Source organism: Amphiprion ocellaris, chromosome 16 (assembly GCF_022539595.1).
Source record: "Amphiprion ocellaris isolate individual 3 ecotype Okinawa chromosome 16, ASM2253959v1, whole genome shotgun sequence".
NCBI lineage: Eukaryota > Metazoa > Chordata > Actinopteri > Pomacentridae > Amphiprion > Amphiprion ocellaris.
Genome location: NC_072781.1, coordinates 10,717,499 through 11,149,429, shown reverse-complemented (window position 1 = coordinate 11,149,429; position 431,931 = coordinate 10,717,499). Strand labels below are relative to the sequence as shown.

The 431,931-nt window shown below is 40.7% G+C and overlaps 15 protein-coding genes, 2 long non-coding RNA genes and 3 other non-coding genes across 32 annotated transcripts in view; 12 read left to right on the top strand and 8 right to left on the bottom strand.

The window, feature by feature from the left end:
• Positions 1–17,896: 17,896 nt before the first annotated feature.
• slc25a28 (solute carrier family 25 member 28) lies at positions 17,897–24,298 on the bottom strand. Of its 2 annotated transcripts, XM_023284942.3 has the most exons (4): positions 23,666–24,298; positions 21,068–21,296; positions 20,167–20,223; positions 17,897–19,735 (listed from the first exon to the last, which is right to left on the bottom strand). In XM_023284942.3, the coding sequence occupies exons 1-4, from the start codon at positions 24,290–24,292 to the stop codon at positions 19,161–19,163; spliced, it is 1,488 nt and encodes a 495-aa protein (XP_023140710.2). In that variant the 5' UTR covers positions 24,293–24,298; the 3' UTR covers positions 17,897–19,160. The 2 variants fall into 2 exon arrangements, with proteins under 2 accessions (XP_023140710.2, XP_054874737.1); XM_055018762.1 differs by lacking the exons at positions 21,068–21,296; positions 23,666–24,298 and adding an exon at positions 20,611–21,061.
• Positions 24,299–33,237: 8,939 nt separating this feature from the next.
• On the top strand, positions 33,238–39,516 carry pyroxd2 (pyridine nucleotide-disulphide oxidoreductase domain 2). The gene is made up of 16 exons (XM_023284924.3): positions 33,238–33,392; positions 33,699–33,718; positions 33,820–33,913; positions 34,334–34,407; positions 34,539–34,694; positions 34,879–35,032; positions 35,168–35,229; positions 35,316–35,413; positions 35,508–35,649; positions 35,759–35,893; positions 35,972–36,044; positions 36,859–37,012; positions 37,746–37,897; positions 38,197–38,303; positions 38,670–38,790; positions 39,044–39,516. Exons 1-16 carry the CDS (start codon positions 33,269–33,271, stop codon positions 39,112–39,114), a joined length of 1,737 nt encoding a protein of 578 aa, XP_023140692.1. The 5' UTR covers positions 33,238–33,268; the 3' UTR covers positions 39,115–39,516.
• Positions 39,517–42,210: 2,694 nt separating this feature from the next.
• Positions 42,211–52,231, top strand: zgc:123010 (uncharacterized protein LOC641500 homolog). 3 transcript variants are annotated; one of them, XM_023284927.3, is made up of 16 exons: positions 42,211–42,415; positions 45,121–45,203; positions 45,290–45,370; positions 45,483–45,539; positions 45,626–45,838; positions 46,668–46,781; positions 47,006–47,051; positions 47,255–47,345; positions 47,448–47,589; positions 47,726–47,830; positions 48,032–48,125; positions 48,273–48,306; positions 48,452–48,526; positions 48,680–48,782; positions 48,876–48,997; positions 49,114–52,231. In XM_023284927.3, exons 1-16 carry the CDS (start codon positions 42,358–42,360, stop codon positions 49,247–49,249), a joined length of 1,554 nt encoding a protein of 517 aa, XP_023140695.2. In that variant the 5' UTR covers positions 42,211–42,357; the 3' UTR covers positions 49,250–52,231. The 3 variants fall into 3 exon arrangements, with proteins under 3 accessions (XP_023140695.2, XP_023140693.2, XP_035810831.2); XM_023284925.3 differs by having other exon boundaries at positions 42,213–42,415; positions 48,449–48,526; XM_035954938.2 differs by lacking the exon at positions 42,211–42,415 and adding an exon at positions 42,451–42,807 and having other exon boundaries at positions 48,449–48,526.
• Positions 45,589–67,379, bottom strand: LOC111578268 (uncharacterized). Of its 2 annotated transcripts, none has more exons than XR_008604322.1 (3): positions 67,168–67,379; positions 46,093–47,065; positions 45,589–45,944 (listed from the first exon to the last, which is right to left on the bottom strand). It is a non-coding gene; the product is annotated as an uncharacterized LOC111578268 (long non-coding RNA). The 2 variants fall into 2 exon arrangements; XR_002746978.2 differs by lacking the exon at positions 67,168–67,379 and having other exon boundaries at positions 46,093–46,186; positions 46,291–46,334.
• loxl4 (lysyl oxidase-like 4) lies at positions 55,111–80,695 on the top strand. The gene is made up of 15 exons (XM_023284923.3): positions 55,111–55,264; positions 56,237–56,584; positions 58,049–58,353; positions 58,437–58,651; positions 66,941–66,979; positions 67,184–67,397; positions 67,493–67,670; positions 72,245–72,399; positions 72,493–72,660; positions 72,981–73,143; positions 73,229–73,472; positions 74,477–74,592; positions 74,922–75,058; positions 77,600–77,711; positions 77,799–80,695. The coding sequence occupies exons 1-15, from the start codon at positions 55,150–55,152 to the stop codon at positions 77,867–77,869; spliced, it is 2,580 nt and encodes an 859-aa protein (XP_023140691.2). The 5' UTR covers positions 55,111–55,149; the 3' UTR covers positions 77,870–80,695.
• A 15,113-nt stretch (positions 80,696–95,808) lies between these two features.
• crtac1b (cartilage acidic protein 1b) lies at positions 95,809–119,659 on the top strand. Of its 2 annotated transcripts, XM_023284934.3 has the most exons (15): positions 95,810–95,966; positions 98,978–99,168; positions 100,987–101,183; positions 101,561–101,697; positions 104,764–104,920; positions 107,168–107,302; positions 107,427–107,569; positions 111,244–111,380; positions 113,069–113,151; positions 113,452–113,552; positions 113,648–113,816; positions 114,937–115,082; positions 115,570–115,612; positions 115,725–115,868; positions 116,150–119,659. In XM_023284934.3, the coding sequence occupies exons 2-15, from the start codon at positions 98,984–98,986 to the stop codon at positions 116,275–116,277; spliced, it is 1,905 nt and encodes a 634-aa protein (XP_023140702.1). In that variant the 5' UTR covers positions 95,810–95,966; positions 98,978–98,983; the 3' UTR covers positions 116,278–119,659. The 2 variants fall into 2 exon arrangements, with proteins under 2 accessions (XP_035810828.1, XP_023140702.1); XM_035954935.2 differs by lacking the exon at positions 115,725–115,868 and having other exon boundaries at positions 95,809–95,966.
• A 6,269-nt stretch (positions 119,660–125,928) lies between these two features.
• golga7bb (golgin A7 family, member Bb) lies at positions 125,929–146,057 on the bottom strand. The gene is made up of 5 exons (XM_023284947.3): positions 145,886–146,057; positions 138,456–138,581; positions 137,401–137,553; positions 131,267–131,368; positions 125,929–130,021 (listed from the first exon to the last, which is right to left on the bottom strand). The coding sequence occupies exons 1-5, from the start codon at positions 145,895–145,897 to the stop codon at positions 129,938–129,940; spliced, it is 477 nt and encodes a 158-aa protein (XP_023140715.2). The 5' UTR covers positions 145,898–146,057; the 3' UTR covers positions 125,929–129,937.
• Positions 146,058–158,693: 12,636 nt separating this feature from the next.
• LOC129350820 (uncharacterized) lies at positions 158,694–266,632 on the bottom strand. Its single transcript, XR_008604342.1, has 4 exons — positions 266,454–266,632; positions 236,975–237,044; positions 161,837–162,029; positions 158,694–159,076 (listed from the first exon to the last, which is right to left on the bottom strand). It is a non-coding gene; the product is annotated as an uncharacterized LOC129350820 (long non-coding RNA).
• Positions 170,639–186,051, top strand: sfrp5 (secreted frizzled-related protein 5). Its single transcript, XM_023284932.3, has 3 exons — positions 170,639–171,642; positions 180,530–180,607; positions 184,526–186,051. Exons 1-3 carry the CDS (start codon positions 171,084–171,086, stop codon positions 184,852–184,854), a joined length of 966 nt encoding a protein of 321 aa, XP_023140700.1. The 5' UTR covers positions 170,639–171,083; the 3' UTR covers positions 184,855–186,051.
• zgc:171482 (zinc finger protein) lies at positions 224,469–280,988 on the top strand. The gene is made up of 7 exons (XM_023295916.3): positions 224,469–224,964; positions 242,903–243,019; positions 246,628–246,720; positions 255,205–255,382; positions 258,436–258,693; positions 266,484–266,580; positions 279,429–280,988. Exons 2-7 carry the CDS (start codon positions 242,909–242,911, stop codon positions 279,448–279,450), a joined length of 759 nt encoding a protein of 252 aa, XP_023151684.1. The 5' UTR covers positions 224,469–224,964; positions 242,903–242,908; the 3' UTR covers positions 279,451–280,988.
• A 67,771-nt stretch (positions 280,989–348,759) lies between these two features.
• Positions 348,760–353,969, bottom strand: LOC111564403 (arginine vasopressin induced 1). 2 transcript variants are annotated; one of them, XM_023263952.3, is made up of 3 exons: positions 353,571–353,969; positions 351,674–352,040; positions 348,760–351,589 (listed from the first exon to the last, which is right to left on the bottom strand). In XM_023263952.3, the coding sequence occupies exons 2-3, from the start codon at positions 352,021–352,023 to the stop codon at positions 351,337–351,339; spliced, it is 603 nt and encodes a 200-aa protein (XP_023119720.2). In that variant the 5' UTR covers positions 352,024–352,040; positions 353,571–353,969; the 3' UTR covers positions 348,760–351,336. The 2 variants fall into 2 exon arrangements, with proteins under 2 accessions (XP_023119720.2, XP_035801196.2); XM_035945303.2 differs by having other exon boundaries at positions 351,674–352,035.
• Positions 353,970–354,354: 385 nt separating this feature from the next.
• marveld1 (MARVEL domain containing 1) lies at positions 354,355–355,941 on the top strand. The gene has a single exon (XM_023263954.3). It carries the CDS (start codon positions 354,602–354,604, stop codon positions 355,112–355,114), a length of 513 nt encoding a protein of 170 aa, XP_023119722.1. The 5' UTR covers positions 354,355–354,601; the 3' UTR covers positions 355,115–355,941.
• A 5,659-nt stretch (positions 355,942–361,600) lies between these two features.
• On the bottom strand, positions 361,601–361,673 carry trnam-cau (transfer RNA methionine (anticodon CAU)). Its single transcript has one exon. It is a non-coding gene; the product is annotated as a tRNA-Met (tRNA).
• A 526-nt stretch (positions 361,674–362,199) lies between these two features.
• Positions 362,200–362,271, bottom strand: trnah-gug (transfer RNA histidin (anticodon GUG)). Its single transcript has one exon. It is a non-coding gene; the product is annotated as a tRNA-His (tRNA).
• Positions 362,272–362,812: 541 nt separating this feature from the next.
• trnar-acg (transfer RNA arginine (anticodon ACG)) lies at positions 362,813–362,885 on the bottom strand. The gene has a single exon. It is a non-coding gene; the product is annotated as a tRNA-Arg (tRNA).
• A 2,731-nt stretch (positions 362,886–365,616) lies between these two features.
• LOC111564371 (phosphoglycerate mutase 1-like) lies at positions 365,617–370,100 on the top strand. Its single transcript, XM_023263892.3, has 4 exons — positions 365,617–365,889; positions 366,745–367,019; positions 367,670–367,850; positions 368,731–370,100. The coding sequence occupies exons 1-4, from the start codon at positions 365,751–365,753 to the stop codon at positions 368,898–368,900; spliced, it is 765 nt and encodes a 254-aa protein (XP_023119660.1). The 5' UTR covers positions 365,617–365,750; the 3' UTR covers positions 368,901–370,100.
• Positions 370,101–377,157: 7,057 nt separating this feature from the next.
• Positions 377,158–389,931, top strand: slf2 (SMC5-SMC6 complex localization factor 2). The gene is made up of 21 exons (XM_023263888.3): positions 377,158–377,298; positions 378,004–378,038; positions 379,825–380,360; positions 380,494–380,748; positions 381,074–381,122; positions 382,066–383,501; positions 383,610–383,692; positions 383,792–383,905; positions 384,006–384,173; positions 384,699–384,804; positions 384,892–384,979; positions 385,074–385,215; positions 385,351–385,438; positions 385,543–385,719; positions 385,867–385,961; positions 386,086–386,173; positions 386,298–386,408; positions 386,541–386,618; positions 386,731–386,817; positions 388,902–388,970; positions 389,071–389,931. The coding sequence occupies exons 1-21, from the start codon at positions 377,264–377,266 to the stop codon at positions 389,494–389,496; spliced, it is 4,266 nt and encodes a 1,421-aa protein (XP_023119656.3). The 5' UTR covers positions 377,158–377,263; the 3' UTR covers positions 389,497–389,931.
• A 2,163-nt stretch (positions 389,932–392,094) lies between these two features.
• On the top strand, positions 392,095–403,382 carry washc2c (WASH complex subunit 2C). Of its 3 annotated transcripts, XM_023263884.3 has the most exons (31): positions 392,095–392,243; positions 393,603–393,746; positions 393,953–394,117; positions 394,284–394,352; positions 394,431–394,604; positions 394,726–394,819; positions 394,938–394,999; positions 395,089–395,145; positions 395,231–395,329; positions 395,484–395,568; positions 395,756–395,815; positions 395,943–396,064; positions 396,176–396,266; positions 396,353–396,406; positions 396,489–396,689; positions 396,792–396,943; positions 397,073–397,183; positions 397,565–397,657; positions 397,810–397,911; positions 398,006–398,113; positions 398,203–398,375; positions 398,554–398,668; positions 399,498–399,926; positions 400,037–400,165; positions 400,311–400,412; positions 400,550–400,624; positions 400,846–400,905; positions 401,324–401,551; positions 401,653–402,360; positions 402,443–402,611; positions 402,730–403,382. In XM_023263884.3, exons 2-31 carry the CDS (start codon positions 393,603–393,605, stop codon positions 402,873–402,875), a joined length of 4,377 nt encoding a protein of 1,458 aa, XP_023119652.2. In that variant the 5' UTR covers positions 392,095–392,243; the 3' UTR covers positions 402,876–403,382. The 3 variants fall into 3 exon arrangements, with proteins under 3 accessions (XP_023119652.2, XP_023119655.2, XP_054874349.1); XM_023263887.3 differs by lacking the exon at positions 395,756–395,815; XM_055018374.1 differs by lacking the exon at positions 400,846–400,905.
• A 416-nt stretch (positions 403,383–403,798) lies between these two features.
• zfand4 (zinc finger, AN1-type domain 4) lies at positions 403,799–416,857 on the top strand. Its single transcript, XM_023263914.3, has 10 exons — positions 403,799–404,344; positions 405,918–406,220; positions 407,877–407,952; positions 408,662–408,729; positions 408,873–409,059; positions 409,430–409,574; positions 410,294–411,514; positions 412,295–412,349; positions 414,993–415,110; positions 415,771–416,857. Exons 2-10 carry the CDS (start codon positions 406,037–406,039, stop codon positions 415,904–415,906), a joined length of 2,190 nt encoding a protein of 729 aa, XP_023119682.2. The 5' UTR covers positions 403,799–404,344; positions 405,918–406,036; the 3' UTR covers positions 415,907–416,857.
• Positions 416,858–424,212: 7,355 nt separating this feature from the next.
• Positions 424,213–431,931, top strand: part of marchf8 (membrane-associated ring finger (C3HC4) 8) — a 93,617-nt gene continuing 85,898 nt past the window's right edge. For 3 of the 5 annotated variants that reach the window (XM_055018553.1, XM_055018554.1, XM_035945270.2), the window contains exon 1: positions 424,213–424,367. The gene's annotated coding sequence lies outside the window, so the exon portion shown is untranslated. Of the gene's footprint in view, positions 424,368–424,438; positions 424,686–431,931 lie in introns of those variants that run through there. The other 2 variants (XM_023263942.3, XM_055018552.1) reach the window with 2 other exon arrangements.

Genomic DNA, 431,931 nt, shown 5'->3' with positions numbered 1-431,931 from the left:
ACTGTGTGCTACATGAGTCAGAGAAGGTCAATAGACCATGGAGATGTTGCTCCATCCAGCCTGGCTACACAAGACAGCACGCATTCATCATGCTTTACCGAAAAGACTACACCCTCATCTCCAAGAAATAAGCTCAAATGGTCATACTTGATAGGAAAGTAACAACATCATTCTGAAAGAGGGTGATTAATGCATCGGCTTAGTCCTTAACCGATTCTATTTACTAGTCAGCTGAAAGTAATAGGAGTCAAGAAGAGCAGAAGACCTAATCCATCTTCACTGATGCACTGCAGATAAACAGATAAAGGAAGTTATTATGCAGCTAGAACTGAAAATTATTACAATATTACAACGTTAAAAAGGGTGTGACACTAAAGAGGTGTGATGTAAAATAAGTACTTCAACTTTCCCTGCTGCTTTGGCAGAGATGTTCACCTTGTGCCAGACTCTGGCATCAGCCCAAACCTCATTTATCTCCTACATCAAAACACCACTTCAGACCATCCTAAGTGGTTGGCATTGTGCACAACAGGTTCCTGGGTGGGAGGAATAACACATCTCCTTTTCACTGTGCGACTGTAAGGACCGGGCCTCCATTGAGTCCGACTTTACTATTGGATGGTTTGCGACGGGTTGTGGTGTTGCGTTGTGACTCCGAGGAATGCCACTCTCTATGAGCTCTGATTATTCACATTGTGCCGCTGAGTAGTTGGTCTAGTCATTGCTGTCTAGCGTGACCAGATAAGACTGTTTTTTTTCGTTTCCTGCACCCAGTCTGTGATGCCACATTGATGTAACTTTCCATAGACAACAGTGAGAAGGGATTTTTAGGTTACGTGATGCTCATCTATAGGCAACTTTTATGCTAGATGGCCTTTGGCAGCATCATCTGGTTCTCAGACTGAGCTGTCTTTAACTCTTTGATGCACAACATGGTTCAAGAGACACCCATTTTCCATCAGCTATGGGTCACTTTTGACCCACGTTGTGCATCAAAAGGTTAATTTCATGACTTGGGTTATTTTGGATTCAAACAATGACAACATTGCCCCCATCACTGATGAAGCCTGGAAACATGGAAACATGGCTAAATTAAAGTCTAACTGGCAGTCAGACAATCACGGAGGTCAGAAAACAAGACGATATTTTACCTTTATTATCTAAAACACTTTATTTGCATTTTTAAAATTGTTTACGCGCTACTATTCTACAAATGTTAAGTCAAATTTGAACCAATATATTCACAATGAACCGATTAGAATTTTCCATTTTGCTTTTCTTCACATTTTGTTCAGTAAAGCTGGGAGATTGTGTAAAATGTGTATAGTCTGACTCTTGGTTTGTTGCCTCATCTGATGTCTTAACCACATTCTCTCCAACTATGACTATACTGACAGGAATGACGGTCATGAGCAACCGAAAAGACACAAGTTGAAATGAACCGAACTGTCTTAATAGTGCTTGGAGAGACTCTCATTTAGTAGATGCTTTTATCCAAAGTGACGTACATCTGTGAGTAGACCCTTAGTCCACTTCATACAGAATAACATACAGACACTCATGATATCTAGACAATATATACCCACAATTTTCCTCGAACACCACTCTGACACACATTTTTGGGTTATAGTGACATGTCTTAACAACTACTGAATAAACCTCAATTCCATATGATACTGACGTTCATGTCCCCTCAGGATAAATTATAATAACTCAGCTGTGATCCCTTAACTGTGTCCAGCAATTTGAATTGGGGTATTAGATACACTACATTGAGCAACCGCAGTACTTTTAACCCTCAGATGTTTACCTCTGCAGTAGTTAGCAACTTTACGCCACTTTAAGCAGATTACACTCCTGTGTACAGCAGGAGGAATGGATATTGCTATGTACTATCATGTTTTTTGAAGAGATGTAGTCTAGCTAACATTTATTTATGTTTATGTATCTTGTTAGTATTTACTGGTTCAAACAGATGGGAGATGTAGCTGTACAATGAAGCTGGCTGCCATTTTGGGTTGTCTGATGATGGAAATACTTGCAAGTCATGAATATGGGGATTTTTTTTGTCATTGTTTCTTTCCCTTCCATGTGACATGAACTAGGCCTAATGAACAATGTTAGAATTAGAACAAAAGATGACAATAAAAAATCATTAATATCCATTAGTCCTCGTGGAACAGATACTCTATAGATTATGAAATTGTGAGCAGCAGATTCAAACGTCAGACAGTGACTAATCACTTGTGTCATCGCCTTCGTCCGTTGAGTCACAGAATGGTCATTTGTGGCATCTGGAAAAGCTGTTTGTACTTCACAACTAAAGTGATATATCGCACTGAGGAGTTATTAAATTAGCTGTAACCAGTTGTTTATTATTTATCATTATTTAGCAGCTATTTCCACAAGCATATTAAACCATCGTCATACAAAATGTACACACCAGAAAGAGCAGTAAAACAGTAAGTAATAGGTGGCTTTCCAATAAATGGCGCTTATGGTTCTCTCAAAACTTAATCAATCAGCGTCAAATCCTACGAAGCAGTTTTTCAGTCCTGCTCAGAAGCAAGATTATATTCTTATTTCACAGAGGGCATTTTTATTTAAAGTGTGTATTATACTTATATATATATATACACCTTTCGAATTTTATATTGCTCTTTTTGTTTATTTTTACTTACTTGCTACTATATTTTTGCTTATTTATCTGCATTTAAGGTGGTGGTAACTGTACTCTTTCTGCTGTAACAACCAAATTTCCCCACAGGGATTAATAAAATATTTCTATTTAATTCTACTTTTTCAGAGTAGGTACTTTTTCTCCGCCAAAACCAGCCCTGAAAGAGGTTCTACTGGGGTGGTTCTCTTAACCATCCTTAAAGTTGCCTACACAAGTTCCTGCAGTGGAATTAAGAGGACACTTTTCGCTCTGTTTCTACCTCTGGTGAGTCCTCCAACAAAGGAGATTAAAGTTGGAAGATCTAATCTAATATATTTTAAGCACCTGGTAAGAGGCCTCAGAGGAACCCCCATAATTTGTAATGAATGAGCGGATACTAGTTCTACTGCAGCAGTTGCATTAGAGTCCGTTTCACCAGGGAACTTACCATTATATACTATATAAGCTTTCATTCTGAGTTATTCAGAAGTCGTGAAGTAGTTTCTTCCTGACTAGTTCCTCGTGTTTTTATGTACAATACTACAAACGTTAATGACGACAGCCGTCCCCTTATAATAAGTTCAGCAGCTGTGGAACCGGGTCGGTCGCCTCTCTCCATTTATCATCACAGTCCACAGATAAGACAGTCAAACACACTGCTGGCGCAAAATCTAAAACTCGTATTCTCTGTCCGTTCCTTAATTATCACCACTTTAAATCACTTTCAGGTCGAAGCCACAGCCATTCGTCAACTGCCTCTCCGTCAGGGAATGTGCTCCAGCCAGTAGTCCGCAGAGCCATCAGGCATTACTCGATGTATAAATATGTAATGCTCAAGAATGTAAACACTGTGAGCTGTGTTTTGTTTTTGTGTCTCCCCATGAATAGACTCGTGAAGGACAGAAAGAGGGAGAGAGAGAAAATAAAAGGGAGCCAGACAGCAGTGTAGAAGAACGTGTTCGTCTGCCTCTTTGAACAATCAGCAGCACTGGCTTGAACAATCTGAAGCATAAAAAAGGCAGATTTAAATAGTACTTAATAATGCCGGTGGAAGCAGCTAATGTCCTGTTGTCTTTTATGTCGCTGCGCCTTTCTTAGCTGAGAGGAATGCCTCGAGGGTGGAGCTGCCTCTGCGGTGAGCAACACAGGAATGGCAGCCCTCACCTAATCCACGCTTGGCTGCACCTTTAAGATACGGATCTATTGACGGAGAATTCTCACAAGGCTCCCGAGCGGCAATTACTGTTACATTTCCGATGCGCCCATTGTATCGGGAATCATTTTCTCAAGGGCCCTGTTGATTTAAACAATACCATCTTCACATAACGGCTGCTGTCTGCGAGATGGATGGATTTAGAGCTCACACGGCACGGAGGCCGCTGGGAGAGGCTTGTCAGTTGTTGATCGTACCATCAGAAGCGGCTAAATGTTTTTGCTTCGGGAGAAAAGATGGAGCGGTGGAGTGTGTTTTGCTGCTGTTAATGCGTTGGCCCTCAGCAGACACAGGGCAGGACTCAGGAAAGAGAGAGGTCATGGTTAATACCTCTGTTTAAAGACAGATCTGCTTCCCTTTGACCTGGTCTCTGTCTCTCTCTCTCTCTCACACACACACACACACACACACACACACACACACACACACACACACACACACACACACACACACACACACACACAAAATAATCTCACCCAGAGGACTCTTCAGGCTTGTTCCAGAAACTATTAGCAGATAGCATCAGTGCATGTAGGAATGTAAACATTTACAGTACAGCTAAAAGACATCAACTCCCCCTGGGGAAGACGCATCCATCACAGGGCAACCACATCGGCAATCTCAAGGTTTGAAAAATGAATCAGACATCGCACCTTTCTGCACAATTTGAACCAAATCCACATCATCAGGTATTATTGTTCTCCAAGTTTGTCATCTTGTGAACATTTACAGTTCATTTCCAGACATGTTTTGCTACCACAGTGAAATCATTTTATGAATGACTTGCTTCAAACCTCTGATGATGAATCCTGATCTGGTGAGCAGAGTGCAGCAGTAGTTGTAGAACTGTGCCTGTAAAGCGTTGCAGTGATCCCACCTCTGTGTTTGGAAGACTGGGACCAGAGGTCGCAGTGAGGATTAGAAAGGATAGAGGGATGAGCCCACCCAGAACTTATAAAGAGTGGGGTCGTTTTTAAAGGAAGTAGCAAAGGTCTGGTCTCCATACTGTGTGTGTTTATGTACGTATGTGTCCATTAGGAGCAGATACAGGATGTCCACGGCTGAGCGTTTGGAGGTAGATTAAGAAAAAGCACAAAGGTAAAGCTCATGAGGGAGTGGGAATTACCATAAATTGATTAATTTAGTGCATGCGTTTATGCACAGATAAGATTTTTTCCTATTACATATGTGATGCATGAAATAAAAGGCACAATTACGAAAGCAGAAAACAAAAAAACAAGACTAGAAACTTTACATGTTGCATGAAGTGTCAGTCGTCTACATCAGCATTTGTGGAAACTTCATGTCTATCAGTTGTTGAGGGTGACTATGTGCTGAGCTCCTCTGTCCATAGATGGCCAGGAAGCCTTCCAAGCTGCAACATTTCCTTCTTTTGACTCCTCTCCGCTCTCATGTCTCCCACACACAATCTCAGACAGACACACACTCCTCCAGAGCCGGCCAGAGGAATCCAAATGTTTTAATTAGCGGTGATAAGCAGAGACAAGAGAGGCATTGAGCAGCTCTGACACACAGAGACGTCTCCTATCAGCGGGCTGATAAAGGAACTACTCAGGCTCCACTTACGGCCTCTCAAGCTTCCATCCTCCTGCTCAGCCTGCTTTACACCTCCAGTGAAGGAGACTCATCACTGTGTGAAAGAGTTTTATGAGGCCAGATGTCATCTTTTACTTATCATCACGGCACAAATTAAAGCTTTAAATTAAACCATACTCGAAGAAGTTCGTTTTCTCAATTTCCTCTTTTTTATAGCGCATCGTTAACTAAAAACTATTTCACAAATCTACTGGGCTTGAACCGACAGTCAGAGCAAATAAAAATGTCCTAACCTTGAACCAATGCTTTATCTTCTAAGGTCTGGAGACACACACAAACACAAGCCTTGAGTTCCACCTGACACACACTGCAGGATACAATGTAAACCGAGCAGATCCTCCCTGAAGCCGTCTGCCACAGAAAAGCGTTTTTGGACTTCTTTTGATCACAAATTTACAATCTTCACCTGGACTGCCACAATAACTTTGCAGAGCAAAAAGTTATGAATAAATATCGACAATAATAAAAGGAAGAGCCACAAAATAAATCACTGCTGATAATAGCTGCCACTGGAGTTAAGTGCACAATTAAACTGCTGAACTGGTGTGAATACTTTTGTTGAATAAATGAATGGCTTACAGTTTTTTTGCCAGACCAGTTTGTGCTGACTAGAGCTCCGAGGCACAGCAGTTAAGCTTATTTGACAGGAAGCAAAGACGGCTTTCTTTTCAAGATCAAGTTCAAAGGGCAGGAGGTCCGTTTCTTCCTCAGTGTCCCTGACTGCACCTGTGTTGCTTCGGCACACACACACACACACACACACACACACACACACACACACACACACACACACACACACACACACACACACACACACACACACACACACACACGCGAGAAATCTCATCCACACAGCTTCCAACCGCACTGACGGACAACTTTAGTTTTGGTCTCCGGCTGCGTCACCGAACAGCCGAGTGTGTCTTTCGATGTGCGCTAAGGGTGTGTGTTTGCGGGGCTTGAAATTACGGCTTTCTGAAGTGCAATCTTATGACCTCGCTTACCTTTTAGAGGAATTTGTCACAACGTTTGAGACAGAAGCGGAGGAGAGAAAGTGCCGGACACCTGCAGTCAGCTGCAACAATGCTGCAGTTCATCACACCCCGCCAAGGCTTCACTCCCCAAAGGCCCAAGGGTGTGTGGATGTGGCCTTCGCTTTGATCACGAAAGTAGCATGGCAGTTTTCAATTGGAGATCCGTCCTGAGGGAACAAAGAAATATCCGTCTTCACACACTTTTCACAGGACAAATTTTGCACAAAGCCTCTTTAACGCTTGTTTTAAACCAATGAATTTATCTTTTTATTTTATCATCACACGTTTTGGCAGCTCTTTTGAAAATCTCCCTGTTGCAGGAGCCTTACCGTCCTCTCCCTATTCTGGCCCATTAGCAATGGCATTTCACTATAAACACTTGGATTTATCAAGGAGCTTTCTATTCAATGCAAGTCTTGCGTGCTACTCTTTTATTGTGTGAGAAGTGAGAAGGATGGTGTTTCCACCTAACATGCACTCAAAAGTCACCCACAACATCTCAGTTTTATTCTTGCATATATATTCTTACAGTTAAAGCTGTTTTCTCTTTAGTTGCAACTTTCACCCACCGAGGAATAACTGTGTTCATGAGAAAGTGTATGTATTTGTGTGTGTGTGTGTGTGTGTGTGTGTGTGTGTGTGTGTTAGAGATCATCTCGGATCCTTGGCGATGGTGGGAAGAATTTTTCCTCCCCAACTTTTTACTGTTAAGTGATGACAGGAGCCATGTCTCCCCCACATCCTAATTCTCCACAGCACAACACTATGGGAGAAATTCAAGCCACAACTGGTGCAGCAAGTGGATAATCTTCCCGTTATTTTGGCTGATTGGGTCTTATCTGGAATTCACATTTTGTTCTGCTTTATATTTCAGTCTGATTCTGCCATCTTTGGAGTCATGTCTGAGCTCACGATGAATAAACAGCCAAGATTCATCTGTCACTTGTCTCTAAAGTTGAAATATGAGCAGAGCTTATTGAGAAAATCTAAAAATGAGAAAAGAAATATGCTTGTTTACATGGATGTATCCCAGCTATGATCGGGTTTTCAATTTGATAAAGTTTTCTCCGTGTTTTGAAAAACCTGAAATCTAGCTGTACTCTCTGAAACAAATTGAAATACTGTTGCAGCAACACATCATATCCAGAATGTTGCTTACTGCTAAACATTTTATCCTGAAAATTATTAAAACACAGAGAAGCGCCGGAAAAGGATACTAATGTCCATTTAAACAAACTCAGTGACTGCAAGGCAGGAAGCTGCACTAGGACCTGGTTGTATATTCTTAAGGGTTCACTCATGAAGTAAAAACAGGTTTTAATGTACCAGTTATTGAATAAAGCCTAATAACAAGACATTCACATTAACTGCATAACTATCTGAACAAAGTGTTAAAGGTAACATTAGCACTGTGACACATATTCTGTTTTGTGTGAATGGTAAAAGAGATAATAAAATACTGTCAATACATCTATCCCGATATTTCAAATTTCAAAATAATATCTAACAATGGGCAGACTTTAAATTGCATTTCACAGAAACGACACAATATATCTTAAATTAATTCAAAACATTACACTAGTGACATCAGATTTAATAGCTACACAGTTTTAGTCAGGTTAGCATAATCAGATTTCCAACCGATTACAAACTGCAGGAATTTTACTATCTCTGAAACATGTAGTTTTGAAACCAGAACACCACCTGAAATTACCAGTTAAGCTTCATATATAGCTTAGCCCTCTAAAGCGGATTTGGCAGTTGGCTTATGTCCTTGGATTCGTTAAGAGAGCTGGATACGGCATCGCCACTTGCTGGCAGTTTGCTCTGGCGGTCAATCACAGTACCGCAAGGAAAACATCCTCATCAGCTAAAAAAAAAAAAAAAAAAAAAACATTTCCCCTACTGACCAAGAGTATAGAAGAGACATCTATAAAACTGCAGCCAGGACACATACAACTGCAAACAAGGTCAGTTTTAACATTTCTATTCATGGAACAAACCCAAACAGACAAAATCCATGAAACATACTGCAAATCAAGCACCCAAGATCAGCACTGAGCAGCTATGAACGGCAATTTTGGCAGTCACCAAACCATGTTACTACAGCTTCTGCATTTATCCCATGAAACACATTGGTACACAAAGCATTTTCCAGAAATCACAATCACTGAGGGGGGAAAAGCCTGCTGTAAAACAGTAAATGCCTTTTTCTGACTGGTACAAGTCCTGCAAAAACTGTCTTTTTATTATCAGAATTTGATCCATTTGGCACAGTAAAATTTAGAAAGTGTAGAAGAGCTTAATGATGATTTCATGCAATCAAACTCAAGCATGCAAGGAGCCAACAGGGAGTCAGGCAACTCCGCTGGCAGGAATCTTGGTTTCTTACGCTCCTTAGATTTTTGACTGAGAAAAATGGAATGGAATCCAATCTCCAAACTTGTTGACTCAGATTTTGAGGCGCATTTCTGCTAACTCTGTAAGGGTTTATCACCGGCCCAAAGTCAAAGTGTCAAGTGCAAGAAGGCTTCAGTGCAGACTTTCCAACGTTATTGTGCATATCTGTCTTTTGGGATTTGAGCATAGTTCAAAGCAAAGGTGTGGGTCTGCTGCCCCCTCTAGAATGTCCACAAACTGAGTGTGGACGATGTGGGGAAGAAATCTACTAGATTGCTTATTTCTAAGTGATGGCATTCAGTTGGTAACAGCTGTGGTTCTTTGAATGGAGAGATGTAGCTAAAGTTCAGGAGCAGGGACGCATCACAATCACTTTCCTTCCTGTCATGTGTCTATACCTACCACAGAGGAAAACACAACGCTGTCTAACAGTCTGGAAGTTTTAGAAAACTCTGACTTACCACACATCTCTCGTCCTTCAGCTCTCCAACGACAGACCAGGCTCCAGATCTCCTCCACGCTGTTAAAATCCCGATCCACAACGAGGACAGGAGACGGTATGGATGGTGTCTCCAGAGAACCGCGTCCTGAAGAGAAGACTCCGACCAGAACTCCTCTCTCCATTCAACAACTGCATCAGACTCTCCTAACCCGATCGCAGCTACAACCTGGGAGTCTCTTCTTAGGAAAGATCAAAACGTAATTACTCCTTCCTCAGGTTCCACTTGCTCCAGCGTTCATGTCCTCCAGAGAAGCCGGCTCTCTCTGGCCGCAACCGGAAACACTCGTCTCGCTCCCGCGCTCTCGTACTTCCGACTAATCTCCTGGCAATATCTCGCCACATGAAACCTCCTACCACCTTCCTGGGTTTTCAGAGAACATTAAGAGAAAGGCTTCGCCTGCCGTGCTGACAACAAATTCAAACTACATCATTTTTTTATAAACGTCCGGGGCTTTCCACACCTTATAAACCACAACAAGCGTCTCTCGAATAGACTTTGCGCCCGAATATGACGTCACCATGCTACCCGTAGCTCCGCCCAGGTTGCCAGGTTTGCGCCATGACCAATTTACTCCATCAGTTCCACCACACCTAATAACATCTCTAGTGGTGGTAATCCACCTTGCAGGCTCTTCCTCTCTCTTTCAGCACGGGGTTGCCAATTCCTCTCTTTCATCCCCCATTCCGAGTAACTTCTCTCTCTCTCTCTCTTGCTAATGGCCACGGGTTGCCAGTTTCTCTCTTCCATCCCTTATTCCCAGCAATCTCTCTCCACTGACACTGATTTGCCAGTTCCTCTCCTCCATCCCCCATTACAAGCACCATCTCCATCTCCCTCACTACCATCACCAGGTAGCCAGCTGATCTCCAGTCAGATCTCTACCATCTGCACCCTTGTCAACAACCCTCAACTTTTAAGCAACGCAATGCCAGATTCTCAGTCAGTTTTAGTGCAGATACCAGAACGTTTGCTCGCTCTGCAGCGGCAGTCACTCTCAAGCTGCTTGCCCTCACAATCCAACAAAACATGACCAAGTTATCAACCCTATGTCACATCTACTACAACTCCTGTCAACATCTCAGCAGCAAAACACACAAAGAATTCACCCAGCCCCAGGCTTGTTAATTTTCACATCAAACAAGTTCAGACGATTTCTACCCATGAGTCTTCTCACTACCCTCAGCAGCTTCAAGTGCTACAATCTTCAGTCTGCAATTGAATATCACGATCCACTGTCGGCCAAAGCAGTAAAGAATTTCAAAGACTCTGACACCAATAATCTTCCATACTTGCCCAGCTGACATCACTAATCAAAGGCATCCTGTGCCAGTTACTGGCTCTAACCGCTTGTCATTTTCTACGGACGTCTGATCTCCTGTCTGGTTGCATCTACACATTCCAATGTCCCATACTCCAACCTTTAGCCCGCACTCTTGAATCAGTGTTTCGATTGGCCCTGCTTGCTTTCCTGCGGCGTGCAGAATTTACCACAACATCAACCAAGTTCAAACTGCACCATCATTCTACCATATCGACCTTCCTCCTTGAAAACTGCCTGATCTACTCACTCAAAGAAAGCAAAACCAACCACAGTTAGAGTTAGGGTTAGGTACTTCAAACCAGACTCACACCTAAGCCCTTACCAATCTTCAGTGCATAGATATACAAACCAGAAAATCTCAGAATGCTTCCCCTTCTGATCCTCCATTGTATACAAAGACAGAGGTCAAGTCGCAACCTGATGCTGGTTCCACTTCCTCTTTGAGCAAGTCCTAATGGCATCCAGAATCTGCTCCAGCTAATTACTGGTCACTCCTTCCATACTGGCACAGCTTCCAGCTGAAGGGTTCTGCTCCACCTAATCAAGGCCATGGGCTGTTGGTCATCGTAAGCATATCAGCTTTTCATACGATCCAACACTCACAGCAAACTGTCAGTGGAACGTGAGTCCAATTTCACCTTTTTTTTTTTCAGTGAGGTGTTCTTTTCAACAATGCATGCTGTCACAATAGCGTATCTTATTACTCCTTTTGATTCCATTTTGATCCACAACGAACTGTCAGTTACTTCTCAGCCTTCAGATTGGAGATTGGGCCTTTCAAAACTTTTTCAGCTTATGTGTCACTAAGTAGCTTATACTGGAATGAATGAGGTACCGTCTTGTAATCTGGTTTCCAGTTCTTCTACATGTGTCCATGTTTCAGATGAGCAATTTTCACTCAACTGAACGTTCAACATGGTTTGTATTCATTTTCCCCTCATTCAATACATCTGTCATCATATTTGAGAAATCTGCTGTTAATTTAGTGGATTGCTTTTTGATTGACAGTTGTGACTGACATTTGGTTCATCTGCTGCCTTTCCCATCTGTTGAACTCTGCCAAAGCTTCTGTTAAAAGAATAAATGGACACACAGTTCTACTTTGTTTGTGACTGCACTAACAAAATCCCCACAGTACGTCCAGAGTGTAAAAGGAAACATTACTTATTTTAAAGGCTTCAACCATTAACTACAACTCCAATCCAGATCTTCTCCAGCGCAAACCAAAGGGTGATGTCACACCTTTATGTACAGCCTGTGGTTTTCGTGGTGCAATTGCTAGTTGCAAACTTTCAAGCAGTCATTAAGAACTTTGATATATATAGGCTAATATGTGCATGGTATGATTAGAAATGACTGTGGCAGCCCAGTCCACATCCAAAAATGTTGCAAAAGTCAACTGTGGGAGAATTAATTTCATTTTGCATTTTACTCTTAATTTTGGAGCCTTGTGTCTTAATCCCATTCTGGATATTACAGCTGATGTTATGCAGACGTCCATCAAATTCCAACTATATTCAATAGAGGAACCAGGGTATTAATTAATTTTTACTACCTCGTGGGTTGAACTGCCCCTAAATTAATGATATGGTCCAAAGATAATATTTCAGCATGATTTCAGCCAAAGAAAACCCAGCTCTCCTCAGAAGTACAGTTCATATCAGATTGCAAAAATCCAATTAGTACTGTCCTTGTGGTCCATGATGAAACAAAACATGATGAAAATCTGAGATAGCATCTCAGTTCACAGCTATCTTGCCTGCAGATTGTTGTACAGGAACAGATTTTGTTTTCTCAATTCCCTATCGCATTTCTGCTTTACTCTCTGGTCTCTCCTCTTCTCTCAGCTTCTCTTCTCGCCTCAAATCTGCCTGCAGTTGGAAAGACTGCAGCAGCCAAAGGGATTACAACAACAGCTCCTTTATCCAGCAGCACCCCCAAGGAGCGTGAGATCACAACCTGTATGTGTCTGTGTGTACCCCAGCGAGTTAGATGAAGAGCTCGTAGTCACACCTCATCCATCAGCTGCTGACTGGGATGGAATAAAGTAGACATTATGACATAATCCTGTATCACGCTGTAATTCATGCTGAGTGGTCCAGTCATGATTTGGCTTAATATATAGAGAGAGATCTGACAAGAGAAGCAACAAAAGAGCCATAAATATGTAGAAAGAGAGAGAAGGCGAGCGACCGGGGGTGAATTGTTGTAGAGGACCTGAGTCCTTTGGGCCTTCACATTCCTAAGTATCCTTGCTCTCTCAGTGTGTGTGTGTGTGTGTGTAGTGTGTGTGTATGTGTGTGTGTGTGTGTGTGTGTGTGTGTGTGTGTGTGTGTGTGTGTGTGTGTGTGTGTGTGTGTGTGTGTGTGTGAAAACACCCGTCCACAGGTGCTTGCTGTAAGGGGCTTTGACCGCAGGCTTGAGTTTCCAAAACACGGGCTTACACCAATACACAAGGGAGTGTATGCATGTGTTTCTGCCAGCCCTTCATCAACTTGTAAGGGTCGGTTCCACCAGAAAAGATGTGCATGGGTTGTGTGTGGACTTGGATTCCTTATGTTGTGGCGACCTTAATCTATTTGGACAGTCCGATTGTGTGGACTCGCCTCAAAAAGCAAATCCCCATTATGTAAATCATTCAAAATTAGGGTGAGGATTTGGTTTATGGGCAAGTAGGTGCATTATATTGATGTGTGTGAAGAAGAGAAAGTGCTCCAGGTTTGCTTTAGCTGCTGATCCACACATTCATGCACATTCATACACACCCACTGGGTAAACACCTCAGTGTAATTATGACTGACAGTGTAAAGAGTGTAACTCTATCCTCTCTTTTATGTCTGCATATCTTTTTTAAATGGTCACTTATAAGAGTAAATAATTTTGTCTCAAGTGTATAATTGCTGTAATAAGATATTTACCCATTATTATAATGGCTCAGTATCAGAATACAAATTTAAATAAATCATCAAGCAAACTGATGGCTTTTTAAGACAGGTTACAGGATTAGTTTCTCCTGCTTCTACCACTTCATCCTCAGTCTCACCACAACACATAATACTGTGATAATACCAGTCAAACCTTTGGACATGGTTGCTTGTTCAAGGGTTTTCATTGGTTTTACTTTCTACATTGTATACTGACGACATCAAAAGCATGAAAGGCATGTGGCGTTGTGTAAAAAAAAGAAGCAAACAGAATATCTTAACACTCAAAGCACTTGTTGATTATCTTTTCTTCATTCTAGGGTCCAACCCATCCTAAACATCTCATTTGAGTTTAGGTCAGGTGATTGTGGAGAACAGGCCATCAGATTTAGCCCTCCAAAACTTTCTGTCTTGGTCAAATTGCCCTCACAGTGCCTGAAGGTGCAGCTTGGACCACCGTCTTGCTGAAAAATGAATGATGGTCCCTCTACGCAAAACTCAGATGTTCCTACAGAATGCTGTGGTAGTCATGCTGTTTAAGTGTTGTATGTCATATCCTAAATAAACCAGCAACAGTGTCACCAGGAAAATACCCACACATTAGCCCAGCTCCTTCTCCGTGCTTCCTGACGCATGCAGATACCATCGGTTCTCTTTCTGTGCATCTCACAAAGGCACACCAGTTCAAACCAAAATTCCTACATTGGGATACATCAGATATCCACTGATCCACTGTCCTTTCCTTGCTCCTACTTATATGTCTCCCTCAGTAGTTGATACTTTGCAGCAGTTCAACTACAAAGCTGCCTGATGCACACAGTCGTCTTCCAACAGTGGATGTTGAGAAGTGTCTGCTATTTGAACTTTGGAAAGTATTATTTTTTTTAAATTATTATTTAGATAAGTCTTGGTTTTCCAGGACAGACCTCAGCAGGTTGAGTTTCATCACAGTCTTTGATGCATTTCTGTTATGTGACTGCCCATCATTCAAAGTTGATGATCATGTCAAAAAGCAATTAATAATTGCTGTTTTTCTTTATTTAGTTAAGCAGTTCCTGCCATTGTAGTTTTGATTCGGTAATGTAAATGGAAAATAAGCTCAGCAATCTGGGGACTTTACTGGATGATTAGATATGTTTCTATATGTATATTTGTGTTGAAGTGTCTGTGCACTGCAAAGCTTGTGAATGAAAACAGCATTAAAGCGAAATATATGATGGCTGTGTTCCAACAAAATGTCCCTGGCGAGTTACACAATCTTGGTGCTCTGGAAGTGACTCTTGCACAGAAAGCAGCCGTTATTAAAGCAATTAATTACACATGCGCTGTTCCTGCTATGACATGTTAAAACATCTACGGAACTCCCAGAACTAATGACACCACCTGTAAAAACTTCCAAACAGAAACTGTATTGACAACATTGGTATCATCTGCCAAGAGGAAGAGCTTCTGTCTGGGTGAGAGCGAGAACAACCATATATAATATGCATACTCATGGTTGTAATTTTTACAATCAAACGAAGCATACAGCCGCACAGTATTTACTCACAGCGAGCTTGCACGTTAAACATTTTGAGCAGATTGTTCATCGAATTCTGGTACTGACAGCTTCTTCTAGCGCAGAAAAGATAGCAACCTCCAGCAGGAAGAGGATTGTGAGCTGCTATTGTTTGACACCTGTGTTTGTGTGATGGTTTATGGGAATATAAAGACCACAACACAGGAAACCTATTCAGTATCTGAAAAATTAGTGGTGTTCAAAAAAAGTGCAGCACCCAGGAATTTCGCATTTTCTGACCCTTATTTGGGATTATATATTATATTAATGAGTGGAATCACAAACATTTTTATTCATACAGCAGATAGGGCAATATTTATTTGACAGGTGCGAATTTTGATGACTGCAAATTTTATACAACAGTTTTGATGAATTCAAAAGTTCGCCTTATTTCTTATCTTATATGACACAATTGGTAAGAATTATTGCCAGGCATGAATACTATTTGGATGACAATTAGAATTTTGAGGGGTAATGCACTCCCTAACCACAACTTACAGTATAAAAGAAATGGATGGATGACAGGTGAGCAATATTACCAAATCATCAAGGAAGGTGTAATTGGAAAACTATTTAGCAAAATTAGAAAGAAAAAAAAATGACGCAGAATAACTGTGTTTAGCATGTGTGTCTGCCATATATAATAGGTCATGTCAAGACAATTATTTGCCATATTCACTAATGTTTAGATGATATGTCCCTTAGTTTGTGACAAGCAGTCACATGTTGCACAGCTAGTTATGCGACATGTCCCTCTCCTAGTACAATCTGTTGCTTTATATTATCATTTAGCGCTGTCAACTTTGGGAAGAAAATACTTTTTCATATTTCTCTCTTACATTGTTGAATTTGTCATATTTTAAAAGGAAGTAAATTTCTGTCTCTACCTTCTGTCGTGTAGTAACCACAGATTTTTTCTTTGTCGGCAGCCCCAGTTTCAGTCTTTGGCTATACGTGTATTGAAACGGACTGTTCATGAATTCACTCAGATTTATACTTGATTAATGTTGTAAAACATATGCATGCTCTCATACTCTTTCTGTCTGCATCTTCAGTGAAGAGCACACATGCATACACACTCACTGTCTCTCTGTTACACAAACAGATGACAAAGAGAGGGGAAAATGACCAGACTAAATAGTTTACTCCTACTGAGATTTGGAGCAGACAGTCTTAGTCACACTCTCCCAAACAAACATCTAGACAAACGCAGGTATAATAGGAGAGACAAAACTCACCTTTGACACATATGTGACATCCGGTGTCTACTACTTAAGATCCCTTTATATTTTCAGCAGTATTTTAATACATTTCATCACGAGACTTTCCAACTCACGTAAAGACTGTCAGTCAAGCTCTCAGCTGGAAAACTGTCTGGCTGAACAGCAAAGGGGAAGGAGAGACAAACGTAAAGAGAGAAACAAACGCACCATTCTAACAGTGCAAGCTATGACAGACCACACATACTGTATACATGCATGCAGACATAGTGGGAGAGAGTGAAAGAAACAGTTCATTAACACTCCCTGTTTGAACAGGTGTCTGCCTGACATGCACGGGTGTGAGTGTGTACATGTAGACCCCAGGGTGGGGGAAGATGTCACTCCTCACCATGAGCATTAAACCTGCCTCTCTGAAGCATCCACATACTGTATTCTAACTGAAAACTCTGCAGATTTGTAGCATTAGTTATTAGCTAGCAACTATTTCCCAGTGGAGTTACCCACCACCATCATATTTAGCTGATTCTCAACATCTTGACTTGCTTTTTTTGGTCAGTAAAATCAGATGTTTGCTGCAAAGTTGGCAGCACATCATTGGAGTCTATTTCTACTTTCATTTACCAGATGATATTTAAAAAGTAAAAATTAATTAGGCAATGCACTGTACACGCAGGTCTAATTTCTTCATTTTTCCCCTCATATTTTAAATTAAAATATGGAGTCTGTCTTCAATTTTTTTTTTTACATAATTCTACACATAAGACTGAATTCTTGTTTACAGGTATACTATAGCTCATTCCACTAGAGACATTCTCACTTATTCTTAGCACCACATATTAAGATGACGAGCTGATTAGTGACAGAAATGACAAGTCCCTTCTCGAAGTTACACTATTAACACTGGGCTATAAAGAACATTTTGTTACGTTGGTTTCATGCTATAGTTTGATTTTTTAGGCACTGTTAGTTTTTAATCTACAATTCACATTTCAGGTCTTCATCATCTCAGTGTTTTCTTTTATATGGCTATCAAAGTTTACTTTTTCCTGCATCACTTCCTGAATTCCAAAGCGTCACTCGCCTGGCTGTTTGTATGCAGGCTATGTGTCCACAAGTTCAAACTACATTTTCAGTCCCAAGGGTCAAAGTTGAAATCTGCACCTGTGCTCAAGACTAAACAACTGTACCTGCCTCCGACGAAAAATAAATACCTGAAAATGCACACAAACTCGGCGTGTGTTTCTGTCAGTGCAGATGTGGCTTAAAGGCATTGTCTCCATTTCATCCACGCCATTCTTTGGCTTCTTTGTACAGGAATACAAAGACTTTACATATTTTACACACACCCACTTTAAATTTAACTTGCTCTTTTGACTGGTGCTTATGCAAGAACATTCTCAAAAGTTACCTTCATGCGGCTAGCAAAACATCTGAACACACTGAATGAAATTAAAGCAGGGCTCCTAGTCTTATGAGCAGTGAGAAGAGCCCCGCTGCTGAATCTTTATTCAATGAGTGCAATTCAGTGTCAGAAACAATCAGACATCAATCAATAAGAATGACAGCTTCCATTATAAGTGTACTCATTGTGCGTACAGAGACATATCTCGTGGGAGATCCAACTCGGAAATTCTCAGTAAAATTCTTCATCCTTTTGTTGCTGAGCACAAACAATTAAACTCAGTATTTCACTAGTTGAAAACAGACTGACAGCTACAGCTGAAGCACAGAAACGGCCATCTGAATGCTGCTCTTGTCTGCCTTGCCGAACAGGTACACTGTGCCAAATCACAGAGGTATGGAAAAAAAAACTAAAGTAATACATTTGCTGGAAATAAAATACTATTTAAGGAATCAAAATTCTGAAAAATAAATTAACAACACACTTCAGATACCTTCGATCTCTTTTTCTGTCCAATTACATCACAGATGACAAATTTAAACACATTTGAAAAGGGAAGTAAATATATATTAATTTAGCAAAACAAAAAAGGAACCCAGTATCTGTCTAGATTATGGTCTCCTTTGTTAATCTGTGAAATCTCAACTACCTGAGTGGCCATATTTGGCTGGATTTTACTGAATTTTCTCAAAGGTATCTGGATATTGATAGAATTATTGTGTGTTCTATTGACAACAAATTATTTGAAGGGTCTGTTTTCTTTGAATGCCATAAGGCGGAAATATTTTTGAACTGGATAAAAGCAACAAAAATATTGAGGGTTAAAGACTGAATTCTCTCTGTTATGAGATGTGGATAAGAAGTCGGTTCTAATCTTTATTTGTAAAGTTTGGATGAGGGAAAATTAAATCTGGCCCAAGGACAGCAAAGCTTCTGATACTACAAGAGTTAACACAGTAACACTACTGCCCTCTGCTGACCACCTTTGCAGTTCTTCACAGTTATCCTGTTTGGACAAACATAGTAGTAACTAGAACAGCTTAAACAAAAAAGGTGAACTAGTTCTATAATACTGTGTAAATGTTTTCTCCTAAAAGTGAGGAACAACATAACTCAACCCTATTCTTGTAATAGTGTAACGGTAATAAAACTAAAGGAACTAGGTTTGAAGATGTCTTTCTTATCTGCTATGTCTGAAAGGGATGGGACAACTGAGGTGGATTTTAGTCAGATTCAATGTGCGTATTAATTTCTCCTCACAGGGAGGACAGAGTAATATTTAGAGGAGATCAAATCAAGGAGATATCTACATCTCAGCCTCCATGTGTTGCTTTCTCCTCTTGTTGTGCTGGTGCTTGGTGAGTCCATACTTGAAGAACTCGTAGACCGACCAGCTGATGGCTGTGGAGGGCATCTGGTAGATGACCCTCGCTTGGACTCCCTTGAAGAAGCCCGGCAGGCCGCCCAGCCTGTAAACCGTCTGGAAGGCATGGGCCAGGCCTGAGATGCGTCTGTGGGCTGCTTGGCCTTGGCCCTGGCTGGGGCCTTGGCCAGAAGGAAGGGAGCTGAGGGTTACAGACTCCTGGGTGTTGAGCAGGGTCTTGCACACATCCAGAGGTGTGGTGGCTGCAGCTGCGATCGCTCCAGCCAAAGCTCCGGACAACATGTGGGATGAGGGATTGTATTGTCTGTGGGGGTTGAGCAGCTCCTGAAGGTACTCGTAGGTCATGAAGTGGAGTGCCTGGAAGGGCACGTTCATGGTGAGCTGGGTGGTGTAGCTGCGGTAGAATGCAGCGGGGCCCTCTTTCTGCCACACGGCGCGTACACAGTCCAACACGCCGCGGTAGGGCGAATTATACATCTGCATGCGCTGCTTCACAACTGCGGACAGATGGGTTGACGTTTGGATGGAAGAGAGAGACAGACATGTCCAGGGTTGGCATCATCAAGGTAAATCACATGAAAAAAAGAATTTAAAAAAAGAAATTAGCAAGATATAAACTGCAGTAAAGCTGTCCTTTAAAGAAAAAGTAGTTTCAATAAACACATGGAAGGATGTTAATTGTCATATTTAATAGCATTTAACAGCTGCAGTCCTTCTAACAGCTGCACAAGAGGACTCAGACCAGTGTCCTTCTACTGACATGTCTGGGCAGGTGGACTAGAGGCAGCTGTGAAAATGAATGTGAGATCAACATGTGAAGATCGCTGGTCCAGGCATGGCACCTGTAAGTTTCTTCACTGAAATTCAAAACTCTTGTTTTGAAAGACAAAATATACTCCGAGGCATTGTAATGTAATGTTGCCCTTACCTTCAGCTGGGTTCATGGCTGCATCGTGAAGCAGTGTGGCCACACACCCAGCTGCTCCTGAAACAAACACACCTCAGAAATTATTACACGTTGAGATAATCACGACGGATAAAGAAAGTAGAAGAGTCTGCAGTAAAGAGATTTTTTCCCTTGCAAGAGAACCTAGTTGATCATGTCACAGCCTTCACTGCTGTATTCTGAAAAGCTGCAAATATCATGCCCAAATCAATGTTATCAGAGCAGAATTGGTAAATATTAAGGATTAAATTGCACAGGTGTAAACCAAATATCACTCCTGACCACTTTCAAGAGGCATGAGCATAGAGAGACACCTAGTGGGTAATGGTGTTTATTGCAGTTGGGAGGTGTAAACCATGCCCATAAGCTTGAAAAACCTGGACCAACAGGGGAAAAAACTGATGAGATGGGAGAAAGAGGACTTACCCAGCCTCCCACTAAACTGGAAAAGAAGGAAGAGAGAGAAAGTAGGGAGGATAAGGAATAAGGAAATGGTTGACATTCAGAGCAAGGCTGCTAAGTTTAATCTTTGCTTTAATCTCTTTCGATTTTGTAGCTGAGGTGACTTTAATGTGATAAGACTAACTTTCCTGCTTCTCTAAAAGCCAGTGAGAGGTTGAAAACTGTCCTTGGCTTTTCTTTGCAGTCTACAACTGTAGCTATAAAAGGATCTATTTAATTTGATAGCCTGGAAGGGGTGTTTGGACTCATCTGGCAATACACATAATTAGGCAGAACTTCACAGATCACACGGAAGGCGTTTGACATTCGGCTTGGACATGGACCAGGCCGAAATATTAACCACTCTTCTAGTGATCTTGAAGTTAAGGTAGCTTTACATGACTTGCACATTTATGTTATATACATGCACATTTTATGGTACCATTAGCCAAATGACTGTTAGCCCCTGGATGAATGACATCACTTAGAGTCTTTTTGAGTTTCTCATAGCTGGCAAAATAGAGGGCATGGGCAGGTCCTGCCCCAACTGCTGTCGCATTCAGGCCTCTCAATGGCCGCCAGACTCCCTCTGTGGCTACAATTCGCCGAAGAGCATCCATCACATTCCTGTAGCGGGCTGCAGGGTCTGGCTGGAGACTCTGCATTCGTGTCTGGAGAACACAGGGGAATGTAGATAAGTTAGCAGTGTGTTTTATCCACTAGCAGATAAAACTAGGTATAACTTTAGTGTCATGTTAGATGAATTTGACCTGAAAATGACATTAAAAAACGGAACATAATGCATAATTTAAGTTGTTCCATATGTCTGAGCATTACAGCAAAGAATAGCATTGCAGTGAAACGAGTCCTGAGTAGACTGCAGTGTTAACAAGAGGTCAAATGAGGGAAATGCAGTGCTTGATATTGTGTGTAGTGCATGCTAGTGTGCATGCATAATTGAATACAAGGAAGTCTGGAGCTGCGAGCGCCAAGGTCACAAGGGGACATAAGCTGACTTCCTGTAAGCCTATTTCCCACTGACCCTGAAGCATCTTACTCTCTTCCTCCTATCACACACACATGCACGCTGACGTAAACGACAGACTATATCAACGCTATCTAAAAGACAAGTGCGGGCGATCAGCGTTTCAGTCACCTGCTATTTGACATTTACAGAGGGTTGCCTGGGGACAGACTGAGCGAGTGAGTCCGTCTCTGAGGAACCAGCAGCGACATAATCCCCCAAATACCAAACTTACAGCTGAATGGACAAATGTACACCCAACTGTGTGTGCACGCTCTGTACTTGGAAACATGGCCTCATGTCACTCTATACTACAGATGCAGAATGCAGGGCCCTAAGAATGCTAGCCAACCGTGGTATGAATATATGGCACACAGGCTCATAGCAAACTCAATCTCTTTACACGCAAGTGAGGGGAGGCTGTAATGTCAGTACCCTGCTCCTCATCCATGCCAGGTATAGATCTGCTGTGTTTATCTATAGCTTGTGTTTGCTTTACTAGAAAGCACTGACCTTTGTGCTTGATGTGAACACAACATTCCGGTTGTTTCTTTCAGTAACTGGAAATTCAGTCCTTAAACACTTTACAATGTTCACTCTGACGCAGACCCACAAGTGGAACATGCTTCTTTTGATACACGACTGATTACTGGGATTTAGGATACATGAATAAACGATAGCCTATTCTAAAGTATAATTACACAACAATCTCTTAAGTCAGAAGCTTATTGCACTGGAGGAAAGGCCTGTATTTGGTAGAAGGGGAATATTTGAAAAAGAAAAGGCAGCTACTGTGTGCATAGAGAAGGAATGTTATCTACGTTTCAAGTATTTCTCAATTTTCTGCAACAGAGATATTTATCTAGAAATCTGTCTGCTAGTGTATGCTGAAGCTGTGATTCAGCATGAAGGAACTCTCTATGTTGCAGTTTATCACAAGGTCCTAAACCTCCTGTATCACCTATTGTTCGCTTAGAAAGCCGCTGAGCTGCACTAGCTATGCAGCAGACAACTCTGTACACGTTGGTCTTGTTCAGGTTTGTGGCTACAACAGATGTGGACTACAGGTGGAAGAGACATGGATGAAGTATGAGCATATATGAACAGCCTTTCAGACTGACATGTACAGCTGACATTACAAAGCTCATTGTCACTTGCCCTACCTCCTCAGCCCTCTGCCTGTTGGACAATGACAATCACTCGCACATGGCTACAATTAATGACCTACTGGGGCAATAGGTCACGAATCTGTACATATGTTGACAGCAAATGCAGAAATAAATTAACTCATACATAACAAACCAGATGAAAAGATTTGCCCCAGTGAAGCTGCATGTGATCTAGAGACCTTTGCAAACTACTAGCTGTGGAGGGTGAAGCAGTAGGCCTTAGCGAATGGATATTAAGAAAGTAGCAACAGATGCGTTACTGTGGACTGGAAAATCCAAAATGTGCGATTCATTCATTCCTGTGTGTCTTGTAAAAAAAATATTGGCAGGAAGGACATAAGTTGCAGACACGACAACAAACCACATTTGGGTTTGGAAATAGAGAGTATAACTTTGATCTCCCTGAACTGTTGCTGTAGCTTTTAAGTGGTGCATTTTATTAGCTAGCACTACTGGCTTTAACTAACTCATTTACACTTAACACGTACACAGTTACATAACACTATATTGGTTTGGTCTGACAGCAGCTAGTATGTAAGTTAGAATTTAAATGACTAGAAACACACTTGGCTTCTGTTAAATACTGACAAAAACTACCCACTAGCAAACGTTACTCCTAAGAGCAGGCTAACCAGTTAGCTAGTTGGGATGTGAAACGCTAACTGAGCCGACTGACCTTGTCCTCACAACAGTCAGCTGCGGCGTGTTTGGGTTAGCGAGCGGCTAATGAGCTATGCTAACATGCACGTTGGCTACAAGAAATACCAACAGAAGACAACAGGCTGTGAAAGCACTCAACATTCATACAAAGTCGTGGGTCAGCTGGTTAGCCAGTGAGCTAAGCTACCTTCACACAGTCGATAGGGAACATGAGGCAGTGCTCCATGATCCCAGCCACAGCTCCAGCCAACATGTGGGTGCTAGTGGAGGCTCCCTGTGGCAAACCCTCATAGTCCGGTTCAGAGTCCTCTGTTTGTGCATCTTGTGCACTGCGGATAAATTCAACAGTCTGCAGTTCTGCTTCCCCCCCGATCCGGGGTGTCAGGCTTCCCACGATACTTTCCGAAACTCCCCAGAATCTGCCCCCCAACCATCGAACTTCTGCCCCGGCTGAGGCTCCAGCAACCCCGGGATCATTGCCTGTAGTCTCCGCTGTCATCCGACGCCTCCTCACAAATCCATCTGTTTCCATGAGAAACCAGGCGATGTGTTGGGTCTTCTGGCTCGCGTACACGGCTCCTTGTGGGTGATTTTCGCCGTGAAGTTCTACATTCCCCTGCGGTGGTTTCACGGTGCCTCCTCTGCTACACCACCATTCCCTCCCCGCCTCTACTCTTCCCAGCCAGAGCCCAGCGAGGGAGGCCGTAACGGACAAACACACAGCGAGCCCAACGCAGGCCGCGACCAGGAAGTAGCCTCTGATTGGTTGAAATAGCCATGTCCTCCTCACGCTATTGGCTGACATATATGCCATTCATGGCTGCGTTTTGGTGAAGACTTCAAACTTCATGTGGCACTGGGAAGACATGAGGTTTTGCAACATGGGGGCACATCTGCGAAAGCTATCTCAAGAGCTGAAGTCATTTTAGGTCAGTCTAAAATAAATCTAAATAGTGATGGCTGATCGAGGCTTTGTTGAAGCTTCGACACTTCATTCAAAACATGGTTCATTACTCGAGGCCTCAATGACACACAGTGCTCGAGTAGGACATCTAGTGGTCAATAATATGAAGTGCAATCAAGACGTGGTCGGTTCATGGATTGTTTTGGATTTGATTCGCCATGCACACGATGATTGTATGGGTTGTAGTGGACACAAAAATAATATTACTAGTAATAATAATGACAATAACTATTGAAGAGCACGTTTCTTATTTCCCATGTTTGTCTGTATCCCTATATACTCTTTGCTTATATTCTGTGTTATGAAACATTTAAACGGTGCTGCTACATTCATGAGATGCTCTACAAATACAGACTGATGTCATTTTCACATGGGGCTGGTGCAAATAAAGATTTTATGGATTATTATGGATTTTGGCAAAGTATGTCTTGGGGTTTATTGGTAAAGAGGTCAGTAAAGAGGGTGTGCTTATGTAACTGATTATGAGGTTTTATTGAGAAATAATTTATCAACAGTTTTGGGACCACTGTTCCCTCTAAGCTGCGCGCGATACTTTTTTTTTTTTTTTGCGCATTTATCATCTATTTTTTTTTTTTTTTTTTGCCATTTTCGAGTTTTTTTTTTAACTCGAGTCTCGACTCGATCGTTTTTCTCAGGAGGTTGGACTTTAGCCTTTGTGCTGGAGGGTTGAACCCTCAGTTCCAAGACTTTCAAAGCCTCCATACCTCCCGAGTCCTCAGGATCTGAGCTTTCACACAGTCTGAGGGCTGAAATTTTCTAAGTCCCACAGTAGTTCTCTGTTAGATTGAACTTCCAGACAGTCCAAGGACTGATATCTTCTAAGTTCCTGAGTACTTCTCTGTTAGTTTGAACCTTCACACAGTCTAAGGACTGAAATCTTAAAAGTTCTTGAGTAGTTCTCTGTTAGTTTGAACCTTCAGACAGTCTGTTAATGTTTCGATTAAATCTTTAAGGTTTTTCTTTTTAAATGTTTTACCACCTTTTAATGTTTAATTTTCTTTTTAAATCCTTCATTGTATTTTCAGTGTAATTCCTATTTGAACTTTTATTGTCTTTAAGATATAATTTTCTAATTAAACATTTAATTTTTTAATTAAATGTTTTGTCTTTTTTGGCCTTTTATTGGATAGGTGTAGTGAGAGACAGACAGAAAACAGGGGAGAAGAGTCGGGGGAAGACTTGCAGCAAAGGGCCACAAGCGGGACTCGAACCCGGGACGCTGCATCGGAGACCAGCCCCTGTACATGGGTCACCCGCTTAACCCATTGAGCTATATGGGTACCCATGTTTTGTCTTTTTAAGGGTTTAATGATCTGATTAAATGTTTTGCATTTTTAACAATGTTTAACATTCTTCTTGTTTAATTGTATTTTTTAAATGTTTAATGATGGAAAATACTTTATCTGTAATTTCTAATATTTGTATTTTAAAAATTTTGTTTAATTTCATAACGACATGTATTGTATCATGTTGAATGATCTCATTCGATATTTTGTCTGTTTAATAGAGTTAAACATTAAATTACATTAAATTATATTAAACAGACAAAAATATCGAATGAGATCATTCAACATGATACAATACATGTCGTTATGAAATTAAACAAAATTTTTAAAATACAAATATTAGAAATTACAGATAAAGTATTTTCCATCATTAAACATTTAAAAAATACAATTAAACAAGAAGAATGTTAAACATTGTTAAAAATGCAAAACATTTAATCAGATCATTAAACCCTTAAAAAGACAAAACATTTAATTAAAAAATTAAATGTTTAATTAGAAAATTACATCATAAAGATAATAAAACTTCAAATAGGAATTAAACAGAAAATACAATGAAGCATTTAAAAAGAAAACTAAACATTAAAAGGTGGTATATGTACATATAATTTAATTGTATTTAATGTTTAACTCTATTAAACAGAAAAAATATTGAATTAGATAATTCAACAACATACATGTCATTAATGAAATTATGAATATTTAAAATACAAATATTAAAAATTATAGATAAAATATTTTCCATAATTAAACATTTAAAAAATAAAATTAAACAAGAATATTAAACATTTAAAAAAATGCAAAACATTTAATTAGATTATTAAACCTTTAAAAAGACAAAACATTTAATTAAAAAATTAAATGTTTAATTAGAAAATTATATCTTAAATTTCTTAAATCTTTTTAACAATAAAACTTTTTAAAAGTTTTATTGTATAAATTTTTTTTGTTTGATTTAATTGCTTTTTGTTATGTAGTTTATTTCTTTAATCGTCTTTTTCTGTCAAGATTTTAACCCCAACCTTAAAAATGAAATAAACCCTTAAATCACAATGAAAATACTTCTGTTGTCACAATCATGAGTTAGTCAATTATTCAGTTTATCAGTTCAACTTTATTGTTTAGCACCTTTTACACAGATGACAAAACTAAACAAGCAAAGAGAAAAAACTATGATTAAAACTCAAAAACATAAAAAAAAAACCAAACAAAAAAAAAAAAACAAAACATTTAACATGGTAATAAAATATGTTGTGTCCAGGGGATGGAGGGAGTTTATTGAAGTCTTCTTGGGCTCACATGGTAAATCATTTAAAACATAAACTTGATATTCAGTGTAAGGAAACTGGGAACTGCAGAGTGACAGAAGAACCAACAATATCTCCTGTTTTCTCCTTTAATGAGTCGACTCTTCTTGTACTTTCAGACCAAAGAACTACAGACTCTTCACAACCTGCTCAAACTCTTGGTACAGGACCTCACCACACGGGTCAAGAAGGTTTGCGTCTCATTTCTACTCTGAAGCTCACCTTCTCCTGCTCAAAGTGCTGACAAATGTTTCTGCTGCTCTAAAGTCTGGTCTCCAGAACTTCCTAAAAACTCTCAAAGGCTCTTCTGCTGCAGGTTTCTTTGTAGAACTGTTCCAGAAAACCTCACTAAACCACATGGAGGGGCCTCAAGATAGTCGTCCAAATGAAACCATACAAAAACCAAACTAGCACAACCCAAACGCTAAAGTCTCCTGCAGCCTACCAGAGAACCTCTGAGAACAGAGAATCAGGACAGGAACTCTTACCTTCTGGACAACCAACGTTGGTTCTCAAACAAGAATACAGAATGTGTCTGACCAAAAACCTCTAAAGACTCACTACAGCCAAGATAAAGACACAACTCAGCTGCACCAAATCCACTAATCACTGCACACATTAACACCATGTGCTAACTGTGGCTAAAGAACCACATTTACCAAGACAACTATCCAGTACAAAGCCCTAAAACACACCAAGAAACACATTAAAGACGATTTTACTGCTGGAAGCTGCAAGCCAACGCCTAAAGAACAAACTGAAGCAACAGAGCCAAACCCGGTTCACTGGTGGAGAGAAGCAGAGGAAATGTTTGCCTGCAGCTAAATAAAGCAGGAAGACACTGAGCTGCTCAGGTGTTCCTGATAACACCAAGCAGCCACCTGGACAGCCAATAGGAACACAGCTTACTGGAAGTCCAGAGGGCTGGGTTAGTGAAGGAAATTTAGTTTAAAGTTGAAGCAGAAAGTTAATAAAGAAAGTTGAAAACCACCTTCTGATACCTGAAATCTCTGAGTTTTCACACAAAGAACACCTGAACATGTCAAACTGGTTCCATAGTAGAACCATCATTGTAAAAACGTCATAGTATGGTGTGTTGCTCAAAAAACATTAGGACCCGGCTGTCAGGGGACAAACATGTAAGAAACATGAGAACAGAGAGAACCCAACCAGTAGGTCACAGTTTATCATCATCTAATCATCTCCTGAAGTCCATATGGTGAGAGACATCAGTATCTGGTTGTTAATTTACCAGAGGATGCTTATAATCATGCTGATGTGGTCTGTACTCTACAGTATTTTAGTGACTCAATAAATGCCTAAGTTGTTTTTTTTTAATGCTTTTCAGTTTTTAATAAACATTTAACAGCCTATATGTAATCAATAAATGGCCTTTGCCTATCTTAAGAAAAATTCACTCAGAACTCTGATATGTTAACAGTACTAAATAAATCAATAAATACATGCATACACACAAAAATAAGTTAATACATTAACTGTGTTAAGATAAGATTTAGATTTTTTTTAAAAAAGTTGTTTATGTTTTTGCAGAATCCAGTATTGCTCACTGGTTGGTCATTACATTTTATTAGTTTGATTTCACTGTTTAAAATGATGCCACCTCTTTTCAGACAGAACCTGTGATAATAAAACAATACAAAATTTTTAGTTCTGTGTTAATAAAGCACTTAAAGCTTTAAGTATGGCTAAATGCTTTTTTCAGAATTAAATATATCACTCCTTAGGTAGTAGTGGCCCCAAGTTCAGTAAAGTTGGAAAGATATTCACAGATTCGGGCTTCCAGCATCAATAACTCATTAGATATAGGTTGTCAAAACATAAATGGTGCCTCTTTCCCATTGTTGCAAGGCAGACAATGTGCTACAAGCCCAGTTTTATCAAAAGTAGCTGTCTTTCAAGCTACAGGAATAACATTGGTGTCTATGGAGTGAACAGGGTCCGTCTGCAATTTGCAAAACCGCTGCAACAGTAAAGAGAGACAAATATTCAATAACTTCACTCTTATACATTGTAGTGTCACTAAAATCACTGCAGCCTTCAACTGGCTCCTGTTGACAAAGTGCTTTAACAGAAATGTAAATGCTGTAATTTGATTCTTTTAATGAACCATGTAACTTGAATGGATGCGATGCTGGTGTGACCACAGTGCACACGTCTGATGTTGCTCACAGTGGTCCAAGGGACGCTCAGGGAGTTTGTGTGTTTGCTCAGACTCAGGAAAAATTACAGGGAACATTGTTTGGGACTCAAGCAGTTCCTTCTTTTACTCACTATCTCCCCAGCCTTAGAAAAAAAAACCTGTTCACACGGCACAGATGAGGCTGAGGTACACAGGAAATGTTTGGCTCCATTGTACAAGTTTGGGTAAACGGTTTTGTGGGTTGCCCAGTAAGCCAGTGGGTCTGCCGTTCTTTCTACAATTGCATTCGCTGTGGCGCTTTGCATTTGCCAGGCTCTACTTGCGTCTTCGTCTAATAGGCTCCACAGTTGAACTGAAAAATATTGAAGATCATCATCATCATCACCAGAAATGTCAGTCATTCCCTATTCAGAAGAGAAAAAAAATACCAGTGGAAGGTGCTGCTGGTGGTGGAGGACGAGGCTGTGGTGGTGCTTGTGATGTAGATGACTGCTGCTTGGTATTCTTTATGTTAATTGTTGTGCATTCTGTTATTAAACGTTCTTTCACACTGGCTGCCACTCTGATTGGTGAATCCAAAAGTTTTGAACTGCAGAGCCACAAGTGTAGCAACAGTCAGTGAACTGTTCTTTGGTTTGTAGTCTGTTAGCTAAGCACCTGACAAGGTTCTGTGCCAGGTGTTGTGGCATGGGGGTGGTAAGTTGGGAATATATATATATATATATATATATATATATATATATATATATATATATATATATATATATATATATATATATATATATATATATATATAAATTAAAAAAAATCTATCTATCTATCTATCTATCTATCTATCTATTCTCTACGAAATACGAAATCTGACATACTACTAACTCTCAAAGCAAAAACAACAGCAAAAAAAACAATCTATTCTGCGAAAAACAATTCAAATGAACAACACTAAATAGGGATCTCCTATCCCGGAACACTAGATCCCGCTGAGTGATTCACATAACAAACCGAACCAATCAGGTGATTCGAAGCAGTTGAGTGCTTCAAACGTCACTGAAGTGATTCAAACGTCACGAGTCACGTGACCAATCCACGCCTCGGCACAGTGGCTCGATACGTTTGCTTCATGAGCTACAGCGCATGTGTGGAAGCCTCGGGTATCAGAGGACCATCACTAAATCTAAACGTAGTTGCTGAGAAGAAAATAATGAGTACATGATAATAAATATGGTTTCAGATTAATTTGTTTAAACTGTAGGTTGCCACCTAGCTGTGGTGCTTTTCTTTTGGATTATTTTCTAAGAAATCAAGTGGAATCAGTGTGTCTTCCCATAATTTTTTTTCAACTTACTAGTACAATATATCAGTTTGATAGTTATTATCTGCTGTTGCTCTTGGCCAACTTAATGTGCAAATAGTCAGATAAGGGCAAAAACAAGCTATCTCTGTGAACAGCTGAATAACAAAAGCTGTAGTGCAAGTTTCTAAAAATGTAACTCAGCAGCCCACTGATGTTCACTCCAACAATTCCCACTAGAGTACATATCTAAGTCTGAGTCCAAGATCCAATTATCTTGGTAAAAATGCATGAGCTGATATATGGGTAAAAATGTATAAGCACATTTTTACAAACATTTATTTTATACATACGTAAAGCTATTAATATCGCTCATCATTCATGCACTCCTAGCCTTTTCAGTTATGTTTTGGATCAGTGAAGGACTACAACTAACAATTACTTTCATACCTGCTTAGCTGGCCATTGGTTAAAATCTAAGAATCAAATCAAATCAAATCCCAGATCTCCCCCTATTTAGACCACAAGTCAAAAACCTACTGATACTTTCTTGATGAATGATACATTTCTCAATGATTATTCAAGTTTATATTAATGTTCACAACATAGGCAGAGTGTCTATATTTCATCTTATATTGAGAAATATCAGATCAAGTGTAAAGGTTCAAGCTTGAGCCACGTGCAGATATTCAAATATGTTGATTCTATCATAAAAGCTGGCCAGATATTACACTGGGAGCATTTACACAACCACATCACTGCACCTGTAATAAACTGACTTTTTTTTGGTCACATGACAAAAATTGCTTGAAAAAAAATATGGGTTTTCACCATAATCTAAATGAGACAAACATCACTATTGTCCTTCCTCGTCATGGGTTAGTTTGATATGGACACTACCTAAAAAGACACTCACATGTTCCTTCTACACTATAACTCCTTTTATAGACTGCTGTAAAGGCAGTAGTTTATGTTTTAATAATTATGAATGCTGAGAGGCCTTCATCCTCACCAGTGAACCTCTCTAATAATTATGAATGCTGAGAGGCCTTCATCTTCACTAGTGAACCTCTCTGCCTGGAGGCATATAGGATGACATTTTTTCCAGAAAATGGGGTAATTGTGTTTCGGTGCGGAGCTGTTATGACTTAATTGAATTTTCCCCTTTATTGCCTGGGAGAGCCTTCAACGGCTGCAGTGTTGAATTTCTGCCGACAAAGGGGAATGAAGTGTTAATTTCTGCTTACAAGAACAAAATCTCCTGCCTGGATCTTCTGATCTAGTTATGGTTGATTGGCTGTTGTCCGCAGACGTTCCTTAAAGGAAAACCAAGCAGACAGCGCATCGGGATCATTTCTCTTCCCTGAAACTAATGCTACTCTAATACACCAAGGGAGAGGCATGTTAGGTCTAGCGGGGAAACTCTAGATCACCATAACGCCTCATTTCATTCCCTCTTACAAGAGAGTGCACAATCTATATAAACCTCAGGAATTATTTTACACTGTCTAAGCAAAACACAGTCAAAAATCCACATTATATAGACAAGATGGGAGGATAACTTGCTTATATTCTGCTGTGTTTGGTTGTTTCTGTACCAATTAACACTCCACCTTCCTTAGATCCCATCTCCCTCTCCAGTTCTGTCTATTCTCCGGACCCTGTTGAGGCCCCCAGCATGATCTATGGCCTCTTATCTCATTAATGCATAGTAAATGAACCACTAGGCCAACATGACATCTTCAACAGCAGCACTAGGAGGTCATTCTATGTTAAGAGCTCATCTTAAAGCTCTCAATGTGGGCCCTTACTGTGAGATGAGACGAGTTCAACCCCAAAGCAGCGATAAGAAAGGAGTCTTTGGATGGCACTTTTTGATTATTATACTTTTTCAAGTTTGTTTACGAAGATGTCACATTCACTTACAGGAACAAATGCTGCTTTTCACATGCAAACATTCTTTAACCGTCTATCATTACTTATGACATTGTGACTAATTTCCTGTTGCTCTTCAAAGAATTGTCCTTTTATAATGTCTTATTGCCTTTGCACAGCCTTGAGAACAGTCATTTTACATTTCACTGCACATACTGTATGAGCATGTGACAAATAAAAACTCTTGAATGTAGATATTAGCAGATTCCCAATATATGTTAGACAGTCTGTGACATTAATTACTAGTTGCTCTTACTCTGTTGACAATATACTATATTTACAACAAGCTAATATAAAGCAGAATTGTTCGTTGTGCGCGTTTAAAGTTATTGTAGCTGTTAACAACCATGAGAAGGGAGGTGCACTTGGTTTTATGGAACAATTGTGCCACCAAATGGACACCAGCAGAACGACAGTATATTGTGACAGTTCGCCACCCTTTTCACGTTAGTTTTGTTTCTTTTTTATGTTATTGGTGGGTTTAAATGGGTCAGATACACAGCTATATCAGTAAGTTATAAATAACTCAATATTCATGGATCCTATAGAAATATAAGCTGCGCGTTATGGATGCGTAATTTTGCTGCGTCTTTGGTCAGTGGAACAAAATATTAACAGTTTCACCGCACTATGCAAATATATGCATTGTATATCGTAACTACCACGTATATAAATACTTTCCCCATCTGTAAGTCCGGAATAGTTAAGTGAATGGAGAAAGGGGGCGCAGTCGCGGCTCTCGCAGGAAACCCGGATCTACTTTGCGTAGCTCTATGGGGAGAAAGGGAGGGGGACTGATGTGGAGTAACGCCTCAGACTCCTGCCATGGCTGCAGCGGTGTGGACAGATCGAGGGCGGAGGGCTGCGACTCTTGCGGGGACACTGACTGGGTCCAGATCGACTCACACCGCTTTGAAATCTCAATATGACGCGCTCGTCATCGGCGGAGGTGAGATCTGTTAAATGGCTTCAAATGTGCAAAAAAACAGAGCAGCTGTGCTATACAACATTTCAGCTAAGTTTGCTAAAGTTCTCTCTGGAGAAGATGTCATAGCCTTTTAAGAAAGTTGTATCTGCATGTGTTAGTCTGTGCATCTATGCAAGACCACTGTTTATTCGTAATTATAAAACTTTTTACTCACTTTGACTGTAAAAAATTACAGGAGAGTAGTTTGCACAACATGCCCAACAAAATATTAATTTTGTCACAATGATCATCTTAAGGAAAGCTAACATTTTTTGTATTTCATTGCAGGGCACAATGGACTGGTGGCAGTGAGTTCGTGCATGCATTTCCCTACACCCACTGTACAATATGCTGTAACACCTGTATGGTTCTGCAACAGGGTAAAGGTGTCTTTTGCTTGTGCATGCAGGCAGCTTATCTTCAGAAGGGAGGACTGAAGACAGCAGTGTTGGAGCGCAGACACGTGCTGGGAGGAGCCGCTGTTTCAGAGGAGATCTTCCCTGGTAGGATGGTCCCTGGTTGGAAATGATCCTGGCTCAGCCTAGATCAGAATGGGAAAGTTCAGCCAAATTTAACAAACAGCAGCACAACACTTACCCCTAGTGGCTCAATGTACAGCAAAGTAGCAACTCTTAGAAGTGAGAAATAGTCCAGTAGAACACTGCTGTGTGGATTATATTATACAGAATATCAGGGACATGCAACATGCACAAATAATCAACAATCTGTGAAGAAATACAGGTTTTCTGCAATTCTGGTGAAACTACTCTATACTGGTAGAGGGATTTTGTATATACATTGCAAGGAAATGTGTTAGGGATTAAATGATCTCTCATCCGGTAGTCTATTTTGTAATTTGTAATTTTTACATAGCTTCACACACTGTTGTATGAGTGTCATTTCTGTAACACTCTTGTACGCAGGTTTCCACTTCTCCAGGTGCTCCTACTTGCTCAGTTTGCTACGACCACATATATACAAAGACCTGGAGCTCAAGGTACACATAGCCACTTCACAAAAAGGTTTCATATTAATTACCTGATTGCAGTATGGCTTTAAGTGATAGGCCTGGTTCTGAGCTCTTCATTTATTACATTTTTTATTATTTTTATCCTTGTTTCCCTTTAGAAACATGGGCTGAAGGTGTATATGAGAGACCCCCATGCTTTCACCCCCATGCTGGAGGAAGGGGTAAGAGGTGCTCCACCGAGGTCTCTCACGCTGGGCTCAGATTTGAAAATGAACCAGATGGAGATTGGAAAGTTCTCACAGAAGGATGCTGAGGTGATTTAAGCATTATGGTACCCCAGTTTATTTGTATGTATCTAAGCTCACAGCATAAACTGCAAAAGTTTTTCACTCTCTCTTTTGACCTTTATCTCTCCATTGCCCTTCTTCTCACAGAAAACCACATTCCTATTGTATGCTCACCACCCACACCTTCACTCATTCTTTGACATGTTCCCAGGCTTATCCAGAGTTTGTTGCACACCTTGAAAAGCTAGCAGGTGCCATCCACCCTCTCCTTGATGCTCCACCTGTAGATATTCCAGGCATCACTGCTGGATCACTGAGGAAGAGGCTGGCGGCGGCTAACACACTGAGCCCTATTATAAAATGTGGTGCGTTGATGGACCCATGCTCAGAAAATGGACATTTTACATCATATTTGTAATGTCAGAAGAACAAATTATTAGACATGAACTCATTTTTTGTAGTGCAGTAACTAAGTCATGGTTTTGTCTCTGAATTTAAAGGACTGAAACTTGGCAAAAACATTCCAGACTTTTATGAGATTGTAACCGCACCAATAATGAAGGTTTGTGATGGTTTACACAGAGCTGTGCTATCAGTTGCTGTTTCTTTAGAGACTGCATCATGACTAACTCATGCTTTGTGTCAAAGATTCTCACTCAGTGGTTTGATTCGGAGCCACTGAGGGCAACACTGGCTACTGATGGTGTCATAGGAGCCATGACCAGCCCGAGTAATCCTGGTAGTGGGTGAGACGCATTTTGCTGTACACTGCAAGCTCAAATAGTTACAAGTCTAACCTTAACTTTTTGAAAAAACTGATGTCAAGCTCTTGCTTTGAAGGTATGTACTCTTGCATCATGTGATGGGAGAGCTGGAAAAGGAGAAGGGAGCATGGGGTTACGTGGAAGGAGGCATGGGAGGTGTGTCTCAGGCTATTGCTAGTGCTGCTCGATCATACGGTGTGGACATTTTCACTGAGAAGGTAATGTGTGGAATGTGGTTTAATGGTATTTATTTTATAGGGAGATAGAAGTTGTTTTGTAGCATCTTTATTTTGGCTTTCATGCATACACAACACTCATTCTTGGCAGGATGTTGGACAGATCCTTGTTGGCTCCAATGGTGCCGCTAAAGGAGTGGTGCTAAAGGATGGCACAGAGATCCACAGTAAAGTTGTTTTATCAAATGCTACCCCATATGTTACCTTCAAGAACCTCACACCACAGGTAATAAAAAATAGAAGCACCACATGTAAGTGCTGTGTCACACGTCATAAATTGTTCTGGCACTCTTTTTCATTGTAGGGGGCCCTTTCTCCGGAGTTCATGAAAGCTGTAGATCAGATAGACTACACGTCACCTGTCACCAAGATCAATGGTAAATCTTCTGTTTGCACGCGAGTCGTAAATTAGTTGTATACAAAAGTTCTGACGGCCAACGTAACATAAAACATTTCCACCTGGGGAACAGAGCAGGGTTCTTTTTCCTTTTAAAGTTGCATTGGAGATTGTTAATATTTAGTGTTGTTGCCTCAAAGGAAGCAGACTTTTGAAGAAAATGTCACTTAGGCTCCTTGCTGTCAACCCTAATTACATTACAGGCTTTTCTACATTCATATGTTATACACGTTTAGGTGAAATCCTTCATGTTTTTACCATTCTTGTATAGTTAGTAAGTTCTCGTGTGTACTAAACCACTACTTACACTTTCAGAACTGTTAAGACGTGGAAAGGTGTATTACAGATGTACTGCAGTGCTGTGTATCATTACAGTGTTAGATCAGATCACTCCCTAAGCTTGGGATATTATGAAACTGCATAAAGCATACACAGCTAAGAGGGTGTTTAGAGTTCTTTAGCTGCCTCTGTACTAGCATTTGTAGCTCCTGCCTGTGAATTACAGTAATGCCTGGCTTTATTACTCAGGAAGTCTTTACTCCTAACTGATCCTTTGTGCTTCTCAACGATTGTCTTGTGTGTTTTGTAGAATTTAACAGTCTTAGATTCAAAGTGAAGGAATTGAGCAGTATTAGGCACAAAAAATTACAAGCACTGAGAGTTACCATAATTCAGATATTTAGTATACTGCTAAAACTCAACACACTTTGCTCGACTAAAATAGAAATTTAATGAAAAGGGAAAGGCAAGCACTGATTCCATGCTATTTTCTTTGTTGTGGCCTGTTATTATAGTGGCAGTGGACAAGCTACCAAACTTCCTAGCAGCTCCCACACCAGATGATAAACCTGGACCACATCACCAGTGTTCAATTCATCTAAACTGTGAAAGTGTGGAGGTACTGGAGACAGCATATAAAGAGGCCTTGAATGGACGTCCCTCAGCAAGGTAAATATGTCTTCAAATACGTGAGCACTTAAAGACATACAACTTGCCATGTATAAAATCTAACAGTTTACATTCTGAAACCAACACCAACCATGCAAGAGACACTACTGGATGTGAACAATACAATTACTGTTCTTGCACAGATTTTCCTCATAGTTATACATTACTTACTGCAGAGAATTCAGGGCAAAGTGTAGATAATAGAGGACAAGGCACTTGTTAACGTAGATTATTGATAAAATCATGCAGCTGCACAAGACAGTACTAGCCATAGCAAGTACAGCATAATGTTGAGCACTTAAATTTCAAAAAGAAAGTCATAACTGAAAGTTAAATATCACATTACTGAAACTGAAAGTTAAATATCACATTAAAAATATTTCCTAAAGTGCCTTGTAGTAGATATTTTCACCACCTCAACTGACTCAGTTACATTGTTCATATATTTTTATGTCATGAGTAAACCTGGAATGAGTGAGCTTCTGTCTCCGGGATATTTGTTTTTCATTTTTTTCTAAAAGTGTCAGTACATCAAAGTTTGTTTGCTTGTAGACTGCAGACTAATTAACCTTTTAGTCAGAAAAGGCCAGAAGCCATGAGTTGTTTTCTTAGCTCCCAAATATTTATTTTAAATAATGTATATTTACATTGTTCTATCCAGAATTTCTGTCAATAACTCACCTAACCGTCACTTCCCACTATCTTTTCTCATCATGATCCTCTATTCCTGTAGACCCATGTTGGAAATGACCATCCCCTCTGTGTTGGATCCTACTCTGGCTCCACCTGGCTGCCACGTGGTGTCACTGTTCACCCAATTCACCCCGTACCACATAGAGGGCAGGGAGTGGACCGATCAGGACCGAGAGGCCTTTGCAGACACTGGTTAGAAAGGCAAATGATAAGGGACTTCTCCTAGCTCCAAGGCTATCAAAGTGTTCACTGCTACTAAATTTAATTCAAGCAAACTAGAATTTAATGTGATCTAAAAATTCTAAAAAAATACAATGCATATTAGAAAATGTTTATTCCGAAATTAGCTGTAGACCATATTTTAAGGCCCCAATCTGTCCTGTTCAGATATTGAAAGTTGAAAAGTGGGACTCAACTATTTAAAGGACTCTCTGAATGTATATTGATTAACCTGCTTCAGTGAAAAAGCATGTGTCTCTCTGTCTCTTTAGCATTCGACTGGGTGGAAAAATACGCCCCTGGGTTTAAAAAGTCCGTGGTGGGGAGAGACATCCTGGCTCCGCCTGACCTGGAGAGGATCTTTGGACTCACTGGAGGGGTATATATGCTGTGGACATTGTGGAACTGAGTGGCAGTTTAAATGTTGACATGCAGCTCATTTGCTTGACAGAGTCAGCTTTACACTGGATGAGGAAGTAATTTGCGTCCTCTGCAGTGTTCAGCCATTTGCAACCCGCTCAGGCACAGGCCTGTTGTATAAGCAGTTAATGGTTACAGACAGTTTTATCACAACCCAATCAAAGTTCACAGCAACTATTATGGGACACTTAACTCACATCACTGTGTTTACTTCTGTTTCTTGTGTATTTATGAAGCAGTCATTCAACAAATTCCAGGCTACTTTTCTCAAAATAGTATAATTATATAAAAAGACAAAAATAAAATGTTGGTTTTGTTTTTGCAGAATATCTTTCATGGATCAATGTCTCTGGACCAGCTCTACCTGGCACGACCTTTGCCCTCTCTCTCAAACTACCGTTCACCAATTAAAGGACTCTATCTCTGTGGCAGCAGCTGTCATCCAGGTTTTCTTTAATGTTTTCCTAAAACATTAGATCACAAATATGGCTGCTTGTTGTGTGTAGCGTAGTAATAAGTGCTAAGATTATTGTTATGTTGACTGGTATGGAAGAGCTATGAATGAAGTCTTATCTGCATGACTCATGATAAAGAAATGAATATGATGTCAGGTGGCTGAGTAAACTGTGTCAGATTTATCTACATAGAACACCGCTGACTCATTCTTTTTTTCTATTTTGTGCATGTAATGATTTTTAGGTGGCGGCGTGATGGGTTCTCCTGGCTGGAATGCAGCACTCACTGTCATGGCTGATCAGAAACATCAATGAGAAATCTCACCACGTCAGTGTGTGGTTCAATGATCAGTGCTCTACCTTTCTTTGTGTAAATTTGACTAGTTTGAGAAATCAATTTCAATACTCACTCCAGCTAGATATTTGATTAGCTGTCAATACACCTGGGTGTAAAGATATGGGACAAATGGCTGATTTAATTATACAAGTGATATGTGATGAAAGAGACAGGGTGAGGCTTAAAAATGTAGGTCATCCATGTCAAAAGTCCACCAGTGGAAAGATACAAAACCAAGGTGTGACATACTTATGAAGTAATCTAACTGAACAAGCAGAAAATCACTTATGTTGAAGGCAAATCTATTTTTGACACAGCTGATACTCAATGACACACAATGGAACACTTTGCAACTTTGAATAAATTCAAGCTAAAGTGTTTTCTGTTCTTTCAACCATATATTACTGAAATGTTTTGTGTTGCTTTCATTCTACTGGGATTTATGTTGCTAATAAGTCTTAGGGCTTCTGTATTTCATGACAGGAAAAAATGTGTTATTAGTAACATTTACACCTCCCCGTAAGCACCACAAAGCTGAAAGCAGCTAAATGGAATCCAGGCCTTAATTGTATTATTTACTTTTACTGTGGCATTTTAAAATGCCCTGAGAAAAAGTCCTCTTTGTTCATGGGACACTGTTGATTTTTCAGTGTTTTTAATGCTAGAATGAAACTAATAGTAGATAACCGTTTGACTGAATGTGACCTTATGGATTCTCTTTAGAAGAAGCACTTTGACAGAAAAGCATTACATTATCTTTTACTAAAGATCTTGTGTTGATAGAGTTATGCAGATTAATATTGCATGGGAAACCCAGCTGAGTTTGATCCATCTAGAACCTTACAAGTTATCTTAAAACTTCATTGTTGACCTTGCACATCGTACTTAAGAAACCTTGTAAGTTAAGAAGGAGCGCAGTCTAATTCCAGGATAAATATTTTTTTATTTGTTGTAACAGTAATGGCAAGGGCATTAAAGCTGATTTTCTTGTTAGGGAAATTTCATATCCAATAGAACAGATGGGTAGACTCCCACGGAGCCCAAAAGGTCATGGTGACAATTTTTTGAGAACTATTTTTGCACAGCAACAATATAGCCCCTTTCAGACATGCACTCCTATCGATTAATCTGATGGCACCTGAACATGTCGGCTTCATGTCTAAGTGAGCACCCTAGTCACGCTCCGTAAAAGTTGTAATGGCAGTCTTATTAGATCAGACCTAGTCTTTTCATATCACTTTTTGAACAGGGCACAAGTCTGAATCACATGCCATTGCATCAACAGACAAGAATACACAAGCAACAAGACTCGTAGGTGTGTTTAGCAATTTAGGGAAGGCTAACTAGCTGTTTGTAGGATTACTTCCTCTGAGTTTATCAAATACTGTCAGCATCAAACAGAAGCAGGATCCATATGAGTGTCTCCAGAAAGAAAGGGTTGCGTGCTCTCTTGCATGTGGAACAAAAGCACCAGTATCTTCCTTAATAATTTAGAAATTATGCCCCACATCGAGACAGGATTGTTCAGGGTGTAACAGCAAGTTACACAGTGTACTTTTTTTCACATCAGAGAGGTGATGTGTGACACACAGAGTAAACTGTGGTTAAATCATTTCTTTCATAGCAGCCAAACTCTAGCTAAGTCTTGAGTTCATCACAGGTGTTGGGATATTTTATTTTACTGTTGGGAAAGTATTAGTTGGAATATCTGTACTTTGATTAGGGAAATCATAATTAATACTTTTCTTTTTGAAGTTTGATAAGCTGTTATTAGTTTAGATTTAGTTTTTTGAATAATTCAGTCTTGTTACTTATGCATATTAACTTTATTTTCTATTTTTGATGCTTCTCTTACTTGCTCTAACCGCAACACAAATGGTAGGTAACATGCAGGAATTAATTTTGATTGATCTGATTATTGCCAGTAATTTAGAACTGATGGGTCTCGGACAAAAGCTAAAACTTTACTGTAACACTATGACGTCTATCTTCCTTACATAGAAACAAAGTGAAATCACCTATCAATACGGGTGCTTAGCCAACACTGGCTAAAAATTAAATCTAGCTCGCAAATGCTACAGTAAGCTAATACAGCATAATGTTATTACTTCGCAGTTATCCTTTCAGACAGATGACAATACACTTTTATGTTTCTGTATAGTTGCATAGAAAGACATAGTTGCTTATTTTGTCAAAATGTTTGATTAACATACCTTAAAACCACTTGTTTTGATTTCTTCACACCAGTAAAATGATGGCAGTGCCATTTTAGGATTAGCAAGGCTGCTACAATTCAAGAAACGGCCTGAGAGGAAAACTGACAAGATTTAAATATTTATAATGTGATAATATTCAGACATACACACACACACCCCATGACGTGGGAAAGATGGAATTTTACTTCATGAATTATTTTGAGAAATTCAATCTTGTTGTGACTGCTAAATCAATTCTTTTTTCTTTTATAAGATTTGATTATTGCCAATTTACTTTGAACTGATGAGCCTTTTACAAAAGTTAAAACTGTGCTCTAACAATATTATCAATGACATCTAAGTTCTTGACAAAATCAATGTCAAATCACCAATCAACAGGCATGCTAAGCTAACACTGGCTAAGAATTCAAGCAAGTTAATACAGCATAGTGTTATTACTTTGACATAAAGTCAGCTAGTAAGCCTTTTAGAGACATAGTAATACATCTTTTTTTTACTGGTTAACTGTTATGTTACTGAGTGTGTATATAAAAAGATACACTTACTTTGTACAGTAAAATGCTACATAGCTTAAAACCACTTTTTGTGATATCTTTACACTAAAAAACGACTTCAAAGTTAGCCAGATACGCATGAAAAGCCCTGGAATGAAAACTGACTATATGTAAATGTTTATATCAGTCTATAAATTCATTCAATTTATATTATTACTGTTGTCAGTACATCTAAGGGACAATATTTATATGTATCCACACCGACCTAGTTTGGCCTAGGTCACCGTGACAAGATCTGAACCGTTCAATAATCGATAACGGCGTCCTGTGTCTTTAAGACGCCGCTCAGGGTGGACCCAGCGTCCGTGTTTGACGCTCAGGAAGTGGATTAAACCACTAAAGATTCCCGCAGATTCGTTACCGATTGTCCTCAATGCTACAAAACGTGCTCCCGCTGACCTAATCCCCGCGTTTGAATACTTTTGTGGGATACTTGAGAGGATAATGCTGGATGGTTACGCTCATGAAATTCACCAGAGACATATGCAGGCTGTTGGGACTCGGGAGCGGTAAGAAACGTTCCACTTTTCAAAAACTTTCTAAACGAGCCACCAAGTCGGATTGAAAGTGATAATGAAACGCGTGACGATGAAACTGTGGATAATAGCTGACGTGTGGTTTGCTGAGCGGCGTGTTCGTGGTGGTGTTTTCGCTGCTGTCTTTTGTCGTGAAGATTAAAGTGAGTTCGTGGTCAAACAATGAGAGTTTCCCCCTCCTGCCAGCTACACCCTTTGCTTGCACTACTTTCCAAGTTCGCGCAGGAGGTACCATAAAGTTGTCGTGCGAGCTGAAACTTCCTTATTTTCGCATTCATGAAGCAGACACCGAGACCTCACACGTCTAAATATGCCACATATGTGCCATATAAAGCATGAGGTGTGCCCTCCAGGCCCAAACTAATGTAAGTGCATTCCCTAGTGTGTGTTGGTATGATAACAATGCTTCAAATAGGTGGCAAAAGCCCTGTAGCTCAGAAAAAGCTTAACCGTTCGTTTACACTTATGCAAGAATCAAGTTATATGTCTCTGAATTGGTCATGTGCCCACACTTTGTTCCTCTTTTTGTTTTTCCGCGTGTATGTTTAATATCCTTGTATTACAGGTTGTAGAGCAGGTTAATATATGAACCTAAATGACCTTAGAGGCAGCTGAGTATCCTAAAAGACATCTTTAAAAACTCTGATCGGAAATTTATATCGATGACCATATCTAATCTGATTATATTGTCTTTTTCAATAGGATCAGACTAATTCACAGCAGAGAGCAGAATAGGATACTCTTTCTTTTTGATGACTTCTTACGACACGTTGACTTTGTAAAGTTAACTGTGCCTTGCAGCCACATGCTACTATTGTAGAGGAACGTGATTCACTGAGCATGTTACCATTTTAAAGTTGTGTAAACACCTGTGTCTTCAGTGAGTTTACAATCACTTTAAACGACCATGATTTAGTTGTCTTAATGATAAGGCTATGTTCGCTTTCTCGCTGTCTGTAATGCCGTGTTGAACAACAGTAAAAGAAGAAAAAGAGCAGTGAAGCTGATTTCCTGCTTAAAGTGCCAGTCCACGATGATACTGTTATTTTGCATTCCTGTGGAAAGAGCTCACCTTTCAACTCGACACTAATTTAGAAAGTTTCCTTCAAGAAAGAAACAGAGAGTCTTTTGTTGCTTTTGTACACCGCTGTTGCATCATTTATGCATTCGGAGGACATTCCATTATAGTGAAGTTTTAACAGAAAGCCTGTTTCGGCTGAAAGGATGGAGCCGCTTAGCAGTGGCTGTTTCTTGACATTTGAGCAGTGAGCCAGGGATGGACAGCTGAAATTCCTTGCGCTCTCTATGTATGTTTGGAAACACATAGCGATGGTAGACTCTATACCAAAGCCTATGAGACTTGGTGTGATAGATGCAAAAAAATGTCCTGGAATGTACATGGATGGACGGTTTTGTCAGCAGGCTTAAATAGTGTAGTTTTCTCTCATAGTGGAGTCCCAGCACTAATGAGAATATATATAGAGAGAGAAAGAATAAGAAAGTCCTGGTAACTACTTGTTTTCTTTTTCCCACTAGCAATGTAGCATGCAGTACAAACAGTTTGTGCTTCAAGAGTAAAATTGCACTGAACTCTCCCATCAGTGCTTCACGAGTCACAACATGAGTCACAGACCAAGTATGGATTTGTCACTCTGGAAATCTTTGCTGAACAAATGGAAATCTGACACCACATGGATTCCTGTATGGTCCAGGGTTTTGCAGTGTCGGCTGCCATCAGGCCTAAATCAACTACAGGGTTTTTTGGTTTGATGTGATTTATGCACTCTGAAAACACGCACACATATCACACATTCAGGGCCATAGCTGTTTTTGGGTGTCATTTTCAACCAAGCTTCTGAGAAGAGATGTTCTTACACAACGGTACTTGAGGCAGCTGTATATGTTACATGTTGGGGCTGTGGCCGTGGTAAACGTCTGTCTCGTAAGACCAAAAAGGAACAACGTGAATCAGTCTCACTGAGCAGTTTTTTGTTCACTGCTCATTTTTGTGTCCTGTTGAGCTTTTACTGGCTCTTCACATGAGAAACCATTATGTTTCCTGTCTCGACCCGCTGTTATTTAAAAGTAGTTTTGTTATCGATGGTCAAAGTGGTTAGACCTGAATGTGAATGAGGAGTTGAGACTTGTAGAGTAACAGATGTTTAAATATATATAGTTACGTGCTTCTTGTACAGCACAGCATTGTTGCAAATCATTAGTTTTGATATTAAGGTAAGGTATGGTGTTGAACAAAACTTTGTGTACCTTCTTTTTAAAAGGGAAGCATGTTGTTTACATTTAAATTGTATAGTTCAAGGGTAAAGAAAAAAGCAAAAAGAATGGTACAATCATATCAAATGATAGTGCTGCCATCACATGTTTCATAGGAACTGAGCAGTTTTCACTTTCACAATTTTAGAGAACTGGACAGTTATTTCCCACCTGTCAAAAGGTTAAAGAAATTTAATTAGAGATGTGCTGGTCGAGCTATGTTGCAAAGCAGAAGAAGAAACACAGGCATCTGCTATTCTCAGCAAGCTGCACATTAGCTCCACTTTACTTTTCTTGTATGCTATAACATTATAAAAACTGGTTTCCAAAAACTGAAACAAAATGAACACATCAGAAGATGATGTCATCACTTCTAACTAGCTGATGAGCTGTTTATTTCCTAAAAGGCCCTCCTGTCCAGCAGCAGGAGGAGCAGATGGACTGTGGTGCCGCAAACCCTGACCCAAGGGATGACGCCACTTTGTCACAGGTAAACAAATGGTGTCAGACTGACATTGTCAGGACTGCAAAGGGTGATGTTACAATGTGCAATGTTCAACTTCGGTGTGTGTTTAGGATGCATTAAATGGAGAAGAGGATTTGAGTGAGGAGGAGAAGGTCAGGCGGAAGGGAGAGCGACGCAAAGCCAAGAGGAAGGTAAGCAGGCAAATCTTTACTCCCCTTAAAGATTTTGTTTATTATTATTTTACTGAGTCTGATGGGTAAAGTCATGCATATTCTTAAGTTCAAAGTACTGCATCTGTTTCAGCGCCGTCGAAAACGAAAGAAGCAGGAACAGGTTAAGCAGAATGACAGTGCTGAACAGGTAACAATCATTAGTCCCTATTTGAATGCAGTCTACATCTTCCTTGACTTTACATAATTCAATATTTGAATGGTCCTAAACATTAGGATGATGAAGAAGAGGATGGTGGTGCAGAGTCTGAACTGGATGAAAGTGAGTCAGAAGCTGAAGTTGGTTTTGAGGACGAGAAACAAAGTGTGCAAAAAGAAGAGAAAAAAGAGGCAAAATCAGCCGCCTCAAACAAGTATGTTGGCGCTCCAGTCATGACTCCTTCAGGAATCAGAGGACATCAGAAGGCCAAAGCCAGATCCACTGAAGAGGTAGGTTCATTATGTAGCGGCCCCTTGGATTCATTCAGCAAGACAGAGAGTTTCAAACGGGTGTTGATTTAGTCTCGGTCTCCACGAGCACGGTGTACCGTGAAAACTACAGAATTAAACAGAATACAAAATGCCTCACTGTAGTATCACAAACAATTCACATATAAATCATGTTCACATATAAATCATGTTTACCTCCAATACAAATAAAACGCAACTCATCTGATAATAACGCATATTTAACATTTTCATACCTCATTCCGCCCTTCCATGGGCGCTAATTTAAGTGTTAGCCATCAGCTAGCATGCTCTCCAGCTCGATATACACACACACGTCGCTGTTCAGAGCTACGAATACAGGATAATGAGGTAAATCACAATGTAAACTTTTCCCTAATACAATTCAAACAGATAAATGTGATGTATAACTACTGTTTTTAGACAATTTCTACCGTTTCTCCGACGATGTGTGAGCACAACGTTGTTTAGACAAACAGGAAGTTCGGCGTCACAAAAACCGCAGAAGAAGAAGAAACGCACGCTAAACAAAATAAAAGCGGAACAGACCACAAGGTGGCACTGCAGGACTACAATGTCTTCTTAATACATAAACAATACTGTGCAGGAGAAAAATACTACAATTTATCAGACATTTACACATTATACTGGTGCAATATGCATGTTGAATCCTCCTATTATTTTTAGAAACTAGCCATCAAGCGCCAGAGTATGAAGTAGTATGTGATGTAGCATTCATAGTGAAAATCTGCATGCTTGTAAGCCTGGAGGGCAATTTTAACTCCAGTGTTTGTCTTTTTGTGCCTCACAGGAGCCAGAGTGGGATGTAAGCAGTGCCTTCTTTGCTAATGCTGCTAGCCATATCAAACCCAAAGGATCAAGTCGCAAGTCCAAAGAAAACAAGGAGAATGAGGCCAGGAGAGAGGTAAACAAATGCTATATAGATAATGTAAGATGAGTAGGTACAGAAGTCTCCTGTCAAAACTGCCCACTATTTTTCTTGTGGGAGCAGTGTGTCCCTCTCACAGTTCCAAAGTCTGATGTGTGGAAAAGTGGACTCTGGACCATGAAAGCCTTTAAAGCAGGTGTTAATGTGTACGTGCATGCTTTCGTGAATATAAAGTGATGAAAATAATATTTTACTTACAGACAAATGGAACTGACACGATGACCAAGAAAAGCGCGTCGCTGACAGGTAAGGAACGATTTCTGCAAAAAACGGTACACAACCTGCATTTTAATAGCTTATTCATTGAAACAGAACCAAAGGCTTCAAGGACATTATTGATTACACATTCCTTTGTACAAGCATGTCAGCATGCAGCATTGCGGTCAGTTGAGGCCTTGGGCTACTGTCTCACTGGAGAATTGTTTACAAATCTTCTTTCTGTGCTGCAGAAAAAGGGATAAAGCTGGTGCAAGAGGGGCAGTATGCACAAGCAGTCAGTATGTTTACAGAAGCCATCAAATGTGATCCAAATGATTACAGGTACATCTTCTATTGTCATGACTAATTTATTGCTAAAGGAGTGTATAGATTTCACACAGATGTAACATAATCCTTTTGCTTTTTTAAAATAACATCCTGTAGGTTCTTTGGGAATCGTTCTTACTGTTATTACTGCTTGGAGCATTACCCTCAGGCCCTGACGGATGCTGAACGCTCCATTCAACTGGCCCCAGACTGGCCCAAAGGATACTTCCGCAAGGGCAGTGCTCTCATGGGTATGAAGGTGAGTGCAGGCTACTGTGGCCATGGGATATAACATGTAATCAAAGAAATATCTCCTAAATAGCCTCATTCTGAAGCCTATGTAGTATAACTATCCTCTTCAAACTAATTTGCATTGGCCTTTGTCTGTGCTACAGCGGTACAGTGAGGCAGAGCAGGCAATGGAGCAGGTCCTGAAACTGGACAAAGACTGTGAGGAGGCTGTCAATGACCTCTTTAACTGCAAAGTGCTGCAGTTAATGGTAAATACACCAGCAAACAAAGGGACAAAGGTTGTTCCTCTAGACTTGGCAGATGTGACTGAAAACAACCACAGCTTCTTCTGAACTTTACGTTTTTAATGGGAACAATTGTCATCATTGGTTATTGGTCACTTGACTTGTTTGGCATTACTCCTAATTGTTTTCATTGCTGCTTATTATTTTTCACTACTCTTTCCTCAGGAGCTTGGTTTTGAAGAAATGCAAAGTGTCCTACTGCTGGAGAAATTTTCTACTGTGCAAGCTGTTCTAGCGTCTTGTTCCGATGCTGCCAGAGGTAAGACCATGTGAATATTTATTTAAAAGAACCAGCAATTTCTCTTTGTAACACTGGGGAACAGTAGTGTATAGAGTAAGCCATATGGTGAAATCAAACAGCTGATTTGCAATATTTTCTAGTATTGAAGTTCTTTTTGCTTTGCAGCTGTGGGCCAAGATCCATCAGTTGTGCAACCAGGGTGAGTGGCCATTTGTTTGTTCAATTACATCTGGGGTTTAGTGGGAGTTAGTAGCTAAACTTTTAGTTAAAATAAGTACATAATTTTTAAACTGTACATCAAAGCTGTAATTTAACTGCTTTCTTTCTCCTCTTTCTGTCAGAAGTCCTTGTCCATCTCTCTGGGTGGGAAACGTAACAACCGAGTTAACCGAGAAACACCTTTGGGACCTTTTTAAAATGTATGATGCTAGTGTGGTACAATATTTGATACTGACGTAATTTACACATTCAGATTAGTCCAAAGAAGCACAATGTTTCTATTCAGATATGTAGAAATCTAATATTTACCTAAGGTGGTTATTGACTTGTCTATTGCTTGTCTCTTACTGTAGGTATGGTGAGATAGAGAGTATCCGTGTGCTGCATGAGAGATTCTGTGCCTTTGTCAACTTCAAGAATGCAACCATGGCTGCTCGTGCCATGGAAAAACTAAATGTAAGTACTTATTATGTCTCTTCTCCCAATATTGTGTCTGGTTTTAAGAACACAAGTAGGGGCTTAGAGTCTCATGCGTTCTTGCTGTCACAGGGTTATTGTATTGAAAACACACGTTTGGTGGTTCGCTATCCTGACCGTCGCACTCAGAGGGTCCTTCCCATTCCACTCAAGACTTGTCTTCCTGTCACACAGCAGGCTGGGGCAACTGCTGGGTAAGAGGCAGTTCAGCTATACCTTAAAAATCCCTAGGTCAATCAAATCATGCAATAAGATGCCAGTGTTATTTGCTTTTATAGCTAATATGCCTTTCTGGTGTCTCTCTGCCCAGACCTCGAAGACGTGGGCCAGTGAACGGAGACGAGTGTTACTTCTGGAGAACCACTGGCTGCCATTTTGGGGAAAAATGTCGCTACAAACACATTCCTGAACAGAAAGGCAAGGACAGGAAACCCTGGCAGCCTTGAAATCAGTTTACACTCTGCCTCAGTAGTGTACAGGAAACTGCGATGAACTGACTGTGCCAATGGAGCTGGTACTTTCTGGACCAGGGTCTTTGGGCTAAAAATAGTAACTGTGGCAGAATGGACCAGAATAGTCAAAGGATCAGAGCCAGCACTGAGGCTGTGAGTGAGGGATGGTCACACATGTGCCGCTATGGAACGGGAACATGAAGGTTTTGATTTCAACCTAACACCAGACTGGTTGATATTGCTTAGTAGACTATCCAGAAGGGAGCAACAAAATCACCTGGTGTAGTATTTAAATAACCACCTTCATATTCTCAGCCCTTTATGGCAACATGGTGACCCATTTCCTCGCTAAAGGATGCAACTTAACATCACGAGCCTACAACATAAGGATGGAGTGTAATTGCTTTGGTTCACTATTGTGGAAAAAGTAATGGCTCTGCCATGTACAGCGGTCCTAAAAGGAATCGGTATAGATTTATCATGTTTGGGACCGTTTCCTCTAGAATTTCCACAGAGCAGTGTTCCTCACCATTTTAAAGAACCGTAAATTGACCTTTTGGTTTATGAAATATTTTAACAGTTGCATGTGTACCTGTTGTCCACAGCTGTTCACAACAGGCTACAGTTAATACTGGGGCTGTGTGTTGTTCCTGTGCCAACATTGTCCACCAGACCAAAGACTTAGAAATGGACGTACTTCACATTTCAAGTACCTCCACTATGCAGATCAGTTGTTGTTGTTTTTTTTTTTTTTTTAAATAATAAGCTACAGAGACCCAGATGTGTGCCTTTATACTATGTTATGTAGCCTTAGTTAAGATGATCATATGTAGGTAAATGGATCTAAGAGCCACAGCTGGACTTGAAGAATTACAAAATTGTATGTAATAATGGCTTGATTAGGTGCATAACTCACTTAATTTACCGGGTGGCTGCCCTTGGAAAGACTCACTATGCTCACTGGGTGTCTGTTCAGCTGTCATGACAATTTATAGTGTCCTTCATAGCCGTACCTATAGGGTGTGGTAGAAATAATAGCAACACCTGACAGTATTATGCAGTCCAGTAAAATGGAAATGCTTTTGTTAAAGCTGTGGCGCTCAGATTTTGGTGAATCTGTGTCCAAGAGGTATTGTTTTATATTTTTGGCAATTCTGAACCCCACCTTTTTTAGTTTGATCTTCTGGATGGCATTAAATGTCCAATATACTCTTATCCCAAGGGCGTCAAATACTGTTTTATCAAATCCCCAAGATTTGTGTTGGTGTCAGTGCCACCAACACAAATATTCAGACCTGAAGAAATATAGGAGCTTTTTTTTTCTCTTTAGTTTAATACAGCCTCATAGGGAGGTCTGAGAGTTGCTAGCATAAGTCAGAAGTCCTGTGTTGAAACATTTTTTTTTCCCCTTAATTTTGTTTTATTTTGTGACTTATGTCACGTTTTCACTTGCTCTTTGGCTAAGGTTAGGTACCAAAACAACTTAGTTAAGGTTGGAAAAAGGTCATGGTTTAGGTTAAAATACATCCTTTCACAACATTAATCATGTGCTACAATGCAAACTTCTCATAACCCAAAAAGGTGACACCACTATAGTACATTTGACTGTGGATTTGTGTCATCTATTTCTGACATTCAGGGATTTTTATAGCTCTATCAAACTATCCCATATGTTAAAAAAGTGACTATAAAAGGTACCTAGTGCGTTCAAATGTGACGTCAAAGGGTCGTGTAAAGTGGCAATATGTGATGAGTTGGTTATGAAGCCAGACTCAAATATCAGGCGTGAAGTGCTTCTTCCAGCTGTGTGGACAGTAGGAGAGCTAGGTGCAGCACTGATCTGTGTTCCCAATTCAAATTAAGAGCCTTCATAAGTGTTTATCTCAGCATTACAATACTGATCATGATTTCTTGGCACATTTACGTTGTAAACATCAAACTGTTTTGGGTCTATGCAAAGGATAAGTACTGAAATGTTTGTCAGTTTTGTGTCAGGCATAAACTCACACCTCCCGCCTTTGACAGTCAATCATGTGTGCTCACATTCACAGCAGAATGTTTAAAATAATACACAATTTTAGAATCTTGAAAAGCAGTGTTTAAATGAAGACCTTAGGGCCTCCATTTCAGTATTTCAGTGAATTGAAGAATCCGATGGCTCTGCAGTAAAAACCACCTTCTTTCATGCATTTCAACACTAGACAGTGCATTAAAGCCCATTGGCATGTGTTTGTATCATCCACTAGACAACAATTACAGCTGGTTTAAGTCCACACTACGTTCACTTGTAAACTATGCACAGCATAGTTAAAGTATTTATTTTTGTATTTATACATTTTTTTTTCTATTTCTTTTTTACAACATACCTTGGGAACTGAATTCACCTTTTAATTTACTATCCATTTTGTCTTTTCACTTCATGGTAAGTTATAGTAATGCATTACAAATCAAAACACCCGACTTCTGTTTTCTCTTTAAGCTTTAAGAGACAGACATTATTAAGAACTCTTTAGTGCAAACACTGTCACATGCTGCACTTCTGCTTTTCTTGTATAACCTTCTGCCTCGTGGCTAAAACTTGTGAAAAAAGGAATTAGACACCAAACCTACAGACTGCACTTGCTGATTTAACATACTTGCTCTTTTCTTATATAATTGGTGCTGTTAACTATGGTTTCACAATGCATTCAGTTTTGTCGACTTTTAAAATGTGTTTTAATTTTACCATGGCATATTTTTAATTACATTTATTAAATATTTCAAATTCTACCAACATTTTCCCTTCAATGTTTGTCATTTGGTTTGTTTTTAGTCTCTTTATCGTGTTTCAAACTATTCCAGGAAAATGTATTTCTAATTACGATGTATGCGTTTATAACCAGAGCACTGCAATCCTATTAATCTCTCAAATATTTTGTATTGTTACTGCACTGCAAAAAAGAGTCTTTTATATTTAATAAACACATATGAACCATCCATACTATGTGTATCTGCGTCTTTACACCAGAATAAGTGAGGTATGTAATTATTTTGCTAATAAGTCCTGAGCATGGACCTTCTGGTGGCGCTATGTGGTTCTCCTGCCTTCCACAAGATGGCAGAGTTGTACTTGAAAGGTTCACAGTGAAATATGTCACCAACTTAACTATCCTAAGAATTGCATGCATTCTTTTTGATCACCAGGAACCAAGATGCTGCTTTAAATCATATTTGATGCACAAAAACCTTACATAATATGAAAAAGGCCTGACTGGTGTGCGGGGAATATGGTAACCCTATAATCACTATTAAAAGACACTTGTGTGGGTAGCATTAAAGATGCACTGAGGAATCTCTAACCACCCAGGTCAGGGAGAGATGGAAGCAGCTCTGAGAATGTGTGGGAAAAGCAACCATTATGCAACAGATGCCTTTTAAAATAGAGAGTAACTGAAGCCTGAAGCCACCTGCAATTGAATGTGTGATCTTTCCCAGTGAGACTGCAATATGCTGCAAAATTAAAGGGGCAGTCCACATATATAAATGAGGCGTCGCCTACTCATCAAATGAGAACTACTCAACTTGTGAAAGCAGATGTATAATGACTTTCACAGTTATAAAACTAACCCTCATAATGTCATCAGGATTATATCAGTTTTGGCCAAGAATAAAAAATTTCAAGAAAAGACAAGTGGAACTGTGGGAAATGTAGTGTTTATAAAACCTGGCTAAGACTAGACCCCAATGCTTTTTTAATACCCCAGAATATGGGAATGTGTAATACCAAGTAGGCAGAGTGCCACTTTAAAACTGCATCTAATGAGGATTTTCAATCATACGTTAGATTCAAGTGAAATGTATACACTATCATATTTGAAAACAATTTATATATAATTTTACAGATTACGATTAAGTCAAACATAGCTTTTGATACTAAATCACACAAGGTTAACCTATATGGAGCTCTGCACTCTCAACCCCACACTCTGTGTCGCATATCCTCCATACAGTATGAGCCTACATGCTCCTATAGCCAGTTAAAAGTAAAAGCATTATGAAAGCCTGGAGAGTCGGCAGTGGGGGTGAGCATGAGGAGGCGCTGTCGTTTGAAAAGGCACTTGTTTATTGTTAGAGAGCATGTATTTATTTCATGCCTCCACAGATTGTGGGTAAGGGCAGAGCCGGCTCGGTCGGTGTAATTAGAGAGATGGAGAGAGAGAGAGCACTCTGCCACAGAGACCTGCTTTGCTCAGATGCTCTTAGCCCTCTGAGCCTCTGAGATCCCTGTAGCACACTCTCACTAGCACACACCCCCACTGAGCTGTAAAAGTATCGGCATTCAGGCAGGGACACCTGTCTAGTCTAGTTTAATTAGTCTGATATGCAACAGTGCATCATAAATCATAATGGAAGGATGTCACACACAGCAAGGATAGTTTGGGGTTTTTTTTTTTACCTTAGCGCCTCTTGTTTCCTTTTGCTTTTTTTTCCTTACGTATTCCTTCTCTCTCCCTGTCGGCCTTGGAGATCCCTCTGATTTGGCCCCGCTAATAGGGGGTCTGCTCTTCCTGTTCGGGTTTACCAGCCAGGGAGGGACCACCATCGTGCCACCCAGTCGCACCATCACTGGCACACACACACATGTCAATTACAGCTTCAAAGGTTACATGTGCACACAAATACACACGTTTATGTACCTTGTGATTCCTTTTCGACCCTGCTGCAAATCTGCATACGAGTAAGTGTTTTTACGGTTGCGGTGGATGTTTTGGTTCCTACCTCCCCTGTCATGATTGTAATTTTTCATGTCTAAGAATAAACCTTGCTGCCTTAGAAAGGTGCCCACTAAGGTTTACTTGAAAACTCAAATACAGTTTATCAACACAACACCCTGAGGCCAAACATTTCCATGTAGCTAAATTTGTCCCAAATGCTTCCAAAATTACTCAAAAAATAAATAAACAAGTTCCGAACATGTAGAAAGGCCTCAACTGACCCTTCTTAAAAGCCACGAACAGAACTTTTTCCTTGTTTATTTTATGTGGATATGCACTGAGGAGTTAAATCTTTATGCTCTCTACACCACGATGATAGGTTACACTATAGTAACATACTGCTGGGCTAGGGTGGTATAGCATATTCTCATCAGTCACGTTCACCATGGCTACGGTGAGGCTGGGCCTATTTTAGACTTGGTGGTTTGCGGCCATCTCAACAAGGAAATATCTACCCTGTGGTATAGGGAGCTTCTTTAAGACACTTGGAACTTGATGTTTGAAACTATTCTGGAACCAGAGTCCTTCCTGTTGGTTACATTTACACACGTTTACCCTAAAGTTGTGTAAGGCTCCGAGGATGCAGTTAGGTAAAGCATCGTCAGCCTATCAGAGAAGAGATGAGGAGAGGCACAAACGTGAGGAGAAAAAAAAACTTGATTTAATAATGAAAATGAGTTTCACAATGTATTAAGTCCATTTCTGCGAAAGTATTGAACATCCCATCTTGAAATTAATGAGTCTTGTGGGCTGCTGGAGACTAATTTCTCAAACATTTGCCATCCGATTCATCTATCTGTGAAGAACAACTACCCAATATTTCATCTCAGAGCTCATTCGACAGTGCTTCAAAAGTATTCACCCACTGTTGTACAAATGTCCGCCAGAAAGACATACAGAATATGTTAAAACAAGGAAAACAGTGCAAGAAACCCACTTGTTTGATATTTTTAGAATTTATAGGGATACTGTTGCGACATTACGCAGACACTTAAGTTGGAATTTAATACGGCAGCTTTACATTTTAACATTTTACGTAAGTCTCTTTCTTTCTATATGAAAGAAAAGGGACCAGAGAGAACGACTGCACAGGAGGAGGGAGGCACTGAGGGAGGCAGTGAGGGAGGCAGGGAGGGATATATGGAGAAGGAGGGAAGAAGTCGGGAAGGAGAGCACTTAGTAGAAACACTCCTTCACTCAGTCACTCTCCCCTTTGCCAGTGACATCCACCACTGCAACACTTGCTGCCTGCCAGGTGAGTGAACTTTCACCTTCTCCCTTTTGTTTTTTTTTCTTGATAAAGAATATTATATGACTTTCACATTATTTCTCAATTAAGCATAACAGGTGTTTTAAGGGAAAATGAAATGTAAGCGCAGACTGCAATTCTTTTACTAGAAGTGGATACATTTCTAAATTTAATTGAGCTACAGTACTCAAAAATGTTTTCAGTTCTATGTAAGACTTAGTCATAGCACATAAGCTGCATGCATCTTCATTCAAGTTTAGAGTCTAGTTGCTTGTTGATGGTTTGCTCTTTTATAATTATATCACCAGCCTGCACAAACATATTTTGTATATTCTGTGCTCAGTGTGGTCCTGTGGCCTGCAGTGATTTAGCGTTTCAGCATCTGTCTCCACCGCTGTGTTCTTGTTTGGCTGTGACACTTGTTAACCTACAGTTAAAAACCTGCCTCATGTTTCTGTCTAGGCAGCTAGCCTTAGGGGGGAGGTTTATTCAGGTGAACTGTATCTGTAATTATATGTTTGACACGAGTGAAAAGTATTCATTTTATGTATTTTGGCTGTAGTTACATCACTGCAAGATTGATGCTGCAGCAGTGACTAAAACCAAATGCGGGACTGCAAAAACAAAATCAAGTTGCATCTGTCTGAGTGTCAACAGATAAGCTGGCACTGTAATGGTAACTGTCTCAGGGCATGATTCATTTCATGATAACATTGAAGAGCCCGCATGGCTGTAGCTCCTCAGTAGAGCACCTAAATTATTTCATCCAGAGGATGTCACCGTTGGTCTGTTTAATAACCAGGCCTCTAGTACTCCATGTTGGCTGGCTGTTTGACTTGTGTTAAAGGGAATTACTCGGTATTTACAGAAGGTATTTTAAGTCTTAAGATAAACCTACAGTGGATGATAGGTGTTTCTCATTATGGCCTATAGGAAAAACCTGGAGCTTTAAAATTGTGTTTCCACCTTTACCTGCAGACCTCCTCTTCCTCCTCACGATGTCCCGGACCTTCTGCTTGAGCTTCCTGCCCCTCCTCATCCTCACCCTCGTCCTCCTGTCCCTCTCCTGCCCCGCACGCGCAGAGCCTCGTAGAACTACGTCATCTCAGCGCAGAGCGGCCCGGGCGCCCACGGCCAAGGTGCGTCTGGCGGGTAATTACGCGCGAGAGGCGCACGAAGGGCGCCTGGAGGTGCTGCACAACAACACCTGGGGGACGGTGTGCGACGACGAGGTGGACATCAAGCTGGCCAACGTGGTGTGCCGAGAACTGGGCTTCCAGGGCGGCGTCACCTGGGCTCACAGCGCCAAGTATGGAGAAGGAGCGGGTGAGAGCACTTCTTTGTACCAATTTTACCATCAAGCTCCCTTTGGTGGGTAGAGGAAAGGTCAAATGTCGCCATTGTGTCGTTTATGTGGGTGATAAACAAAGGTTCTGACAGGGCTTAACATTTTGACAACTAGGATAATTAATTTAAACCGTCAGTTAAGTTGTATGTATCCACAGTAGGGCTCTACCAATATGGGTTTTTAAGGGGCTAGTAGCTATGCCAATTATTGGCTTTCAAGAAACACCGATTATAGATATTTGGAACCCATATGCATTACATGTAATACTTGCATGTTACAGCAGAGAATCTGTCTTTCATAACTAGGTGTCTTCATTACTAAGGGTGACTATAACTGAATATGTAAGTTAGAAAGGGCCTCTCATTTTTAAAATCTTTAACTGTTTTATCACTTTTATTGCCCACTAAGGTCCATATGTTAAAACATAATTAATTATTGTTTTCCAGACTCCGTTTACAGTAATTTGCCTTCTAACTTAGCCACTAGCCATTTTCATAGCCTAAGCCACGGTGAAAGTAGCTAATTTCCTGGTTTGTGGCAACAGCTTGTGTTTCTTGTTCAATTTTTGCCGTCTCTGCTTGAGACATTATGAGACCACAGAGTGACTATAGACAGGTTGCATCAGACCTGAAGTAATGCATTTCATTTAGCAATTAACTGCCAATAAAAATACCACTACCAATAATTGGAAAAATGCCAAATATCAGCCATGATAATTGGTCTATCCCTATTCCTCTGCAATGCTAGTGTTTATGTGGGCTAACTGACATACTGACTGGAATGGAGCTGTCATTAATTACATTAATTAGACTTGTGCTTTTTTGTGCAAGTCATGAAAAGAATCTAGCTTAACATTAGCATTTATTACATGCAAGATGTCCTGGAGTGGCAGGCAGCCATCTTGGACCAGTTTATCCCAACCTGTCTCCTCCAAAGCTTCCAGTTTGTTTGGTGCATGACTTCATGAGAGGACCACCAATTAAGACATCCAAAATAACCAACATCATAAAGTGACAAAGATAACTTGTTGTGGGATTGGAATTTACATCTTGTTAAGGTTGCCTGGCAGGCCAGCAGAGCAAGTATATGGGCCGAAAAAGTGCATTTGTTTTAGAATAATGACAGCATTCGCTTGCCAGAGTTGTGCAACACTTGCCGTGGTTTATGGACATTCTTTACTGCTGCTTTTAAATCCAAATTAAAGAGAAGGTTGAGTGGATTCAGGGGCAGGATCTACAGCACCCTGCCTTGTAAAATGCTGTGTATCTACTGCTAAACACGCCGCTAAGGTGCAACCCTAAATCAGTGTGCCAGTAAAAGTCAAGTGTTAGGTGTTTAGGAACTGATCTGGGCTGTTGTGTGGAAGCATTGCTCAGTCTGTCTATTGAACAATCAATTAAAATCACAATGAATGATGTAGTGATTTTTTATTCTTCCGTAAGGCCCAATATGGATGGATAATGTGCGCTGTGACGGCTCAGAGAAGTCCTTGAAGGACTGCAAACACAACGGTTGGGGCGTGAATGACTGTAAGCACTCTGAAGACTTGGGGGTTGTTTGCACCTCTGAGCGTAGACTCGACCAATCAGCCAGCAGAGGCCACACCACTGCCGCCAGGCCTAATGGCAGCCCGGCACCTCAGTATCAGGCCCAAGTGGCCACGCGCAGGCATCCAGGATACGGATATTATGGAAATGGACATCCACATGAGATCCCCAGGTTCCAAAGACACCATAACCACTACCAGGTACAGCAGTTAACATCTGGTAAATGTCTGTGTTATGCTTAGCACATTATGTAATAGTAAGTGTGATGGTCATCTCCTTCAAGAGTCACAGTAAGGTGCGAATCGAGGAGGTCCGTCTTCGTCCCATCCTCATGGCTACCAAAAAAAAGAGCCTCATCACAGAGGGTGTGGTGGAAGTGAAGCATGCTGGGAGATGGAGGCAAGTTTGTGACCTGGGCTGGAGTCTCAACAGCAGCCGGGTTGTGTGCGGGATGCTTGGCTTTCCAGAGGCTATGCAGCACAATGCCAAAACATACAAGTGAGTATGACTCTTTCTTGCTAGATGCACTGAAAGCAACACAATCCACCATTATGAAGTCAAGTTGTTAGATTACAAAACACTGGGAATCTGACTGTGGTTCAGAAGGGCAACATGCTATGTCTTTCATCCCATTGTTGCATGAATAAAAACACATACTGAAGAATAAAAAACAGCAGTGGCATCCCATTTAGAGCCACTCTAAGTAAAGGGCTTGTACTGGGCTTATCTTCTTCCCCCAGCCACTTCTCCCCTGTGTCCCTTTTTACTCCCCCTCCCTTCCTCAGGCTCAGGATGATGATAAAGGGATCCCTGTCCCCTCTCTACTGTCCTTTCTCTACACCTCTCTCCAGGCAAATCACCTCTGCATACCTCATTGCCTCTCTCTCACTTTCTCTCCCTGTGATGCTATCTTCAGCCTGCAGCTCTCAGACAAACAGCCCCACTTTAACTTTTAGATTCCCATGCTGAGGTGTAATATCACTGCTGATTGTGCTTTAACTGTCCCATCGATACCATGTGTGAGACAGAGGTAGCTATTGGAGAGCGGGGATGTGAATCTAGAGTGACTCGTCTTATTGGCAGGGTGGCCTCTGCAGTGTTGAGTCAACTGTGCATTTCTTCACTTTTACATCCCACCCTAACAACAGCCTGTGTGGCATGCTGCCAATGTGTGTGAGTGTGTATGCATATGTACTATGGTTGGGTATAATTTGAAGTTTCTTGATACATTTGATAAAGTTTGGTACCTGTGTAGTAACACTTTTTAGTGCATTACTTCAGGCAGCATTGAAATATGTTTAATATGCATTTGACAAAATAGGCCAATTCATCAATGTTCAATTTCAGTTTAGTAAATATAGAAGAACTTTTCCCAATAAGGTATTCAAGAATTTGAAAAAATATGACTAAGCCCTGGAAAGTAATTCTTAAATAACAGGTAAATAAAATCCTAACCTCCCAGTTCAGTCCCCAGTTTTGCTATTTTTGACACAGTTTCATATAAACTGAAACAGAACTATTAGAGTCTCAACTTAAAGAATTACTGCTATTTGATTAGTTAAATTAGAATGATACCAGACTGTTGCTTAGTCTTCAAAATTATAGGTGGTTTGAACAGCAGTTACCTTAGCTTAGCATAAAGACTGGAAACTGGGAAACCACTTTATGCTAAACTAAGCTAAAGAGCTGTTGGTTCCAACTTCATAAAACAGATATAAGAAGGGTATCAAACTTCTCGTCTAATTCTAGACATTAAAGTAATCACATACATTTTCCCCAGTGCTGAACTGATCACCTCAGAAAGTAATGAGATTCAACACCAGGCTTAGCATGTGCATAATTTCAAGCTCACACTGCTCCAGACATGTGCTTAATGTATTGTATTTAGGTTTCTCCTTTTGCTCCATTGGCACCAAGCTACACTTCCTTTCTGCTGAAAAAAAAACACTGACAGTGGTTTTTAGGAAGGTTCTGCTCTTAAACCACAGGAGGACCACACATTAGCACAGAATTACTCTGATGCTATTTTAAGACTGAATAGTGTCTGACCGTCAGTGGAAGGGGAACCCAGTTGGATCATGCTCCTGGAGAGCTGCCGGCTATAGGTGATTCACAGTTTAGCTATTCTTCCTCTCTCTTGGCCTGGCTTCATCTGACTCAACCAGCGACAGACCGCAACATCTGCTCTGTACTGTAGGTGCTAGATTCCTCTTGCTGCTGAGAGGCTATAACTGTTGAGCGGGAACCTTATTTGTTTTATAGACTTTTCTAACTTTTTATTGGCTTTACAAACTGTCCCTTTTGGAGCGCAGTCACTCGCTCAAAGTATTTCTGCATTGCCCTTGAATTAAGCTATCTCGCTTGGACCTGCTTGTTATTGGGGATGCAGTGAGCCAACGACTGGATTCTATTGTTCTAGGAGGGAATAATCAGGCGTCATATCTTGAGTAATAAAAGGCCCTCAGACTAAGCTGGCATTGAACAGCCCAGTGTGACGCTGTACACGGCCTGTACAGGATCATTTATTAGAGCACAGCTTACCCGCATTGCAGCTGTGACGCTTTTCACTCATTTGCTTGATTTTCTATCACAGTATAGATTCAGTGGCACAGATGCAGAAAAACAGGAGATGAGAAGTGCAAGTGTTAGTTGTGGGAGGAATTAGATGATTAGATTTGTATAGCTGCATAACAAGAGATTTGGCTGCTCACCAAGAAGGCAGATGTGATGGAGGAGGACAGGGCTGCTGTAGCTTGAAGGGCTTGGATTGAAGCCTTCAGGGAATCTGTTCACTGGCTGTTTTAAGACGTTTTTAAATCTTCTTCTAAGGTCAGGAAAAAGAACTGAAATAATAGTACTTCTCCTGCTCTTTTGGTCTCAGACCAAAGCCACAACAAAGTGGATAATACTGTTTGTACAAATGCACAATGAAACGTTGGGCACATGTATGCCGGTATGCTGATTTTTTATTTTTTTTTATTGTATGTGTAAATTATAAGGTTCTGGCATGGAAGTGGCTGCGACTTGATACATCTTGGTCTGCCTGTTCTGGGTTTGACCTGGTGTTTTGCTGAAGCCTCAGGCGCTATACTGGTCTGAACCGTGATGATGTGTTTGTTTCCAAATCTGTACCTGTTTTCTGTCTACACAGATGCATATTTGTTCCTTTTTAACATGTGTTTTTGACCTTAAACTGGTTTAAACTGCCTCAAAGTCTTAGCTGCCTACATGATATACTAGGGTTTTTTGTACAGCATTTGTTTTCCAAAATCAGCGTGGATTGTTATAAATTATAAATCAAGATGTGTTGTTACAAATGTGATGTGAATGTACAACTGAACATAACAACCAGAAGGCAGCTAATCCCCTTTGAGCCTGCACTTAGGGAAAATGTAAGGATTGCACTTTTGACTCGACTGAAATTGCCTCTTTGTGTTTATCACTGCAAAATCTGAGCAGTCATGGATAAACAACTGGCTTTGAGACAATATGTTGAGCATTCATGTAACATCTTCCACTTTACAAGTTGCCAAAAAAACTTAGGTTTATAGTGCAGGCTTTGACCAAATTTAGCCTGCGAGTTTAACCCCTATTTCTCCTCCTTGCCCAAGACTCTCAGTCCATTCTTAGAAATCCTGGACCCTGCCATGTCTCTCAGCTTCATGTGTCTCTTGGATGAAACTCTGAAGATGCTGTAATTACAAGTTGGTCAGGACCAAAGCTTTCCAGGGTTTATGCTGAGAGTGAAAAAACACCCCCAATTATAGCTGTGTGTGTGAGAGAGAGTTAGACGGAGTTGGCAAAGGAGGAGGAAGAGAGTAGCAGGAGAAAGAGGAGATGTAGAAAAAGAACGAGAGCAGCAGTCAGACGAGCCAGATTTTCGCTTGCTCGTGTGAAATATGGCCAATTACAGCTGCAGTTTGCAGCCGGCCCGCTGTGTCAGCAGCTGTCTGTCTTCCTCTGTCACCATAGTGATTTGGGGACTTAACCAGCATTTTATGTTTAATTATGTTTCCGCTGAAATTTTCTTATGATGAGGGTATCATTTTTGGGCTTTTGGGTGACATTTTGGGTGACCCAATTTGGTTTTCCTGTCTGATGTCTATGTGATCTTCCTCACTGACCTTCTCTCTAATTTATTTCCCTGTCTTTTAATTTGTGTATGAATGCCGGTGGATATTTTTTGGTTTGGAACAGACTGTGGAAGCTGGCTCAGCATAGAGATTTTTATCAGTTTGCTCTGGCTTTCATGGAAATATCCAGTAATATGTTTCAGCTTGGCCTTCTTTTTCACTTTTATTCAGCCAAGTGTCAAACTGTTAATATAACTTTTTAAATTGTACTGCTAAAAAACATTTTCAAGCATCTTAATTGGTATGATATTCAACCAAAGATCTTGGTTGACTGAAAACATACCTAGTCTTGAACTAATCGATTAGTTCTGGGGTAAAAAACACATCTGCATGTTTTCTCTAGATTAACTGTATTAGACACAGTGCACCAAGTGCATAGTACCTGCTAGCATTATTAGCCTAAATGAATTTTAAATAAGCATAAAAGGCTAGTATTGCAGAATATCAAATCATTTTAACCTAGTTATTTTGTACTGAAAACTTAACAACAGACTCAGAGCCTGCACCTGATTCCCAAAAATCAAAGTAGGAATTATTGAGGAATATAACTCAGATGTTGGTCTACTTTTTGCAAAGTTTAAACTCGATTTTCTGGCCCTCCATTTTAACAAAATGCAACTACATGGACATTTTTTTGGCATGGTCTTAATTAGTTTGAAGCTAACCATGAGTAAATGTTCAGTAAACATAAATGTTCACTTGAGAGACTGCTAAACAGACCTGGCTGTTTCCATTAGGTTGTGTGATTCAAAGTATTGAAAATGTATTCACACAATCCTTACAGGTAGTTTGTTCCTACTACCTCCAAAAATAATGGATTCATCCTGCAAGGCTATAGATTTAGCAACAATAGTAACCCAACAAACAGTAACATTTTGACCAATCAGTGAGAATTTGGTCAGAAGAGAACATGTTGATCAACCAGACGATTGGAGAATTGCAACCCTAATCCTAATGCCATCTACTGAACTAAACAAGCTTCCTGTAAATTCTGTTATATTATAGCACATAAACAGATCCCAGTAGAGACAGTAAACTGGTAAATGTTTGTAATTTTCACCATTTTTTTGTAATGACATTTTTTTTAAATGAAAATGAAAGATTACATTTGCACCATGATAAAATGTTCCCAAGGACCCAAAGGTTTCTTTCTTTCTTTGCAGCAATAAGATGCTATTCCTGCAGTACATGTTTAGTAGTTGATATGTTTCTGTATATTTTTTAACCATTTTATTTTGGAAGCTTTTTTATGTTTAAATAATAATTTCTAACCTTTACAGTTAGGTTAAGACCTATAAGTAAGGTCAGTGAGGATGATGAAACCCAAACGGTGGTGTAATGCTTATGTTTTAATAAGCAGGTTGGACTACCTATCATTAGCATTTTCTTGGCTCCAAAACAAGTGCTGGATACACTGTTTGGTAAAATAAGGATGATGAACGTTATGAAGGTGAAAAACAAACTAATACTGGGCCTCATACAGGTCATACTACCTGATACGGTAACATGGATTTATGCAGAATTAATTATTTTTAACTAAGCATAATTGTTAATGATTAGTTTTTATGTATTCATCACTCACATGGATGTATTTTACTGCTCTTAAATGAAGTTCAACATCAAAAACAGTGCTGTAATTCAGTCAAATGAAAGACCTGAAGGTATCATTTATAGCTTGTGTAGTAGTCCTGTTGGTTTGTGAAGAAGGGAAAATGGTTAGCTGATTTGTCTGTGGTGAGGTCACAAACAAGTCACAGACATGTTTGCCTCATGGGAAACTGCATGCACCACACCATCTGTCCCATTGCACTGCGAAGCCACATGGTAGACACATTTAAGATATTTTACAAGTGTAATTCAAGACAGTGTAAAGACTGTAAAGAAGTTAAATTCTATACAATGAAACAGTCGCAGTTTACAGCAGGTCTCGTGACAACATGGACAGCTTTATTTAGAGCTATGCACGTGATCTAAAAAGATGCCTTTCTGGCGTTTGTCACATGTCTGATACAATTTTCAAAGGTATCAGGCAAGACTATTTAAGCAACTGAAATTTTATTTACAGATGTTCATAATTTGAGCCCTGCATTTAGTTCCTCAGAGCTGCATTTGTGTTCCAAATGAGCTGGAGAAATGACCTGTTTGACGAGTGTAATTCAGAAATAACAGCTGCAAAATGCATAGCTCTATTTGCAAAATTATTGCTGAAATGGAAGTGTACTCTTTTTCAAAAACTATTTTTAAGTACATTTCCTTCCTAAATAGTGAAATACTTTTTGATGAGAGATTGTTTACATTTTTAGCTTAAGAGCAGTGAGATCTTTTTCCCCACTACAGCATCAGGAAACAAGTTATTATGTGATTCTGGAAAGTGTACAGTCAGCAGCCCATGACTTCACGCAACCATCAACATAACATCATGTCCCTGACAACGATTCTCTTGATTCCAACGTCCTTGGTTTGTTTTTAAGGTTTGTGCATTAACTTTACGGGAATGCCTGGAGTTTAATGCCAGAAATACAAATATTGACCTGCCTTTACATTCATACAAATATCCTTCGACATGTTTATTTCTTCTAAAGGGAATGCAGCTGAAATCAGCATTGGAGTATGTTAAGTCAACACTTCTTCAATGAGTCATGGGCCAAAAAAAAAGACTGAAGACCATTTAGGTTTCATATACCTGCAATGCCATGCTGATGTTCATTAGAATTCAACATGAAAACAGATTGTATGTGTTTTGCTGTATAAAGTTTTATGAAAGTATATACAGCCCAACAAATAGGCCTTTCATTCTAGATGAAGGATTTTAACAGTTAGTCTCTTAATTACGTAAACCACTTGTCCTGATTCATGAGCTGTAATTGTTTTGCCAGCCAGACAGCATTAATAGAACTATCCATATTTATTTATATGTTTATCTGTTATATATAACAGTGCTGGCTGTTAATTGCTGCTCCTAAATGTCAGTGTGGTTGTAACTTGCATGTCTGTTTTGGTGTAACCGATGTGAATGTTGGTGATGCACTTTGCAGTGGTTTGAGGATGTCCTGACATGGTCTGTGTGGCATGTCTGTTTTGTGTCTGCCAAGAGCACAGAAGGCTTTCCTCTCCACCGCTCTCCCAAGTCCACCAGCCTAGCTGGTGCATAAATCTCTCTTTGGTTCTGGCATTTCTTGGACATCGAGGGCAGTGTAGTGCCAGAGTTTTTGTTTGCATATCATGCTTGGTCAAACCCTGTTTTCCCAGAAATGTTGTACATCACTGATGTTGAATGTCATGATTTTTTTGGACTGCGTGTGGCTTTGGAGGGTAACAGCGTAGTTCAAAATATCTTGTGTTTTTGTTTTTTTTTATCGTGTACATCTGTGCATCCTGTAGTTATGTACAAAGCACTTTTATACTGCAACGAGGAATGCGAAGATCTTTTATTCAAAGGAACTATATTAGTTTATTTAACCCAGTGAACCACAAGCAGTTCATGGGCATTTTTTTGCCCCTTTTATATTTTACTCACTGTCAAAATAAAGTCCTGGCTAGAAGTAGAGAGAACTGAGAAATGTGTTCATATGGAATATGGCACAGTTATAACACCATAAATCATAAAAAGAAAAGAAGAAAGTTGATTTTTGTCAATTATCAGTTTTTCCAAAATTAAAAAAATGTGAAATCAACATGTAAAACATTTTGTGCCCACAAGTATTGTTTCCAGTACTGGAAAAAATTGACTTGATAAACTTTCGATATTTTACTACTTACATGTTTAATTTATTTCCGTAGTTTTCTCTTATCTGTTCTGTGTCTACACAGCCTGCAGTTCAGCCAAGTTTGCCCAAAAGTCCCCAAATTTTTGTTATGTGATTTTTGGTCTCAGCTGAGTCAGTAATGTCTTCACAGTTACACTGAGGAGTGCAGAAGTTTTTGTATTATACAGAATTTAGTATTAACTACACACACTTAATTTTTGATAGATTTTTAAAGACATATAGAGAAAGGTAATATTGATAAAATATCACAATTTTAGGCTTAGTTTTGGTTTCCTGATGTAATGGCACCTCACAGATAACTTGTTCATGGATTGTCTGAAAGTTCAAAATCCAGTGACTGTTTCTGTTTTTAGTTTCATGTAAAATCTCAGGAATCTACACTGCTCATTTCTCCAAACATAAGCTTAGTAAACGCAATAAATAGCTAGCAGCCCACATGTCGGATGGAAATATATGCTACTGAACCAATAAAACAAGAAAGAGTTGGTACATGAAGCTGCTCAAAGAGAACAAGAACCCTACATTCTTCCTTAAACTTTGCTAGTCGTTGCCATCAATATAGTAACTTTATACTCACCACAAAACCAGTGCAGAGCTCATTCTGCTTTTATATACAGTCACTAAATTTGGAGCAGTATGATTCATTTTTAAGCACTTCAGTAAGACTAGTTCTCTAGTTTTCTAAGCAAGTCTGTGCGACTGGTCGTTGTGAAAGAAATCCTTCCTATGTGATCAGGTTACATATAAAATAGCAGATGCAACAGAATATCTCTGGGCCACTGCCTCTTTGCAGAAATTGGTCACCCAGGTTTTCATAAGTGTATGTTTGCAGCCTTTAAAAATATACAGACCTGATAGAACTAACATCCATTTTTGTTCTTTTACAGGAAAATATGGGATACAAAGGTTGCAGATCCTTCAACAAGGTATTTAAAAGACATTTCGTATATGTGCAACATACAGTAAGAGTTGAACATCATTTAAAAGCCTTTTGCTTATTCAAATCAGATCAAACCCAACCCCCACAGTCCTAATGAAGCAGATCAGCTTCATTAGTTTTTAAATGTTAAACACTTTGGGAATACTAACAGTTGAAAACTACATTGTCACTTACTTTTTCTTTTTTGTAGACTGAGTGTCATGGCAAAGAAGAAGGGATTCTGGGTAGAAAAAGTTCACTGTCTGGGTACTGAGAACACCCTCTCAGAGTGCCATGCTCAGCTGTCAATCCCACGGAGTCCCGCCCCCTGTAAGAATGGGAGACATGCAGTGGTCAAGTGTGTGCCGGGACCTCAGTTTGCTCGCATCTCCTCAGGAAGACCCCAGGCCCCCTATCCAGTTGTGGTAAGACTGATAAAGTTATGTCTACACTAGCAAAATTGTACAGCGTGTGTGTGTCTGTGTAAGCTGATTTATATTTACTTTGTTGCCCTGTTCAGCCTGTGCGCCTCAAGGCAGGCCCCAGACTCGGCGAGGGTCGAGTAGAGGTGCTCCGAGACGGAAAATGGGGGACCATCGTAGATCACATGTGGGACAGGACTGCAGCCAGTGTGGTGTGCAGAGAACTGGGCTTTGGTACTGCCAAGGATGCTCTCCATGGAGCCTTTATGGGTCAAGGTGAGAGAGAGAGAGCTCAGCAAAGCACAGCTTTTCATATAACTTTAGCTAGAGTTTCTGAAACACATTTAATCTGGTTGTTTTGAGTCTGCAATTTGGATGTCTGAATGTGTTTATCGTGCGTCATGGTATTCCAGAGAAGACAGGGAGACTATTCCAGCCTTTTGCTTATCGTTTGCTTATCTTAGACGCCGCACCCGTCTGCCCTCACTGATCAGATAATGTGTGGGCATGTGTGTTTGTCTGTCTGTCTATGTTACCTTGTGAAGCTGCAAATGTGTTGATTGCAGTATCTCCAGCTGTGATTATGTGAGTCCTGGGCCAGGGCTACCAGCTGCCCAAACACTGTACTCATGGTTGCGCACACTCACTCACAAAATGAAATACTATAAGCCGTGGTGGTTTACAGTGGCATTTGGAAACTAAAGCCAAAGACATAATCTTGCTAGATTCAAGCAAGCTTTTCATTCACTTGCTGAGTCTTGTGGTCTTTTTCCTTCAATTTCAAATGTCCAGCTTTGGTGACACGCACAAATCAGTCAGTATCCAGCTGTGCCAGTGGTGTCCCCACCCTTACGATATGTGACAACGGTTTCTCCACGTCTGAGGCTTGGGTGTAGTCTTTAATCATGCTGATGGAGATGAAATGTGGGGTAATATTCTGCTGCTTTAGCTGTTTAGTTGATCAAGCAAAGCATATTTTTATATGTGTTGTATTAGTCCCTCTTACCTTTTAATCTCTTAAATAGGGAGCTCTGTCGATGATGACATTCATGCTACCTTTCCTTTTGATGAGTCTAACAGAAATGAAATCTGATTTTGTTGGTTCTCCTTAGGGGACTGTTGCACCCATTTTTGGTTTTAGTCATTTGGCCAGGGTTCAGGTTAATCATAGTTCTTGCAGTCTGAGACAGACTTGTTTAAGAAGTTAATTTTCTACTCAGAACAGGCTTTCTGGGTAGAAAATTCGGTATTCCATGAGCTAACCATGAAACTACATTTGTGTATGTCAGAGCATTCAGCTATGTCTTTCATGTTTCTGTATACATGCAATAACATCAAAGTCATACAAATACAGGTTGATTGCTTAAGGACTTTAAAATAACAAATGTTTGACATTGGGGAAAGGGTCTATTTTCATCCAAACTGTCATTTTTTTGTAATTACAGTAAATAGTTTTAGTGCTTAAATATTACCATGTAGTTTGATTTCATAAACCTATTAAAATGTTAATTTTCAAAAAAGGAATAATTACATCTTAAAAGAACGGTCCCAGATCGTGATCTCCAGGGTGAAACTCTAGTGTTTGATTAATCGTGTCTGTGCAGTAACCAGTGCAGGAAGCTCTCTGATAATAGGGCATTATCCTGACCATAAAGTTCTCTTGCCCATCTGTATGGTATTTTTCTGCTCAGCGCAAAAGTGGGACAACAGGCACAAACAGGTGGGAGATTTATTTTGATAAGCCAACACAAAGAGGTAGTGCTGGTGCTTGAGCATAATATTATAGAGAAAAAAGCATGTCTTTTTTTGGCATGTCTGCTGCAACTTGTGTGATTTTTTTCTACATCTGCAAACTAAACACTTTGAGCAAATGTACAAAAATACAGAAATAACGGTAGAAATTTAAATAAACTATTTTACTTAAACAATTTTCAGCTAATACATGCATTTATTTGGCATTGATAAATCAGCTTGTCTTTATCTGTATATTAATATGACTTTTCCTGACAGTATCTGTCCATAGCGGCTTTAAACTGTAAGGAAAGTGTTGTTCATTAAATCCTTGTAGCCATGTGAAGGCAGCAGGACAGACATGTCGAGAAATCTGAAGCATCTAATTTGAGAAGTACTGCACTACAGCACAGTGCAATTATGCTTGACTGTCCACTGTGTTTACCTCAAGAAAACTATGTCCAAAAGGCACCAGACTATTACAGAATAAACTCATACACTTCTATAAGTATCAGACTAGTTGCTAGACACCATGTGTAATTGTGATTGGTTCAGCTGTGTCAGAGTGAGGAGATCAGTGATGTGACAGGCTGAGAATGTATTTATTAATCACCACACCCAACCATCTATATTCAGCTTGTTTACACTTTGCACTGCTGCACACTCACACCCACACTGTCCTTGTGGCCAGTTGCATCTCTTTGCCTTTGTCATTTTGCTGGTTCAATTAAAATATGGCCAACAAACACACTCGGATTTAGAAAGTAACCTATATGACTTTTCTCCCAGACACAAACACACATGTTTACACCTACACAATCAGAACAATAATCTCCCTTTTTATTCTCTGTAATAAACATACATATAAACAGCCACTGCAGGTTGCCTGGGTTTCAAAGTCCTGTCACAGCTTTCTCTCTGTAATATACAGCCTGTTGTACATATTACCATGACATAGAATTTTCCATGTGCACAAAGGCCATATAAACACAGGCCTATATGATATTGGACTCTCAGAGAAATACCTCATGAAAGAGTGAGTTGTTGAAAAGGTATTTTGTACAAATGCTTTCTTTATGCACACGTGCATCAGCAGTGACGTAAAGGTACACATACTGTTCTGTCAGCACATCAGACAAAACCGCTGCGTGAATTCTATCAAATCTTTCTGTCATCAGTGTTCTGTAGCAACAGGACCCCACAGGAGAGCACTACATTATTTATGATGAGCAAATGTGATAAAGCTTGTGGCTGACTGGCTGGTTGAGTACGACGGGTGGTAGATAGTCTGCCAGTCTGAAGCTCTGACATTCACGAGATCTGTTTAAACACTTGCTTGCACATTTGATCCTGGTTAGCTTTGACCATATAAATGCCCGTAAGCAGGAAGGTTTATGCACAAAGTTAAATAATTACTGCACTTTACTAAAAAACTGATCTGATGACAGACGGTTTTTGTTAGAGGCAAAGATGGAGACGTTCCATGGAAAGAAAAACACTACAGTGTTAGTGTGCTTAAATTGGAGTGTAATTTCAGAGAAGAGAGGGACAGGGTTTCCCTTGTAACCACTAACCAACTATTTGCGCTATTCTCAACAAGAATGTGACTGATTTTACCCAGTTTCCATCCAGTGAAGTCAATTTTCTAATCTGTCCAAATTATCTGTAGCATCTGCCAATTCTAATTACACAGTAATCAAACTAGACCTGTTTCTTGTAAAACTAAATTTAAGATACCACATTTATATTATGCCTCATTATTGCTCTCATAGATGTATTTGCTGTTAATTTTAGACATTTTATGGTAAAGTTCATGGTTTGATCATTCGAGAAATCAGTGTTGGAGAGAATGAAAGTGAAGAAGATATTTGGTTTAGCTCAGCCTCCATCTGCCAACTCTCTAACTTCCATCATCACTACATTTATCATCACCATCAGTGAGCTAAATTACAGGGACAATGTTTCTATTTCCTTTCTTGACCAACATTGTTATTTTACTGTGTAATTTTGCTTGTGAAGTACATATCCATCGTGTGCATACATAAGGGAGTAAAACACCCTGAATGTCTGTGTGTATTTGTGTGCATGTAAAGTGTGTGTGGCCAGTTTCTTGGAATTTATTTAGGGTTTTTGTGGATTTCCCAAACTTAGGTTTAAATAGAGCATGTCACTGTTCATTCTGAGGATCCTTCGAGTGGATCTGATGTTTGTCTTGATAACTTAAACAGTGGGAGTTTGGATCTAGTCTGTGGCCTTTACCATGCAGATAGAGGCGGAAGTGGTTTAGATGTGTCTTTTTCATACATATGAACCCACGTATGGTGACCAGTATGGAAGGAGGGCTGCAATCTACCAAAACCAACACAGAGACAGATTGGGTTAGGCTGCAGTCTGGTTGTGACTATCTTCCTTTACGCCCTTTTTCTTGGTTTTTCTCTTTCCCACAGTTTTTGTGACTTTGGTTGTGTTTATTTCAATGCTACCTCATTTGCAACTTTGCAGTTTGTGCCTTTCGTTTTAAATAAACATTGAACCATAGTTTGTTCTGTGTTTCATGTCCTCCCATCATTTTGCAACCCGCTGTTTGCTTTCGCAAAATCTTAATCTTTTTTTCCACCATCTTGTATGTCATTTAGAGATTATCTGTGTTTAAAGGCAACAAATACCTGTCAAAGTCTTTTATTTTATTGGCACAGATTTGGCCTTGTTTGTTCACACAGGGTGGTGGACTACACACAATGTTGTTGTTATTGTGCTTAAAGCAACAGAATAGTGGTAATGAGGTGTGACAGATGCCCAGAGTAGATGTTGGTGGTGCTGCCGCGTGGCTTGCAGGAGCATTTTGTCATGACAGATAGGGAGTTTTCATTGTTGGTTTGATGATAAAAGTAGAGAAAGCTCATTCATGTGAGAGGAGTACAGAGCCTTACTTGTGTGTGTGCACACTCCTTTGCGTGATAAATCTCCTAATGCCATTGTGTCTACAGTGGGTGGCCCCAGACAGTCTTAAGAAACACTGCCCTTCTGCTATGTCCATGCCCTTCTGGTTTCCATATTTCTTGCTTTATTTTTTGTCAGTGGAGTCTTTAAACCTGCCGCATGTCCTCCTCCCTATTCAGGTACGGGACCTATCCATATGAATAGTGTGCAGTGTATGGGCTCGGAGCGCTCCATCCTAGACTGCTACTTCCAGGAAGTCCAACCGTGGACATTCAAACACAGCCAAGATGCCTCAGTGCGCTGTAACGTTCCTAAAACTGGCAACGAGAACACGGTATAGAAACTACACAATTACAAGTCTGACCCTGCTTAGCTTTCACTGAAAGTGCATGACCTCTTTAATCCCTGTAATCTATTGTATTTCCAGGTGCGGCTTGCTGGTGGTAGAGTCCCATCAGAAGGCCGTGTGGAGGTGCTGATGGAGGTTGGAGGTCGTAAGCGGTGGGGCTCTGTCTGTAGTGAGAACTGGGGAATCAATGAGGCCATGGTGGTATGCAGACAACTTGGCCTGGGTTTCGCTGCTAGTGCTCATCAGGTAACAACCAGATGTTATTTTGATCTCTAATTGTAGTAGCACCAACTTTTCTCAAAGTCTGACAACAATGCAACACTCCCACTTCTAAACCAATTAGTGTAATTTTGAAAATGTCATACCAGAGTGGTCAGAGGCAACATTTCTCCGAGATTTGTCAAAATCCCATCAGCAGTGTCTGAGTTATTGATGAGAGAATGAAATAAACATCCATAGTCACAGCCCCTGTATTCACTGTGGTGGACATTGAGCTATAATATTGCTCACTGATAGAATACCTGACAAGCTCACTACTTCCTTTGCCCACACCCTTGCTTTGACAGGAGACCTGGTACTGGTCTGGTGACCCAAATGCAGGGGATGTGATTCTCAGTGGAACTCACTGCGTGGGCACAGAGCTTTCAATTCAACAGTGTCGTCGCAACAACCATGTCCATTGTCCACGTGGAGGTGGAACTAAGGCAGCTGGGGTTAGCTGTTCTGACAGTAAGTTCAACCATCTTCACTTAGCTCCACATCTTTTCATCTAATTCTGTTTGAATCCTAACGTAACCTCTCACATCTCCTTCAGCTGCACCTGACCTCGTTCTGGATGCCCAGCTGGTCCAGGAGACAGCCTACCTGGAAGATCGGCCCCTTCACCTGCTGACCTGTGCCAACGAAGAGAACTGTCTGTCATCATCAGCCGCCAGGATGAACTGGCCTTATGGCCACCGACGCCTGCTGCGTTTCTCCTCCCGCATCATGAACCTGGGCCGGTCCGATTTCAGACCCAAAGCAACAAGAGAGAGCTGGACATGGCACCAGTGTCACAGGTAGAGCAACACTGAGAAGAGTAAAGAGGAGGTCTTGCATTGCTTATGTGTGCAGGTTGTTGCAATGGAAAGAACTTTTTAAATACTTACTATATGTAGGATGTTGCGGTCGCCCCTGTGGTCACTTTAAGTGTTTTTTTGTGGTTTTGAGTGTCCTGAATTCAGGTGTGGTGTTCAGAGGCTGTCAGAAATATTCTGGCAAACACCTGCTCCAAATACAAAATTACTTGTAGGTGTATTAATGACATAGCTCCCTCCACATTGAGTAATTTGAGTTCTATTTGATTTAATTGCATACAATTGCTACCAGGAAAGAAAACATGCTTAAGTGTGATGATTGTGCCAGCTGACATATGGTTTGATGGGGGCACTTGAGGTAGTATGCTTCAATGAACATAAGAGGCCCTTGTGAGTGTATGGGTCTCAGCAGCAGTTAGTTGTAAATGGATGAAATAGTGTTCTCAGGTATACTTTTCGCATATTTTTTTTAACCACTCAGTATGAGCATTTTAGTTTATTTTCCAATGACGAGAACACTTTCAAAACTGTCATTTGAGGCCTACAATGTTGATGTGTCCCAGTAATGGACGGGTGGTGTGAAACAGTGTTGTCATCTCTCTAGATTCATTAGTGGCCCTGCAGCACGTGTCTGTGAAATGACGGTTGAGCAGGTTATGTTACCACAGGTCAGATGTAATACAAAGGACACGGTAGCCTACCACAGTCCAGTCCACCTCAGTTTACGACAACATATCAGAGCTATGGATGTTAGTTTCAAAGCCCTCTATTCACTTAGAATGAGTAAACAGCTCAACCAAGCTGACACTAAAACAAGCTTCTGTGAGAGGTGTTACGGTGACACCCACGCTCATGTTCAGGCAGTGAGGTCATTAGGATATGAGCCATAGGCAGCCAGTGTTCACTTAGTGTAAATGCACACACTCATAGACAAGCAGACGCACACATGCACACTCTCACATGGAGTTTCCCTCCTGTCGTCCCAGGCACTACCACAGCATCGAGGTGTTCACACATTACGACCTGCTGACTCTGAATGGCACAAGGGTTGCAGAAGGACACAAGGCCAGTTTCTGTCTGGAGGACACATACTGCCCTGATGGTAATGTTCAACACTATTCATGAGCCCCAGTAAAATACCCTTTCCCCATTAGTGACAGGAAATTAATATCAATGTTTCAGCTACATTCAGATTCTTACTTTGTGGTTAATGGATAAGATCGCTGCTGTTGTTGTTTGTTCACTGTCCATTTACTTGTTATATCATGGATGAAATAGCTCAGATGAAAAAGACAGTGTTCATACAGTTTCTAGTCTAACGCAATCCAGGAAGCTAAAGGCTCTTAAAAATAACAGGGAGTGCCAAGCATTAAATGAGCTTTGATGCTGTGATTGATAATTTTGTTGTTGTGTGTGCAAAATGTGCGTCAGGACTCCAGAAGAGGTTCTCATGCTACAACATGGGTGATCAAGGAATTTCTGTGGGCTGCTGGGACACGTATCGCCACGATATCGACTGCCAGTGGGTCGATGTGACAGATGTGCGACCAGGAGACTACATCTTCCAGGTCAGAAGTCATTTTGGAATTCTCACTTCTCCCCTTTTGCAGTTCAGAAGCATTTTTATGTTACAAAAATGAAATGGTAATAATTTGGGAAACTATTTGACATATTGGAAAATATATTTATTTTGCTTTTCTTTCAAGAGTACAAATGCCCTCTTAGGCAGATTAAGTAACTACCTGCCAAGAAATAATATTTCACATAGAAATGTGATATTTTTACTTTTTTTTGGATGGCTTAAACAAATGAGATGTAATGGGTTAATCAGTGAGCATAAGTGTTGCTGGTAGGTGGATTTTCAGATACAGCCAGGCTAGTTTGCCCTGTTTCTAGTCTATCTGCCAACGTAAGCTAACCTGCCACTGACTGCAGCTTAACATTTTGCATCCAGGTATGAACTTTCAGCACAAAGTCACTCATTTTCCCAAAATGTTAAACTTTTTGTCAGAGACCAGACATTTAGGTAGTAAGGAGGAGGTCCAGAGGCTGGCAAGGTGAACTTCCTTATGACTGGTTGAGGTTTCTGACTCTATTTACGTAAAGCCGACTGACCTCCCTCATCACAGTCATCCCCTCAACCGTTCCCCCGTCTGTCATTTCTTTGTCGAGTCAAGTCATTGTGGCTTCCAGACTAAAACACATCAAGGACTCCATCTCTCTTTATCCTTCATTTCCATTCAGACTTCTGATCCCACCGTGGTATGCAGTAGTCTTCAGATCTTAGCATGCTGCCAATTACCTCCTAGCTGTGGGAGACTGGTTCCAGTGTAACTCACTGTTAGATAATTATTGCTGTTAGTTTGTCTGAGAGGTCACACTCAATCTTTGTAATTAACACGTCTCTCCTCTATATTGAGGACAGATTTATTTAATTTACTCATAATTGACGTGTCTCTCATATGTATAAGTGCATGTCCTGTCTAGGGACATTCATTTCTACATATATTTTAAGCATGTAGAGCCTAGTATAATTATAAAGTGGTACATTGCTATAGGACAATGTGGAGGCGAAAAGAAGGAATGATGATAGATGAGGACAGAAATGGAGTTATAATAAATGAGAGAAAGAAAATAGAAGAACTACTGAAGGTGAAAAGGTCAGGTCTTTTTAGGCCCGTACTGATGGAACATAACTGAGCAGAAAAAGAAAGAAAAAGGAGAAAACACAGAGTAAGCCAAACAGTAAGCTAGTTATTCACCAAGGCTGCAGAACTGGAAAGATACAAACAACTTTTACTGTAGCTCTCCTTGTCTTCACTGTGTTCTTTCATTTATCTAGTAAAGTGCAGATGATGCCCGACAGTTCTGATCCTGAGCTTTACAGAAAGATTCAGTAGGCCTGCCCTTGAACCACCCAATGCTAATGAAACACACCAATTACCCAAATTAACTATTGCCTCCCTTTAGTCAAACAGCACCTAGTCCCCCCTTCCATTAGGAACGGCTAATTTGCCACCAAGGAATTCATCCTGCCCTGTTTTTATTTTTATAGCCACTTTCTCACTGAGGAACACATTCTGCTACTAAACCAACCCTCTCCAAAGGCCTCATACACTCTGATCCAACACTGTAATTTACACAGAAAAATTAAGAGACAGTTTTTGTACATTCACTGTTTTTAAAAAGTTTTCTTCCTTTTTTTAGTGTAGTTTGCCTTCGTTCTCCCTGAAGCTGTTTGTAACCTGTACTTAAAGTGGGTGTAGCAGTTTACAGAGCAGCTATTAGAGTAAATGACTTCTCAGTATTATCACCAGACCAGATTAAGAGAATGGTTGTATCAGCAGTTGCAGAGCTCCTCTGCAAATGACAGACTATTAGTTCAGTGTATGGCAGCATAAGACAGATTTCAGACATATAAACATTCTTATGCGTAACTGCTCTCTTGCAGCATACCTCAATTTCAGGTTAATTCAGTCCTTATTATTGCAATCCTCTGTTGGTGTGAGGAGCAGAGCAGGACCTTGGGGCAATGCTGTGATATAACTACATTTCATGAACCTCCCCTGTAAATTTACAGAAGCTCTTATGCAGCCAGTTATGCTGTTTTCTGTGGGCAGAAGTGTCTTTGTTACATGTTTTTGTACAAGTAATAAAACATTTTTACTATGGGCTTCCCTTAAAGATCTACCAGTAAGTTTCGTGCTTCGTGTAACACATTGCTAAGGCACGTGTTTTACTGCCACATGTTATTTTGTCCATACACTCAGCTGTAGACTACTAAGCTAACATTCCAGCATTAGGTCCATGAGAAAGTACTGTATAGTGTATTTATCTTTACAAATAGGAATACCGTGTGGAAAAGTCATCCAGCTTTTTATAGATGAGAAACAGATTGACTATAAAAACAATACCAGCCATGAGTGCTGTTTAATAACAGGCCCTCTAACAATTTTAAATCCAACTGCTCTTTATTTAAAATGGCTTTCCCAGCATGTACAGAGAAGAGGCTTTGTCCTTGTTTGTCCATGAAGCTGGAGATATAGTTGCAATTCTATGAAACTAACTTCAGAATGAATGAATCCTTGATTGTGTGTGTTGTTTTACAGGTGGAAGTTAACCCTTCGATGGACATGGCTGAGTCAGACTTCATGAACAATGTCATGAGATGCCGGTGCAAATATGATGGCCACAGAGCTTACATGTACGGATGTCACGCAGGTGAGAACATAAAGTCCCTTTCCTCTTTCTTGCTTCATCGTCTCCTCTCATCTGATAGTAATGTTCTTTTTTTTTTTTGCCTCAAAGGTGATGCATACAGCGCAGAGACCGAAGACCTGTTTGAACACCAGAGGCAAATCACCAACAACTTTGTGTAGCCTGTACCAGGGTCCAGTACAAAGGCCTTCCAGCGGGGCCCAGAGACTACTCAGGGTGGGCTGAGGCCCTTGGGACCTAAAGATCCAAATGAACAGAGAACACACAAAAGGCGCCTGCTCACCTCCTTGTGTGATATGGATAAAATCTTCATAAACACATCATATCACAGCAGCAACCAATGGAGAGACTCTGTCCTCAACTCAACCAGCTGTTGACAACAAGAGTACAACAGGCACCAGGTGGTTCAACATATTTGTTTAGTTTTTTTTAAATCTAGTTAAGTACAAACATTTTTGATATAGATTCAAACTATACTGATTTTTGTGAATGTGGACTTCTAGTAACTTAAATTAGTTATTCCAAACATATGCGCATGAAAGACCTTACTGTCACAGCAACTAATCTGACACGGAAACAACAGTAAATCCAGTATTGTTGGAAAATGCCATTCCAAAACTGGAAGATTTGGAAATCTGAAAAAAAAACATTGTTTTTGTGTATTTTTTGGTCACAGAAGTCTGACTTAATGTTGCAAAAAGTAGCACGAATAGCTGTTTTGGCATTATGATTTTCCCAAATTCTTGACTGATGTTCATGATAATTTGGCCTTTTTCTGCATTTTATATTACTTCAATATTGGTGCTCTTTAACAATACTGTATGTCATTATATTAACCTCACTATGTTTCAGGTAAACGGTGCTGTAAAGTACATTTTGGGTGGTTTTCTTTTACAGTTCATTAGTCACCTTATTATTGCTTTGGTTTTAACAAATCATTTTATACAAGTGTAGTTGAGCTTCTTATCTAGAATAGATAAGATTTTTTATGGAACAAAGCACTTTATCTTTTAAACATCAGTATTCTAGTTTTGTCCCCATTCTTTTCTTTTTTTAAATTAGCCACCAAATCAACTATTTAGGTTGTTTATCTAAAAACTGCTATATTGTGTTTTACATTTCAGAAAGTGAAATATAAGGTTTATGTTTAGTTTTCATATTCACTGTGCTATTTATGCTGTACTTTATTACTTTATTTATTCATGACATTCACACGCAGCATGCTCAGTAAAGAGTTTGTTAGCTAGCATTTCGTTAAAAATTTGTATTTTTTGTTTTTTTCTGACATCATTAACCAGGGAGAAAAAATTACTTCATACAGCAGTTACAGGACAAAGTTTTAGAACGATCCCACGATGCAGATGAATAATAGTTGATTTATTTTATTTTAGTTATTAAAACAACTGTAACTGTACATTGTTTTTTTTTTCTTTCCCAGTCTCTCTGATGGGAGTGAAAACTGGTGTGACAAAACCACAGTATTGTGGTAGGCAGGCAGGCTGGGTTTTCAGAGCATATAAAAAGCCTTTTAATTACGTCTGTTTGGTTAGACTTAAGGTTATAGTTAAGATTGAGGCTATAGTATGTGCTTTATAAAGTAACACTATGGAATCGTTGCTTATGTAATCAAGCAAAGAGCGAGAATCTGGAACTTCACACGACCTTGAAGACTGATTCAGATTTTGTGAGAGATTTTGCAAATGAGACAGTGACTGAAAGTAAGAATAAGAAAGTAGCACAGAACGACAGAAAGGGATGAAGTTTGGAAAAAGACTAATGCAGACATACAGTTTTTACTACCAAAGCTGCCTTTTTGTTGGCAGTCATACGGAGACCACAAGCTGGCATTTTCAGCTCCCCAACGAGAACAACATGTTTGTCTGGGAGAAAAAATAAACTCCTGTATTCATGCTTCGACACAGTAAACAGTGGCCTTATTTTTACTAAAGCTAGGCCTGCTAAAATACACTATACACTATATCTTTCTACACTTTGCTGAATAAGTAAGTTTCAGCACACCAAACAATGATGCAAGTCCATTTTCTTTACAACATGGAACACATGTTAATAATGTTGCTCTACCCATTAATGTGTTTGATGTGTTTGGCTTATTGTCTTAGTGGTTAAACCTGTTAAGATGATTTTCTAATGGACATTTTTCCAGGACATGTTGTGGAAGGGACACGTCACTTACAAAGACATCTGTAGACTTAATTTCTTCGGCAGATTGTCTTGATCTTCAACAGGGCTTTCGTGATTTTAACTCTACAAAGAGGATTTGAGTAGCTTTTGAGAATAACCTTTCATGAACTGGCTATGCAGAATCACCTTTATTACTAAAAGTTGTTGAAGTTAGTATTCATAGATAGACCTGCTAGAATTGTCTAAATTAAATGTTTGCTGATATGCTTTTCTGTTATTTTGTGCTTGTGTACAGTTGATTTTGACATATTGGTCTGTTCTGTGTGTTATTTAAAATTCTATGCCTTTCCATAGCTGAAGTTGGTTCATACTCATCCTATTACTGTATTAATACCCGTGCTATTACCGTAGCACTGGGATATTGTTTTCTTTGGCCAGTTGTGTTTTAATTTTGCCTTTAAAGCTGAGAGTGTGATCTACGTGACGCTTATCTATAATCATATTCAAAGAAAACGGTGCTCTCAGGGACTTTGACCTCATCTAAAGAGTAAAAATAACATTTCATGTGATGTGATTTACTTTGCTTTAGCTGTGATGCATACATGATGACACCATATGAACTGGAGCTTATTTTTTCTCCAGTAATCTGTACCCACATGTTTATTTTGCAGATAAAAAAATTTAAGGTATGAAGGTGATAAGCTTTGTTACATTTTCCCTTGAGGAAAGTTTGGATGACTGTGGGTAGACACTGGCTGAGTCAGACGCAAATATCTGTTAAAGAACAAATCACAACCCATTCATTCATCATTACTGTGAATCAATAAAACTTCATCACATACTAAGCTGTCCTCTGCTTCCTGCCTCATTCTTGCTGTTAATGCATGACGCTGCAGAATATTTGTTGATGAATAAGTGGTTTAGATTGTATGTTTTGTCTGCAAACAGAAAAGCAGTAGATGCTGTGTTGAATGTACCATTTTTCTACACTGTACCTCCTCTGATATGTGAGTTATTTTACGGGAAGATCCGTCCAAACTGGTTAGTCAGCCACCCTGTGTTCTGGGGTTTTACATGCGTAAAACTGGTGGGATACTGGAACTTTATTGCACAAGGTTTCCCCTAAAATGACTCGTCTGCCCAAAGACAACCCTTTTAAGCTGTTAGCTACTGTGACTTAATCCTTTGTAAATACTGCCTCTCATGGGAACTGAGAAATCACTTTACTATCCCAGAAACAAAAATACACAACAGCATCCCGGAATTAATGACTAAATTCAAGCATATCAAATTTGGTAGAAGTGGGTGGAGTAATCGGTTATGTCTGGAAAGAAAATTTACTCTCAACAAAAGTCTGATTTGATCACAGCTGACAAATCCACCCCGAAAGAAAACAGCAGAGCTGTGAAGTGGTCACTCGCTGGGATGAAACAGCTGCTGGGCAAACAGGAAAGGAATACTTGAAAGCAGAGCACCTGGGTTCATGGAGTGTACTCACACACATTCAGCATCCTTTCATGCACTTTTAGCACACTGTATAAACACTCATGCAAGTACACTTGCACTGTAAGCAAATATAATGAGTTCATTATTTTGACTTATTTTATATTTGGTTTTAAAATGCCCTCTTTGTAAACTGTTGAACTTTTAAACCAGACAAAATGCAAGTTGGAGATAAATCCATTTGCTCCTTATGCAGGTCCACTTGTTTTCTAGAAACGTGTCACTTCGGTGGAAAGGACCTAAATTATCTCATCATGCTGGCAGACACTAGATACTAGTGTCTAGAACATGCTTTAGGGGAACATGATTTTGGAAGTCATAACTTGATTACATCTCTTGGAAGGTTCATACTTGTACTGCATGGACACGTGAGGACTTACATCTGAACAGAAACCCAAACTTCATCGCTTTATCAAGATGAATTGGAACAGACGAAAAAAAAAAGTCAAGGAAATATGAGCATAATCCATTCATAAACACCCGGCCACGCAGTTCTCATTTTATCCTTACAGGCCCGCTTCCTGTTTGCAGCACGTGTTTTTATTCGGGAGGCCCCCTTTGCCACCCCACCCTGACCCGATGGGGACCACAGACGGCCCCACAATGGAGACTGTGTGTGCTCTCTGAATGACAGACCTGTCCATACAAGCCCCCCCGTCACACACACACATACAAACAACTGGACTGCATAACAAGTTTTGCCGTCATCTCTTTTGGAGGCAGTGTTCCATGCTCCGTAAGGCAGACAGACATGGCCAGGGATTTGTCTGATCGAACTTCAGATTATTCAGCAGGAATGTCTGCGCTGAAAGCCACGTGGCAGCTTTCTGCTGTCGCTTTCCATCATGTTTGCAAAGGCGAACTGCTGCGGTATTATCTATAAGAGACTGATGAGAATGCTCATTAGTGTGTTTCCCACTTCCAATTGACAGTACAGTAGGTGAGTGCGTTTCTGAGCGCTCATGGATCATAAGTAGAGCGACCACCTGACGTACAGGCCTCAGCTCATCACCTGGGAGTGCTAATATTTACAGATAAGGAGATGCTTCCTTGAATAATGAATGCATTTGCATAATTGTCCCATCCTATTGAGGGAAAAACACATTATGAGACACACTCAATTTCCATGTCAGGCCCTTTCAGAGAGTAAATGAATAGGCAGTGATATATAATGACTTGCAGAAGCAGAGAGAATGCCTGCTAATGAGTGCAGTGCTTTTTCTTAGGTGCTTGTAAAAATTTCGTCTGGTTCTCTGTGCGCTTACTGTATTGTTTGAGTGGATAAGTGAATTTGTCTTTATGTGAGTGCATGTTCCTGCACACGTTCATAACCCTAGAACCCCTCCCCACCCCAGTCCTCTGCTCTCCCCTAAGAGATTTACTGCAAAACAGCCCTGTGAGAGAGTACACATGTTCTGCCCAGTCTCTGTACTGCACCCTGACAATTACTGCTATATATACCACTCAAAATGAGAGCCATGAACCGGCGTGATTATAGGGTGGAGCAGGAGCAAAGAGGGAGAGGGGGGAAACGAAAAAAGTGAGGGCGAGTTTGAGAGCGAGGGGGAGGTGGAGGCAGCAAGACAGAGCGAAGAAGGGCGAGAGACAGTGCAATTCCAAGTGACTGAAGTCTGCTGTAAATTGTATCGTGCATTTGTCATAAATCACAGGGCTTATGACAAGCTACATTTTTAGTCTGAATCACTTCTTTTCAAAATATGAAAGTGGGGAGGATCAGATTAAAGGGCTGACAAGCATGCAGGGAACGAATAGCATCTTCTGTGCTGAAAGAGCCAAGAGTGTGACCTCTGTCTGCATGCTCAGCCTCAATAAATTGCACAGCAGGGCTTTAAATACTGGAATACGTATATGGGGAACTTACAGTAACATTTGGTAAAGAAGTGCTGCCCTCTTCTGGGAAACCAACAACATGAAATATGACAAGGAACATGTCAAGAAGAACACTTCCTCACTGCAGGAGTCAAGATTAAAATCACTGTGATGATTCTTCTGTTGTGTAAACTGTCCACAGCTGGAGCAGAAAAGTGCAAACTGAGATAACAAGGAGCAAGAAGGGAAAGATTCCTGGAAGCCAGACAAGAAAACAGACATAGAAGAAGAGTGTGTCTGACGCTTCCACGGATCTTAAACAATCTCCATACCGCTTCTCCATCCATCTCTCACTTTCCCAGTAGCCGTCCAGCACTGAGCCTGTCATTTCAGCTGAGTGACAGGTTGCCGTCAGTGACAGCGCTGCCCCAAAGGTCACCTCAACCACGCTGTCTGGCAACATCATGACGCCTAAAAAGAGGCATCTAAAGAAAGACTGATAGCCCAGGAACTGATATCACAGCAAAAAATTCCCACATGTGATGTATTGAAGTGCTGAATTTAATGGATGCCGGTTGTGGCAGAGCTCAGGCCCTGGTGATAAGCCATTTCCTAAATAGAACCGTCTACCTTATGGAGTCATAAGACTGTGGGAAAAAGTGGTGAACTGGGAAGTGTTGAATAGGGAAATGGCTGTTCCTTTAATCCACCCTCCGTGTGCAGAAACCATCCCTATGGGGGGGAAAAGCAGCAGGATCACATTACCCATGGACCAGTTTTCATCGTACAGAAACCCACGCTCTGCCTCACTCCAGCGGCTCGCATAATTGGAAGCATCTTGGCATGAAGATAGAGTCAAGGTGGCATATCAATGGGCGCGTACTCCAAGGGCATGCAGATAAGAAAAGGCTGCTTCTCTATCTCTTAACAGGTCGTGTCCATGATAGGGTCACTGGCCCTCCCTAAAAAGACAGCAGGCTCTGCGCTGACTCCCATACAAATAACTATAGCTGAGCAGTGGTGTGGAGCCTTGTAGCATGATTCACTCCCAGCGGTGCTCATCCCTAACACCAACAGGAAACAGTTTTGTTACCAAGTCTTGTCTCATTGTGTATGCATGTTTAGCTGCACAGAATCCCCGAGGCTCAGGATAGAAGAGCCCAGTGATGAGATTTTTTTGTGACTACATGCTCCATCACTGAAAATCACCCTATGATCAGTAATTTGCTCTGTAACTTTACTGCTTGAAGTTGTTACATTACTAAACCAGAAAGGGCTATACATATAAGTTATCCTATAGCTATAACATATCAAAGGGATACTCCACTGACAATCCAGTCAGGGCTGGGATGTCGGAACTTTTAGTCCTTGGTATGGGTCAAGAACATAGATTCCTATTTCCCACAACGCTACTCAACAGCATCTGTCATTAGAGTCTCCATTTCAAGTTCAGGTTTAGAAAATACTGTTAAAATATGGCATCACTATGACATGATGAGAGTCAATTTCTCACACACAACAAAAGCTCTGTTTGTATCACAGGAACCTTTAGAGGAACTTAGGTTCTTTACCTGCATTTGCTGAATTTAGTTCCTGGGAGATTGTTTTACCTCATGAAAAGTCCCTAATTTTGGAGGTAGAACTTCCCAGAGGTTGAAAGACTTTCTAGGTGTGGCTTGCAGTGTTCCTGATTGGTCAAGTACACTGGTGTTTTGTGCAGCATTTTACAATTGCCAATTTTAAAAACACGTTCGGTTAGCAGCTCATTGTTCTCATCAACAATAATTACAATGGAGATACGGAAGAGATTTTCCAACTATCGTGCGACCAAATACATGCACAATGCAACTAACATTCAGATGGTGTTTCATGTAGTGAACTGGATTCCACTGTTACGCATTAAGTCAGGTAAAACTTCTCAAATATAAAGTTAAAATTTTCATCATTACTGCTTTAGAGTATAATAAGATGTACTGGCAAGTTCAAGATAGTAGAATATTGTCATGTGACCATCTCAACTTATACATCGAATCAGCCCTGTGTACTACTACTGATATAACAATGAAAAATGGTCAGTTTCTCGTACTCGTGCCCTCTTGTTCTGTCTCGCTAAGCATCCTCCATCACCCCACTGCTTCCCATCCTGCAACAGAATCCACTCCGCTCCAATCCTTTCCAGAGGGGGAGGGGGGGAAGAGCACAACTTCTCCACCTCCGCACAAATAAAACTGTGTGCCAAGCCTTATTAACCCTGCATCCTTATCGCCTTTCTGACTTGAGACATTTTATGAGCGGGGGTTGTCAGCCAACTCAGACTCCAACAACAAGATGAGGCATGCTTTATGCACTGCTGCATCACCAACACCACTGCTTACTAGACACCGTTATCATTTAACTGCATGTACACCACCAAAGGTCGCATTTCGGACTTCAGTTTATCACATCTCGTTGTATGTATAATGTAGCTTTCAACCTGTTTCCAAGCTGGGCGCTTTTAAAGTTAAGCAAAGTTGTGGTGAAGTTACACGTAGACACAGTTATGTGTACACACCTAGCTGAGGCAAGAAGACCTGCTGTGGCCTCTGCTGCCGGCCTAAACCAGCTCTCTTGACTCACTTAAAGTTTTTGCCTGCACAAACACTGACCGCACTGGTCCCCACTGTCTCTGAAATGGGCGTTTATGCTTACTGAGGAGAAAAATGACTCAACAGAATGCCGGGAATGTGTGCAATACTTCCACAAATACCTTATAAGACGTGTAAAATAACCTGGAAGTGCCTAATTTTAAATCAAGCCAGCGGCATGTTGAATATTGGTTAGTGTGCTCCATCAGAACAAATATATTTCATGCTACCAAGTTTACAATTTAAATGTTTCGCCTCATAAATTTTGCTTTTAGTAGTCTTGTGTTTAAGATGCATACCACATAACTGCAACATCCAATCCTACGTACCTCTACACTGGTCTGTCTAATAAAAGCAAATATGGCCACAAATAACCTAAAAAATGTTTTGCTTTTCAGTATGCATCCACTGTTGCTGGAATCATCTAGTATTAATTTCAGCTACATGACTCCAGCTTGCACTCAGCGACAGCATTAGTATATGCAAAACCTCATAATCATGCTGTGGCTTTGGCCCCTTGTGGTTTCTTTAGCAGTAACTTAATTCTGCTCCACTAATCATAATAATTATAGATATTACAGTAGCCTTGGTAATTACTGTAGAGCACTGGCTTCTATCCTTTAATGGATGCTTAAACAAACAGATTTCAGATAAGTTTGGGAAGAAAACTAATTTATAGCCTCAGAGGGGAGATCAATCAGGTGACGGGGTTGGGTTTGGGAGGGTGTAATAGGGTGGACTTCAGTAATTAATACAGAATGCAGTAAGAGACAGAGCCTAGCTCTTCCCTTCTTTTTTTCATTTCTGCTTCCCTTTCATCCCTACATCCCTCCTTCTCTCCGTGCCTTTGCCACATTATTTATCTGCGCTGTCATACCATTGTTGTGATTATGGATGTCATGCAGTCGTAAAGCGCTCCACGATCAATAGGCCTGAAATTAAACCAAAAAATGAATTTCCGCAGTGTCGGCCACATGCACTCCTGAGCAGGAATTACCTTGCAGGAGAATGGCTGATTACCCTACTGAGAAGACAGCGACAGAAACAAAAAGAGGAGGGATAGTTTGTTGACTGAGGCTGGCAGCAACAGCAGGCAGTACAAGGACACTATTGCTGCTTCGTCACAGCTACAGACCACTGAATACGCTTTGTGCATGTTGAAGCGAGTTTAACCAAGCAGTCAAACACCAATTATGACTTAACAAAACATCAAACTTCTTGCACTGGGATAAACTGACCTTATAACACTCTAAAAGGTAGAAGCAGATCTGCACTTTAGAGGATATGTGTTATTAGTCCATGCTGGCAACATCCCATATTACGGTTTCAAAAGGTTGAGATTTTGTGTAGCGTTTAATACTGAGTATCTGTAATGTCACGTAGCAAGTCTTTACACTCTGACACAGGCCAACTAAGGAGATGATGTAGTCATTTCTCCCCGGCTGAGATCAATACACTATTAGGCATGATGAGATGAAACAGTGTTCATTACTTCTATCATCAGGTCATTTGGAGTGCTCGTAGACAGCTAGACTGTGGTCACATGGCAAGACCTCCAGTGGTGAACAACATGACAATGTAATATTTAAACAAAGATGTGAGGATGAGATATAAAACCATTATAGTTGGTTTTATAGCCCAGCTCATGTAGCTGCAGCTGTTTTGAATCAACAATGTGAAACCTGCAGTTCCCTATTTCAGAACTATGCTGCTGTGCTGTCCACATCTGTTGCTATTTATCCTCTCCAAATGACATACAGCTACAGTGAGGGGCAAGAATATCTAAAATGTTCTTTTAGTATATGTACTATAGCTCCCTTAAAGTTGCCTACTTTCAGCATCTTCCTCTCTGTACATCCCTCCTCCGGATATGAACACTCCTTTCCTTTTTCCTCTCTTGTTTCCCTTGTCCCTCATTTAGAATCGATTTGCTATTAACGCCTGAGCATCGCAGGGGGAGGGTGACAGGGGCTGAGTTTGTTGCAGCTGTATGACAGGCTTCTTCATCTCCAAACAGGAAGTTTGGTTTACATCAGCCGTAGGGCGGGAACTGTCATCAGGAGACCTGAGGGCTAATGGACTGGATTTATGTTCTCATCTCCTCCTCTCAGTGTGGAGCAAGTTGGAAAGAAGCTGAAGTCACTGATCTCAGGTCTTTTTAACGTTTTCTTCCACAGATATTATGATTGAAGTTTGGAATCAGATAGCTGATCTATGAGAAGTCTAAGATGAATATTTGTTCCTCAGATGAGATGCTAAATCTGAGCTTAAATGCAATCGCAGCTACCACTCTAATGCATTTATGTAACAGTTCACCTAAGAGAGTGATTTCTTTCCTTTCCTCTAATGTGACATGTCAAGATGAATTTAATTCATCAGTCCTCTGAAGAGCCTGGTGCTGGGCAGCAACCGCAGTTTGGTTTTCAAATCAATTTGACAAATCCTCCGAGAATTGTAAAACAGTCTTAGAGCAAATAATGGCCTGACACTCCGCATTAACGGCAAAGATATGACTCAAGACTGACATCTAACCATGTGGCTTCTGGGTTTGCAAAGAAACATCATGTTCTGTCACTCATGACACGCTGGTGAGATGTCAATAAAAGTTAGCATTTTGAGCACACAAAGGACAGCGATACCTGGAAGCAAACTGTATTATAGCTCGGCACCACCACAGAAACCATCTTAACCTTCAGTTTTGGCCCAGCTTCATGTAAAAAAGTGACGAAAACATCATGTGACTTGGTGCCCTGGTTTCACAGTAAAGCTCAAAGGACACAAAAGGGAAAAGTTTATTAATAATTAGTTTATTCTGTGAAGATGAACTTTTGCGCCACCTTCAATTTGAATATATGGAAATGACTCATTCTTTACTTTCTCAGCTGCATTTTCTTTGTTTTCCCACAATTTGATTCTCTATCTGTTGCTTACTAATCCTGTTCATTTCTCTTTACTCCGTCTCTCTCCCATCCTTGCGAGCATCGCAGTCACTGAACTCATTCTCAACTATTTATTTGCTTTATTTCCTGAGATCAGCTATAAAGAACAAACACTATTAAGGCAGCCAATCAATAAGGGAACATCAGCGCTCTTATCCCCCCCTTCTTGCAAAATAGATTTATATCTTCTGCCTGGGCAACATAAATCACATATTCATACATTAAATTAAAAATGTGATTGATAGCAAAGAGAGTGTATAAAGCTTCATGATGTAAAAAAAACAAAAAACTAATATTAGCTGGGGACTGCAGAGGGTGAAGAGAAAACAAACACTGTTTTTGAGAGTAATTCTTTACAGTCTAGAGGACATGCACGTTCAGGAGATGATTTCTTGCCTCAAGAAAAGGAAAACTGACACTTTGTGAAACAATAGCTACAGAAGCAGATCATGTAAATAGGGATCAGCAATGAAACTTGAATCCTATTTCAGTGTTACAAGACAGATTTGACAATAGAAACACTTGCTGTCCAAGAGACATTCATCTTGAATTTAAAGGAGCTGGTCAACTCCATCCTGTGCATGTCATTCTGTGAGGTGAACTGAGTGTGAAGAAACAGGTTCATTCACAAAGTGACACTTAATGGGATATATACAGATTGTCTCTTGCATTACAGGGCCCAGTGGTTATGGGAGCATTCCAGAGGAGAGAGGCAGAGAAATATGGCAGCATCCATCAGAGGCTCGGCCAGAGAGGAAAAGGTGCAGGAACAGAGAGAGAACGAGGGCTGGGGGTTGGGGGGCTGCCAAGGACATTTAAGAGAGCTGTCAGGGGAGGTTGATCTATGATGGACCCTGGCGAAACCTATATCCCCGCATGTGGGTCTGTGTGTGTGTGTTTGTGTGTGTGTGTGAGAGAGAGAGTTGGGGAAAGACGCAAGTGCAGTCGCACCAATGCATGCTGTAACACATGCACTCACACCCAGGAGGCACAGTACAGTGGAGACTCAGTGCACAGGTTCAGAGATCAGAGTTGGAGCCCATCCACACAGAAAATCAAATGTATTCAATCTGAGCACGAGATGAAACGGAATAAAAACTGTAGGAGGACAAACAACACGGGAAAACTGCTCAACTGCAAAAAAAAAAAAGTGCCTGTTTTCTGGAAAAACAAATAAATTTAATAAAAAATAACAGTCTCATTTTAAATTTTATTTATTGTTGGTCTGTCACTGAGTATGCATGACACAATACTGAACAAATCAAGTCCAGATTGCTCACACATGTGACGCCACAAAATGCTCAACAAAATGTTTATTTCAAACAGATGCAGGACTTAAAAATGAAAACCTCCCTGACTTTGCATAAGTTGTGTCCCCTCGGCCAATGAGCCCTATGTGTGTGTGTGCGTGTGTGTATGTGTATTTGTGTGTATGTACTTGTATGACTCCTGTGGTGAGGACATAAATCTGTTTACACAACAACATTGTGGGGACTTGCCCTCTTTTAGTCCACATAACATAAATCATTAAAATTTAGGATGAAGACTTGGTTTAAGGTTAGGCTAATGGATGTAGATAGAATTGTATGTACAGTATATGTCTACACAGCAATCAGCCACAACATTAAAATCACTGACAGGGGAAGTAATAATATTGATTATTCCATCACAATGGCACCTGGTAAGGAGTGTGATATATTAGGCAGCAGGTGAATAGTCGGTTCCTCAAGATGACATCTTAGAAGCAGGACAAATGGGCAGCAACAGGATCTGAGCAACTTTGACAAGTGTCTAATTGTGAATCCTAAAAGACTGGGTCATTTCCAGAACTGCAGGTTTGGTGAAGTGCTCCATGGAAAGACAATCGGTGGACTAGCAAGTGGGTCATGGACACCCTGGGCTGGTTAGTGTGCTTGGGGAGTAAATGCCCACCTTTGTGGTTTGATTTCACAATGGAACTATGACAGAAAAGTTGCCAAACACACAGAGCATCACAGTATGTTGTGTGACAGAGTGCCTATGTCGAACACTGTCCACCACTGAAAGCAGCTACATGAGCATGGGAGTATCAGAACTGGACCATGTAGTCATAAAAGATGATGGCCTGGTTTGATGACACATGCTTTCTTTTACAACATGTGGATGGCTTGCTCGATGTGGTTTACTTGGGGAAGTGATCATAGCAGGACACACATTGGGAAGAAGACAAGTCGGTGGAGCAGTGTGGATTCAGGACAATGTTCTGCTTTGAACACTTAAAAAAATATGCAAACATTGTTGCAGACCGTGTAAAACCCCCAACAGCATTCTGCGATGGAAGTGGCCTCTTTCAGCAGGAATATACGCACTGCTACACTGCAAACATTGTTCAGGAATGACTTCAGGAGCATGATAAAGAGTTCAAGATGTTGTGTTGGTCTCCAAATTCCCCAGACCTCAGTCGGACCAAGCATCTGTGTGAAGTGCTGGAAAACAAGTCAGACATATGGAGGCTCCACTTTGCAACTTATAACACTTTAAAGGACCTTCTGATAACATCTTGGAGCATCAGGTGGTTTTAATGCTATGGCTGATGGGTGTACATGAAAATTAAAATGTGTTCATTTTAATATTTTTGACGTGAGACTTTGAAAACAAATTTCTGTCGACGAAGACTGATCATAAGGAGATCTACTCAGCCTGTATGAAACGCAAAATGTTTGTACTTCTGTCAAGTCCAAGAAAATAACTCAAATTACTCAGAAAATTGGTTGGATACTACCAGTTTTAAAAAAAAAAAATTCTGGTAAAAGTCACATAGTGTCCAGCAAACGATAGTACAAAGTTGTATTATGGGAAGTGGAAGACAGAGCTCATACTGTTGACTAGGGCCTGACTGATATGGATTTTTTGAGGCCGATGCCGATACCGATATTTTGCAGAAAAAATACAGATAAATGTTTAATCAGCTGATTAATTTTAAAATATATATATTGAATAAAATAACTTATTTCTCGGTCCCTTAACACTTATAACAACAATGATATGAATTACAGTCAGAACATTTTACAGTTATAAAATACTTTGTCCTTTAGTATTTGTTTAACTTTACAACAGAGAGGAATTTTCAAGTACAAAAACATGCAACAAAGGTTTAAACCTCTGGGAAATTATATAACCTGAAAAAAGCCAATCTATAAATGAGTTTTGAAATACATCTTGTCTTGTACTTCTTGTTGCTGGAAATTAGAGGTAGGCTATATATATATGCTGTATATAAGCAACATAATGAGTGAAGTTACTGGCAAAACATTATTTATGCAGCCCTCTGATGCCCTTTAACCTTAAATCACATTTTCTTTACTCCATTATTTTCTTTACCATGAAGTCATGACTCCAATGAACCAAAATAAAAACCAGAGATGCCTTTCTCAGATGTCAAAAGATGTCATCTTTGACAGAGTTGCATTTTAAATATATAATAGTGACAGATAGCCTGACACTAATGTTACTCCATAACAACACACACAGTGAGTTACTGTTACAGCCTGTGTCACATTATAGTATTTTCTGACAAATTAAAACTAAGAGTGACATGACATTACGATGGTTGCTGAAGACAGACAGTAATGTTAATCATTTTAACTGAATAAACCCTCTCCCCTCTGCATTCACATCGCTCCTCCTTAAATGCTCTTCAACACGCAGCTGAAGCAGTGATGTACACTCGTTCTGTACTCTCAACTATTTTGTACAGTTAGGTTAGCTAACACTGTGCTAGGTTATTGCTACCGTAAACAGACAGGGAGTAACTTAAGCTAGGTTAGCACAACTTTAGCAATGCTACGTCAATGCGTGCAACGAAGCACGCGTCACTCGTCATGACACATGGCACAGAGAGTTAAACTGAAACAGGAGACATGTTGAGTCATTGTTAATGTCGTTATAAACTTACGTGTCAGCAATGCTCCTGCACGTTACTAAGAAGACAACGGTGAAGACTGAAAGGAGTCAGAGCTCCATGTATTGGACAAACGCCGCAAGGCGCTTGACGCCTGAATTTATTTACAATTAAATAAAAAAATGTTTTTTGTGTGTTTTTGCTTTCCAGCTGATGCTAAAGTAAGTGGAGACTGTTAATTTGTCTATTACACGTAGAAAAGATATATAATAATAATATCAGTTATATAGTAATTAGGTCCCACTCTGACCGGTCCTACAAGAAACCAGTGTTTGCAAAAGGTTCCGAGGTACGTATTGAATATGCACAGACCAGCATTGCTATCTCAGTCTGAATGAAAGTGGTCCGAATTCACGACAATAGGTGTCAAGGGGTTAACAGCATTTACTGTATTATGAGAAATTAAGAATATATCGGCGTTTAATGGGCAAAACTCCAGCCGATGCCGATTATTTTGAAAAGGGCTATAATTGACTGATTTAATAGGCCAGCCGATACTGGTGACTACATTTTATGATATCTCAACCTCTGCATTATCCGTTATGTGCATTCTTTTTCTCTTTTGGGTTCCCAAACTTTATTGAAGTCTAGTTGTGAATGGTTTCAGTATACTTTCGAAAAATCATTTACAAAAGAATGTATCTTCACAACCATTGTTACTGTCAGTAACAGGGGTTTGTGCAATTTGAGATTATAGACCCATATATCCTTCAAAACTGAAGGCAAAAAATAGCATTCTTTGGATAGTAATATTGACATGATGAGAATACATACTGGATCTGTTCAGCTAAACATTATTCCAGGAAGCTAACTCTTTGTCTGGCGAAGCCCTGCAGCAGCAACAGCAGTGAAACAGTGGGAATCTGTAGGTAGCCAGCAGGCCTGTTAGCCTGAGGAGTAAATGCCAGGCAACCCTGCCAGGAGGGACACGGCTTTGGGACCATTACTAAAGCTTAATGATATGAGAAGTGTTCTCCTATCCACCGCGGAAGGGATTCATCATGATGCTGTAGCACTATACATCTTTCAGCAGCCCTTAAAGAGGAAAGGGGACATTTCTTCATGCTGTAGTAAAAAGCCCCTCCCCTCCCCATTTCTTCCCCCGAGCTTTCCACAATCCTCATCTTCACTTAAAGAAGCTCTATTTTAAGATCATTGCCTCCAAGGAGGGCGGGAGAAAGGGGGGGCACGACCTTGACGACGAGTGAGAGTGAGGTACGGTGGTGAGGAGCCCTGGATGAGAGGGTGTCGCTGACAGAAACGATCCCCAACCACAACATCGTGTCTGGGATTTGTCCCAGTGTGCCCCAGGGGTAGGAATACAATTCACTTTCCGCCTCAAAGTCACACTATACACTGTCACTGGCGTCAGCTGAGGGCTGATAGATGTCTCTTTGTCCCCTCATAAATAAAAAACATTCTGGTCTCCCTTGTGAGCGACTGTAGATCAGGAAGTAAATAGCTGAAGGTATCATGCGCAGCAGTAAATCAAGCCTGGAGGTTTTTCACTTTTTCTAACCCTTTGCATTTTGTGACCACATCACAGAATTCTGCAACCTGTAAATCAAATGAGGGCTGATAAACTGCGACTAAAGAGGAGCGAAACAGTGCATGTGAGAAGCACCATTGACTCTAGCTCTTCATTTGAGAGCCTGAAGTCAATATGCAGTAATCACAACAAGGAAAAGCTTCCCGTTTCTGTCCTCGTATTTGCATTGTTTGAGTCACAGCCACCTGCCTGCAGATTTACACCAGCAGATCACAGACAATAACAGTAAAGACAGAAGTGCACTGGTTTATGACTTCAGCACTTTCAGTTTGAAGTCTTCCAGCACCAGTGAGTTTAAATTATGGTGGGAGACGTCCTTGGGATGTGAACATCTCATTTCACCAGGCCTTACGCAACCACACACACACACACACACACACACACACATACACGCACGCATACACACGCACAACTCATTTCATTGGGGGTCTCTGGGAGGCTGGACTCAGTGAAGCATGACATAAGAATTATACATCTAGCAGCAGTAAACCTGCAAACTCTCCCTCACACACACTCACACTTTTGACTGTTATGAGACAGAACACTAACTTTTTGCTCATCACTCTGAGAGAGAATTATCTATTATTTTTGAGGATCATTGCAATCGACGCTTGTAATATGCTCTATGCAAATGCGATACTGTTGTTTTATTTCTTTTATTCATCACACACAGCTGACACAGCATTCTGGTGCTCTTTAGATAACATAAAAGAGGCAATTTGAGCACTCACCGTTTTATTTGGAAGTGCGCATTCGGTTAGGCTACTTTAATTGCTTTCTTTTGCTTCGGTCAGGTCACTGCTACATCAAACACAACACCTAGTGTTGTTTTTTGCAAGTAGATCCATGTGTAAAATTAAAGATTTGACTCTATGAAGATGAATATAAACAATTTGTGTTAATAATTTTTAAAATTACATTGAATCTATAGTTTAATGCTTTGTTTGGGGTGCCTAGAAGTTGGAGTGACTCCTCAGCTATTACCAAAGGATAATAGGACTAAAAAATTCAAAAGGATAATAAGACAAATCGCAAAAAATTTTCCATGCAGTTGACCCACTAAACCCATATTTTGACGTCACAGCTGCACATGCTTCAAAATTTCATCCCTGAAATGTGAAAAAATAGTGATTTAGCTCCAATTAAATAAACCCTCATTCTGGATTTTAAAAAAAAATGTGAGGGAAATGTAGGTTCAGTGGACTTGTGAGGATCGTCTAAGCAAATCATGCTTAAATTATTGAAGTTACAAACTCAAATCAGTCAGCCTGTACAGAACAATACTTTTCACGCCAATCAGGACGCTAGATATCCCGGGATATCTCCAATCTTTTCATCCAGAATCACACGTGCATGGGGCAGGAGTCAGACCATCCCAACTGAACCGAGTAAGCTCCGCATCTCCGTCCCAGCTGCGCCCCGCCGCCACATTCTAATAAACACCTGGGGACACGCCCACCCGCAGCATCCCTGCTCCCTCATTGGCTGCCCGATTAGATATTCGGCGAGCCGCGCGGCGATTGGCTGAAATCTCACACAAGTGATTTCATAAAGCAAATCTTTTGGAAGTTGTGTAAAGGGAATAAGTGGGAAAAACCCTTGAGATAACGGCGGTATCCACAGCACAATTATCTCCCTGAGTCCTTCTCTCTCTCTTTTTCTCTCTCTCTCTCTCGCTTTGCTGTCAATCGCTGGAGGATTTGTCTGGAGTTTCCGAGCGTCTCTGCATCTGTGAGTAACCTGAGTTTTTTTTCTCTCCTGCTGCTGAGGCTGCTGTCTTCCTCTGGGATAACTGCCGGGATGTGCTGCAAGGAACAAAGTTGATGTCCGTCCCCGATCTGTGCGCAACTTTTCTTTCCAGAGCAAAAAAAAATAAATAAAAAAATCCGACCCTTGGTTATTTAATAGTGTTTAATCATCACCTGCAGCTACAACGGATTGAAGTGCTGCTTCACATAAAGTGGATTTACTTAAAAATGCAGATGAACAGATAGTTAAATTTAGATGTAAATAGAGTAATTATTGCAGCAGTTGCATGTGTTTTAAAAACACTGTTGCACATTTTGCTGGTTATTTCTTCAGTTGTTTCTTATTTTAAAGGAGGTGCTTTTTGCTCATTTTGCTTGGCATAAATTTGGAGTGACGTGCATTTAACTGAATTTTATGTTTCAGATAAGTAGATTGATATATTATTTTAAATTAGAAATACATGTATTCAATTGTCGATACACAATATGGATGTAATGTTCTATAAAAACTTCCACAACTACTAACTAGAGTGATGCTTTCAACTGCTGATATGATGAGTTATTGAGCTGTGTGTGTGTGTTTGCTGTGGATGAACTGGAGCTTAACATTACTTGCAATTGTTGATTGTTGAAGCTTAAGTGTAATTCACTAGTACACTACTTTGTGTGTGTGCATGTGTGTGTGTGCGTGCGTGTGTGGGCGTGGGTGTGTGTGTGTGTGTGTGTGTGTGTGTATATGTGTGTGTGTGTGTGCATGTGTGTTCTGCAGTGAGGGTGTCCTTCACAGAGAAAAGCTTCTAGAAGTGTGTGTTTGAAGCTGGAGATGTTGCTCTGGCTCTTTGTCGCAGTGTTATCAGGATCAGAGCTGGGCAGGAACGCTCCAGAAAGCACATGCTGATGTTGCATGCTGTGGTAATGGCCTCTTAATGCCAACATAAATAACCAAATCGAAAACATTTCTCTGCTTCAAACAACACATTGGCTTATTTCATGGTCTTTGGCTGGTTTACTACAAATGACTTTCTTTTATATTAATGCTTGTTGACCCTGCACATGTTACATCATAAAAACTCCAATGAGTGCATCAAATGGTTTTGGTTGGATTTGTGCTTGTCGAAAAGTCACATTCCAACTTTACTTGATGACTCGAGTGGGATGTTTTGGACTTGACTGCAGTAAACAAAGTGACTGCATGCCCTTGACTGGATAATGCAGCACCCTGTAGTTTTATCAAACTGAAAAGTCCCCAATGGTTTCAAACGCTCGTCTGACCTTTTTGTGCAGCCCTCTAGCCACTGGTTGTTACTTTTGTGAGGGAGATACTTCTTCTCTATTGTCAGGCTACTGTTAACTGAAATATTTCGCACAAGAATGAAGCCATGTCTCATTAAATTTCATTTAAATGTCCTCTTCTGAGTAGAAACTGTATCATTGACAAGCAGTTTTTATCGTCTGCTTTGCAGTGCATTGTCACAGAATAATAGTGCAAAAGATGGTACCCTCTTCCATTACACTTTTTTTTTAACTTTTCAAGTTTAGTTTTTCTCCTTTTTAATTTATAGCCCACTTCCTCTATCTAACACAGGGTATATGAGCAAGTCCGTATAGTTGCCTCCTGTAGTCTGGAACTGGCCTGTTCATTTGTCATGGCATCCTTTTCCAACTGCCTCTTCCTGACTGCCCAGTGTTGTTAATTAACCCTTCTTGCTAACAGCCACAGTCTACATTGCTACCAGCTCCAGCGCCAGTGTTATCGCCATGCCGCCTTCCCAGAGAGCCAGCGTCGGCCCCCGCCATATTTCTGCAGGTGTCAGTGGAGGTGCTTCCTCTCCCTGCCGATGTGCTTTTTGAGAGTATTACTCAAACACCACAGTGGTTTTATCTCAAATTGAATTGCTGAGGGAGATGTTAAAGAGCCATACATCACCTGGACACTCGGAGCAGAAAGGGAGAATCTGCAGCGGTGCGCAAGCAGAGATGTGAACATCTCAGTGGCATTACAGATGGAATGAGGACTGTGACGAAGGCTGCGTTCATAAATCCACGGGCAGGAAAAATGAAGTTGTCAGCTTGTAAATGGCATTTACTTCCTGTGTGTTGCATGTGTAAAAGTTTTGCAGTGCTGTTGATGATGAGTGTTTTATTTTAGGCTTCGGAAGGTGACCCTTCTCTTTCCTTTCTCCCTTGTCTCCCTTCTCTGCCATGTTTCACTCCTTTTTTTCCCCCCAGTCTGAGCATCAGAAACCCCATTTCTACTTCTGCTTGCACTTCACAAGTCGAATTGGATCAATTCTTCTATGTTCCGCTTTTATCTAATACCAATAAAAGGACACTTATACATCACAGAGCCCTTTTATCCATAAAAAAGCCTTTCCAATTTAGAGTTGGTCGCTACCTCTGAGGAAACAGAAGCTCGGGTCTGTTATATCAGGTCATATTGGTTTCCTCTGAGCTCACTTGGCCTGTGGATAATGCCCCGCTACATGTATGGATTTTCTGTCCTGTAATTCCTCAGCCTGTCTGCATGTGATGGGTTGTTCAGATCTAACCCCGCAGAACGCTGCTGATTGCGGTGGTATATCTTCATCTTTATGTCCGAGTATAGCAGAAAGCTCTGCCAACGATGTTTGCCCAGCGATGGATTTGGAGAATTAGCAACAAGGGGCATGTGTTGCAGTTTGCAGATGTATGACTTACAGTTTTTATTTGATTTTCATTTCGATCAAGCGGCAGGACAAATGTGTGCTGTAGACCAGGCGAAGAGCATTGTGTGTGAATTTAGGTGTATATATTCGTGTCTCAGTATTGTTCTGCTTTTTAGTCCCTAGGATCCCAGCACTTTTGTTGAGCTCATAAATTTTTTGGGAAACTAATTCGACAGAGAAGAAAAGGAAAAGTGTCAGCAAGATGGTTTTTGGAGATGCAAGAGAGACACACAGAAAGATGGGAGTCTTCTTTGATTTCATGTTGCAAATGGTGTGTTTTGCCCTTCAGGTGAGGATGTTGTTGTGGCTGGTTTTGTTCCCACCTGCCCTCGCCTTGGCTCAGCGATCAGAGCCCATGTTCTCTACTATAACCAAGACCGTCCTTCCTCCGGACTATGAGAACAACCCCACCCAGCTCAACTATGGCGTGGCCGTCACTGACGTAGACGGGGATGGAGACCTGGAGATATTTGTAGCTGGGTGAGGAGCAGCAGACAAAGCCTTTTCTCACTTAAAATCAGATTTACTCTCTTGCTCTTCTCACATAGTTAAAATATAGTTTTTATCCAACTCTAAAGGGTAAAATGGAAATGCACTGTCATTTTCACAAGCAAAAGGTTAAAGACAAAGGCAAATGAAACTGAGATGAGATGGTAAGGCTGCCCCCGAGGCTAACTCAGCTGATGGAAATGGGTGTGATTGAATAGAGCACCATCGACTGGAAGAGTTTTGCAAGCCTGCTTCTATCCAGTGGAGCAGCGATGAATTTCTCAATGCTTAACAGAATATAGATAAACCAAAATGACCCTGCTTAATAAATGTCATTTAGCCATAAACCTGGACACGAGAGCATCCCAAAAGGAACAATTTTGTTTGTTATCAGACAAATCTAAGGTTGAATTGCTTTTTATGACACTGATCTTCTGTACTCAAATACAGCATGGCTTCTGCAGTATATGTCCAAACCTTAAAGAGATTTAAGTAATCTAAATATCTAATTTTACCTGCAAGCTGTTGCATTACCCTTCTTGGTTGTATCACAGGATTATAGTTTAAATTGGTACCCTGAAAAAATCTAAAATCAGTAGTCAGTTCCAGGTAAAACAGTGTGTATGTGCCAGATATAAAAACTTGTACTGATATTAATGGAATAAAGAATGCAGCCAGACAACTTATTTCACAGCCCACTTCTTTCTGTAAATGGTGTGGTCTTCCGTGAAGAAAAAAACATTTGTTTATTTAAAGTTTTTGTGTGTGTCTGTACTCCTCTTACTGATTTTTGTTGGTCCACTGAAAAGGTGATAAACTGTAATTCTGAGTAACACTCAGGATCAGCATTCGAATCAAAAATCGTAAGAGAGTTTGCAGTTATTTTCTGTTGTTGAAAGACAAATCTAATTGAATTGCACACACCGTCCAGTAGCAGATCAACAGAGTGGAACATTTTTATGGGAGAAGTTAACTACCTCTCCCATGATGCAACATCCAACCACCAAGTTAAAAATTCTATCTGAAAGAATTTGACAATATAATCTGCAACTTAAATTAAAATTCCTCACCATTCGACTGACATCTCTGCTCTATTGCAACAGCACCTGAGGCTCGTGGGTATCTAAAATTTTGATGTGCCAACATCACAACAAAGACGTGATTTCTCAGAAAAGTGCAAATGATTAAAACAGGTGGTGTTAACTTAAAGTTGTTGAGTTGTTTTCATTATGCATAAGAGTCCTGTATTTTAGTAAAAGTAAGGATATTTGATAATGTAATAATTTGATTGATGGATATCTAGTCATGAAGGCCACTTAAGAAGATCCAGCACAAAACTCTTACACTGTAGATTTGTTGGAATCTGGACTGAACAGGTTTTAAAAGTAAATGAAAAGAGCTGAAACAAGGCAGAACATATTAAAATTGATGCAGCTTAAGATAAAGATATATTCTAATCTAAATGTTCTCCTTTCTTGTCAAAACCTGACGTCTAATCTAGTGCAAATCCATTCATGTAGCCTCAAGCTGCTAGCTTTGTTCACTTAGTTCTAATTTTCAAAGTTGCAGCAACTGAAGATGTAGTTTTCCTTAAGTGACATCACCTGAGGAAGATTTTCTGACTTACACAGAAAGCTTCGTGTGGAATTAGTGCTAAGCTCTAATTTCCCAGGTGCAAAACAAATGATTTGAAAATCTATAAAACGGATCAACACACACCCACACACTGTTTACAACATTGTTAGGCAGCACGATTAGTCGCTACTCGTGATTAATTGAACTAAAACAGTCATTTTTGCCTGTTGACAGCTACAATGGACCAAATCTGGTGCTAAAGTACGACAGGCAGAGGAAAAGGCTTGTCAACATCGCTGTTGACAACCGCAGTTCCCCATTCTACGCCCTGAGAGACCGACAAGGCAACGCCATCGGAGTGACAGCATGTGACATCGATGGAGACGGACGGGAGGAGATTTATGTCCTCAACACCAATAACGCCTTCTCTGGTACAGTACCAGCTGATTCACTGTTGTCAAATTTCAAATGTGCACACTGGAGCTGTACTGTACCTCTTTTCTTATACAGAGACAAAGCAGGAGAGTCCATATGCAGATATTAAGCTTATCTCATCTGAGTCTTCATCAGATAACAGATAAGCTTTGCGCTGCTATTAATCAATCTGAGAACTACGCAGCGCGCACTCCGCCAAAACCGCAACACCTCACCTCTGTCATTTTTATAAAAACTCCCGTATCACATTTCTCACTTTCAGCCACAGCAGAGCTCTCCTGTTTCCAATCACCCACGGTTCTCGTATTGCATAATGCCTCTTTACTCCGCACAAGCTTCGCCTCTCCTGAACTTTGTGTCTCTGTGCATCAAGGTCGGGCAACATACTCTGACAAGCTGTTTAAGTTTCGTAATGGACGCTTTGAAGATCTGCTGAGCGATGATATTAATGAGCACAGAGACGTGGCCAACCCCATGTCTGGGCGCTCAGTGGCCTGTGTGGACAGAAAGGTACTGCACACACACACATGAACACACACTTATACAGAGTAGAGCGTATGTAGATCTGCACCACACACACACACACACACACACACACACACACACACACACACACACACACACACACACACACACACACACACACACACACACAAACTCCCTGGAGTGTCTTGTGCGTACATGCACGGGTGCTTCTGTTTGTTTACCAGTGATAACTCATGCCCTGCCTACGCCGCCCTTCTCAGCATGTGCTATGACAGTTCATTTGGGGGAATGGTGTGCCATTTTCTCTCTTCTGTCCATCGCACCAGTGTAATTACAGAAGCCAGGGCTCGTTTGTTTTATAGAACATCGTACGAGGGGAGGAATGATGACTGCACACTACTGCTTTCTGCCCGTAGCGTTTTCTCTCTTTCTCTCAATCCCTCTCTCATTGTTTTCTTCCTCCTTTTCCTCCTTCTTTACTCCCATTTTTTTTTCAAACTCTCTCCGACTGACACGCTCACGCTTTCTTTCTTTGTCTCTTATCTCACTCTCACACATGCAGTCCTTACTTCTGATCAGGGGCAGGATAAAGAAGGTAATAGTGGAAAGAGGACAGTAGGGATTACAATAGATTTTTTTAAACCACAGTCCCGTCCCACTGAGCACTGATAGGTTGTGCAGCTGCCAAACCGATTGGAAAGATATCTGCTTTTAATGGCATAATTTTTTTTTTAGGAGAAGCCAAAGCCCTGATGTGCATTCTTGCATGCTGGTTCCAGCAGGCCGACAGAGAGAGAACTCATTTTCCTATTGCTGAACAAGTTTTATTAGAACATATCTGGAACGGCTGCGGAAGGTTACACGGGCCAAAAACCAAACGCACGCTGTGCAGTCAGCTAGGTAGCTAATGTGTTTGATCTTGTTTACTCATAAATAAAGTTTTATCTAGAAATAAAGATGGATTTGTCATCCAACCGCTTTGTCTTTCCGAGTCTCCTTGAAAGTGACATCCCATCATTTTTCTTACACAAACTGATGAAGGTGACATATTGAGGGGCCTCACATTGAGCTGATGGATCGGTTCACTTTGAACTGGCAGGCAGGAGGGAAAAATAAATGGATTTTATAGGTCAGAATGATTGGAATATGTTAAATAATGTGCAATAAAATGGCACAATATACGTTTTGTGGCAAGGAAAGAATAAGAAGGCTACATTAGAGGTGGGAGCTTATTCTTTCCTCTCTGTGGAGATTGATGTAAAGGATCTGCAGTCCTTGCCACAGCATGCACTTTTGCAGGCATGCATGTCACACTATTCACAATGCCGATCCCAGTGACAGAAATTAGCCTTGGGTGAAGGCTTATTGAAAAATCATTGACTTTTAAGTTTGTTAAGTAACTGCCACTGGCCTTCAGGTTTTTTCATTGTAGTTCATTTTCATTCTACTCGAGGTCTGAGTGTGTATGTGAGTGTGTGCATGTGTGTGTGTGAAGCCCGCTCCTCCCACAGCATGCCATAATGTTACACTTAATGACATTTACATCAGCCAGGCTCGCTTACCTTCTTGTCTTGTGCAAATATAGTAACGTTAACACAAATGGCGAAATGGCGTGTGTGCCTTTGCATATGTTCATGTGTTTGTATTGATTGAAATATGTTAGGCCTGGTGGGAAAGCTCATTGGAATCGAGTGTGTAGTCTATTAGTGTGGTTCCGTCTGTGAGTTTGTGTCTGCAGGGACTCTGACTGATAATGGAGTGTGAAATTAATCTCCAAAGGGAGGCAGGGGAAGGAGTAGGGAGGGAGGCTGAGAAAAGGGGGTAAAACAGAGGGTAAGGGGAGATAAAGCGGGGAAAGGAACGATTTAATTGGGAAAAAGGTGCATAATGTTCAGGAGAAGAATAAAAAAAAGATGGTTTAAGGATAAGTCTGATGTTATGCGATTTTGTTTTTTTTAATAGGAAATCATTTGGTTTTTTATCTAAAGTAAGTATAGTGTATCAAATGGCAACGTGAATGACAATGACAAAGAAGCTGCATAGTGCACAAACCTGCAGCCCTCTATATTAAGCTTCAGGTTATTGCTTAGCTGTCCGGCAACCTCGCTGTTCTTCTTCACTTGTTTTGCTGTAGAAGGCAGCTGTTTTGTATAATAACGCTCTAAAAACCCCACTGAACACAAACTGCTCACCGCCAAATGGCACACGGGCACCGACATGACCAGATCAAGACCATAGTAGAACATTTAGCAGCTAACGAACCAGACATTCCCCTCAAGAGTTTGTAGAGACAATAAACCTGAGCGAAAACAGAATAAATTATTTTCACTAGGTGTCCAAATAAAAAAAAAGTGGTCCAAAGACATGAAGATGTTGCTGCATACTGGCATTGATATAAAAGCTGGTGATGTGTGTGTTTCACCCCGTGATGGACTGGTGATCTGTCCAAGGTGTATTCTGCCTCTTATCTAGTGTCAGCTGGGATAAGCTCTGGCTACTGTAAAGGATAAAATAAGGATAAGAACAAATGGATGAATAGATATGTCAATGTTGTGTTCACTGCTTGCTTCTGCTGCCCCCAAGTGGCCAAAAAGTCTAAAACTAATGCACTAGTGCTACTTGTGCCTCCACTCCAAAACAAGGGAGGTAAATGAAATTCTGTTTCTGTGCTGATGGCAGTGGAAGAATTGGAACAAAAGGCCACACTGTATATCTACATCTGTCTAGAAACAAAGTCCTTGTTACTGTGGTAAAAGGCGCTTCACTGTTTGGAATAAATTGGTTTTGGACAAGGATGGTGGTGTTAAATTGTTTAAAATTCCTTTTTTAAATGCTATGAACACCACTTTCATTATCTCTGTTGTAATGGTTTAGCTGGTTTAGATGCTGAAAATTGAAGACAGACACTGAAAGTGAACTGAAATAAAAAAAAAAATACAGATATACATACATTTGTTGAATTGGGACCTTTAAAGGATTCTGGTCAATCTTCATTTCACATCCAGCTAAACATGCCTCTTCAGGTTTCCTGTTATGCTACATGGTATATAGAAATATCAATAAATGTAAACCTTATTTGTTTTCATGCAGGGTACAGGCCGTTATGCCATCTACATAGCTAACTACGCCAGTGGGAACGTCGGTCCTCATGCTCTCATAGAAATGGATGAATCAGCGAGTGACCTCTCGCAGGGCGTCGTTGCTCTCTCCAACGTGGCCGAGCAGGCCGGAGTCAACAAGTTCATCGGTAGGTATGAAGAACTGACTGTGACGTAGACCATAGCTCTGAGATCACCTAGCACTACCGGACCTGCTGTGTGATTTATACAGACGTCTGCAGAGGAGCGTGTGCTTGTTGTACCCGTACAGTCTGAAATATAGGACTTGAGCACACACAGGGAGCTGGACAGGGGGGCGAGTAAGAGAGCTGGAGAAGTGCCAGACAGGGAAAAAAAAGGTAAAAGGGAGAAGAAGAAAGAGAACATGTGGGCTCTTTTGGCCCTGTCAGCTGTTTACTCCAGTCAAAGTCATATGAAAGCGAAAGGGAAGGGCGACACACACATACATCAGAGCAGCTCAACGGCCTAGAGGTGGCATCTATCACAGCCGTACCTAGCCTTATATAACACTTTGTGGTTTATATGCAGCTTGCTCCGTCACTGTCTGCCTCATCAAAGGGCAACAAACACTTCATATCTTGTGGTGGAAAATGTTTTCAATGTTGACATGATGTGGACGATCTTATTTTACGAATTTGTCTTAAAGTCAGTCCTGTACCTGTTATGGAAATCTGAATGTGAAAAACTTAAATTAAATGGGCATCATTGTCAAAGTGGCCACTATAATCAATGATCTGCTGTTTTCTAGTCAACAGTCACACACACAAAAAAACTGATGATCTGGTGGTCAAGCTCATAATATGCTCTATAACCTCAATGGAACAGTTTGACTCCTGTCAAGGTTCTCTTCCCAACATATTCTGTCAGTTCATACAGTCAGCTATTAAACGAAGGCCAAAATGTCACATATAGTAATCGTGAAAAATAATCCTAACCATCATCTCCTGAATGCCCCTCTAGACTGTGAAAATTAGGTTTAACAGGTTGAAATTGACCTTTTGCAATAAGCACATTTATTCCAAATCACCCACACATTGCCACTGTGCACAGGCTTTATCTTTATCCATATTTTTATTTGCTGCAGTTTTTACAGTTTTTATCATACAGACTTGTTTTTATAGTTTTTTTTTCTGTGTGTGGGATGCATTCTACCGTCAATGCAAACTGTTTTCTTAATGTTTCTTTGCTGCAAAAAACCTCTTTCTGTCATAGGACAATAAATATTTGATCTGATGTGATTTTTCTGCCATTTAAATGATACTGAAACTGGATGAATGACCTTGAACGTGTTATTTTATTATTGTTGAATAACACTGAAATTCATCCCCACACCTCAGCTCACTATCGTGACTTGGATCAACTTAACCGTGTGATGAATAGAAGAGTAGAACAGTAAATGCCAGAATGCACAATTTCACCATGATTTATTTCTTCACAACGGAGATCATCATGAGTAAAAAAAGATGCCTCTGTGACACTTTATTGTAACCACTGGAAAGTCCTTGAAGCTGATGTTCTATTAAGTTTTGGAAATAGGAGGTGACTTTGTATTTGAGCGCAGCCAAATGAATCTTCATCATCTACGGCTCTTGTTACATGCAGGATATTATCTGATCCACCAGGGGGGCAGCTTGAGCTGGCTCAGATTTGCTGTGAATGATGTACGGTAGATGGCTTTGCCATCAAACTGCCGTTAATCAGAGCAGAGGGACAGTCAGTGAAGTTGTATATCTAATGGTTACATATCTCCAGAGAGACATTAGTGGTTTATGGCCGTAGGGGGCGAGTGATATTTGTCTGGGCTGATGGAGCGGGCCACTAAATCAGGAGCAAGTCCTGACTCACAGCACTGACTCTGCAGACTGGAAGGGCAATCAAAGCCCTTTCAACTCCATAATTAAACTCCGCTGGTCTGAGATGGAACACTTTAGTGAGATACTTCCCTCTGTAGAATGTCATTGGAAATCTTGGGGTAATATTTAGAGTGTACTGAACAGTCACGAAGATCTTCCCATGAAGAGAAAATTATTGTTAGTTTTTGCTTAAAGCAAGAGATTTTCAGTGTGTTGCACCATAGTGCTTTGTATTTGTGCTTGTGTCTAGGTGTGTTTACCTGTGTTTGTGTGGATGTAGCCCATCAGAGTCAGTGTCTGTGTCAGCAGAAAGACTTGCCCTGCTTAGAGCAAATGGCCTGGAAAGACAGTAATGATCTCTTACCATTCACTTTTGTTATGGAGCTGATCTCTCTCTCCCTCTGTTCTCTCTGTTGTCTCACCTATCCTGCTTCACGTTTTTTCTTTCTAAAATTGTCTGCTCACCCTTTTTTAGCTGCCTAATTTTCTCTTACTGCTGAGCCTCTACCTCCATCTGTGCAGGAGGCAGAGGCGTCGTGGTGGGGCCTATCGTCAGTCAGACTCTGTCTGATGTGTTTTGTGACAACGAGTACGGAGCCAACTTCCTGTTCAGGAACAACGGAGATGGAACTTTTACTGATGTGGCACAGCAGGCAGGTGAGAATAATATGTGCTTATTTGTAGATCAGTTCATTCTTGACATATCATATGAATCTGGTGCAAAAGCAACAAACAAGGTAGAGTTTATAGTATAATAGAGCATATCACCATTTCATTTTAGGTGTGGAGGACCCCATGCAGCATGGCAGAGGGGTGGCCCTGGCAGACTTCAACCGTGACGGTAAGACGGATATTGTCTATGGGAATTGGAATGGACCTCATCGCCTCTACATGCAGCTGAATAACCGCAAACAAAAATTCAAGGTGGGCACAGATGTAATTCCTGGATATCTGATAATCTTTGCTTTCAGTGAATATGGTGATCTGATACCATAAAGGCATACAGACGTGATCCACATGGTCACCTTTTATCGCATGCCATGATAATATGTGCACATGCATTCAACTTTACATATGATGTGGACTCTATATGGATGTGTACATATGAGTGAGAGAAGTAAGAGTGTTTAACATGTAAATTCTATTAACTTCGATATCTCCAAATACTCTATATGCAAATCAAGGAAAGTGCAGGTGATTGTTGGTTTTGAAAAGTCAAAAAAATCATCAGATGCAGCCCCTTAGATTCCACTGTCATGATGAAGGTTTCAAACGTCTTCGTTTTGCTTTTGAAGTTCTTTGTTTGAGGCATGCTGTGGCATTAAAGGCCGGCGTGACCCAAATTACAAAATACACGTCGTCTCTTAAATGTAGTGGTATCTAGCAGTGTAGGAAGATATCAGCAGTGTAGGATTCCTTGGTCTTTGTCTAATGATGCACTTTCATTAAATAATCAGTGGCTGCTGCTGATGTAGGAGAGTTTGACTGCCAGGGTTGCTGTCTCTATTCTTCTTCCTTTGACCAAAATCAATGTCTAATGAACAAGCACAACAAAAACCAACAAATCTCACCGATTATCACTGTGAATCACTGAGTTATCAATCCTAGTGAATTAGCACTGCTCACCGCTTGCCCACTTTGGGGTTTGAGTGGTATTTAAAGACGCATGGGGGGCGCTGTGATTTACTCAATCAATGGCTCCATAGACAACTCCTGCAAAGACAGCCGGCAGTGTGCATCGGTTTGTGCTCCATGTTTAACAGCGGCAGAGACAGAGATGGGCCGTGCTGCGTGTAAATCTGCAGGGTTTTCATGCTCAGTGATCTATCTGCTCCCGCCTGCACCTGCATCTTTTACCAAAGAGATAAACGTCACAAGAGACATCTTTATAGGGGTCACATGAGGGGTTAATGTGTGTGATGCTTAGCCCAGAGACAATTCCATCAGCGGCACACGCACACACACACACACACACACACACACACACACACACACACACACACACACACACACACACACACATGTTGGGCTCTCATACACGCACACAAACACACGGGAGACAAATTGAATTAGCTAGACGATGTTTTTTTAAACCAAGATTGTTAAATCACAAGCCCACAACATATTTAAGACCCCCTTCGCCCACACAAGCTGACACTCCTACTAGCCGTGATGACCTTTGGCATGCACAATGAAGCTGTTGTATCACTTCAGTAAACCGCCAATTAAATTGGGCTGAACCAGCAGCTTGCCCGGCTAGTGGAAAGTGCCGATTAGGCCTGTTTGTGCTTTAATTAAAATCTATTGCAGAGGGTTTTTCCTTGCGATAGGTTTAACACACACACAGACACCCACATGAAATGCACCCACACGTACTGAATATACATTTAAATAGATGGACAAAGCCCCGAGTAGAGGGTTTACTTTTTGTTTAGGCAAATCAGAAAACATTGTAAAGTGGTTAGAATGTAGTGTTATTTTAGCCTATTATTTATGTCATTATTCCAACAAAATAATATAGTTTTTCCATTCATAATCTAATATTTATGACATATTTAAATGTTTCGTAGTTGAATCTTACTAAGATTGTAAATAGTTATCTTTTATTTTGAGGTACTTCGTATGTATCAAATTAAAGCCCAAATGTTTTATTTTTTGGCAGAGTTTATTACCTACCTGTCCCTGTACCTGTGCAATCCAGTGTTTCTGTAATGCCTATTAGTTTAGATGAGGGTCCCTTTCTTTTTCCTCATGGCACATCTGTCTCGTACAGTAATGTAATAATTGTTGTGCTGTCCCTGTCTTCCTCACTCATGGCCTCAGATGGCCATCCCCTGTCCTTCACCTGAGAAGCAGAAGGTCACTGTGGGCGGCCCCCACCCCTGCAGCTTTATGAGCCTTATAATTAAAACAGGGAGTAAATACTGGGGGGAGTGAAGGGCTGCTCTATAACTCTTTCCCGACTTATCACCGTGTCACTGAAGCGGGGAGATATCTGTTACTTTCTCATGCAAAAAAACTCCTCTGCTGCAGAGAGGTTTTTTTTTTTTTTTTTGGGCAGGAAAGCTGTCGTCTACTTCTCCAATGCCAGAGGATGTAAAAAGGGGTCTTTGTTCTTATCTTTAGATGAAACTCTTAACCAGAGTAGTATAACTCAAGGACTGAACATTGATTATTGGTGGATGTGAGGTTTGTGGTGGGGATTGAAGTTGTGACCTTCAGGTTATCGAACAGTGTGTGCACACAAGGTTTAAAAACAGCAGGTTCAAGAAAGAGTTCAAGTAGAAATGCATGAAATTCTTTACTTTGACAGAATCTTCTGTTGATAAGTGACAGTTACTGAGGTGTTCTTATACTGGACCTGTTGGAGTTCAGTTGGAAATCAAACTGTAAATGTGTCGTCCTTGTAAGTAAGCACAAAAACAACAAAAAACCCCCCCAAAATCTTGCAGCCTCATCCTCTCCATTAAAGCCTAAGCTAATTTTAAAACAGCATTTTATAGAATTTGAAAATGTAATTTCATAATCACAGAAAATAACCAACGGAACACTTGCCGTGTTTATGAAAGTGTTGGATTATTACCAAATTACCCTAAAGCTAAAAAACACAATATGAAATAACTGAATTAGAACAGCATTCATTCAACATGAATCAACAAAACTGAATCATTATAGAAATTTAATGAACACCAAGCAGTTTAGACGTTGCTGTGAACAAACATGTGATGGGCATGGCAATAAAAGACATTTTGTCACTTAACCCTCTGATCTCTGAAGCAGTTTCTGGGTGTGTTTTATTTTGTTTTTTTTTAACTCACTGTGGTGCCGTTTTTCAATATAAAGTCCTGCACCTCTCTGGAAACAGCACAACCTTGGCTAGAAACGGAGAGAACTCAAAAATGTCTCTTGTGCAGTAAAACAAAATTATGCCACCATCATAAAAATGTCAGTCATAAAAAAGAGAAAAAATGAAGAACGTTAGCATTCTTCGATTTTTTTATTATACAAAAATTTTAAGAAAAGAAATGGAAGTTCCCACACTTGTTACTAATACTGACAAAATTACATACATTTTTCATTTGTTTCCATGCACTTTTGCTGTTTGCTTTGTGTGAACACAGCCTACAGTTCAACCCAGTTCTGTGAAATAATCCCTGAATTTTTGTCATGTGACTGCTGGTTCATTGGTTGGTGGCTTTTCACTTGTGCAGATTTTTTTTAAATTTTTTTTTTTTTTAAAGCTTTTTTACAGAATCTTGGTAAAGCAAATGGCTTATTTCTGGCAAATATTTCAACATGACATGTAGAATAAAATCATTTTTATTGAAATATAATCTTATGATATATTCCTGACAGCCCTGCACGTTACACTTGATTATTTCAATGACTATCAGAAAGTTGAGAAACCAGCAATTCACATTTTGTTTTTGCAGTTTTCAGCTCTAAATACTGTAATTTAATCTTTTAAAAAAAAAGTAACATGCCCTTTAAAGCCACTGTTGGGTTTTGGGGTTCAGAGCATTCATACGTCTTCCTGCATGAGTTTGGCTTTTGTCATCGGTTGTGTGTGTGTTTCACTGATGTACCTTTTTCCTCAGGACATTGCATCCCAGAAGTTTTCCATGCCGTCCCCGGTTCGAACTGTTATCGCTGCAGACTTTGACAATGACAACGAGCTGGAAGTGTTCTTCAATAACATCGCCTACAGAGGGCCGTCTGCCAACAGACTCTTTAGGTACTAAGACAGAAGCAGCACAAGACGGTCACACTCACACATATGTACACAGAATCTGAACTAGCATGATCGTCATTTTTAATAGCGCTTTGATGATGAGCTTAATGAACTGCTCTTGTGTCTTGATTTAATATTCTGAAGCCGAGCGTGGAAGCCGAGAAGAATTTAAAATTCCCAGCCAAGAATACTTATCTAGTCTGGCATCCCGCCTCCTCCTCCACACATGAATGAATCTTTCATTAAGACAGTTTTAGGTCTCTTTTTGGCTCATGGTTTGGCTTCCTCTCCAGATAATATTAATGAGCTCAGCTCTCAAAATGCAATATATGATACATATCACTTATGAAGGCTTAAGAGTAGAATGAGCCCATCCTGTCTGAAAAAAAATCTGATCTGGCATATTAGTGTGAACAGGATGCAGAACTCTTGGTGAATGCTGCCATGAGCTGGTGGGTCAATTCATACTGAATGTCAATAATCAGTTAAAGGCCCAGAGATTTCCTGGATCAGAATATTCCAGCACAGCAGGTCATTGGAGGGGAATTTATCTTTCTGGACACGACGATGGCCTGACAGGGGTCACTGCTCCTCAGCTCGTGACTCTGCCGTTGTCGGCTATGAAGATGAATCAGCTAATTTAAACTCTGCTCTCTGGCACTGAAGAAAACAAGCTCAAACTATTGTGCCCGAGCTAATTAATTCAATAGAACTAATCAATATGTAGCTGAGCTCAGTGGTTGAAGAGCCAGGATCAGCACATTAGTGTACCGTGATATTAAATTATTCTAAGTCAAGGAAAGCTGCATAAAAAATGCTTTTCTTAGTAAAAGTACCTGGCAGGTGGTAACGCACAAACATCCAAGTCACGTGAAATCAACCTGTTTAACTAAGTTTGAGTAAATTGCTTCAGAGGAAGATAACAGTTACAATAGATAAGAACACAAGAATAACAATGAAAATTAATTACGATGCAAGATGAAAATCAGTAATTATCTAGTTTTAGAGGGAATATTATAGTAATTTTTTGTTAGAAATATACTAATAATCATGCAAGAAGGGTTTTTCTCTTGTATTAAACACAAAAGGGAAACACATCTGGTACTTCTGTGTTATCAGTTGTCAATTATCTTGGATTATGTATGTCTGTGTTTTGTTTTGCGTGAGGTTTGGGTGCATAAGCTGTGTGTTATTTGAGCTGTATGTAGCATTTATAACGTTATAATTTATGTATAATCTGACTGATAGTTGACATTAATATAGCAACAAAGTAGAATTTAATACTTTATAGGCATTGATAGCATTGATTGATTGTAGTAAATTTAAAGTATATGAATATTATCACTAATTTGTTAATGTAAATAACATTTTTATGTTGTAGCTGGTCAATTTGAGCTAATTGTACCTTCTTTATGTGCTAGTGGGCTGTGCATTACAATCATTTTTCACATGATATACAGTTAGCTCTTTTTTTTATGTACAAGTTGCCAAATACAGGTAGGTAAGTAAAACATACAGTCTTTTTCTGAAACTTAGTGGAAGAGGAGAAGATTAAAATGCTTCAAGTCCCTCAAAACTAACATAAGTGCGCTCTTTGAGTAAATGCACTTGGCTACTTTCCATCACTGTGGTTGCAATATTAATGTTTTGCTGTGATTTTCTGCGTCATTTCTGTGCTGTTGTTTTGACAGGGTGAGCAGGAGAGAACATGGAGACCCCCAGATAGAAGAGCTGAATGTCGGGGAGGCATCAGAGCCCGAAGGACGAGGAACCGGTGAGTGTGTCAGAACAGACAGCTGCCTCACAGCTTTATTAACTGTGAGTTTCCCATATCTGCTATTCCTGCAACACACCATTAGATGGCATCAGAGCTCCACTTGAGATCTGAGTGTCTTCCATAGACAAGCAGTCTGTGGTCTCCTCATGTGCTGCAAAGGAAAAAAAAGACCTGTTCCACATTGTTAGTTCTAAGATTGGTGAATTATGTTCACGCTTACCGACAGGAAGATGACAAACATTATGAAGGTTGTTTCCTCAAGTGGTTAGCTGCATCATTGCTGTGATGAATCCCCAGGAGCTGTAGCCACAGACTTTGATGGTGACGGGCGTCTGGAGCTGCTCGTGTCTCATGGTGAAAGTGCAGCACAGCCGCTGTCTGTCTACAAAGTCAACCAGGTGAGAGATTGTGAGGAAGCTGCAAATTAACACTCAGCGCTTCACTTAATCTTTACCCCAAACTCTTCTATTCCCTGTTTCTGCCTGTGTCTTAGGGCACTGCCAACTCATGGCTGCGAGTGATTCCCAGGACCAGGTTTGGTGCTTTTGCCAGAGGAGCTAAAGTTGTGGTTTACACAAAGAAGAGCGGCCCTCACACTCGGATCATTGATGGTGGCTCAGGATACCTATGTGAGATGGAGCCTGTCGCACACTTTGGCCTCGGTACGACTGCATTTGAATGATCACACAGCTGCGAATAGATCAAACCTGAGACGTCTTGTGTAACCACAAGTAATCTTCACGAGTGGCTGGAAGTACCAATTGTTTAATTGGAAATTAATCTACTAATTGTTTTGTGATTAATAGGGGTATTGCTTTGCCTAATAGTAAAAAAGATTTCTTGTTTTATCTGACCCAAAGACAATACCACATAGAAATTTGATTTAAAATTATATAAAATTCAGTTATCTTTTCTCTGTGAAACTTGCTGTTGCTGTTCACTAGATTTTTCTCTACTGAGGGATGCATAGCATAGACAGAGTGAATTTGACTGAGAATAGCAGTGAGAAGGAAAATGAAAGCATGTGGAAAGCATTGTTTTAATACCTTCAGCCTGATTAGACACCCATGGGAGAGAAAGTAGTCTGTGGGAGGGGGCTGGGCGGACAGATAGAAGGAGGAGGACAGGTGCTGCAGCTGGAAGCCAGCCTAGATTGTGAGGAACCAGCTCCCGGTCTCCCTTTGTCCCCCTTTGGGATAGTCAGCTGGTGGCTGTCCAGGCCTGGTAGCCCACCCACTGCTGCTCCCTGCTCACTGAGCCTGTTCTGTATCAGGACTGTCCAGGCACCAGATCAACTCTGGTGGCCCCCACAATACATTCTAACAGCAAACTGTCCTGACTTCAGAAAAGACCTCCACACTCCACAGTAAACAGCATCACCATTGGTGCACATGTGAGATACACTCCCTGCCACTAAATGAGAGGGTGTCACGCGGCGGCAGATCAGGTGAAATATTTTTTGGCTCTCAGGCAGCACACCTGCTGAGTGGATTGCTGTCTGGCACGGTAACTCAAGATCTGTTTACATTAGAAATGCCACTTTAATTAAGGGCTACAGAGGGCTTCTGGAGAGGGGCTTTCTCTGTGCCTGATTAAAATAGTTAATGGAGAGAGGATTGGAGAGTGCTACTCTGTCTTTACACAGTGCCAGTCAGGGAAAAAGAGAGGAAAGGGAGAAGATTCAGGAGATAATTCATGAGATTATTGGCAGTCTAAGTAAAGGTAATATGAAGATTAATTTGCAAGTCTTGTGTTTCTACTAAATGATCCTTACCTGCCCAGGTAAGGATGTGGCCACCAATGTGGAAGTGTACTGGCCAGATGGTCGCTCAATTGCCCGACCGCTGGAGCCTTCAGAGATCAACTCCGTGCTGGAGATCCACTATCCACGAGATGAGGAGGAAGTCACTCCTACTGTGGAAATAGAGGTACAAAAGTGCTTTATAATGAGCTTCACAGTAACTTCAGATCATCCAAAAGATAGCACCACTACATGTCAGATAGGATTTGAAGATATCTTATTGGGTCTGCCTGATAGTGATATAGAAAGGTTTATTTGGTAGCAATAATTTACTCAGCTTCTCTTATTTTCTATAAAACTTGTTCCATCAGAGTAATTTCAAGATTCTACAGATAAAAGATCAACCAACATTAAGTGACTCAAAATTGGTTGTTGGACTGTCACAACAACGTCAGTGCTCCTTGCCATGAAACTCCACTTAAGGGATGCTTTTTCTTCCAAACACACTCCTTTATTCAGTGTTTTGATGATAGTTGTTTAAAAAGCTGGTCCCAGATTTTTCTCAAGTTTTGAGCTAAGTTCAGATCTGGTGACTGCATATGATTCCAATAGTTTTTATACTTACCAGACCATTCAGTGAAAGTTCCCTGTTTCATACTGACTGTGTCTTGCAGTGCGGTCATGGCTTCGCTCTGAATGAGAACGGCCGCTGCACAGGTAAGCTGAGACGTTTTGTCCACCTGTTCAACACTGCGCTTGTCTCCTTGTTTAAAAAATCCTCAAGTCAAGTGCCTTTGCCTTCCTCCTCTTCCCCACCTCCCACCCTCAGATAAAGATGAGTGTACCCAGTTCCCCTCTGTGTGCCCCTCTGACCGCCCCGTCTGCACCAACACCTATGGCAGCTATAAGTGCCGCGCCAAGAGGAGATGCAACCAGGGCTTTGAGCCCAACGATGATGGGTCAGCCTGTGTGGGTGAGTGGTCCTGGCAGAGTCAGGGTAGACTTAGCTGGATTACCAAGATCAGGAGAACAAAGGAAGCACTGCCAGAGAACGAGATGCATTAAGCTGCCTTAATTACACTGGTTTGGAGTAAAGGCTTAGAGGTGCTAACATTCCTCTGCTGTGTCCCCTCTCTGCACCCCGCTGTCTTGCATGACTAACTCCCCCATGTGAATGAGCCGTCTTTCAGCCATAAAGACACACATGTTGGCTAACATTTCCCTGCCCTCTCTGTTTTCCCTTTTTCTCTGCAGCCCAGGTGGCTTACTTTGGGGGGACGCGGTCTTCTGGGGAACGCAAGTGGTCGGGCCTTTCTTTCTGGCTGCTCTCCGTCTCCATGCTACCACTCATCTCCACCCACCTTCAGACTGGACTGCTGTAGCTGTAGCTGTTTGCTCCCCTTCTCAATTGCCTCCATGGTTGAACGGGGATGTACAGAAACTTTCAAAGCCAACTTTTCACAAAAAAAAAAAAAATCTACTCCTCCTCCTCCTCCTCCTCCATGGATCTCTGCTATCTTTGTCCATCAGTTATTTACAACCTTGCCCATCTCGTCACCGCTGCTATGCGTCACCTCTTGGCTCCCGGCCCCCTCTGGACTATCAAGAATCATACAGGGAGCATGCTCGCTGGGAGCTACGGGGTTCACAACTAACTGTGTCACACCCGCAGAGCCCTCACGTCATCACCTGGCACTTATCTTAGTGGGACCTGAACTGAGGCCAAGTCAATAAGCGGAGCTGCAGCGTATAAACCACTGCACATACAGCAGATAGATCTACTGGCTCCACAGACCACATTCATTAGAGACACGCTGAGGCCCCATCTGTATCTCAACAATGCCACTACGCCAATCCTTATAATGTCACTCTCAGTCTTAGTATGGGCTTACTGGGATGCTGAGGAACACGAGGTCTCCGAGCTTTAGGTTTTGTGTGTGTACTCATGTATTTGTGTGTGTGCGTGCTGGGTCCAAAGAGGCAGTCGGATAGAGGAACATATGCCAGACCATCTGTCTCCGATGGTAGCTTACATTTTGTTACCTATGAATAATACAACAGCACAGAGAAGAAGATAAACACACTCGTATGTGTGTGTGAGCACAAGAGGAGGCAGGAGCACATTTTAATTTGTTTAAGCACAGCAGCCGGAAGGCGTACTTGAACCGGTCACCCAAATAAAGTAATGGGCATGTTTCAATAACATGAAGATAAAATGACAAAGAGAAGCACTTAAAGCAAAACTCAGCTTTCCACTTAAAGTGGGTTTCCCACTATGTTCACATTGCTGGTCTCAAAATGCAGTAAAAGCTGCCATCATTTCTTTTATAATTTAAAATGTGCATATTTAAGTTTTAGGCACATTTAGACATTTTAAAATAATTCACTGTATAACGCGACAATTATTTCATGATTTTATCACCAAATTGCATGAAAAGACCAAAATCAATGATATGCTTTACTTTCTAACTCCCTTTTCTGTCTGAGGCATTCTGATTCTATCCCATAGTATTACATAGGACATAATGTAAATATATTTTTAGATAAATTAAATACTTAATTAGGGATTTCCTGGACTCTGTAGTTAAGTCAATTGTGCCTATGTTCAGAACTGGGAACTATCAGATTCAGTGTGCAGCAGGATGGTGTATATAGAACTGCCTTCAAATTAAATAAAAACAACAATCCCCATGTATATTGTAATGAAGGCACATGTCACAGACGTGTTTTTAATAATGTTTAAGCCACAACTGTGCAGAGGAGTAAGATCTATTGCCAATATTCTTTTATTAGGCTGGATTTATTGTTGATTTTGGTCATTTTTATGGGTTTGTTGACAAAAACAAAGCATAAAAATTATGGAAGAAAGGAAGAATGTGTGGATATTTCACAGGCAAATGAAATTCTTCTTGCTCAATTCCTGAAATGTAATGAGGTGGTCTCACAATCAAGCCTTTAATATAGTGCACTAAAATTCAAAAAACACATGGAGATCTTCAATTTTTATTAAAGGCTACAGACATATTTTTGGTGTCAGTGCCACGTTTCTTGAAACGTTTTCGGAAATGAATAAATACTTTGGCAAAGACGAAGACGACCAAAAAGAGTAAAGAAAAAAAAGATGTCGACAGCATGTTGACTGACAGTTTTTTGCTCCCACATATTCTGCAGGGTAACGTCAGTTCTCATCTTGGAGATCCCAGCACAGAAAATAGGCAACACAAGCTTCATCTTATCCAGCGTTAGACCCTGATCAGTGTCCTAGCAGGGGATAATGCTCTTCATCAAGTGTTGGCCAGTAAAGTCCTCCAGGGTGTGTGTGTGTGTGTGTGTGTGTGTGCGTGTGATTCATGGAAGTACCCCTTCTCACTTGCTGAGGCAAGTGTTATATATATTTTGGAAATATTTTGCCTAAAAACCTCACACATTCCATTTAAGATACAGCACCATGCTCGGCCCCTTGACATCAGCCCTTGAGCCCACTAATGAGCTGGACCCGAACCACAGATGCCACCTGTAAATATCAAACATTTCAGCTGAGATTTAGAGACTGAACTAATTTCTCTCTGAGACATTTTTTTTAAATGAAAACTAGGAGGCATCAGAGCATGAAAAACTAATAAACAAGTGATGATGGATGTGTTAAAGCAATTAAAATTACTCACCACGGATCTCTACTGGATCCATGTTGACAATGTTGTCATGCTCTCTGTGTAAGCCAAAGAATCCGCGGAGGGCGAGAGTTACAGAGGGTTCAGCGAGACCGAGTCCACACATGGTGAATATTTTAATATGTTTTCTCAAAGAGGTTCAACTGAGGTTGCTGTTGAGATGATATTGGAAGGATGGAGTGGGAACTTATTTTGTAGCTTGAATCACACTCTTGGGTCAGACTTGAAGTGACTGATATGTAAGCTCACGGTTTGCATGTATAATAAGATCCACAAGTGTTTATCAAAACTTGCACGCTTTAAAAAGGACATGGCTACAGGTGTTTTCAACCCTAATGCTCACATTCTCTCCTTCTCAATCTGCACAGTCCTAATAATGGTGTAGTCATTTATTGTCCAAGACATGGTTGTGTGAATCTAGTTTGTATATTTTCCTATAAATGTGTTGAAATGGGTTGTAGAATTTTTGGCTGATTCTTAAGTTTGTAAAGGATCCTACTGAAAATAGTCAGCTAATATTTGGCAACTCTTAACTATATGTACATGCAATATTCACGCAAACCTGCTGTGTACAGTGTTTACTGTATATATATTGACCACCCAAACATGTAGGGGGTCTGTGAAATCACAGGTTATTATACAAAAATCTATTGTCCAGTGAGGACTGGGATTTATTCAAGAGAATAAATAAAATGTAATATTCACAGCGATGGATTAGTTTGCTGGAACACTTTAGAAATACATGGAAGCACATATTTTAGGGATAAAGTGGAAGAACATGAAAAAGTGCATATGATATGAATAACTACAACAACAGAATACGGTCCACCAAGAACAAGGTACACATGTTAAGAAATTCATTCCTAGTCTGTGTAAGGTACCTGAAAATTGCAACTGAATGATATCCAACAATCAGCAAGGAGGATGTTGTGTGTGTGCACGTGTGTTAATGTGTATGTGTGTGTGTTTGCGTGCCTGGCACGGTCACTGCCGCCACATTGTTTGCGTCCCAGAGGCTCCAGCTGTGTTTCTGTCTCCTGGAATGAAATCGCGAGTGGAGATGTCCCTCTGCAAAATAAAACCTGGAACACAATGCTCATTGTGTTTGTGTGTGTGTGCGTGTGTGTGTGTGTGTGTGCGTGTGTGTGTGTGTGTGTGTGTGTGTGTGTGTGTGTGTGTGTGTGTGTGTGTGTGTGTGTGTGTTTCAGGGGATCCAGTGTGAGTTTGTGAGTGTGCAGCCATGTTTGTGTTGCAGGCATTTGCTCCATGTGGAAATAAAATCCAAATGCCTTTTTTTTTCTGCAAACCACCAATCACAAAATGTCCCATAAACAGTATTTGCACACACACACCCACACACACACACACACACACACACACACACACCATGAAGCATGTATGAAAATGACATAAAATCAGATATGGAGGGATATGTTGAGAAAATATTTACTGTAAGGAAATGACCAGAAAAAAAACGAGCGGAAGGAGACAAGGCAAGCTGTATAAATGTGCATGTATACACTACAGTGGTCATTTCTTTTTAGCTGCAGCCAGAGAATATGTACGTTTATTTTCTCTTGCTGTCCCCGATGCAAACAACCAGCCGTCTTTTCCGAGCTTCATGATTATAATAGCGCTGTGTGCAAACTCTCCTCGGGCCAGCACAAACCTAGATCCAGTAAGGGCGCTTTGGGGGTTCACTGTGGCGCAAGATAAAATTAATGCTTCATCATCCCTGCTTGTAAATTGCAAGAGCACATTGCAAGCGATTTGATTTCAGTTTATCTGACTAATTTAACCGTGCTTGAACACTAAAAGAAGTCAGCGACATTACAAATTAAGCTACTTTTGCAACCACTTGAGCATGAATGACATCAACATGAAATAGCTGGTTGTTAAGTAGGTTGAAGGTTATTGTAATTGCTGCTGATTTCAAGTCATTTGTTCAGCGTAGCAAGGACAAGTAAATCAGATGGCACATTATCAGAGACATTGCCGTTCAATTCAACTTTTCTACACCTACAGAGTCATAAGAGGGTTACACTCGTATTGGCATTCTTTTCTTTGCATTTTCAAGACACTTCTTTCACACTGGAGCAAGAAAACTACAGCAAAACCTGCAAGAAACAAGAGTAGCAGGTTGTAAACAAGTAAACTATTTTGTGAAATTATCTAAATCATCCACAGTGTTGGTAACGTTTTCTCACTGCACAGGGAAAGCACACATGTGGCAGTTACAGAAAGTCTAATCCCAGAAGATCTGTTTGCAATTAGCATTCATTGGAATTCATTTTATTATCTGCTTTCATTTTCTCTCCTATAAAAGTCATTGTAAACCTGTATGTTCGTCTGATTCCTCATAATTCCTGCCCTATTATTTTCCCAGATCTCTCTCTCTCTCTCATAAGCCTGTATTACTACTGCTCACTCCTCCTTCAAAATAAAGGCCCAAACTACAAAAAAATAAAAAGTCTCCAAGCCATCTGATGCAAACATGTTGCAGATGGAGCACATGGACCAGTTTTCATGTGATGTGTGAAAACAAAGCACTGACATATTATCACTGATGCGCTCAGTTTTTCAGTCACTGCACAGTTTACTAATCTGTTCCCATGGATTCTCATCTAAATGTTTTCCTTCTACCACATTAGCCCCGGAGGGCTCCACACTCTGTACATGTTGTTGATGAAGTGCATTCTCTAATTTGTGTATCTGCTTTTATCACTGCTTCCCGCTCTGAAAACAGACACCATGTCTTCCTCTGTCAGCCGTTAACCCTGTTTCACCCCTGAGCTCTGCAGGATCTCATTCTTGATTCATTTAAAAGCCGTTAGGAGGGCAGTGACTGACACAGCACCGTTTATTTTCCTTTAGATCTGAGAAGAGCGACACACAATAATCCCTGTTTTACAATTAACCGATTTGATCTAAAACGACACTTTAACTGGAACCACACGTTTCCAGCCTCGGACGCTTAACATTGTGTTTTTGTGTAGCATTCTGGGCTGCACTCGGGAAGGAGATCCAGCAGCAAACACAACACGAGAGCTGTCAATCACACCGAGGTTAAATAAACTGAGCGAAATATGAACGCCAAAGCCAACAGGCAGGGCGGCAGTACAGTGGGAGGAAGAAAAAAAAGTGTACTTAAAAGAAAGTCTCCAAAACTAAGGCTGAGCACAATAAATCAAGTGCAGCCAAAATACAGAGAGGCAAATCCTGGCATTTTCCACCATGTGCCTCCTTCCTCTCTTCAAAGAGTGTCTCACTGTGGTTTTCATGGAGGAATTTCAAAACAAATCAGATACAACATCCATGCATGATCAAATAATGAAGGGTCTGTGTGGGTGGGATTCTGTGTACAGGATGTCTAAGTTTTGAAGGTCTGAATATCTGGTTGTTGCGTCACAGCAGTTTAATGCACAACCGTAACTCACTGAATTTGGGCAGATGTGGATAAATGTTTGGAGGGCCTGAGTGAGCACAGCCTGAGTTTAGATGCCTCATGAGACGCTGTGGTGGACTGCTAGAGTTAACAAATTATTTATCTCCCTGAATTCCTGCTGTTTTGTCAGTTTTCGTGGCGGGAATTGAAATAAAATGTGCATTTGTGAGTGGCAGATGAGTGTCAAGAGCAGAATAAAGGAGTAAACATTCTCCTCTAATCTCACTGCTGACGTGGCTTCTCTTGAGAGACTCTGTGTTTAACACATTACATGCAAGCACACAATTATAAACTTCCCACTGTGACAAGTGCACTCCCTTTGCCAGGCTCTGCTGCCAGTCCAAACATTTCTGGAACACAGAGGCAGTGGTGGGTTACGGATTTTCTGTCATTCGTAGGAATAAACATTTTAACCAATCAATACCGGAAAGTGACTTTTTTCCCCATTCCTGTTTCTCAGACAGAGAATGGATTTCTTGGTCTCTGTGTTGGGAGGCCAAGAAATGAAAGAACAGGAAGGGTGTGGAGGACGTAGAATGGAAACAACCAAAGAACAGCAATTTTGCAAACTTGGAAACTCAAAACAATTGTGGTAACAACTTTCCAGCCAAAGGTAGAGGGGGAAAAGGTCTTTGAGGAAGAAGTGGAGGTCTGTACAGATGGGGAGAGTAGCTTGTTAGCATGAGAGTGACCTTTACCCACAGGTGTTGAGACGTTTCTTCACTTTGCTGCTGTCTTTGAGAAAATATCAGTTCGCTCTCACCGCTCCTCCTCTGTCTCCACTCTTGTGATCTTAACTAAGCTCCAGTGTCTGCCAGGATGTTATCGCTAATTTTTATCCTTATGAAGAGGCTATGATGGATCTACTGTACACCTCTTATACACACATGCATGCACACACATACACACTGATGCAAAAATCAAGTTGGTTTGATCATATTGCATCGTTAGCATTATCAAACCGTTGTACATTTAATTAGGGGCAGTTACCAAATGGTGTGAAGACCCTATCGAAACCCATGGGTTTATTATTATTCTGAGATTCTTTTCCCGTTTTTTTGAAGCTCAAATTTGGCGGCCTAAAAATACTCCAAAACACATGAAACTCTGCACACACATCAGGACTGGTGAAAAATTTGATAAATTAGGGGAATTGCATAGATGTGTGGCAAAATGTCTCAATAGCGCCACCTGGAAAAATTCAAACGTTTACTGCAGCCAGTACATGTCATCTACAGCTATGAAATTTGGTACACATATGTAACACGTCAAGACGCACAAAAAAGTCCATTACAACCATGCCCAAAACACAACAGGAAGTCAGCCATTTTGAAATATGTGTCATGTTTTGGATGAATTCGGGTCACATTAGGCATAGGTGATCAAAAGTTACCAAAATGCTCCGCAAAAGTCTGACGACGTGGAAATGGCGGCCCCCGGAATTTCAACGTTTCGCCATAAAACAGGAAATACTGTGTAACTGCCCTGTACATGCTCCAATCTGCCTCAGACTTTGCATGTGTGATCAGATTCCTGCTCTGATAACATTCAGAGGCCAATATACAGTCACAGTCATAGCGCCACCTGGTGGATGGACAGGAAGTGTTATCTAAATAGCGTATACATGCTCCAATCTGCCTGAAACTTTACATGTGTGGTCAGAGCCCGGCCTTCACCAGATACATAGGTTGAAATACACTCTCAGTCGCAGCGCCACCTGGTGGACATGCTTGGATTCACTGACCAGCAAGGATGCAAGGACCCATTCAACGCTGCTTGCAGCCCTGATATGGAGTTGTGTTTCATTTCACTTGATGAACTGAAGTCCAATATTCTTTCCAGTGTCTCTTTTAGACTTGCGTTTGTCTCCAACAACACCTGAAGGAGCTGCTAACATGTCTGCCTGCATTTTGGTTCAGGACAGTTAGTGCACAGGGGTTTTGCAAGTAGGCATGGGCTGCAATTAAAATCAAAAAGTATACTTGCAGTCAAGTCAAATCTGAAAACACACAGACATATTATTAGATGTGGTATGACTTAAATTTTCCAAGGATATCTGCACTGTTTCTACGGCTCAAATAAATACTCCAAAATGTTGTAAGAAACAGTAAATGTGCCATTATCAAAGTAAACTAGTAATACTTGTCTTTAAATACGCTGGTCCATTACAAACTGGACCATCAAACAGGTAATGATTTTTTGTCATGCTAGTTTAAGGTATCATTACACTCATAACCGATGCTTCTTGTATTATCGTAATTTTCTTGTGAATTGGAAAATTGTTCTGCAAAGGAAACGTTTATATTTCTAATACCTTCCTCAGAAGTTCAGGCTATAAAATAAACTGAATAAAGACAAATTGATACCTAACGAACAATTTTACATTAGTCACACAAAATGTTTTGGTTAGCGGAAGACCGTGGTGTTTACAGAACCTGATCAACTTCCGTGGTTAGGATGTGGTTTGGCTGCTAGTGATCCAAAACTAAACACCCAGAAAACTGTTACTTAAACTGGAACGATTGATCCAAAGAGCACCTAACTGGAACTTGAGTGTCTAGTTACTGGTTGGATTAACTTTGATTAGCCGGTCTAATGTTAGGTTTTGAACTTTAGTTATACTGCCTCATTTCAGGCATTTGGAGCAGAAGTGGAGTTAATGTGGATGTCACACACAAATCTCCCAAAAATTGATTTCATCCTGTCATGGTAAGACAGTACGAAAGAAGGTTTCCAATAGGTGAAAAAGCCAAAAGTGATTTTTTTTTTTTTTTTTTTTTGGTTTTATAGACCATTAGCATCTCTCGTTATAGTTCATTTTCAGTTGATTCATCAACATCATTTCCAGGAGCACACGGCTGTTATCAGCAAAAAAAAAAAAAAAAAAAAAAAAAAGGCTGCTTGTACGCTAAATGCCCAGCATCAAATAGCAGATGAAGCAAGACTGCAACTAGCAAATAAACATATAAACATGTGAGCATGTAAGAAACAAACACATCCTTCAGTAGTTGGTGGAGACCAAAGCGAGTTTAAATTTTCTGGGTGGCCAGAAACAAGAGTCCAAATGGATGTTAATCTTGGCTCTGTGTAAGTAACTTTGCATGCATCTAACACATCAGTGTTATATTGGATTTAAAGCTTCTGCATCCCCAAGTGACCAAAAAAATGAATTATTTTACCCCACAGACACACTTTGTTCATAATAAATAAGATTTTAATTCTAAATAAACTAAATTAAATATGTTAACATGGATATTTTATGTAGCAAAATCACTTTCCATCACAGCAGACTGCTCTAATGTTTAACCACGACTGATGGACACAACAAAATTACCAAAATTCAAGACAAATGAAGCAAATGAATAGATTCAAATGTTTTTCCTTCCAGTACCAATGATCTGGATATCCAGTCCTTAGGTGACGTGACTTGGCTTCATTGTGAAGTTTCTCTCTGTGACTATGTCGACAAATATGTGCAAGACGGAGAAGGAGAGATCACAGGACGCAGCATGGACCGAGTGTCTAGACAACAGCATGAAGTAACTTTGGTAAATACCGATGGCAACTTTCTTTTCATCAACTTCAGACACTTTATTCATCTCTTGGAGACAGTCAGAACTGTTCTCCTCAGGCTTTGAATAATAATCAGCTTTGAAAAAAAAAAAAGTACATGGATCCATTTCAATTAATATGTAAATAACCCAGTGTAAACACAGAAATAGCATCAAGATGAGATATAAATTCCTTTTTCTCAGCAGCACAACCGGGGATTTTGTTGACCGGGGAGTTCACTTCTTGTCATCTGGTACTCGCTTTGTTTACACACACATCATGCAGCATTAAACATCAATGCAGTTTTAGTCCCCCTGAAGCAAACAACTCCCAACTCAAAGCAACTGAACGAGGCTGGTGCCAGATAGAGTCTACTCATCATCTTTTATATTTTTAGGAAGACATCATATTGCACTATTGAATAGTCTCTGACTGAAACAGCATAGCATACATACAGTATCATCTCACTGATGATTCCATGAGTCTGAGTGGACTCACTGCACTCTCAAATACAGTACAAGATAAATACATGGCAAATGTGGAAATTTACATACTGAAATGCACTATACATCATCATTTGGCCCATGTTTTATATCTCAGCTTCTCTTCCAAAGACATTTTAGCAAAGAGGTTATCTTGATAAGTAGCAAGAAAATGCAGTCTGCTCTGTGATAAGGTTCTTATCTTTTTCTTTTTTTTAAAAACAAGAATACATTAATACCTTATCATAATCTTCACTTTTTTTTTTGGTTGTCCTTATTAATCTGAGTAGTTCCTGAAAGAACGAGCTACATAAAGTATAAAGTGGCACATGGTGCTTCTTTTTCACCTCAGTTTTAAAAGATAAGTTCAGATTTTTGGAGTAATAATGTACTAGCATGCCAATAAACTTCAGAAACTTTAAGACATACTTAAAACATGTAGCCATGTTAGCTGCTTTCTGAGATGAATTTGGTACAGCAGGGCAGTGGTCACCATGGTAACAATGATAATGCCATGTTTTAGCGGGTAAAACATGCATCATCTTAGATTCTCACCTTGATAAAAGTTTTTAATTAGCACTAAAGTGGTGATGCTGATGGGAATCCTATTAGTTATGCTGCTATTTGTTACAAAAGTTCAATTCTGACTCAATAATGAAAAGCAGAGAAATCACAATATTATTCCAAATAAACCCAAGGGGAACATGAATGTCTCAATCCAGTTTCATGGAAAATTGATCTAATAGTTACCTAGACATTTTATTCAAAAGCACTAATGCTAAGCTCATGACAGCACCACAGGAAAAGTCAGAGCGTTAATAAAATCATTGTCTGGGATCTGGGAATTTTGTGTTGATCCATCACATAGATTTAACTGTTTAGTAAGTCAAAGCATCGCCAATGTGAAGACTGTCCATCCTCTGGAGCCCTTGGAAATCTGTATCAAATTTAATCTCAGTCCATTTAATCGTTTTTGTGAAAAATATTTCTATCTGCAGCATGATGAACCAACCGACAGACCAACACTAAAGCTGCTAGCATGGCTACACAAGTGAACTTATTCTTTGAGAGGTTTAGCTTTTGAATTTGGCACATTTTAGACTTTCCCCTGAGAATCACCATCATCACTGTTCTCTTCACCTCCAACAGCAACTGACACTGTTATTCTTACTAACAACATCATAAGCTACAGTATCAACACTTTAAACAAAGTTTTGGATGAACAAAACAGAACCTTCTTGTTACAGACGATACTACACATCAGCTTCTGCTGTACAGACGATACACTTTTCTAGCTGCTCTTTCACTGGATGCCCAAATTATAGAGAATATAAAAACACTAAACACATATTCAGGGTTTACTTCTGAGCATCAGTGACATTGTGGAATTAAATATGTTTACAGCATTTCCATCCACTTCTTTACAGGCCCACTGTGTATAAACACTGACGGTCATTTATGGTGCAGTTCTTCTTCTGTACAGTTCATTTACACTCACTGTTGTTTTTATTCTTTATACATTGTCCAATGAGCTCCTTTAATTGCTAATTGGCAGTGTTGAGTCATTTTTAAATTCAGTCCATCAGCCCCAGGCTGGATATCCACTCGACTGGGATGAAACATGAAGGCATCAAAAAAGCACAGGAGATGAACACAAGCACAACTGAACTCAACCGCTGTGGTAGAATGTCTGTGCAGGTTCATCGCACTCATCCAGGTCATAAAATGTCAGGTTGAAATTAAACTATCAACGGGAATAAAGCAAAACGTTATCAATTCTGCAATGACTTTCCAGTAAGTAGTTTAACTTTAAATTGACACTGCTCTGGTGACGGTACACAAGACTTGCTGCAAGGCAGTGGCTCTGCTGAAGGGTTTGCTCATAGCGAACTATGCTAAAGAAGGGGCAAAGGCTACACTCCTAGAGCTGTGATATGAGGCGAGGTTTAGGAAAACAAAACTGAAAATGGTAAAAGCAACTCTGAAACTGTCACAACAGAAATAAAATATGCAGATGCAGAAACAGGATTTAGGATTTTTTTCAGAAGGTCTCGTCTTTTGTTCGTCGCTGCGTGGGTGTGCTGTCTGTTGGCATCAACATTTTTGCTACATAATGATCACCTTTCATCTCATCAGCCTCCACACACACAGAGTCGCATTAGTCACACAGGATGCTCTATTTTTCCAAAGAGAGGCAGAATTTATGCTCCTCAGGCTGCACTTTATTGAATGTGCTGAGGATGTTGTATTAGTAAGACACCTGCAGAGTAGTAATAGTGTGAGTAAGCAGTGTTAGATGGATATTAAGCTTGAATAAGCTGCTGGAGAATGACCCCAATCACACGTTTGTCTTAACATTTAATCCTTTCAGTCATTTTTCTCTCAAAAGAACTTTCTCAGTGTGATCCTTAAGAGAGCTATAACAGTGTGCCCTTGACATAAGGAAAGACTAATAACAGACTATTTTGAAATCTTTATCAGCATCAACTTGCTTGCATGTCAGGTACAATACATTCCAGCTGTGTGTTATATATCACTGCTGTTTTTATTTAGTTTTTTTATACAGCAGACAGACTAAGAGAGGTTTAGGTATTGAACTCTGTTTGTGCTGATTCTCCTGCATACACCTATACTCACATATAAACACATATATGTCATTAACACCTCTAATGTTTCACAAATTAAATATCTATAAAGATAGCAGGCAGCGCTCCACTTTTTTTGCAGGACCCAATATGTCAGAGTGTTTTCTGGTCTCATTTAGGGCACTGATCCTTGATTTTTTTGTTCTAAATGATGCCAGCTTTCATCTCACACTAGACTGGTGGCACATGCACACTCACAACACAACAGATACACGGACTAGCGTGGCCTCACAGGGCCTTACAGGGTTTGCTAGTGTTCCCAATGAGCTGAGACCACAGAGAATATTGTCTGGCTCTGATGATTCCCCGTCTGCCAGAATCTGTGTGTGTGTGCAGGAATGCATAGCCGCTACCCACAGGTGTGTGTCAGTGTATATGCACAGTTGTGTGCATTTGTATGCATATGTGTGTGTGTGCGGAGCATATGTGGGTAGGAGTGTGACCTTACAGCTGTGATGTGGATCACTAGTATCCGCTGCTGTGAATGAGAAGGATAAATAATTCAAGGTGCTCTCGGATGGCCGTTTGATATTGCAGCCAAATGCATGTGAACGGAGCATAGAAACAAGTGGTCCCACAGCAGTTCCAATTTGCCAGCATTCAAAGTGGCTCGACCTCGACCACCTGACACAAGTGCAGTCATTCAGGAAGAACAGAGAACATTGGGTCTCCCAGGACGCTGGTAGTTTTTCCTCCTGGATTTCAGAGCTGCTGCACGGATCTAAGACTACACTGCCAATAGATCAGCAGATAAGCAGTGACAGTGACCTCCTGAAAACAATCAAGCATCGACATCCAGTCTAATTAAGGGTAAGCCTCAGCTGAATCAGCTACAAAGCGGACACGGTGTGACTCATGTAAACAGACGTGATGGAATGAGCGGAAAGGTTAATGGAGAAAAGAAAGGAAAGTATGATTATTTTGGCTCGGATAGCTGTTGGAAGTGAAGGATACTCCTCACAGACGCTGTGGATGTGTCTACAACCTATGTATGGGTTCTGTTGCTCTTGTGTTTATTGTGTTAGGTATCCAGTGTGTTGGTGTAAGCCAGCTCCTCTTCTCGAGGTGGTACATTGTAGGCCCCAGCAGGGAGAGTGTGAATGCTGTGGATCACCTCCTTGCCTTTTTTTTTAAAAATCTCTCCACTTGTCCTAGAACCTGGTGCTCTCATGTTTCAGCATGCGGATGTTGGTAAGTGTTCCGCTGCCCCTGTGGTGGTATCCGTAAGCCTGGCGCTGCCCCTCCAGTCACCGAGCGCTGCTGCCTGACGACATGCTGCTGCTGGGACTGGAGCCGCCCGAGCCCCGGTCTTCAAACAGGCTGATCTCTAGCTGAGGACACAATCAATGTCAAGGATCATCCTCACGAACAGGGTATTAAAGCGCAAGGTTGAGGAAGTGCAGGAAGATCTAAACGCATTACAGTTGTGCATTCCTGATCCTGTTCTATTCGAACCTTCTGCTCACTTACAGGCATGAAACCTAGAGAACTGATTTCAGATGATGGGCAGTCAGAAGATTTTCTCTCCTTGGACAGATCAGCGACTGGTGTGAATGAAGTCAGTGTGTGTTCCCAGTTTTCTGTTTCTTTGTCGTTGGATGCTGGTCTCTCACTGGATCGCTATCAAATACAATCACATCTTGCTTTTAGCTGTGATAAAATCTAACTTTTTCCAAAAGGTTTTGGAGCAGTCGTATCTCTAATCCCTGGTCAGATGGGCTGTGATAGGATTTCCAGAAAGACTGCTTTCTCTTACATAAATTGATCCAGAATCATGGAGGTTCAGGCCAAGAGATCTTGCAAACAAAAATGTATACATTCAAACAACATACTATGCTGTTTTGTTGCGAGAATGAAGTCTTTAATTATCCACCAGAAACTGCAGTATATATGTGTGCATTAACTGATACTTGTCGGTAATGTATTGGCCCTCTGTCTTGGAGCCTGTTCTTTGAACCAGTCTGTGCCAGACCTGTGTGATGGTCTACTGGACATACTCTCCCTCTTCTTCTGCCTGCACTGGGATCACTCCAACTGACAAAGACAGACATGCTGCTGGATACTTCAGAAAATGCAGCAGCTCATCTATAAAAGATGAACCACATAAAAAAAAAAAGCTTATTTCCAAAGGATAAAACTGTCTGGGTGGTTTTAGAAAAGAAACCACCGCATCGCAAATGCATACACATTTTTGGCTCCTGATTAACCGCATTAACTTGTATTTTTCACCTTCTCTTATCAAAGGACAGAGTGTGCAGGCTTTTTCAGTGCTGCCTTGCTTTGGATTTACTCTTGGGAACAATAGTTGGCCATTGAACAGCTTCTTTGCAGCAGCTGGAGTTTAAGTGCCTTGTTCAAAGGCACCTTGATAGAATTTATGAGGAAGAAGAGATATTTCTTATTCATTTATCCCGTCCATATGTTCTTAGCTATTCAGGTTATTCTAACCTGTGTCTTTCAGCTCTCCAACTCCTATCAGTCTTCTACATGTCAGGCTGTCCTGTCAGGGCTTTTATCCACTATCTCTTTGTTGCACATTTGAACACACAGTACAGTAGCTGATGAGTGAAGGATACAACCCTCATTCCTCTCTCTATGGGGTCTGTGATCAGCAGACCTCTAGGAGCGTAGATCTTCTCATTCTGTTCCTGGATGTAGCCTGATATCTTCCTCAGCACCTGGAATAAAATAGGGGCGGAGAGGGATTATGGAAGGGCCAAGGTACATCTAGAGATAATCCAGATTTGATTAGACCCATTGAAGGTACGATGAAAACACAAGCCGAACATGCACCCTCACAGAGAATAATCTGAACAGACGTTCCAACTGAGGATCCATTACTTACGTGTGACTTTTCAAAGTGCATTCTGTGTTACATGTAATAACCATGTGCCCAAAAGAGGCTAAACATGGAGCCAGGCTGTGGCAGCTTTAACCACCTCCTGTGCTGTCTTGAGTGGAAAATATGAAAAATGGAAGAAAAGACTTTGCAGTCCTTCTGTGCATAGTTAGCATATGGCATATGATACCAACTCTCTCGAGTCGTTGCCCGTCTTTATTTTTCCTGAGCATTATAATCTAAACTCAAAGTAATTCCATTATGCTCTAAGTACAGCAGTTATTTTTTTTTATACACACTTCCAAGCCACTCATGTCAAGCAAGGCGGCAATGAATTGAATTACTAGAATTGATGAGCTCGAGCTTTTCCTCTTTTTGAAGTTTTCCATTTGGAGGCTTTAATTTCTAATTGAAAAGATGGCTCTCTCAGGCTAAATGTCATGCCTTGGTTAACTGTCTGGGCAATTTGGAAACACTCGAAAACGTGAAGTGGACAGTTTATTTAGATTGCATTGGCAGCGAATGTATCTCTCAGCTTTGCAAGTGAGTGTTGCATCAACTGTGCAAAAAACCACAGAGCAGCAGTGGAGTGAATCTGTGTGGTTCAGACCATGCACTGGCACACAAAATCAGACATGCATGTCTGTATACATTCTCCTATGCATTACAACTGCACACACTGTTTGCCATATGGGGTAGAATAGTGTCTAAGAAACCTAAGCACCATGACAGAGGCCAAGGTTGCTGCAGATAGCAACCAAATCTACACAGACCGATGGCCAGTCATGCTAAATGGACAACTATTAGCTAAAGTGGTATCATTAGTACTGCTTATTCAGCCCCAGCTCTGCTTCTGTGAGCAGCAACAATGCTGATGTGCCATGCCTCTCTTGAACTCCACCTAATCATGTCAGTCAGCTAAACCACACTCCACTGAGCCTCGTGTACACTGAGAGAGCTGCCAACGCTCCTAAAAAGAAGGTGTAATCTTTAACCCACAGTTTAGCTACATTATCCATAGCTCTATAAGGAGGTAAAACATAAACTGGCTGTATGTGAATGTCTGGCTAACCTCTGGGTTTCTGTAAAAACTTTAAAAGCATCTGTCAGTGAGTCAATAAACTTCCTACTGTTGCTCTTCCCATTCATGTCAGTCCAGACTCATATATTATACATAGAAAAGACTTTGAAGTGTGTAAGTTCATTGAGAGAAACAAACCAGAGTCAGATTCCTTGAATGTGGTCACATACTGGACGAGTAAAGTCGAACTTGAAAGAACGCAGAGTTGTAGCAGTGACAGAAGATACATAAATAAATAAAATATGGATGATTCTGTAAAGCTGCTACAAATTCTAAGATGTGAATGCTGCAGACGATCTGTACAATCAAAATTAGTGTCACCAATTCAATACCAGACCAAATGTGACAAACGCTCTCAAATTCTTCCTCCGGTCCTGAGTTATGGTGTTGAATAATTGCCACAAATATGTGTTTGCAGAACAAAATGATGTTACAGTGAAGTTGACCTTTGACCTTTAGGATGCAAAATGTCATCCTTTCATAATTTTGCCCTTTTAAACATCTGTGTTACATTTTTTTGTCATAATTAGCATATAAATTCTTGAGTTTTGGTCAAACATGTTTTTTGAGGTCACAGTGATCTTTACCTTCTGATGACTCACTTCTGATCACTTCATTCCTGAGTCCAAGTAGATGTTTAGTTCAGATGTAATGAAAGTCTTGAGATAATATATTCACAAGAAAAGGACGGACGTGAGGTTACAGTGACCTTGTTCTTTGGCAAAATCGAATCATCCTCAAAGTTTGGCTAAATTTGAAGAAAGTCCCTCAAGTAGTTCACAATCACAATCAGGCGTCCACAGTGTTGCATTCATGAGAAAGGGACAGAGGGCTTATCTAAAAACACAATAACTCAGGATGTTGCCTCTGCAGAGGGATTAAAAAAAAAACAGGATCCAAACAGTTAGAAGCTACAATTCCCTTTTGAAGTATGCCATGTTGAATATAACACGTATTTGTTTGTTCCTCAAGTGATTTACTGAACGTGACAGATTCACATCCTCTTTTGTGAGTTAACTAAAGGTCACTGCAGCACTAGGCCTTAAGAGATTAAAACAACAGAGGCTGAGCAACACACTGAGCGACGCTCCTCTGGAATGTCAAAGGCCTGTTACAGCTGCAGGCACAGCTGCTATTATAGTGACCCTTGGAAGTGGAGACTAAACAACAGAGGGATACTTCTTTCTGTCTCCCGTTGGAAGAAGAATAGGATAGTTTTGCAATGAAATGCCTGGAAAACATTAAGACATTTTACTTCTCGGTGAATCATTGGACTAAAAACCATCAAAAGGCAGCGGTTTGCTTTGTTGCACTTCCTGAAATTAGTCAGATCTAAGTGAACTAACGGCGAGCATATTATTTGACTCGGAGCAATGACATTACATCCACACATTTCGTAGCACAATATAAACAGAGTCTTTCGTTAAAAACTCAATCAGACATCACAGCAAAGAGGCAGAGACACACAGAGCGGAGCCCTGACTAATCGGTTTACTGTGGTCCGGGGAAAAGGACAATCCTTTCACTTGCTAGCGAGCTCTCAGGGCAGCTCAATCCTCTTCAGCGTAACAACATGACAGTCAAGTATCCAAGCTGTGCCTCCGTTGAACAGGCATGTGTGTGACAGAGCTTCTGGGAAAAGTGACTGTCAAGATATATACACGCTCCTCTGCATATGTTGTCAAGTGCATTATAAAGGAAATATGAGTACCTACATGTTTCAGTGAGAATCCTGTGCTGTATATGTAGCCAAATAGAAAATAAGGTGATCGAGGGTACAGACTTTATGTGAGGTGAGTTTTCTGAATGCTTGTATCTGCTGTGACATGCTGGGAGCAATCAGTATCTTTTGATGGAGCGAGATGTAAGCATCAAGGCGTTCTGGGTGCTCGAATGAAACTCCACATCTGATACACGATTGCTGCAGCGTACATACACACACAGCATCAACTTGGGTGGGTATGTTTTATCGTCGTCTGTCATAACGTCATTCAGCCAAGATGATTAAGTTAAACAAGTAAATAAACAACTCTTCTGTGGAGCTGATAGCATCTCAGCATCTCAATGGAGCAGGACCCAGCTGACAGGCAGATGAAAGGAGCCTCAGGCCAGGCCATTTCTGCATGGCTTCAACACAGAAATAAGTTCCTTTGTGCTTTTTGGTCAAGCTCCCAGTGCCGCTGTACTGCTTTGATAAAGAAATGTTTATAAGATGCATCAAGACCAGGGAGATGAATGTTGTGGGTGACAGAGATCAGAGCAGAGAGGCATGCTGGAACTTCACGCAACTCCAGTTTCTTCTAAAACACCGGCAGGTACATACAACATCACAAGAGGATTAATCAAGCCCACTGTGTCTGTGTATGTGATTGTGTTACAGATGTGTGTTTTCTCGTTCCAGCTCAGCGAGTAACAAGGAACAACACAGTTGTGTCGAGGTTTCACCACCTGCCTTTTCTCAAGATGGACATCTTGGTGGTGTTGAAGGCTCCATGTCACGTTTCAGCTGGCGTGCCATGTCTTGGCCACTGGCACACAGGTGTAGCCTTCAGAGGGAGTTTTTAAAATGCAGTGAAAAGACAGCTGAGGTAAATATTGTTCCAGAGAGAATCAGATCATATCTCCTGGTTTCTGGCTCTGCTTCCCGCTGTCAGTAAGTCTAAATAACTGTGTGACCCAGAGTGCATTAAAACACACAATTGGATGTTTTAGTGTGTGTGAGAGCTGGCTTCCAACAAAATGGACAAATATGGTAGCAAATAAGTCTTGTGGATGGCCAGTGGAGTTTATTACTACACACTAAAAGGATTCAGATTCATTTAGTTACTTAACAAAACTTAAAATTTCAAAATCAAAACAATTTAATGTTTGAACAATAATTATGGCAAACACAGTGGCAGATTGCTTTGCACTGTCACATCACATTTCTATGGTTGTGGGTCAGAACCTGCTCCCCACTGGTTCTTTTTGGCGTTTGCATGTCCTCCCAGGTCCTGTGTGACTTATTTTCAGCTGCATCAGGACTCCCCCACAGTCCAAAGACATGCAGAGTATTACCAAGACATTCAGTGCAGTAGGAGTGGTGAATTGCTTGTGGGGATAAATACATGTTTATCTGCAGCTGTGTGATAGACCGGCAACCTTTCCAGGTTCCACTCTGCTGCTCTCCCACTGTGAGCTTGAATAGACTCTGTAGTCGCCTACAACCCTCAATAGGATACATTGCTGAGAAGACTATGAATGGATATTTATCTATTGTATTTACAGCAAAGGTGTACTGGGAAAATGGGTGATTTTCCCTTCAGGTTTCATCAGAGGGCACACTATGAAGTGTGATTAATAGGTTAGAGAGGTATGTTGAGCCTAAAGACAGAGTTTTCAATGTCAGAAACGTGGCTCTCATTTAACTTCCTAGATCACTATAGTAAATTATGCAGCACAGCTACACTGTACCAGAGGAGATTTGGAGATTTAAAGTGGCTGTAAGAAGCACCACCCTCTCACCTTGTTGTCACGGGTATCTATCTGCATTCATTTGATGATGCAGAAAATGCATACGTTTGCTCTGATGCTTTTTACTCTGCTGGTACTGCAGCTAATTAAACACAAATCAAGTTATTGATCAGTTTATTGGTGTTTATCACAGATAATATTTCATTAAAACATTAATTTCACTTTGATTTGGCCAAAAACTGTAGCTGTGTTTCATTATGAGACAGTGTTCAACCTAAATGCATGTTTTTAAGTATCATGTTTAGATGAATGAAGTTGCATCTGCTACTGACTGATAGAACAGATATATTCACTTATACAATACACAGTTTTCTACAGCATTCTTCTCTTGCATTTGTAGTAACAGTGCTGCTTTTTTACCATGATACATTTTTACATTCTTCATAGCTTTCCATTAATAACAAAATGCTATCAGTTACTGAAGTACATAACATGTCATTAATTCATTTTGTGCACACATACAGCCTAAGGCGGGAAACCAGAGTTAACAAAGAAAGTTCATAACCGCCATCATGATGCCCACTATCTCCACTTGGGGTTTTAGGTTTAGTTGATCCAGTAAACCCAGCTATGTCGAACTAAGAGGTACACTTTACAAGTTTGTTCTGCAATAAATAATACGGTAAAGTTTTAACTTCTGTGTTGAAAGTTTGAGAATGTTGAACCTCTGGAATACTGTGTTATAAAATAGAAAGACAAATGCTGAGCTACAAGTCGCAAGCACTACAAAAAGTAAAGCTCAGGGTGCATTAGGGAATTGCTACAGTTCCATAATTCTGGAAGCTCAAAGGAATAATTCACCATTTTGGGAAATATGCCCATTCTCTCTTATGTCTGTTTATTGACTATAGAGATGGAGTTTGAAGGCAATTAGTCCAGCTCAGCATTAAAGAGGCAGAGCGAAGCAGCTAATTTGACTTTGTCCAAGTTCAAAATGTGCACTTAATAACACTCCAGCAAGAATAAATTAATAATTGGTATGCATGCTGAAATGCAAACCACAAGTGCAAAGAGTTTTTTTTAAGTCGATCCAGAGCCAGAGGTGCTGTTTTCCCCTTCTGCTAGGCTTAATCCTAAGCTAAGTTAATCATCTGTTGGCTTAGCTTCATATATTTTATGCGACCATCGGAGTGGTATCGACCTTCTTACTTAACTCTCAAAATTTATGAAGCAGCATTATCTTAAATAAATTCCATCTTTTTCCAGGTAAACCGTACTTCCAGTCACCATATGATACATTTTGTGTGCTAAAACTTAGGTGTTCACAGATTTATTACCTTCTCATAGCGTGTCTCCATGCAGAGGAAGATGATGTAAGCTGTTGCACAAGCCAGACATCCTTCCAGGTACGACTGACCTCCAATTTTTTCGGCCTCCGCATAATACGAGTTCAGGGTCTTCACCGTTTCCTCCAGCAACGTTCGCTCAATCTGCTTACAAACACAAGCACACACCCAGGTAGAGATACGGAGGCGTTCACACACACCGTAAGGACTGCACAAGTGAAAAGTGTCCTGGCATTGCTGCAGGGAGCAAGCTGTTCAGCTACAAATCAACCTGCCAAACATACCAACTGCATTCTGCTCAACCCAAAATATTCCTATTTTGTTAAGCAATTTAGAAACACAACTCGCTTGCAGAATGTGGAAAAACTTGAGGCTAGGATGAAAAATTACTAAGAAGCATGACAGCAATGGGTAGCGGTTAGAGGCACTGACAGAGAATATTTATGGTGAACTGATGCGGATTTCTAACGGTCCCTTTACACTGACTCCCACTGTTTTCCCTCTGAGCCTGTATTTCTTTTTTTTTGCTCTCTCCGTGTGGACTGTCTGCTGTAGATGCTAATTGCCAGACAAATCTACAGTAATTCCCCTACACAGCACCATTCTCGCCAGTATAGCCAGGTGAAAAGAGCAAAACTGCATAAATAAACTGCATATTTCCTCCCAGTGGCTGGTGTAGAGTGAATATAGTGTCATTTTTATTCTGCAGAGTTTGAGATGCAGAACATTAGAGGTCACTCAAGCTGCTAAAGTTTGTGTCCATCTGTGGTGAGGTGGAAAGTTCATCTTGCAATGTCACTGTACTTACTGATAAAGCTTAATGTTTGGATCTCAAATTCCACGATTAAGGGGATTACCACTGCGGAAGCTGATATCTATCATTCACATGTGTTTTGTCATCATGGATGCACCATCGTAGTGATCTTATTAAGCTATACTGAGCTGTCAGTCTGTATTCGAGCATGTGGGAGTTTTCAAGTGGCCTGGGATTTTGCCAAGACAATACATTTGTCTGGATATGCATATGCGAGTGTGTTTGTGCTCACCCTGCTGTCGAGCTCTGAAGGGAACTTGGTCTGGAATCGGCACACGGTTCCTTCGCTGTAGTCTCTCTGGATAAACACCTTTGTTACCAGCGACGCACTGTGCCGCAGCTCCTGAAGGTTGTGGAACTTGGAAGACAATAGAAAAGCAGGCATGTTAAATTTGTGACTCAAAATACATTTGCATTGATCTACACTACACATATACATTGATCACTTACAGAGACAATTTTCTTTACAAACAATTCCAGTCTCAGCAAAAAAAAAAAAAAACAAACCACTCACTGTTTAGGATTTTTTTCCCACTTTGTAATCAGACTGGGTTCATTCTTTGTACTGTCAATAAATGGATCTGCACAAAGACTTCTACTGTGCAGTCAACTTATGTTTAGGCCTGTTTCAACATCAAAACATGATAGTTTAAATCCACTTGTATAGAGGAATTCTGAATAGCAAGGCTTATACAATATTTACACAGGGTAATTCGATATTTCCTGACGGCACTGAGTTGCGTTTCCGTCTGAGAACACAAGTGCAACTGGGCTACACTGAGAGAATGGCTGACTCCATCGACAGCAGTCCAGACTTATCGTAGTTAGCACTCTCACTTCATTGCTCCAGCATCAATAGGCCCGACTGCAGCAATAACACTCTGAAAGACTCCTCTTTACAGCACTTTGGTGGTGAGTGGTATGTTTTACACCCAAACACTCATTCCCCTTAGAAGCATACAGCAACAAGCAAGTGGGCCAGTGTAAACTTGTCCCCTGCTGATCTAAATTACTCTCCTCAAGAGGATGGTAATTAGAGATACAGTCGGAGCATGGAGGGGGTAAAAGAGAGAGGGAGGGAGGGGAGGACAAGAAAGTGTTGAGAAAGTAAAGTGAGAAATATGAGGTTGTATTCTCGTCAGTCAGTCAGCACTCTCTTAAATGGTGTTGGAGGGTTGGCATGCCAGAGAGGGCAGTTAGGGAACCACCGCCGGCTGTCCTCCAATGTTTGCAACAGTGTGTCACAGGCTTGGCTGTTCTACACTTCAACACTGCCGAGCCAGGCTTTGCAGTGTGGGCCTCTTTGGTGCTTTTCTTCTGCCATGCTCTGGAAGATGGCGTTGGACGGGGAGTCACAGCGGTTAATATGGCTGTACCATGCAGGTTTCTGGCACCACAGAGCACCTACAAATGGTTCTTACAAGCTTGTTAGTGCGTCTATCTGCTGTGTGACGTATTTCTTAGTCCTTTGTTAGGTGTAGTGGATGCACAGGAGCTTCCTGTAGCATTTGTTCTAGAACACCCGAATGTCTTCAAGTTACGACATTCAGCGTCCAATCGCACATCCGTAAAGGAGAAAGAAGATCACCAACAACTTGTATTTACTCCAGTAACTGGCAGGATGATGTTGTTAACTCTCCAGATGATGTTGAGTTTGGTTATTTCAGATGAGGCCAGGCTCAGTCTTTTGCTGACCTGCCATCCGACGCAACAGTGGACCACAAGTATATGAAACTGTCGACTTCTTTGAGTCGTTGTCGGTTCAGCATGATGTTTGTTGCTGTTGCTGCTTACAAGGATTTTGGCATTTTCTCTGTGCTGATTTCCATTTCAGATCCTTTTGCTGCAACCTCTAATCTGGTGGTGAGTTCTTGAAGTTCTTTCCCACTGCCTCTGATGAGGTCTATATGATCAGTGACTCTGAGGTCACAGAATGGACGTCCTTTAATAGTCATGGATGACTGACAGCTCGACCTTGGTTTGGCTCATTATTTTTTTTTTGTCCAGAACATGTTGAACAGGAGAGAGGAAGCATTCCTGACACATTCTCACAGTTGTTCCAAAGAACTCTAAGAAGTCTGCTTTGATCGAATTGTCTGGATCCCATTGGAAGTCACTGTCAGTGCTGCAGCTCCTTATCACCTGCCAGACATGATCGAAAGCCCTCTTGAAGTCGATAAGGTTGTGGAACAGGTCATGCTAGTGCTTTAGATGCTTCTCAGTCACAATTCTGATGCTAAATACCTCCTGAATAGCACTTCTTCTTGGTCATTCATTAATTTCAGAGCCATACAATTTTGCAAAAACACCCTATTTTAGAGAAAATGTCCACCATTTGTGCACCTATTGACTTTATTTATTCCATTTTATTCAGTGGGTATTGTTGCCAAAGTTTGTTCAGCTACAGCAGTGCTGCTATTATCAAAAGGTAGGATACCTGCATGTGTGAGCCAGAAAGAGTCATTTCCCAGTAAGCAGACACAGCACAGTGCCAGCCCTTCATCTCTATTTAGGGTATATCACTCACAACCAGGAATAGCATCCAAGCTGCTATTTTGGTCTGCTAACAGCCACAATCATTTCACAAGCAGAGCTTTTAATATCCTTCTTTCTGCTTCTTCTGTGTCTCTAACGTGGCCAGCTCTCTCTTCCCTGCACTATCTTCAGGCCATCATGATGAACAACAAGTCATGCTATTAATAGAAGCAATTATCATCACAAGGTTGTGCATCATTTATCCGAGTTAGAATCAGTTGGCTGAGAGTCAAGTTCATTAAGATAACACAGGTTCTTTGTGACTGTGAGAATGTGTGCAAATAATTATATGTACATGCAAGTATGTGATGAAAAGATACTCTGACCATTAATGCAATTAGCAATACCACAGTGGAAAATACTCTTTGCCAATTAGGTGTCCTGCAATCAGATTATGGAATTGTTAAACACAATTACTTACACTTATTACAGTTAAAACAAACAAAAAAACACCTCGAGTATCTCAAGTTACACTTAGTGGTGCTTCCAAGTGAAAACCTCCGACTTGAGTCCAGTTATGCGGATTACAAACAGAATGACAGGAAAAGGGAAAAAATATGGTAATGAGAGTAGAGAAAAGAGAAACAGAGAGAAAGAAAGAAAGAAGAAAAAGAAAAAAGATCAAAAGCACTGGTAGGAAGATATGAGGATGTGTGGAGGCATCCAATTAAGGAAAGACTGAAATGAATAAAAGTAAAATAAAGAAAGAAATGAGCAGAGATTAGAAGGAAAATATGTAGGAAAAAAGATGAAAAAGGTGAGTAAAGGAGGACATAAGGAAAGAGCATGAAACCAGACAGAAAAGAGAAAAAAAAATGATGAAAAAGAATTCAGAATTTAGCGAGGAAGGAAATTGTGGGCTGGAAAGAAAGACGGACTGAAAAGGGATAAAATAAGAGATGGAAGAAAGCATAAGACTGTAAATTAAGGCAGAAAGAAGGACAGAAAATGGAAAAGGTAGAGATAAGGAGAGAAAGAGCAACAGATAAGATAAGGAAACGATGGAGTGACTGGAACGATGACCAAAGAAAGTAGGATGCAAACTAATTTTGAACACACTTTTGCACACAACTATTTGTGTGAAATACTAAAAAATATACCCTAATTTCCACCTCTGTGTGGTCTCACTAATACACCTATCATGGAAGAAGAACTGGAGTTTTACATGGCACTCTGCCTGCCTCTAAATCACAAACACTGCCGCAGATCTAGGCACTTGTAGAAAATACCAAAGCTGATGCCAGTGTTTGTGTTGATGGGGGTTCTGGTCGAGGTCCGGCCCAGAGTCATGTGAGTGAACATTACAAAGTTGCCGTGTCATGTGAACTGTATTCAGGCCAGTGGGATGTCATGCTGTGTTTTGGCCTGTTGTTGACCAACTGAACTCTGACTTACATGTGTCTTGCTGTGAAGCCGGCACGAATCATGTCTCACTACGAACTATTTGTCCAAATATAGATTTTTAGAATATCTCACCCACCACTCTCTCAGTTTTAAGGAGCTGTGTCAACTGTGTTCCAGGTTTTAAAACTGATCTGCTAAAGGTTGGGCTGAGGAAAAAGAAACTGACCAATTTTTTACACTCTTTGTGTATTTCTGTGCAACAACAATAATAAGTTTGTCTTGACACACTGTGTGAGATGAAAATAATATAATCTTGACCACAACATGTGTCAGACTGTTTTATTAATCCAAGGCATGTCCAGCAGAGTCCCACAGACTTTGTTTTCATTTTGCCTCCACTGTTTTGGTTACATGTGTTTGCATTTACAAAATGCCACTTGTGAATCGTCATTGCATTTTCCATGATTCCATGTCCCACTGTGATTGGGCGGTTTTTAAATGTGGGTCATAGCAGCGGGTTACTCGAGAATTTGATCCAAAATAGTCTGTCTGTGGATGTCTCCGACCATCGCCAGCTCTGACTTTTGCATGCGTCTCTCACAACTGTTCTGTTTTACCTCAGGCAGCTTAACACTGCACAGTGCAAAGAGGCTCTTACACAATCACACCTCACACACATAAAATCTCACACACACCACTTGCCCATAATATTTTTCCATATTGACAACTGCTGGTTTTAACATTGCTTTCATTATTCCATGCTTATTAAATGTCAAAGGGAGGGGAGAGCTACGTTGCCGTGCTTCTTCCTAACTAAACATGCACTTTTTTGCAATTTAATGCCAATCAAACCTGGATAACCAGGAAGCTTTTATTCTCTTACAAGTCATTTACATCCGTCAAAGTCCTAAAACAGCCTTTTCCCACTGACATTAGGAACTCGATGAAATCTGTCTTTAGTCACGTGGTGTTGACGTTACCGGCAGAATTGTCTGTGTCCATTAAAGCCTCGAAGATAAATGTTTTCTGTTGGCAGTTTATCATTAACTCTCCTTGTGTGGGAGATCAGGGTTCAAATCTAGTCTGTTCCTGCGTCTAAATATAGTACGCAGGCAGACAGCAAAGTTAAAGTGTCAAACTGATCACACAGGACTCTATTAAGGAGCTCCGCATCGTGCTGCACTGTCTGGCTTCTCTTTCCACCCACACATCCATTACTTTTAGTTTAGTTAACATTTCCTTGCGCACTGATTAAACACAAACAGAGAGGAAAGAAGTTGCTGAATGAAGACTTATCTCCAGGTAACAAGCTCATAAAAACACACAGCCTCAAGGGCACCAAAGATAAAAACAGATGAACTAAACGGCACAGAGACACAACATAAATCTAATTCTAACTGCAGAACAGCAATGCACATGAATTAAAGCAATTTATCTTGCTAATTTATATGAATGTTATAGTGGTCCAACCTATTCACATTTTATTAAAGAGTTTTATAAGAAAGAATGATCGCGTGGAAACTTAACTGCTGCTCAAAAACTAATGCATCTCTTGTAAGATCAGATATAGCCACTGGCTGAGCAGGCAAATAAAAGGAAAAATAAAGTCAATTTAGACCCATGATGCATCAGTGACCTCTCATGACCAAGTGTGCTGCTCAAATAAAAAAACACCACATTTCCTTTGTCATTTCTTTCTATTCCTACACTCTGATTCCACCCCCCTGCTTTATTCCCTCCAGTTTAGATCTGTGAGTCGGTGTGAGTCTCATTGCCATGACATGTTTCCTAGTTAAGTCACTCCGACTCAAGGAAAACACAGCGACAACATGGGCGAGTGCTGCCAGTGGGCAAACCTCGCAAATGGTACACGCACACGCAATTACAGTACGCACAGTAAATGCACTCCGAGTTAGCCGTTTCATTCTCATCGCTCATAGCTCTTTCAGCATCTTCCTCACTGTCAGCTCCCTCTTTTCATCCCTTCACAACAGAAGTGGTCCCCTGCCATTGAGACAAAATCTTCTATGTTTGCTGCCAAGCCGGGTTAGCCAGAGGTCTATAAATCAATGGTGTTTGGACAGCGCTGACAAAACTGTGAAACTTCCATGACATCCAGGTGGAAGACCAGCGACTGTGGGACAGAAGAAGAAATCTTTTCTTTGGAAAAGGTGGAACATTGTTTCAGCAGGGAGTTGAGCCGGTGCCAGTCTCTGAGATGATTACTGTGCTTTGACATACTATTCCTCAGCAGTGTAACACTCGAGCCAGAGCTAGAATACAGACTGAGAGGAGGATCTGGCACTAGTGGACCTAATGGATCCAGAGACCGTCCATGCAGCACAAACAGTCTGCAGAAAGAGCTGATATTTAGTCAGTCATTTAACGTGATCATTTGCTGACTTGGCATGTCATAGATAATATAATGTGCGACGTGGAGACAGATGGATAAAAACACGGACAGGAAGCAAACTGTGATGCTCATCTCAGTCTCCAATCACTGATGGTTACAAACTGCAGCAGCCTGTTCACATTTAATATGCCATGGATAATTGATGGGCTTTGGATGTAAAATCTGTCCTGGGTCCACACACACTATATGTGCTGTGTTTGCGTGCATGCATGCATGTGCACGTGTAATTGATGGGGCTTGGACGGGGATACTGGCAGACCACCAGAGGAAATCAGGGCCACTCTGCCAATGTCTTGCAGGCTCAGGGAAAAAAAAAAAAAAAACATAATCATGAATTTTGCCCAGCTTCCTGTTCACTGCACATTCACCTGCAGCGTCATTATGTTGGAATTACAACTTGCTACCTGCAGATATATTTTACATGAATGCATGTGAATACACACATATAAGCTTGAGAGTCAGCTCTTTCCAACTCGCACCGAAGTGGCCGTCTCCTCTAGTCAGATCATCGATATGATAACTAAAGCGGCTATGTCTTCAGCAATATGGTGACATCACCAAGGACACAAGGGTGGGTGGACGGGTTGAAAGATGTGCTGCTGGCCAGAGAGCTAGCGGGCATTACTGACGCTAAAAATACATCCACTGTTGATGCTGTTTGGAGAAAATTGTTGTAACACTGCCTCAATGATACCACTTCTCTCTCTGCATCATCTATATAGAGATGCTTACAGTCGCCAGTCATGGAAACTGCATTTATCACAGGAATGAAATGGGGGGGAAATAGTTGAGTGTGGAAGCATGTTTGAGTATGTGGCACGTTCAAAATGCAAGAATAGAGGCTTGTCAAGCTAATTTAGAAGTGTGACAGAGGGAGAGACAGGGAGAGAGTGTCCCTGTCCATGGTGCTGACTGCTCCATCATCAGCTGCACTCTCATCAGCCAACTGGATGTTCTCTAGCTGAATGACACCGATTTATCTCTAGATAATGCAAAATAAATAAATAAAGGAACGAAGAGAAAACGAGTAAAAACACTCTAAAAGTTACATATCTGACGAGATCTGTCTGCAGTTACAGCCTACAGACAGCAATGAAAGTAAGAGAAATGGCCAGAATCTGTGCACAGTGACTTCAAATCCCCCTCAGTCTTCAAGACCCACTCGTTTCATCTGATTGAACTGATGCAGCCCAACTGATCACCCGAATCACGACGAGCCACAAGCAAGCAAAACATTTAGTTTACAAGACTGCATTTCTCAACCTGCATCTGTTAGAAAAAAAAAAAAAAAGCAGCTCGAAGAGGATCATTCCTCAGGTTCTGTCCACAGAATACTAAGAGAGAGAGAAAAAATGCAGCGGATTTCTTACCTCTGTCGCCATATTCTAGTGTGGAGGTGCAGGATCTGTCCCGGGAGGAAAACGACAACCGTTTGCTCGGTGTTGTGTTTGGGACACCGCGACTACAGAGGCTGGCACGGTAGAGACCGGAGCGCGCGTGAACGACGGAGTGCGTGACTGTGCGCGCACCTGCGAGCGAGTGAGCGAGCGAGGGAGAGAAGGAGCGCTGCTGCGGGATGGAGCTGCTGGTGGATATGCAAATTTTCTATATGACTTTCTATCAATGCATACCTGACCAAAAAAAAAAAAAAAAAAAAATGCACTCAAGGTTAAAGGAGGTTTTGATTTCCCAAGAAGGTTGGTGTTTGTTATTTTCTGGGATATTAATAATTCCATTGATTATTAATAATTCAAATAAAGTGCTTTGCTTGTTTTCTCCTTTTGTGACCAACCCTGGATGCCTTCACTTAAAAGCTGCAATGAATCATACACACAAATACACCTGTCTGCACTGTATGCATAATATAATAAAATGGGCTTTATAGGTGCTGTAATAACTTTTACAACAGCACATTTCTATTACTGACCAGGATTGCCAGTGAGATAAAAATATATTAGATCATTACATGTCACCAGTGAGTGACAAAAGTGAGCCTCCAGGGAAATATTACAGTGAATCTATTTTTAAAGATGAATCACTTGTCACCGCCAGCATGCCGTGAGGCTCCTGTTTATTCTAACTGAAGCCTGTTAGTGCTGTATAGGTGTTTACTGTACATCCAGCACTGCCATTCTCTAAAAGCAGGTTGGTTCTGGTGCAAAGTGGTCATGCACCAGTGACTCATACTGTAGCCCATATGTTACAGTAAATGTACCTCTACAAAGTGCCTGTATTGAGCATTTCTCACAGCCCACTTAGATGTACTATGTAGCCACATTTTTTCCTTTCAAGGCTAAAAAAATTCTTCCAGTTCATGAACAAATCAAGGTCTCATAGCTGGTTTGAATGTTTCGCAAGGCTGATTTGAAATTCAAAAAAGGTTACTGAAAATGAGGCAGCTAGAGAAGAGCTCATGATTTTACTGTGCCTAAGCAAATGAAAATATTTCCGATTAAATTTTAAAAAATGACCTGGAAGAAAGATGGTGAGTGAAATCATTTTGATTGATGCTATTCTGGGTTAAAATTCTTATTTTTCTTTGCTTGTTTGACACCATGAGTCATGACATGCTGAAATTATGAAATTAGTCACTTTTTCTATCACTACGACACGCATTCCCCGAAGTAAGCTTAGATCACTCCTGGCAAAGACGCTCAAATCGCACACAGGCATGCAAACGCACATAAATCTGTTTACAAAGCCTCCAACTCTTATGAATGGAAACAGAATCCAAAAATAAAGCGGAAGAAGCTTTAACAAAATGAGAATTATGCAGAACTGAGATTATTTGCCAGGATCCTGCTGCTTGCTCCAGATTGCTTGAAAAGATGTGGATATCTAATCACACATTGGCACAGATTCCTTTAGGCTGTGTGTATTTATATCCACATGCATATGTTTTCGTATGCATGTGAATTTCTGAGTGTATTCCCCCTCTATAACATTCTCCAACGTATCTTCATCTCAGTAGTTTCAGTCACACATTCACATCATACACTCACCACATCATTTAAACTGAAGCAACCTATTCTTCAACTGAGACAACTCCTCATATAAGTATTTATTATATGTGCATAATGTGTTGCCCAGGAGGTGTGAGACTGTGGCAGGTGGTAGACCCATCACACACCAGAATACAAAAATAGTCAGATGACTAGTCAGAAGACTATGATGGCATCAAAAACAACAAAAAATGCTTTTTTCCCCCTTCCAAAGCCACACATGCATGCATTTTCTCATCTGATGCCCCTTGCACAACACTTTTTTGTTATTTACCTCAATAAGTACGAAACAGCAAAATAAAACTCAGAGCATGTCATGACTCACGGTCAGGTGCTAAAATTTACTGCAATTTCTACAAAATACATCAATCTGATGAACACAGACACCGGTTTTGAGTTGAAAATCCACACCTTTGATACCCTAATTGATATTTTGTTATTCAGCTGTGCAATATTTTCATTTGTTTTGGGGAATTTTAAATAATTTTCCAGCATCACATCTTCAACCTGTCATGATATAAGCATGCCCGCATGGTTGGCAATAATTCAATTCAATTCAATTTGACTTTCCGAAAAACACAATTGTGATAAATCCAGGCCTGTTCAACAAATATAAAAACTATGCATCCCTTTAGGTCTTTATTAACTTATTTTACAGCACATACCAGTTTGTACGACATCATATCCATTAAAATTATCTAATTTTGAGAGTTTAACAGATGAGGCCAGATAAAAACTCATCACTTGTTAGGCTTGGTGTGACATTTATCTGTTTTAGCTGAATGTAGCCTTAGAATACGAACATACTGAGAAAACAAAGGCAACATGCATTTTAAAAGTAGAATGTCATCATGTTGATGTTTACCATGTTTGTACACAGGATTAAAATGCTCAAAGTTAGCACATTTAAATGCTATGCAATGAGTTTATGCCTATGTACGGCTAGCATGAAAAGATGCCCCATTTTATCATAACTACATCCACATTTTGGCATGCTACACTTAGGCACACAAGAATGCAGTCACCGAATGCAAAGGCTTCCAAGCATTAGCTAATTAAAAGTCACCCAGTTCATTAAAAGTTTAAGTAGCTCATGAATGCATGTAGCAGAAAAGTACAGGACTAACATCACCATCCCCAAAGCTATACTGCTAGCATTGCTAAGAGGGAAGCATACAGTCGAGTAGTGGTACGATTAAGAAACATCCGGGGACAACAGTGACAACACAGCTGTGTTGGGTAGATAGTTTGTAAATGTGTTTGCTGTGGGTTACAAGATTGACACAGAAATGTGAATGTGGTTAGATATTGACAGGGATGGGAACGATATCGGGTCTTGGTTTGGAGTTGATTGTCTGCAGATATAAGCAGGCGAAGGAAAATTACTGGTTGTTACATTCAAACTTCCATCATGGCTGAACATATGCATTCCTATTCATATTGAGAAAGTAATGAAAGAAGATGCCTTCATATTACATCTCATTCTGGTCCTTCACTGCGTCTGAATCTGCACTTCAGCAGAAAATAATAACTTTGCCGCAGCCTTAAATTATCATAATGACCCACAGCACTGTGCATAGACACACACACTGCACACAAATATTGCCTTTTTCACATTTCATATTTCATGAAATATTTATTTCAGCAAAACATTCTTGCGTTTTTGCCTCCCTCCAAAACTGCCAGTTTCTATTTGAAGCTTGTGCTGTGAAATGTTGAAGACAGTGATACTGACTCTGCAATGCAAAGGAGAAAGGGACGAAAGAAAACATGAAGTATTGCTGCGATTTCTTTGCTCGTGTCTTCAAACTTGCAGTGTTAAGGTAGCATTAAACACTTTATCATGTTTTATTTGGTTAATGTGGTTTTGACTTGTCAGATTAATCAAATCATCACCTGCACTGTGGAAGAGAGTTCTCCTAACCAGAAAACATTTATGTTTCACCTCTTATTGGAAGAATGAAATAAATAATGGACAAAAAATAAAATAAAATTAACATGTGATGTTACTGATGATTATTTGCAAAGCAGTTTTTCTCACTGCCCCATTAATGTCCCTTAACTTTCTCAGCTTTTGATTGTAGACAGATACTCCATCAATCCACCAAATAAACATCAAATTTGATTTGTGTTTTTGGGTGCAGAAAATGTTGATAAATCCACATCTCCCAAAAGATTTCCTTAAGAATTCTTCAGCTGGCCACATTGTTTAGCTGTACCATAAATCCACAGCTACCAACATTTCTATTTGACCAAACAGTTCACTACAATGACACTCAAAGCCACATCACTGGAGGGCATTCAGAATGAGGACATTTACAGAGCCATAATACACTGGAAAAAGTGTACATTCCACTTATCCGCAACAACACTAAATAAAACAATAAATGATAAATAATCATTTGAAAAGAATATGAAGAGGAAATCATTATTATGCAGACAACAGACTAAGGAGTAGGAGGTATAATCCTGTTCCTGCTTCCAGTGTTTGTGCTGTATCGTTTTCATTTGTTTAAACATTATCTGTATAAGCATTTTAAAAAATGCATCAAGTAAAGGTAGAATTTTCTGTATATTATGCAGAAGATATTCAGAAAAGAATGCACTGTGGAGTCTCACAGTCACCACAGTAACACAAAACTGTTTGTTGATGTTTAGTTGCTGTCATGAAAGTCTTATCTTCATTTGTGGCTTTTTGTATGTGTGTGTGTGTGTGTGTGTGTGTGTGTGTGTGTGTGTGTGTGTGTGTGTGTGTGTGTGTGTGTGTGTGTGTGTGTGTGTGTGTGTGTGTGTGTGTGTGTGTGTGTGTGTGTGCGTCTGTGTGTGCATGTTACTGTGCCGTCCTGGAATGCTGACCTGTCCCCCTTCTTGGCAATCGAATCAGAGCTGAAAATTTTCAGACCAGATTGTATGTCCTGGGAGGTTTGCATTCCTGAAGCAGGCAGTTTCAATTATTCTCTGCTGGTGAGATCTGAACACTGGAGCAGGTTTGTTTATGTAGTGCTGCTTGTATGTGCCTTACAGTTTCTACATACTTTTGTACGCACATGCTACCTGTATGAGGCTGTAATGCATGAGTTTTGTGCTCATGCATACTGTGTTTTCTATCTCTAAGACATCTGGGCTTTGTGCCACAGCAAACACTCCTCTCCTATTGACTTAACCACAAGTGGAGAATCTGTCTCACACACAAATACGCAGACTTTGTCAGAGGGACACAGTGAAAGAGATCTTGTTCTCTTCCAATATGACGGGAAATGAGAACTTTCAAACCAAAAAAATATATTAACTTGGAATCTTTAAAAGCAAATAAACATCTCCTCGAAGGCCGTCCAACTTTTCGGATACCAAAGTCGAACTAAATAAAACTCAACAAGTCATCTTTTTTCCGACAGTCTGCCTTTGGGACTGTTTGCCACAGATTGTCTATCTTTCCTAAGCACAGACTGGATTATTTGGTGGCTGTTTGTATGTCTATGTGGCTTTTCAACAGTTGGTCTGGTTCCTGTAGGAATGCTGATCCGTCCCTCCTGACTTTTTTACATTAGAGTCAGCGGATGTTCTCGTATCTGATATCCAAGTTGCGTACCAGCTGGTATATTGGTTCAGGATGCACAAGAGACTGTCGAAGCAACTTCATCGTCCTGATTCACACGTTACACAAACAAACCTCGAGGAACAAATGACAGGACGGCATTTGGAAGAAAATAATGCTCATACTGAGTGTAGAGCCACATTCACAGCTGCTAGAGAAAGGAGCTATAATGAAGAGGATGAATCAATGGTGCGAAAGAAAGAGGCTAATTACAGGATATGTGAAAGAAAGGGGATTAGGACCCCCGCAGAGAGAAGGAAGACCTGTGTTTAAGACTTGCATAAAACTCAAACAGTGAGCATTTAAGAGCTGATTTCTTCTTACTGAGAAATTACAGGGAAGAGTTGGCCGCAGCTTGAGCAGATAGATAAACCAAAGAGCCTGAGGACTTTGAATGTTCGCTATTATGTCCCGTTTGAGCCAAAACATAATCAGAAGAAATTTTTTTTTAAAAAAGTCCTCTTCGTAAACTATGGAAGAATACTCTTTGTAAACTGATATCACGACTGCTCTCCAGCAGCAAAAAAATGGCACTTACATACATGAATGAGACAAGGCCAAGTGAAGCATATATTAATCCATCTGTATGGAAATATGTGTTCATTCCAAACCGGGCTAAAAATATTACAAGCCACTGAATAGGACAGCTGGGATGGCAGAATGACACGCCAAAGGCAAATCAGATCTCCCTCCAATAAATTTCAGATCAAGGGAGACACATCAGCAGGATTTAGTTCCTCTGAGCCAAAACAGGCAAGAGGTTGTAAAGGAAGAGAGAGAGGAGGGGTAAAAAACAGAAACATAGAAAGACAGAGAGGATGTGATTTGTGCGCATGTAGTCCCCTGTGACCCACAATATAGTTAATTTAGCGTGAGGAAGATAATAACAGGCAGCAAATGAAATTCCCATGCCAGTTTCAAGGTAGTTTGTGGCTCCACGAGGGACTGACGTTATGCAAATTTTGTCGGAATAAATAGAGTAGAATAGGAGCAGAAATGACACTGATTTAAATGCACTTGTCATGAATTGAGCTCAGTTGTAAGCGTAGAAGTACTACTGTAATGCTTGTTGCTCACTGCTTTGCAAATGGATGATTTATAAGCTTGGCAGTCTTGCTTTAATGACAAGTGACGAGCAATAGTTAAAAGAGAAATGCTTTCATCTTGTTCCCACTTTAAGATATCACCTGTAGTACTCTTGGATTCCCGCTAAAATGGTGACTGACTGTCTTTCCAAATACTAATATTCTGAGTGTATGCTGCGGTGACAACTGTGGTCCCTCAGTTATGCCCACTGCCAGAGGGTGGGGGATGAGGGAAAGGAGATGAGCCAACAGATTCCTGCTTTGACTGTTCATATGCACTCTGCAGCACTGCCATATAAAGACATACTCAGCTTTGTTTAAAGGGACACACAGAGGAAACGTCGGTCCCTCCCTGCTGACAGATAGTCTAACATGCCAGTCGTGACACATTGTTATTCAGAGCCTATTGTCCAGGATGAATATAGAGCTCTGTGAAATAACGAAGCTACATTTGGATTCTCGATACCAGACAATCCCAAATCCACAGGGCTTCCTTGCTCACTTAAGGTTCCAATTAAGTGATGATGTCACTATAGCTGCAGAGGTGATTGTTATTTTCCGACTTTCTTAAGAAACCGGCTCCATAAAACGGTCGACACGTCTGTCAGCTTGTGCAGGTTTGAGATGGACACATGTGGAAAAGCTTTAACAGCAGAGAAAACATCCCAGTCTGCTGGGACACATAGCTTCACTCTGAGCTAGTGGAACTCATATACGTATATGTCTGGTTTGTTGCCATGGTTTCGCTCACCTTAGCGCCTGCTACTGTGTCTTGTAAAAGTCCCAAAAATAAAACTTGGAACGGAGGCATGAGGGGATTTTTTCTTTTTAAAAATAGTTATTGCAGTGGAAATATGTATTTATGAATAATCAATGAGTTCACTTTTCGGAAAAGCATTCACTCTGGTGTTGCTGTGCAATTTCACACACACACAGTGTTTCGGTCTTATTGTGCTCCACTATTTTCAGCCCTGTTTGACTTGAGCCATAAGAACTGAAACAAAAGCTTTGTCCCTGTGCTGTCGTTGCTTGTGCGGGTCTGTTTGATCAAATGCAACATCAGCCTCCCTCAGGGCCAAGCATCAAAGCTGCCATGCCTGATTATGAAACAAAAGCCTTGAACTCACAGAAAGCCATATTAACGGTGAAAATGCAATGATGTGATTTCATGCTTTGGTTAGTGGATTCTTAAGCTTAAATGTGCTAATTGAGGCTACTGCTGCATTTGCTATATTGCTTTTTATTCAGATACTCAGTTGGCTAAATCTACTTACAGAGTTGTTGTATTTAAATAAGCCAGGTTGTGTAATTTTGAATTCTGGATGAAACAGCTGAGGTTACATATAGTCGATTTCAAGAACAAGAGGAAACATGACTGTGTACAGATAAAGATTTGTGAAACACAGCTCAACAAAATACATCTTTTTGCACTGTTACTGTAGTGATATAAACTGCTTTCCTTCTAGCTACTTTTGCAATGGTTTAACAGATTCATATCAGAAAACAAACAATGTTAATTCAGCAAATCTGAGTGCTATATGTATAATTTTCCACCTGCTGGTATTAACCTACATTATACTCAGCAGTATTGATTATGATGAGAGGCAGTGAGTAAATTATGCAGACACACATGGAGGAATGCAGCTCCACTCACAGTGAAGTGAAAACATGACAGGAAAAAAAGAGCTTTATTCCAATAATGAAGAGAGACGGTCCTGCCAGGAGGCAGATGACGCTGCATTAGTCTTCCCTGCCTCGAAGGAGAGATGGGGGAGGACGACTGAAAGAGAGAGAAGAAGAATAGATGATTTTAAGAGCGCTGGGATTCCTGTGGCAACTCCGTCCCGAGTGAATGCAAGGGTGAGCAGAGGACACCAAAAGTGAAATAAAAGAGTTCTCACTCAGCTGATGCAAGCCATGCCTTTTAATGCATTTTGTGTACATAGAGCTCCTGTCCTGGTGGGGTGCTGTGAAAACATTGGCAGAACATTCAGCCCACATTAAGACACCAGACACAAAAGGTTGACTTGTTAAACATACAGAATTTATGAGCTTTCAGGACTTTGCACAGTAAAGCCCTGTCAGTGATACTGACAGCAACGAGCATGAAAGCTGCTGGACTGAGCCCCATGATACAGCGCTCGGTAATGTACTGGAGTGTAATGATACCACTACCAGCAGCCGTCCTGCTGAGAGAAGAAAAATGAGGCTGTCAGGAAAAAGAAAAGAAAAAGACAGCAGAAAAAGAAAAAAAAAAATCCCCCCCTCAACATTCTGATGTGAAGTTTGGCCATAGATCTGCTTTTCACAGCCAAGTCTCTGCACAGATTAAAATGCACTTATTCCATCAACATCCAGCAAAGCAACCTGCCAGTTATCCAGCTGCTGTTTGTGTACAGGGGGGGCGAAGCATCCAAATCTTTCCAAATCAAAACTGAGTGCAGGTCTGCGCCGATGTGCCGGTGAGAAGTTGTGGCATTCATGCAACAACAAACACCAGGTGGTGTTCCAGGAGACGCTTTTTATTAACGTCATCACACTGTTCCATAACTTGCATAAAAACGAGCCTCATAATTGCAAGTAATCCATTTCCAGAGAAACAGGCTAATGCGCATTTCCTAAATGAAACCCGACAGTAACACCACTTTCAGTCCACCATATGAAAATGACTGTAATCACAAATGAAAGTGAGGGTTCAGGCCGCATGCCAAGTGTGCCTTGCTGTAGTCTACAGTGAGAGCAGGATTTCAGGCTGTTGGGAAGCTCAGTTCATGCTGTGGCTGAAGCACAGAATGGACCGGTGGAGTCCGTAGTAGAAGGTAGGATGGAGCCAAGCCGTTTCCTGGCTTCAGATGGCAGAGCAGATGGCAGAGTCCTGAGGGCCGATGCTAAAGCTTCTCATCCAGGCTCTCAATCAGCAGCTCTGACTTCTTCATCACAGACTGGTAGCGATTATGACTTCTGGACACTTTGAGGTGTTTTCTGACTGCAAATGCTCACAAACCAGACACACTAAACACGCAGTTTCTGTCAAAGTCTTCATAAAGCTCTAGACATGATACTTTTCTGGTAGCTTCTAGCAGTTCTAGGTAAACCCTTCCACTGTTGCAAACATATGAAGGTAATTTTGCATTGTAAGGCCCAGGGTTGTCCTTGCAGTAAAGGTTACCCAAGGGCCAAAGATCAACTGTGTCCACCACCCCCTCTAGTGGACAACACAGTAAACTAATGAAAACTGACAAAATTAGAAAAAAAGAGACAGAAGAAACACAATGAGCGCAAGTTTATTCCTTTTTTCTTTGAGCATCAGCAATATTTAGACCTGCGGTTTGGGTGTTTGTTAAAAAATCGCTCAAACAAAGAGAAACTTAATCAGTGATTGATTATCTGATACATAATATGTGTGATTCTTTCCCACCTATCAGCATTTGGGAAACATAAAACAGCAGAAGCTGAGACCAGAAACGGAAAGAACAGAGAAGGCTCGTATTGTTCTATCATGTGGGGAAAAAATGACGAAGGAACTTAATACGTCCAGCAGGATTGTTTTTGCCTGTTTTTAATAAACCACCGTCTTCTGTTTCAGTGCCACAATTAATGTTTTAATGACTTAATCAAAACGTACATTTTGACAATTACAGAGAAACAACTGCCTCGGTACTGTGGAAAAAGTCAGAGCATGTGAGCCAAGGATGCTGAATACTTTGTTGGATAAGTCAGCACTTTATGTTATCAAATTTATTCTGAAAGGAAACTGGGATGGTATGAGTTTAGGTACGTTTAAGCACATTTTCCTGTAAAATTACATCAAAACACTGGCAGCTGTGGTTGCTGTGTTTCTTCAGTGTTACAACTGTAATTTACTTCAGCAGTTAATTACTGTAGAATTGATTACAGTGGTCTACAGCAGAACGTGAGTGTTACTATTTAATGTTGTATCTACACCTTTCAGAGTTATACTACATTTACATGGTGTTGTAGTCACCTGTAAAATGTAAGATTTTCTTAATTGAAACTGTACAAATATTGAGAATTTTCGGGAATATTCCTTCAAGGTTCCTGTTTGCTGGGATGTGTCTTGAATTGAGATCTAACAACTCTGTTTAACATTTTAAAATGCTTTTACCACTAAAACACCTACAGCAATACAGGTTAAAGCAAATTTATTCAAAAGCAGCAAGCTTATCAAATTTTAATTGATTCAATATATTTTAGAAACCAAAGAAAAATAATTTAACTTAGTACACTAAGTAAAAACAAACAAACAAACAAAAAAACGGCCTCTCTCAGGGCATCACTGCAAATTTTGCCCTAATAGTGCTATTAATATTGTTGTTGTTCTTGTCTAAATCAAATTGCTAGTATAAACAGTGTTTTGTGAAATGTTGCATAATGTTGTGAAAATGTTTTGTTCACTTCACACCATCAATTTTTAAAGTACCCTCCCGCAAAAGGTCATTCTTGGTTTTTACCTCCAAAAAAAGAGCTGTTAAAAAAAAAAACAAAAAAAACAATAACAACTGAATTTAGCTATTTTTACAGCAGTTTATCGCAGTGTATTCTGACTTTTGCTCTATTGTACACTTGCATGTAGAATCTGCCCTGAGGAAGTTCTTATTAAATCAGCCAAACATAGAGAAAGATAGAACAACAAATAGAGACTCATCCACAAGAAGGAAGACAGAAATAAAAACAAAAGCACGAACTGAAGATGACGAGCAAAACAACGGCAACCGCTGACAGCTTGCAAGCTTTTAAAAATGAAATAATGAACACTGCGCTCGTTGTTGGAAGGTGAACCTCAGGCCTCATTACACACACACATACACACACAAGCACAAATGAATGAATGAATGCACGAGTGCGCACAGACACACAACAGTGCACACACGAGCACCCACAAAGACACAGAGGGTTTGTATTATCACAGACACTTGGAAGCAGCCACACAGAACAGAACTCTGCCCACTTCTTCCCAGAACTGCTGGCTACTTCATTCGAGCTTAATCAGAGGAGCTGAAGAGTGTGAGTGTGTGAGAGCAACAAAGACAGAAGCACACAGAAGGCCAGACATGCACGGTAACGTTTACGGTAATTGCGACCAAATTCAGTGTTTAAAAAACTCCATAGAAACAAGAACAACTTAGAATTAAGCCTCCCCTAATAACGTAAACATCGGTGCACAATCATATGGAAATATTAGGAACAAAGAGATGACAACTTCAGTATGCACTGCTTTCTGTTTCTCTTCCATTTCTACTTCTGCCTCCTCTCCTTCTTTCTCTGAGTAAAGTTTAGAAAGTTATTCTTCACTCCCCGTTTCCCCTCAAGTTCTACCTCTGTCTCAATCTCCCCAGTCATCTGTTTGTCTTCGCCAGTCATCTGCTGCTTTGAAGTGCTTTGTGTTTTCCACACTCAGACAGCCTTCCTGTCCTGCACTGAGCTCTGTTCCATTACTGACAGAGACGAGCCAAACTTAGATATGCTGCTAATTACAGCTGAGTGTGTGTGTGCGTGTGTGTGTGTGTGTCGCTGCACATGTGTACGATCAGTTCCCCAGCCGTGCTACATCTAATTACAGTCTTCTCCCGTCACTCCCCGCTCCTCCTGATTGTTGGATCGTCCTAGAAATCTGTCTAATATTCGTAGTGTTTCATATTTATGCTTTTTTTCTGGATTAGTTCTGCTATGATCCATAAACCTGACTGTCCTGGCGCCGTGTTCAACCCGCCGAGCTGCAGAGCACAGGGTGGCCCCTCGACCAGATCACAGAACTTCTTGGCTCAGGTACCTTTAATCAACCAGTCATTTTCCAAACTGCAAGGGAGATTATTTTTAGAGCCCACCTGGGTCCTATGTTCAGGAAATTACACCTTCTCTAGTTTTCAGACTCAAAGGAACATGAGCTCTAAGTGTCCTCCACATGTCCCATCACCTCCTAACAGTGATGGAGACAAGCTAGTGAACTTGTCATCCATCAGCAGAAATCTTTTCGACGTTTACACCAGAGTAAAGGAAGAGAAAATGGGTGTGAGACCACAGCGACAGCGAGAGTCAGAAAGAAAGGAAGTACAATAAAGTGAGGAGGAGACAGATTTGTGCTACAATGTTTTGGCATGGCGGCATCAGAGTCCACATGTTTGCATTTTATGGACTAGCAGGATAATGCACAAGTTGTGGGATGATTTGAACATCGGAGCCAATAGTGGGACTATTTGATCTGGAAGCACAGACGCACACGGAGAACTTAATAAATTTGTCTGGGATCTCGCAGAATATGAAACGAGGTTATTGAGTGTGGTGCTGTGGCTGTGCAGGGGATCAAATTCTGCCAAAACTCCACTTTAAAGGGCTGCAGTGAAAGAAGGAGTTTTTATGGAGGCGTATGCTCATTTTTCCAGCACTGATGATCGATGTAATCAATGAAGTTTTCCAGAATCAAATCGACTTTGTTTGTGCAACTGTAAAACAAGCAACAAGGGAAACTGAACCAGTGTTCAAATTTATATCTGGTTTATTTCAACTGATTTTAGCCTTCATTATTAATGGGTTCTTCTGTGTCTGTGCATGGGAAATTTTGCAGACAGGACAAAGTAGTAACTGTATGTTCATAGTTTGCAGCACCATGGTTAATGTATAATGTGCTGCATCCAATGGAAACAATTAGTTCTATAAAGAAAAGCCCATATATACAGGATGACAGCAGTCACATACAGGAAGGGAGGAGAAATTACAGCTGTCAAGTGGCATCAAGTGTAACCAGCGTGCAACAATAATCAGAACAGCGTCCCAGGAAACGGACATGCAGACAGAGGCAATCACAGAAGGATGGGGTCAGGGATGAGGGTGAAGAGAAGGATCAAGACAGCTCTTCATCACCTGCCAGAGGAGAAGGATATACAGAGGGTTAGAAAGAGCATCTGTCAGCACCCAGAATGGACTGGAATAATTAGAGGGAGGAGAAATGTGGTCCTGTGACTCAGAGCTTGTCCTCTAATCTGCTGCCATGAGTAGGACACTTGTCCTTTCACAAAAAAAAAGAGAAAGAATGAGAGAAAAAGACCCAAAGGACACAACATCTAATAGCTCTTCCTTGTACTTGATGAAACTGAAACCATTCTCCATCTGGATGGATTTAGATTAATTACAGTAAGTACCAAGTTTAGCCTGCTAATCTAAAATGGCATGACAGACAGAGACAAAGACAGGGAGAGAAAAAGAGGTCGGAATTCTTCAACTTTTGTCTGGGAAATGCCAGTAGTACCACAATAGAAGCAGTATTGTGACTCCATCCAAAGGCAGCTCATAATGTATGATTCTTGGCACTTTGGAGACTGTAATGGGACCGCAGCTGCTCAGGTTGTCTTCTCACCTTGCTCAGACAGCTCTGTTTACGCCCAGGACCCCTGCAGCCGACTTTCATGACTGTAGCTCAGGGATGATGCACCACAGTGTGTGTCATTTGGATCAAGTTAAATCAAGTCGCATGCAGCGCGCACACACACAGGCACATTCAAATATGCACACTTTTAGGCCAAGCTAAACTGTTTTCATCAATTTTTAGGTGCGTGTGCTTTGTAGTCACTACTTATTCAGGTCACCCATGCTGTAGAGCAAAATGAGTGGGGAAAAGGAAAACGCTAGTGTGTCTCTCTGTATTAGCATGTGTGCCCACGATAAAAGGCAGCTAAACCATGATAGAGGGCAGAATGAGTCACGGGACACAATGTGGCATTAGATCATTACTGCCACCAATAATGACAAACTGAAAACAGACCATTGATGGGCCACATGGAGTGAATTAATATGAAATGCAGATTGCTATACAAATTACATCCAGACAACACAAACTCAATTATGTGATAAAAGCACAAACTAGACAGTTGTCGTTGACACAGGAAAATATGACATAAGACGTATTTTTTGTACAGAAAAACATTTCTTATTTGGAGTGCATTTAACCTGCAATTGAAGGTTACACCTACAATAACTGTTTTTCGGATCAGCTGGGGTGTTGAATAGAACATATCATTTTATATCTTCTTTATGTTCATATGCAGACCATTTACATCAATGTAATGACTTGGTGCTAATGCTGGTTTAGAAAAAATTCTAAGGACTGCAGTAAATAAAAAAAGCTGGACCCAGTTTAGAATGAGTTTTCTTGGCCAAAAGCTGTTTTTTTTGTTAGTTTTTTTGGTCTGTTGAACTGCTTTGTGTGAGCATAGTGTGCTCCCTATTATGGTTCTGATATACAAGACAGAACACTGTGACTAATAACTAATACACCGAGGGGAAAACATTGCAGGATTGCCTTATTTCATGATCCAAACCTTCAGCAAAACCAGAATTTTCAGTGTGATATGTCGCTAGTTGGGAGGTTGCTGTTGATAAAGGGGATTTTAGAAACAGCAACACGTAGATAGTGAAAAGGGAAGACAAAGCTTGTAACAAAGTCAATGACAGACTTATACTCACAGTCTACATTCAGTGAGCCAGGCTAGTTGAAATATTAAGTAATGGTTTTCAATTAGGCGTTGGCTCCAAACCAGACCTTGAACTGATTTTGAAAAGGGTTAATAGTGAACTTTTTAGTCGCATTTGCTAATTTGCATGCCCACCCAAGGCATGTGGCATGTTACTAGAATGCATTTTTTGCATTTGCTGTTTCATTGCATGCCATGCAGTTGGCCCCCATGACTTTTACCCTAACCATCGTGTGTGTTATTTAAATGCTGTAAAATGACATGCAAATAGCTTTCAAAGAGTAGAAATTACACATCAAGTGTGCCAGAAGTGATGCGCTCTTTAAATACAATTCCATGACGTCATGTAGAGCTTTTTTGGTGCTGAGCTGTTAGTGTACTGTGGACGATATTAGCTTTTTCTCTGAAAATAGCACCTCACTGCAGCTTGAACTAAATCCATAAGAATGGTGTGAAATGTTGCATGTAAAATCATACTATTAAGCTCTGTAAAGCTGAGAGGAGCTACGGATTTGCATTTAATAGGCTCATCACTATAATTTACCCCTTTCACACTTCACACTATTTTCTCGTTGGGATTTGGCACAACATTACGAAGGTACTCATTACTGACGATGTAAGTTAATATTTTGCCAACAACTGCTTGGTTATGACTAGGTAAAGACTTCATTCAGTATTGTAAAAAAAAAAAAACAAAAAAAAACCTTTGGCCACAACTGAAAATGTATACTTGGTTTATCTTTTCTTGCAAAAAAAAACCTTTCCACAGTTATGATTGCAAACTTGTTAAACTACATATTATATGCTATGTAGCAAGTATATTACTTTTGTCCTGGTCTGCAGTTTTCATGAACTATGTGATCAGAATGTAAAAAATACTAATAATATAATGCATTACTCCTGTGCTAAAGCACTGTTTCAGGAGGTACCCATATGACTGCATGAGGATGGATGCCAGGTCACTGAGTGGAAAAGTTTAAGAACCACTATATTTCTCTCTCATGCTTGACACAACAGCTTTTGGGCTTGTAAAATAGACTTTTCTGGGCTGCTGAGTTCGCCCCAGGATCATCTGTGTAGTGCAATAATGTTTCAAGTTCTCCTTGTTACACATTTTTGCACCTGCAAAATTGGTTGGGTTGGTGTAGATTACCTTGAATGGGACTTCAGTGAGTGGAGCAGCAGGGACTGCCCTGGAACCAGCCCAACACATGCCTGTCTAATGGCTGTGATATGTGAGTGGGACAGAGCACGCTCCGCACACTGCACCTCATTGATGAAGACGGGAAGATTTTCCTCTGACCAGGCATGGAACAGCCAGGTGGTCTGCCCTTGACATTTTTCATCTGTGCAAATTGGTATGTGTGGGGTAACGCACATGAGAGAGAGACACAGAGACACAGTGAGTAAGTGAGAGAGAGAGGAGAGAATTATGCTTTTCTTATTCCAAAGTTTGTGTTGTCCAAGACTAGCAAAGGTGTATGGTAACCAGACTGGAAGAGGACAGATGAAGTGGTTTGGAACAGTGGTCTCGCTGCCAATATGAGACTGCTGTTCTTCCATTAACACAGTACAGTAGCATGACTGCCCACTGGATTAGTGAAAAGCACCATTGTATTCAACAATTAACCAGTTTATTCTTACTTTCATTTATCTGGGCGGCGTTTGTTCAGGACTCATGGTCTTATGCAATATGTCACGTTCTTTCAGTTATACACACTTCACTTGTACTTCCCAGCCGTCTACTGCTGTTGGCCACTGACAGCTGCAATTATGGGCTTTGGTAAAACACACTGTAGTTGCTATGGAAGAACATTAGCAACGAATGGATCTCAGTCTGGGCCCACTGGATAAATGATGTACTGGCAATTTTTTGCATTAACATGTTTGATTTCTGCAATATTCCAAGAAACACTTTTCATAACTAATATAATAAATGTTTTTACATGCATACAAATCTTTCATATTTGAAAATTTTTATGTGTATTCAAAAATACTGATGTTACATGACTATACAATCACAACCATATTATAATGTCTTATGACACATTCAGTCTTAATGCAACAACTATAAACGCTTTATAAACACAGCTAAAGTTGTCAACAAAGACACCTGATCTGCAGATACTGGCCTTATTGACCTCCCAAGGGTTTATTGTTCTGTTATGTATTGTTTGTCTGTTTTTAAATTTGCTATTCTGTTTTCTCTTCCCTTTACCATCACCCCGGCTGGTGTAGGCAGATGACCTCTCTCTCTGAGCCTGGTTCTGCTGCTGGATTCTTTGAGGTAAAGGGAAGGTTTTTCTTCCCACTGAAAACTTTATATTTGTTGGGTTTCTATGTATAATTTTATAAAGTCTTAACCTTAAGTGTCTTATGATGACAGAAACTGTGAATTAAGTAGAATGGAAAAAGACAGCAAGTAACACTTTTAGTAGATTATTTGGACACGCTGCACTTCAAAACTGCTTGCCAAATTATTGTAATATAATGTGACAATGTTTATTAATGATTTATATACATTTTAAAACCTAAGGGAGCCTGCAATGCCAGAATGTTGAGGATCGTCTGCCTGCTGCTTGCATCACACCCAACCCCTACCTCTAGCCCAGCACATGTTGGACCCATTGGGAAAAGACGCCATGCCACTTCTTCAGGCTGTATCCAGACAAGCCAATTCATAGAAGGTCTTTGGGTGGGACTTCGCAAAGTTTGCCACATACCTCTGAACCTGCATTTTTATGGGCAGGATCTGAAGGTGCAGCCAGTGTGAGGAGAGTGGGCAGTGTGGGAACCTAAGAAGCCGCGACTGCTTTTGGTGGATGATGTAGGTCTGTCGGTCTCATCAGGTCATGGCTCTCAGTATGCATGGGGACAGTTGTTGTCAGCACTTCCAAGTCTGAGGCCATAGTTCTCTGTCGGAAACTAATGTATTGCACCCTGGGTTGGGGTGATTTGCTGTCCCAAGTGAAGAAGTTTAAGTCTCTGGGGATCTTGATCAAAAGTGACAGGAAAATGGAACATGTAATGGATAGACTGGTTGATGCAACATCAGCAGTAATGTCAGGTCGCCATTGTAAATGAGAACTGGTTCTCACTTGATCTACCTGGTTAAATAAGCATTATATAAAAATCATGCAAATGTTGCGCCAGACGATCGTACTGAAGAGGGAACTGAAGTCAAAGCACTTGATTTACCAGTTGGTTTTTGCTCCACTCCTCACCTATGGCCATGAGCTCTGAATACTGACCACAAGAATGATGCAGTGGATTCAAGAGTGTGAAATGGTTTTCTTTTGTATGGTGGCTGGGCTGAGCCTTGGTGATAGGGTGAGGAAATCAGACATCCTGAGGGAGTCTGGAGTAGAGTCGCTGCTTCTTCATGTCAAAAAGAGTCAGCGGTAGACCTAGAACTCACTGCAGGGACCTCATAACTCGTCTAGTCCGGGACCTCATTGGGATCTCCAAGTAAAAACTGAAAATCATTGCTCAGATAAGGGATGTCTAGAATGTCCTCCTTAGCTGGCTGCCATTGCAACACAGGAAAGCAGAATAAAACTGCCAGATGAAGAGGGTGAAAATAATGTGTTACCCAGTTTCACTTAGTTTTATAATAAGAAAAATGTATTTACTATTTTTCTGCCAGACATAAAAGCAGATGATTAAAATTAGATGGAGACTCGATTTCTTTCTTTCATCCATTTGTACTTCATTGTTTTTTTTTTTATTTTGTACTGCAATAACCCTAAGAGCTGTGACTGTGTCCATAAAAAGGATTACTGGAAAACATTCAGATTTTTTATTGTGATGGCACCATTAAAGAGTCCTTTCTCTCCTGTTCTTGACTTTGTGTCAGAACTGTTCATGTTGATAAATGTGAAAGGCTGTGAAAATAACCTTGCGAGGGCTGCTCTGCAGAGAACCTCAAAACTCAACCATAAACTACTCGATAAAACAGTGCAGAAGGAAAAATAGAAACATGGTGAAACAATGTCACTGGACTGGATAATGCATCTGACAATTTCCCAAGATGTTATTTTCAGCAGAGTTCCATTACAATAAGCATTAGTTTAAGTGATGCTGACGTCTCATTTGAGCCAACTTAGTTGAACCGTTTTAGCAAGCAGCTTCATGATATCAGATGTTCAGAGATCAGTTGTTCCAGCTCATTTAAGAAAGCGACCCTCCTGAACTCTCTCGCTGCAGTACAGCAGGTTCTAGGCGCAAAGAGTAGACTATTAATCTTAGAATAACCAGAAAATCCGTTTTACAAAGCTATGAGAGAGTGTTTGGCTTTCAGTAGGACTGTGAGTGGGAGAACTTTCTAAACGGTTTAAAAATAATGACTGCTGAAGCCTGACAAAAATGCCAAGACCTTTTCTCCCATCAGCCAAAAATGTTATCATGCGATCTTTCACTGAGATACGGGAAAATCCTTCCCTGTTTGTTGAAACTCCTATCTCTTTATTTCTCAACAGAGGTGAAGTCTGATGCTTAACTGATGACCCCGGCCATTACTGAGATGAGCAGACGGGGCATGTGGACACACATGCACATAAACAAAAAGATGAAGAGATAGCGTGAAGAGGAAAAATGGGCTCTAACTGTCCTCGCTGATGTGCTCGGGATATTAAAAGACAAGCAGACAGATCGATGAAGGCTCACATACACACAATAGCGAACAGATCGAGTAGCAGGAGAGTGTTTAACAATGAAGTTTACAGCTCATAAATCACGGCCGATCTTGCAGTAACTGACTAAACACACAACTCACACTTGGGTTCACATTACAAACAGCAGCACTTGGAGCAACACCAAAGACTAAGAGCTGTGCTAAAATATTCAGCTGTACAGTAGCTCACATACATCACATACAGGTTATGGAAGGAACCTGGTCAGCTTCAAAGCATTCAGCATACCTGATGTAAATCAATTAGCTTTTTAAAAGGCTTCACATTTATTTATTCTACATAAGCAATTATGTGAAAGTAGCTGGAGTTGACCTGTGGTTGCTTTGAGCATTTCACTTTAGGTTAATCCCCGCCTTCCAAAAAAGAAACTCCATTACAGTAGAGTCAGGTTTCACTGCCTGGAACCTGCTGAGCCTCTGTTGAATCTTCTGAACTAATCAAATCCCAGCTTTGAACTGCTCACTTTCCATTTCCTTAAAAATATACAGATGAAGTGGTAAAAGTGCCATAAGGGAAGGCTACTCTTAACTTTGCCCAGCTTGTAATGAAGTTACTTAAATCAGTCAATAAGAGTTTCCGTTTTTTTTCCCAGTAAAGTCGACTAAATGTGCCGGGAATGTGCTTTGTCAAGAGGTAAAATAATTTTCTCCAGGGGACAAACTTTTGAGGCCATTGTTCCTTTCACCTTTTCACCTTCTCTCCTGTTCCCCTCTCCTATTTCGTGTCGTGTTATACTAGCTGACTGCACACTTAAGTAGTGCATACATGTGGACAAAATCAAGATCCGGGGATCAAACATGTGCTGCTTAAAATGAGCTGATGAGACAGAAGCTGACACTTGCATACCCGAAGTCGGAGGAAACGCATTTTTTCCGTGTAGAAATGCAAACTGGATATGCTCACGCTTACACACATGTACCAATTGTGTGAATTCTAGCACTGTGGTAGCAAGTTTTACCCAAAATGCTGATGACAGCCATCATCTCTGGCGCTGTTAAAATAACAGCCTGTTGGAAGTTTGCATGTATATGTGTCACACAATTCAGAGGAAGTCTCCCATCACTCAAAGTTTTTTTTTTTTTTTTTTTGCTGGAAGCTGACTAGATGTTTTGCCACACACACAAACACATACACACATACAAAAAACTTCAGCCCCAGTTCGGGTATCCCTTTCACCTCTCTGTCGCTTTACATTGGGTTCCATGACGGTGAGCTGGTCAAAGCCCCTTTACAAAGAGTCCGACTCGGGGAAGCTGTGCCAGTTGTTAAGGGTTTAAGTCGACAGCGAAGGGAGGTGTGTGTGTGTGTGTGTGTGTCTGAGTGTGTGTGTGGCGGCAGGCAAAGGGAGGCAAAATTATCTGATTGTCTGTCTGATTGTGTGGCAGAATGTAGCTTCTGACCCAATGAGTCAGGCCTAACATATAAAGGAGAAGCCTCCAGAGCTGTAACTAAGAAAAAAAAAAAGCAAAAATTTCTTGGCGTTACAACAAATTTGTGCACTTACACATGACCTATCTCTCCACCACCGCCCAGTGTGACCGGCATCTCCGGGTTTAGCACTATGTGACTGTGTGGTGCTAAAATCTTCCAACATAATTTCATCACATTTCAGCAACCATGTGCAATAGTCCCCCCTGACGAAGTCGTTCCAAGCCTACGGCTCCGTGAACAAGCCGAACGGAGGAGAGGAATCAGTCATACCGTACAAGCTTGATATTTCTTGGTGGTACTCAAGCTGACAGATTTTGTGCAAATTTGTGATATTAAAGGAGAACTAAAGCTCTCTGCTGGTTTTTGCTTGTGTGTGCCCATGTGTGCGTTATGGATCTTTGCAGACTGTTGGCTGACTGACCCTGCGAACACTGTTTGCAAACAAGCAGCATAAGGGTGTAGATCACCCAAGAAGCCTCACTGACTCATGGATTTCCTGCTAGTTTCAGATTGAAGATTTAATTTTCATATAAGACAGATACTCACAGTCTCGAACTCCTCATAAATCAAAACTATTGTCACAGTCTTAGTTTTTTCTTCTTTGCATGGTTACTCTGAGGGGTCAAATCAATTTCAGTATAACAATAAGACAAGTATAAAATACTTTATCTTTTGCCTGGTATTTATCCTATGACAAGTAAAGTGAAAACTGGAGTAAACAGAACTGAGAAAGCAGATAAAGAGTGAGTCTTACTGCACTTCACTGTTTTTTCTGCAGCTTAGAAAATTATCCGACTAATTAAAAATTCTTCTTCAGGAATTAATTATCGGAAGAGTTACTCTGCAGTTTGAAAAAGTGTGTGTGAGACAGATAAAGAAAAAGAAAGAAAAACTTATTTGTGGGAGACACTGGCCTGTGTGTTTCACACATGTTTTGACAGTTCTGCAAGCTAATCCCTATTGTTGCTTTGCGAGGCTGGATGTGTGTGTGTGTGTGTGTGTGTGTGTGTGTGTGCGTGTGTGTGTGTGGTGAGGAGGTGGGGGTTTACTCAAAACCTGTTACTGCATGGATAAAGCCTTTGCACGGCCTCCGCCTCCACTACTGATACATTTACTTGTTGTGCACTGTAGTTACATAGCTTTGCACGTGTGTCTTCAGTGAGTTTCCAATCTGTATTCTTTCTTCTCATTGTAACTATTAAAACACATATTTGAAATGTAAAATAAAGCTATGCTTCACTGAACCAGGAAAACATTTCAATAGGCTTCTATGCTTAAATTTAGTTGACTGATTTGAGTAAAACTGAAGTAACACATTACTGAGCTTTGATATGAAATATATTTTCTTTACTTTCTGTTAAGTGAGTACAAGTTCAGTCAGACAATGACCTGCAGCATGTCTTTCACATCATCGCCTCCATCTTCTTGTGTGGTTTGAAATTCAAACTCTTCTCAGAGGGCATATCTGTGAGACTGGCCACCTCACCCACACCCTCCAGCCTTTCCTCTTTAGAAACTCCCTGACACACACATACACACACCCACACACACACCACCACCCATACCCACTACCACCATCTCCAAACACATACACACACATACACTCACTCATACAATTGCTGAGACACTCTTTTCAAACCATGCTAAACCTTTAGGCCCAACAATACAGGCTGGACCTAATCTTATAACCCCCGTCCAATCAGAGGGCTGGAAACTGAAGAGTGGAATTGATTGGCTGGTGGCCACAGGGGCCAGTTAGGGGAAGCAGAACAAGAGGAGACAACCATTGTTGATTGATTACCATGAAAGACACTTTTGTTGCTGACTTGAAGGCAGGACACTGTGCCTGTATCAGGAGGAAACGCTAGCAGTCTTAAAATAGGTCAGTGCTGCACTAACGTGTATACAAGATACTTCTCTGAGATAGTGAGGTGTGCACAAGACAGCCTCACTGCCCCTCCGTGGAAGAGTAAGGTCCAGAGATTATTAGTGGAGAGTAATATTGATTAGCTGCAGTGCAAAGGTTAGCGGAGCTCTCTATCTGTGAATAAATGAGCACTTTGGAGGAAGGAAATCAGGAGCAGAGTGGTGGGAGAGAAGAAGTGAGGAAATATAGTCAATAAGTCTTGGCTATAAACTTATCAAAGCAAAACAGTGCTTTATATCCACTCAACAATGCTTTTAGTCATGATGACAACATTTTTGGGTGACTTCAGCTAATCGCCATCTCATCTTTCCACATTATAGATTATGAATACTGCTCCAAGAGAGCTTGTTTGGTCGGCTGCCAGCTTCTCGATTCCCAGAAAAATCACTCCGCAGTGTCGGCACACACCAATAAATCAACAGAGACTTGAACTGTAGCTCGAAAAGATAAGGCTGAAACATGTTTAACTCGGTTCTCAAGTGAAAAAATTATCAAATGGTGCGGTAATCTTATTCACAATTCCCTGGCTTTGGAAAAAAGTTAAAGTGTGGTCACAATACTATAAAATTATATGACCTCTTGGATTATGTGGATGTGAGGATTTTATTGATGTGCCTGTTTTTCTGATATTGAACCCCATTTTTATCTATTTGATTTCATTTTATTGAATTAGGTTTATGGACTAACTGCTGTTTCTGGAATTTTATCTCTGCTACAGGCAAAGAACAATACTGTCCCTGATTCCCATCCAAGTACACCTCCAACTGCTTGCAAAACACACACACATATGCTTTCCTACTCTCCGTGTTTGCACTGCCACATACAGATAATGATAATAATCCAAAATCACATGTCTGTTTACTTCATCTTGGCGTCGGTGTTATCCAGCTGCAGGATGATCCATACTGCGTCCCGACAATCCTGGTATATCATGCTAAGATGTCAGCGTGCACCAGCAAACGAGCACTTTAAAATCATTTGTATGAGCCTGCATTTACATGTACAGTCCATTCACATGAAGAAAAGCATTAAAGCGTGACGCAGATCAAATGCGAGATGCAAGAACACCCTCCGTGTGAGCCACCGATCCCACATCCTGTTCACAATGCTACAGGCTTTTGAATGTGAATGTGAGCCTTCCAGTGAATTTTCTCCAAAGATGAAGGCCCTCAGTGTGTCAGTGGCACTGATGGAAAGAGACGGAGGGGCAGCGTGCCTCTATTCACAGCCAACATACACATTAGCATAACTCCCATAGTGCGGGTAAACCACCTATAGCCACCTGTAGCTGCACAAGCCGCACTCAATAAGGTCGCCTCTCCCACGCTGCAGCCCTTTCCCACCCACCTCATTCACTTTCTCCTCCTGAATCTCTTGCATTTACAGTTGTGAATGTGTATGTGCGAGGACGTTTTCTCACCGGCGATGCCAGCAGAAACCTGCTGCCAGACTGTTTTGAGCTAATGAAGTGAGCAGGCTTGAATGGTAAGCAGGCATCCTTTGTTAGGTGTGCAGCAATCTGCAGGGAGCTTGCTGAGACTCTGATGAGTAAATGTGAGAGGGGTAGAAAGTTTAGAGATGTTTGACAAAAACAACATGACTAAGAGGATGACAACATCTGCTGGGTGTGTTTTGAACCAAATGATCTTGTGCACATTTGAGACATGAATATAAAAAATATAGAAATTTGCCTCTCTCTCTCCCTCTCTCTCCCATTTTAAGTTGTTCTAGAGGAGGGGTTTTGTTGAGAATAAGGGGCAGAAGGAGTGTCCTGAAAGAAAGTGGGAGCCTCCCCTGGAGTTGTGATTGGCTGAGGCTGTTGTGAGTGAGTCCAGGGGAGGCCAGTAGGAAGGTGAATGGTCTGGGAGCCTGCTAGGGGGCAGGCAGCTGAGGAGAGCAGCCACCACAGCCTCTTAAAACCTAGGTACTCTTCATTACAGCTACAGACTGATAGGCAGAGAGCAGGGGAGAGCTGGAGACACTTCTGAGAGAGGTCGAGGGAAGGAGAGTGAGAAATTGTCAACAGGGAAAGTTAGAAAAATCAGAAGTCCTGCTTGTGTGCTCACCCTGCCCTGACTGCTGCCTCCCCACGCCACTACCTGGGGCACACATACACAAACACACAGGGAGGTGTTTCAGGGAGGCTTAGAGGGCTGTTTCTCCAGGGAAGAAGGGAATTAAACACTTTTGTTTTCAATCCGCTGCATCCATACTCAGGAGAAAAAAAGGGATTACAGCTTGTACGCCTGCCCCACGTGTTCCTCTCTTCTCCCAGCATTTTGTCTTCACTGAGTCACTTTGGAGACTTTGGATACAACCTTCTTGAATTGTTGGTCTGAACTCAGAGAGGCATGGCACACGGACAAAAGAGCCCCAGGTGGGCATTAACCCAGGGCTCCTTCAGCTTGGCACTGGGCCTGTCGCTCTTCTCCCTCCTCCTCCTCCTCCTCACCGTCTCGGCCGCAGATGAGTACGACTACTACAGCTGGCAGTCAGACAACTTCCACAATGGCCGCTTTTACACCAAGCAGCCCCAGTGTGTGGACATACCAGCTGACCTGCGCCTGTGCCACAATGTGGGCTACAAGAAGATGAGGCTGCCCAACCTCCTGGACCATGAGACCATGCCAGAAGTCAAGCAGCAGGCGGGCAGCTGGGTGCCCCTCCTGGCCAAACGGTGCCACGCTGACACGCAGGTCTTCCTGTGCTCACTGTTTGCACCGGTGTGTCTGGACAGGCCCATCTATCCCTGCCGCTCGCTGTGCGAGGCTGTCAGGGACAGCTGTGCTCCAGTGATGGAGACCTACGGCTTCCCCTGGCCTGAGATGCTGACCTGCGACAAGTTCCCCATTGATAATGACCTTTGCATCCCCATGCAGTTCACTGGGAACCATGCGACCCTGCCACCAGGTAAGACAGCTGAGTGCACAAACTCATTCAAGCAAACCCTTACACAGAAACTAGTTTAAAGTTCAGTAAAGTGTGAAAAATCTTAATTTGTATGTCTCCTTACTGGTCAAAATTATGGTTTTAAAAGCAAATAAAAATGGCTTTCTGGCAACACTGCACAAACTGTAACAAGTATAATTTATCAATAAATACAACTTCAATTAAAATTTGAAAGTCTTCTCAGCATAAAAAGCATGCTGCATCTTGCTATATTGATTGAATGTCCAAAACATGGTTTATATTGTATGATAAATATTAGCAACTATTCTAAACTGTACATGGGTTAAAAACATAAAATGATTATCTTAAAAAATTATGTTATCATTGCTATTCTGTGACATGTTGTGCGGATAGAAATACTGAGACAAAACACTGTTAACTGACAACAAATTCAGTAAAACTGCTTATTTCTGCAGTGCAAATTTCTGGAGTTTGATTTATCTCAGTAACAACATTATTAAAACAGGTGAGCGTCAAGATCCTGCAGAGTCAGACACAGTGGGAGTCTGTGAACCGCGAGGCTGTGAGGTTCATATGTTTTCCTGCACTGCAGTTCTGACACACGGAAGTTTAAGTGAGAGACTGTCCAGAGGAGGTCAGTGAGAGAAACAGGAGCGGGTTCAGGCTACAGGGGAAAAGTTCTCGAGTAAGTGCACAGTTTAGGACGGCTCCTGTCCATCCACGTTCGCCTGAGGGAAGGACAGAGAGACTGAGAGACTGAGAGACTCCAGCAGCCAGATCGTTTACTGAGTTAAGATAAATGGGCTGTGATGTTGAACATATCTTAACTGAAAAGGTAACACACGTGCACATGCATACACACACAGTTTTATCAGCAGACATCCATCAACAGCTGATCAATCAGCCGAGTGAAAGGAGAATGTTTTCTTTCAGTGCGTGAAACTCACAAGACGGTCTGCAGAGTCAACAAATGAAAAAATCAATACAAGATGGATGAAATAAGAAGAAAAATACAATAACTAGAGTTTCTGAGGGAGTTTGATTGACACAAAAATGAAATATATATATATATTGTCATGGGCAATGATTGAGAGGACTGACAGATGGTCCAATAGTGAGCTTAGAGAGAGTGAGTGGGAACTAAATAGATAGAAATAGGTGTGTGGATGTGACTTTGTGTGTGTGTGTGTGTGTGTGTGTGTGTGTGTGTGTGTGTGTGTGTGTGCATCACGGCTACTTAAGCAGCCCCTTCACAAAAGCAGTCAGCGCACACAAGGAGAGAGAGAGGGAGTTGATGAGAGTCTTTAGACAGTGGAGGGGGACGGTCCCCACTGTGTCCCAGTCTGCTCGGCCATTGTTGGGTCTGGCAGCCAGCAGGCCAATTAGCTAGAAGGCCAATTACTGAGCTCCCACTAATTAGTCGACATGACAGGACAAGAGACGCAGGCAGAGAATGGGAATCGCTAAAGTCTGATTGTCCCTGAGAGAGCCCAATGGAGAGGAGAGAAAGGAGAGGGAAGCGGGAGAGTAAAGAGAGGCAGACAGCGCATAAAAGAGGAGAAAAGCTGCTTCCTGCAGTATAAGAAGTGTCCGCCTCTCTGCTTTCAATAAGGACTCCAAGAAAACAGTTTATTATTCACATTACTCCACTACTTGCCATTAACCATTTATTGCCAAATCTGCTTTGGTTGTTCCTGTTCCTGCATGCTAACGTTTCATTCCTTCACTTGAGCTGTTCGTGGATAGATAGATTGATTTCCTAAAGCACTGAAGTGAATGCCAATAATGCCAAAAACATAATTTTATCATTTCAGTCTTGTCAATCAGGTGTGCAACATATCTTTGCTTTTTATCAATACTGGTCACAGCTTACTGACATCTGTCTATCGATCATCTTTTTAAAAAAAAAAGTGGGCAAAGTTCACTGGAGGATTCTCGGGTGAATAAACGTGGTCCTGACTTGCTCCATTAGGGTAAAGGTTTGCTCTGTTATTGTAGGACTAGTATCAACTATGTGACATTTTGGGTTTGCAGAGTCATAATTCATTCTTTTGCATGCTCCCTGAGAAGGAGTCAGCTTAAGCGTCATTCATCACCTCCTCAAACGGGCAACTGTTTGCTGATCGTATCTAATCAAATAATGATCAAAGATTAGAGAAGTGGCGCGAGATCAGTGTAAATGTATCTAGGGATCTTTGTTATTTAGCAATGTTATGCGGAAACCAAAAAAGCCGAAAATGAATTTTTTTTAGAATCAGATGACGATAAATGGAAGAATTAAATTTGAGGTTGTGTTTTTGTATGAGCATATTTGCTGTGTGTGTGTGTGTTTTTGAAACCGAGAGCGAACCCATATCACTTCTAGCCCGGAGGCACAGCCACTGACATTTTGCTAAGAACCAGAGATTCTCAGATGTGCCGATGAGGCCATCCTGAGGACAAGCTTTTGGCTCTAAAACACACACCACACATACACAAACACACACACAAAAATGCAGCCAGTAATAATAAAGAGGAATTTCAGCTAAGACCTCTTAGAACTGGGCTTCCTGGGAACCCTCTGTGTTCATTGGAGGACACTGACGATTCCCTTTACACGGGATCATATAAAGAATCGTGTGGTAATCCGGGTGAATGCTGTTGAGCTCGATCAATCACAGACATTAAGCTCCGCTCTACCTGCTGCTCTCCCCATCCAGGAGGCCCAGATGCTATCTGAGCTATTCTGCAATTACACGGCATAGCACGGTTCGAGGACTCCTGTGGAAACTAACAGTACAGAGTTAGATTCACTTTCCACCTCTCTGTCACAGCCAAAACTGAGAGGAACTCCTCCACCTGAGCTCAGGTTGTGCGTGTAGATGATTTTTTGGCATGTGTGTGTGTGCTCTTAGCACTTGTGCCTGGTGTGTGTGTGTTGGGAACTCATAAGTCTGTATATTATACCAGGGAGAACAAGCAGACTGCTGACAAAAGAGGGCTGAGGCATCCTGGGAGCAGAAAAGGCCGGATGAGTTGAGTCAGCCAGGCCGAGCACCTTTAATGCCAACCTATCAGCTCCACCTTATGGTTTTAATGATGCTACCTTTAGCTGCTGTCAGCATCTGTAAATCAACAGGTATGATAATAAGTGCAGAAAGGATTCTCTCTATTTTAGAGCTTGTGGTTGACCCTATAACTCAAATTGCACAAGAGAAAATATGCGCGTTGTCCAGTGAAAGTCAGTGAAATTGCATGGTGTTAAGGATATTGTCTGTTCTTGCCGCACTCGGTGATGTGACCAGTGTAAGTTACAACCATGCTAAAGGAGACGGGCAGCACTGTCAGGTCCCGAGCAGCACAATGGGCGCTACTCATGTGGCCCTGGCTGCTATATGAAAAGGAAAATGTGATCCAATGCTCTGTGCATGGAAGACTGCCGAGGCCTTTTGAGAATTTTCTCTTCTGTATAGGATTCCTACAGAGGCAAGGAGCATGCTGTGTTTTAGGGGGCCCCTCGGGGCTGCCTGTGGGCCATGTTTGAGTCCTCCTCTGTCTGTCTGCATGCCGCATTTAAACAGATGTTAGACCCTCCGACGTAAATCGCACGCCGCATTTCATCTGCGGCACAGTACCGTTTTATGTCATAAGTGTTGCTGCTCATAACTTAAAAGGTCCAAATGAGGCATGAGATAGTGACCCGTACATACTTTAAATGGAACCGTCTTCCCATAAAAGTCACTGTGACGCTCAGTCTGCAAGAGAAGACGTACAAGACGCGTCAGGGAATCAGATGATGAAACTGTTGGGTCGGGTTGTGTTCTGTGTGGAGGTGTATATGTGTGTGAGAGTGAAAAAGAGGAAAAAAAGAGTGAACAGGAGCGTGTAACTTCGCACTGTAACTAAAACTTCACCCAAGTGGAAAACTGATTTCAAGCAAATTTGTGAAATGTTGCCAACACAAAATGTGATTTACAGTGTTTGTGTTTCCAACTGCAGGTTTGAAGTAAATTAAAAAGATTCTTAAATGTCACATAAATGACAAATGGAGTCCTGTAGGAATTGAGGCAAGGTGTTTTTGCGTTTTTAGTGATTTAGTGATGACCACAATTTATGTCGTTGTTTATACAAAATTTATTTAATGCAGTAAGCAATTTCCTACTGCACCAACTAATTACAGCAATATAATGATGTAATCAATGTGGTCACAGAAGATAAATATTATTTCACATTGGTACATGCTGACACTTTTTCGTGCATCCTTCTTTTTTTAAAATTACTTTTACAAATGGCTTTTCACATCACATATGATTGGTATATTTTTGTTGGAGATTTCTCTTGGGATTTGTTGCATTTTGCTATTCAGCCTACCTAATTTGTTAAAAATACTTTGGTGGAACTCCAGGTTATATGTAAAACAGGAGGAAAAAGACAGTGAGAGGGGGAAACAAAAGACACAGCAGGGGGAGAGAGGCTGAAACGGAGAAAGTGATATTAACCTCTGAGCTATGACTAAGTGAAGTTGTGCAGTTAAATTCTTGGACTCTTGCCGTACACCGTTTCCACTCTGGCTTTCTGTTTAAAGATTAACAGCAGGGTTTCCAGCAGACCACCTCCTTACTCGCCCTGCACCCATCATCCTTTTCCTCTTACCCTTAATCATCGACTCCTAGCCTCCTCATTCTCCACAACAATAGCTCTGTGAGACAACAACATTCGTCACGATGATAGGGAACATTAAAGTTTCTGCAATTAAGTTTATAACCCGGCGTGCAAAAGCCAAAAGAAGCACACAAGAGGCCAAGTCCAAAATCAACCAGAGCAAGAACATGATTTTTTTTTTTTGATCCCTTGGTGAAAAAACATTAAAAAAATCTTCACCTGCTTCGAGATGATGGTAAAAATATTTTAATGATCTAATGTCAAAATATTTTCTGAGTAGAAAATGTGTCCAGGAAAATAAAATAAAAAAGCCCCGCAGCAGTGACTCCCAGCAGAACATGACGGTGATTCCCCCAACAGAGACCAGAGATGAGGGCAGTCGTTGCTTAAGTGATTTCTCAGCGGCATCCAAATGGCGGTTCTGGGTCCAAGCTCCACTAAGTTTCATGGAAGGACTGCTTTCTCCTGACACATGCTCTGGCATTAACATGAGCGGGCCTCCTGCCAACATACCACCCCTGCGAAACCAGAATGAATTACCATGGAGTCTGCAGAAGACGGAGCAGCTTCAAGGGAATCATTCAAAACAGACAAATCCAGAGAAGTTTTGTTTTCTCTCGGTGTGTGTGTGTGTGTGTGTGTGTGTGTGTGTGTGTGTGTGTGTGTGTGTGTGTGTGTGTGTGTGTGTGTGTGTGTGTGTGTGTGTGTGTGTGTGTTTCCATTGCCATACTCCTGTCCCAGTCTTCATGTCAGCACCAGACAATTAGAGGCCTGACCCTGTAGGGCCTCGCAGGTCTCCTGCCTGTGAAAGCATGGGAACCCTCAGAGGAGAAAAAACTGGCAGCTAACTCTACAAGAACATGGTTCAGCTACCTCTGACACACACACATATACATACACCCAGCAGCGGTTAGGGGTTCACCTCCCCACGACCCAAGCAGCGAAGCATGCTAAACTTTGACCCCTCTCATTATCTGGCCAGACGCTGAGGTTTGGGCTGGGGTGATAACCTCTGAACCCTGACTTTTAACCCAGGAGCTGCACTGTGCTGGGACAGTCCCGTGTGTGTTTGTAATCGGGAGACACGGAGGAAAAGAGAGAGAACAGGGAGCTCTCGGGGGAGAATATATTTTGGATATTGTGGTGAGTGAATGACAGAAAAATTTAGCTCTTCTATAAGCAGTCGTACTGAAAACAAGCTGCCTACTCAGCAAAAGGTTGGTGCTGTTTTCCCTTCAGACAAGTCGTCTCTAATCATATTTGCCTGCCCTGTAGGTGCATATATGTGGTGTGGGGAAGATTTCTATACCACATCCTTCTCACCCTTCTGACCCTGTCTAATATTATACCCTGTTCCCTCTCTTGGCCCAGGGCTCTGTTTTGTGCACTATTAGATGTGTGCGGCTGTAAGTAGCCTCTTCTGGATTACATGGAGTTTGTGTGGTAATTGACATATTAAAGATTTATATTGAAGCGGCTTTGGAGAAAATTACCTGCTTTTGTGTGTGCATGCATGTGTGTGTGTGCGTGTGTGTGTGTGTGTGTGTGTGAAAGATGAAACTGAAGGCCTCAGAGAAATTTTTATAAGTGGCGTAGGTAAGAAAGGCAATTTTAATGAGTAAAAATAAAAATAATTAATCATATTTCCTAGCAGATTTTGTCAGTTTTCACTTCTGTGACTTCATCTGTGAAAGTCTCAAAACAAACAAGGTTTGACAGTAAACACAGCTTTAAAAAGTTGAAAATAAATGCTTCATGTAGGGTCCTCTCTCTCATGATGTGTCTACAGTGTGGGTGAACAACAACAACAATCACAAAGTCCCGTATCAAAGTTACTGAGGGCTAAACATGCTCTTGAGCAAAGCATGCATGACCATAAATTCTGAGTTAAAAATAAACGGAACTTGTTGCTTCGGTTTCCCCTCGGTGTTTCACAATGTGTGGTTGCTGTGTGGCCTGAGCGTTGGCTGCGTCCGTGTACTGAATCACTTTTCACCACGTTCAGCAGCTCCTGCCACAGCGTTTACCTTTCTGCACGGCCAAGACCACGCCTGCGCCACCAAAATATACAACGGCCAGAATAAAAAACATTTTCTCCGGTGTAATTGCAGGGCAAACATCAGTCAGCCTGCTGCTCTATGTATTCACTCCACAGCAAATAGCCTCTGACAAGAGGAGGGCGGCTGCAAATAAGTGCCTCAAAAGTGCTCAGGGCTTAACGATTTCATACCGACACGGCTTTGGGTTTTGCTCACTACACTTGACTAACACAGAGTTCCTGCAGCTCTCAATATGTTAAATTTAAGACATTTTAAAGACAACCTGTAATTCCAACTCTAAGGTACTTATTTTCTTGATTACTACTGTGTATAAAGTCCTAAGCACTTTTTAATGTTGGCACAGATCCAAACAGTCCAGATGAAGCTTACCAGAGCTGGAGGAAATAACATTAAAGCGTAAAATGAGACCGGATCTCAGATGCTCCCCATGTGAATACAGAACAATATTGGGTAATTTCAGATGTTTATTGGTGGCTTTTTAAAGTGACTATGTTTTTCTGACTTCCAGTGCAACTCTAATGGATTTGTACCCAAAGTTCCTAAGTTGTTTGTCATTTTGTACAAGGTGTCTCAGGCTTAAAGCTGCTTATTAGCAACAGGCTTCAACCACAAACTAAATGCACTGTTCTTAAGCTAGTCGAACTTACACTTAACCATATTAGTTGAAACAATTTTACCCCTAGACGTTGTTACACCACACACCACATCGCAACACACTAGCTGTTTGTGCTCCTATAAAATGACCAGGCTGCACAGTTTGCATGAGTGGTTCCATTTTAGCTCCATTTAGGAGCTAATTTCAAAATCCACATTAGTTTTCAGACTTGTCAGCTCATATCATATTCTAGCCATTTTAAGATCTAGAATTCAGATGATTGCATTTAAAGTCTTTTAAACTTCATAAGGACATGCGGAAACCCTGCACACAGTATTCTGCAGCCCAAAGAGCTATTTTGTTAAGGTTTCCGGACACACAGGGCTGTTCTATTAGCTGGGCTTGATCTTCTTTAGACATGCTATGCTGAGCCAAACTGTCTATACAGGAAGTGCTCGGGCACAGAATTGCACATAAACCCGGCAGATTTGCAAGTCTGAGAACTGGTAGATGCACTGTTTGCATTTTTTTTTTTTAAACCAAAGAGTCATAAGTTTCTAGAGAGTGAAGAAGGATGGATGAGAGGAAAGAAGCCACAAGCAAGAGCAAAACTGAACATGGAAGAATGAGAAAAGGGAAATGGAAAGAGTAAAACAGGTACAAATAATTCAAGATTTAAAGAATGAAGAAGAAAATTTATATAGATTCGGAACTAATCTAGGAGTTAGCTGATATCATCAATCTTTATTTTAACACTACATCTAGAAAACAGACAGTCATGGAAGACAGCACTGACTGACCACTGATATGATCAATTAAAAGAATACAGCTGAGATTTAAAAAAAGTTATTTAACTATATATCTAAAACTTTGCTGGGGATACATAATTATAGTAGTTAGAAAAGAATTAGTTATGTTCTAAACACTGCATCATTGCCGCCCCAACTCTAATCTTCTAAAAACACATTGTGGTCTTTGCAGTTTTATCTTTAAGTGGTATTTAAATGTGGCATATTTAAGACAAAATATTATATTTGCACACTATCAGCTTTGGGCATAATATATTCAATTACTTTTCTTTTGAGGTTGTCACAGTTTTCACTTCACAAGTCAGTGGCCGTGTCCCAATTACATACAGCTCATGTGTTAATGCTTACTGTTTTTGCAGTTAAAATACAGCAATTTACATACTGCAACATCCAGCAAACAGGGGAATTCTCCAGCTTTTGTGATGTTTAGTTTTTTAAAATCGGGTCGATGGAGAGCATGTAGACATCAAAGCACTTCTAAGGTCCCGCAGTAACAGTTTCAATTACAGTCCTTTTATTGACGAATTGTAATGGTGTCCACCGAGATGCCACTCGCAGGCTCAAATAGATACAGAAGTTTATGTCAAGCATACCCTTGCGGACATTTTCGTAGTGTTGACAGACTCATAATAAATTTTGTGCCCTTAGTTTATCATGTTAACTAAGAAACCATCTCCCTTACGTCACCAGTTTTCTACCCGTCAGACACAGAAACACAAGGACTGAATTCTATGTGAGTAAATCTACTGACCGTCTGCTGTCATTATGTTTTGTCTCCTCAGTGTCGAAGGTTTGCCCGCCTTGTGACAATGAGCTGAAAGCAGACAACATCATGGAGCATTACTGCGCCAGTGACTTTGGTAAGTAGCAGAAACCGAAAAGAGTAAGACCTGCATTACGAACACTGCACACTAATGCACAGCAGGGTTTCCCACCTTGTTGAGAACCTGCAGTCAGCTAAACTTGAATAAGTGAGTTTGCAAGTGACTGGCAGGCCGGCAGGAAAAGTGCAGTTGCTTTGTGCACAACCTTCATTTGAGTGTAACAGTGCCAACAAAATGTTTCACCACAGGAATTTATAGTTACAAGCCTGTTGTAGGGCCCAACTGCTTATGGATTTTTGGGGTCGATGCCAATGAAATTTGGATATCAGTATAAGTAGAGATTGCAGATCGCTATATTGGTCGATATTCTTCACAGGTATATATACTTACCTTCTATGATAGAATTATACTGAAAAGTGAAAATGATAGGTTATTCACTTAGCCATTCCATTTCACAAAATATTTACCAACTTCATTTGAAGACAGCACTTGACTCCGCACCACCATTTGTTCAGCTGTGCTCTGCTACATGTACTGCAGTATTGATAATATTAAAAGCAATGGAGTCTGAGCTGCTCTGATGGACAAACTATGCACCATTAATATATTGTACACTTTACAAACCTGCTTTTACAAAATTTAGTGCAAACAAAAACAATAAGATCACATTTTAAAGCTTTCTTCACACATACATATTCCTTGTTTCACTTCTTTCCTTCTATCCTGTTAAATCTCATAATCAAGGCAGTATTTGTTGACCGTGTCCAAAGTTTTGACATAAAATAGGTAGAACCCCATGTTGCACTAGTCCCCTCTGCTATCGTAACCCTTTTCTCCTCATGAACTGATGAATTCATTTCATAACCTCTTGTCACAAAGACCATTCAACACTATTTTCTAAACTTTCTACTTTCCAGCATTCCGGTTTCACCACAGTAATAACCCACATATTAAGCCAGAACATAATTATTCCATTATTTCTGCTCATCCAGGCTTTTGGCCCGTCATACTCCACAGCAGCTGAATTTCTGCTTTCATGGATTATTGCCCCAGTGTTTAGAGTTAATGATATACTGCTGTCCATTTTCTCTGGCCATGAGAATCCGAGTGCTAAATGAGAAATGGTGACAAAAAACCTCGCACAACCTTAGGTGACTTGTGAAGAGCAACACTTACGTTTCTGAGCAGATTTATGAAAATAATGTAATTGAAAATAAAACGTGGCCAGACTGACACTAAAATCTATGCTGCTGTGGGCCACAGGGGAGAAGTTTTGTAATGTATCACAATTAACCACACCTATGAAACGGCCAGAGTATACAGAGCATGACCCATTATAAATAATGCAATAAATGAACATTCAGCACATCACATCCAGCAACAACACGCTGCGTCTCTGTGCACCTTGCTTACACTTACTTACACTTACACACAAACCAAGGCTCATCCCTAAAATTAATCATGACGTTACTAAATCACAGATATTTGTCTGATTAATTGCAGGATTACATATCTCAATCTTGTAACATGAGGGTGTTTCAGGGATTAGAAAGCAAAACTCAGATTCTTTCTGTTCATTAGAATGAAATATGATCATATGGGAAAACAGATAGTGGCCCACAGACAGACATTTCATTGGCTGAGAATGTATGTGACTGGATGAGACAGGAGAATAAGTCGAGAAGGCAAGATAACGGTGTCGTATGGATTCGGAGATCAAGGCGAGAATAGCTCTACAACGTTATTCTATAGGGCCGTAGTTGATTACAGCTTGATGTCATGCCTCATGAATGCTGTCACCTATTCATCTTCGGACATTGTTCGCTCTCAGAGAATTTTCTGTGTTTTATTACAGTCTACTTTTGATGTCTGATCTCTCAGCATTCCTTGCTGGGCTATTCAGCAGCACAGTACAAAGGACAGGAATAGAAAAGAAAGGGGGCTGGGATGTGAGTGTAGCCCTGGGATGTGAGTCTGGCCCTCCACCTGGCTGGTACAGGAAGTTTAGCCCAAAGAAAAACCTGGTTCTCCTCAAAACGACAGCACACTTCTCTTTTCCAGCTACCTCTACCTCTTCACCCGCTCTGCTCACTTTAAAGAAAGCGAGTTTGTATAAAGACGTGGGCACGACTTGTCACAAAGATACTCACCAGGCTCCACACTGGGCCCCACTGCATCACTTATGGCTGATTATGACTGAATATGGGTGGGCATTTAAAATGAAGCGGGGGTGGTTGACTTTTTCCTTCATACCTTTACTTAACATATACATACACTTGAATGCTGTCATTCACAAAAATACACACACGCTCAGGCATGTAGGCACGCAAAAGCAGTACATAAACATGCTCTCAGTGCAGGAGCTGGATGTGAATCAGGATGTGAACGAGGGGCAACTCAACGCACACATTCCTTCTTGAACATGCTATCACTTCACATGTACTGTATACCTATCAGAGTGTACCGAGGGATGTTTATGCAACCATAGACAAGCAGGCGAGAAGTGAAATGGCGATCTTCCAACAGGCTTGGGTACATAGCGAAGCTTCATACTGACCCTGCGCCTTTGCCCGATCTATGATTAATTTCACCTGTCAAAATGTTCACCCTGAGAATTCCCCTCTCAGATGCTTGGCAGTACAATTTTAATCTTTTAGAATGTTAAAATATGAACTTATAAACATGGAGCTCAACGGGAGATACAACTTTATTAGGCTGAAAAACCTGAGTTTGCTGCAACCCAACTCCACATGATGAAAACTTTGAGTTTTTTCTGTTATGTTTCCATACAAATGCTCAACAAAGGAGGTGTAATACATAAAGAAGGAACACAGCTTACATCTGACTATAGTCCTGATGGACAGGACAGTATGGAACGACATCAGATGATAGTGTTTCCAAATAGTAACATTAGTCATGCTATAATCAGAGCTTTAGACTTATGACTTGGACGTAGACTTCAGTCACAAAAAAAAAATTAAAAGCATTTTTAAAAAGAGGACTAGAAACTCAACCTGAATGTGACCAATACAAGATGCGACTTGAGACTTGGCATGAAAAAACAAATACTTAAGTTGAGTTTTGACCTGGTAAAAGACCTGGGAAAAACCAACAACAATTTAATCTGTCACATCATTTAGGAAGACTTGTAATTTGACTTACATTCACCACTGACTATATATAAAGATGAACAAAAGCCCCCTTAACCTCCCAAAGGTTTTCAGAAGACCAATTTTAAAGATTAGTGTGATGGCCATTGTCATCGTGGCAATGCCTGAGTCCTCTTAACTTTGAAAGTGAGAAAAGATTTGGAGCAAATGTGGAGCTGAGGCACCGCATGAACTGTCCAGTGACAGCACCCAACTCAAACCATAACTTTGCACATTAATACAATTTAAACTAAATTTCGTTTCCCATGCAGTTGTCATGAATGGGAAGATTAGCTATGGAGACCAGAACAGTTTCTTGTACCGGGCCGTAAACATGTTTATTTCTACTGTAAAATTGGGCATTTTAACACAGTGGTTTAAGGGGATGGACTCACTTTTCAGACCAGCCTCAAGTGGCCGTTAACGGAACTGCAGGTTGCTACTTCTCTGTCGGCTTCATTTTTCCAGCCCGAGAGCTTCCTATTTAGTACTCACGTGAAAAGATTTACACTAAACTTAAAATGTCCTTATTGATTTATGATTTTTCCCCTAAGTCAGATACACAAACACACACAGGATGCAGTTTTTGCAAACTGCGGGAAAGACTAAATGATTGTGCTCAGGAGAGGTGTAAAATAGCTGCTTGTTTGGCACCGCAGAGCTCAGTGCTACACTTGCAGGAAGAAGAAATGTCACAGCTGCTCAACGTAACAAGGGAATGATAAACAGCTTCTGGGTGTGAGTGTCTGTGTTTCATAGATAAAAGTTGAATTGAATTTAAACATATCCCTCTCTTCTCCTTCAGCCCTAAAGATGAAAATCAAGGAAGTGAAAAAGGAGAAGGGGGACCGCAAGCTGATCGCAGCACAAAAGAAGAAGAAAGTCCTGAAGCAGGGCGTGCTGAGGAAGAAGGATCTGAAGAAACTGACCCTGTACATTAAGAATGGCGCCAACTGCCCGTGTTCCCAGCTGGACAGCCTGGGCTCCAACTTCCTCATCATGGGCCGCAAAGTGGACCAGCAACTGCTGCTCATGTCCATTCACAAGTGGGACAAGAAGAGCAAAGAGCTCAAGTTCGCCATCAAGTACATGAAATCCCATCAGTGTCCCACCTACCACACCGTCTTCCAGTGACGTGGCTCGCTGCAGTGTTTCCACAATTTCTCCCCACATTCCACCTTGTTCCATATAGATCCTAATTCCTGTTTCAATAATGTGATATTGAACTCCAGATCCCCTCAAAATCTGTTACCAGTCCTTTACATAGTCTAGCAGGGGTTTGGAGGGTTCTAAAGCTTTTATTTTCTCAGTTGTAACATGAATAAGATAGTCAAGGGCTCTCAAAAAGTAACAGTTTCAGATGATAATTTTATTCCTAGACAAAAACAGACATTTTCGTCTACCCCCTTCAATTTAATGAGATACTCCTCAACAATCCTCTTCTGATATAGTGGAACCAATCACTTAAATCATATCTTACAGCAACTTTATCAGTTATATTGCATTGAGACTTGGAAATCTAAAAAAATAAAGCAACCATCAGAAGGCCAACATGCTCCGCGGTGTAATGATTATGAATAGAAATATTGGGAATGGAGGGAAGGGCAAAGTTTGTTTCTGTGTAAAAAGAACTGAGAGAAATGATAAAGTATCTGTGGGCTATGTGACGTGCCAACGCACACACTGGCACAGAGCTCCCAGGAACAACATCAAAGCAGAGCAATGTAGATGATCCACTTAACTGTATGTTTTAATAATGTAAAAAGTAGGTAATTCAGATGAATACTAGATGATTAGAAAACTGGGCTTTTTTCTTTTATCCCCGCTGGGAAAGAAGACCGATGGGATGAGACAGACTGACAGACTGGATGATGCTTCCGCTGACTTTGTACATTTCCGTTTCTGTGGCCTGAAAGAGGGGAAACTTGAATATTTTTTGCTTTGTGAATTGGAGAGAGACGGAAGTAAAGGCTTAGAAGACATCTTCCTGAAAACAAGTGGAGAATCAAAGAGAAAGAAAGAGAGAGAAAGAGACTCTGGACTGATATGTCTCTGGTACTCACTATTTTTCACTATCACTCTTCAAATGTTTCTTTTTTTGTACTTAAATTTTAAAATTTGCTTCAGTTAAACTTCTATGGTATGAAGGCAGAAATCATACATACAGACATAGCACCTGAATACACTGTTGCCGTAGCAATAAAAGATGAAAATTTAACTTTGACAATATTTTCTAACCTATTAACCTGTAAGTAGTTCTGTTACTGAAATAGATCTTTGTTTTACAAAAAAAGTAAATGAATAAAATATATTTGAAATTTTTATAAAGAATATCTCTTTGAAATGTCCTTTTTCTTTATCTTTGCTGTTAAATAACAGCATGCACACTCATCCATTAAATAAAAGCTCCTTTTAGGGCTTTTTTCATCTGGGAAATCATGTTTGCTTCACATAAGTGAATACGAACACATTCCTGCTTTAGAAATGTCTTTACTTGCTTCCATACAGTGTGAGGCTGTGTCCGTTTAACAATCTATGTAAAAATACAGAAGTAATAGAAATTTATCAGCATTTTACATGTTTAACATATAACATTATTTCCACTGACAAATGAGATGCTGTCAAAGCATGGTATGGATAGAAAAGGAAAATACTGAGATTTATTGCTTTTTAATTTTCATTTAATCATTTTATTTGCCCATCCATCCATCCATCCATCCATCCATCCATCCATCCATCCATCCATCCATCCATCCATCCATCCATCCATCCAACCATCCATCCATCCATCCATCCATCCATCCATCCATCCATCCATCCATCCATCCATCCATCCATCCATCCATCCATGGACAAGAGGCAGGGTACAGATCACCATTCCATCACAGGGCTAACACAGACAACCACGCATTTTCAAACTCACAATTGTTTAGAATTCAGAATACCAGTTAACCTACTATGCCTGTTTTTGGACGGTGGGAGGAAGCTGAAGCAACTGGAGGAAGCCCACTCTTTGCAAAGTCACTGCAAACAAAAACATCTCAACTGACCAACAATTTTGACCTCAGACGCTTTTTCTGTGAGATGACAGTGCTAATCACTGCACCACTGTACCACCTTGTTTCAACACCTAAAATGTAGCAATTACTGCTGTACCCAAATCAGAATTTTGTTCCTTGAATTTTTGCTGTCATTTAATGCCCAGCTACCATTTGGATTTGTTTAAATAATAAGACAATCAGCACACATATATTTCTGTTTAAATCAAGCTCTTTGAGCGTAATCTTTTTTAAAAAAAATATATTTCAGTTTGATCAAAATAGTTTAACAGTTCACAATAAGTTCAACCATTGTCTGGACCAACAATGTAGTGATGAGGAGAATGCAGAGAGAGACTTATCAATAAATTTTATGGCTGACCACAGTAACTTTATCACCGCTGTCAGCATGCCATTCACAGAGTGCCTGTTATGTCTTTTACACACTAGAGTTGCTCACTTCCCACAGCATTAGAAATTACACTAATTTAGGTTACCCATGAGGCCCGTTCTTTTGAGGGAAATGCTTCGACAACAACAAGAATATCAATATACCTCAAGATTCGGCTTCTCTAATCAGTTATTCAGAGGCGTAATGCATGTTGTCACATGGACAAATGAAAGCTCAACTCAAAGAATCTGGATCAAATCAGGAATCTTCGACAGATGTTTCGAAGCATGAATGTTTAAAGGGCATCTCCAGAGAAAGTTCTTTTTGCGTTGTTCTGATGTGATGATTTGATCATAAATATAATTTTAGTCCATTAAATTACTTTTAATACCCTTTTAATTGCAAAATTAAAGCATTGCACAGACCAAATGTATATGGCAGCTTTTCCAACAAGCTTGAGGGCACATATAGGATTGTAAGAATGCACATGGTCCTCCTTCATTTCTCCTTTCAAAGAGCAGAAAGAGGTGACATCTTATTTATGATCTGTGCAATGCCAGAATCTTCCAGATCCCCACTGGGCGGTTAGCTTTACACAAAGCATGGGCTACAAAACCACCAGCATTTAATGTTAAAGACTCAAAGGCTGATGCAGAACGACAGCAGGCTGCAGTGTAACCGACCAGTTTTATCAAAACCATCCACAGCTTAATCACTTAAGACACACACTAAAGTAAATCACTGCAATAAAAAGATTTGGCATCTTTGTTCTCCAGAACACAACATGGATCAACTGTGACACTCTACAATGTTTACTGTCTTCTGCCCATATTTCCCGGAATGTGGAGACTTTTGGAGACTGTTTGAAGCGTGAACGCCAGTAGAGCAGTGACCTATTTCCAGTGATTGTGGAGATGGTGCACAGGCTCTCCACTTTGGAATGACAGAAAGGAGGGGACAGGAATAATGGGTAGAAATGTGTTGGACAGGACTGCCTTTATTGAAAACTCCCACAAATTCCGTGAGCGATCAAAAACGATAAACACTGAGCTTGAAATACAAATGAGTTGAAGAGGCCTTTGTTGGAAGGTGATGACCCTCCTTTAGATGTGGATGGGGACACATGCAGTAGATAAGGTGTACATTAAAGGAAAATGATGAGCAGCTTTCATTAAGCGAGACGTGGTAAGAAGTCAAAGAGGGGGAAGCCGAAAAAGAGGGAAGGTGAAAAAGGAGACGAGGGAGAAACTTGGCCGGATCCCACAGACACACATCAGCACCTCCTCAAAGGTCACTTGCGTAGTTAATAAGGGCCTGATGAGGGACCAGCGACACACATTAAAACACATATGTACACTCAAAAGACACAAAAGTTGGAGCTAATATCCCCACAAGCTCTCATGATCTCGTTTGCCTTCAATGCAACGAATTTCATCAAACACACAGTGCATAAACTATTACTGTTACAGAGAAAAGCAGTGAAAAAGGGAGATCACTACACACACACACATGCACACATACACACAGAGAGAGACAAACACACACACACACCGTGCAGAAGAATGGCCACATTGTCTGGTTTTATTGCGGTGTGCTGATAAGCAGCACCTTTTTCACAGTTGAATAGTGCCTGTCTGTCAGGCTGTCACTGACACACACACGCACGTGCACACATACAAACACGGGCACACACACAAGCACACACACACACACATGCAAGTGATGATCACTCACACACCATGCATTCCAAGAGTTAATGCTGTAATTTGCTTTTTTATTTAACATGCTTTCCCTCACCCACCCACTTGTTCTGTTAAGCTGGCGATTTTTTCGACATTTTGAATAATTTCTTTTGACACAACCCAGAGAGATGGGTGTGATCAACTTACAACCACTTTGTGCCAGATTTGAGAAAATATTTTTCCTGTGTGATAAAGTTCATTTGGGAAATGAGCTAATAAAGCCTGAATGTATGCGCTGCAAATCGGAGTTATGATGTATTTTAACACATGAAACCAGTGGCTGCAAAATGCTGATCATGATGCGAATCTTAAATCTCTGGATCACTTTAACTTTACTTCAATTATTTATAAGTTATGGACAATAAAAGAACAAATACTCAATGTTAGATTTCACTCAGGATGGGTGGAGAGAGCATTACAGAAACCCTTGTTCTCTGATTCTGGGCAGCTGATTAAAAAAAAAGCCTGACATTTAATGCTGATGTTGTGCACTTTGAAGCCTAGCACACCGGCAACAAATTGCATTTTTCTTAGAAGATGTAAAGAGAAGGCTATATATAACTCATTGTTAAATTTCTTTACAGGAACAAGTCACTTACAATGTCACTTATGTGGACAAGTTGGAAATAATCCTAAAACTTGTTTAGTTTCTCAAAGCTTAACATTAACGCAGACATGAACACTCACTCTCATGCCAGTGAGCGTACGCACACACACACAGGCGAGTTCATACGCACCTTAATCAGATTTGACTAGTCCACCTTAATAGAAAGAGACCATTATAAAACATTCTGGAGAGTCAGAAGAATTTCTATTAGTTGTAGCATGCCTCTCTTTACCCACCACACAAGGTACCATTAAAACAGCATTAGACAGTAAGCCAACATCCTTCTGGCCTCAACCAGCAGACCACCTGTCAGCAGGAAGGGAGGACACAGTTGTACTTTCATTTAGAAGAAGGAGAGCGAGTGAGGATGGAAACAGCAGCTTATGGACAGAAGGAACGTGCTGGCTCCAGGCCTTGGCCTGCTTTGTTTATTGAAATGCAATAAAGATGTTGCATGCTGCTGTGTGTGTTTTTGTGAGTGTGTTTGTGCAAGTCAAGGAATCATTTTCTCCGTACAATAAAGTCAGAGAAACTCTACATGTGGCACACACTAAGTGAGAAAACAGCTTTCCATTCTCATTGACATGTAAAAACGCTCAAGCTAAAACATGAGCTTCAGCTTGTTGAACACTTTTCTCACACGTGATAAATGTAAATGATTGGATTGTTTTAGCAATGTAATTTCTAAACCGCTGCAATGTGTCTGAACAAGCCTGAACATTTGACAGTGCGTGTGGAATACGAAATCGCTGCTTTTCAGTGACTGTGCATAATGGGCTGCTCTCTGTGACACGCTCACATTCACGCTAATGTGCCGTTTTGTATTTCGTTCAGTGATTTCATGCTGGGGAATGTGAGTGAGTGAGTGAGTGAGCGAGCGAGCGAGTGAGTGAGTGAGTGAGTGAGCAAGTTCCCGTCTTCTAATTATGTCTCCTCCCTTCCTCACTCCTTTGTCTGGACTATGACCTGGAAATTGATTCAAGTCTGCTGTCAGTGAGGATATTTCAGTCCCTTCAAAGAGTCTCAGAGGAGATGAGAACAGGGGAACCATAAGTGAACATTATGCTGAAGGTTTTCTACATCTTGGTAACACCTACTTGCATCTTAGTCTTGCATAGCCAGATCATTCTGCAACATGGAAAGTCTTGGCTGTTTGTATTTCTTTCAACCAATCGCAATCCTGTTGGGCAAAGCCAAGTCCAGGATGCAGCAACAGTGCCCCTGTTCTCTGAATTGTTCTGGTGGAACATTTGTATACAGGAAGGTGGAAACTATCATTAAAATGGATAAATTACCTAAAAAAAAATCTAGTAGGGCTGCTTTACTGCAGATCTTTGACACAACTTGATTTTTTCAGTGAAATAGGCTGTGGCCCCGATGAGATTATTGGTATTTCCTGCAGTGAAGTGAAGTTTGAAAATAGTAACACCTACAGAGCAGAAAGGAGGAGAAAATCATGTATATGCATTCACAATCTCCATCCAGCAAGTCATACTAAATGTGTGTAGGGTCGGAATCCTGAATGGATCATAAAAACACTCTTGTACCTTTATTTATGCCTTCTACAGAAGCCAAAAGGCGTTTTATGTCTCTCTTCATAATTGTTTAACATATACTGTACATCTATATAGTTGCAGTTAGTAATACGACATCAGCCTGAGCCTTAAAAGGATGTCAAACTTTCTCAACTTATGGTCTTTGAGGGTAAAGTCAGCATTTCTAATCCAGTTCTGAGTGTGCTGAAAAAAATCCAGCGTTCATGCTCAGCCTTGGCTCCATACAAGGGAAACAAACAAAGTGTCTGGGACTAGACAACACAATTACAGCATGTCCATGAGCACATTCATGGAGGGCAGCAGTGGAAATGAGAGAGTTGGTAATCGTGGCACGTACAAACTGTCTAAATATTGTAACTAAATATCAACAATCCTTTTCCAGAATGACAGTCCACCTTTAAAGCTGAGCTAAGCAGCATTTTTTCTGCATTATTAGGAAAGAAATCTATACTAACCTTCTGCACCTCCTCTTCGTTCCATTTTCAGGTTTTTTTTTTTTTTTTAAGCCAATCACACGTGTTTTCACCCAGAGCTTTTGAGAAAGTACATATAGCAATAAAGTTTACAGTGAGAGTAGAACATGGTGGTGCAAAAGGGTAGACGGAGGGCTTTCATTTGGAAGGGCAGGATTTGAATTCTAGGTGAAATGAATGATTTTTGTTGTTTTTTAAGTTTCATTGTTATGTGACTAATTGTGCTCTTTCAGCAATAAACATTCATTTATTCCCATTTCACATTCGCTGATTACATACTGAATGCGTATTGGAGCAGCAGTCATCAGACACCAGGCTTTTTTGTTTAATACTTTTACTCTTTCTACACTACTAAATATACACATTTGACATTGCCATCCCCTCGAAATGATGCTGATGTGAGCAAAGTCCTCGAAAAATTCCTCCAACTTCCTTACATTCCTCTCATGTATCAGCACCCACTTAGTCATTCTGTCAGTGGATGAATTATGATAGTTTTCCAAACTAAATGACTTACTGGAGGTTTTTAAGAGCACTGCAATGTATTTCACCACCAGTCATTGCAGAAAGGTGTGATTGTTCGCATACACAAGCCCCATTTAGAACAGTCATTTCAAGTCTCTTGTATCCAGACAAGTTTAAGTTGCAATTTTATACTTTTGTTTACATTTGGCCCACATGCACCTCTGTTATCGCTGCAGATAACTAGTCTGATTGCATCTGTGGTGATTTTCCAGTGGTGGATGCAAATCTACTTCAGAGAAATAAAAATTCAGCAGTATCACCAGAATAATAATTGCTAGTGGTAACAAATATCATCCATCCATTATCTATACACCGCTTATTCCTCACTAGGGTCGCGGGGGGGGCTGGAGTCTATCCCAGCTGACTCGGGCGAAGGCAGGGGACACCCTAGACAGATCGCCAGTCTGTCGCAGGGCCACATACAAAGACAAACAAGCACTCACACATTCACACCTACGGGCAATTTAGAATAATCAATTAACCTCAGCATATTTTTGGACTGTGGGAGGAAGCCGGAGTACCCGGAGAAAACCCACGCATGCACAGGGAGAACATGCAAACTCCATGCAGAAAGATCCCGGGAAAGCCGGGACGCAAACCAGGGATCTTCTCGCTGCAAGGCGAAAGTGCTAACCACTATGCCACTGTGCAGCCCTAACAAATATCAATCTATGCAAATTCAAAGTGCTCTCTTACACCCACACAGATCATTGAATGGTTGGATAGATCAACGGTCAGATAGATGCTGCAAGAGAAGTACTGAAATCACTGGAGTCTGAAAAGAGAAGATGGATAATATCAGTGTCACATCAGCTGCCATTATCACGGGGACAAAACCCTGTTAATGGCTACTTCAACAGACCACTTAATGATGTAATTACACTGAGGATATGTGTATGGACAAACATTTACACCCTTTCAACACCTGGCTACACTAAAAGTCTATCTAAACCTAGAAGTAGACACAGATTGCAATCTGATTGCGCCAATAAACTCGAAGCAATCAAACCGCAATCCCTCTCTAAAGCTGGCTCAATTTACACTTTTCTTTTAAAATTTCCATCCCCCAAAGATGCACGAAGTGGCCAAGAGTGAAAAGGATAATGAGTGACAGTCAGCTAGCCTTTTGTCTTCTTGGTACTACTCCTGCACTGACTCAGCAAGGCAGTGACACTGACATTTGAAGCCTGTCAGTCGGCTTGTTGCACAAGTATTAGATCCACAGAACAAACACATGCACAACACCAACCTGGAGAGAAGGAGGGCAGGGGACAGGAGGAAAGAATGAGGGGGCGAGCGAGGACTGGATAAGAAAACAACCGAGCTGCTCTCAAGGGATTTCAACGCTCGGAAACAATCACATTGGCCTCAGTGTCTCCTCTGCAGTGGAAAATGAATAAATTAATAGGTGGAGTAGCAGGCCTCCTGTGGGCAGGGTCCTGAAGCCATCTGTGAAGGCCATCAATGTGTCCCAAACCTGCTGTTTCCCCACTGAAGCAACATGTCAGTCTGGAGATTTACAGCCGCATGGAAAGCGCGCACACAAACACACGCCCACACAGCAACACCTCACAAACACACACGCACACGCACACACACGCACACACACACACACACACACACACACACACACACACACACACACACACACACACACACACACACACAAACATCAAAGAGGACACACTCACACAAGTGCAGCCACACGCGCATCAGCATGTATTTATACGGAAAAGTGCCAGGATGCAGCAGCTCAGACAAAACAAATATCAGCGTAAACACATGAACGGAACTAAAGTTCGTAGTTCTCACATGCCCACGTGCGCGCACAAACACTTGACTAGTGTGGAGATTTACACCCGTTTGGAAAGACAAGCATCAGCCAATAAATAAATCCGTTTCCCTGGAGACCTGTTGACCTCCCTCTCTCTCTTTTTTTTTTTTCGCGCACACAACAGCAGAGGTCAAGGTCAGGCAGGGATGAGCGGAAGGTCAGAGGGAGGTGAGAGTGTGTTGGTGTGTTTGTGCGTGGGGGCTGATAAAATTGTGCAAGTCAAAGTCCTCCTCTGCGGCCGGGGGTTAGTAGCCTCCGTGTTTTGGCAGCAAGGTCGCGAACTCCGACCCCATCGGACCCTGAGAGGCGAGGCGGTCTGGCCAGGTGGGACTGTGGCCACTAATTGACATAATCTCCCATCTCCTGCTTGTCAGTCTCTTTTCAAACAGAGCCGGATAATCAGTGTGTGTCAGGGAGGAGGTCTGTTTGGGTGGCATTCTGCTATTGTAAAGTGGAAATGGTCCCCATGCCATTGTTAGCTCCCATCAAGTGTGCTCCCTCACCCCGTTCCTTCCAAGAGAACTGCACATGGTTGGCTTCTCAGCTAGAGAGATGCACTCTTCAGGGTTTTAAATGATTTTTGTGTACATTTTCATGAAGGTGAATCTGTTTACTACAGATTGTAAAATGCAGTCAAGACCAACAGTGTATGTAAATTGTCTTGCATGGAACATTTCAAACCTACAGACTTTGGTTTTCTTAATAACTCGGGAACATTTGGAAAGCTGTTTTATTGTGTTGGATCTAATCAGGCCAACTGTGGGAAGGCCTGTGTAATGTTTTGTAGTCCAAAGACTGAAATGTGTGCAGGCAAAAAGGTTTAGCACAAAGAGGAAGGAGATACATCTCTTTTCCAGTGCGTGAAGAAAAGAGTTAAAATACAGAAATTTATTGTTTCTGTCCGATTTTTAGGCAGGAAATAAGTTGGAAGTGAACTTTTTCAAGATTGGCATCTAGTAATCTTATGGAAACAATTCAATGTTATGCACCATTTGAACAGAAAAGCTGGATTTACTTACACAAGCGCTCTCATCTTAATCAGCCTTAGAAGTATTTAGCCAGTCTTAAACCCTACTTAAGGTTGTTTTTGCCCCTGTTAGTCTTTCAATTATCTGCACCTCTATAGCCTCGGGCAAGACTTTGCACCCTTCTCATCTTTTCTTTGCTCCTCCTTGCCTTGATGCCAAACCGTATAGTTCATGCTTTAGTCACTCTTGAGCTCAGAAAACAGCTTCTGTCTTTGTTTCATTATCACTGACCCCCTTTTTCTTGCATCACCTCTGCCAAGCATTGCTTGTAGTGAGTCACAGAGATGATAAGACACACATTTGTCCTGTAACTACAGCAATGAAGATACTCACAGTTGGCTACAACTACAGCGTTCAATTAGAAACTTTGTAATACCACTTAAAATAAAAGACGGTTGTTTGGCGCACAAGCTGAGCTATTGCAATTACTTCTGTTTAGGTTGACATCACAAGCAAAATGAGATTTTAATGCTTTAGCATTAGCACATTTTCATGTCTCTAGTGATGACACAGAATGTCACCAAAATGTATTTGGAGTTTTTCACTACAGAAATGACGCACTCAATTTAATAATACATCAGACGGGAAATTTTTAGGAAGAATTTTTATGATAAAGCCTGCTTCAATAAATATTCACACAAATCTGCCAAAACCAAGGTTCCTAAATGTCTCACACTGGTATTTGTCCTCGGTGTGAATACAGATTGCACGGGTTGAATCATCTGATTCCTTTCCACGAGCAGAACGCTCGCCCAAAAAAAATGCTCTGTACTTTTCCCGGCTGCCTAGAACAATAACCTCACCAAATGCAGCCACAGTGAGCCAGTTTCACAGCAATCGTTCTTCAGTGTTTGAAGTGTTTATGGACATTAATGATCCAACATTTCAGAAGAGCAGCACATGTTTGGCATAGCGGAGCACTTGGGCAAGGCGAGAAATGGTGTTTCAGTGGAAAATGTTTCATCAGAAGAGTTGTGTTGTTTTACAGTGCGGGATGTAAAGGTTGTGTAGTGTGGGTTGGGTGAATTCACCAGGGATGTCAAAACATCGACTGTCCAACCACAGGGACTTTGAACGTTTCCTTTTTTTTTGGCCTTATAAGACAAGATAGTCAAGAGGCAAGTATGGAGTAGAATGAGGGGGAAGACCTGCAGCAAAGGGCCCTGAGTTGGACTCAAAACCAGGTCACTGCGTTGAGGACTCTAGCCCCTGTTCATGGGTCACCTGCTCAACCAGTTGAGCTACCTGGGCACCCTCGCAGGAACTTTTAAAATGTCCAATGAAAAACAGGTGTTTAAAGATCAACTCAGGTTGAATTCTTATTAGAATTATACTTAATGTTTCTTGGAAAAGACTGCTTGGAAAATTTATAGCACAGTTTTATGAATCATAAAGACAGAATTTCAGATGAAAAAGTAGGCATTAAAAAACTTTATTTTTTTAACAGCATGCTGTTACATTACATAAAAGAGTGGTATGCCTCAACACAATGTGCAGTACTGGGTAGTAGTGAGTCTGAGTGGTTATGATAAAAGAACTGGTCTGTTTTTGCTATTTATACCTTACATTTTATGGTTTTTCATCATGGTCAGGTCTTAGAATTACTGTATTTTTTCAGGTTACACAAACTCCAGCCTGTCAGGACATCAGTTTGACACCTTTCAGAGCTAGCATTAATGCCTCGCTGTGATTTGTTAAGGTAAAGAGACAGAATATCGCTGCTGCATCTATAACAAAAGACACGATAATGTGAAGTACTAATTTCAAACACAAGGGCCATTGTTCTCACAAGTACAATGGCATCCCTGCTAGGATGATAAAGCCGGGAACTTATGAGAATGATAGAGTAAGTACAACTTATATTGCACCAACAGCAGCAATGGTCACAGATCCTTCAGAGACTGTGCACTGTAAGTTTTCTAGTCAGCTCTCTACTACCTATGTTATAGATTTGACTGATACCAGCTGCTCTTGCACCCTAGTTCTTGTTATAGTAAGTATTAATACAGCAGCATTAAACAGCCAATACTAGTTTTGTTAAATACTGATATGTGACAGCAAATTTCATGGAACTGATGGAACGCAGCTTCAACTATTCTAATCAAACACTGGTCACTCACCAAGACACCTGCCGTGTTCTCCACAGGGTTCCCCTCCCACCACAAATTAATTTGTCCCAGATTGCAGTTATTTTTCTCATATTTATACCTTTCTGGCCTCTTTGACAGCTGGAAGCCTCATAATTTTAAAGTTGTGGTCTGTCGTACGTATGTAAGTGTACATTTATGACCTTTTCTGTTAGGATCCTTACTTCTTATTGTTTAACTTGACTAGCTTGGCTAATCAAAGCCAATTGTGTTTTCTGAAGTGGATATAAAGCTCCAATGCAAAAAGGACTCCAAATGTTATGCTGTGTGAAAGGATTTTTTTTTTCTTTCAAAAATGTAGCTCCTGCTCGTCACTCTTTGAACAGAAGTAACAGCATCTTGGCTACAAATATAGATGCCAGATGTGCAGATGTCATGATGTCAGACCTGCTCCTTCAATTGATACATATATATTGTAGTGTTACATTTTCATTATCAAGCAATCTGCCAAATATGACTTTCTTAGCTCGCTTGCTTTGTTAATTTTGCAGTTTGTCAAAACACAGGAGATTCAATTTATCATATAAAACAGTAAAAAAAAGCTAATTCTACATTCAAGAAACAAAAGTTTTGCTTACAAATATTGTCTAATTCATTACTGAAATAGTTACTCACTGATAATTAATTATTCTGCTATCATTTAATCTCTAATGCAGTCAGACATATTTAACAACACACCCAAATATCACAAAAAGTTCATTAAGAATTGAGTCCTCCTTTTGGAGACATCTGTAGTTACTGGTGCTAACAGCAAATGCAACTGTCTACTACAGGACATAAACCAATTTTTTGCTTTTTAATAAAGCAGTCAGGCAATAGTTGACCTTTTTTCATCATTCTGTGAGCAAACTAAATGATTTTCTGCTGCATGTGGTATGAATCTGGGAACGGCAGGCCCAGAGCATGTGAAAGTTGGTTATCTCACTGAGAAATTGGACACGTAAAGCCTGTTGCCTGTATCTCTTTATCTAACAGCTCCCTGTGGCTACTCCTTTTTATTCCATTACTCCTGCAATGTTTCAAACTGATCCGCTATGAAAAATGCTAAGAATGATGGCTGTCTTTTTTATAGACTGAAAAAAATTTCTGATATTGCATTTCTTCTGCCTGCTTCACATAGTAGTGCGCTATACAATACAGTATGTATCTTTTGCTTGATTGAAGTTGACTTAACAGACATTTTTTTAAAGGAAATCTTCAAAATCGTCTGCTCATTGAAAATTAATCACTTAACAAAGGTTAGAAACATTGCTGGCTTCTGATTCTCGTCGTAATGATTTGTTGTTATCACTGGGAGTTTATTATCTTTAAAACTGCTGGTTGGTCAAAGAGACAGATGGGTGTTTTCTCCTTTTTCAATCAAAAGATTGATCAGTAATGAAATAACTGACTCTAAACCCTTGTAGACAGAAATACTTACAAAGATTAAGGAGACTGCTAAAGAGATTCAAACAGTGCAGGGCTCTGGGAAAACCGCTCTATATTCCACCGCAGAGCTTTTGTGGTCGCCTAGCAGGACCGAGCCAGATGTAAATGATTTACGCTGAGGTTTTTTTTACTCTCCGCTAAGCTTACATGATTTTGGAAACTAGTGATCCTCTTGAACATGTATAGAATGAAGGGAATTAACCCCTCTGACTGTCTGCCATATTTGGAGTGTTTCTCACATGTTCTGCATACTGTTCTCTGGCCAAGAGAAGCACAAGGTCAGTCAGTTCAGCAATGACTGGCTCTGTCCAACCCTTTCTCTCTCTCTGTCACTCTCTCTTGTCCCATCTGAAGTCTTAACTCTTTACTTATGCATCGCCATGTCGGCACCTGCAACTCTTTTCCAGACATCAGAGTTTACAGGATGACAGACAGAGAGCAGAGCTTCCTGGAGACCTTTAAGAGAGACACATGAACACTTTTTCACCATAACATCACATCACATCAGTCAGGCTCCGTGAGTCTAAAGGAAACCATGTGAAGGTTTCAGTTTCAAAGATCCAAAAATCAAGAAAACTATCTGTATCCGTAACCCTGCCAGTGATCATTTTGAGATATAAATAAAACCAAAATAAAGCATGAAATATGACAAAATAAATAAACAGGGATAAGGCTGAGTGGATACAAGTAAATAATCTTCAGTTCTGTTATTTTTTCTGTCCAAGCATATTTCAGTGATGACACATATTCACACTTGCGGACAATATATCACATCAGAGTGCTGCCTTCATTTCCAAAAATGCTGTTTGATTATAGACATTTCATTTGGAAACTGTGTGAAAAGAAGATGTACCGCGTGACAACCCTTCTAACTTGTGGTAAAGACAAACCAGATGAATCTAATATAGAGGAACAGACCCCCAGCATGTCCACACATTTCACGTGCACATGCAAAAAGCGCAAGTACAGCTGAAAGCACTTATGCCAATCATATGCTGATGAAGTCATCGCCCTGTGGATTGCCTAAATAACTTAAATGACGCGCAAAGGCACTGAATCCAGGACACGGTGACAGAGTTAGGCTCTATTGCGTGTGAGGATGAAGAAAAGCTTCTCAAGTTTTAAGAGGCACTTCAGCATGTTGCAATCTCCCACAATTAGTCATGGAACACTTAAATCACCATGCAGCACATTAAATAACACCATGTTCATGGGTTTGTATCATATCATGCTGTGTCTTCAGGTGGGTAAGGATAAAGCTAAATGGGTACAAGGATTTTGTAGCTCATATACATTGAAAATGTGAAGCCCTGGAGCCCAGGGATGTGTGTTTTCTTGATGAGCGTGTCTCCTTTTTCTCTCATTTGATACATATTGCATTATGCTCCATAATACAGACTGCTCTCCCTCAAACTCACAGCGTCTGAACCCCACCTCTCCTTCTTCTTCTCAGAGGGGGAATTATTGGTGTAGGCAGACTCAGGGACTGTGATGTCAGTGAGTCTGAGGGAGTGGGTGCCCCTATCCAAACCACACAGTGGGACATTACACTGCACCACACAATGTACGTTACAAATAAGCCTCATTACCTGAATTACATTTGCTATGACTGCAGGGGTTTTGCAGAACAGAAACATGCTTATTCATAATGTAAAGAGACAGTGTATACCACAGAGGCAACTAAATAGACCATCAAAGGGCAAAAAACCACCTATATAAAGAACATGAATCTCTCCAACAAAGTGCAATTCAAATGTGCCAGTGTGTGACAGTCATATACAAATTAAACACATCAATGTTATCACCACACACTGGGAGAAACAGCCTTACTTTAAGATGGACCACCATGCATCGTTGTGTTTTTCTAAAAGGCTTAAAGGGTGTTATTAGCCCACGGGATCATGGGATCAACATGATCAAGAGAATTTTTTGTTTGTTTTAAATCCATACAACAAACGATGTAATCCGTTAACTTGCATAATGTGCAGCATGCAGCTTCTGGGTCCCCTCAAAGACGCCCTCATGTGCAATGTTTAAAACTCACTCATGACAAAACAATCATGTAAAACTGCACAATTCCAGATTACGGGACTATGGGGGCCTGCGTGTTTGTAATTGCTTCACACCTTTTAACTACTGGAAGTCTGAGAAGGCAGAAGTTAGTGGAAAGCTTATGCTCTGAAGCATGCAGTTTGAGCTTGCCTGTAACTGTAATGGGAGATTAGTGAAAAAAAACGTGTCCCACGTGCAGTTTTTGTGCGATTATTTTCTCTATTTCCCCATAATACAATTACCTTAGGGATGCTTTTTGTTTTGTTTGGCCATGTGATTTGAGATCATCTACAGTTTGAATCATAAATAGCATATGTTGGTATTTTGCCGCCTGCTAAAAAGTGTATAAAAAGTACTGTATGGAAGAGCACAGCGGTAGGTGCAGTTGTGAGTGGTGATGAAACTCTTGGTAGTTTTGACCTTCAGCTGTCTGAAAGAGCTTCCCTGACTCCTTCATCACACTCTACACAACCTCTGTCTCTGTCTGTCAACACCAGCTTATAAAGAGAGAAAGAGTCATCACAGGCCGACAGCACACACAAACATACACTCATCTGCAGACGCACACAGTGAGAGCTCATGGTGCCAGACAAGAGCAGTTAGCTCAGCAGTTACAGAGTGGATAATGTGGGTACAGTTGAATGGCACCACTTTTCAAGTAGCACACTTGCTATGATACACATTAACTGGCAAAAACAAAAGGGAGATTCCTGGACTATGAATAAGTGCAGCAAGTGAAAGAGGACTGTGATGATTTGCTCTTAATGCAGAACAAACACTGCCACCCCAACCACCCCGTCCCGTCTTGTCCTGTATTGTCCCTTAACCCCTTTCCAGGAAACACAGCTTTCCCCTAACACGCATTCATCAAATAGCCCCATCCATCCACATCACATTCATCACATCATTCATGACCACCAGGCACTGACCAGTAAGTCTCTGTTTACTCACCACCCCAAGCCTTGGATGAGCTGTCCTTGCTGGATGTGTCATTGGTGCTACCCAGGGGACCAATCCTTTGCCTGGAAGGCATGGCGTCAGGTTTTGATCCACGTTAACACTCACCGCCAAAATATTCATGTGCTGTGACTTGATTCTTTGAAATGCCATGAATAGCTTCTTTCATGTGTTTTTTTTTTTGTCCTCTGTATGCTATAAGCTCTTTTGAATAACAGCGTACAGTTCAGTGAGATAACTCTTTGTCTCACAAACTTTTCAGTATATTTAAATACAACTGACATACTGTGTTTAAAGCATCTATCGTCACTGAACTAATTTGGACAAGGTTATGAGTCAGGATGTATTTAAAGTGTTGAAATGATGGAAAAATCTCTAGGAATTATTTTAAATTGTTTTTAAAAAAGATGGAGCACATGACACACACACAGGCAGAATAAGATTACACAGAGTACTGTTAGTGATACAAGCACTGTTGGCCCTTTATACGACATATACAGTACAATGTGTGTCTGGTATACACCGATATGTGATCCATGGTACATGAACTTTTACAGTGCCAAAGCAATCAGTTACTAAAAGATGACAGTTGGATAATTGATTAACTGCCTTATCCATTACATTTTCTGATTGCAGCTTGAAATGTGAGGAATATTTTTTTCACAACATTATAAATCATCTTTGGGTTTTGGACTGTTGATCAGTCAGACCAAACCATTTTAAGTCGTTACTTTGCACTCTTGGAAACTGTAGCCCACCCTAAATGGATGATTAATGTGTATGTTGACAGTCTGAGTGCTGTCCTGCTGGGGTCAGTGTGTATACGTATCCTCAAGTCATAGTTTACGGGCGATTATGATCAGTTCGGAGCCAGGACAACTCTGTGATCCAGTCCAGCCTCGACGCCCCTCACCTTCTCTTCCTCTCTCTCTGCCATTTCATTAACTGTAGACCTACTGCTGGCAGCTCTGTTGACGCAGAGGGACAAGTCAACAAATCAACGGCTTCCTATGCCAAACCCATCACACAACGCTCAACCTGTGCTTCACTGGCTCATCCACACATATTGACATGCACAGGAGTTTGTACACGTACATGTGCATACCTGCAGCACAAACACATACATGCAAATGCCTGTAATTAGTCTCATGGTTACACTTGAAACACAGGTTTGTCACTGATGTGTATATGTGTGTTTATCTATGTTTACCAGGTGCTAATATGACACAGTCACTCACTTCACAGCCAGCAGTTTGGCTGCTGCTTGATTTAATTTTTCAAAGGCTAAAAATAGACTTTTACAGGTTTCCTCCATGCCAAAGCAAACACCAACACATTTTCACAACAACAACAAGGGCTCAGAGATCAGCCAGAGACGACGCCCCAGCGGAGGCCAGAGCTGAGTCAGTTTCTAGCAACAAGTAGGGAGACTCTTAAGCATAAATGACATATAACTCTGTATATCATCTGTTTCTCTAACTTCTTTGCTTTCTGAAATGTAAAATGTTGCATGTCCCGAAAAAAACCTACAACCAGAGGACCAGTAGACTACTTCCACAAAACAACCACTCTATAATGTGGCATGTAAATGTCTGTTGAATTTAATCAGTGGGCAGCAAATGTAACTTCTCATGTTTTATTAGCCAAGCCAAATGTGTGAGAGATTCCCATGTCATTTTTTCTGAAGATTAAAAATACTCACATGAGAGTTTTTGAAAGGCAATAGTATGCTTGCAGCTTCTGCTAACAGGGTGGAAGGGATATGGATGTACCATTAAAGAGCAAGTAATGATAAAGGCTGTTTGCAGGCCTCAAGGATACAAAGTGGGTCATGGCTTTGTCAAAGTAACTACAAGGGAGGAGAATGTGTGTATTCAGCAGAGACAGGGACAGAATGGTCACAATAATTCATCCTGTCGCTCACCAAAATGATGGCTTTATTGGCTTGCTGTCAACAAGCAGTGCCTTTGGAAAAGATACCCTATCAGAGAGGGGTAGTTGTGCATGCGCATGTGTCAGTGTGTTTGTGTGTTATGACCGGTCACGGTCAATGACAAATAGCAATCAATTAGGGTGTGTGCTGAAGTTGCTGGGTAAAGGTTCTTCCTCCTAGACAAGGTCAAAAACATAAGACAAACAGGAGGTAGGTGTCGCAAAGCTTCAGATAATGTCATTTCCGATAAATAAATGGCTACAAGAAATACCTCTTGCTCGCTGAGGTTTCTGGCTGTAACATCATCAAAGACTCCCACATGGTGAGGCATTAAGACCTAACCTTGAAGTACAGGCTGTTGTGTGTCACCTGTGTGTGTGTGTGTGTGTGTGTGTGTGTGTGTGTGTGTGTGTGTGTGTGTGTGTGTGTGTGTGTGTGTGTGTGTGCATATGTGTGTGTGAGTAACAGCAGGGGCCTCTCAGAGCACTAATGACAGCTGATGATAGGCTGAGCTCTTTGACTGATGAAAGCTGCTGAGGCAGAGGAAGGGTCAGATTGTAGAAGGGTGGACCGCAGCGCACCAAAGATAACACTAATGACACACGTATTTCACCATTTAACACTTGCTTTGCCAACACACTGAAAAATAGTCGATGGCTGCTTGCACCTGACCACATTCGATTGTAACCCCAAAAACCTGTTTTTTAAAATCAAGTTACTACATTGTCATACAATTGGAAAAATGTTTGTTACATCATGGGAGATGTCTGCTGTTGTGTTTTGTCCTTCTATTGTTTTTGTCTTTCTGTGCACCAACCAGAATTTAGTGACACATAAATCAAAATGAGACCATTGCAGCAGTTTTGATAGGCAGCTGTCAATCAGCTTTGATCAACCCACAGTCACACATTTCTGATGAAGGAGATTAGCTGAGTACTGACTTAATAAATCATTAATTAAGAATGAAACTTTGGTGTTCACTTAGTTCTGAATAATTAATGTCATAACAAAATACCACAGATAGTAAGAGGGGTTCTCATGAGACCCAGAAAAAACTCAACACAAAAAATTCAGTGCTTGTTTTTCTATACTGTATATGCAGCAGAAGCCGCAGGCTGCACATTTCTGGCGTTATGACGTCCCTAATGGCAAGTTTTCAGGGGATTTAACTGTATTTAAATGTAGATCCACTAAATTGTGCAGGTAATGGGAAATTTAAATAATTGCTAACACAATCTGGATGCTCCTATTTGTCCTATGCGTTGACAAGAGTTATTGCCTGTCGGATGGCATTGGACATATCCAAGTTGTGGTGGTCCCTAAATGATTTTGATGAGCATGGAAATAATGTGAAGCATATGCCAAAGCCATGTCAGTCACGTATTTGCACTTATCAAATCGGACATTTTGGATTGCCGCCTGAAGCAGCACTTTCAGCCAGCAGTTACGAACCCAGTAATGTAGCCTCTCATTGAAGAGCGCCGTCATATCCCTCCAGCACTGATGCAGACCCTCATATGTCAGAGTTCAAACTATTCTAAAGGCTCAGGGCAGTGTCAGCATAGTAAGAAAGCTTACCATTTGCTCTAGTTGGTTTTGTAACTCATGAAAATACTATTTTAAGGGGCCAAATCAGCCAGATCTACCAATACAAGCCTGAAATTACTTAAACTCTTGAAGCATGATGCAGGAAAGCTGAAACAAGGTTGTGACCAATGATCGCTGACTTCATCAACTAAACACTTCAAAGACCAGCCGAGTCTCTACTGTATAGCCTCAGGCAGACTACTCAGCAATCTGGAGACAGGACTGAGGTGGTGCTATACATTCAGTAGATAGCATCATACATCAAACAAACTCTGGAAATACTAGCCTGCTCTTTGACTGCAGCAGAAAGTGATCCAGTTTTAGCCCACACAAGGATTCACATGGAAAACATATCCGTGGAATACTACAGTACGCTAACAATCTGGTGTGTTTCTTTAACTGCGGACTTCCAGTGTGAGAATCAATGATACAATCTCGCTGCACAATCAGCACACTGAACCTACATATTGGTTTTAAACTCATATTACAGGGGTCTACTGTAAAATAAGATTTTAGAACAGTTGATCCTTCTCTACATTCGAGGGTGCACCTGGTGCTGGACTGTGAATATCATGTGAAACATTCAATATTCCCCAGTCTTGATATGTATTTATCCACTCATTCCTTTGCTGAATAGTTGGAGAGTGTGCTAAAAGGGAGTAGGAGCTACACCCAAAATGAGGGTGAGAGCCATGGTGGTCATCGTCTTACTCAATTACACCTGATAAGAGCTGGTTGATATTTTATCTGGCGTTAGAAAAAAACATAAACTTGGGCAGTGTGTGGTACTGGGGAGCAGAGACATGATAACTTATAGATAGAAGAGACATGGAGCTGATTGGAGACAGTGGCAGAGCTGTACACTCTAACCACACTAATCTCTCTCCAAACTCATTACTACATGAAATACAGACCGGCTATTACTGTCCGTACAGAGAGCACTGTGTACAGTAGGTGACAGCATACAGATGCTCTGTTGATACAGTATACACAGACAGCAGACACATCCTGTATGTATTACAGAGGACATGGCACCAGGGAGGCCACACACCACACAGAGCATTCAGCCTTCAGGCTCCGAGCAAAAGAAGCGTCTATGGTGAAATGCTGTAATTGCAGCTTAAATGTCCGGCACAAACACAAACAATTTGGTCATATCCTGCACAGATAAAAACAAACAAAGGAAGGGGAAGAAAAATACAAAAGCAACATAAATGTTGTCATTGCAACTCCCGCTTTCTGGTGGCTAAATTACACAGGTCCACTAAGGCTTTCACAGGCATTTACAGTAGACACATTGAGATGAGATATGAAGAAACAGCAGTCGATGAGAAATCTGACTGGCAACAGGACTATTAGCAGAGTTCTATAAAGGTGCGTGGAAATAGGGCTGAAGTAACAAGCAAAGGAATGAAAGTGGGCAAAGAAAGTGTGGAGAAGTGAGGAAAAAAGTAGAGGGGGGTGAAAGACCAAACAGAGGAGAAATGGGAGGGAGAAGGGCAACGTCTGAGTGTAGGAGACCCAGGAATGTTAATCCTCTTTGTATGTCTCCCAGCAATGATTAAACTTTTCTAATATCAGGCATGACAAGAAAAAACGGGTCAGAAATGGGTCAGCTGTGGGAGAAGAGGAAAAAACAAAACCAAAGCCAGTGGTTATGCTCACAGGAGGAGCACAGCTTTAAAAATCACACAATGCAAAGCCACAAACAAGTCGAGGTTACTGCCTGCAGGCATTCGTGTACAGCAACAGAAACAAAAGCCTGGTGTTGGTTAGCATGTTTCAGCTACACTGGCTGATGGAACATCGGTGCTAAAGTGGACATGCATATTTGCACCTTAAATGAATCCAAGCTACACTCAGCTGTAACGTTCTGGCTGGTAATCCATTTACTGCAATAACCGGTACCATGTGACTTATGAAATATATCTTGCCCGCTGCTACTGTGTGAAAACGGCCTGAGAAGCTGGCAGAGTGAGTGGAGGAGTCACAGAGAACCACTTAGCGGCTACGCTAGGCTAATCAGAGGTCAGAGGTCAGCGCCAAACTGTGTGTGCTTAACCCCTACGCTTCCTGGAAAATGTGCTCTCTGGAGGAGGATGAAGACACGACGAGCGCACATTTTCCACAGTTTGGGAATCCCTGAGGCTCTGGGGACTGGACATACCCCACTCTTTCTCTTCAATTTTTTTTTCCTCCGAGTCTCTCTTTTTCCCTTCCTCTCGCCACTTTCAATGAGCTGCATCATTACCAGCACATTTAAAGGCAGGGCGGATAAAGAGGAAAAGTGTGGGGGCACTGGGTGGGATAAGGGGGGCATGTATGTGTCTGTTACGCACTGGTGTCAGGAGGGAGACAGATTGGAGAAGTATTTCCTTGCCTGTCAGAGGAAAAGCCCTCTCACAGGAGGGCTCAGACATCATAAATCCTCTGTGATTCTTTCCATGCCCCTCTCTCTATGTCCCTCTCCCTTTCTGAGCCCAAATTCTAGTAGTGGTGTCGAAAACGATCTGATTCATAATTTCCCCCGAGTGGTTCTGTGAATTAGCCCCTCACACGGCTTAGCAGGCCTCACTTTCACACGGTCTCTATTCATCAGTGTCTGTGGTCATACAGTCTAAACCTGCATTAACCTCCGAGCTTGTCCGGCACCCAGAGCAGCCACACTGGACTGTCTCCACTGATACTTCATTAGGCTCTAGCAGACCCGTTTATCTCTGTGATTCTGTCATGTATTACTATGTTAAGTATTATGTACAGGGACTATTTTATGAGGCCTTTATTGTGAAATGCCATAGACACCCACTTAGGCTCTTTCACACGCTCTCACTTCGCTCTATATATATTCTTGCATCAAAAGCAGCGCAGCCCTGATCATTAACATTCTTACATTGAAGGGCAGTTTTATCACTCCTGCCACACGAGGCAGCCACTCCCTTTGAAGCTGAGTTATAGTCAGCATCAGCTGAGCAAAAAATAGTTGAATCTGGTTGTTTGAGGAGAGAGGGCCACTTTGTATCAGCCGGGTATGTGACAGAAGGATTTACACCCTCACCTCTGGACCAGTTCACTCATCAGGCCATACACGTTCCTCAGATTCTTTGCTAGACGGGGAAAACCCACCGCATAACCCACAACAGACATAATGTACAAGTAGTGTTCACACGTACTGACATGTAGGACAAAATAAGACACTAAATATAAAAGTTTATCTAAACTTTATCTTGGTGCCACACAGTATTTATTTACACTGCACATGACTGCCCTCTTCTGGTCTTAAACTTTTTGAGTGACTTCTAAACACTGATTTAATGTGTTTTAATTGGTCAAAAAAGGAGGGATTTTGAACTACCACTCTCATTTATTGTAATTTGCATGACAGCTTTAATCCTGATAGCAAATTTTCTCATATTTGTGTTAGAAATCAAGACAGTTTAGATAGAGTTTAAGAGAAAGGACAGCAATAGGTGATTGCAAAGTTTGATTATCCCATCCATTCATGATCTACATGTTTCTAGGTTTGCTGTGATGAGGTGTCAAGTGGATTAACTTTTTATATGGGGGAAGATGTGAGCTGAGTTCATCTCGGTTGGGCTTGAAACTGCGACCCAGTGGCTCCAACAGATTCTCAACTCTTTAAGCTCAAACAGGGAGCAGCAGCTACTCCTCTGTCTGCAGGGACAGGTCAGACAATCACTAACACTTCATCCATATGAGGGGCATTCCAGAAACCCAACTTTGCTGTAGCCACTGCATGCAATAGTGTACCGGCGCTCTGCAGAGCATTGCTGTTCTTCAATTAAAAACAGATAAAGAGCAGATATGATGACAATTTACAAAAAAGATTTTTTAAGATAACGCAAATCACCTGTAGGTTACAGTGCTTTGGGATACTTATGAGAACACCTAGATGGCTTTTGTTGCACTGCACAGCACACAGATACATAAGGGGATGATTCAGTACAATTCAGTTTTATTTATATAGCACTAGTCTATGACATATGTCCCCTTAAGTTACTTCACATAGTTAAGTGAAGACCTTATAAAATACAAAGAGAATCCCGACAAATCAAAAGCTTAATTTGGATTCCCTTTGAGCACTTGGCAACAGTGGAAAGGAAAAACTCTTCTTTTCCAGGACGAAAACTGCAGCAGAACCAGGCTCAGGGATGGTGATCATCTGCCTTGACCGGTTGAGGTGAGGGTGAAGGGAAAGGAAAACAGGATGGCAGTTATAAAACAGAACATATGAAGACAACAACAAACACTTAAGAAGTTGTTGAGATGAGTAACTGGAGATCAGAAAGCAATAGCTCTGCAAACAGAGTTAAATACAGGAGGACAAGAAAAACTATGGAAGAGAAAAGACAAAGTTTGACACTTGTAATGGTGGTGTATAACTGTATAGACAGAAAGAGAGAAGAGAAGAGGTGCTCAGTGCATAATGGGAAGTCCAACAGCAGTCTAGGCCCATAGCAGCACAGCTAAGAGATGGTACAGGATAATCTGAGCAGTCCTAACTATAAATTTGATCAAAAAGGAACATTTTAGGACTGATTTTAACAGTAGGGGATATCTGCCTCCAGACCCCAAACTGGGAGCTGATTTCCAGGAGATGAGCCTGATAGCTGAAGGCTCTGCCCAAAATTTTGCATTTGGAAACTCTAGAAAGCACAAATGAATCTGCAGAGTGAAGTGCTCTGTAGGGATAATATGATACATTAAGGTCTTTAAGATAAGATGGAGCTTGGTCATTAGGTATTTTGTATGTGAGTAGAAGACTTTTAAACTCAATTCTTGGTTGCACAGTAAGCCAATGTAGAGATAATGAGGGCCGATTTGGATCTAAAGAGGATGCCAACTCGTGTATATCATACATCACCAGTATTTCAGGTGTACAAAAAAGGTCAGGTGCTATGAAAAAGCGCTGGTCTTCTCCTTACAGACTTAATGCCTTTTGGTCTCCCCCTTAACAAGCCTCATTTGACTTCCTCCCCTCTCAGGTGCCTGCAGGAGCAGAGATGATCCCATATGTTCGCTCATCTGTCCCTTGACACACATTCCCTAAACAAGCACTCTCCAAAACACTGCTGGTTGCCATGGCAGTGCTACTGGCCTAAGTAAATAAGAGAGATGGAGAATAATGTCCTTAGAGGAGGGGAGTGTTAATGTGGCGGGGGCAACAGTGTGTGTGTGTCTGTGTGTGTGTGTGTGTGTGTGTGTGTCTTTGCCACTGTGGTGCCCCCGTGGGAGAGCAGCCTGGCAGAATCATTACAGTCTGTGCAAATACACTCTGACATCTCAACTTCAGTCAGCCTTGCCACACACGAACACACACACACACACACACACACACACACACACACACACACACACACACACTTAGAAATATGCATAAACACATGCATGCATCCACACACATCTTGCCTGAATCCACCACAAATGCTCAGTTAGTTGGTGTCAGTGTTGTGCAGATGTTCACTACTGACTGCCGTGGCTGAACCACATGTGCTCATTATTCTAACTGCACATTTCCTCATGTTTGTTTACAGAATGGCTACTTGTAAATTGGAAATAAACCACATCTACTGTCCCTGCGTGCTGTTTAGTCTGACACACACATGCAAACATGTAGGTAAAGCGTGTTTAGTCTGGTTTATTATTTTCCCTTTAATTTCCTCTAAATGCTACGTCAGCTAATGGAAGAGGAGCTCGGAGTGTCCGGTTGCCCCAAGCATGTGATGAGTCAGCATCAGGTAATGAGCAATTACAAATCATCTAAGCACAGACACATGCAAGCACATATGCCCATGAATACTGGCACATGAGGGCCTGATACTGAACTTTCAGATGATGATGACATTTGTTGCAGTGTGAGGCGTATTCATAACACACATTTTTACCTCTGTGCTTGTCAGGTGCGACAAAAATTCTAGTTAAGATTGGCACAAAATTCCACACTAAGGGTCTAAACCTCCAACTTTTCCTTACAAAAAAGACCTTAAAAGTCATGTACACACATTCTCTCTCTCTCTCTCTCTCACACACACACACACACACACACACACACACACACACACACACACACACACACATACAGCACTAATGAAGCAGCTAAATGCCAACTAAACACTGATGAGAGACATAAAAAGAGGGAAAGTTTAGTCCTGACTTGTCCGAAGTCCACTGCAGTTTCCACTTTTCAATCTCATACTGTAACTTCCTGCTACCCCTCAACCCCTCCTCATTGCAGATCACACAGTCCAACAGTAAATCTTACCACGGTTTCTTTATGTATCCCTGCTTTAGTTGGCACTGCCCTGTATGTATGTGTGTGCGGCGGCTGCACTTTTATTTATGTGTGCACGTGCATGGTGCAGTGTTTGTGTGGTGCACGCATCACACAAGCGCGCTGCATGTGACTTTGCGGCTTTGTTATTGCATATATAAACCTGTGATTGATGGAACTCAGCACTGTGGATGAAAATAAAAATGTCTATGGTCTGCAGGGATTTAGTTAATTTGTGATGTCGCAGTATGAAAACATTCTGCCAATGCTAAGGTTTCAGTTGACATAATCTCTGATCCAATCTGGCCTACTTTTCAAACTTTTGGTTCAAAGTGTCTTAATCTTGTGAATTTTCTAAAGTTCCAGTTTCTATGCCAGCTAAATATATATGAATATCATATAATTTAAGAACGTCAGCTTCATCAAAGCACAGAGAATGACGATAAAGAACACCTTAAAGAGATTTACGGCTTCTGCGGTACAGGGGAGCTGCCCGTGCATTTTTCTTTCCATTTTGGCCATACAAACGCAGAAACGGAAAGAGAAGGCTCAAAATAAAGTTAACTAGTTCCTTGGTTACCACCAGGTAGCTTAAAAACAATCCATAAAACACACCTCAGTGCACTTTACAGACACATAAAGCACGGCTGAAACACCCACTGGACCAATTCACTTGCATGGCAGAACTACCCATTGCATCATGAAAAAGCAATGACACCCCAGTCTATCTAAATCACACATATATATGTCTATATAATATATGATCCTTCACAGTCCTCACTTCTGGCCCAGTGGGGGCCCCTGGGCATGTACTGGCCAAGTTCAATTGGCCCTCCATTATGTGCCTAATCATCCAGAGTCTAAAGACCACATCTGGAGCTAACCAAGCCCTCCAAGCCTGAGGCGAGCCAGAGCGGAGCCCGTCATGGTCAACACATGCTGCAGCGCAACAGCTAAAGCACCTGGGCTCAGGATACCAGAGCCCAAAGCCTGCAGGCACAGGACACGGCACAGAGTGATGTTTCCATCTGCGCCCTAAATGCTCTGGTCAGTTCGGTAACAATTTAAACGTCCATCTGCAGCTACTAATTTAATCACGTCACATGTAAAATATATTTTTCAACCCTCCCTCTCCCTCACTGTTAATTTAGAACGTGTTACTGTTTTGCAGACAGAAGAATGGCAAGGCTGTTCTCTCGAAGCATTTGGAAAAAAATGTGTTTCTGTGCGTGTGTGGTCATGTGAGTGTGTGAACCTGCATTTGCACGTATGTATGTATTGGCCTGCGTGTAATATGTGTACCATGGGATCTTCTTGGCTATAAGTGTTTATGATTATTCTTTATCTCCAGGCTTACCATGAGCATTAGCAGCATGAGTAAGGCTTGTGTCAGTCTCAGCACCTCATAAATCTCCTCCCCACCCTGTCCCTGGCTGATGACACGTCTCTGTCTCACTAAACGTCTTGTTCCAAAAAGTTACTTGTTCCAAATGCCACGTCAGTAAGGAGTACATTTTCATTAGCAAAACCAGAACACACACATTGCTTATATATACAGCATACCCACAAGGAGGCACACACAGAAAGTGTCCATGTGCTTGTGCATATCCACCCTGTCGGGGCTACACACAGGCACACAATATCAGGAAACAAAGCATAATGGGCGCAATCCGAAAAGCCCTTCTTTATGTAACCAATTTTGCACAGAAGTTGCTAAACAGTAGTCCCACAGTTAGAGGATACTTCAGAGTGGACAGACAAATAAGGCTCTCTGCTATGTTACGTAAAACACTGAGAACAGTCTAAGAGGGCAGATGTGAAGCAACAGGAAACACAGCAGCATCCAGAGAAGGAGAGTACACATGTGATGGTGTGGTCAGCCGTCTGCTGCATGATGGATCTCCAGGTGCGATAAAGCAAAGAGCTTCTTTTCAGCAACAGTGATGGATGTACAGTACAGCAGCGACAAGGCAGGACATTTCCCCCTGGACACCTTACATCCACATTCACCTCAGAGACGTCATTGAGGCAGAACACATACATAAAAATGACATTACTAATCCCTGTATCATCTGATACTTTCTCCAGGAACCCTATGTCCACCTGAGAGACGTAAATCACCGACCTATTGAGCAAGAGCCAAGCACACAAACGCACATGCAAGAGAACCGCCTTGGCACAGCTGTCAATCAGTGTCTTGGCAAAGCGCACCAGAAGCGGAGGAGAAAAATGTAGGAAATGATGGATATTGAATTAACGGAAAAACAGTCCTCACGCTCACACAAACGCACTCATGCACACATGACACAAACTACACAGAGTGAGGTTAGCGTAGCCCTCACAGGTAATTCTGTTTGATTACTTTAACAAGCCACCACTTCCACTTCTCTGAAACTGTCTGTTTAAACAATTGCGGTGTAATATTAAATTTTCTGTTTGGTCAGGCTAAACTGGCCGTTTGGATAACTTGCTGGAACAAGCTAAGCAGTATGCACTGAAGATTCCAGTGTGCACAGCAGAACAGAGTACTCCTGAGAAATGACGTTGTCACATGTCTGCCGTAGGTTGTCAGTCATCCAAATCATGGTAAGACTAGGAGCATCAGTAGAAAGCAACTGGACTTGTCTTTTTAGGTTCTGGAAGACGTTTTATCTCTCATGCAAGAGAACTGAAGAAGCCTCAAAGAAAGACAGAAATATACCTGGAACAGATCTGGGTTTGAACACAAAAGTTCTATTTTCACATCAATTCAGACTTCATTTCAGAAACTGACATGTTTCTACATATGAAATTCTCTCTAATTTCTCCAAGTTACTTGAACCTACACAATTCCAAAAACCAACTGACAAAGTTTGACAACAACTCCTTTATTCCTCTTGTCCTAAAAAAGTCTTCTCAGTCATCAACACTGATGACAAAAAGCATATTAACTGATTCTTTATTAAGTAGATTTTTCCTTAAATTCAAAAGAAGGTGCAGCCAGATTAGTCTCCAGCATCACATAGTAATGATCAGCATCAGAGCACAGAGATTTGCAGCCAATAGTACAGACAAACAGTTTTGACACAAATAAGTCTTCATCTTCATCAGAGCCATAATGGACAAAGTCAACAGTGCATAAAGTCAATTAATTCATTGGGCTTCAGTCTGTCTTTCCTTTTGACATCTGTTATAACTGATCCAGCTATGCTTTACTGAGAGATGCACAAAGAACCATTTTAAACATGTAGTTTCTGTAATGTCACCTTTTCAAAGCTGAACTCAGTTTTAATTCATTTAATCTTGGACCTTTTCCAAAACATAACACTTTCGCCCTTTTGTATCTTGGATCATAATGTGTCCAATAATTTCAAACTTCAACTCCAAAACATGTTTTATTCTTTCCTCCTAAATAATTATTTAATCTACACCAGATATGAAAGGAAGTATTGTGTAGATGAGGCTTATTGACACAATTTTCAGACTTTAAACTGTTTGATTGTGATGTCCAAATGAATTTGGCCGCAAAGTTATGAACAGGAAGTCAGCTATTGCTCTGCAGAGATGAGTTTGGAAAAATAATTTTATATGCACTGCATTCTGTTGATGCACTTTTGCTAAATGCTGCTGCTTACAGTTGTATTTGTCAGAACATATGCATGTACAGATGCTGACATACATATACATGTATATACAGTCTCTGGTCAATCTGCTGTTGTTGTTGGTTGTGAGTACAAAGTGGGTGGTTTCCTAACAAGAATTTGTTGACTTTTTCCACTGCATTGTTCTCATTTTGGTTACACAACTTTCCCCTCCCCTCAAACACTCACACACACACTCACACACAATATAAATGTACACACTCCATCCCTGGGAGCCTTGGTGTAAGTCACCGGCCGAACCTTAAACCACCACTGTAATCTCATCATCTACTGGAATAAGTGGCTTCTGGAGAGGAAACAGTGAGCACAGGTCAAACCCCCTGAAAAATATGTCAAAACCAACCTGCACACACACATATGCACACATGGACACTCACAGCCATCCACACAGCTGCATGGATGTGACTGCAGAGAGACCCTGCAGCATTCGGTCCCTGAAATGTTTTTGTTCAGTTCCAACCACAAGACCATGAGTTCAGTATTGTTAGCTGGAAAGCTGAATCCCTTTTGTTTAGAAGAAAAGGAATAATGGCCTGTTGGAAAGGGTTACGCTGCTTTACTTTCATGCCGGTGGTTGTTACGGATTTCTGGGGATTTAGAATAAAGCCATTTGAGGATCATGTCATTGTTCCGAGCGGCATGGATACACAGGGAATGGAAATTCACAGAGCTTAGGTAGAGCTTGCAGTTCGGCGTGTTTGGAAATGATGACGGAGAGATTAATGTGTAAAGTCAAAGTCAACTCTAAATATGCCTATGTACATATTGTGGCATGCAAATACACAAATTTGAATGTGTGTTCACGTGCATGCCAGCGGGTATCTAAATCTGAGGCTTGTGGGAAAATGCACGGTATTCCTGCATAAATATACCAGAGAGATCTAGATAAGATCAGCTTGAGCAAAAGGAAAATTTGTGAGTGATGCAGAGAGTGGAGGTCTTGGATGTGATGAGGTGGAAAGTGGGGTTTAGGGGATTAAGATGACCCCACCTCCTCAGTAAGAGCCCAAGAGGGGCTTATTCATGAGTCACCCAGGTTGGCAGCCAGAGAGCAAAGTAGCATAGATGGCTAAACGCACTGTAAAAACATGCTCAGTAACCAGCATGGCAAAGAAGACACACCGCAATACACGGAGAATGTAAATGCACATATGTACTGTAACGTAATTAAATTCTTCTGGGAATACATGCACAGCAAAACGCAGACAGATGCACAGCGAGTCAGCGCAAGTGTTTAAATTCCAGTGAGACATCTGTAATGAGGACCGAGTCATTTGGATATAATTACAGGCAACCAAGTGGAAAAGATGGAGTAAATCAACTCAAAGTGATTTCAGCAAAGAAAACTCAATTCCAGTGTGTAAACTCAATTTGCCATAAATTTAATTAATGTAGGTTTAAATGGAAGCACTCAGCCTGTTGTGTATAATAAAACATCTCTGAGGTTTTGACTTGACTCTGTGTCTCTCTTTTTCATGCTCCCTCATATATCTTTCCTCTGATCTCATCTCGCAAGTATGGAGTGAAACAGTAGTGCTCTACTGCCATCTTGTGTCTTCAAATGCATCCTACAACAGCTGAGACTGATCTATCCATGTTTTGAACAGGAGTCACAGACGCAAAAAAAAAAAAAGTTTAAAAAGAAGATAAGCAGTATTTTAATATACTAGATACCTCTACACTCAATTATGCCAAATAAAGAGCATGTTTTGATGGTCTTAGTGATAATTAGGTTGATCAAATAACATTAATATGACATCACAGACCCTGTCTATGCAATATATTACTGTAATTTGTGTTTTTGTCACTCAAATCCAAATGTGGAATTTACACCGATCGGCCAAAACTTTCCCAGCATTAACTCAGCCTCAAAAACAAGCAACATCCACGGATGCCCCACCCTGCAACCCACAGGATTTACAACATTTGCTGCCAATATCCTAAGGCTAGACACCACGGGACACCCCAAAAGGTCCTGTGCTCATGGCATGATGAGTCATAGCTATTTGAACAAGCCAAGAGGGGTCTAAACAGTGTCAAGCAGAACATTTTATGGTTGTGGCTGTTGGACACATGTGCTGTTATCAACACTGGAAGGCAGCAGTTCTTAGCCTGGAGGTCAGTACCACTCCAAAGGCCCATGATGAAATAAATGTAAGGGCCTGCAAAATGATTTACATGATCATAAAGGAATAGACGGCATTCTGACACCCAAAAATATGTTTTTTAAATATGCTCCTAATTTTTGCTAAATAAGGAGCATTATAAATGATGTCACCTTTTTGGGTCTCTCAAAATAGATATCTGAGAGGGAAGAGTTTTATACTGTACATCACAAGATGTACACACGTGGACAATTGTTGGTACCCCTCGGTTAATGAAAGAAAAACCCACAATGGTCACAGAAATAATTTGAATCTGACAAAAGTAATAATAAATAAAAATTCTATGAAAATTAACCAATGAAAATCAGGCATTGCTTTTGAACCGTGGTTCAACAGAATTATTTTAAAAAACAAACTCATGAAGCAGGCCTGGACAAAAATGATGGTACCCTTAACTTAATATTTTGTTGCACAACCTTTTGAGGCAATCACTGCAATCAAATGATTTCTGTAACTGTCAGTGAGACTTCTGCACCTCTCAGCAGGTATTCTGGTCCACTCCTCATGAGTAGACTGCTCCAGTTGTCTCAGGTTTGAAGGGTTCCTTCTCCAGACGCCATGTTTCAGCTCCTTCCACAGATGTTCAGTAGGATTTAGATCAGGGCTCATAGAAGGCCACTTCAGAATAGTCCAATGTTTTCCTCTTAGCCATTCTTGGCTGGTTTTAGCTGTGTGTTTTGGCTCATTATCCTGTTGCAAGACTCAAGACCTGCAACTGAGACCAAGTTTTCTGACACTGGGCAGCACATTTCTCTCTAGAATACCTTGATAGTCATGAGATTTCATTGTACCCTGCACAGATTCCAGACACCCTGTGCCAGATGCAGTAAAGCAGCCCCAGAACATAACAGAGCCTCCTCCATGTTTCACAATAGGGACAGTGTTCTTTTCTTGATATGCTTCATTTTTGCATCTGTAAACATAGAGCTGATGTGCCTTGCCAAAAAGTTCCAGTTTTGTCTAATCTGTCCATAGGACATTCTCCCAGAAGCTTTGTGGCTTGTCAACATGCAGTTTGGCAAATTCAAGTCTGGCTTTTTTATGATTTGTTTTCAACAATGGTGTCCTCCTTGGTCGTCTCCCATGAAGTCCACTTTGGCTCAAACAACGACGGATGGTGCGATCTGACACTGATGTACCTTGACCTTGGAGTTCATCTTTAATGTCTTTAGAGGTTGTTCTGGGCTCTTTTCTTACCATTCATATTATCCGTCTCTTCCATTTGTCATCAATTTTCCTCCTGTGGCCACGTCCAGGGAGGTTGGCTACAGTCCCATGGATCTTACATTTCTGAATAATATGTGCAACTGTAGTCACAGGAACATCAAGCTGCTTGGAGATGGTCTTATAGCCTTTACCTTTAACATGCTTGTCTATAATTTTCTTTCTAATCTCCTGAGACAACTCTCTCCTTGGCTTCCTCTGGTCCATGTTTAGTGTGGTACACACCATGTCACCAAACAGCACAGTGACTACTGTAACCCTATAAATAGGCCGACTGACTGATTACAAGTTTGTAGACACCTGTGATGCTAATTAGAGGACACACCTTGATTGAACATGTCCCTATGGTCACATTATTTTCAGTCTTTTCTAGGGGTACCATCATTTTTGTGCAGGCCTGTTTCATGAGTTTATTTTTTAGAATAATTCTGTTGAACCACGGTTCAAAAGCAACATCTGATTTTCATTGGTTAATTTTCATAGAATTTTTATTTATTATTTCTGTCACTATTGTGGGTTTTTCTTTCATTAACCGAGGGGTACCAACAATTTTGTCCACGTGCGTAAAAATAAACTTTTCAAGTAATCATAGTTTCCATTTAAAATGCCCCTCTGGTTATGATTAAATAAGTAAAACACAATGTCTGCACTTTTGCAACTTGTAACATTCAATCATATATAGCTGAGCCAAAAAAACTGATTCTGAAGAAGAATAATGATGCAGAAAACTCCACCCTGCAAGATTCCTTCAGTTTGTTACTAAGGAAACAAAAGAATTCTGAGTCTATGTTTGAAGACTTTCATGATGGAAATGCTCAGCCATGGCACTGACTACTTATTTCACTCATAATAAGTCTTGTGGCATATAAAAAACCCATATGGGCATGATAACAAGGTTCAAAACTAGATCTACACTGAGGGGAATCTTTAAAGAGATCACAACCTAATTAAGTGTAAGTACCACTGATATAAAGAACAAATGAAAACTGTATTATGTTCATTTTTCCTCTAGGTGGCCATAGCTACTTACTGCAGATGAAATGGTTGGCAAAAGGATGACAGTATTTGCAGCGCGGCAGGACTCATTTAAAATGTGTGGAGGTCAACAAAAGCCATCAGTCTCCAAAAGCAGCTTCTCATCGATTATACATTAATCACAGCATTTCAGTGGTTGTAACTGTAAATCTACACATCATATTTTGTGGAGGAATAGAAAAATGGTTCAGAAAAATAAAACTAACTACTCTTACAGCTTAATGTTGTCAGAAAATATGCAGTGTTTGAATTTTAGTTGAAGTTGTGGACACGTACAAATTAGATTTGATTTACAACTTTATAATTTGTCTTCTTTTGCACATTGACATGACAGAATCAAATGCATGTATAACACATTTATTCTGCATGTGCAGTTAGTGTAAAAATACTGCTCCAGACATCTGATGATAAGTATCATGTTTGTACAGCGGGGCTGACGTGGATCAGTCTGTCACCTCGCTATAAATCATTCCCACACCCACTGAGGTCACACAGGGTCCGTCAGTGGTTTCCTGACTTGTCACAATGAGAAAAAGAAAAGATTCGAAGCTGAATATTTGAGAAAAGACTGAAAAAATTTGTTTCAGTGCAGCTGTTGGCGAAGAAAAATGTTTGCTTTTATAAGGTGCAAGGCACATAAATCTACCGCTGTCTTTGCTACAGGAGGAAAGTGTTGGGATTTATGTTTGAGTTGCTTTACCTAGTTGTAGATAATAAAGAAAAGAAGACATTAATCACTGGGAGGGATTAGTTTTGACGTCGTAGATGCCAATTATTCCTCTGTCCTCCTCCTCGACCGGAGTTCAGAGTGGTGACAAGATGGCTTTAATTTTGATTTAGCTCTCTCTGTACACTCTCAGTGTCAGCTGTCTCTATATATGGCTGTTTGTAAGTGATCTGAGCTGTAAGCGTTAGAGTTGCTGATGCTCCTGAAATTAAATCTCTTTCTCTCTCTGGATTTCCTCTCACCTGTTACCAATAAACACTTTATTGGAGAGAACATTGCACCCATATTTGTCAGTATCCTCATGGTTCTCTGCTCACCTCACTCATTATATCCTCACATGTCCCAGTAGTCCATGTATTTCTGTGTCTGACCCGTGGTGGACAAACAGGCATATCAGTTTTACAAATACACTGGGGACTATGATTCTTGGAGCCAGCCTTCTTTCTTTTTCTTTTTCCAGCTATAATAGGCGATCCACCCCGCTCGGGCTTGCCACCAACTGGCAGCGCCAGCAGGCTGCCCCCGGACCTTGGAGCAGTATCAAGCAGACCGGGCCAGTATCTTAGCAGCCAAAACCCAACAGATGCACCGCACTGAAGACGACATCACAAAATCAGAGGACTAATGTTTAAAATGTTCTCCCTTGCTCATGAACACACTCATTCACGTCTAAATATAAACACTGCCTCAGCCTGGGAGTTAGCGGATGAGTGGAAATACAATCTGGTGTATCAGTTTAATCTCTGCTGATTTCTCTTTGTCCTTGTTGTATCTATTTCTACGTGGCTTTCCGAAGGCAAAGTTTCAACTGTAGAAGAGTAGATAGAAGTCCTACCTTTCCTGCAAGAGTTGAAAGGTCAGTTTTGAAAGGAATGTTTTCATTTTTCTTACTAATATTTAATCATAAGTCGTATATTTTATGCTCATTTTGAGAGGCGCTGCAGTATACTTTGTGTTGTATTAATAATTCAGTGCGCCCTCAAGAACTTTTTCTCTTTTCACATGTGTGAGCCTGGAACATTTACACTTCTGTTCTGTACTTAAGTTATTCATTGAGACTGTACAGAGATCATTTCTGATAGAAAATCTTGGCAACATAATTATTCAAATGAATCATCTACTAAAGTACAATAAAATCAAAATGAGTGAAGAGTGAATAAAAAATGTCCAAAGGGAATAAAAATGTCCTCATTATCATTAAATATCTCAGTATTGGCTCACACAGCACATTTGTCACTGTCAAATATCAACTTCTCAATTAAATTATTCCTCTTTGTGTCTGCCTCTATCTCTCCCACTCACCTTAACGAGACAATCGAGACTACACAACATCCCACATCTGATCAATGCCAAGCAGGGAGGATGTCCTTGCACGACAATGCATTGTGCAAACCTTGCAAGATGTTCAGAAAGAATATGTACAGATGTCAGACACATTTTCGCGCTGCTCATTTTTCCATTCGTACACCCTTTTCAAGCACAGCTCTGTGCTTTCTCTGCCGTACAGCCCTCTAATAGTGGATTAGTCTGGGCTTGTAAATGCTGTAAAGCTCTGAGAATGAACATCGATCTTGCAGTTTAATGAGAAATAACATGGGACGGACCCCAGTATCATCTCTCCTTCCCTCTCTTTAGCTCCCCATTTCTTCCTGACAAATTAACAACTTTATCTTCTTTACATCAAAGTGCCTGACAGTCAAAAGAACTATAAACTCTCCTCTCACGCAGCTACTTCAGTTGGCATCAGCAGGTGACGCATTCTACTTGGGAAAATTAGCCAAAGGTAAAAGTGCATGCTAGGTTAAGAGAGGCGGCTTTACCGATGAGGCAAAGGAGAAACAGAAAAGTCACACAGAGTTACACACACAGGCACATCCTGGCCTCTTTCTGCAGACCGATGCTGGCACTATACGTCCTCAGGCCTGCCTTGGTTGGTGGTTTGATAAATTGGCCCTTTCATCTCGTCGATGTGCATTGTGTCAGTGGGTTTGTGCGCATTTGAATCTATGAGTGCACGTCTGTGTTTGTGTGTGTGTGCATGCGTCTGCCTGAGTACATTGTCTGAGCTGTGAAGTGTTTGGCTTCCTCACTGAGGGCTGCTGTCACAGCCTCTGAAAGCGTGTAATAGGTGCCCATTCTGCCGGAATGAATACGCATCCATACACTAGCAAGAAAATGTGGCATTTCAAAAAGACTCGGGATAATCGAACAAAAAAATTATTAAAAGGGGCATAGCAATGTCATTCTTTTCAGCTAAGCTCTAAATTTGAATTAATGCCATTTTGATAGATCAATGGTGGTTACTGTTGGCCGTGCAAAACATTTTGGCACCAAATGTGGGGTTTCTGTGAGTTGGACTGTGATTCACGCTGTGTAATGTTGTCTTGGTTTGATTACAATTCAAAGACAATGCTTTGTTTATTCAAGTTCCGCTTCAACATAATTCCTCTTGAAGTGAGTTCATTCACAGCAGTTGGTTCTTCTGAGATCATTTATAGAATCTGGCAGTTTTAACAAAAATGCATTTCAGAAAGTCTGCGTTTAGAATTGGACATAACACAGTCGTCTGTTACATTAGAGTAGGGCTGCAAATAATGATTGATGTTATTAATCATTATTTTTGTCCTAAAACCAGACATGAATTTAACACATTTGTAATTAAGTCAACAAAAAGCCCCATTAGTGAAAAAACTGTCACCACAAGTTTCTTGAAACCACTTGGATGTTTTCAAAACACTTTTTTTTTCTGAAGACAAAAGGCATTTACAGTGGACCAATCAATAAATTAACAATGTGTTAAGTCCTTCTCTGGCCATTGACTTTCCTCCTCAAAACTCAATTTTGCATATTTAAATTATATATTTAGAAGTTATTTTCCCTGAAAATAATTACCTCCTTACCTTACGCAGTGTAGAATGGTCTGACTGTTCCTTATTATCACTCTGCTGTGGGGAAAGTTCTGATGTGTTTGTATTTCTTTAAACCATAATCATTGTTTGCCAGGCAAAGAAAATAACGCATGCATGGTGTTCACTCAAAACAGGGATGCTTGAATTGTTTTGGTGAAAAATGTGCATGCATGGAGGTGAGCGTTGTCATTAAAATGGATATTTCACAGAAAAAAAGCTACTGTTGCTTTATTGTAAACTTGAAACTTTCAGGATTTAGGTTGCTGCTCAAACAATGTCATAGTGGTTCCTCGTTTTCCGGCTAATGGCAGGCTCAAACCTGCAATCTGCATCCACTGTATAATTCTAAGATGTAACTCAACAGTGTTGTTTTCTTTAGAATGTGAATGAAGTCTCACTCTCCACGCATCCCTCCTTAGTCAAGCGCACCAGCTCACCTATGATTCCGCTCAAACTCAGTAAAACTACTCTTTGTTACTCATTGGCATGTTCCACAATTTGAATAATTAAGCCATGCATCTATTAAAAGAAAACTGATTCTGAAGAAAACTAATGATACAAATGCCTGATCCCTTGTTGTTAAGATGGTCAATGCTACTCTGCAGTTTCAAGGTGCTCAGCCGTGGCATTGACTGCCTGTTTCACTTATGATATGTCCTGAATCAAGTATCAAAAGTGACAGAGAGAAATTCAAGTTTGATTTCCACCAGAGGAACTCTTCTGAATGACATGTCTTTGACTGAACTTAACTTGTTGGACACACTTTGACCCAAGCTAGTAAAAGTGAGGAATGAGTTATTTTCGGAAAAGGTTCAAGAATAGTCTGCTGGGAAAATGGTACAGAGAGTCACTGCATCTCCCGTGACTGAGGAAAGAGCTTATTCACAAAGGCCAAGTGTGTAACTTATGTTTTAAAAGCTTGCAGCTTATCACCCGTCGTCTGGCCTGAAAGCACTAAAGTGATATTTTCCTCCCAGTCTGTTTTATTTCAGGGGTTTGAAGAGGTCACAGTTTTCTGTCTATTACAAGAAAACAACAAAGACTGGAGAAAAATTGGGGATTTAGTGAAGCAGAAATGTCCTTTCTTATGAAATTCTTCTCGTTCTATGTGTTTGAATGGATAAGACCCCATGCTTGGAAACTATCTTAATCATCAATGACACACTACCTCCCATCCTGACAGTAACAGTGTAACCTCTGCATGATAATGAAATTACAGATGGTTATAAAGTGTAATTGAGGGTGACCAGGTGATGGTGGGACATCGGAGCATTAATCTGGGGAGCATTCAGACGTGAAAACACTGCATCAGTATAAGAATAATTACATGTCAGGGAATCTGGGAGTCTTTTCTGTTCATTTTTTTTATATAAGATGGATAATATTCGTGTGGGTGCACAGTGCGGAGACCAACTCACTCGACCAGCGCTCCCACTCACTCACTCACTCGCTCTACAAATCGAGCATTCAGTGTTCACTATCACACGCGCCGTGTGAGCCAAGCGCGCGTTCTGTCTGTCTCTCATTCATCCCGGTGAAGGCTGCTCCACACTTTCTTCTTCTCTTCCTCCCCCTCACCTCTCCTCACCTCTCCTCTCTCCCTCCCCTCACGCCGGTGTAGCTGACTTTTTGATGTTGTCTTTTCCCCTCCGCGGTGCCTTTCGGTCGGAGTAGTAGTGGATGATATCAGCAGAGCTCCGTGTCTTGTTTTCTTCGCGATACTACGGACTGGAGCGGAGACGATAGAGGACACGAGCATCACGACAGTTTTCTTTATTTATTTCTTGGACGGGGACGTCGCTATTTAGAAATTAAAGAAGAATATCCGCACCGAGCGGCGCTGACTCCCCGTTAAGTTTGGACGGATTTTACGCACAGGTGCGCTAAAGGATTTGAGAAAGGCAGTTGGCGGATGGTTGTGGGTTTCGTGGAGAGGAGCCACTGCCTCTGCGCAAGGTGAGTGATGGACTGACGGGGAACACTGACAGTGGAGTTGGAATCACGATTTATTGACCCCACTTTAACTTTGTTACTGGGCTTTTAAATCATCTGTTTCAAGCAGAGCAGGGAAAGTTTTTTAAATCGCTCGATATTTCCGTGGAATTCCTGCTGGGACAGTGAGATGTAGTTTGTAGTCACCTCTGCAAAGTTTGTGTTAAATCTGATGCGTAGTATTTGTGTTTAATTCCTAATTCTCAGCATCCAGTGATGCATGGTATTATAGTTTCAATATAATGTCTATATTATCCTTCTTTGGAGTTTATAAATTTTTTTCTTTTAAAGCAACACTTTCATTTTAATACTGGCTTATCCCAGGTCTGTCTTAAGATTTTGGCCACAATGAGTTGAACTAATGTGTTTTAGGGTTGTCGTTAATCTGGATTATGTTCTCAGTTTAAAGTTTGTTTGACAAAAATGTCAGGAAACTGTGAGAGATGTCCATCAGAGGATGAGGAGGAGAGTCCAATGTGAAGTCCTCAAATGTGTTGTCAGACCAGGAGTGTAAATCACAAAGATATGTATTAGTTTACAGTGACACAAAGATAGAGAAGAGCAGCTAAACCCTCCACTGACAAAGGTGAAGCCGGAGAACAGATGAGCATCGTTCCGGACAAATGACTTGCATGATTAACGGATTATCAAAATAGCTGCAGATTTAATATCCAGCAATCAATTATTAAAATAATTTACTAAACATTCTAGGTCTAGTTCACTTTTCAGTGGATTTAGAGAAAGTTGGCAACCCGCTTTAGTTTAAAATAGAGGTTTCTCCTCATGCTGTAGAACCTTCTCACAACATTCCAAGTCAAAGCTCGGCCCCACCTTCAATAATGACTTTTTGCCAGATATGAAATGAGACACGTGTCAGATATAACATGGATTTGTTTTGATACATCCAACTCTCTCAAAGCCTTCTCTCATTGCAAGTATCTGTCACTTTGGGAGGAATGTCCAGTCAGCCTCGCACTGGGCGTCTGTTGCAGGATGATACCAGCTTATGGTCTTTTGAAAGCACTCAGCAGCCTGTCAACAGGACAGACACATACAGTACAGTACAGGCTATTTCCAAATATCACTCAGTCAGACTCACTGTAATGAAGTGTCATGAATTCAGACAGTTGAATTCATTAATGTCATCACATGCAGCCATCATTTCAATTCTCAGATTCTCAGAAAAGGACATTTTTTTTCTCCCCAGGCTGCCCTCACTGCTCTGTACACTCTTTATCTTTCCACTGAGTTGCACTGGTTCTATTTTTCCACATGCAGCCCAAGCGTCTGAGCAGCACTGAGGCTTCTGCTCTGTTTACATACAGTTATTGATCACGAGTCAGCACAAATGATCTTCAGTGTTGTGCTGTCATTGATTCTGCCTGCGCTGACTTTTACTGTACTTCAGGTCACTGCAGCAGACAGGCCAGCAGAGTGTCTGAGAGCTGGGAAAGAGCAACAGCTAGCAATTATTTTCTTTGTGAAATTTGTGCAAAAGCATCGTCCCTGTGGCCAAGAAACGTCAGTTTGAAAGTAGAGTTGAAATTATTAGTGGGTAGTAAACAGAAAATGAAACGCCAAACATTCTAATGACATTTGAGACAATAAAAAGTACAAAATCACATTTGGGAGACTTTAAAATCGATCATTTGCCAAGTACATATCTAATTCTTTCAGCCCTACACACTTCTTGTTTCGTTTAAGTTTCATTCACTATGTGGCAGGACAATAAAGGTAATCGTTTTGATATGAATATAATCGCAACCCTTTTTATTTCTCAAATTGTCTGTATGTAACTTCAGAGTTCATACCCTAAGCTGAGCTTTTAAAAGGGAAAATTCACCTCAAAAATAAAGCAAGTTAATTTGCACGTTCATAATGTCAAGCATATGCAGTGCAGTGTTTCCCAGCTCTGAGCCATCTAAAAGTATAGTAGCCTATTTCCTTCTCCCTGTTTCTGTTTCTCTGTGTCTCTGGGGAGAGAATCTGATTAACCGAGTGGCATAATTTACCCTGTCCTAAAGGAACGCAGAAGCAGTGTTGTACTTGAAAAGTGCCCGCTTTCTTTATATACATAAGGATAAAACATATGCATACTCAGAGAGGGAGACACAAACACTGAGTCACACACACAAGACGAGTCTGAGAGCAATAATTGAAGCCGTGATGCTCTTGAAAAGTGGCTGCAGCTTCCTTGCTTTCCTTAATAGGACAGAGATTGATTGAGCGAGTGCGTGTGTGTGTGTGTGTTTGTGTTCACAGGCGAGTGATTGCTCTAGTTCCTTTAGGATTGATGAAGCATCATGTGTAGGTGTGTGTCTTTGTGTGTATGTTTTCTGCTAGGAGTGCTCCATAGCAACAGGCAGCATATCTTCTTCAAATATCTTTTTTTTCTCGCACGTCGTTTGCTGTGACCTTTCTGCTGACTGTGTGCAATATCTTTGCACGAGTGTATCTGCAACTGTGTTAATGTGTGCGTGTGTGTGTGCACGTGTGTGACTGTTTGCATCAGTGTGTGGGCCATTTGACCTTTCATTGTGTACCTTCATTAATAGCTGCATAATAACTAATATGGAAACCAACCGCTGCGCCCGCCTGCACAATCAAGATATGAAATTTGTCTCATAGCAGCATCAGTGCATTGTCAGCCTTCTTTCCAAAGAGCTTTTTTTCCCCTCTCAAACAAAGCAGATATCATCTCAATTGTGCAATATTGATAATGATTTGTTATGCTTTGAACAAGTGTCAGATTATCACTTTTAGCCTATTTCAAGTATCCCTCTGAGGAAACAAGAGAGACATCTTTAATATATATCTTGACACGGTTGTCGTGTTATGTTAATATCAGTGTTAGGCTAATAACTGGCTGCATATTTCATATCCGAGCCTAGCAGACAGAGCTCTTTAGAAATCAATTTTCTTTTGCTCCATCACCGTGTTCGGAAAATGGCCCGCTGCCAGATAGGGAGGGAATAAAGGAAGGAGAGGGGGTGCATTAGTGAATGAGGAACGAAAAATACGCGTATCAGATGTAGAATTCATTCTTTTGCTCTGTATTTGTCCAAATAAGTTATTTGCTTTCTCAAACTTCACTACAAAAACACACACAGCAAGGATTGGATGCAGGTTCAAGCAGCATACAGACTTTATACAGGCTTTGTATATTGGCTAGGTAGTGCAAGGTCATGCCCTATTTAATTCATGCCATTGTGTGTTTGTGGGTGTTACTGTGATGCACTCTCACAGCATGCAGCCTAAGCTCATACATATCAATAGCATATTCCCCATGTGGATGTTTGTTGGGTTATGATTTACACGGAACATAAACACAGTGCAGCATGATGTTAAAACACATGCATGCACTCTTTGTAGATGGAGAATATGTAACAAATCATATAACAATCACAGGATTTGTGTTCTTTTAAAGGCTTTTAGCTCTCTTGCTTTAATACTGATCTCAATATCTCAAAGTGAAAAGAAACAAATGCCGCCTTCCCAGCTTTAGTTTACACTTCAACCTTATACACAGACTTAGAAAACATGTTGTAGTTTGTGAATCATATGGCAAAGGTGGCAAAATGAATGCGACTGAAACAGTAGTTGTAGGTTCAGGTTTTGGGCAGTGTGGTATGTAGGTGAATGTTTTTTTTAAAAATGCTATTGAGTTTTTTTTCTTTGTTTTGAGTTTGTTTTATTTTCAGGTGATTTCTTTTTCTGATAGTTCATTACCTTCCAATTAATGTAAAGCTTCTCAAAGGTTTAGCTGTTTTTCTTTTCAGCGTGGGATTTATTTTCTTGTTTGATCAGTTGACTGTTAAGTACCATAATCAATGCCATTGATTGCTCCCCTGTTCTTGTAGCTCAAGTTCATGGAAACACTGTTCTCTAACAAAATCTCAAGGGGCCGAGCAAGCTGTATCGCTTGAACCCAAAAGCCAAAAATCTGTATTTTCAATGTAACGTGGCCACAGACAGCGGACATGGTTTCATTCATCGTACAAACAGTTGCATGTCTGTCTCCTATGTGGATGCATCGCAATGCTCCTTATATTGAACAGAAAAACACACAGGACTCGTGGGTGTTTCTGAAAGGCTGCCTGTAACTTTGACTTTTTACAGTATGTAGCATCTTGTTACTGACTGAGCTGTATAGCATCATGTCACTGATTATTCCTGAGGTGGGCCGAGTGCTATGGCATATCCTGCTGCAGGAGTTCATTCCCTTCCAAGCAAAGTGGGCGGACGTAGCACAGCATATCTGGAGGGTTTAACTTTCTGCTGTGTTTGGATGCCATCGATGTACAAATCAAAGCCCCTGCAAAGTCCGGCAGCAGCTACTTCAGTCACATCTTTAGTATTTTAAAGATGAATCACAAACGTGTGAATAACTGAAAATCGACTCACTCAACCTCACCTCAAAACAAGCTTCTATTGAGCTTTCTGAGCACATGGTCACACATTTTAGGCTGCCACAGAGGACATCCAGGACTTGGGCAGATGATGGACTCGTCACCCAGACCTTTGTGTACACACAGATTTGGAAAGCATGAGGTGGCCTTTAGAGAGCAAAGCTACCTGCGAACCGAGCAAACAGAAATCTCTGCAGTGTGAGAGTTAAGCACCAGCAGTCATTGTGATGGCAATCTCAGCAAAACATACAGTCAGCCAACCCTGGAAGTAACCAGAAATATCCTTCATCTCCACCACAGTTGCTTAAGAATAATGCTAACCCACCTTTTTGCAAATCATCCCAAAAAAGTTACACAGTAGGTTATACAGCTGTCATTCATACAGCAACAGATACGTGTTTTTGTACAAGAAAATACTTCATTCTTTGACTTGCATGAGTTGACACCCACCTCATACAAAAGGAGTCTTAATAAGTGTATCACCTCTGCTTTTATACAGGGATCCCTGCAGCAAATTCACGTTAACTCAGACACTTTACAGACACTTAAACACACAAAGACATATAAAGCGGAAGCCCTGTGATTGACAGCTGATCCTACAATGATATTTGCACACATGTCCCCCGAGGACCAGAATACATCATCAACTCTCAGCTGTATTGTACTGTAACTATTAATACACCTGCTTCATAGTCAAGCTAGCAGACTTGCAGTAAGCAGGGGGTGTTCAATTGAATTACGCCATGTGATATTCGTATTGGCTGAACCTTTTGTGCCAGAGAACAAGGAGCTTATTTTACTAATTAGTGAGAGAGAAAATGCCATATTGTTAATTAGCTGTTTGCAGTCATGTCAATTCAATAATGGGAACAAAGAGAAGAAGGAAGGATTGGAAGATGCAGGGGGAGGAAAGTTATTATAAAGCATTATTTGGCTTGTGTCACTTCACTTGTTCCACCCATTGCAATTTTATGCCTGATTTCTTTTACACTTCTTATTTGTCATTCCGGCATCTTTCTGAATGTACTATTTGCAATTCTCACTCCAACTTATGTCTTTTATGTTGAGGTGAATGTTGCCTCGTGGGAAATCTGTTTGCTACTTGTGCAGTTTCGCTCTAATCTGTTCGTATAATACATACTGTACTTGGAAATACAGTATAATGTTTTTGTTTGGGTTTGAGAAAATACATCTATGAAATATTGAATTCTAACATTATTCTTTGGTGCTCTGATCTCACTTTTACTCACAGCCTACAAAAGAGGGTCTATAGATGTGCATAGTTGTGTGTTTAATACTGTATACTGAGGCATCCATTTGCTGCCAACAGGCAAAATCCTCGAAGAGCGTTCTTTTGTGCTGAGTGCAATACCATGTTTAAGTCCCTCTTTTTATTGATCCTCCCATTTTCTTGTTTTTGCTGGATCCTCAGACTATGCTTTGATGTCACTGCAATATCTGGGAGAATCTTGGTGCAAAACACAAGACTCTGTTTAGTTTGTAGTTGTCCTAACGCTTTCAAGACGAAGACATGAAAATGAAAACATTGTCAGGAAAGTCACATGAAACAGGAGAAGAACATCTGGGCCGAATGTGCCAAAGTAGAAAAACTGTGCAATTAGTTGCTAATGGAAGAGATAGACCCCAACAGTTTTATTGCCATGCAGCATAGCATTTCCCATATGTTACAGTAAAATAACAGCCCCCATTGAAACTCCAGGCCGGCTTTTGTCTCCCACCATTAACTCAGTTTGCCTAAGAGTCTGTTGCTTAACACACACACACACTCAGAAAGACACACTGAGGCGGAGATGTGCTCGGTTAAACCAGGAAAACCTAACTTTGCCTGGATAATAGTCTTCTTTCACCCTCTAATGAGTCCATATTGTGACCTAAAGCGCTAGATCTGCTATTAGTACCATTAACATCTAATGGTCCACAGAGAGTGATTTTCAGAGATAAAACTTCCAGACCCTCATGCATAAACTGGTCTTATAAAGGCAGATAGGTTATAAAATCTAAATAAATGAGATGAATGGAGGTAACGAATCGATAGTTTGCCTTACAAACTGGATCTGGCTACTGCAAATCCACGTTAAAAGCGAGGCATGAGTGGCACATAAGTGCTACTGAAGCGTTTGATCTATTCAATCCACACCAACTGTGACCTCCGTTCGGCGTCTCTGCCCTCAGAACTAGCTTTTCTGTCTGTCAGCGGCACAGAAGAGCTGAAAGGAAAGTGTCCAGTCTTCACAAGACTGACTGACAGCATAGACGGTATACCACAGAAGTGAGCGCAGTATCATTTAAATGTCAAATGATTCAAGCTTGTATCAGTTTACAGCAATTACTTTACTTCTAAACTGAGCAGTACATTTCCTCTCATGTCAAAATACAAATTAACAGTTTAGATTTCCTATACAGGTCTGTTGGATCCCAGTCAGGCGACACACTTAGCAAGGTCATAGATTTCACTTTGTTCTTCTTTAGAAACTTGGGAGATTTTGGCAGTGTGCTTTGGATGGTTATCATTAGGGAATATTTCTCTTCTGCCAAGCTTCTGCCAACTGGGATTTATCTTATCAGCCAGTGTTTTGGTATATTCAAAGTCATTCATGGTGCCATTTATAAATGTCATTTCCCCAACAATTTTAGCACACATGCAGGCCCATGTCATCACACTCCCATCTCCGTGTTCCACTGGCGGGACTACTTACTCACTTTGGTAGTAGTTTGGTGTTGGATCCTATCTGAGTCAACTGAACACATTTATTTTTTATCTTATCTGACCAAAGAATGTATTTATTAGACTTCTATTTATTTAGCATAGCAAAGCTTAATCTTGCAATTTTGCACGAAAAGGGTGTTTTTCTTGAACGGCATCTATAAAGGTTGATGTTCTGCAATGTCCCTCACATTGTGTGAGGTGTCAGAGAAAGACTGAAGCACTTGTCTTTCTGTTTTTAAGACCAAGACTGTGCATGTTGTGAGTTGTCAGTGGCATCCATTTAGGAGGACGACCAGTGTAGCCATGGTTTGTTCGATATCTCCTGATTGCTGCTGCAACATTGTTTCCACTGATGTTTTTATTAGTCATTGGTCTTCCTTGTGAGACTTTCACAGTCAGATTTTTGTTAGTTCCCCTGGCAATTCCTTTCCATGTGAAGCCACAATGCAGACATGCTGAAAGACAAAGCCCATAGTCACAGTCTAAAACCAAGAAAATTCTGGTGTTCACTACTTATTTTATATCAACCTTCATGCAATTACGCTAACTGGAAATCACAGGTGTCCTCCATTTTTTTCAATGATTGCAATATTTAAAACTTGTGTGTTAGTGATCACAGCTGTATTCACTTTTGTGGGCCTGTATTTTTATATAGTCTGTCTAAAGTAGTTGTTTGTGGTAGTTCAGAAGAGCATATGCTCTACTTGTCAACTTCGAACAATGCAGTTACTTAGAAGTGATTCAGTTTTGAGTCATTTGACATTTAAATAATGTTGAAAATGGATGTACTCACTTCTGTTGTTTACTGGATATACAGGATAACAATGGCTCAACAGAAAAAAGACAACAAGGTTTTAATATTTGGTTTCCCTAACTTTATAGATATTCTACATTGAAAGACAAATTTAGAAAGTTGATGCCCGATCGATCATTGCAAATTCCGTTAAAATTTCATAATATAGAAAGTCTATGGAGGACAACATTCACTAAGTGTGCAGATGATGTCTGTCTTGTAGTCTGTGTGGATCGATACATTGAATAGAAAAGAAGTATGTCTGGTCCACGAGATGAGCAAGTGACCAGTGTCTAAAAATGCTTTCTATGTGGACTGACCTTTAAAGAACTCTAGTGGGGACCTACTGGTCATTGCTATTTATTCACTGATGAACACTAATATTTAAACTTTAAAAATTCAATTACAAAAAAGCAACCAAAAAATCTAATGTCATTTTCATGTCATTGGTGTGCTATTTCCCTGTAATATCCCCCACCTGAACAAAATAAATGACATTTTTAGATGAGGTGGTAAACCTCCTCATAGTATCTCAGTAAATCTCAGTAAATCATTCAAGCAATCAGCCACTCCATTTGTCACTGCCATTGGTTGCGTATCGGTGAAACACAAATTGCAAGATAACAAAACTAATAAAACTGTATCTACACAGAAAGTATTTTATCTCACGCACCTCTGATGGAACAGATATGCTCCTATTTTAATCAGTTCAGCTTTCTACACCGGCTGCACAACACCACACTAAGAGTGTTTTTACACTTCAAGCCCATTTTCCTGCATTTTGCTCTTGTAACCACAATGATTGCGTGTTGGGCTTTCAAAGCATGGATGAGTTATAGCTTAATACTGTATCTGAACAAATCCTGCAGTGCGGTATATTATGCTCAATGCTAACATGCTCACATTGACATTTCTAAAAGCTGCAATGCCCACCATTTGTACACAAGATACACTTAGGCTGATGGGAATATCAGCCTAAGTGATAAGTGATTGAGTAATAGGAAGGATAGGATGTTTTTTTGCCCAATAGTGCCACTATATGACAAGCAGGGTTATTATAATTCATCCTTTGAAGGACATGAATAAGACATTTCATTCAAAGGCGTACATTTGTATCTCATGATAGAGTCAGGGGATCACTAGAGTCATCCATGAATATTTATACAAAATACTGTCAGTCCATCAAGTAGATACAACCATGTAAACTATATAAGTTTAAAATCACTACAGTGGGATCACCAAAATTATTACAGTTCTTCTTGAGGGGATGCAACCATCCAACTCTGCTTTGCTGTCACATTTCTAACAAAACTATAACCTCAGGCCGGCATGAAAGAAAATACCATATGATCATCAAATTATTACAGTTCATTTTGTTGAAACAATGAATGTCTAAACAAAATACTATAACTACTGAAATCTTACAGTCTGGACCAAAGTGGTGAACCGTTTGACCAACCAACTTTCCTCTAACTAGAGCAACATCGCTATTATGACTAAAAAGATATTCTTCTATCATTTTTATGCTCTTTGTGCATTAGACATATTGCAGTTTGTAGCAGATGTTCACTACCAAAATCTAGTAGTATTGGGTTTATTTTATACAATAAATAATGGACAAAACCTCCTTCTCATTAGGACGATCATTTCTTTTGCGCAAAAGAGCTCAGAATAAACATACACATCTAAGGTATCTTTCAAATAATATAAAAAGTAGTATGCAGTCCTCAGAGGAATAAGTATCTGTAACTTCAAGATGCATTGCAGTTCATTCCAGTATAAGGTGCATAATACAGTAGCTTATCTGTTCTTCTCTCCCAGGAGTAGATAAGTCTAGCCTACACCATCCCTCATGAATAATCCCTGCCCTAAAGGCCATATTTCCACTACTGGGAGAGAAAGAAGGCAGCAGAAATGAGGAAAGGAAGGCAAAGAGATGGCAAGCAAAGTGTGACTATGTGTGATGGTTTCTGACTATCAGTATCAAGATGCTCCAACTCAGACAGGAGAATAAGGCTCAAATGGAATTTGCTGCAACAACAAACATTGAGCGAAGGTAGAGAAACACATAAAACACTGACCGACGATAACTGTGAGTCTAAAATTATCTTTAAATGACCACTGAGGAACAGACGGGAATCCTGATTGGATATTTGTGCCGCCTGTTTCAGATTTTTGGCTTTTATCTCTTAGTTTTATATTCCACAGTTGTGCGTTTGTACCCCAGCTGTATTTGAGGTTGTGTATGTATGCAGTTTGCAGTATTTAGCAAGAACAGTACAAAGCAAGCTCCTGCAGTGCAAACAGAATGAATGCGGATTTGGATTCAGACTCGGGCTGCGGCTCCTTTGAAGACTTTATTCCCTCAGTCTAGTACCTTTGATTGCTACTGTACAAAGGGGAGGGTTATGAATCTTGGAGGGAGCGTGGTGGTTGTGGGGCAGGCGAAGGAGAAGACAGTGTTCGGAAAGATTACATTACCAGGAGCGAAACAGGAAAAAAATTGTAATGTGAAACATCAAAGTGACACAGTGCCTTTGCGATATAGAGTTCCATATTATTAACCCTGCTACCCTTTCCCTTGTTATTCCCGCTAGTGACTCATTAGACAGGTCATTGGCTCACAGGCTGATGTCAATATTTCATCGTCCGTATGCATAATTTGACAGTTAAATCAGAGCAGTACTTTATCTCAAATGAGATAGGGGTTGTACAAAATGAGAGAAAGTGAAATAGGGGAACAGACAGTCCAGTCCAGTTCAGTTCAGAGCAGCCAATGTATAAACTGAGGAAACTAGGAAGGAAGGATCTCAACAGAAGCCCAGCTACCCAAACCACCTGCTGTTCTCTGTTTTTGTCTCTCAGTCTCTCTCTCTTGCCCTCTATAAAGTTTGGCACATTTTTCACTACCGCTTTTTGTCTTTCACAAGTTCATCCTCAGTACACTCTTTACCAATAAAGCTGTGTTGTCAGGCCAATAAAAGAACTAAGAATGTATTTCTAATAGGAGTGGTGTCTCTGAAGCTCCCCACTGGGGTAAAACATTATATATCTGTCAATACAATAGGGTTCTCATTTAGCACAACACTATCGAGTTGCAAGTAATATTACAGCCTAATTAATATTCTAAGCCCAGGCGACAGAAAACAGCCTCAGTGGTTGCATTTATTAGGAAAGAACAAAAAGGCACATCCAATTCAATGCCAGCTATTTAATGAATGGTGGGCCAGTGGCTGAGATTTCAGGGAGGGCTCGGGGTTCACATCGATGTTAAATACTTGATGTGGTCTTAAAAGAGAATCCCCTTTAGGTTCATTCTGTCGTCAGATGCCTCAGGCTTTCATGTGCTCACTAAGATTCGTCTAGTTTTTGCAGTCCTGTGTCTAATTGAGTTTAGGGCTTTTTCATTCTTAATCTGAGCTGCTGTTTCTGTATGAAATTCATCTCTTTCCTCACATTAACTGTTAGACGTTTTGACTTTTTTATATATGTCGACATTCACCTCTCTTGCAAATGTTGCCACTTTTTCAGTCTGTTTTGTGTTTCACTCCATCCACCCGCCAGATGTCCCCTTCCTGTTCCCACGTCACCCGTCTGCCACACCTACCTCACATTCCTGCTGTCCACATCCACATCTCTGTCAGATTACTTTACTGGGTTTGCCTGAGCCTGGTGTTTCTCCTGCATGCCTTGCTGTTTTCCTATTTGACCTGTCTATTTCAGATTCAGATCACAATCTATGCTTTATCCACAGGTTTTGTTTGCCTCTCTCAAAACAGGTTCCTCCTCTCAGCACACATTATGGAATTCAGTCTATACTCTACCTACTTCTTGATCAATAATTTATACTCTTAGAAATTACCTTAGAACCATTTCTTTGTCACGTTAAACTATCACAATTTGATCAGAAATAATCATAGTTAAAAGTTTGGAAGAACAACTTTAAATGTTCTTTATAATGATTTAAAACTGTACTAATCTGCCTCTTCAGGATCGTTTGGATCTGATTTAATTTCATTAGCAATATATAAGCAGATGACTTACCAACTGTCAGATAGCTACAGAGAAGTATGTAAACGTTCCTTTTTCCAGCTGAGCGCCACTTGCACCAAACCTGTGAAAAAAACACAGACATAACAGTGGCCTTGTGAAATAGTCAAAAATGAAGTATAGCATTGCTTCAGAAATAGCACCCAAAACAAGCTTGAATTGGTCGATTGGCATCAGCTGTTTCATATGTGCGTCATAACTGTGTCATTAGCAGCTGTGTGGCTAGTTTAATCCTATCATATTCGTAGAGGGGTCATCACTGCCATTAACATAACATACCCCTTCCTGCTGCAGCTCCCATCACCAACCCAACCTCCCCCTTATGTGCCATGTTTTATTGACTCATTGATTTTTAATAATCATGTTCACTGATCAGCCACAACAATAAACCCATTGACAGGTGAAGTGAATAACATTAATTATCTCATTACGATGTAATGTTCTGTTGGGAGCCTTGGGTCCTGGAATTCATGTGGATCTCATGTTGACACCCATACAAACATTTTTGCAGACCAAGCACGCTCCCCGATGACGACAGCACTCCCCAACGGCCTTGAAAGTACAAGTCTAATCCATGAAGGCCCCACCCTGCAACCCACAGGACCCAAAGGATCGGCTGAGAATGTTTCAATGCCAGACAGTACAGAACACCCTCAGAGGTCCCATGTCAATGACCCCATCATGTCACACAATAATAGGCAGGTAGTTTTCATATTGTGGCTGATCAGATGTATTCATTAAAGGTGATTAGTTCTTCCAGCAGAATCCCAGAATGTCTGTTGATAGAATCCTTTTACAAAAGGTTTGCTCCACTGTTTTGAAAGACTTTTCTTCTCACCTTGAGAGTCTGTCTGTACTGTGAAATTAATTAACACAAAGGCAGTTTGAGTATTTCGGCAGGTGTCTGTCTTTGGACAGATTTCTATCAACACAATAGCGTCACAACCGTTATCCAGATACAAAACGTTACATGCGTGGAGCTGAGATGAAAATGAAAGCTGAGTTTAAGGACTGGTGTTGTCTGATGCAGTACTCATCTAATCATGGAGTAATTTTAGTTCTGGCTTCTGAGTACTTTTGTCAAAAAGTCAGCATGTTGATGGACAGGCAGGCTCAAACAGGTTGTCCACAAATCCCAAGGTTGACGATTCAATCCCATTCTTATTCTGACAGTATGTAAAGTTGTGCACAAGTGTTCCCACAAAGAGTACAGCAACGATTATACAGATTTCAAACAAAATCTTTATAATCTTTGGTACGAATGGTCAAGTCCCTTACTAAACTGTTCCAAATCTGGCAGAACATTTTGTGTTCACATAATACCCACAGTAAGAAGCTGATTAAGAAAACTGTTTTCCAGAACCTTCTTTCTGACTGATGACAAGATATCAACTTCCACTCCCATGTATCATCTATATATAAACTGTCTTAACTTGTTGCACACCTGTGTCATAAAAGATTACATCGTTTTCAATGACCTCTATGTGCACCTGAGTGAAAAATAAGATGCAAATTAGTACCGAGGAGAAAAGAAAAGATTAACTGAAATTAAAGTTTCCACTGATACTAAATATAATACATGCTGTGTATAATACTGGCCTATTTGCGATTCATTACATTTTCAAAGTTGACACTTACGTTGCAATAAATTAAATGCTTGGTGCCCCTATTAAACCTCCCTACTCCCTCCCTACCTTCCCTTTTCTCTTCTCACCTTCTTTCATTATGTTTCCCACTATCTGTCTCTCCATCTTTTTCGCTTCATTGGGTCTGCCATTCCATTAATCTCACCAACAGATTGCCTCTATTAATTAGTCCACATCCTCCATCTTGCATGTAATAGTCAGAGGCAATAGAGATATTAGAGAGATAAGGATATTTCTGCAGTCACAAACACTTATAATTAGCCCAAAGATTAAAAGAAAGATTCACGTCTGCCTCGCTTTATCCAGACCGAGAGTGCAAGGTCTATTCTTGAGACAATATTCTGGGAGGTTGCAAATTCTGCAGCAAATGTAATGTGTCAGTTTGTAAAATATCCATTCCATCGTGCCTCACAGGACACCTCACATTTTGGAGGTAATAATGCATCCAGGCCTCTAGACAAAACAAGTTTGCAACTTGTCATCTGTGGCATTTCAGAATGAATATTGCACCTCACAGGCATGTATAAGTAACCGAGCACAGGCAAAGGGGAAATAGTGAAATCTGCTGCACTAGATCAAATGCATTTCCTATTAATTTTAAAATATATAACTTGGTTTGCAGGTTCAATTAGATAATGGACTTGTAGGTCCAGGGTGCACTCAACAGACAAGATGAACAGACAGAGATAATTACCAGCAAGGTGTGTGTGTTGAACGTGTGTGTGCGCGGAGGAAGCGAGGAAATGCATTGGCTAAATGCAATTACACACTAGAGTTGAGATAAAGAATACAAAATCCTGTCACTAGCTCTTTTCCCTGCTGACACATGGAGTAGATTTTGTCTGATCTCATCACTAATGTGATTCTCGGGACCACTGCTGTACAAAAGGTCTGATTCTTTCAAAGCTTCTGAAGCTGACCTCTGCAGCAGCGTTTCTTGGGTTTTGAACTACTTTGCCCCTGCAAGCCCTCAGTCCCGCTGCTTCCTTGGCAAAAAGACCTCATCCAGTTTAACGGCGGATGTTCCAGGACCATTCCCTACAGACCCATTACTCACCCTAACCCTGTCAGAGTGGTACCTACAGGGCACACATAACGAAGAGAATAGAAAATTGAACACAAGACCCCAGAGCACATCATTAAACCATTTTCTATTACAGTACTCTGTATAAAAGCAAAAGAAAACACTGCTGCCAGGTTGTTAAGAACCCAGAGCCACAGCTCCCAGTGGGTGGCTCAGGTCTCTGTGGTTTTACTGGCCGAGCATTCCCAGAGCTGACAAGGTTTTAAGACACTGCTTCTCACCAGGGAATCTTGCTTGAGACCTTTTTAACAGTTCACTTCAGACTAATCCTTAACAAAGTTCCTGATGGCGATATTCTTGGCTTTACAGCATTATTACTTCCTACCAGCATTCAGAACTTCTTGTAAGTTTAAGTAAAGAGTTACAGTGTTTCCCTATTAAACATTCAGGAGCGGTGCACCGTCACTGTTGATATTTTAGCTGCTTCCACCGCAGTTAGCACTTTCTTAACAGCATGCAGGCTACTATCAAACAAATACATGCACAGTGTAATGTTTAGCAGTCCAACAGAGAATGTTTGTGAGTGCTTGTGCAATTATAACTTCTTTGGCAAAGGCAGCAGAAATATAAGTACCAGAACTAAGTAAAGCATAGCATGTCCGAATGTCTGCAATAAAGCGATTGTTACAAGCCAAGCTTATTGATTACTGTTTAATCCAGTTGTGTTGTGAGTTCACATCATAACTGTTCCGTACTGCTGTAATGTCTGTGTGTTTCACACTGCTTACTTTCACAATAATTCTAGGGAGTATTGCTAAACCCTGTGTAAACCTCGCATCTCAATGAGCTCGGCACTCCATGTACAGGATGTGAATAGAACAATTTCAATTTGCTTGTGCACAGAGAATAAAAATTTGTGCTCAAACCATTTTAAATATAAAAATTTTAAGAATAGGTCTATTATGGCCGCATCACATTTATGTCAAAATGACTTTAAAGATGGATTCATTTGTGCTCATTTGTGCAAGGAAACCTCTGTGCTCCATTATTTTTGTACTTGTTCAAATTAATTTTTCCGAAGTGCAAGTTTTAGAATTTGAGAATTAATGAAGCAAAAATGTTTTGTTTGCACAAATGTGCACAAATGATGCGCAAACAAATGAGTCCCCCTTTTTGGAGTCATTTGTACATTTATGGTTTAATTTCTCTAAAAGGGATGCAGCTTTGTCCGATATAATAATCTTGTTAGTGAAATTATATTGGAATATTCAGATGAGTCAGAAATACTAGCTCATTAAAAAAAAGAGAGGAGGATGCTGGCCCCCGAGGAACTGAGGTCAGTAAAGCAAAGTAGGTGGTATGGTGTAGTGATTCAGCGGCATTAATAGTTCTTATATGTGCATTTTCTGCTAAGTCTGTTCATATTTTGTTTCTATTCATGTACCAAGACATTTTTAGAGTCCTTGAAGTGTCAAAAACACCTGGTAAATTAACACACACGCCAAGACGAAGGTCCATCAGTCAGCTATCACTGCTTTATCTCACTGAGGGCTGCAGGAGGATGAAATCTTTACCAGCTGAGATTGGACAGGAAAGAGAATATATTTTAAATCAACAGCATGTCTTTAGACTGCAGGAGGAAGCCAGAGAGAGATAATGCAAAATCTACACAGAAAGGCTCCACTCAAACTAACCATCCCCAAAGCCAACATAAAAACCTTTTCTAAAATGATTCTGAGGTTGTTTTGACCTTAACCTTGCAGACATGCACACCAGATAAAGTATTTCTTTGCTTGCAATTTGCATGTCAAAATTCAAATCTTCAGATGAAGGTTTAAAAGACTTTCTTTGTGATTGTGTCTGTGAGAGCTACTTTTTTGTGTTGATTGCCAATTATATTCTCAGTTTGCTAATTTATTGAGTTGATTTGGCCTTATGAACTGATGTCTAATAATAGAGTAATTATTTTTGGATTTATTGGGATTAGTTAGATGATGATCAGCTGTGGTTGAAAGAAGAGATGCAACTGAGTCTCATTTTTTATGGCAAGCATGAAGGAAATGGGGCATCAGTACTGTCTTTCACCCCACGTTAGACCCCACATTAGACTTGGAAAGGTTTAGTTATTTTGTTAAAAGTGAGAATAAATCGGCCAGATGAAGGCAATGGAATCAGCGGCTGCAGTGTTGTGATTTGGACCGTTTAAAATGTGTGAGTCAAGTAGCAGAACCCTGTTTAAGTGGCACAGTGTGAAAGAAGTTCAAAGAACAGGCCGTGACATTTTCTGACTAGAGCCAAGTGCATAAAAACTGTTGGAACATCATGAATGGAGCCTCAGAGTGGAGCTTAAACTGAAAACTGTATACAAACTATGGTGTGATAAAAATATCCAAAACAAGAATTCTAATATGGCTTCTTTTAGAGTCCTCTTTGTTCTTTTTGTTTTAATGTTGTGGCCATGATTTCAGTACAGTTTCACATTGCAATAAGAAAATTAAACAGAGAGCACTTGTAATTCTGCAGCTGCTACTCCAAGCTTCCAACCTCCAGGGCAAAGCAGCAACAGATAAAGCTGGCTGACAATATCTGATCTCTTAAGATGGTCAGAAAGCTAAGATTCAAGTGTTTTATAATGCTGAGGCCAGAGAAAGAAAGTCCTACTCCACTGTAAAATCAGGGTTACACTAGATTATTTTGACGTATTTCTAAAAATGAAATTCCTAACAGTACTTTATATAGTTTAAATTAGGGCATCCTGATAATTTGCAAGGTTAACACATTGGTATAATGACCACATTTACTTTCTGATAATCAAACAATATTTGAAAATTACAATCCAGGTTTCCTTGTTCATTATATTAGCAATAAAACTGTAACTAAAGTAGTCTTTCTTGTTTCACCTTCATATTCAGTGTTTCTAAATGAGTAAAAAGAAAAAAAAAAGTTCATTGCAGAGTAAAATGTCGAAACTCAAGCCGGAGCCTTGGGCCATCGTTTCCAAGACCGGAGCCAAAATCAGCCATGAGAGGATGTTCTGACAGAGAGGATCAACATATTTTGGGCTGAACTGTCATCATGAATCTGTCATTCTGAAGGAAAACTATCTCTAAATTGAGATAAGATATTTGCATTCTCATGCACCTCTAACACACTCTGTAGGGTTCACTGACATTTTATTCCGTTCTGCATTTTAATCATATTCCTATTTGCATATGTTTGGGCATGTGTGTGTGTGTGTGTGTGTTTGTGTAGTCTCAGATGAAGATGAAGTCTGCGGGCGTCGTGGATGGAGGCTTGTTCACAGAGAGCTATTGTAACATCTGCAATGCCCAGCTCATCTCCGAGTCCCAGCGCACCGCTCACTACGAGGTGAGTCTGTCTCTGTTTTGGACGTATTTTCTTACGTTGCTCAGGACTAAAACACACACAGGTCAAATGGAAGAACACGCAAAGCTTCCAAGACATTAGGACAGGAAAAAAATGTTGCTCCGATTACTGCTTTCACTGGCAGATTCCTGCACTGCACACTTTGCAAGAACCTTATTTGTACCAATTTAGGTTTGTGCCGTTCAAAACTGTGCTCATCCATTATACATAGACTTAATGCAGCATGGTAATGCTAGTTACTTGCACACAAACAAACATGCGCACACTTTTTTGTTTTAATGTAGTCTACCTTTCAGCAGACTGTCTCAGAGTAATTTAATGGATGGCCATTAAATAATCAACTGCTGCATTATTTAACTAGGACCTGTGTGTGTGTGTGTGTGTGTGTGTGTGTGTGTGTGTGTGTGTGTGCGCACGTGCTTGTACGAATGTGTGCTTGCATGCGAGTCCTGCATCGAGGTCGTCCTTGATTACAAGACACAATTGGGATTAACAAGCAGACTAATGAGGACAAGGCCGTTATCTGGAGACACTTAAGCAAGGACAGCAGCAGTGTGTATGTGTCTGGATACATGTGTACCTACCACATTCACTTGGCAGTCATCTATTTCTGTCCCTCATCCTAAGTCTGACAATAAAACAGAACAGATGAACAGGCAAGCTGAGCCGCTGCATGTCGTCAGTTTCATCCGTTACAAAAGGTCTCTGTAGAGGTCAGTAGATCAAGGAGATGAGGCGGGAACCAATTTGAAGGCAGGGAGATCTTGCGTGTAGTATTCCATCAAGATCGAGGGCAAAGCAGCTTTACTCATGCTTATTGCAACTTAAAATTCAGTTCAAAAATTAAAATGTGCACATTTGTTCTTCTGAAGCCACCAAATGTTATGTTAATTAAATGTTGCATGTTGTGTCGTCGTCTTAGTTAGGGAATTTAGATTTTTTTCAATTTATTTATCTGTAGTTGTTTGAACAAGCAAATTTGTTTCAGCTTAATGCAAGAAGTGTATTCAGTTTAAATCCAAAATACTAATTTGGTATTTCTTCAAAACTAAACATCCATGTCAGCTTAATTACCATTTCCAGTTGTGTAAAGTTATAAAAATGAACTACAGTTCATCATTTATGTGCTGAATGGGCTGCAGCACACTTCTATCAGGGCCATTTTATACCAGAGTCAGTCCAAAGACAAGATGCAAGGCTGCTTCCAGTGACTTTTTAAAATTCTAACTACACAGTGATGGGCAATGAATTAAGTACTGACCTTCATCGTTGTTTCAATTATTTTCCTTGTTATGAAAAGAAACAACCATTAGTTACTTTGAACCCCTGAACCTTAAGCACTTCCTGGGTGTTTTTTTTTCCTTTTCTTTGCACATTTTTACTTACAGTGGGTGCATTTTCCACTGCAATAGAAAATCCGTCACCTATTTGGAAACAAGTCAACCTTGACTAGGATTAGAAAGGGCTCCAAACTCTACTTTGTGCAGCATAACAGTAATAATGTCACAAATCATAAAAATAAGAAAAGATTAAAAAACACATTGAATATCTCTGATTACTTATTTTACAGATATTGAAAAAAGACAGACATGTAGAATAAAGTTATTTTGATGAAATATCACAATTTTAAGCTTACATTTGGTTAATTTGTCTGACAAAACAGAAAGTTGCTCATGATTAGTTATAGGACTGTCAGATTCTTTCTACTTTTCCTATCTCTGACTGTGATAAATAGTGTAATTGGGGAAAAAAGAGTGACCACATGCATTATAAACACACAATTTTCCAATATGTGAATTTTTTTCAAACTAAAAATTTACACATTATCTATCAGACAGTACATGCTGGGAAGTCTACTAATATGCTCATGTAGTTTGTTCAAAAACACGGGTTAATGCATTGAATGAACTACGCTACAGGCCAGGCAGCATCCTTTTGCTTTACATAAGTTCTTATCTCTTGGCCGTCAGCACATCATCTCCCAGACCATTTCTAAATGCAATCCATATGACGTCTACATGTATACATAACCACACAAGGATGATGTGGCAGACATTCATCTATAGTTGTCCTCTGCTCTGTCCGTCTCCTGCAACTTGATCTGATCTTTTGGGAAAACACAAAAAGTAGAGACGGACAGACAGGCAAAGTCCATTAGAGTGGGGTGGGCGCTGATGGTCAGTGCAGGGTAACCATGGTGAAACAAGGTCCTGCTTTTAGCCCATATCCCAGAGCCATAAAGCACACCACCATTTATACACCTATAAACACAAACATACACTCAGATGCACCAACACACACACACACACAAGCGCTGACAACATGCATTAACAGTAGTCTGACAAGTGAGGAGGCATGTGAGGTGGTTGTGGTGGGTGGGGGTGGGGGGGCTCTTTTCCTGGGGGCACAAGATCCAATCTGAGCAATGGAGCAGCAAGTACAGTGTCTCGTCACAGTCTCCCATCCACTTTCTTTATGTGTTGTGCAGTCATGATATGCATTTACAAGTTCATCTACACAACAGAACTCCACATATCATATGGATTAAACGTTAAAGTGGTAACGCAGATAAAGCATTTGACAAAGCGTCTCGCTTTGATTTAATCACATCCATCTCACATCACTCCACATTTTTCTTCTGGGATGCTTCTCCTTATCATATGTCTTTAACCTGCCTATGTGGCAGTAAAAGTGCAATCTTTCTGATTGTGTCGACACTATTCTCCGGAGAACAGCAGCAGCAGCAGTGGAATTTAAAGATAATGATAGGAGTTATGTAGTAGGAAGAGTGAAGGCCAGGGCATGCTAATGAAATGATGTGTCTGGAGCCAGATAGGTGTGTCAAACTGGTACACAAATGCACAAAGCTGTCTAAACACATACACATTTTCTAATCTTTGCCCTGCAGGTTGTCCAGTGGTTTTCATCGTTCTGCATTAAAGTGACAGTTAGCAGCTTCAAGGACAGCTCACTGTCCTTCCAGATAAATGTTATAATCCTGCTTATTATACCTTATAAAGCCCTAGAACAGAGACAAACAAGGATACACACGCGCAGGTGGGGTGAAAATGATTTACCAGCACAAAAGTTCATCAAAAATTACATAATTGAAACATGTATCACCAAATTATGACCTTCTTTTCTAAATTATATAACAATACATACAGTAGAACTCCTTTCAACAGTGATTCCACTAAAAGTTTCTCTGTCTTACAGTTTTTTCAGTTGATGCAAGATATTATCATTTCAATTTTACTATAATTTGTGCCATCCAGATTGTTATCTCTCTTCCTTTAGTACTTCACTGTGTCAGTGAGTACAGATAAAGCAAAGAGTCCTGAACCTCCCTCAACATCTTACTCAGGGCCCCAAGAAAGCTGAGGTTGGCCCAGGCAGCCATTAGTCACTGAGCCTGGGGCAAAATGTCTGCTAGCATCATCAGCTGAAACAGAGATAAAAGCTTGGAGGGGGATGCCAAGGTGGAGTGACAGTCATTGATTTATTTTTCTCTTGCTTGGCTCAGTTGGAAAAAAAAAAACTCACTACACCAGCTGACTTTCTTTCCTTCTCTCTTTCTTTCTCTTTCTCAGAGTAAGAAACATGCCAACAAGGTTCGCCTGTTCTACATGCTTCACCCTGAAGATGGAGGACCTCCTTCCAAAAGACTGAGGCCAGATAATCCAGTAAGCTCTCACTCACTTTGTGTGGCTTTGCCTGTGTGTGTGACGGTGATGATGGCGTTATCTCACTGTAGAATAAAATTTGCAAATTGAAAAATGTTTTATTTTAGTAATTATTAATGAACTAAAGCAAACAAAAACTCCTCACAGGTTTGATAGGCATGTTATCTTTTAAAAAAGCTCCACAACTGCAGAAATACTTCAGACAGAAATTATCATCAGATTTTTTACTTTCTGGTGGTCCTTGAACTACTCATCAGTGGCATTTCGTCAGAAAAATTGAGCAAATCATAGCTCAAAAGTGGGATATTTAATCAAAATCACTTTGTTTTTCATGTTACATTCAAAAGTTCACCAAAACTAAGCTTTTTGCTGTAACTCAATTCTGTAAAAATCGAAATATTCTGCATTCCTCATTGTAACTAAGAAGCTATTAGTGACTCAGTTATGACCGACAGTCATGTAGCAGAAATTCAGAGACTTTTTTGCTGAACTGCAGGCTGTGTTTACACACAACAAACAGAAAATGTATGTAAAATAAGTTGTAAAATATCTATAGTACATAGAGTCAGAGTCAGAATCAGCTTTAATGGTCAATTATGTACACAATAGACAAGGAATTTGGTTTCAGCTGTTGGTGTCACTGTAACGATCAGGAAAACAGTACAGTAAAATAACTATAGAAAGAAGAAAATAAAGACAATAAGATATTTGCACATCTAGAAAATAATATATGTACACAGTGTTTTTGTCAGTAGTGGTAACACCTGTGGGCAGTTGGTTGATTACAGGTTATTTGCATAAGTAATAAAAAAAATCCTTCCTTGTATCATTTTTGGCATTATAACTATGTTCTATTGTACAGAATACATTTCTGAGCTCTCTCTGCTTCTAGCCATGCTTGTGCTGTTTCCATAGCGGTGCAGGACTTTATATTGCAGAGAAAAATGAATCCAAAAATGCCCAGAAAGTGCCTGAGGATCAGAGGGTTAATACAAACTGTATTAGCAGCACAGATGTTCATGGAAGAGAAGCTCTTTGCATGTGTGAATTTGTCCTTTATCCTATGCAGATGGGAGGAAAAAAAAACCCTGAATTGGCTCATTCTAATCCTTTGCTATGCTTGTCCACTCTGAGCCTTGACCATTGTAGCCAGGTGCCTATGGGAATATTTGTTTGATCTGTGCTGTGCAGTTGTGTGCTACAATTTTCCCGGGAGAGGTTATGCCTTAGCTGTGTTTCTGGTAAGATTTAGTGGAGGCAGACGGCGCCAAGCAGCACTATATCTGACTATAGCAGGCCATGGCTAAGGAGGTCAGTGCATTAACAATGTTTGTGTCTGCACTGTAGGTAGGCCATTGTGTCTGCATATTTCCAAGGCCCTGTTCTGCAACTGTGGCAAATGCTGAGGATGCATTTGCATCTAGAGTGAATTGTTGGCCTTCAACCATGAACCAAAACTGCTATTCTGCCGCTGATTAAATTTTGAATTTGTGTTTGCGTCCATGTGTAATAGACTATTGTGTAGAGAGAGATTACTATAGTGCATTGTGTGCCCTATTTATCTGGCTCATCCCACGTGGCACAAAACACACATACACACACAGAATACATACAGTGGCCACTTTGAGGACACAGCTGGTGGAAAAATGAAGCTTATCAAACTAACTCACAAACCCTGCTGTGCCAGAGAGAGACAGGAGAGAAAGAGGTGAAGAGGTGGAGTGTCTCCAAAAACAGTACAGTGCCACAGCCAAGACCTTGGGCCATAGTGCAGGACCAGTTTCCCTGATAATAATGGCTTTCTGTCCTCCGCTGACAAGAAATTCATTATGAAAACCAACGAACTACAATATTTCCTAACGTCCCCAGCGTAATACATTCCTGGTTGCTCTTGACAAATGATCAATGCAAAGTTGAAAATCCTGACACATAATGTCCAGGGCTGCAAGCAGTCATCTTCACAGGGAACAGATTAAAGGTATTTTACTTCGTACAATTAAATCCAGCAAGGCTAAAGCACAAAGACAGACTTAAAATTTACAGTTTCAACCACTGAAGCAAGGAAAACCAAGGGAGACAGGAGTTATTACTCACACAGCAGTACCAGGTTACTGCTTTAAACCATGTAAATTTATGTTCTTTGATACCTACGCTTCTCGTCCTTCCTCACACAGTTCGCTTTATCCATGTGTATCCATGCCTCTTCACCTAAACATTATAGAAGCATTCATTTTAAAAACCATCCTTGAAAACAGAAGACATATAAATCTTGAATTGTACAACACAAGACTGCATGTTACAGCCAAAATCATAATCACTATCATTTTGATAAATGACGATATTACAATTATTTATCAGAAGTTTTCCATTGACTTTAGGAGTATTTTTTTATTGCACTTTCAGATTTAAATAAACACATTCCAATCAAACCGTTACATCAAAATAAGACTTTAAAAATGTTCTTTGTCACCTGAAGTCAGACACTTTACGTGCTGTAAATCTGTTTCATGATAGACAGTAAATTTACCAATGTTCCATAAACTCCTCACAGGCAAGCTACAGTAGATGTTAGCTAGGCGACTGTGCACAGAGAAGACTCTTATCTTCACACTCAATACATGCAACCCAGACAGGTGTCTAGACTTGCTATTTTGTATGAATAAAGCATTTTAAATGTCAATGTCACTGTCAGTCATGTTCATTCAATTGTGGGAAAAACCAAGACTGTCATCATGGTTAATGTTCAATTGCCATAAGACAGGTCTTCAAAGGAATGTTTAAACATTTCCTTAATTTTCTACAAAGAAGTAGCTGTAAAGCTAAAGACAGCAAAATTTAGAGAGAACTACTCTTGGCTCCACATATCTGGACGATGTTGTGTCATGTTGGCATGAGGGCTGGCTTTGGAAAGTTACTACAGTTTGTTGAGGACGGGGGTCATGGGCAGTTCATATCAGCAGTTTGTGTCCAAAAAAAATAAAAATATGTAGTAAAGTAAGCGTGTTTGAAGAGTTGAGTGAACAAAAAACAAAGTTTAGTGGGAATCATTTCACATGGTAAGCCTCTGGAAATTAGCACCTGCTGGTATGTTTCTTAACACAAACACCTGTACAATTGTTCTTAACACAAGCTGTATAAGATATAAAAAAAAAAGAAAAAAAGGTGTTGCACGTGCACAACACTTCAGACACTCATGAAATAACATGTCAAAGGCTTCCGGGTTTACAAACACACTCACGGATACTGTAGGAATGCACACCTGCGTCTCCATCTGTCTCCATAAGTGAGACATGAGTCAGCCCATCCTGGCTTTCACCTCATATGGGACACCGAATACACATAACCAGGCCATGTGCACACATTCAGACACACACACTGCCCTCATCTGCCATACTGTACCACACTGTGACTGCCACAGCTAGCACTTTGTTCATAACCTTTCACACAGAGATGTGACATTGATTATGTCACAATGCTGGAAAACTGATATGAGATGAACAGAGATTAAATTCTCACCGTTCAATTTTCAAATGTACTTTTTCTTCTTTCATCTTTCTTTGTCTCCCAGAGGAGGCTTTATGCATCTTTTCTCTGCACTTTATCTCCGTGTTTTTGCCCTTCTGTTTTCACACTGATTGACATGGCGCAGTCCAATGGGAACCGCAGAAAAGGTTTTTTCGCAGAGTGAATGAAATGCCAGTGTAAAATGCCATGCCTTGAGGTTTTGTGTTTGTGTATAGGTGAAAGTGTTGTCACAGAACAAACAGAGAGAAAGTAGGTCGTAAAGGTGCTCCCAGATGAAAGGGGAGGAGACCCAATCCGGTTTTCTCCCCCTATTCGCCACCCTGCTCTCTCTCTTCATCTGTGCCGATTCCTACCTGCGCAAAAGGGCAAGAGATAACAAAATGGTTTTTTTCATTCTCCTCTAATGCTATATTTGCAGTGTTGCTGCTTTCAATTTACACCTTTAGAGCTTCTTCAAACTCCAAATGAGAGCGTCCGTTTCCCTGTGCTGCTCCATGTGTATATTTAGCAATGTTTCCCACAGCGTCTCAACACGGAACAGTGGGAGAAACAAGGAGGAGCAGAGAAAAAGCAAAACAGAAGGAGAGGAAGAACACAGCTAATTAGGAATCTATTGTTAGGCGCATGAGCAAGATGAAGCCACCCAAACACAAAATATTCTGCGATACAGACATCACTGTCAGGCGGTGGATAAACGGGCATACACGCAGCATGTGCCGACACAAACAAAAACGCACTTAACAATTAGGTCGCATGCAAATCAGTCTCAACAGATGCGTATGGTGCGACAGGTAGAGACAGACTAAATGAAGAGTGCGAGAAATATTGTAATGAGCAGATATTTAGGAATCAAAACTGAAGAAACAGAAAGGTTGATGACTTTCGGCGGATACAGACAGCGGTGCAAAAAACAGTGAGTCAGAGTTACTGTTTATTGTTTAAAGTGGTTCAGTAGAGTGGCAGCTGTAATGAGTCGACAATTATTCACATGCCAGTCACCCACACATGCCGGGGATTGTTCAAAACTTTCCCCACACTCCGCAAATCCCCGGCGTAGAGTTTGTCATTCTTTCAAGTAGATGCTTCTTTGTGTTTCAGTCTCATCTCTGTCGCTTGCTTCATTTAATTTGCAGCGTGCTGTGACAGGTGAGACCACTGCAGGCTGCCACAGAGAATTATCTCACGCGTTTTGTCCTAAGTCACGCAAATGTGGGGCATAATTCCGCTGTGGATGATATTCGTCATCCTGGTGCAACGAGATGCGGGTAGATATCAGCAGCATTGCTCAAGGGAGGGAAGAAGTGGACAAACTGGGCGATGGGGAAGCAGAGGGAAAAGGAGGATAAATAGTGACGGAGACGAGATGAGGTGCAGGAAGTAGAGAAAGAAGGTAAAGAAATGGTAATGAGGGAGCAGGGGGAGCAAGGATAGAGAAGAGAAGAGAAGAGAAGAGAAGAGAAGAGAAGAGAAGAGAAGAGAAGAGAAGAGAAGAGAAGAAGTGAGACTTGTCCTAATGGGCTCTTCTGTGTCTCCCATGCTACCATCATGAATAAAGATCACGGGATAAATTTAGAGAAGCCGTTTTTACACACAAACATACGCACAGTAACAGCAATTATGCACAAGACAATGCTGCATGCGTTAATAAAGCACAGAGTAATGCATTCACACCAACTGGAAAAAAGAAACTGAGTTACTAATGGCGATGGAGGGGGGAGGTCTGGGACAGTTCATAGCAAGCCTTTAACATGATCACAGCGGGGACAGACACGGGGGAGGAGAGGAAGCGAGGCGGGAGAGGGGGAGGAGGAGAGGAGGTGGTGAGGGCCTGCCAATACAGATAAATATTTCATCCCATAACACACAGAGTCACTGAGACTGGTGCCCAGAGGGGGGAGGGAGGATGCTGGGAAAGAGAGGAGAGAGAGAGAGAAAGGCTGAGAGTGGATGAAAGGCAGAAAGACAAAAAGCAAGAGAAGAAGAAGAGAAGGAGCGAGGAAAGGAGAGAAAGAAGAAGACGAGAGAAAAAGAGAGATGGGACAGCTGAGAGACAAAGCTAAGCCTCGAAGGTAAAGGTGTCCTTAACTCTCACATTCGCTGCCCCTGATGCTAACCAGGGCTGACATAAAACACACACACACCTACACACACACACACACACACACACACACACACACACACACACACACACACACACACACACACACACACACACACACACATCCACTGGGACACACAGTATGATGCACCCACACACTCAGATATGGTGTTTCAGACACTTTTCTATTATTGTACTCTCTTGCCGAGACTGAGGTTTCTTTCCTCCAGCTCGATTTGACACCTGGATTAAAGAACGCTGGTGTGAAAAGAGAAAGGAAGCGAGACAGGAGGAAAGAGAAACAGAAAGAAAGAGAGACAGAGCAGAAAGAAAGAAAGAAAGAAGGCCTCAGCTCATTGTAAACAGAGAGATGGCACTGAAGCGTCTTTCAACATGTTTTTTTCTTTAAAACAGTTGCCAGTTTAACTCATATACGTTTGTAGGTGGAACATACACATGTAATACATACACAGTGTAATATTAATATGCTGCTGTATCAGCTGCCACTTCTTTCGATTGTCCACAAACTTTTCTAATCTGATTGCAGAGATTTGGTTTCTTTTTGCTGCAAACGCATTAGTGAGGTCAGGGGTTGATACTGAATGATTCGCTCATAGTCTGTCTCAGTTCACCCCAAATATTTGGGTGGAATTCAGAAAATGGCTTTGTGCAGGTCAGCTAAAGGTGCTCCATGGTGAAAATCCGTTTTTATTATGTTTGTTTTTGTTGGAAACTTGGCGGTGTAAAAGAAAAGCTGTTAAGATATGAGGATATTTATTTCTTCTTTGATCGTAGGCTCAGAGGTCAGAGCTCTGAAATACTCAAGATCCCACGGATTTCGTTTATCTTTGATGGCAATGTCACCCCACAACAATAGCATAGTGCAGAGCGTCAGTGCGGCTAATGTTATCATTGGCTTTGATCGTGTGCCCATAGGTCAGAACTCTGTGGAAATTGCAGTGCTAAGTGACATTCAGTGATATTATACTCAAAGTATAATATCAAGTACAAAATATAAAATAGAAAGAATAAACAAGGACTTGCTGAGTTACTGCATTTTTCTATTGTCTGTTGCGCTTCAATATAGCTTAAGCATGATTGCAAAACGTAGTCTGACAAACTGATCATGTTCAAGAGTTAAAAACAGCGGCTGTGCTGTGAATTTGGCAATATTTCTCTATAAAGTGATTGCTTAGGGAGAATTTTAGAAGAGAGAGAAAGACTTTGTCTCACACACTCATTTATGTCAGTGTTAACCCGCATGGTCAACTGTTTTTCTCCTTGCTATCAATCGCAGACACAGAGAGAGGTTTCTTCCTGGAGTGGGCGTGGACAGCAGCTCAGTGGCTTTTTGAATGGCAAACAGTGAAACTGTCAGTTTAGATGAAGGATAAAGCCAGTGGCTTGACAGTCAATGTAAAATGAACCATCTTTGCAGCATTTTGAACTGAAATTAGAACGACACATTCTGGGAACGTGAGATTTTCATAAATTTTCTGAAAAGTGGCACAATATGGGACCTTTAGGTTCTCTACACTTTACTCAGGAAATATTTTTTGAAACAGAAAATGATGTTCACCAACTATGTCTACAAAGTTAGTGTTTTCTACAGAGCACTTAAATTTACTTTAACCGGAGCGATAAGGAGCTTAGCCAAAACTATGAAAACCAGAACAAAAAAACTCACCGACTGGTGTAGAGACTTTGCCTGTTCTGTACACATCAACACAGCTTTTATTCATTTCTTTACAACCTACATGAGACAGATTTAAACATTTAGTTCCCGGAGGATTAATTATTAGTTCCAGTTTTGGATGATTTAAAAAAAAAATACTGGATGTCTATATTTTCCTGAGATGCAGCTTACTGTATATTTTAATTTCTCTTTATTCTGATTAAGAAACATGAAGAAAATGCTAAAGAGAGAGTGGAATATTGTTTGAACTTTGTGCATGTGCGTGTGTGTGTGTGTATGTGTGTGTGCATTTCATGTCCCTATATCCTAGTAAGGACTTACTGCACACTAACCAACAGAGTCATACATAAAGGTTCCCATGGATAAAAGCTACCTTTTCAGTCTGGTTTTAGGTTAAGAGCAAAAGGAAAGCATCAATGGATGTCTCCACAACGTGCATGCTTGCATGCTTGCATGTGTGTCCTAGCTGTGTTCTCGGGACGTAAATCTGTTTGCACAATCACAGTGTGTGGACCCACCTTCCCTTTGAGGACATACAGCAACCCCCCTTCACATAAATCATTTCCTTTTAGAAATGAAGACTTGGTGTAAGGTTAGAGTGAGGGTTAGCTTTGTGTTAAGGTTAGGGTCAAGGGTGAGGGTGAGGTGGATAGTAATTACAGTTATGATCAGGGTAAGTCTCCAGGATATGAATGTATGTCAATTTCGTATAAAGACTGTGTGTGTGTTTGTACATTTGTGTCAATCAAGCGGTTGGTCTTTTTGTTTGTATTGCCTCTCTCCCGTAGGGAGCATCTCCCCCTCATCATTAGTAATGAACCAGCAGCGGTGAAAGGGCCAAGCCACAATCTCTGCCCAAAGAGACAGATGAATATTTGATCAGCCCTCTCTTTGCCTTTCTGTGTGTGTTTGTGTGAGTGTGTATAAGAGAAAGCAAACCCAGTGAAAAGTATACATCTTTCCATTCCCCATGCCTCTCCTCTTTTTTTCACATTCACCTCTCCTTCCCTCTCTTTTCACATCATCCCTTCCTTCACCAGTCTTTTTTTAACCTTTTCACCTCCCTTACCCTCTCCTCTTCCTGTGATTTATTTTTCCCTCATAACACCTCCCTTCACCCTTCCAACACTCTCTTTTACCATCGTTCCCTGTTTTTCTCCTGTAGGATTGTGCAGAGACAGAAGTGGACAGAAACAAGTGCTGTACCTTGTGTAACATGTTCTTCACCTCCGCCATTGTGGCCCAGTCCCACTATCAGGGCAAAACCCACGCCAAGAGAGTCCGTCTGGTGCTGGGGGAGCCACCCACCCTACCCACAGCCATTTCCAGCCCTACAAACGCAGGTATTTCACACACTCCACCTGTCATTGCAACCACATGAAACTCACACCCTCAAACTTTGTTGGATGAATGTATCTTATAGTACATGAGGTGCAGTGCTTCTGAGTGCCAGCTGAGTTTTGAGAAGCAAGGAGAATAGAGTATGAAACAGATTTTTTGAGCATACTGGTCTCCATCTGTCTCTCTTCAGGTCAGACATGAAAGCGTCCCATCAATCTTCTGACTATAAACCAGTGCTATGGTGATCAACCCTTTCAGTTATAGCTAATCAATACCTGTATCAGATATCGATGTTTGCACACAGAGCCTGCGACTAAGATAATTCACTTAGCTCTCACCTCTGCTTGCACACACTCACGTAATCCAGCCATCCACTTTTTGTGACATGTATCGCTGAACTGAGAACTATTTTTAGTTCAAAGCATATGTTTTTATCTGAAGTGGATTTGGAAAGCTTTAGTCATGGTTCAGTCAAAACTTCTAGCCTGAGAATCAGCAGGAATGTCTGAAAATGCCAACATGCCAGAGGCCCACGAAGTACAACTTTGAAGGTGAAGCACACAGACAGCCTTTAATTTATAAGTCTTATGATTAATAATAAAATAAACTACCCTTGCCAGATCAAGACATCCACCAGTTGATTTTCATTCGTGCTCCTGATTGCTTAAGCTTAGTGTTTTTTTTGTTGGAGTTTGTGGTGGCGAGTTGTCTTCAGGGGAGCTTTACATAATGTGATTCAAATTGGATTCAAAGGGAAAATTCACACAGCTATAAATGCACAATCGCTACAAATTTGTTATAATCAAGCCCCTGAGTGACTTTTGCTAAACTTTGGCCTACTTTGGAAAAGTGTCACTTCTGTACAGCCGCTGTGGTGCGAGTTTCTGTGGTTTTGTGACAGTGGGACCTGGAGGAAAAGAAACAAGAGAACAAGCACAAGAACAGAGGAAGAGTGACCTGGGAGAGAAGAAGAGGATTTCAGGAGAGATTAAAGTCAAAAGTACCCTTCATGATCACTCTGAGATGAGCGCTCCACTGAAGATGCACAGCCAAGCTGACAGGCTTGGGTGCACACGGGCAAAGAAACACACACACATGCACACACAATCATCAGAAACGTGCATAAACAGGATGACTGATGCATGCACATTTATACAATCGTGACATTCACTTGCAGGACACATGGACACTAACATACATACAGAACCACAAATATTCACACGCACACACACACGAACAGCACACAGCATGGAAAGCGAAAGCGAGGGCCATGTGTGATGGAGAAACACTTGAGAGGTGGAGAGCAGAGAACGTACCTGTGTTCCCTCCACTATGCACATCACATCCCCACACACTTCAAGCCAGCACCTCCTCCTCCTACACACACACTCCATCACACACACTCCCGGTGCCCCACTCCGTGAAAAAGACTTACTTCCGCTCCAGTGTGCAGAGATCACAGTCAGGAGAGGAGAAATGGTGGGAAAACAAAGGGTGGAGAGGAGAAAATACATGACAAGATCTCTCCCTGTTGCTGCTTAGCACGTGCTGTTGCACCGAGCTGTCAGAGCGGAGGAGCTTCACTCAGGCGCACACACAAACGCGCACGAATGTTGCACCACAGATTAGGGGATGGCCTTTTCTATGAGATTAACAGCAAAAGAAATGAAATGACAGTAAAGGAGTTACTGGGTTGAGCGGTGTAAGTGAGACAATGGTGTGGCGAGGCAAACATGAGCGAAGGGAATGTGAGTGGGTGTGGTTGGTGAGATGAGCAGAGACACAGCCATAGATACAGTAACTATGTGAACAGAGCCTGAAGACACATCAAGGTATAGGCAGCCAATCAGATCGCACGGCTCGCGTCAAGTCAGCACAGGCCCACACATTAAAAACACTTGTAAATTAGCACGCCTCACTCGTGGTCACTGGTCAACAATTCATGCATGCTCTTCATTTGTTATCAGTGAGCTGATGGCTGCTGTGAAAGAAGTGATATGACTCATTGGGGCTTTCAAAGCATGTGTGAGTGGGCTTTTGTTTGTCATGTAAAATGTCTAAACGTGCAGTATCGTGGCTGTGTGCTCGCAGTCAGTATAACTCTAGAGTCATTGACACATTGTGGACGGCGATTCGCCACATTTGGACGTGCCATCTGGCATTATAAGCTTTCTCACATAATTTGGCTGTGAATCTAACCCCCCTGCCCCCACCTCAGGGTGACTTTTTTGGTACACGTACTGTACCTTACGCAAGCAAACTATTCTTGAGCTTCATTCATGCACGCACGTACACAAACACCGAAGACTTCACACATTTTCTCAAGCGTAGATTACACATTCAGTCGGTCACACAGACACCCACATGCACACACAGACACACGAACGCAGTCCTCGCTGCGTGAACCACGACCGCATCCTGCGGACATGTCAGTGCCCGTTGGCTATTAATGGGCAATCACCATGGTAACCAGTGCCATGTCATGACTAGCAGGTCACCTGGAAGACTGCCATTTCCATTTTTTTCCATTTTTCATTGCCTGACAGAGAGGAGAGGAGAGGAGAGGAGAGGAGGACGGACACATGCGGTTCGAAAAAGATGAAACTGGAAGGTTTAGAAGTGCAGTAGATGTGAACAGAAAGCCAGCATTTGCACACAGGGCCCTGGAGTGCAGATGGCCTCCTCCCAACCCTCCTCTATGTTCCACAGATGTAGCCTAAAGCAATCTTTTTGCTCTTTGCTCTCCGTCTTGATCAGCACAACCTAAAACCAGAACTTTTAAAATGCAAATGTGCAAACGTGAGCATGTGAGATTCCATCTGTCTGTGAGAGTATGAGCATCTGTGCCAGTGTGAATGCGTCACATTTTAATGGTAATGTAATTTCATGAAAATATTTTCATTTCATGTAATTTTTGCATTATAAACTCCATTTGCATTTAAATACATTTTAATATCCTCTTTCACTTTCCTGTCCTGTCCTCTCTTTCTACTCCTGAAACCCATCACCTCTCACTCTGTATCCCTAACTCCTCTCTGTTCCCTTCCTCCACCAGATTCCTCTCCTTCCACTCCGCTGCCTGCAGACCCTGCTGCGTGCCCCCCTCCTCCCGCGGCCCTACCCTGGCCCATGGCGGTGGTCAGTGGAAACGGAGGGAGAGAGGCAGGAAAGTATTGCTGCCTGTGTGGAGCCTGGTTCAACAACCCCCTGATGGCCCAGCAGCACTACGAAGGCAAGAAACACCGCAGGAACGCAGCCAGGGCACGCCTCCTGGAGCAGCTAGCAGGCAGTCTGGATGCCACGGAGAGCACAGGTCAGCCTCTTGGACCCGAGCCCAACACAAGTGACAAATGAAGGGGAACAGGGGTGTTACCACTTTGTACGAGGAAAGACGATAAGTGGGAGATCACTTGCAAGGTCTGTGGCAATGAGGGTGGATATCTGAAATGTTCATATGCCTTTCAGTGTGGTGTGCATTTCACAGATGTTATACTGAGGTAAGCCACACCAGTTATTCACAGACGAAATTAGCACCAGTTACCGTAAAGATCATATCTGTTATACAGCTGGACAAAAAACATGGGTTCTATATGAATGATTACCTATTCTGCTGTACCCTTAAAGCCACATGCGTTTACACTAAATTAGTCCAGAGCTCCCCTCGTAAATCACGGCCCCCTCTACTGTTTATTTATCCTGTAAAAAATTGATGTTCCTCAGATGAGTGGAATACCCTCCTTTAATAACCTTTGCATTTAGATGCAGAATCCTCAAGATTTATAGTTCTGCAGGAGGGTCATCATAATCAATCATATGCAAGATAAAAATATCATCTGCTGAATTAAATAGGTAGCCCAGGCACTTTTATATGGCTAATGCTGCGTGTGGAGCCAGCAAGTGAAAGTAACTCTATTATGTCCTCTGTGGCTTTGAGGAAGCTTGGTCAAGTCAGAGAACATTACTCAACTGAGATCCTCCAGATATCTCAGCTGGGTCTTGCAGGCTGCATATATATATTTTAGAAAGCATATGTCATAAACAGTCTTGTGGGGTCGGAAAGAGGTCCAAGTAGTGTGGGTTCAACAAAATGCCACCATTGAGCATCATTGTAACAGTAGGAATCAGTGTTTTGCCAGCAGGACATTGGAACTAAAGCCCATGTCTCCATATACATGGTTGTTTTTAGTAATTTTTAAGCATTTTGGTGAAATGCAGTTTTAGATGACTGAAGACGGACCTTCAGTAGCTTTAGGGCCTGTCTAGATTGGGATAACTAAGTTTTTGGCTCAGAACGTGCCATTATTTCTTTGCTTACATGTGGTGATTTTGTGCAGTGGCAGAAGAGCCCAAAATAGTGCTGTATTAACCTTATTAACAAGATTATTTATGTTTAAACATAAATCAAGTTACTCTTCCCCAGTATTGAGGGACAGGAGTGTCTGAATCAATCCACATTTGACTCCTTCCTTCCTGTTTATAGCCTACCAAACCGTTTTTTAGGCCTCTTGTTGGCTGACGTGACTTTACAGTTAGGTCTTTATCTTCAGCTGGGTTTTTGTGTTTTCACATGGACAGGATTTTTTAGTTTTTAGAACCATCTCAGTTTTAAACAATACCAAAGACCATTCCAGCTTCATGGAAATGTAACATTAAACCATTCAAGTACTCTAAGTGTTTACTGGGTAACTGTAAATCTGAAATCTGAACTGTAAATGTGAAATTTTGACACATCTTATTCATTCTGCTGTCCTTGGTCTAACTTTCCATGTTGCTGTCTGAGGTCACAGACTCCTGATATTACAGCACTTGTTAGTGCTAGCGTTGCAATGTATAAAATAGAAGAAGTCGTAGGACCTCTGCCGGCATGGAACATGTAGCATACTGAACGGATAATGCACCGAAGAGAAGAGAACTCTGAGGCTCAGGCAGCTAAACAACACCACATTACATGCTAATATTTCTGCTAAAGGTTGAAATATGAGTCCTTCTATACATCTGTCCCTCTTGCACACAAACACTTCCATACATGAATGTAGCAGTAAAAGGACACTGATTCACATCCTCACACACATTTCTGCCAGAAGGACATCCGAATGAAATTATGAGTAATATTTGGCAAAGAAACTGCTTTTCCTTTTCTGGTTCTCATGAGTGATATCATCCTAACATCATCCTACTGCAGCCCAGAATGCACACTAGTGCCTCGCGACACCTCTACAGCACACATATACAAATTTGAAGCACTCGTATCGCATAGCGCTCAGCACACAGATTCTGCCGAACACATGCGGATCCTCGGAGAGCCCAAGCCGTGCCATTCGCTGCGTGCTCCAGGTGCCGTGACACAAACCATCATCTCAAGAAGCCAATCATATTAAAAGCATGAGTCATGTTGCCGCCTCCACAGGCTCAGAGGCTTTAAGTGGTGTCATGTTAGATATCGTTCTCTATCCACACTGTGACCCAGATCCCACAAACTCGAGTGTTTTTGTTATTATTTTTTGTGAGATTTTGACTCCAAATCTCACCATGTGGCTACAGAAAACATTTAAAAATGCAAATTTAAAAATAGAAATTTTCCTTTTGCTTCATCTGACATACTTGCACTTGATAAAGATAGATGCTCCACTGCAAAATCTATTACGTCTTTTCAGATGCAATGAACTGGTCTTAGATTTCTAAGTGAGCTCGGCGCTGACGTGGTCTATTATACGTGCCATCAATCAAGTGTTTGTTCCAGTGCCTTTAGTTTCAAACACTTTGTTCATCACAGCACGGCTCCATTGTCAGGACTCGTTTGTTCCTCAGACACATTTCCGTTGGTGCAAGATTCTCACATCCGATTGGCTTTTATCACCACTTCAGGTGTGAAGTCACAGGTGTGTTGAGTGTAATCTCATAGGGAGGGTTGAAAGTGAGGCGGCATCGCAGCGAAGAGAAACACAGAGGGGAGGGGGGAGAAATGAGGAATTCAGTCTCAGCCAAGAACAGATCCATCTCTGTCCTTCTGTCCCCCCTTTTCCCTTTGTGGAACTGTTTTCTCTTTACATTTCTGTTCATCTTGTTCCCACCCCCTCCCTGCTGCTATACTCTATCTTGTCCTTTTGTTGGTCGTTGTTGTGGTTGTTTGTGAGTAACTGTTGGTGTGTGCACCACCCGAGGTTTGGATCTGCCGACATGTCTCATCTGTCATCCTCATTAGCTCCCCATAAGGCACAGGTGAATTATTTACACACCGATATCTCCTCTCCAAACTATAGCCACAGAATCTGCCTGTTGTATTTTGGATGGCTGTGTCCTGTTGATGACGCTGACCTTTACTTGGACTCATATATTCTTTCTTATCCCACCGTGCCCACGACCAAAACACATCATAAAATCCCCATGACATTTATATGGACACCGTTTCTTACTCTTGAAATTTCTGGTGTAATTGTGCAGACGGGGCACAGGGGAGAAAGTCGTGATGTTCCCACAACTAGGTGCCAGACAAAGCCCTTGGAGATGGATTACAGAGGTGGACGAGGGAGTTGCAGTGGGGGTGTCTGCTGACGAGGGAAGGAGCCCGGCTGACTCGGCCGTGTCTTTACATAAATCACGACAGGGGTAGAAGCCCCTGAAGACAGAGGCAGCGCATTGTCTCTGCTCTCCGGAGACTCAGTAGAGAATTAGAAGCAGTGAGATAAGCGTCTAGGACTGGAGTGTGTGCGTCTCCGTATGTGCGTGTGGGTTTGTGTGTGAAGACCCGAGAGAGGGTGAAGTACTAAAGCAGAGAGAAAATTGTGTGTAATTGATGACTGAGCCTGAGTTGCCAGACAGGGCTGACCTGCTCTTCCACGAGACAATACAGCGTGACACAGTGGCACATCAAAATTACATACATACACACATAACTACCACAGGCATTGTGGGCCTATATTGGCACTACAGGCAGTAGCAATAAAATAAGTGCCATGCACTGAGAATTTGCATTTAAACTTTGGGCTTGTTTATGTATTTTTTGATCATATATTTCCTGATCTACGTCAAAAATGCTGCTAACTATTGACAAAGGTCTTATTTAAAGCCAAAATAATCACTCAAATGATTGCATCATGTGAAATATGATGCACCCAGAGAGAATAATCACTCCGCAGTTCCTCTCAGCTCTAGCATTTTAGCATTTTCAGCTCATAGTTTTCGTTTTAACAGTCTGTAATTCAAACTTTTGTTTTTTTTCCCCCACTTTCTCACCACTCAGTCTCATCAGTGTTGTTTCCAGCAGCAGCAGGCATCTGCTTGCACCAAAATCTGTGCAATGAACCGACTACCTGTCCAGTAGCAGACATTAGACAGAGTGTCAGCAGCTCCCTGGTGATTGTAGTAGAGCATTTAGCAGCTAAAGAGCCAGATATTTCCCTCAGGAGTTAGTGGAGAGACCAAAAACCCAGCTAAATGACTGAATACAAAAAAAAAGCTAAAAAAAAAATGGAGAAAATATTGGACTTACATTCATCAAACTACTAGAAAGGTGACTCCATATGTAACAAATGGTAGCATGGCTTCTATTAGAGGTGTTAAAAAGGCAACTGTTTGCTCATGTTTGCCATATTAACTATACATTGATCATGATTAAGTTTTAATGATGTGTCGGTGTTGTGTTGCAGGAAATACATTTTTTATTGTGGCGAAACACACAATTCGGCCATATTTTATTGAATAGGTTTAATAAAGTTTATATTTCCTAAACTTGGGGTTAGTTTTATTGGAAGGTTCTGGTATGTATCCCAAAACCCATTAACTTCACACATTCTCCAGCTTAAAGAAGTAGTAGTTGGGTACAATTAAACAGACACAGACTAATGAGCTGAAGCATAAACTGGAAAAATGGAACAGAATCTGGCCAGTTTGTTTCAAAGCAATACTTCACAAAGATAGTTTACTATGTATGGTTAAAAAAAAAAAAAAAAAAAAAATGTCTAAAACAGATGGTCTTCCCAATTACTGTCACATTGGCTGCAAAACTAATTAGAATCTCTGTAAGTACTTCAAAGTTTGTTGGTAAAATTCCACTTGGATTTAAGCTGACTCTTCCCATTGCCGAACCCCTCTCTGCTATAGTATTTGTGGTATATTCCTTTGAGATGCACCGTCAAGCCTTAGCTGCAGACTGTTGGTTTTGATTGCATCTCAGTGGGCTTCGTTTTGGATTCAGTTCATTTTTTATTTTGCAAAGCACATGGTAAACTAATGGTGTGCCACAGCACAAAGGCTCTGGGGTAGTAAGAGCTCCATAAACTAATATTCGACCAGCACATGAATAAAATTACAGATGAATACCTTTCAGTTAGATCCTCTGTTGCAGTCTTCTGCCCCATAAGACAGAGGAGAGGAAATAGAGGAAATTCTACCTTGAAATTATCCATATGTAATTTGACTTTCATTGGGTATAGAGTGTACTTAAGGCTCATTTCCTCCTTCTGTGTTTCAAAATCGACAGTGTTCACACAACACTAGATTGTCAGTGCTTACCACCTGAAATCCTTATGAGACTCAAATAAAAGGGGCTGCAGTCTGAGCTTGGCAGAGCATCCTAATGGCACAAGCTACAAATATCATGCTTCAAATGGGTCGTTAATGTTACTGGAGCTGAGGCAAAGTGAAAAAGCCGAAGTTAAAATATATCATTCAGTGCAAGAGAACGTTAAATTCCTCAGCAACAAGGCTCTTGAAATGAACATCGTTTTCACTATTTTCTGAGCGCAAAATGTAGCTTATTACTTTTCTGACAAGCATTTAGTCGTCTCCAAAGCCGTGGTGCCAACAATGCCAGAAGGCTCTGTACATTAAAGGACAGCCACAAACAGCTCCACACCCACTGCCTTAGCTCATCTCACCCCCTCTTTTCTCTCTCCCTGGCATATCTTCTTGTGTAATTAACAAGGCTTAGAACACCCTCACAAATACTGCTCATGCTCCCCCCCAAAAAAACAAAAAAAAAACCCCTGAGCTGCATGCTGTCACTCGTGTTGCACACACACTTTCCCTGCACGTAATTAACATGGATTAGGGCACAGCGTGGTCTTATGCCAGAACTGCTTTATTAATCAAAACACAGTATCTGTGCATGTGTATATCAGTCTATGTTTAAGTGTGTGTGTGTGAGTGCACAAAATACTGGCACTGTCAGAAACTCCAGCATATTTTAAATCAGCGCTACTCAGCCAGGCAGTGTGGAGGTGACATCAATCAGTCTAAAAGCAGGGAAGCTGCCTTTGTCAGCGCACATATACACACTTGCACTTAATCGTATATACAAGAATAGAATTCTTTGTGTAATCCTTGCAGCAGTATAGAATTACCAGGAAGAGAAAGGAAAGTACAATTAGAGAGACTTATCGTTTCTTTCGTTTCCAAATTATCTCTTCTCCAATTAATAGCCTTTTCATTTAGAGAGAAAAGAAGTAATGACATTTTGGCAGAAGAAGATGTACCATCTTTCTTTCTTTTTTTTGTCCCTTTCACACATGCAGACTTAGTTATTAGCTCCAAATAGATGCAAAATATCAACATTTAAGCCCTGGCAGTGCTTACTCCAGGCAACTAATTCAGTTGTGGCTTTCTTGTAAATGGCTCCTTGTCCTTAATCACCCCTGAAACAGACAGAGCGACTCTTGAGGCACACTGGGAGTAGATATGCCACATTATGCAGCTCTAGCCCAGTCTAAATGACCTCCCAACACTCCTAACTATATTACAACTTCATCTCCCAACATACTTCACCAATTACCACCACAGAAGGTCAAAAGGTGATGGAATACACAGACAAGTCATAAATCTCAAGGACAGTAATGACGGCAAAGAAAAGGGCACCCACACCCAGCGAGCACACCCAATTTCAGTTGCAACAAACACCTAAAATCAGACACAAAAAATGGACAACAAAAGACAGACAAGGAGGAAGAGCACAGACAAGCTGAGAGGTAAATGCTTCAAGTAGTTACTTTTTCAGTGGTTTGTCATGCAACCCTAAAGTGTCAAGGCTGATCATCTGTGATCTGAGCAAAGTTCTGCAGTAACGGCTCTGCAGTGTGCAATAAGTGCGAAAACAAAAATAGCATCTCACTGTATCTCTGAGAGATACACAGCCAATTATGTCATGTTGCTGATTGCCCTATCCTCATCGCTACAGAGAGCATTTCCTCTGCTTCCCCTTCCCTCATGAAAGAACGATTTTAAAGCCAGCGCTGCCATGCTGTAGCTACCACATGTGTAAGAAGATGTTGTGTTTTGTTGGGTGGGTACACATCATTTTTCTCCCGTGGTCATTAAATGGCAGCATGCATTTTGCATCACTGCTGCAGCGCGATAACTCATTATCCGTCTTGTCTGCTTCATCTTTTTATACACATCATATTTTTCTCCGGAAATTTCCTCTTTTCACTCGTTCCGTCTACCTAATCCCCACATCCCCGCATTCCAGATCTCTCTCGCTCCTCCACCCCCCCCCCTCACCACTCCATCAGTATCTCCGTCCTCATCTATCTATTTTTGGGAGTTCATTTCGACCACCTGCAAACCCTCTAATTAGTTAACATCTGTGTCTGAGGCGCACCATCTCAAGCATGCATTCACCAACACAATGAAAATGTGCACACACGGCACAGTCATACTCAACATTAGCCTCGAACCCGACCTACTGCACTGCTCGTTTTTTCTAAATTCCTAGTGTCCCAATTCTTCGGTTGAACCCTGCTCAAGTTCAAGTTTCAAAAAGGCACTCACACACACACACACACACACACACACACACACACACACACACAGAAACTAGAAAGAAGAAGGCGCTTATCTCAGAATCTAAAAATGTAACTGGTTTTCCGCTAATGATTAGTCTAATCAAATCTCTTCCCAGAAACACTCTAATTAGGAAAATTACCCTGCACTTTACACTGTTTACTCAGTGTCAGTTCAGATTTTTATTGTTGCTCATGTTGGCCTCACTGATACTTGCTAGTGATCCAGATTATGATCACTTTTAAGGATTTTTATGAGCCATACTTATTGAAAATGTCCCAACAATAACCGATGTACCTGTGCGGTTGTGTGTTTACGTCTCTCCAGGGCTGCGCAGTAGTTACTCTTGCAGTGTCTGCAGTGTGGTCCTCAACTCCATCGAGCAGTACCATGCACACCTCCAGGGCTCCAAGCACCAGAATAAGTAAGTATAGTGGATGGATGGATAGATGGATGGATCCCTGTGAAGAAACACAGTGTGTAAATTTCTGAAACAATCTGACAATAACTTCATGCAGCAGCAGGCCTCGTTTGTGGAGGTGTGAAAGTAAGCAGACTGTGAATTTCTCTGTCAAGGTCTTTTCTTGCAATACTTTTTGTACAAACAAGAACCACACCATCTCCAATAGTGTCCAAACTTATACCAATTTGTACAATTCATGGAAACCACTGAGACTATCAAGGTAAATATGCACCAACGCTTTTATGCGAGGTTCAGAACAAGAAATAATTATGCCTGATGAGATGGTCATTGTGTTTCCTGCACATTCGTCACCAACCTGTCATGGCTTGCTGTCTTTTCTAACCCGTTTTTGGAAAGGAGGACTACTTGAAACAACAATGGAAACAGACAATGATGTGAATGACACTGGCTGTCATGTGCTTGGAAAAGCTTAAAAAATGGAACAAAACATGACTGGGGATCCAGTTGTGGGTTGCACCAAAAGAACAGTATGAGTTCCATATTCTTCAGGCTATGTTTTACTTTACTGTGTTGTGAGGAGGAGCGCTTTTAGAAATGTCACAGAACCTGTTACGGGATATCTCACACAACAGGAGAGATGGTAGAAAAAAATCTGGCATGCTAGTCTTACTGTCAGGATGTCAAATATGACATACTACACAAGACAAAATGATTAGTTGTTCAAGTATAAGATGCTGATTTTCAGTCCTGACACTATACATCTTTCAGTACTGCCTGTTTTTGTGCAAATATAATGAAGTCTTAACCCAGTATTAGTGGGGACGTATTTGAAATGCATAAAACAAATAAAAACCTGTGTGTATTTGGATAAGATGTACAACAACAATTTGTATAAGATGATCTATGAGTGTAATAATTTGTCTTCAAAATGATCAAGGTGGATCTAAAGCTAAGAGTTTTAAGAAACTTTAGTGTTGTGTTTTTTTTCCTGACTGTAGCTGAAGAATTTATACAGCTTTGGGTGCAACCTCCTTGTTGTCTGATCAACAAGGAAACAGGGAAAAAAGCTGATAATCCCACTGAGCAGGACCACTATGGAGCAGACTGCAGTAATACGATGGCAATAATGTAGAGTTATTCCATATAAAAATGACTGTTGCACAATGGGGTTTGGTCATTTTCATTACCGATTTTAGAACATGTAGTTACAGCCAATGTACAGGAAATTATATCCATCAGCAGCAAGAGACTGCGATATGGAACAGTTACATTTCATGCATTTACCATGAGATAGCTGTGAGCGTGGCTATAGGCAGAGGAGCGCTGTGTGTCTGTGCATGTATGTGTCTCTCTGTATTTATGGCAATCTAATGGAAACTGGGCATGCTGCAAATAGAGTATCTGTCAGCTAAAAAGGTGCCTGAGGATATAATTTTGTTTTCACAGATTTTCTCTCTTCCTTTTTGTCTTCTTTTAGAAGGTGGAGGCGACTAAAATTACTGTTTTTAACCACCCCAGAGCATAACATGTCTGGGCTGCACACACCAAACTTCTGCAAACATGTTAACTCTCAGACAGAGAGTGGTGGGTGTAGTGAGAAAAACAACAGCGATAACAAGGATGAGAGAGGCAAAGAGTGAAGAAGGAGGAGACAAAAACAGAAAGTAAATAATAGGATAGATTTTCTTTGAGCCAAGGATAAATTCCAAAACTTTCTACTCACTGGACACGATATTAAGATTTCTATTATTTATTATGGAAAACACCAAACATGGCTTGTTATCTACACAGATCATAAAGCGTGTGGTGTATATATATATATATATATATATATATATATATATAGTGTTTCACTGTTCTAAAGCCCTTTTCAAACATGGGATAAACATCATCGCTTGACTCATCAATGATAAAGTGATGTATACTGTATAATAGTAAATTAATAAACAAAAATCTATAATTTATAAAAATCTAAACCAGTTAATGACGTTAGAAATGCTGTTTATTTTTGCATAAATCCATACAACTCTTTCTTTGGAGACCCTCATATGGCTCATGCTGCTGTTTGATGCTGCTTGTGTTTAATAAATTGGAGAAAACGCTCCTACAAACAGCTGGAATCTACAAACCAAACCTCATCTCTTGCTGATGTTTTATCAAAACCCAGATTAAATTGATTATTGGCGAGTCTCATTATTAAGACCTTTTACATTCTGCCTTCACTGCAGTAAAGTTCAGTTTGTAATTGTGAAACTTAAGGGCAAACTGAAAGAAACAGTGTTTTCTGCTTTTGACAGTAAAGTGTGACTTAGTGCTCTGTGATGCTTTTGAACTGATATTAGTTCTGATATGTAGAAAACCTTTCCCCACATCACTTCACACAAATTGGTGTATGAAGTTTGTGCATTGTCTATCAATGGTACAACATGCAGGTCAATCTTTTGCCATTTTGAAAGTGATATGGAAATGTTACTAGGATCAAACTAGTAAGTTGCTATCGTGACTTTTACAGAACAGTGAGCAAGATTCTCATTCAAATGCCGTCAGATTAGTTAAAAGACATGCATGTCTGAAAGATGTTTAACTGTACTAGTAATTCTAAGTAATTGCGTTCGAATAAGTAGAATACATTTAATTTAGTTTTGAGAAATTGTGTAAGACTCAATAATAGATTAAAGTAATTGTTAAGATAAGGTATTGTAAATGCAAAGACACAATTCTTGATGTAAATGTCAACAAAGAACCAAAAGAAAAAATGCAAGTGGCTGATGCTAAAGGTGCAGATGAGGCTGACAACAACACGTTTGCTCAAAGGTTTTACCCCAATTCTACCAGACAATCTCATTTTTCTCTTACCCAAAGTGTTATCTGTCCTTTCAGAGGGCTTCAGTGTGTGATTTGCTGAGGTGCAGAGATACTGCAGAGGCTCACATCGGTACTCAAGTAAAATATCAAACGGAACTGAAAGGTTACTTGATTTAGTAGGCAAACGCTGATGTGATGTGCTTTTTCTCTGACAGAGAGACAGACATTTTGCAGGTGCAAATTCTGGGAAGTACTATTAGTAAATGCATTATTATATTTATAAGGAAATGTTGATTAGGAGGAAAATGTGCTTTTCATCAGCTAAATGTCCCACAAGTAATTGTAGAAGTCAATGTTCATTAACAGCTACATGCCACCAAGCAACTTTCTGAACCCGTAATACAGCTTTTCACTCACTCCAGTCACTCTAGATCAGAGTGTCAGCTAAACTCCTAAAAAGTGTGATTGTTGGGTGGCATAATATCTCTGCATAGAGACTGTAAATCCTGCAGAAAAAAACGGTGGCTCATAACTCTCTCACTCTGTCAGTTTTAGTGTTGCAAAGCGGAAAAGAGGGCAGACACACTGAAAGAGTCATGTTTATGAGCGAGAACGAGAGAGTAAGCAAGACTGACAAGAGAGACGGTGTGCACCACAGACACTGCGAGACAGATGGGAACAGGGATGCGGAAAGATGGGAAGACGCATCATGTTTGAGACAGAGGCACAAGAAATGAAAAGGGTACAGAGGTGGCAAAAGGCTGAGGCAAAACTGATGAGAAAAGGCAGATGAACACGGAGAAATGCAGTAATACAGACAGAACTGGGATGTATTGGATGCAGAAAGGTGCCAAGAGCAAAAGAACATAGAACAAAATTGCAGCAGAGAGTAAATCTCAGTAATCTGAACTGAGAGGTAGAGCCAAAGAGGTATGGAGCAGATTTGGAGTGGACAGTGAGGTGAAGCCGTCATTGCTGACAGCTGCAGGGTTACACCTCTGAGGATGGAGAGCTTGGATTCACAGGGCAATGATGGATGAGAGAGACTGAGGGTGCAGTACCAGGGAGATTTACAGGGGAAGTACTGATAGGTCACTGGATAGAAGGGAGAAAGTCCCTCATTGACTTTATCAGACAGGCTTACAGGAAGTGGAAGTGGTGTGAAGTAGAAGGAATTTGGCAGAGATTCGTGCAGAGCTGGGGTTCAGTCATATTTCCAAGCAATGAAATTTACTCAGGATTGTTCGCAGGGATGTCAACACAAGGAGGAGACATGTTTCATAGCACAGCGAGGGTTTGGTGACTTCTTAAGCAGGATACATGCAGCAGTATGTTGGAAATGGGACAACATATTGTGACATTTGAGACCGAAGCATTCCTGTGGATAATGATGTATTTTGCATGTAGTTTATGAGTCTGTATGTATAAACCTAAAAGGAAAAAACTATTGAAAGTGTCTGTCAGAAAAGCTTTAATGTGCCTTGCTATTGATTCTTCAAGTCTTTTGAACACTACTGGAGGGATGAACACCATTCTTCTTAAATATATTACCTCATTTGGGGTTTGGATGGTGGTGTGGTCTAACGTATCGGTCCCAGACCTCTTGTAGGCGTTTAATTGAGTTGAGATCTGGTGACTCTAAAGGCCATGGGTAATGACTGAATTCATTTTCATCAAATCATTCAGTGACCTCGTGTCCTATGGATAGGGTTGTTGTTATCTAGGAAGAGTGCACAGCCATTACAATGGAAATGTTTCCTGATAGAAAAAAGATAATCGTACAGAACAACTTTGGATTGATCTGCAGTGAGCCTTCCTTCTAAAGGGGCAAGTGGACCCAAACCATGCCAGCAAAATGCCCCTCACAGCATAACAGAACCACCACTTCCCTTTCCCTTTAATTTGTCACTCCTTTGCAGTTTAATAGCACAGCAGCCATTTACTTTGAGTCATTATATTTCAAAACATAATTTAAAATTGCCATTCTCTGTTTTTAAATGTGCAACGCTATGGATTGCGGATATTTATCCTAAGCAGGTTCTGCAGGAGGGTCAACTCAGAGGCAGTGTGTAGCGTCCATGAGAGATCCAAACAATTTTATTGTACAACAGCCCTGAGCCCTCTCAGACTTATTGCAAACACGTGCTGAATACTGAAGTCCATGAGAGCAAACACTGGCACTGGAAATAAGTCTTCCCAGCTCTGTTGCGCTGCTGCATCGATCCTCTGGGAAGCAGAACAAGACCGAAGGTTCCACCTCATCAACCTCTCTTCCTCTGCCTTCAACCAGTCACTCAGGTGAAACACAATATGGGTACAGGAGTGGTGTGTCAGGAACCACTTTAGGCTACGTGTCTGTCCCGCATCAGCATATATTACTTTTTAGCCTTTATAACATGCTGCGCTATGGGGATATGATATGATAGCATATAATGCCCCTGTCACGCTATGTTGTGCTACAAATTGTGTAAAGTGTCACTTTTCTGCTGTTATGAGAGTGTAAATACATTCCTAAGTTCATGGGCACACACAGATTGCAGCAGAAATAAGAAACCTGACAACCTTAAGGCATCGCAAGTGAAGAAGTAAGAGGACATAAGGGCCCATAAATGAGAACTATGTGTGTGTGCTTCAGGGTTGGCCTGGTTGTCTAGTACATGGCCTGAGTACAAATGTTTTCACCAAGTCTGTTTCCTTTAAGAACAATCTGTCAAGCTGAAATTTGGTTTATGTGTGTGTACCTTGCATATATGTGTGTGGATAAATGTGGAGACGCAGCAGCATTTATGGAAAAGAGGCTGAGATTTATCCATTCATATCTCTGGGTTGTTTACTTGGTGGACAAGATTTGCCAAAGTTATGTGCAATCTTCCACCCTAAGTTTGAGTGAGTGTGTGCATATATATGTGTGGGTCATATGTGTGTTCTTTCACACTCAGGATGAGCTTTGGCTTGTGTAAGGAGCTTTCCGGAGGAGACGAAAGCACGGCTGACAGTGGCAGGGGATTAGCTCTCACCGAAGAAACATCCATGAAGACTGCGTGTGTGTGTGTGTGTGTGTGTGTGTGTGTGTGTGTGTGTGTGTGTGTGTGTGTGTGTGTGTGTGATGTTTGGCATTAGGAATGTGTCACCGTAAAACAACAACAGATTTCTCTATTCTTTAAACAGCTGGATGCATCTATCTGCCAGCTCTTCTTATCTGTGCCGAGCATCTGCTTCACACGCAGTCAGCTGCAGGTCATTTGAAATGCTGCAGACTCCACCACAGTCGCTCCAGACTGGCTGCTGTAATTGGACCTGTACACCATGATAACAGCAGAGATATAACTAGATAAACTTGGCAGAACATTTTCACAGTTTACAGTGTGTTGCAATTAAACCATTGCACTTAGCTGGCCGGCGGACAGGGACACAAGTAGGCAGAACATAACGGAAGCAGATAGAAGAACGTTAAATCCCCATGTTGGTTTCTGACTCAAGCACTCCTAAAACTAATGGTTCATTTTTTTTTTTTAAAGTGAAAATTAAAGAAGAAACATAAGGCGAGCAGTTGACAGCAGCTGAACAGGCCTACTGCTGTGTTAGAATCTGGCAAGTTTTGATGATGGCAGGCTGTTCCCAGCGGTGACTGGAAGCCCGTGCACATCGAGAAGGTAATTTGAGACCAAGTTTTTAAAATTATATACAAGTCCACATCCAAATAACAGTGTAGACGCAGCAGTTGGTAAGCCATGATATTTGTGTAATACAGATGTGACAGAGGATTGCAGTAATTACTTTGTTAAAAAAAAAAAAATCATGTTGAAGTTTCTGAAACCTTCTGAACTCCAATTACTGGGCGCTTTGTTCTTTACTCCTTTCACATTTTTACTCACTGTGGACTCCTTTTTCACTGCAATCTAAAGTCCAGCACCTTGATGGAAACAGGTGGAGGTGAATTTCTTCATTACTTATTTAGTAAAAGCCTAAATTAAATAATCTAACCAACATGAACCAACGTGGGTTTGGGGTTTAGAGGGTTGATTCTGTCAAATTTTCTTGTTTTGTTGTCAGTAAGTCAGCAACAGTTCAATACATCAACAACTTGATGTGTTATGCTGTTCTATAGCACTGATATGCTCAAAGAGGCTTAATATTTACTGTCTTTTAACTACCTACCTCCCCTGCATACTTCTTACTTACAAATTCAGATAATATGTTGCTTAATTTGCAGTTTCCAAATGAACATGTAGCTTGAATAAAACAGAAATTCCTCAAATGTAATTCACCTCACTTAGTCTATAAAACATTTATTGCTGTTCTGATTTATCGGTCAGGCTCTATTATATAGATCTGACTGTCTGGTTCATTGTTCATATTATTGATATTCAGTGGTTTGAACCAGAAAAAGAGGTGTTAGAAATCTCATAGTCATTGTAGAGACCATCCTCAAGGCCATGATGGCTTTTATGCATCCATTAGCAGCAAACTTATAGCACCTGAGAAATTTTTGCCTATGTATACATCCATTGAAACCAAAAAAAAAATGCAAGATAGGACACTAATTAGCTGCTTGGAATCTATAAGAGAAAGAACTGCAACCAGTAAATTGCAGTTTACTTGAGGCGAATATTCAGCTTGGTTGTATATCTCTGACCAATGACACTGCTGGGGCTTTAACTACCTGCGTAATATTGTTCATGTTCACATCGCTCATAAGGATTGCTTGGCTCTTGCGTTCTGGGGGCTTTTGCTATGGTTATACAATTCCAACCTCTGGTCTGCCTTTATGTGTGTTTTATGTGCATAGTGTGTAGCTGTGCATGATGATGCTGATGTTAGCGCAGGCCCCAAGGGTGTGATGGTGAGGTCTGGGACAATCCATTTATCCTACTCACCCCAGTAATTATTCAGCATGAGTATCACAGCAGCACATACACAGAAACTAATGCACATTTAAGAGAGGAAGGCTCGCAGAAAGACAGAGAGGGTGGCAGCGAGTGCGAGAGATGACAGTGGTTAGTGTGGAGTAACACTGAATGCAAATGGTTGCGCTATCGACCTGCTAATAGGCTAGCTGCATGCATGTGTGTGCGTCGTGGCCCGAGCGTTTTTCTGCGTGTGTGTGCTCATGTATCCTCTCTCTGCTTGAGGCAAGGTGAAAGGTTAATTCAGGACTCTTGCTGGTTAGCTCTCCTCTCACATGCTTCCTCCGTCACACTTGAACACACACAAACACACATGTGGGCTCGTGCCTTCGGCTTCTGCTCATCTTCCCCCAAAGATACTTGTCCTTGCCTTCCCTCACACCTTCTGCCAAAAAAGAAATAAAAAAAAATATCACACAAACAGACCGTGTTTGCATGCACACACACAGAAACACACAGACAGACACACTGCCCTGAGCATCGCTGTCTGTGATGTTCATAAGGTGAGGGGTGTGGAGGTGGGGGGTTAGGCTTGAGTCATGACTCAACAACACCCCCCCCCCCCCCCCCTTTAGCAACTGCTGGACTGTGTTTACCTGGCACACACACACATGCAGACACATATACAACGTGCCAAGGTGACCTTCACATCCTCACCAACACCTCCCTCGGACACAGACACTCATGCACTCGCCCCGTCCTCTCTCTCCCTCTCACACATTCTCATCCTCATATATCTTACATCCCACATGTGTGGCCCTGGGACAGATTATTGGATTAGTCTATTAACAACCCCCATTCACTCACAGACCGTGACCTTTATTTTTACCCCGTCCCCTGCGTCACCTTTCTACTACGTTCCTTGGCCTTGTCATCTTTCCTGCCCTCCTCCTACTATTTCTCACCTTCTCCCTCCTTGCTCAGACATGGCCTCAATCTATTAGTTATTTCTGTGCAATGCGCATACTGGCATGTGTGAAGATATATTTGTTGCAGAGTATGTGAGGTGGTACTTTACAAATGCACTATGTCGAAAGCACAGTATGTAAAAGTTGCACGCAATATGCATGGAAAAGAAAACAAAATATTTGGTATGTAGCGGATTCATTACACAGTCAAAACTGTCTCAGGATTTCTTGGAGCATGTTGTTCCCAGGGGGCTGCACAGTGGCATAGTGGTTAGCACTTTCGCCTTGCAGCAAGAAGGTCCCTGGTTCGCGTCCCGGCTTTCCCGGGATCTTTCTGCATGGAGTTTGCATGTTCTCCCTGTGCATGCGTGGGTTTTCTCCGGGTACTCCGGCTTCCTCCCACAGTCCAAAAATATGCTGAGGTTAATTGATCATTCTAAATTGCCCGTAGGTGTGAATGTGAGAGTGCTTGTTTGTCTTTGTATGTGGCCCTGCGACAGACTGGCGACCTGTCTAGGGTGTCCCCTGCCTTCGCCCAAGTCAGCTGGGATAGGCTCCAGCCCCCCCGCGACCCTAGTGAGGATTAAGCGGTGTATAGATAATGGATGGATGGATGGATGTTGTTCCCATAGAAACAGACCAGTCAGGAGACATTTTCAAAATAATAAGACAAATAACAGTGGAACAAATGGCAGCAGTTCAAACCTATGTTTTTGAACAGGCAGAGCCCAATTTAAATGCAACAGATTTTTTCCTTCTGGAATTATGAATTCTCTCTGCTGCTGGTCAATTAATTGACTGACCAAAATACCGAGCAGCATATTTGATTGTTAATGTTTTTTATTGCCATTTGTCAAGCAAGAATATTAAATATTTATAGGTTTAAGCTTCTCAAATGTGAAGATTTCATGCTTTTGTTCAGTTTTATGTCAAACAAAGCTGGACTGTCCTAAGAAGAACAGAGGGAGAAAAAAATATATTAAAAACTACATGCATCTGCTTTTCTTGCATACTGTACAAGCATATCTATTATTCTGCACTCATGAGCATTAATCTATTAGTTAAGCAACAAAAACTTAACTAACATTGTTGACTGATTATTAAATACATCAGTAATGGGTATTATTTTAGACAATTTTAAGGTACAAATGCAGTGCCTGTTCAATATGTGTCCATTTGGAATGAGCTAAACTGCAGCTTGCAGCATGAGTGAGTGAGTGAGTGAGTGAGTGAGTGAGTGAGTGAGTGAGTGAGTGAGTGAGTGAGTGAGTGAGTGAGTGAGTGAGTGAGTGAGTGAGTGAGTGAGTGAGTGAGTGAGTGAGTGAAGTCATTTGTTGCAGGAGGAATGGGGTGTGACTGCAAACACACAGCTGATTCGAGGTGCCTACATTTAGCTGCCAGGATTCAACAACTTTGATCTGGGACTGCAAGCCACATATATGACCTTATATAGATTAATATTTTATGCACAGAGTAACATTTAGTGTTGGTTCAAGCAGTTTGCCCTGTGTGTGCTGCTATATGTGCAGAGCTAAGTCACATCTAAGGCATGAAGTTGTGTATTTTTTATCAGCTATAGATGCTGTATCGTGCAAATCTCAGGGCACAAATGTGTTTGGAAAGCTCACTCTTGTCAGTGAAATATACAGCTGTGCTTTTGAAAACAGTATACAGAGTGCATGCATGTGTATCTAGTACTAAATAATCAAATAGAAACTCAGTTTTCAGCTCCTAACAAGTCTGAGGCCATATATCTCTGCTGGAAACTGGTGGGTTGCCCCCTTTGCGTTGAACATGAGTTAGTGCACCAAGCAAAGGAGTTTAAGTATGTTGTAATCTTGCTCACACATGATAGAACAATGGGGTGTGAGATCAACAGATGGATTGGTGCAGCGTCAGCAGTAATTGTACCAGACTGTAGCAGTGAAGAGGGAGCTGAGCCACAAGGCAAAGCTTTCGATTTACCAGTCGATCAACCCTGACCCATGGTCATGAGCTTTGGCAGTGACCAAAAGAATGAGGTCAAGGATACGAGTGGCCAGAATGAATTTCCTCCATTGGGTGGCTTGGTTCAGTCTTAAAGATATGGTTAGGAGCTCAGACAACTGGAGGGAGCTCAAAGTAGTTGCTGTTCCTTTACATGGAAAGGAGCCAGCTGAGTTGGTTCAGGGCATCGGATCAGAATGCCTCCTAAGCACCTTCTTTTGACGGTTTTCTGGGCAAATCCAACCCCAGGGTAGACCTAGAACTTACTGGATGACTTATACATCTCATCTGACCTGGGCACACCATGCGATTCCCCAAGAAGGAACTGGAAAGCATTGCTGGGAAGAGACAAGTCTGGAATGGCCGAGAAGAGAAAATGGTGGAAACTTGATTTTGATTAGTCACTAGCTTTGACATAACCACCACAATTATGGAGTAGATAGTGGGACAGCTGCTAGTCACTAAAGATGGTGTCCAAAGGAATTTCACATTGGATTTTATTGCTGTTTGAGTTGAGAATGAGCTGCAGGCAGTGAGCTGTTGTGAATGTGCCGTCATCGCCCTCAATGACAAAGGCCCACTTAAGACGAATTTTGTGAAAGCACGACAGAAAACAACTTTTAGCCACAAAATGTAGTCACTCATTCAAATTACTTCAAACTCATCACTGCATCGCCTTAGGTCCTCAGCAGTACACCCTCCAAATATAAAGCAGATCGGATGAACAGTTGTGTGGAGAAAAGACCAGACACACACAGAGAGAGAGAGACTCTTTTCTTCATAGACAAAGAAAGTACTAATAATTTGGATTTAGGTGTCTCGCAGTGTTTTTACTCTGCCACTCTCATTTTGTTGCCCTCCCATCCTCCTCACTGCTACCTGTCCTTTCCCAGACAACAATACAAGCTACCAGAGTCATGCCCTCCCACTCTTCAGAGTGTCCAACGCACTGGATGAGTCCTGACAGAGCAGACAGGGTGTAGAGGCCACTGTTTTAACAGCCATTACCGGGATAGGTGCTGACAGCTAGGGTGTCTGTGCATCCTCCCACTTTCTCTCACTCCGTCTCAGTGTGTGTTGAGGGGGGGGCATCGCTCCAGTTAGGACACAGTGACAGAGTGGCATTTTAACAGGGGCCACGATGAAAATGGTGAAATTTGTCGCACCATTTGAGGGATATGTTTTCACATCAGGCCCAGACCGACGGCTACGGAGGGAGGCAAACATCTTATTTTCGCTTTACGTATGTCTGATTGTGTTTGTTTCTCTCCACTAAGGCAGACAGGGCTAAGCTCACACAGAGGCGAAAACATTTCAAAACTCAATTCATGAAAGCAAAAACACCACCTCAAGCTGACAAGAGGAACAATTATACTAAAACAGATGCGGAGGTACAAGAAGTGAGCATTGTTGTCGGGATTTTCTGTTGTGACATTTGGGCGACTCCATGAGCAACACTGAATGCTAATTCGAAACTGTCATCCTGGTAATACTTCACAAAGATCAGCTGCAGGATTTCTCAAGATTCTAGTCATCTGAACGTCCCCGTATTAAAACAAAATGCTTTGTCAGTTAGGTGGGTGTTGCTTAGCATGATCTTCAATCCAACTTATCTCTTTGTTTTAATTAAACGTGGCGTGTTTGCCTCTGCAGTTGCTTTGTTTCTTGGCGATAAAGCTACAAAATGCCGCTGCAGCGCCTGTCATCGTGAAAAACAATCAGCGGTTCAAGATAAAGGCCAAATCCACAGTAATTACTGCACCTTAAACATGAGGGTTTATATTCCTATCTTTGTCCTTTTGTTTTAATTTGGGATGCAGCCAGATTGAAGGCATAACAGACGGCTGTAATTACGGGAAGATTGTGAAACAGGATTATTGGTTAATGCCTCACACATAGTGGAGCTGTCATTCCCAGTATAAGGGAATTCTTTGCAGTGCAGCAGATAGTGAAAAACATAAAGGCAATGGAAGGTTACAGCATGCATCTCTGCACATATGTCTTGTTATGTTACCAGTGAGGACTGTTTATTGTGTCATCTTCGCTGTATTAAAAATGGCATGAGACATGGATTCACAGGTAAATGAGATTACTTCGCAGAGACCAAGCATGGCAGAAACTGAATCTCTCTCTCCCCAGTGGGCTTGATGTTCCCTGTGGTTAAAGAGCCCTGTCTTGTCGGATCTGCCCATGTCACAGACAGAACAAGACTAACAAATTCTTTCCTGTGTTTTGTTTTCAGCCTGAAGCAACACCAGCAGTAAGCCACTGAGACAGGCCACTCTGGAAAGAAGAAGAAGAAGAGATGAAGACAGAGAGTATTGGAATAAACAACTGTTTGTTTGTTTTTTTTTTTAAAGGAGGACTTTTGTCAGAAAGCCGAAGAGAAAGTAGTGCAGAGTAACTTCAGTATGTGTGTCTGTGTATGTGTGTTTGTGCGTGTCTGCGCACATGTCTGCTGTAAGCGTGTGTGGGTCATTGTGAGTGTGTTAATTTCTATCTTTATTCTAAAAAAATATATCTTTAAAATTTATTCAGCACCTTGTGTTTGATGAGTTCAGCCATCAGAAGACCTGAGGCTGCTTATTGCCATTTAACTCTTGTGTGAACCACAATCCTAAAATTCAACTGATGTCAGTGCATTGACCAGAGTGATAACAACCATTACAATGATCGTCATAGAACAGCAGGACTAATAACTCTGTAACCAACAGTCCCCCAAGTGCTCTGACAGTGATTCGAGTCAAGTTTTTTGTTTCTACATGTATTCAGTATGCGGTGATGCTGATGGCGGCACAAGCCTGGCTCACTTTCAGACCACTTGAGACCTACTCAGGCCCAGACTTTCAAATCCAAGGATGAGAAAACTCCCAATGACCTCAGCCATTACAGATCGCATGAATTTCCACAACTTCAAAAAGCTACTTTCGGTTCGGATCTAGTGCCATCTATCGTTGTGTCGGATTGGTCTATTTTCAAATGGTGGATGTATCATTTTGAAACCCATCTTCATGTTTTCATACAATCAAAACCCAGAGATAAAAGAGCGAGAAAAGCAGTAGAGAGACTTTAAAATTCCTGTTCTCAAGAGGGTCTGTGCAACGTTGTGAATCGTCTACTGTTGAAAACATTCCCACAGCACTAAATACTGATGTCAGATGCTGTCCGGAGGTGACTAAACTTCTCTCTGCGAAGGGCAACATGTAGATATTTTTGTTTATTTTTCTGTTGCTATGGCCAGAGGGGAGGGGAAAAAAACAACTTGATTCCCAATCCATGTAGCAGCCAATGTACAATACAACTGGGATGTAATTCAATGCATGCAAAATGTAAAACGTTGCATTCACTTGCCTTTTTGAAACCTATTTCTTGCGCGTTTTGGCAATAGAGCTGCTTTCTAGTGATAGCTTCGTAATGCATTACTGGACATGCTTGTAAATGACCAAAGAGGTCACCTTTTAGTGCTGAACTGGCTTCCTCACAACATCTTATTTTTTCATCAAAGAAGTGAAAAAAACCTTTCAACCTTTTGATACCTAGATATTATATTAATCACCGCTGTATAACAACCTCATCTGTAGTGTCTTCAGAGTGTCTGAAGTGTGTCTGTAGCACCATAAGACGAGCAAAGAGAAGACAAGCTCCACTTTCCTGTGCTGGCACTGAGATTGGCCCTGAGTAACATTTCTCTTTAAGATGAAAAACACAGCACTCAATGCTAAGCTATTCCTCTGTTAGTTCTTGTTGGTTTGAGCTGTTTTTTTTTTGTCTGTAAACACATTAAAAAAAGTTTTATATTTTCTGCTTTGTTCATTTCATGGTGAGGACAGTGAACTACACATGACCTGATTAGAAACTGTTTTCGTTCTGCGGACCTATGGATGGTTTTTATGCAATCACGCTGTAATATTAACAACCATACAATGTGGGTTTGAAGTGAAATAGTTTAACTAAGCAAAAAAATTGGTTTGTGTAAATAAGCAGTAGCTGCAGGTGAAGTTTGTGTTTTTAGCAGTGCAAGAGTTTTGTATTCATAGTGTCTATCTGCACTGAGCCACAGATGATAAGGTTTCTTATGAATATCATTGAAAAATACAAAAAGGCCGGCACTGGAAGGGGAATAAACTGTCTTTTGGAGGGTCGTGTTTCTAACGGATGGTGAAAATAACTCATTCTGAACCAAGGAGATGGTGATGATGGACCAAAACCCAGCGAACGATCACATTCTCTAAGAGGGATTTCGATAACGGCTGTTTTCATGAGGAAAACTACAAAGACAGTCCCATGAGAGCAACGTCAGAAATGACAGCGGATTCATAAAACTGCCAAAACGATGATGCAGGACTGCAAACTGTTGGGTTTTTTAATGCAACCACACAAAACCATAAAAACGAGAAGTCATTTGGCGTTTTCAAAGTGCATCATGACTGTTTAGATTTACACTGACACCTTTCTCTCCAGCACTGGTGTGTTCACAACAGGAACGATGTCTGTGTGCCGATATCACAGTCTGTGCAGAGGATGACTGCGCCATGAGTCACATATTTTAGCAGATGTTACATAATATATGACAGAGATGTATCTATGGGTAGGAATTCTGTGATATGATGCTTGCAGGCGGGTGTATCTGTATGTGAAGCTGTCAACTGCACCGGCAGCGGGAGGCTCGCTGCGAGCCGTGTACCGTTAGCACATTTGTAAACACACCTGATGATGAATATAATGACAACTATATCTATTTTCTCTTGCAAAAACCCAGACCTGTGTTTTTCTTTTGTTGCCGTTTGTTTGCACCACTGCGTAGATGTGTGAAATTTGCAATTTTCTGGCAGTTTTCATCTGTTACCACACATGCAAAACCTCGAGCTTCGTAGCATCACCTAAAATATCCATCTTATTAATTGATCCCTGCAACTTTTTTTTTTTCATTTTTCTCTTGTCATTGCCTTCACAAACCGTGTGTTTCTGTATCAGGTTTGCAAATTTAAGAACAGTTAAAAAGGTGACAAGATATGAAACTAGAATCAGGTTTGGGAGCAGGGGAACATTCTAGTAATTTTAATACACAAATGAAGCCTTTGGGGCATTTTCAAATTAGAATACAAAGATAAAGGAATATCTTGTTTGGATAAATGTTTTCTTTTTATTATTATTTTTTAAAAACTTTAACTAATTTCATTTGTTAATTTATTCTTGTTTACATATATTTCTTAGTGAAACATTAAGAAATTGACCTATCTTGTTAAGAAAGGTAGCTTATACAGCTGTTCTGTAAGAGAACTGCTGCTGCGCTTTTACTGGCATTTTATCTGCACAAGCTAATCAAACTGGACTCGCACCAAAATCATTCTTACATCCACTTTAGCTTGAGCAAATAAAATGCCAAAACTAGCCTACAAACATGAAAAAGCTTCAGAATAATACATAATCATGCTAACATTTCTCTACAAAGAAAAAAAGAAAGCAGATGCCAGATTTTAGGGGCAATACCAAAGTTCCGATTAGCAAACAGAAGTTGATAGATGGATCTGTTTTAACATTGAATAGCTGCACTGGATATTGCACATAGATAATTCAATTCCATCTAGCCAAAAACAGCATTTTAGATATTGACGTGAATTGTGGATATCTGCAGTTGAATTCTGATTAGCTGAAATTAAAGTTTTGCATATGTACAGTTTAAGTCTGACTTGTCTTGATGGTAATTCAAGATATCTTGAATTCCAATCAATTCAAGATATCTAGGGTGTCCTTTAAAGATATTTTTAATGCGGTTTGAACCAGTCAGAAATGACATAATTCTGCCAAGTCATAATGTAATCACAGATATTTTGAATTTGAGTTTTGGTTTCATGACATGACCTTGCAGATATCTGTACTTAAGTCAGAAGCAAATGAAAGTCAGAGGCAGCTTGATTTTAAAACTTGCTGTTTTGAATGAATGAAGCTCTCGTTCTCTATAAACTTCTTCCTGATAAGCTCTTCTCATTTCGTAGCATTTTGCAATGATTTCATCCCCCACAGCAACTGCTGTTACGTTTGCTAATACCATTCAACTGCTTTGCTGGATCAATATCAAACAGGAAGCCTCACATGAACAGCATCATGTGAAGCAATTTGAAGTAGCCATGTTGGCACTTGAGAAATCTGCAACTATTATTTTGATTTGTAAAGATGAATTACAGATATCTGTAACTGTTGTGTTGACTAGACGGAATGAGAATACAGATATTTGAAATAAAAATTCAAACTAGTTACAGTGTAATTACAGCTAGTCAAAATTAGATTGTCGATATCTGTAGTGTTAATTTAGAATAGTCAAACTCAGCTTTTAAATGCTCAAACAGCTTGCTATAAAAAGTTTTACACCATTTACATGAATGACCTGGCACACACAAAAAAGTAAAAATGGGGTTGTTAGATCAATATCAATATTTCAGATGTTTGAAAAAATAAAAATGCAAATGATTTTTGTATTTATAATGATAATGATTACATCTAAAATTCTGAGTGGGACATTTTAGAAGTCAGTGCTATCTGGAGGACAAGCCAAATTTCATCAGACAGTTGTGGTACAAAGAAGCAGGTACTGGTATATCTGCACCACCTAACCTTGGATGATAATATCGACCATGCAGAAGTGTCATTCATGCTCTAATGTACAGTAAACAAAAAACATCTGCTCTTTCTTTATGGCTGCTACTGCAGGCTTAGATTCCAGTCCATCATCACCAACCTGCAGGTTTACATATCATATAGACTAAGCCGGAGATTTTCTTGTTCCTGTCAAAACACTGGAGTGTCTTATACACAGAAACGAACCTCATTATACATGTATACTGTAGACTGTCACCATGGCAACGACTCATCATTAATGAAAGTAGGAAGCTTGTGAAAAGTGACGCGCCTGGGAGGTGTGATCTGATTGTTGTTGTTCTATGAATGGTGGATGTGTGGGAAAACAGGAAGACAAAGATGTTGAAAGATTTGTTTCTTTTTAAATAAAAGAATAAAACAGACAGTTTGTTCAGGTCACACAATTACCCTCAAAGCTCTTTGCTGTTTCTGCCAGATGTATACATCCGCTTTCTTCCAGTTTTGATCCAAACAAAGAAGCATAATAACTCTTTCAAGATGAGTGCAGTTGCACTGAATTGCAAAGAAGCTTCACAATGGAGCAAAATATTTATCATCTGTCTGGTAATTTCCTTGAATGGAAACCAAAGTTGTTACTCACAAAGAAGAGTACAGTAATTACATGAAAAAAAAAAACAAGTGCAAGAAAAAGAGCAGCAGGAGGGAGGGGGAATCAGTGCAAACAGGAGATGCTGTGCGCTCTAATGGCCCATTTTAGTCAACAGGAGATGAGCTAAATAAAACATTAAAACTGGTATTATGTCATTTCCACTGCACCACCCAACCCCCGTGCACCATAAATCAGTGGGTGTGAGAATACTAGGCCACCACTCCACTTAGACCACAGCAGGGCACGCTATCTTGCCTCATCCATATTCATGACCCTATCACAGTAACCCCGTGTTCCGCTGGGATGTGCTCTTGAAAAGGTAATCTCTTTACCGTAGGTGCGGTTTCTCCGTCTATATTTGAAACATTCGCATGTCTGTGCCTCGCTGTGGAGTTTACACTGAATTAGCTGCGGTAATTGAATGTGTAATCATCTTAAAACACATCAAGAGGTATGAGTGAGTCGCAGCGATGGCACCCACAGAACGAGAAGGTTGGATGTTGCAGTTTCCTCTGTGCCACCCTGCCCAGCTGCATCACAATGAGAAGCATTCGGAAAAAGTGAAGATGGAGATATGTTTTCAGTTGACATTTTAAAGGGCATCTGTGCCACAGAGGTCGCACACAGCAAAGTCTCTCACAGAGGAGATAGCGGAGTGATGATTTCATTACTGTACAGTACCATCTCTTTATGAGTATGCTGCAATCGTAAACACTGAGTCACCTCTTCTCAGAACTCCCCAGTGAACAAACAAGAATGCTTTGAGGGGAGAATCAACACAGAGTGCTAAAATGTCTGAACTTCTCTTTGATTCCACTGTACTTTAATTTAGTAAAGTAATAACTCCTTCCTGATGGAAAAGGTTACACTGACAGTGGGCGTAAGAGTGTATTATTAATTAAATCCTCTCAAAGGAGTCATAAGAGATGTTTCCTTTGCTTTGTTACATTAGATTAGATGTCTAACCTGCGTATTTCCCTACACTATTCAACAAAAATCAAAGACAGACTGGAAACTTTCTCTCACTTCACCATGCTGTGTCTGCATGCCCCTATGTAGCTGTCAGCTGCAGTGATGTGACCCCAAACACCCGAAAGCAACAGATTTCCACTCCGCTGCTCTGCTCCATGCAGCAGGCTGTTCATTGTTAGAGCCTGTCAGAGCTTTCCTGTCCAAAATCATTGTTGCCATCACAGCATTGACCCCCACGGCCCCCTGCTGGCATCTGAGACAGTGGATCACAGGCTGTCGGGTAACACAAGCAGTCTGACACATATGCAGCACTGAAATCATCTGAATCAACACCAAAGAGCAATGATGTTGGGGTAATTCTTGAAGACAAAGATGGGAATTTAGATTGAAGCAACTTTCACACATCTGCAGAAATGCCAAGTCTGTCCAGGCTGGTTTATTTTTGTAGGGCTTCAGGTTGACCTTTTAAAGGTCCAGGCAGCTGGACCAGGTGAGACAGACAAACCATACATGCACAGATAGAAAAAAAATTAGAGCTCTAAATCGGTCACGGGTTAAACCTTATTAAACCTCAGTAAACTACATATCTTGTACCCTCGTAGGGTTGAGCAAATTTTCTGATCCTGTACCAACGACTTCATTTAAATAATTATGATAGCTTGTTCCAACCATTTCCATGTCGCTGAAAAAGCAGTTTTTTTAAAATAATGTTATTAGTTAATTACTTAAAAATCTTTAGAGCTTGATGTTTTAAACATAATGCAGCATTACACTATGGTATTTTTAGAAAGTAGCTACTGTAGTCTTTAAGTCAGGAGGTGAATAACATTTTTTGAACCATTTTTGCATATTATTGTTCTGAATCAATCAGCGGTGCAGGTATTTAGTTACAAACTAAAGCATTGGGCAAATACAGCTTTTGAATAGATGTGTAACAAGATGAAAGATATGATCACCAGAGTTGTTACAGTCCATTGTCTGCTGCCCACGAAGGTCTGTACAAAATTATATGGTAATCCATCGAAAAGTTCCAAAGATGTTTCACCCAGAATCCACAATGTTGTTGACATCCTCCTGAGAACCGAGGGGGAAAAAAGCATCCTTCAAAATGTAACTTTTTTGTTATTTCCTGCCTTTTTGGAACTAAAACAACAACTCACAATTTAGAATTTTATAAAAATATTTGTATTGGAGAATTCACATCATGTCCACTGTAGTAGACAACAGAACGATTTTACCATGAAAAAAAACAGCAACCCTTCAAAATCAACATCAAAATCATTGTTCTGATGCTATTACAGTTGACATTCATAAAGGTATTATGAATGTCAACTGTAGCTATTATTTCTCCTGATCCAAAGTTTAACTGAACTCTGATCCCAATTTATAATTCCTGACATGTTCAGAAACAAGAAAACATATGATTACCGCAAGTAACAACAATATCTTCACAATATTTGACTTAATTTTTCTCTTTTCTTGGCAGGCAGGTTTTGCTGCAGTCTCCATTTTGGCTCAGTATGAAAACAAAGTTCCCATTTTCTCACCCAATCACGCGATATCGTTGGAAAGGCCAGGATGTCCTCTTTTGAACACACCAGGATTTAGCAGGGTAGCTCAAATGAGTTAAAAGATACAGAACAAAAACAAATGTCCAGTACAGAGGACATAAATGAATGGGCTGGGTCTCAGGAAGATATGACTACAATGGTTTTAGAATCAGTATCTGTTATTCACACAGATTAGAGTTAAACTGAGAGCCAATCCTGTCTCACAACACAATGTATAGCTACATTGGTTCACAGTGTAAAATTACCTATTTTCAGAAAACAAAGCTGTAAAATTGTGAGATGTTTATGTTTTAGGGATTATTCTTGTGCCAACTATATGTTCATTATACAAAGCCACAATGGACATGTACAAGCTGAGGTGTGACATATTTTTTACACACAGAAAAGTCAGATTCAGCCACTCATATCATCCCTCCAACCTTCTGGTGTTGACTTTGCAGCAAAATGACATATTCAAGTCACATTGCATAAAACTTGCTGCCCCAATTCAAGGAGTTTAAGCATCTCGGGATCTTGTTCATGAGTGATGGGAAAATGGAGCATGAGATAGACAGAGCGTTGTACCGGAGCCTTGTGGTGAAGAGAGAGCTGAAGCAGAAAGTGAAGCGCTCGATTTACCGGTCAGTCATTCCAACCTTCACCTACGGTCGTGATCTCTTGGTAGAGACCGAATAAATGAGGTTGCTGATACAAGGTCTGAAATGAGTTTCCTCCTCGGGGTGGCCGGGTTCAGTTTTAGAGATATGGTAAGGAGCTCGGACTTCCAGAGCGAGGTCAAAGTAGAGCTGCTGCTGCTGCTTCACATCAAAAGGAGCCAGCTGAGGTGGTTGGTCATCTGATTAGGGTGCCTCCTGGATGACTTCCTGTGGAGGTTTCAGCTGGTCCAGTCAGGAGGAGACCCAGAATTCATTACAGTGTATACATATGTCATTTGACCTGGGAACACCTTGCAAACCCCCTGGAAGAACTGGAAAGTGATGCTGAGGAGAAAGACTTCTAGAAAAACCTGCTTCATCCGCTGCTCTACGACTCGACTCCAGATAAGCAGAAGAAAATAGATGGATGACATGAAGTTGCAAGTTACATGGACATGGATACAGGCCAATAGAAAAGTATAGGCCAAAGAATATAGACAATGTACAATTTTATGGCTTTATTGTGAAACTGACATATTTTGTGCTGTGAACCTCTGTAGTTATTACATATTCTGGTGTGACACTGCGCTGTTATTGCATTTTTTTTAATTATCCCTTCCACCAAACTAAAATATTCAAACAGTTGCGACTATATGTGCAAGAAACTCTTTAAGAAAAACCAGACTCAGCGGAGGAACAAACGCTTTAAGTAGCTCACAACAATTTTACAGTCCAGCTGTGTTCAAGGTCACAATAAACATTAAAGCTCAGTAAAATAGAATTATTAATGTCACATACTGATTACAATAATGCCTCTGTGGTAAATTTGTGTTCCATCTGCTTGTGTGACCAAGGCCAACAGTTAAATAATAACGAAATTATACTGGGGTAACCCTGACAGATTGCTCCCGTATATTTAACCTTGTTTTAAGCTAAAACAACACTGCAGTGGCTCCACTCAACCAGAGACCTTGTTTTGGCTTCTGTTGTAATCCAAATCTGCCTCTCGCTGTTTTTCAAATGAGGAGGCTTCACCAAGTGCCAAACCCTCCTTCAGTAAAAGCTTTTTGCTGTTTCTGCTCTACAGCTGGCCAGAGAAGCATTAATTAAAACTCTGATCTGACACATTCATGCTTCAGCCCCGAACTGCACTTTGGGAGTTGTGTTTGTGTATGTCAGTGTTCATGTGCACCAATATTCCAAGCAGATGAATGTGTGACCACATACAGGTGTTCTTTTTCATCCATATTTATGACTTATGCAAATATAAAAATGTATGCATTTGTATGACAGATTTATGTGAGTGTTTTGGCAAATAGCATATGCAGTGTGCATGCACGCTAAAAAACTCATTACAAGATACACACTCAATCTAAATTCTATTTCACAACAGGGAGACTTTTCTGACAAATCAATCTTGTTTGTTTAACACAAAAAATCATTCATTTTTAAATAACTCAGGAAATATTTTCAAACTGCAGACAAGCTGGCATCTGGTACAAAAACAAAATAGTGCAATTTACCACCTACCAAAACCAATTTACCTGACATGCTTGGTTCTTTACTCCAGTTTGCTACATTAAACCAAAGGTACAGAATGTAGGGATGCTACAGGGATGCCCCACAATACCTACACTAGTCCAAACGAGGCTATGCAGAAAGTGGGCCAGTGAGGCAGCATTTGGCCTAATACTGTATGTATCTGGGCCTCGACTCAGGAGGGAGACAGACAGTGCAATAAGTCCGTCTGTCAGCTGACGGCTACATCTGATGGTTCCCCCCTGTGACTGCTGTCATCCCAACATCCAGCTCCCAGACTGCAGAGCGCACCCCAAGCCAGGCATCTAAATCTGTAGCCAGACATACACACACATACATGCACAGGCAGCCTGTCTGTGGCTGAAATTAGGTTGTCAGAGCTAACAGGCAGCCAGTCAGGCGCTTTGTTGCAGTGTCAGCCAACCATCCTGTCATGTCTGTGTTGGGATAAATGAAGAATCAATAATCAGTAATAGGGCTTAAAGTCAACTATGTTTGGTGGCGTTTTTGCTTTGACTGACAGGTGCTTGTTTACTCGCTGCTCTTCAGCTCCATTTAGTTTACACGTCCTTGACTCAACTTTGCTTGCTTTCTTCATCTCTCTAGCAAGATGGCATCTTCCTGTGTACAAAATCCAGTCTATACTATGCAGAAGATACAAGAAAACATTTGCATAATTGCATTTGTTTGGCACGAGGCAATTATCGTATCTTGCCAGTTTACGCATCCTAAACAATCAATAGATGCCAGTCAAATGTGCTGTGAATTAGCCTTCTTAACGTTTTTTTCTTTTTTAAAAAAAAGCTGATGTTCTTCTGAAGACATGATGTTTGAATCTTTAATCTGTCTGGAGCTGTCTCCACACTATGCGCAATTTGTCTTAATCTTCGGGCTGTAAGCAGCTGCTCCATTTTCAGTCTTAATTGCATCATGGGAGTATAGTGTCAATCAACACTATACATTCAGGAGTCGCTCACAATTGAGCATGCTGACGTCTTTTAGGGTTTAGTTCTGTCAATTTTCAAGTCCTAACACACCAAATAAAAGTAGAACAGCTACAATTAGGTTGTATTGGGAAATTGGGACACAGCCGAAAACTTTAAAACATGTGGATGATGTGACAGATGAGACAATAAGTCCGTGTTTTTCTCAGCTTGCCAATAATTGGTGCGATTTATACACATCTACCTAATGCACTTAATGAGTGTGACATCAGTGCACATCTGTCTGGGTGTGGTAACTTTGCAGCAAATCGTGTAAAATGTCAGGGGAGTCAGATAAAAACTGATCCTTGAGCGAAAAACACCAAGAAATCCCCAGTTTCAATTAAGAGTTTCAGCTGAGCAGAAAATTACCGTACAATCCTGAACACAGATCAAATAAAAGGTGTGCACGGACACAGAACAAGGTACCAGCTTTTCTAATGTATCAGCATTACGTGAGAGAAAGAGGGAGAAAAGAGGGGTTGGTCGGACGGAAAGAAAAGGCCTCGTCGTATGAAAATTAGACGTAAGACACTTTTTTTGTCAAAAGCCTCCGAGTCTAACAAATACAGAGCAGTCAGGAAGTAGTGGGACACTGACACATTTTCCACTGTTATGGTTTTTGCACGCAGCACATTACTTCTGAAATTAAGCAATAACTTTGAGGTAAAAGCGCTGACTTTAACAGTGTTTGAAGGTGCTGACATAATTTCTGGATGAACAGTGTCTTTTTTTATACGCTTTTATTCAGCCATTTTCTTTCAATTTAAATGTCAATACACAGTAACAGGCCAATGATTTTAAGCATGCAACCAAACCAACGCACAAGGTTAGTGTAAAATATTTATTGCAAGCCAGTCTGTTGCCTGACCTCAAACAAAATGTGTTTCACGTTGTTGAAGACCGGAGTGAATAAAAAGACCTTGAAAAAGCAAAAAGTAAATCCGGCTACAGGTGTGGTGGAGCATTTCTAAGGAAGAGTAAAGGTGTGCTGATTTTTCATTCCTCAATCCTTAAGCATTTGCAAACAAAATGGCAAAAAAAAAGTTTATTTTTAATTGTCACGCATTGATGTTTTGAAATAGAAGGTGTTAATTAAAACTTCTAAAAGCTGCACCTCTGACTGTGTTCATATGAAGTGAAGGTAAGCACCCTTAAAGCTGAAATTCTGCACTTCAAATGAAAAGTGCTGGAATAAAGAGGCAAAACACACACAAACACACACACAAAAAACATGCATATTGGTTCTTCAATTAGTACCCTCTACTGTGACTGCAAAAACACTGAACCTGCAATTGTCTGCATTTTCTTATTATAATTATTAGAGATTTCAGTTAAATTGGGGCAGCAGAAGTCAACACAGAGGTTATCTTAACTTGTATTTTGGTTTATTTTACCATAAAACAACATGTAAATGGAAACTATATTGTGAATTTGGCTGCAATGCAACAGCACACATGTTGAAAAAGAACAGGAGCAGTTTAGGGGCCTAAAAGGAGGTTAGAGGAGGCTCGCTCTGTCTTCAGTCTTGTGTGTTATTTCACTAGTTATAGCACAAACAATAACTTACTCTGCTGTATATGTGTTAGGACAGTCAGCAACAAATGGAATGCATAATTATAAAATCATTTCAAGTTAACTGTCAAGTGAATTTCAAGCTTCGGGAAGCAAAGCCAGAGTGGGAAAAAAATAGACTTGATGTGTAAAGACAGTGGACACACGAGCGCACACAACGTGACGCAACCGATGCTATGAACACTTATGTGCAGAGCAACGCTTTAGTGGGCAGGCATGTGGAGAACGGACATATGGGGGTTTGTAACATTGGAAGATGGAAAAGGGATCATAAAACAGGTTGCATCAAAATAAGGAGCAGATGAATACTGATCGCTTCTTCATATCAGTAAAGAAAACAATCTTCTTACTCAGCTCAGGGATACATTAAACCTATTCTCTGGTGCATGCTATAATGTCCATAACACATTTATTAAAATAAATCCTTACAATGACTCACTGAGGGCTCTTATCTATATGGCTCATGTATTTAAGGCCTTAAAAGTTGCATGAAATGAATAATTAAACTGTGAAATGGATGAACCTTCCTCATTCTCTAACAGTGCACAACACTTCTCCTCTTTAAAGCAGAATATCTGCAGGTCTCGGAGTTAATCAGACAGTGTTGTATAAGTGAACTGGATGAGATGGAGTGTAATACAAAACCATTAGAACACTAAAACACACTTAGCCTTCATTACAGGAGGAAGTAAGTGGGACTCATCTTTTGTGCTGGTAAATGTAAAAGGCCGAGGAGATAACTGGGCCGAGCTCCTCGCGAGGAGCAATAAATAATCTTTTAGGTCACAAACCAGAGGGCGGCTGTCATCACAATCACTGCGGGATGAGAAACACTGTGAGGGTTTGAAGAGGCTGCTAATATACAGTATCTCCGATCCCTGGGGAGGATGATGTCATTCGTCCTAAAATCTGCGGCTGTTTTGACATCTGTGCGAAGGCAGTTGACAGTTTGCACATGTGAGTCACAAGCGTCTCTTCTTACCAAACAAACCGAAACAACAGTGTTGATTCTCTTCGGGGACGAATCTAAATGAAAGTGGCATTATTAATTAAGGCTGTCTTGAAAAGTTTTTCACCACTGTGGTTTTCACCACTTTCAAAACAATGACAAGTATGATTTGAATGAAAATTTGGAGAGTGACAAGCGTTTTCATGCTCCAGCTGCTTTCATCAGAGAACGTGCAGCAGACACACGCTCACTTCATGACAGGTGCCATCTTTCTGTGTAAAAAGAGCCTCTGGATTTAGACAAGACCAAATCTGAACAGGTCATCTTACAGGAATAACGGTTACCTCACTACACGAAGCTACACCAAGGTCACCCTGACCTCAGCTGCAGTAACATCAAAGCTGAATTGAATCACAAGTGTGACGGATTTTAAATTCTCCTGTGAGACAACAGAGTAATAATGTGATATTTGCTCACATTTGTACCACAACAATGGTGAAACAGCTCATCAAGGACAGCGTGTTTATGTGATTACATCCTCCTTCCAGCACATAAAGGACTAATTGCAAGCATCTTTTGCCAATCACGGCTTTCATTTAAAGATAACTGTTTACCAACAAGCTGTAAACAGACGCATTCATCTGAAAATTAAATGAGAGGCTCGTTACCATGACTTTGCAAATGCAACTCAGTCTAAAAAAAAAAAAGTCTGCTTTCAACAACTCTGTCACAAACACAGCCTCCAATCAACTTCTCAGTAGCAGCTCGCTTAAGATTCCGATCACACAATTGTGGGAAATTGCATCACAACTGCACAAGTGACAGGTGACAGAGCCGTACCAGAAAGACATCGATGGCAGACAGGATGGACGAAGGACGGCGGAGGAAGCGTTGGTGATTGGGCCGGTTAGCCTGTGGGTATAAATAGCAGAGGATGCATGAGCGGGGAGAGGAAAGCGTGTTTTCGCATTTCAGTTTCGGCCACACACCGGTTTTCTATTAGATGACAGATGACACGCTTCACACCCTGCACACTGCAGATATCACTCAGCATAGCCCTTACCTCCCTCCCTTACTCCCTCCCCTTCTCCCTCACCTCTCCATCTGGCGGCTGCCTCCTCCCAGCTTCACCCTCTTCCCACCACCATCTCCCCCCCAACATATATCCATACACTGTCTATTTCTCTGTCAGCGTGTCTTCCTCTCCAGCACTGAAGCTCCAGCCAGGTATGTTAATCAAGTTAATCGGATTGTCGCCCGAAGGAAGGCAGCACAACTTTTTCACAAAGTTAATTTTTACCTTAATTCAGACAGCGGCTGCTCGTCTCCCTGCATTCTGTGTACGGATGGGCCCAGCATGCTTGAATGTTTGCGTCTTTGCATTTGGACGCATTTTTGCTTTCCTGAGCCACATTACCAGCAATTTGGCAGAATTTAGCTCTAATCATATTAGCCGCTCTCCCCCTCCTCCTCTGCCGTGGGCATAAATGTGGGACAGAATTAGCAGCAAGTTTCCTTTCCTGGTTATCTCACAGACTTGATCAACTTTCAGCTTAAGTGTTGACAAAGACCATTCTTTAAAGATTGCATAAGTGCTGACAAAAAACCCGCATTAGACACAAGAATTTAATGCTGCAGAGCTGCCACGCAAGAAAATCTCAGATGTGATGACATGAACCAGGTGTTGGAGGTTTGTTTTGAGATTGCAGCAATAGCTCCACCATGCCGGCATGCTTTATTGAGGGAGAACCCCCATGAGGATCATATGGCCCAGAAAAATCAATGTCGCCAACACATCCGTGCTGCATACCACTGTCTCACCGTGGTCCTTCACCCCGTGGCCTCGGTGCCCGCTACATGTGTGGATATGACTGAGGTGGTTCACTATGTGCGGCAGATTTTACAAGCAACAGTAGGTCCTGCCATATTTATTCTCCCCTGACAGTGACCTTGCTGCGCTGTCTCCACACCGTCTCCTCCTAAGTCTGAATGCCAGTGCTGTCAATCAAACACCAACCTCGCCACCCCCCCCAGCACTACCTTAGGGACTCTTCTAATGAGGTACACGTTGGCATTCGGGGACAAAAGGCTGCCTGTGAGACTGTTCGCACAAGCGAAGCCATTGCAGTGTGTGGAGAGAAAATATAGACTGATAGCAACTGTATTCCAGCTGTTCAGCAAATAAGCAATTAAGATTTTTGTTTCTTTTCTGCAGCAGTGCACTACAATAATGCAAGGCGTGGGTATGATTTGAAATTTTTTAATACAGGAGTTTCAGGGCTGTGTTTCCGAGACAATAATGTTTTCAATCAATACCTTATTTTGTGAAATGAGTGCTTTTCTGCAAAGTATTTTCAAAATGAAAGGCATCGCCAAGTTCTCATATCCAAACATAAGCATCGGTGAGTTTAGAACTGGTGATATTATATTAATTCATGGCTTACAATCGAAGATTACAAATCTGATGCAGACTCTTGAGGGCTGAAAGACTCACAATGTCATGGTCACATTTCAGGCAAGTTCAAACTTCAGCCCTGCACTTCTACCTCATCTGTCCATTTTAAATATTGTTTAATTCGTTGTCACTTTGTCCTCTGTAAGACTCTTTAATTACTGTTGCCAGGGGTTGTTCAGGGAGACTTGGCATGAGTGTGTGTTTGTTGGTCTGCAGCAACAAACAGAGTGACACTATGCCAGCTGCTTGCATTCCAGCCGTACAGAAGAACAAGGTTCCAGAGAATTACCGGTCACACTGGTGTTCATTGAATGCACACACACACACACACATATACACATACACACACACACACACACACACACACAGAGAGAGAGAGACAGACGATCAAAGAAGGTTTACTGCTGCAGAGTCAAACCTGGTTTCTGTTTTCCTCTTTTCCTGATCCTTCTACGCATTCAAACATGTACAGACACACTGCTCTCATGCATGCTCACACACACACACACACACACACACACACACACACTATAAACTGCATCTTAAGGTGGTCGATCAAACATTTAATTTTCCTCCAGTGCTGACAAAGGCCTCTCACCAGTGAACAGAGACAAGCCGCTTTTATCGACTGGCGTCCAGAGGGCCCCAGCAGCTATTATAGCAGCAATGAGTGACTGGCCCAGTCAATAGACTTTCTATTAGTGGACTGCTCCCTCAGCTCCACGCCAGCACACACAGTGAGCTTGAGAGAGAGAAAGGTAGAGAGACTTGGGAGCTCTATGAAGGTCAGGAAGGAGCAGCAAACCCCCAGAGGGAAATGCGTTGTGTGGGAGCCAGTGTGTGCAAGAGAGAGGACCAGGAGTAAATCAATAAGAGGAATAAATAGGCACTGACACCAGGCTCACATAGCAGAGACATGATGCTAGCAGCTGCTAAACACATGTGCGGCTCCTTGCGTGTAAAAACACACAGATTACTCCGTTATTGACACATTAATGAAGGATGAATTTTATCCACCCGCTCCCACATAGTAACAACTGACCTTAGCTCTTATATATAGTATACAGTATGTGAATGTGATGGCAAGGCTTCAGTGACCTTGGTCCTGCGTGCCTGAGGCAAATTTAGACTGATCTAGATGAGCTGCGAGGTACTCACGCTGCTCCGCTCTAACAGAGGGAGTAATAACCAAGGCAAACACCCCCATTAATCTCAGAGCATCTCACATAATACCACCTATCATTAATGATGCTACACTGCTTAAACAGACGAAGATTAATCTGACAGCACAGGGGAGAGTAAGTCCAACAGAAAATCAGCAAGGAGCGCCTCAGACTTCCACTTAAGCTCTGCAGTATTCCAGCAGTGGATTTTCAGTCTGTGTGGACACTGGCTACTGCGAGGTTTGTATGTTAATGAAGGTATACCCTTACGATGAGTTTAAAAGTCGATTTTAGACAGCAAACTAATGCTGGACAGATTATCATGTGAATCAATAATAAATCTGATTCAAATTGTTGTCATTGTTGAAGATCTGTAGTATTCCTATGTAACTGTTCATATAAAGTTGGTGAAAGACAGGATGGAGTCAGCAACAATGTTTGTGAGTGATGGACATTAATGTATGCTACCACAATACAGCTCTATAGATTTGACTGTAAGCTGGCAAGCATTAGATGTGGCTATATTAGCTGCTGTCACTTTATAGAGGGATGATGCTGAGCTTAGCTTGAGGAAACAAAAAAAATGCATTTAATAAAGAGGTAATAACTGATTGCTGGTTATGTGTTTCTTGGCACATGAACCACACTTAGTAACAAAACATGTTATATACTATGGCTTTATTGAGCATATTTGTATTAAGAGTGTATTAAGAGTTAGTCATTGGTTATTTTGTCATTTGTGGTTTATTTCGCACATATTTTATAAGATTAAACAGAGACAATTTGGGGATAATTGAGTCAGAAAATCCAATAAATATAACTTTTAAAAACAGCAACAAATTATGGTAATCACTCACTACATTACCCGAGATCTGATTTCAGCTCATGGCTCTACTGTTTCATTATTTGTTCATCATCAAACAGACTTTTTTTTTTTAATCTCAAGCACAGATGTTATGAGTAACAATGCTTGAAGGCATAATTCTCCTCAAGGGCCTCAGTAAGTTGTTAATTTTGATATTGACAGCTGTCTTCATCCTACATTGACATGTCGAAATATGGAAAAAAAAATATATATATATCTTTTCAAGCAGCCAGTTTTGCATCCTAATTTTGATTTTCATACTAAAATATCAGCTCCATAACTTTCTTAAGGTTGAAAAATAAGTAGGAGTTAACAGTGCAGCAGACCCAAGTGGCATTGTGCTTTTCTGGTAGAATTAAAAAAAAAATAATTTAACACGAAATTATTTATCAAAAAATGAGGAGGAAAATTCCATGGTTGGCTTTACAATTGTAGATGGCAAAAAATCCATGTAATCAATTTTGCATATGCAAAAAAAATTAAGATAATAAACTGCGTCTGAAAGATGCATATCTACAGTCTGAACTGACACTCAAATGAAATAGCTAAATCGGGAATCACAAAGGCAGTAACACATGACTACAACTAACAAAGGCTCATGGTAAAAAAAAAAAAAACAAAACAGCATTTGGAACACAGAGATGTGCTGAATCATTATGAAACTGCTGTCTCTCTAAGGCCTCTTGATCTTGTGGTGTTCAAGACAGATGACCGAAGTGTGACCAACACTTTCAGTCAGTAGATATGAAATGTCAAGGGGAATAAAGTACAAAGAAACAGACTGCTGCATTTCAGTCTCAATCTGTGCTCCTCCTCCTCCTCTTCTCCTCTGTTGCTGTGCTTCTCTGTAGACAGAGCAATGAGCTCACTGAGATTTGTCATGAAAAACAATTTGACTAAGAGCCAGTTTGTTTTTTAGACTTAGAAACCGCTGCTTATTATGCAGCATATGCAGCGTTCACTGTAGCACTGAAAGTAGGAGCAACACAACACCCCTGTTCTTGATGAAATTACAATAAATATGCATTTTCATTCAGGAGCCATGTATGTTCACTTTGCATTTAATCTAAGGGGACAGCAGCATGGCTGAGCATGAGGACAAACTAAACACGAACAAAATCAGGAAAGACGTAGAAGACAAAGCTCTTACTTTAATTTGAATATGTTGCGACAGTCACCAAGACCTCAGACGCTGTGAGCATAGACATATACTCAAGGAATAGCTCTTCCCAGAATAAAATGCAGACACCCATCTACAATCTACATCTTCACCATTAAACTAAAAGCCCAATGAAGTTCATAAAATCCCTAAATGGTGCAAGTTTTAGAGTATTAAGGAGAGAAAGCTAAATGTAAAATGAGAAGACTACTGGATATCATGCCACCTTATAGTAGACAGGAGTTACTGCAGGAGGGGAGGAGATAGATGAAGATGACTGAGGGATCTAATTTTGTCATCAAGGTTTTGTTCATTCATGTCACATTACTCCAACATTAGCTGACATTATGGCAGAGAAGCACACACAGCTGCTGCAAGCACACAATCGAAAGCTGATGGCAGGTACAAACTTGTAAAATACAACAGTGAAAGTAGTGGACGATATAATCAGAATCGGCTTTAATGGTCGGTTTTATCATTTCTGTCAGTGTACTCATACAAGAACATCTAAGAACAAGGACAACAGAGCAAGGGTAAAGCACAGACAGGAAACTTGTGCTATGTATATAAGTATGTAGAAAAGACTGATCTATAGACACATCACTGTATAAACTGATGTGTGGGCCATCTGTGGTATCTAGTACTGAAGACTTTGGCAACGAATCTCTGACATCGCATTTGTTCTGCCTCAACTAATTAATGCTTGATCAGATTGGAAACTTTGTGTATTTTCCTCTGAGTTTGTGCTCACTGAGTAAATAATGAAGCAAAAAAGGTAAGTTATCCCTAGAAGGTAATGAGAGGTTATGAATCTCAAATGACACCTAAGGGGCACATTAAGTACATAAAGTTTATTTATATAGCACCTTTCACAGCATGAAGCCACAAAATGCTGAACAAAGAAGATCAACAAATGCCCATTAAAAACAACAAATGAAGCAACAGTAGATGCCAGATAAATAGATACTCATATTAAAAGTAATGAGAACATACAGTTTAAAAACCTAAATCATAGTAAGTGGGACAAAGACCAATTTAAATAGAAAAGTCTTAAGTTCCTTTTTAGAAGCATCAACTCACGCCGCATGATGAAGGTCTATAGGTAGGACACTCCACAGGGTTGGGATTCAACACTTACTAAAAGATTCCTGCTGAGGATTTAAGTAACCTAGTGGGTATATAAGGTTTGAAAAGCTCAGAAATGTAAGCTGGTGGCTGACTGTGTACAGCTCTATATGTGAAAACAATCTTAAAACAAATCCTAACCCTAACTGGGGGTCAGTCAGATCAATCAAATGTGACAACAAGGTTTCTAAGATTGCTCCTTCTCATGAAAGATAGAGTGCCAATTCAGTGAGCCACCTTAGAGGCTGTGTTGTCTGGACCACCAATGAGGACCTTGATTTTGTCTAGCCTAAGCTGCAGGTAATTGACGTACAGTTCTTTATAGCTAACAGTCAAATGTGCAACATTATCAGCTTTTCTGTCTAATTAGATTTGAACAAGACACATAACTGGATGTCGTCAGGAAAGCATTAGTAGGAGATAACTTCAAATTTGCTGTAAACATGACCTGATGGGAACGGCTATAAAGCGAGGTACCGAAGAAGAGTGTTTTCCACCCATAGTCAGTGTCTGTCTTCATGAACCATCAATGGCTTGCTGTATCTTGTCAAATTTATATTAAATCTAAGACTTGCACAAACCTCTGCCTGTCTCTGTGTTGATATTGTTCTGATATACATTAATATAGATTTGCAGAGTTTTAATGGTACTTTAAAGTGTTGTGAAAGATTAAACTCTCCAAATTCAAAGTTTTCCACAGCTGAATCTTGGGAGTTTGGAGGCCAGGTTATGATCTTGGGCTTTTGGTTGTGTTGCTCAAGCTGTTTTTTGGGGTTTTTTGCAGTTTTTAGTCGTGGCTGGGGGAATTGTCCAGCTGGAGGAGCCCACTGTCTTTAGAAGTGTTGCTAGTTTGTAGGAGTCTGCTGCTTTGCCTTCAACAAGGTTTAGGTAAGTGGTATGTATAAAAGTAACATCTACTAGTTAGAGCTTAAATCCTTAACATTTAATCACAGCCTCTCAAACAAATAATACAACAAGATAATAGAGGAAACAATTCGATTCATAATGTGTTAAATGTTTATTTTAGTTGCAAAATAAGAGTCATTTGAAGGAATTTATTCAACATCTTGCAAGTCATTTGGTGTATTTTTGGAACTTGGAGTTTAGCTTTGTGGTTGTTACTACATTTGTGGTCTTAGGAGCTGAGGTGGTACAAATGGTAGCAATAGAGTCATGTGACTGAGAGCAGTCAGTCAAGGTAAAGACAACCCAAATGTATTCCAAAGTTACCTTCAAGTCACCACATTACAAGAAGCAAAAGCAATACTAAGTTTACAGAGTTTTTCCATTTCTTTCCCTACATAACTAGAGATATCTCGTATCCCTGTTGCCATTGGCTTTGGAGATGTTGTTGAAGTGAGTGGGCGAGCAACACAAGATGTTGTGGTGAAAAAACATCACCTGTCAATACTGATGTGTGGAGGTCAGACTGGAAGACCCAAGAACAAAAACAGACCAACCAGGGAGGAAAAATTGCGTAATTTAATGATAAATAATGTAAGAGGATTACTGGCAGGCAGACAGGTGCAGGTTGGGAAACAGATATCAGTCAGGGATCGGTGTAGGTAGTGTGTGGAGAGCAACGGTCAGAAATAACACTGAAAAACTGGCAAGTAGCCAGACTGAACCAGTATAAGTAGTGGCAAGGCTAATGAGGAAATAGGAAGTGGTGTGTTGATAGATGAAAGAAAGCAGGTTATCATGGCTGGTGGAAGGTCAAAAGCTGCTGGTGGTTCCCTTCCTCTTTTCCTACAAGAATCACACTGACTGAACTATGTTTTTTCCTTTGATAATTTTCATTATTAACTATGATACAATCTGATGTGTACAGTTTAAACCTTTAAAGAGATACTTAACATGTAAAAGTTTTTTCAGCTGTAAACTAAATGATATGACTGTACTATGATGAAACACATCAATGTTGCTTTTGTTGCAATTTATACAAAATTAAGACAATTTACTAAACATGCCATACATGAGACAGTGATGTTGATTAGCCAATTACTGGCGATGTCTTGTTAGCTTTAATTCATGGTTTTGGCTGCAGCAGCACAATCTTGCATGCAGCCTGTTTTACATCTTAAAATACTTCATATTGGTTTAGGGTTATAGTTGGTTCTCCTTGTGAGAGGACATATAAAGATAGTCCGGGTATGTTGAACTTGCTTCACACTACAGGTCTCTGAAGAATGTCAAAAATATCAAGAAGACAACATGTTTTGTTTCCACACCACACCAAGAGGTGTGCAACTAAACAATCTTGAAAATTATCACAAAAATGTTCAAAATAAAACATGAAATACTTTAAAATAAATGTATACTTTTTCCTCATCTGCATTATCACCCTATCAGGTGACAGCAGTAGGATTACAGAGCTGACACACATATAAGACCAAACCAAAAGGGATAAAACCGGGTCACACAACTTTTGTGATTTGGAAATGAGTTGCATTTCTAAAGCTGGATGAACAGACTGATTTCCACTGCAAGATATACAGGTGACCGGTGCCAACGAAGACAGGAAACACAAAAACCTTTCCCACAATTTGAAAAGTCATGTTTGAATCCCAAAGAGTATATAGAAAGCCAAAGTCTTGGCCGCTAGCATTAGCATCTGCTACAGCATTAGCAGCCAAACTCACTAACAAGCCTCTTGTGGTGCCGTTAGTTCAAACCCCAGCAGCACTTCCTCTATCTGCCTGTCAGTCATTGTGAAAAGAATCAGATCTGTAGCATATTCTTTATTTCTTACTTTTATATCATATTTTTTGATGTACAATATTTTTGCTTTGTATTATGTGGCACATAAATGTAAACAACTGAATGTACTGGTGTGCAAAAGCCAATAAGTGTAACAGAACATGTTTGTGTGATGTCTATTTAAAAGCATTGCTGCTGCAGCAACCTTGTTGGGGAATAAATGTTCAAAATATGGATTCAAGTGTAAATAATGGAACCCAACAAACCCTTATTTGATTTGTTGAGGATTTAGCCTTAAACTAAATATAAAAATATCACTGAACTCCAAATACAAAGGTTCCCTTTGGAGTTTTCTTTGCAAACAAAAATATGTTGACATTCAGTTACTCACTGGAGCACACTGTGTGTATCTAACAGAAATTAATGAATGTGAATTGAAAGTTTTTCCTTCCTCGTGATAGTGAAACATATATTTTGATAGTCTATGATATCAGGCTATATGAAAAATCATCACCCAGCCCTGCTAAGAACAATTGTCTTCACTCGTCAACATTCCACATTGCGAAGTCTGACAGCCATTAGCTCAGACTTGCAGAGTTTACTTGTAGCTGGGTCACATGCAGGTCAGATCACATCACATCACCACAAAGAACTCCTCCAGAATTTGTCCCTAATCAGACTGAGACTACTTCTTCTAAAGGTTTTTGATGCAGTTGTTTTGGTCTGCACTAAGTACAAGCGCTGTGTTCAGATTTGCACAAAGAAATCACAGCAACAGGGAAAACAAACCCAAGTCTCATTCCATCTGAAGTTCACAGGATTTGTTTGTCACATAAGTTCAATGCTAAGTTTCCACAGAACTCTGAAGTAGACAGTTAAAGTGAGAAGGCGAATATTCATATTGTCTATGTTGATTTCCTTTTTTTGGAACTTCAAACTAATGCCTTTGTATATTGCACACGGGAGCCTGGATTAACTCTGGTCTCAGAGGAGTAAATACAGCAGCAGTAATCTACTGAGGTGTTTTCTGCTTTTGTGTATTCACCTAATCACAATAGCACCACTTGGACCGCCGAGACTCAGAGACTTAAGGAAAGAGAGCTATATGGGAAATGAGAACGCAGCGGGATATCATGCCACCTTACATTAGAGAGGAGCTACTGCAGGAGGGGAGGAGGGAAGGATGAAGATGACTGAGGAATACGAGTTTGTCCTCGAGGTTTTGTTCATTCAAGTCGCATTAGTCTAACACTGACTGATATTATGGCAGACAGACAGCACATACACACAATCAGACGCTGATGGCAGGTACGAATAATAAAATGCAACAATGGCAGGGGTGTAAATATCAAGACATAATCAGAATCAGCTTTACTGGCCAAGATTGACTCCTGTTTTTGCATTTCTCTCAATGTGCTTGCACAGGAATAGACACAGCTAAATACAAGGACCAAATTATGAAGAGTAGACAGGACTGTTTTGTATAGAAGTTTGGACAAAAAGGGTGTGGATGAATGGATATACATGGGATGGATGACAATAATGATTGCATGGAATAAAATATATAAAAGCAGTTACAGTGTAAAATATAACTTGTATTAAAATGGAAATTTATGGAGGTAAGTAGATGTTTTGGTGTTAATTGACACTGTCTGGTGGATTTAACAGTTCATTAGAGTGATGGCCTGTGAGGAGAAGATGTTCTTATACCTGGTTGAGTTGCCATACAATGTTCTACCATAGGGGGTCTACCATAAAGGAAATGTGGGAGCAGGTTGTGTCCAGGGATGCGATAGATCTGCAGTGATGTTTCCTGAGTAGAGGGCATGTTAGCAGCAGAGATATCCTCTACGGTCCTAGCAGTAGATTGTACTCCATTCTCATCTTGTTGGTGCCTGATCCTAACAAGACAGTGGTGGATGAACCGACTGAATTACTGTGTTGGAGAAATGGATCAGCAGGTTAAATTTTCTGTGCTGGATGTTCATCCTCTGACAGACCCATGTTGGACACCTTGGACATAGGGGATCCTAGAAACCTGAATGATTGCACTGCGGTGTTGTTGTGTACTGAGGCCAGTGTTGGGGGGCTTCTCCTAAAGTTATCTTCGTAGTTCTTTCAGCTCCAGCTTGTTCGAATAGCACCTGAAGGCCAGCTGGTCACACTACCATCTGTCCAGTTTCGTCATTGTTCCAGATGAGCCCAGTGACCATTGTGATGTCTGCAAATTTCCATAAATTAACAGATGGGTCTCCTGAGCTGCAGTCATTTGTGTAGAGAAAGATGAGCAGAGGGGAGAGCATACATCCCTGGAGTGCTGACTGTGAAACATTACCATTCAGACGGAATGTTCACCCTGATTCACAAGATTAAACCGCATCATTTTAAACACTTACAGATACGTTGCAGTGATAAAATTCCTGCAAAAATGAAGGAGAATTAATGTTTTGTTGTCTGTATAGTCACCGGCATGCTACAGATCTAAAAAGGTGTCCTAACTCTCGCTCTCTTTGCCCTTCTTTTTCACATAAATACACTTTCTTTCCAGTCTCTTACTTACTCACAGAAGCGTTTGTGTGCGTATTTCTGCAGGCAAAGACATTAGAGCAGCCTTCTGACAGTTTAATCATGCGCTCAGAAATGTGACAGACTCAAATTAGAGAGACAAGTCAGGAACACTGACTTCACGGGACTTTTCAACCTGTCAGTTCCTTGTGCTTCATTTACCCAGGCGCTTTACCACACACACATTATGCAGACACTTACAGCCCTCATCCACTATGTGTTGTATCATTTTATGGGTGTTTGACTGCGATTCTCTCCTTTTTGTTTGGGTAGTTTAAGGCAGGTCTGTGGTTTAGAAATAATAAAGGCTGAAGTTGGCTATAATGATTTTTTTCCTGACCAGTGTGCCATGACAGACTGTGAAAAAATCCCAGAATACAGATAGAAAATAAAGGAAATGATGACAATTTGGACTTTTTTCAGTAGATTTAATGGGTAAAAGTTCCCATCGCTCTTTCCAGCACAATGTCATCTCATAGCACACTACATCATTTTCTCCTTTAACGTGATGCACAAGATAGCACAGGTCTTTATGCAAGCTTTTGCAAAGTCATCATTTCGAGTGCAAATTCAGCTTGTCGAAATAAGGAAGAGCAAGACGGGTTGAAAATCTAATTCAAGGATCTAATTTTGGACCATGTGGGCAAAATAATATCCAGCTTATTGTAGACAGTGCAGTATTACTCCTCTTTTAGACAGGTTCTCATACCAAACCAGGAAAAAAGGTGGACTTTTGTGCATTATGAAACATCAGTTATTTCTGACATGGCTACAATGTGGCATGTCCAGATTACTGTCATGTTTAAGGTAAACACACAGACCTGAGCGGATAATTTGTGACATTGCTTTTCTTCATTTTTCCAAAGCTGATTTTTTGGACTTAGCTTCAAATTCATCTAATCTGTATGACACGGAGCAATGTTCATCACACTGAAAGCTTCTACAGCAGATTTAAGCTCAGAATCTAATATGTGTCAGGTAACAGTGTTGCTCCGTGTCGCCAGATCACCAATTTTCCACTATATTTATCAAAACAGGTTTCACACAAGAAGTCGGCACAGAAAACACAGTTGAAATTGTTGATGTATTGTAAATAATGAGAAAACTTCCAGCTTGTGCAGCTTTGTAAGTGTGCTGTGGTTGTGTCGAGTGATAGACGTATGACTGAAGACGTGTGATGGAGCACAATGTGTGACTAAATTGAGTAAAAATCCTAATCAGCGCCGTGATTATGCAAGAGTAATTCTAATTTATCTCAAGCTCTGCTCCACTGTATCCTCTTGATGTCGATACCTCGGCACACCTGACGGAGGACTCTCCATCACCTGCTGCCACTCACATCTGTCAGGTCGCCTGCATAGTGCTGTGAAGTCAAGATTTGTGAAGAGGCAGCTGACCAGGCTTAAAAAAAAAACTGATTAAAGTGACGTTAATCAGTCAAAGCTCCTTCATTTAATACATTTTTTTGTTTAGTTAATTAATGATGAATTCCTTCTGACTAACTTCACGGAAAATCTTGAAATCTAATATGTATTTTTTGTAGATAACTAGTGCTTTGCTGTGTAGTTTTTAAATGTATGTAATTCACATATAGGATAAAATACACTCAGATGCAAGTATACATACAAGGGTACTTCAAAAAGTTCTCTGCCTCACAAGAAATGTCATAGGATAAAGATTATTTTTGCAATATTTTTCAACATAGTCTCCTTTAACTTCAATGCACTGGGTCCACCAATCAAGCCTCACTATCCCTCTGCAGAAAAAAGGTCACATCTTGAGCCTGCAGATACTTCTAAACAGCAAGCATATCTTCATCACCACTCTGAAAATGCCAATTACACAGGTAGGATTTCAATTTGGGAAACTGACAGAAGTCAGTCGGTACAGGTCAGGTGATGAAGGTTCATGAGGCAACAGTTCAAAGTCACATTTGGCTTCTTCTGCCACCTGTAAGAAGTGGATGGAGGTATTGTTCTAGAGCTGCAGCACACCACCTGGAAGCTTGCCTCTCCTGTTTTTCTTTGATTGCTTCAAATATTTGCTCTTTTGTAGACAGTGATTGAAGGCTTTATAGTACACAGTTACTCACCAAAATGGGAGTTGGAGGCAAAAAAGTACCCTTGTATCTATATGCATACATGTGCATAACACACAGACAGAAGTTAAAGTACACAAACAGAATAAACAAAACTGAAATTAAGCAAAGACACAATTACATCACGACCTGCTAATGGTGACTTTACACAGAAGAAGCAAGGAAAACCTGTTTAAATATTCATATGAAGGCAAACTTGGAAAAATTGTGGCAATGTTCTTTCATTCCACTGAGAACATTCTGTCAACTGCATTGTGGTCAGCCTCACCTGCACTCACTGTGTCAGGTTCATCCATGGGCTTGCGAAGACGTGCACAGCAAAGCACAGCTGTGTCGCACTAATGAGGCAGCTGAGACCTCCCACTGCTCGATCATATCTGCTATTAGAGATCAATCTCAATAACAATAGGATGATCTTAAATTACATGCGACTACTGAAGCCTGAGGGGAAAATCAGGGAAATGTGGTGGGAAACGGTCTTCACAAGACTACAAAAACACGGAGGAGTGCATATTTCTGTCCTGAGAGCCCTTTCTTTAGTGCAGCTGTGACCACAGCACAGCTTACAACACTGATAGCGGCTGCTTGTGCTGGTCAGAGAGGCAGAATACACCGTCACTAATCATAAATCCCACCTCGGCAGCTCAGCAGCTCTCTTATAATGGGACACTAGCGGCTGCTGTGCCCCGTGCAGGAAAGTTGGGGGTATTTGTTGTGAGTGTGGGGGTAATCTTTGTGCTTTTGAGCCATTTTCCAAAACCCAGATTGGCTTGGCGAAGAGACGGAGACACTGTGAGCAGCAGGGAGGGGTTGTGTAAGAAGTGAGGGCGAGAAAGACAGGGCAGGGAAGAGGAAAGACAGAAGGTTGGAAGAAGGATGAAACGCTGGCTGCCGAAGAGAAAAAGAATCTTGGAGAGGTGGAGTAATGGAAGGCTGAGGCTTCAGCCTGATGGAGGGGAGGAAAAAAAATGAAGATACAAAGAGGGAAAGAGCGAGCATGAGCCATATATGTATTGTGCCAGTGCATGTGAAGTGTGTGCATCTGTGCTCACTTGCCTGCTCTAGAGTGTGTGTGTGTGCACCAGACTGAGTAAGCCTCCCTTTATTTGCTGTAAGGATTAAGGGGACAGCTCCAACACATGCACATTCTCGGGTTTAACGCAATGCCAGAATCGGAGGCACACTCGCAAGTGAAAAAGCTGTGAACACAAGCACACGGCTGCAGAAATGATGAGCACATTCAACGGCTCCAGTTGAAGGCTCCTCCACAGGATCGGACATGAAGACAACAACAGTTTATCACACGGCGCGGGAAATTTTTTGAAGGCCAAGACTTACCATTGGCACCTCAAAAAGCCTGTTCTATGAGTAGAGTCTGTTTCCTGCAGAAATTTCATATCTCTAATTTTGAAACCCTCACATCATCTCTGGTAGTTTCTATGTTTTCCCGAGGCAGAGCTGTGTGCTGCTGCTGCTGCTGCTGCTTCATGAGGAAGCTTAACCCATCGTGGTCACGCAGGTCAAACACTATCATGCCAATTCCCTAGGTTTGAGTAGCTGCTAATCTCAGCAGGCTCGGGACTGGATTATCCAATTAAAAAACCCTGACCCCTAAAATGACCCACTCAGCACCAAGCACAGAGATGCATACGACTGCCATATGAGAGATAAAACGAGCAGAATTGGCTTTTTGAGTAACAGGTAGCTAGTGGGAAGATTCTCGGTAATTACTTTCTGCACCTTGTTGGAGATAAAAGCGGGTGAAATTGCACCTCAATTTGTTTTTTCGAACAGATAATTTTTCTTTTAATATTTTAAACCATTTCTTTGCATTTCCCTGAAAGGTAGTCACCTGTTGAATTAGATTCAACTGCACCCTCAAATTGCCTTCGTTTTTAAATTTATCACAGCTCACAATGAAGTTTTAAAGCATTTAGAGCAGAAACAAGAATGGAAAAGGCTATCAGCCCAATGCTGGGAAATTATTCTGTCAATGGTTTTATAATTGATAATCATTTGCAATATTTGCAAGTAACAAAGCAAAAACATTCATTCGATTCAGGCTTCTTGAATGTGAACAGCAATATGAACATCCATTTTAGATGCTTAATTGTTTTGCACTGTTGGTTGGACAAAAAGCATTTGAGTAAAAGTAAATCAACAAAGATGAGGAAAAAAATTCTTACATTTTTGGGATCAAACAATTTATTGACTACTAGAGAGAATAATCAGAAGAGGAATTGTTAATTTGGCTACAAAAATTAAAATCGCAGACTATTTTGATAATCATGAAAAATGGCAATATTACTAGCTAAAGTTGCTCAAATGTAAGAAAGGGCAGTTTGTCTGTAGTTTATATCAATGTAAATTTTGTTTAAAAAAATAAATTAAATGATATATATAATAAATATATTACAACAATATTTTGGGGGTATATTTTCGAAATGAGGTAGAAACAAAATATAGCACGCAAACGCACCAAATGGCCATTTGTTTCTTAATTTTCTTATATTTTCTAGTCTTACAACTAATAAATGAATAGCTGAGAGAGTGGTCGATGATAGAAATAATAGCTTTTTTTGTGGTTACACTGAAAGTTGTTACACTAAGCCATTGGTAATGCTGGTTTGTCCCAGTGAACTTGTGCTGCAAGCCCTTGAAATGATCGTTTGATTTAAAAAAAAAAAAAAAATTGCAAAGACTAAAAAGAAAAAAAGAACAAACATATATGAAGCATACATGAAAGCTGCCTTTGTCGTCGTCATGTCAGAGTCCCGCATATGAATTTGAAATGTGAAAGCCATACATTCCTCTATCGAGCTGTTGTGAGGAAGAAGTGGGAACAGATGAAAGCTGATTACATAAGATTGTTCTCTGATAAAATACTACACCCAGCCCCACAAATTATATCGATCAAAAACAACACATACCATCTCATCAATATTTCCCAGGCTGTGGTCTATAATCTGTGAAAGTTAGCTCTACTTGTTTATTTGTACATTTTTTTTTCAAATTCCATCTGTTCTCATTCTGGATTTTCTTTTTCCTAAATAGACAGCATCAGTCATCTCTGCACTCGCTGATCTGATCAGAAGAAATTGTTTTCATTTTAATAATCAAAAACCAATTTCAGAGAGTTCCAAAAGATTCCCAGGCAGGCTTCACTGTGCACTGATGTTTGTTTACTGTGCTCCCTTCAGAGTGCAAGAGATTCACCCCATAAAACTCTGTCAGTCAGACACAGAGAGGCACACAAACACACACACACACATCATCTTCACATAAACACAAACTCATGTCCCTGACCTATATGTGAGTAATTTGGCAGCGCTGCAACTCCCTCACTTAAGATTCCAAACAGACTGAGCCTCTATTCTGTCTCCTGGGGGCAACAACATTGCTGTTTGTAAAATCCTTTTTGATATTAACTGTTATCAAAACATTCATTCAGAAATACACAAGAGCGAAGATGAGTTGTGCGTCCCTCAGTGCCACCAGTATAGTTCAGTGCTTCTTCTAAATGGAAGCGTCCCGCATCGTCAGCCAAGGAGGTGTTCTGGCTCTCAGAAATATTTTTCAGCTTGTTGAGACCTGACCCACAACACTAGTCTGCATACAAATGAGCAAAAAGTGTATGTTTCTCTATAAAAAAAAAATGCATTAAATGCTAATTTTCCAGGGATGCATGGTGTGAGATTCTTGCAAATATCAGATATTCCAATATTTCCAACTTCTTTAGGTCGATTGCTGATGTCAATGTATGCACATGTTATTTTCATCTCATTTCAGAGTGTATCAAGTCTCTCCTATTGTGGAATTACCATGTTGCATCAAAATAGGTTAAACAGAAATGGCAAAAATTTATGCTTGCTTAATGTGTTTTGTTTCGGTTTTTTTTTACTTTTTCAAAATACAAAGGCAGGTCAGTGCACATAATTGAAGATGGAAACATCTGTTCTGAATTTGCTATGATGTAGATCACATTTATCTCACATTACTGATCAACTGTTTCCACTTCTTTCATTATATTTGCCTCCAGAAAGCCTTTCCCATGACTAATACCAACTAACATGAAAGAATAATTCCAACTTGCTCTATTTAATACTATTCCTGAAGACCTCTAAACATTCTTCCCTCGCAGATGATCAAAGTTGTTTTTTTTCCCTCTTCTTCAAGGATCTTTAGCAGCTGGTAAACGGTTGAATGTGGTGAACATCCACACTGCCTGACCAAAAAAAGTTGCCACCTGGATTTTACTAAGCAAATAGGTAGGAGCCTTCCACAGGATGATTATTGCAGTGATTAATATGTTTCAGCTGCAACAACTTACTCAACTGTAGCTGATGCAGTGAGGAGCTTCTCATTTCTTTAACAACCATGTTGGAAGACATATCCTGTGGTTGTAGAAAGGATGTTAATCTGTTTCAGAAGGGTCAAATTATTGGCCTGCGTCAAGGAAAGAAAACAACTAAGATTTCTGAAACTGCTAAAATCAGGTGAAGAACCATCCAATGCATTATTAAAACCTGGAAGGATAGTCGTGAACCATCATCTTACAGGAACAAATGTGGTCGGTCATGTGGTCTGATGAGTCCAGATTTATCCTGTTCCAAAGTGATGCACTCATCATGTCTAGTGCCTACCAGCCTGTGGGGGTTTAGGGTTATGATCTGGGGTTGGTCAGGTTCAGCAACATTATGTTCCCAAAGAATGAAGTCGGCTGAATACCTGCATATACTGAATGACCAGGTCTTTCCATCAATGGAGTTTTTCTTCCCCGATGGCACAGGAATGTTCCAAGATGACGATGCTAGGATTCATGGGTCTCACATTGTGAATGAGTAGATCAGGGAGCACTGGACATCATTTTCACACATGGATTGGCCTCTACAGAGTCCAGACTTCAGCCCCATTGAGAATCTTTGGGATGTACTGGAGAAGATTTTGCACAGTTATCCAACTCTCCCATCATCAATATAAGATCTTGGTGAAAAATTAATGCATCTGTGGACAGAAATAAATGCTGTGACGTTGCAGAAGCTCATCGAAACGATGCCACAGCAGATAAGTGCCATATTCAAAGCTAAAGGCAGTCCAACAAAATATTAGAGTGTGCAACTTTTTTTGGGCCAGGCAGTGTATATAGAATGCCAGAGAAAGATTTAGTACTTCCCAATACATAGTGTGTGAAACATAGCATGCCAAAAACACCTAGATGGTCTTAGTACATCTAGTCAAATTTTGCAGTGCATAAGTCAGCATTGCTTTCCTGGTCATTCTGTCCCACAATCCCCTGCACAGTTAGGTCACAAATGTTGCAGTGTCTTGTGGGAGTATAAACAAGCTTGAGCTGCCTTGATCACAGCTCATTTTGCACAACAGGCAGCAATGGTCAAGGCTTAAGGTGCACGATTATGACAAAGCATGTCCCACTTGTGTGCATATTGCATGAAACATTACAGACTTTTCAAGGGCAGCTGCAGTACCTACTTAATGTAAAGAGAAAAAGTATGCAGCCTAGATTTTCACTCCAAAGGAGATAATGGGACAAGCCTGATTCACATTTTCTCTTTTAATTTTTTTTGTAGCATTTCAAGAGTTTGCTATGGAAGTTACCACAGCTATTGTTCTTTATGGGCCGACACCAGTATTACATTTTACAGCCTTTTTCAGCTGATTCCAATGATGTGCCAATACCATCACACACTCCTAGTTTCTTTCTGTCATGTAATAATCTACAATCTGATCATTGTTCCACCGTTTGCCTCACACAGGAAAATGTCAACACCCACTGTACAGTTAGCCCATACATTCAAAAACACACTATCAGGTATTAGGAGCATACAAACCTCCATCAAAACTACACAATTCTCCAACAAAACATACACAGCAATTTGAAATGGTTGACCTTCTGAGAACAAAACAGTGGACTGAATCCTCCTGAGGAACGGGCAGTCTTAGATGTTAAACTTTTCCTGCAACATAAGAGTTACAGCTAAGAAAATGTTACCAAATTATAGTTGAAATCTGGGACAGAGATTATCACTACAGTCGGTTGAGCTGCTCTTGTAGGCCCATATAAAAAGGATGAAAACATATCCACTGGGATCCCAAATAGAAACTTAGCTGAGTAAAAGGTATGCACAGACTCTGCCAAAGACGTTGGCCTGCTCACAGTGTGAGACGAAGCAAGTTAAATGTGTGCACGAGTGTGTGTATGTGATGCAAGCAGGATGCAACCAGAGCTGAGAAGTTTCCTTTACATCAAAGTATCATGCTGGCTCCTTGTCCCACACCTTCCTGCATCAAAGACAAGTCAAGGAGAACAGATGCATGAGCGGACAGGGACGGGAGCCAAGCTGCAAAAAAGACAAGGGAAGGGGGAAAAAAGCAACGCTTTTTATATGATAGATAGCTTTACTTCCTGCTGTCACTACTGAGAATATTAGAAACTGATAGTACAAATATAGTTTCACTTTACACTCAAGGTCACTGTAACTGCAGCTGGAATAGGTTTTTATAGAACAGCTCACGTACAAGAGAAAACCTTTCCGTATTCGAAAACACAAACACAATCTGTGATTATTGAGCGGGGCAAACCCTCAGACCTGCTTTCTCCTGACTCCCCAATGCTTTAGATTTTCACTTTTATAATAGGAAGTTTTTGTAGTGAACAAAGCTCTGCAATTGCTTTCAACCCTTGGTCACAACCGCGGGATTCCTTCCAGCAATAGTTGTGCCATTACTCTGATTTTCGCTGAAGGTCACTCAGCTAAGAATGAGTTCTGACCACCTCACAAAGCCCCCGAATAAAGATACAAGTTATGGTTTCTCCATTTTTGGGGTCAATGCCTTTATGAACACAGGTTTTTGGCCTGGAGAGAAAGGGAGGCAGTTGGTGGACAGGGAACAAAGGAACAGGAGAACAAATGAATAGAGGAGCTGAATAATTTAATTTGGAGAGCAGAAATGTCATCTCAATTAGACCATGAGATGAACTCAGCACCTCACATGCACACACACACATATAGACTGCATGGTATGTTGTGGGAAATAGAAATGACTGGAGTTGGAGGAATAGATCAAAACCTTAAGAGAGGAGAAGAAAGAGACGGCGAGGCCATCTGCCTCCTGCATTAGTGCATTAGGAAGTGCAGAGTAGCTCCAAGAGAGCGGCGCTTGAAGACAAAACAAACCTCACGCACTCATCACTCTCATCTGAGCCTCCTGTCCAAGTCAACAAAGACACGCACACACACACAACGCACAGCGAGGAATACACACTATGAAATAAGACCTATAAAAGTATGTCCAGCGTTCCAGTAATAAGCCTCTATTTGACAGCTCAGAAGCCACATTTACACCATCTCTGTCTCTCCATCCCTGCCTGGCTTGCAGAGCTCAGTGCAGTATATTTAGTCAGAGGGATGAGAAAAGCAGCAGAGGATGAATCCTCTGATTAATGCAACTCTCATCCCTACTCTAATCCCTGATTCAAGCACCTGTCAAAACAGGAGCTTTCGCATGCACTTGTGAAAACCTCCACTTAAATCACACGCTGGAGGTGCATCAAGGCCACAGCAAACTTACTCAACCAAGATATAGGGTTGCACAAAAAAAAAAGACGCAGGTCTACGATTAAAGGCTTTGTAGTGCAGAAAAGGAGAAAACATGGATCCACATCTGGAAGCTATAATGTTCAAACCCAAGTGCCTAAAACAGCTGAATCTACCTGAATCTTCTAACATGTCACTGTACTTTTACCTCTCTGCAACATGTGGTGCATTCTCACTTCATAAATAAGTATTTACACCTTTATTTCCAATAGACCTCATCTTATGCACTAACCCCAGGAGTTTGTGTGGAACCCTGTGTAAGCGTGGGGCAAATCCCTGGCTCTGGGGCAGATTAGATGCAGGTTAGGTTGGCACCTTGGTGGAAAGGCACAGTAAATCTGAAGCATTACTGACCCAGCTGGCACATGTCTATAAGTTATATCAGCCCCGGCCGAGCACAAGATTTAGTCTGTCAGCAACGAATGAATCATTGCCTGGCATCGCAACAAGCAACAGCGATGGGGGCTGCCATGCTTTGTTGCCCTCCCCCATGAACCTTTTCATTTGGCAGAGCTGACAGGAAGATGGCACGTGGAGGCACGCCAACAGAAAGAGGTTAATGAGGAAAGAAAACATACGGTAAAGAAATATATTTATTGTCACATAAAGGAAAAAATCTGTTTCAAGATGAATGGATCAAGAGAACCCAAGTTCTAAAAAAGCTGTTTTAGTGAGTTATCTGGATGCCTTTCTGAGTCAAATTCAGAGCTTCACCATCAATTCCTTTCAATCATTTTGACTACAACATTAAAACCACTGACAGGTTAATTGTATACTTACATTTTTTATTTTCTCAGAACAATATTTTATTTATTTTTTTTTTTTTTACATTTTCTGCTTAAACTTTTTTAATTATGTTTGCCTTTATCGGACATATTTTTCTTCCTATGTTTATCTTGTATTTTTTGTACTACTTAATTTTTAAAACATTGAATGGGAGCAACTGTAATGAAAGTCATTTCCCCTTGGGGATGAATAAAGTATTTCTGAAAAACACTAATTGTCCTGTTACAACTGTATCTCTCAAGGGGATTTTTACAGCAGCAGGTGAACAGTCAGTTCTTGAAGTTCATGTGTTGGAAGCAGGAAAACTGGATTGCATACGGATGTGAGTGACTTTGGCGAGGGTCAGTTTGTGATGTCTAGACTACTAAGTCAGGGCAGCATCAAAATGGCACATCTTGTGGGGTGTTCCTGGTATTTACCTCTGAAAAGCAGTCTAAGGAAGGACAACTAGGGAACCAGCAACATAGTCTCAGGCACCCAAGGCTCAGTGGTGGTTCTGGGAGTCAAGGCTGCGCCAACTTGGCACAGAAGCGCTGCTTGTAGCACAAATTCCTTGAAAATTGCGTGCTGCTATGATCGCGAGGTATCAGAACACACAGTCCATCACAGCTTGCAGAACAGTCAGAGTGCCCATCCTGACTCCAACTAAAAGCTTCAACAATGTATGAGAACTGGACCACAGAGTCACTGAGGAAGGTGGTTTGGTCTGATGAAATATGTTTGTACTTGTGTACTGTTTACCAGGGGACGAGGTTGCAACAAGATGCAATTCAGGTTCTGCCACCTGCTACTCTTTCACATACATTTCCTGTGTGCCTCTACTGTATGGTATTAAATAAAGCCAAAAATAAAAGGCAAAGTTACCCAGATAACTCAGTTAACTCACCTCTCCCAAGAGACTGATTACATATACTGTTAAGCCGCTCAAAGAAATAATGATTTCCACCATGCTGGAGATACTTCATATTTCAAGTGTTGGGAATGACAACCTGATCAGTATCAATCTCCTCAGATTTATCCTGCAATCCTGGACAACAAGCAGTATTTTTTTAATACTCATTGTTACAGATGGTTGCGGTAAGAATATAAAAGCCCACAGACAATAGCAAATAGCCTTGCACTTCTTGTTAATCAACTCTGCAGAGTTGTGAGAAGAAAACTCATTTATTATTTGTAAAAACCCAGAAGTGATATTTATTTTTCATGCCAGAGGAAAGAAACAGAATACCCGCATTACACAAAGGACTGAAATCAAGTTTTTCAGTCTGCCAATCTGCTATACAATATTGTCTCTAAAAGAAACAAATAGCAAACTAGGATTTCAAAAACCTCTGTTGTGTGTGTGTGTGTTTTTCCAGCAACAATGTTTTCCGTGCGGATGTTATGCCATGTGTGAGGTGCTTCTAAGGGAGGGGGATGGAGAATAGAAAGGGGTGTTGATTCCATGACTAAAAAAAGCCTCGAGGCTTCTCCAGATGCCTCATCTGAATAAATGAGTCTTTTTAATCAATAAGTCATCTACCCTCTGTGAAGAGTACCGACGCCACACAAACATCCAAGATAAATACGTCCATATATACGCTTGCATATAAACACATTCAAAGTCAAGAGTGAGAGAGAGAATTACACACTGCCAACAACAGAGACAACTGTTTTTTATCAAGTTAAAAATCCACCAGGATAAAGAAAGCTTCTACTCACAAGATGGAAAACTGTGAATATTTTCTGTGAGAATATTTTTCTTCATGATTTTAATTCTAAGCAGATTTTGGAGGAAGCCAAACAATAAACTGTGGAAATTACAGATCGACTTAGATGTTGTGCATAGTCAGTCAGTGAAAACTCCTTTATGGGAGTTTAACAGTCCAGATAAGATACAGCGAATAGCAACAAAAAAAAAAAAAAAAAAATGGACAAACATCATTAAGTGCTTTTTGAATAAACCGATGACCTTTCTGTGTTGTTTCTCTGCCTATAGTTTTTACGCCACAGCATAGCATTTAGCATACATCCTTATTCGCATCCACTTTACATTGTGCATGTACACAATCACAGCATAATCTGCATTCTGGTTTTTCACCCATGGTTGACTTGTGGCAGCTGTTTGACCTTTTGTTGCCTGTTAGTATTCATGGAATCATTGTAGTAGTACACAATAAAAGAAAACTACTTCATTCCAATCTAGACAAAACAATCTGTTCAACCCATCTGGAACATGTAAGGCTGCTGGGTGCAGTTTTTGTATTTCTTTATTTACCCATTTCAGACCTTTTTCATTTTGTCTTATCATCGTGGGAAGAGCATGAGTGTTGCCAAGAACTTTATGACTCTGTTCTATTCAAACCCAGTGATCCAGCATGTTCAACACCAGCAGCCTGAGACGAAGGCAGGTAAATAGAATCCAGCCATCATTAATTTTGTTATTTATACCTGTGCTTTTCCTGCTCTGACAGTCTGACTGACAGTTGCCAACGGGCACAGGCAGGATTTTTAAACTGAAGCACCAAAACAAACCAGACCAAAGTGTAAACATGCCAGGAGTTATTCAAAATAGTGAAAAGTTAAAGCTGTTTTTTATTGATATTCCTCTGTCAATTATAATGATATAACATGTTTTTTCCATGTCAGTTGCAGCTACCTCATGCAGATTATATGTAAATTATTCATACACATGTAGAAATAGCGATCAAAGTGTTGTGATGAAAATGCTATAATTAAAAACAGCACTACTTTGATGTTTTTTAAGGGAACAGTACTACTGGGGTTAATATACAGTTTCAGTCTTTTCAGTTGTCATTTGTTTCTGAAACTACAGCCAGTAAATTCATTAAGTTGAACAACTTAGAAAGCACTTATAATCCTCCACGTAGCATCACCTTAAAATGCAGCAGCTCCAGGACTTCAGAGATGTTTTGCATTTCATTCACCTTCAGTTTGTCAGCTGGGATGGTGCCAAGTCTTTGTTACTCGCTTCCATGGAAGTATCGCCAACAGTGCTGAAGTAACAGCCGCTGCAGGAACAATGGAAAGAGGGGAGGAGTAGAGAAATGGCAAAAAGACAGACAGTTTGAAAGGGGGAGGGATAAGATGAGCTATTTTTTCGCTGTCTGTTCTTCAGGTTCAAAGAGCCAACAGGTGCAAGAGGAGTGCAGCTGTCCTGGAAGGGGGCGGAGACTCAGCGGAAATTTGGATGGAGTTCTCGTGTCAAAATGACAACTGTTCTGTCCTCCATCCTCATCTTTATGTCTCTCTCTCTTGCTCAAAGATAGCTCTCTATAGTCATGAATATTTCATTTTCATACTTCTGAAAAAGAGACGTGCGCCGTTTGTACTCCGACTGCTCTGCATACTAACAAGAAGCTCTTCCCTTTCTGGGAAAAAAAATATCTTGTGAAGTCAATAGATGTGATGAGGAATGAGGATGAGGGATGAAATCAGGGGAAGAAGGCAGGGCAGCCTCATCAGCGAAATCAAATATGCACTCCGTACCACTGATTGAACAACTTTGCGGCATTAATCTCACTTTATTATAAAGATAGCCGTGAGTGAAGGCCTTCACCGCTCGGCAAGGTTAGAGAGTTTTAGATGAGAACTCACACCTCGTAAATCTGCCAGGTTATGGACAGTCTGCTGGGCTTCGATTGGGGTCGTGGCCTGTCTGTGTCATGCCCAAGGACACCAAGCTATCACTCTCTCTTTTTCATTTTTTTGCTACTTTCAGCCATTCTTAGCTAAAATTCAATTTAACTTTGAAAAGTAATCAAAAATTGTCAGCCCAAACTTTGGCAGAGAGAACATTGATTAAATGTCTAAATGACTGCAGTTTTAATATTACTGTAGATTGTATCATTGGGGGGAAAAAAAGGCTGCAACATCCCACATGTTTTACAGCAGGTTTACAGCTCTGCACAGCCTTGAGTAAGTGCAAACTATTTCTCTAGGTCAAAGTCATACCTTTGCAATAGTCCCAAAGCTCAGCTGAGCATCCCAGTATTATTCTCGATTACATCAGGAACAGAAGTGAAGATGTGGTAGGATTCACACAAACCCCAAGTTCATATGTGCATGTACAGAGCACAACTCATAACACGGCTTTAACTTTTAAAAGGCATTTTAGCAGAAACAAAAGTCACCTGTCCAACTAAAAAAAATCTCAAATTTACTGTTTAATTATGTTAAAGGATTGATAAAATTTCTCACTCATAAATCATTTATAATAACAAACCGAAAACACTTCATTTTAAATTATTCATGCGCAATAAATTTCATCATTCTTCTATTTGCACTTTAACCATTACATCCCTGTTAATGTTTTTTTTATTTAATCTTGAATTGTGTAGAACTTTGTCTGTTCCTTTATAAGTTCTATAGAATAATCATCGACCATCCTTCTGTTTAATAATGATGACTGAGATATTACTGCAATGGTAGTTTACAGGTACTTCTGATGAATTAGTGGTGCAGGTGCTATAAATAGCCACAGCTATGAGGAATGATTGCATGTAAGAGCATTTCTCCATCCAATTATGGATAATTGTGCAAATGGAAGTGAAGCTTGTGCATATGTGCCCATTTGACAGAGCTTTATAAGACAGAATCAGGTCTATAAGCAGCTTTATAAATCCAAAGAATCAGTGCAGTTTCATGCATCAGTCCCAGTTCTGCCCCTATAGCACAGCTAAAGAACCACTGGAGTAGCCTCCTCATATTATTTTGTATTTTCAGCAGCAGCAAAATGACATATAAAATCAAATTTAGCTTTCACTCATGTCCAGCTAATCTCAAAGTTTATTTTTGTGTCATTGCGACCATCATGACTTACCTCAGAAGCCATGACAAAATAGTGCGATGCAGGGTGAAGTCCAATCATTTATTTTAACGAAAAACACGAATCGACTCAAAACAAATGAAAGACGGGGCAGTCAGTATAAGTGGTTCAGTGTATGGTGGTTGGATTACTTTTCAGAGGACATATACCCTGAAGGAGACGGGAACAACAGCACTACAGCCTCATTCCTACTCATGGGACAACCACTACCAATCAGAGTCATAAAAGGCTTAGACTGCAATAACTGCAAATGCAGTCCTCTTAAAGAGACAAACATAACTACTTAAGCATGTAAATATGTCAGGCATATAAAGTACGTGATCTGTAAACACAAATATGTAAACACTGACTCTACTTAATTGTGCACAAATTAGTAAACATGATCTGACCTTAACGTGTGAATGTTACTGTAAATATTCATACCATAGCTTAGTAAGCTAGCTGCATAAACTAACATCAAAATATGAATTATGAACTAATGACTCTTACATAATCAATGACGAATCTCTGTGTGTATTCGGATGGTTGAACCGTGAAATGTTAGTTATGTAGTGCAGCACAAAGCAAACGAAGATGTGCAGGAGAGAAGAGCTGTATTCGGAGTGAGGAAGGGTAGAGATTTACTGTATAGCAGGGGAGCACCAGGCCCAGACATCTCCAACTGTCCTGATGAATCTGCTTGTGCCACCAACGGTGGTATAAAAATGAAACATATAGACAGAATGGACAGTCAAGCGGACCATCATAGTGATCGATTCCATGAGAGCAGGTCACAATCCATTTATTATCTACACATCGCTTTATCCTCTGTAGGGTCGCAGGGGGGCTGGAGCCTATCCCAGCTGACTTAGAGTGAAGGCAAGGTACATCCCGGACAGAGTCACAATTCTCCGACATTACTATTAAGATACAGTGAAGTGCAGTTAGATACATAGAGCAGCTCTAAGATTAGCTTGTCTTGGTGCATTCCCTGGCTGTGGAACCTTCAGGAGCAAATGCCAATATTGTTCTTCTGAGGTAAAATGTTTGAACTGCAAATGGTTCCTGCATTACTGAACAGTTAGATAAACTCCTGATTGATCAATCAAGGCGCCCTGAGTGATATTGATTTGTATGCAACAGCTATCCTGGACAAACCTTAATGCCAAGCCCTGTTGACCAATTTTTTTGTTAAGTAAACTAACAATTTCAGGACAGGGTTGCAGAATCGTATCAACCAGATTTAAGGTTTGTTTGAGTAGACACAGAATATATAACTGGTACTAAATTCCAGATTCGCATCAGGGCTGTTTTTCTCTTTTGCCAGTTTGAAACGGCTGTTCAGATTGATCTCTTAGCTGACTGAAGGAATCCTAAAGATACATCTCACTGCTGCCACACTCTCAGTCACAGGCCATAAAGACATGATGTACTGTAGATTTGTTTTCAGTCCCAAAATGATTTGTCGTGCTTTTGAAGTACTGTATCACTGATCCAGCAAAAAACTACTGCAGTTTTATGGAAGTTTTAGGCAACACGTAGCTCATCGTGCTTCAGCAAGTGTATGTGTGTAACAGGGGGACGTAGAAAGGGAGAGCTGCATTGACTTATTGCACCACTTAAATCTTCCAAAAGGTCAATATGGATAAAGCAACAAAAATTAAGCTTCATGGGTGATTTAAACACTGTCGAGATCATTATGACAACTTTATCATAATCAAGAAATTTCAACAAAAGGATAAGAGGAAAGAAAAACAAAAAAGTAAAATGCAAAGCTTTGTCATTTCAGTGTTCAATTACATTTTAGTAGTCCACCTCCAAATTCTGATAAACTTCTGAATTTCAATTGTATGAAAAAAGGGTTTCAAACTCTGGTGTTCAAAGTGCAGGTTTCCATTTTCTTCCATTTCTCCAGTCAGGTCACAGTGGCAGCAGGCTAAGCAGGTTTTTCCCCAGCAATGTCTTCCATCTCCTCCTGAAGCATCCTGAGGTGGTCCGAGCTAAGATGAGCTATGGAATCCCTCCAGCAAGTTCTGGGTCTAATCCGAAGTCTCCTCCTAGATGGACGTGCCCAGAAAACCTCCAAAGGAATGTGCCCCAGAAGCATCCTAATCAGATGCTCAGACCACCTCAGCTGGCTCCTTTTGGCACAAAGGAGCAGCAACTCCTCGCCATATCTCTAAGACTGAGCCCAGCAACCCTACAGAGGAAATATTTTTCAGTTGCTCGTATGCGTAACCTCATTATTTCGGTCTCTATCCAGAGCTCATGACCATAGATGAGAGCTGGAACATAGATCAACTGGTAAATCGAGAGGTTTGCCTTCTGGCTCAGCTCCCTCTTCACAACACCCATGTTACTTTTAATGCTGCAGGAACAAGATGTTGAGATACTAAACCCCTTTGGTTGACAACCCAAAGGGAGCAATCCACTGGTTTCCATCAGAGAACCATGGCCTCAGACTTGGAGGTGCTGATCCTCAGTTCACGCACTTCAAACTCGACCGTAAACTGCAGACAGAACCACATAATCTGCAAAAAGCAAAGACAACTCTGAGGTTCCCAAACCAGGGACCCTCTTAACCCGATCTAACCCTGATAGTGCAACATCCACCAGAAATGTGTTTGACTTTGTGCAAAGAATACAAACACAGCTCTAACACTGGTTGTACAAGGACTGGATGGCTCGTAAAAATTTCCCCAAGACCCTCTACTCCAATAGTACCCTCCACAGGGTTCTCCAGGTGACACAGACGTTGACTCATCCCCAAGTCCACAAGACACTTGTGGACTGGATGATCAAACTCCCATGACTGGGACACTAAGCAGCTCCACAAGGGTAAAGTCAGGATGGAATCTGCATTGCTTTTATTTTAAGCTTTATCTTGCACTCTGCAGTTTATTCTGTGTTCTTGCTTTGATGTACAATTTTTTTCACTCATAGTTATTGCCTTTGCAAAACACGGGCACAAAACAAGAACATAAAAATACATCTGAAGCCTCAGAGAAGAGAAAGAGTATTATTATTTTCAAATTGTATATTCCACATCTCAGACCTCCACCTGCAGCTGAGGTAAACAAATCCGGTGCTCAGCTTATCGGGCCTGACAGGCCTGTTATCGCCTCACCTCTCCTCATTATGCTTTCATTAACCCCCATAACTGAACATACCAGCTTTTTGAATGTAGGATATTGCTAATGCGATTTCACAATTGTCTGTGACCCCACTTTCTCCTCGGCCTTTTTTATCTTCACATCTATCAGTCTCCTCTTTTATTCTGAACACTAAGCTTTGTTTCCCCACTAGATTCTGCCCTCTTTTCTTTTGCCTTTAGTCTTTCTTTATCTCTACGATCTGCCTCTTCTCTCTGTACACTTTCCTTGCAAAGAGCCTGTCTTTTTTCAGAGGTTTGAGTGTGATTCATAAAACATCCAAGGACATTCCTGTTCCTGTAATGCATGTGTGTGTGTGTCCAAGGAGAAGACCAGCGTGGTGACGCTGAGGCCTAAATCTGTCTCTAACTCTTAATTAAACCGTGGGCTCTAGTGGCCCTAACTTATTAAAGACCCAGAGTATGTAACACCACCTCACCCACACACATACATAGACACACAGACACACACACAGACACACACACACACACACACACACACACTGGCTGATGTACTCACACACTTCCTTTAAGCCCACAACATCCCACCTTTAAGCTACCAATGATTTAATGCATCTCAATATTTCACCTTCCGCAGCTGCTTAGTGACCCACTTGCAGCGAAATAAATTATTTCCTGGATTCTTTTAGCAGTTGCTTGAAAGTACTGAAGGAGACTCAGCAGGATGGCAACTAAGTGAAGATTACAGTTTTAAAAATAGTTTTAATGGAGTTTATCTTTTATGACTTGATGCAGCGCACATCTTGGAGAGAGGCCGACAAGTTTAAAGAACTGAACAGAAAAAGCAACAAAAATAAATATGTTAATGGGGAAATACAAGGGTTTTTTTTGTTTGTTTGTTTTTGGGTTTTTTTGTTTTTTTTTTTAGTTTTTGACTGTAGTTTTTTTAAACAATTAACTATCATATTACAGAATTTCCCTGTTTTGATAAATTACACACAATAATAATGAATAAACACAGTGTAGCTGAAATTTTCTCGTTTTTCAGCATATTATAATCACTCTCACATAATAATTCCTGCCGACAATATAAAAGGAAAAGGAAAAGTTTATCACCATGATTGACACCGAGCAACACAAACATCCACACCATTGCCATTTAGATAAATCACTGCTGGAGATTTGTTTGTTTATGATCACAACTCATAGAAGTCAGTTTTATTCCATTGCCCTTCTTAAATCACCAGAAGGTAATGCATGTAATTGACCTGTCACATGTTGTACATTGGATACATTTTTCTCTCTGGTGCCACATTGGAGCAACATGTCAAAACACACTCCTACACACTGTACATCATCATAAATAATTTACACCAGTAAAAAGTCAATAATCATTAAACAATCATGTTTTCTGATAATGAAAACATTGATTTTCACATAATTTGTGGTTCCTGACAACTGCTATCTGCTACAGTTGTTAGAGGCTATAAGGTTGCAAGAGGGAGACACTAGCATTGGAACAAGTCTATATATCAACAGAAAAAATATATATCTGCAGCAACACCTCTCTATTTACTCACTGAGAGAACGGACTAAAAAACAAAGTGCAGATTTCATAAAATGCAGCATTGCTACACAAAAGTCATTATTTCAGCCAGCATAGAGAAGCCTATTCCTGTACTCACTTCTTTTATTGTCATTATAATGGAAAAATTGTAGACTCAAAAGATATCGACAATCTGTCTATTTCAAATTCTGGGTCTGTACTGATGCTACTCATTTCTTTAAAAACAAGAAATAAAATGATGAAGTGAAAAGCGTAAAGTTTTGCTTAAAAAATAGATCACAGAAAGCACTTACACACTTTAAATACTCATATCTTTGGAAAGTAAGACCTTAATCACATACTATTAAGTTATGCTCACCCTTAAATTTTTATTTTAAATGTGACAAATAACATCATCTTCAGCTCCCTACTGTTTATGTATTCAGTGTTTCTCCTCATCTGTCAGGTAAGATGAACTTGCAGTCGCCAACAGCTTGACAACACCGTGGCACCGCAATCTATGTATGAAATCCAACATAAAACACGCATATCTGGCATCTGGTGCAAAAACACTATGATACTTAGATTTGTATATTCTGGGCAAAGGCTCAGTCACATGCTTAGACTAATTACAGGATTTAATCAGTACATTTATTACAGCTACAGGGAACATCAATAAAGACTTGATCTGTAAATGCCAGTAAATCAATCACCATGCATGTGTTGGTAATTTTGATGGCGCAATAATTTGTTTTCCATCCCAATCCATCTGTCTGATACATCTGTGACACCTGGATTACGCTCATATCTGCAAACAATATGCAAATGACCAATTAGGAAAGCACTGATTGTATACAAACAGACATTTGCTATCCTCATAAAAACCGGCAAGCACATCAAGACATTATGACAGAAGGAGTTATCTTATCTGAATCAAGCCGATTGCACAGTTTGGTATCTTTACATGCAGAAATCACTATCAGAGTTATGAAAAGCCAGCATAAGTCAGCTCCAGATTTCCATTTACTCTTTGTTGTTCCCACTGCGTTGTTGTTTTCAGTTTTGCCCATGTACTCAGAATTTATGATTTCTACCCTGATTTGTTTCTTCATTTTCCTCTTTTTTCAATAATTAACAGCTCAAATCTGCAACTTTGCTTCTACTAACTTCAGTTTATTTAAACCACCAAGAACAAGATCTGTGCTCAATACTGTGCAGCAGCACCCCCCTCTGGTGGGGAGAGTAAAAGCAAAATTGTTAAATGTCAAAGAAGGAAAAACATCAATGTACATATAAAAATTTGAAATGGCTGAATTCAATTTAGATGCACTGGCTAAATGGCTTATACATGCCAAATGCCAAAGGAAAACACTAATGTCAATAAAAGTTCAATACGCAAGATTCTGAGCATAAATGACGTATTTATATGACAGCAAAATGCTATCTGCTATGTTAAGTTATAATGGATTAAAGTGAAGTCACACTCTTGCTTTGTGTCTCCTATGTGCACGTCTGTGAATGTTGGCGCATGTGAGCACCTCCACATAATACTCCACTGATAAACAGACCCAAAGTGACCTCCGAGACCACATTGGAAAAGCAAAAGTGCAGTCCAGCGTTCAGCCAGTGCCCGAGAAATCCAAAGAATTTCAAAACAAGTATTTTATTTTCCTAGTTTATGTGCACTTGTTTCATTTAATCTCGGCTTAATTCAAGAATCTCAACTGCTGTTTTGTTTGCTACGCGTCTTTTCTGCTCCGGTTGTTGTGTATCTGTTTCCACACACTGGTCTACAGAGAAAAACAGACACGAGCGGCGCAAAGGAACAGCAGTGTTTCTCAAATTGACAACAAATCATTACAGCCAGTCCGTGTGCTAGCCAGCGGCGGCTAATCGTGACGACTGGGTTATTTTTTTGTTGCCTTTCGTGAACATAACTTTTGTCGTCGTAAATTCAAGTGAAGGGAGGGTGAAGATGTGGCGGAAAAGCCTTTTTAAGTCCGTGATGCCGGTGCTCTAGCGACATCCAGTGATTCCGAACACAGCGATGTTTCATGTGTGAAGAAAAGTGTGAATGAATATAGATGTGAATGCTTCTGAAGAAACCGACTTCACACACTTTTTTTATTATCTGCTCACATTTGTTCTGTGATGCATAGCAGCTTGTGAGGTCTAATAAGGTATACAAGTGTACTGAGGCACATTTTATTTATGACTGCCATTTTATTCATACACAGCACCTGTTTAGACCTTTTCCAAAGCAGAAAACTTGACCTTCACAGCTTGTGCAACTATCAAGGCGAGCACAGGTGTGCCCCTTTCAAGACGGTGGGATTTTAATGCTCCCTCACTTGCATGGCTTTTAATCAGACACATAAATAGACTGGATTAGTGTTAATTTTGCAACACCTGTGCTTTTCCTCATATGATAAGTTGAAAATGTCTGCTGCGAAAAAGATTCATACAGCCAGTTTAACACAATTATGATGGCAATTATGGTGTATTATCCAGAAATACTATAATGCATGAAATGCTAATGGGAACATGTTTTAAAGCCTCCATTAACTGCAGTCAGTGCATTAATGTCAGTAAATTGCATGTGATTATAAAGACATCTAAAAACACCTTGTCAATCAGAATCAGTGCTCACAGAAATCACACACACATCTGCCATTCAGAATAAAATCTGACTGAACACTGGGTCTCTGGGGGCCCATTCATTACCATAGATGGAGGTTACAAGAGGTGACTGTACTGCAGCTACTAAACAAAGCAAACTGATTTGCACTCAACAGTTTAAGTTTTTCTTTTTTGTTGTTTTTTTTTTTCCTTGTGTCTTTGTCAGTATTCAGGCTAAATTATTTTAAAGTCAGACCTTGTTAAATAGGTGAGCGGAATCAGAACCAGATGGTTAAAACAATCAAATATCGTCTTAAAAATAGTGCACAGATATGACAAATGTCAAAGTAAAGAGTATGTGAGTAAATGGGCTTAAAACACTGTCACTTTAAAAGAGAAACACTAATAATGTTAATGACAGAAATAACCATAAAGCAGAGGAGAAATATACCTGCATGGGCTTATGAATAATAATCTCATTTGAAAAAACAAAATCCAATTCCAATTCCAGGTGTGACACATGACACATATTACTATTAATTTAATCCGACAAATTTAAAATCATAGACCCTACAGAGGGTGAGAGGACGGAGAGCAGAGGAGTGTCAAAGGTGATACAGGAGATGGACAGACAAGGGATGAGTCCATGGGTGAAACTGACAGACAACCAAATGTGAATCATGCTAGCACTGTGAATGAACTGGCTGTTTAGCTCCATATGTGTTGAGAGAAGTGGTTGTGGGGTTTTTTGTTTTTTTTTGTTTTTTTTGAGTGTGTGTGTGTGTGAGTCTGTGTGTGTGTCACGGCGGTGCTGGAGGAGACAGCAGCATTTGCCCTGTGACGAGGCCGTGCAGATTGGTGTGAAGTGAGAAGCCAGTTCAGATCTTGCGTAGCAGCACTGTGCATGTCACATTGGATCTGATGGCGCTAAGTTAAAGGGGAAACAGCGGGGCCGTCACATTTAGCAGCCCCTGTGTTCTGCTGATGATGAAGGGAGGACAAGTCCAGCAGCATAGCAGATCTGTCCACTAGGACAAGCTAGAGGTAACGAACACTAATTGCTGCAAAACTCAAGGTCACGTCTGCAGCATTAAGGAGGACGAAGACGTGCAAAACGAAACTGCTGCAGGCAAGACTGTTACCTAAAAATGTTATTAAGTATATCCAAAGGTGCCTAGTTTTTCTTACTTAATTCAAATTTATTCGATCAGTCTCTAAAATAGAACATACAGTAGGGTCAATATACAATTGCGGGACTTGTAACATAGTTGACATTTTTGCTGTTTTCAGGCCTAAAATCAACATTTCTTTTATTCTAACCAAACACCACATGGCATTTTTAGACAAAGATTCTTCTAAATATTATATGTACAATTGAGCAAAATTGAAATTGAAAATTATTTATAAAGATATTGTAGTAAACCTGTTGACATGCGATAAATCCACACTTGACTCACACACAACTCTATATTAAACAACTAAGAAAGCCTTGGAGTCTTTTCTTCTGGAGGAAATGACATCAGCAAGTCATGTGATTTGGAATTAACACACTTCGATGAGAGGTGTTTTTGTAATGTAGTTGAAAGTGATTTCTCAGACACAGATACAATTTATTTTCCATATAAAATTTGATATATTGCCAAAAAAGAAAGATCTGTCATGATTATCTCAACTTAATAAAAAGAACACAATCAAAACCATTTTTGAATAAGCTAATTTTATTATTTTTTAGCTAATTAGAAGGTGGTTTTATTAAATTCGGACGGTTATTTAGTTGACTTTTTAGAGCTATCCAGTCATTTTTTCTTAATAAATGAATGTTTCCATAATAAGTAATTATGGAATTTGTAAAGACATGATCATAATGAACATAAAAAAACTTTTTTTGTACTTTTAATAAAAATGTATGCAAGATATATCCCATGGACTTCAAAAGTCCCTTAATTATATATTGACCCAGTAATTCTCCTCAATAAACCAAATCATTACAAAGACTGTTTCCTCCAATCAGCTACATTAGTAAAACCTTCTGACTGATATCGTGTAGCTCCCCCAAAACAGCTCTGACCTGACTTCATAGACGTCTGAAAGTGTCCCGTTATATATCAGGAACCAAGATGTTGGCAGCATATTCTTTGAGTTCAGTACCTTACAAGTTGGAGCCTTCATGCCCATCTCGCTTGATCTGATTGAGATCTTGGGAATATGTAGGCCAAGTCAATACATTGAACTCTTTGTCACGTTTCTCAAACCATTCCTGAACAATTTTTGTAGAGAGGAATGGTGCTTTATCCTGTTTGAGGACACTACCTGTCATCAGAGAATACTGTTGCCATGAAAGGGTGTACATGGCCTTCAACGATGTTAAGGCAGGGAGTGCGTAACATCTTCATGAATGCTACGACCCAAAGTTTCACACGCCTCCGCTTTGCTTTATATCCCACACATACTTTTTCCTGTTCTGTGTCAGTCCAACATCCAACCAAGTGAGGTCGTGACAGTCAATAGTAACAATACACAGATTTCATATGCAGCTAGGTAACACATTTTGAGGCCAAGTAAAATAAGCCCACAGATGCAGATGGATAAATGCACATCTACAGTATTTATTACAGGCTTAGCAGTCAAAAGTGCAAGGGCGGGCAATTGCACTTACTTGCAATTACGTGTAAGCTCACAGTTGCCAATCACAACTCTGACAGAGAGAATGGGGGACTGAGCTGGAGAAAGCGAATGACAGAAAGATGGAGAGGAGCTCATCAAAGAGGCACAAGATCGAGGGTGGAGGGGGCAGAGGAGGAGAGAAGAGCATCAGTTGTTGTGCTGACTATTCAGATATGTTCAGTGGGAAGTAATAGAATGCGAGGCTCTGAAATGAGGCAATAGGCCCTGCTGTAATGCAATCACATGCTGGTGAAAGAAAACCAAAGCCTCGGCTATGTTGGTGTCACTGATCAAGGCTCGAGGACTCAAGAACACTTTGATAATATTAAGACTGACTGGCAGATACAGGTTACTAATGCTTCTTTGTCTTTTTTTTCCTCCCTATTTGTCTTCATGATGAAACTATCAATAAACTCTGCTTGTTAAGCATCCTTCACAACTGAATTGTGGTTCCAGCCCGCTACCTTTTTGTGTTTGCTTTGTCTGCTCCTTTGCTCCTGGCTGCATCTCTCTCTGTGATTAAAGCATAAACACAGATGTGATTGAATGAAGCCAGCTCCTGCAAGACAGCTAATGAGGAAAAACTTTAAGTATTCATGTTTGTTTGAAAACCCCTGGTGATATTTGCCCCTCATCCATCATTTGATGATATCAGTGCCACAAGCCCAGATGGGGGGGACATTGAGATTTTCGGCTATGCCCAAAAAATGTCCTAGAAACCCCGGAGATTTAATTAATCTTCATTTCCCTCCTGCTGTTTCGTACCGTATCCGCCATCCCTCTCTGCAGTATCACCTCTCTCCCTCCCTGAAATGAAACCTCATGTGGAAAAAGTTCCTGCTGAGTGAGGTTGACACGTTCTGCGCATTTGTGTAAAAAAGAACCAGGCTGTGTGCTTGCAAGGGTGGAATCTCATCACCGATGTTGTGAACATGAGCCATGAGTGTGAAGGAGTCATTTAAACCAGGTCCCTGGCAGAATTACAGTCCTGGACAGAGTTCAAGAACACAAGGACTATGTGTGCTCAAATCAGGAGAGGAACTAAACCTGGGAGGAAGTTATTAGTCCTTGCTAACGTAAATAGCACCTGTCATCTGAGCACTGTGTCACTACATTACTATGCATGTCGCTGTCAGGGGCACCGTGTTGCCATCATGTTACCTTTGAGGACAAACGGAGCAAGAGAGCATGAAGTCAGAGAGGAAACTTTCCCAAACTCCAACCCACACTTCCTTGATCTCTCACCTGCACTTTTCTCTACACCACCCGAAGGGCCAAAATATCCAAAAACATGACATTTACTGTAAACCGTGTCTCCAGCCTCTCGGCCTGTCGTTGCCGTCTCCAGCGTGGAACCAGACTGAATAATTGAACGGTGAACAGAAGATTCATGAAAGGCCTGCCTGCCAGAGCGCTCCAGGGGCCTAATGCTCAACACAAATCTCCAGAAACTGAGAGAGAAAGCAACAAACTCATCCATATTTACTGTCTCTTCACATCACTGTACGCTGGGGGAGGGAGAAGCCTGCGATTGCTCTATGAATGTGCAGGTGATCCGAATAAAAACATACGGCTGCGGTTTGCTTTGATGCACCGAATAAAACTTCTACAATAAAACTCCTCATTTTATATCAACAGCGGGCCACTGCTTTTAAGACGGAGGCGAAGACGGGAACAACCACAGCAGCAGTGACAGTAATGAATGCAAGATGATTTCAGCATCGAGACTATATAGTAGATCACTGCATTGCAGACTTTTTGCTGTAAACTTTTCTGCAAATAGTCAAGAGGGAGTATAAAAGCACTTCACTAAAAAATAGGCATATGTAGCCTGAGACCCAGCACAATTGAGTCAAGTAGACCTACAGAAGTCAAGCCCAAAATCATAAATCACAAATTTTCCACAAGGGGCTTGACAATTTGTACAGAATACAACAGTCAGTTGTCGATTCAGATGAGGTAAATCTGTATATGAGTGTGCAGGAGTGGTCGACTCATTGATGGAGCAGACAAACATACACTCATTCACCTCTACACCCGTTTTAGAATTATTGTAATTCCATAGTGTGTGAATTTTCACTGCTGGCCAACAAAAAGACTGATTCATTATGTTTGGAATTGGAAAAGAAGTATTGTAGAACTGCAATCATTTTCTCACATCTAAAAACGAGGCAGTTTTGTTGGACTGAGCCTAATGTGACTTTACTTTACCAGCTTTTTAGGGACGACATGTTTAAGTAGATGTACTGCATGTGCAGAGGTTTCCAAGGTTGTGACCCACTGTCCATCTGAAACTGCTAGGCCATCCCTTTTTGCTGTGAAAAATAAGGCAATATTATTTAAGAAAAAAATGAGGTCAAACATCAGAAATGAGCATCAGTAATGTTTCGATGTACAGGGATAAATATCTAACATGAACCGATGCCACATAATCTACAACAGAATTTAAAGCCCAAGCTACTTAGCACTGCCTGTCCATAGATAGCAATCGACAAGTTACCCAATACCTGAAGGTTACAGAGTGCATAAAACTATTTACAGCATGATTGACAGCAGATGGTTGAGTGAGCTCCAGCAGAAGGAAAGAAAGTAGTAAACACGCCTGTAACCTTATAGCCATACAACCAGGGGCACACACTTGTTAGCAGTGTCAGGCATGAACTGACCACGGTCTTGTGATGGTTATTTTTCACAAACCTGGCATTATATATCCTATATAGCCAGCAGACATTCAATAGGTCATCTTATCCACAGCAGTAGAGTTAGTGAAATCACAGCTGGAGAGTATAAGTAGGCATCCAAGTTAGAAAAAGAAAAAAAAATCAGTAAAAGCTGCAGCCAGGCTGAAGGTGCAAAAGAAAGTAAAGGCTTTGCAGGTTGTTACCATGAAGTGTGTCAAGATAACGGATGATTTAAGCAGCCTGCAGGTGATGATGAGGACAGTGGTGAAGAGCTAGAAACAATGGCAAGAAGTACAGAACATAATGTCTTGTTGCTAGAGTGCTGCAGGTTTGAAACTTTCCAAGGTTTTACTGTCAGACTCAATGCACAAACTTTTAGAGGATGTTATGCAAAAAGATACAATTAAAATCATCAACTTTGACAAAAAAAGGGTAAAATAAACATGTATTGTGTGATCAATCTCTTTGTCAATCTTTAAAACACAAAAGACTAAAACAAATCTGTGAAAATGCACCAAAAGAAGGCAAACTTTCATGTTGCAAACATCAGCCAAACACAAACAAATATGATGAGGCAGACAGGAGACTACCAAACAAATGCATCTTAATCACCATGACCAAATGAATGAGAAAAATCTTAAAAACAGCCAACAGCCTTTAAACAACAATCACCTACCTCAGAGTCACAGAGAAGCCCATGTGGTAGCCAGGCAGCAGAGACAAAAGGTGGCCATGATGCCACAGGTGACCCTCAGTCTAGGGCTGGGTTGTGGGAGGAGTTGACCCAATTCTGTGGTGATGTGTTCAATAGCTATCAGGAAATATTGAATTCACCTGAGCAGAAATGTTCCCAGTACAGAAACAAACACATGAACATGGCTTTGAATAAGAAATGAGAGGAAGCAGAAACGAGCACAGATTCAATTCGAGGTGCTCTGTTGAATTTTAATGTGTAACTGTGAAGTAAATTAGAGCACAATGCATCATTTAAATGATCAGATTGGATTACTTCATTAGGTCATTTATTGTTGCATCTTAAGAAATAGAATGAATGTAAAGGATGTTGGACTATTTTAAGTAAAAACAGAATAATGGACGCAGGCCGTTCAATCAGATCAGATGTCAGGTGATGGTTTCAACCATTCAACTTTGAACTGTGCTTTCTGGACACGCAAATATATGGAGGGAAACCTTGGAAAACTAGTCTCATCGTTTGACAGATGTGTTTGAAATAAATAACCCAAAATAACAGATGGTGGATTTTCTTTAATTAAAGAACCTCTCTGGTGAAATCAAGTGTTTACCATGTTATCATGTCCATATGGTGGTTTTTGTTGCTGTTTTTTACATGTTGGAAGACAGTTTGTGGCTGAAATAAGCAGTCAGCACCAAGGAGGAGCATTTCCACTGCAGCATACAAATAACAGTATCACAAACACAGATTCAGGCTTCTGGGGTTTCATACGTAGCAAACCAGAGGAACCAATGTTGTCATCTTGCATGACTGGGGCTTTCCATAGTGTCATTCCTCTTCAGAATTGGTTTCCAGTTTGAACATGTATGGCTAAATTACAACTTAGTAGAGCAGAGAAGCAGGGACTTACTAAATCTGCAAATTCTAGAGGAAGCAACAATGTAGAGTTAGATCTACACCAACTAAACTAAATATGCAACTTTTATACACACAGACAAGATTTTAGGAGTTAGATCATTGCCCAGAGGGGGATTTTAATGATTCGTTGATCGACAAATGTGTCAGTTAGAATCTCGTGTATCAAATTGTGGCCACTTGACAGTAAACTCTTGGGCTGCTTTTTGTTGCCAGGCTGCCCCTGAGCAATGCTAGAAAAGAGTGATGACCACACCGGTGTCTAAACAGTGACACTGGCAGATAACTTAGCATGTCGCTTAATGCGCTGCAGCCGAGCAGCTAATTAGCAATCCAACCTGCAAACCGACCAGTGTAGTGCACTTTCCCTTGCTGAGTGTCTGTCTGATGGCTGGTTAAACAAGGACAAGGTGTGCTGAGAAGCAGCCTTCAGCAGGAAGCGTGTGTTGTTGCGAACAGCTTGTGGCTCTTGGACGTGTGGTCGGCTGCTGTACGGTGTGACCGGTCCGTCTATCAGACCGCTTCATGTAAATATTGAAGCAGTGCGAGGACAGAGGAATAAGAGCAGACATCAAGGAGAGAGAGAGAGCACAAACATCCTTGCCGCACATTGGCTGATATTATGTGTGTTGTCTCTGTTCTCCTTCTTCTCTCTCCTCCCTTCTGTCTGCCCTGCTCTGCTCTGCACAGAAGCCCTACGATCAAAGTTCGACCCCCTGTGTCTAATCCACAGCCACATAGGCCTGCAATGAGCCACACACACACACACACACACACACACACACACACACACACACACACACACACACACGAAGCATACAGTAAAAACCAGACCAACACGCTGGACATCAGACGGTTTCTTCTGAAGAATCGTAGGGTTTAATGAAGCACAGTCAGAGCTCTAAATCACACACATGCACAGACTAACACAAGCACACTAATGTGAGGTGCAGCTGGATGGTTCAGCGTAATTAGAGCAGACCTGGTGAGCAAAGCCACAGTGAGGGGAAAGTGTCAGGAAGGAGGTTTAATAGAAGGAGAGAACTGCAGATACAGACAGACAGACAGACAGAGAGACAGATAGAGAGAAGTGGAAGTGAGACAGTTATTTGATACTGCGGCTTTGATGCTCTGTGAAGTGTGAAGTCACCACTATTTATAAAAAAAAAGCACACTATCGAAGTTGAAAGAGTTGAAAAATCATTTGATTTTAAACACCCTCGAAGCATTCATATGTGTTAGCATAGTATATCATACATCATTGGCTGTATCTGTAGAGGACCAATCTTATAAGACATCAAGTTTCTCTGTAGCTCAGTGTGGCGTCTTCAGCAGTCGCCATTTTGACAGCTTCCTGACTCCCAGCTAATCCAAAGATGATCAGAGAAATGGAATATGAGTGGACTAGACTGTCCTGTGATGCTACCCACCTGTCATTTAAAGCGGATACACCCTTAATTAGACTTAACTTTAAGCCTTAAAACAATTTCAGCAAGTGAGTTATATAAAAATTATTCCAGATACGGTTGTTATAAGTGAGGAAAAAAGAAGGAAGCCCTAATCAGACATGGGACACGTAACGTTGTTCGCTTGAGCAATCTGTTAAAGCGATGACATTTTGTCATTCAGTTATAGATCACTTTTACATTAATCATCCTTGCAGCTTCATTCACACATGCCCACCACAGTGATGGAGAGAGTCATGGTATGCATAGTATATTTGTCAGGTTTGCAATGTTGGACGGTATACCAAATGATGTATAATACACAATAATGCAAAAGACTAAAGCTAAACTAATAGCAGACTCTCAAACTATGCAAATAACAGTCTTGTTTATTTATGATTTCCTAAACACTGAAAGTTTCACATGTGATGATAAGCTAACTACTACCTTACAAACAGTATAATAAAAATATCCCCCAAGCTGTGATGAAGCTCAGGACTTAACCTGAGGCTAAAGATCAAATGATTTCACTGTAGCTGATAAATTTTGACTCTGTGACAACTCACCTGTCTGGTACACAATATAATTTATTGTTAGATCTCGACTGATCCTGTTTCCAAGTCTGGGATTATTTTTATTTACTGATGCTGTTGTTAAATATGCATAAATATGCACAACTCTGTCTCTTTGGAGACTCTATTATGATCCTGCTGCTATCTAACGCTGTTCTTACTTAATAAGCTCAGAGGAAGGAGTCCTAAAAATACCTGGAAGCAACAAACTAAACCTCAGCTCCTGTTAGCCTTTTGGTAAACCCTGGATCATACTTATTATTGGCAAATGTCATTAATCTGACCTTAAAGTGTTATTGTTACATTCTAATTTGTAATAGTAAATGAGAATGCATTTTTTTTAATTTTAGCAGGTGTTAGCAACTGTGTCCTTTCCACTCTCTGTGGAAAAGACACAGACTTTTATGAATCGATATTGTTGCTGAAAGCCTTCCCTAAATCACTCCACACAGTTCTAAGCATGTCACATGTGCATGCATATCTGTTAATGTGATGACATGCAGTTCTGACTTTGCCATATCAAATGTGAGACGGAAATGTTAGTCTGATCTAGTGACATTGATGTCGCTACTTTCATGGAAAAGTATCTGATTTAGAAAAGAAGCCAGAAGGAATGCACGTCTGAAAGCAGCTATAGAGACTGAAGCTCCAACTAGCTCTTAGTTCCAAACATATGTCTTCCAGCCCTATAGGTTTTAACATTGCGGTCTATGAGGATTGGCTCACCTTTGTAGCCTGCCTCGAGTGACCATTCAGCAAACTACTTTTTGGTATTTCTGCACTGACTGTATTTTTCGGCCCCTAAAGGTTCCCGCTTGGTTTATACTTGCTTTAATAGTAATAAGTTCTTCCAGCACACAGCCTTACATATGAAGCTGCACTTAATCATCATTAATTAATTACATGTGATTAAATACACATTAAACAATAAAGACTGACTTGACATCACAATAATAACGTTCAAACTGTATAGTATAGTATATGTGATTCTATGTGAACTAAAGACACTGAATTTATTTGTCACTCCTGAACACACCATGTTGTAATTGGACTGGGTGTAAAGTAACTAAACAGTTGAAACAGATGGTGAAAAATGATTGATAAACTGGAATGTCCACCTTCTTTCTGTGTGTATGTTCCTCTTACAAAGGAAAACTTTGTAAGCTGAACAAGGGAAGACGCTGATAAAAAATAGGATCCCTGTGTCCTAAATGGAAAGATTATTTTCTCAATACCCACTTTAGTGCAGTTAACACTGTTCGATAACATACAGTTTGAAATTCCATTCGGAACTCAATTACAAGGTTCTTAAATTCATCTAATTTAGTTGTGGAGGTGCACTAGTTATTTACCAAATTATGAACCACTGCTTTAAAATATTTATTCACAGTGTTGACAGAAAATATTTCCAAGGACACTTCTTTTAGATTCTCAAAACTGACTGCTGACTGCCACTGAATCTGACTCATTTGAATTATGCAGGTCTTTATTATTGCAAAGCAACCAAATCAGTCAACTCCGCATTTCTATTCATGGTATGTGATTGAAAACCCAGTCTCAGGCAAAGAGCACAAAGGCATCTCACTTTGTTCTGTTTTCTTTTTCCTTTTTGTGAAGCGGCGTACGAAAATCAACAACAATTATTAGCCAGTCAATGCAACATGTCGTTTTCAGTAATTGCGTTCTTCTCATCAGCTGTCTACTTATTGCTGTGTGAAAGAGGCCATCAGTCGCACACTATTGTGTTTCACAGGCCAATTCAAAAACATTCAATAACCATCACAAAGGTTCTCTGCGTAGGTTTGACAGACTGAATTAAACGTGATTGGATTTGTGAACTTCTCTGAAAACGAGGAATCTGGAGGCAGAAGAAATTCTAGCGCTGTTTGAAGTGAGGCGGTTATTACTCAGGTTGGTCTGAACCAAATAAAGAGACATTTTCACAATTATGTCAGATAATTGCTGTAAATGCCTCCAAGGCCGAAGTTAATGAAGACGAGAGACACTGATAACTTATGGAGAAAATCTGCCAACCTTGAAAGAACTAGGAGATGACAGCCCCCCCCCACCCCCCCCACCCCACCCCACCCCCACCCCCACCCCCAAACCTCTTCAGCCTTCATGTCATACTGTATGTCCTCCTGCTAATGTCTCGATATCTGAGTGCTTGATGCAGCTCACTAAGAGCTACAGAATGATAAAATGAAAAGTCATAATTAATGCAAGAAGCCATTAGGGCTATCTTTAAGTATCATAACATGTCATGACAGGCCGGAGATGTGATGCATTAAATCAGGTTCCCTCAAAGGTGATTTAGGTTAAATTGGGACATGACCGCCTGTCTTTCCAGCTGATTTTCTTAATATCACAGTCCACAGTTCTAAATCCTAATGAAAAATAATAACAGCTGACAGCAGACTTCCTAACAAGTCTGCACACTTAGCTATTCTCAGGCAGTCATTTATTATACTGACCACTTTTTTCTCCTCGTAATACATCACAACCAATTATATCTCCTGCAGAATATGTGACGTTCTGCCAACCTAGGTCCTTTACTGCAGCTTTAAAGCCATTTTTTCTGCACCAACTATGCACTTGTCTTCCACACTGCACCTCAGATAAGTTCCCGCTCTAAAAATGACAATGCCTGCGGGGAAGCGTGTTCAAGACATATTTGCGCTTAGCGTTTGAATTAGCCCCTTCAAAGAGAGCAATCTGAATGCAAAGTGATAGGAAGGAAGACGTCTGTAAAGGTGCACGGTTTTATCTGCCGCACACACTCTTTGTGTCCTCGCATCGTATCGGGGAGGTTTAGAGGGCTGCAGGGGTCTTTTTCCATTAAGTATCTCATTCGTCTTAACCCTCTGTCACGTCCTCCCTGGGAGCTGCAGACCGACTTCAAAGGTGTCAGTAGAGACCCTTTTACAGGGTTTTATTTTGGAGCCTCCATCCTCTCAAGTGCTGGATTAGTATGTAATGCAAAACACACACACAAAGCTTTGGCTCTCATTGTAATTTATGAAATTAGAAGAAAGATCACATGTATTAATCAGGACATGCAGTACTACCTAGTTGCGGGTGTGGGGAAATTTAAGAACACAGCTAATGTTTACCATCATGTTAGTGGCTCTATGAGAAGGTTTAAGAAAAGCAGAAAATTGAGGCACAATCAGGAAAATTAGATTCTGTCACTGCTGAAATTTTAGGTCGATCTATTTTTAAAAGGTGTTGTGTTAACAAAGGAAAAATTGATTGAAACAGGACAGTGTTTCCCTGCATACAAGTCACGAAAATGTCTGAAAAATGTTTGAGTGTTTGTTTGGCAACCATCACTGCCAGGCAGATGAAAATTTACGGCATCACTAGCATTATCAGAATTCATCTTGAGGGATGTCCATACAAAATTTTATGACAAACCATCCATTAATCAGTGATCCGTTTAATATTTAATTAAAAACTACAAATAGCACCCATGGAGACACTAGAGGAAATATCCTGTCAATGTGTCTTCAATGTCATTCGGCTTCATCATGTGGGCATCATAAACATCTGTAAAAAGTCAGAGAGAGAGCGAGATTGCCATCAATAGAGTGGCTCAAACCCACAAACGCACATTTCGGCAAATGCTTATACACAACTGCGTATGTGCACACCTCATTACTCCCCGCAAACACACACCGAGCCCTGCACAGCAGCCACAGCGGAATAACCATAATCATCTGCAGGGGAACTCAGAGTCAGAGCCTACAGGTGGATGTTGGAGTTGGAGCTTGAGCTTATGAAACGTTTCAACAACAGCTGCGAGGGTCACAGCCGAGTTTGCAAATAATAAGCAGCAGTGCAGCAGAGCATGGAGAGTGGCCATAATAAATCCCCTGAAAGTGTACACAGAGATTGACAGCAACTCCTCCCTTCCACATTTTTCCTTCAGGAATTGGCATTCTTCTATTTTTACGTAGAGTATTTATTTATTAGTTGCCTTGTGTTAGTTTTGTCCCTTCTTCAGCAGCACATCCAGTCATTTTGGGATACAGAGAGATAATTTTAACAAATCTTTGCTTAATTTCTCTTGTCATTTTTTCCGCTTTAATGTCTGTCCTTGTGTAATATATTTGTCACTTTGATGTTTATACCATAACGAGGGCTCGACATAAATATCTGCTGTCATGGTTCCATATGCTGTCTAATGGTGTATTGGCTGGAAATTGAAATACTTTAGAAAGAGAACAGGAGTCAGTAATAAAAAAAAAAAAAAATTCTCTTAGGAACTGCTCTTTCTATATGTCACTCTTTTCCCATAAAAATATACTGCAGAAAAAAGAAGCAATGAAAATGAGACACGCCGCTATATCACTTGCATCTGCCAGTAAGCACTTTCAGTTTCAGCTATTCAGCACCACTTTTCCCTGTGAGAAAGACCTAAATCATCTCATACAGCGAAGCACTGCAGAGCCGTCTCTGTTTATGTTTGGTGAATTTGTATCATTCGGTCGCTGGGTGCAAGTGTGTGTCCTCGTCTCTGAGGTTGTGTTGAGCTCTGGCAAACTACGTGAAATTCAAAAAGGCCGCTGAACAAACTGCTGCCACGTCCTATGCTGTGTTCTGTCACATGCTTAACAGATATCACCCTCCTTTGCAGGAGAAAACAAAGCTTGAGGTAGAATGAACGCTCTTATATGATTGTAAGTGTGTGCACCCATGCATGTCGCCATGTGCGTGCAAGCAAAAGCCCAGTCGGCATATATGGCCGTGTGATGTGTGAGTGAGTCTGCATGCTACTTTCTTCATTAACTCAAGGTTACTCTGTGTATACTGTGTCACTAGCTCAGAGGTCTGTTTTGAACTGAATTATTTAAATGTGCTTTCCCTCTTAGTTCCAAACCAGTGGTACATGTTAATACGAAATTGGTCCCATTTTACCCTGCTGATCTTTATGTGCACTTGCTATTTTAACACATCACAACAAACCAGCCTGCAACCAGATCTCTGAGCAGTCAAGGTTGCATGATGAAAAGTAATGCCAAGTCAGTGAGTTTTCCCTTGTTATTCTCCTGTGTTGTTTCACACCATTTGTACTGATTGTGTGGGCGATGCTACACTGGTAATATTTGCATACACGCAGCAAAGTGTTTATTATTTCATGGTTGAAATTACCAGAAAAACAAACACCAAGATATATAGTTTGCATTAAGCCAGAATAACACAGGGGACTGTCTGCGCTGCTCTGCTGTTTTACTGTTACCAACTTTGCCATGTTTAATAAAAACTAAATGTACAGTAGGCACACCAACTGACTGAGAGCTTCTTTTTAAATCCAGTGTGAACTAGATTTGATAAGGCTCAGACACTATGATTGAGAGTTTGTTCTGACATTTGCTGCAGCAGCACCATCCCAACCTGAAATTATAAACAGCAGTTAGCCACAACATGAAAACCACAAACAATGTTAGAGAAAAGCATTGAAGAAATGGGTTATATTAGGCAGCTAGTGAACTCTCTGTTATTGAAGTTGGTGTGTTGAAAGCAGGACAAATGGGCAGCGTGAGGATCTGAGTGATTTTGACAAGGACCTTGTTGTGATGGCTAGTTCACTTGGTCAAAACATCTCCAGAGCTGTAGGTCTTGTGGCGTGTTCCCACTATGCAGTGGTTTGTCCCTGCTAAAATGGGTTCCAAGGACAGGCAATGAACCAGCAACTGGGTCAAGGGCACCCAAGGTTCATTGGTGCTCATTGATGGGAAGCCAAGACTGGGCTGGGGCCAGACATGCTGACCCCTGCCCGCCACCAAAAGTGCCTACAATGGGCATATCAGTCTTAGAACTGGACCATTTTTTGTTATATTATGTGAACAACCGGTGCAAGTGCATGAGATAGCAGCATGATGTACTGTGTAATGAAGGCAAGCCGGTTAGTGAGGCTTTAAGTCCTGGTATTCATGTGGATCTTTGACACGTACCACCTACTTAATTATGGTTGTACACCATGTACACCCCTTCATGGCAATACTATTCCCTGATGACAGTGGCATTGTTCTGTAGGGCAATGCTCTCTCAGCTGCAGAAATTGTTCAGGATTGGTTTGAGGAGCATGATAAAGAGTTCAAGCCTTTGATTTGGCCTCCAAGATTCCATTCCAATCAAGCATTTGTGGGATGTACAGGGGAAAAAAAACATCTAATCCATGGAGGCCCCACACTGTAGCTTCTTGTTCTTAAAGGATTTGCTGCAAATGTTTTGGTGCTTAACACCAAAGAACATCTTCAGAGGTCTTTGCTGTTTCATGCCTTAATGGATCAGAGTTGTTTTGGCAGCATGATGGAGATCTACACAATATTGTGCGGTTAGTTTTATTTCTGCGGCTGATCTGTGTATAATAACTGCAAATAATAACTAGCTTTACATGCAAACGGGATCCGTTTATAGCTGTGCAATACAATTTTTGACTCTGTTTGTTTGATCTTACCAATGCATTGGATGGCACTAAACACTACCACCAGCAGTGAGAGTGATGATAACCTACGCTCAGAGGGATGTATTTACACAGCTCCGAAAACAAAGGAGGAATAAAGAGAAAGAAAAAATCTCAAAAATGTGATGTACATGAGAAAACCGTCCCTTTTCACTGACTATTGAACTTGCCTGAATAGAGTACTTTAAATGGTTTAGCTCCCACATTCCTAGTTCTTTTAAAATCAAATCCAGTTCTTACTTTAATTTCTGATAGTATTTATTGGCTTACTAATTAAAACTTAGAAAAAGGGGAAATACAATATAAACTCAGATGGGTTTTGGATGATATTCAACACAGATTTTTTTTTTCTGAAATCTGAAAATAACAGTAACCAAAAGAGTAACTCTGATGTGGGTTCAGACAAAGGGCACAGAACAAAGGAGCAACAGTCCTCTGACACATGGCCCTATCTATTAAGGTATGAGGAGGCTGCTTTTAAAATCTGCTCCTTGCCCTGCTGATCTGAATAGTTCAGGCTGCTGGTGTGGGCAATGCAACGTAATGTGATATGATGTGAAGTTGGCTCTACATGTTCTTTCACTGCCCAGAACAGCCCCGAAGGCAGCAAAGCATGAAGGCAGACAGAAAGGTCTCAGATGTAGGAAGCGGTTTGACCTTGTGCAAATGAATTGAAGGCACTGGGGTTGAAGTGCATTTTATATCAGTGCCCAAAGAGACAGGTTCAACCTTTGTTTCATGACCAGAGCTGCAAGTTCAGTCTGCACATCAAGTTTCTTTTAACAGTTTAAAAAAAAAAAAACGATCTTTCTTCTACATCAGTGAAGCTGTTTTCATTACTAAAGGTTCACGAAAGAGTTTTTGTTCTTGATCCCTTTCAAATTAAGTAAATTGAAAAGGGGCTGGCCCCTACTCAGCAAGAGACTCTTGTTGAATCATGTTTGATGTTCTGTATCTCAAAGGGAGGCAGGGCCATGCCAGTGTTTAGAGACTGCAGAAGCAAACGAGAGCCTGAACAGTACAGTAGAGTACTGAGAATAAGAGCAAAGGCACACAATGACACAGAGGAAGGAATAACAATGAGTGCTGTGCCGCAGTGTTATGTGATTCTTCCGTGAACAAAGACACAGAGTGCGGCGCAGGGGTTGTGCGTGTGCATGTTAGGGATTATTATCAGAACACGAGGAACATGTACTGTATATATCATTTCACTAATTACTGTTCCATGCTCTAATTACACTGCAGCAGGGACGGTCTCAACTCTCAGATCCTTGCCTGTGCAAAATCTCTATATGACTTCCATCGTCAATAACACACATACACACGCTAAAACAGAAAAAAAGATGGTTTTGCTGCCCGTGCTCTCCATACAGCTGTCATTCCTCTCTTTCTTCATCTTTTGTCAGCTTTGCCTAGACTCATCCTCACTCAAATGTCCGGAAAGCACGATCGAAAAATAGACATGTGGAATCTGAGGATATGTTTCAGCTATAAGAATGTTGTAAAAAAGTGATGTCCGCCAAAATGATATTTATTTGACTGATTTAGAAGACAGGCGTCAGGGTAGGTCCAATTAATGACCACCACAAAAGAAGATTTAATCAAGATGCAAAGTAGATGCAAAGTTGATGTTCCAGTGTAGTTTTTAAGAGAGGAACTGTAAGCTGGGCGCCCAGTGTTCTGCACATCTTGTTCATTTAATTCTGAAGAAGCTGTGTTGACCAGAGAAAGGGGTCTATAGATATTAATCATAACAAACAGTATTTAAAAAATCACAGTGGAATCCACAGTTCAAATTGCAAATAATATTGCTGGACAGAGCAGCTAATGGGTGGTGAGATAAATACCTCACTGAGCAAACACTGGCAAAGAAGACCAATAAACACATAATAACAGGGGGAAAAAACACGTTGGATGATTTACTTTTTACCTACTTTGGATCAAAATGGCTGCACAATGAGTGCCAGAAATACACGCCATTTACAAATGCCCTGAAACATTGCACTGAAATGCTTTTCCTCTGTCATTTTTCATTAGGTATTAAATTGGACTCTGAATTTTGGGAGCATAAAGATGTTCATTTATATGCACATAACTTAGAAAATTGCTAAGACGTGCATGTTGCCTAAAAGGCAACAATGTACCACAAAGGAATCTGAGTTTGCCGCCACACTGCCGTTGTGTACAGAATTATAATAACTGGTACAGAAGAACAGAAGTCAGCATGATTAATTATTTTCAGCAACTCTGTTCTAATTTAACCTACATTTAGATGCTAGTTTGTCCAAAAATTATAATGACTTGGTGCACGGTTTTAATTTAGCTCTACATCTGACCAGGGAAGCATTTTTTTCTTACCATGTACAGGCATGTTTAAAGATGGTGATTCTTCAGGGTATTGGTCCAATAATACAACTATTAACGCAGTGTAAAAATGGTCTATAATAGGTGCAGGTTTTGCTTGAAATACTCCTACGTAAGTAAAAATTACTCAAGTATTATCAGCAAAAATACATCACAAGTGAAAGTGCTCATTCTGCACAAAAAATGACATTTATCATCATATCCTCACACTGTAGACTGAGGAGCAAACCATTAAATCTGACTGCAGCTGTGTAACTTGCAGCATTCCAGATCTCGTCTATAGTCAGAAGCTTTAGGCAGTGAATGGGAAGCTGAGATAACCTATATGGCACGAAAATTTCCTGTGCAATGAGCTTATTTTAACACAACAAGGTGAGAAGTTCAGCGAACTGCGGATTACCTCTGAGTCAGTCTGCAGCTTTCTCTGCATTGAGGGAGTCAGCCGAGGTTTCAGCTCGTCATAAAGCTGCCCTACGGAAGCCTCAGCTAAGCAGATCCAGGAAGCACTGAAAGGACTTGATCTCCCCGATGACTGGCAAGTCCTTTGACATCACCCAGGAGGAAAATGATGAAGAGGAGGACATCTGGAGGATGCAGGGCAATCCTGGTCCAGCAACTATCCAACTTCAATCCTACTTCAGTGTATTCCTATCTACACGGCAGTGGCGGACGTCTTGATAATCTGAGTACAAAGAAACCGAATGGAAAATGGATGACGCATGAACACATGTAAAATTTGGATGCAGTACTTTTTTTCTCTCTGGCTGAAGTTGCATGCTGAGTTAAGGCCTGATTTGAGAGCTTTTAAAATAAACAAAAACAGCTTTTGAGTTTAAGTGGACACATAGCGCTGCTGCCTGAAGGTTTAGACATTAAATATTAAAGGGATCAACAAGATTTATCTTTTAAATCAGCTCTTTAAGTTCATGTAAAGTTTTCTTTGAGTTAAGGTCTGTGCCATGCATGACAAGTATGAACTCTTTCCTGACTCACTCACTTGCCTTTGCTTCTCAGAATTAAAGCTTTTGCACCATCTAGTGACTGCAAGTTAACATGAACGACAGCCTCACAGATAGACATGACCACTGGAGGGCAGCACTTGTTTCTGTCATAACGACCAGTTGTTGAAAGGCCTTTGCCTCATGTTCTCTACAACGTCTTCATGTAATTCACAGCACATATGGGATATATATGGAATGTGACTGGGGGTGTTGGTTTGAAGCACAAAAAAAAATGTATCTTTTACTTTATGCTCAATATTTACATCCACAGAAAACCTGGAAATACACATATAGGGAAAGGACATGCTCATTTAGTCTTGAAAATCGCTAAAGTTGCTCTTGAGCAAGGCACTAGACGTCAAAATAGGCCAGTAGAGCTGCAGAGTATGAGCACTGTCAGTGTGGGTGCAGGCTGCAGCTTGAGAGCGTGGATGTTTTAAACTCTATGTACATGATAAAGCAGAACTGCAACAGAAAACACAAACAATTCATTCTATATTGCTAAACGTGTGAAAATCTGTCATAATGTGTTCTTATAAACCTACACATTCATTTCAAAGATACAGCGCCATGGGTCTCTCATGAAGAAGAAATGAAGTTTGATGATGTTGTGAAGTAGCCCCCTCACCAACATAAAACTCGGACTTGAATCCGACATAAACAGTCAATGATCAAAAATCATGTTCACAGATGAAGCACAGTATTAAAGTTTTTTTCAAGTCAGAAATTAGAATCTAATTACGTCTGAACAGGCCAGTTTCACAATGTGCACGCATAAATTTAATACATATGTTGAAAAATGCAATTATACATGCAAAAATGTAATGATGGTATTTGTGTATGAGAATGATAATCACAATAATAAACTGTACTGATGATTTATGCTTATAAGAAAAGGTCATATGAGTCAGTCAGATCTTGTGACTCACAAAATAGATAGTCAGTATGTGCAGTCTGAAAAGAAGCTCTGATGTTCTGTCGGCCCTCCTTGTATCATTAAGCTTGATAGAAGACATTCTTTCCAGCGACAACATCAGATCATGTGACTTACCAAAAACAAAGATTGTACAAGATATGAAAGGCCTGCGGCGATGATCACACACAATGTGGTGGGTCAGCACATGATCGGAGGTAAGAATAATGAAGTAGTTGCATATAAATTAACTTAAATGTGGTGACTTATTAGATGAAACAACCCATTTAGCAACTGTAGCTGACGTTATGTGGCTAATTCAATAGAGGGGAAGCCCAGCATTGTCATTCGAGGTCAACACACTCATACTAAAATAATTGTTATTCACAAGTGAGCAGTACAAACAAACAGGGGGAAGCAAGCAAGCTAGTTCACCAGCTCTTTTTCCTTCCTTCCACACTTGCTGACGTTCCCCCAACTTGATATGACACCACTGAGGCAACAAACACAAAATGTACTGTCACACTGAATGAGATTTTGGGTATCTATGGGTTTTACTATTGTTGGAAACGTGAGCACACAGGCCAACACCACATAGTAAAATAGTTTGTTGCTTTTAGATATTTAAATGCAGAAGTGTTACAAACTACATGTTTGAACAATGTAAGTGGTGTTATTGTGTGATTATGTTCACTGTGTTGTTGTCATGACCAAGAGATGGATGTAGCCTCTGGGGGCTGAATGGTGGCTCGATTGTTAGCATCGTCACCTCAAAACTAGAAGATCCCCATCCACAGGTCAATTCATGATTCTAAATTGTTAATTGGTGTAAATGTGTTTTGTTTGTCTCTGTGTGTAGTCCTGTGATAGACCAGCGACCTGTCCAGGGTGAACAGCCACAACATTATGACCACTGACAGGTGACATTCAGAAAAAAATCTGCCAAAATCCAGTGAAAGAACATCTTGTTATAATGCAACATTTTGCTGGGAAACCTTGAGTCCTGACATTCATGTGGATATTTAACATGTACCACCCACCTAAACATTGCAGGTCAAGCAACCCCCAAACCCCCACATCCCATGACAAAAGCAGTCCTTGAGGCCGGTTGCCACCCTCAGCAGGACAATGCACCCCATCACACTTCAAAACCTGCTCAGGAGTGGCCCAGCGAACACAACAGAGCTAAGCTGTTCACTCGGGTTCCACACTTCCCAGATTCCAGTCTTATTGAGCATCTGTGGGATGTGCCAGGATAAGCTTGATTTAGGTGGGTCCCACCCTGCAACCCACAGGACCCACAGAATTCACTGCCACAGGACATCCCCAGAGGTCCTGTGTCCATAGCCCACTGGGTCAGAGGACTTTTAGCAGGATAAAGGAGACCAACACAGTATTAGGCAGGTGGTCATAATTATTTTTCCTGATCGGTGTATAAAAAATTATCCCACTTCTCACTTAATTTGTTACTTTAACGAACATTTTCCTAATGAGTGTACGGTCTCATTCATTAGTTTCAGTACTTTGTGAATACAACATGGTAGTGTTGTAGTCGAGACGACCTAAACCGAGACCAAGACATGGCCGAGACCACAGTGTATCGAGACCGAGACAAGGCCAAGACTTTGAGGGGTCGAGACCGAGTCGAGACCGAGACCATATTAAATTTAACTTAACCATTTTATTCAGTACTTATTCAATGTAGTTTTTAGGCAAGTGTAAGGTTGCCTGTAATACTCTTGTCTGCAACGACAAGCAACCATTCAATATGGAATGTATCAAACAAATATTTAATACTTGCATCTTCATTTTTTTCTCATTTTCAAAACAATATCAAACCATGCACAAATATGTACAATTTTCTACAACATATCTTAATCTAGAACAGTGGCCTGTTTATTTCTATTACACCACAAATATTTCTTGTTTGATAAATCGGATATAACTGAACTTGGGTGATTTTTTTTGTAAAGGTGTATTATTGTAAAAGAAAAAAACTGGAACCACTATTCCATAAAATAGAAAGAAAAAACAACGCCAAATATCAGCATCTAAAATGCAATGAAATATAACATGTCAATGTATCTTCAAAGAGGTCAGACACTGAAAGGCCAAACTACAAGTATTTCCCTGACAAACTGCTGAGGCAAAATACTTTGTTATTCAAAGCTCACCACCAAGGATAAACACATGAAAGGGTCATTTATAAACACTACAAACAACATGGCCCTTAAAAATTACATCATGGGAAGTGAGTTTAAAGTAGTGTTTGGTTGCATTTTAGAAGCATGAGAGACTGCAACATTTTGTGACCTAAACGTGCACGATGGGGTCTCATTATAATGCCCCCTCTGCTAAAAACCCTCTCGACTTAATTTATATTTAAGTTACACATTTATTATGCAATTGTGTGTTTTAATTCTAAAAATTGGCACTAAAATTAAGTGTGTACATACATTGCCAGGCCAAGTTGCATACGTGAGATGGAACTTTTTCATAGACAGGGTGCAGAATTTGAACTGAACCTTCTTCCGCCTCCCGCATTAACTGTAGTGGAGTACGTGTGAAGAGGGGCGGGGTAGGTGACAGGCCACAGCCCATAAAAATAATCCAAATTAAAAATCAGTTATTGGTTACATTTGAAATGTCAACGTCAATGCATCAAAACAGCCCCAAACCAATGGATGAAATAACTGTCACAACACCTATCTTTAATATATATTCTATATTTCTGTCAATATAAAACAAGAAATCAGACAAAATACAAAGACTCACTTTATTGTCATAACTAAAAATGACACAGTTTTATCAAAAAGCTTCTTCAAGTTTCCAGCAATCTGTGAGGTTTGTTTGTCACAGGCACAGCAGGTTTTCACACTGGTACCATGAACATTTTATGAGAGTACTGCTTTTTCAAGTTTGTCTTTTCCTCCACAAGGAGACATCGGACTTGTAATGTATTATTTTTGGTCTGTACCCAGTTAACTATGACAATTCAAGTTTCAAATATAAAGCTTTGGTGAAAATTCACTGAGGAAAATCCTGAACTTCTCACTTGTAATTCATTGGGAATTTATGCCATCATCCTGCTTTTACGCTTTGATCTGCTCCACCACTGCCTCTCCTTTTTCAGTCAAAATTCCTTTCATCCATTTTTGATGGCACAGTGGTGAGCCAATCAGTCGGCCTGTTGCTGCTCTTTAAATGTCACTGTGCTTCTGTCATTCTGTATCTCAGATATATGATTCTGCAGCACCACCTTTTCCAGCACGGTGATCCAGGTGTTTCAACTACAACACCTTATTTACTCCAACACTAGCAGGAGGATTCTTCTCATCTCCTATTCTTATCAAGAATGCATCGCACGAACAGTGTATAATCTCTGGTTGTTCTCTGTCATCAGCGTCAATAAACATTCTTTGCTCTCTATTGATTTCTCCTTAATGAATACAAACCATTAACAGGCTCAGGCCCATGGTACAATGGTTAAAGTACGTGTTCAATCAGTAAAATTGCATTTTACTCATCATCCCTGAATGTACAATGACATCTATGGTAAGAAATAAATCTTATTTCCGTGTCCTCACTCCTAACATTCCTCCCAGTCTGAGCCTTTCTAGTGTTGTGTAACATAGGGCAGGGACATGGGATGTAAAACTTAATATATCTCAGTTGGAACATTTTTTCCTTTTTGTGACATCAAGTAGTGTAAATACAAAATCAAGACATTGACATCTATTTTAAGCTAAGATACAGAAAGAATATTATATGTAAGTACATAAATGGCTTTTTGTGGTATAAAAAATGAATACAGCTGTTCATAAGCACGTCTAGAGTGTTACGTTGTCAGTGCATTCAGACGGAATCAATAGGTCAAAATGGAGCCGGGACCATTTTTAAAGTGACTTTGCCATATAGTGTTCTCTTAAAGCTGAAAGTTATTGACTTGTACGTCGCTGAACTACTAGTCACATCACTACCTACACTCCTACTGCCCTAATTTTGGTAATAATCATAAGTACTTTTATAAGTATGAATTTAGGAAAACATATAAGGCAGTTCTTGAGAGGCAATCATTACAAAAAAAAAAAAAGCTGTGAGACACATTGAGCCAGTCAGTGGTTTGTACTGAAATACTCAATTGGAGATGTGTCTCCAGCAGTAACAGTGCAGTGCCAATATACTTCCAGCTGCTATTAACAGACCAGACATTATGGCAATAAGAGAACTATTCTATTGCTTCAACTTGCAACACAGTTTCACCTGAAACTGTAAGGTCACAGACAAGCTTATCAGTTACTTTTCATGGAAGTTCACTCAGCCTTGCTCCAGTTTTGACAGCCGAGTCAGTGGAGTATTCGGTGGAGGTATCTCTCTGGGTTGTTCTCTCCTCCTCTCCTCAGTCCTGAGCTGGTTCTTGCTGGTCTCTCAGATGTCCCTGCAGGACTCTGGCTCTCAGGTAGTCCCATTTTGGCCCCCACCTCTCTTCCTGTTGTCGCTGCTGAGGTGTGTCTGCTGGACTCCGGACTGCTCGGTGCTTCAGGATCATTGTCCTCCCCAGGATCCATATGACTGCTGCTTGGTGAGCTCTCCCCAATCCTGAACAGCAAATACTGCTTAAGGATCTGAAACATGCAAAATGCTGAATTTTGTGCTCATGTGCTATGTTAGCAGCGTTTCTACCTGAGGTGATTGAAGGCTTGCAGCCAGTGTGAGCCCAGTGCAGCCCTTCCGTTAGTCCTCAGCCCTCTTCGGTGACTTCGGGCCCTCAGTCCTATCAAGGCCTGAGCCAGTTCAGCTTCATCTCTGTGGCCCCAAACCAGCTGAGCCCTCTGCTCTGCATCCTGGTCCCCCGCCGCCCTGAACAGCCTCTGGAGCTGCCACAGGTTCACGTTGCTGAAGATGTTCCCTGAGCCAGCCTTCCTGCTCCTCCTCTCGGCCAGCCGCCACAGCGAGGAAGGGCCCGCCAACATGGAGGAGGAAGGATGGGCGGGTCTGGTATCCATTGAGAGAAGCACGGGGAAAGGTGGCATACAAAGTAGGTTCTACTCTGTGGAGAAGGATGTAGGATGAAATGTTTTGTGATTTATATTTGACAAAATGGAACACGAGCATATAAAGTCTATGTGGTCATGTATAAAGCAAACGAGGACACAGCCAGCTGTCACAACACTGTCAGTCTGCTGTGGGTCTTCTGCTCTGATTGTTTAATCCTACTTTAGAAAATGAGTGACGAGCTGGGCTTGAAAGCCCATTAAACTGCAGATGGTAACTTTATCTGTCTTTACGCACTTGTGCTATTAAGTGGGACACCAACAGGTCAGTATAAGCTGAGCGACCAAGGTCATGGCCACATATGGATCAGTGGCCTTTCTGCTGAACTTTCTATCAGCTTGATCTCATGTAAACGCTTACTTACTACCTTTACAGAGCTTTCAACTGCCAACCAAGCAGAGGAGTGTGTTCAGCTCCAGGCTGCTGTCTCTGACCTGCTCCACCAACAGACTCAGGAACTCTTTTGTCCCCCTGGCCATCACACCGTCCAACTCATCACTGAGTGGTCAGAGGGAATCACAGTCATAATCACATTAGGACCAATGTGATTATTATAGAATGTCCATGCACCTTAGGTAGTTTGATAAAACTGTTTTACTACTACCTGTCAAAGTCACTTTAAATCACCATGCCTTGAAACATGTAAATACTGTATATTGAATTTTAATTACATTTAGTATTCTGTCGATTTTAAAATTAAAAGTGTTTTATAGTATAGTATTGTGCAGCAAGAGTATATACTAACCTTTATTGTTAATGTTACTAACCTGCCTTTTTGTTATTATTTTATGTTGTTGTATGTAAGCTGCTGAACATTTGAATTTAATAAAGTATCTTTCTATCTCTATCTAACAACCATCTCGTAGAGGCACATGTGGATGCTCCAACCACTTTTGAAGACCACTATCTTGTCAACATAGTATCCACAGGTCAGGAATAAAGTTTCCCATCCTCTTTTAGCTGAGCTTAACTGTGCAGGGTCTGTCTGTCCCCAGAGGTCTAAATATACAGAAACTATTTACCCCTACATGTTTACTTTTTGTTCTAAATATAATGTAATAGATTATCCGTGTCTTTTTTACAGGAGGGATCTATTATCGCTGCCAGTTTCTAAACAAAGTTTCACATTGTCCTGTCCACAAGCCCTTAACTTCAAAGTGGGTTATTTGAGGACATGTTTCTTGTAGATGATCATCATTGCTCTACACAGAAACACTTGTACGCTGGCAGACCTTTGTATTTGCATCAGAAGCTGGTACATTAACCACAGATCACTGGCTTCCTGACTGTTTACTGTTTGCATAACAAAGAGTTTCGGCCCAGTGGTGCACAGATACGAGGTCTCTGGCAAAACCAGAAGTTTCTGAGGGAAAATAAATTGAATCTGTGACATATCATCGGTTCTGTAAGATAAAACACAACGAACAACTTAACACCGAATCCATGCTGTGTTTACTGCTCTGTGGCTAAAAAGCAATAAATCGCATGACAGTCATGTGGAAAAAAAGAATGGGCATCTGCTCACCAGAAGATGATCCAGAAATGCTCTTTCACGCTTTTTGTCTTCTATCGCGTCTCCTTTCTCGTTGCATTCATCGCCGACTCTTATTTTTTCCAAACAAAATTGCCACAACGGCCGAACTGTTGCAAGACTGTGTGTGTCCAGCCTCGACTGTAACCGATTTGTGTCCTTGAGCAGGCTGTCACTTACAAATCAACGTCGTCCAAAGCGACAAATCAGAGCAGAGCCGTGCGCTGCTCCCGCTGGAGATCGCTCTTATTTCCACCAATGGCGGGTGGGGAGGGGGGGAGGAGGGGAGGGCGGCCGGTCCCGCCTCCTGGCCACGTAGGGCGGTGCTCGCTGAAATCCATTGACGTCAATGAGCCTGGCTGGCACAACAGGCGTCTGTCAATTATGCGAGAAAGAAGTAACATGTGAGGACCCTGAGCGGAAAGACGCAAACAGCGTGACGCACGGGCTCTAAGGCACCAAATCTGTACGAACGAAGCCAGTATTAGGCAGAATCCACGTCTACAGGGTGGAGAAAAAAATAATCGTGATGCTGACTCCCTGTGGAGAAAACAAAAGCATCCGTTGCATTTATGTGTATGTGCGTAAAATATACGAGGAGACGTGCTACAGACCCCCTGGTGAAAGTGGAAATCAGATGGCGCAGATGACTGGACATGGATGAGTCCAGCAGTCCAGCAGAGGAGGAGCAGGGTTTGAATTACAGGCCACCCCCCTCTCCATCACCCAGCCCCCCAACACAGACGCTACATTCAACAGAGGAAACGGAAAAGACGAAACATAGGCTACAAGAAGGTCTGTCATTTCAAAACCCCGGAGCCGTGGAAAGAACATAGAGTTCCTTTTTTTATTCCCAAACGCTCCCTGTCCACTTTTGGCTTCTTTGTTTGGCCACAAACCCGGCCTCCCAGCCCCCTTGTTTTCACTTTTCTTTGCCCATCTTTTCCCCAGCTGTTTGCAGCTGGCAAAAAAGCACCCGCCCTGTTCGGGAATAAGGGACCGAGATTGACCGGAGGAGAAGAGAGATGCCACCCGAACTTCCTGCCCAGCCGGCCCAGCCGCAGGTGAGGAAGAACTTCCTGAAGTTCCTCAGGAGTTTTCTGGGAATCGTGCGCATCCTGCAGATCGTGTTCGGAGCCGGGCTGTGGATCACCATCGCCGCCAACAAGTACGAGGGCTCCATCCACTTTGTGCTGTTCGTCGCAGTCCTCTTCTGGCTCCTCACCCTCGCCCTCTTCTTCCTCACCCTCCTGGACAAGCAGGACCTGGTTCCGCTGCTGGGAGGGGAGCGCTGGTTGTGCACCAACCTGGCGCACGACGTGGCCGCCACCGTGCTCTACCTGCCGGCCGTAGGTGTCATGATCTACAAGACGGATCGCAACTCGTTCTGCAACCTGGAGGCGTACAAGCACCCCTGTCTGTTCAAGATCTACCTGACAGCCACCGTGTTCGCCTGCCTGTGCTGCCTGGCTTACCTCCTGTCGGTCACTTTTGGGGCGTGCAGGAAGTGTCGAGGAGAACAGACGGTCATCTGTTGAGACTGGACTGGGTGTGATGTCTGTGAGGGGATGCGTGTGGATCCGCTGCAAGATGAGGAATAGTTAACTTCACTGTAATTTCACTCAACAGTTACTCTTATCCCAGATTTAACCTCTACTGTCTCCCCTCTCCCAGCCTTCCGCCTTTGTGTTGAGGCAGAGTCAGGCCTTATTTTCTGTGTTTTTACCAGTTGCTGTGAACAGCAGCTCATCCTACAGAGGCCAGAAGCTACAAAGAATGTTAATCCAATTGGTAATGTGCACAAGTTGCATGTGTTTGTCTTCTATATTGGCAGTTTGATGCCACTTTCCCTCATACAAAAACATTATCATACTCATGTATGGACCTATTATAGCAGTATTTAGTGTTCACAGTCTTAATATACATTTTGCAGATTTGTGTTGGTACTGACTGGGTAACTGTCTAAAACCTCTCATAGGATAGCTACAGTTTTTTGTTTTTTTGTTTTTACAAAGCATTCTTTTTATTACCTTTTTTAAAATATGTATTTTTATGTGTTTTTTGTACAAAAGCAAACTATACTGAACAGTTATTGACACGCGCTGGATTGACTTTATCTCTTACAGAATGAAATACTTGCCAGCTGTTTTTGTTTTGTCTATAACTCAAACATTGCGTGCAGCTTTTTTTTCAGTGCCTTCTGTCAGAATGCTGTATACTCAACGAGGTTGTGACAACCGCAGACCCAACAGCATCGATGTATTTGGTGCTATGATGTGTATGCTGACCAGAACTGCTCCTCAAGTGTTCATTATGTAAATCCAAAGAGCAAAAAGAGTAAGAATAAAGATGAGTACGAGAGAGAGTCGGTGAGATGTTTCTTTGGTTCTGATCATATGTTGGTGAGTATGATCCTTCGGAGAAACTGCTTGAGGAAAATGTTTGTAAAAATGCTTCAGTGCTTTGAGTTAAATTTGGAGAAAGAACCGAGCTGCACGCACAAATCGTGCTTTAAGTGGCTTTTTCCAAATGAAACACAGATTTAGAAAAGACTCGCAAAGGAAGCCCTCAGGAACTTCCTGTTGGGAGATAAAAGCCTCAGCCAATCAGCAGGGATCCTTTATATGCTATTCCACTTAACCACATCAAAGACACAGATCCTCTGACCTATCTGTGTTTAAAGCAGCCACTCACACATAGTGTCCATGTGCTGTATGATAAAGAGAATGTGTGTGGTGCTGGAGATTGATCCTACTTTTAGATACAACATGAGTGTGTGTGTGTGTGTGTTTTCTGTTGTGAACAATAATCTGGGAAGAGGCTTGGCTTTACCGGAACAGTCTGTTGGGGTTCTGGAGGTGGGCTGAAGTTCAGCCAATGAAAATGAAGCCAAGCAGTGGAAGATGATTCAATGTCTGTTCCAGTCAGCATCCAGTTCCCTAAAAACATGCAGCAGACAAGTTGCTTTAACAGCACCCAAAGCCACACTCTGGTAACTGTGTTTGGTTGCCTCTATACCGTCAGCAAGGAGTCATTACTCTGTGTCTGTTCTCGGATTTGTATTCATATTTTGCTCACTTGTTGCTGATGTGTTGAGAACATGTGGTTAAAAAGATGGCAGATTAAATACACAAACTTTTCTTGTTTTTTTTTCTTTCTTGCATGTCAGCAACTGAAGACGATTTACGCGCAAGAGTCAAAAACAAGTCAGAAATGCAGACGTTAGAATATAAATCAGCATTAATATCTTTAAGGCAGCTGACAGGTGCATATAAAGAGGTGAGAAATTTAATGCACTTTTGCGAGTGCAGGGTGACATCTGTGGCCAGAGTTGCAGGCATGGAAGGGTTAATGTTAACCAGCTGCAGCACCGGGATATAAATCTAGTACTTCTAAAGGAGAAAAGGAGCCCACCCCAGACACACACACACACACACACACACTCCCACCCACCCTCGCCTCCTCTGAGGTTTCCAAAAGAAGTGTTGTCCTGTCCACGTGTCGGCGCCTGTGGAAACACACTGTTGTATACAGCCAAATGGAGACGGTACACAGCAGCTCTGTGTGCTGCATAAACAAAGCACCCCATCCAGGGCTCAGTTTGATACTGAAATTAACCACAGTGAATCGTTTAAGTTTTGGATGACTCACAACTGTAGTGTATGCTGACAATTAAAGCCAGAAAAGGATTCTCCACATTTACCCTGAAAGTCTTCTTTCAGCTCACCACATTAACAGGCTCCTTATTATTACACTGACCACAGTTTAAAGATTTGTAGGTTTGCTGTTGGAGCTCATTGCATCCACTGTCTAAACAATGAACTCACTTAATCACAGGTAATGAGACTGGAATTCTTTGTCTCAGGGTGTGGGCGTCACAAGAGTGAGGTTGTTGTATTTTTTTTCCAGCTGCACAGACGGCAAAGAAAAGCCACACAACTTGGTATAAGGAACATATAGAGGCAGGCACTACTCTGGAGTGCCAACTGTGTGATATTTATTTTGGCTAGTCAACCAAAGAAACATTTCCTGTATGTGCTCTCCCACCCGTCTGCAAGAGACCAACCATCCAGGAGTCATCGTAGCCCCTTCAAACGGTTTCTCTGCCCCTCCCTGTGGAAGAACAGCATCCTGTTACACACTGTTGTCATGGACTGATGGCAGCAAAGTGAGAAAATGACTCCAAACATCTCAAATCTAAGACTGAGTTATGAAGTGCAAATGGATAACAATGACACAACTGTGACTCATTGGGGTAATTATATCACTGGTGGGATTACAATAGAGAAACAGTAAGAGTGTCTTTTATATTTGATAAAAACAGCATCTTGTTCTTGCTTCTGTCCCACCATAGTTTTGCACAGAACACAATGTAAGCTGGAGGTTAGTCTCAATACAGCTGGAAGGGAACACATGTCTTGTTCAGGTCTGTTTTACCAGCCAGATGATTGCGATGAAAGGAATTCAGCTCAAGTTTTCTTGCAAAAGTAAAATGTACACATTGTACAACACTTTGCTACTTTCAAATTTATCATCATTGTATTTTTTAAAATTATAACAATCATTTTGAGTCTGCAACTTGCAAATAATATTTGCAAAATTAAGTAGGAAAAGACCTGTAATCCAAAAGTATGGTTACGCCTTTTTTTTTTTCCAAGTCTACCTTAAAATAATATTCACACATTACCTTGCTTACAGTAAATGTTTTTCTTTGCTATACAATTACTCTTCCCACGAGGCTGTGAATACAGCTGTCCCTTCCAGTGGAAGTGCCACAGTCCTAATGTGCAAAAAAATGAAAAAGCTTTCCGGAGTTCAGCTGAAGCTAACATGAGGCTCAAGGAGTCTAAGGTATTGGAATCTAAAGTTAAAGGATTTCCCCTTTGTGCAGCTACTCCTTCCATAAAGAATGTTCAGTAAGAAAACAATGCCTGGAGAAACACCAGATGATTTTACAACAGAAATACTTAACTTTGGAAGATGTTCACTTGATCTAAGCTTAAAATAAACTTTGAGATATGTTTTTGCACAATACTGTGGATTTTGTCCCTGATTTCTTACATTAGAACCTATTTTAAGTTAGTATGAACAGAATGAACGGTTGCAGCAACCTAAAACAATTTCAATATGCATACAGTAATGTAGTATTTTAAGACAGACTATGTGAATGGGAAATTGTCCTTACACCATCTTGGGATTTTGTGCAAGTTCAGCATTATTCAACAGGAATTAGACTTTAAAGCTGAAACCCATTTGATTTTCACCCTGCACAGACCCGACTTTCATCTCAGTTGCCTTGTTTTTGCAAGACATTCTGTCAAACCCGAGTCTGGTGTTACACAGAGTTTACTTAACCAGGTGTGTGTATACTTGAATGGGAAGAGCCCACTCAGCAGCTGTCCAGGACTGGAAGAGCCTCATTTATTTCTACCCACCCAAAGCCTGGCTGGGTATTTCCCAGTGGATGTGTTCTATCTTATCAGTGTGTGTGCCTCTGTTTCTTTTTCTGCTGACAGTCCCTGTCTCGTGTCTCGCTCAGGAGGCTGCGTGTACACACTTGAAACATGAAAACACAGACACGTGGTACTGCCCTGTTAACCACATTTTCATCAGCTACTGCTGAGATGCACATTCCACTGCTGAGGAGGGGGAAAGAGGGGCCAGGGAACCAGATGGAGGCCAACTGAACAAGTGAATGAGCAGAGGGGGAAAAAGAAGCAAAAAGCGAGAGGGGAAGATGTGCAAAAACACCTTTAAGGTCCAAGCAGGAATCTGAGATCGACATTTCCTGTCCGTGTCGGTCATGAATCGGGACAGTGTTCTGGGCGTGGAGGCCTTGTTCGTCTCTGATACTCTTCAGTTTGTAGTTTCCTAACATGGTTACAGGGATTACTGATTCCACATCTGTTACAGCAGCTTTTGCCCAGACGATTCTTCTGAATGGGCACAGTGTTCATGTTGTGCGCAGCCAGTGGTGGGAAATAATGATAGCTATTTATAGAGCCTTGAAAATACCACAGCTTCCTTCAATCTGCCAGTCCTAAGCCAAGATGTTGAGAGTGCACTGCAGAGTGAATGAGTCTGAAAGGAAGGGAGGGGGAAAGTTTTTTTCGTCACTGGGTGGATGAACTCACTAATTTCCTGTCTGACATTTAACAATTCTTACTTGCAGCTTACATCAGCAGCCTCACCTCCATTCATCACCTGCAGGTTTTACCTCCTGAAAACAAAATGTCAAGGACGGAATTAGAAGCTGAGAAGATGATTAATTTTCCCATGACTGAAGCTCTTTACGAACACTGCATTTTTAGTGCAGTGTAAGCGGACGCACACTGGGAAGTGAAAACAAACATTCCTTCCAAGTGTGGATCATGGATATTCTGATAATAGCTCACACGGCTCTGAACTGTTTCCCAGCAACACTTTTCCCACAAGTTTTCACACACAGACGTACAAACTCTCTTTGTAACATCACACTGCTGTTGTAAGGAAAAAATAACATTTTTTTTTTTTTTAAATCTATTTTTTTCTTTTAAGCCACTGAGCTTCTCAAGTTAAATTGTGTCTAAAGCCATATTTGACGAGATGAATCAGCCGTACTGTATTTTTCCACTACATTTTCAGAATTATGCACAGCAGTTTGTTAGCAAGAGTTGCACAAGGAAGTCAAAATAACAAAGGCCAACGTTCTGAAGAAAATGGTGAACAAAAGGTCCGAAGTCACAGACAGACTAGTTTCAGATGGACTTCATCAAAAAGTCTATAGTTTATTACTACGCAACTGTCAATAACTATAAATAATTCTATATTTCGCTGTTACCTCAATGTACATCATTCATCACTGGTCATCATTGTCAGCAGTGATTTACTTTACCCACAAGGAGGAGCAGTTGGGCCACACAAAACCTGGATTTGAACATTTTCAAGTTGGCATCCTATTTGTCCCATTTGGTGTCCAAAGTTACACCAAATGTGGCAGCCAGAATTTATAACTAGCATAGGAACCATTACTGATCTATAGTATGTTATTGTCATTATTATTCATAGGTGCATAAGCTGAAAAGGAACAACTTTCATTCATATTCTAATCTAAATCTATGCAGTGACAATAAAATAAAGTTCAAGCAGCAAAGACTGTTAAAGTACCTGCAGTTAGAGTAAGTTCATGACAGTGTATTGTTTGGGTCTAATGAAATGATATATAGAGCTGAAAGCTGAGTTGTAATGTCAGAATGATGTCAGATCACAACCGTAGTTACTCACAAAGCAGTTAAGTAACGTGACAAAAGTTGAATGACTAACAATCTTAATGATGGTAACGTTGCTCGTAATGGTAACCACAGTTTAAAATAAATGCACAGACTAATATGCTTGGCAATATAACAGTATATGCAACAAAAGGTGCAATATTGTGAGAATTAATGTTTTGTGTCCTAATTGTACTCCTGTACTGCAGTTCTACGGTGTTATGAAGGTGTTGAGTAAACATCAATGCAAAGAACCGAAGTTTCACGTGATCAATAGGCGACATAAGGCAGCTAGTCGATGTAACAACCAAAAGATGCTACGATCGTTTCTTTCCTGTAATTATTACGGTGTCATTTGCGTAGCATAATAAAAACTGAATAAAGATAATTTTGTCTTACCTAGAAATGCAAAGGTTTACGTGCAGGTGTTCGTATTTTTACACAAGGAGAAATTTGGATGACTTGGACTTTCTGACTGGACGGTAGGGGGCGAGACCACCAGGGTCATGTTTGATCTATCATTGGTTGCCAAGGTTGACCGTGAATTCTGGACACTCCGGTCTCTCATTGGTCAGGGGGTGAATTCTGGACACACTGGACACTGATTAGTCAGGTGATTCTGGGGAATTCTGGACAGGAGAGGATGTGGTTGGCCGCGAAATCTGGAGATGCAGTGATGTGATTTGATGAACGTTAAGCAGCCCGACGAGGTAGCATCAATGAAACCCAAAAAGTATAACATGACTGCAGGAGAAACAAGACACATATGAAAAGAGATGCCCCGTGTGAGGCTCGAACTCACGACCTTCAGATTATGAGACTGACGCGCTGCCTACTGCGCCAACGAGGCCCGAAAAGCGTAAATCATGCACATATATTTTTGCTTAATGATTGCGCTTCTTTCTGCGTCCTTCACCAGGTTTCTGTAAATGTAGCGCCTGAAGCTGGGACAAGCAAGAAGGTCCCAAAACAATTTTTGGAAAGAGACTATCTCATGGCCACTGTCCACCACAGCAAGCAAGTACAACAGCAGAGCAGCAGGTCTTTGTGTGCGGTTGACTGACAGCGAGGCTGAGCTGCACACAGAGGGCACATTATGAAGCATGAGCTTCCACTGCATTCACACAGAATCCCACAATGCGGCACATTCCCACAAGGTTGTGCAGCGCTGTGGCCATGTATATTTCTGCTTTAGAGAGTAACCAGTATGAAACCACCTCAAAATATGTCTCTGCTTCATTTTATCTCCTCTGTCTACTTATTCCGCCTCTAACTTGCTTGACCACAGCCGTTCTGTTTGAATTTTGTAGCTATGATCTACCTGCACGTATTATGCCTTTTATCAGCAACAAAAGAGCATTAAGTTCCACATGGCTTGCCGTGACCCGGATTCGAACCGGGGTTGCTGCGGCCACAACGCAGAGTACTAACCACTATACGATCACGGCAGCTTGCTTCGCTGCTTGCTCTACTGTTGTGATGGCATGTTATGAGATCCGAATATTACACTTACTTGTATGCTTTCGGTATTAGCTTCTGAAATGATGTGTGTTAAAACACAGTCAAGTTCCCCACATGGTTTGTCAAGCACAGAGGGGTGCACTACGAAGCAACAACTTTCTTTTCCACTTATTAATCACCTATAATGCAGTGCTGGGGTTTCTTCCTGGATGGCTTCGCTGTCATTAACATGTTGAATCAGTCCTGACATTTGAGATCCATATCCTGTGTCGTGTGAAGTGGCAGCTCCACGATCATTATTGCTGTCGCTGTTGTTGGACGACCTGGTTTCACAACAAATGCGAAGCAGGTCTCCTTGGAAACCTTGAAGGACTGTAACACGCAGGTAGATTTAAGCACTTTGTAGCACATGTTGAATGGATGGGAACCTGTTACACAAATCCTGTCATGCGTTACTTTACTGCAAAACACAACTCATACAGAGGGAATACTGTAAATGTTTCCAAATGGATAAGCTAAAGAGACCGTCGAGCTAGCCAGGAGTCGAACCTAGAATCTTCTGATCCGTAGTCAGACGCGTTATCCATTGCGCCACTAGCCCTACGTTTCTGTGGTCCTGGTCACCAAATTGTGGCCAATGCAATGCAGCACAACACTGCCTTTTCACAAAGTGATGAAATGATGGGTCTAGCAGAAAGTAGGGGGGGTCATGCAGGAAGATGAGGCTGATCTGCGTCAGTGTGGCCCAGAAGTCAGGCAAAGTAGTTGAGTTTAGTGGTTCTTCATGCATGTATATTATTATGGTACTTGAAGACCAAAAAAAAAAAAGAAAAGGAGAAAAAAGGAGAAAGAGTGCTGCCTGTCATGGACTTTCCACCACAGTCACCTGACCTCAACCCCAGCGAACATTTATGAGGCATTTGAAGCCTGAGGAAGACAAACATTTCTGCTCTCTGGAACATGGTCAGATCGTTATGCTATAACTTGGGTAATCTCATTTTAACAAACTTGTGGAATTAATGCATTTCAAGTGCATGCTGTCATTAAAGCAACAGGTAAGGATTTGTAATGAAAAGTATATGAAATTTGAAACCAGTGCAAAATACAAGCATCATCACTGATAGTCTCAGACTTTTGAACCCCTTTATATTCGTTAAAATGCATTCCTCTGACGGTAGTTTGTGTAATAACGTATAACAATAAATAAAACAAAACTAACTTGATGCAGATGACTTGATGATCATAATTTGCTACAGAAAACAAAAAAAAAACTTCAGTTTTCTTTCACCTGGCCTGCATGAAACTGATCACCTTTTTAAAACCAAAACTGACACTGTGTAGCTTTGAAACAACAGCTAAACAGCAAAAACCATGAGTTTACGCCTATTATTCAAATACAGAAATCATACTATATATGACCAAACAGCCATGATATTTAATAATGTGGCTAATTGATGCCAATATATCATCTGAAGGCGAGACACAACTTTTTTCTTTTACATTCAGCTTAAGAAAAATCTAATTTCATACAAATTGAAACAATGACAGAACAATCTACATTGCTGAGCAAAATTTGTATATGCAGTGTATAATAAACAATACCTTAACAGATGGACAAAATGCATCCAAAAACTCTGCACTGTCTTTTCTGTTTTATCAGTAATGTCTGCTTATGAATGCAATGCTCAAATCTGGGTCAAGAGCGCAAACACATTTAGTGCTTCTTTGTAGCATTTTATTCAATCTGTCACACCTCCCACCTCTCATATCAGCTCCCTTTTCTTATTCTAAATGTACCCTTGTCTTGCAAATACACAGTTTCTCCACCACCCATTATTTCTTTAGCACCGCTTTACAGAAACATGACTATTGCACTCTTGAAGTCACAGGTCTGCTCTTGGTAATTTTTGGTGCTCTAAGTGTATTATATTGAGTGAGAAAGTGGCTAAATACTGTTACTGTTTAACATTTTACAGGCCAAAGAAAAGAAACAGCTGGATGAAGACAAAACAGTCACATTATTCTGAAAAATATCCATCAAAAGAAATGATAATGAGCTTAGGTTTCTGATTCACTTGACTTGCTTCTGTCTCTAAGGAACCATCAGTTTTAACCGTATCTATCTGCAAACTTTTTTCTGCTTCTTCTTTCATAACCACAACTTCATTTTGGAATAATGACAAGTATAGGTTAGACATGGGTCAGCAAAGAAGTGACACATCAAAGACAAATCGATGTGAAGTCTGGGGTCCCTTCAGTAATCAGGGCTACACTAGGAGGGACAAATATTCAATAGAGGTCCAGTATGAAGAATCATGCGGGTCCATTTAAACATACAAAGAAAAACACTAACCATTACATTACATAATCCAAACTGGCCAAATAAAAAATACAGGCTCAAGACATGAGAGCCTGTGGTCACTGCACAACAGGTGAGTTAGTGACAAAAATGCACTTATCTTAAAATGTGACTAATAATATGACAAGAATACTTCTAGTTTAACCAAATTATACAAAACTAGTCGACAATTGAAGGTAATTCTGTTATGAGAGGAGCATGTAGTACTTTACTTGCTGTAAAAAAAAAAAAATCTTTTAAATAATTTTTTTAACTATAAAAAACAAAAAAAACCCAATATAAAACAATCTACAGCTTTTTTTAAAAATAGATTTTCCCTGTTTTGGGGGATTACAGTGGTAAAATACTTTATGTGTTAACTGTAAAAACTACACACTATTACACTATTTCATCATGTTTAATGTATTTTTTATGGCACCCTTCAGTCAGATATACACAGTTTTTCATCATCATTATTATTACAGGATTGTTTCACAAAGTAGCTGAGTAATATGTGACTGCATGGCTGAGGGACACAAAATGAAAATATCATTGAATATAACAGTTGTTTTGACAGCCTATCTATTATGTATACTGCAAATACGCAAATGCATATTTATTATACTGCTTTATCATCTTATTAATTTTCTTTATTTCACTTATTTTGTGGAACTACCATCCTTATAGATAGATAGATAGATAGATAGATAGATAGATAGATAGATAGATAGATAGATAGATAGATAGATAGATAGATAGATAGATAGATAGATAGATAGATAGATAGATAGATAGATAGATAGATAGATAGATAGATATAAAGAGGACTCAATAAAGTGCAATGTACAGAATGAAGGTCAGACAGTGCACAGAGCCGCTGACGCCCACCTCTGCTATTGGCTGAAAGATACAAGACACATCTTTTAGCGGAATCTCATTGGATGTGAGAACCAGGAAGTGTGGGAGTAACCAATCCACTGAATAAAAGGGTTTGACAGCAACGAGTGGACCCGTCTGCTTCTCTGGAGTTGGAGTTCTCAGTTTAACAACCTCAGCATCCTGTTTTTTAAAACACTTCACTAATTTAAATCGATTTAACCGCTCGATTTACATATTTTCATATCGATCATGGCGGCCTACAAGTTGGTGCTGATTCGCCACGGGGAGAGCAACTGGAACCAGGAGAATCGGTTCTGTGGCTGGTTCGATGCAGATTTGAGCGAAACCGGGGAGAAGGAGGCGAAGAGAGGTGGACAGGCACTGAAGGGTGAGAAAGAACCGAGTCGTTTTCTCCCTTCATCCATTGTACTGTCTGTGACTTGTTATTGCATAATCGCCCCTGCATGCATCAGGTCGTAGACGCCCCCTAAACGTGCAGCAGCGATGCTTTCGTGTGGCTGCTCTGGTGCAGTGATGTTGCACAGCCTCACAGCAAGACACCACACATGGAATTTATTGCTTTAATTGATGATGTGAAGAAGAAACGCTGTAAAGCAAAGAAGTTGATTGGGGGCATTTTGTTAATGTTGATTTTTGCATCTAACTTCAGCAGAACAGGAAGAAATCACACAAACCTTCTTATTTATGCACCAGCAGTAGCCTCAATAAATCAGACTGCCATCTAACTACAGCCTACAGGCTTTTGTTGGCTAAGCTAGTGGTCAGTTTAAAGGAGAATGTACATTTTTTTGTTCTTTTTCATGCAAAAAGTGTCAAACATGCTCTGCAATCAGCTTCTCAAATGTCACAATTTGCTGCTTTTCTTTGTTATATGAAAAGGTCATTATACTGTGCAATATTTCCAGTTTTGTTTTGTTTTTTTGGTGGACAAAACACTCATTAAACCTTGTGCTCTTACAAATTGTACATGCAGTTTTTGATTAATCAATTAATTGAGAAAACAACTGTCAGTGAATGAAAACAGTCCAGTAAGGCTTAAGACTCACTTTTCGTTACTCTATTCAGAGTGTCCTCTATAACTTTTGTCTAATTCAACAAGTGCAGTTATTCTCAGAAGACATCATGGAATAATTTACTGAATAAACACTGGAACAAGTGGAAATTCCTAAACAGTCAAAAAAAAAAAAACTTTCATCCTTCTCTCACTCTCTGAAACTCACAGATGCTGGCTTCAAGTTTGACATTTGCTACACCTCTGTGCTGAAGCGAGCCATCAGAACATTGTGGCTGGTCATGGACGGCATCGACCAGATGTGGGTGCCAGTGCACCGGACCTGGCGGCTCAACGAGCGTCACTACGGTGGCCTGACGGGACTTAACAAGGCCGAAACTGCCGCCAAGCACGGTGAAGCTCAGGTGAAGATCTGGAGGCGCTCATTTGATATCCCTCCCCCTCCCATGGGCCCAGACCATGACTACTACACTATCATCAGCAAGGTAAGATATGCTATCTACAGTACACACACACAACCATGGAGCTTTGCTGGCCTGTGAGGAAATGAATGGTTTGGTACATATTGTCCAACTTGAGCAGTGAACTCCACAGAGGTGAAACAAAAAGGAGGGCATGACTTGAACATGTCTCTGTGTTTCTAGCCCTTTGACCAGCTGTGTCACCAATAATGAATGAAATCAGCAGAAAGGGCTGAAATATTTAGTGAGAAAATAGTAGATTTAAGGTCAAGTTTGTCAGTCTTTTTGTGCACAGCACAGTCAGCTGGAATATCTAAATGTTTTACATGTTTACACACACAACAGTGCAAATGAAATCTGACCGCCATGGAAATTAAGTAACCAACGATTTGCTAGCAGGAGCCCCGTTGCTATTACCCAATAATATGTCCACTGTGAGTTAATATATGACTGGCAAGAATGAGATCTAGGCTAAAGTTCAAAGTTCAGTCAAAGTAGAAACAAGATGATCATATCTTAACAGTGGCAGGCAGACATTAAAATATGTTTGTAGTATTAATTATTTCATCGCATTTTTAAGGTAGGAAATTTAAGAGAAAGGGATCCAGCTTTGGTATGCTATCTATAATGCCTTATGTTATTTAATTTATATATTGACATTATGTTTATTTCAGGATCGTCGCTATGCAGACCTGACTGAGGACCAGCTGCCTTCCTGCGAGAGCCTTAAGGACACCATCGCACGAGCACTGCCCTTCTGGAACGAAGAAATCGCCCCTCAGATCAAACGGGGAAAGAGGGTGCTGATCGCTGCCCATGGAAACAGTCTGAGGGGGATTGTCAAGCACCTGGAGGGTGGGTGGCGCCGCACAGTTTGAATGAGATCTTCAGCCTATGGGCAAAAATTCTTACTTAGCTAGTGATACAGTTACGCTTTGTCAAGGATTTCCCTTTTTAATACAGCATCTTAGCTTAACTGTAGCTGGATCTTAAATGTTATACAATTGACTGTGTGATTAAATCGTTTTAGGAAGGGACTCTCAACACTTTATTTTATTGATTCAGATTTTCTGTACAGACCAGTGGGCACTCATCTGTTTTAATAGATAATCTACTGAATAGAGCTTAAATGCTCCATCCACAAAATGGATATTAGTATTCCTTTAATTCTGCAGCCCTACAACTGATTTCTGTTTAGTTTTTGAAAATAAAGTGACTTTAATGAATAATCAGGATTTTAAATTCAAGTTTAGTTACATTTTTTCTTACAAAAATTAGTTAAAAGACCATCAGAAAGTTGAAAATGTGTAGATTTTTCCCTGTTTTCTGGCTGTAAAATGGCATCATTTTGGTGATTATTTTAGAGATAACACGTCTTTTAAATCCTTCCTGTGGATTTTGAGGTTAAATAGTTAAATATTCAGTCGTTTTTTTCTTGTTTGGTGACAACAGCCACAGACACAACCAGTTTTCGGTCGAGTTCTGTCCAAGCTGAAGCCAATATCACGTTGGCGTAATCGACGGAAACCAAAATCAAGACTTATATTCCTTTAATTCTGTAGCCCTACAGCTTTTTTAGTTTTTGAAAATAAAGTGATTTTAATGAATAATCAGGATTTTTAGCTTAGAGTTTGGTTAAGTTTTCCTTTGGTTACACATAAATAGTTGTAGGAAAGTTAAAAATGTGTTGATTTTTCAGTCTGACTGTTCTTTTTCTTTGTGCTGCCACATGTAGGAATGTCAGATGAAGCCATCATGGAACTGAACCTGCCAACCGGCATCCCCATCCTGTACGAGCTCGACAAGAACCTGAAGCCTGTGAAGCCGATGCAGTTCCTGGGGGATGAGGAGACCGTACGCAAAGCCATGGAGGCTGTTGCTGCTCAGGGAAAGGCCAAGAAGTAAAGCAACAGAAAGGTTCCCTCTATGTACGGTGGTAAAGTTTGTCCCAAACAACTGGCCTCAGATTAGTGTTTTTCCTGAATCCTAATTTATTTTGGGTTTTAGTGCTTGACTGAATATACTGTAGATTGTTGTCAAAGGCAATCTCACTCTACATACACAGTGCAGGGGAGCAGCAGGTGGCCATGGACTGGGATATATTAGAGCCATGGGGGCCACAGCTCTCAAGAGATTGTAAATAATATTTGTTAAAATTGTACATTTAAGAAATAAGTGTAGGATTGAAATACACAGTATTACTAATGAAGGCATTGTCTTGACTATGTGAGTATCATGCCTTTTGCAAATGAAAGAGGCGAGGTTGACATCCTGGCTGTGGTCTGTCTGCCACATGCGAGCCACAGTATGTGTTGTGAAGCTGCACACACATCAAAGGCTGACAAACACAATTTTATACAAATAAAAGAAAGTGTCAGTTTGCCAATGCTCACTGTATAATGTATGTCAAATGCACTGATGGTGGTAAAGAAATTATGCCTGCCGCAGACACCAATATATATTGTAATCTATTAGAAATTAATTAAAATTATTTACACTCACTGGCCATTATTAGATGAGTCTGAATTCAAAAGCATGTGTTTGATGGATTTCACTAATAAAGTGATATGATTTTGCAATCTCTTGAGAGCAGAATGCAATAGTTATGATCAATAAACAGTCCTTTTCTCTTACATTGTCTGTCAGTGAATGGACTTTGTGCTGTCCCCTTGCATGTTGTCGTTGTCTGTATTGTGTCTGACAATTTCTATGTTTCTTTTTACTTTCTGAATGGTGCCAAACGCTGTTTTGCACAATATATGTGAAAAATCCATTATTTGGATTATGGTCCAGCAGTTTCACAATTTCACTGTAAAGCATCTTTACCAGCAAAAGAAAGGTCTAATTCTAACCAGTATTTCTGCTTCTGTGTTCGACCATCTTTGGGGTCGTAGTATTCATGTGCCTCCTCCTATTCCTACAGTTAATGTCTACAACTGGCTTCACAGACTAACAAAGCAGAAGTTGTGTTTAGGCATCGCTGAATGGAATATCTTAAAATGTCTTACAGTATTCACGTCATTCCTTATCAAGTGTAATTCCCTCTGTGTTGGGTAAAATGTACCTTGAAAGCCCTGATCTAATAAATGTACAGTTATGTGCAAATCTGCTGAGTGTGTTTGCTTTTTTGTCTGGGTGAGATTTATTTTTATTTTTAGATGACATCTTTTGTCCACAAAAGTTTCTCTTATTTGATGTTTTGATGATGGTAGTAAAGAGAGCTATCTAACATACTGGTCAAAAATCTCCCACAGGTGTTAAATTTGGTGGAGATGTGGTAACTGTGAAGGCCATAGCATAGATTTCATATAAGTTTCAAACTCCTCAAACCATTCAGTGACCCCTGAATGTCCTATGAATGGAGATAGTGCCATCTGTTAGGATTTATTATTTTTTAAAGGCGCTGCTAGCTTAACAGTAAAATTGATACCATATATATATAAGTAGTATAGTATTGATATGAATACAAGTTATTGTGCAATTAATGCATGAGCTGTGCTTGACCTTTAAAGGGAGAGATATGGATTCAAGCATTAACCCCTGGCTCTGGAGGGTTAAATACATGATGGTCACTGACAGGTCAAGCTGGAAAGTTACAGCTGCTTACACATATACACACACAAAAAAGACAGAGAATTTTTTGTTTTTCTTCACAGTATATTCCTGTTTACTCATAAGGTAATAACTTTACTGAGACTGCTATCTCAAGGCTGTTTCAGGCTAGAAACCATAATAATCCTTCCTATGAGACACCAGCATCCTCCCTACGAGATACCACCTGTAGCTGCTTCACCTTACAGCTTACAAAGGAACATAACTGACATCTAGAGAGCGGGAAGAGGTTGCAAGGAGGGTTCTTTTTATAGGGTACGACTGCTGGAGATTGGATGAATCGTGTGCCAAGGGATATGGACATAACTGTCCACCAACCAGGGAGAACTAAGTCTAAACCACGGTTCATCCCCACCTTGTAGCCATTCACATTTCACTGTTTAAATTATATGTCCTATAGCCCATCACATTGCACCATACTGTATAAGATGTTGTGTTTATAACAAACTTTTTCCTTTTCTGGGAGGCTGTTCCGAACAGCAAGGGTCCTTGTACAAGATTTTTTTGAGACACTGATATTTGAACATAAACAGCTTGAGAGAAGTAGTTTGTCTTCTGTCTCAAACAACGAACATGTGATCTCACACATCCTACAAGGGACCTACAGATAGTCACTCAGAAATAGTTCGTGTTGGTTTGCGGCGTTCCTGCCCACTAGGGAGACAAATGAAAGCATGACACGGCATAACAGAGTCACTGAATCCTTGCTTTGTAATAGCCAAGGGTTACGGTTTTTCCTTTGTCACCCATCTCTGTTTGCATTGTAAACTGTCTCTTTGAAATATATAACTACATATTAAATTATTTATTGTATTTGTGAAATAATAAGACTTCTAAAATGATGTATACTAGCCCTTTCAGAAATGAGAGACTGACAAAATATAAATTTAGTTGGTTTATTCTGAATATTAGACAAATGGCATACCATTCTCAATATAGAAAACCAAACATACTGTTTCTCATGACTAACCTTTGGGACTATGAAATTAAATACAAACCACCAGTGTATAAAGTCGGTTGTATTTTGCAAATACCTTGTAGTGACAATAGAAAAGCCCATGGAAAATATTTGCAAGTCAAACTTGTCTGTGGGAGGAACCTCGGTGGACTATCGGGAATATCCCTTTAAACTGAGCAACTTTTGGACTCTAAAGCCGCGATTCCACAAGTACCTACTCGGCGCGGTGCTGCTCGGCTCGTCTTTGTTTGCGAGCGTTTCCATATGGATTACTGTATGGTATCAGGTACGATTTTCCGTACCTCCACGGCTGAGGTTCCAACCGAGATGAAGTGAGCCGAGATGTGACGTCTACATAGTGCAGGCCACTGATTGGACAGGAGTGCAGCCCACTGATTGGACAGGGAGTGACGACACACGAGAGCGACTCCAGCACGAAAACAAAAGCGGCATTTAAAAAAAACTAAACAGCGACGGTGCGCATTGCTCTTCACAGACCTCTCTGTCTTCATAATTTTAATATGACAGCCAGACCTGTACCGTGGGTGAATGAAGAGGTCGAGACTTTTCTGTCTTTGGTGGTGGACCCAAGAATACAGAGGGAGCTGGACATAGAAAGTTTATCAGGAGGTCTCTGAGCGGATGGCCGCCCACGTATACAGTAGACTGTATATAAAGAGGACAGAAGCAGTGTAGGGAGAAGCTGAAAAAGCTCAAAAATGACTATTGGTCCACCAAGGACCACAGCAGCTGGCGTGGGTGTTGGAAGAGGTTTAATGGAAGCTATTTACTGGCACCGCACCGACGAGCAACAGGAGGGAGACTCAGCTGCTGCATTATTGGAGACGTTCAAGAATGGTGAGTGTTTTGTGACTTCAAGAAACTTTTACATCATTTATCCCATTGGTGGCAAGCTTCTTTTAAGCAAACAAGTATATTTAGAAAGTAACGTTGTTGTCTCCTGTAGCAGACAATGAGCTAGCTAGTTAGCCATCAGCGCTAGCTAGTTAGCCATCAGCGCAAGCTAGTTAGCCATCAGCGCTAGCTAGTTAGCCATCAGCGCTAGCTCCGTGCTCTGCTTGTATTTCGTGCTGCTGTTTCTAACGTTTAGTTCTCAGAAGCTAATACATCAGTCTGCATGACGAACTACGCTAGTGGTCGTACAGGTTTATTTTTTTCACAAGTTACAATGTCGTATTTTTCGTGTACTTAGGGTGAATGTTTATTTCTGTTCAAGAATCCCTTTCCACATGTGAAGCCTACTCCACCTCCGTCGCGGAGCCCCCAGCTCCCCTGCCTCCTCTCCACCACCAGTAGCGGCTCCTCTCCAGCACCAGCATCGACACCAGCACCAGCTCGGACACCGACACTGTCAACATCAACGTAACAGCAACGTCTTATTACCGGTAAGACACGGTAAACAGAGACCATGGTTGATTTTCGCATTATTATTATTGCAGGTGTAAATGCCTGCAAGCATGATCAGAACAGCGAGACCAACGACCAAGAATTCAGACAGGTGTAAATGCAAACTGTGCAGCATGCCAGCTCAGGAACGCCTGATGAAAGCTACATGTAGCTACAGTGACACATAAACAGAACACATGCAGCTCCATTTTTTTTCCCATTGACTTAACAAGCAAGTCACTCTAATTTACTTTCTCATGCAATGTAGTATTGCAACCATTCTTCTTATAGTCACTAGGTAACTGTGAAACTGAATGAAAATATACATAGAAATAAGAAAACACAGCTGTTCTTAGGAACTCCAAAATGTGCACAAGATGAAATGAAGTTCACACCACGTTGTTTTTAGTTGTGATGGAGGAGATACTATTTGTGCTTCAGTTAAAGTAAAGAGTGCCAAAAATTTATTAAAGTAAAACAATCAAAGACATGATCATGATTGAAAATCAATGGACGGGTGGCTAAACACATCACATCATAGCTGTGGAGTCCTTCTAGCTCCTGGGGACTACAATCTCTCAGGACCTGCAGTGGGAGACAAACATCCACTCCATCCTGAAAAAGGCTCAGCAGAGGATGTATTTCCTACAACAGCTGAGGAGACATGGCCTGCCTCAGGAGCTGCTGATCCAGTTCTACACTGCAGTCATCCGATCTGTCCTGTGCACCTCTGGATCAGTCACACAGCAGGACAGAAACAGACTACAGCCTATAGTACAGACTGCAGAAAACATCATCAGAGACCCCACTCACCCTGGACATAAACTGTCTCCCCCCTCCCCTCTGGCAGGCACTACAGATCCCTGTACACAGAAATCACCAGACACAAAAACAGTTTCTTCCCCACTGCCATCACTGTAATAAACAGCTGAGCCATTCCTAAACACCTGTACAATAGTCAGTATTCCAATGGACATGTACAGCATTTTTTTTCACCATGAACAGCATTCTCTGCTTTTGCACTACTGTGTTTATAGCAATTATCATTTTGCTAATGTGTTTATTCCAGTCTAGCTGTAAATTTCTGTATATATTGTTTTATTTAATTTTGCTATTTCATTTTTCTTCCTGTTCCTCTTTCTATAGTTTCTTCATTTTTTATTATTCTCTTCATATTCCTAGTGTGACACCAACAGCCGAAACCAAATTCCTTGTATATTGTGTACTTACTAAAGCTGATTCTGATCACTTTTCTGTCTTTGGTCTAGGCAAGAGGAAAAGGTGCAACAGAAAATTGGACCTTCCAAGTGTGCTTGTGGAGATGCCGGCTGAGAAGGAGCGGAACCGGCACCCAGCATGATGAGAACATCTGGTTGCTCCTCAGCGAGGCAAGAGAGAATGAAGCGGCCTTGCAGCGGGAGGAGATGGCCCAGAATGCTGCCTTCAACCAGTCATTCCTGGGTGTACTGGGGCAGCTGGTGCAGGCAGTGGGCAGCCAGCGAGTCCACATCCCAGAGACTTGAGATTGAGGCCTTGTCCACACGTAGCAGGGTTTTTGTAAAACCGAATATCCTGCCCCCCTCCGTCTAGAAAAAAACTTACGTACACACCACCTCGTTTTTAGAAAAAAACTTCATCCACACCTAACCGCATAAGTGTGTTTTTCAGCACATTCATAAGCATGCCGGACCTTTAGGTGGCAGTAGTTCCCCAAATCCTAGCAAGGTGGTGGAGAATAACCGTCCTTAACGTTGTCCTTCGCCTGTGTTGTTGAATGTGGAGCAGTATCTGGGCTTGTAAAAACAAGCAAGTAAAAAGCGCCTGCACATGAAACAGCGCCCAAAACCTTGTGAGAGCATCCATACTGTTACCGAATGTAAACACAGGTCGCATATGTGATGTAAGAACATATTTTGTCGCAGGCGGTGACGTTTTGAAACGCAAAACCCCGGTTACTGATGTCCACATGCAGATGCATAAAACAGAGAATTTGCAAATCTTCACTTTGGTCGTAGTTTTTAAAAAATCGTTTTTGATGACGTAAATCTGCGTTTTCGTGTGGATGATAGGCCGAATTGTAGAAAAATATCTTCGTTTTGTGAGATACCTGGCTACGTGTGGACAAGGGCTTAGTTGTATATAGTTTTACTTTTAGCCCTCCACTGTAGGAGAGGCCCACCACAGTTTGTACTTTGCACATTGTAAATAGTTTTGATTTTGCTGCTGACTAATAAACTATTTTGTGACTTATGTGATTGCATCATAACTTTTCATTTTGTCTGTTAAGACACTGGTAGGAAAAGAGTCAACAGTCTGAACCAAACAATTCTGTATTCCCTAATAATGCATTTATGTTTAATGGGATTTGACATGTTTTAACACAAACTCCTTTATGGTTCATAATTCCATTGACTGAATTACACCAAAGCAATACTGATTTATCAAACTGGAATATTGTTAAAACAGCTGTTTTAATGTCTTGGTGTTTGTCATGTAATCTTGCTAACCTTCACAAATAAAACAATAGCATAGACACATCTGCAAAAGGTACAAAAGTTTATTGTCAGAATTGCATTAAAGAAAACAATAGCGGTCCGGGGACAGAAAAACAGAAGTATAGTGAGAAGAATAACTTAACTTTTGCATGACACGTAGTACATCAAGTGCATCCTGTACGTCTCTGCCCTCCTCCTCTACACCTTGTGCCACTGCAGGCTCATGTGCTGCTCCTTCAGGTAAATCCCATGAAGTCTCACAAGAGAGCCACCTGAAACACATACACAGCATACATATTTTAATACCTAATAGCGACAAACTGCAGCCATTACAGGGTCGTTCACAGGACTGATACACGATAGCTAGCGAACTAGCATTAGCTTACCCTCATATGTTGTCTCGTTCATATCCTCTTGTCTTCGACTCGATACTGCTGCATCGCCTCCCAAACTCTCCTGTGTGTCTCCTGAGTGTTCCGACTCGCCGCTCTCAGCTTTCTCCGACTCTTCAATTACTTTGAATCTGACAGAAAGCCACAGACCGAGCAGCAGGTGAACCATCGTCTCCGTTATGTTGCGTTTGTGTCGCACGCAAATGACGTTAAGGGACTTTCGACTCGCTGCGCTATGACGACTCCACCCCTAAGGAGTACGCTATTGTAATGGACGCTATTCCTCAGGGCGTAATGATGCTCTTTAGAGGAGAAGATTTTTCAGCTAATGGGAGGCCACCAATAAAATCTTCATCAGTTTTTGAAACAGTGACTGGCAAAATATGTTTTGCATCAAGTCCTGCCACGAGAAATAAAAACATTAGAGCTTTACAACAGAAAAACTTTGCCACTGTGCCTTATGTTACTCATTATTGGAGACAATTTGTTCCTGATATCAATTGGAATGTTGTATGGACTCTTCCCTCTAAATATCTCATTACGAACATACTACGGGATGTGTGTTTCAAATTGCTCCACAGATGCTACGCAGCCAAGCAATCCTTACACAAGGACACAGACTACAATTGCTCTTTCTGTACTCATGACTCTGAGACTGTCATACATCTGTTCTGGAAATGCCCCTTTACTGTGAAATTTTGGAAAGACTTCATTCTCTATGTCCGGACCAATATCTTCATTAACTTTTCTCTTACCTATCCCAATGTGCTTTTTGGTTTTTATAACATAAGTAGCCCCAAAACAAAGGAATATTACATGATTAACTTATTACTAATCTTTGCAAAATTTCATATTCATAAGTGTAAATTCACTGCTAAAAAAAAACCTTTTTAAACTATACTTGCTTGAACTGGCACAGTACAAAGATTCTATTCAATACTCTTCAAATCCCAAAGCTGTGAAAACATTGGAAGGTTTCATGCAATATAACTGCTGATTGTATTTTTTATTGTCTTTATATTATTTTTATTTATTTGTTGAACATTATTGTTTTTCACTGTTTTGTTTTAAGTAAAAACCCCTGGCATAATAAATGTAATGTTATTATGAACATTCAATAAAAAAATAAATTAATAAATTAAAAAAATAAAAAATAAAAAATGACGACTCCACCCACGATGAGGCTATATGGAAAAACAACTAAACCGAGACGAGCCGAGTCAGATATAATAGTGGCGAACCGTACCGCGCCGAGTAGATGCTTGTGGAATCGCGGCTGAAGTTCCACAATGCAGTTCGTGTAATGTTGTTTGACGAGACTACAGGCGGGAGAAGATCTTGCAGCTGTGATGATTTCAGCCCTGGAGCTTTTCAGCGACTTGTTAATCCCGCCGTAGATGGAAAATGAAGAAAGCAACAGAAAATCAAGGAAACACTCGGTAAGGAGACCTGCCGACTCCGATTTCACCCTGTTGCTAAGTTGCAAGCGGGTTAGCCAGCTAGCTAAACACTTCCTGAAACGACGACATGCTAATTTTCATGATACACTTCAAGTTAGCCGGCTATTGTACGTCTTATATGCACTCTTAGAGTACTTATCAGTGTTATTCTTTCCGTTCTGGTCTGTTTATCATTAACGTAAACACGCTACTAAAACTGCAAATACACGTTTTCATGCTGTTTTGCCTGCTAACGTTAGCTAGCTGTTCCCCTTTGTAGCTGCTAGCCTGTGTAACGTCACTGTTGTGTTTATTCGTTAACGTGACCGAGATTTCCAACTGACGCTGCTGACCTGGGGTTTAGTTTAGAATTGTAGATGTTTATGTCGCTGCTTTCAAAGCGACATCACCGTCTGTCAAAGTTAACACCATGTAGCCTGGAAATATTTACAGCTGCAGGACTCGTGTTGTCATTTTCACGTAGCATGCTGTGATTGGTAGCGGTTAGCTGAGCTGACTAGCGGGTGTCTCCCCGGTGTTAGCTGCGGGAGGAGGACTAGCTCTAGGTTTGATATGTATGCCGTACTGGGTTCTTCGTCGTCTTATTTAAAAATAGACGCGCGCTTATGTTGCACTGTTATTGTCGCCTTGGTTACTAAACTAATTTTGGTAATGAAAACATTTGTCCCTCTGGCTTTCTTACAGAGCACTTGGAGAATACTTCTCACCGAAGAGTAAAGGTGGGTCACAGTGACACATCCTCATTTCACGTGATCAGAGGTTGATGCCTCAGAAAGTAACGTCTTTGACGTTACACCGTGACGTTTGCATTAATATGTGCGTTTTAAGGTTGTCGTATAAAATGACAATGACAGGTGTTTCTTAAAAGTGTTAGACCTAATTTATCCCAGTTGACATTGCTTATGCAGAATTACACTGTATATTCAGTGTTGGATAGAGTATTGTTTGAACCCTTAGATTAATGTTGAATGTGTTCGTTTTTTGAGATAGAAGACAAACCACTTCTCTCCAATTAAGCTGTTTATTTTCTAAATATCAGTGTCCCAAAAGAATCTTGTACAAAGACCTTTTCTGTTTGGAACAGTCTCCCAGAAAAGGATAAAATCAAAAGTGAACACAATATTTTATTCAGTCTAGTATTGTGTGATAGGTCAGAGATATAAACATCTAATTCAAATATTGAAATGTGATTGGCTCAAGGTGGGGATGAACCGTGGTTTAGACTTAGTTCTCCCATTAGTTGGTGCACAGATATGTCCATATCTCTTGGCACACGATTCCTCCAATCCCCAGGAGCCGCACCCTGTAAAAAGAACCCTCCTGCAAACTTTTTTCCCCGCTTTCTACCAGTTAGTATTATTCCAATTTTAGCTGAGATGTGATGCAGCCTTTAGTGGTATCTCATAGGGAGGATGCAGGTGTCCCTTAGCGAGGATTCTTATGGTTTTCTCCCTCAAACAACCTTGAATTAGCAGTTTCAGTAAAATTAGTTGTTAAATTATAAGAAAATCGAAATGTGCTGTGTATCAAGGCCAAAACTCTAGCTTTGTTAGTGTGTGCATGTGTAGAAGAAGAAACATTTTTTGTAAGTAGCTGTAATTTTCCAGCCTGTCCTGTCTGTATCCATCAGAGCTTGGAGTTAGTGCTTAGCTCCATCTCTTTCCTTTTAAAGGTCAAGCACAACTCATGGTTTCATTGCCCATTAAATGGTTATTATTATCAATGTTATAACACTCATATGTAATATCAATTTCAGTGTACAGTTATTAGCACCTTCGTGAGATAAAAATCCGAAGAAATTTCAATGTTCAGTTAGTAGTGCCTTTGTGAGATAAAATAAATCCTAACACTAATCACATTAACACAAGGTAATTGGAGTCTCAAATTAGCAAACCTGGGCTTCATTTGTTTAAAAAAAAATGGATGTAGGATTCACCCCAAAAGTAAACAAAAGCACAAAAGACAACATAATAAACAGATTAATGCAACTCTGCACACCTCGATGCAGAATATACGTCTGCCCACTACACTCTCATCATCTTACAAGGAACTGCAAATGTTCAGTGTCAATCTATCGAAGATGTTGATATATAAACTGGAAGTAGTGAGTGATGGTTGTAGTAGCTGTTAGTGCAGCAAATAAAGCAGTGGTCCAACATAGACATGTGCTTTCCCGCACAGTGCTAGGGTGGCAGCAATCTAGTGAACAACATGAATGTCACTTTGTCTTTTTTAAAATGTCACTTTGTCTTTTAAAAGCAATGAAACAACAGCATTTCGACCTACCTCTGTTAAAACTACACACCCATGGACAAATGTAAGACAGAACTATTTGCGTTGCATTCCTCTCGGTAAAACTAGATATGCATTAGTATTTGAGTATTTATCAGTTTTGACAGCATATAGCCCAGAGAGACGATTGAAGCGTTTCTGCTAAAATGCTGTAACAAAAACAGTCCCTTCAGGAAACCATAATGCATGTGTTGTTTTTCTTCCTTGTTCTAGTGAAGGACCTCGCACCTCGCTCTCTACCACAGTCCTTTCACCAGGAGACTCCAATGAAGCCCTCTCAAGTCCCGAACCGGCTTTCTCATCCACTACCGAGGAGGATGTTACCTCATCAAACACCTCAGCTGTGCTACAGGGACAGACCACATTCACGTTGGCACCCTCCTCATCCCTCTCAACCAATTTTTTCAACAGGGATTGTTCCAAACAATGCAGCTAACATTGGAAACTTGGTAAATAGTCCCCCACTAATGGCCAGGGACAAACTGGATCCTCTGGAGCATTCGGCGCCACCAGGACCAAGACCGTTTTTTCCTTCTTTTCTTTCGCCAGTTAGCCTGACCAACATGGATACCTCACCTAATGGGCCACAACCTTCATATCCTGCTGCATTTTCCCCCGCAACCCCTCACTTCATGAGCAGTTGCTCCCCATCCTCCTACATCAAGAAAAATCCAGTGACTGAATCCAAGGTTACTTTGTTTAACTCAGGAAGCAAAAATGTAACGACACAAAACCAAGAATCAAAACAGGTATTGTTGTCTTGTTTGTAAAATGTTGTCATTAGTGAAACTTAGTTTTGGTGCTTGTCTAAGTATCTTTATGACTTTTACTGTAGCAGTTGTGATGCTGAATTGTTTTTGGTCTTACTATTTACTCTGTCAGGGTCAATCTAGCGATGTGAGAAGTTACACACATACTGTCGAGCTGCGCAGGCCGCCAATAAGCCTGAAAACCTCATCACTCAGCAACGGAGCAACCCTAGAAGTTAAGCCACCACCCTCTTCAGGCTCAGAGCGCTGCCATCCTGATGTCAGCCGGAGGCCTTTGTGGGGCTACCAGCCTCCAAATACCCAATCTTCTGACAGAAGTGGTGCTTACAGTTTACCTTTAACCCATGGGCCTACTGCCCCTTGCCAGGTAAAGTTTCTTATATCTTTAAAGACTCCTGAAGTTTATTTGATTTTTTTGCAACCCCAATGGAGAGTTCCTGCATTCTGCCTGCAAAGCTCTGATTGACTTGGTGCTTTTTCCAGCCACTGAAGCAACCGTCAATAAACACAGTGTTAGACCTGTTTGACGCAGCATTGGTGATTCAAAGGTTAGCAACAGGCTACAGCAGGATGGCCACAAGATGAAAGTAGTAGCTTAAGTAGTATGTAATCATTAGTAACACTGTCTTTGTTGAAAAATCACTGCAGGAAATCTGCTTCCTTGTGGTTAACTTTTACTTCTTTTTTTGTAGAGCCAACAAGTGCGAACACCTTCAAGTGAAAATGAACACAAAATTACAGGTCAGTACATGTTGTCCTTTACTCCCCATTTGTCTAGTTCTTACTCATCACTCAAAGCTGCAAAATTATAAAGTAGCTGGCATTGTATCGGGTTTGTCACTTGAGTTGTTTACATCCTGTAGTTTCAATACAGAAAAAATGCAATTGACTTGTAGATAATGTAATGAATACAGATGGCGCTGAGATCGTTCACTGGTGGGATGTAACTTAAAAACTGGACTGGCATATCTTATTTGGAAAGTACAATGAGCGTCGGCAGCAGTAGTGCCATTTTTTTTATATTCTCAGAATTCCACCATATCAGATAATACAGCAGTACTATTTTATATGGACACATATTTTTCTTGGAACACAAAAATATCAGATTTCATAATCCCTGAACCTCTATTTAATTCATATTATTTATTTTACTGTTTTTCTACTGTGATCCTTACATGAATTACTTAAATCGAGGGTCTTTGTTTCTAAATGCCTAAAAATTGTAAGCCTGATCAGTTGGCAGTTACATAATAAGCTGTTACCTTTACATATGATATATCACTGCTGCAGTTATTTTTATTATTGATCATGTATTTTGTCATAGATCTATTAAAAACAAAATGACTGAAAAATGGCAATTGCACAAAAGAGAAATGGAATAGATTTGCTATAGAACACTGAAAAACAGCAAAATTTTCCATATAACAAACTAAAACATTTCAAGTGTTGTCATTTTTTAAAAAATTGACTGATTTATTACCAGAATAGATGCCATGTAGTTTTTTGTTGCTGATTAATGTTCTCCTGGTAACAAGTTGTGCTGTAATTGTGGGTAATTATCTGATTAAAGCACACAGCTGGTAGTATAGCAACTCTGGTGAACATTGATATAGATAGACACTTGTAAACGCTGAATATTGGTGAAAGAAAGAAAAGATTTTTGTCTTTTTTTTGTCTCCTGCAGTGGACTTGAATTGCTCACCTCAGAAGAGATACAGGGAGTTTGAACACTGTCACGAGAATACCAACAAACAATGTCTTCAAGAGGCAAACTCTCATGTAACACAAACGACAAAATCCACTGTTCAGGGTGTTTCACTGGTCTGTCAGCCATCACCGAAGAATACTTCAGTCTTGGAGCTATCATCAAAAACCACAGAAAGTCATCTGAGTAAGGAGCTGGCATGTGGACAGTCGACATGCATGGAGCCATCGTCAGCATTCAAACCCACACAGTCAGGCTGCATATCATTGTCCCCCAAACACTGTACTGGGAGACCACCATCAATGGGGGCAAAGCAAGTCTTTTCAAATGCTGTTCAGAATCATAAAGTGGAGACAAAAGAGTTAAAATCACCTTCTAAGTCAAATGAAGAAAGTGTGAAAAAAAGAAGGGAAGAAAACCACAAAATGGATAATTCAAGCACTTTGTTATCTTCTGAGTGTTCTCAGATGGACAGTAAACACTCACCTCATTCTGAGGTAAGCAGCCACCACTCAGGTCATACTGCCTGTAGTACCTCAGGCTCATCAGTGAAGCCACTAAGCAAAAGTAATCAGGTGGGGGACAGCAGAAAATTGGACAGTAGCACGCCCAAACCAACCTCTAGACCAAATTCAGGCTCTTCGAGCTGTCGCACAATAGAGCGGAGAAAAACTTCTCGTAGAAGAAGATCTGTAGTGCCGCTCGATGATACAGATGAGCTTTTCACCCCTGATCCCTTTACTTACGTAGTCAGCCCTGCATGTAAGAACGCAAAGTCTAAGGTAAATGGGGAAACAAACAAGTCACCCATATCAGAGAAAGGTTGTTTATCCAGCCATTCATCTAGTTCCAGTCCCTCATTAACTGTGTCGTCACATCACAAAACTCAAAACCACACAGCGAATGGATCTACTCTTGCAGTACCTTCCTCTGCACGTGATACACAAATCTGCTTGCCAACTGTGACTTTAAAGCGGGTAAAACTTGAAAACTGCGCTCCAAAAGGAAAGGAACTCAAAAACAGTCCCACCAGTTCTTCAGGCAGGCAGCTAAAGAGTGAGAGTGTTAAATCTGAGAACAAACACACATCTCCTTTCTCCAACAACACGAGTTCATGCGAGACTGATGTTTCTTCCTCCAAGCAAAGTCCTACATCCCCTTGTAGATGGCCAAGTGAAACGAGTAGAAAGCAGGGGAATGAAGACGATCCCATAGATGTGGAGCTGGACCTGGACCTGGGCCTGAGCTTTGCATTGGATGTGGATGTAAGTCAGGGCTCACACAGCAGTGAGGACGAGCAGCTGATTTCATTGCAGGAGATAATGGAACGTGTTGCCAAGCCTCCAGACACACCAGAGAAAGGAGCCTTCTCAGAGCCTAGTACACCTGGACATCCCACCTGCCAGTTAAAAAAGGTAAGCTTCACATGAATACATAATATAAACTCACTGAGCTAAAGGCCAGTAAACCTCAGCTTATTACTCTGTTTCGATCTAAATGTCACCTGTTGCTTCCTTCCACAGCTCACATTGCCATCCACCACAAGGTCAGGCATCTATAAGAACAATCTTGACCAGATGCTGACAGAAATAAACAACAATAAAAAGTACATTATTCAGAAAATTTCATTCATTATCTTTTATTGTATCTACAGTATCTTTGCAAGAGTGGAGTTAACTTTTTCTGCATTCTTTGTATCCATCAGAGCAAAAGAGATTGAGACACAGCTTCTTAATGCATGTAATGAGGACCTGCTGAGGATCGCTGAATATGAGGAGACAGAGGAGAACCAAGAGGAGGGCATCTCCACTGAGCAGCAGTAAGGATCTCACCTATTGTACATCATCACTGGAACATAGTCTTCACGTGGGACTTAACTCTGAAGTACATGTGATGTTTTGTCATAATTTGTTTTCCAGGGAATTCTTGCAGCGCTACTCGTTGATGTCCAGTGCAATCAGGGAAGTGCCCCCAGGAGAAGTAGTGTTCAACGTGGAGAAGTTTGGCCAGATCTTTAATCAGGATTCACTGCAACTCAGGCAATGCATGGTCAACCCACAGGGGACAGCACAGAAAACACTTCTTTGGTGAGCTGTATTTGTGTGTCTATATGTGTATAGGAATGGTAAGAGCAACATTTTAACTGAAAGCCTGCTCAAAACGTTATTAGGTATTACCATATTACTTGCACAAATCCTTATACTTGCCCATTTTTGCTTTTTACACATCAACTTTGAAGACAAAATGTCTTGACTATATCCAACCCACTAACAGGTGCCATGATGAAAAGATGATCAGTGTTATTCACTTCACCTGCCAGTGATCATAATGTTATTCCTGATACAACAAAGGCTGCTGAGCACATTTATGCTCTCAAGGGAATGAATAATTGGGATTTTTAATGGTGCTCTTCTTCTGGCCACAAACTACATTTTTGGCCTCATCACTGAAGAGGTGAATCATGTGTGTTGTTGGATCCACCTAGCACTTGGGATGTATTGAACATTTCAGCCTCTCTTAGCCATTAGCAGAGCTTTAGACTGTTAGTTTTGCTAAATAATGCATTACTTTACTCTTTCTCTCTCCACTTATATCCCCCTGCTTTATTTCAGGTCCAGCCCAGCTCAGCTCAGACTGCATTTGAACATTGGATTGTTCCAGGAAGCGTACAACTGTAACTCACCCTGTCCAACTCAGATTACCCGTTTCCTATTCAAGGTAGGCTCAACGCACCTATAACGTGTTGGTAGTGATTTTGATGTCTAAATGTGAGTTTTGGCTGTAATTCTTTGGTGGTCTTTTCAGATGATGTCCGTCCATAGTGAGAGGATGGTATCTGAAAAGCTACTACAGGCCCTGTGTGACATTGCCTGCACTGCTGCTTATCAGATAGGTCAGTAACACCACTACTCCCCCATAGGCTTTTGTATTTTGTCAATAAGGTGAATGATATTAACAGATGTTTTCCTGTGTGTGTACTTACTCAGTGAAAAATTGCAGCCAGCAGTTTGAAGTATGGGTGCCCAGTTTAGCTGATGTGACGCTGGTCCTGATGAATATGGGCGTTGCGTTTGTCACCCTCTTCCCTTTTGAGAATCTACAGCCTCCATTCACAGAAGGAGATTTGCTGTAAGTAGCATTTCTTTGTGAATTACTCATTAATTTTTTGGGCTTTTTAAAAAAAAAAGAATGTAAGAAGTCAGCTTAACGTTGTTTATTTGATGTATTTTAATTTCATGGAATTGAACTTCTGTGTTTCTGCAGGGAGGACATCTACATTAAAAGTGAGAGTCCCTCTGATAACATGGAAGAAATCACTTTCCCGGAACACAACTGCAACAACGTCTTGAAGGTATAACGCAATAGGAAACGATGGTGATTCTTAAGAGCAGTTGGCTTGAGAAAACACAGCTTCACAATTCAGTCTTGGTTATTTCTCTTGGTTCTGATTTGCAGTATCTGTCCTACTGTATGGGCCTGTGCCCACGTGCATACAGCGACGAGGAGCTGCTGCTGCTGCTAACTGTGGCTGGCAGGGTCGGCCTGGACACACGGCTCATCCTGCAGTCCACTGTGGAGCTGTACCCTCTGCACTATAAAATTGTCAACAACTTCAGGGACTGGGACACTATGGTAAGTGATTGAATAAATCAGATTCTTTAGATTTTCTATGAATCCAGAGGGATAGTGACAAACAGGGATTTTGTTAAGTCTGTCTTTTTGCTGAAGTGTTTGGCCGTATCTGTCTAATTAAATGGTTTTTTTTTTTAATGTCTTTAGCTTCCTCGAATATGTCTGGCCCTCACTAATTTGACAGACGACCACCACAACATGTGCCTCCTAGTTCAACTTCTGCCTGACAACACACGTGGAAAGTAAGGCTTTTTGTCCTTCTTTTTTTCTCTTATCTGCTTGTCTCAGTAATTTTTACATAATTGATTTTATTGCTGTTTTTCTTAAATTGTACACCATTAAAAAAATATTACTTTGTTTGGACAGACAATTGCGCAGACATCTTAGCATGTCCATGATCTCTAAGCTGCTGGATGGAAGCTGCTCTTACAGACCAACACAAAAGGAGTTTCAGGTAATTTGCTTTACTGTAACTTAAACACTTTCCTTTAGAGCATAGCACTTGAAATATGTGCACTTTCCTTGTACAGCAGTTTTGAAGTCATTAATTTCATGAATGTAATTTGTGTGGTGCTTAGCTCTCTGAACTGAGGCATTACCTTCCCCGCATGCAACCTTCCACCCTTCTCCGAGGCTTGCTGAAGAATTCGAAAGATAAAGAAGAGGACATGGCCACCCTCGACCAACAGGTGAGCATTGTGTTAAATTTCAAAATGTTCCTACCTGAAATCAATTTTAGATTTTTCTTTTATGTACAAGAACCCTAATTCACGAAACTTTCACTGAATTTTAATGTAAACTTTCTGTCCACTGTGTTCCAGTCCTACTACCTGTGCTACAGCCTTTTGACACTGGCAAATGAAGCATCCAATTTTCATTCCTTCACGGCTCATCAAAAGGTAAATTGTTTTTCTTTTTCTGAGCTAAAAATCAATGGAGATTGCAAATATTGAAATTGTTATATTCTTGTGCTTAATGCTAAGTTAGCTTGTTTTTTTCCCTGTTTCTTAGGGCCAGCTGCTGTCCCTGTCGTCTGAGTTGAATGCACATGTGAAGTGTGACATCAGAGAAAGCGAGAAATGTCTTTACCGGAGCAAAGTTAGTACGAATTTTAAATATCTTTGGGTTTTTGTTTGCATCTGTAGGTATTTTGATCATGATTCACATACAGTAAAAAAAAAAAAAAACAGAAGTATGCGTTTTCTGAATACTTTAAAAATTGAATCTTACCTTGTCCTGAAGGAAATTTGTGTTGTAGCTCAGCACCAAACACACAAGTCAGAAGAATGCATTGATGACAGTAAATGGAAAAAAAACAGCACCTACAGTTGATGGCCAAAAGCATTATTTACAAACATTAGAAATATATACAAGCTTAATAATAAAACACAAATATACAGAATGTTTATTTGATGTATTAGTGACTTAAAGTTAGAGATCAGGTATGTGAGTGTATTTATTGCATTAACAAAGTTTGGCTTTTAATGCTGGTGGGTATAGGGATGATTTTAAGTGCTCTGTCAGGTTTAAGCATCGTATAATTATGTCTAGAAGTAAGTGACAGTCTGGATATCAAACTGGTTGATGGGAGGAATTAAGAACAAAATTGTTAGGCATTTTTACAGACGTCTTCATAGTTGACACAAGATGCAACTTAGACTGTGCTGCAATATTTGCCCTCATGATAAACATAAGTGTTGATATTCTAGATGGTCCTGTCGTTCCTGCAGATAGTGAATCAGTGGAAGTTTATTTTGGCTCCTGGCACCATCTTCAACAACTGGCCCATTTCTCAGCAGGAGTGGCAGCACTTTGTTGAATACTGAGGCAAAGTCACACAATTACAGACTAGTAGTACTTCGGGGTCCCACCAAATGCTAAAATTGTGTTGGCATGTGAGGGTAACATCCTCAACACCTTCACCTACACAACAAGCTGACTGAAGTGGATCTGTCTGATGTTCCATCTGCCTCAGTACCTCTTGTTTAACCAGTTTGTCAAAGCCTTTTAACACAATAGAGATAGGACCAACTGTTCTGAAGACGGTTTTAAATCATGTAGTAGACAAAGAAAACTGCATCTTTCACAAGTGCAAGCATGTTTTGAGTTTGTTAAAAGTCAAGTTAAATCTTTTTTTTTTACAATTGTCAGTTGTCAGCTGCTCCTTCGGTAGTAACACCGCACAAAGAGGTTTATTGTACAAATTTGTCATCCAATCCATGCCCCAGACTTGATGTTCCAAGTATCAGAACTAAACAACTGCTTTTAAGTTCTAATTTCAAAACTTTACTAAAACATAAAGATTTTGTCTTCTCACCTAAAGGCAGCGTTTTCCCCCCAATGTCAATGTTACTGTAACCCTAGTTTAGTAATGCTTCCCACAAAGATATATACATATCCAGTCCATCAGTCAGACAAACTTGGCATTCCTGTAGAGCAAGAAAATAGTTAGGGGGGATTCTGTGGCAAAGTAGGCAGAATCTTACTGATACTGACAGTAGTTCAATGTCAGATGAACATATTTTCCTCTGGACTGTGACAAGAATTGTTTCCTCATAGCTTAATTTAATAAAAACTGGCTCAGTTATCCAACCAGGCTGCTTATTAGTGTCTTATGATTGGCACACAGTATATTTGGATGAGGTTAGACCTGTTAGCACTGTGACAGCATGATACATTTGTCTACCCAACAAGTGAAAACTGTGCCTGGACCATGACCTAAAGTTAATCTATTTATTATCAAAGACCAACAAATATCCACAAAGGAGGAGCTGGAACCAATGGGTTTTGGCAACATAAACAAGGAACTGCTAGCCATATCTGATTGATTGATTTATTTTTTTTTTGACTGAAATATGGATTAATTGCCTAGCTGTTTTAGCTCTAAATGGAGCTGCTATGGCCCCTATTCTACTCAGGTCAGATGTTTGTGTCCAGCCCGTGCGGTTTTACACTAAAGCACATTTTGGGAAACTGTTATCTTACTCAAATGCTGCCCAAAAACTGTGGCAGAAATGTTTGTACTACTGTCAATATGTAAATCTGGTTTGTATTCACAATCTGTAACAACATATACAAATAATTTTTGATGTTTCAGGGTTGCTAATCATTCACACCAGGGTACACTGTTTGGAAACATTATTCTGTGTGACAAGATCTACTTTTTCCTCGTCTCTCTCCAGGTAAAGGACTTGGTGGCCAGGATCGATACCAAGTGGCAGATGCTCCTTCAGAGGACCAGGCCTCTTGATGTACAGTACTCGCACTCTAATACGCTACAGTCTTCCTTTTCTTTCTTTTTCTTTACTTTGTGAAGATCATAATTTCCCATATTGTCTTTTCCTCCTTTAGGGTAGGCTGTATGATTACTGGCAGCCGGGGGATACACTGATCAGCAGCCAAGAAGATGAAGGAGATGAAGAGGTCACTGTGATAGAAGATGAGACCGTGATGGAGGAGGAAGAGGAAGATGCTAATGTATCAAGGGAGACTGATGTCGTGATGGTTGCTGAGGAGGAAGAGGAGGAGAAAGAAGTGGACAGGGTGGAGGCAGAGGAGGATATGATGCTTGATGAAAAGCCGGGAGAAATGGTGGGACAGGATGGTACAGTGAATGCAACAAACAAAACAGAGGGTGCAACAGAGTCAATGCCTTGTGACTTGAACCAAGTGATGCCTGAGGCGGAGCCTGAAGTACAAAAGGAGCCTCAGGCAGAGGATGAGCAAACAGATGCTGCGAGCACAGATCGTACTGATGCGGAGGGTGAGACAGTTTGAAAACGAGAGATTTGTCACTTGGTACCAGCTGCTGATTTTGCGTTAGATATTTTCATTAGTTTTCAGGGCTTTAATAGCCATCGCCTTAATGTTCAGCTCAATTTGCACTATCTACCGGTCTTCCTCCATCCCTAAGCCCTAGGTTTCATAGTTTTCCACAGTAAATAAAGACACAAATATTAGGTGTATATTTATTAATAAAGCATTTTAGAAGAGAAGAATGTTGGTGGGCTGAAGCCTTTTCTACTTTGGAGTTTGTGCTGCACAAGAAACAAAATATTGATTTAATGTGTCTTTTTTCTACAAAAACAATAACTTAATGTAAATACATTTAGTAAATTATTTCTTGCTATGTCACTGTTTTTGTATGCTTAGTTGTGTTGTGTGTTGCACACTGCAATGGAGTGCCTATGTTTTATTTGATTTATTTTTTTTTTTAAAACATACTTGTCTTCTGGCAGTACTGTTTGTCCAACTTTAGTTATTCCTCAAAAACTTTATTTTTTGGTGTCAACACTTAACTCATCCAGACTGAATAACTTAAAAGCTAATTATTTGTCTAATTGTATATATGCTATTATGGCAAAAATTACCTTGTTGATAAACAAGCCCAAATATTTGTTTTTTGTCCTGGAAATTTAAAAGAAGAATACCAAGTACGGTATACTAGTTTTGTTGGCAGCACAGCCATATTGTAGTGGCTGTTTCTCCTTCCAGTGACTTAATCTTATACAATAGGTTTACTGTACATTATCTGTTTTGAAAATGCGACTTTAATTTGGTTTGTCAGCCACTTTGATTACCTACAATAATAACTGTAAAACTAAAGTTGGCCATTTTCACAGTAGGAAAAGCGCATAAGCTGCTTATAACATTAACAACAGTTCAATCGAGTGACCCAGTGAGCAATGGGAGTGAGCAAACAGTCGTCATACAGAGACCCTCAGCTGAAGCAGCAGTGGAACTCATTAATTTTGTTATTTATACCTCTGTTTTCCTGTTGTAACATGTCGAGGTGTCTTCAGTGAAAAGGCCCGTTAAATTATGTCTGTAAATCAGTTTTTGATGCATATCTTGTTTTTTGAAATACCATTATATTTTCACTGTTGCTTGTGTGAATTTTGTTAAGTTTCTCTTTGAGAAAAATATTTTTTTAATTATTACAAATGTTTTTATAGCTGTTGCCATGTGCAAAAAATAAACTTTGTTTACAAGTCCACGAAATTGTGTCTTGTATTTTGAAACCTGAGTATATTCCCACAAAGTTTAACAATGATATATTGCAGTACTGTGACTAATAGGGGATTTGCGAAGTGTATACGTACATAGAAATAGTTGTGAAAGATTGATAAAATTGTGGTTTCATATTTTGGGTAAGCAATGATAGGCAACTTGTTAGATCCAAGGTTTATTGTGCACTTTGTTTACTCTAAATGTAGCCTTTGGTAAAAAAAAAAAAAAAAATAGGTTTGGCTTTAAAAATGTTTTCTTTTAGGCAAAACTCATACACAGTATTATTTGTATACTCTGGGGTAGTTATGGATATTCCATAACAATGCAGGGTATTCTATAAGATCATTGTGTTTTTACTAGCAGGTCTATACATCTCTAAAAGGTCAGATTTACATGAGTTCAGAAAAGTAGCCCTGTTCCGTGATTATTCAAAGAAACTCACGAGCCTTTAAAATCCTCATATCTGGAGATGTGCAGTTTTCAGTGGAAAGGAAGGGTGTGAAGTACTGAAATCTGAAAAGTAACCTGTCACTAAAGCTGTCAGACACGTAGTGGAGTAAAAAGTACAATATTTACTTGTGAAATGTAGTGGAGGAGATGCTGCATGAAATGCAAATACTCCAGTGAAGTGCTAGTACCTCCAATTTGCACTTAGGTACAGTACTTAAGTAAATGCATTTAGGTATGTTCAACCACCGAAAAACAGTGATTATAAATGTCCTGTCAGATCGATGGAAGGAAATATCATATTTTACTTATGGACATAAGTGAGTAAAATATAAGTTTTATTTCGAGTCAAACATGAATGTCAGTTCGTTGTGCAGTCATTTGCTCTAAGCTTATTTGAAACATTTTTTAACACCTTACAACTAACATTGTTGCAATATAAAAATGGCAAACATAAAATTCTTTGTATCTATTATGGTTGCTACCCACCAGAAGTCAATTTATAAAATCTTAAATACTGATGGATATTCAAATGTTGGATTTTTTTTCATAAGATTAAAAAAGGCCACTGTTTAAACGAGCCCCGACTGCATACACATTTTAAAAAGAAGTATATGTTTGTTTTTTCAAGCGGTGTGAAATAAACAAGAAATTATCCTGAAAGGACTTTAACAAAACCTAAACCTCGAGCAGCACGTTTTTCTGGAGTTTCACATGACAAATACGTACAAATTCTAAATAAAATATCTTTGTTAAGTCCAGAAAGGAGTAAGTGAGATTAATTTGTAACCACGAACTACATATGAAATCACCTTCCCCGTTAAGTACAGGATCAGTTCGTATTTTCTTCGCCTCTTCGCTTCGCTGTTGGTTTGTTCCACTCCGCCCCACTTTCACTGGGTTGCCTGGCAACGGCAGTCAGGTGACTGTCTGCAGACAGAACATGGCTGACCTGTCAGAAGACCAATGAGGGAAAGGCCAAATTTTGCATAATCGATCTTGTTTTTTTTCGTCGTTTCGGACCACACTTGAGCGTTGTGGACAGCGTTTGACCAGAGGTATTCAAGGTAAGCCTGGTGGCGTTTAGTTTTGGGCGGTTATGTTACTCTGTGTGGCGTTGAGCAGCAATAGCTACCGTTGGTGTCGGCTAGCTAAGTTAAGCTAGCTGCTAGCCAAACAGTCCCGCTTTCTCTTCCAGAACGAAAATCTCGTAGGAGGAAATAACATTTTCGCAACTGTTTGTGGACACAGTATGTTACTGTCCGCAAATTTGTAACGTTATTGCAAAGCCAACGCCAGCTTGACATATAGCAGTAGAGCTATACAAGTTAAGGCGAAGATGAAAGTTAAAGTGGGATTTATCTAGTGGTCTTTAAGTGGCACTGGGAACTAGTGAGCAGCTACACATTCAGGTAGTCTTCCTATTAAAAGGAAGCGAGAGAATCTACACTTCGAATTGTGTTTTTGGATTAAATCTATAAACGTTTATTCTGACCCTGTTTTGATTGACTGTTATTTAAGTCCTGCAATAATCTATAAAAAGATACTTTATTGTTGCCTTAAATGTCTTACAGAAGAATGACTGACGGCATACACATTATTGTGAATAACACTGACACATCACACAAAGAAAAAGTTTTTAATTAATGATTTCTTGATCTCTATGCCCAGTTTGTTTTGCTATAGGGAGTTTTAAACCTTTGACCAAAGGGCAGCTGTTGATATGGGCTGTTAAGCTGTTAGTGGCTTCATATCTGATTTATTTGGTTATAATAATTTCCTTGATTCTGAAGACTCATGCCACTATCCTGTCACAGACCTGATTTACTATGTTACCTGTTGAGCTTATGCTAAGTAGTACAACATTGCCCGGTCTAGCAAAAACTATACCTAGTTTAGTTTCTCAGTGATACATGTGAGTGCTGTTTGCACAATGTCCCTGAGTTTTTGAAGGACCATACATGTAGTTCATCTGACAGAAATCGTCCCTCAGTTTCTATAACCCAGTGATCTTTGTAGTTACTCTCAAATTTCTAAAACTAAACATCAACTCAATGGCTTTGTTCATGACTTGTTTCAGTTTATAGCTTGGGCTTTTGCAAAAACTTGCAAAACCCACAAATTGCAAAATACAGCTTGGTGTTTATTTCCTCCAACAAGCTTTCACATTCAAACAGTATAGCTCTCCATTTTAAGGAGAGACAGGTTCAGATTAACCCTTTGATGCACAACATGGGTCAAAGTGACCTATATTCAATGGAAAATGGGTATCTCTTGACCCATGTAATGCACAGAAACATGGGCTACATTATGACAGACAATTTTTTTTTCTCTTATTTTGCATTTTCCCTTCATGTTGAGAAAGGCATTTTAATACTTGTGTAAATTATTAATTCCATTAATAACAACAAGTGATCTGATTGCAGATGAGTGGGTTGCCTGAGGGAATGGCAAATGGCCCAAGCAGAAGTGAACACTTAGAGAAGGATGGTCAAATATGGGAGAGACCATGGAGTCTGGAAGAGATGCGGCAGAACAGTGCCAACTGGTCCTTGGCAGCTGACTCAGGGGTAAGTCAGACGTGATGTATTCACCTCTGAAGTAGGCCAAGAAAACAGTAATTTATCATCATTTCTCGTATCATCAGAGGAATATTACAGAAGTGCTTTAAAAATTGTAGTAGCTAAGAAGATTGTGAAATGTGCTTTGCTTTGTTGTAATAAAAGTTACCTTGCAACTGATCTTGTCTTAATAGCTGTTTTTCTCTTCTTCACAGCTCTTCCTCTTCCTCCAAGACTTCTCCCAGAGAATGCTGTCAAAGACACATGAGATTGAAAAGCAGTTAGACAGTCTGATCCGTGACACCAAGGCCACAGACAGCTGCTTGCACTCAGTCTTCAACGACTTTCTAATGCTCTCAAATACACAGTTTATAGAAAATGTAATGTATATCATCCTCACCTACAGCACTTGTGTTGTTGTTCAGTTTTATTTGTTGTACTATAACTGCAGTTGATGAATATTCTCCATACTTGCTCATGCATTGACTGAAATTATGTAATCGGTCTGGTAACCGAAAGGTCTTTTTACCGTGTGTCCTGTTGCAGAGAGTGTATGATGAAGAAGTAGAAGAGGCTATTCCCAAGGCTGATGCTTTGGAAAAGCAGCCTGAGCAGGTATTTTAACATAAAGCCAGCATACGTTACTCACAGTTCTTGAATATTCCCGTAACTGTAATGTTTTTATCCCTTAAGGAGAAGACTAGAGAACAAAAAGAGGCAGAGTTGATCCCTAAGATGCAGGAGGCTGTAAATTATGGGCTCAAAGTGCTGGAGTCAGCCTTTGAGCATCTTGACATCAAAGCAGGAAACTCTGACTCAGAGGACGAGGAGGTCACGGACAGAGTGGAAGCCATCCTAGAGCCAAAGGTGTGCTGTAAATCTTGAAGCACAAAAGAGGATTACTGAAATTTCTGCAGAAATGCACATAGCGCTGCGCCTTTACATTAATGTAATTCAGTCTGTGTGTGTGTTGTTTCCTTGTCTTTAGGATCTTTATGTGGACAGGCCACTTCCATATCTGATTGGTTCTCAGGCCTTCATGGAACAAGACGATGTTGGACTTGGTGACCTGTCAAGTGATGGTAATATACTATTCAGTGCTACAGATTACAACTTTCTCAGGCCTTGTAAATTTTCCATTGGCACTCACACATTGTAGTGTCTATTTCTGTCATCCTATTTGTATTATTCTCTCTTCAGAAATGTCAGTTGACAGTGACAGAGACAGTGTGATTGAGAGTGAAGATGGCAAAGAAGAAGTTGTAAGACTCTTTCTCATTCTTTCACAGTGTTTTTTCAAAGTTTATTTTCACTAAAATGGGAAACCTCATTGTTTTTATTTACTGAACAGCATTCAGACGATGACTTTAATCAGGAGGAGGATGATGGCCACAATATTATTAAAAAGGTAAGAAATATATCTGTTGGCATTTCAGTAACTACATTCTGTGCTAAACAAAGGTATAATTTTGGGTTCTCTGACACTTACCTAGAAGTCATCCATGATGAGTTATGATGACGATGAGGAAGATGAGGATGAAGATTCCGACATATTTGGAGAATCGGACAAGGATGACGATGACGACACAAAAGTACGCTTGTGCTCATAGAATAAAAATTACCAGAGTAGTGTAGACACATATTTTGGATTTTTCTTTGTTTTTGTAATATCAGTGTGACATCATTCAGATATGTTGTAACCTCAGTGACAAACATCTGCTCTGCTTGTTTTCATGTCATATTCAGAACACAGGTCCTTCATCCTTTGCTGATGAGCTCGCTGCCAGAATCAAAGGTGAACCAGTTAACAAACCCGATGGAGATCGTGCATGTAAGTCCTTGTCATTATCAAACTGTCATATTATGTCACTCTGGATTTTCTTTTCTCCCACTCATCATATTATCCTTTTGTGAAATTCAAAGAGTTCGAGCTAACATTTGAGATTTACACAGAAGGCATGTTCCATCACTGCATGTGCATGATCATGAGTCTTTTCTTTCTACCATGCCATTGGAAGCATTGACATCCAAGAAGAAAAGTAAAGGCAGAAAAGAACCAAAGCCTGCAAAACCACAGGGTAGGACACTCATTCATCTTCATTTCAACTTGAATTGTTTTGTTTAATTTTGCGTTAGTTATTTCCACAGCGGGCCTGGTGTTCTAAATACGCTGCTCAATGCTGTTTATGTACATTCTAACCGCAGCTGAAGAAGACAGCGATGACATGTTTAAGCCACCGAAGATGGATGACGATGACTTCTCCCCATTCGGAGGGAAAAGTGGCCTCTTCAGTGGTGGGAGAGGCCTGTTTGACGACGATGATGATGTATGTATAACTTAATTATTTGTATTGCTCTCTCTGATTCAACTTAATTCCACATTATGGAAACCTTGGCAGACAGAATTTAATTTGTGCTGTATTATGCTTTGCCTTCAGGGTGATCTTTTCTCTGAGGCGCCAAAACCTGCCGTGCCTGAAGAGAAAAAAACACTGAACGAAAGCACAAAAAGCACAGCTCAAGCTGCAGGTAAGACAGCATTACAAAGATGTGTACAGACGTTTTGAAAAAAGCGAACCAGTACATTGGCAAATAACTTTTCTTTTCCATCCAAGAATCTAGCAAACCTAGAAAGAAGATTCCAGCTGGTGCCGTTTCAATATTTCCAGGTAGTTAGTTATATAACGGCTAGTATCAGTTTTTTGTCTGCTTCATCATCCTTGAACTAATCAAATCACTTTCTCTCAACAGATAACAGCCTGTTCAGTTCAGGGAATGAATCAGATTCAGAAGAGCGCAAGGAGAATGGGACTGCACCTCTTAAGACAAGTGCTGCCTCCAAACAGGTTCCTACAGGAGCAGCAGCTGGTGGAGGAGGAGGTGGGCTGTTTGATGACGATGATGAGGATGATGACTTCTTCAGTGGTAAAAGCCTGAAAAAGTCTGACTCTGGTAAGTGTGTGAAAATGGGCTCTTAAGTTTCTTAGTTTAAGTTAAGGTGGGATCCTAATCCTGAGGCCTTCCTGTGGTGGTTGTTCTTCCCTTTGTTTTCAGCTAAGCAGGAGAAACCCAAACCCAAGAAAGCTATCGACCTTTTCGACGACGATGAGGATGGTGACATATTCAGCAATAAGTACAGTGCACCAACTCCAGCTCAAAGCAAGAAGGATGTAGTAGAAGAGCAGGTTAAACCACCTGAGAAAAAGGTAAAGATAAACATGCCAAGTGTCTCACTGCTGCTGAATATGATGGCTTGTGTGCATGTCATACTTTGTTTGGTATATCTATATGAAGTTTTTTGTGTCGCTGTGTTTTCTATTCATTGTTATGTTTAGATGCCCGCAGGGGCCATCTCCATGTTCGGTCCTGGGACTAAAAGCTTGCTCAGTGAGGGCTTGAAAAAACGTCAGCCTTCTACCAGCGAGGAGTCTGAGAAATCTGAAGAGGTCTGACTAGACCATTGTCTGTTTTTATACTCTTGGCAAAATCAAATTTGATGTGTTTTCACATGCAGAATGGCAGCTAATCAACCAAACAGGACTCCATTGGACTTCTTTCACCTCAGTGTGCAGGCCATCTAGCACTGGAAAAAGCTTTGCACTGTCTTCTGAAACATAGATTTGAGTGCCTTCTGAAGAAAGCCCAAATTCAATTTACTTTGGAGGACACTGCTCTCCTTGGCTTGTGTTGATAAAGTTCACTTCTCTTCGCTCTGACAGTGTTTTTTTTTCAAGACAAAAACAGAATTTTCTCAGAGAGAAAGTTTCAATTTAGAAAGTCATTTATTATATATATTCAGTTTTTTGTCCTCATGTTGTGAATTTCAGAATGGTCCTGCTCGTGATGTTGGGAAAGCTGCTGTCAAGCAGACTCACAAACCCCAGACCAGAGGCCTCTTCTCTGATGATGAAGACTCACAGGTAAGGTTCTCAAATATAAATGGGGACAAAATGGTAACGGTAGGCAAGGCAAGGCAGCTGTATTTGTATAGCACATTTTATACACAAGGGCAACTCAATGTGCTTTACATTAATTATTTTAATTACACTCTATTTTCATTTGGCTTCTGCAGATATTTCCAACCACCCCTAAGGGCCCACCTAAACCTGAACCTACAAGCCAGGGCAAATCCAGCAAAGCCCCTGTGTCTTTATTTGATGATGAAGAAGAAGAGGTGAAAATAATTCCACTTAACGAAACTGAATTAAGTTATGGTAGTGTTTGCCGAGAATGCCACACTGTAATCTGTTTTTTTTTTCTCCTTACAGGATCTGTTTGCATCTGCAGATAAGTCTAAACCAAAACCTAATCAAGCTAAAGCCTCCACACCACAACCCAGTAAGGCTACATCCAGCTCCCTCTTCAGTGATGATGAGGTATGACAGTAACAAAAGTAATATTTTCCTGCTGCCTACCAATATTTTATTGAATGTACAATATGATGTGTGATTTACTTGCATGACAGGACCAATGGTTAAGTTCAAAAAGTAGTGCAACAAAGCCAGAGACAAAGACAGGAGGGATGAAACCCAGTGCCAGCGCCCCATCAAGTCTCCCCAGTGCAAAAACATCTCAAAAGAGCAGCCTCTTTGACGACAATGATGACGATGACTTGTTTGCTCCAACAAAAGAGTCAAAGTACTTACAGCAATATTATTTTTTTAGTTACATTAGAAACCAATGAAATACATTTTCTCACAGTTAAAACTTATTAAAACCCATTTCATCATAATTTACTACAGTAAAGTATCCTTTATGAAATATTGTATTGTCATGAATGCTTGACTATTTTCTTGTGCTTTTCCTCTTCATATAGTCAGAAGAAGCCTCAGAGAGTTGCTCTTTTGTTTGAAGATGAGGGTGATGAAGACAAAGGATCCCTTTTTGGCATTAAACCTGCTGTTAAAACAAACGCTGCAGCCCCAGCAAAAGTGAGTGCGCCAACATATTTTTTGTATTTCATGTTCGTCTTGGAAAGCAATCTTGTTTTAAAGCTTCTCTGCAGTGAACTTTAAAGGTATTCATACTTTAAAAAAAACAAACAACAAAATGACACCATTTGCCATAGCAAGAAACTGTAAAAACTAAAAGAATTGGCAGATTTTCAACTTAAGTGTCAAATGTGATGTAAAGATCCATCAGGAAAATTAACCAAAAGCAAGCATAAAACTGTGATATTTCATTTATATCACTTTACTCTACATGTCCTGTTAACAAAATCACCAAAGATAAACCATATACACCAGATCCTATAAAATACTAAAAATTCTGAACTCTTCAGTGCAACTGAGAAGCTGCATTTCACTCATTTAGGATCAACAGTGACATTACAAAAATTCTGTGAATTCAAGCGAGCTTGAGAGAAAATAAAACATAGCTGATAATAGAGTTATAATAGAATAAATTTAGCAGGGCTCAAAAACTTTATACAGTTGAGTCATTTCTGTTTTTGGACAATGCATTCAGCCTTGTGAAATATCTGTCCAAATTTGATATTTAGAGTAGTGTGAAGAACATCTAGACTGTAGAAGTTAAAATGTTATTGTTCATTATCTATGACTGCTGAAGAGACATCTTTGAGATCTAGCCATGGTCGTTCTGTTTCCACAGAGGCGCAGGACTTTATATTACAGTAAAAAATGAGCCCAAAGTGAATCTAAAAAATGTGACAGGATCAAAAATTACCCATTAACGGCTTGGCGTTCAGGGGGTTCAAATTAGATTCTGTTCAATTACATCAAGATTACTTCTTTTCTTTAGACAACTGATGCACCCTCTCAGCCATCCTCGCTGTTAGAGAAGCCTGAGGAGGTTACAGTTTCCCAGACAGCAGCCAAGGAGAAGCCATCAGAACCAGAGAAACCAGCAGCAAAAACCCCCGAGCCACTCCCAGCATCACCATCGCCGGAGAGCAAAGAAAGTAAAAAGCCTGCTGGAGCAGTCAGTCTCTTTGGAGGCATTAATGTTCTTGCCAACAAGCAGACAAAGAGCCCATTGGATGATGCAGACCAAGATGACATCTTCCTCTCTAAGGACAGCCCACCACCGTTTGTGAAGAAGGAGGAAAAGAAAGAAGAGAAAATCAAAACAAACACTGTTAGTCTGTTTGACGATGAGGAGGAAGATGAATCTGATTGGAATGATCCGATATTCACGCCCAGTAAACCCACAGCAAAAAAGACACTAAAGGTTTGTCTGCATTACAGTAAACCTAAGAGTGGGGTAAACAGTTGCATAGTTGTCCTGTTTCTCTTGCAGCCAATTTATTAAAATATGTGTGTTTGTATTTCATTTTGCAGCCTGCAGATGAGCGACCGCAGGCAAAGAGCACAGGTGTGTTCCAGGACGAAGAGCTGCTGTTCAGTCAGACGCAGCAGAAGGACAATGACCCAGATGTTGACCTCTTTGCCACCTCAGGGAAAGCTGCAGTCAGTATATGAGATGATCTTTTCTATGTGCATGTGTGTTTCTGTTCTCTCTGAAAGTATCACATTTTACTCGGCTACATACTGAGTTTTACATCCAGATGTATTTGACTAGATCCTAAAGATACGTCACTATGTTCATTTCTAGAGCTCCAAGCCCAGCTCAGTGAAGCCAGCTGCACACAGCCTGTTTGCAGATGATGATGAGGATGACCTCTTCAGCTCGGTCAAGCCAAAAGCTCCTCCTCCGGTAGCAAATAGATTTGTTTTCTTGTGATGACATTAAGACTGGATTCCTGGTTGTTTAGACCTGAATATTACTTTAGAAATAACATAAACTGTACAAATAGTCACTGAACTAAACCCCTCTTTTATGTTCATTCCCAGAAAGTAGCAGAGAAATCCAGTAAACCAAATGACAGAGCACCACTAGCAAGTCCAGAACCTGTATCTGAGACTCAGGTGAGTCTACTGCAAGCCTGTAGTATAGCTTCACTATCACCATATTATGCTTTTGAGCCATGAATACATACAAATGCGTGGCTATAGTTTTGATTTAGGATGTTTTTTGTTTGTATTATCTAGTTTAGTTTGCCTATTAAAAGATAGCACTGTTTCTAGATGAAGATCGTAACAGTTTTCTTTGGATAAAATTCTGATCTTACTGTAATCTGACCACACAGAAACCTGCACCAAGCCCTGTAAAACCTAAAGATTCCTCATCAAGGATTGGGAAACTTCAAGTAATCATTTTGTTTTTATTAAATCAAAAGTCTTCATTCCTGACATTTCATTCTAAATCTTTCTAAGGAAAGACTGTCCTACTTTCACTGGCATTTTTTCTCTGTTGGAGTTTTTTCTATCTTGTTTTTTCATATTCCAACTTCAAACCTTGGCTGTGATACAACAGCAAAACTTTTAGAATGAAGATAATTCTCTGTTTCGATTCAATTTTGCTTAACTGGAAGAACTTGTTCACTCTTTCGTGCTGTTTCCGTAGTTGTTACGCACCCACCTTGCTCTTGCATCATTTCCATCCACGGTCCTGGATTCTCATGCTATGCTGACTCACGTGCTGAGAAACTTCATGAATATAGAGTAGCTGAAAATGAATATTGATGAATGATTGTAACTGTGATTCTGTTGTTTTTTTATGTTCAGTCCAGTCTGATGATCAACCCTGCTGCGTTGCTCCCTGGTGCTGCATCCAACATGCCGGGGGCTGTAAGCGTACTGCCTGGCATAGCTGCTAGTTCCTCCTCTGGGGTGTCCAGCTCCAGCCTGAGCCCCAGCCCTGCCACAACGCCTGTAGGAGCCCTGGCAGACAGTGAGGGAGCAGTGAGCTTTGACAGCCCCATCCAGGTTACAACACTGCAGAGTGCACACAAGGTGGATTTTTAATGCTTGCATTGTTCACTTGGTATCTGTAAGTCTTTAAGTTCCATTGCTTTGATTTCTGAGGCGATATTGTCAAATCATCTCTCATGCAGAGTCGTGCAAGAGGTTCTGCACAGCGGAGACCCCAGTCCAGAGCAGCGAGGCAGCAAGCAGCCCAAAGATCCATAGAGGATATAGAAGAGACCCAAGGTGGAGATGTTCCAGGGCCAAACCCCAGTCCCTCTGGTTTAGTCTTGCCTCCACCAGACAAATCCAGTCATTCACGCACCAGTCCATCACTACCTAACGCAGCTACACCTACAGCCCAGCCCACATCGTCCCCTCCTCAGCCCTCACCATCACAAGTCCCCCCAAGACCCTCTGAACTGACACAGCCAGTATCGACAAACACCGGAAAGAAAGACTCTAGTAAGGACAGCAGCAATAACAAAGTGCTGCCGTCCTCTGATGATGATGATCTTTTCGGCTCTGACAGTTTGTTTGGAGCAACGTCAAACACTACCACACCCTCCAGCAGACAGACTACCAAGACCACACCTCCTCAGGCCAGTAGCGCAGTGGGATTGAAGAAGGACAAAGATAAAAGCACACTTCCATCTATTTTTGATGACAACACGGATGACCTTTTCCAAAAGGTGAAGCCAAGGTCAACCACTAAGAAACCCAAGGCCTCGTCCTTTTTGGAAGATGATGATGATGATGAGGACCTCTTTGGGCTGAGCAATAGTTCCACTCCCACGTCCACAAGTAGTAAAGAAATCAAGAACAGCAGCAGTTTTTCAAAGCAAGATTTTTTTCAGGTACATTTATTTTATATTTATGGCAGTATCAGTGCCGTAATGAGAATATGTTTTGTTATTGGCTGATTTTCTTTGTTCTCAGGATGAAGTCGCCACTGTGCCTAAAGTTCATAAGAAGCACAAAGAGAAGACCATTGATGCCAGTTTGTTCGATGACAACATAGACATTTTTGCTGACCTGACAGACACCAAACCAAAACACAAGTCCAAGACAAAGGGAGAGACCAAGTCAATTTTTGATGATGACATGGGTAAGCACCAATAAAACACACACATTCAGATTTTTTTTGATACCCTCTATTTTGTTCCTGCCTTTATTCAACTGGCACGTTTAACCAAATACTATGCACATCTCTCTGTTCTTTAAAGATGACATTTTCTCACCAAGCACAGTAAAACCAGTGGCAAAGGCTCCCCAAAAATCAAAGAAAACGCCTCCACCCCAGGAGACCAGTACAGCAGCGGATTCAAGCGACATATTTGATGACCCACTTAATGCTCTGGGCGGGAACTGAACTGTAGTTTTGGATTAGCCAGATTTGTACAATTGTGGATTAATTCTTTTGTCATTTGGATCACTGAAAGATATCAGATACACTGTTGATAGAGTATTTATTCATAGAAATTCATATAAATACTGTGGCTTATTTTTGGCAGATAAAGACCCAGATAAAATTATCTCCCAACAGCATTTCCAAAATCATCTTGGCATCATAGTTATTATATAGTGTTAGACTTTATTATACATGATAGCACTTTATGAGCATACCGTATGCTTAGCCTCAGAGCCTGCAGAAATTAAACGGTAAATTGTTTTGTTTATTTTGTATTCTTTGGCTTCGCCATGTGAGATTCCATGTCTTTGGGTTTGTGCCATATCATGTTCATGAGAAATCAATATGTTTACTTACTGTCTTAGTCCTTTTTGACAATGTTTTTATTAAGAGATTCATCCATTTCTTAACTTCGGCTGTGATGAAAAAGAAAATTCATTTTTAATAACTAAACAGAAACATATTTTATTCTGTCTGAAATGTGTGATGATTTGCAGTTGACTGTCTTTGATCTGTGTTATGTCTGTCGAGACATAAATATTGATCGTTGTCTGATATTAGCAGGAAGCCCGTTTCAAACAAAATATTATATCAGATTTTATTACCACGACTTCAGTTTCATTTTGAGGTGATTAAGGGTCAATGTTTTTGCTCAGGTCAGGATTACTAAAGTAAAAATGGGATTCAAGCTACTCCCTTTTTAGCTTTTAAATTGAGAAACCACTGGGCTGTTGGACTTTCTCTAACACTTTATAGCGAGTGAAGGTAAACCCATAACTTGCTGGGCTTTGAGCATTGGCATTACAGCTTTTATGACTCCCAAGATAGGATTGAGAACTTTTATATTGGCATGTTAGAACAGAAATTGGCACATTTTCAAAACACTTTCAGAACCAGTGATTTAAGCACTTATTTGTGCGATGATTGATTTTTAAGCCTCTGATATTACAAATATAACGACGGTTGTGCAGAAAAGTTGTTTTCTGACAGTCAGGGTCAGCATACAGGATGATGTGAAAGTTTTTCACGCGACACTTGGTTGTCCCGCCCACCTCACCGCTTGACAATTGGTTCCTTTGTCCTGTCAATCATATGAAGTCATAAAGGTGTTGTTCAGCCGTCTCTGACAGGTATGGTGATGTTGCCAACCGGGGGATCACGGCGACCGACAGCGGTCCACAGTTCGTTCCGTGTGTAGTTTTTACGGTTAAGCGTGATGAAATGCTGCTGAGCTTTGAACGCAACGTTTCCGTCGACGGCTACACAGGACGGACAGCTCTGGAGCCCGTGGATGTAGCCTAGCTGCCTGCTAGTCAGCCGCTGAGAAAGGTAGCCATTGTTTGAGTTGTTGGCTAACATGGCAACGAAAGCTAACGCTAGCAGCGTCGGATAGACGGACTTCCCTGCTGAAATATACACAGAAGATACTGGTAAGCCTGTTTTAACAATAAAATACAAATCTTAACCGGGGTTTTAGACTATTGTTAAAACTGTGAGATGTAAAATCTGCCTGTGTGACCTTTCTCTGCTAACCCTAGCCGCTGGAATTGTGTTTAGACGATCCCCAACTCCATTCATCTTCGTTGTCAGGGAGCTAGCTAACCTACTTCATATCTTTTTTTTTTTACCAACCTAGCCTGTGGCTTCTCCTGTCAATTACAGTTTTTTTATACGGTTAAATACTGCTAAAGCATAGACTTTATCTGCGAATAGGGTCGTATATAACTTGACAATCAAACCGTTTTTTTTAAAGAAGATGGCTTGCTCTGGAAACCCCCTGGTCTTTAAATGGGTGCATCTCAGGCCTCATATACCAACACAACAGGGTCAACAATCACAAGGCGGTTCATCTTCAGTGTTTACACTTATATGTAGGTTCCAGTGGGTATTCAACCCCCTGCCAGGCCTCTGTAATGTCTTTAGTCAATTTAAAGATCCAAGTTTACCTGGTAATTTGGGTTATAAGTGCCCTGGACAGCAGCCCGTGGACAAATATACTCCAAAATACTTAGGACCAAGATAATATATTATTGTCTTGTGCTAATCTTATCATTCCCTAACCATATAATATATAATAGTTCGCAAGGGAAAAATTCAATCTGTATTATACTGGTATTTCTCTTATTAAGTGATAGAAGGGCATGCATTCAGGAACCAAAGTGGTCAGCGTTGTATCATAATTTGGCTTGCCTGTCTTCTTTGCAATGAATAAAAGCAACAATTGGTCTGAACTGCCTCTCTGATTTTTCCTGTCAGATGTTCTCGGAGTTAAGTGACACTAGGGATGATCTGCCAAAGGCTGTGGTCAGCCGCAGGACACCTCATACCACTGATGGGCTTATGTAACGCACCTGATCTTCTTGAATTTTGGCCAGGGCCTTTAGTGCTAAGCTGAATGTTTTATGAGAAGGTTGCACATGTCTGCTGCCACTGAAAACATACCCTTGTTCTAAAACAATTGCTCCACAATTTAAAATTTACCACAACACAGTTTCAAAGTACAAAAGGGGGCTTTAGCACACTGCTCAATTCACTGCCTCTGATAAAGACACAGCAGTGTTAAAGTCTCTTTGCCTAATGAAATGCTCTGAATTAAGCAGTGTGCTCCAGCCTCCTTTTATACTCTGGCAATTTGCTATCCGTGAGCTGAGAAGCACCGCTTTTAACTGCATTTTGCTCGAAGATGCTTGGAGAACTCTGTTTTGGCAACATAATTTCGGTCAGACAGTTTTTCATTACATGTGCAAACATGTTTTTGTGAATTTGTCTGATCCCAAAGTTCAAACATTAACTGAAAAGTGTGAAAATCAAACTTACTTTGCTGCAAGAGGTTAACTTGTAAAGGCTGAGCCAACTTTTAAATGCCAGTGCTTTCACAGCTTAACCTGTTGGAATCAAATACTATATATTTACGACATTAAACTAAAGAGGCAGGTTGTGTTTAAACTGATCAAACCTCTTTTACTGTGATGGTCATGTGTTGTTTCTTGTCTCTGCTCACAGCTGTGGTCATCCTACATGATGTGTGACAGTAGTGCGATCAATGAGCAGTCCCTCTGTCCCTCATCTTGGGCCAGCCCCCCCATTCCATCTTCCTAAAGTCTCTCTCCCAACCTGCCAAGATGACCGACAGGAAGGAGCCACCCTTCTTCAATGATGACAGCATGGGAGCTTTTCAATATAAGCTCCCTTTCTATGACACTATGGAGCTCTTCATAGAGACCCTGACAGGGACCTGTTTTGAGCTGCGGGTGTTGCCGTTTGAGGCTGTCATTTCAGTCAAAGCAAAGATCCAGAGGCTGGAAGGTACAAAGCTCACTAGTATACAGTGTGCATGTTTCAATGTGCTGTCAGGGAATTATGTCCATTTTTTTGTAAGCCAGGTTATTGGATTTATTGAGTAGCTAAGCTGTAGCTATTTGTGAACTTAGACAACATGGGGTACAGAAATTCTTATTTTTGAATACTGCATGCTTACATCTTGTCACACTGTGTGTTTGACAGACTGAATATAATATATAAAGTGTTTTGTTCAATCTCCTGAAGTTTGCTATTGTCTAAATAGCTGCTCTGCAGAGCCAGTTCAAAGTTCTTGTTTGTGCTTTTAATTTGAATCAGAGCTACTTTCCATGTTTAGTATAACTTCAAAAATGGATGGAGAAAATAATAGGAAGTAAAGTCAAGGTTACTCTGAAGTTTAGAGCTTTTACACTTATTACTATACAGCTTGGTCAGGATTAAGTATGACATTTAGGTTTCATTTGAAAATTAAGCTATTGCCCATTCGTAAAGAGTAAGTCTGGGGTGACCTGTCCTAATATAAAAGTCCGTGTACAAGCTTGCAATGCCGTCTGATCGAGCAGTGGCTGTTTATCAAATGTTCTGTCACTCTGACACATTGCATTGCATTTTTATTGTTGCTCTGCCTATTTATACACACAGAAAAATAGATAAATAAATAAACAGAACTGGTGAGCTTGCTACATCATAACACCAAACTATCTTAATTATAATGTGTAGCTGCACCTTGGATGTGACGTTTAAAGCTATATAAGAGGGTCAGGCTGTTTGCTGAGTTTGTAAAAATGCAACTGCCAAATAACATCATTACCACAACAAATCTGTGAACTCATCTGTTTGCTTACCTCGCAAGGGAGGCAGTGGAGGCACCACAGATAAACACAGAAAGTTCTGTTCTACAATATTGCATCGGACTTGGCTGCATGGATTGGAATTAATTTTAATTAATTGTGTCTTGGCTCGCATTTAAAACGACTCTCTCTTCTTTTTTTTTTCATAATTTTGACCTTAGCTGTCCTGTAAGGGTGCTTTGTTGTATATCAAGATGACGTTGCATATCTACATTCCTCCCTGGTGTTTTGCGTTTTGGTCAGAAAAGCCTCTCTGTGCTCTGTGTGTGAGAAGAGATCTGTCAGCCAAGCCTGTGGGTTTGTGATGAAACGTACCACTCTGCAATGAAGGGACCACTGCTCACTCACTAACACTGGCTCACCTCCAGCGCCAGGTCACAGCGTTCACGGGTTGTGGGCATAGAGCTCTCCCTGACTGCACATTCACTCCATCTTGTTCCAAGCTGTAGCTCCAGAGTATTCATTAGACTGTCATTCCCCCAGTAGAGTCTTATTTTTGTGCTTTCTTTTTAAAAAATGTTAGATTCAGTACAGAAATAGTGCATGTGGGGTTGGTTGAACTTCAGAGTCAGTGTTACTGATTCTTTGAATTTACACTATTTTAGTTGTCATGCATCTGCTCTGTGATCTGCTGTCTTTCAGCAATTACATAGTCCTGTCTTTAGGGGGCAGACATTAGTCGTCTTCGAGTGGATTTTTCTGTTTTAAGCATTCCTCCTTGTCAGATTAGTGAATTTATCTTATTAAATATAAACAGGTCCTTGTCAACTTTTGTTGTTTTCTCTCCCACTCTCTCGCTCTGTCTTTAAAGGTATCCCTGTTGCCCAACAGCACCTCATCTGGAACAATGTGGAGCTGGATGATGAACATTGTCTGCATGACTATGGGTAAATCTATTCCACACAACCCTTCCTGTCCTTCAGAGCACTGACAATGAGGCAGAATCACATAGACGAAAGGGCTTGTTAGAGGAGTTGCAGGCAATGTTTGAAAGCAAACTGTACATTTAGAATCATTTGCAAGTGCACTTCAAAAGCATTCCTGCTGTGGTGGTGACTCCCTCTTAATTCAGTTCAACATGTTGTGGATGAGCCAGAGATATGGTGCTAGGAGAGACAAGGGACATATTTGGAGAGCTGGCCCTTCCACTCTTCAGTTTATGAAATGCAGAACATCACCCTGCAGTGCTCTGCTGGCTGCAGATGGTGGTATTGTTATAAATGTTTGTCACTTAATTTTCCACATGAACAGCCTCTGGTGAGATCTTGCTAGACTCGCCGATCACACTGTAGCACACCTTTTGAAGTTTTGGAAGCAGAGGCAAAGAGTAGGCAATGAAACATCTGTTCGTATGCAACAAATGTTCCAGTGGAATTCCCAGTCCTGTTGTTAAGTTCATCTTAAAATCATCCTGTCCCTTGAAGGGCTGTTTACTGTAGATCAGAGCCTCTGCCTCAGAAGTAAAGCCATTTTTAACATAAATGTAAAGATGTTGTTATTCCCTTCTCTCCCACATAATCTGCACACGCTGAATTACTGTATGGTTTATGTTATGTTTTCCTGTGATACTGAAAATCATTTTGATTGGTTTGTCAGCATTGCAGAGGGCTGCACTTTGAAACTGGTCTTGGCTATGAGGGGAGGTCCAATTAACACCAGGAGAGGTAAGAAATGAACTAAAGAATTGTACAGTCATGTAATAGCCTGACATTTGTAGTTTTATAATATATTATAATATTTTTAGCTAAATTCTATGAGTATTTTTTCCAATTTTAACGACAGAACCTCCTCTCTCTTCTCTTGTCAGTAACCATGGAGGATCCTGTCAAAGAAGTGACTGACCTGATGGACAGCACTAAGGATGAGAGCTGGGAGAAAAGCCTGGCTAACAAGCAGGTCACATTTGTGGTCTATCGTGAGGGTGACCAGCTAAACTTCTTCCGAGTGGTTGACAGGGGAGATGGTACCTTGACCCCTCTCTCTGAATCTCTGAGGTTGGGACATTGTTATAATGTTGGTTGTTTCATGCAGTTGTATTTTTATCTGCCCGACTAATGTAACTATGTATGCAAATTGAATTGATCCAGGAGTTTTCTTATGTAGGTCCCTTTCAAACACTCCAAACAAGTGGCACAGATTAGAAACAAACAGACTGAATTGTATTAAATGTGTTTTTTTTTTACATCTAATGAAGAGTTGAGCATTACATTTTTTGAATTAAAAATCGTGGAATGCGGCTGAGTTCATGTCCCTTTTGTGATGATAAATGTTGCAGTGAGCACACGCACCGCTTAAGGGACAAAACTGCATTTTTGTTTGACACTGTTAGCTTGCTAATTGGATACTGTTTGTCATGTTTTCCAGTGGTGGCTCGGTGTACAATGTGTTTGCAGAGGACGAGGATGGTGAGATTTCTGCAGCTGCACAGCACAACCTAGAGAACTCCATCACAATGAACAAAATGAAGCTGCTCAAAGCCAAGATGGAGGACATGAACCTCAACAAGAAGGTAGGAAGCAACTGAGACCACAGAAATCCTAAAAATTTTTACTCCCGTTTGGAAACAAACATGGCCTCCACACAACATTTAGTCTCGCACGGTTTATTGATTTAATGAAAATGTCTCCTAAATGAAGACACATTTTTTAATAAGAACAGCTATCAGATTGGTTTGTGAAAGTAAATTTATCAACCTGAACCAAGGCCCTGCACAGTCCAATGAAGATATTTAATTATTTGTCCTAAAACCATCATCAAAGTGAAAGCCTCTGATCTAGTACGTGCATCAGCCCTATGTGTGCAGAGCTTTTCTTTCCCGTATTTTGATGTTTTCCGGCGCCTTCTGACCTGGCATTCTGAATTCTGTGATCTTCTCAAATGTATTTTCTTCAGTAAAGGAAAGAAACAAAACGATATTTCCGATTGTCGTTACATGGGCTCCTGCTTTTCTTATTCAAAGATTGAAAATGGTAGGCAGCAATCGTTTTGCATAATGTAGGCATACTGTACCACACACTAGTTTACATGCTTTGTATGAGGATGAAGCTTTTTATTACATTAAACTGCGCTGTCTTTGAAATGTTCTTAAATAATTATTTCAATCTAGTGGTGAGAGAACCACTATGATTGTACAATTTTACCGAATGGGAAAAATCATGAGAATGTACATGACATTTTAAAGGGTCCTCTCATATAGTTTGACTCTCTGTCCATGTCTTTGTCCTCCAGAAGTCAGCAAAAGTCAAACCACGGGCCCCTGTCAGTCCACATCCCTGCGTTGGCTCTCTTGGGCCTTCCAGCACTCGACACCATCATCGCCTCCTTCGCTCGCTCCCACTGATCAGCCAGTCTCGGCAGTCAAACGCCCCACTACCTCCAATTGCAGACCATGAATCCGTTGACCCCTCTGCTGCTGCGACCTCCACCCACTTTTCCATCCCTAGACGGCCGCCTCCCTCTTTCCCCTCTCCGTCTTGTTACATGCTTCAGGAGGAGGAGCCATGGGAGACATGCCCACCATTTGCAAAGATTCGCCCCCCTCCCAAAGTGTCTCGGTTGGACATTGGCAGCACTAGGTTGATGAGGGACTGTGTGTACCCACAGCTCCCACCGTTGTGTACCAGGCGGCCACCTGAAGCTACCTTTGACCCAGTTGAGCCCTCAGGGGAGGCTTTTGGGCTGGGTTTGTTAGAGGAAGCTGTTGGACTGGTGGCGCCAACACAACCTGGTGCTCCATTTGGGGAACTGTTAGACCCTTTGAGTCTGGATGTGTCCACACAGCCAGAGGGAGGCCGTCAGTCCCTCGAGGTTGGGCCTCAGCACCAGCTGCCCCGCTCCCCCACCCCACTTAGTACCTGGACACTTGGGACAAGTGATACTCTCACCAGCAGAGCTGATGGGACACAGCTTGGCACATCATTTCACATCAGCCCTCCCTCTGCATTACCTTCCTCCACTTCACCTTCAGCCAGACTGCTGTCTCAGCCTTTTGATTCCACAGTGTCCTGTTTACAGCCTAACCTTCAAGCACAATCCTCAGTGAAGCCAGGCAACACGTCTCCTCACCCCTCGACCACCTTGGCAACTCTTCCACCTCGTCTTCGTGGTGTTAAAGTAGAATCGCCTGGCAAGAGACCAGAGCTCATCTCCAAAAGAGAAGCAAGAGGCATCACCAAGATGGCAAACCAAGCCTGTAAGGAGCCACTAGGGTCTCTCAGCAACTCTGAGCTCTTGGCTTCTCTCTCCACAAGGGCTCCAGACAGCAGAAGCAGCAGCAACAGGGACAACCTTGGAGAGAGTCTGGGTCTTTCACTGGCATTGCCTCCTGCCACTGCCTCAGGACAGGGCAGCCTTGGCCCCAGGCTGCCATCCATCCCCACTAACAGGCTCTTTCAGGATGATCTCATCAGACAAATGTCACCGTTGCACCGAGCAACAGCCTCTTACATGGTGAGTGCAGATAAGTGTCAGTGTTAGCTGCTAAGACTGTTTTAATTTTCAGCTTGTGGTTTGCTCTTCAAAGAATTTGAAGTGTTTGGAAATCTTTCAGTAATGTGTTCTAGTGACTGTTTTCATTTGAGTCTGCATAATAATGACTGCTATAATCTAGTCTCAACTCACAAAGTAAACAGATGCTTGAATTTAAAATAGAGATGGGTGATGAGAATGTTTTTTTTTTTTTGCTTGACTTGTCTCACTATTTGTTATAATCAACTGAACTAAATCATGCAGTTTTAATTAGGATTCATCCTTCTGATATAGTTTTTGTCTCTTTTCAGTTGATCAGAATCTGATTTTCAATAGCTTTGTAACGTTTTTGAGATTTCATGCTGTGACAAATTTCACAAGATTTCTGTTTAATTATGTAGAGAGAGATATTAGTCATGCTGTTGTGATGTCCCGAGTTTTGTCACAGATAGGGCAGTAATGGTATCTCCAAACCGTAAAGCAAAGCACACTATTAATTACCACACATTAGATCTGTGTTTAAATAATGCACTAATAAGCTCCTCCTTGAACAGTTACCTTGTCCTGCTGCATGAACAGTACCATCTGCATAAAATACTAAACATTGCTGAATATGTATGTAAGGTTCAGTCCCATTGAAGATACTGTACATATTTAAAAAAAAAAAAAACAATATGCATAGTGGCAACTTTAAGAGTTGAGTACTGAAGTTTTATATGGATTTGGTCTTAAAATATTTTAAATTTCCTTTTTTTTTTCCAGACCAACAACACTCTTGCATCAGCCGGGGGAGTTGTGACTTCATTTGGGACAATAGGTAAGACAGACACACAAACACCTTTGTCGTCATGAAGTCGTAGTACATAAAAATTGTTGTGTTGAGGTGGTTGGCATAGACAGACTTTGCAGTAATGTTCAGTATTCTATTTTCAAAATGCTGTGTGAGCCACATATGATGATCAAAAATCTTTAAAGCCTTCAGTGTATGTTGTATGAGTGCACCACAAGGGTGTTAAATATTCATTGTGTCTACGTCTGCAGGAGCAGCACAAACAACGCAACACCAGCTCTACACACCAGCTTGCTCTCTTATTTATATCGGCCACAGATATGCTTAGTCTGTTTATAGAGAATATAGATCAATACACCAAGTAGTGAGTCAGGATTCTCAATTTTCCTTTATTACTGGGCCTTTGTTTGTCAGTCTCTCAGTGTCTGTGTTTTGTGCAGGCTGAGCATTTATTAGCCGTGTTCAAACTTGATTCAATCAGCATCGAACAACTCAACCAATGACTGACCATGAATGACTTTTCAGTGAGTCTCTATTTTCAACATTCCATTTTCACTTTGAGAATTGTGGGGAAAAATGCATAACATATCCAAAAAAGCTCTTCAGAAAACATTAATCCTGTCCTCAAGCCCATTTGTTCTGTTTCTGACAGAAATCTGGGAGTCTGTTTTTCTTCAAAACAACATCATCTACAGCTTTTGGCCTTTTTGGGTTTTACTCAGTCTCACTAATTCCTCCATAGAGATGTCTTTGATCATTGTCTAAATCCAAGGGATTCTTGAAAAAGTCTGTGTGTTTTCAGCCTATTCAGGTCTGGTCCCTGAAGGTGCCACTCAACTACAGTCGGACTTGAATCCACTTTATTATTGTCCTGCCTATGTTGTTATAGATGTTGTGCTGAAAAGTGCATCATCCCCTACGCTGTGAGATGGTTTGCGCTTGAAACCATATTTTTCTAAGTGCCTCATTCTTGGTTTCTTATCTTCTCGTTCAGTCTATAAAGAAGCATCTTCATAATTTGATGTTCTCCCTCCATTCTTCACTATGTGATTGTAGCAATTGGCAGTCAGCTCTCAGGGCTCATTTGTTGTCTCGCCAGAGCAAAAAGCCTTTTTCCTCATATTTTGAGCTTTTCGAGGCAAACATTTCACAAACCGATTTAGGTGTTTTTCTTAACAACAGAGAATCTTCAGTCTGCATGAAAGAAAAATATCATTTTTTAGATTTTGTTTTTATTGATGTAAAAATGTTTTTCACATTGTATTCATAACTCATGGGTGTCCCAAACTTCTTTGCAAACTATGTAATTCATTACTGATTACTGACGAAACAAAAACAGTGGACCAAGCTTCTAAAAATAAATGAACGATTAGATGATATTTACTTTCTTTCAAAGGAAAACTAACTTTCCTTTTTACTACCACATAATTCTTTCCAAGAAACTTGGAAGAGATCTCTAGGTATTTTTGATTTAATGTTCATAGAAACCCATTCAGCTCCAGGAACACTTAACTTTTACAGACATTTTTCCGTGCTTTATTAAAACAGTGGAACCTCTCTCTCTGTCATTAGCGACTAAACTGCAGCACAAACAAAGTGAGCGGTTTCAATGAAGATGTCAGTGACAAGTGAAACAAGCTGCGATACTCTCTCCCTCGGTGCAACATTAAATGACTCACTTAAGGATTAGGAACGAAGGAAACTTGATTGGAGCAACCCTCAATTACAAATTCAAATAATTTCTTCTGTTAAACAGAAGCAGGAAAATGTACTTGGGGCTGGCTTGACCTTAGGACACTGTAAAGTCAAGACCTTAAAGTAAGCTGTACAGTGGGAAATTTTGCGGGGAGAGGTTTCTCTGTATTATTACTTGTCTGTATGGTAGCAGACATACAGACACAATACAGGAAGTGCACATTCAATCCTACAACCAACTACAATCTGCCCTACTTCACAGAAAAACATAATTGTTTCAAAACAGTTCACAAAAAAACTGTCAGAAATTACATCAGTACACCTAATTTACCTGACATCAATTATTTTAAAATGCACACGTTATTTTTAACCAAGCTTGAAATTGCCTGTCAAGACTGACATAGAAACTCTAGATAACGAGATGCGAATGTGACAGTTTGAGGAAGTTTATTTTCTTTTCTTTGACTATCAGGTGATATTATGCAGACATATTTCCTGATATGAAAACACTCTGCATGTGCTCAGTGGAATGGCAATAAAATGGTCGACCCAAAGCGAAGACTTGTGAAGCTTGCAGAGAAATGCAGTGGGACTAAAAAAACATATTGTATTTCTGGCTACTCTCCAGTTTGTGATGTCACGACAAGTGTTTAGCCTTGTGACCATATGCCTGAATGCACCAACCAGAGAGAAGTGCTCTTTTCCTCCTTTTCATGACTCTCATGTTGATCTAACCTTTCATAGTTTCCTGATTTAGTGTGATAAATCTACCTTGAGTAAATATACATGTCTGAAGAATGTTATACAGGTACAAAGAAAGGCAAAGTCAGGTAGAAATACTTGAAATTGTACCATTTAAACGAAGAAGGCAGAGTGAAATAATGTGGAGTCATCCCCAACCTTTATGTTTCATGATTCGACAGTGGTTCCTGTTGAGTACAATAAAAAAACCAAAACTATTTCCTCTTCTCTCAGGCACTCCAGCATACCACCTACCTCCAGTCAAGGCTCCCACAGGCACCAAGAAGAAGAGTTCAAAGCACTGCTTCCTCTGTGGCAAGAAGACTGGTCTGGCCACCAGCTATGAGTGCAGGTACGAGTGCCTCCAGCACTTCCACCTGCCCTCAATCACTTACACACACTTGCTGCCTGACTAAATCAATTCTCTCCCTTTTTGTCAGTCTTATCCTTGAAACAAGCCTTTTAGTACAAAGTGGTCTTTGCCTGGTTCATCCATTTTGTCTGTCTGCCACATCTCTGTTCGCTGCTTGTTCTGCCACAAGTTATTAGCTTCATCAAAGTTTCTCCCCACGACATTAGTGGATCACTTCCCCCTCTCGGGTCTTGTCCGGGGCATACGCACTGAATCTGATGCAACAGGATGCAACTCTAATCTCTCAACATCGGCCACTTGAAGTGGTTGAGCTCCCTACTGAGTTCAAAGCACTGTTCCCAGTTTAGTCAAATTGTAAACCTTTGTGATTAAGTGAGTAATTGAATTTACTCAGAATGAGTGCTGATAAATGACATTAGAGAATAGTGTTGCTGTTTTACTAATCATCTAGTAAGAACAGAAAATTCAAGCACACTGAAGAGGTATTTAATTAATATTTAATATGAGTAAAACTTTATTATGAAGGTGAATGGTTTCATTTGCTCACTCCAAAGTCTCAAGAGGATTATATAATGTAGTGTAATTTCTATCACATTTTTTGTATACACACTGATACGTCTGTCTGTTTCAACATTTCAGGTGTGGTCACAACTTCTGCGCGACCCATCGCTACGCAGAGACTCATGACTGCACTTACGATTACAAGAGTGCCGGACGGCGATTTCTGCAAGAGACCAACCCTCTGATCAGTGCTCCCAAGCTGCCTAAGATCTAAACCCTGTACCTGAAGACCTACAAGTCAAACTGACCCGACAGGGGCGGGGAAGAAGTTTGCAAAGACAATTCTAGTAAGAAGAGGAAACTTATACACCACTGTGTGCTTTTTTTTTTTTTTTTTTTTTTTTTATCAGCCAAGTTTGCTTAAAACAAGCCAAGTGTGAACAAAGACAAGCAGACTGAAATGGCACAGAACTAATTATCACCTTTTGACAATGTGAAAATGTTTATCCTTTTTATCTATTACCTTGTTCTTTTTCCATTGCGTAAAAACAAAACAAAAAAACCTGTGCATGTATGTAGGTAGTTTTTTTCAATATATCTGCTGCACGTTCAGACATATCTATTTTACTTTTGACATCTTCTTTATATCTTTGGTTTTTTTTTTTAATAGGACCGCTAATGACTTCATTTGACAAGTCTTTGACAGATGCACTTTAGAACTATCATATTTATACATTTGACTTTCCTTATTGTGGGGGGAAGGCTGCATACATTTCTGTGTTTGTCTTACAAAGTGTTTATGTTGTTGTTGTTATCCAGATTTTTATATTCTGCACATCTAAATGTCTTTCTTACGTGGGCACATACATACCAACATCACTAATGAAATTTTTCTTAAAAGAACAGTACATCCACTTATTGATGAAGTACTTAATATTTATTAATGAATACTACTTATTTAAATTAAAGGTTGGTTTTGAAATAGCAGGTATGCAATGTGTGTAGGTGTGAATGTCAGTAATCCGTATGACTATCGAGTAAACTGTATTAGGACTGTGGAGTGGGGGTGGTTATAGTATTTATGGTGTGTCTACAGTAAGGTGGTTGCCATAAAAAAAATCTTTTGTAAGTCTTTTTTATTGCTCAGCTGTTGCAAAAACTTTAAATGCTGTTAAAGTATCTACAGGGGTTTGATCTAATAAAGTTTCTTTCAATACATGTTGTACGCCACTGATGTATGGAGCAGTTATTGTTTTTGTGTTCATGCTGATTCCACTATTCTGTAATAACTTTTTAAAAATATTCCTGCTGTGTCTACAAGGCTCGCTGTTCTAATTCCTCATTTGCGCGTTCAAAATGTGACCTTTGCTTCTTCTCACTCTTAATAGTTCTCATCACATTGCTGTGAACTAAAAAGGAAATGGTTTTCTCTTTGGTATTGCTCGCTCATTATTGTCACATTAAATACCCTCTCCTCTTGATTCAGGCCCTCATCTCGTTCCTTAGCAACAGACTGAACGTTGTTTTTGAACCTGTTGAACATTAGAACTCCCACTTCTCTAATTCTCGCAAAAATTACCACAAGCGTAGACGAGGGCAACATCCTGTTAAGTCTTTCTTCTTTAGCGCCGTGTCACCTTCTAACGAAGGCGTCTAATCCTCCTACTGTCCGCTAATTTCTGTTTATCATTAGGGTGTGTGCAAAGTGCCACAATAAGTTAACACTCCTGATTAAAAAGCCAAACATGGGATTGAAACAGCAGCAACTGTGTGAATTGCTGTTGTGTAACTGATGAATGGTAAATGTTAGATTTCACTTATGACCTGCAGGATCTGGTTCTGATATCACATCATGGGAGAATCCCAAAAAGTCCCTCTGCCACTGGTTTAGATTTTTAAATGTTTAGCCTTTCACAATATTTCAAGAGAGAGCACTTGAAAGCTGTAGTCTGTTTATACGCACACATCCAAAATACAAATTAATCCTGGAGACTGGAGTGCAGATAATGTATCAATCAGTGAAAATGAGAACACTTTGTAATCAAAAACACATAAATATGATGTTTTTCTTTGCTTGTGAGTCACTGAGTGGAAATGCTTGAATGAAAAGTGGGGCCACAGCATATTATCCACTTTCCTTTCGCTTTGGAGGCTGTTCTGTGCAACAGACAAACCCTGACCTGAGTCACGTCTCACTGTTTTTTATCCTCACTTTCCTCCTTCATGTTGTCTGGCTTTGATCCACTGTAATTGGGCTGTGGAGCATATACTGCTGAATCCCTGCCTATTCTCTCTTGGCAGATAAATGCACTTCAACACGGAGAAGGGCAGCGTTCTTTTTTTTTCTTTTTATTATTGTTATTTTTTGAACAAAAGGATAGACTTCATGGCATCTCCAGCTGAATTTTAAAAATGATGCATCACGCTGATTTCATTTCAGACTCACCAGTGCAGGAGCAGCAGGAGCTTACTGACAGTAGTGGATATAACAAATGAAAATCCGATTTTCTAAATATTAAACACACAACTCTGGCCATTCTATGTCCCTTCATGTAGACAAATACAAATCAGTTTCCTTGTATAGCTACCTGCAAAACTAATGGTATTCCATTCAGCCTGAGCTGTAGTTGGTCCTTAGCGCTGATTAGAAAATATTAACATGCAAATTCAGTGAACCAAAACATGCTAAACACATTCAACTTCAACATTATAAGGCTTCACAGACCTGGTGGCATCACAGTGAATTATTTTCTTTTGATTTTAGGAAGGTAATAATCTCAAATTGTGCCATTAATGTCCTCTAACCTTCACTAAATATAATAGAATGTTTTATCAGTTGAGGGTTATATAAAAATCCCAATTATATATGATAGCTGCTGGTGATCTGGAGGCTCAACATTTGCTCAAGTGAGGGAACGACTGACCTGAAATAGTGACTTTTATGGCCCATTCTGCGACAACATGTAGGAAAACAGAAGACACACATTTCTGTACCACCCCAGAGGGAACACTGCGAGTGCTACTTAAGCTAGGAAGATTACGGGTTCAGTCCTAAATGAGAGCATAAAGGAGACTATAAATTTTTAACAAAGCCTGCAATACAACCCCGGGCGCTGAGTCTGAAAGATGTGGATATTTAAAGGTCATCTCGGGTCTCATCTTTTTTTGAAAAAACCTTTATCTTGTGAGTCCCCCCCACCCTATGACAGAGCAATACTCAGTCACTGTGGTCAGTTTTCAAGAGTTGGTTCTATTCCTCCAGTAACATAGTGTACCTTTTGGGATCTGTATGGGTTTTGTCTGAGTATTTGACTCGTATTCCTTGAGCTGTGTCTGTGCAGCGTATCACACAAACACACAAACCAAATGCCTATTTTCTGCTTTCTGTTTCAGGATTGCTCAGCCTGCCTTTTTGCAAGTGTGCCAAGTGCTCCAAGTATATATTTTGCGCAGACTGAAAAACAATGACTTTTTTTCACTCTTTTTTCTAAACATGGCTTTTAGAAGACGAAGAATTCGTGCTCAGTGAGGGATGGAAGTGGTCTTATTCAGTACTAAAATATGTACAGATCTGGAAAGGATTGTTTGAATAATCCAAGGTTACTGATTGCACATTTATTAGTAATCCAATAGGGCAGCCAAACTGAGCAATTAGTGAGACTTTTGCCTCTCTATATTCAGTAGTCAGCTATGTTTTCTGCTCTAGCACACAAATTGTGGTTTACAATGTTAGAGAAACAAACTGAACTTTGCTAATGAGGAGCAAAAAAAATCACAAGCAGGAATGTGACAAACATAAAATATGCAAAGATAATGCAACCTAATATGATCCACATGTCATGAAGAATTTTAGTGTTTATTCCAAATGTGTCCAAACAACAACAGTTTCTCAGCCTGCTGTGTTGTCCTGAAAGTATACCAGTTCCTGAATGAAGAAGTGTGTAACAACTGCTGACTCATTTGTGCTCGGCGCTGGTAGAATCAAAACACAAGACAATCAAGCATGACCTGTTTGACGGGTTCAATGTTGAAAGTTAGAACACCGGAAAGACACATGCCCAGGATATTTGAACACTTTGAACATTATATCATCTCATTCATATCATCTTATCTCATTGACCTCCCAGGATCAACTCACCTTTGTCGACCTGTTTTGTTTGTCATCCTCTACCACTTTCTTCCATCTCTTTCAGCTTGCTCTCGCTTGTGAAGCCTGTTTTTGACCTTATGGGATTTGGCATGTCAACCTCCTACTCTTACACAATCCAATCCTTCCAGTTAAGCACACGCCCTGTTCTAATCTGTTTCAGGAGAAATTATAGCTGTTTGTTGATCGGGTTGAGTTCACCCGTCAAACATATATCCCTCTGTTGCTGGTCTCCTCCTACTGTAAAGAGCAACATTTGAATTTCTAAAGCCCCGTGAATGTGGCAAAAGGCTGTTTTAGTATCAACATGACAGCTGTTGTTCACTTGCCTGCCTCTGTGCACAAAACAACACAAAAGCCACGTCCTAATCCTTCCATGCCACGCAACAAGACGGCCTGTATCTCTCTGACGCAGAGACACACGCATGACAGTTCGGCAGACCCACTTCTGAGGTGCCCACTTTGTCCAGACAGAGCACAGAGGCTCCGTTGTCCCACCCCAAGGACGGAGCGGCGGACTGTGCATCAGTAATAAGCCCAAACACAATGACAGGTTTCACAGAGATAGAGCCGAGGCTTTGAGTCAACAGAGGATACATTCCCTTCTTTAATAAGTCAGCCTCTCCTAACACACTGCACTGTGAGCGAGAGGTTCTCTTGGTGTGGAGTTGCTGGACATGCTGTGATTCACTGGAGTTCAGGAGAGGGACTCAATAACACTGCAGGCCATTCATAATCAGAAATAGAGACTACCGTACCAGAGAATATGAAAACAGTCTCGGAAGCAGTTTTCTATTGCCTCATAGTGAATCTGAATCAAACTTTATATTAAGAAATGTGCAAAATATGTTTCTTTTTTGTGCTGGAGGCCCAGATGAGAAGTTGACACCACTCTCATATCTGCCAATATATGAAGTAATGCCAAAGCCAGCAGCTACTTAGCGTAGCTTAGCATAAGGCAGGAGACAGGAGGAATCCATCTAACCCTAACTCTGTGCAAAGCTGACAAAATCCACATACCGGCACATGTAAGGCTCAGGCAGTAACATGTGCCATGATGCTTTTTTAATCTGCCCAAAAACCCAAGAATGATAGTCAGGTATGGGCTGAACTCTTTCTCGGCCAGGACAAGCAACTTCACTAAGTCTTCCCTGGTTGCCTGGCAACTGCTCAGAGTTAAGAAACTGTCTTACACACAAATCCACGGAAAACAGGGAGTTGTTGATTTTATCCTTCATTTTTTGCATGAAAAGACAAATGCGATATAACAGGGTTTTAACTGAGCTTTGGAGGTACTGGGAGGCAGATTTGCTGCCTTTACAGAGTCAGGCTAACAGTTTCCAGGCTCTGAGCTAAGCTGTGCTAAATAGCTGCGGCTTCACACTTAATGGGCAGGTATGAGAGGGTTGTAAGGCTTCTCGGATAATATTCGTACTGGAATCATAACTAAAGCCTCATAATTTGGGTTTGCAGCCACTGAGAAGGACAAGCTGCCTGAGTCATTCTATTCCCACCCGATAAATAAGTCCAGCAGTCTCTTTGTGAATGTATCATCAGGATCAAGCTGATGTGAGACATTCAAGTCCTGAGGCCAACCTGACACGTCTGATTTACCTGTGAACATGGTGCTAAAAAGCAGCGGCAAAAATGTTTGATTATTTTATTTTCTCTTCACAAAGCTCCACTGGGAGAGTGAGAATGGAGGAGTGTGGAGCTGCACTGCATTTTGGTGATTTTTGAAAATCATTTTTTAGTTTTTAGAATATTTTATTTGAGAGATTTCAAATACACAAGAGCAGTGAGACTTATTCCAGCTAAAACCTTGCGGGAGCTGTAAGTCATTACAAACTGTGTAACAACAGTAATATCAATGTAATTTGCATTATTACTTTTCTTGACAGTTTGTGCAATATCAGTTTCAGTATATATATGTATAATATTTCATTAGCATGCATCATTATCAATATTATTCTACTGCCTCATAATCATTTCGGTCACTACTTCTTCCTTTTCTATTCTAGTCTGATAGTTTACTTATTTTTATTTTAGTTAATGTATCATACTTTTACCTTATTGCTTTTCTGCTAGGCACTGCATTAATTATCTTATCTTATCTTATCTTATCTTATCTTATCTTATCTTATCTTATCTTATCTTATCTTATCTTATCTTATCTTATCTTATCTTATCTTTTTTGGAACACTTAAGAGCTTTCAAAAAACAAGTAGCTGCAAGTTATTTCCCCCCAAAAACATGCATTAAAAAAAAGTAAAACATGAAATGCTGGTCTCTCTTCATTGAAGCAATATGTTTTACATTTTAGTGTACTTCTAAAAACCCTGTTAGTAGTTGAGTAGTTTAAAAGTACAACCCAAGCAGACAGATGTGGTTGCCCATATATACTGAACAAAAATATAAACCCAGCATGTCAAATATTATTAAATTCTATGCATTCTTTTCAGCATTGTAAAATCACTATCACTAAAGTCTGTGTACATAGTGTACACGTCATGAAGCAGCGATATTTGCACTGCGCCAGAAAAGATAAGTTGCAGATCCAGAGTGAAGTCAAACCAGGATGTTACAAGTCAAAAACAAGCCATGCGTCTACGATGCATTGAGTGATGAAACCGCTGCGTGTGGAATGTCATCCTGCTCTTCCTGATGGACTGGTAGGTGGACATTTTGGGGAAAGGATCACGTTGTTGGACACGTTCATCTATCAATATGTCATCTGTGGAAACGTGTCAGTTTAAAAATGGTATTTTATAGTCACTGATCAAAGGAGTGTTGATGTGCTGGTCAGAATAAATGATCGCTGTTGTTTAAATCCACACTTGATGAGGGAATGGATTAACTCAAAGGTTGAGAATTTGTCACCAGATGAATAACTCCAAAACATTGTGTGAACAATTGAATTATGTAATTAATTCAATTATGTAAATGTAAGCTTTTTTTTTGCAAACATAATAATAAAAATTAGATATTTCATGTTTCTTTTGTACTCCAGCTTCCTCCCACAGTCCAAAAACATACTCAGGTCAATTGGTGATTCTAAATTGTCTGTAGGTGTGAATGTGAGAGAGATTGTTTGTCTCTATGTGTAGCCCTGTGATAGACTGGTGACCTGTCCAGGGTGTCCCCTGCCTTCACCCCAAGTCAGCTGGGATGGACTCAGCCCCCCATGACCCTAATGAGGATTAAGCAGTGCATAGATAATGGATGGGTCGGGTCGTCGGCGACTAAACCGGCACCCCCACCAGTTCTCGCAAGACAAGTGGTGAGGAGGGTGGCTAGACAACATTGTGGAATTAAAAACAAGATCTGCCAAAGGGCGCCGACTCAGGAGAACCAATGACAGTCATCTAGCAATTCCCGCTGCCTTGTGGTCCCCCTTTTTAGGGGGAAGGCGTCAGGAGTAAACCTTGAGGAAAAATCCAAAATCAGACTCCCTAAGGCAATTCGATGTTGTACCCAACTTCGTTCTGGCCACTCCTGTGACGTCGCTGGTGACAAACTTGGCTGCTGTTCCTTTGGATCCATCATTGACGCGAAGAGGGGAGGCGTTCTGCATAGGCAACAACTTGTCCCCCATTTAACACTGCCCAGGCTTACATCCAATACCAACACCACCAGGATATACACCCATGATCAACCCTGATCGACGGAGGCCTGCTACTACTACTACTAGATAATGGATGGATGGATGGACTCTTCCTTTAAGTCAGAAAAATGACCATCTGCATACTGTGTTTCTAAGACCATTAGATAAGACAGCTGGGTCCCACCATCAACCCATGCAAACTCCCATATAGGCCCCAGATGAGATAAACTGGGGTGAACCATATGGACCCTACATGGATCCAATGAAAGACTCAACTCCAACCCATCTGGATCTATCGAAGGGCCTTAATGGAAACTGAGGACCAAACTGGCTGTGGACCAAACATCAAACAAGGTGCAACCCATTTGGGCTCCATATTGGTGGGTTCCTTTTAGGTCTTTTTTGTTCTCTACAATCTCCAAAATGGAAGAATGTGGCTCCTTAGCAGCTCGGCCTCATGTCCACCTGTCAGAGAACCCAAACAATTACTTTTAAAGATGCTAAAATGCCTCATGGAACTGAAGAAAACTAAAAAGTTGGCTGACAATTATATAATAATAATAATAATAATAATAATAATAATAATAATAATAATAAAATCTTTATGGATTTGTCACTACAAGCAACACCTTTAAGTTAATACTCACACAAACCACTGATTAGAGCAGCTTTAACTACATTTCATCCCTCATCATCCCATTATAGGCTCATCTCCCAGCCTGCCGCCTTCACACTCATCCTCTCATCACCTTCTTCATCATCATCATCATCATCCTTATCTTCACCACCACCACCATCATCATCATCTCCTCAGCAGCACAAGCCCGCGTGCGCCGCCTGTCCTTTAAATCCATTATTTTTCTTGCGTTTTTTTTTTTTTCATTCCATCTTAACGCGGAAGTCGGTGACGCACCACTACACACAGCTGCTCCGCGGGGGCAATGAAATAAACAGAAACGTCGTCATTCGGTGCCAAACACAGCGGTGAGTGTGTTTTTTTTTTTTTAATTCTCTCTCTCTTTTGTGTCATTAGGGATATGGAGCAACATTTGGTCCAATGCAGTTTTGTGCGCGTCCACACCGAGGCTCCTCCGTCTCCGCTGCGCCTCTCGCTTTATTAACAGGAGGAGGCGGCTGGTGGAGGGGAGTCGGTCGGTCAGTCGGTCGCTCGGACGTGCGTCTGGACTGTGCTGGGATGTGACAGTGTGAGAATTTTATTTTCCCCCCTTTTTATTACTGCCTGCCGTAGAAGCCGACAGTCGGGTCCCGGCGACGGAGCACCGTAGCCTGTTGTCATTAAAGGTATGACAAATTCAGTTTAATTTGAGCTCCCTGCAGCAGAAAAATTTAAAAAATCAGCTACGCGTTTGTGCCATTAATGAATTTATTCCTTGGGTTTGTCCATTTGGTGCGTGTTGGTGACCCGAGTAGAGACGCAATATTGAGCGAGGGAGCCTTTGTTAGTTTTTTTACTTGACGCTGGAATAACACGGGACACCAGATCAGGAGGATAGAATTGATTGCATTTCGATTAAGCAGAGAATAATTCAGGATGTCCTACAATGCTGCTCCCATGCATTTCCTCGCAAACGCATCCACAGAGTCACGCTGACGTATATGGAGTTTACTGGATCAATATTGATTTGCTCTTTAGATGCTTTGCTTTGCCCCACAGAGCATATTTTACGTTCACTGTATGAGGCGCACTGCTCAGCCGGGTGTTGCCTTTTATTATGAACCATAATAAAGCCGGGAGGAGCACCCTACATAGCTCTACAGGGTGCAAATCAATACCAAGTCATTGTGTCTTCAGCTTGATTCCAACGGCAACGCAAGATGCAAACTGTCAATGGATAGATTTGCACCCAATAATCACATTTGTTCTCCTTGTCCTGCTCGTTGGCTGCAGGATCCCTCAGTTCCATCTCTCTCCATGTCATGCTGTGTGGCACATCTGCTGTACAATCCATGCGTGTGTGTATGCAGTTTGTTCAAAAACATGCACCAAAGCGTTCCAGTGTGCTTTAAAGCTCTTCTGTTTGCACTTCCTCGCTGTGGGTGCCTGCTGTGGTATTTGCCTTTGTCACTGGGAGGGCGAATCTTTCACTCATCTCCAAGTCTAAGGTAACAAGTCTTGGCTCCGTGTCAAACGGAGCTTCTCGCAGTGCCATCTGTATCACGATGCAGGATTTGCTGTGGTGCTCAGCTATTGTCGAGGGCAAGAGGAGGAACCAGCTGCGCCTGACTGACTGTGTTTGTTACATCACTGAAGCCTTTGGTTATGTTTTTGCCAGTGTTGTGAAATACCGAAGGCTTGTTACGATAAGAAGCCTCATTGTCCCGTTGGTATCTGGAGTGTGCATGCATAAACATGCAGATAACCAATGCTTATTTTGCCTGTGATCCTGCCTCCTCAATTTGGATTAGCACATATGGATTGGCTTCTTTTTCGAACAAATGCTGTTCAAGTGTCTGACAGCAAAGGGTTAAAACAGTGGTGATGGACGGTGGCCTTTTTTTGTAGGTAGGCGGTCAAATGTTGGTTTGGTGATTGATGAAAAATGTAATTTAGTAGGAAAAGAAAGTAAAAAACAGATAAAAGAGAGCTCTGTTTTATTCATGAGCTGCTTTTAACTTGTCAAAGTTTTCTTGTTAAGTGCACAGATATTTTATGGTATTAGATGAATTACATCAGTGATATCAGCTTTCATGGCAGACTGACTTGCTCAGAGTGAAGTCGGTGTTCTTAAAAGTTTGACACCAAATGAATGAATATATGAACAAAGACGGTTCGCTTCTCTGGTCCTACACTCCTCTTCTTGTCCTGGTCTTCCTTTGTGACCTGCAGACTGCGAATCCTATGACAATGAGGGATTTTACTGGTATCAACAAGCATGAGAAATGTCATCTATTCCTGAGCCAGAGCTGCCCGAACTGTCACCAGCCTCTGAAGTCGTCCTGACAAAGACGGCTGCAGGCAGAAAAGACAAAGTAAAGCCATAGATACATGATTCCAAACATGAGGAAGAGGACGACTGAGAATGTGTCTGTTAAGCTTGCGAGGGAAGGAGCCTGCAGCCTTAATGGACTGGCCCATTGTGCGCTTGCAAATTAACTCATACTTTCCGTCGTCAGAGATAGGCTCTGAGGAAAGTAATTGGAGGGCGGAAATAATGCAATCAAAAGTATCTGAAGGCTCTGATAGCAGCTTTCTGCCAATTAACTACAGTCATTGTTTGACACAATTGGTTGTAATGGTGCAATGTGCCTCCCACAGTATTTTATAATATGGAACAGAGGATGGGTTTGACAGCCTCTATTGTGCTATTCTGTAGCGGTTTTAATCAAATTCAATTTAACAACAGGCAAAAACATTTTGACTTGTAGAAGAGATTTGGGGGGGAAAAAAGGATTTTAGTTCAGGTTCATCTACTGTAGTCCACATTTTTGCTTTGACAAATTATTTTAACTGTACAGCAGCTGGTGTTTGTTCTTACTAAACACATACAGCCTGTTTCAAAGGTCAGACAGCGTGTTGGCTGTTTGAGCTGAACATACTCATTGTATTCTTTCTTTTTAGCTTTTGGGGAAATGTTCTGTAATAAGACTGCAAGTTAGAATTATTCACATAATGAAATCTGTCAGAGGGATCGTCTACCTGGTACAGTGTGCACAATGTACCAAGACCAGGTCCTTACTGCTGCGATTGAGGCTTTTCATCCTCCCTCTGTCTATCACTTTCAGCCTCTCTTTGGCTAATAAAGCCAGAAAAGTCTTATTAAATGAATAACCTGAGAGTTATATTCTCAGCTAAATGTTTGGTCCGACATTAGGGAAGAATGTACACAACAATATCCCAACATGTACTTTAGCAATTCTCTGTTTTGTCTGGTAATTGTTTCTGCTGCAGCCTTTTTAAATCATGAACCAGTCTGAGAAACATTGTAAGTTGCCAGTAAGTCACTGTAATCTACACCGCAACACGACAAACACTTACACTTCCTTTTTTATTTTTTGCTGTGTTTCCTCTACATTGACTTAACACTAATGGAGGATGTGATAATTTTGCAGACAGACGCAGCACTTAGTCGTAACTTATGCCCTAAGCAATCAGCAGCATTTTTCTTTAGTTCGACTTTATTTAAATTGGTATTTTTTAATGTCATCCTCTTTCAAAATGGCACCTGCAGACTCACACTGCATCTCTGTGTTAGCTGCTCACCCCGTCTCCTCACTCTCACGGTTAATCCGTAAAATAATATTGATTGCATTCTGCGAAGAGGCAGCAAATGGATCCAGTCTGCAAAAATCATTCGTATCCTCTTCCCTTTTACGGGAGCCTGTGTGTGCGTTACTCAGGATGTGGGTTTTTTCCCTGGACTTTAGTGATGATTAGCACGTCAAGATAATGTTAGCGATTACCTCCCTTTGCTGGACCTGCACTTCGGCAAGTTTCGCTTTTCTTAACCCATCTTAGGCTGAACTAATTAAAAGTTTATTAACAATATTCCCACCATGTGGCAGCTGCAGTGGTACCACCAGGTTTCCAGTGACATGTAGGCCTTGTGCAGCTGTTCCACACTGCTTCTGTTATCTGATCCTGGGCTATAACGGAGGAATATGTCCCCCTGCTACTCCTGTTGTATCAGCTTCTGGCTGAGCGATAATGTAATAAGACAGTAAAGGTATCATACTGTGTCGTCGCGCTCTACTGTGTATTAACTCAATCCTGGCCTGCCCTGCTACCATGTGTCCCTGTGACCGGCCTTCATCTGTAAGGAATAAGAGTATTGATCCAATCTAATGACTTCCTCCTATGGATGATGTCATACACCCCTGTGAATTCAACCTCACCGAGCAAATGTCTGGAGGTAAAAAAAAAACATATGCAAGAGGTCAGTGTTTGTATTGATATTTCTCTCAGATCTTCAGGAACCTTCTTCCCTCAGACTTATGGCGTGCGTGTGTGTGTGCAGCCGTGTACGTGTGTGTTGCAGGGGTGCAATGAAATTATAATGTCTGTGATGAAAAGGGGGATGCTGGACAGCTGCTATACATCAGGCGAGCAGAGGTGCTGGCTCAGCTGAATGGACCGTGGGATGGTGCTGCTGCAAGTTGAACGCTATGGTTGATGAAGCCATTAGGGCTTTCCCAAGGTTCCTGTCCGCAGAGGACAACGAACAAAGAGGAGGAAACCTTATTGGTGGCATGAGGTGACAACGTTGTGTTTTGCTGTTGCTAGACTCACCACGCATGTGTGCAAAAGCAGCTGTGGAGAGTGCAGTGGAACTGATCTCCCACAGGTGTTGATTTGGTTTGAGATCTGGATTTATATGCACCAGCTTTTTGAAAATCGAAGTCCTTACATTCATAGGAGCTTTTAGCTACTCTGAATTTGGTTTAAGAAATATGTTGTGGATTTTCTTCTGTTTTCACCAACTTTTATCAAACATTCACTTAATCTGAGACACATACGGATAGAAATGTTACTCATGAATCAGTTAACTTTTATTATTCACATACCAGAGTGCACAGATCTGCATGATAGAAAACCTCATTCCCCGCAGCCTCTTTTAAATCTCTTACTTCATGCTCCTGGAGCTATAAAGCATTACAGGTCGATATTTACACACAGGATATTTGATTGGTCTAATTATAAAATATTGCTGATAGATCACTATAGATGTTTCTAGTAAAATGGCTAATTACCTGAACCACTCGTCTGTATCAGAAAGGCCCCCACCTGCATTCTCTGCTCTCTGATCTCTCCCTTACCAACCTCTAAAGATTAAAAATTTCATTTCTCAACCCTTTAAAAATAGGGCAGGCAGTGTTTATTGGGTGTCATCTAGCAAAAATTCCATAATAATCTTTCAGATGTGGTAATTTAGTGATCTGAGAGGAAACTAGACATGTGCACCTCCTCGTGTCTCAGTTTCTCAGGTTTTCAAAAATCCAGCCTGTGACAGGACTGTTGAGTCACAGGTATTTTGAGAGAGAGGGCGTTTCTATTGACTGTTTTGCTAATGCAGGCATGTGTGCATGTCTCTTCAGTTGGTGGAAAGCCTGAATCAATGGCAGAAAATCCTGCAGAAGTTGTTATTTAAGCACTGGCAACAACACTGCAAAGCAATGCAAAAATAGGAAAACAGAAAAATCTACAAGAGAGTCTGACAGTATTTGTTTTAAAATACATTTAAATCTGAAGCATATATCCAGTTACTACCATATTTTGAGCTTCTTCTCCTGCACAGATAAGCTGATGACTTAATTCCCCTGTAATATCTGAAAGTGTTGTTGGTTAGGTTATGTAGATTAATTTACCATGCAAGCTGGCGATGAGTGGTTATGTCGAATGTTGGTAATAGTTTAACCTTCTGCTAATTGTAGCCAAAGGCTCAGAGCTGTGGCTAATTTAATTTCATGTTTACATGTGTGCAGATGAAGTGCATCCGTATGGCCGAGCTGGTCTGATGGGAGCAGCTTAGGACAGAAAACGGAGGGCTGAAGGGGGAACGCTGTGTTTTTTATTTTTTATTTTTTTATTCCCATTTCTTCCTTATTTTTAATCATTTCTTTTGCATTAGAAGAATCTGCAGGTCAACAAGACCTCCTTCTCTTCTCTATCACTCTCTGCATAATATGATTACATGCATGATTTCTGTTCAACATAAGTAGCTTGATTCATTGAATAAGCATCAAACTAAACATTACAAGATTACCCGGACAGGACAGTTTCCTGGAATATTACTTAATAAATACTTATTTGCAAATGTGTACGGGAAACACCTGCAATGGTGTCTAAGTTAAAGTAGTCATGTAAAACAAGAAGTCACTCTAGCATCATATGCTGCATACTTTATTTTTTAGCTATATGTGCATGCATTTACATTGTGTCAGAATTAGTAGTATTAATGCAATTCAGAAAGGTTATAGCCTGTCTGATTATGCAGACCTCTAGTCATTTAGCCTGAGGTTATTTAATTTTTTTAATTAATTGTAATTTGAAGAATATTGCATTATTTCTTTAATGAATTGGATAATTTTAAATTTAAAATCTTCTCGGTTTCATGCTTTGTTAAACAGCATTTTAATGCCCACTCAGATGTGTCAAATATATTTCATATTACCACTTTTTCTGTTCAGTTTAAATGAGTCATTTGTTAACAAGATAACATCAGATTTGTCATTTGGTTTATTTACCTCAGTCAGACCTGTCAGTTCCTGGGTCTAACTATTCAGTGGCAACTATTATCTATGTGAAAACTAGTTTGTATTGTGAAACTCATTTAATTTAATGATGGGTAAATCTCCATTTAGTCAAAAACGCTTAGTTAAGTCATAAACATTATAACTGGGCCACGTTTGAAGCGTCGTGCAGCCGATGTGCAGTCGGCTCTGTTGACTTTGTGGAAGCATCTGCATCAGTTATGTTTCTCATCTGTCTTTCGTCTGGTGGACTGGCAGCAGACTTGACTAATACTGATGAGTGTTGACAGCTGCGTGTTTAAGACAGGAGCAGGTGATGGCAGAATGAAAGTGAAAATGTGGAAACAGGAAATGAAAATTGGGTTGTAGGTTCTGCATTAAGAACAAACGTTCTCTGTATTTTCTTCACCTGAGTGTATTTCAAAGCGTCCGTGGACAGTCTGTCCAGCTAAAGTGTGGCTACAATGTGTTTGAATGTATGTTTATGCAAACGCACGGCATTACATTAAATTGCATTCAGTGTATTTGTTGAAAGCTGTGCGACTCATAATGAATCAATGAGGGAAGGCTAGAAGACATGTAGCTCTGTACTATTATGAAAGAAAATGAGGTTCTGTCAAAGAAGAATTTATAATTCTTAGTATGAATCACAGGTATTAATAAACCTTTATTCAGAGCTTATTCAAGTTCATTGTCAGTTTGTGGCCTTTTAAGCTAATGCACGGCACAACGTGTTGCTTTACATTATTATCAACATATTGCATTTAATTAGATTTCAGAAAGCCAGTCAGCCATCTATTTCCATTAATTTAGCTGTAAAATCAACTTGCGGAAAGTTGTTTGAAAGGTAATCCATCAAAGTGACCATGTTTCCCAAATTAAGTTTTTGAAGCGTCAACTTCATTAAGACACGTAGTACACAAGTATTCTAATGTGGTTGTGAAAGTCTGACAAGAAAATGTCCACATTAAGTCACTCCCTGGGTGTTGATTTAACCCATAAAAATTCACCTCAGGACATCAAAGTTACATATTTCTAAGTGTTTTCTATATTATAAGTGCTTTCTGCCTTGTAAAGGCTTAGATGTAGCTCCATTACTCTTTAGAATGTGCAGATCTATGATCTCCACAACTCTCCATCCGTGCCTCCCCTACTTACTGCAGCTGGAGCACACCAGCTCACCTACACCTGTCCTGAAACACTGTAAAGCTATTCTACTCTACACAATGGCAAGTTGTAATATTGGAGTAATTCTGACAAAGAATAATGATACAGAAAGCCCCACCTTTTATGTTTATTTGGGTTATTTCCTTTGGTTTGTTGCATATGAAGCCCCAGA

Bases quoted from the DNA above. Each gene is read 5' to 3' on its own strand.
- slc25a28 (XM_023284942.3), bottom strand. From the start codon at position 24,292: ATGGCATATATGTCAGCCAATAGCGTGAGGAGGACATGGCTATTTCAA. The intron at 21,297-23,665 runs GTAGCTTAGCTC...TGTGTTCTCCAG, and splicing joins TCCCTATCGACTGTGTGAAG to ACACGAATGCAGAGTCTCCA. The intron at 19,736-20,166 runs GTAAGGGCAACA...ATCTGTCCGCAG, and splicing joins AGCCATGAACCCAGCTGAAG to TTGTGAAGCAGCGCATGCAG.
- pyroxd2 (XM_023284924.3), top strand. From the start codon at position 33,269: ATGGCTGCAGCGGTGTGGACAGATCGAGGGCGGAGGGCTGCGACTCTT. The intron at 35,230-35,315 runs GTTTGTGATGGT...TTTGTGTCAAAG, and splicing joins TAACCGCACCAATAATGAAG to ATTCTCACTCAGTGGTTTGA. The intron at 36,045-36,858 runs GTAAATCTTCTG...CTGTTATTATAG, and splicing joins ACCTGTCACCAAGATCAATG to TGGCAGTGGACAAGCTACCA.
- zgc:123010 (XM_023284925.3), top strand. From the start codon at position 42,358: ATGGTTACGCTCATGAAATTCACCAGAGACATATGCAGGCTGTTGGGA. The intron at 47,052-47,254 runs GTAAGGAACGAT...TCTGTGCTGCAG, and splicing joins GAAAAGCGCGTCGCTGACAG to AAAAAGGGATAAAGCTGGTG. The intron at 47,346-47,447 runs GTACATCTTCTA...AACATCCTGTAG, and splicing joins TGTGATCCAAATGATTACAG to GTTCTTTGGGAATCGTTCTT.
- loxl4 (XM_023284923.3), top strand. From the start codon at position 55,150: ATGGAGAAGGAGGGAAGAAGTCGGGAAGGAGAGCACTTAGTAGAAACA. The intron at 55,265-56,236 runs GTGAGTGAACTT...CTTTACCTGCAG, and splicing joins CAACACTTGCTGCCTGCCAG to ACCTCCTCTTCCTCCTCACG. The intron at 66,980-67,183 runs GTATTTAAAAGA...TCTTTTTTGTAG, and splicing joins GTTGCAGATCCTTCAACAAG to ACTGAGTGTCATGGCAAAGA.
- crtac1b (XM_023284934.3), top strand. From the start codon at position 98,984: ATGTTGTTGTGGCTGGTTTTGTTCCCACCTGCCCTCGCCTTGGCTCAG. The intron at 101,698-104,763 runs GTACTGCACACA...GTTTTCATGCAG, and splicing joins TGGCCTGTGTGGACAGAAAG to GGTACAGGCCGTTATGCCAT. The intron at 111,381-113,068 runs GTACTAAGACAG...TTGTTTTGACAG, and splicing joins TCTGCCAACAGACTCTTTAG to GGTGAGCAGGAGAGAACATG.
- golga7bb (XM_023284947.3), bottom strand. The intron at 131,369-137,400 runs GTAATAAATCTG...ATTTTATTCCAG, and splicing joins TGGAGACACGCTATGAGAAG to GTGCTGAGGAAGATATCAGG. The intron at 130,022-131,266 runs GTATCCTTCACT...TTGTGTCCTCAG, and splicing joins TAGAGAGAGGAATGAGGGTT to CTAGAGATCAGCCTGTTTGA.
- sfrp5 (XM_023284932.3), top strand. From the start codon at position 171,084: ATGGCACACGGACAAAAGAGCCCCAGGTGGGCATTAACCCAGGGCTCC. The intron at 171,643-180,529 runs GTAAGACAGCTG...TTGTCTCCTCAG, and splicing joins CCATGCGACCCTGCCACCAG to TGTCGAAGGTTTGCCCGCCT. The intron at 180,608-184,525 runs GTAAGTAGCAGA...CTTCTCCTTCAG, and splicing joins TTACTGCGCCAGTGACTTTG to CCCTAAAGATGAAAATCAAG.
- zgc:171482 (XM_023295916.3), top strand. From the start codon at position 242,909: ATGAAGATGAAGTCTGCGGGCGTCGTGGATGGAGGCTTGTTCACAGAG. The intron at 255,383-258,435 runs GTATTTCACACA...TTCCTCCACCAG, and splicing joins TTCCAGCCCTACAAACGCAG to ATTCCTCTCCTTCCACTCCG. The intron at 258,694-266,483 runs GTCAGCCTCTTG...ACGTCTCTCCAG, and splicing joins GGATGCCACGGAGAGCACAG to GGCTGCGCAGTAGTTACTCT.
- LOC111564403 (XM_023263952.3), bottom strand. From the start codon at position 352,023: ATGCCACCTTTCCCCGTGCTTCTCTCAATGGATACCAGACCCGCCCAT. The intron at 351,590-351,673 runs GTAGAAACGCTG...TTTGCTGTTCAG, and splicing joins CAAGCCTTCAATCACCTCAG to GATTGGGGAGAGCTCACCAA.
- marveld1 (XM_023263954.3), top strand. From the start codon at position 354,602: ATGCCACCCGAACTTCCTGCCCAGCCGGCCCAGCCGCAGGTGAGGAAG.
- LOC111564371 (XM_023263892.3), top strand. From the start codon at position 365,751: ATGGCGGCCTACAAGTTGGTGCTGATTCGCCACGGGGAGAGCAACTGG. The intron at 365,890-366,744 runs GTGAGAAAGAAC...TGAAACTCACAG, and splicing joins AGGTGGACAGGCACTGAAGG to ATGCTGGCTTCAAGTTTGAC. The intron at 367,851-368,730 runs GTGGGTGGCGCC...TGCCACATGTAG, and splicing joins GATTGTCAAGCACCTGGAGG to GAATGTCAGATGAAGCCATC.
- slf2 (XM_023263888.3), top strand. From the start codon at position 377,264: ATGAAGAAAGCAACAGAAAATCAAGGAAACACTCG. The intron at 381,123-382,065 runs GTCAGTACATGT...TGTCTCCTGCAG, and splicing joins AAATGAACACAAAATTACAG to TGGACTTGAATTGCTCACCT. The intron at 388,971-389,070 runs GTACAGTACTCG...TTCCTCCTTTAG, and splicing joins AGAGGACCAGGCCTCTTGAT to GGTAGGCTGTATGATTACTG.
- washc2c (XM_023263884.3), top strand. From the start codon at position 393,603: ATGAGTGGGTTGCCTGAGGGAATGGCAAATGGCCCAAGCAGAAGTGAA. The intron at 398,376-398,553 runs GTACTTACAGCA...CTCTTCATATAG, and splicing joins GCTCCAACAAAAGAGTCAAA to TCAGAAGAAGCCTCAGAGAG. The intron at 400,413-400,549 runs GTAGCAAATAGA...GTTCATTCCCAG, and splicing joins AGCCAAAAGCTCCTCCTCCG to AAAGTAGCAGAGAAATCCAG.
- zfand4 (XM_023263914.3), top strand. From the start codon at position 406,037: ATGACCGACAGGAAGGAGCCACCCTTCTTCAATGATGACAGCATGGGA. The intron at 407,953-408,661 runs GTAAATCTATTC...TTGGTTTGTCAG, and splicing joins CATTGTCTGCATGACTATGG to CATTGCAGAGGGCTGCACTT. The intron at 409,575-410,293 runs GTAGGAAGCAAC...TTTGTCCTCCAG, and splicing joins ACATGAACCTCAACAAGAAG to AAGTCAGCAAAAGTCAAACC.